The sequence below is a fragment of the Homo sapiens genome, chromosome 1 (genome assembly GCF_000001405.40).
Source record: "Homo sapiens chromosome 1, GRCh38.p14 Primary Assembly".
NCBI lineage: Eukaryota > Metazoa > Chordata > Mammalia > Primates > Hominidae > Homo > Homo sapiens.
In genome coordinates this window covers 148,713,848-149,206,566 of record NC_000001.11, presented here as the reverse complement: position 1 = coordinate 149,206,566, position 492,719 = coordinate 148,713,848, and the positions used below count along the sequence as shown (strand labels likewise).

Here is a 492,719-nt window from a genome sequence, read left to right as displayed (position 1 = left end):
CCCGCCTCGGCCTCCCGAAGTGCTGGGATTACAGGCGTGAGCCACCGCGCCCGAGCTGCGGTTGTTTGTATCAGACATTGTGCTGGGTACTTTACATAAATTCATTTATTCCTCACTACAAACTTTGAGGTAATTTTTGCAACCCCTATTTTATAAGTGAGGAAATTAGGTTGTAAAAGTTGAAGTAATTTACACAAAAAAGGTCCCCCAGTTAGGAAGTGGCAGAAAGGTATGTGAACCTAGGTTTACTTATGCTGAAATTCCTGCCCCAGCATGACAACGCTGAGAGGCAGTATCTTAATAACCAGCGCACCTGGGTAGTTCTGCCACACCATCATTTCCTCTGTCCTTAGGGAGTTTGCAATTTAAAAGGGTAAATAAGACAGGTGTAGAAATATGAAGCATTTACACGGGATGCCAATGTTGCAGTATGAAAAGAATATTTGAAAGCTCATCATGTCATCATGAGAAATTACTTTTAATTTGGAGAGATAAAGTAAGGCTTCACAGGGGACGGAGCATTTAACCATGAAGCTGAAGGGCACACAATGATGTGGCACCAAGAAGCATAGGGCATGTTTGGGAAATCCAGTTAGGCTAGCAGATAATAATGGAAGATAAAGCTGGAGAGGTAGATTGAGGTCAAATTTTGAATAGAGTCTATTATCAGGCCAGTTGTGTATAATTTAATCGCTGTACAGTTAAAAATCGTTAAAAGGTTTTTTCTTTCTTTCCTTTTTCTTCTTTAGCTGGACCTGCATCACATATTAAATGCTTTTTGAACAGACGGAATGAAATAACCAGAGCTATGCTTTAGGAAAAATTTAAGTAGTAGAGGGACTGAGGTTGGGGAAACCAGATATGAGACTATTCATGTACTCCAGTCCTGGGGAGAAGGAAGAAATACCTAATAGAAGTTTAATTTCAGCTTCATCATTGAAACTTTTTCTTGAGTTAGATGGGCGAACACTCCTTTGGAGGCATGAAGAAAGAGAAGTGCTTTCTTCCCATCTCCCCTTTCTTGAGTACATAAATTTCCTTAGATATCTTGACAAAGAGCCAAGAAGACTTGGTGATAAAATAAGCAAATGCACTTAATTTGGAATCTACTGATGCTATAAAAGAATTTAACAATTTACACATGAATATTTAGTAATGGAGAATGAATAAATGTGATAAGCTATATGATGATTTTTCTACAGAAAGAAGGTGCAAGAAGGTTAGACTTTGATGTAAGATTATTGCTTTTAACCTTGAAAACCCTTCTGGATTTCAGCTATCCTAGTTAGAGAGGGTAAATTGTTATTGTTTTTATAGTTAATAATAGTTATCATTTTCTGAATACTGACTGCATGCCAGGCACTGTGCGATGTGATTTTTGTGCATAATTTCATTTAGTCTCCCTAACATCCTTTGTAGATTGGTATCATTGTTATCTCCTTGATAGATGAGGTGAATGAGGCTCTTAGAGAGGGCAGGTGACTTGTCAAGCCCCCTTCTCGCCTTCAGAGCCTATGCTCTTGACCACTATACTTACTGCCTCCATATATTCTTTCAAGACTAAATGCAGCACATTCTCTAATTCTATAATTTACCACATTCTACAAAATCAGACAAAACTGGGCAGTGTTTGCTAAGCTGGTCTCTCTGATAAAAGGCTAAAGCAAGAGTGGAGTGTTGGTTTCAGTTACGGCTTTTACCTTGGAGGTAACCCTTCTGGATTTCAATTTCCTTGTCTTTAAACTAAGAGAACTAGAACACAGAAATGCTGAGGTCTTCAAATCTGTGAATCTTTGGCCAAATTGGTCAAAGCATTGACTTCATTTTCTTCAGTAGGATTTAGAACAGATAGAACGTACTAATTTATGTCCTCTGTTTTTCTTCCTTTTAGATCTAAGTATTTTTCCTGGTAAGGCTGAGGTCTCTGACTGGCACTAGTTAGCCTGGACATGAAGTGAAAGTGAATCAAGGTTGTTGCACAGCTGTGTGCAAGGCATTGTTCTATGCTTATCATGCACATTGTCTCATTCAATCCTCACAGAATCCCTCGTGAATACTTATCTTCATTAAAAAGCAAAGCAACCACACTATACTTATAAGAAAACTGAGGCTCATAGTGATTAGTTAACCTGCCCAAGGTCACCTAGCAGGAAAGTGATAGAGCCAGAATTTGAACCTAATTCTGTCTGGCTTTAGGTTGGTTTCATAGTGCCTCCCACTTTCCCTGTTGTTTGTTTATTTTTATTTGAATATTCAAAGATTCCTCATGCAAAAATAGTATTAATAGTAAGGGACTTTTCAGGGAACTTTCTGTTGATCAGTTTATACCTGATAGAGATTCCCTATGTCACATCATGAGACTAAGAACTAGGCAGAGGACATCCATATAGCTCCAGTCATTTGAGACCTCACGTATTTTTAGATATGAGATTTTTAAAAAATCTGCTCAAGCAGTTTTGGCTTATCTGAGGTGGTTTAGCATATCCAGACTTTTCTGATTTATATAAATTAGCCAGGCATAGGAATATCATTGATAATAACACTTCATAATTATAGATTCCATTTTCTTTCATATGAGATTTAAATAGCTTTTTGCCCACTCTTTGTCATTTTCCAGGTGGAGAAGCCTTAGCAGAATTTTACCCAAGGTCACAGAAGTGAATCAATTGGTGGCAGAAATAATAATAAACTTAGGAGTCCTCTTTCTCAGCACCATATCCTGAACACTGAATCCACTTGAAATATTATGGTCTCATGGAAAGCAAACTGCTGTTCCAAATGATAATGCTGTTGTTCTTGATGATGATGGTGATAATAATATTATTATAATTAAAATTATAGTTATACCTGTGTTAGAAACACTGTCCTAAGTCCTTTACATGTATTGATTTATTTATGCCTCACGATCCTCTCAGGTAGGTTTATGAATGAGGAAAATACAATTATCTGCCTATTACAGATTAGGAAATTGCTCCCTCTTTGCATTTCCCACATAATTGAATGCATATTCCTTCACCTCTATGAAGGGCCAGTAGCTTAGGGACCATTTTTTATGAAGACATTTGAATTCCTTTAAGTATTGACCACAAAGCTGGGGACATAGCAACTGTTTAGCAAATCTTCTATTTTACTGATTCATCAATTGGTACAGATGAATTATTCTTGCAGTGCCAGGCCATGGAACTGATATAGAGATCTTAGACTTGTTCTTCATACAAAATTGAAATATGCGTGTTTCCATTTGTTAATCTTTTGGTATTTGTATTGCAGAATAAAATACAGGGTACTCAGTTCAATTTAAATTTCAGATAAACAACAAACAATGTTTTAGCGTTTATGTCTCAAATATTGCAAAGGATATACTTCTAATGAAACAAATTATTTGTTGTTTATCTGAAATTTAAATTGAAGTAGATATCTTATATTTTTATTTGCTAAATCTGGTAATGCTATTTAGTGTTCATAAAATAATAACTTTAAAGGATATCCTGAAAAGACAGGGCTATCATTCCCTTCTTTTGAAGAAATTAGGATATTTTCATCTCACTGGATCTGAATCTATGTTCTAACCTTGGTCAAAAGGTACCTACTTATGAGGGGAATAAACATTCTTCTCAGTATGTCACAAAAAAGTACTAGTAATATGATCTAAAATGCCTTGAGTCCAACTGCCTTCCAGCTCTAAAATTCTTTAATTCTAAGTAACTCTCAAATATCTAAACCAGGTTTCTACTTTTCCCAATTAGTATTTGTGTTTCGACCACCCTGCATGGAAACATGGGTTATGAAATGCCTTCACAAGTATGGTAGAAAATATGCTGCTATTGTGTGTTGCCTTGGACTTCTAGAAGTCTAGGTGTTGGTGGTTATTATATGGCGATAGTAAAGTAAAATCCTCCCTACTGTTCTAGTACCCACAATACTACTTTTCATACTTTAGCTACTTTACCTTCAGTCTCTCTGTCAACCTCTGATCTAAAGACTTCTTTACTAAATAACATTCTTCTTGCCTAATACTGTATTATGGACTTCATCAGGGAAGGGACTAATCCATCTTTGCATGCTAACGTTTAAGCTGAAATAAAGTAATCCCTCAATTAACATTTTGCAGAAACCTCCTTAGGTTCCCCTACAAATCTGCCCCTATTTTAGTTAATAGAATGCATTCTCACTGACATGCTGGAAATTTCAGCATTGTCTTTGGTCCTCCCTCCAGTCTAATCTGAATCTCACAAGTCATCAAGGCCTGTGGCTTCTGTCTCTGAAATGGCTTTTGAGTCTTTCTCCCTGTACCTCTTGTCCTTAGACAGTCCCCCTCCCTATTCTGGTTAGTTGCCCCTGACCCACCCACCTTCTTCATAATTCCTTCTTCAACATGGACCCGATCATGCCAATACTTTGCTTAAAGCTCCCTGATAAGTCTTTGATTTCTACTGATTATTATCCAGTTTTTTACTTTTTTAATTTTTTTTATTTTGAGACAGAGTCTCTCTCTGTCACCCAGGCTGGAGTGCAGCAGCATGATCTTGGCTGACTGCAACCTCCACCTCCTGGGTTCAAGCGATTCTCCTGTTTCAGCCTCCCAAGTAGCTGGGATTACAGGCGCATGTCACCACGCCCAGCTAATTTTTGTATTTTTAGCAGAGATGAGGTTTCACCATGTTGGTTAGGCTGGTCTCTAAAGCCTGACCTCGAGTGATCTGCCTGCCTTGGCCTCCCAAAGTGCTGGGATTATAGGTGTGAGCCACCGTGGCCGGCCTATCTAGTTGTCTTAGCAGGATTTTCACAAACTAGTTGCAAACTATTTTCTATACTCCTTACCACACACTAAGCCACTTAACCTGCACCAGACACACTTGGGATGTTTTTATTTCCTTATTTCTGTTTCCCCAAATCTTACTTGTTGCATCCTCACCTCAATAAAAATTAATTGTTCCCTGTATAACTTTACCATCAGAGTCCCCTCTCACCTTAAGCAAACCTAATTTATAAAATTCCAATTTTATGATAAAAGCATTGTTTTTAAAAATGTTTACAACCAAATTTCTTTAAATAATTAAATCCCCAGACATTTAAAAGTATTGTTCTATTACTATAATTCTATTAAAAGTATTATTCCAGCAATTTCGTTTTCAGGAACAACCTGTATTAGATAGGAAAAATTTATTTTAATATATACTCTGTCCTGCAATGGTTTAGAGAACGAATAGACTTAAGCAGTGTTCATGATCCAGGGGTAATGATAAATAGGTTGGGAAAATTGATAAGTAGCTCAGGGGAAACCCTGAAGCTGTACAGTTTATTCTTCCTTGACTAGATTGCTGATCCAACTAAATCCCTAATTATGTCAAGGGTCACAAAGAGGGCAGAGATGAGGTGAGAGGCTGTGGACCAAGGCAAGACTCAAATAGGAACCTGGATCCAGGAAAGAGTGTCTGTGGCAGTTAATAACGATTAATGCCTGTGTGTTTTTCAGAACACTGAGCTGAAGGTTGAAGTGGAGAGCTTGAAACGAGAACTCCAGGACAAGAAACAGCATCTGGATAAAACATGGTAAGTTGTAATTTTAAGCTCTGGTCCTTTCCAGAGTCTGTCTTACTAATCTGAGAGCAATAGATTTGGAACCAAATTCCTTAACCTATCTGTGGCATTTGAATCCTGTGTCTGATTCAGGAACTGAAACAATAGATTTTCATATGCTGTGTTTCCCTTGGGCTCTCTCTCTATTACTAGGTCAGATGGACCTTGTCATAAGTTGGTAAATCCACCAGACCTAAGATTGCAAACTTCCTATTAGTCAGCAATCAACTAAATTGAAACAGTGAATGTTTCCACTTTCAGTAGAGACAAATGCAAATAAGCTTTATCAAAAAGTATCAGTCAGCCTATAATAACATCAAGAGCTGAGATAACGTTTGGGGAAAATGGGCACTCTCATACACTACCAGTGAGTGTAAATTGTGACAACATTTTTAGTATGGGATGCTACCTATTATAGTAAAAAAGGAGGATTTCCTTTGATCAAACAATCCCGAGAAGGAATCTGTTTCTTATAAATAAAAGCGTTAGTGTGAAAGGATAAATGTATAAGGATGTTTATTGCATCATTAGTTGTAATGGCAAAAAACTAGAAACAATTATCCATCAATAGGGCATTGATTGAATAAATTTTGGTATTACTACACTGTGGACTATTATGTAGTTATTGAAGAATGAGTTAGCTCTATATTATTGTCCTAGTGGGAATTCCTTGATTAAAGTAAGGGGGGAAAGTTGCTGAGTGATAATTATAGTATATTGAGGAAGAGTGAGATCACAGTCCGTGATAGGGAGAAGACTTGATATTTTTCTTTATATATATTTATATTGCTAAAATGGTTACTTTTGTAATTTACAGTTTTTTAAAAGCTTAGTGTTAAATGACAAGTATTACTAAAATTATTAAAAATATTTTCAGACTTCAATAAAGTTTCAGAATACAAAAATTAATGTACAAAAATCAGTAGCATTTCACCAGGCACGGTGGCTCACGCCTGTAATCCCAGCAATTTGGGAGGCCGAGGTGGGTGGATCACGAGGTCAGGAGATCGAGACCATCCTGGCTAACACGGTGAACACCGTCTCTACTAAAAATACAAAAAAAAAAAAATTAGCCGGGTGTGGTGGCAGTCGCCTGTTGTCCCAGCTACTTGGGAGGCTGAGGCAGGAGAATGGCGTGAACCCGGGAGGCGGAGCTTGCAGTGAGCCGAGATCATATCACTGCACTCCAGCCTGGGCGACAGAGCCAGACTCCGTCTCAAAAAAAAAAAAAAAAAAAAATCAGTAGCATTTCTACACACCAATAACATTCAAGCTGAGAGCCAAATCAAGAATGCAATCCCATTTACAATATCCGCTAAAAAAAAAATACCTTGGAATACATCTAACCAAGGAGGTGAAAGATCTCTACAAGGAGAACTATGAAACACTGCTAAAAGAAATCATAAATGACACAAACAAATGGAAAAACATTCCATGCTCATGGATTGGAAGAATCAATATCATTAAAATGGCCATACTGCCCAAAGTAATCTACAGATTCAACACTATTCCTATCAAACTACCAATGTCATTCATCAAATGACCAAGATCAAAGCCAGAGGCATCACACTATCCAACTTCAAACTATACTACAAGGCTACAGTTGCCAAAACAGCATGTTGCTGGAAAAAAAAAAAGACACATAGACCAATGGAAGCAAATAGAGAACCCAAAAATAAAGCTACACACCTACAGCAATCTGATCTTCGACAAAATCAACAAAAATAAGCAGTGGGGAAAGCACTCCCCTATTCGATGGTGGTGGGATAGATAACTGGCTAGCCATATGCAAAAGAATGAAACTGGGCCCCTACCTTTCAGCACATATAAAAATTAACTCAAGATGGAGTAAAGATGTAAATGTAAGACCTCAAACTATAAGAATCCTAGAAGAAAACCCAAGAAACACCATTCTGGACATTGGCCTCAGGAATTTATGACTAAGTCCTCAAAAGCAATTGCAACAAAAACAAAAAGAGACAAGTCGGATTTATTTAAACTAAAGAGTTTTGCACAGCAAAAGAAACTATCAACAGAGTAAACAGACAACCTGTAGAATCTAAAAAAATTTGCAACTAGCATCTGAAAAGGGTCTAATATCCAGAATCCATAAGGAATTTAACAATTGAACAATGAAAAACAAATAACCCCATTAAAAAAATGAGCAAAAGGCATGATCAAACACTTTTCAAAAGAAGACATACAAATGCCCACCAAATATATGAAAAATTGCTCCACATCACTAATCATCAGAGAAATATAAATCAAAACCACAATGAGATACCATCTCACACCAGTCAGAATGGCTACTATTAAAACGTCTAAAAACAACAGATGCCGGTGAGGCTGCATAATGGGAATGCTTACACGCTGTTGGTGGAAATATAAACCAGTTCAGTCACTGCAGAAAGCAGTTTGGAGATTTATCAAAGAACAACCTTAATGGTTCCACTTGCTAAACTGTATGTCTGGCTCTGATTGGCTAATGCTCTGTGGTTTTAGGGCTGATGTGGAGAATCTCAACAGTCAGAATGAAGCTGAGCTCCGACGCCAGTTTGAGGAGCGACAGCAGGAGACGGAGCATGTTTATGAGCTCTTGGAGAATAAGATGCAGCTTCTGCAGGAGGTGAGGAGTTCCCAAAGTCCATAGGTACGGGTTCTCTTTTATTAACACTCCTTTTCCTACTGCTCTGCCTTCTGGCATTCACCTTTTCCGTCTCTACTTTCCCTCTGAAATTCATCAATGTTCCTGGGTCTTAGGGCTCCTAATCTAGGTAGAAATTTTGCAGCCTCTCAGTTTTTGTTCTTTTTCCAGGAATCCAGGCTAGCAAAGAATGAAGCTGCGCGGATGGCAGCTCTGGTGGAAGCAGAGAAGGAGTGTAACCTGGAGCTCTCAGAGAAACTGAAGGGAGTCACCAAAAACTGGGAAGATGTACCAGGAGACCAGGTCAAGCCCGACCAATACACTGAGGCCCTGGCCCAGAGGGACAAGTAGGTGCCTTCGGTGCTCTTTTTGTCGCTTGTCTTTTGCCCATTCTCAAGGCATACAGCAGCTGTCCTGTTCCCTTTCAAGGACTGACAGTAGGAGCTTCACTATTTCTAAGACTTTATGGGCCCACAACCGAAGACATTCTTTTCAGGGTTGAATTTTCAGTGGTATCCATTATGAAAACTCACTTCATGGATTCAGTGGGCAAATAGCGGCAAGCAAGAGACATGGATTCACTTATTCAGCAAACATTTACTGGGCATGCCACATGCCAGATACCGGGCTAAGTATCTGGCATGTGTTACAGAAACAAAAGACCTAAATCTTGTCACCAAGAAACATGTTACATGATTTTAATAAGTTCCCTGATAGAAGAGCATGGGGTGCTCTGGGGAAATATTGGAGGGTCATCCATTCCACATTAAAAGAGCAAGTTGTCTGCTGTGGTCTGAATGTTTGTGTCCCATCCCCACCTCCCTCCCCCACCAGTTTATATGTTGAAATCTTAACCCTTAAGGTTAATACTTCTGCCTCCAGAAGTATTATGAGGTGGAGCCATTAGGAGGTGATTAAATCATAGACATTGGAGATGGAGCCCTCATAAATGGGATTAATACGCTTGTAAAAGAGACCTCAGAGAGCTAGTTAGCCCATTCTACCATGTGAGGATATAGTGGGAATGCACCGTTATGAGCCAGAGTGTGAACCTTCACCAGACATTGGACCTGTCAGTGATTTGATCTAGGACTTCCCAGCCTCCAAAACTGTGAGAAATACATTTCCGTTGTTTATAAGCCACCCAGTTTATGGTGTTTTGTTATAGCAGCCCAAAAAGACTAAGATAATGCCATTGAAGGTTTCCTAGAGGAAGTGAAATCTGAGCTGAGCTTTGAAGGATGAATAGGAGGTAGAATAAATAGGTAGAAAGTGGATAGGGAAAGGAAATATTCTATACAGAAGGAGAAACTATGGAGGGAAGACACAGGGAAAGGAGTATTTCAAAAACTTTAAATAATTGTACATAATTGGAGCAAGTGAGAAGACAAGTGAGAGGTAAGCTGTTTTGAGAATAGGGGTCTGATTGTGCCAGCTTTGTATACCATTATAAGGAACTTGGACTTTGTCCTGAAGGTAACTGGGCAATTGTTGAGGTCACCACCATCTACTGTCTGGATTACCGAGGAAACTTTCTAAATGTCCTCTCCACTTCCAGTCCTGCTCCTCTCATTCAATCTCAACCTAATAATTCAGAGTAGTTCTGAAATAGATAATTCAACAACAACAAATTGGCAAATAATGTAGCCTCTTAGGTGCATAAGACTGTGGTGGCATAAAAAGCTTTAAGGAGCTTTTAACTGAATAGGCAAAAACCACATGTGCATACCATGACCAATGTGACCTTTCCAAGACATAAATTTAATCGCACCATGACAGAGCCATTTAAGAAGCTTTGCAATACCTTTAGGAGATAAGATCCATACTCCTAATGTGGCCATCAAAGCCTTTTATGATGTAACCTCTGATTTCTCCCACACTCATCACCCACCACCATTCCTTAACTTCATTCATGCCAGGCTAGTAATAATAATGATGGCTAAGCTTTGTTGAGCTCTTACCATACAGCTGAGTACTTTATGTTCTTGTTTAACAGCCCCATGAGATATGAATTATTATACTTTATTAATGAAAAAATTGGTATCTGGAGACTTGTGAAACATGGTTTCAGGGATTGCTGACATCCAAACCCTGAAGCCATACTGCCTCCAGAAGCATAAGAAGCTATGGCAAGTCTCCAGAATTTTGCTCATGCTTTTCCTTCTGTGGGAAACATCTGCCAACTTTTTCCCTTCTAGTGAACCTCACTAAGGCATCAATCGTCATTTCTTTGAAGGCTTTGTGATAGCAGAATGAAGTTTCTGTATTGTTTCTTTTATATATATATATATATATATATATATATATATATATATATATATATATACACACACACACACATATTGTACAATTCTCAGTATGGCACTGTATTTGCTTTCAGATTTTCCCTACTAGGTTCCCCAAGACTGTCTCATATTTGAACCCCAATAAAAAAAAACTGAACTAAAAACCAAAACAAAACAAAACCCCAAGTAAAGCACATGCACATCTGAAAATAAATTGAGGCCACTCATCAGATGATCTTGAACAATTTTGGAGAGTAGGAGAACAGATCCTCTGTAGAGACTAAGGGTCAAAGAGATGAGCAAAGTTTGAGGTTTAAGAAAAGTAGAGATGTTCTAGTGCAGATACCAAGAGGGAATTTCATATGGAGTCCACATTCTTCTTTCTTGTCATCATTGCAGTTTACATTTGTATAATGTTTTTAATTTTTTGTTTCTGTTTTTGTTTTTGTTTTGAGATGGAGTCTCGCTCTGTTGCCCAGGGTGGAGTACAGTGGCAAGATCTCGGCTCACTGCAACCTCTGCCTCCCGGTTTCAACCGATTTTCCTGCCTCAGCCTCCCGAGTAGCTGGGATTACAGGCATGCACCAACACGCCCAGCTGATTTTTGTATTTTTAGTAGAGACAGGGTTTCACTATGTTGGTCAGGCTGATCTCAAACTCCTGACCTCAGGTGATCCGCCTGCCTCAGCCTCCCAAAGTGCTGGGATTACAGGGATTACAGGCATGAGCCACCATACCCAGCCCAATGTTTTTAAGTTTTTAAAGTTATTTCTCCTGGGAGTCATGGCTCACACCTGTAATCCTAGCACTTTGGAAGGCCGAGGCGGGCGGATCACGAGATTAAGACCATCCTGGCCAACATGGTGAAACCCCATCTCAACTAAAAATACAAAAATTGGTTGGGCGTGGTGGCGCATGCCTGTAGTCCCAGCTACTCGGGAGGCTGAGGCAGGAGAATCTCTTGAACCAGGGAGGTGGAGGTTGCAGTGAGCCAAGATTGCGCCACTGCACTCCAGTCTGGCGACAGAGCAAGACTCCGTCTCAAAAAAAAAAGAATCACAACTGGAAACATTTCATTTAGTACCCACCACATTTTCAAGGACCTGGAAGGTTCATGTTCCAATATATACAAACAGAGAATATGCCTAGCACATAGATGATCAATAAGTTTATTTATTTTTTCTTTTTTTTCTTTTATTATTATACTTTAAGTTTTAGGGTACATGTGCACATTGTGCAGGTTAGTTACATATGTATACATGTGCCATGCTGGTGCGTTGCACCCACTAACTCATCATCTAGCATTAGGTATATCTCCCAATGCTATCCCTCCCCCCTCTCCCCACCCCACAACAGTCCCCAGAGTGTGATGTTCCCCTTCCTGTGTCCATGTGATCTCATTGTTCAATTCCCACCTATGAGTGAGAATATGTGGTGTTTGGTTTTTTGTTCTTGCGATAGTTTACTGAGAATGATTTCCAATTTCATCCACGTCCCTACAAAGGACATGAACTCATCATTTTTTATGGCTGCATAGTATTCCACGGGGTATATGTGCCACATTTTCTTAATCCAGTCTATCATTGTTGGGCATTTGGGTTGGTTCCAAGTCTTTGCTATTGTGAATAGTGCCGCAATAAACATACGTGTGCATGTGTCTTTATAGCAGCATGATTTATAGTCCTTTGGGTATATACTTCGCAAAAGAAGACATTTATGCAGCCAAAAAACACATGAAAAAATGCTCATCATCACTGGCCATCAGAGAAATGCAAATCAAAACCACAATGAGATACCATCTCACACCGGTTAGAATGGCAATCATTAAAAAGTCAGGAAACAACAGGTTCTGGAGAGGATGTGGAGAAATAGGAACACTTTTACACTGTTGGTGGGACTGTAAACTAGTTCAACCATTGTGGAAGTCAGTGTGGCGATTCCTCAGGGATCTAGAACTAGAAATACCATTTGAGCCAGCCATCCCATTACTGGGTATATACCCAAAGGACTATAAAGCAACTGCTTTCTAAGTGGGATGGCTGAAGCAAGAGACCTTAAATCACTTGACCGTCTTCACAAAACAGAACTGAAGCAGAACCAGAAGTCCCCTGATAGCCTTTCAGGGACACCACCTACAAATACACCGTAATCCCTCATACTCCACACGCCACTTCAGGGAAAGGGACATGAGGCAGGAATACAAATATATACCATCTGTGACACTTCCTAAGCTCCTGGCTTCAGAGTAGCCATCCTGATAATTATTATTTAAAGTCCACATTATAAATGTGCAAGTTAAGTGAGTTATGGAAATCATTCCAGATACTGGTTCACCAGTAACATCAGTTTAGCCCTAAATATTGTCATAAGTTCTCTGATAGGCTCATGTGATTTAAGCTGGTGCTCTGTCAAGACTAGACTTAGGCGTTTTATCCTTTTTATGACATTATGTATGTTGAAGAGAATATATGAATATATATAAAACCTTCATTAGCACATTATTCTCAATCCAGCATTTTCTCAGCCCCTGATTTTCATGTTAGTTCAGCATTCTTACATCTTTACAGATTTTCATCTAAGACTACATTTCTACTGTTTTATATAATCAGCCCCCCTAAGATCAACATGTCCACATTTTTTGGCAAAGACAAAGCCTACTGATTTCAGGATCATTCTTTTCCTTTTTCAAAAGCACAAACCCAAACTGAGAAATAAATCAAGAGAAATTCTCCTTTTTTCTATGCTAATTTAGAAGTAGAGTCTTTATTTCTTTTCAAACCCAAAGAGAATCAGACATACAATATGAATTTATCTACTTTCGCTTGCTCAGACTGAGAGGAAAGATTAATATTTTCAGGCTGTTAGTCAAAACTGTTCATTCAAATATTATTTAATAAAATCCAAGAACCAGCTAAAAAGTCGCTTAAGCTAAGAAACCTTCACCAGCCTCATGGGAAATTGTGTACAGTTTTCTACTAGAATAGCCTATAAATGCTTACTGAAAATGTCTAAGTTCATATCTTGGTAACTAACATTTTAATTCAATCTGTAGAATAATATATGCTTCTTTAGTGCTAAGATATGAATATTAGAGGCATTCTTTCTTAAAATTTCTATTTAGTTATACTTTCACAAATAACTATAATATTAAAATTCTGCATGTGGCATAAAACATATTTTAATGGAGAAGGTAATGTGTAGGGAGTTTATTTCTGTTTGCTATTAGAACTTATGTTTATTCTTGGTTAAAAAAACTGCACTGATTACAACATAGAAAAAAACAAAAGTATGTTGTATATCTCTTACAGTAGAAGATAAAGAGTAGTTCTAAATTTAGAAAGGAAAAATAAATATACACAGTGAAAATATGTGTCAGTGAGATGTTAATCAAAGATCAACTATTGCTGAGACCAGCAATATTAAATCCCTGCACAATTACTCATATTATAATGAGAATTTTAAAAAGAAAATATGAACACATAACATAATGAAGGCAGAAGTCACTCTCATCCTTCATCTTTGTATTCCCAATTCAGGAAGCTGGTATAGTATCTTCATTATAATTACTATTCAACAAACATTTGTAAAATGAATGAATAAGGAATGAATGATGAGAAAAATGATAAACATCTCCCTCTGTCTCCTGGGAGTTAACTGCACTACTTTCTTTTAAATTTAATTAATCCTCAATGTCCTTGTAAAATAGCCAAAGGGAAAATGTATTTACATTACTCTAAATATTGATGCAATCTACAAAAAGGGTTAAACAACTTCCTCAAAGTAAATAAAACGTTCACAATCCAGCTAGGATAAAAGGATTTAAATCATTTCCTAGGTAGAGGGCTTTCAATTAGAGCCCCTGCTGCATTAACCATGGGAACTCATCTCACTCTCTTCATGATGGAGCCCTGAGTGTTGCTGCTAATCTGTACTCTACCATTCTAATGCTTTTAAGGTTCCTTTTCAGCCCTTCCTCCTCGTAATCCACAAATACTGAGACCAAGGCATTTTTTGGGTCAGTCCTAATTTCAAGCATTCTATCCTGCCCTCCCCAAATGAACTCACACTTATTAGACCATATGTTCCTATATTAGTTCAGGAAGGGGGAAAAAATGTTCATCACACTTGTATATAAGAGATCATAGAAAAACAGTTTACTAACCTGTGAAAATACCATTCATTCTCTGTTTACCTCTGGTCCACAGCTAAGCAATCAGTAGGATATAAATGTACCCTATGTTCACTATTCAGTATTCATAAGTATACTACTTATGAATTGGAAATCTGACACAACATTTACATGACCTAATTTTGAAAATTTAAAATAGTGTAAGGCCCCTAGGCTTAATTTTACAGGGGAAAGATTAAAAGGACACAAGCAAACATATATTCTCTCTCTGTGCTGTGGGACACTGGTAATTTTTTGACTTAAAATATTTGATACTTAAAATGCCAAACTTCTACATTTCTGCAGTAACAAGGCAGTTATCATATTGAATACCATTTCTTTCTCTCCAGTAAGTAAATATTAGCACATGAACTGAAAATATTAAGTGATTATAAAAAAGTCCAAATAAATTCATTAAAATTTAGCTTGGCAAAATGTTAGTTTCATGTTCTTGGTAGAAGTCCTTTTATATTTATATTCAAATGAAATGAACAATTTACAAGCAAAGGAAATGGCATCAAATATTTGACACCCTGCCTCCCAAGGTGTATTGATTCATGCTTTTTGCTCAGATCTAGGTTTCTCCACTCAGGAAAAGAGGAGAATGTACCCATACTTGGGAAAACAAGTTTCCGATGGCACAGCTTTGATCAAACAGCAAAATTCTATCCATCTATGTATTGCCATCTGACAGTATGACAAATGGTCCCATGTGCGATATTCACACTGCATTGTAGTCAAACCTGTAAGTCAAAGGATATGAAATAATAGTAACTACACATTAAGCACAGAAGAAAATGAAACAAACAAAAAGGTTTTAAACCAACCAAAAATATGTCTTATTTTGGATGTTCTATATGTTCTTACATTCTCTCAGGTCTTTTGTGTCGTTATGAACACAATTCTAACAAGCTTGATTATTTTATTTCCATTCACATATTACAGGCAACAAGCTGAAAAAGTAGAACAGGGTGTAGAGAGACAGGACAAAGTACAGATTAGGGCTTGAAGTGCCCCTGACCAGTCGACAGCAACCACATGGAATAATGACTCATGTGCATTAATGATCACACTAAATGATATTTGTTTTTTACCTAGTCCTTCAACTGACAGCTTAAAGAACTTCAGGTTGTTCTGATTCTTGAGTCTCCTCTACAACTTCAGAGAGGACTTTCATTTTATTTTGGATCAAATGCTCCACAACTAGTTGAAACTGGAATTAAATTTTATATGAAGTTCCTAGATGATTTAAAGCTGTAAGAAGAAGAATAATGAATCATAAGAAAACTTGCTGCTACAGATATCAAAAAGGAATGTTACCATCCCTCATGCTAATCCTTTTCATTTTAAATCAACAGGATCTAAAAAAAATAATGCTGGGAAGTCCTAACCACATCAAGAATGCCTCAGATCAGTGACCCAAGGACCTTCCAGAATGGATGAAATAGACCCAAAGCTGAATTCACCTAATTTTAGGGCCAAAAACCCAAAAAACAAAACAAGACCAAAAAAATCTTCAGATACTGGGAGAACAAATCTCAATTGCTCAATTGTATCTTATGAAAACAATTTTTCAAAATAAAACAAGAGATATTTAAGATTCATTAAGTTCTTGTCATTTCAAATTTTAAGAAAAATATTTTCTAATGGAATTACATATATTTATATGATTCTTCTAGTTATATCCATGGTAATAAATACTCTTTTCAGTTGGAAATAAAACCCATTTGTGCTATATTATTAGGGAAAATATCTACATAAATTAGTTTTTAATTTAACTAAAGTCTATCTTTTGAATTCATAAGCATAAAATTTTAACCACTTGCAAAATTTATAACACACTTAAGGTAGTCAGATGCCTTGTCAAGTAGTTTAACAAAAGTGATTTTCACCTGTTTGTTTTAATAACAGTGCATCGATTTTATGAAAATCAGGCATGCCCTCGGGTCCTAACAAAGTATACGAAGCTGAATGGATCTATGCCAAATATGCCAGATTTTACTTTCTGAGTCTGATTTTATACTTCTGTCCTCTTTCTTACCACATGGCTTCCAGTATCACTTACAGACTAACCCTTCAAAAGGAGAAGGCTAAGTTACTAACATTTGGAAGGCTTATGAAAGTGAAGCATAGTTATGAGCCAGCAATGTTTTTATTTAGGGAATGTGTGCAAACCACACACTTAAGCAAGCTCTGGGGAATGAGAGTTGGGGGGAATCAACTGTTTTATTTGCTAATTGGTATTTCCTTTAAAAGATAGAGTTCTTCCAGATTTTAACTGTGTTAATAGTTACTCTAGAAAAATTGGAGATTTGTGTGCATATATTTTATGTTGTAAACAGACACATACCCAGAGACACTGAGAGAGACAGACAGACAGTAAACAGAGGAGCACTAACCACAAACGGTTTACAAATGACCTCTGTGCTCATTCACCTGTCTGTTCCCCACCTTGCCTTTTATAGCAACTATAGCAACAGCCATGAGAGTCATTGTGGAAAGAAATAAAATAAAATTAAAAAATCCTGGAAGCTTGTAAAGAATGTGAGCAAAGGGGAGGAAGTTGTGAAAAAAATGAATAAAGGGCACCGATCCAGAGTATTGAAGAAGGCAGAGTGGAGAGCCTAGTAATGAGTATCTGGTACCCCAGTATCCTCTCCCACAGAATCTGTACAGCTCTCCGTTTATGACAGTTTAAACTTAATTTAAATTATCAAACAGACACTTTCCTCAAACATATAAATGATGAGGCAGTTCATTCAGGCTGTATGTATAAAGTTGTTCCAGCCACCTTTTTCTAACGGCTTCTCTATATCTTTTACATGGAGACAATGAGAGATTTGCTTAGGACAATTTGACTGTAATTTAGAAGTAGGAAATGGGAAGTATTTGTATCTTCTTTGCCTAACTCACATTAGTTACTCAAGTAAGCATTTCTTCCGTTATTGCATTTTCCTGATTACAAGTTTTATGTTTTCTCTAAAACACATATCAAAAGAAATGTCCTAAGCACTATGCAGGGGGAAGCCATGACATTTATCCACCACTGTCAGCAAAAACATGAACTTAGCCCTCAACAGAATATTTCACTTCATTCTAGTGTCACCTCTGCGTCACCTGCACTGGAGTCACCACTTGCCTGTTGGGTAAGACCAGGATGCACCGCTGAAATAAAAAGGGGTCAGACAATACAAGAAAAGCCAGTAGAAATTGCCAAATGTATCAGAATACACACAGGCTTTCTAAGGATATGGCCCAAGAGGAAGGCTCTAGAGCCCACCCTGAAACAGGATTTTTGACTTCACAGAGAAATTATTTAATTTTCAATAACACAATTCAATTAAAGAAAGGGAAATACAAGGCTAAACAAATAAGAAATGAAGACAAAAACCCAACCTTTCAAATCTAAAGAAAATAATCTGTTTTAAAGACACAGATGAAGATCAGGAACCCAAAACAGAAGAAAGGAAAAGCAATTAACGCTGGCATCTGATAACAACGAAAAGTATGGAGTCTGGAGAATCGCTAGACTCTAAAAATTATAAAGGTTTAGACTTGGACTTTGTACACTGAAGAAAAGAAAACTGCATGCATTTATACTGACCAATGTACACTATTGCTGCTTTTTAACTTTTGTGTATATGTAGGGTAGATTTTTTTTTAAGTGAAAGCAAGCTTATTAAGAAAGTAAAAGAATAAAAAGGTGACTTCTCCATAGGCAGAAAACTAGCGTAGTTTTTTTATTAGAAATTGTTATTCAATAATAGTACATGTTACAAATAAATACCATTTTAAACTGAAAAAATTGTAGACTTTCAAATCAGTTAGGGTGGTCACCCTAAAAAAGGGCATTTTTTTCCCCTTAGTCTCCTTGTTCATGTTGCTCACAACAAGAAATGGGCTAATGCTATGAATAATAATAACAAACACTGCCTTCTGTCAGGCCCTGTGCTGAATACCGTCTGCATATGTATAGGAAAGGGTTAACTCAGCAGGTCTTGTTTGCCCAGACTCTGTACATTTCCAAGAAAGGTCTGCCTTTAGGACTGGTCCTTGGCCAGCTCCTGGAGAATGAGCTCTCAGCTTTTAGAAAATTCTATCTGCTAAGAATAGTTTTGCATGTCTCAGGTCTTGGGCCACAAAATATCAGTTTAATCAGATGGTTTATGTTAACAAGTATGATTTATGGCAAACATAGATCTCTAATCTCCATTTCTCTCTCATATATCTATATTTATCTATCCATATATATGTACCTATATATATCAAATATAAAGATATGTTTATAGCAATTGTATATACGTAGAGAGATAATATGTAGTATGAAGAGAGACATAGATATTATTCTTCATTTTAGAATGTTATCTTGGTATGTTTAAAAGGAAAAACTTAAGATGTGTTGCAATTGCAGTATGAGTTTCAGGTATGTACATGTTATGTGTGTGTGTGAGAGACACACACAAACACATTTCAAACATGTTTTATGTTTAAGCTCAATATTCAAACACAGAAATATAACATCTATTCTTAATATGTTTTATGTAAGTACAGCAGCAGCATTATTAAATACTGTATTTCTATGGTGATTGAAAATTAGTAGGCAGAGAATTTTTGTAATGGTTCTTAATAATTTTTGTAATAGTAAATGATTACTTTTTGTTTAGTATAGTTTTATAATCTATACATGAATAAAGTGGATATTTCTATTCATATAGAAATGTGATTTACTCTCATGTACTTATCTACATGCTAAAACCATAAGTTATCAATTTTAGTTCTGTGCCAAGGCACTTTTACTGAATAAAAATAATCAGCTAATTTTATATTTTCCTGATTCAAATTTATATGCCTGTGTAATGTTCCGGGGTTTTTTTTTTTAATTTCTGTAAATCAGAATATTCAGATGTTGAAAAAGTCTTTGCCTTCAGATTTAAAAGATACCTTTGAAATGTAGCATATCCCAAAATGCAACCCAGAGGCTGGCAATGTCAACATTTTTCTGTTTTAAAAAACCTCTTATGAAAACTATTGCCATACTAAATTTTTTACTTGCTGATGACTTACAGCTGGAAAGGATTCTGTACATATAAGACATCAAATATTGAGGATACTGGAACTTTTAAATTAATGGCAAAGAAAGTCAACAAAGGAAGTTCATATGAAATCAAACTAGTAATATGATTACAAAAAAAAAAGTTTAAAATTTTTCTTGGCCCCAGTCTTATCATTTCTGAGCCAAATACAATTCTATCGAAATCACCTGAAACTGAAATCACCATTCTAGGCTGGTTTTCCCATAAAGATGGACTGCTCCAAAAAGAGGAATCAAGAAAGAATTTGGCTCACAGTGAATTATTCACTTTGTCTTAGTTAACTAAAAATAAAATCTGACTGTTAACTACAGAAATCATTTCAAATTCTGTGGTGATAATAAAGTAATGACCGCTTTTCAGCTGGAGGGACTAACTTTTTTTTTTTTTGCTGCATATATAGCTGTGGTACATTTTAATGTGAAATGATGACTGCATCAGCTTATATCCATGGAGCAGATTTTAGCATTCAGCTTGGGTCTCCCAGTCAATATCTACGAGTCTCTTCTTAAGGAGATCGATGACACAGATACATACAGACTAATAAATGTGATACCAATAATCAAGAATTCACTCAGTTAAGATTTTGCCCACTGAGTTCCACACAAGAAACCTAGAATTTACTAGATTCTTGTGCCTGTGAGGCTCCACTCATTTCCCTGAATCACAAAAGCTACAGAGTATTTAGATAGAAATATACCTACTCTTAACATGAACCATTTTAAATATATGTATTACTGTGTCCACAGGAGTACACTTTAAAGCAGGGACTTCACTCTTCAATCTCTCCAATCATGTGTTACCTAAAGTGGCATGTGGTTCCCTAAAGCTTAATAACTGACATTGCCTTAAAAAAGGGGTTTGCTTCCCAACTAATGTGGAAAAAGTCTGAAAAATGATTTTAAATCTTTCACTAAATTTCTCATTTGGTCACGTGGAGGAAAATGATTTCACCAAATAGATACTCTTATTAATTTTTTAATGTAATTTATCAAAGAAATGAAATATTTAGATAAATTCCAGGTTTCCCCCACCATGAGCTTCTCCGAAAGTATACTCCATCACAGACTGCTCACTAAGAAGCTCTACTGCAGTCAAAGTGACCGAATTTAAGGGGACATAATGACTACTTCTGCTACACAGAAACATTATCCATCTCTAACACTTCCCTATGAGACGGAAGACGGACTTCTAATCAGGTACCAGAGAGGGCTCTGCCAACTTCAGGGCTTTGATGAATAAGAATGGTTGAGAGCGCTCATCATAAATGAATTCAGTATAACTGAGTGAGAAAGTGAGAGAACCAGAGAAATAAATCCTCATGTAGAAAATTTAGGGGTGTGAAATGCCAAATGCCAGTTAACCAAAGCTTTCTTTGTCATAAAGCAACTTCTATAAAAATTGCTGAAAATAAATTCTTCATGGCTCAATGTGAATCAGTAATTTCCATTTCTATTACACTGTTGTTTACCCAAAAACTATTTTTAATGACTAAGACTCAGAGTTTGCCAAAGTGTTTTCCACAAAACAACTGTTTTGAGATACTCCAGATCTGTAATCAAGTAAGTCTGAAAAACCCCAAATACCTCACTCACCTCTTGGATATGCATAAAGCACACTAATATATAACGTTCTAAAAAGCCAATCATTAAAACTGTTTTATATTGTTTAAGCATTTCCTAGACATATTTGGCTACAAATCTAACATCTAATTAAACAGTTTGGGAAATGCCATCACATAATGTAGGAATATTACTAGTCATTTAAGAAACTAGAAAATATTTACTATATTCTAGGCAGTTGGCTAGCAGTTGGAGTTCTAGTCTCTAAACAAAATACTGACTTATTTCTGTGACTTTTTTCTTTTAATGTGACATCACTCTTTTAAGCAGCTCTGTGCTTCACAATTTTTTTTTTCCTGGTTTGTTTTCCACTTTTGTCTGTACTTTATTCCTTCACAGATGTGAAAGGCTAACAAATGTAAACTAGTTATATTAATCAGCCTCTGCCTCAGTTCTACACTTCAAATACAGTATATACTCTATCAACAATTCTTGGATAATAACAACCTGTACTTGTTTTTCAAACAATAAAACAGGCCGGGCACCGTGGCTGGCTCACGCCCATAATCCCAACACTTTGGGAGGCCGAGGCGGGCGGATCACCTGAGGCCAATATGGTGAGTTCGAGACCAACCTGGCCAATATGGTGAGTTCTCGTCTCGACTAAAAATACAAAATAATTAGCTGGCCGTGGTGGTGTGTGCCTGTAATCCCAGTTACTTGAGAGACTGAGACGAGAGAATCGCTTGAACCCGGGGGGCAGAGGTTGCAGTGAGCCAAGATCGCAACAACTGCACTCCAGCCTGGGCAACAAGAGCGAAAACTCCATCTTAAAAATAAAATAAACAATAAAACGATGAAAACACAAATAACTACAGCACTTCAGAATTAGTTGACAAATCCACCTTTTCAATCTACATTTCAAAATGTTCAGAAAGACACCATCCTAGGGGAAGTCAACCAGCAGCAACCTCTCTGCTAATTTTTGTACACAGAAACTTGACCTGACTGCACAAAGGTTTCAATAGATGTCTCCCTCTAAAATTAATATTGAATGATTTGTCATCTTCCATTTAATACCAAAAGGGTATCAGCCACAAACTGAAATATCACTCATATGCAAATAAATAACATTCAAGACTTTTATCGTTGTGGTTATTAATCTTGTAATGGATGGACATAAATCTATTCACATTCTCATCCTATCCTCAAATTTCACTATTCTCTCCTCTCATTCTTACTTTGTTCTACTCATATTCTCACTCTATCCTCCTACGCATAAAATATTATGTATCCTAATGAACAGAGATACCATTCGTGGGCAAGGAAAAAACACAATGAACTGCTCTTTATAATAAAAACCATGATCTTGACACAGATATTATCAATCAATAAACTTTACACAGCTTTACACTAAATTAATACAAACTGCTGATGAATGGGTGGGGGGTGGTCACTAAGCAAACAGAAGCATGTAGGTGTTAGGAAGCACGAGAAACATATATCAGTGGGTAGGGAAGGCAGCTCTCAAAGGCCAAGAATATAAGTTTTAGGTCTATATGGAAAAAGCTGTGGTCACATTCGAAGGCTTCTGAACAGAAGAATGATTAATTTCATGCTTAAAGAGTTCAGGTGTAAATAAACTGGATGGATAAGAAACTCAAAATCAAGAATTTTAAGACACTGGGTTAAGGTGATTGAGCTAAGTCAAAGCCAACAGGGCATGGGCTAAATATTGACATGGGATGGGATGAAGAGGCCAACAATGTTTCAAAGCAGAGGTTGCCGGAGCTTCAGGAACCAGAAGAGGAAGACTTGAGGTGAAATCTGAAACTGCAATCCCCATGCCTGGCTCAAAAGATGTGATACTGACTAGGAAAAGGCTGGAGAGAGAAGCTTCTTTTAAAGAGGTAATAAGGGATTGTTTTGATGTGCTGGGTTGAGGTGAAAATGACAAATATTCAGGTGGAAGTGTCCAGCATTCAAGTAGGATAACTTGGAACAGAAAGCCCAAATTATGTCATGGTGAAATGAGGATAATGTCTTATTAATAAAAACACGTCTTACTAGTCTTTCCTGAGGAACATGAAAGATAGAATTTCAGAAATTTAGAGAATGAAAAAGGAAAGATTACAAGGCAATAAGTTGATTAAAATAGACTAAACTAATCAGTGGCAGCTATCTTAAAGCAAGATATATCTTCTACAGCACTATCTACCCAAATGCAAATCTGGGCAGAGAAATACAAAATATTTTTAGGACTGACAAAATTTCAGCTATATGTCTTTTTAAAAATGCTGCAGAGAGAAATTTAGATGGATTGGACAAATATTTGCATAAGGATTCCACAGCCAACGTACACAATTTTCCAACTACTATGGTTAGCACTGGGCTCAGGCACTACCTTTGCCAACCAGTAGATTTTCAGTATTGCCCCTGGCAGACATCCCATTAGCAATCTCTCCCCATTCCCAAACATTCTCAACTATTCTAGTCATGCCAATTCAACCAATGTCTCTTAAGCCTTACATAAACATTGACTTACACCGAAATGTATCCTATGGCTCTTACTAACTGTAACTTACTTAAATCACCCAAGCCTCTGATTTCCCTGCTATAAAATGTAAAATAGCTGACAAAATACCTATTTGTATTTTTTGGAAACACGGGATAAAGCAAGGCAAGCAAAAAGAACAGCAGAGACAACGCTTAATAAATATCCTAGTAGGATCACCTTAATCCATGAAGAAAATGGAGTTTAATTTTTTTAATACAAAAAAACTCAATGAAGTTATACTTACGTTAAATTGGTGGTTATTTTAGGTCAGTGGTTTTAAAACTCAACAATGAAACTGTTTTCAAAAAGAGTTGTTATACAGAACAGAAAAAAGCAGCCACAATTTTAAAAAAGATATGAAGACCCAGATTCTCACTAACTCATTCAGCTCCCTTCATACTCCCTCCCCACAGCCACCTCAGCTCCTGAGGCAGGTTCCCAGGGCTCCAAGGAACATACTTTTAAAAAATCAGTATTTTGAATATATAATAAGTGATGTAACTTAAAAGTATGGTGAGAAAGTCCCATTGCCAAGAGAAACATGTTAATTTTTTATTTAAAAAACCATCACTCTTTTCATTGTGACATCTTGAAGAACGCTGAATGGCTTCAAAATAACTGCATATGCCAAGATTTCTGGAGTGGGCACGTTTGGTCTTCTTTCATAATGAAAACTGACAAACCTTTTTAAGGGGATAGTATTGTTTCTTCACTCTCCCCCCTCCTCACCCCTGCACACACATACATTTCTCCTTCCTGGGGAACTCCAAAGAAAACAAAGGCCCTTTAGCAATCAAGTAGATTGTCTCTCTTGATGGCATCCCATGAGTTATGGAATTACATACTGCAGGCCCAGGTGGATTAGGGCCCCTAGAAAGTTTGCTTGATCAACAGAGTGCTGTTGATTTTTTCAACTGAATTAATTACTCTTGGAGTCCAAACTCTCCAGTGTGCCACAGTCTTCATCACTTCCTGTATCTTAAATATTGCATTATCTGTCTCCTAAAAGTATTTGAACATGTGACCCAGAGAAGAGGACTTACAACTTGACTAGGCAACTTCTGTCACACTGGATTCATATGAAATTCCACTGCAAGTGACATCACCAGATCGGGGACCCTGAAGTGTTTGAGTATCTTCTCCACATCTGGTCATTTAGGCTAAGAAATTCCTTCTTGTCTACCAGGTCTTTTAGCATTCATTTTGTAAGTCATTCAACACCTACTTACTGAGAAGGAATACTGGGCTAGACAGTGTGCTAGGGCCTGGGGAAACCGCAATGCATAGGAGAGAATTCCCATCTCCAAGAGGCTCACAGTCAAACAGACATAAATAGGTGATTACAATATACACTAACAACATAGTTTTAGAAACAACTAGCAGAATTATATAGACGAAGATGCCAGGAAAGGCTTCTCAGAGAATCTGGCTTGGCAAATATCTCAACAAAGAGGGCTGAGCAGGGATGAGCCGAAGGAGAGGATGGAAAGTAGGTTGTGGGTGAGTTTTCCAGGCAGCATGTGCAAAGGTCCAGGAGAAAGAGGAAGGAGCCTGTACTTGGAGGAATATTCGATTACTATTATCAGTGTCACATTTGCTATTCATCTAGACAGAAGCTCCTGAAACAAAAAGGATACACTTCAAAAGATGCCAATATATCCATGACCACACAAAAGAGTGTCTAGTCATATAATAAAGGGTGTACATATGCAGGCAACTCACATCCTGCCAAATATTAAATTTCTAATTTTATTATAATTTCTAATAAAACATTAGATTTATTATTATACAGAGTCATACTCCTTGATTGGGAAACTCTCAACTCAATAAACATTCTTTAGTCTCATGTCTTTTCTAAAGGAAAGAAATTAATGTTATATTCTTGGGTGAAAAAAATGTGAGGTCTCAAAAGAGTATAATACAATTTGGGGATGCATATATATTTTACATGTATATAGACACATAAAAATCTAAAAGAATAAATTTTAATATGTTAACAGAAGACAGAAGTCATGTATTTTTTACTTTCTTCTTTTTGGCATATCTCTTTTTCTAACTTTTTTTTTTTCTTTTTACAAAAAACAATTGTTATTTGTGTACTTTTAAAACCTCACAGTAATATTTTCACACTACCTTCTTGGCTGAAAGTTCACACTCGGAATTCCAGAGCAGTCCATGGCCAGGCCCACTGGGCTCCCCTTGCTCTCTCCTTGGCTTTGGTAACCACTGGCCCCAGGGACTCAGCCTGCTTTCCTATCCATCCCCTCAGTAGCTGTCACCATGCAGGTTACCCCTTCTGTTTCTTCTACCACTAACTCCATGTCTGACTGCAAGTGAAAGGAACAGAAGCCCAAACCTTTGGGTTTTAAGGAGTTTATTGCTAATCTGTAAAACAGAAAGAGACAGGAGATAAGCATGACAAAATATAGGGAAGAAATGACTTTTGCCTAAACTTCCAAACTGTGTACAATTGAAGCCTCTGCTTTATAGCTCTTAGCACACCTCTCAAATAAGAAGGCAGTACTGGGAAGGCTCTGAACCTGTGGCAGAACCACTGATAGCTGTGGAGCTATTCCAAGGAGTCTGGGAATCAGGGGGATTATCAAGATCATTGTTAGAATAAATTAATCTTACTGTATATATAGCAGAAGTTTTCAAGCATATGTAAATGCTACTAATAACCAAATAATTACACCTTGTTTTTCTTTAAACTGTAACTCTCAAGTATGTCTCTACATAATTTTTTGATGGTAGTGTCTGCATGCTCAAAAAGCTTGAAAACACTACTGGAGAAGAAGGTCTCGGGAGTGTGATGAAATACGTTTACATGGCAGCTTCATCATTTAATTGGTGAAAGTGACTATGTGTCTTAAACTCTCTGAGCCTCAGTTTGCACATCCAAAAGCAAGGATATAATTCCATGAACCTTTCCACCTCAAGTCCACAAGGCAGAATAGCAAGATGTTAACTGCCACTCTGAGGACCACCAAATAAAAGGACAATTTATTAGGCCACTTGCCAGCATGGACACAATCGACTCTTGGCATTTCTTATTATCCACAGAAAAATTAAAAGTATAAATGTAGAACAAAATTAACGTGTTTTTTTTAATAGTAACATGTAAGATCAATCTTTGTCTTTAAAATACCGTGTATCTCATTCTTGGAAAGCGTCAAAATGAAAATGGTATAGTAAGTTTTATCTACAACTTGAATTAAAATTATTCTTGAAATATGTTCTGAATGGTTAGATGAAATGGTAATTAAATACAAATAGAGATAATCATATACTCTCTCTCCATAAGGCTCCCACCTCCTTCAATGAAGTCTAGTTCACCTAAAATGACACTATTAACATTAATTCAATATTATAAGTTGATAAGCACATTAAATCAAAACACAGCAAGATTATTTTAAGAGTCTGACTGGAATGTCAGGATGAGAAATAGATGAATAAATATTGGCTTCTAATGTCGGTAATGAAAACAAACACGTTATTTTCAGAAAATAAAAGGTCTTCGCCATTAGGTACAAATCATAAAGGGATTATCTACGGTTACTACACTGTAACAACTTTTTACATATTGTATTATAGAACAAGCTTTTGAGAAGACAAAGCAACACATCAGCAGTTTAACCAACTGTCTTTCTCTTTTAACAGGCTGGTCTACATTAGATTAGATATAAAAGGCCCAGGTATTACTTGTGTTCGATCTTAGCCAAATGGCTGAGAAACATCCAGGTACATTTAAATCAGTGACAAAAGAAAACATTATCCCTTAGTAAAATTACATAAAATAGGAAACATCTCTTACTTTAAGAGCAACCATGGTACTTGTTCCTATGGTGAAAACTGATGTTATCTCGATTAGTTAATTATTCATCCCAACACCTGGTCTTGCTCCCTTTTCCACCTCTAGCTATGTTAACACTAGAGTTCAGTAATTTGCTGATAAAGAATCTTAACTGCAGTATCTAACAGATCTTAGTGATTAAGCATATGACTTACCCTTTGTACAGATAAGTAAACTGAGGCCAAAAGAACTGAGGTATCTTATTAAAAATCAGAGAGCTAGTTAGTTGAAAAGTCCACCTGTCCTTCCTTTCCACATGTCTCACCAGAAAAACAGCAATGGTGAAAAGTCAACTCTGTTTTTAATGGGCCACTTTGTATATTTTAACTGTTAAAATAATCCAAGAGGATAGTAGTCATATACGAAGATCCTTTAGATATAATGTGTAGGACCAGCATTAATTTAATCAGCCAAGTCTCCTCTCATTGAATTGTTAATTCATAATTACAAAGATGACATTACAGTAAATTAAGAAATACTGTAATTTCATTCTCTCCAAAAAGTATACATTGAAGTTTGGTGAATACTGTTATATTTTCAACTAGTAAATCAATGTGCCAATTCTGGGTCTTAGGCATATTGTATATACTGGAATGATATTCACTTTAATTAAATTTGTTTTGAGATGTAGAATGTAATACAGATCCTACGTGTTTTTAAAAGTTCACATCAATTTCAAGCTTTTAAAAATGTATGTACACAAGAAAGCTTCTTTTGCAATTTATATGTTTACAAATGTTGCCATTAGCTAAGCTATATTTTGGAATGTGATCAAACAATATTGAATGTCAAGTCTTAACAGCAGGGCTGGTCTAAGGAATTCCCTCTAAGCTAAATCTGATCCTTTCATATGTGGCTACTGCTCTTTTAAACTACTGTATCCCTAAAGGGCTAAAAGGAAGAAAATCCTAACTTAATAAGTGAAGGCAGCAAGGCATAGTATTTGAATGGCTACCTTTCATTTTAACTCTACTTCTTAAATTCAAAATTGGATTTGGGTTTGTTTCAAGTTGTTCACAATTTACTAACGAAATGTGCATCTCTCATTCTTCCCCCAAAAGAAAGAAGTCATCCACTCCAGCTACATATAAGTCTCCAATTTCTGTCTTACAACTAAACGTGAAAACCGAAATACCACTCATTGAAAAAAAAAAATGTACAGAGAATTGGCAGGCTGCATGTTTATGTGAACCTTCAGAAAACATGGAAACACGCAGCCCCAACTCACCAGGAAAATCAACACTTGTGATCAAACTATTTTGTGACATTTTATGTCTTTTATACATTTCACTTCATATCCAGTATTCCAGTTTTGCACCGGCTTGCCTGTATCAACCCCAAATCGCCTGAGAGCAATCTAGTACTGTAGCAGAACCGTTTCAACATGAAGAGTTCTGCTCATCGCCTGTGGCGTGGTCTTCGAAACACCTGAATCAAACATTGATTCCCCTCCCCCTGCTATTTAAAACCGAGGGACGTCAGGCTTGGGTTGTAGGTAAAGAAAAGCCACAGTAATCAAACAAGCAACCAAAATACCCGAACACGGAACACGCTAAGAACAAAGGAAACACAAGAGTGTGAACAGGAAATGAAGCAACTCTACACCCATAAATACCTTCTGGGGCCGCCAACATAGGTAAAAGTAAAGGTGGAGTCTGAGTATCTGAAATCTGAAACAGAAAGTCCTGTCAAAAGCTACCCATGGAGTGGATTTGTTTTAACCCCGATCAGGACTTGGGCCCTCCATTTGGTGGAGTCAGGGGAGGCCTGGCCGGGCGGGAGGCGAGGGCTAGAGGGCGGCGAGGTCTCTCCGCGCAGCGTCCGAGGGGATGCGGCGCGCCCCCGACTGGGTGCAGCGGCAGGCCGCCCCCGGCAGCAAGTGCCGGGTGCCATGGCAACGGCGGGAATTTCCCGGTCGGGGAGGCCGGAAGCAGCCCCGCCGGGCTCGCGGCAGCGAAAGCAAAATCCGATCTCTCTCCCAGGGGAGCAAAATGGACGAAAGGCGACCCCCCCAGGCAGGGGCGCTGGGTGCCTTGGGAATCCGAGGAATCCCTTCTCTTTGCCAGTCGGAGGGGACTAGATGGAGCCGAAGGGGCCGGAGATGGGCCGAGCGCTGCCCCCCGGGGGTCCTCGGCGCCGGGCGCAGCTTACGAGCGCAGCGCAGCAGGCTCCATTCCCGGCCGCCACCGCTCAGCCCATTACGCAAACCTGGCGGGTCCAACCAACCCCGCTCTGCCGCCGCTGCTGGAACCCAGGAGGCGTGCTTGCAGGCTTCGGGCACTACGCGGGGCTGGAAATACCACGCACTGCCCCTTCGCCTAGACCCCCGCTCGGGCCACGCGGGTTCTGCCCTCAAAGCTGGTAGCTGCCCCAGACTTGGGGGTGGGGGGAGGGGAAGGGGCGAGGCTGGCGCCCCCTCCCGCTTTTGGCTCCCGCGTTCGTTGCAGCAGCTGTTGCCAAATGAACCCCGGAATGCGGACGTGCAAACCCTCCACCCCACCCCCAGCCACACACGTCGCGGTCAGAGAACTGGGAAGGGGGCGCGGGGTCCGAGGTTCTGGAAAAGCAAGAACTCACCTGCAAACAGGCAGTCCTCAGCTCTGGACTTCTGGATCACGACGTCGATATCCTTCTGAATTCGGTCTTGCCTTGAACACATCCCCATTAAATAAATCCTTGGAAAAGAAGCAGCCGCTATTTCCACCCCACCCCCCTCGCACGCTTTCAGCTTTGGTAAATATTCAGTTAAAAATGAAACCTCTGGCCGAGGCAGGGGCTGAAGGCCAAGTGGTTTCGGAAGTGATCCTGGGTGAGAGGAGGAGAAGGAGGAGGAGGAGGAGGAGGTGGAGGAGGAGGGGGAGGTCGGCTTTCCATTTCCAGATGTTACCGTCCAGCTGCTGCTCGCCGCTGCTGGATTCCAGTTTCCTCCCCTTCTGGCGACGGATTGGTGATGACACCGAGTCTCACTTTCTCCTTCCCCCGCCCGGACCAACCGCCGTGGGGGGCCGAGGGTGCCGGGGACGGCCGGAGAGCGATCACCGGCTGGGCGGCGGGAGCCGACGAGGGGCGAGCCCCGCTCCGGCTCAAGCGCGCACACCCCTCACGGCCCGCACTCCGGCCTTCCACACCCGTGCACACTCTCGCCCGCGGGCGGCGGCAGCCGTGCCCAGGCTGCTGCAGCGCCACCCGCCCGCCGCGGACCCTCCGCGCCCTCCGCCTAGTCACCCGGCCCGGCCGCGGGCCGCCGGGGCTCGCAGAGTGTCAGCCATCCCGGGCAGGAGTCGCGTCTCCCCACCCCGACCTCCACTCGCGCCGGGAGCTGAGCGGCAGTGTAGGTAGTGAAGACTCCCTGGGGCTCCCAGCCTTCCCTCTCCGCGCTCTCCCCCCGTCACTTTTATGAATTCGACTCCACTTTCTAAAGGAATTATGAGTCTTGTGGCAAACACAAACCGGAGTGGCCGGGAAGGGGAAAAGGGGGGAAAAGAAAATCTTTAAAAATTAAAAAAATAATACAAACGAACAAATCTTTACTTGTTGCCACCTCAGATAACACGGAAAAAGCCTTGAAATTACTCCAGATGTGCACCCTCCCCTTCCCTCAGTGCCTGAGTCTTTTTCCTCCAGATCGAAGTATTTCAGCCCTTTTGGGGCGCCGTTTGCGAAACACAGCCCCTTTTGAGGGACTTCCTCCTCTTGAAAAGACTCACCAGTTCTCCCTTCCTAGGTGTTTCTGTTCATGAGAAATTGTCGGAATCAACTGGCACGTTCCAGGGTCTTCCTAAAGGATGGAAACCTGTTTGGCTTGCTTTTTAAAACCACCTCCTTTGACAGTCAGTCCAGGGAAAGCTACCATCCAGGTGTTCAGAAATGAGATACTGCTCTGATTCTCACTTTCTGTTCTGCCTAAGGACACCTCAGGCTGACGTAGCTGCCCCACCTCTATATTGGTTTATGCCCTAGGAGGGATCTCCAGCAGGCACTTTTCTTGTTGATCTTTTCTCCGCTGAGAAGGCTCCCGCCAGTAGACCATGACTCGTTTTGCTTTGCATTCTCAGTGCCACGTACAGTGCCTGGAATACAGGAGGGTGGCCTAAATGTTGGCTGAATGCATGAATGGTCATTTCTTGCAGCCTCTTTTCATTACCCTGTCTCATCAGCTTTCTTATCAGAATAAGTGCCCAAGAGTGCCAAACTGTTTCAGACCCTTAATCAATTTAGTTCTGATTCTGACCGTGACAACATGATGTTCAGCACGGTAGGAATGACTGCCATCTCTGAAGGAGTCTTAAGATTCTGTAGAATCAATGAAAGATTCTATGTTCTAACGCCTTTATCTTTCAGGAAAGAAATTACAAAATAGTTTCATTGTCCAGTCATATTCACTATGAGTTATAAGAGGAAACATTCTATCTAGAATTAGAAATACCATTTGACCCAGCCATCCCATTACTGGGTATGTACCCAAAGGACTATAAATCATGCTGCTATAAAGACACATGCACACGTATGTTTATTGCGGCACTATTCACAATAGCAAAGACTTGGAACCAACCCAAATGTCCAACAATGATAGACTGGATTAAGAAAATGTGGCACATATACACCATGGAATACTATGCAGCCATAAAAAAGGATGAGTTCATGTCCTTTGTAGGGACATAGATGAAATTGGAAATCATCATTCTCAGTAAACTATCGCAAGAACAAAAAACCAAACACCGCATATTCTCACTTATAGGTGGGAATTGAACAATGAGAACACATGGACACAGGAAGGGGAACATCACACTCTGGGGACTGTTGTGGGTTGGGGGGAGGTGGGAGGGATATCACTGGGAGATATACCTAATGCTAGATGACGAGTTAGTGGGTGCAGCGCACCAGCATGGCGCATGTATGCATATGTAACTAACCTGCACATTGTGCACATGTACCCTAAAACTTAAAGTATAATAATAATAAATTTAAAAAAAAGAACAAAACATCACATTGTACCACATAAAAAAAAAAAAGTTGGATTTTGCAAGGAAGATAGACATCTGACTAAAGTTTGTCCTAGCAAGGAATCTTTGTTAGTACTACTTCTTGTTTAAGGAAAGAAGAGACACTCATCTTTCCTTCAAACAATATAAGTCTCTTTTCTTGTTTGATCACCTTTTATTCATTAAGGACCAGTTGAATCATCTGTTGGGACTTGGTAGCAGAGGATATTTCCTGGATAGTGTGAGCTATCGGGCCTTTAATGTGGGAAGTTTAGTTTCTATAAAAATAAAATTAAAAAAGATTAATAGTTGGAACGAACTATAAAGACAGTTTCTGAGCCCAGAGGGCAGCTGGTCAATAAGATTTCTAGATGCTGGGCTTGTAGTATCTTCAGCTGGAGTGAGAAGAGGCATTGGATTAGTTTGCAGTTTGAATGTCATAAAGATGGGCCACACACAAGCTGTTGTGGTAATTTTTCTGAAGCTTATGTCAAGTCATCCAGTTTCAGTTTGAAGGACTTCAAGAAATGAAAAGTTTATAATTTTAGTGATTCCAAGCCAGAATAGCAGGAAAAAAATGAAATATTAATTTGGAGTGTTGTAGCTAAATATTGTAGTAAACTAGAAAAATTGAGGATCTATTGCAGATTGCAGGCAGATAATAAAACCTCAGGAAAAAAAAAAAAACAGCTAGAATCTAATATTGGGTGCACTGCAGTTTTCTCCCGAAACATAACTTTTCTCTCTATATTCACTCTCATTTCTGTCAAAGATAATCAAAGTCAGATTGATTTGTTTGCTAAATAAGTTTAATCTCATTAAACTTGTACTGGTTATGTACACAAGTGCAGTTAAGAGTAGTGATTGACCATTTAGGCTCTTTTAAAGGTTGCGTTTGTCAGATAAGAAATCTCAGATTAAACTTTTTGTTTTTGTTTTTTTAGACAGAGTCTCCCTCTGTCTCTCAGGCTGGAGTGCAGTGGTGCGATCTTGGCTCACTGCAACCTCCGCCTCCTGGGTTCAAGCGATTCTTCTGCTCAGCCTCCCGAGTAGCTGGGATTATAGGTGCGTGCCACTATGCCTGGCTCATTTTTTGTAGTTTTAGTAGAGACAGGGCTTTCACCATATTGGTCAGGCTGGTCTTGAACTCCTGACCTCGTCATCCACCTGACTTGGCCTCCCAAAGTGCTGGGATTACAGGGGTGAGCCACTGTCTCCAGTCAGATTAAACTTTTAAAAGCCACTTGAGGCTGGGATACAAGCCCAAAACTTGTCATTAGTCTGCACCTGTTACATTTATAGATTTAGATAAATTTCTCTCTTCTTGAGGTCCCTAAAATATCCCAAGGTTTCCAGACCCACCAAGCAGTGACATTCTTTACTTACTTGTAAGTCTGGGAACCCTAGAGCCAGTTTTTCCAAGATGGTACTTTATTGGTTCCATAAAGCCAACTTTAGTCCCCTAAAGCCTTCTGGTCATATCTGAAAACATGATGTTTCAGTCAAAGCCTTGGTGATATAACCTGTGTTTCCAGTTTGTCCTGTTACAAAGACAACAGATTCTTATTAAACTTATGCAAATAAATACTTTGCCATAAAAATAAGAATATGCACAAATAGTTTCCAAATTCTGGAGGGATAAGTTAGGGGGAAAAAGTAAATGTTTCCATTTTGCACAAAAGTATTCTTTACTGAATTGGTGTAAGCTAGAGATAGCTTAAAAGAAAGTTTTCTGAAATCTGGAAAACAAAACATTTAAAGAACTAGCAATGTTTCCAACAAAAAGTCATTTTAAAAATTATTCTCATCAGTTCATTCAGTACCATGTAATTCAATCTTGTTTTGCTTGATCTTGGGTTAGTAGTTACATGAACCCATCAGTTTTATTAGAGTTCTGGAAATTCTTATCAGTCCAATTGTATGACGTTAAAGTTGTTCAGAAACCTGTATTCCAGAATACTCATAAGAGTATTTTCCATAAATCTCCTTGAAGAAGAAGCCATTTTGGACTGTAGCTAATTTCAAATGCTTTTAGAGAACAATTAAATTAAAACAATAACTGTCTACAGATGACAAGGACTTAAAATGTCCATGGTTAAAAAATCTAATGAGAGTTCATTACAATGATGCAATTTATAAGAAAATTTGGTTAGCATGGCATACAGCATTTTAACATAATAACCAAAATTATGACTGATAACATACTAGATTTCTAGGAATCTCATACAACTTTTGTACACTTATCCCAATAATATATCCATAAATATAACTTAAAGATGGCTTAGCATCACTTTTTATTTGAATGCTACACATATAATTTAGCATATTAAATAAATCTAATTGGTTTAATCTCTCTTTCATACAAAAAAAAATATTCTTTGTGGCTTTCTGAGGGTCCAACATGGAGAATCCTAAGTTAATTTGAGGTCAAAAAGACTTAACTTAGAATGTGATTTTGGGAAGATTGTCAAAAATGTCAAAAAGTTTAAAACATTTAAAACAAATATGACCATAGTTATCTATTTAATAAAAGCTCCATTAAAAGATTTTAAAGGCAAATTCAGATTACATAGTTGTGAACAAGAACTTAGCTCCTTTAATATTGAGAAGACTCACTTTTCTTAAGTAACCAAAAACCTAATAAAACAACATGAAACTCAAGAAATTATCTTGATGAAACAGAGTCTCTGTTTCTGAGGCCAATTACTTAAAAGGAAAAAAATACCCTTTACATTCTCAGACCAACATTCCAAGAAAACTTTACCATTTTAACGGAGAAGATCAAATTCTACTTTTGAATCAATGTATTACTAAAACTAAGTTTTAATAAAACCTTATAAATAAATCTATCCAATCTCAGTCAGCTTAGACCATACAAGATAAGATTTTCACAATCCTTCTAGACATCTTTTCTTATTTACTTTTGCAACAGACATACACCAGACAATTAAGCAATTTACTTTTACTACATATTTTACTCTTAGGTTGAATTTATGGTTTTATGGCCTTAAACATCTAACAGTAACAACACAAACTTGTCTAATCAGCAAAGCCAGGTAAAACAAGTGTATGCTGACAATTCTGAAAATGTTTCTATTTTTATTTTACCAATATTTTTTAAACTAGTTTTTATTTACTAAAGAATATCCCAGATTATGTGAACTTAAAAAAAATTGGGTCAGTTTCTACTTTTCTGAAAATTTTATACATTCTTATTTGTTTGAGTGCTCATTTATCCCTAGCCAATTTGGGTATTTTAGTTTGGTAATAACGTTGGAGGTAGAAAAATATCACATATACATAACATAATAACATAGATACACACATGTACACATACACAAACATATAGAGTGATGTAACCAGATCTTATGACTTCTCATTTAAAAAATTTTAACCAGGCCAGGTGCAGTGGCTCATGCCTGTAATCCCAGCACTTTGGGAGGCTGAGGTGGGTGGATCACCTGAGGTCAGGAGTTCGAGACCAGCCTGGCCAACATGGCATAACCCCGTCTCTACTAAAAATACAAAAATTAGCCGGTCATGGTGGTACATGACTGCAATCCCAGCAACTCGGGAGGCTGATGCAGGAGAATCGCTTTAACTCGGGAAGTGGAGGTTGCAGTGAGCCAAGATTGCACCATTGCACTCCAGCCTGGGTGACAGAGCAAGACTTTGTATCAAAATACATACATAAATAAATAAATAATAAAAAAGACTTCCCTGATCGAAATTTAAATCAATTTCCCCTTCTAATTCTAAAGCAGCCTCCAAGATCCTATAGGGTTTGGGAGAAAATTTGACTTAATTGTCCAAACTTTTAGCCCGAATATTCTGATTTTTATCAATTAATTCACATGTGGTGTAAGAAGGCAGGGCCACTAAATGGTTGAAAAGGGCGAATTGGAATAATTCTTTAGAGGATTTTTAAAAACAGACTAAAGCAGACAATGAAAGGGTCTGCATTTTGGCCAAATACCTCCATGTTGCCATTCCCCAGGTTGTTCCCAAAAATGTAGATTGGAGAATTCAGCAATGCACTTAAAAGGCCAAGCAAATCTGTCATTGGTATTTTAAGTGGTTAAGATTTATTGATTGATTGATTGAGACAGGGCCTCACTCTGTCACCCAGGCTGGAGTGCAGTGGCTCCATCATGGCCCACCACATCCTCAACCTCTCAGCTCTAGCAATCCTCCCACCTCAGCCTCCCGAGTAGCTGGGACCACAGGTGCATGCCACAATGCCCAGCTAATTCTTTGATTTTTTTTTTTGTAGAGAGGACATCTTGCTGTGTTTTCCAGGCTGGACCTGAATGAACTTCTGGGCTCAATCAATCCTTCCACCTCAGCCTAACATTTACACTGGGAGCAGAGATGCATTTGGAGTAGGTGATGATTTTGGAATGCTTTAGAAGCAACATAGGTATCTGATTTCATCAGGTCAAGCCATCAAAAATGACCAATAAATCTCTGACCTCTTAGAAGCAATTTGAAGACCCAAATTTTGGCCATCATCAAAATTCGTGTTCATTCAAAATTAGACATTCTGGAGAGCAAGGACAATCATTTTGCTGATGCTGCAGCTAAGAATGCAGCTCTGAAGGTGACATCAGACACAGAACTCCTCGAAATGACCTTGCTGACTTATGACCCATTGAAGACTTCATTAGAAGTACAAGTGGGCTGGGCATGGTGGCTCATGCCTGTAATCCCAGCACTTTGGGAGGCCAAGGCTGGTGGATCACCTGAGGTCAGGAGTTTGAGACCAGCCTGGCCAACATGGTGAAATCCTGTCTCTACTAAAAATACAAAAATTAGCTGGTGTGGTGACACATGTCTATAATCCCTGCTACTTGGGAGGCAGAGGCATGAGAATTGCTTGAACCTGGGAGGCGGAGGTTGCAGTGAGGTGAGATTGCACCACTGCACTCCAGCCTGGGTGACAGAGCAAGACTCTGGCAAAAAAAAAAAAAGAAGCATAAGTGGGAGCTCCCAAGCAGGAGAGGGATCTCTGGAAGGATAAAGGGAACAAATTTCTTCCAGAAACAGTCATATGGTATGGGCCCAATGATACACTGATCTATCCCTTAGGCTTCAATTACCCTTTTACAGTACTTCATAAGCTGACTCATTGGAATTCAGACAAAATGTTGGCATGGGGAAAGCAATGGTATTGAAAATCATTGCCTATGATTGCAGAAAATGTTTAGTCTTGCCATACTGTCTGTCCCAAACATAATCCTGGAAAACCCCTTCATGGGTCACAGGGACATTTTGCCTTTGGGACCCTTCGAGACATGGCAGTTAGACTTTATCCAGCTGTCTCCATCTCAGGGTCACAGATACTTTCTGGTGCTAATTTGTATATGCTCACTGGGGTGAGCATTTCCATGCCGATGAGCCACAGCCCAAGTAGTAGGTAGATTGTGATTAGAAAAGGTAATTCCTCATGGGGGGTGCCATCTGAACTCCATAGAAACCGAGGAACACACTTTGTTGGTCAGGTAATTTGATCCATTTGTAACATTTTTGCCTAAGTCCCAACATTTCCATTGTGCCTGTCACCCCTAATCCTCTGGGCCGATGGAATGCACTAATGATACAATAAAAACTCAATTGGCAAAGCTAACAGAAGTTTTTAACCTTTCTTGGACAAGGATCTCCCACTGGTTGTGGAAAATGTCCACACTCTCCCTCTTTGAAATAATAACAGGAAGACCCTTGCAGTGGTTAGATGAAGGCGCTTATGAATCTGCACTTCTTAAAGGTGACATTCTCCATTACTGCTAAGATCTCACAGAACTTACTAAGAACTCTACATTAACAAAGAATTCCATTCATAATGAACTCCTGGGAGATGAAAATATCAAAAATCTTGGCCTATAAACTGGAGATGTTGTTGTTTACTGGAAACAACATCAAATAAAATATTCTCCCCAAGACTGTTGGAAGGGACCACATCAGCTATTATTATTACTTTATATATTTTTTTGGAGATGGGATCTCATTCTATTCCCCAAGCCAGAATGCAGTGGCACAATCATGACTCACTGTAGCCTTGAACTCCTGGGCTCAAGCCACCCTTCTGCCTCAACCTTCCAAATATTTGGGACCACAGGCATAGGCCACTGCACCTAACTGACGACAGGTATTACTGACCAATCTGTGCCAGTAAACTTAAGGGCGTTGACACATGGATTCATGTTTCTCTTGTAAAAGGCAACCCTACCAGAGTGGACATCTGTCAGTGGAGATTTTCACTTAGAGGTAACTCACAATCTTCCTGACAGAGATGGCAAGTAGCTGACATCTGGTGTAGTCCACTTTCACCCAAGATACTGGCCTGTATAATCAGTTACAATTCCAGTGCTGACCGTGCCTGAGAGAGTTAGTCTCTTTTTTGCTGACTGGAATACATACACCATTAGGGCTCCTTTAAGTTGTAGGGGTTGTCTCTTGGTGGTTTTGGTAAAATCACCCTATATGCATATTCTCTTAAGATATGACACACTACTCCTCTTGCGTGTATGTGTATATACATATACATACATACATACATAGCAGAATACCTGTGATCAGATTTCTGTTTTACTGTCCCTAATTAATTTGATTACAGCAGGGAGGGATAATTCTCTGATTAGAATCTCACAAACCATTACCTCTGTGGGAAATTTGACAAGGTTCCAGGTTTGCCACTCAAAACCACAAACCACTTTTGACCATAATGACCCATTGGTACATCCTGTGCTAAATTTCACCTGTATTCCTCCTGATTGCACTCACGATGCAACTCAGGGTCATATCAAGCAAAACCTGTTTATCTAATCTGTCTGACTCACCCTAACCTTCCTGCCGCACGTCTCAGTTTAACCCATCATAATCGTATTGTCAAAATAACTGCCTGTAATCCCAGCACTTTGGGAGGCCAAGGCAGAAGGATCACTTGAGCACAGGGGTTTGAGACTAGCCTGGGCAAAATGGTGAAACACTGACTCTATAAAATATATACAAATTAGCTGGGTGTGGTGGTGCCCACCTGTAGTCCCAGCTACTCAGGAGCATGAGGTGAGAGGATGACTTGAGCTAAGGAGTTCAAGCCTGCAGCGAACCCTGATGACGCCACTGCACTCCAGCCTGGGCAACAGAGTGAGACCCTGTCTCAAAAAATAAATAAATAAGCTGCGTGTGGTGGTGTGTGCCTGTAGGCCCAGCTGCTTGGGAGGATGAGCCATTGAGCCTTGGAGGTCAAGAGGTCAAGGCTGTACTGAGCTGTGATCTTGTCACTGAATTCCAGCCTGGGAGACAGAGTCCTTGTCTTAAAAAGTAATTATAATAAAAATAAAAAGTACAAAACCAACCAAACAAAAAATTGTTTCTTCACTCTGAAATAACAGTGGTTAACACCATGATGCCACTGGAAAGTTAAAAGAAAAACACTCCCTCCTGCTATCAGGATCCAACCTGCCCTCTTGCTCTAAATTTCTGACCCATGGTTTAAATGCCCAAAAGCTGATGTACTCAAATTATAGCGCACTTACCTGTTCGGCGTTTATTTTTGTCTCTTGAAAAGATCACCATCCATGGCCCTATAAATGTCGAAGGGCATGGAATGATGAAGTGCAATGTCATTATTGTTATGTATCTCTCATCGTTTTACTTCTGGGAAAACTAATTTCATGGTATTCTGAAGAGTAGAGATGATTCAATAAGTGACAGCAGCTGTAGACTTAACTGAGGCCCCTCTCTCTCTCTCTCTTTTTTTTTTTTTTTGCCACTCTATGATGCCCTTTTTTTTTTAAGACCGAGTCTCACTCTGTCACCCAGGCTGGAGTGCAGTGGTGTGATATTAGCTCAGTGCAGCCTCAAACTCCCAGGCTCAAGCAGTCCTCCTACCTCAGCCTCCTGAATAGCTGGGACTAAGGTGTGTGCCACTACACCTGGCTAACTTTGTATTTTTTGTAGAGATGGGGTTTCACCATGTTGCCCAGGCTGGTTTTGAACTCCTGGACTCAGGCAATCCACCTATCTTGGCCTCCTGAAGTGCTGGGACTACAGGTGTGAGCCACCATGCCTGGCTGTAATGCCCTTTCAATTGGACTTTTGGGCATTCTTAAAAATTCCTCAGTGAGGTGGCTTCTTTCCTCCCCTGTCCCCTGCTTGGGACAGGACTATCCGGGAATGAGCCTTTCTGGCAAAGAGGGACACCCTTGACTTAGCTTTTGATCATCGATGCTTTCAAGAAGAAAGATTAAAAAAACTTTTTATCTGAGGAATGTGAGCCCTTTCAAATGATCAGGCCCAGAGAGACGTTAAATCGAGACAGCAACCACTTTCCGCTCCTTCCTTTTGAGCTGCGCTGAGCTATGTATTCATCCGTTGAAACTGCTTGCTATTGCCTCAAGTAGCTGTAAATTAACCTAATAATGCCACACCAATCCCTATACCCCCATACCCTATAACTTAACAACATATAGCCAATCACCAAGCAATGTTATTTCTGTAAACCAATGAGAATTCCTGATAGGCACCTATCAGCCCACTGTCTGTCCCTGCTTTTGAACTTTAAAAACCTGCTTGTGGGCAGGGTGCGGTGGCTCACGCTTGTAATCCCAGCACTTTGGGAGGCCGAGGCAGGCGGATCATGAGGTCAGGAGATCGAGACCATCCTGGCTAACACGGTGAAACCCCGTCTCTATTAAAAAAATACAAAAAAAATTAGCTGGGCGTGGTGGCGGGTGCCTGTAATCCCAGCTACTAGGGAGGCTGAGGCAGGAGAATGGCGAGAACCCGGGAGGCGGAGCAGAGTTCGCGCCACTGCACTCCAGCCTGGGCGACAGAGTGAGACTCCGTCTCAAAATAAATAAATAAATAAAAAATAAAAAATAAAAAATAAAAACCTGCTTGTGACAAAGACCAAAGGGAGCTCAGATCCAAGCTTCCTTGGTGTGAGTCTTCCAGGCAGTTGTCTTCATGTTGACTCAAGTAAACTCTAAATTATATTTTGTGCTTCAGCCTCCTTCTTTTAGGTCAACATGTTCAACAACAGTAGAATAAATACATAAGTTAATGTATATTCCTACAAAGGAATACACGTAGAACCAAATAACCATATGAATAACATGAAAAATTCATAGACATAGGACTGAGTGAAAGAAGTCAGACCTATGCCTCTGCTTCTGCAACCGCCTTTGCAAAAATTACAACTGGGACAATTACCACAGTGAAAGAGATCTGATCTAACTGATTCCATCTTGCTTCTAACGTACAAGCTGTCCTTGTTGATTGCTGGGCACAGGCCGAAATAACTTTGGGAGGAAATTAGTTTATGGTTTAGCTGTGAAACAAAGATGATAATATCCCTGTCCGGAAGCAAACCCCCTTCCTGCCTGGGGACTAGACTGCCTTTGCCGGACTAACAAATTAGCCACGAGATTAGAAATTATGGTTTAGGAGTCATGTAGCCTCTGGCTGCAAGATTCTAAACCTCCCCAAATTGTTCCTGGAGATCACATCGTTATTGGAAAACCTAAGATCAGTGCTTGAGATATTTTGCCGACCCTGCACTCAGTGGATCAGCTGGCACCAGCTAGACTGATAACCTGGCTCAGCTGGTCTTGTGGCCCCCAAGCAGGAACTGACCCAGCACAAGACCACAGCTTCAGCTCCCTGTGATTTCATCTCCGACCTGGCCAAGCAGAACTCTCAATTCACCGGCCCCCAATCACCAAATAAAGAGTGCAGCTCTTTATTGCAATTCCCCTGTGTCGAAAAATTGGCTCTGTCTAGGCAGCAGGCAGGGTGTACCTGTTGGGCAGTAACACTCCCCCCAAAACCCACTACAGACTGTGACTCAGCTTATATGAAAGTAAAGGGCAGGAAAAACTTGCCTGATAGATTTGCAGAGACGGGGGTGGAAACCATTAATAAGTCTGTGGAGTATTCTCAGAGTTTGGTGTTGTAGTCTACATATTAAAAGTAATCAGTTAAACACCTGAAATAAAACTTCTCCCAAATATTTTTGCCAAATTTGGATGACTGTGTTTCTGTCTTCGCAGCATATAAAGTGTTAACATGAGGTAAGCGCTAAGGTCTAGAGAAGGCAGTGAAGAGATGACAAACTCCAGCACCATGCCTGAGTGTCCAGTGTGCTCTGCTGGGGCAGCACATTTTTGTACATTGCTGTATCTGAAAAAAACCCTACAAGATTCATGAAACTGGACGACCGTCTTTATAATACTCCTAGTGATAAAACAAGTAAGGATGGCTGGTTTGCAGTCATCTGAGCAGCCTCTCTAGTTTCATAGATACGGTTTCTCTCTGATATTGAACGACTTCCAAATGTCAAGCGAAATGCTACATCACAAGGATAACCGTATGTGAAAACCGTTTTTCTTTGTAATCCTAAACTTTCTAGTCTGAGCTTTAAAAGCCATTATTTGAAGAAAAGCGCACAGGCTCCAGCTGGCCGCCAAAGGGGTCCTTTGCATCACAGGCTAAGAACCTACTTCTTTGGGAGAGACCAGGGACGGGGATGGGAGGGAAAGGAGGTAGAGTCAGGTGTCACTTCCTCCGCCCGCTCCCGCAGCTGGTTGGTCGGCCGAGTGGCAGAGGGTGGGGCGGAAGAGCAGACGGGGACGGGAAAGGCGCTGTCGGTGACATCACAGATAGGGCGATTCCTATGCAGAGGAGGCAGCTCAGGGGCTGCTGCTTCGCCACGAAAGATTTCTCGTGCTGTGGGAGCTAGTCCAGGACCTCCGGTTGGACGTGATAGTCCCAGCTGTGTGTCAGGGCTAGGAGGACTTGAGGCGGCATGGGGGCGGGGTGGGGGAATGCGCGGGGCAAGTGACCGTGCGTGTAAGGGGTGAGGCGTATGGAGCTGTGGCAGGGCGGAGGTGCGTTCATTCGTACTTACGTAACAGGAGAAAATACGGCCATGAAGTTGATGTTTCTCGGGGGCGATTTCTCCATTGTACTCAGTATGTGCTGACTGACTCCTGTTACTTCCACATGTGGGGAAACTGGACTGTAATTTGTGGTGGTGGGGAATTGCGTTCGCGCTTTCTTCTGGAGGTTGTAGTGCAAAAAGCAGTTTGTCTACCAAGTGATACTTTCAGCTTTTACAAATGCTGAACAATATCCGTGGTGTGTTTTCATGTCACCTCCTCTCCCTTCTTTGTTAGAAAAAAATGGAAGAGCACGTGGATGTTTTGAGATGAGAAGAGGTGCGTTCACCACCTTCACCTCCGTGTAGGCTTGTTATTAAGGGAAAGGGAACAAAGGAGTCTCACTTATGTAAGATGACCTTACATGAGAAGAAGAAATTCGAGCTGGTGAAAAGAAAGAAATTCAATTTCAGCCGGGCGCGGTGGTTGACACCTGTAATTCCAGCACTTTGGGAGGCCGAGGCAGGCGGATCACGAGGTCAGGAGATCAAGACCATCGTGGCTAACACGGTGAAACCCCGTCTCTACTAAAAAATACAAAAAAATTAGTTAGGTGTCGTGGCGGGTGCCTGTAGTCCCAGTTACTCCGGAAGCTGAGGCAGGAGAATGGCGTGAACCTTGGAGGCGGAGGTTGCAGTGAGCCGAGATCACACCACTGCACTCTAGCCTGGGGGACAGAGCGAGACTCCGTCTCAAAAAAAAAAAAAAAAAAAAAAAGAATTCAATTTCAACAGTCTAATATCCTGGCATGCAAGAGAGAAATTCTAAGACTGTCTCAACTGTAGAAATGTTCAGGGAGAAAAAAAAATAGATGATTATTTATTCTGGTTCATTCATTGTCTCGTTGAGTTTGTCAGATGCCAGGTGAGGTGCCTTACATGTGTTCATAACCTCAAGACATAAAAGGGAAGGAATTTTAGAATGATTCAATGATATCACTGTTTTGCCTAATAAGCAAATAATTCAGTAAGAGACACTTATTAACAAATCTAAGAATAAAGCTTCCTTTTTAATCACAAAATTGCCTTTCTTCACATTATCTTTCTTTACATTCTTTGACAAAGTACCCCAACCCATCAATATTGTCTGTCTTATCCAAACTGAAGGATGATAATCCAGATTTAAGAAAATATCTATCAAAATAATGACAACATTGAGCATGTACTCAGTATCTGCTGGGTATAGGGCACAACAAATATCTCTCGAGTTAGTACCAGGCCCTGTGCTGAGGCCTCCACTCCTCTCTAGCTCATGTGCACTGAGCAGCGAGTGCCACTGGCTCCTTGAAAGCTGCTCAGGCACCACCGTTTTTAATTCCCATGAGAGGTGCTGTGTGCACCCCAGTGGACAGATGAGGGAATGGAGAGCAGGTGGATACCCTTGGGTAGAGAGCCACACATGGTTGGATCCAGCTCTAGAAGGACTGACCCCTTCTCTACCCGACTCGAGAAAGCCCACTGTCAATGATCTCGACCTCTACTTTATGTCTCCTATTTCTGGAACGGAAATGACCTCGTGCATATTTCAAATTCTCCAGCTTTTCCTTGTCTTTCCTCCATCTTGTCAGTACTCAAATAGGAAAATGATATATACATATATGTTGATCATGTACACTTAATTTCCTAGATGTAATTAAGTATAAATTTCAGGCAAAATGCTAACTTGAATATATTTTTATGTTAAAACTTTTCCATATTTCATTCACTTATCATTAAGAAAGCAAAACCTTTGCACAAAATATTGTGCTAGCCTTTGCCAGGAGACAGAAATGAGGAGTCATGGGCTGTGTTCTTCAGGAGTGTTGAGTTCTCCCGAGAGTGTGAGAATACACAGGTAAGCCCAATAGAAAGCAAAAGTCAGGGCCGGGCATGGTGGCTTATGCCTGTATTCCCAACACTTTAGGAGGCCGAGGTGGGCAGATAACTTGAGGTCAGGAGTTAAGAGACCAGCATGGCCAACATGGTGAAACCCCATCTCTACTAAACACACACACACACACACACACACACACACACACACACACACAAATTAGCTGGGTGTGGTGGGATATACCTATAATCCCAGCTACTTGGGAGGCTGAGGGAGGAGAATCACTTGAACCAAGGAGGCAAGGGTTGCAGGAGGCAGTGATTGTGCCACTGCACTCCAGCCTGGGTGACAGAGCAAGACTCTTGTCTCAAACAAGCACACAAACCAAAAGCAAAAGTCAGATGACTAAGGCAGTGATGATTGCCACATCCTGTGCAGGGCAGCCTCTGGGATTTGTCTCAAAACACACTCGATCTAGTTCTTGACGCCCATTGAGATGGATGCTAGGCTATAGGCAGTTACATAAGATCTTTGAGCCTCAGTTTCCTTATCTCTGAAGTGAGAAAAGTAATATTGATATTGTTAAAAAGGCATGAGATTTAGATATAAGTAAAATACTTGTATTTTACTTAGTACCTACTTAATCTTCATGAGTGAGTCAAAGAAAGCAAGTAGAATTAGGCAGGGTTGTGGGGATGGGGAGAGGCAAGCTGTGCTAAAGACGGGAAATGGGCAGATAGAATGCAGGGCTAAACACAGATACCTACAACCTGCAGCAGAGGCAACTTACTGAGCTTAACATAGAGAATACAAGTCACTTTAAAATGTACAGCTCTATGTTACTTTTCACCCCACAATAAAATCGGTCCTTACCTAGAAAAAAGTAAAGATAAAAATGAAAGAAAAGAGGAGTGGGGGAAGTAACATACCTGTGTACACATTCAGACCTTTGGCATGCTTACATCAGAGAAAGAACACTTTTGCAAGTTTTCTTGGCACAACGAATGGTAATAATTTTTAAGTCTATTGTGTCTGTCATCTATTCATATATTCTGAAACTGCTGACCTCTCATTGACAACAGTATGCCTCTTTTTCCAAGATTAGAAATTTTAAAATGTAATTGCTGATAATAAACAATGGACATTATGCTAAGCGAAGTGAGCCAGTCAAAAAAATAAACAAACAGACAAACAAATAAATACTACGTGATTCAACTCATTTTAGGTTGGTGCGAAGTTATTGTGGTTTTTGCCATTAAAAGTAATATAAAGTACCTGGAATAGTCAAATGTATAGCAAGAGAAAATAGAATGGTGCTTCCCAGGGGCTGGAGGGAAGGAGAAATGGGGTTGTTGTTCAGTGGGTGCAGGGTTTGAATTTTGCAAGATGAAAGGGTTCTGTGGCTGGATGGTGGTCATGGCTTCACAGCACTGTCAACGTGCATGATGCCACTGACCTGCGCACATCTTAAGTGGTTAATGATCAATTTTATGTCATATGTATTTTTTCACATTTGAAAACACTTTTAAAACCATTCTTGTTAGTATTTAAAGAACTGCAAGATAAAAAAGAGACATTTTTAAAGTGTGAAGTCGTGTGCACAGGTTCATCGTCTAGGTGTGTACTCATGAAAACAAATCTCTTGTGTTGCAGATAGCGCTCGTTAAGGTTGATTTCTGCATATCAGTGAGAGTTCAGTGATCTTACATTCAACATAAATATGACAACTTTACAAACATCCCCCCTTTCATCCACTGAGTGAGTTTATCAGGAAAACCCAACAAAATCCTTCCAGGCCTCCCTGGGGGAAGGTACACAGTCCCCTGCTCTGGAGGAGGACATGGAGGCTCACGCTGGTTAAGGGAGTTTTCCAAAGTCACCAGCAGCAAGGAACCTTCTGAAACTGCTGACAAATCCGTGCTTTTCCCACGTCCACTTACATTATTTAGGCAAGACCCACTTGGGAATCTATTTTTTCAAGGCATGATCGGGACTAGGTTCAGGATGGTAGAGCAGGGCTGTTTTTGAAAGGCGGTCTCTTTCTCTTTGCACCAAGCTTTCCGTAAGTGTGTGGGTGACCCTCCCAACTTCCTCCTCTCTCCCACAACCACCGCCCTCGCTGCTTCTCTCAGCTTCTCTCCCCGACACCTGGATGACTCCTCTTGGTTACCTGGGGGCTGGCATTGTGGGAGGCAGCCGACGCCAGTGGGTGCTGCTGGGATCCCTGCCCACACCCAGCAGTTGCCTGGAGATGGAGGTATGCCAGGTATGTGGGCCAACAGCTGCAGAGTTGCCACTGACAGGCCGGAGGAGGATTCTTTGTCAGTGACCGCACCAGCCCGAGCCCCTGCCAGCTGTCCCACTCAGTATGCCCTGGCTTCCAGGGCCCCAGCCAAGGAAGGGTGTGGACATGTGATACAGTGGTGGCCACAAGGCAGGGGTCAAGGGGAAGGCAGGCCGATACTAGCAACAGAGGAAATGACACTTCAGAAGCGTCCTCTCTTACAAACAAGAGCAACTGTGTGTGTCCCAATGAGTATGGGAAGCTCAGTCTCCTAACATCATTCAAGGGTCTCCAAGTGACTGTGCATACAGTTTTAAAAATATCACCGAACTTGTTTTTCTTACCCCAGCCATTTTTTATAACTATATCTAGGGAATGGGTTGGTTTACTCTAAAGAGCAAGGAACTAAAGAAAAGATAAACATGGAAACTTCAGGTTTTCCAGAATCTTGCATATTTCCCTCCTGTTTCCCTATTATAAATTACATTTAAAATGGAGAGATATGCAGTTTAAGCCAAATGTTTTGAGTCATGAAAACAAGTGAAACTCTTTTGCCTGTTCATGATAAACCTTCAGATTTGGTGACTTCTTTCCACCAAGGCAAGATAGGTTTCACTGGGGGGAACTGAACTGGTGTGGTGTTTTCTGCCTTCAGCCATCTGTGTGTACACTGTGACAATATGGTTCTGTGCTGGATGAGACGCCTACTATTTTTTCATCTCACTAAAGAGCCTCAAGTTTCTCAGCTACAACCTGGAGGAAGTGTCTGAAAGCTGATTTTCTGATGCCCAGCCCCAGGCCTCCTTTTCCACTGCACAAGATCAGACCTGCTTTTCTCTAAATCAGAATTAGGCACGCCACTCCAGATGAAAGAGCCCTGTCGTTGAAATGCCTTTCTTTGGCCCACACTAAGTATAATTTCTGCTCCCGTTTGAACTCAAATATCACATGTATATTTTAACAGCTGCTGCTCTCTAAGCAAACTGATTCACATAGAAAATCCAGGATTGTGACTACTTATTTTTTCCTCTCTACGCATGAAACAGATTCCCTGGAAACACAGTTATCTTAAGTAGCTGGAATTGTCTAACTTCGGTTACTTTATTATTTACAAATCAGCCAGGTGAGAACAAGAAAGTGAAAAGCAGGAAACAAGATAGGCAGAGAAACAAAGGGCTCGATTGCAAGAGCAGCAAGATGCCTGAGCAGACCTACAGGGTTCTCAGGGCTGCAGCAAAAATCAAAGAACAGTCGTGGTCTCAGGACTCGCCATAGATCAGACCACGGCTTCCAACCATGCCACAGGCTGTCTGTGTGTTCCCTGCACACCATTCATTTTTGTCCTTCTATTTTAATGATCTGAAACCAAGTTTGGGCCATGTGTAGACAGGCCATTCGGAGGAGGCTTCGGGAAGGAGGGTGCATCTGAGACTAGTTGTAAAAGATGAGGAGGATTTCCACAATCGCTCAAAGGAAAGGGGCATTTCAGAAAGAGAGAAGAGCACGTTCACGTGAGCCCAGATAGGAGCACGGGGCACACGCAGGAAACTTCCTGATGCTGGAGTTCATGCGCACGGTGGACGCAGGCTTGGCAGCCCGCAAGGCAGAAGGGGAGGTGGTGCGGGAACCGTGGCTGCTCTAGCAAACTTGAGCTCCATTCTGCAGGCTCAAGGAGACATGGAGTAAGAGGAAGGACTCCTTGGGTGCATTGTTCATGGGAGGACAAATTAGAAAGGGGATTATCTCATGGCAGGCAGCCACTTCCAAGTAGGGAAGTTGGAGAACTTGTTGTCAGGTGGAAGAAAAGAGAAGACCCTTGAAAAGTCATCCAGGAATGGGTGTGCACAAACATGGAGTGTGTTCCTCATGCCGTAATTCTGATCCAGGTCCTTGACTTAACTGCATTGCCATTAAGCTTGTGAAAGGAGGGGAAAGCCGGTACCAGACATTGGTTATATGTCCAATATCTGTTTGACTCTTTGTTAGAGGTATTACCTAAGTTATCTTACAATACTCTAAAAGCAATTCTACAAAGCCCATTGCTATTTTACAGAAATGAAATCTGAAAATGAAAAGGGTCAAGTAAACTAAGAAGTCTACGCATAACTAAGAAGTGGGGCTGCCTGACCCCAATCCTGCACTCTTGGCTCTTTATGACTTCACTTGTGAGCATACTGAACTCAAAGTGTTCTGGACGTCTCCAGGTAGAGGGCTCTAGGAGGCAGCCGAGTACGTGAGTCTGGAACTTAGGAGAGTTCCAAGCAGGGCTGTGGGTGTGGGATGGGGTGCATGGGAAGGAGGTTGTCAAAGCAAAGCAATGCGCAGCTGCTTAGGGAGGGGGCACAGGAGAGTGGCCTGGCCCTTCTTAGATCATTGTCAACTCAACTTGTCTAAATGGCTTTTATGACCTCAGTTATCACCTGCATTAATTCTGGCCTATGGTATTTTGCAGCTCTTCGGGAAATAGTGATCCTTTGTTTCTGACAAAGTTCTTCTTAAAGGGTTTATTGTCTTATTTACTAGGAATCATGGGGAATAGAGTGTTACACAATGTAATTTTTTCCCTAACAAATAAAGCTTATTTTTATAAATTCCAGGGCTTTTAATTTGAATCATGCTTAACTATTTTTCTATATTTTATTACATTGTTTGCTTCCTCCCTAAAGACAGTATATTTTAGTATTTTCACAGAAAAATGAGAAGCCCTCATTATGAACATACCTGATTAAATTGAGCATTTCCAAGTGATGACCACATCATTGCTCAAGTGTTATGAGGCCACAGGATGAACTACTGCCCCCCGAATGATGCTAGAATGCTGTGCCTTTATTTATTTCATTGGACAACTCATTCAACATATATTTATCAAGTGACTCCTATAAGAGTAACTAAAATAGGATTTCCTGCTTTTGTAGACCTTACACTATAGTTGATTCCATAGTGTCTAGTGTTTCATGAAATTATACAAAATGTCACTAAATCTAAAATGCCATTGGTAATGACATACACTTTTTAATGCACTAATATTAAATAATGCTGAAATTAAGTTATGCTTATCTAATGTAAGATACATTGCAGTTTCAGATACTAAAATTTGAACAAGTAGACAAACGTTTCTCTTGAAATCAGTGAAATCTCTATCTAAATCCCTTAGAATAGGGTTAGCACATAGTATTCCAGGAAAGCAAAGCTCTAATTATTATTGTTGGATTGTACCCAGATTATGTTACTATTTAAGTTTCTACTTTATGTAAAGCACTTTTTCATATGGATATTCTTTATCCTAACAATAGTCCATTTGTTACACCAGAAGTAACACCAGATACTTCTGAATAATAATGGCAGTTAAATCTGTGGTTTTGTGGAATTTTGCTTATATACGTCACTGTTGATTCAAACAATATAGCAGCTCTAAGAACATCTGTGCCTCCAGCCTCTGCATTTCAACCATGAGAGCGTCATTTCTCTCCATGATGCTTAAATTAAAAATCTAAATATTTGGTAAATTTTACGCTTTTCTAGAATATGTTTTGTTAATATTATATTCTAGTAAAAACAAAAAATGTTCTTAGCCTGAGAAAGATTTTACAGAAAAGCTTTAGTAAACATTACACTTCATAATGTACCTGTACTACACTAAATGTATAATGTACTTATACTAAAGAGTGAATTATATTATCTTTGAGTTTAGGAATAAGATGAGTAAATATGTAAATGTAATAATGAGAAACTATTAAAATGCAGTAGTTTCATTCAATATGATTATTTAAATAGAAAATCCAAAAATTTGTACATGAATTAAATTAATAAACAAATTCAATGAGTTTACTAGATACAAAATTCATTGTCCAAAGGAATTGTATTTCTTTACACCAGCAATAATGTTAAAAATAATAATTTATAAGATTAAGTTCATATTTCATGAAAAGTGTAAAATTTAAGAATAAATTTAAAAATAGTGTACGAAGTCTTTATATACAATAATATAAAACTTTTGTACAATAATAACATCAAAATGAGGGGTGATATGTACTACATTCATAGGCTAAATGTCTCACTTTTATAATAATGTTAATTCTCAAACATATTTATATTATGCTTGAGTTTGACAAAATTATATACGTTTGACAAAATTCCAATAAATTCCCAATATATTTTGTGGAACTTATAAACTACACAATAAAGGCCAAAACAGTCCTTAAGAAAAACAAGTTGAGAAGACTTGACATATCATGAATGATTTGAAATTTACAAATTTCAGAATTTTTCCCATTGTAATATAAGCATGTAATACTATCACATTTCCCCAAATGGCTACTTTAAGTGCATCCTACAAATTGTGATATATTCTGTTTTTGTTTTCATCTTCGTCCTCTTTGAAATACTTTCTAAGTTCATCTGTGACTTCCTCCTTGACTCAGGAATTTTTAGAAGTGTGTTGTTTCATTTCAGAACATTTGGAAATTATTTATTTCTAGTTTCATTTAGTTGTGCTTAGAGATCATACTGTGCATGATTTCTATTCTTTTTAATGTACTGAGACATGTTTATATAGCCCAGATTATCATCAATTTTAGTGAATGTTTTAAATGTGCAGTTGCTAACAATGTCTTTTATATTGCTGTTTAGTGGACTGTTTTAGAAAAGTCAATCAGGTAAATCTGATTAAGAGTATTGTTTTTCTTCTATCCTTTTGCTGGTTTCTTATCTCATTCTATTAGTTACTGGAAAAAATGGGTTAGAATCTACAATCTCCAACAATAACGGGATATATCCATTTCTTTTTTCTGTTGTATATTTCTTCTTTGTATATTTTAAAGCTCTATTGTTGGGCAATATTTGGTATTGTTGTGTCTTCTTGTTGAATTGACCCTTCTAACATCATGAAATGTTATGCAATTCTGGTAACATTTCTTATTGTAAAACTTACTATTTCTGTCCAAATCTATGCCCTGTCCCTTTATAAAATAATGATGATAACAAATAATACATAATATTTATTGTTTTTTTATCTCCCATTTTTAAAAATTCTGGGGGTTTAGATTATTTGAATTTATATAATTATTGATAAAACTAAAATCAAATCCACCATCTTTCTATTTGTTTTCTACTTGTTCCATCTTGCTTCTTATTTTTATTTTTTAAATTTTTATTTCATCTAGAGTTTACAATACACATCTTTAACTTATCACAGCTCTATGTAGAGTATAAAGAATGTACAGCAGGAGAAGTCAGTTTTTCTCTTCTGTCTTTGCACTACCGTTATCATACATTTTACTTCAAATGCATACATTTAACATGTGCCACAAATCCTATAACACTTTATTGTTTTTGCTTTAAATAATCAATTATCTTTTAAGGAGAAAAAACAAAAAATTTTTACATAATTTTTATATATTTCTGGGACTCTTAATTTCTTTTTTTATAGATCAAATTTTCCTTCTGGTATTATATTTCTTTTACTAAAGAAATTTTCTTTAACACTTATGTAGTGCAAATGTGCTAATAATGAATCAGCTCAGTATTTGTACTGAAAAGTCTTTTTCTTTTTGGAAGACATTTTTGCTGGTTAAAGACTTCTAGGTTGGCAAAAATGTTTTTAAGTACTTTAAAGAACAGCTCTATAGTTCCTGGCCATTTTTTTCTTACTTACATAGATTCGATGAGGAGTCTGCAGTATTCTTGATTGTATGTAGTGGGTTTTCCCCTCATGAGCTGTTCTGCCCCTCTCTCTCGGTTCTCTTCTTCTGGCACTCCAATTACATATACAGTCAACTCCTTGACGCTTTCCCAAGTGCAGTGCTGGAGACTGAAGATTTAACTGCAGTGAGCTTGGACTGTGAGGATTGAAGCAGAGCCAAAAACTGACAGACAGTTAGTAATCATTGCAGATGTTTGCTGAACAATTGCAAGGTAGCAGGCACTATTCTACTTTTCACCTGTAGAATTCTGACTTATCCTCAAGATTTATCTTGAAATTTTCCAGAAAGCCTTCCTATACCATCCTTTCTCACCCTAACCTCTACCTCACCTCTCACACTAGGTTAGGTAGCCCTCTTTTTTAGTTTTACTGCACACTGGGTTTCCAGTGTTTTTAAATCTACTACTCTTTATTCTATTAGATCTTTTTATTTTTAATCTCCATGGCTAGGCTGTGAATTCCATGAGGGCAAAGACTATGACTATTGTCTTGTGTCATAGTCAAATGACCTCTCCTTTGCCCAGGGTGTGTTACATTCTCAATGTGTATTTCATGAAAGAATGGATGAATAAATGGTGTCTCCCACTAGATTGTGAGTTCCTCAGAGGCAGAAATTACACTTTTCCCATGTTTTCGTGACCCTGGTTCAATATATATGATTGATGAAAAAGAGCATTTCAGCAATTACAGTTTTTGTTTGTTCGGTTTTTGTTTTTTGTTGTTTTGAGACAGGGTCTCGCTCTGTCTCCCAGGCTGGAGTGTAGTGGCACTATCTCAGCTCACTGCAACCTCTGCCTCCCGGATTCAAGTGATTCTTGTGTCTCAGCCTCTCAAGTAGCTGGGATTACAGACGCAAGCCACCATGCCTGGCTAATTTTTGTATTTTCAGTAGAGATGGGGTTTCGCCGTGTTGGCCAGGCTGGTCTCTGACTCCTGACCTCAAGTGATCTGCCCTCCTTGGTCTCCCAAAGTTCTGGGATTACACTAAACTCGTGGGAGGCAGAGAAGCAACAGCTAACAGAAGTGGGGAGGAGGCACTGTAACAATTACATTGAGGGCCATCTTTGTTTAACATCAGAAGATTACAGGATAAAATTATTTGTCATGTAGTGAGCCAGGGGTAGAAATCCTGTTTTAAAACTGATTTTCTGTGGCTTCAGCAAATCATAGAATTGTGAGAGCAATTACCCAAAGCTCCAGTGGAAAGGAAGAGTCAGTCTTGTTTGCATACTTGCCTGGCCTAGATCTTTTCATGATCTTTCTGCCACCATGTTGCTGAAGAAATCTTCACTCCCTTTACCTGTGTGTGTTTGGGATGGAATTACTGAAATCCTTCCTGAATTCTGCTTACGTGAAATGTTACTCCATGTGGTTTTAATTCCATGAAGATATTTCCTCCAGTGTATGTGAGTTATATAGGTTGGGAATAACTAGAAAAAGAGATGACTGGGTTAGAAACAGGAAAGAAAAGGAAATAAAATGCAACAAAACAAAGCACAAAGCAGGCAGAACAGGCAGAGGCCCTGCAAAAGGGCTTTGGGCAATGGAGGGGAGTGCTGAGAGCCAGACGATGTCTGGACATGCATTAGAGGGGGTGAGTGCAGGTCTTTGGGGAATCTTCCTCTGTCCCTGTAGTCACACTGTCCATCAAAGGTGGCAGACAGGCCAGGCACAGTGGCTCACGCCTGTAATCCCAGCACTTTGGGAGCCCAAGGCAGGCGGATCACCTGAGGTCAGGAGTTCGAGACCAGCCTGGCCAACATGGTGAAACCATGTCTCTACTAAAAATACAAAAATTAGCCAGGCATGGTGGTGCACGTCTGTAATCCCAGCTACTCGGGAGGCTGAGGTATGAGAATTGCTTGAACCCAAGAGCCGGAAGTTGCAGTAAGCTGAGATAGCGCCACTGCACTCCAGCCTGCGGGATAGAGTGAGACTCTGTCTCCAAAAAAAAAAAAAAAAAAAAATTGGGGGACAGACAGACCTTCACTCCATCAACTCAACCAGGAATCTTGTGGAGAAACCCCCTAAGAAGAAAAAAAAAGCAAAGGAACATGTCTCTCAGTGGGTGTATTACCCACGAGGAACGAAAATGAATGTACGGGAGTCTGGTTGGAACAGACAGAAGGGGAGATCCTGAGAAGATTCTTCCAGCAAAAGATATTAACAGGAAATGGGCTTCAGAGAACCCAGTAAATGAAGATGTGCAAAATGCCTTGTATAGCCTTTTTTAGTTTGCCTTTATTGCTGTATTGTAATAGATATTAAAATAGATATTTACGAATGTCTTCAGGGTGAGTCACAGCTCTTGTTTCCCAGCCCTCCCTTTCTCAAGTCTTCCATTCCTCCATTGCAAGTTTTCCAGCACAGATATTTTCAGAAGCTGGATTCCTGTATTGGGGAAGTTGTTCTGCACTTTAATCACCGACTTGTACCTACACAAGGGGAGAGGTTGTAACTCGGGGAGCTAATGTAAAGAGAAGCTGTACCATTCAACATATGTATATGAATGTTGTCATTTTTACTTTACATGCATTTATTTGCTTACAGAAAATTGCATAGTGCAGCAAATCTATAAAAAGTCAAGCTTTATTGTCAAGAAGCTTAGAGTGACCAAAGACAAAGGGAGACCCATAATATGCTCATTACTGCTTACACTTTTAACTCGAGCTAATCATATTCTTATGTTCGCCACATGTACACATTAAAGAAAATGTCAGTAATTACTGAAGAATTTAACATAATGAATCCATGTAAAAACAAGGGTTTAATTACAGCATTTACACAGGTTACAAACTCTAACATGCCTTTGTATAAGAGACAATCAGATCCATACATTTTGTTTTCTAAGCCATTTTGGGGAGAAAAAAAAACCAGCCCTTGATATTTGAGTCATGCGAATACTCTGGGGTTCCAAGATAGTACTCTGGCATTTTTCAACAAGGTCTTTTTCCTCACTATGGAGAAAGCATCAGTCGCAGAGTTCACAGTGTGTAGTCACATGCACTGAGAAATGTGCATGCATCTGACCTCACACCGGGATACTTCTCCCTGTGTGACCAGTTCCAAAGACGTCTTCTCAGTTTAGTTCCAGGACAAGCTAAAGTGAAATGTTGACTTTCAGTTTCATCAACTGCTGATGTTGACCACACTCCAATGATGGAAAGAGTTTGAGGTCACAGCAGTTACTGGGCCAGGGAGCCTATTTTCCTCAGGAATCCAAGAGAATCAAGCCCTCAGTATGGACCAAGAAGCAATATGGACTTATCTGATCTACAAGATGAAAAGTATTCAAAATTGGCTTTAAAAAATAGTCAATTTGGTTCTGGAAATAAATTGTGAGAATTTCTGTATCTATTTCTATTATCTTAAAAAGTAGGCACATATCTAAGTGTTACTAATATTGAACATGTAGACTGATTCTGGACTCCCCACTCAGGCTGCATGTCAGAGATTTGCATAGCAAGTGAAGTCACTGGTTTCCTGAGAAATGTGGGCCCTGCAGAGGGCAGAGGAGTTCCCACAGCCCCACTCACAGGATCTCTTGCAGCTATTGTTAAATGGCACAGTCATCTTAACCATGGCAAGTGAATTCAAGGATTAAATTGTCTACTTTTGACTAAACTAACTTCACAAAAGGTTAAGTGGGTTAAAAAATTTCCTACAAAGAAATACCAAATTTAGATAATATGATAATTCAAGAACAATAAAATATCAGAGCTACATTTCTTCAATTAGTTGTATATACTCTTGTCAACCACGTAGCAAAGTTGAAAACAATGGCAAGGAGTCAGCCAAAAATTCTACATTATCATCAGGAAAGCATTTTGAAACATAGGTTATATCCATTGTCATCAATGTCAACTCACTCTAAGTGCATATTCTAACTCAAGATTTGAAGTTGATGATAGTATTCAGGAAACACGTACGATTTGATTACTCATGCTCAAAGCCATGTGTTATTGAACCAGCCACTTTACAAAATTTAATTAAACTTAATGATGAAAATTAAAAGTCTCTCTGAAAGATCTTATCAAAGAGCAAAAGACAAAAGCCACTTACTATTGGGGGAAATGTGTTCCTTATAATATGCAAGCTTATTTTCCCATCATTTTGATCAAAACAGAAGAAAAAATATATGAAAACGTATAATAACAAGCTTAATAAATAAAACATGCAAAAATATGGTGTGTTACTTATTTTAACATGAATTTCTATGTATTTACAGTTATCTGAAACAAATATAAAATAGTTTGGATCCTTGTGATCGGTCACAAACTTAGAAAGCCTGCCCTTTACATGCAGCAAACTTTTAAAATTTTTGCATATAACAAGCTTTTAACTGATTAAAGTAATGCCACTCTAGTTATTTATGAAATACATCAAAAAGGCCGGGCATAGTGGCTCACACCTGTAATCCCAGCACTTTGGAAGGCCGAGGCGGGCAGATCATGAGGTCAGCAGATGGAGACCTTCCTGGCTAACATGGTGAAACCCAGTCTCTACTAAAAAATACAAAAAATTAGCTAGGCATGGTGGTGGGCATCTGTAGCCCCAGCTACTCTGGAGGCTGAGGCAGGAGAATGGCGTGAACCCAGGAGGCGGAGCTTGCAGTGAATTGAGATCATGCCTCTGCACTCCAGCCTGGGCAACAGAGCAAGACTCCATCTCAGATAAAAAAAAGAAAAAGAAAAAGAAAAAGAAATACATCACAAAGTAGATGGTATTTTATTTGGATTGATAGATTTATCATTTATAAATGCTTTTCTGTAGTATTCATTTTGTCCATAAAGCACAAAGATGCTAAATCATATACAAATTCTTCCAGGTACTTGTCAAGTGAGTTGATTTTTGTTTTCTAACTATGTAGAAAGTTAAATTCATCAGTTGCTTCTCCAGACGGACCCATTTCAGGTCTCTTGACTACCATCACCTATGTGAGCAGAAGGATTCAGGGGATCCTTGGTGGACTGCTGAAGAATGAAGCATGTGCACCCACTTTACTTCTACACTTTGGCAGCTGTAGAACAGAGACAGTGGTGGTGCAGGATACATCCTTGTATCTGGGAATTAATTCCTTTCCGAGGTGTATACTACTTAGTTTGTGACTAAAATCTACGGGCTTCAGTTTCCTAGTCTTGCTAAATTGGAAACATGTTAATATCTATGACTGTAGCACATCACAAGTAAAGATAAATGAGAAAATGTATGCTTTGGCTGGGCATGGTGGCTCACGCCTCTAATCCCAGCACTTTGGGAGGCCGAGGCAGGTAGATCGTGAGGCTAAGAGATTGTGACCATTCTGGCCAACATGGTGAAACCCTGTCTCTACTGAAAGTACAAAAATTAGCTGGGTGTGGTGGCGGGTGCCTATAGTCCCAGCTACTTGGGAGGCTGAGGCAGGAGACTCACTTGAACCTGGGAGGCGGAGGTTGCAGTGAGCCAAGATCACGCCACTGCACTCCAGCCTGGCGACAGAGCGTCACTTCATCTCAAAAAAAGAAACCAAAACAACAACAACAACAAAAAACAAACAAACAAAAAAAGGACAATGTACGCTTTGTAAACTTTAAGTCTGGGAGATGGCTAACATTATGGGGGAAGACTTGGCCAAGACAGCCCAGAAACCACAAGGTGAATAACAGCACCCAGAACAGAAGGTCCACCATGAAGATAAGGACTTAATCTATCAGGAAGGATTAAATGTAACCGTCAAGAGTAGGCTTGATGGAGGAGGGTGAATCTGAATGGAGCCTTGAGCTACAGTGGGGTTTACAGCACAGGCAAATCCTGGTGACTGCATGCTAGATGAAAGGAATTGGACAAATGAAATAACTGAGGCAAGAGAGGTTGGGCATGTTCAAATTCGTATCTGTATTGCATAGATAGCTTAAGAATGAAGTAGAGCCAGAAAAAACATACTAGGCTCAGATTACGGAACATGTTTAATGCTAGGCTAAGAACTGTGTTCTATTATATATGCAAAGAGGATCCATGATCGCTTTTTGAGCAGAAAAATCACCCAACTTAATGTGATGTTTTAGGAAGATACTTGGGTAGCAATGTGGAAGAGGCACTGAAGCAAGCAGATTGAAGGCAGATGCTACGTATAAGACCATAAAGCTTTTGCACTGGATTTGATCAGTTGCAATGAAGGCTTGAGTTTGGATGGTGGTCTTGGGAAAGTTCAAAAAAAAAAAAAGGAGAGGAGGGGTCATAACTGAAAGCCATTTTATCATGACTAAGAAGTCAAACATGTTAATAACCTCAAGAGATATTGGAACAAGCAGAAAATATTCCTCTTTTGTGCATCCATACTTTTATTAAGAAAAGCTTAACGGAGCTTGAGATATTTATAGAAAAGGCCAGTACCATGAGGAAGGAGATGTGTTCCTAGAACACGTTTAAAATGATAGTGTTCTTTAATTTTAAAATATGATGGAGGATAGTTTTCGAATTTTGTGTCGCAGTTTTTGCAGTTACTAAAGCTTCCAAATTCTAAAACCACATGGTAGTCTGCCAGCTACACATGGAGCAAATAACCTGCCCTGATGCTCCCCACTTGTAATCCAGCCAGCAAGCCCTGTCTCTCCATTCCCAAGGCTGTGTTCACAGACAGCATTGACCAAAACCAGCCAGTTCCCCCCAAACCCCTGCTGCACAGTATCTGACAGATATCAGTGATGGCTTATCTTCACTTGTCTTTCAACCCCTCTTTATTCTCTACCCCTCTTTATGCACCCCAAAACTGCCAATATCTCTATAAATAGCATGACTCTGGCTTTCCTGGGCTTGAACTTCCATGTGGATTTGGCTGACGGAGATCAATGTAAGGTGATGGGATGCTCAGAAGACAGAGAGTTGGGGGTAATTTTCTCCCACTCCTTTTCTGCAGTGGGAACTGCAGTGATGGCAACAGTATTCTCTCCACGAAAACACTCCCTGCCTCCTGCTATGGTTTCAATATTTGTGTCCCTCCAAAATTCATGTTGAAACTTCATCCTCAGTGTGACAGGATTAAGATGTGAGGCCTTGAGGAGGTGATTATATACCCTTATAACAGCACTCTAGGGGACTAGCTAGATCCTGTTTGCTTTTATATTCCTTCTGCAATGTGAGGACACAGCAAGAGTCGCCATCTTGGAAGCAGAAAGCAACCCTCTCCAGCCCCCAGATCTGCTGGCACCTTGATCTTGGACCCACAACTGTGAGAAATATGTTTTTCTCAATAGACTACATAGCCTCCATGTCCATGTTCTGTTAATGCAGAACAAACAGATTAAGACATCCCACAGTTCGGGCATTGACCAGTGCCCTCTTTGCCCACCTTTGCTGCTGGTAGCCTGTCTTGCAGATACCCAGTGGCTTTACAGAAGGGGAGGTGGCTTCCTGGAGGTTCTCACACAGTGCGAGCTGAGAGATGGCGTGCTGCAGGCCTGGAGCACTCCTCTCCAGCATGCAGAATGACTGTGGAGCAATGACCAATGTATGACTCTGTCTCTTGTGTGACCATGTGCTCCAGTTTTCCCAGGACATAATAATAATAATTTCTAACATAATTATTAACAACAACCCCTTTCACCGTCAAAAGTGACCTGACTTAGATAACTGAATTGTAAGTTCACTCCACCTTTTCCACAAAGCCAGAATACTAGAACACACGGTCAGAAAACAAAAGGGTGAAATTGGGTATGACCTCCCTCAGTCTTACACTGATGGGATCTGTATTTTTCATTCTTAATTCCTTATACTCAGTGTGTTGTGAAGTCCTAGGGCCAAGGGAAGAATTTTGCATCAAGAAACATAGTCCTGGTTTCGTTCAATGAGAACCTGAGACTGTTCTATAATCATGTTGGGCTTTTCATGTTACGAGATAGAGAATTCCTATTTTGAACTGGCATTTTACAGTGCCGAAAGGATGTTGGAGTGTTTGTATACAATGGGAGCAAAGAAGATTACATCTAGAACATGGGCAATTTACTGGGGCTCCTTAATTCACTAGTGTCCAAAGATAATGGTTAGTGGGAAACTGTAGCTGTAAAGGATTTGCAGTCTATTGGAATGAAAATTTTGGTCATACTACTAGTTTAAAATTTCTGATAGGGAAAGGTGTTGGTAGAAGGTAAAGGGAGCATTGATAGGTGATTTGAAAAAATGAAAAAGAGGAGCTGACTATCAACATAGAACATAGACCAACAGCAGAGGCAGAACCTATATCAGCTATTGTTTACTTGTGCTGATTAATGCCTTCCTTCCCTTTATCATGCTGCCTGATCTGAAGAGTACTGGTGGAACTAACATTACAACCTAGGTTCCAGGTAGGGGTATGACTGAGTTGATACCAGCCCACCACCATACAGTGGCAGGTGCCCTTTGTAAGTAAGGAGGATAGTAAATGTTATCCTCCTTACTCTACCATTGCACTGCTAAGTAGGCTTTTATTTTGCTGTATTTGCCACCTTTAAAATTTATCCTTCGCACTGTAGTCATAACAAGTGAGGTAATTAATGAGGCTTCCTTACCTTCACTATCTTTCTTCACCTTTGACAAGGTAAAGTTTATTATTTCTATGTTATTGGGGCATACGACATTTCCAGCCTATTCTGTAACCCTAATCCACATTTGGTTTCAGTCTACAGTAAAATACATTCAATACTTACAACTTTTTTTTTTTTTGCTGTATTTTACCAAAGCATCTTCCTTTAATTGGTTGTTATTGTTTTCCTTCCTTCTGTAACCAAATGTATTGCCCTTTTTCTCCACATACCCATGTTTTTGTTCTCTCAAAAACATTAATGAAAATATTTTTCCTGAATTCCTGCTTGATAAAAACTGCAACAAATTGTAATATATCATGTCTGCATAGTAAGACTAGCTTGGCTGCACATAAAAATCCTTGGTTGGCATTGAGAATCTTGTTGGTCTTCCCTCATGACCATCCAGCTTCAGTACAGCTAGGGGAGCCAGGACAGCCTTCTTCATTTCTCCTGTGAGTGACTTATTCTTTTTTTCTGGCTGCCCAATAGATACCTTATTTTTTTTAAGTCCAATACCTTCATTAAGATGTGGTTCACTTTTTGCCTGTCATGAATGGATATACCTTGCTTCTGATGTGCCCTTTTGAAAGGTAGATTCAAGTCTTCATGCATTGCACAGAAGTGTTCTTGAATTATAATTTTGAAGTATTTGTTCTGTCTCTTTTGGTTTCTTCTTTGGATGTTCCAGTAATGTATGTGTTCAATCCATTTGTCGGTCTTCCATAGTTCTCATTTTCTCTGTAATACTTGAGTTTTGCTTTTCAGATGTTTGCTTAGATAATTTTTGTATAAATGGGTATCTATTTCCTTTTATTTTTTGTAATATACTACTAAATGGCTTGGGTTTTCCTAGATAACTACAGAGGTTCAGAGAGAGAATTAAGACAACCTTCTGGGCCTCACACCAGAATGGCTCTTTCCTACTGGGCTATCACAGAGACAGACTGCTTCCTGCAAGTATGGCTCCTCTGGTGATTCTCTGTGTGGTTGAATCTCCCTTGTTCCTCCCTTGAACAAAACTGGGTCCAGGAGGGGACTTTTTCTGGTAGACTGTGTACCCTGGTTCCCACTCCTGTGGTTAAAAAAAAGGGGTATAAGTTTTGAACATGGAAGTGAACTCCCAAATTTTCAGGGAGTACATTTTGTTGGTGTTTTCTGAGATTATCAGCCATTGGCCTCACTACCTCCATACTTCATTTACTCCCATGTGGCTTGTGCCTGATTCCAACTAGATTTGGTCATCTCTACATACGTTTTGAAATCTTTGGATTCTAACTTTTTCTAGTTTCACTAAGGATATATTTGGTTCTTTTTTTCTCCATTTTCCTTGTTGCTTTTTTATGTGTTCTGGAATAATATGAGGAAAAATGCTGACTTTTACAGCCTGTGTATACAACTACCTCTACAGAAAATTTTAAGATATATATTAGCTCTTTATATTCACACAATAACTTTGCAAATAGTCCTAGTGTACAAAGCTTATTCCGATATCTTGCTGTGTTTTTAAACAAACATATATACATATATGCTGTGATAGTTGATGTTGAGTGTCAACCTGATTGGATTGAAGGATGCAAAGTATTGTTCCTGGGCATGTCTGTGAGGGTGTTGCCAAAGGAGATTAACATTTAAGTCAGTGGATTGGGAGAGGCAGACCCTCCTTCTATCTGGGTGGGCACCATCTAATCAGCTGTCAGCACAGCTAGAATAAAGCAGGCAGAAGAAGATGGAAGAACAGACTTGCTGAGTCTTCTGGCTTTCATCTTTCTCCTGTGCTGGAAGCATCCTGGTCTCGAACATCAGACTCCAAGTTCTTCAGCTTTTAGACTCTTGGACTTACACCAGTGATTTTTCAGGGGCTCTCGGGCCTTTGGCCACAGACTGAAGACTGCATTGTTTACTTCCCAACTTTCGAGGTTTTGGGACTCGGACTGATGCACCACTGGCTTCCTTGCTCCTCAACGTGCAAATGGCCTATCATGGGAATTTATCTTGTAATCATGTGAGTTGATTCTCTTTAATAAACCCCCTTTTATATGTACATCTATTCTATCAGTTCTGTCCCTCTAGAGAACCCTAATACACATGCATACACATATGTGGTCATGCAGACATGTATACATGCATGCACACATATGTGACCACATGAACATGCATACACATATGTGATCTTTGCCATTGTGGATGGCTAGGATGATTTTTCTCAGGAAAGGTATCTGTGTTATTAGAAAAATAGCCCTGGTTCTCATCCTAAAGTCATAAAAATCAGGAGGTAACTCAGTAAAAGGAGACACACACACACACACACACACGATGTTATATGTATAAGTGATTTAATATTTTATATATATAATCAAATCCTTGAAATTGCCCTTTGTATTAATCAGGGTTCTTTATAGAAACAGAATCAAGAGTATGTGTGTGCGTGTGCGCGCATGTGTGTGTGTGTGTATATATATACACGTATATATTTAATACGTGTGTGTGTGTGTGTGTGTATATATATATATAGACAGAGAGAGAGGGAAAGAAGGAGAGAGAGGGAGTTTATTATAAGAAATTGGCTCATGTGATTATGGGGGCTGAAAGTCTCACGATCTGCCATCTGCAGCTGGAGACCCAGGAGAGGCAGTGATGTAGTTGAGAGAACCAAAGTGTCGATGGTATAAGACCCAGTCAAGAACAGCACAGGGGGCTGATGTGTCAGCTCAAGCAGTTAGGCAGAGGGTGAAGTCACCCTTCCTGTGCTTTCTGTTCTATTCGGGTCTCAGTGAATCGGATAATGCCCACTCACACGGTGGAGGGCCACCTGCTTTACTCAGTCTGCTGATTCAAACGCTAATCTCATACAGAAACAGCCTCACAGGCATAACCAGGACCCATGTTTAGTCTGGGCACCTCATGTCTAAGTGAATTTGACACAAAAATTATCCATCATGCCCAGAGTTCTTAATGAAAGTTTCAATGACTGAGGCCAGTCCTGGGCCGCTAATGTTCGTCCAATATTGCGTCTAGTTTTACCATCCCTTCCGTTTGCCAGAAATAGAAACAGAAAATGTTCTACATGTTTGCACCACCAAATAATGAATAAGCAATCAAATGCCGTTTTGATTATTGACCTTCTAGCTTTTACAAAACACAAAACTTGCACAAATAAAGATACTACTGGAAGCCAAGGAACCTAGAGACACATGTAAATTCTCTTTATCTCTGCTCGATGCGTAAAGTATTCCTATTTAAGAGTAAATTTCCTCTTGTTTCAGTGAAAGATATTTTTAACTGATATTTTTACCTTCAGCAAACACATAAACAGTGAAAGTTATCCCAAATATTGCCATTTTCAATTTCCAAAGGAGCTTATGCTAATTTCAGAGGCATCTCTATGGTTTATATGTATATTTAATATATAAGGCAGGTCCTACTATCTCTATTTTACAGAAGAAGAAACTGAAGTTGGAAAGATCAACAAGCTTACCTGAAGTCACAGGGCGGGAGAGTAAAGGAGCAGAATTTTCAACCTAAGTTTATATGATTCTAAAATTTTCCACTACCATGCTACTAAAAGAAATTACTCAACTAGTTCTTCCTGTTCAGGTAAGTCAGTTCAGACTTTGCTAATTCTGAATAAAGGGGACAGAAGTTATGATGCTGTAACTATTTGACATAGACTGTGTTAGATTAGAGATGAGAGGCAAAAATCTGACCCTAGTATATTTGCTTTCATTGATTCCAATGTCATCTTTAGGTTTTTGTATATTTCTTTCTGATTTTAACATATGATCCTTTATTTTCTTCTTACTTTCCTCCCTTCCTCCTTTCTCTGTCAAATTGTTTTCCTCTTCCTCCTCTTTTAAAAATTCTCAAAATTTGACTATAAATTGCTTTTTCTTCTTTGCTCCTTTTCACAACTCTTTCATTGCCACAAGGCATTCAGGTAGAAAAAAAGGCCAAGGTAGTCTGCAGTGTGCTAGCTATTTACCCAATTGACCCACCATATCTTTTACATAAGCAAATAAATTAACAAGTTATGTAAATAATTTATATTCAAGTATTCAGAAGTGTCTTAGACATGTTTAATATGCTACCAGTAAACTCCTTTTAGGAGGAGACCACATGCAGCTTTAGAATAGAAAATAGAAGAAAGGAAAAAAATAAACAAACGAAGGTTTTTCTCTGCAGTCTTTATGCAAGCAACGACTTATTTCTTAAACTCTCCCCTTTGTGGCTATCACTCAAAGAAAATAAAGAAGAAAAGCTACTGGCTTTCTAGTTTAAATCACAGTCTCATTATTCTGTAGGTGAATGGGGAGGGGGATTGGAATCATAGGTCCGAGTGGGCAGTAACTTGAAGTCAATGGAGATATATACAAAACAGAAGCACAATCACGATCCAGCAGTTCTGGAGCTGCTAACTTTTTCTGCCTTTTTCTAAATGTCCAATAATAAGGTTCTAATGGAGACTGAAGATCCATCACCTGCTCCACATCTCCAGGGGGCCCATGTGTGCATCGCAGTGCAGATCATACATGCTTCTTTCCCCTCCCATGGCAAGGGGAATACTGAATGATGACAACTCACATGTGTAACCCAAGGGCTTTGCTTGGGTTTGCAAGGACTAGTGCACAATACATTCTTTGAGTGTTATAATAACATTAAGTCAATGCATGAATTATAATCCCTATTTCACAAGTACAAAAACACATTCAAAGAAATTAAATTCCTTGCTCACCAGTTATTGACAAAAATTACAATATTTATGTTTCTTTTGAAAAATATTATAAAGATTCTCAAATTGTCTAACCAATCATATTATCCGTATTTGTCTCTTCTCAATCTGCTAATAAAGACATACCCAAGACTGGGACATTTATAAAGGAAAAAGGTTTAATTGACTCACAGTTCGGCATGGCTGTGGAGGCCTCAGGAAACTTACAATCATGGTAGAAGGGGAAGCAAATATGTCCTTCTTCACATGGCGGCAGCAAAGAGAGGTGGGAAAAAGGAGGGAAAAGCCCCTTATAAAACCATCAGATCTCATGAAAACTCACTTACTATCAGGAGAACAGCATGGAGGTAACTGCTCCCATGATAAAATCACCTTCCACCAGGTCCCTCCCATGTCAGGTGGGGATTATGGGAACTACAGCTCAAGATGAGATTTGGGTGGAGACGTAGCCAAACATATCGTTATCTTGATAAGATATTGCTTTGGATTGAATCGTGTCCCTGCAAAAATCTTATGTATAAAAGTTCTGATCCCTGATGTGACTGTTTTTGAAGACAGGCAGGGCCTTTAGTAGGCACTTAAGGTCAAATTAGGTCATATGGGTGGGACCTCAGTCTACTAGGACTGGTGGCTTTATACTGAAAGAAAGAGACAGATGTCTCTCCCCTCGACCTCACATGTATAAAGGCCACATAAGGAAAAAGCAGCCCAAGCCGGTAAGAGGCCCCAACACACGCCAAACCCTTCCAGCTTCATGATCTTGGACTTCACTGCCCCCAAAACTGTAAGAGAATGAAATTCTGCTGCTTATGCCATCCAGTCTGTGGCATTTAGTTACGCCAGCCTGCACTGGCTAATGCAGATATTCAGAATCAAATGAGTCATCCCAAGCAATTTCTCAGTATATACAGCACAGATTTCACCTTCTAAACTCACCCTTGTCTTCGCCTTTTTTTTTTTTTTTTTTTGAGACGGAGTCTCACTCTATCGCCCAGGCTGGAGTGCAGTGGCGCGATCTCGGCTCACTGCAAGCTCCGCCTCCCGGGTTCACGCCGTTCTCCTGCCTGAGCGTCCCGAGTAGCTGGGACTACAGGCGCCCGCCACCACGCCTGACTAGTTTTTTTTTTTTTTAATATTTATATTTTTAGTAGAGATGGGGTTTCACCGTGTTAGCCAGGATGGTCTCAATCTGCTGACCTCGTGATCCGCCCGCCTCGGCCTCCCAAAGTGCTGGGACTACAGGCATGAGCCACCACGCCTGGCCAGTTTTTCTTAATTATTAAATAATCTTTCATTGATTTAAGAAATATTTTCATATGTTTCCTATTCAGGCCCAGGCATTGTTTTTTTGTGCTGCAGACAATGTGTTAATAAAAGCTGTCCAGCCTTGTTAATACATCATGATATTTATATTTGACAAATCCTCTACTTAGATATGTATCACCTCCATAATTTTTTGGAGCACATAAATTTTTTGAACCAAATGGAATAAAAAGCTAGATATATATGTATAATGAATATATTTGAAACTTTGTACTTTGCTTTACAATTTGCAAAAGAACATCATATACAGTGTTGTATTTGAGTCTCCCTTAAGCCCTATTAAGAAGAAATTTTTCTATTTCTGCTGTTCAGTGAAGAAAATGAGCAAAAAAAGGTGCAGCAACTTCCCAATATCCCATATTTACAAACATAAAGGAGTGGGACTTTAATGTAGACTCTTGGTGTCCAAGTTTGTGCTCTTTATGCTTCATGACACCAGGTAAAGTGCAATGAGCACAGCAAATGTGCCCCCTCAGGAGCCAGCTAAGACCTTCCGGGGGCTTCTCCTGGAAGTACAGAGTCTGCGACCCCCATCCTAATTACACAAGCATTGGCATCACTGTCTCACAGTAAAACAAAACAAAACAAAACAAACAAACAAAAAAACAAAGAAAAAAACAAATACAATCTGTTCAGCAGAGTAATTGTACATAACACAAAAGAACTTCTGGGAAAAACACGGAACGCATATTGAAGTCAGAGGCTTAGTCATGTGAAAATAAAAGGTCTTGTTGGGTGCCTAAGTCTTGTCTTTGCTAACAGCTGTTTTCATGCAATACCAGTAAACCCAGCCAAAGGCATTCTAGTGAGCAACACAGGAAGACTCCTATACACTTCAATTTTCCAGCAATCCATAAAATTGAAACATAAAAATAGGATTCTATTTCCCTTGTTCATTCTATATCTTACCAGTACTTATATTTGCATATGTGTAGAAACTCAAGGTTTACAAAGCATATCCACGGTCTTTATTGTATTTCATGCTCCACAAAATGTTGCAAGGGACTCAGACAAAGTCCTGTTTGTACTATGTTACAGGTGAGAATGCTGACATGTAGAGGGGCAAGTACTTACCTGATCACGTTGTCTTAGTATGATGAAGCCTCACTTAAACCCATGATCTCATGTCTTCTCTTAAACTGATGCACTGAAATACAGTCAGGTAAAATAAAGAGTTAGGGGCACATTTTAAAATACATTTAAGGTGCAGCAAAGATTTAAACCAATCACTTGTAACATCTCTATTTGTCAAACTCATTGGTGATCATTAGCATTTAGAGAGACCCAGGACAATTGCAAGATTCTAAATAATTTTCAAACCATAGTAGAGGATACTTTGTTTACTGTTATTTATGTATTAAATATCTTTTAATATACTATAGCTTTATAAGAACAGATAATCCATTTTTGGAATAAATTTGTGTTTTAATTGGCCAAAGAGTTAAATCCATTTTTTCTAGATCCTCTGGATAATTAGGAATCGGTAGTAAAAAGCAATTGCACTTTTCCAATAAAATAATATGCTCAGTTGTTCAAACCCACATTCTTGATAAAAACAACTAGAAATTCTGCATAAGATAGAAGAAAAAGAAGATTTTGGAGCAACAAAGAGCATACAAGATGGTAAGGAATTACAAGACCAAAATCTAAGTGATGTCTTGATCTCAGAAAAGAAAGCTAAATGTTGAATTCCCTTTGGCCCTTGGAGAATTCATGAAAGCAGTGAATTTGAGCTTCAGTTTTTCAGTTTCTGTGGAGTGATATGGAAGAAGGAAAAAATCTCAAGTCCCCAGCAACACGCATGTGATAATAGAAGACTTTCCCCCTATGAAACAAGACCTCCAAAGAGCTATAATTTCACAATAAGCATAAACCAAAAGTAAACCCACACTACCTCACTCCTGCTTCCATGTGTCAGCAAGGAAGTGTTCGTTGGTGCTGAACAAAGCATGGGGAAAATGCTGCTGTTGCATAAATTACAATCTCAAAAACTCAAGCTATAAATTTAGTTTAAAACAGTTCACAATACCTAATAGAAACAAATGTGCAGTTCCTCCTCATCCTGAAAGAATCTCCACAATAATATTCCAAGGAAAATAATGCACTCACAGCGTATGTATGTATCACCTATATGATGTATATAGCTGATAGATAAGTACATATGTATCATATATATATATACATATAACCGTTACAGAGAACTAGAAGAAATAGTGGAGAAAGAAACAGTTCTACAAAGACCCTAGATTTAAAAATAATCAGAGAAAAATGTTGTAAAACAACTCTTCTCATAACGCCCAAAGTTGGAACATACTTGAAACAATCTCAGCAAAAGAAAGCTGTCAAATATGCAGCCATAAAAAAGGATGAGTTCATGGCCTTTGTAGGGACATAGATGAAGCTGGAAACCATCATTCTCAGCAAACTATCGCAAGGACAGAAAACCAAACACGGCATGTTCTCACTCATAGGTGGGTACTGAACAATGAGAACACTTGGACACAGAAAGGGGAACATCACACACCAGGAGCTGTCGTTGGGTAGGGGGAGGGGAGAGGGATACCATTAGGAGATATACCTAATGTAAATGACAAGTTAATGGGTGCAGCACGACAACATGGCACATGTATACATATGTAACAAATCTGCACGTTGTGCACATGTACCCTAGAACTTAAAGTATAATAATAATAATAATAATAATAACAATAATAATAAAAGAAAACTGTTAAAAATGACCAGCATGGAATCTCTCTTCCCCACTGTCAGACAACATTTCAGTGGTCCCTGTAACTATTGCTCTGGTCCTGAATAAAATCTTTCTCGCCATGCTTGAAAAAAAAAAAAACAGAATTGCAAAATATGTCTCTGACAAAGGACTAAAATCAAGAATCTACAAGGACCTCAAAGAATTCAAGAAGAGAAAAAGAAACAACCCCATTAAAAACTGGGCAAAGGACATGAACAGACATTTTTCAAAAAAAAAAAATGCGAGCAGCCAACAAACACATGAAAAAATGCTCAGAATCACTAATCATTAAAGAAATGCTCATTAAAACCACAATGAGATATCATCTTATATCAGTCAGAATGGCTGTTATTAAAAAGTTGAAAAAAGAAAAAAACAGAGGTTGACTTGGATGCAGAGCAAAGAGAGAACGCTTATACACTATTGGTGGGAATTTAAATTAGTTCAAGCTCTATGGAAAACAGTATGAAGATATCTCAAAGAACTGAAAACAGAACTACCATTTGACCCAGAAATATTCATAACTGGACACCGACCCAAAGGAAAACAAATCATTATAGGACAATACCTTGACAATAGCAAAGTCATGGAACCAACCTAAGTCTAACCTATGGGTCCATCAATAATTGATTGGATAAAGAAAATGTGATATATATACACATCATGTAATACTACACCACCATAAAAAATAATGAAATCATGTCCTTTGAAGCAACATGGATGGAGGTGTAGACCATTATTCTAAGTGAATTAACTCAGAAACAGAAAATAAAATACCGCATATTCTCACCTACAAGGGGAAGCTAAACAATTGGTACACATGGGCATAAAGATGGAAATAATAGACACTGAGGTTTCCCAAAGGGGAGAGGATGTGAGTGTTGAAAAACTACCTATTAGGTACAATATTCATTATTTGGGTAATGGGTGAACTAGAAGCCCAATCCCCACCAGTATGCAATATACCCATTTAACAAACATTCACATGGACCCCTTGAATGTAAAATAAAATAAATATTTTTTAAATGACTGGAATGTTTGAAAAAGGAAACAAAGAACATTTCTAAAATAGAAAGATGCAAAAAATAAATTTTTAAATGCAATGGCTGTTCACTATTTTGTAGTAGCTAAAGTAGGTACTAGTGAATCCAAAGATCAGTCAGAAGAAATTATGTAGAATGCATCACAGCAAAACGAGGCAGTGAGACATTTTACCATATTTTTACTTGGATTCCTAAACAAAGAGGAGAAAGAACATAGAACAGAGAAAACGTTTGTAAGTAATATTTTAAGATAATGACTGATACCCTACATCAAAAGAAAGCCAACGGGAAGTTCCTAAATCTATAGAGGGTACACAAACATAAAACTACACTTGAACATGTCATGGTGAGTTGGATGAACCAAAAACAATAGTAAAACCAAAGAACAACCACACACATGCATAAATCCACAAGGTAGTGAATAAAACAGCTTACTTTCAAGGCGGCAGAATGGCATTGACCACTAACTACTCAACAGAAATGATGAAAGACGGATGCCAGAAGAATGAGATCACCAAAGTGCTAATAAAAAATAATTGCCAACCTAGAATTTCTAGGACCCACTTTTTAAGAGTAGGATGAAATGCAGACATTCTTGGGCAAACAAAAAAAGAGAGTTTATCTGCAGCATATCCTCAGAAAAGGATGTAATTAAATCAGAGAAAAAGATGAGGATCAAGAAGGTAGGAAACATGGAAAAATCATGACAAGTAGTTTTTGCCATTAAGAAAAAGATGAAACTAATTAATTCCACAAAACAAGTCAAGAATAACTCGTGAATTAGAGGGAGCAGAAATGGAGTTGCCATCTTCAAAGGCACTCGTTTTCAGGAGATGTATACAATTTTTGGAAAAACTTGTATTTGAAAAGTTAAGTATGCATTTTGCAATTTTCAGAGAGTGAAAGAATAGCAACAAAATACTTATAAACTAGGAAAGGAAAAATCTTGAATAAGAAAATAATCTATACCAAAAAAGCCACATTTAAGTACTATGTTTATTTTGTTAAATTAATTTAAATTTTAAAAATTTATCTTCACTCTATGCAATAATATTTGTGAAATTTTGACTCTGGTGTGTAAATTAACTTGTTTACTGCATTGAATCCTTTGTCATTTTTGTAATACTTTGATTATCTCCATCTAAATATTCAAACATCACCTCTTAACATAACCAGTGGTACACTTTCCATGATTTAGATATGGTGGTCTGACTAGCGTTGAAACTTGAGAGAAGCTAGCCTCAATAACAGGACCCAGGGATAACCATCTAGTTCTCCAGCGAAGGGCCTTAAGCCCTCTGGGGGTCCACATTGTTGGTTACTCACTAATCAAAGATGTGCCCGGCCCCTAGTTTTCTCCTCCCTGACTCAAGTTCATGTCATTCAACTCTCTGCCTGGTTCACGGACTCATGGTATTCTGCCCTACTCCTGCTGCTTGGCTATCCACCAGTTACCAAAAGCTGAAGTTGATGCAACCACGTGAAATTTCTACAAGACCCTCCCCTCTTTGGGCTCCCATCACATTGTCACTACTGCCAGATGTCATCAGCGTGAGAGAATCAGTGGTGGTCCACAGGAGCATCTTGTTGTCCCTCCCTAAATGATACCAGCACCACTTTCCTCCCAAAATCAATGCTCCCAACCACAATACCCCCCTTGGCTTCACTTGTGTTCCCAGCAAGCCATCAAAACTAGCACCAAGGCTCTCTCTAGGAGGCTATAAATATGTATGTTTTCCTTTTTTCTGTCTTTAAATGGTGAGTTAACACAAACAGACCTACGTACACCAGACCCCAAGGTATCAATCTGGATCCCTTCACAGGATCCTTTGACATTTTCCATTCACAGAACCAAGAAAAAAAAAGCAAACTCTGAAGCCCAGCCCTTCCCTCCTCTATTCCGGAGCAGGCAGCTGATGGGACGCAAATGGGGCTGCTGAGCTTCAGGGTGGAAATGGAAGCCAGTGCCTTGTGCTCCTTGTGATGTGAAACGTGTTGCAGCTGCGCAGAGAAACAAGAGTTTTCACTGGACACAGTGCAAGGAGCAAGCAGGATGCCTTTCATGGACAGAAGCTGCATCTGTCTATACTTCAGCCATTCAATCAACAAACATTTCATGATCATCAGTTACTGCTATGAAAGGTAGATGCTGAGGGTAAAACAAGGAACAAGATGAGAATGCCCCACTCCCATATGGCACATGTAAAAGCATAAAAGTCTATCTGAATCATTTTTGAAACAGAAGGCCCATGACATTGCCTGCTGAGTCCACATTGGCTCTTGTTTGTGGATACCAGCACATATTAAAATTATCTGAAATATTCAGTTGTGAGCCCCCTCCCCTGATATGGTTAGGCTTAGCGTCCCCACCCAGATCTCATCTTGAATTGTAATCCCCATAATCCCCATAATCCCTATTTGTCAAAGGAGAGACCAGGTGGAGGTAATTGAATCATGGGGATGGTTTCCCCCATGCTGTTCTCATGATAGTGAGTGAGTTCTCCCAAGATCGGATGGTTTTATAAGGGGCTTCTTCCCCTTTGCTTAGCACTTCTCCTTTCTGCCACCTTGTGTAGAAGGTGCCTTGCTTCCCCTTCACCTTCCACCATGATTGTAAGTTTCCTGAGGCCTCCCCAGCCATGCTGAACTGTGAGTCAATTAAACCTCTTTCTTTTATAAATTACCCAGTCTCAGGCAGTTCTTTATTACAGTATGAAAATGGACTAATACAGTGAGAAAAAAATAGCTCTGGAGGGCTGGGTTACATTCAGGACATGTACTAAATATTTTAATGCATTTTTTTAGCAAGAACGTAAAATGTCTCCCCCGAGGCTTTAAGCTCTCTTTCTACTTCCCTAAAGGTTTCCCCATCAAAATAGGAAATAAATATTGAAGCTAGAAAAGGCTTGTCCCCTTCAAAGTAAGTAAGGGCACGCTTCATGACAGGCATATCTTTCTTCAGACAGTGGGGGAGGACACTTAATTCTTTCACCTAAGAAAAAAAAAGTTACAAAACAGCAACCTATGGAAACAAAAACATGGAATCAATGCATCTCCTGAAATAACTTCCCTGTAGTCCTGAGGGTGGTGTTTTGTTTGGCTTGTTCTCCTTCCCACCTTTTTATACCCACCAAGGATCCTTCTCCTTCTGTTGTAGCCAGGGCTCCTAGAGAAGGCTGTCAACATTGAAGGGCCCAGATCCCTTCTACCAGTTTTTCTTGTGCTTCCTATGTGCTTGTAACTGTGAATCTCCTGCTTTTCCAACAACTCTTCTGCCTTTTGTATGGGTATACATTAAAGGGGAAAATCAGGGCCTCTTCACACTACTCTGGCAAAATCAACCTGAACTGCTGGATTATAGGTCTTGGCCTCTGGAGCTGCCTGCTTGAGCCCTGGCAGGTCTGGAGGCTTGGGGCTCTTTCATTGACTCAGGAAATATTTCTGCTTCCCACCCAGGACTTCTGTTGTCTCTTCCTCCCTTCTCCTCCCCTGCTCTCAGGACTCTTAGATGTAGCCCAGGTTTGCTTCCACACAGTTGACATTGGCGGTGCACGGTCTTCTCCCCTCTATGCCCTCAGATCTCCACGCCTGTGCCTATGACACGTGACACCTGCACCTGTGTTGCCAAGCCTGGCTCCTCATCCGTGGCCACTCCTGCCCCCACAACCTGCCAGTTCTGCCTCCTTTTTGCCTGCCTCCTGCCTATCTTTACTTCACTGATTTCTTCGGCTGGAAAATATTTCTACAACTTCCCCTCCCACACTCACCTGGGGCTATGACATTGTTGTGCGCACTGGTTGGGCCTCGCCCCTGCCACCTAACAAGTACATCCTACAGGCCCAGGAGGGCATTATCTGTGGTTTTGAATTTCTAGTGTCTCGAACTGTACTGGCCCAGAGAGGACCTCAAATATGGAAAACTGAAGTGATTGCTTTCTGCACGTGTTACCTATGCACCCATGCATAACTCACACAAACTTACTGAATCTTCATTTACTCTTCTGTAAAAGGGGAGTAATCAAAGAAATGCACTTTACTAACAACAAGAGGATGGCATAGTTTATCTTTTAAACTGATAAAGATGTTCTGAAATAAGAATCTATGTTTTCAAGGGTACAGGACTTTGGTAGTTATACCATGACAGTAAAGATGCATATTTTAGGAACTTTGTGGGGGATAATTTGACAATACACCTCTACATGTTTACATTGTACATACCCTTTGACTGACACTCCACTGTTAGAAATTTGTACTAAGGAAATAATCAGACCTACAACATAAGCACTTAGCTATAGGAATACTGGTCAAAGAGTTGTTGATCATACTCAAAAATTAGAAACAATCTAAATATGCAATAAGAAATATTTAAAATAAATTATATTGCATTCATCTGATGTAATATTATACAGACATTTAGAAAGCTCTTGTAGCCAAAGGATAAGTAGGTTACCTTTGGCATATTAAATGAGTAAAACTGATACTAAGTTGATATACCCATTGTGATATAATTTTCTTTGGTTCTTAAATATTTTTATATACCTAAGGAAAAAGATTAAAAGCTTATGAAACCAAAATATTCACAGTTTAGTTATCACAGTCTAGTGTGATTATGAGTAATTTTTATTGTTTTAATTTCATATTTTTCTGTTCAAAGTTCCATTGCTTGTTTAATTAAAAAAAACTTTTAAATAATATTATAAAATGACCATCACAGAAAAAAATATCATTAGGCAATATTGCCATGACTATAGACCTTTCTCCCTACACTGTTATTCTTACAGTTGGATGCTTTGAATCGGGAAGTGATATATCGCCTTGCTTTTCGCTGGAGAAGGAAGCGCCAGCCTTTGTGAGCATGTGTATCACAAGCTAACTAGCACGAAGATTGCATAGCTCTTTCTACATAAGGCTACTGTTCGCAGAAATTTGGTCCATGGTCTCCAGTCTCTTGGGGTCTCACGCTCTGTGAAAATCTTCGTGTTTTTCCCTAGCCCCCAGAGTCACCTTTCACACAGCGTCTGCTTGTAACCGCGGTCCCCACAGGAGTTTGTAGGATTTCTGTGCCAGCGGTGAAGGTGTTCTCACCTCATAGAGCAAGGTAGAAACTACGCAGACAGGCGCTGTTCTTTGGGATGAAAGCAGGGCCTTTGGGGCTCTTTCTTAGTGTCCCCGTTCGGTCGTAGACATAACACGCTTGCTTTGTGTAGGAGATCGGCTCTGCCGGCGCCCAGGGGCCCTAAAGCAATTCATCGAGGCCCGCAGGTCAGAACTGCAGTCTCACCTGTCTTGGCGGAAATGCGCTGCGCTCCTCCCTGTACTACATAAGCACGAGAATTCCACTACAGAAGAAAACCCCAGGCCTAGTGATGGCGGTTCTGGGCATTTTGCCAGCTTCTCCCAGGGTGTGTTTTCTGACCCCACCCACTTCTGATCTGTAATGTCATGGTCAATAGAAACTACTTGGCCCAAACGGAAAAGGCAAGGAGGAACACAGCGGGAAAGCCTATGGCGTTCCCTGGTGGCTACCCCGGGGACTGCACTCATAGATCCGCGTGTTCCGAGAAGCCTCTGCCATCCCGACCCCGGAGCCGTGCAGAAACCCGCGGCTCCAAAGAAAACCGGCTAGAACGCACAGGAAGCCCAGCCAGTGTTCAGGACACTGCGAGTGGAAGCCGTACGTCCCACGGACTGATCTAGTTTGCTGAAGAGGAGCCATTTACTTCTAACCCCAGCAGCGGACATTGCCTTGCTCAAATATAAAATATATGAACCAAGACCGAAAGCAACTCTTATTGCGTTACTGATGAGCAAACGGGTTTTTAGAATGGTTAAGAAATGTCCCTTGTTTTGGGACCGTCATCACTAACGTATGCTTGGGATTCCTGATCGAGGAGTTTCTGAGCAAAGCAGCCCACCAATCCAGTGGCTGAGAACGGCTTGGATATTGGCTTCCAGGCGCATCAGAAATACCGAGGTTCTGACAGAGACGTGAGCTTCTGTCTGCCTTTGGGAAGGCCTTCTTCCAGTCCTGGCGCTGCCGCTTGCCTTCTGTTTGACCTGGGGCCAGGTCCTTCAATTTGCTAGGCTTCAAGTTGGAAAGTGTTACAGGAAAATAATAATACGAAGTACTTCTTAGAGTTATTGCACAGATTACAGAAGATAGTCTAATAGTACAGCTAGCATCCTGTATGGCTTACATTAAGGATTTGCTGATAGGAAACAACATCCCAGATAAAGTTTTTTCCCCTTAATTATGAAATATAACAAAGGAAATTGTGTAGACTTATGCTTCAGGCCTCTGTAACATTTGAATGAATTTTGCACTTGTGAAGGTGACATCATTTTACAAAATCAGTTAATACTAAAGAATGACAAGTGGAATTTACAAAACATATATTCACAAAAAGAACTTGTTCTTAGCAGCTTTGTTTACAATAGTCCCCAAACTGGAAAAGGTTCATATGCATCAAGAGGTGAATGGACCTATTGTGATATATTCATCCAACGGAGTACTACCCTCAATAAGATGGGACAAATTATGGAAACATGAGATAGCATGGGCCAATCTCAAAAACCTCATGCTGAGTGATGAAAAGAGTGCATTCTATGTGGTGCCATCAAGGTGAATTTCTGGAACAGGTGAAACTAACCTGTATAGTGGCAGAAAATACATCATTAATTGCTGGGGTCAGGGAGTCGAGGGGACTGACTGCAAAGGGCACAAGAGGACCTTCTGGAGTAGTAGACATGTCGTCAAACTTGAAATGGATGCATTGTACCATATTCAACCAATGCCTTAATCAATTTGATTGTAAAAAGTAGTAAGAAAACCACTGCAGGCTGGACGCGGTGGCTCATGCCTGTAATCCTAGCACTTTGGGAGGCTGAGGCAGGCGGATGGGAGGCGGAGGTCGCAGTGAGACGAGATCGAGCCACTGCACTTCAGCCTGGGCAACAGAGCCAAAAAAAAACAAAAAAAAACAAAAAAAAACCTCCGTCTCAAAAAAAAATAAAAAAAAAAACACAGCAAATCATAATGCATTCTACTTAATTTAATGTATGTTTAGCTTTAGAGGATTCCTTTAGAAAAGCATCTCTCTAAATGTGATTGAGAGTTCAGGAATTCCTTCATTTCTGTTTCTGTCTCTTTGTCTTCAGTTAAATTCATGCACTATTAAATGGAATATTTGTAAAATAAAAATAGAGTCTAAGTTCAATTTTACAAAAGCATATATATCTATGTGTGTATATATAATATATAGCTCCCATATATATGTGTGTGTATATATAGAGAGAGCTTTATTTATTGCGGGGGGGACAGTCTAGCTAAAATATACATTCTTCTCTCTGTAGATATACCAGAAGAACATGACTCGATCAGAGTTGCCCTAATGTTAACAAAAGTTATTTTGAACTTAAGGTGATCAGAAATTTTACCTATCTGTACTTTTTCTGTATTGGTGGTATGGTCTATGCTAAGCGTGTATAATTTAAAAAAAAGAGAGTAACTTCAAAATGATTTGGAAGAAAAAATATGTACATATGTGAATAGTACTTAATTCCAGGTGATGGGAATATGGATGACTGGTTATCTTCTTCTTTCTGTATCTTTTATATTTTTAAATGGAAAAACTCAACGACCTGGAAGTGAAAGAACAGATTTGGAAGAGGTGTGGGGCAGGTGAGAGGAAAATGCAGAGTGAAACTCTGTCTCAAAAAAAAAAAAAGTTACTTGTAATAAAACTCACCAATTTTAAATCTACGATGTAACCATTTAAGGAGGTTTGTAGAATTGTGCAGTCATCAGCAGAGTCACGTTTTAGAATATTTTTGTCATTTCCCCAAATACCCTAAAGCCTCTGCACAGTCATTTCCTAATCTCTGGTGCCCATGACTGGGCCCCAACAAAATAAAAATTTGGAAATCCGACATCATTAAATTTCAAATTTTCTTAGATTGGGATTTTCTGTAGTGAATCATTGTCTTACTTTTGTGACATTTGAGGAAATGTTGCATTTTAGGGACTTTTTTGATGAACTTAATAATAGTCCTGTTCATTGCTCTTCGTGAATTGTTTCATTTTTACCGATAACTGATAGTTGCTACCAAACCTGGTCTGGCAAGCCTAAATGAATGAGCTAAAAAAGAAAAAAATCTGCTATAAGAAATAGAGATAGATGATGAATTTGCACATAAGATTATGTGGAGTTAGTATTGTACCATCTTTATTCTTTCAGAAATTTGGTTGGTAACATTACAGATACTCCTCACATGCTTGGAATGCCTCTCATTATCTTCTTCAGGTTGCAAGGGCTCCAGAATAGTGACATAAAGGTGAACGTGAGTGCAAGATTTTTGCTGTAGTTCTTTGCTTTTTAATTTTTTTCTCTTAGAGGGATTAGCATCCATGTATCTGAAATAATAAATCAAGAGTAGAGATAGGCATCTGTACCAGTTTTCTATTGCTGCCTATTAACACATGCAACAAACTAGTGGATTGAAACCACAGAAGTCTGGAGCAGAGGCTGGGTTCTCTGATAAGGGTTTTAGGAAGCTGAATCCAGGTGTGTCTGGCTATGTAGTTATGTGGAGCTCAGGCTACTTCTCCAAGTTCACTTCAGGTGTAGGAGGAATTCATTTTGTGGGAGTTGAAAGACTGGGTTTTCTTTTTCTGTGCTGGCTGTCCCAATAACAGCTCATGGAGTCCTTCTCAAGCTCCCATTCTTCCTGACGTTACCTTCTTCTGACAGCTAGAGAAACCACTGGCATGTATGCAGTGATGTGATTAGATCCAGTTTACACAGGTAACCTCACCATCTTAAAGTCATATAACTGGCTTATAACAACATAATCACCAGAATGATGTCTCAGCACCTTAACAGGCTTTAGAGACAAGGGTGTGGCATGTTTGGGGACCATTTCAGAAATTCCGTCTACCGCAGTTGGACACTCACATTCCCCCATCTGCAAAATACATTCACCCTCTCCCCTAAGGTTTCCAAATTTCATGTCATTAAAGCGTTAGTTCAAAGTGAAAAATGGTATGTAGACCACACCAGATCAAAAATTTAAAATCTTATCTTAATCATCCACACCAAGTATGAATGAGGCTTCTGAGGGTGTCCTTGACATAATTCCCTTCCCTCTATCAACCTGTGAAACTGAACAAACAGCTTATCTGCCCTCAGTGTGCAATGGTGGGACAGACATAGGAAAACGATTCTTTTTTTTTTTAATTTTTTTATTATACTTTAAGTTTTAGGGTACATGTGCACAATGTGCAGGTTAGCTACATATGTATACATGTGCCATGCTGGTGTGCTGCACCCATTAACTCATCATTTAGCATTAGGTATATCTCCTAATGCTATCCCTCCCCCCTCCTAGAAAAACAATTCTAGTGATTCTTGTTCACAAACGGGGAAAGTGGAAGTAACAAAGAAGTCACTGATCCAAAACCTTTTTGAAATGGGGCTGAGCAAAGTCCAGCAGGAATTGCGTGGTTAGGATCCACAACCTGGAACTAATCTTCTGTGACATGGGGCTTTGCCTCTGGAGTCTGCATTTCTTTCTACCTTTATGGCAATCATTTTATTTTCCTTCCTCTCCTACTCCCTTGGTTCTTCCCCTTTCTCCTTATGGCAGCATCCTCCCCTTAATCCTTTGCACATCATCCCCAGCAGAATTGGTCAAATGTTGCCCAGGTCACGGTCCTGACCATCTCCATGTGGGGCTGTCCTTGTGACCCCCTGCTCCCCTGGGACCCTCTTCACTGACCTGACCTCTCTGTCATGATTGCTTTCAGCTGAGCTGGCTGGTTTAGGAGAAAACCTAGAATTGTGGAGACCCAGAGCCAATCTCTGCCCTCTCTTATCTCCAAGAGAGGAAGAAAATAATAGGTATCACCATGGAGAAATGACCCACATGAGGGCTGAGACTCTCCAGCAGTTAGAGCAGAGGAAACTCCCTGAAGAAGGGAGGAGCTGAGATCCCAGGCTGGGAGAGCAGGCTTGTGTTAAACATTACTTAATCTTTATGTGCTCCCTGCCTGAATCTACCAGCCAGCGAATGACAACTGACTGAGTATAAATACTAGGACTACAGAACCGTGATAAAAGGTTTGTCCAAGGAAAAGCCCTTTTACTTTATTTGTTTTCACAGTGGAAATTGCTGTTTTTGATCCAAAGTTTTCTGAAACGCAGCAGTGAGTTCCTGGTGGGTGAGTTAGGTGCTTTGGACCTGGAGGCTGAGGCCAAGGCTTGTGTGGTCGATCTGCTGCCACCATGTGGTGAGGGAGCCTGGGAGAGTCTTAGTCTTTCTTGGCTTCACTTTCCTCCTCAGTGAGGTAGGGGCTTATTGTTCCTCTCTGAGGTCGCTTCCTACTGTGTTTTCTCTGAGTCTCTGAGGAACTGAGATGGTTTTTATTTATTTATTTTTTTCCTTCCCTTTCCCTCCTTCTTTCGTGTGCCCAGCTGCCAATCAAGCCACCCACCTTTCAATTTGCTGGGGAAGGGGGCGGTACCCAACCCCCTCTATTACTAGGGGGTTGTTATGGTAACTCCCCACGCGAGGGCTGGGTGGCCTCTAGATAGGACGGGCTCTCCACCCACCCAATTGCTATGGCAACAGTGGAGCCGCTGAGGGAGGGGCCACTCCGTGAGAACTTGGCTGGAGAAACCACGTGGGAGTTGGGGGGCAGAGGAGGGGCACCGGCTGCCTCAGGAATGCCCTTTCCACCCTCACCTAGCAGGTTGGGGAAGCATCGAGGTGCTCTCAGATCTCAGGATAAGGAATCCTACCGCAGACGTGTATCTCTGCACCTCTTTTAACGAAGAGTTCTGAACAAAGGAACTGTTTCCACAATTATTCATTGATCACTGGAGTCGCGCGTGGAGGAAGGGGTGGCGAAGGGGAAGAGAGGGAATCTGCGTTCAGTCCCTTAAAATATTGCTTGGGTCGCCTTAGATCTAGTCATGTTGGCATAGCGCCTACAGCCATTAGCCTCAGTGGAGGCTGGGTAATGCTATCTAAGAACCACGAGTCATGTTCTACCACTGAAATGCTGTGTGACCTTGAGCAAGTTGCTTTGCTTCTCTGAGGTTTTCTTTCACTGTGAAATTGAGGGGGGAGGCTGTATGATCCTCAAGAGCTCTTCTAGCACCAACACTGCCTCTGAAAGACTCCACCACCAGCCTTAATATAAACATCATTTAAGAGAGTTTAATTTAGAAGTCCTTGAAAAATAGCTGAACACATTCCTTTCTGGACCCTTTTTAGCATTTGGGTGCACAGCCAGTCGGCCCCCTTCCCTAACCCCTAGCCCATTTTCCTTGCCACTGCCCTTATTCAAGCCGCTATCCCCATTCATCTCCTATTTGGCCTTCCGGCCTGACTCCTTCAAGTCAATTCTTTTTTTTTTTTTTTTTTTTTTTTGAGACAGAGTCTCACTCCAAGGCCCAGGCTGGAGTGCAGTGGCGCGATCTTAGCTCACTGCAAGCTCCGCTTTCCGGGTTCACGCCATTCTCCTGCCTCAGCCTCCCGAGCAGCTGGGACTACAGGCGCCCGCCACCTCGCCCGGCTAATTTTTTGTATTTTTTAGTGGAGACGGGGTTTCACCATGTTAGCCAGGATGGTCTCGATCTCATGACCTCGTGATCCGCCCGCCTCGGCCTCCCAAAGTGCTGGGATTACAGGCGTCAGCCACTGTGCCCAGCCTCTATTTTTTTTTTTAAAGACAAAGTCTCGCTCTGTCACCCAGGCTGGAGTACAATGGTATGATCTCTGCTCACTGCAACCTCAAGCTTCCCGGCCCAAGCTATCCTCCAGCCTCAGCCTCCCAAGTAGCCAGGACCACAGGCAGTGCATGCCACCACGCCTGGCTGATTCTTATATGTTTTGTAGAGATGGGGCTTTGCCATGTCGCCCAATCTGGTCTCAAACCCCTGGCCCCAAGTGATCTGCCCGCCTCGGCCTCCCAAAATGGGGAGATTACAGGATCCCTTGAGGACAGGAGTTGGAGGCCAGCCTGGCCAACATGGTGGGGTTTTTTTTTTTTTTTTTTTTTTTGAGACAGTTTTAGTTTAGTTTAGTTTTTTTGTGAATTTGTGAATTTGTTTTTATTGGGGAACAGGACACAGGGTAGAAAATGTCACCTTGGTGGAGACAGAGTTTTGTTCTCGTTGCCCAGGCTGGAGTGCAGTGACACAATCCCGGCCCACCGCAACCTCCGCCTCCCGGGTTCAAGCAACTCTCCTATCTCAGCCTCCCGAGTAGCTGGGACTACAGGCGCACGCCACCACGCCCAGCCAATCCTTTGCATTTTCAGTTGAGATGGGGTCTCACCATGTTGGCCAGGCTGGTCTCGAACTCCCCATCTCAGGCGATCCACCTGCATCGGCCTCCCAAAGTGCAGGGATCACAGGCGTGAACCACCACAACCGGCCAAGCCTGGCAGACATGGTGAAACTCTGCTGAGATGGTTTTTAATGCCACCCAGGACCTGCAGCTGAGACCTGACTCTGTGTGTCTCCTGCAGGAGCCTGAGCTGAGTCCACACACTGGAAGCCCAGAACTGAGGGAACAGATGAAAGAAAGAAAGTCAGCAGGTTTAGGGGATGAGAACAACTCACAAAGGACAAGCCATTGGTAAATGAAAACCAAAGAAGGGGGGAATAAGGACAAGTTGGGACAGAAGCCTCAGGGGAAATGGGCAATGCCTGTCATCATCCAAACTCTCAAGGAGCAGCGCGAGCTGAGCAGTGGGGACTGAGAGAGAAATTTACTCCACAGGAGTCTCCTGCCCCTGGCCAGGGAGAGCCACAGGCTGGATGACATCTGGTTTATAGTGAGGGGCAGCAGCAACTCCAAGAGGGGGAAGATGTGACCATGAGCCCCGCCCCAGACCCAGGAGGCTTGACCTTGGGGCTGCCGTAGCAGTGGATGCTCTTCAGGTCAGTGTGGGTTAGAGGGAATAACCATGCTGGGAGAAGGGTTGGAGACATCCATTCTTATGTTAAAAAGCTCTGCCCTAGGTCAGGTGCTAGAGTAAGTGTCCCTTGCTAGTATACAAAGCAGTGATACTTATAATATTCTTCTGTACTTACAGTTGAAGGAGGTTTCCAAATGATATCTCATAAATATTTATTGGTGTTTAATTTTCTTTACGCTGTGTTAAACACTTGGGATTCAGATATTAATGTCTCCCCAAAGGAACTCAAGCCCATGAGAGAAAGAACAGAAATATAGCTTTTTAAGAAAATATGAAAGTTCCCCCACATTGGGGTGCTGTGGCAACCCATAGAGTGGGAGTTTAGGTGAAGACATTGCTCCTAATGACAGGGGGAACCATAAGAGGACTTCTTCAGAACAGACTCATTTTCCTCCAATGTCCCACAGAGAGGGATCCTGGGGCATGAATGGTGTAAGGCAAGGGCCAGTCTAAGGAAAGGGATTTGCTGCATCCTGGGAGAAATCTCAGCATCCCTGACAGGACATTTGGGACAGGAATGCAGGTGAGAGGAGGTTTGCAATCGCTTTTATTCAATAATTGATGAACACTCTCCTGAGAACTCCCTCAGTGCTAGACCCTGAGCTGGGAACCATGAACACAGAGATTAGCAAGATATGATCTCAGCTTTGACAGAACTCTCAGTCTAGTGACCAGCGATTCCTGAGAAGTATGGTGATGGTGGGTTCACTGGAACCAGTGGCCCATGCTGCATGGAGATGACCTCAGTGGATGGCCTGGTCTCTCTTCTGTTTTTTTCAAATAGCTGAATGACCTATCCTGGGCCCGTGACCCTGGACTTCAGCCAGATCAGCATCTCAAGGTACAACCAACATCTTGGCTCCATGATGGGTCAAAACAGTTAACACACCCAAGGTATTCAAGGTATCAGTAGCTACTGACTATGTCCTGGCCAGCTGTGAAAAGAAAGGGGTGAATTTAACAAGTATTCTAAAATTGTCCTTGACATAGTAATCACAGATTATCTATCTTCTGTCTGGTAATATATATATATATATGTTTTTGTTTTTGTTGTTGTTGTTTTGTTTTTTTGTGACGGAGTTTCGCTCTTTTTACCCAGGCTGGAGTTCAATGGCATGATCTCGGCTCACTGCAACCTCTGCCTCCGGGTTCAAGTGATTCTCCTGCCTCAGCCTCCTGAGTAGCTGGGATTACAGGTGTGTGCCACCACGCCCGGCTAATTTCCTATATTTTTAGTAGAGACGGGTTTTCACCACGTCGGCCAGGCTGGTTTCGAACTCCTGACTTCAGGTGATCCACCCACCTCGGCCTCCCAAAGTGCTGGGATTACAGGCGTGAGCCACCACTCCCAGCCTCTGTCTGGTAATTTAAATGCTTTGGAGACTCCAAGATTCACCCATGTCCAAAATAAATTCTATATCAGTCATAGTACTAGCATTTAGAAGTTGTGTGTTTTATCCTCTAATTATAGATGAAATACCTAAGGTGGAAAGGAGTAAAGCAGCTTCCATGAATGTAGTGAGAATGTAGGGGGGTTAGGGACTAAAGTCCTGCCTTAGGATTCCCCAGCAGTTGCCAGTCACAATTTTTGTACTCTTAGAAACAACAACAACAACAACAAAATGACAACCTGTTTTGTTCCTCGCTTACCCTATCCAATTCTCTACACCATAACATCTCTGCTTATCAAGACAACTTGGATTCTCAATTTGTTGAGCTCAACAAATGCATCTCTTGAGCCCCTGTGGGTAAAGCATTATGCTAGTTACGGCGGGTGATACAGAGGAAGCACAGAAGAGACCTTAGTGACAAGAGCTTAAGATTTCTGCTCTCAGCTCAGCCTGAGTTGCCTGCAGGTGAGAAAATCAGTAGCCGACACCCACAGGTGCATTCTGGTGAAAGGGTCGATGATAATGAATAGTGGTTCTGACAGGGCTGGGCTCTTAACCTCCCAAAGATGCTGGTCAAACAGGATCTGGAGGATCTCTGCACATAGTGTCTGACTACTGACTGTCATAAGTGAATGTCGCCAAGTCTTGGCCTGGATCCCCTCCCTTTGTTTCATTTCACAGATTACATGTTGACAGCAGGAAAATCAACAGAAAGACCATGAGGCTAGACTCCAAAAGACTTAGTAATGCTGCTGGGTGGGCCATGAATTTTTAAAAACACATGAAGGGCCTTCTCAGAAGTGAAGTTTTAGGAAATATAAAATGCATAGCTGGGATACATTATAGTGTACTGATAGAACAAATATTGGATATAGCAGCATCTAATAACTTCTGGAGGAAAAAATATTTTTCACATTACTCCAATTATGGCCTTATATGACAAAAAAGAAAAAAAAATCCCTAAGAGAACCACTAACATCCACTGGTTTTGTAGAAACAGGATACCCTTAGTGCACTTAAAGTTGGAAAAATGGCTCTGCCTTTAGGGCCATGCAATGAAACAGACTGTGTGGTAGTTGACACAGGAAGAGCAGAGCAGAGTTTATAACAATGGCCACAAGACAGTTAAGAAAATGCTTTGGGGCTTTTAAGCAGCAGATAAGGTGACTCAGAGGAATGTTAGACAATCGCAGAAAAGCAACTTCAGCAAAGTTTTTGATTCAGTGGGCACTGCATACTTAGTCCATGCTCTGCATCTGTTCTTTCACAGTCTGTCCCTTCATCGACTTGGGCCTACAATGACTTTTCTGGGAGGGGACAGGGATCAACACAACAGCATGCACACACCTGAAATAAAGAATGAATTTCTGATTTTCAGATTTTAGTCTCTGACATAACCAAAGAAGTGACTACCATAGATGTTAACTTTTTTTTTTATTATTATACTTTAAGTTTTAGGGTACATGTGCACAACGTGCAGGTTTGTTACATATGTATACCTGTGCCATGTTGGTGTGCTGCACCCATTAACTCATCATTTAACATTAGGTATATTTCCTAATGCTATCCCTCCCCCACCCCCCCAGATGTTAACTATTAATAACATAAATGATGCTCACAAATATGCAGATCTTATAATAACGAGGTAAAATAGCTTAAAAAATAGATGGTAGAACTGTAGTCCAGGGACACTAATAGAAGTGACCCATAACATTACATCATCTCCACTTCCAACAAAAATCAGGCAAAAGAAGGAAGGAGACTGGCAACCCAATGCACAGAACTATATATAACAGGCATACTAGTTATTGGTTGGTTATAAACCAGTGGGAATAAATCTTTTTTATATACTGACTCTTGGTTTATGTCACTGAGGCACAGCATGGAACAATAGAAAACCGGACTGTAAGATAAATTCATTTGAGTAACTGGACTTTTGTAAACCATTAGACAGACATTTGAGAAACCAAATTTAAAGCTGTTTGTGAGCCATGTTAGCCTATCAAGGTTGAAATTCAGGAGAGATACATAACGAAAAATAAATGCTTTTTTTTTTGTGACACTGTGATCTGATGCATTGGGAATGTGATCTTGTGAATCACTCAGGTGAGCAAGCCTGACATGAGTGGGCATAAAGGTCAGTAACTGAAGAGGTACCAAAATGTGCTACATGTGTCAATTGTGACCTAAAGAACTGAAGGCATTCACCCTCCCTTGAAGTAATGAAGCTGACACAGCAGGGGGCTGCAAATTCCACTGCAGATCAGGGTCTTGAAGCTGACATACTGAAGAGTGGACTCCCACTTGAGATACAGAGTAGGAACTACTGTTTCCTACGGCTACTGAATATCCCACAAACTAACCTCCTCAGCATGCCATTATTAATTATTTTAAAGCTCTTAAAGGTCTCATTTTATAATAGATCACATCAGAAGGAAGACTAATAAGGATCAGGTACAAACTCATACTTGCTGGACATATCATTGCATATCATCCCAAAGTTTTTGGCACTACATAATGTTGGAATAGATTCTTGAATATTAAATTTTAAACTAAGGGACAACATTGGCTTCTAAATTTTACAACTATAGTATTGCAGCTAAACACAAGTGCAGATGGGCAGCCTTATAACTGCATGAGTAATCTTAAGGAAAACTTATTGGTGAACATACAGAACATTTCACATGCATTTGTCTACAAAGGACAAACTCTTCCCAACCTCAGAACTTGATATGCGTTAGGACATTCCTCTCCCTTGGGCTGGTGATAAAGCTCCAATTGAAATGAGAAAGATTCTTCATGCCTGGTAAATACGCAAGTTTCCAAAGATATTGCCACTGGCCAATCAAACCTGAATCCAAAAAGCATTTGTTTCTAGCAGGATATAAGATCAATATGCAAAAATAAATTGTGTTTATGCAATTGCACGGCAGAATTTAAATGTAAAAGGAATACCATTTACAATAATGTCAAGTGTATAAAATCCATAAATGTGAATATGACTGAAAATTAGAGCATATTTCACGGAGAACATAGTGCAGGTCTAATAACTGGAAAGATATTGTTTGTTCATGTGTAAGAATATTGTTGAGATGTTCATTTCCCCTAATTTGATCTATGAATTCAATGCAATCCGACTCAAAATTTCAGCATGCATCGTTGGTAGAAAATGGCAGCTGATTCTAAAATTAACATGAACTAGCATAACCAAAATGCCTGTATAACGAAGTGCAAAATTGGAGGGCTAGCTCCACCTGATTTAAAGAACAATCACAGAGTTGTAATGGCCACAACAGAGCTTTGGTATGTGATCAATTAAATGGATCAAAAGAAAATAGAGTCCAAATATAAATGAACACATATATTGAGAACAGATTTTTGACAATCTTGAAAAAGCAATGTATTTAAAAATGCATAATATTTCAACAAACGATTGAAGATTTTCTTTTTAAGCAATGGATGTGACATATTTGTAACCATATAAAAATAAACAAGTAGAAAAAACTGAATTCATGTGTCATATCATATATTAAAATTAGTGGTTACAAGAGGCTGGGAAGGAGATAGGGGAGAAGGAAGAAAAGATATTGGTTAATGCATATAAAATATAGTTAAATAGAAGGAATAAGTTCTAGTATTTGATAGTATATTAGGGAGACTATAACTCAAAATAACTTCTTGTATATTTTAAAATAACTAGAAGAGAGGAATTGGGATATTCCTAACATAAAGAAAAGATAAAGTTTTGAGGTGACAGATATACTACTTACACTGATTCAATCATTATAAATTGTATATGTTTATCAAAATATCATGTGTATCCCCAAAATGTGTGCCACAATTATACATCAATTAAAATAATGAAGAGTACATCTTAGACAAATTAACAATGATTCCAATCCCATCGAGTATCTTTTCTGACCACAATGGTATGAAACTAAAAATTAACTACATAAGGAAAACTGGAAAATTAAAAAATACATGGAAATTAAACAACTTGCCTTTGAACAACTGATTGATCAAAGAACAAATCAAAAGGGAAATTTGAAAATATATTGAGGCCAACAAAAGTGAAAACAAACATAACAAAATCTTTGGAAACAGGAAAAACAGCTCTTAAGAGTCAAGTTTATAACCATAAATGCATACATTAAAAAAGAAGAAAGACTTCAAATAAACATTACACCTCAAGAAACCAGGAAAAAAACAACAAAATAAATCCAAAGTTCACTGAAAAAAGGAAACAAAAATCAATGCAGAAGTAAATCAACTGAAGAACAGAAATACTACAGAAAAATAATAAAAGTGAGTTGTTGGTTTTTTGTTTTGTTTTGTTTTGTTTTTTTTCCTTTTCCTTTCTCTTTCTTTTTCTCTTTTTAGGAGAGACAACGTCTTACTATTCTTTCCAGGCTGATTGGGAACTACTGGCCTCCAGTGGTGATGCAACGTAGGCCTCTCGCACCCGAGTTGTTTTTCTGGAAAAAGTAAAATTAACAAACACTTGGCTAAACTAACTAAGAAAAAAATAGAGAAGACTCAAATAAATAACATGCGAAATGAAAGTGGAGGCATTACAACAGAAGCCTCACAAGTAAAAAGGATCATAAGAAACTATTATTAGGCCGGGCGCGGTGGCTCCTACGCCTGCAATCCCAGCACTTTGGGAGGCCGAGGCGGGCGGATCACGAGGTCACGAGATCGAGACCATCCTGGCTAACACGGTGAAACCCCGTCTCTACTAAAAATACAAAAAAATTAGCCGGGCGTGGTGGCGGGTGCCTGCTACCCAGCTAGCTACCCAGTAGCGTGTAGTCCCAGCTACTCGGGAGGCTGAGGCAGGAGAATGACAGGAACCCGGGAGGCGGAGCTTGCAGTGAGCCGAGATCCTGCCACTGCACTCCAGCCTGGGCGACAGAGCGAGACTCCGTCTCAAAAAAAAAAAAAAAAAGAAAAAAGAAACTGTTATTAACAGCTCTATACCAACAAATTGGATAACCTAGAGTAAATGGATAAATTCTTAGAAACACACAACCTACCAGGATTGAATCAAGAAGAAACCGAAAGCCTGAACGACCAATAACAAATAAAAGGACTGAAGAACCTCCCAACAAAGAGAAGCTCAGGACCAAATGGCCTCACAGCTCAACTCTTCCAAACATTCAAAAAAGAACCGGGCGCGGTGGCTCACGCTTGTAATCCCAGCACTTCGGGAGTCCAAGGTGGGCAGATTACCTGAGGTCAGGAGTTGGAGACCACCCTGATCAACATAGTAAAACCCTGTCTCTACTAAAAAAATACAAAAATTAACCGGGGGTGGCGGTGCGTCCGTGTAATCCCAGCTACTTTGGACGCTGAGGCAGGAGAATCGCCTTGCAGTGAGCCGAGATGGCGCCACTGCACTCCAGCCTGGGAGACGGAGCGAGAGTCTGTCTGGGGAAAAAAAAAAAAAAAGAAAGAAAAAAAAGAAAACGAAAACCACTGCAAATCATAATGCATTTTGTCCACTTTCTGAGAATGTGATTTCCTCTTCCTGTGGAAACAGCAATAATTTTTATGAGGGGGTGCTGCCCGGACCCCACTGGAGGAGTGGGTAAGATGAGGATTGTGCTCGGTGTTGCCTCCCTACAGAACCACACATACTGATCTGTAATACCTGTGGCCCCTAAGTGTCCGTGAAGGGACTGGTCCCTTTACAACATTGCGTATGGCTGCGGAAACCCACTATGTGGCAACAAGATGTATATGTGTGGGTTGGTGGTAAAACCATTATAGGCAACGGAAATTCAAAATGTTCCAGAACTCTTAAAAGTTCGCCTCATGTAGTATTTGGTTTCTTGCAGGGGGCCCCAAGCCCCCGGGGCTGTGGTCAGCTACCTGTCCTGGGCCTGTTAGGCACCAGGCCGCACAGCAGGATATGAGTGGCCCGCAAGCGAGCATTCCAGCCTGAGCCCCGCCTCCTGTCAGATCAGCGGTGGCATTAGATTCTCATAGAAGCACAAACCCTATTGTGAACTGTGCATGAACGGGATCTAGGTTGCGCGCTCCTTACGAGAATCTAATTAATGCCTGATGATCTGAGGTGGAACAGTTTCATTCCGAAATGATCCTTCCCTCTTTTCACGTCCCCCACCCCTGGTCCAAGGAAAAATTGTCTTCCACGAAACCAGTCCCCGAGGCAAAAAAGTTTGGAGACTGCTGGTCTACAGTGTCCCAAAACCCTTTTCTATGGTTCCTTCCCAAAGCCTGGAGGCTCTAAGTCCTCCCCTGTTCTTATACTCCTGTGTGTTGAGAAAAATAGCATTTCCTATGCTCTGAAGGTTCTCCAGAGCATTCTTTCTAGGCTGCAGGATGGAGATTAATAATAACAGAATATTTGGCATGGCCTTGTTAGCCAATCCAAAGCCCTCTGGGCTGAAGTGGGGGTTTTTCACTTCAGGGTCATCCAGCCTGGGTACCTTCCATCTCAGCATCCCCAGGCACAGACAGGAAGGTGACATCACCCCATTTACATGATGTCTGTCTTTGTGGCCTGGGCCACTGGGTGGCTTACCTCAGAGGCGGAGATGTCAGAGATGGGTGTTCTGGGCATGATTAACAAAGGGAAAGCTGAGAGCGTTCCTACTGAAGCCCCTTCTCCTTTCAGCTCCCACCCAGGTGGCCTGTCCTCACGGGCCTTGGAGTGGAGACTTGAGCCACCACCTGTCAGAGGTGGAGACTTCACAGGCACAGCTGGAGCCAAGAATCCTGGTGCCCAATTGTCTGTGACTGCAACTGGATCAAGGGTTTGACTGTGGCTATGGCTTAGCCAGGCGGGATGTTTCCTCCACCACCTGCAGCTTCACAACCAACGGTGATCCTGGGAACCAATGGCCCTTCCAAGGTAGGGAAGGAAAGGGGACCAGGAAGCTCTCATCCGGGTGTCCTGGTCATGGTGCTGTGAGGGGAGGAGGCAATGGGGTCTCTTCGTGCTCCCTCAGAGTCAAGCAGAAATCTACAATGTTCCAACCCAGTGAGGTGAGCAAGAGCCTGGGGTTTAGGATCAAATCTGCTCTCAGGTCCTGGGCTTAACCCTTACTCATTCATCTCGGCCAAGTTATTTATGGTGTTGGCATTTACATCTCAGTCCTGTCATCTGAGAGACCTGAAAAATAATATCTACATTCCATCATTGTCGATAACATTAATTATGATAATTTCCAAAGGGCTAATTCAGTAAAAATTGCTTAATAAATCTATGAATAGATGTTATCTAATTCTGTTATCTTTCTGGTAAGTTAGCACTCAGGAAATGACTTCACGTGCATTGTTTCAACTGAGGAAGAGTAACTGTTAGGATCTCTACTTTCTAGAGACTCCCTTCCTGTGTTTACTTAGAAAGTATCTTTTGCCAGTTTTCTTTCTCTTCCTCAGCATCCCTTTTTAAGTCAATTTCCCCCGGTCATGCACTTCAGTAACAACCTATTAGGCACATTAGTAAAAGTGCAAATCCTGGGCCCACAAGTCAGTCTCCTGACATACCCAGCTTCTTGCTCTGTTTTCTCCCCTCGTTTTGAAATAAAAGAATGAAAGGGCAACCTTCTCATGGAAAGGGTATAAATCTGTCTCTTTTATGAAACTCCATTTAGTTCATCATCTCCATTCATGCCCACGGCCATGTCCTCAGTTTTCTTCTCACAGGGATCCACTTCTGCCCAGATTTCCTTAAAACCCTGGGTTGTGTTCATCCTTACTCTCCGTCCCACTCAATATCTACTCCTGGAGCCCCTGGGGCTGCCTGGTGCTCATCTGTCAATCGATGCCCCCAGCCGAGGAATAAGGAGACCCACGTCCTCAGGAGGAGGGAGGGTCACGTGAGATAACGAGCACCATCTGGGTCCATGGAGAGGACACATGGAAAACGCTCAGTGAGTGTCGGGGGATGCGTAGTCCCTGACACGTGCCCTGATAACTTTGAGTATTTAAACTGATTTCTTCCCACTGGTGTCTCTTTTGCTTCTCCATGGATTCCTGCACCCCTAGTCAGGACTCACCCCGCTGGCTCCAACACTCTTACCTGCTGGCTTTCCCAGGAGTCCGGATCACTAACCAGGTTCCAGGCAAGAGGACAGAGTGAATGCCTTTTGTTTCATTGTCCTTTATCTGGTGACTTCTCCTTGCTGTCTAATAGGGCATTTGTTTCTCACCATGTCTTCTCTCTCTCGTTCATCTTATTTTTCTAAAATTTTTTCCAGTTTCAGTGGACCAGATTATAATGTTAGTGATTATAACGCTAATTCAACATCTTCCACATCCTTATGTAACAATTTCTTCCAATAGATTTATATATATAAATATATGCATTTATGTCATTGGATATATATATTATGCATATTTGGCATGTATTTTTAATAAAATGTAGATATATGCTATATACATATCTGCATGCTCATTTCATCAATATCTCATGTTTAGTCTATCCAATTCTTTTCTCTCATATGTTCATTTAATGTTGAGTTTTAGAATCTCCTCCCTCCCAAAACACCGCCTGTATCCAGTCTGACTTCCTTGCCTTTGCCTTATCTACCTGGAAACTATTTGTGTTTATTGATCCTAAATTTTTTGAATATGTTTGTCAGTTGGGATCACCTTTTCCTCCTGGCAATCTTGTCATTACTGGGTGATGCATGAAAAATCAACAATACAGAAAATACCAAAATGTCTTTCCTGGCTTCCCTTTACCCGTTGGACTTTCTTATTCAAGGCCACTTTCCTTCTCTGATGATCCTCTTGGGTGGAAGAGAAAGTCACAGTAAGATCATGGATGACAGTGAACACTGTTGGGTGTGGTTTCATTTTCAGAGCTGGGTTGAGAGCCTTCCCTTGAATGAAGAACCCTCCCCAGCTGGAAGGTGATGCTATTGAAGGCTCAGCTGACAACATACATGGGCATCAAGTCATTGGCCACATTCATGCCTCAAGTGTCCTAAAACCGAAGATGATCAAAAGAAAACTGCTGTTCAGCAAGTGGAGACTGGCATGCAGATTCCCTGGCCTGCAAGCTTAGAGCAGGAAGGTAATCACATCTATGGCTCTTAGCTGCACTCACTCCTTATTCCTCTCTGTCTATGATGACAGCTCCTTCTCCCACTGCTTTTTTCTTCTGTATTTGTTCTCTCCAGCAGCTGCTGTCACCTCTGTCTGGTATTACCTCTGTGTCCCATGGGCTGCCATGGTGCCAGGTCCTTCTGATCCCCATCCCCTGTTTGCTCTCTGAACTCTGCTCTGTTCCCACTGCTGTTGTCCTAAGAGTCCCTCTCATGGCCACAGGAGAGCCCAACTTCCTTGTCCCCCTCCAAGTGCATGGTGTGAGCTGCTAAACACAGGGTTCTTTGCCTGGAATTGCACAGCTTGAGTAATTTGCCTTTCCTTTCTGCATCCCAAACTCCATTGCCCCTTTCTGCCAGGAGCATTGCTTTAATACGTCATTTACACACAGATTTTTCTCTTGGGACAGCTTTTGAGCAACACAACTAAGTCAAACTGTAACCCTCACCTTGTACATGGGAATGAGAAGTGTTAAAACTGAGCACTAAGAACTCCAAATCAAAAACTAAATTAGAACCTGGGTCACAGACGAGAGTTCCCTACTAGCCTGGAGTCAGGTGTGTCTTCATCTCTAGATGGGCAACCTTATGCCAGCGTGGATGAAGTTTCCAGGGACTGTGTCTGCTCCTCATGGAGTCACTTAGCTGACATTAACTGGAGAACATTTATGACATTCCAAAGGGACCTCAGCCAAAGAAAGATGCAGAGGGCAGGGCAGGACTTTGAACCTGCATAGACCACAAAGTGCATTCTCACCTCTGTCCTTTTTATTCACATATTTACTTCTACAAGCTCAGAGTCTAAAACACAACTCAGGTGAATCTTGAGGACAGAGAAATAAGAGAGCATTTAATGAATTAACTTTGAGAAAAGTGAGTCCAGGGGCCAGCTTTATGTCTACACAAGATGATAGACAAGAACCTATCTACAGGACAGACTTTGCCTCAGACCAGCCCAAGTGAGAGATTTAATTGAAATAGTCAGAAGAAAGACTAAAATCCACAGAGCCACAGAGAATGAAGGCAATCACGAGAGAAATGAGGATAGGAAAGAAAATGATGGGAAATCAGGTTGGTTCATTCATTGTCTCTAAATCCTGCTACCATGTAATAAGCACCTGGTGAGATTTCAATAAAGATGAATGCCTTGAACTGACATCTTGAGATTCTCACTTAAATGGTCTGGGGTGTGATGTGAGCATCAGTACCTTTAAAAAACTTCCATGATATTCTAATATACAACTGAAGATGACAAGGACCACTGGTCTACTCTGACCTCAGGTTTTCAACATGGAGATGACCACTTGTGTGGCTACTCCACACAAAAGGCGGAATATCCATCAGACATTGATGGGATCTGTATTCACCTCTCAACAGTAGTATTTGTAGAACGTAGAAAAAAATTAAAAAGAAAAACAAGAAAATAGATGGATTAGACCTGTAGTCTCTCTACTTAAAGCACACTTGCTTAATTTTGAGTACAAGTAAAATAAGAAATAGTCATTATATTGAAACCCAGTATACAGAAAACAATACCTCGTATATTACACATATTCAGATTTAGTATTTTCTTTTAAATTTTATTTTATTGTATTTTATTTTTAAGACAGAGTCTCGCTCTGTCACCCAGGCTGGAATGCAGTGGCGCAGTCTCGGCTCACTGCAACCTCTGTCTTGCGGGTTCAACAATTCTCATGCCTCAGCCTTCTGGGTAGCTGGGATTACAGGTGCCTGCCACCACACTTGGCTAATTTTTGTATTTTTTAGTAGAGGCATGGTTTCACCATGTTGGCAAGGCTGGTCTCGAACTTCTGGCTTCAAGTGATCCATCCACCTCTGCCTCCCAAAGAGCTGGGATTTAGGCATGAGCCATCATGCCCAGCCTTCTTTTCAATTTTAAAATAAATCCTGCAGTTTACATTTCCACACACTGATTCCACAGCCCATTAATGGGTTCGGCACTGCAATGTAAAAATTCTGCTTTGCTCAATTCTTGTCATTCAGCCAAATCCTCAGAGAGAACTCGTAGGTCTCACTCCACTAGACAGAATATAATAATAAGTAAAAACTGAAACTTGGCCGGGCATGGTGGCTCATGCTTCTAATTCCAACACTTTGGGAGGCTGAGGAGGGTGGATCACCTGAGGTCAGGAGTTCGAGACCAGCCTGACCAACATGGCGAAACCCTGTCTCTACTAAAAATACAAAAATTAGCCACGCATGATGGCACGTGCCTATAATCCCAGCTACTCGGGAGGCTGAGGCAGGAGAATCACTTGAACCCGGAAGGCAGAGGTTGCAGTGAGCTGAGATCACACCACTACACTCCAGCCTGGGTGACAGAGTGAGACTCCATCTCAAAAAAAAAAAAAAAAAAAAGAAACAATAATAATAAAAAAACTGAAACTCAGGAAGAGATGATATATGAATACTTTTTTATGCTACCCTTGATGCTGGCATGAAATTCTAAAAAGAAATCTTTCCCAAGAAACCACTCTGGGAAAAATGTAACAGGGAGAGGAGAATGTAATAAAACACAAACTAATCCTTTTCACTTTCTACTTCAGAGTTTTGTTGATCAGATATTGAGCATGTTTCTAGAAATGCCTTAAGGTGTAACCAGGTGTGGAATCAACTTCAGGGAATTAGGGATAATAAGTTGGGCCATGGTTACAATCACCACCCTTCCTTTGTAATTCCATTTGACTCTTTCCTTTTCTTCTGATCCTTTTTGGAAGAACACATAATATTTCTTTTGTCTTTTTCTCATTTTTTATTTTAACCAACAAAACAAGCAGCAGTGACATCATATTTCTTTGTAAAAGCTCATTCCTATCCTAGCCAAGGTGACCCAGCAACCTCTAGTGACTGTCGAGAACTCCAGATTGGAGAATTGACTCTCCCTTCTCTCTAACTTATTGAAAGAGACTTCGTGCGTGGGTTCTAGTTTCAGGGTTGTCCATTGCAAGTCATGTGGCTTTAGTTAAGTCAGCCCTGTGGCATCACTGCTCCTCTGTTGTAAAAGGCAGAACTGGATGTGGATGCGGTCTGAGGTCCTTCCTGTATCTCACCTCCAGGGTTCTTCCCATGGCCCTGCACACCCTTCCCTAAGAGACGGGGACATGGAGTTGTAAGGGAGTGGGTTTCTCTGCAAAAGGTCCTTTCCTTCTGCAGCCTTCTGTTTCTGAGCTTTCATGGTTGATGCTGAGAACATCCTCACTGAGGGGTGTGAAAAGCCATTACTCTGCTCCAGACACTGGGGATCAGGAGGAAAGGGGCTGCTGGTTGGGCAGAGCTAGGGTCCCTATATCCTTCACCTCAAGCTGACTGGAAGTTCAGGGGTGTTTATTTTTCACTTGCGGATGGCACTTGCCTCTTCACTCAGCCTGAGGCTCACCCTTCAGCTCATCCTCCTAGCAGGAGCTCAGTTTGCCCCTGGGCTATCACCACTTAACAGTCCCTCTAGACTCAGCCATCAGCAGGACCTGACAAAGATGCCCATTTCATCTTTCCTTCTCTCTCTCCTACAGATACTAAATGCTGCTGGAACAATGAAAAGAAAGAACGGATGTCACAAAAAGCATTTTCATTTGATGAATAGAACTAAAAGAGCAAAGCAATTGAAAGCTCAACACAACACAGGAGGGATCCATGGCTGAGGATTGTATTTCAGAACCACTGACTGCTCTTGACAATTGTTAACCCACTAGGCTCCTTTGGTTAGAGAAGCCACAGTCCTTCAGCCTCCACTTGATACCAATACTTAGGAAGACCAAAGCCAGATGGACAAACAGCATTGAGAGGCTTTAGCCCTACTCCTCTCAGCTTCCATCCTGTAGAGAACAGGAGTCAGGAGCTGCTGGCAGGAGACAGCATGTCACTTGGGACTCTGCCAGTGCAGAATACGAACAATGCCATGTTCTTGCTAAAAATGCTTAGCTTGAGTTTCATAGGAGGTAATCACCAGATAGACAACTGCAGAATGTAGAATACTGAGCAGGACAATAACCTGTCTCCTTCAGACAGTCCATGTCACCACGAATCACACAATAAAAAGGAGAAAAGACATTTTGGGTTCAAAAAAACTAAAAAGATAATGTAGCTATATTTCTTTAGTTATTTTGAACCCAAAGTATCTCCTCATCTTTTTGTTGTTGTCATTGATGGTAGGGACATGGACTTGTTTGTAGAGGACAGGTCAGCTGTCTGGCTCAATGTCCTACAAGAGACAGGGGGGACATGGAAGCGTACAGCTATATTTGTGGATTAGTCTAGCTATCTGTTCAGTATTTAAGGTTGTTGTTGCATAGATATTTATGACTTGAAATTTTGCATAGATATTTATGACTTTTGTCGGGGGGGGGTTGGTGGATTGGTCCTTTCATCATTTTATAACGTCCCTTTCTCTCTCTGATTAGTTTCTTTGTTCTTTTTTCTATGGACATCTTTCTTTTAAGGCAGAACTACTGGTCAGAGATTCCCTTAGCTTTTCTTAATCTGAAACTCTTTTGATCTACCCCTTAATTCCTGAAAGACTCAGCAAATAAATACAAGACATAAATAAGAACCAAATGGAAGTATTAGAAGTGAAAAATGCAACTAAAATAAAAAGTCCAGCAGATAGGCTCAGCAGCAGAATGGATGGTGTGGAGCAAACAAATCCATATACTGCAGATGAGAAAAACAGAAATTACAGAATCCTAACAGGGAGATGGGGTTTTGCCATGTTGACTAGGCTGGTCTCGAACTGTTGACCTCAGGTGATCCACCCACCTTGGCCTCCCAAAGTTCTGGGATTACAGGCATGAGCCAAAGAGCCTGGCCTCCCTTCTTTATTTCTATCATGAATAGATGTTGAATTTGTCAAATGATTTTTCTTCATTGACTGATAAACATTTTTGTGGTCTGGTTTTGGAGTTGGGGTAATCACAGTTTTACAGAAATAGTCGAGAGGTGTTCCTTCATCTTCTATTTTCTGGAACAGATTGTACAGAATTGATGTTAATTCGGCTGGGCGCGGTGGCTCACGCCTGTAATCCCAGCACTTTGGGAGGCCAAGGCGGGCGGATCACGAAGTCAGGGGATCGAGACCATCCTGGCTAACACGGTGAAAACCCGTCTCTACCAAAAATACAAAAAATCAGCCGGGCGTGGTGGTGGGCACCTGTAGTCCCAGTTACTCGGGAGGCTGAGGCAGGGGAATGGCGTGAACCTGGAGGGCGGAGCTTGCAGTGAGCCAAGGTTGCACCACTGCACTCCAGCCTGGGAGACAGAGCAAGACTCTGCCTCAAAAAAAAAAAAAAAGAATTGATGTTAATTTTTCTTCAACCGTTTGGTAGAATTCTCCAGTGAAACCATCTGGACCTGGAGCTTTTCTTTCTGGAAATTTTAAAATTAGGAATCCAATTATTTTCATAGTTACAGAGCTACTCAGATGACCTGTTTTGCTTTAGGTAAGTTGTGGTAGTTGATACTTACGACACATTTGTCCAATTCATCTGGGTTGTCAAATATATGTGTGTACAGAATTTTAAATAGTTTTTCCCTTATTATTATCCCTTTGATATCTGCAGTCTGTAATGAGTGTAGTCCCTGTTTCATCCTGATGTTCATAAGCTGACTTCTTTTTTTCTTTGTCAAGTTTATTGATCTTTTCAAAGAGACAGCTTTATTTTCACTAGTTTCCCCTTTTGTTTTTTTCTGTTTTCAATGCCATTGATTTCTGCTATTATCTGTATTATTTCCTTCCATTTGCTTTAGGTTTTTTTTTTTTTTTTTGTAGAATCAGTCTCATTCCCATGGTGCAGGCCGGAGTGCAGTGGTGCGATCTCAGCTCACTGCAACCTCCACCTCCCGGGTTCAAGCGATTCTCCTTCCTCAGCCTCCAGAATAGCTGGGATTACAGGTGGCTGCTACCATGCCCAGCTAATTTTTTTGTATTTTTGGTAGAGACGGGGTTTTGCCTTGTTGGCCAGGCTCGTTTCAAACTCCTCACCTCAGGTGATCCACCCACCTTGGCCTCCCAAAGTGCTCGTATTACCGGCGTGAGCCACCGTGCCTGGCCTGCTTTAGGTTTCTTTTACCTGCTTTTTTCTTGTTTCTTGAGGGGGGAGCTTAAGTGTATTCATTTGAGACATCCCCTCTTTTCTTTTATCCCTTTTAAAAACTTTTGTATATAATTATTATTGTAGGAAGTTAGGCTTGGGCCCGCAAACTATGGAAGAACAGAATATACTAGGCCACTGCTTTAATAGCTGGTGCCTGCTTGTTGCCCACCCCCACTCCCCCACCTTAGCTGCCTTGTCCAAACCAAAGAGTTTAGTCTAGAATGGACATTTACTAGCCTGCAAAATAGTTCGCTACATCTATTCTTATCAGCTTGCCTGACTGCCCAGGTCATAAGTCTAATACTTGAAAAGCCCCCGAGCTGACCATGATTGCAATGCATTATGGGCTGCAACAAAATACAGGGAGACAACCCTAAAAAAAAAAACAACAACCTAAAAGTCCCAACCCAAGATCCAATAGGCGACATCCGGGAATACTGTGACCCCATAGTACTCAGCCTATGAGGAACCGGGGGAGGCACTTCCACACTAGGGGATAAATTGCTTGTTGTAAGCCTACTGGGTGTGCCTGCCTACCAGACACCCGATCTTGCAAGACTGTCATTAATAATAAGTCGCACTTCTGCTGTTTTCCGGGTCTTGGAGTCCATTCTTTGGGTTTGGACGGGTGAGTTTATTTCTCACGATTATTTCCAGGCAGGCCTTGCCCAGTGGGTGGCTCATGCTTGTAATCCCAGCACTTTGAGAGGGTAAGCCTGGTGGATCACCTGAGGTCACGAGTTCGAGACCAGCCTGGCTAACATGGTGAAGCCCCGTCTCTACTAAAAATACAAAAATTAGCCGAGCGTGGTGGCGAGGGCCTGTGGTCCCAGCTACTCGGGAGGCTGAGACAGGAGAATCACTTGAACCCAAGAGGCGGAGGTTGCAGTGAGCCGAGATGGCATCACTGCATGCGACAGTGCAAGACTCCGTTTCAAATAATAATAATAATAATAATAATAACAATAATAATAATGGCACTACCTAAAGTTATGCAAGCATTTGCCTTAGATAAAATTTCAAGTTTTCAAAGCTGTTAGCTGGGTGGACGGCATGGCTTTACTTCCTATTTCTTGGTATTTCCTAATCTTGTTGAAAAAGTTTTTCTTTTTCTCAAAGGCTTATTTCAGTGGAAGCCCATCTGCAAAATCTGTTATTAATTTAAATTAGAAAATCACTACAAGTCCCACTGACATGTGGGTTATTGTTTTTGCGAGTGACCTAAGGCCACCTCTCGGGGGAGCTGGGGGTTGCCTTCCCACGTCTGCGCGTCTGCACCCCATGCCCGGGCCTGGAAGTCAGACTCGGGGGCGGTGCTGCAGCACCAGGCCTGCAGTCCTAAGCGCGGGGTCGCTCCGGGCCCCCGAGGGGGTGTGTCTTCTGCCCCTTTAACCTGGCAGGGGCAGTTCAAGTGGCCCGGGAAATCAGCGATTTGTAGGGTCAAGGGCTGGTGCTTTAAAAGAGAGGCGGAGGGGAGAGAGGGATTTCCCGGTCTCTGCTGCACTCTGTCTATCCGCTCGGTTACTCCTTTTCCTGGCCCGCGCGAACCCGCTGTGCCGCAGAGGCGGCCATGTACCTTTAAGGCCCCGCTGCGCCTGCGCCTTGGGCTCTCCTGACGCGCCGAGCGGGACCCTGAGGATCCAGCTGGCCGCAGGCTATGGGCTGGGCGGCGGTTGAGACAGCGGCGATATTGGGAGGGGTAGGTGAGCGTCGCGAGGCAGCGTGAGCTTCTGAGTGAACGCGGTGCTTTTGGGAACGCGGGACGGGCGACCTGTGGCGCCAGGAGCGGGCCGAGGCGCGGCGGCGCGGCTGCCGTCTGGATGGGAAGTTACGGTTTACAGCGAAGTCCACCCAGCGTTTCCGAGGTGAAGGCGCCGCGCCAGGCCGGGCGGGCGGTGAGTCCGGGACCCGCGGGTACACAGCTGGGTCGAGCTGCGGCTGTCGCAAGCTTTGTTGCGAGCGACGGAGGGCGAGGCGGGGTGGGGGGTTGGGAGGGCGTGTGTTCCGGCCCCGCCGGGGCTTAAGTTCCATGCGTTCGATTCCTCGCTTGCCGCTGCCGCCCGCAGCCCTCATCTCTTGGGCGCTGGGGAAGAAACTCGCTGGCGGGTGTTCTGTGGCATCCCAGGGGGTGGAGGGACGAGCAGCTTCGGGGGCACGTCCTCGTGTATCCTGTGGAGGACCCTGACCCCGCACCCCACCCTCGAGGCCAGAAATCGGTTGCCTCTGGGGACCTGAGAAGCGAGACCACTCGCGCCCCTGACTTGCAAAGTTGGGGTCTTTATTGGCCTCCGGGATTCTGCTCCTGGCGGTTTCTCCAGGCTGGTGATGGGCAAGCCGGGTGTACCAAGTCCAGGATGCACATGAGGAGCGTTTGTAGCCGTCACTGAATCACCTCATGACTAGCGGGGCAGGCCTCTAATTCACCGCAGGATTTCCGGTAGGTTGGATTGTGGGGTTGGTGTTTGCACTCCAAAGAGTTGCTGTGATTTCCCTGTATCTGTCTTTCTGGCTTGTTAGATCTTCTCATTTGGCGTCCTTTCTCCGAAGAGTTAACCAAGACGTTTGGCATGGTTTCCTTGCTTTCCTCCTATCTTTTGCTGCTAGAGCTGCTTTCGAAAAGAAGTCTTTTCTTGCAGTGGTATCTTTTCTTTGGGTTACAGTGTTGTTCATCCTTTCTTTGCCGAAAGAATGAATCCCAGTGCTTCACGAGGTTAAAGGAAAGATCTGCTGGTAGTGTTTAGTCTTTGTTCTGAGCTGATATGTGTTAGTAGCTTTTTGTTTTTAAATTTTATTAGTAAAATTTCACCAGTGAACCAGAAGCTCTTTTTTTCTGTTGTGAAATGCTAGCTTTAAGATTTCTGAGAACTTTGTGTCAAAGAAATCTTTGAAAAGTTACTGAAGTATACAGAGAGGTTCACAATTTTAAATGTGCAGGTGGTCCGGGCGCGGTAGATCACACCTGTAATCCCAGCACTTTGGGACGCCAAGGTGGGCGGATCACTTGAGCCCAGGATTTCCAGACCAGCCTGGGCAACGTGCCAAAACCCTATCTCTACTAAAATTACAAAAGTTAGCTGTGTGTGGTGGTGTGTGCCTGTAGTCCCAGCTACCTGGTAGGCTGAGGTGGGAGGATCACCAGAGCCCAGGAGGTTGAGATTGCAGTGAGCCGTGATCATGGCAGTGCACTCCCGCCTGGGTGGCAGAGTGAGACCCTGTCTCCAAAAAAAAAAAAAAAAAAAAAAGTACAGGTAATGAATTTTTACCAAGTGAACCACCACAGATCAAGAAATAGAGCATTACTAGACTGGGGTATATTTGTAGGAGTGGCATTGTTGGTTTTAGAGGTATATGAATGATAAAACTTAGTATTACATACTGTTGAACGTTTTCCCAAAGTGGTTGTACCATTTAGCAGGGATATTCTGGTTACCCCACATCCTTGCTGATGCCTGTCAGTTAAAAATTATTTTGCCATTCTAGTAGGGGTGCAGTAATGTATCAGTGTGATTTCATTTTGCATTTTCCTGGTATTGAGATTGAGTATCTTTTATTGTCATTTGTGTGTCCTCTTTTGTGAAGTGCCTGTTAAATCTTTTTATCCAGTTTTCATTGATATGCTTGTTTTTCTGTTGATTTGTAATACTTTTTTCCGGATATGTGTCCTTTCTACGATATATATGTATTGCATTTCCCTTTTTTCAATCTGTAGCTTGCCTTTTCGCTCTTTTAATGGTGCTTATTCATGAATGGAGATTCTCTAACTTTTTTTTTTCTTTTTGAGACAAGATCTCACTCTGTTGCCCAGGCTGGAGTGCAGTGGCACAATCACAGCTGACCACAACCTTGACCTCCCAAGGCTCAGGTGATCCTCCTGCCTCAGCCCCCAAGTAGCTGGGACCTACAGGTGAGCACCACCACACTCAGCTCTTTTCTGTATTTTTAGTAGAGATGGGGTTTTGCCACATTGCATAGGCTGGTCTGGAATTCCTAGGCTCGGGTGAGACATCTGCCTCGGCCTCCCAAAGTGTTGGGATTACAGGCATGAGCCACTGCACCCAGCCTGAGATTCTTAATTTTAATGAAATTATACTTTATCAATCTTTTCCTTTATGGTTACTGCTTTTTGTGTCCTGTTTAAGAAATCAATGCCTAACCTAGGAGTATGAACACATTTTTCTGTGTTAACCTTATAGCAATTTTATTTTAGTTTTTGCATTTCTTTTTTTTTTTTTCAGACAGGGCCTCACTCTATTGCCCAGGCTAGAGTGCCGTGGCAGGATCTCAGCTCACTGCAACCTCCACCTCCTGGCTCAAGCGATCCTCCCACCTCAGCCTCCTGAGTAGCTGCGACTATAGGAGTGTGCCACCATGCCTGGCTTAATTTTCATACTTTTTGTAGAGATGGGGATTCAACATGTTTCCCAGGTTGGTCTCAAACTGTTGGGCTCAAGTAATCTTCCCACTTAAGCCTCCCAGAGTGTGGGGATTACAGGCATGAGCCACCCCACCCGGCTGTGATTCACTTTTTACTACATGGATGTGTCTGCTTGATCCAGCACCATTTATTGAAAAGACTATCCTTTTCCTTCTGCACTGTTTGGCACTTTTTTTCTTAAATCGGATGACTGCATGGTCATCCAATTTATGAAATTAGTGTGGGTCTGTTTCTGTTTCTGGACCAACCTGGGCAATATAGTGAGATCCCATCTCTACAAAAAATAAAAATAATAAATAAATGAGTAAAATTTAAAAAATAAGTGCATAGAGCAGATGGAGTCATAGGTGATAATTTATAAATGATTGTCAGTTTCTTGGCTACATACGGGTGTTGGTAATTCAGATGTGTTGGGCATTCAGGGAAAATGTATTAAGGGAAGTATGTGGTGTTCACAGTGATTGCTAGATGTTCATTGTGACTTGAATTAGATGTTATTTGAGCCTCACAGAGCTACAGTTTTGACTCTTTATTTATTTATCTTTTTACAATTTTTACAATCTTCCTGTCAAGGCAGTAACTCTTTTATACTTCATTGTTCTTAGGTATACTTAATTACCAGGAAAACTTTATGGATCGTACCTAAATAAGCGTTAAGCCATTTAAAGGGCCGACGTGATATGATGTAAACAATAGTATTCTACATAATAGTTTTAGGACTACATCGAACCATTTTTTTTTTTTTTCTTGAGACAGTGTCTCGCTCTGTTGCCCAGGCTGGAGTGGAGTGGTACGATCATGGGTCTCTGCAGCCTTGACCTCTCAGGCTCAAGCAGTCTGCCCACCTCAGCTTCCTTAGTAGCTGGGTCTACAGGCATGCACCACTATGCCCGGCTAATTTTCTATTTTTTGTAGACAGGGTTTTCCTGTAGTGCCCAGACTGGTTTCAAACTCCTGGGCTCAAATGATCCTCCCACCTTGGCATCTCAAAGTGTTGGGATTACAGGCATAAGCCATCACCGCTGGCCATTTTAGTTTTAATGATTTTTATGTTTTTCTAATTTAAAAGATTTACTAAAATCTCTTAACAGCTATTATTTATGAATATAGTATTCATTGTTGTTATTATGATTATTTTGTATGTGTTCAATCTCATTTTCAACATAAGCTCCTGGAAATTTGAGATTTTGTCTCTTATTCACCATTGTATTCTCAGTACTTGACCTTGCCTGGCATGAAACAGATATTGAATAAATATTTGTTAAATGAATGAATGAATGAACATACTAATATACCATATTCAACAATCTCCAAGTGTCACAGTTTTCACCATCTAACAAATAAAATAGCTTGTATACAGCAGAGTCACAGTCAACCTGACATAAAAGGAAATGTCAATGAAAAATAAACCTTTGTATGTGTTGCTGCTAAGATTTTGGGGCTTTTGTTACTGTAGCATAACCTAGCGAAAGCTCAGCGAGATAGCCTGTAGAATATACGTGTACAGATAGACCAGTAGATGAGATTCCAAAGAAGCATTAACTACACCCACACACTCTTAATTCCCTAACAGAAAGAATCAAATTCTTGTTCACTAAGATCTGCCTCAAGTATTACTTGGTGAAAACTTCCCTGGCTACTCAAGTATTTAGTCAGGACTCTTTATTTTTTTTTCCCCCAGGCTGGAGTTCAGTGGTGCCATCATAGCTCACTAACCTCTAATTCAAGGCTCAAGGAATCCTCCTGCCTCAACCTTCCGAGTAGCTGAGACTACAAGTGTGTGCCACCATGCTGGGCCAATTTTTCATTTTTTATTTTCAGAGATGGGGTCTTACTATGTTGCCGAGGCTGGTGAGGACTGTTGATTACATATGACAGGAACCCAAACAATTCTAGTTCCCCACCACCTTTCAACCTGCTCCTCCCTGGGTCTTCCCAGTCTCCGTAAACGGCAGCTCCATCCTTCAAGTTGCCGAAGCCCCAAATCTCAATATTAACCATGATTTCTCTCTTTTATCTCATAGGCAATCTGAAAGCAAATCCTGTTTAGATGCAGGCGAAGGTTCCTGGTGACCCAGGCTCTCACCTTACCGTCCCTTACCGTCCTCCTGAGGGTGTCCTGGAGCTTCAGTGCTGTGTGTTCTTGGCCTCCATGCTGGGGGTGCCACCAATTCCCACTGTCCAGGGCTTCCAGTGGACTCTCCGAGGTACTGATGTAGAAACTTCCCCATTCGGTGCACCAAGAGCAACCTCACACGGTGTGGGCCAAATGAAGAGCTGCCAGATCCCACAGGTAAAAACCCTGAGGCATTGCCAGCTCGATGGAGTCAGAGAGTCCTTTTTCTATTATGACTCAGATGTGAAGGGAAGATGCCAAGGGCCCTAAACATCGCAGGGCCTTACCTGGCATGAAACAGATACTGAATTAATATTTGTTAAGTGAATGAACAAATATTCACAGCGTGTGCCACCCTCGACCTGCAGTGCCGTTGTCAGGTGGAAGTGATTTTACTTCAGGAGAGGACAGTGTTCTCTCCAGGACTTTTCCTTAGTAGCTAGATCTGCATCCCACTCCTTGCTCTTCCCCTCTTACCCCCCATTCTCTGCCCCCATTTCCATCTCTTGTTTCCACCCTGCCGTCCCCTTTCACCTGCTTTCTCCTCTTCAGCTTTCATGGCTCACCCCCTCCCTGTCCACCTGCATCCCCCAGGCTAAGGCCCTGCACTGTCCTGGGTGGGGAGATGTGTGTGGTTTTAGGCAGTGCCCTCTAGATGTGTCCAGGATGGGGAAACATGGCTCAGTTGCCAGTATAATGGGTTAAAAGAGAGGCCACTTTTGAAGGCCGTTCCCATCTCCCATTCCAGAATCCTGTGGGACTTAGAATTTATGGGCCACAGTGGAATTCTTGGTTCCCCAGGACCTTGTGGTGGACGCCTTCTTTCACTGAGCATTCATGGGGTGACTATTAGGTACCATGCCCTGCTCTGGGCTAGAGACCCCATAACGAGTAAATCTCAGGTCACTACCCCATGGAACCCACCACTGCAGGCATTGAGAGGGGGAGAAAGAAAGGGGCATGGCCTGTTTGTATCCTTCTCACGTGGCCGTCCACCAGGTCCTGGGGGAGTGGGAGCCAGTGCAAGGAGGGAAGTCCAGTGAGAATGACAAATGGACGATGTCAGACCCAGGGGCTGAGGCCCCCACCTGCAGCTGGGCAGCTTCTGGAGTGGACAAGGAGCAGCAGGGAAGGTTGCGGCCTGGTGTTCTGGGATCCACTGTCTCATCTCTTTCTTTGGGGCACCAGAACTTATCCAAAGACAAGACTCAGTGTTTCTGGCAACAGTGGGCCAGAGGAATAATGTGTTTCAGAGGAGGAAGAAGGGGTTGTACCCCATGGAAACAGTATATAGTTTTACAGTAGTGCGTCTCTCTCCAATAACTAGTTAGCGTGTTCCTGTTAATGGAAAATACTGGTGGTGTAAGTTCCCCTGGATGTTCTCATCTTCATGTAAATTTGTTCATTTCCTTCCTTCCTTCCTTCCCTACTTCTCTCCCTTCCCTACTTCTCTCCCACTCTTTTTCTCTCTCTCTTTATTCTTTCCCTCCCTCCTTCCCTTCCACCCTCCCTCCCTTCCTTCCTTCCTTCCTTCCTCCCTTCCTCCTTCCTTCCCTCCCTCCATTCTTTCCTTTCTTCCTTTCTTCTTTTCTTTTTCTTTGTCTCTCATGTTCTCTCTTTTTCTTTCCTTTTTGTTCTACTTTTTTAAATAGACCACACTGCACTGAAATCTACATTACTTACCAAAACCTCTGGAGCTGCTTCTGTCTTGTAGGCAGGGAGCTCGTCCTGTAGCCCTTAGGTCCTCCCAGCCTCCTCCTCCTCTGATTTGTGGGTGCCACTGGGGCAGCTGCTGAGTCTCAGTGGTTCCTAGTCATCACCAAGTTCTGCCCACCTAGATGGTTTGCACCTGTCCTTACCAGAACCCTGCACTGTCTAGATGACTGAGGCTGCTTCTGCCTAACTGATCTGCTATCTGTGTTCCGGGGGCACCCCAGGGTTAGAGGTAAATGGCACAGGCATTGAAATCTCCAACTGCTCTGACTCCAGGTTGGTGCACTTCAATGCCAAGTACTAACCACACAATAACAGGATGCCACCAAAACCTTGGTATGGGGCTGCTGCATCCTAATTAAAAAAAAGTAATAGATGTTATTTTTTAGAACAGTTCTAGGTTTACAGAAAAATGGAGTGGATAGTACAGAGAGTTCTCCTAGGCTCCCCTGTCCTCCAGCACACAGTTTCCCCTATTAGTATGTTGTATTAGTGTGGTCCATTCGTTACAATTGATGAACCACTATTGATACATCATTATCAACTAAAGTCCATAGTTTACACTAGAGTTCATTCTTTGAGTTTCACAGATTATGGGTTTTGGCAATTATGTAATGTCCTAAATCCCCAATACAGCATCATGCAAAATAGTTTCACTGCTGAAAATTCCCTGTACTTCACCATTTCGTGCCTCCTCCTCTCCTCCACCCCTGACAACCACTCATCATTTTACTACTTCTATCTTTTTGACTTTCCAAGAATGTCCTAGAGTTGGAATTACAGTATGTAGGTTTCCAGACTGGCTTCTTTCTAGCATTATGTACTTTTAAGTTCCTCCACGTCTTTTCATGACTTGACAGCTTGTTTTGTAAAATCACTGAATCAGATTTCATTGTATGGCTACAACACAGTTTGTTTATTCATTCACTTGGTGAAAGACGTCTTGGGTACTTCCAAGTTTTGACAATTATGATAAAATTGCTGCAAGTACTTATGTGCAGGATTTTGAATGAACTTAAGTTTTCCAAAGTGACTGTACACTTTTGATTTCCACTAGCTATGGAGAGTTCTGGTTGTTCCTCATCTTCGACAGCATTTGGTGTGTTCACCGTTTTGTGTTTTAGCCATTCTGATAGGTTTACAGTGATATCTCGTTGTTTTAATGTGCAATTCCCTCACAACAAATGATTTTGAACATCTTTCTCATATGCTTATTTGCCATCTGTATATCTTATTAATGAGGTGTTCAGATCTTTCACCTTTTTTTTTTTTTTTTTTGCTTTGTGTTGTTTAGTTCTCAGAATTCTTCATATATTTTGGACAGCAGTTTTTCCATCAGATTATTTTGTAAATATTTTCTCCCAGTCTGTGACTTGCTTTTTCCATTCTCTTAACAGTGTCTTTCACACAACAGAAGTTTTTAATTTTAATGAGGCTCAACTTAATTTTTTTTTCATTAGTAGATTGTGCTTTTGGTTTTGTATCTAAGAAGCCATCATTGAACCCAGGATCCCTCAGATTTTCTCCTATTTTATCTCTTAGGATTCTTATGGTTTTGCACCTTACATTTACGTGTAAGATTTATTTTATAAAGGGTATATAACATGCATACCTGGATTTATTTATTTTTTTGCATGTGGTTGTCCAGCTGTTCTAGCACCACTAGTTGGAAAGGCTATCTTTGCTGTTTTAAATTGTCTCTAAACCTCCATGGAAGATCAGTGGACTGTATGTAGGCCTGCTTCTGGGCTCCGTATTCTTTTCCATGCATCTATATGTGTGTGTTTTCTCTTTTCACCAACTTCACACTATTTGGGTTACTGTAGCTTAATGTAAGTCCTGAAGTTGGTAGTGCCAAACCTCAGGGAGTTTTTCTGAACTTCATCATGAGAACCTGGTTGAGATCATTGTAGTAACACTTGGAAATGTGTGAGATTCCCCCTTAGTCTGGTCTTCAAGGTGTTTTTAATGTTCTAGCCAGGCTACCCTCAGCTTCTAGTAATCTGTCAATATCATTTAAGTGCTCCTCCCACTTGCTGTCCCCAGTAGCTTCTCTTCCCTGTGAGCTGTGACTCCTTGTGTGTTAGCCTGTGTTTCTCATTTTTAAGGTGGCAGTTTTCCCTGTGACCTCAATTCTCTGATCCACCCTAGAAGGGTTGACTTTCAGTTTGTTCAGCTTTTTTCTAGCTGTGAGGACAAGTGATGACTGCCTAGCTCTTTCCATGTTGAAATAGAAACCTAAAAGTTTGTTTAAAGAATTACTTGTTATAAAAGTCCCCCATTGTTAATGTACAACTCAATGATGTAAGTTGATTTATCGAATTGTGCAGCCATCAGCAGAGTTCTACTTCAGCATATTTTGTCACTTCCCAAATTCCCTTGAACCTGTTTGTAGTCATTTCCTAATCCCTGGTCCCCATGACTGGGTCTGAATAGAATAAACATTTGGAAAGCAGATTTCATTATATTTACATTTTCCTGTGTTTGGGACTTTATATAGTGGACTATTGTGTTCGTTTTGTGACAAGTAGAGAAGAGATTGCATTCTAGGGATGGTTTTTGGGGAAACATAATAGTAGTCCTGTTTATGGCTCTCCTTGAATTGGTTCATCTGTGCTGGTGACTGGTATTTGTTACCAAACCTTGTCTGGTGAGCACAAGAAAAGGAATTTTTTAAAATCTGCTATTAAAATTGAGATGATACATTTTCACATAATAATATTTGGAGTTAAGTAGTGAACCGTCTTTATTTTATCTTTTCTTTTGGAGATGGAGTTATTTCTCTTTTCCTTGGGCTCGAATGCAACGGCGCCATCTCAGCTCACTGCAACCTCCACCTCCTGAGTTCAAGTGATTCTCCTGCCTCAGCCTCCTGAATAGCTGGGATTACAGGCGCCTGCCACCGCACCTGGCTAATGTTTGTATTTTTGGTAGAGACAGGGTTTCTTCATGTTGGCCAGGTTGGTCTCTAACTCTTGACCTCAAGTGATCCACCTGCCTTGGCCTCTCAAAGTGCTAGGATTACAGACACGAGCCACGGCCTGACCTGAACTGTGGGGAAAAGAAAGAGAGATCAGATTGTTACTGTGTCTGTGTAGGAAGAAGTAGACATAAGAGACTCCATTTTGTTCTGTACTAAGAAAAATTCTTTTGCCTTGAGACGCTGTTAATCTGTAACCCTACCCCCAACCCTGTGCTCCCTAAGACATGGGCTGTGTCAACTCAGGGTTAAATGGATTAAGGGCTGTTCAGGGTGTGCTTTGTTAAACAAATGCTTGAAGGCAGCATGCTTGTTAAGAGTCATCACCACTCCCTAATCTCAAGTACCCAGAGGCACACTACACTGCGGAAGACTGCAGGGTCCTCTGCCTAGGAAAGCCAGGTATTGTCCAAGGTTTCTCCCCATGTGATAGTCTGAAATACAGCCTCGTGGGAAGGGAAAGACCTGACTGTCCCCCAGCCCGACACCCATAAAGGGTCTGTGCTGAGGAGGATTAGTAAAAGAGGAAGGAAGGCCTCTTTGCAGTTGAGATAAGAGGAAGGCATCTGTCTCCTGCTCGTCCCTGGGTAATGGAATGTCTCGGTGTAAAGCCCGATTGTATATTCCATCTACTGAGATAGGAGAAAACCGCCTTAGGACTGGAGGTGGGACATGCTGGCAGCAATACTGCTCTTTAAGGCATTGAGATGTTTCTGTATATGCACATCAAAAGCACAGCACTTTTTTCTTTACCTTGTTTATGATGCAGAGACATTTGTTCACGTGTTTACCTGCTGATCTTCTCTCCACTATTATCCTATTGTCCTGCCACATCCCCCTCTCCAGAAATGCCCGATAATGATCAATAAATACTAAGGGAACTCAGAGGCCAGTGCCGGCATGGGTCCTCTGTATGCTGAACGCCGGTCCCCTGGGCCCATTTTTCTTTCTCTGTACTTTGTCTCTGTGTCTCTTTCTTTTCCAAGTCTCTCCTTCCACCTAATGAGAAATGCCCACAGGTGTGGAGGGGCAACCCATCCCTTCACTGAACCATTTTTATTCTTCCAGAAATGTGATTGATAATAGTAAAGCCACACTCCTCAAGTGCCTGAAATACCCCTCATTGTCTTCTTCAGGTGGCAAGGGCTCTGGAACAGCCACATAAAGGTGAGGGCAATATTTTTACTGTAGTTCTTTCATTGATTGGTTGATTGATTTTTTTCTCTTAGAGGGTTAGCATACATTTATCTGAAATTGAAATTCAAGAGGAGAGACAGGCACCTGTACTAGTTTTCTCTTGCTGCCTATTATCACATTACCACAAACCAGTGGTTTGAAACCACAGAAGTCTGGAATGAAGTGGCCGGGTTCTCTGATCAGAGTCATGTGAGGCTAAAATCCGGGAATGGGCTGGCTGTGTTTTTTTCCTAGAGCTCAAGCTATTTTTCCAGGTTCACTACAGATAATGAAAGAGTTCCTATTCTAGTTTGTGGGGGACTGAGGGCCCTTTTTCTGTGCTGGCTGTCAGCGGGGAGACAGTCTACTCTGACTCCAGAGGCCACGTGCTTTCCTCCTTACCTGTCTGTTTCATCTTTCAACCAATAACAACTCATGGAGTCCTTCTCAAGCTCCCACCTTCTCTGACTTCATCTTCTCCAACCAGCCACACAAAGCTCTGTCATGTATGGAGTGATGTGATTAGATCCAGTTCATGCGGTAACCTCACCATCTTAAAGTCATATAACTGGCATATAACAACATAGTCACAGGAATGGTGTCTCATCACCTTAAGAGGCTTTAGAGACAAGGGTGTGGCATGTTTGGGGACCATTTCAGAAATTCCATTTACCACAGTAGGACACTCACATTCCCCCATCTGCAAAGTGCATTTACCCTCTCCCCTGAGGTTTCCAGATTTCATGTCATTAAAGCATTAGTTCAACATGAAAAATGTCATGTAGACCACATCAGATCAAAAGTTTAAAATCCCATCTAAAACATCCACACCAGGTGTGAATGAGGCTTCCGAGAGTGTCCATTAAGTGCAGATCCTTGACATAATTCCCTTACCTCTGTCGACCTGTGAAACTGAACAAACAGCTTATCTGCCCCTAATGTGAAATGATGGGACAGACATAGAATAACCACTACAGTGATTCTAGTTCAAAATGAGGGAACATGGAGGGGATAAAGAAGTCAATAACCCAAAATAGTTTGGAAATGGAGCTGGGCAAAATCCAGCAGGAGTTTCTTAGTTAGGATCCACAGCCTGGGACTGACCCTCTGTCCTGTGGGTCTTTGCCTCTGGGCTCTCTGCTCTGCATTTCTTGAAACCATTATTATTTATCATTTTTCTCACACTGTTTTGCGTATGGCTCCTATTGCACTCAAAATGTTTTTGAGATTCATCCATGTTGTTTTGTGTGTCAAAAGTTTGTTCCTTTAGCCATTCCATGGAATGAATGTATCACAGTTTATTGATCCATTCTTGTATTGATAGATATTTGAATGTTTCCAGTTTTTCCTATTATGAATAAAACTGCTATGAACATTCTTGTATAAATCATTTTCTGGACATATGTTTTAATTTCTCTTGGATAAATGCTTAGGAATTAGTGAGTCATAGAATAGGTAGTTGTTTAGTTCTGTAAGAATATGCCAGACATTTTTTCCCAAAGTGTTTATACTATTGTACATTCCAACCATTAATGTATGAAGGTGAGAAAGCTTTTGCTACTTCCAAAGAGGCCTCTCTATATACATGTAATTTTTTCTAACTGGAGACAGGCTGATGACTTCAGGGACATGAGCATGGGATACCTGTCATCACCACCACCATAAAGTTGGGATTCAGGAAGGAGGTTAATCATATAAAGAATCCTGTGACCAGTATGAGCTTCTCTCAGGCCACACAGGGCACTCAAGTGAACAGGGCATGGGGGCCCTGGGGTCATGGTAAGAAAGTGTCTCATTGGTAAAACCTTTTCCTCTGGGGAGGTAAATAAATGATTTGTTTCTTCTTGGTAGCCCTTGAAGATAAGGATGGTCAAACAAAATAATATCATACCTGGAGAAACTCAGATCTTGCTAAGATTTACTGGTTGGGAATCCAAAGTTAATGCCAAGAAGCAGCCGCCAGTTGGGATCAAATGTGAGCCTATGGATCAAGGTGCGTACTCAAACACAGAGAGCTTTCTGAAAGATGCTACCAGTAGTTTTTCCAGGGCAGAGATGGGTCCTTTATTTTTCTCTCTAATCTAGCCCATATGCTTAGCTGAGTTTTCTTCGTATCACTTTAAATGATGATGTCCCTTGTTGAACAATTTTCTAAACATTCTTTAGATAATAATTTTATGGGCATTCTTTATTGCATTAGGCTTAAATTTAATGCATCTTAAGGTTTTATTGCAAAATATTGCCTTGTTTCCTTTTTAAGATGATACAGTTTATAATATGCAAATTTATTGTCTGTCCCCTCCCTTTATGTACATAGGAAATGAGCAAACAGGTGGCCATGAAACAGATGGTCATAGAATTGGTTCAGTGGTTGTGAGTGCAGCAACCCAAGAGTGTCTTATCTGAAATACCACCAGGAATGTCTGGACACAGTAGACAAAGTTTTTTCAACTGGACGCCTTAGGATACATGCTTCCAAAAACAAAGTAGCCAAAAAGAAACCAGAGTCACAGAATATCAGAGCCAAAGGAACATTTGGAGGTAATTCAGTACCTCCTCCTTTTCAACCTACAGGGGAGATAGTGGAAGAGAAGCAGGGATGGGTCTGCCTTCTGTGCCCACAATTCATTGGAGATTGTTGTGGTGAAGAATTTCTTTTATGATGAAGGAGAAATAAACTCCCATCAGCTTTAATTCAGGCAGGTTTATTGAAAAGGTGAAGAAGCATCTTGCAGAAGCAAAGCATGGCTGAGGCTTGTGGGCTCTGTCTGGACAAATGAGCAGCCGACAGTGGCTGATGCTGCCCCTGACTCTGGGGCCGTGCGGTCTGTGGTTCTCTGTGAGCATCTCTTCTATTCTCTTGCACCTTCCCTCAGCCTGGCAGTCTCTGTGTACTCTTCAACCCATAATTGAGCGAGGCTGTACCAGCCCCAATGCCATGTAGCACTTTATGTCAAATTAGAAAGGCATGAAATAAACTAGCCCTTTATAATACAACTGTTGGAACAACAGTTGAAAATAACAATATCTTGACTCCTGGTTGAGTGCTTTACGCTGAGCTGTCTTTTCCGAATATGAGCACAGACTTGGGGATATTAGTGTCACCTAGCGTTATTAGCTAGTATTCTCCTTTTGTTTCCCCATAACATCCCCTCCTCCTTCCCACAGATCCACTCTCCACTCATTTCCATCCTGTCTTATGCCACTTGGGGCTTGTCCCTTCTAGAATGCATCCCTGGCTCCCCTGTGTGCACACTTGTAGTTAGGTTTAGCAATGGGGGCACCCGATGGAGCCTGGAAGTGAGAGGAAGGTGAGGTCCGTATTTCTTCCCTCTCCCTCCCTGCTCTGGCACTGAGTATCTGGCAATAGCTGCATCTGTCTATTACTTCAGTGGCCACTCTTCCACAGCCCCAATTCTCAGTGGGTCCCATAGCATTATTTACCTTTGTTCCTTTAGCTCCCATCAAGGAAGACCCAGAGGCATTCTCCTCACCAAGGCATTAAGAAATGCATGGGTGAGGGGAACAGCGGTGTGCGTGTAAAGGTCCTGTGGCACCTCTCCTCTGCAGGCTGGAGGTCATGGCGGGAGATGCCGCATGGATTTGCCCTCCCTGCTGTCAGAACAACAGGGTTCTGGAAGAGTAGAGGACAGGCCGTGGGACTTGGCTGTCTAGAGACAAGGCGGGAGGGATTTCCTTGAGAGGCAGGGACATGTGGTGGTTACTAATCATTGTGAGGTGTCTGGGATGTAATGGATGGGAAATCTACTAAGAAGTCAACTTATGTAATAATTAGAAAAGCTCTAGTTCTGAGGACAGAGACCTGTTGGAGTCACCATAGTGGGAATTTTTGACCTGGCATCCAGTTCAGATACCTGGAGCTTCTTGACTGAGGGGAGATTGGATCCCTTGGGGAAGAGTGAAGCCTTCAATGCTGCCACAAGTGTGATCCGCCTGCCTCAGCCTCCCAAAGTGCTGGGATTACAGGCGTGAGCCACCATGCCCGGCCTCTTTTTTATATTTAAAAAATATCATTTTATATATTATCAGGGCAAAAGAGAAAAACCGTATGATTACCTTGTCATACACAGTAAAAGCATTTGGCAAAATTGAAAACTTTTTTCATGATTTATAAAAACAAACCCCAGAAAATGCTCAGCATGATGAGAACAGAAGGCAACACTTCCAACCCCATTAATGGCAGATTTGAAGAACCCACAGGTAACATTATATTAAATGGCATAAGATTGAATGCTTTTCTATTAAATCAGAGAAAAAAGTAGAATACCTGTTGTTACTCTTCTAATTCAGCATTATACTAGAGCTCTAAATCAATGCAATAAAGTAAGAAAAATTAATAAAGTATTGAAAAGAAAGAATTGAAGCTGTCTTTATTCACAGATAATGACTGTGTTTGTTAACAATGCTAGAAATCTACAAAAATCTACCAGAACTAATCAGTGAGTTTGGTAGTGTTGCAGAATGTAAGCTCTCAATATAAGTGGTCTTTTGTATTTCTGTATATTAGCAATGAGCATTTGGAAAATGAAATAAGAATACAATTTCATTTAAAGTAACATCTAAATACATGTTGTGCTTATAAATAAATTCAACAGACTGGGCACCGTGGCTCACACCTGTAATCTCAGCACTTTGGGAGGCCGAGGTGGGCAGATCATGAGGTCAGGAGATGGAGACCATCATGCCTAACACAGTGAAACCCCATCTCTACTAAAAATACAAAAAATTAGCTAGGCGTGGTGGCATGTGCCTGTAGTCCAGCTACTTGGGAGGCTGAGGCAGGAGGATCACTTGAACCTGGGAGGCAGCGGTTACAGTGAGCCGAGATCGCATCACTGCACTCCAGCCTGGGTAACAGAGCAAGACTCTGTCTCAAAAAAAAAAAAAAAAAAAAAAGGAAAGTCAACAAAATTTATGTAAGGCCAGTACAACAAAAACTACAAAAAATTGCTTTGGGAAATTATGAAAGAACTAAATTAGTGGGGAGATAAACCTTGTCATGGATCAGAAGAGTTGTTATGTTTAAAAAGTCAGTTCTTCGTAAATTGATCTCCAGATCCAATGCAATTCTAATAAAAATTCCAACCGGCATTTTGGTAGAAATTTACAAGCTGATTCTACCATTTATATGGTAATGTCAATGATCAAGAATAATAAAATAGCAATATTATAAAAGAATAATGGTGAATGAATTCACTACCTATTTCCAGAATTACTCTACAGCTATGAAAATCAAGATTATGTGTTTTGTTGAAAAAAAAAATGGAATATATATCAGTGGAAGAGAAGAGAGAATCCAGAAATAGATACTCACATGTATGTCTAATTGATTCTTAGGACATATATATATGTATACACACATACACACACAAACGTGTGTGTGTGTGTGTGTATATATATATATATTCACCGTTTTGAAGATTATCATCTCCAAATAGGGAATATATATATATATACAGACACACACACACACACATATATATATATATTGCAGTCTGATACGATAAACAGCACATTGAAACAATTTCTCAAAAGACTTAGATACTTCAGAAAAGAAGACACATGAATGGTCAATTAGCATAGGAAAAGATGCTCCACTGTTTAGTCATCAGGGAGATCAATCAGTGCAACAATGAGATACCAGTACATATCCATAAGAATGGCTAAAATTAAAAAGGCTGAAAATAGCACCTGTTGGTGAGGATATAAAGCACTTGGAAGTCTTATACTTGTAGGAATGAAAAATGGTATGGCTCCTTTGAAAATCTAACAGTTTCTTAAAGGTTAAACATAACACAAATCAGATAGACAGTCATTCCATTCCTGGGAATTTACACACTGTGTCTGCACAATGATCTGTATGTGTGTTTCCAGACCAACCTGAGGGGCGGGCTGCTATTTCTCGTGGCTCAGTAACGAGACACAGATGAACTGGGGAGGAAGAGAGTTTTGACTTCTGCAACTGGTTACAGGGAAACGGCCTGGAAATTATCACCAGACCAACTCAAAATTGGAAAGTTTTCCTGAGCTAATGTACCTTCTAAGCTATATGTGTATGTGGAAGTGTGCATTCATCTAAATACATAAATGATTAACTTCTTTTAATCTATAACTAAGTCTGAGTCCTGAAGACCTTCCTCTGGAACCTCAGTTAAATTCAGTTAATCTAAATGGGTCTAGGTGCTGGGGGCCCTTATCTTGTCTCCTGCTAAATCACAGAGGTTTGGAGAGTCCCTTCAGATCTCCAATAAACTTGTTTGTGGAGGCCTGGGGAGTTTCTTCAGACCCCCAATAAAACTCGTTTAATACTAAATGGCTCCTGTTAAGAATGCCTTCGTTATTTCGTCATGCTTTAAGGCCCAGGAAAAACCTAGGCAAAACTCTTGGTGGGCTTTTGTTACATTCCAGCCTTTGTATAAGGGCACTGGCTTCTTTTTTTTTTTTTTCCTCTTAATATTTAATTGAACCACTCAGTCGGTACTGAAACAGTTGTTAGGGAGGCCTGTGTTAGTGAGACCTGGCCTGCCACGTATGGATGCTCATGATAGTTTCTTCATAATAGCCCAAACGCGGAATGATAGAAATGTCCAATAATAAGTGAAAGTACAAACATACATGGTATAGCCACACGAAGGAATACTACTCAGTATTTACAAGACATTACAGATGGATTTTAAAATTACATTGATGCATGAAAGAAGGCAGACACAAAAGAACACAGGTATCATTTCATTTATAGAAAATGGTTAAAAATGCAAACGGACCTGAAGTGACAGTGGCTCCTTGGGGCTGAGGGTTGAAAGGCTGATGAACTGCAAAGGGGTACAAGAAACTTTGGGGCATAGGGAATTTCCTCTATCTTGGTTGTGACAGTAGTTCCGTTAGTGTATCCATTTGTAAACGTGCATTGAATTACACATTTTAAAGTGGTGCAGTCTGTTGTACCGAAATTATGCCTTTATAAAGTTGTTTTCATCATCTTAATTTCTCCATACTAGCAATTAGCAGCTAGAAAATGAAATTCAATAAAACATAATAGAGATTAATAGCCAGAATCATTACATGCTTAACAATACATGCAATGAAGCAGGTACAAGGCCCCTAAAAGCAATTGGTGAGAAAAATTAAAGAAGGCTAAATAAATATATATAATGTTCATTGATTGGAAGACTCAATTTTGTTAGCATATTACATCAACACAATTCTGCTTATTATTTCTAGTAGGAGATTTTAGAGAAATTTGAAAGCTAGTTTCAAAATGTATTTGAAAATCAAAGAACCTAGAATAAGCAAGTCGATATTGAAGAAGCAATAAGTTGGAGGACTTACTCTGCTAGATTTCAAACCTGATTTTAAAGCTACAGTAATTTTAAAACAGTAGTAATGGTGTAAGTATTCATAAATATATCAAAGTGAAAGAATACAGACTCAAACAATATGCCCACTTATGTACAGTTATTGATTTTTTTTTAGTAGAATCTTTTTTATTCATAAAAAATCTATCAAAAAAAAGTTTTCCAGCCACACACAGGAGGGGTATGGGTGGGGGAAGGTGTCTGTCCATCTATCCCTGGCCCCCAGCCCATGTGGTTTTGGCAGCAATAAGGTGTGTGGAGTGATGACTCCTGAAATTAAAATGGTGTGTGTATGTGAAGGAAAGGTGGGCAAAGCTGTGGGGAGCGGTGGAGTGGAAGGAACAAAGGAGGTCAGTACTGGGAACGCTGAAGGTGGGAGGCCATTTCATAACATTACTTGTTGATGAAATTGCCATGGATACCTTCTTTGCCCATCAGCAGGCCTAGCGTCTTGGCAGTCATGGTGACAATGACGTTGAAGGTGGGGGCTCCACCGATGCTCTTCATACAAAGATCCGTGGTCAATTCCCCATCCTGCAGCAGTGAGTCCAGGACCACAGTATATTTCTGGCCCCCCCAGTGTCAGCCCATTCATGACAAAGCTTGACCAGTCTTTGCCAACCAGGACACCAACCTCAGCTGGCGTGATGTTGAGGAAGGTTTTCCCTGGGACGGCGGCCCAGATGGAAGGTGGGTCCTTGTTGCCCACAATGGCCGTGTCCTAACAGGTCCCGTCCGCCACGAGGCTGTAGATGGAGGTGTCCACCTGGCCGTTGCGTTGCTGCAGGGGCTCCTCTGGTCGCTGCTGCTGGGGCCGCCTGGGCTGGTGGGTGGGGGAGGCGGAGAGCTCGATGCAGGTGCTGTCCTCCTCGCCACGACTCTGCTAGCTGTGCAGTAGCCCTCGCTCCGCCACTTAAAAAAGAAAAATATATATATATATAATATATATACACATGTTATATATATTGTATATTATGTATATACACGTATTATATATACACACGTATGTATATACACGTATATATATTATATATATTCATGTGTGTGTATATATTATATATACGTGTATACATGTATATATGTGTATATATAATATATATACACGTGTATATATATTATATATATATACGTGTGCCATGTTGGTTTGCTGCACCCATTAACTCGTCATTTACATTAGGTATTTCTCCTAATGCTATCCCTCCCCCAGCCCTCACCCCATGACAGGCCCTGGTGTGTGATGTTCCCCGTCCTGTGTCCAAGTGTTCTCATTGTTCATTTCCCACCCATGAGTGAGAACATGCTCGCACCGCCGCTTCTAAATGTTTTAAAAACAAAGACACCAATGCCCTTCATTGGGGAAATGAAAGACTTTTAAGTAAAACGATTTTGAGTGAAATAATATTTGTTGTTTTAAAAAGTTAATATTAACCACTCTCCATCATATGTTGAAATTATCTTAAGATGTGAAAGTTAAAATTAGAAACCTTGTAAAGGAAAAATAGGAAATAGTTTCATGAACTTGACACAGGAAAATATTTCTTAGACTAGATACTGTAGCACTCACCACAATAAGAAATCAAGCGAATTGCACTTCATTTTTAAAAAGCTTCTCCTTATTATGTTGTTGTTTAACAACTTAAACGCTATCTCTAGACCAGGAATAATTATTTGCTATATATTACAGCAAAAAATATGTATGTATAAATGGACTCATTCAAAATATATAAAGAACTCCTATTACAAAGAAATTGACAAACAGCCCAGTATATCAATGAATATAAAAATTTGAGAAGATATTTTCCATAAGAAGATATCTAAATGAACATTAGGCATGAGAAAACCAAATTTTAGGATATCACTACACACCTGGCATAGTTTAAAAGACTGAAAATATTAAGTGTGTGGGAATGTAGAGCAACTGGAAATGGCCTACATCTTTCATAGAAATGTAAAACAATACAAATACTTTGCAAAACTCTGTCCAACATTTTCTACCCATTCACCAAGCAACTCCATCCCTAGCTATAGATACCCAGGAAAATAAGTATGTATCTTCACAGAAATAATTGTATGAGAATATTCATAGTTACTTATGCACAGTAGTTATCAAGTAAACCTGTCTCCCATCAGAAAAATGGATATCAAATTGTGTGATAATCATACAATCAATAGGATATTACTTGGCCAAAACAAAATGAAACAAGGGAAAAACACAATCAAACAAATTAGTGGCATATATACCCACCTGAGTAAAGAGAAGTCGGCCGGGCGCGGTGGCTCACGCCTGTAATCCCAGCACTTTGGGAGGCTGAGGCGGCAGATCACGAGGTCAGGAGATCGAGACCATCGTGGCTAACACAGTGAAACCCCGTCTCTACTAAAAATACAAAAAAAAAAAAAAAAAAAAAAAAAGAAAAGAAAAATTAGCCAGGCGTGGTGGCGGGCGCCTGTATTCCCAGCTACTTGGGAGTCTGAGGCAGGAGAATAGCGTGAACCTGGGAGGCAGAGCTTGCAGTGAGCCTAGATCGCGTCACTGCACTCCAGCCTGGGCGACAGAGTGAGACTCTGTCTCAAAAAAAAAAAAAAAGTCAAAACAAGAGAACATACTAAATGATTCCATTTTTTTATTTATGACTTCATGACTACCATTAAGAAAATATAACCTGTTGGGAAACTGTTTCTGCCTTGATGATGTTGTACAGACAAGAGATAAACAGTGAGGAATATGCTTAGATGTATTGGGAAAGACACGGGTCTGTGGCATTGTCACAAGGGTACACGAATACTGAGAGTGAATGCTGAAGGAATGATCCCCATTGGTGGTGACCCTCAGGTGAGACTAGGGTGCCTGTGTTTCAGCAAAGCCTGGGCAATTGGAATGCAGGGCTCCTAAGATTCCATGACACCCCCACCTTCTAATTCTGTTATTGCAACTGCAGACGGTTACCTGGCACGCTGGCCACAATCTACCTCACTCTTATCAGAGTCTGAGCTACTGGCAGTGCTTTCAGCTCTGAGTTGAGGCACCTCAAACCTTGTTTTTGTGGTGAAGGATCCTAAAGTGCTGTGGGAGTGATCACATTTTTCACAACAGTAAGGTAAGAATTTCAGTTACTGACATCCCTCAGTCCTGATTAAACCTATTTGATTTCACCAGTTTTTAACCCATCATATGTTTGGGTTTCTTCTCCCCAGTCCCTGGCCCCACCTCTTCTGCCACAAACGTCAGCATGGTGGTATCAGCCGGCCCTTGGTCCAGCGAGAAGGCAGAGATGAACATTCTAGAAATCAACGAGAAATTGCGCCCCCAGTTGGCAGAGAACAAACAGCAGTTCGGAAACCTCAAAGAGAGATGTTTTCTAACTCAACTGGCCGGCTTCCTGGCCAACCGACAGAAGAAATACAGTAAGATCTATAGGCTCACCGTCATGAAAGTGATGAATGATGTCCTGTCTTCTCTCTGAGACACTAAATGCTCTCTCCATCAAAAATAATTTCATCCTTCCTGTACTTCTAGGAAAACAGAAATGGGTATTTTAACATTTGGTTAAAGTTGGAAGACAGAGGTACCAAAGTATTTAGCAACTTTCCATGTTTGCAATCAGATGGGGGTGGGACTAGAGTTAAACTCACAGTTATTGATTTCTAACACAGGCACAGAACGACCTGTTTTCTCCAAGAGGCTCAATCATGTTTTCAAGAATCCTCTCTGTACCTTATAAGATCCTGCAGACAAATAACATCTAGTCTGTTGTTCTAAATGTCTAGGACTAGTGAACTTTTATTCAGTTCAAATTTCCGTTGAGGCCCAAGAGGCAAAGCTCTGTTCTAGTGACTCTGAGGGGAACTTGGTGATAGTAGCCAGTACCTGCTCTGAGGGGCTTCAAGAGGAGTCTGCTCCTAATAGAACCTGTGCTACCTATAAGTGACAGCATCAAGAGCAGGGAGTAGGGGCCGTGCAACGTGGCTCACTCCTGTAATCTCAGCACTTTGGGAGGCTGAGGCGGGCAGAGCACGAGGTCAGCAGTTTGAGACTAGCCTGGGCAACATGGAGAAACCCCATCTCCACTAAAAATACAAAAAGTAGATGGGCGTCGTGGAGGGCAACTGTAATCACCACTAATCGGGAGGCTGAGGCAGAAGAATCCTTTGAACCCAGCAGGCAGATGTTGCAGTGAGCCAAGATTGCACTATTGCACTCCAGCATGGGTGACAGGGCAAGACTCGTCAAAAAACAAACAAACAAAAAGATAAATAAATCAAAAATAAAAATAAAAGAGAGTACCTTGGTGAGAGTGAAGTCCTGCTTCCTGGTGCACAGGCTCTTGTTCCTAAAGAGGAAGAAAGATCACACCCGAGAATGTGTGGAAGCAGCAGTGCAGTGTGCAAAGCAGGGACCCTCAGCCTGTCTCCTGGGCTCCATCCAAGTTGCTTGTCTTGTCTGTCCCTCAGTTTCCTCATCTGTTCAGAGGGTACTACAATAATACCTACCTCTGTAAATTGCTGCAATGAATTACATGAGGCATTTCCTGTCAATCTCCTTGAACATTAATTGGCACAGTGTAAACACTATCTATTAGTTCTTCATTCTGATGTTTCTAAATTAACACAACGAATCTAAATCTTAATGCTGCCTCTCATACTAATAAAGTATTTGGGCATATTTCCTTCATGGCCTTATTGTCTTATGTCTCACACTTTATGCTTCAGATATGATTCTTAAAACCATATCTGAATATTGATCTAAAAATGAAATATTTTTAAAGTCCTTGACATATTTGTCCTTGAAATACCCAGTAAAAGGGAAACCATCAGTCCCATAGTCCTAGGGGCCTTCCCGACTGTACAAGAAATCACTACTTCATGCCCCAGTGCAGTGTTTTAGAGGAGAGGCTGCAAGGCTTGGGAAAGTGGCCCCGCATTCAGAGTCAGACCTCAGGGGCTGTGAGTTCTGACTCCACTTCGTTGTGGTTGAATCATCTTGTCAACTTCCTTGATGCGCCCTTGAGGTTCTCTTTCTTCGTCTTTAAATTTTGGAGGATCAGATGCCAGAAAGTCAGGAGACTGAAGAGTAAAGATGTGGAAATCCCTGTCTAGACCCTGGTACTGGGGAGAGTTTTGTCCTTGGGATGGACCTGGCTCCTGCCCTGTAGGCAGTGACCACAGCAGCATGTCCAGCCTTCCACTGAGGCAGGCGTGTCTGTCTTTTCTCAGAGTATGAAGAGTGTAAAGACCTCATAAAATTTATGCTGAGGAATGAGCGACAGTTCAAGGAGGAGAAGCTTGCAGAGCAGCTGAAGCAAGCTGAGGAGCTCAGGTGAGGGGACCCCGTGGGGGGAGGCAGGCGGGTAGGTGTGTAGATCTCTGAAGTACAGCAGCTCGGCGGGGAGAAATAAGAACGAAGCTGGGCCAGGGGAAGGGCAGAAATTGCCATGGCAGGCTCATGACACACAAATATTTATCAGAGAACAAGGATAATAATAAGTTCTGTGTTGCAGTTGTTTCTTAGAGCCTTGTTTTCTCTTTTTCAAACAAGTAATTGTTGATGTGAAATTTACATAACACAAAATTCACCAAAGGAGTGGGAACCACCTAGCAGCATTCAGTATACTCAAAATGGTGTGCTATTGCCACCCCACTTACCCTTAGTGAGAATCACCTCCTGACTGACTGCGGCTTCTCATTCTTTCACTCAATCAATGTTGCCTTCTCGACCCTGTCATTCTTTTCTTCTTTCGTCTTTTCAATTCGCCCCATCTGCCCCTGGCCTCATTTCTGTACATGGCTTTGTATCTAGTGGCCGCAAGATGCACTATGTGTATTTTCACATGGAAATGTCCATGGCCAGAGTGAGGAACTGAAAAGATGTCTTTCTGAAAGGGAATTAGGAAGACACCTACTTTTGTTTACAGAAGGGAAAGATGAATGGAACATCATCGAGGATCTTGCAGGAGCCCTCTCTGATACAGAGGAAGCCTGTAAACCATTTTCTATTCTTTCTCTTGGCCACAGACATTCCTTTCAACATGTGCTGACCTTCTGTTTCAAGGTCTCCTTGAGGACATTATCTCAGAAGTCTCTGTTGCAATATTTGAACGGATCACTCAACCCTTTCTACTCTTAAATTTTCTCTACCGTCTCACCTTAGGCAATATAAAGTCCTGGTTCACTCTCAGGAACGAGAGCTGACGCAGTTAAAGGAGAAGTTACGGGAAGGGAGAGATGCCTCCCGCTCATTGAATGAGCATCTCCAGGCCCTCCTCACTCCGGATGAGCCGGACAAGTCCCAGGGGCAGGACCTCCAAGAACAGCTGGCTGAGGGGTGTAGACTGGCACAGCACCTTGTCCAAAAGCTCAGCCCAGGTAAGGTGGCCATAGGCCCTGATGACCCAAAACCCCAGGCTTATGAGAGGCTCCAGACCTCCATACTTTCACAATGACAGTTGTATCAGTGGGGTTTTTTTCTGCTACACATATGTGGCCATGACACGATCAGGACTTCCTGGGTAAGAACAGAGATGGGAAACCCATGGGTTTGGAGGTCACAGTATTGCAAGTGTCCCTCCTCCCTTGATGGAAGGTGGTCTTTGGAGCAAGAGGCAGCATCTATCTAGTTTTAAAGGACAGGAAGGAGGCTGTGATGGGAGGGCGCTTGTTGGAGTGAAAAGAGCTCTGGGCTAAGAATGAAGGTTCCCAGGCTGTCTTTTTGGCAATGTTCTTAGTAAGTGTCGGTGAGTGAGTGATTTATCTTTCCAGAGTTTCTCTCTCTCCATCTGCAAAGGCAGACAAATTGTCTCTTGCAAGGGTCTGAAGCATCCAAATATGGGAACACTTACGAATGCTTTTCAAAATGAGATGAAGCCCCTCTCCATGTGGTGTTGGAGAAGGCACTTGATGTGGGGGCATTTGGTGGTAGGAAGTGCTTCAGACTGGAGCACTCCCCATGGATAGAATGTCCCTGAATAACACAGCAGAAGCCACATGGAGGGCCTGTGCAGTCTCATGACGCATAGAGGACTGTGGGACAAGTTTGTCCTCTCCTAAGAGAAAGAATGAGGTTTGAAATGCGAACTGTGACAGGACACCAAGCCTGTTCCTGGGAATCAGATCTGTGGCAGGATGGGGGAGACAGCTGCCAAAGTCCAGAGAGAGGCTGCACAAGCCTTCAGTGATATGGGAAGCAAAAGGTCTTTTCAGTATTTGGCCACATCTTGATGGTGGCCCTCCACATCAGAAATGCATTGCCCGATGGAGCAGGAAACCATGCCAGGGCATTTTGTGAAAGATAAAACATGAGAGTTTTCAGTACAATGCTGAACCATACATAGATGTTCATGTCTCTGTGCACGTTGGGCTGACTGTGCTTGCAGAATGTGAAGTGGGAAATATCTGAATGAACATTTTGTATTTCTAGAAAATGACGAAGATGAGGATGAAGATGTTCAAGTTGAGGAGGATGAGAAAGTACTGGAATCATCTGCCCCCAGGTAACACTGAATACTCAGGAGCAAGTAATGGGTGGTAACATATGAAGATGTCTAGGAGGCACACCCTCTCTGGCATCTATGGTGGGCCAAAAGCCCGCATCCCCTTGGCCACAGTATGTGAAATTGAACCCAGCTTAGACACAGGGTGCGGCAGCTGTCGTGTTTCTCTATGTGTGCCAAGTGTCATGTCTGTACCATACAGGGATAGCTGAGTCTTCATCCTCCTCAGCTCCTATCTGTCCAGTGCACTGAACACCAGCTGCTCTCTTCCTCTCTGGCTCCCATGGCAGCCATGGTCTGTTGCAGAGAGAAGAGGATTGCCTGTTCCCTCTTTAAGGGAACCTCCGTTTTGCTTTCTGGAACCACTCTCTTAATGCCGCCTGTCAAAACCAGCTAGTACTCCCTGGGGTCCAATCCCTCTGTGTTTAATCTTCTGTCATCTCTGTCCCACCTGGCTCATCAGGGAGGTGCAGAAGGCTGAAGAGAGCAAAGTCGCTGAGGACTCACTGGAGGAATGTGCCATCACTTGTTCAAATAGCCACGGCCCTTGTGACTCCAACCAGCCTCACAAGAACATCAAAATCACATTTGAGGAAGACGAAGTCAACTCAACTCTGGTTGTAGACAGAGAATCCTCTCATGATGAATGTCAGGATGCTCTAAACATTCTCCCAGGTAGCCTCTATTTTCCTTGTGTCTCATACCTCTGTCTAGGCTATGGAAGATCAATTCTGAGGACAGGCTGTATATACACATATTGTTATTGTTTTAGTCAGAAACTAGGATGGAGCTAGGTGCTGTGACTCACACATATAATCACAGCACTTTGGAAGGCCCAAGTGGGACGATGACTTGAGTTCAGGAGTTGAAGACCAGCCTACACAATATGGTGAAACCCATCTTTACAAAGAACACAAAAAATTAGGCAGGCATGGTGCTGCATGCCTATAGTCCCAACTGCTCAGGAGACTTAGGTGGGAGGATGGGCTGAGATGATCCTCCCACCCTCATTCACTTCTGTCAGGCTAGACTCTCTCTCCTTTTCATTGGCTTGTCTTAGCTATTAATAAGTCTCGGCTGGGCGCAGTGGGTCACACCTGTAATCCGAGCACTTTGGGAGGCCGAGGTGGGTGGATCAGGAGGTCAGGAGATTGAGACCATCCTGGCTAACACGGTGAAACCCCGTCTTTACTAAAAATGCAAAAAAAAAAAAATAGCTGGGCGTGGTGGTGGGCGCCTGTAGTCCCAGCTACTCAGGAGGCTGAGGCAGGAGAATGGCATGAACCCAGGAACCGGAGCTTGCAGTGAGCCGAGATTGTGCCACTGCACTCCAGCCTGGGAGACAGAGCGAGACTCCATCTCAAAAAAAAAAAAAAATAAAGTCTCTGACCAGGGGCGCTGGCTCACATCTTAATCCCAACACTTTGGGAGGCCGAGGTGGGCGGAACACCTGAGCTCAGGAGTTCGAAACCAGCCTGTCCAAGATGGCGAAACCCCATCTCTACTAAAAATACAAAAATTAGCTGGCATGTTACTTGGCCCTTGTAATCCCAGATGCTTGGCCGGCTGAGGGATGAGAATCACTTGAACCCGGGCGGCAGAGGTGGCAGTGAGCTGAGATTGTGCCTCTGCACTTCAGCCTGCGTGACAGAGTGAGACTCTGTCTCAAACAAAAAAACCAAAAAAGAAAAAAATTAAAAAAGCAAAATGAAATCTTTTGTGCTACACAGAAACATTGGCCACTCATGGGGTAAAAATCTCAGGGCCAAGCCTTGCTTTATAGAAACGTATAAGCAAGAAAAGTGTAGAAGTGTTTATGTCTTGGTTTCAAGGTGACTGCATAGCTAAGACAAGTTGACTTAAAGGAGATCAAGACTGGAGATGACAAGAGTGAAACCAGGGAAACAACATCTTCAAATAAGTAAACAAGGCTGCCAGTGACATCCCTCAGTCCTGATTAAGCCTATTTGATTTCACCAGTTTTTAACCCATCATGTGTTTGCCTTTCTTCTCCCCAGTCCCTGGCCCCACCTCTTCTGCCACAAACGTCAGCATGGTGGTATCAGCCGGCCCTTTGTCCAGCGAGAAGGCAGAGATGAACATTCTAGAAATCAATGAGAAATTGCGCCCCCAGCTGGCAGAGAAGAAACAGCAGTTCAGAAACCTCAAAGAGAAATGTTTTCTAACTCAACTGGCCGGCTTCCTGGCCAACCAGCAGAACAAATACAGTAAGATCTATAGGCTCACCATCACGAAAGTGATGAACGACGTCCTGTCTTCTCTCTGAGGAACTAAGTGCTCTCTCCATCAAAAATAATGTCATCCTCCCCATACTTCTAGGAAAACAGAAATGGGTATTTTAACATTTTGTCAAAGTTGGAAGACAGAGGTACCAAAGTATTTAGCAACTTTCCATGTTTGCAATCAGGTGGGGGTGGGACTAGAGTTAAACTGCCATTTATTGATTTCTGACACAGGCACAGAATGACCTGTTTTCTCCAAGAGGCTCAATCGTGTTTTCAAGAATCCTCTCTACCATATAAGATCCTGCAGACAAATAACATCTAGTCTGTTGTTCTAAATGTCTGAGACTAGTGAACTTTTATTCAGTTCAAGTTTCTGTTGAGGCCCAACAGGCAAAGCTCTGTTCTAGTGACTCTGAGGGAAACTTGGTGATAGTAGCCAGTACCTGCTCTGAGGGGCTTCAAGAGGAGTCTACTCCTAATAGAACCTGTGCTGTCTATAAATGACAGCATCAAGAGCAGGGAGTAGGGGCCATGCATGGTGGCTCACTCCTGTAATCCCAGCACTTTGGGAGGCTGAGGCGGGCAGATCATGAGGTCAGGAGTTTGAGACCAGCCTGGGCAACATGGAGAAACCCCATCTCCACTAAAAATACAAAAAGTAGATGGGCGTGGTGGCAGGTGACTGTAATCACCCCTGCTCAGGAGGCTGAGGCAGGAGAATCCTTTGAACCCAGGAGGCTGAGGTTGCAGTGAGCCAAGGTTTTGCCATTGCACTCCAGCCTGGGCGACAGGGCAAGACTGGTAAAAATAATAATAATAATAATAATGATGATAAATAAAAATAAGAATAAAAAGCAGAGAGTAGCTTGGTGAGAGTGAAGTCCTGCTTCCTGGGGCACAGAGTCTTGTTGCTAAAGAGGAAGAAAGTTCGCACCCGAGAATGTGTGGAGATAGCAGTGCAGTGTACAGAGCAGGGACCGTGGGCCTGTCTCCTGGGCTCCATCCAAGTTGCTTGTCTTGTCTGTCCCTCAGTTACCTCACCTGTTCAGAGGGTACTACAATAATACCTACCTCTGTAAATTGCTGCAGTGAATTACATGAGCTGTTTCTTGTCAGTCTCCTAGAACATTTATTGGCACAGAGTAAACACTATCTATTAGTTCTTCATTCTGCTGTTTCTAAATTAACACAAACTTTATTAGCATTTGGGCATATTTCCTTCATGGCCTTATGGTCTTATGTGTCACATTTTATGCTTCAGATATGATTCTTAAAATCATAACTGAAGATATGATTTAAAAATCAAAGATTTAAAAAATCTTTCGCATACTTGTCCTTGAAATTCCCAGTAAAAGGGAAACCATCAGTCCCATAGTCCTAGGGGCCTTCCCGACTGTACAAGAAATCACTACTTCATGCCCCAGTGCAGTGTTTTAGAGGAGAGGCTGCAAAGCTTGGGAAAGTGGCCCCGCATTCAGAGTCAGACCTCAGGGACTGTGAATTCTGACTCCACTTCGTTGTGGTTGAATCATCTTGTCAACTTCCTTGATGTGCCCTTGAGGTTCTCTTTCTTCGTCTTTAAATTTTGGAGGATCAGATGCCAGAAAGTCAGGAGACTGAAGAGTAAAGATGTGGAAATCCCTGTCTAGACCCTGGTACTGGGGAGAGTTTTGTCCTTGGGATGGACCTGGCTCCTGCCCTGTAGGCAGTGACCACAGCAGCATGTCCAGCCTTCCACTGAGGCAGGCGTGTCTGTCTTTTCTCAGAGTATGAAGAGTGTAAAGACCTCATAAAATTTATGCTGAGGAATGAGCGACAGTTCAAGGAGGAGAAGCTTGCAGAGCAGCTGAAGCAAGCTGAGGAGCTCAGGTGAGGGGACCCCATGGGGGCAGGCAGGGGGGCAGGTGTGTAAATCTCTGAAGTACAGCAGCTCGGTGGGGAGACGTAAGAGCTAAGCTGGGCCAGGGGAAGGGCAGGAATTGCCATGGCAGGCTCGCTACACACAAATATTTATCAAACAGAGAAGAAGGATAATAAAAATGTATGGGTTGCAGTTGTTTCTCAGAGCCTTGTTTTCTCTTTTTCAAACAAGTAATTGTTGATGTGAAATTTACATAACACAAAATTAACCAAAGGAGTGTGAACCACACAGCAGCATTCAGTATACTCAAAATGGTGTGCCATCACCACCCCACTTACCCTTAGTGACAATCACCTCCTGACTGACTGCGGCTTCTCATTCTTTCACTCAATCAATGTTGCCTTCTCGACCCTGTCATTCTTTTCTTCTTTCGTCTTTTCAATTCGCCCCATCTGCCCCTGGCCTCATTTCTGTACATGGCTTTGTATCTAGTGGCCGCAAGATGCACTATGTGTATTTTCACATGGAAATGTCCATGGCCAGAGTGAGGAACTGAAAGGATGTCTTTTTGAAATGGAATTAGGAAAACACCTACTTTTGTTTACAGAAGGGAAAGATGAATGGAACATCATCGAGGATCTTGCAGGAGCCCTCTCTGATACAGAGGAAGCCTGTAAACCATTTTCTATTCTTTCTCTTGGCCACAGACATTCCTTTAAACATGTGCTGACCTTCTGCTTCGAGGTCTCCTTGAGGACACTGTTTCAGAAATCTCTGTTGCAATATTTGAGCGGATCACTCAACCCTTTCCACTCTTAATTTTTCTCTACCATCTCACCTTAGGCAATATAAAGTCCTGGTTCACGCTCAGGAACGAGAGCTGACCCAGTTAAGGGAGAAGTTGCGGGAAGGGAGAGATGCCTCCCGCTCATTGAATGAGCATCTCCAGGCCCTCCTCACTCCGGATGAGCCGGACAAGTCCCAGGGGCAGGACCTCCAAGAACAGCTGGCTGAGGGGTGTAGACTGGCACAGCACCTTGTCCAAAAGCTCAGCCCAGGTAAGGTGGCCATAGGCCCTGTTGACCCAAAACCCCAGGCTTATGAGAGGCTCCAGACCTCCATACTTTCACAATGACAGTTGTATCAATGGTGTTTTTTTCCACTAAGCTTATGTGGCCATGACATGACAAGGACTTCTTGGGTAAGAACGGAGATGGGAAACCCATGGGGTTGGAGGTCACATTATTGCAAGTGTCCCTCCTCCCTTGATGGAAGGTGGTCTTTGGAGCAAGAGGCAGCATCTATCTAGTTTTAAAGGACAGGAAGGAGGCTGCGATGGGAGCAGGCTTGTTAGAGTGAAAAGAGCTCTGGACTAAGAATGAAGGTTCCCAGGCTGTCTTTTCGGCAATGTTCTTAGTTACTGTCAGAGAGTGAATGACTTGTCCTTCCTGAGTTTGTCTCTCTCCGTGGCAGACAAATTGTCTCTTGCAAGGGTCTGAAGCATTCAAATGTGGGAACACTTACAACTGCTTTCCAAAATGAGATGAAGGCCCTCGCCGTGTGATGTTGGAGAAGGCACTTTATGTGGGGGCGTTTTGTGGTAGGAAGTGCTTCAGACTGGAGCACTCCCCATGGATAGAATGTCCCTGAAGAACACAGCAGAAGCCACTTGGAGGCTTGAAATCTTCTGATGCATAGAGGACTGTGGGACAAGTTTGTCTGCTTCTAAGAGAAAGAATTAGGTTTGAAATGCAAACCGTGACAGGACACCAAGCCTGTGCCTGGGAATCAGATCTGGCAGGATGGGGGAGACAGCTGCCAACGTCCAGAGAGAGGCTGCACAAGCCTCCAGTGATATGGGAAGCGAAAGGTCTTTTCAATATTTGGCCACATGTTGATGGTGGCCCTCCAGATCAGAAATGCATTGCCTGATGGATCAGGAAACCATGCCAGGGCATTCTGTTAAAGATAAAACATGAGAGTTTTCAGTTGAACGGTGACCCATGCCTAGATGTTCATGTCTCTGTTGCACATTGGGCTGACTGTGCTTGCAGACTGTGAAGTGGGAAATATCTGAACGAACACTTCTGTATTTACAGAAAATGACAACGATGACGATGAAGATGTTCAAATTGAGGTGGCTGAGAAAGTGCAGAAATCGTCTGCCCCCAGGTAACACTGAATACTCAGGAACAATTAATGGATGGTAACATATGAGGAATATCTAGGAGGCACACCCTCTCTGGCATCTATGATGGGCCAAAAACCCGCATTCGCTTGGCCACAGTATGTGAAATTGAACCCAGCTTAGACACAGGGTGCGGCAGCTGTCATGTTTCTCTATGTGTGCCGAGTGTCATGTCTGCACCGTACAAGGATAGCTGAGTCTTCATCCTCCTCAGCTCCTATCTGTCCAGTGCAATGAACAGCAGCTGCTCTCTTCCTCTCTGGTTCCCATGGCAGCCATGGTCTGTTGCAGAGAGAAGAGGATTACCTGTTCCCTCTTAATGGGAACCTCCATTTTGCTTTCTGGGACCACTCTCTTAATGCCGCCTGTCAAAACCAGCTAGGACTCCCTGGGGTCCAATCCCTCTGTGTTTAATCTTCTGTCATCTCTGTCCCACCTGGCTCATCAGGGAGATGCAGAAGGCTGAAGAAAAGGAAGTCCCTGAGGACTCACTGGAGGAATGTGCCATCACTTATTCAAATAGCCATGGCCCTTATGACTCCAACCAGCCACATAGGAAAACCAAAATCACATTTGAGGAAGACAAAGTCGACTCAACTCTCATTGGCTCATCCTCTCATGTTGAACGGGAAGATGCTGTACACATTATTCCAGGTAGCCTCTGTTTTCCTTGTGTCTCATACCTCTCTCTAGGCTGAGGAAGATAAACTCTGAAGACAGGCTCTATAAACACAAATTCATTTGAATAAAAAACTGTGATGGGTTTCTAAACAGATATCAGGGAGTTTTTTGTCCTTCTCAGCTAATGTCATGCCTTTGTCTGCCAGTCCCCAGTATCAAGTTACTCAACCCCAGGCAAGTGTGACAATCTCATAGTCACCTGAGTGCAGGAGGTGCACAGGCAGTATCTGTCAGGCCTCCTAGCTTCGATTCAGTATCTCTTGTCATCTGTGATTAAGTCATCTGTCCCTGAACAATGTCCATGGAGTTTCTATGCCTGTTTAAGGAAGCTGGCAGCCTTGCCTTTGTTTTTGGAAATATCGTTCCCCAGGCTTCACTGCTCTCAGCTTTCATCTGGATCTCCTTTAAGTCAGCTTGCTTAGCTGCACAGTCACCCTGAAATCAGGACGGAAACTTTTCTTCTTTACTTTGGTGATATATTTCCATAAAGCAAGGCTGGACCCTGGTTCTCCACCCTGTCAATGCAATGGCTGATCCAATGTTTCTTTGTAGCATCGTGGATTTTTTTTTTTTTTTTTTTTTTTTTGCGATGGAGTCTTGCTCTGTCACCCAGGCTGGAGTACAGTGGCACCATCTTGGCTTGGTGCAACCTCTGCCTCCCAGATTCAAGTGATTCTCCTGCCTCAGTCTCCTGAGTTGCTAGGACCACAGGTGCACAACATCACATCTGGCTAATTTTTGTATTTTTAGTAGAGACAGGGTTTCCCCATATTGGCCAGGGTAGTCCTGAACTCATGACCTCAAATGATTCACCTGTCTTGGCCTCCCAAATCACAGATTCTTTTTAAAGCAAGAGTTGTTCAAATTTATCTATCAGTCGTGTTTCATGTATAGATGCCTCTAAACATTTAATGTCCATGTTACCTGGTGATATAAGTCCGTATCGCAGCAACACTCTTAGAAAATTGTTTGACCAATTTTTGGAGATTTTTTTGGGGAAAAAATTTTGTTTAACTTTGACTCAGGCAGGGAATATGGCATTATGGTCTACACGTAGAGGGAGATTTTGGCCTGTGGGTCTGGAAAGCAGGGTCATCTAATTCTCACCAAAGTTAATCTAGGACACCCTAGAATATTCCTGTCAGAATCCTTATTCTTGCACTGAGAATAGTTATGTCCTTGGCTATGACTGGACAGTGATTTGTTCATATGTGAAGTATGAATTGCTTAATGTGACCTGCTTCTCTGAATTTATTTACAGAAAATGAAAGTGATGATGAGGAAGAGGAAGAAAAAGGGCCAGTGTCTCCCAGGTAATGTTGTGGAATTGTTGGCTGTTAATTCAGTAGTGACATCTGGAGATTGTAGATTTAGGGAAAATGAGGAAGTGATGAATAGAACTATTTCTTCCATTCACCCAGCTACAAATTGTGCTGATTTACAATGTTGTATGTTATTTGTGGCACTTGTATTGGTTTTAATTTCATAGTCCTCTCAAGATAGGAACTTGCCATCAGATGAGCCAGGTGAACTAGCCAAACAGGGTTTTCTTGTTGATCTTTTCAAAAAACCAGCCCTGGATTCATTGATTTTTTGAAGGGTTTTTTGCGTCTCTATCTCCTTTAGTTCTGCTCTGATCTTAGTTACTTCTTGTCTTCTGCTAGCTTTTGAATTTGTTTGCTTTGCTTCTCTAGTTATTTTAATTGTGATGTTAGGGTGTCAATTTTAGATCTTTTCTGCTTTCTCTTGTGGGCATTTAGTGCTATAATTTTCCCTCTACACATTGCTTTAAATGTGTCCCAGAGATTCTGGTATGTTTTGTCTTTGTTCTCATTGGTTTCAAAGAACGTCTTTATTTCTGCCTTCATTTTGTTATTTTCCCAGTAGTCGTTCAGGAGCAGGTTGTTCAGTTTCCATGTAGTTGTGCGGTTTTGAGTGAGTTTCTTAATCCTGAGTTCTAATTTGATTGCACTGTGGTCTGACAGTTTGTTGTGATTTCCATTCTTTTACATTTGCTGACGAGTGCTTTACCTCCAACTATGTGGTCAATTTTGGAATAAGTGTGATGTGGTGCTGAGAAGAATGTATATTCTGTTGATTTGGGGTGGAGAGTTCTGTAGATGTCTTTTAGGTCTGCTTGGTGGAGAGCTGAGTTCAAGTCCTGGATATCCTTGTTAAGCTTCTGTCTCATTGATCTGTCTAATATTGACAGTGGGGTGTTAAAGTCTCCCATGATGATTGTGTGGAGTCTAAATCTCTTTGTAGGTCTCTCAGGACTTGCTTTATGAATCTGGGTGCTCCTGTATAGGGTGCATATATATTTAGGATAGTTAACTCTTCCTGTTGAATTGATCCCTTTACCATTATGTAGTGGCCTTCTTTGTCTCTTTTGATCTTTGTTGGTTTAAAGTCTGTTTTATCAGAGACTAGGATTGCAACCCCTGCCTTTTTTTGTTTTCCATTTGCTTGGTAGATCTTCCTCCATCCCTTTATTTTGAGCCTATGTGTGTCTCTGCATGTGAGATGGGTTTCCTGAATACAGCACACTGATGGGTCTTGACTCTTTATCCAATTTGCCATTCTGTGTTTTTTAACTGGGGCATTTAGCCCATTTACATTTAAGGTTAATATTGTTATGTGTGAATTTGATCCTGTCGTTATGATGTTAGCTGGTTATTTCACCCGTTAGTTGATGCAGTTTCTTCCTAGCGTCAATGGTCTTTAGAGTTTGGCATGTTTTTGCAGTGGCTGGTACCGGTTGTTCCTTTCCATGTTTAGTGCTTCCTTTAGGAGCTCTTGTAAGGCAGGCCTGGTGGTGACAAAATCTGTCAGCATTTGCTTCTCTGTAAAGGATTTATTTCTCCTTCACTTATGAAGCTTTGTTTGGCTGGATATGAAATTCTTGGTTGAAAATTCTTTTCTTTAAGAATGTTGAAGATGCTGGAGAGGATGTGGAGAAATAGGAACACTTTTACACTGTTGGTGGGACTGTAAACTAGTTCAACGATTGTGGAAGGCAGTGTGGCAATTCCTCAAGGATCTAGAACTAGAAATACCATTTGACCCAGCCATCCCATTACTGGGTGTATACCCAAAGGATTATAAATCATGCTGCTGTAAAGACACATGCACACATATGTTTATTGCGGCACTATTCACAATAGCAAAGACTTGGAACCAAGCCAAATATCCAGCAATGATAGACTGGATTAAGAAAATGTGGCACATATACACCATGGAATACTATGCAGCTATAAAAAATGATGAGTTCATGTCCTTTGTAGGGACATGGATGAAGCTGGAAACCATCATTCTCAGCAAACTATTGCAAGGACAAAAAACCAAATACCGCATGTTCTTACTCACAGGTGGGAATTGAACAATGAGAACACATGGACACAGAAAGGGGAACATCACACACTGGGGCCTGTTGTAGGGTGTGGGGAGGGAGGAGGGGTAGCATTAGGAGATATACCTAATGTTAAATGATGAGTTAATGGGTGAAGCACACCAATGTGGACATGTATACATATGTAACTAACCTGCACGTTGTGCACATGTACCCTAAGACTTAAAGTATTAAAAATATATATATATATATACACATACACACAAAAAATAATAAAGGAAAACTATACATATGGAAAAAAAAAAGAATGTTGAATATTGCTCCCACTCTCTTCTGGCTTGTAGGGTTTGTGCCAAGAGATCTGCTGCTAGTCTGATGAGTTTCCCTTTGTGGGTAATCCGACCTTTCTCTCTGGCTGCCCTTAGCATTTTTTCCTTCATTTCAACCTTGGTGAATCTGACAATTACGTGTTTTGGGGTTGCTCTTCTCGAGGAGTATCTTTATGGTGTTCTCTGTGTTTCCTGAATTTGAATGTTGGCCTTCCTTGCTAGGTTGGGGAAGTCCTCCTGGATAATATCCTGAAGAATGTTTCCCAGCTTGGTTCCATTCTCCCCGTCACTTTCAGTACACCAATCAAACGTAGATTTGGTCTTTCCACATAGTCCCATATTTATTGGAGGCTTGTTCATTTCTTTTTACTCTTTTTTCTCTAAACTTCTCTTCTCGCTTCATTTCACTAATTTGATCTTGAATCACTGATACCGTTTCTTGCACTTGATCGAATTGGCTACTGAAGCTTGTGCATGCATCACGTAGTTCTGGTGCCATGGTTTTCAGCTCCATCAGGTCATTTAAGGTCTTCTCTACACTGTTCATTCTGGTTAGCCATTCGTCTAATCTTTTTTCAAGGTTTTTAGCTTCCTTGCGATGAGTTCGCACATCCTCCTTTAGCTCAGAGAAGTTTGTTATTACCGACTTTCTGAAGCCTACTTCTGTCAGCTCATCAAAGTCATTCTCCATCCTGCTTTGTTCCATTGCTGGCGAGGAGCTGCGATCCTTTGGAGGAGAAGGGATGTCAGGTTTTTGGAATTTTCAGCTTTTGTGCTCTGGTTTCTCCCCACCTTTGTGGTTTTATCTACCCTTGGTCTTTGATGATGGCGACCTACAGATGGGGTTTTGGGGTGGATGTCTTTTTTGTTGATGTTGATGCTATTCCTTTCTGTGTGTTAGTTTTCCTTGTAACAGTCAGGTCCCTCAGCTTCAGGTCTGTTGGAGTTTGCTGGAAGTCCACTCCAGACCCTCAAACAGGGATTTCTTGGTGTTGCCTATTCTCTCCCATGTGTCTAAATCAAGGGAGAGGTGTATATATGCTTTCTTCCTATTTGTTGGTAGTATGTTGGCTAGTATTTTTGCAAGAAAAGAAATTGAAAAAGTAAATATATTATATCAAAATATTGGGAAAATGGGGCCCTTAATACACAAGATCTGTGTCTGCACTGCGTCAAGAACTCTCTTCACTTGAATGCTGCATGTAAAATTCAACCCAATTTATGCAAAGTAGTTGAAGCCCTGTGTCAGTTCTCTGTGCTGCAAGACATGATGGTAGTTTACAGGGAGAGTCTGGGTGCCCTGAGTTGGCTCATCTGTGGCAAATGTACTGAGCACACGCTGCCCATTTTTGCTCTGTCCCCAGAGCAGTCACCCTCCACCCTGTATTTAGAAGGATAGTTTTATTTCTCTTGAAGGAAAAATGCCTTTGGTTTCTGTGACCACTCCATTCTGTCTCCCATCAGATCATCTGGGAGGTTTTGTTGTCTAATGTCTGTTGGTTAAATCTTCTATCATCCCTGTCCTGCCTGGCTCATCAGGAATCTGCAGGAGTCTGAAGAGGAGGAAGTCCCCCAGGAGTCCTGGGATGAAGGTTATTCGACTCCCTCAATTCCTCCTGAAATGTTGGCCTCGTACAAGTCTTACAGCAGCACATTTCACTCATTAGAGGAACAGCAAGTCTGCATGGCTGTTGACATAGGCAGTGAGTACTCCATTGTGAAGGTGATAAAGCTCCAGTTCATGGCCCAGGTAGACCCCATAATCTTTGGGCCTTGTGCCCCTTGTTGGGCTGAGATTTGCCATCACTGTGGGCTGAACCTATATATCAATGTAGATTTCAATCACTCTGGAGTCGAGTCTGAAGCACAGGCATGGGGTGGGTCAGTGAGCTTTGCTCTCTTCCTAGTCTCAGGCCATGCCCGTGCCAACCTGGACTGACTGTCACGACATTGAACTCAAGGCAGGTGTGGCAAACTCACACCAAACTATGTAGCACATGCCCAGGAGTTGTCTGTCAGATCAGCTCATCTGAATTAAATGTCTCTTGCCAGCTACAAAATTCCTTATGAGTTTTGTTCCCAAAGCATGTCTGTGTGGTTCTTTACCTGCCCAAGGCCAGTGTCACCCTTGTCTACCTCTCAGTGAAAGATGTGACCCAGGTTTCACTGAATTTATTCCCATTTTCTGTGTCTTCTAAGTTCGCTTGTTTTAGCTCATCTGTCCGTCATGTTCCTGGTATGTTTTCTAGATAAATGGCTGACTTTTCACCCACAAAAGCCATAATAGCTGATGCTACTGTGTAGAACCAAGTTACATTTTGACTCAAGAGCTGGTTCATTGCACCCCCTCATCAAATCTCTGTGTCCACAATCTCATAAACTATCAAATTCTGGGTATTTGATGAGAGAAAGCTTAATATTGAAGTATCTCTCCTATGAGGTGTTAGAACTATTTGCCTACAATTTATTGGGGAAAAAAATCGCGCATTTGTGTACATAAACCTAGGACAGAGCACATAGGGAAGATAACATTCCAACACAGGGGAATTTTGCCCAAGGCTCATGAAAGAACCCAAGCCAGTTTTCTCAAGACTTGACCTCAGGCCTACTGGAATATTTCTCTCAAAGTCTCCTGTTCTCACACTGACAAGACTGATGTCCCTGTGTTAGGATTGGACAGAGGAATGTTTCTGTGTGCAAGGAAGGACTGCTTAATGTAAGAGGGCCCATCTGAATTTATTTGCAGGACATCGGTGGGATCAAGTGAAAAAGGAGGACCAAGAGGCAACAGGTCCCAGGTGAGTCTGAGAAATTGTGGACAGTTAATTTGATGTTGACACCTGGAGATGCCAAGTCCAGGGAAAACAGTACATGCTGAAAATAATGATTTTGTCTTGTCAGACAAGTATGAATTATGCCTACTACATTGCTTTTTGGTTCTCATTAGAGTAAATGTTTAGGTTTCCATTTCTTCCTACCCTTATCATTTACTAACCTAGTGAAAGTTGACCATACCTCAAAAGCTGTATTCTCATGGTAACTGCAGGGAAACTTGAGCACATTTTATGCAAAATTATTGAGGACATGCTTTTCATGATCACTGTTCACTGTGTGTCCTGAGAGCACAAATACAGAGTGTCCTTTGACTCCCTCATCAGTGTGTCACCTGACCAAATCACTCAGCTCGCTCTGTGTGTGTGTGTGTGTGTGTCTGTGTCTGTGTGTGTGTGTGTGTCTTTCTCTTTCATCCTTTTCTACCTGGCCCTAGTCTATCCCAACATAAAGGCAATAATTTGTTACCTCATTAATGGATCTGTCCTTTTTCTTTTCAAACTCTTCCTTATGTTAGCCATGAAATCTAGCTGGGGCTGTGTGGTTTCTGATTCCCCCTGGCTTATTCTTTACTTTTTCCCACTTTTCCAGGCTCAGCAGGGAGCTGCTGGATGAGAAAGGGCCTGAAGTCTTGCAGGACTCACTGGATAGATGTTATTCAACTCCTTCAGGTTGTCTTGAACTGACTGACTCATGCCAGCCCTACAGAAGTGCCTTTTACGTATTGGAGCAACAGCGTGTTGGCTTGGCTGTTGACATGGATGGTGAGTACCTTTCTATGAAGGTGATAAGGATCCACTGAGTCTTCTGGTTAGGGTCATATTCCTACTGCAAGTGGCCGTTACTGAGCTGAGAGATGTCATTGCCACAGGGAGGACCTATAGGCACATGTACGTTGAATGAAACTCTAGTTCCACTTGGAAGCCCAGACAAGGGATGGGTCAGTGAGCAAGGCTCTCTTCCTAGTCTCAGGCCATGCCTGTGGCGCCCTAATCCTACTCTCATGACATTGGACCTGGGCAGATGTGACAAATTCACACAACTCTGATTTTGTCTCAATTTTGTAGATCTTGTAGATTTCATCCTTCACTCTAATTTCAGCGTCTAAAATCCTCGCTACCATGAACAATCTGAGTATTTGATGAGACAGGGCTGAATAGTGCAGTTTTTCTCCTAGCAACCATTTGGGGGCATTTGCTTTAAATCGATTGGAAAAATATGGCATAACCATTTGCACAAACTTGGGACAAATGATATTGGGATAACGGTCTACCAGAATAGGGAATTTTACCCACAGTTTCTGGGACAAAAACCAAGGAATCTCTATGGTGATCAGCCTTCAGGCCTCCTGAAGAATATCTCTCACAGTGTCCTATTCTCATGCTGAGGAGCCTGAAGTCCCTGTGTGAGGATTAGACAGTGGATTGTTATGTGTGTAGGAGAACCAGCTTAATATGACTGTCCATGTCTGAACTTATTGCAGAAATTGAAAAGTACCAAGAAGTGGAAGAAGACCAAGACCCATCATGCCCCAGGTAACTTTGAGCAATTATGGATGCTTAATTCTGTGTTGACACCTGGAGATGCCAGGTCCAGGGAAAACAAGAGTGTGTTCAATTTCATGTTTTCAACGGAGGTTGAATTACTCCTACTGCCATTGCTGTTGGTTTTCATTGCAGTAGATGTTTAGGTTTCCATTTCTTCCTCCCCTTATCATTTACTAACTTACTATAGGTTGACCATACCTCAAAGGCTGTATGGCAACTGCATGGAATCTTGAGCAAGTTTATGGAAAATTATTGAGCCCACTCTTTTCATGATCACTGTTCGCTGTGTGTCCCGAGGGCACTAACTCAGAGTGTCCTTTGACCCCTTCATCAGTGTGTCACCCGGCCAATTCGCTGAGCTCACTTTCTCCTCTCTCTCTCTCTCCCTCTCCCTGTCTTTCTCTTTCATTCTTTTCCACCTGACCCTGGTCTATCCCAACCTAAAGGCAATAATTCATTACCTCATTAATGGATCTGTCCTTTTTCTTTTTAAACAGTTCCTTATGTTAGCCATGAAATCTAGCTGGGGCTGTGTGGTTTCTGATTCCCCCTGGCTTATTCTTTACTTTTTCCTACTTTTCCAGGCTCAGCAGGGAGCTGCTGGATGAGAAAGAGCCTGAAGTCTTGCAGGACTCACTGGGTAGATGGTATTCGACTCCTTCAGGTTATCTTGAACTGCCTGACTTAGGCCAGCCCTACAGCAGTGCTGTTTACTCATTGGAGGAACAGTACCTTGGCTTGGCTCTTGACTTGGACAGTGAGTACCTTACTATGAAGGTGATAAGCCTCCACCTGGTCTTCCAGATAGAGGTGATATTCCTGTTCCAAGTGGCCCTTACTGACCTGAGAGATGTCATTGCCACAGGCAGGACCTATGGGCGCATATAGGTTGTAATGAAACTGTAGTCTCAGCTGGAAGCCTAGACATGAAATGGGTCAGTGAGCAAGGCTCCATTCCTAGTCTCCAGCCATGCCTGTGGCAACCTGAGCCCGCTCTCAGCACATTGGACCCAGGCAGATGTAAAAAATTCACAGAAGTATGATTTGGACTCAAGGGTTTGTAGATTTCCTCCTTCATTCTAATTTCAGTGTCTAAAATTCTTGCATCCATGAACGAGCTGGGCATTTGATGAGACAGGGCTGAATACTGCAGTTTTCCTCCTAGAAATCATCTGGGGCATTTTCTTTGAACTGATGGGAACAATAAGGCATAACTGTTTGCACAAACTTGGGATAAATGATTTTGGGATAACGATCTACCAGAATGGGGATATTTCACCCTTGGTTCTGAGATGCAAACCAAAGAATATCATGACCAGCTTTCAGGCTTCCTGAAGTATATCTGTCACATTGTCCTGTGCTCATGCTGAGGAGCCTGAGATCCCTGTGTGGGGATTAGACAGTGGACTGTTATGGGTGTAGGTGAATTGGCTTATTTTGTCTGTCCCTGTCTGAATGTATTGCAGGAATTAAAAAGGACCAAGAAGAGGAAGAAGACCAAGGCCCACCATGCCCCAGGTAACTGAGCAATTGTGAACAGCTACTTCTGTGTTGACATCTGGAGACTCCTGGTTCAGGGAAAACAGAGCGGGCTGACATTATCGATTACATCTTTTCAAGCAAGCCTGAATTATTCCTACTAACATTGCTGTTGGTTTTCATTGCAGTAGATATTTAGGTTTCCATTTCTTCCTCCCCTTATCATTTACTAACCTACTGTAGGTGGACCAGACTTCAAAAACTCTATTCTCATGGCGACTGCATGGAAATTTGAGCACATTTTATGGAAAATTATTGAGCTCAGTCTTTTCATGATCCCTGTATGCTGTGTGTCCTGAGGGCACTAACTCAGAGTGTCCTGTTACTCCCTCATCAGTGTGTCATCTGGACAATTCACTGAGCTCGTTCTCTGTGTGTGTGTGTTTGTGTGTGTGTGTGTGTGTGTGTGTGTGTGTGTCTATCTGTCTTTCTCTTTCATTCTTTTCCATTTGGCCCCGTTGTGTCCCAACATGAAGGCAATAATTTGTTACCTCATTAATGGATCTATCCTTTTAGTTTTTTAACCACTTCCCTATGCTACCCATGAAACCTAGTTGGGGCTCTGTTGTGTCTGATTTCCCCTGGCTTATTCTTTACTTTTTCCTCCTTTTCCAGGCTCAGCAGGGAGCTGCTGGAGGTAGTAGAGCCTGAAGTCTTGCAGGACTCACTGGATAGATGTTATTCAACTCCTTCCAGTTGTCTTGAACAGCCTGACTCCTGCCAGCCCTATGGAAGTTCCTTTTATGCATTGGAGGAAAAACATGTTGGCTTTTCTCTTGACGTGGGAGGTGAGTACCTTTCTATGAAGGTGATAAGGATCCACTGAGTCTTCCATATAAAGATCATATTCCTGCTCCAAGTGGCCATTACTGAGCTGAGAGATGTCATTGCCACAGGGAGGACCTATAGGCACATGTAGGTTGAATGAAACTCTAGTTCTACCTGGAAGCCCAGATGAGGGATGGGTCAGTGGGCAAGACTCTCTTCCTAGTCTCAGGCCATACCTGTGGCGCCCTGATCCTATCCTCATGACATTGGACCTGGGCAGATGTGACAAATTCAGAGAACTATGATTTTGACTCAAGGGTTTGTAGATTTCCTTTTTCACTCTAATTTCAGTGTCTAAAGTCCTCACAACCATGAACAATCTGAGTATTTGATGAGACAGGGCTAAATATTGCAGTTTTTCTCCTAGAAATCATTTGAGGGTATTTGCTTTAAATTGATTGGAAAAATATGGCATAACTGTTTGCACAAATTTGGGACCAATGATATTGGGATAACGATCTACTAGAATAGGGACATTTTACCCACAGTTTCTGGGAGAAAAACTGAGGAATTTCTATCATAACCAGCCTTCAGGCCTCCTGAAATATATCTCTCACAGTGTCCTATTCTTATGCTGAGGAGCCTGAGGTCCCTGTGTGAGGATTAGACAGTGGATTGTTATATGTGTAGGGGAATCAGCTTAATGTGTCTGTCCATGTCTGAATTTATTGCAGAAATTGAAAAGAAGGGGAAGGGGAAGAAAAGAAGGGGAAGAAGATCAAAGAAGAAAAGAAGAAGGGGAAGAAAAGAAGGGGAAGAAAATCAAAACCCACCATGCCCCAGGTGACTTTCAGCAATTCTGGATCCTTAGTTCTGTGTTAACACCTGGAGGCAACAGATTCAGGGAAACCAGAGTGTGTTTGATGTCACGTTTTCAACGAAGGCTGAATTACTCCTACTGTCATTGCTGTTGGTTTTCATTGCAGTAGATGTTTAGGTTTCCATTTCTTCCTCCCCTTATCATTTCCTAACGTACCATAGGTTGACCATACTTCAAAAGCTGTACTTTCATGGCCACTGCATCGAATTTTGAGCATATTTTATGGAAAACTATTGAGCTCACTCTTTTCATGATCACAGTTTGCTGTGTGTCATGAGGGCACGAACTCAGAGTGTCCTTTTACTCCTTCATCAGTGTGTCACCCGGCCAATTCACTAGGTCACTTTCTCTCTGTCTCTGTCTCTGTCTCTCCCTGTCTTTCTCTTTCATTCTTTTCTACCTGGCCCTGGTCTATCCCAACCTAAAGGCAATAATTCATTACCTCATTAATGGATCTGTCCTTTTTCTTTTTAAACAGTTCCTTATGTTAGCCATGAAATCTAGCTGGGGCTGTGTGGTTTCTGATTCCCCCTGGCTTATTCTTTACTTTTTCCTACTTTTCCAGGCTCAGCAGGGAGCTGCTGGATGAGAAAGAGCCTGAAGTCTTGCAGGACTCACTGGATAGATGTTATTCGACTCCTTCAGGTTATCTTGAACTGCCTGACTTAGGCCAGCCCTACAGCAGTGCTGTTTACTCATTGGAGGAACAGTACCTTGGCTTGGCTCTTGACGTGGACAGTGAGTACCTTACTATGAAGGTGATAAGCCTCCACCTGGTCTTCCAGATAGGGGTGATATTCCTGTTCCAAGTGGCCCTTACTGACCTGAGAGATGTCATTGCCACAGGCAGGACCTATGGGCGCATATAGGTTGTAATGAAACTGTAGTCTCAGTTGGAAGCCTAGACATGAAATGGGTCAGTGAGCAAGGCTCTATTCCTAGTCTCCAGCCATGCCTGTGGCAACCTGAGCCCGCTCTCAGCACATTGGACCCAGGCAGATGTAAAAAATTCACAGAAGTATGATTTGGACTCAAGGGTTTGTAGATTTCCTCCTTCATTCTAATTTCAGTGTCTAAAATTCTTGCATCCATGAACGAGCTGGGCATTTGATGAGACAGGGCTGAATACTGCAGTTTTCCTCCTAGAAATCATCTGGGGCATTTTCTTTGAACTGATGGGAACAATAAGGCATAACTGTTTGCACAAACTTGGGATAAATGATTTTGGGATAACGATCTACCAGAATGGGGATATTTCACCCTTGGTTCTGAGATGCAAACCAAAGAATATCATGACCAGCTTTCAGGCCTCCTGAAGTATATCTGTCACATTGTCCTGTTCTCATGCTGAGGAGCCTGAGATCCCTGTGTGGGGATTAGACAGTGGACTGTTATGGGTGTAGGTGAATTGGCTTATTTTGTCTGTCCCTGTCTGAATGTATTGCAGGAATTAAAAAGGACCAAGAAGAGGAAGAAGACCAAGGCCCACCATGCCCCAGGTAACTGAGCAATTGTGAACATCTACTTCTGTGTTGACATCTGGAGACTCCTGGTTCAGGGAAAACAGAGCGGGCTGACATTATCGATTACATCTTTTCAAGCAAGCCTGAATTATTCCTACTAACATTGCTGTTGGTTTTCATTGCAGTAGATATTTAGGTTTCCATTTCTTCCTCCCCTTATCATTTACTAACCTACTGTAGGTGGACCAGACTTCAAAAACTGTATTCTCATGGCGACTGCATGGAAACTTGAGCACATTTTATGGAAAATTATTGAGCACAGTCTTTTCATGATCCCTGTATGCTGTGTGTCCTGAGGGCACTAACTCAGAGTGTCCTGTTACTCCCTCATCAGTGTGTCACCTGGACAATTCACTGAGCTCGTTCTCTCTCTCTCTCTCTCTCTCTGTGTGTGTGTGTGTGTGTGTGTGTGTGTGTGTGTGTGTGTGTGTGTGTCTATCTGTCTTTCTCTTTCATTCTTTTCCATTTGGCCCTGTTCTGTCCCAACATGAAGGCAATAATTTGTTACCTCATTAATGGATCTATCCTTTTAGTTTTTTAACCACTTCCCTATGCTACCCATGAAACCTAGTTGGGGCTCTGTTGTGTCTGATTTCCCCTGGCTTATTCTTTACTTTTTCCTCCTTTTCCAGGCTCAGCAGGGAGCTGCTGGAGGTAGTAGAGCCTGAAGTCTTGCAGGACTCACTGGATAGATGTTATTCAACTCCTTCCAGTTGTCTTGAACAGCCTGACTCCTGCCAGCCCTATGGAAGTTCCTTTTATGCATTGGAGGAAAAACATGTTGGCTTTTCTCTTGACGTGGGAGGTGAGTACCTTTCTATGAAGGTGATAAGGATCCACTGAGTCTTCCATATAAAGATCATATTCCTGCTCCAAGTGGCCATTACTGAGCTGAGAGATGTCATTGCCACAGGGAGGACCTATAGGCACATGTAGGTTGAATGAAACTCTAGTTCTACCTGGAAGCCCAGACAAGGGATGGGTCAGTGAGCAAGACTCTCTTCCTAGTCTCAGGCCATACCTGTGGCACCCTGATCCTATTCTCATGACATTGGACCTGGGCAGATGTGACAAATTCAGAGAACTATGATTTTGACTCAAGGGTTTGTAGATTTCCTTTTTCACTCTAATTTCAGTGTCTAAAGTCCTCACAACCATGAACAATCTGAGTATTTGATGAGACAGGGCTAAATATTGCAGTTTTTCTCCTAGAAATCATTTGAGGGTATTTGCTTTAAGTTGATTGGAAAAATATGGCGTAACTGTTTGCACAAACTTGGGACAAATGATATTGGGATAACGATCTACTAGAATAGGGACATTTTACCCACAGTTTCTGGGAGAAAAACCGAGGAATTTCTATCATGACCAGCCTTCAGGCCTCCTGAAATATATCTCTCACAGTGTCCTATTCTTATGCTGAGGAGCCTGAGGTCCCTGTGTGAGGATTAGACAGTGGATTGTTATGTGTGTAGGGGAATCAGCTTAATGTGTCTGTCCATGTCTGAATTTATTGCAGAAATTGAAAAGAAGGGGAAGGGGAAGAAAAGAAGGGGAAGAAGATCAAAGAAGGAAAGAAGAAGGGGAAGAAAAGAAGGGGAAGAAGATCAAAACCCACCATGCCCCAGGTGACTTTCAGCAATTGTGGATGCTTAATTCTGTGTTAACACCTGGAGGCAACAGATTCAGGGAAACCAGAGTGTGTTTGATGTCATGTTTTCAACGAAGGCTGAATTACTCCTACTGTCATTGCTGTTGGTTTTCATTGCAGTAGATGTTTAGGTTTCCATTTCTTCCTCCCCTTATCATTTCCTAACGTACCATAGGTTGACCATACTTCAAAAGCTGTACTCTCATGGCCACTGCATCGAATTTTGAGCATATTTTATGGAAAACTATTGAGCTCACTCTTTTCATGATCACAGTTTGCTGTGTGTCATGAGGGCACTAACTCAGAGTGTCCTTTTACTCCCTTACCAGTATGTCACCTGGCCAATTCACTAGCTCACTTTCTCTCTGTCTCTGTCTCTGTCTTTCTCTCTCTGTCTTTCTCTTTCATTGTTTTCTACCTGGCCCTGTTCTATCCCAACATAAAGGCAATAAATTTTTTTTTTTACCTCATTAATGGATCTATCCTTTTTCTTTTCTAACCACTTCCTTATGTTACTTCTGAAATCTAGTGGGGCTCTGTGGTGTCTGATTTTCCCTGGCTGCTTCTTTAGTTTTGTCTCCTTTTCCAGGCTCAACGGCGTGCTGATGGAAGTGGAAGAGCCTGAAGTCTTGCAGGACTCACTGGATGGATGTTATTCTACTCCGTCAATGTACTTTGAACTACCTGACTCATTCCAGCACTACAGAAGTGTGTTTTACTCATTTGAGGAACAGCACATCAGCTTCGCCCTTTACGTGGACAATAGGTTTTTTACTTTGACGGTGACAAGTCTCCACCTGGTGTTCCAGATGGAAGTCATATTCCCACAATAAGCAGCCCTTACTAAGCCGAGAGATGTCATTCCTGCAGGCAGGACCTATAGGCACGTGAAGTTTTGAATGAAAGTACAGTTCCATTTGGAAGCCCAGACATAGGATGGGTCAGTGGGCATGGCTCTATTCCTATTCTCAAACCATGCCAGTGGCAACCTGTGCTCAGTCTGAAGACAATGGACCCACGTTAGGTGTGACACGTTCACATAACTGTGCAGCACATGCCGGGAGTGATCAGTCAGACATTTTAATTTGAACCACGTATCTCTGGGTAGCTACAAAATTCCTCAGGGATTTCATTTTGCAGACATGTCTCTGAGCTTCTATACCTGCTCAAGGTCATTGTCATCTTTGTGTTTAGCTCATCCAAAGGTGTTACCCTGGTTTCAATGAACCTAACCTCATTCTTCGTGTCTTCAGTGTTGGCTTGTTTTAGCTGATCCATCTGTAACACAGGAGGGATCCTTGGCTGAGGATTGTATTTCAGAACCACCAACTGCTCTTGACAATTGTTAACCCGCTAGGCTCCTTTGGTTAGAGAAGCCACAGTCCTTCAGCCTCCAATTGGTGTCAGTACTTAGGAAGACCACAGCTAGATGGACAAACAGCATTGGGAGGCCTTAGCCCTGCTCCTCTCAATTCCATCCTGTAGAGAACAGGAGTCAGGAGCCGCTGGCAGGAGACAGCATGTCACCCAGGACTCTGCCGGTGCAGAATATGAACAATGCCATGTTCTTGCAGAAAACGCTTAGCCTGAGTTTCATAGGAGGTAATCACCAGACAACTGCAGAATGTAGAACACTGAGCAGGACAACTGACCTGTCTCCTTCACATAGTCCTTATCACCACAAATCACACAACAAAAAGGAGAAGAGATATTTTGGGTTCAAAAAAAGTAAAAAGATAATGTAGCTGCATTTCTTTAGTTATTTTGAACCCCAAATATTTCCTCATCTTTTTGTTGTTGTCATGGATGGTGGTGACATGGACTTGTTTATAGAGGACAGGTCAGCTGTCTGGCTCAATGATCTACATTCTGAAGTTGTCTGAAAATGTCTTCATGATTAAATTCAGCCTAAACGTTTTGCCGGGAACACTGCAGAGACAATGCTGTGAGTTTCCAACCTCAGCCCATCTGCGGGCAGAGAAGGTCTAGTTTGTCCATCACCATTATGATATCAGGACTGGTTACTTGGTTAAGGAGGGGTCTAGGAGATCTGTCCCTTTTAGAGACACCTTACTTATAATGAAGTACTTGGGAAAGCGGTTTTCAAGAGTATAAATATCCTGTATTCTAATGATCATCCTCTAAACATTTTATCATTTATTAATCCTCCCTGCCTGTGTCTATTATTATATTCATATCTCTACGCTGGAAATTTTGGGTCTCAATTTTTACTGTGCCTTTGTTTTTACTAGTGTCTGCTGTTGCAAAAAGAAGAAAACATTCTCTGCCTGAGTTTTAATTTTTGTCCAAAGTTAATTTTAATCTATACAATTAAAACCTTTTGCCTATCACTCTGGACTTTTGGATTGTTTTTTACATTCAGTGTTATAATATTTGATTATGCTGATTGGTTTTGGTGGGTACTGATGCGAATTAATAAAAACATTTCATTTCCATGTTTATTTTCTAATCTCTTCCACATTGTAGGCTATGTTTACCATATGTAGCAGAATGTATTTACATTTCTTGGTTCTAGTCATTTGTATTCTTCGTGAGTGTGAGTGTGTGTGTGTCTGTGTGTGTGTGTCTGTGTGTGTGTCTGTGTGTGCCTTTGGCATTTAGGAAGGGTTGTATAGCTCATGTTAAATATTGCACTAAAAATGTTTTTGATGGTTTTCCTCCCTTTGGACTAGACACACTTCTAATATTTGGTTTATAGTTTTAAATTATAACTTTCAGCATCAAATATTTCCATACAACAGTCAATTACATGATGTGTTTTCTTTTTCCTACCTCCTTTACCTGCCACTTCTCATAATAGTATTTGAACCTAAACATATACCGGTGACATTCTGTGATTATCATCTTGCCCCTACCTTGGTTTTTGGTTTAGATCCACAATGAAATATATTAACGCTCATGAGCTATTCAAAAGTGAATGTCACAGTCGTCACTTGCTGAGTGGTACTCATCCTTAACAGAGTCCTCATGAGGGAATCAGGTCTCGCTGAGTTTAGCATGTTTAATAATCTTTTCTCACGGTCTCGATACATGGATCGCATTACTAGATATAAGGTGCTTGCCCAAAATGATTTTTCTGGAGTTTTTAGGAGATATTGTCTTCCTTGGGGGACATACATGGTGTATGTTCTCATTGTGGGATTCTATTTTGTTCTACCAGGACCTCTAATTTCTGCCAGTTACTTCATTCATTTGTTCTCTTCACCATGAGTCTCCAGAGGATACTTCCATGGTCCGTGCCTCCCCATCTCCCAGCAATTCTGCATTTCCAAGATTGGCACCTCTGGTCCTCTGCACGGTGAAGCCCCTTCCTTTCAATTCCCCAGTAGCCAGTGCTCTAATCCACCAGGTCTCAGGCATGATCTATGTTTCTCCACACTCGCTTTCTGAGGAGAGTTTTGCCTGGGTTCTATCATGAACAGGCCCTCCCTGCTGTCCTGGCCTCTATTTGCATAGTGTTTCCTGCTCCCTCTGCCGTCGTGTGGCTCCCAGACCTGGCTAAAGAAAATCACCTGAGGGCCACAGTGTTCCCTAGCCCTGGTGTTTAGGGCAGGATTATGGGTGAGATTTTTGAGTCTCTAACTTGACCCCTACAGCTCTGAAGTGTATGTTGAGAAATTCAGCTGTTATCATCCTAGGTGGACTTGCTCCCTCCTATCCTCCTACTTCAAATGCAGAACTTCAATCGTTTACAAAAGAAGACTGAATCGTATAATAGAACACACCCTTATTCATTGGCTGGCTTCACCAATCTCATGGCTGAACTTGTAAAAATACAATCTTAGCCACATACCTATGAAATGTATATGTGTGTGTATATATATACATGAATTTGCTTCTGAGATTATGGAGGCTGAAATTCCCAAGATGGAAGGAAAGCTGGATACCCAGGAAAGCATTTGTTTCCCATTAGGCCTCTTAATTCTCTCCTGGCCCTTGATGGATTGCATGAGGCCCACCCCTATTAAGGAGGGCAATCTGCTTCACTTAGTCTGCCCATCCCAATGTTAATCGTATCTGAAAGACTCTCTGGAACACAACCAGAATCATGTTTGGCCAAATGTCCTGGCACCCTGGTGCTCGGTCACAGTGACAAGTACAAGTAACTATCACACATGCCCTTTGTCATATTGGTGATTTCCACTGTTTTTCTCCCAAACTGCAGCTTATATTTGTTCTCTTAGTACTGTTGAGCAAAAACTTTTAATTTTCATAAAGTCGAATTTATCAATGTTTTCTTTAATGGTTTGTGTTTATTGATAATAAAGAACACTTTACCTAACTCTGTGTCATGAAGATTTTGTCTTATATTTTCTGCTATACTTTTTCTAGTTTTATAGTTTATATTTAGTTGCATAATCCATTTTGAGTTAGTTTTTGAGTTAGTATTGAGGTTCAGGTGAATTTTTTTCCTTTGGGGATAAAAAAAACAAATTGTGTAAAAAAAAGTTGTTTCTACACAATTTGTTGACAAGAGAATGCCTTCTCCACTGAATCATATTTGCACCTTTGTCAATCCATTGGGTGGTTGAGACTGGTGAGAGGACTGTCCTGGTGTTTGGACAGAGAGACAGGGCATGAAGTAGGGTGGTTCTTATGGGAAAAATTAAGGAAGACACATTTTTCCATGAGGAATAGGAAATCCCCAAGCACAATTGGGGGTACCCTCTACCAGCATGTTGTAGCACACTCATCTCTGCTCTACCTGTCCTGCTGCAAAAGCTTGGGTGTGCATAGACACTGAGGTTGAGTGGTGTCTTTGGGCATTTTGAGCATTGACACCAAAGTTCCAGCATCAAATCTTAGAATATCAAGCAGCCAGATGGATCACCTGAGGTCAGGAGTTCACGACCAGCCTGACTAACATGGTGAAACCCCATCTCTACTAAATACAAAAAAATTAGCCAGGTATGATGGTGCATGCCTGTAATCTGAGCTACTTGGGAGGCTGAGACAGGAGAATCGCTTGTGTACCTGGGAGGTGGAGGTTGCAGTGAGCTGAGATCACACCATTGCACTCCAGCCTGGGCAACGAGAGCAAAACTCTATCCCCCCGCAAAAAAAAAAAAAAAAAAAAATAAAAGAATATCAAGCAGCCAAAGAAGCAGGAAAACATGACACATAATGAAGAATCTAATAATCTAGTTGAAATTGACAGACATGTTGGACATAGAAGAAAAGGACATTAGAGCAGTTAGTATAATTGTATTTTAATTAAATGGGGAGGTTGAAGATTTTTTAAATATCAAATTCTGTAGATAAAAAGTATGATTTACAGTCTGAAATGGAAGAAGGCAGTGGATTAAACATTGCAGAAGAGAAGATTATTGAACTAGAAGGAATAGAAGTTGAAACTAACATAAATGAAACACACAGTAACAAATGACTTGAAAACATAAAAACACCATCGGCATCAAAACTTTAAACCCCCCAGTATAGGGCTAAATGGAATCCCTGAAGGGCGTGTAGTGGAGAAGAGAGACAAAGATATTTAAAACATACTGGATGAAAGATTTAGAAGCTCCATGGAAACCATAAACTTCAAATATTACAGAAATATGATTATTCTAAGAACAAGAAACATGAAGAAAACTTCACCAAGGAACGCCTTAATCAAATCCATCAAAACCAGTGATAAAAAGGAAATCCTAAAAGGAATAAAAAGGGAAAGAACATGTTACATACAGAGCACTAAATATAAGGATGGCATAAGATTTCTCATACAAACAAGAAGTTTGCAATAAAGAACTTAAAAAAAGAAAAACTGTCACCTACAATTCTACACCTGGCCAAATTATCTTTTAAAAATAAACATGAGAAAAAGTATTTTTGAACAGAAAACAAAATGATCTCAATTTGCAGATGGTGTGATCCTATGCATAGAAAATCCCAAATAATACCTACAGATGCAAACACACATACATGCACACAGAGGCCAGACACACACACACACACACACACACTCACATACACACACTACTAGAGTTAATAAGTGAATTCAGCAAACTTTCAGTAAACAATCAGTTGTGTTAGCAATGAACAATCTGAGAAGAAAATTGACACAATGATTTCATTTATAATAGCACTTGTAAGAATAATATGCCTGGGAATAAATTTGTTCAAGAAGGTGCAGTACTTGTACACAGACAACTACAGAACATTGCTCGAGGAGATTCAGGAAGACCTAAATCAATGGACAGACATCTTGTGTCCATGGGTTGGAAGTTGTAACATGGTTAAGATAAAAATACAACTCAAAGCAACCCACAGATTCAATACAATCCTATCAAGAAGTGGCCTTTTTTACAGGAATGCCTAAGAAGAACTTCATATTCCTAAAAAATAGTGTGTCCCCCCAAAACAAAAGCAATCTTGAAATGCAAGAAGAAACATTTTCTATTCCAAAGGTCTTTAACTGCTCTAAGCAGTACTTGGTAGTCTTCAATATATAGGCTTTCACATCTCTTTTTTTCTTCTTTTGTTTCTGCACAGGATCTCACTCTTTCACCCAGGCTGGAGTACAGTGGCACAATCACAGCTCACTGCAGCATGGAATTCTCAGGCCTATGACATCCTAGGGCCTCATCCACTGATTCCTGGGACTACAGGCTCACACCACCAAACCCGGGTAATTTTTCTGATTTTCAGTAGAGATGAGGGCTCACTATGTTGCCTAGGCTAGTTTCAAGCTTCTGAGATCAAGCAACCCTCCTGCCACAGCCTTCCAAAGTGCTGGGATTCGAAGCCAAGCCTGGCTGGCTTTCATGTCTTTTCTATGTAGTTTATGTTTCTGGATGCCATTGAGAGTCTGGCTGGCTTTCACATATTTGCTATGTCGTTTATATTTCTTGATGTTATTGTAAATGTTTATTAAAGGAATCTTTTAAAAACTTTGTTTTGGCCAGGCGCGGTGGTCCACGCCTGTAATCCTAGCACTTTGGGAGGCCGAGGTGGGTGGATCATGAGGTCAGAAGATCGAGACCATCCTGGCTATCATGGTGAAACCCCATTTCTACTAAAAATACAAAAAAAAAAATTAGCCTGGCGTGATGGCGGGCGCCTGTAGTCCCAGGTACTTGGAAGGCTGAGGCAGGAGAATGGCGTGAACCTGGGAGGTGGAGCTTGCAGTGAGCCAAGATGGTGCCACTGCACTCCAGCCTGGGCGACAGAGTGAGACTCCATCTCAAAAAAAAAATTGTATTAAAATTATATATTTAAGGAATTACATATATATTTATATATATATAATACATATCCTTAAATTATATATATTTAAGGAATACAACCTGAGGACTACATATACATATACATAATGAACTAATGCCTACTAGGTGAGGGGCTGCCTTGTGAGCAAACCCAAGGTCCCTGGCTTATGAAGCCTTTGTCTAGAAGGAGGGAGGGATCAGCAAGGTGGGCACGCAGCAGGTTCTGTCTTTGGTGTGGGCATCTGCCCACTCGGGTCTCTGGCAATACTAACCAGGCTTCACGATGGGTGAGGTGAGCTAGGAATGGGAAAGTGGATGACTTCAGATCCAGAGACTGCAGTTGTCACCTGGGGACCTGGCGTAGGCGTGGAGGAGTCTCCCACTGACTTGGCCCTGGGTCAATGCCCAAACATGCACAAGGACGGGACTCTCGGCCTCAATGCTTTAGGAGCCCCCAGTCTTCTAAAGAGGGTTTGTGGTGGGGAAGAATGTTCAACAAAACAGAAGAGTTATGGGTACTCTAGCTTGGCAACAGAGAATACTTCCTTGTGCTACTAAATGGCAATATTTGACAATTACGGATGACACAATTGAGCAACAGCTTTCACTGTTTAACAAGCAGTGTCTCTGGAACACTGGGTTAGTGCTGTCGGATGTTGACTGAAAAGTCAGTGGTTTGAGCCCATCCAGTCATATTAATGTTTCTAGCTGACGTGACCTTCCATCTGAAGAGTCTCTTCCTTGGACCAAATATCTCTTAAAGCTTCTCTTCCTCTTGTCTCTTGTCTATTTTCTAAGGTGCCTCTTTGTTGCTTGGGGCAAAAAAAGTCCATTTTTAATCCACACCCAACAAACATCTACCCTTACGTATCCTGGTTTTTAGGGTTTTGAGTTTGTTGTTTGTTTTCTCAGCTTCTCATATTTGGAATACTGGAAATTCCTAAAGTGGAGAATGACAGAACGTGAATCACAGCTATGGTGAAGCCACAGGCTCTGGATGAAAAACCTAATCTGCCAGGGTTTGAAGTTAAACACATGAATCTTCTGTGCCTCCATTTCTATCTGTCCAATGGGCTAAATCAGAACACTTAGGTTGTCCAGTGTTTAAATGAGCAGTGCAGGAAAAGCGTGGAGCCAATGCCTGTCACGTAGTAATTGGTCAACACGCATGAGCTCCTATCAGCTCCATGGTCTCCAGCATTTCCATCAGGCTTTGATCTTTGAAATGTCCTTCTTGATATGAATGGATCATTCCTCAAACATTCTCTAACTGATGGCCATGAAATTGCTCCAATGTGTATTATTACAAATACAACTGCAGGGACCAGACTGACACATGTATCTGTCGTGCATCACTTGTTTATTTCTCCGTAGACACCTGGAGATGGAATTGTCAGACCAAAGTATTTATACATGTTTGATTTTGCTAATTTCTGTCTAAATTACTGTGAAAAGAAGATATAACATGTCATACTTTTAACATTTTTTGAGAATTATTTTTTTCTCCATCTTCTGGCCAAAACTGGGAAGTACTTGCCTACCACTTCCTCTGAACTCACTTTTGCCAACATTTGTGTAGTCATACAGTGGGATCACATTGTATGCAAGACCTCAAACTCAAATCCTTAAATGAAAGCGATTAACATGACTGTGTAAAAATTTATCTTCAAAATACAATGAATACATATATACACATACTTATATGGGAAAGGAATTATTTTATTTGGATACCTTATCAAAGTTATATATACTTGAAAATTTGTTTAGTAAAGTAGCAGTCCCCTTGTGTACTCCCAGAGTTTCATCACATAGAAGCAATTATTTCGTTATTTATCTCCTTATGTCTAAATAGATATTATTACTTTTTGATTTTCAAGTTTAGGCACTACCTCTCCTTCACATACTTGCTCATCACCACCACCCCCAAACACGCCTCTCACCACCTTACCCTCCAACACGTTTGTGTCCTCATTTGCTGGGTCAATTGCTACATTGTTATAACTTGTATATTTTATTCAGAGTTCAGTCACATTGGATATACATAGCAGGAATGAGAGGCCAGTATCTTCAGGGACTCTCTCTCAAGTAGATAAGCTTCAAAGATTTTTGCAATCTTTGGTCACCCTCCCCATCGTTTTCCTATTCCAGGTAAGTACTGGATCTGATGGGCCCAGCTCAGGTCAGGCACTCTCTCCTTGAGCAGGGGAGAGCGGGACATCTTCATGTGCAGTACCAGGAAGACACTGTCCAAAGAGGGACAGGTAGTTCTAAGACAGAAAAGTCTATCTGGGGTACAGGTAGGCAAAACAAGGACACACACACAAAAATTAGTCTGTTCTGTGAGGGGAGCATGCAGTAGAGGGTGGATTCAGAGTGGGAGGGGAGAGTTTTGAGAGATATGGGCCATGGATATCACTCTGTGGGCCGGAGCCACACAAGACGGTTGGGGTCTCTCAGGGGCAGGGAGCTGAGGAGAATCTGCCCTCCCCAACCTGGGAGACTGGTGAGGGGACTGTCCTGGTCACCAGACAGAAATGGGGTCTGGGCCAGGGCAGTTCTGGTGGGAAAGAAAGAACAGGACATCTCCTTAAGGAAAGGTCCTGAGTCAGGTCTTGGCAGGGAGGGAGGTTACCTTGTCCATTGGCAGCTGAAGATGGTTGGCCAGATGAGGGCACTGAAATCCATGTCCTCTAAACTTGTAGTTCAGTAAAAGAACGACAGCAGTAAAGGGTCTTTAGGAAGAGGAGGTGGAAGACCTGATTTGGGTTGGGGGCTCCAAGAAGAATGTCTGCCTTGCTGTGCAGAAGCCTCTGCACAACCTCCCTGGTCCCCTTGCTCAGTCTCCTGGCCAGACCCCTGTGAGCCCTGGAAGTGCACAGTCAGCTTAGCCAAGGCATCTCCAGCTGGGACTCATCCCTGGGCATTTCTGTGGCCTTGGGTGCCCTGGCCTCCTCCAGGCCCTGTCTTGCAGGCAATCGTCCTGCTAGGGAAGGGGGAAAGGAGGCTACTTGACAGTTAACTCTGAGTGGCTCCACAAGGTCCTGACTTAGCTCCTAGTCACTTGCAAACCTATATACCCCCATCTCATCCCCCAAACGATGAAAAGAAACTTTGCAGGACTCATGCCAGACAAATAGGGTGGGACCATTCTGCAGAGCCAAGTTCTCAGGACATCAATAAGAGATGGGAACCACCTGCTGGAAGGTGCCACAGTGGGAACTTTGGGGTCAGGGAGCAGTCACTGAACTGTCAGGGTGAATCCTGGCTCCTGGCCCTCACACACCCTTTCTCCCCCTCCCTCCTTCTCTCCTCCCTCCTGTCTGCTCTTTCCCCTCTCTCTCCTGAATCCCTCAGGTACCTTCCATGGGCCCTGACCCCTCCTTTTCAGAGGCTCCAAAGTGAGCCCTCAAAACACTTGGTAACCTTGGACATTTCCAAAACTGGAGAGACTTGACCACAGCATTTTTATGAGCTAGGAAGGTCCTCCAGAGCTCTTGCCTAAATTTTTCTGCTGATGAGAAGAGAACAAGAGTGTCCATCTGATCTGGTCCTAAGGCAACTGCTCCTTGGAGCAGAGTCTGGGCAGGAAGAAGGCGGTTGCCCAGGGCCCTGGACTTGCCCCTCCCAGCTGCTCTGCTCCTCTCCCCTTCACTGCGGGAGGCTGGCCAGGGATCAGGAACCTCTATTCTCCACAGATGCTGGGATTCCAGGCTCAAATCTAAATATTGGCTGATTTAGGAGGCTAAGGGAGGCAATTGGCTGGAGGGAGGTGTCAGGATTTGGGACAAGAGCAGCATCTAGTTGCCGTCCACAGAGACCCCAAGGACAGGAATCCACTGGTAGCTGGTCGGAGGGGATCCCATGAAAACAAAATCAAACGCGCGCTTTAGTACTGGACCCAAGATCAGGAGATGAAAAACTGCACTGTCCTAAGGGATGAAGGAATTAGGGAATCCCAGAAGTAAAGCTTTTCATATAGGTCATTTCTTCCAAAGAGATGTAGGGCAATGGCCCAATGATGTGAACAAAAGAAAACTCGGGGTCTAGGATTGAGGGGAGGCAGCCTTTTTAGTGGAGACCTGTGACCTGGAGGCCCAGGGTCACCCTGAGAGGGGAGGGGTCTTGCTGGTCGCTGGGTCCGGGACTCCAATTGCACACAGCCAGTGGCATGGAGGGTCTGTGACCATGATTGGGCAATTTCCCCCATTCTGCTTATAGAGCAATAGAGAGGAACCTCACTGGAATTATACAGAAAGGTCCCAGTGAGACTTGAACTCTGATCACTGTATTCAGAGTCCAAAGTGCTCACCATTACACCATGGAACCTCACACTAGCTTATAACTGGAGGTAACTGAGTTCATACTTAGCAGCCATAGTTCCCACACACCTATGTTAAGGCATTTCTTCTGATCCCTCAAGCAACACCAAGGAAGGTGGACCTGTGAGAGAGGAGTCATCCTCTTTCTCTCTGCCCTCTCCTTTGATCAACTTTTATCATTTCATTTGCACCTCAGAAAATGAGGCAAAATCCAGTTTGGGCTTAGGGCCAGAGAAGAGCCCTTGAGGCCTCCCTCATGGAAAACATACTCTCTCAGTTTACCAGAGTTTCCTGTACCAAGGGGAAATTTCTGCAAACCGTAGTGCTATATTCTTTTTGCCTTCCCTCTTTTCCCTTTGCCCAGGGAGGCCAGATGATTGTGAGAACAGGACTTGGGACTTCCTGGGTGCCTTTCCCCCTTCCTCCATGTGATAAATAATGGCTGACACCAAGCAAGTGGGATTGGGAGGCAGGGAATCTTTCATTTCCTTCTTCATATACTTCTATGCATTTGTTTGGTTGGTTTTGGCAAGATTTTCTAACCAGAAATGGAGATTTGTTGGATTTAAAATAAAAAGTAATCAGCCATGTTTTACATTTCTATAAAACACTCAAACCAGGCCATACTCCCCTGCTGTGCCTCAAAATCAACCATAAACTGTCGAGGTCAGGAGGCAGGGCCCTCACACTTAAGCACAGTGTGTTTCCTCAGAATTGGCCAAGTTGATGCCACTCCAATTTCTCAATATACCACAACCCATTAATTGCGGTTTTTAAAAGTGTACATGTATTTTTACCAAAACCCCAGGGCTTCAGTGTTCTCAGCACACAGAAAGACAATCATTGAGACATTGAGTATTGCTGAGGAAGAAGGCTTTAATCAGGTGCTGCAGCTGAGTAGACAGGAGTTGAGTCTCAAATCTGTCTCCCTGATTGACTCAAGTTAGGGGTTTATATAGCACAGAAGAAATGTAACTGTGTGTGGGAAGAGAGAAACTAGGGAGGGGTGAGGAAGCACTTGTGATGAGTGAGGGGACTGGCATCTCATTGTCTGGATGCTGTGATTGGCTGAGTTTCAGGTCTCTGATGCTTTTTGAGAGGACTGAGAGTCCTTTCCTGAGGAAGGAACTCAGATAAAACAAATATAATTTTCTTTTATAGAATGGCTTGACCTCAGGAGTTTGAAACCAGTCTGGGCAATATGGTGAAACCCTGTCTCTACCAAAATACAAAAAAAAAAAAAAAGAGGGTTGCTTCCAAGATGGCTGAATAGGAACAGCTCCGGTCTACAGCTTCAAGTGAGATAGACGCAGAAGACAGGTGATTTCTGCATTTCCAACTGAGGTACCTGGTTCATCTCACTGGGACTCGTTGAACAGTGGGTGCAGCCCATAGAGGATGAGCCAAAGCAGGGTGGGGTGTCACCTCACCTGGGAAGTGCAAGGGGTTGGGGGATTTCTTTTTCCTAGCCAAGGGAAGCTGTGAGTGACTGCACCTGGAGGAGCAGTACACTCCTGCTCAAATACTGTGCTTTTTTCCACTGTCTTTGCAACTGACAGACCAGGAGATTCCCTCTTGTGCCTGCCTCGGCAAGTCCCATGCCCATGGAGCCTTGCTTGCTGCTAGCACAGCAGTCTGAGATCAACCTGCGACATTGGAGCATGGCAGGGAGAGGGGGTTCTGCCACTGCTGAGGCTCGAGTACTTGGTTCCATGGTCACAGTGTAAACAAAGTGGTAGGGAAGCTCGAACTGGGCAGGGCCCACTGCAGCTCAGCAAGGCCTACTGCCTCTAGATTCCACCTCTGGGGGCAGGGCATATCTGAATAACAGGCAGCAGACAGCTTCTGCAGACTTAAATGTCCCTGCCTGACAGCCCTAAAGGCAGCAGTAGTTCTCCCAGCGTGGCATTTGAGCTCTGATAATGGACAGACAGCCTCCTCAAGTGGGTCTCTGACCACCGTGTAGCCTAACTGGGAGACACCTCCCAGTAGGGGCCGACAGACACCTCATACAAGTGGGTGCCCCGCTGGGACAAAGCTTCCAGAGGAAGGATCAGGCAGCAATATTTGCTATTCTGCAGCCTCTGCTGGTGACACCCAGGCAAACAGGGTCTGGAGTGGACCTCCAGCAAACTCCAACAGACCTGCAGCTGAGGGACCTGCCTGGTTAGAAGGATTAACAAACAGAAAGGAATAGCATCAACATCAACAAAAAGACATCCACACTAAAACCCCATCTGTAGGTCACCAACATCAAAGACCAAAGTAGTACATAAAACCACAAAGATGGGGAGAAACCAGAGCAGAAAGGCTGAAAATTCCAAAAACCAGAGCGCCTCTTCTCCTCCAAAGGAACACAAGTCCTCACCAGCAAGGGAACAAAACTGGATGGAGAATTAGTTTGATGAGGTGACAGAAGCAGGCTTCAGAAGGTCGGTAATAACAAACTTCTCCGGGCTAAAGGAGCATGTTCTAACCCATCACAAGGAAGCTGAAAACCTTGAAAAAAGGTTAGATGAATGGCTAACTAGAATAAACAGTGTAGAGAAGAGCTTAAGTGACCTGCAGGAGCTGAAAACCACAGTATGAGAACCTCATGAAGCATAAACAAGATTCAATAGCCAATTCAATCAAGCGGAATAAAGGATATCAGTGATTGAAGATCAAATTAATGAAATAAAGTGAGAAGACAAGATTAGAGGAAAAAGAGTAAAAAGAAATGAACAAAGACTCCAATAAATATGGGACTATGTAAAAAGACCAAATCTACATTTGATAGCTGTACCTGAAAGTGACAGAGAGAATGGAACCAAGTTAGAAAACACTCTTCACGATATTATTCAGGAGAACTTCCCCATCCTAGCAAGGAAGGCCAACATTCAAATTCAAGACATACAGAGAACACCACAAGATACTCATTGAGAAGAGCAACCCCAAGACACATAATTGTCAGATTCACCAAGGTTGAAATGAAGGAAAAAATATTAAGGGCAGCCAGAGAGAAAGGTCGGGTTACCCACAAAGGGAAGCCCATCAGACTGAGAGCGGACCTCTTGGCAGAAACACTACAAGCCAGAAGAGAGTGGGGACCAATATTCAACATTCTTAAAGAAAAGAATTTTCAATCCAGAATTTCATATCCAGCCAAATGAAGCTTCATAAGTGAAGGAGAAACAAAATCTGTTACAGACAAGCAAATGCTGAGAGACTTTGTCACCACCAGACCTGCCTTACAAGAGCTCCTGAAGGAAGCACTAAACATGGAAAGGAACAACCAGTACCAGCCACTGCAAAAACATGCCAAATTGTAAAGACCATCTATGCTATGAAGAAACTGCATCTATTAATAGGTAAAATAAGGCCGGGAGCAGTGGCTCACGCCTGTAATCCTAGAACTTTGGGAGGCTGAGGCGGGCGGATCACAAGGTCAGGAGATTGAGACCACCCTGGCTAACACTGTGAAACCCCATCTCTACTAAAAATACAAAAACAGAACTAGCCGGGCATGGTGGCGGGTGCCTGTAGTCCCAGCTATTCAAGAGGCTGAGGCAGGAGAATGGTGTGAACCTGGAAGGTGGAGCTTGCAGTGAGCCGAGATCACACCACTGCACTCCAGCCTGGGTGACAGAGCGAGACTCCATCTCAAAAAAAAAGAAAAAAAGGTGGGAAATAACCAGCTAGTATCACAATGACAAGATCAAATTCACACATAACAATATTAACCTGAAACATAAATGGGATAAATTCCCCAATTAAAAAACACAGACTGGCAAATTGGATAAAGAGTCAAAACCCAGGGGCTGTTCCAAGATGGCTGAATAGGAACAGCTCCAGTCTACAGCTCCCAGCATGAGTGATGCGGAAGATGGGTGATTTCTGCATTTCCAATTGAGGTACTGGGTTCTTCTCACTGGGGCTTGTCAGACAGTGGGTGCAGGACAGTGGGTGCAGCTCACCGAGCATGAGCTGAAGCAGGGCAAGGCATCGCCTCACCCAGGAAGTGCAAGGGGTCAGGGAATTCCCTTTCATAGCCAAGCAAAGCTGTGGCAGATGGCACCTGGAAAATTGGGTCACTCCCATGCTAATACAGCACTTTTCCAATGTTCTTAGCAAACGGCACGCTAGGAGATTATATCCCATGCCTGGCTCAGAGGGTCACACACCCACGGAGCCTCACTCCTTGCTAGCACAGCAGTCTGAGATCGAACTGCAAGGTGGCAGCAAGGCTTGGGGAGGGGTGCCCGCCATTGCTGAGGCTTGAGTAGGAAAAAAAAGCTGCAGGGAAGTTCAAACTGGGTGGAGCCCACTGCAGCTCAAGGAGGCCTGCCTGCCTCTGTAGACTCCACCTCTGGGGGCAGGGCATAGCCAAACAAAAGGCAGCAGAAACCTCTGCAGACTTAAATGTCCCTGTCTGACAGCTTTGAAGAGAGTAGTGGCTCTCCCAGCATGGAGTTTGAGATCTGAGAACAGACAGACTGCCTCCTCAAGTGGGTCCCTGACTCTCAAGTAGCCTATCTGGGAGGCATCCCCCAGTAGGGGCAGACTGACACCTCACACGGCCGGGTACCCCTCTGAGACAAAACCTCCAGAGGAACGATCAGACAAAAACATTTGCTGTTCAGCAATATTTGCTGTTCTGCAGCCTCCACTGCTGATACCCAGGCAAACAGGGTCTGGAGTGGACCTCCAGCAAACTTCAACAGACCTGCAGCTGAGGGTCCTGACTGTTAAAAGGAAAACTAACAGACAGAAAGGACATGCACACCAAAACCCCATCTGTATGTCACTATCATCAAAGACTACAGGTAGATAAAACCACAAAGATGGGGGAAAAAAAGAACAGAAAAACTGAAAATTCTAAAAATCAGAGTGCCTCTCCTCCTCCAAAGGAATGCAGCTCCGCACCAGCAATGGAACAAAGCTGGACAGAGAATGACTTTGATGAGTTGAGAGAAGAAGGCTTCAGAATATCAAACTACTCCGAACTAAAGGAGGAAGTTCGAACCCATTGCAAAGAAGTTAAAAACCTTGAAAAAAGATTAGATGAACGACTAACTAGAATAACCAATGCAGAGAAGTCCTTAAAGGACCAGGTGGAGCTGAAAACCATGGCATGAGAGCTACATGATAAATGCACAAGCTTCAGTGGCCGATTCGATCAACTGGAAGAAAGGGTATTGGTGATTCAAGATCAAATGAATGAAATGAAGTGAGAAGAGAAGTTTAGAGAAAAAAGAATAAAAAGAAATGAACAAAGCCTCCAAGAAATATGGGACTATGTGAAAAGACCAAATCTATGTCTAATTGGTGTACCTGAAAGTGACAGGGAGAATGGAACCAAGTTGGAAAACACTCTGCAGGATATTATCCAGGAGAACTTCCCCAACCTAGCAAGGCAGGCCAACATTCAAATTCAGGAAATACAGAGAACACCACAAAGATACTCCTCGAGAAGAGCAACTCCAAGACACATAATTGTCAGATTCACCAAAGTTGAAATGAAGGAAAAAATGTTAAGGGCAGCCAGAGAGAAAGGTCGGGATACCCACAAAGGGAAGCCCATCAGACTAACAGCTGATCTCTTGGCAGAAACTCTACAAGCCAGGAGGGAGTGGGGGCTAATATTCGACATTCGTAAAGAAAAGAATTTTCAACCCAGAATTTCATATCCAGCCAAATGAAGCTTCATAAGTGAAGGAGAAATAAAATACTTTACAGACAAGCAAATGCTGAGAAATTTTGTCACCACCAGGCCTGCCCTAAAAGAGCTCCTGAAGGAAGCACTAAATATGGAAAGGAAAAACTAGTACCAGCCACTGCAAAAACATGCCAAATTGTAAAGACCATCGATGCTAGGAAGAAACTGCATCAACTAATGAACAAAATAACCAGCTAACATCATAATGACAGGATCAAATTCACACATAACAATATTAACCTTAAATGTAAATGGGCTAAATGCTCCAATTAAAAGACACAGACTGGCATATTGGATAAAGAGTCAAGACCCATCAGTGTGCTGCATTCAGGAAAACCATCTCACATGCAGAGACACACACAGGCTCAAAATAAAGGGATGGAGGAAGATCTACCAAGCAAATGGAAAACAAAAAAAGGCAGGGGTTGCAATCCTAGTCTCTGAAAAAACAGACTTTAAACCAACAAAGATCAAAAGAGACAAAGAAGGCCACTATATAATGGTAAAGGGATCAATTCAACAAGAAGAGCTAACTATCCTAAATATATATGTACCCAATACAGGAGCACCCAGATTCATAATGCAAGTCCTTAGAGACCTACAAAGAGGCTTAGACTCCCACACAATAATAATGGGAGACTTTAACACCCCACTGTCAACTTTAGACAGATCAACAAGACAGAAAGTTAACAAGGATATCCAGGAATTGAATTCAGCTCTGTACCAAGTGGACCTAATAGACATCTACAGAACTCTCCACCACAAATCAACAGAATATACATTATTCTCAGCACCACACTGCACCTATTCCAAAATTGACCACATACTTGGAAGAAAAGCACTCCTCAGAAAATGTAAAAGAACAGAAATTATAACAAACTGTCTGTCAGACTACAGTGCAATCAAACTAGAACTCAGGATTAAGAAACTCACTCAAAACCACTCAACTACGTGGAAACTGAACAACCTGCTCCTGAATGACTACTGGGTAAATAATGAAATGAAGGCAGAAATAAAGAGGTTCTTTGGAATCCACGGGAACAAAGACACAACAAATCAGAATCTCTGGGACACATTTAAAGTAGTGTGTAGAGGGAAATTTATAGCAATAAATGCCCACAAGAGAAAGCACGAAAGATCTAAAATCGACACCCTAACATCACCATTAAAAGAAGTAGAGAAGCAAGAGAAAACACATTCAAAAGCTAGCAGAAAGCAAGAAATAACTAAGATCAGAGCAGAGCTGAAGGATATAGAGACACAAAAATCCCTTCAAAAAATCAATGAATCCAGGAGCTGGTTTTTTGAAAAGATCAACAAAATTTATAGACTGCCAGCAAGACTAATAAAGAAGAAAAGAGAGCAGAATCACATAGACACAATAAAAAATGATAAAGGGGATATCACCACTGATCCCACAGAAATACAAACTACCTTCAGAGAATACTATAAACACCTCTCTGCAAATAAACAAGAAAATCTAGAAGAAATGGATAAATTCCTTGACACATACACCCTCGCAAGACTAAACCAGGAAGAAGCTGAATCTCTGAATAGACCAATAACAGGCTCTGAAATTCGGGCAAAAATTAATAGCTTACCAACCAAAAAAAGTCCAGGACCAGATGGATTCACAGCCGAATTCTATCAGAGGTACAAGGAGGAGCTGATATCATTCCTTCTGAAACTATTCCAATCAATAGAAAAAGAGAGAATCCTCCCTAACTCATTTTATGAGGCCAGCATCATCCTGATACCAAAGCCTGGCAGAGACAAAACAAAAAAGGAGAATTTTAGACCAATATCCCTGATGAACATCGATGCAAAAATCCTCAATAAAATACTGGCAAACCGAATCCAGCAACACATCAAAAAGCTTATCCACCATGATCAAGTGGGCTTCATCCCTGGGATGCAAGGCTGGTTCAACATACACAAATCAATAAACGTAATCCAGCATATAAACAGAACCAATGACAAAAACCACGAGTATTTCAATGGAGGCTGAAAAGGCCTTCGACAAAATTCAACAGCCCTTCATGCTAAAAACTCTCAATAAATTAGGTATTGATGGGACGTATCTAAAAATAATGAGAGCTATTTATGACAAATCCACAGCCAATATCATACTGAATGGGCAAAAACTGGAAGCATTCCCTTTGAAAACTGGCACAAGACAGGGATGCCCTCTCCCACCACTCCTATTCAACATAGTGTTGGAAGTTCTGGCCAGGGCAATCAGGCAGGAGAAAGAAATAGTCTTTTCCTCAATTAGGAAAAGAGGAAGTCAAATTGTCCCTGTTTGCAGATGACATGATTGTATATCTAGAACCCCCCATCACCTCAGCCCAAAATCTCCTTAAGCTGATAAGCAACTTCACCAAAGTCTCAGGTTACAAAATCAATGTGCAAAAATCACAAGCATTCTTATACACCAACAACAGACAAACAGAGAGCCAAATCATGAGTGAACTCCCATTCACAATTGCTTCAAAGAGAATAAAATACCTGGGAATCCAACTTACAAGGGATGTGAAGGACCTCTTCAAGGAGGACTACAAACCACTGTTCAAGGAAATAAAAGAGGACACAAACAAATGGAAGAACATTCCATTCTCATGGAGAGGAATAAACAATATCGTGAAAATGGCCATACTGCCCAAGGTAATTTATAGATTCAATGCCATCCCCATCAAGCTACCAATGACTTTCTTCACAAAATTAGAAAAAACTACTTTAAAGTTCATATGTAACCAAAAAAGAGCCCGCATTGCCAAGTCAATCCTAAGCCAAAAGAACAAAGCTGGAGGCATCACACTACCTGACTTTAAACTATACTACAAGGCTACAGTAAACAAAACAGCATGGTACTGGTACCAAAACGGAGATACAGACCAATGGAACAGAACAGAGCCCTTAGAAATAACACCACACATCTACAACTATCTGATCTTTGACAAACCTGACAAAAACAAGAAATGGGGAAAGGATTCCCTATTTAATAAATGGTGCTGGGAAAACTGGCTAGCCATATGCAGAAAGCTGAAACTGGATCCCTTCCTTACATCTTATACAAAAATTAATTCAAGGTGGATTAAAGACTTAAATGTTAGATGTAAAACCATAAAAACCCTAGAAGAAAACCTAGGCAATACCATTCAGGACATAGGCATGGGCAAGGACTTCATGTCTAAAACACCAAAAGCAATAGCAACAAAAGCCAAAATTGACAAATGGGATCTAATTAAACTAAAAAGCTTCTGCACAGCAAAACAAACTACCATCAGAGTGAACAGGCAACCTACAGAATGGGAGAAAATTTTTGCAATCTACTCATCTGACAAAGGGCTAATATCCAGAATCTACAAAGAACTCAAACAAATTTACAGGAAAAAAAACAACCCCATCAAAAAGAGGGCAAAGGATATGAACAGACACTTCTCAAAAGAAGACATTTATGCAGCCAACAGACATATGAAAAAATGCTCATCATCACTGGTCATCAGAGAAATGCAAATCAAAACCACAATGAGATACCACTCATGCCAGTTAGAATGACGATCATTAAAAAGTCAGGAAACAACAGATGCTGTAGAGGATGTGGAGAAATAGGAACGCTTTTACACTCTTGGTGGGAGTATAAATTAGTTCAACCATTGTGGAAGACAGTGTGGCAATTCCTCAAGGATCTAGAACTAGAAATACCATTTGACCCAGCAATCTCATTACTGGGTGAATACCCAAAGGATTATAAATCATGCTACTATAAAGACATGTGCACTCCTATGTTTATTGAGGCACTATTCACAATAGCAAAGACTTGGAACTAACCCAAATGTCCATCAATAATAGACTAGATAAAGAAAATGTGGCACATATACACCAAAGAATACTATGCAGCCATAAAAAAGGATGAGTTCTTGTCTTTTGCAGGGACATGCATGAAGCTAGAAATTGTGATTATCAGCAAAATATCACAAGGACAGAAAACCAAACTCCGCATGTTCTCACTCTTAAGTGGGAGTTGACCAATGAGAACACATGGACACAGGGAGGGGAACATCACACACCGGGGCCTGTTGTGGGGTAGGAGGCTGGGGGAGGGATAGCGTTAGGAGAAATACCTAATGTAAATGATGAGTTGATGGGTGCAGCAAACCAACATGGCACACGTACACCTATATAACAAACCTGCACGTTGTGCACATATACCCTAGAACTTAAAGTATTTTTTTTTAAAAAAGATTATTTCTTTGAATAAGTGTTCTACTCTTTGCTCCTTCTCAAGTCCCTCTTTAAGGCCAATGAATCTTTGATTTTCTCTTTTCAGGCCCTCTTCTAGATCTCTTAAGCATTCTGTGTTCCTGCTCATTCTTCTTTTCTTTTTTCTCCTCTGACTGTATTTTCAAATAGCTTGTTTGCATGCTCACTAATTCTTTCTTCTGCTTGATCAATTCTACTGAGACCCACTAATGTATTTTCCAGCTCCAGCATTTGATTTTTTTCTCTTACTTCAGTAATCTTGTTAAATTTCTGATATATTTCTGAATTGTTTCTCTGTGTTTTCTTGAAGTTCATTGAGCTTTCTCAAAATAGCTATTCTGAATTCCCTGAGAGGTTACACGTCTCCATCTCTCCAGGGTTGGTCACTGAGTGCCTTACTTGGTCCATTTGTTGAGGTCATATTGGCTTCAATGTTATTGATACTGTTGATGTTTGTCAGTATCTGGGCATTGAAGGATAAGGTATTTATTCCAGCCTTTGCAGTCAGGTCTTGTTTGTACCTGTCCTTCAGAGGACTTTCCAGGAATTCAAAGTGGGCTGACGAGTTCCCTAAGCCAGTGATCACTGCAGCCATTTTTGTACTACAGGGCACCCTAGGCCCAGGTACACTGCAATTCTTACCGATTCCTAGGTCCCCAGCCCTGTGGACTTGGGGGAAGATCAGGGATTGTTCTCCGCATTCCCAGGTAAAGCCCCTAGCTTACTTCCCTTTCTTTCCCCCAAGCAAGAGGAACCTCTCTTCAGGCTGCACTGCCTGGAGTGTGGGGAGGGGTGATACAGGCATTCCCATAGCTGCTGCAGCTGCTGCCATCATACTGGCTCACACCACAAGTCCAGGGTGTTCCAGACCTATGCAGCATCAGGGCTTGCCCAAGGACTGCGGCCACTACAGCCTGCCTGCCACTGAAATTTATTTGAAGCCCAAGAAATTTCCAGTGATAAAGCCGGCCAGAACTTTGCTGGGTTCTTCCTGCTGGGGCAGCTGGTTCCCTTGTGGCCCAGGGTGGGTCTAAATGCTTCTTCTGTGGGCACCAGCCTGGAATCAAGTGCTGTGGGGTTCTGCCCAGTGCCGTGTATCACTATGGCAAGACTGGTACTAAGTTTCAATATAAAGTCTCACACTTTCCCCCTTGTCCCCAAGCCATTAGATTCTCTCTCAGAGAATTTCCTGTGGTTGGGGGAGAGGTGTCATAGGCAATGCAAGACTGTCCTTCCTCCCTTCTTCAATGCATCTTTTCTTGTTAGCAAGTTAAAAGCGGGTGCTATGATCTCTCACCTGGCTAGCCCTTGTGAAAGTGTTTTCTTACATAGATAGTTGTTTAATTTGATGTTCCTTCAGAGAGACCATTGCTGGAGAATTCTATTCTACCATCTTACTCCACCTTCTACCTGTTTTTATTTTTTAAATGTTTCTAGTACATAATTGTGAAGTGATAGCTTATTTTAATCTTGGGAATCAAAAGCATGTAGCTAAGAACTTTTCCCAAGGAATATTTTAAAATTTTTATATCAATGTTTATGGAATGACATACTTTTTGATTCAAGGTTCTTAAATGTAGTTTTAGTTTTGATTCAATGTTATAGAACACTGTTTTTTAAACTGTGATCTGAAGCCCACATGTAATGGAATCACCTGGGGTGCTTATATTAAAAAAATGCAGATTCTAGGGCTCACACCAACTAAATCTCCTGGGATTGGAGACCAGGAGGTAGCTCCTATAATCTCCACAGCTGCTTCTCAGGCACACCAAGTTTAAGAACCATTCTTTCATATTTTCAGACTGGGGATTCTTACAAAATGACAAAGAAGGAAAACCTTAATCTTTTAAAGTTAGAGTTCAAGCATTAGACTATATGCTTCTTAAACACAGTTTGTCTTTCCCATTTTCTCTTTCCAGTTCTTTATACTGTCAAGGGATTGGTGCAGAAATGGGAAACAAAGCAGTGAAAGAAAAACTATTTATTTCTTTATACACATTTTGCTTTAACAATCACCAAAAAGACTTTCATTTTCTGTCACCCACCCTGTCCACCAGTTATGTTGGCCTTCAATATATGGCGTTAGCAACATATATAAATCTATATCATATATTTATACACACAAACACATTCTACCAGCACTGTGAAGACACAGACTAGGCTTTACTAGGCTTGGGGCCTCTCCCATGCCACTTAAAAATGAGCACAGGTTTGCTCTATGCAAGAATTTCAACAGAGTTGGTCTGGCCATCAGTCTGCAATTTCCCCGAGATAAGATAGGGTGACAAAATGGGACAGCAACTTTGAAGTGAGGTCAGTCCAATTTGGATATCATAGAAGAAAAGAAATAGGATGTGCTAGGTTAAGCCTGAGATGGTATCTGGGAAGTCACCACATTCATGATGTGAACTCAAAGAACACAGGTGCTACAGTGCAGACCAAGGCCCAGCCTGACTCGACCCAACAGGGTCAGGTGTGGATCTGTGAGTAGTGCTCACTGAGCCCCCGCCAGCAGTGTCCGGCAGGGCACCGCTGCTCAGTAGTGTGCTTTTAGAACCTGCCAGAGGAGCTCCAGCATTGGGACCACGTGCCCCTTTCATCGGAATCAGGGTCCTATATTCACTGAGTTTTCCATCTCAGGACAGCTGATGAGGCAAGAAATGTGCTCTTGCTAGTTCCCAAGCTGCTGGGGCTGTTGAGAGGCAGGATCACAAAACCTTCTGTGCAAACTACGCATCTTTTTCTTAGTGCTGGGCCAAGTGGACCTTGGCTAATCGTATTCCATAGCCGTCAGAAAGGCTTTCTGCCTTTCTCCCAGCTCCACCAGGATACATCTCTGACTCCCTCTTCTGGACCCTCCCGTGGACTTGGAGGAATGAGGCCCAGATGCTCCTCAGCAGATAGGTAGCTGCACAAAAGGGGGACAGGCCCACCTTTCCTGCTGTTTTAAGGACTTCTGGTGGCTGCGCTTCTTGCATGGTTCCTGGAAGGCAAGGGTCACAAGGCTGGAGTACATGGCAGAGCCCTTAGGGATTTCACCTGCAGACAAACATAAAACAAACCAAATCAGTGTATATTGCCAGGCCCTACTGATGGCTACCTGAAGCTGGAGTGAGAGCTACGTGGTGACCAAAGCCAGGAGCACGGTGAGAGCCAGTTAAGAGGATGAGCTAAGAGCATGCGCTGCAGTCTGGAGGAGCAACAGGTGCCCGAGGTTAGGGGGAGCCTCCCCACCTCCCTGTGTGCTGAGATCCCTGCTCCAATTCACTGCACACTGGGTGGCTGGATCCTACCACTCCCCCTTCAGGGGCCAGGTGACTCTCCAAATCACTTTGTCTCAGCAGAAAGAGGCCTTTGCCATGTCCACCCAAGAAAGAAGTGCTTAGCATGAAACATGCACATATAGAAACAGCCTGTTTGTAGGAAGAAGAGGACATTTTGCTGGGAAGCCCTCTGTTAAGTTTATGTCCAGTTGCCATAATGAGGGTGTGGAGGGGCCAAGTCCACAGGGACCTCAGAGCTCAACTAAGTCCAGTTCCATCTTTGACAGATGAGGGTGCAGCAGTCTCACAGAGACTAAGGGACAAGCCAAAGCCACACAGCAGTTAGTGATAAGCCAGGGATTAGAACCGAGGCCTCGGGTCCTTTCCAGTGATCTATGGGAGGTGGAGGGGAAAGCTTCCACACTGGAGAAAGCCAGTGGATACTAGAGATTTTTGGGTTACCTTTTAGTGGATACTAGAGACTTTTTGGATTACCTTTTCTGGGACAGGAATAAGGCTTTACAGAGGCAATCCTGTAAGTGCTGCTCTAAAGAGGCTCAGGAAAGAGAAGAATTATCAGAGAAAAACAAAAGGGAATTAGTGAAAAAATAAAAAAAAGAGCAAGTTAAACTGGCCCAAGTCATTTTCACACTATGGAGATCAACATTCTCTCAGGTTATGGATTAGAAACATTTCTAGGAATATGCTGAATTGCTTATGGCAAAGCTTTGATGTCCATGTTAAAAGGTTTAGTTTCTGATTTTTAACCATTTCATATACCTCAAGTTTTTCTTCAAAGCACTTCCTAGGGAATGATTAACACTTAGTGTTTTAAGTAAATGTAGATAATGTCTGGTACATATATAACATTTTTTCCCTGAAGGTTCAGTTGTTATTTATTAACAAATTCGCTTTTAGACCAATGAGACCCAACAGATCTCTTTTGTCATGTTACTTAAAGATATAGCAAAATCAAATTGCTGTTCTTAACCCGGGAATGTGCAGTGAAATCAGTTTATTAGGTTGCAAATTGCTTTTACTTTTTCATGAAGAGTAGAACACATAACTGGCCTCAAGATCCCTCTACTAGAAGCTCATTCAGAGGCAGACTCCCGAATGTCTAATGACTTCAAGAGTCAGCTGAATTGCATTTCTCCAGTCTCTGAACTTGGCCTCAAAGAAGAAAAATTGGAGTAAAAAGGAGAGATGATGACAATGTGAGAGTGAACCAAGATACAGGGGCAGGAGCTGACGGGGTGGGAGGGTGATGGGGACAGAAACTAGCAGGATGCTCACTGAGGACCTGTGATCTTGCAAGTGGACCCCAAGTCTTCTCCTGGAAGGCCAAAGCAGGCCAAGGGTCACCTACAAGATCTGCTAACGGATGGTGATGGGTGGGGGACAGGCTTGGTGCCTCTGACTGGTGCAGTAGTTTCCTTACCTCTAAGTTAGTCCTTGCCTTCTTTAAAACATCATGTGTTCTGGTTACTGAAACAACAAAAGAGCACCACAGAGTAGAAACCACCAGCAGAAATTAACCCTACTTGCTTAGCATGAGAATTCTAAAGCATTTATTTCTTTCTGGCTATTCAGCTTGGAGTCTCCTTCTATCCACCCCCTGTCCTCCCCTCCCTCTGCAGCCACAATTGCTCCTGGTACAGGAGGTTTGGGGACATCAAATCAGTCTCAACTCCCAACATCCCCAAGCCCCCCTGGTCACTGCTCATCTGCAGCACAAGTGGGGCATCGGGAAGACTGCCTGTTTCTTCCCCCATTCCCTCTCAGGGAACCTACGCTGGCTGACGATGAACTGCTCCATGCTCTCCTTCTGCTGGTTGGCGTTCTTCAGATGCTCAGTTGTGCTCTGAAGGAGTCGCTCCTGTTTGGATACTTTGGTTCTCAGTTCCAGAAGTTCCCTTTCTGTTGATTCTCCCTGGATAAGAGGAACAGACTCTTACTGACCAGGCAGAAGGCCTAAAGCACCCTGTGCTTTGTGGCTCTTTCCAATTCAAAGAAGGATTCTACAGTCTTCTCAACTCTCTTGAACTGGATTTCCTCCTTCACAGCCTCGGATACCTCCAGCTGAGGACAGTTCAGGATGAGGCCATTAGGCAGGAATAATGAGACTCTGGAATTCCCCATGCAGACTAGCACAGGCCTACACACCTGTAGCTTAAGAGAACCTCGCCTCAGGCTGGTATCAAACTCCCAACTCTGAAGAGGACCTTGCTTTAGTCCTGATATCAGTTCTGTCACTCTCCCTTCACAGGTAAGATTGAGAGTTCAGAAGTGTTATGCTGGGGTGAGAGATCTGGACTCAGGGAAGTCTGCAAGTTTGTAAATATTTGTGCCAACATGAAGATGGCAAAACACCCTCTCCCTGGAATTAGCATAGTTGGATCCAAAAGGTATTGGTGCCATTGACCTGGAAGTAGAATCCCTGGGGAGGGGATCCTGAAACCTGCCTACATGAGGGTCTGCCAATCAGAGTTAGCCTGAGCTCTGAGCAGATCCTGAGGGGTGGCTGACTTTCCCCAGGCCTGGTCCAGCGATGCCAGCTTAAGTTGTATGTTGGGATTCCAGGCAGTGGCTAAAAAGGCTCAGTCTCATGGGGCATTCTGTGATCATTTAACCATGGGACCTGAGGGGTGGGAGATGGGTGCTGAAGCTTTAACTGAATTTCAGCTCAGTCAAACTTCAGAGAAGTAAATAAACTGAACATTTATGGATGGCCAGGGTTATGATGTCTCCGCCTTCTTCACACCCCTTCATCTTCTTTGATTTCTTAACCAGGGGACAGGGGGCTGGTGGGGAATGGGATATATTCAGAGCTGTAATGAAAGCAGCCACCATGGGTCAGAGATGTCCCTCCAGGGACACTCCTCTAAGTTCCTGTCTATCCCAACTCACTATGTGGCTCCTGATTTTCTGGAAAAGCTGTGACATTGAGGAGACAGAACAGTATTGGAGGGCAGGAGAACTGGGTTTGAACCAAGAAAGGGCACTGGCATCTTACCACTTTGCCAGGCAGCACAGGGATGTGGGTGCTTGGCAGGGCCGCTCTCCAGAACATGGTGAGGAGGGAAGCTGACTCCTCTAGGGCATGGTGCAGGGCACTGGTGCTGCTCCGAAGCTCATGAATACCTTTGCTGCCTAGCACCTGGGGAAAGGTAACACCACAGGAGCGGAGAGATTACTTTCTTCCCCCTGCATGGGCTCAAGCTTCCTTTGTGAGTGAGGCATAGAACATGGGCCTGCTTGAACCTGTGAAGCCCTCACACAACCATTTGCAGCTCTCAGAACTAAGGTGCTGCTCCCTTTACCAGGAATGCCTTCCTCCACCTGCAGAACCCACAAGGCTTTCAAAACTCACCCCCCTTGCTATGTCCTCTATGAGCCTGTTACCTTCCTTGCCTGAGATAAATGACCACATTTGTATTGGAGCTCTCACAGCACAGAGGATGACTTCTCATACTGTGCCTGTAGCCCCTTACTGTGCTTATCTACTTGGGTGTGTGTCTTGCCCTCTAGTGTGGGGGCTCCGTGGAGGCAGGGCTGTCCCTACGCATCCATGGGTCTCCAGCAGCTCAGACAGCACAGCCACAGGTTCCTGGTCTCTCTCACTGGCAAGGTGCTCTCAGAAGCTTTGCTGACTGCCTTCCCTCCCTCTATGCAGTCTGCACAAGGAAATGACATGGCTGCCAGGCTTCTCACCCCTTCCACATGTGGGGGCCATACACCTGCAAATCCTTCAGTTTCTATCCATCCCATTGAGTTGACTCTGCCCACAGATGGTCATGTGCCTGCATGACTATGGTAGATAATAAGCTACCAAAGGCTGCTAGGCAATGCCACATGTTTCTGTGGGGCTGAGGGGAAATATCCAGTCAGCTACATCTGGAACAGAGCAGAACTCACAGTGAAAATAGGAGATAGAGAAGAAAGGGCCTGGCTGCTATACATGGAAGAGGAAGTCTCAGCTGTTGAGAGATGCAAAGCATGAAAAAAACAAAAATGGTGGGAGAAGGAGTTAACATCAAAGGAAGAAAGGGCACAGGGAAAGAGTGCACCTAAAGCTTCAGGTGTGATTACCTCTGTGCCTTGGGCTTCAAGGCCAGGGAAGCTGCACGCTGATCTCACAAGAGACACTATCTTTTTGACCAGCAGCTTGCCCTCCGCAATCTGCTGTCTTAGGGCACTGTAGTCATCAATGTGGCCAATGACATGGCGGCCATGCTTATTGGCAAAGGAGCCATCAGTAGCATCACCCTCTAGCTTGGGAGGGGTCTTCATTACTGGAGAAGTATCCAAACCCAAGCCTGAAAAAGAAAATGACAACACAACAGAATCTTCTGTTATTCATAATGATATCCTCAGTTTGCTCCAACTAAAAAAGAGGTAGGGAACAAGAAAAGGACGAGGCCGGGAACAAGAAAGGAAGCCTGGGAATGTACAAGGGTGGGGCAAAGTCCATAGAGATCTTCTGGCTTCTATATTTTTATAATCTTTCTTACATTATCTCTTAATGATAAATTTGCCAGGAGACAATTTTTTCCTTATTGGCAAATGAAATAGGATGAATCATAATAAATAATAAGTTTCTGAGTAGAGAAGACACAGACAAGGAAGTCAAGCTGGATACAGACAGCATTTTCAAGAATAGAGAGATTATGGTGCAATGAAGCAAAAACAGCAGTAGGAAAACTACAGGAGGATGAACAATGGCAAGAAAGGCAGCCACAGAAGGTGCAGGGAGTAGGGCTAAAGGCCTTGGGGCATGCAGAGAAAACTCTCTAAATACAGATAATATGTTTAGAGACAACAAAAGGTTGTTTGCATTAATCACTTTCCATCATCAGTCCCTGGGCCCTTTAGTTGCCATATTTACCATTTGCTCTGTTGATTATGGGCGTTTCTGAGCCAGGAGTAGAGGAAGCAGAGCTGGGGAAGACCAGAGCTGGGGAATTCATACCAACATCCCGGACTGGAGGGGACACAGCTGAATCTAGGGGGTAAAGGCAACCACAGTTTTCAGGAGCCCTGGAACACACTGCACATGAAGCACATGCACACCTAGCTGTCCCCACTGAGACCTAAGGTGGCAGGACTCTCCTCTTACAGAATTATCCATACCCCACAAGCCAAAGCAAAATCAAAAGCCTATGAGTCACTGAGTTCAGAATGTTTCCATTCTTCAGAACAAAAAGATATTCCTGTAATTGAGGGGTGTTCCATGAGAACGTAACTTCTAGTTTGAAAAATTATTAGGTGTATTTTTATAAACCGAGTCTTAAGTATAATTTGTGTGTGGTATCTAATATGATGCCCTGTAACTAAATGTAATATGTATAAATATACATAGTACATATTAAAATCTAGAATCAAAGAATCAAGGAATGAATGGATTCATGGGGGACTCAACATTCTAGTCATCATTCTGATGAGGTAATACTGAAAAAAATTGACTTGTATGAGAAGAACGGAGACAGAAGGCTTGGTGGGTTAACATTGTCTTGCTGGAGACTAAAAAGCAACCCTATGGTGGAGGAATTGGAAAATATCACAAAGAAGGTAGAAAAGGTCCTGCTCAGGCAAGTGTGGCCCAGTGCCTGCTTTCCAGCTCAGGCCTCCGGGGTGCTAGAGAAAGAGGGGCAGGGACTGCATCAGTGGGGCTGAGTCTTGGCTGCTGTATGGGAAGCCAGTGAGAGAAGAAGGCCTGGTTAGAAGGAAGAGTTGGAGACATAACTGAACACCACAACCATCAGGGCAGCCCAGAGGAGGGCAAGGTGTCCAACTAATGTAAGCTGAGCAGTGCCTGGTGGTCAGGCGGTTTGCTTGGTGGACCACATGTGTTTTTTTATTGAATTGCCAAAACAGCATAATCATGTTATTGTCACCTTCATTTGACAAATAAGGTTACTGTCAGATAAATGAGAATCTACAAGAACCACAGAAAAACAAAGATTAACATGACCCAGAAATAGCTGGCAGGAGAGTTTGAAAGCTCAGCTTTAGAGAAACTGAACAGAAGTGGTTCCTGATTTGAATAAAATTGAAGGTATGGCCATGGAGGTGAGTGGAGATGGTGTACTAAACGGTGTATCAAAAGGAGAAAAGGACAGAGGAAGTAGAAATTGAATGATTTAAGAGACTAGGGGGACACCATTGACATTTCAATGAAAACTGGGAGAAGTGAGATTGATAGAGGATATTGAGAAGGGGGACCTGGTCAAACACGCCTATCTGAAAAGGCAGGCAAGGGGTGGGGTAGAGAAAGCGAATGATGACCACCCGAAATAAATCACCCACCATCCAGGACTTCCCCAGAGCCCTGTTTCCTTAGGGGCAGGAACATTTTACCATACACTGAGTTCCCCACCTGTGAGGGAAAGGGGGACTAGAGAATCTGGGAAGGTCGGCAATACTGAGACAGGGCACAATGAGCTGGAAGGAACACAGACTGAAAATCACAACATCTGGTTCTGATCCTGGCTTTGTCTATAACTTCTCTAAATCCCCGCTTGTCTGTTAATATCTCAGGACCTAAGTTTTCTTATGTGAAATACAGAGATAGCAAAACCTGCTTTACTTCAGATGAAATTATATATGTGAAAACACTTGGCTAAAACTAAAGCACCAAGCAAATCCAAGAAAAAGATATGAACATATACAGCTGCTAATTATTGAGTAATTCTTAGTGTGCCAAGCACTTGTAAATGATTTCATTTAATGCTCAAAATCATATAAGGTACATATGATCATTATCCTCATCTTAAATATAAGGAAACTAAAGCTTAAACCTCTGAGACTTTAGACACCTTGCCCAAATCAAACGACCTCTAAGTGGTAAACTCAGAATCTGGAGCCCAGTCTGACCTAAATCCCACGCTTTCACTCAGGTTGCTAGACTAGAGCATCTCTGATTTCAACCTGACCCTAAGGAGCATGGACCAGGCAGATTACACCTTCTGCCGCAGAACTTCCTGGTGATCTCCCCACTGGCCAAGGGCTTTCTAAGTCCCTTTTCCTTCCTACCTTGGAGGAGCAGCTGCTTGTTTCCAGGGTCAGTGCTGGCTGGGAAGTTCTGGTTAATGGAGGAGGGGCTGAGGCTGGCTTTGCCAGCACCGCTCTCCAGCTGCTGTTGCAGCTGCAGTCGCAGACAATTGTTCCCCTGAATGCTCTGCTCCAGCTGCCCTCTCAGAGCTCGTACCTCTGCCACCAGGTGGCTCAGGTCACTGCTCAAAGGGATTTGGTGACAGGCATCCAGGCTGTAAGCTGAGAGAGAAGGAGTCTGGTAACATTGACCCAAGTATTTCCAAGCACTTGTCAGAACCCTCCTCTGTGACATTCTTTTCTGCCAAGGACCCCACTATCATCTGAGTCTCATGCAACCCATCTGTGATGGAGATGTCACCATTTCTGTGTGTGGCCTGGGGATGGCACTGAGCTGGCACACATCCAGTCTGAAACTTCCCTGCGGCTTAAGTTACACACATGCACCTATAGAGCATTTGATTGGCAGATGAAGATAAGTCCATATTTCATCTCCATAGTAACCTTAATCCTGTAGGCTAAAGTATAGGATACTCCAAGGTAGAAGGTCAGCACTGAGCTAGAGAAGGGTAGGGGATGAGGAAGAAAGAGATTTCATAGTCCTCACTCTCAAAAATGAAAGAGAAGGAGGAGGTCTTTTGGTAGCATGTGAGAATGTGAGTTGGGCACCTTAGACGAGGGATTATAACTGAGTTTTTCAATTTCTCTCTCTCTCTTTCTCTCTCTCTCTCTATATATATGTGTGTGTGTGTGTACATATATATACACCTACATATAGTGTGTTTATATATGTTGTGTGTATATACATACTATATATAGGTGTATATATGTGCACACATATACATGTACATATATATGTGCACACATATACATGTACATATATATGTACACACATATACATGTACATATATATGTGCACACATATACATGTACATATATATGTGCACACATATACATGTACATATATATGTGCACACATATACATGTACATATATATGTGCACACATATACATGTACATATATATGTGCACACATATACATGTACATATATATGTGCACACATATACATGTACATATATGACATGTACACACATATATATACATGCACATATATATAAATATATATATGTATATATATTTACCTCCATTCACCACATGGCTATTTCTTTGTACTGGGGATGAAGAGATCTAAGAAATATTCTACGAGGCTACAATCCCTTATCTGAAAACCTTAAGGCCAAATGTATTTCGAAAGGTAAAATTTGTTTTAGTTTTTAGCAAGGCAACAGGGTGCATATATCATATATAACATGTACCCAGTTGCATGTGAGCCACAATCCTTTATCAAACATATAACTATTTCCGCAATGAGCTATGTGAATATTCTAAGTAGATAAATAAAGACTTATGAATATCCTCATGTCAGATCATCTAGATTTTGTCACTAAATGAGTATTTGAAAAATTTAATTTGGAAATCTTACTGGATTTTGAAATTACAGATAAGAGATTATGGAGCTTTAGTGGTTGTAGCTTTGAAATGAGTCCTAAAAGGCAGGGAGAAAAGCATGAAAGGAAAGGTAGCTCAGGATGAACCAATTTTAGGGACTTTGGTAAATAATCTACTCTTGAATTTTGCCCAAAGTTTTATGATGTTCCTCTCTCTCTTTCTCAACCCAACTTCTCACTAAATTTTGCTTATTTTTTAAGAGATGTTTTAAAATCTATCTATACCCTTTCATCTTCCCAATAGCACCTTATATTAGACTGTCATCTCTTAATGTGCCAGAATATCACTAGACCCATCCAATACGTTTCCCAGATTCTAATGTCTCCCAATTCCAGGACATCCCCTAAGACTTAGCATCCTAAAGTTCTGTTTTCATCATATGCTTATCTTCTTTGAAAAAGAACAGACTTAGTTTCATTATCTACTATACAGAATGTCAACTTTTACCCTGACCTGTGAGCTTTCAAGATTTGGTGACTCTGCTCCACCATCCTGACTTCTCACTCCAACCTCAAGCTTCTCCTGTGGTCAGGCTGGTCCCACTGACCCAACACTCACCATGACTGTGTACTTAAATTATTCTCCCAGCCTGGTGAGCCCCCTCTATTTCTTCAGGTTCCAGTTCACCTTCTCTTTAGAAAATCAGGAAACTAAATCAGGATTTATGATAATTCTAATCTAACTTCCACTGCCCTTCACTCTTTGTTTAGCCTTCTGGAGGGACATAAAATACATGAGTTCTTTTTCACCTGACACTTCTTCAAATATCCGAAGCCAGTTCTCATGTCCTCAAGATCTTTTGAAAGCCTACATTTCTTTAGTTTCTTTGACTAGTTGGAGATTTCTGGTCCACACCATTGTGCGCCCTGTCTTCATTATGTTCCCTAGTGTGTCAACGCCCTTTTCAAAGATGGTGCCCCTTAATCTAACAATATTTTAGACATGGTCTCCACAGGCGAACATCACACTTACACTACTGTAGTTCCAGTTTGAGCTGGCATTTCTAGCAACCTTTGTCCTACACCTTACTTGTGTGAACATGTTTCTACCAAACCCCAAACCCTCATGTCCATGAATGGCTGCCTGTCCTATATTTCTACCCTCATCCTATATTTCTACCACTGATATTTTTAATCAAGCTCAGGATTTTGCTTTTTATCTTTGCTAAATTTCACGACATTGATGTCGTCCTCTGTTCCAGCCTGCTGTGACTTATTCACATTATGTTTTGAATACCCTTCTCCATTTAAAGAATGAAGAAATATATCAAAATTCTCAAATATTAGATTATTATTTCAGCAGGCAGCAAAGTCTTCAATAAATGTCCTTAATATTTAAATCCAGGATTGAAATTTAGGTCCTATTAGTGGTATTTCTATAAGGTTTTTTTGTTTTTGTTTTTGTGTCTTTTAATTTTCTCCTGTGGGCAGGCTGGTCCCCACTGACTCAACACTCACCATGACTTTGTACTTAAGCTATTCGCCCAGCCTGGTAAGCCCCTGTATTTCTTCAAATTCCAGTTCACCTTCTCTTTAGAAAATCAGGAAACTAAATCAGGATTTATGAAAATTACATGAGAGGGCAATAAGCTGAGCGCCAGATGTCACTAGGGAAAGGGTCAGGGTGGGAGCGGACTGCCTGCTGCATTGGGCTGAATGGGTTGTCAGTATGTATCACCGACAATATTAAAGGCCTTTTCAAATGATGATATCATTAGGACAGTTCTTTTGCTTTCAAAAATGTTACAATCTAGACATTGATAGGAATGTCTAGATTTTCTTAAAGTAATTAGGAATGATCAGGCCGGATCTTGCTCGTGCCACCAACCTGTCCCGTTGGGCTTTGTGTTTGAGAGCTCCTACTGGGAGCCCCAGGCTCGGGTGGGGGTTTCTGCAACAGAACTCTGTAGCTTCCCATGATCTCCACAACTCCCAAAGGAAAGACCTCACTAGCATCCTATGCAAGGGCAAAAAGCTCATGGGGTGAGGGGAGAAGAACACATACCTTTCAGCCCCTTCTTGGAATTGCCATAAAGTGCCTCGTAGATTTGTAGCTCTGACTGGAGGGACTCAAAGAGCTGCTGTTTCTCTTCACACTGTTGCTGCAGGAGAACCAGCTTGTGCTGCAGTCTGACCAGGGAGAGGCAAGGCCCACTGAGATGGCAGAGCTACTCAGCCACACCAGAGCAACAGGCTGAGAGCCAGATGTCAACTCAGAGGGTCATAAAGGGTTACAGTTAGGGTTACATCTGAGCCCCAGATGTCAACTCAGGGGGTCATGAAGACTATCACTTTTATTTCGCAGATATGGAAATGGAGGCTGAGGGAGGTCAAGTAACTTTGCTTGAAAACACACCATTACCTACATTAGTTCAGAGCAGAACAGACACACCAGCACAGTCTCCTTACTGTTCCTACAGTGCTCTTTGCATTCTGACAAGCAGTTACAGGGCTTATGCTGGGACCAAGCATCACAGCCAGTATAGAAGCTTCCTAGGTGATGGTGAGACTAATGTCCTATATCTAATTGGAAGCATGGGAACCCTTCTTTTTCATGTCTCTGATATACTGAAGACTTCTATAACAGAGTTTTACTCTCTCAACTTGGGAGTGACAAGGCATTCCCAGAGAAGTCCTTTCTTCTGCTCAAAGCGCCCCTCCCCCCACCCCACTGACACACAAAAATCAGGAATAGCAGAGGGAACATTTAGGTTTCCAAAAGAGGACATCAATTGTCTTGCCAATATCCCTTCCTCTTGTAATGTAAGAATGAATGTAAGAATGAAGAATGCTACCTTCTCTGTCAATGGGTCCCCTCTTACCTGGAGTCGTTTTCCTGGAGGGAAAGACGTTCCTCCCTGAAATGCAAGACCTCTTGCTGCTTCTCCCTCAAGTCTTCCAAAAGCTGCTGCCTTTCCACCTTCTGGTGCTCCAGCTCCTTTTCCAGCTCTTGAAGGTGGGATCGAGAGGACAGCAGAGCCTCCCTCAGGCTTTCTGTTTCCTGGGAGTGCTCTGGTGAGAGGAACACAGGATTGATTTATTATCATGGGGCCAGAGCTCAGCTGGAAGATGACCCCAAGCACATCCACCCTGACAGACAGAGCTAAGGAGCAGGGAAGGAAGGCCCTATGTTGGTGGGAAGAGCATGCTGGCTCAACATCCCCCAGAGCCTGGAGCATGGTGCCTCTCTCTCTTTGCAAAACCCTTCATGCCACTTATTTAATCTGTCCTACCTTGCTCTTAGAGAAATTCTGCTTTCTAATGATCACCACTTTCCAAGTGCTCACATATCGTCTGTTCAATAATCCATTCTTGAATTTTGACAAAGATCAACGTCAAGATTTCTTTTTGGATCTCATTTTCATTATTTTGAAAACTGAGATTTTTTGTTTTTGAACTTGCAGCACTTCTCTGATCTTCACAAGTTGTCAAAGATTATTGAAGGGACTCTAAAAATACAGCTGCAGGCTCAGTAAGTCCTCTGGGGAAAGAGTCACCTGAGCCTGGCAAATTGTACTCGTTTAAATCTCTTACTGTCTTCTCACCTGCTGAGGTCTGTTCTATTCTCTCCAAGCATGCAATGGTAGCTCAGTAGTTCTGCCCTCTTTCTTATCTGTTAACTTTTGTTATCGTCCCCCAGCAGTGACCTTTCCTCTCAAATCTTCTCGCTAATACAGAAATCAATTAATTAAATTAATTAATTTGGGTGGCTAATTTAGAAATATCTCTTGGTGGCTTTTTCCTTTTCCACAAGCATTCCTTCATTCTGGGCTTAATCCTTTTGGATACTACCCTCAGTCTTTTCATGGCTGTTCATAAATATTTGTGAATAAAAATACTTTGTTATCGATAATACATTGATCTGATCAAGTAGACTAACACCAAGGTCAGCTGCCTCCCAGCCACACGAGAAATGATGCCCACCTGTGAGCGCCCCCTGGCTAGGGCTGGGAAAGTGCTGGGGGGCATTTGCTAGTGCCACTCGGCATGGAGTCATGGGAGTACTGACCAGAGGGAAGCCCTGAGTCTATGAGTGAGAGATGTGGTGAGGAGGCAGAGGGATGGCACAGCAGGGCCAGGAGCGACACATGCTGCTGCAGTAAAGTCTGGAGAAACTTGAGAGGGAAGATAGGCATTCGCACTCCCTCCTTTATTGGTTCCAAGTCAGTTGTGAGTGAAGGGAGGTAGAGCAGATACCAGACTGGTATCCAAATTGATAGCTTGTGACTCTGGATATATGCAGGTGGGCTTGTACAGAAATGATGGATTTCCTAGAGCTCTTCGCTTCTGGGGACTAGGAGTCTGAGGGGCCCATAGTTGGAACATCTTAGAAAGCAGCCTTCTCTAGACTGAGAATAGCTGTGAGTTTGGGTTGGTGGATCTGAGTAGCTCTGTTACCTCTACCTTCTTCTGTTTGCTTCTCCAGTTGGTGATTAGTGTGGCCAGGGAAGAAAGAAACTTAAGAGTGACCACAGTTTGTGGGTTTTGACCACGTACCTCTGGAAACATGACTCAGTTGAGCCTGAAGTCTTCGATTGTCTTCCCTGAGGACTCTGTTCTCATTGCAGAGCTGAGGTATGGACTCCAGGCCCTGACTGTAGAAGTTAGAAGTGGATCCTGTCCCAGAAAGTAGACATTTGGGTAACAGAAACTTTCAAAAGTTTCCCATTCGTTATCTCTCAAAGATACTGCCCCAACCCAGCAGAAAACCCCAAGGACTGAAGGCCTGGCCCTGAATGAAGCGTGGGGGGCTGGGTACATGTTTTCTGTGTGCCTCTTCTCAGTGGATTCTTTGCGTGCATCATCACATGCCGTAACTGCAATGGTGCAGGAGGCTCGATCTCCCTAAACAGCTGCTGCTGTGGTATAGGCAGGACAACAACATATGGAAAGACTGGCCTCCACATGACAGCAGCTTGGAAGGAGAGTGTAAGGAGAAAGGCCACCTTGGTAAAGAGGCGAGGGTAGAGGTGGGAGGACCCTTACAGACCTGGTTCCACCACTTATCAATCACACAACAAAGGCACAGACATCAGCAGTATATAAGCAGATTAAGTATGGGGTGAGAAGTCAGGTGACTCTGGGCATCAGACGTAGTTCTGCCTTAAAGAGAGTTACTCTCTAAACTCAGATATATTCAGAAAGTAGGGATGACAGTACTTGCCCACCTCCCTTGCTGGACTGTTCATAAGGAGCGAGTGAAGTAAAGAATATCTGTGAAGCTCTGCCTAAAAGTCCCTAAATAGAGCCAGAAACAGGAAGGTCTGGGCCTCTCCTACCCCTTCCACGAGCAGTAGAGGTCAGCCGGTGTTCCAGTTGCTCCCGTAGGCGGTCATTGATGCAGATGGATTCCTCCAGGCGCTGGCGCAGGTTCCGGATTTCACCAAGATGCTCTTCCAGCAGGTCAGCCCCTGCGGCCAAACCACCAGGACATGAAGAGAGGTGGGAGATGGAGAATCCTGGTTACTGATGGGGGTGGGGCTCGGCTAGGGGACCTGCAGCAAGACCTGTAAATATCACTAGCCTTCTGCCAACTGTGTCCTCTCACACGGACACCCAAAAGAATGGTAGTTTTGTTTAAACAGTCAATGTGCTTTCAAACACATGACAGTCACTTGCTAAAAAATCTCCATGGGCCTCCTCCCACACAGGGGTCTTGTGAGAGTTCCACGTTTTAGAAAAATAACTGAGGGCTCTGGACAAGGCCTGCCTAGCATCTGGAAAGGTGTGGCCACCTCCTGGGTGTGACTATGAGGATGATAGGTGAGACCTCACTCTACCTTTCTTCTTACTGACACGTGAGTGAGCATTCTTTAGCAAGGGACAAAGCCCTTCCTCCCACCCTTAGAAAGAAGGCCTAAAGTAAAAGTACGTGATCTTACACTCACCCTATGCGGTTAATGACTGACACTGAATGCTTCCCTGAAATCACTTTTAATATGGAAGATGAAAGAATAGCCTGGAAGGATCTAGAGATCTGAAGGCAAATTAGAGAGGGGATGACACCCCCCTTCCCCCTGCCAAACAAAGCAAAAATATCCAGAAAAGTCAGACGGATGCTTACACCGGACATTAACTGCACCATTTTGCTTTGGGCTCAGTCTTTTCCTGAAAATTACGATTGTCTTACTGTTGGAACTGCGCGGCATCTCAGCATTTATGAGCTTAGCTATACCTCTCCACTTGCTGTGACTGAATTTTGTGCACAGGATATATTTGCAGGGTCAGGGAGCTGCACCCTTACACCCTTTCCTGTGACAAGTCCTGACTGATGGAAGAAAGTCCCATCTATGCCTGGCATTCTGGAAGGGTCTAAGAGAGTGGGCTGCAAAGAGGCCAGGCTGCAGAGGGATGGAAGGACATGAGTGTGACAGCACAAGAGGTGGGTCCCTGACTTTCCCATATCCCTACAGAGCACTGAGGCCCTGGGCAGGAGAATGAAGAAATGTACTTGGAAAGGATTGAGCCCTGATACAGCTCTTGCATTTTATATCCACTCTGTGAGCCAGGGATGGAGGAGGAATGAAATAGTCCTGCCTGGGTAGGAAAAGAGTAGACTCCAAATGAGACTTCTTTTCAAAGGCTGCCATCTCTGCTTTGTGCTTTACCTGTGGGTTTGGAGTTAAGCTGGTACACAGAGGAGCCTGAGGATAGGTCCCCAGATACACTCCCTTTCTGAGGCCTCATCACATCCCACTTGCCACTGCTGCCCAGGTACCCAGGCTCTAGGATTCTTCCCAGTTCTATGGTGCCCCTTGGAGGAGAGTGAGGCTGGGCAGAGTTGAGGTAGTAGGAAGAGTCGGCTTCCAAGTCGTTGCTCAGCAATGTAGCTGTGGAAGCAGGAGGAACAGTGCTGGCACCTGGGCAGAAAGAAACATTAGTAAGAAGCAAATGGGGTGTCAGAAGGGAAGAATTTGCAAGGAAGTGTGTGATTGCTAAGAATAGAGACTAAAAGGAGACATGTGGAATGTCAGAGATCCCAGTTCACTTTGGTATACTAATTAGACTAAGGCTTGTAACCTAGAGGTTGTAACTCTCACCCTTTGTATTTCCTAGCAGGAGACACAAGAGGTAGAGAATAAAGTATCTTAAAGTCATCAGTATATACAATGGAAAAGTCCAGTGGCCCCACTCCTGGATCCTACTATAATCCTTCATGACAGACTCCAAGGAAAGTTCTAAAAGTAGGATTCACTCCCACAGTTAGAAGTTGTGAGTGCAGTGGAATGCAGGATTGAGCTTACCTGTGAACACGAACATCTGTTTGTCTACATGTACTTGCCTTCCCCTGAAACTAACTAGTCAATATGTCCGTTCCACGTTGGAGTTTTTCAGAAGAGAAAGGGGACATGAAATCAAGCTGGATATGGTGGCCCTAGTTCCTCCAGACTGAAGAACTCTTTGCTGAGGCTGGGGAAGGGCCTATGTAAGGCAAGTATTTATTTGGATCCCATCCAACATGACTCAAGGAGCTGCAAAATGTCATCACTCCTGTCTAAAGAATCATTGAATACTATTCCACAGAGGCAGGTAGGACCTTTCATTTAATAGGCTGATACTTTCATAGATCCTTTGAAATCATAGGCCTTTCCCTTGAGCCCCATCATCTCCACTTCTCTGTAAAAAGAAGCCTAGCATGGGGGAGATGAGGAAAGAGGTGGGCAGAGACACAGTTTAGGAGAAAATTCAGAAGCCTGCTTTCTTTCAGGGATTATGAACATGGGCAGCAGAATAGACAGGTAGCTCCTCCTAAGCAACAGGAGTGAGGTCATTGTTTCTTCCATCCAAGCCAAACTCCTTGGAGGGGTTAGTGTAAATGCCACTTGCCAGTTTTTAGCCCTACTTGTAGCTGGTTCTCAAATGTGGGTACATATTGGAATCACCTGAGAAAGTATGGAAACATATACTGATTCCTGGATTCCAGAGATTTTGCCTTAGTCTATATGGGATACATCTTGAACAATGGATGTTTTAAATTCATTTTAGGTAATTCTAATAGGCAGAAGTTTGGGAAGTCTTGTCATGAGTCTCTCTTCTAATTTGCAAAATACTAGATGTTCATTAGGATCACTTAGTTAAGGAAGAAGGTTAAAAATTTAAGCACCTACATTTTAGAAGGAATGCAACAAATACATGATTTCCTACCTCTTTCAAACTGCCTTCAACCCCATCCGAACACAAGGCAAAGGGAGAAATCAGTGGTTGCAGATAGTCAGCTTACTTTTTAATCAAGGCCATGTGAGGTTTTAAGTCTATCAGTAACAATGATCAGTATTCTCATGTTCCAGTCCATTGGCCACACAATACACAGTACATGCTCTAAACCATGCAAAGATACCATACAGACTCTTGCACAAGATTTTAACCCAGGGACCTGAGAGGCCACCATGCACCACTGTCCACACGGAAACTTGGCTCAAAGCAAACAATGAGCATGTATAAGCAATGGTCCCTTGGAGAGGACCTTGACTTCAGGTGGAGAAAGAAAGGGCTACAATCTTCCTCATCTAGGCTGGGACCATTTGAACTCCGGTCAATGGCCTCAGACTTGATGTAATTCCAATTTAACCCAAAACAACAGACCCTTTTTCATGGACAGTGCTCTCCTTCCATCCTTCCGTTTGGGCAAAGACAAATGGACAAATGTGGAAAGATAAAGGAAAAGGAGGCAAGATAAAGAAATGGAAGCTAGAAAATACTCTTGCCATTTGTCATGGGACACATTTGTTGCCCATTCATTGTTGGTGCCAGAACTGCTAAAATAACAAGTTTTAGGTCAGAAACAGCAGCACTTCCTACTGGTCTCTAAAGAGAGGGAAAAAATTGTTGCAACGAGTCCCCAGAGTTTGATCAGCTGAGCTCAGCTCCATACTCTAAGCAGGATGGTGACAAAGCCATCCTAAGTAGAAAAGATATAACAGAAACATAAAACCTGGAGCAGAAGACCAGATTCAACCCCATCTCTCCCACTTACCAGTGACCTTGAACAAGTAACTTCACTTCCCTGAGCTTTACAGTTCCCTGCATTAGACAAAGTACCCATTTCCTGGGTTGACAAAATAAATAGGCTAAGCTGGGTGCAGTGGCTCATACCTGTAATCCCTGCACTTTCAGAAACCAAGGTGGGCCAATCACTTGAGCTCAGGAGCTCTAGACCAGTCTTGGCAACATGGCGAAACCCTGTCTCTACAAAAAATACAAAAATTAGCCAGGTGTGGTGACACACACCTGTAATCCCAGCTACTTGGGGGGCTGAGGTGGGAGAGTCGCTTGAGCCCAGGAGGTAGAGACTGCAGTGAGCCGAGATCGTGCCACTGCACTTCAGTCTGCGTGACAAAGTAAGACCCTGTCTCAAAAAAAAAAAAAAAAAAAAAAAAGAGGAAGAAGGAAAGAAATATGCTGGTCCACATGACATTTGGGGCTGTAGGGAGGGGGATGCAAATTCTTGGCTGTTGTCTTGCATCACTAGAAACTTCTGGCATGGTGACCCTATCAGTCTCTGGCTCACCTAAGCTTCTTTACAGGCACAGAAAGTGCCTGACAAATGAGTTTAAGTTCATTCAAACTGCTTTTTAACTGTTGTGCCTAAGGTGCTATGAAAGAGCAAATTCATGTGAAGGTTGTCATTTTTTTCTAAGCTATCAGTGACCACCAGCACACTAAATTTATGATGAGCATCCAGCCTACAAATACATCAAAGCACTTTCTAAAAGGTGACTGTCCACAGTCTACGTAACTACATGAGATCAATTATCTTTGGGAGTCAGAGGATGGGATTCACAGTCAGATGCCATAGCTGGTGCTGTGGTTCTAAGCTGCCTACGTGTCACCTGTCCCAGGGCAGGGACCAACCCTGTGCAGTAGGAAAAGGGGCTCATCATTTCCTCTTCTGAATCCCTCTATCATTACCCTTTTTGCTCCAACCTAATGATATCAGGAACTGAACTTGATTAACAGCATTTCACAGCAGAAAAACATAATAGCCACACAAAGGAGCCCACTGAATGTGGCCATCTTTTTCTTGGCCACTTCATCCTGCATAGGCAAAGCATAACATCTCTCTCCCACCCCCAACCAATGAGCAGTCCACCAGTCTGTCAGGGATTCAGCATACTTGGTGGTATCCAACACTGTCTACAGTGTGAGAGCACCAGGTCTAGAGCCTCGTGAACATATCTACCTGTTAACTGATGAGACATACACACCACAGAAATAACAGTAAATACATTTCCAAAAAATAAGCAAACAGAGCTTTCCCTCCCTCTTACATTTGTAACGTGTACCCGTGTTGTTTTTTTAAACTCTGCCATCCAGCCCGAGCCATGCAGAGCAACACAGTGTGGGGCTGCCAATCGCAAGCACACAAATGCAGAAGTGCTCACTTTCTCCCAACTGCTTCTGCAGCATCTGTAGCTCCTGCTGAGCCTCAGCCAAGGAGACCACTGGTGTCTCACAGCAGCCAAGGAGGAGAGGGCCAGTGGGGCTGAAAGGCAGGAAGCTGGATGGAGCTGAGGGCAATGGTGCCTGAGGAAGGCTAGCCAGCTTGGGTATGGAGTGAAAATGAAAGCCTAGGAAAAGAAAGTTAAGGAGAAAAGAGACACATCATCAAGAGAAAATGAGAGAAAAGAATGGGTAAAAGATTGAGAAGGTAAAAGCATTCCCTGACCAGACATCACCCTGCGGAGTGGCTATCATCTAGTGTGGTACAGGATAAGACAGCCAAGGGTGACCATTGCTACCAGAGGCTGGCCTGGCTGACCTTCCCTCTTCTCCCCTGCCAGGGCTATCCTGCATATATCCTCTGTGTTCATCTTGAAAGCAATTGGCTAAAGAAGGTAAGGTGGCATTATTGAGCCCCACCCCAGCAATCCTGGACATGGACAAGTCAGAGAGCCTGAATGCTTTCAAGGGCCCCTGGGGCTCTGCTCCCAGCATGTATCAGTCCTTGGCCCTGGGACAAGACTCTTTCTCTACCTAGAACTCCTCTTTGACAGCATCAGGTCCCATCCTGAGTAGGAGAGATGTGAACAAAGGCTGTGGGGAAATTTTCATTACTAGTGCATGCAGTTCAGGACTCTGATGGAAACAAACTTCAGAATTCCAAATCAACGTGTTCATTGACCAAATTAAAAATAGATGCCTTGGTAGAGTGGCTTAGACAAAATGGCTTGCAAATCCTTCTGGGCATTTAAATCACATAGCAAAAACTTCTAATATATGTAGATTCTTTAGGCCTTCTTGATTCTGTCTAGGCCTTAATGTAGACTTACAGAATTATAAATTCTTGGAACATGAAATTTACATTTAAAAAAAGTCTTCCCTGGTGATCTTTAGGCAGCCCATCTACAGACAGGTTTTTAGAAACCCTGGCAAGGTTCAATGTTTAAAATTGTTTCCTCTTCCCTAAAAGCAATTAAAGGGCAGGTAGCCAATGGAGAGGGAGCAGAAACCAAGGCTGACCCATAGAGAATGTCTAATGTAGAAGACAATGATTATATCCTAAAACACATCCCAATGGTGCTGGCACCATTTCAGATCAATACTGCAAATATACTCAAATTGCCAGGTAACACAGCCCAGGCATTCTTTGAGGAGGCATTCTGATTTTAAAATCCTCTGTTCTTTACCTACTGCTCTGTTTGAACCCACAACATTTAAGCAGATGTCTATAAGTCTGGAAGCACAGCTTTTCCTCATGATTCTGGTCCAGCTGCTGCCTACTCTGGCCTAGAAACTTTGAAACCAGGCTCAGGAAGCATTGGAACACTTCCTCTTCCTTAAGATTTTAGTTGAATTGCTTTCAGGGAAATGAGGGCAGCAGAAGAAAGCACTGTGCTTTCTGGGAGCACCTCTACTCAAGTCAAACCTCACAACAAACCACACTGAAGGCAGCCAGCCAGCTATGGTGGGAGGTAGGAGGCGAAGACAAGGTTTGCCTTTTCTTGCCATCCCTGGTACAGGGCTGTGAATGAGCAGTGTACCCTCCGGCAACTAAGCTGAACTTGTAAATGAAATGCACCCCTTTAACTGCCCCCAAGATATGCACTATGTACATATCAAGGACTGCCAATCCATTCATACATCCATTAATGGTAACGTACTATGAACAGAACCTTGTCTGAGGCTGTTCTCACCATCCTTGGCTACAAGTAGCACTACCTCTTGCAGAGGATCTCCATGCAGATTTAATGGGTAACACATACAGTGGATCAACAGATGTGAATTTCTTTTCATCCTATGGCTGTTGTAATCCTGGGAGAAACATTTTGCCTCTTTGCTCCCAGGATAAAATGAGAGAAAACCAATAAAAATGTTTCTTTTTAAATGATTAGCCAACTACTGGTCAGAACTGGTATGCAGATCAAAACCTGATGTGGATTACTTATTTTCTAAAATATTTTCTTAAATCAGACACAACTGGAAAATGAGGATGGTTTCTCGATTCTGTCTAGGTTTTGATGCATTTAGGCCCCTAACAGTCCAAACCTCTGTCGTTGAAGAAAAATCAAACAGGCAGCAGAGAAAGAGGAGATGAAGCTTCTGCCCCATTGGCTGTTGCATACCTGAATGGGCCTGGTTGGCCTCCTTGGGGGTATTCTGGGGAGTTGGCAAGCTGATGGGGTTGCTGTTGGATTCGGCCTTAGCCCCCTGAGATGCACTGGTTGATGATGGTTTAGAAGACAACACAGCAGAATGACTCGAATGATGGATGGAATCTATAAAATCCATGAATGAAAGAAAACGTATGATGTTCTACAGAGAACTGGAATCCTGGCCTTATGTTTACCCAGGGGTACCAGGGCTAGAGTCTTGCTTTCAGGGAAAGAACCAAGCACAAGCACTGTTAGCAGTGTTCATTTTCTTGCTTGCAGACAGCTCCTATAGTGAGGCAAACCACCTTAGGGATGACAGCGGTGCTCTGAGCTCTGAAACATGAAAATGGCAACTCCAAAAATATCAGGCAAGACTAGCAGCATCTGTGGACACCCAAATATACTTAGGGAACACTGCTCAGGAATAAGTAGCAAGATCATTGTAGGAGAGATGAAGGAGGTTTTCCATCTTAAAGAAGATCTATCTGACAGAGTCACCAAGGAAGAAGAGTCTGCCGTGATCTTCTCACTCTCCCCACAGTGGCTCACTTTGTGCCCAACAGCTTGTACGTGCCCATGGAGGCCACGGTGACAGAGGTAACTTGTAGAGTCAGGAGCAGAGCAAAGATCCTGATCCACTGGTGCCTGTGCATGGCACTTGGCCCCACAGCCATGTTCAGCCTGATACACACCATGGTGGAGCTATAAGCCCTGTTTCCTGAGTTCTCCACTCAGCCTAGACAAAGATGGTACCACCCAGAAAGTGGAGGCTACCTGAGTGACTGGGAGAAGCTTTCTTCTCTTCATAGTGTGTGTACTCGCTGACTATGTCCATGTCAGAGCAGGCTTCCAGTTCATCAGACAGGAAAGAGGTGCTGCTGGGAGAGCGGTGGGAGTCAGACAAGGCATGGCTGCTGGAGGGTGTGAGGGACCGAGCATCCAGCTTGGCCTGCAGGACTTCAATCACTTTCTCCTTCTCCTGCAGCTCCCTGCTGAGCCTGGTGGGGAGAAGGGGGACAACGGGTAAAACCAAGGTCACCGAAGCCAACCTGTCCTGACTATGGCTCATAGGAAAAGCCAAGTAAGCCAAGGGGACCATGCCTGCAGATAATTATGGAAATAACCCACCTCTGCTTAGGGATGGAGTGTAGGTGGGGTGTAGATGGAGAGAGAATAGCTACCTAGTGCTCTGGCCACATAATATGCTGAGGACAAGCAAAGACATAGCTAGCCCTCCTTTTAAGGCACTGCTGCTTAATGTATGATCCCTGGAACAGTTGCAGCCTGCGAACTGTTTGTTACCATCTCCAACAAGACAAGTATAAAAATTGAAAGCAAGCATTGAGAAACACAGAACAAACCACTGTCCCAACATCCAAGAGCATGATAAGTGGAATCATGTAATTAACTGAATTCAGACCATATATGTTTCTATGATAGATTAGAAATAAAAACAAAACAAAACAAAAAAAACCACTGTGTCCTTCACTACAGATACTTTCAGAAGCATTTATGTAGTCTGAGACACAAGCATGACACAAAGAACCCCAACTAGTGGCTACAACGGACTCTGAGCCCGTATTTCATTGATCATTATATGAAGCAACTCACTGAGAACTGGGTCCTGAGGCACTGCAGCCTCCTGGTGATCTACACCATCTAGGCCTCTTTCACCAGGTCCTGTTATATGATTCCTTTTTTCCCCCAGGGCAATTGAGTGACTATTAAATTAGCTGTCAACCCAACTTTGGAAAAAGCTCATCCTGCTTATTAAACACACAGCAGGAAAGCAGGACCCTTAGTGGGGCAGAAGACTCTTGAAACCTAGTTAGTTCACTTTTAGCTCAGACTGTTTCTAGGTTACTAAGCCTGGAGAATTAATGTGCCAATATGATTCAACCAAAAGGGAAGAAAGAATTTAGTTAAAAACAACAGTGAGGTGTTCAATGAATGCCTGAATTCAATACATTCAGCACTTTGCTTTATTCCCCTTGATTTGTGGAGTTGCCGCCACCCTTGACCCTTTGGGCCTCGGTCCCAATCTCTTTCCCAGATTCTCCTCTGAATTACCTGAGGGCCAGTGGCTCAAGTCCAGCTTGATCTTTCTCACTTTTATGATCCTCTGTAAACCAAATTTAGAAAGAGACGATAAGAAATTAGGCTGGTCCCACTTCCCGCATTACAAATGCAGGAGCCTATCTGGAGACAGAGTAGTGAGCATTTCATGTGTGCATCCAGAACAGTTATTCTGGGATACCTCAGCTTGTGTCTCTAGAGAAGTGACCCCACTGTCCCTGACCTGCCGGTCACCATGATGACTTCCTCTGCCCTAAATCAGGGTAAAACATTTATAATGTCTTTTGTTCCATTAATCATGAGGCCCTTGCCCAGCTGCCCTGCGGGACACTCCAGCCTCCATGTCCTGCTGCAGACTAGCTCCCCAATGCATATGCCCCACCACAGCTTTCATGCAGAACCTGCACTGGTCTCTGAGGAGATGACAAGAAGCCCTGCCCCACCTCTGCATCTGCCACCAGGTGGTGGGCTGGGTGGCTCCCAAGTCTGATCCTACTTTACTCCCTTGGATAGTCGCTGGAAATTCTGAGTAGAAGACCCCAATAATAACCAATGTAGCCCTTGAACTACTGCAGCCAGTGCCTAAACCATGTATAAAAGAGCATGGCGCTTTATCCATATGTGGAGTACCTGCATGCACATTACCATGCCATAAATGGAGACACCACAAGGATAAGGCATTTAGCGAGTTGGTGGCAGCATCCAGGCCAGAGCTTGAGTCTTGTAGTTCTTGGTTCAGGGCTCTTCCTCCTATAACAAAGCCCTTCCATCTCATGTCCCCTACTCCCTCTTAGCATCAGAGAGATGCTGCCCCTGCCCCACAGGTCACATTCCATTAGTGGTGAAGTTTCTATAGTTGTAACCATGGCATCTCCAGCCCTGTGTTTTCCTCTCCATGCTCCCCACTGAGCAGTCTTGATCCTGTATTAGCCCCAGGAAATGAAATAGAAACAGGACCTTAGGATAAAAAGTTGCAGTGGAGATGTGGTGGCCACCAGGGGCTGGAACTGTGGGGGTGACTGAGAGTATTCCAAAGCCCTGTGGCCAACTTACTGGTGCTGAGTTTGCTGGTGAGCCTCTCTGTCAGCTGGCTTCCCTGGGCGAGTTGCTCCCGGAAGCTCTGTCCCAGGTAGTAGTCAATGTCATTGCTCCTTAGGAGATCCTCAAAAGATTTTACTGTATCTTTTGCATGCCGGGTGATAAGATAACAAATACCTCTCCCTTCTCGTATTTTTTGCCGTAGGTAAGACAGTTCCCGGGCCTGATCCTGAATCAGGGAATCATATTTCCTAATGCAGGACAGAAGAGGAAAGTGTAAGTATGGAAAGAGTGGAAGCTAACTTATGGAGTTATGGGGGCTTCTGTAGAGATTTCTATGAGAACATCTCTAAGGAACTCCCCCAAGCTGAATTCTGGCACATAAGCCATAGGAGGTATTTAAGAGTAAATTCTACCCTGATAAAGTATTGCATTAAAAAACTTAGTACGGGCCGGGCGTGGTAGCTCACGCCTGTAATCCCAGCACTTTGGGAGGCCAAGGCAGGCAGATCACAAGGTCAGGAGTTTGAGACCAGCCTCGCCAATATGGTGAAACCCTGCCTCTACTAAAAATACAAAAAAAATGAGCTGAGCATAGTGGCACATGCCTGTAATCCCAGCTACTCGGGAGGCTGAGGCAGGAGAATTGCTTGAACCTAGGAGGTGGAGGTTGTAGTTAGCCAAGACGGCACCACTGCACTCCAGCCTGGATGACAGAGTGACTCCGTATCAAAAAAAAATTTAGTATGTCACTGTTCTTCAACTGTTATACATGTGTTAATTATATGTCCCTAGATAAATCATAAGGTCTGTGAGAATAAACATAGTTCTGCATTTTACATCCCTTACAGCACCAGTATCACATAGATTCACAGCAGTTACTCAATGAATAATTAGCATCATTTCATCCTAAGTCTAGATAGAACCTTTCATGCCTTCTGTTTTAACCACCACCTGATGCCTGAATTTCTTCTATGTTACGATACTGTGGCTGACTACATTTTGCAATGATGGCCATCATTTAAACGCTCATACCATCAACTGATGGGACCCAAAACAAGAGACCCTAAGTGAGAACCACCCAGCTGAGCCCAGTCAAACCATAGAACCATGAAGCATAATAAAGTGTTGTTTGAAGTCACTAAGTTTTAGAGTGGTTATTACTTAGCAATAGATAACCAGGACACACCAAGATGAATGTCTGTGTTTTCAACACTAAGTATCAATAACACTTATAACTATGGCAAATAGCATTGAGAGCTTAACATATGCTAGGCACTATTCTAAGCACTTGTATTAATTCTTTTTTTTTTTTTTCCGAGACAGACTCTTGCTCTGTCACCCAGGCTGGAGTGCAGTGGTGCCATCTCGGCTCACTGCAACCTCCACCTGCCAGGTTCAAGCGATTCTCCTGCCTCAGCCTCCCGAATAGCTGGGATTACAGGTGTGCACCACCATGCCCAGCTAATCTTTGTATTTTTAGTAGAGATGGGGTTTCACCGTGTTGGGTAGGCTGGTCTCGAACACCTGACCTCAGGTGTTCTACCTGCCTTGGCCTCCCAAAGTGCTGGGATTACAGGCATGAGCCACCACGCCTGGTCAGCAGTTGTATTAATTCATTTAAACCTAATATCCACCCTTTGAGATGGGTTCTCTTATCATCCTCATTTAATAGGTAAGGACAAAGGCTCAGAAAGGTTAAGAAGGTTGCATGGGTAGTAAGCACCAGAGGTAGGTAGTCTGATTCCAGTATTACTACTATACTATACCATCTTTACTAATATATCCCTAAGAGGAAATCCCTGAGACCCGGTATCTCCCAGATACTGGAACATCATCCTATGCCCTCCTGGTTGCCTACCTGTCTTTTCTGCAGACCTGTATCTACCATTTAAATCAGTGTCCCTGTGAATACCCAGACATGTTCTTTCTTCCAACTGCCTGAGCTACCCTACGCCAAGCATGAACTTACACATTTTCAATCAAGAAAGTACCCAAACAGTGCCATCCTTACCCAGGCCACGAGGCTGATCTCAGCTCCTCAGCCAGCTTCTCTTCTAGTCCATTTTTTGGGAGCTGGGCCTCCAGCTGGGATACTCTCTGGATGAGACTCTCCAGGTCCTTTTTGGCCTGAAGCCCTGGAGAGTAGAAAGCCCCAGTGCCATCAGACAGCCACCCCTCATCCTCATCAGGGACACTATGAGGTGAAGACCCCTCCAAGGTGCCAACAGCTCTCAGCTTCCGGGGTCTTTCCAGACTAGACGAATAATCACTTGTAACTGAGAGGGACCGGACCCGGCTCTTGAGGTTTTGAATGACCTTGTTGGCATTCTGCAGCTGGGCCTTCAGATCTTTGATGTCCTTTCGTAGGACCAAGATGTTTTCTGACTTTCCATATACCCGGAACTCTTCCTGCTTCCCTAGCTGGTTCTCCAAGGGCTTCCTCTCAGAGGAACTAGCCAGTGTTGAGCCCCGGCGTCCCTGCTCAGAGCACAGCCCCTCCATCAGGACCATTTCCTTGAGGCTGTTGTGCTCCTCACACTCTGAAAAAAGACAAAGATGTCTTCCTAAATAAAAGTTGGATGTGCTGTTGTGGCCACTGCCTTTGAGAGGAGGCAGGTTTGGTCATGAGGACAATAATTACTAGGGAAAAAGTTGAAGTAGTACTTTATTCAACCCTGACACTGTACTAGGCATTCAAATACAATATTTCTTATCTTCCTTATACCTACAAGTTAGGTTTCATCACTTTCTATTTTACTGACTGGGAAACCAAAACTTAAAGAGAGGTGGTAAACTAGCTTGTTCTAGATCACTCAAACTAGCACATGGCAGAGCCAGAATTCAAATCCTCCAATGTCCTGTGTTCATTCCACACACACTGGTGTTTCTTAAGACATTAACATGGCCTTATCTATTTAGGATGGCCACAAGAATGTAGGACAAGCTATTACTGCATGCTGAAAGTTTAATGCTCTTTAAATTTTACTATAATTTAAAAGTTTATTGGGTTACAACTGTATGAAAAATAGGCATAGGAAAATAAGGCTTCAAATAAATATATCAGCATGTTAACATCAGTGTATTAGGGCAGTGGTAGTCAGAATGAGAACTAATCCATGGCATTTTACCAGATGCCAGGCACTGTTCTAAAGCATTTTATAAGAATTTACTCATTTAATTGACCTTAGTACCTGATGGGGTAGGTAGTTCCTTTATTACTATTTTAACACATGAAGAAACTGGGACATAGGAAAGTTTTCAAACTGGGATTTGAACCAACCAGTCTGGCCCCAGGATCTTGTCTCTTAACTGCCACACTACACTGCCTCAAGAATGAGAGAGATTGTGTTTTTCTTCTCTTCTGGTTTTCAATGTGGTGGGTGGCCCTATAGTTGTAGTCTTTTTATAATGCAAAACAAAATTATTTTTAATTTATGGCTTGCATGTTTCTAAAACCTTATCTGGTCTCTAAGTAGGCCTTAGTATTTCTATAATAATCAGTTGGATAGAATTTTATATTATTATTGTTATTAGCAGTATGCCAAAAACTAATTGTAGAAATTCAAACTTATACTCAGCCTCATTTTGGGTAAGATTTCTCCTATTAACCTCCTGTCCTCCTCTTCCCCAATACTTGTCAGGTGTGGAATTGGCCAACAGCATCCAAATGTGACAGCTGACTCCAGGGAGGGGTGAGCCCCACACCCTGTGCTCTTACCAGGACTGGTGGTTTCCTCCCGTTCAGCCTCATTCTCGCTTCGGCCACAAGTCTCATAGCCCAGGTCCTGGAGGTCCACCTGGATCTGCTTGCTGTCCTGCTTCACCAAGGATTCACCTGCTTGGGAAGAGAAGCAGGTGTTACAGAATGTCTGAATTTCCCACATATGCCCTCAGCCTCAATGGCACATACCCTAACCTTTTGAGGCACGGAAGGCAGATCCACAGTGGGAGAGAAGCTTCTCTGAACTGGTGGGAGAAGAGATCACCAGCTCCAGGAAGCAGAATTTCTTTCCAAAGGAGGAGCCTGCATTTGCCATTATCTCCCCTTCAGATAACCCAGGCTTTAGTTGGGACCAGATATCTGTAAGTCAGGGATTGTACACTATCATCTCTAGCAGCCCCATTGAAGCTGGCAAGTGCTTTATCCGCAGGGGTTCAATAAATGTTGAATGGAGCTGAACTAATTTAGAGTCCCAAGACCCTAGACCTGTACTGTCCAATAAGGTAGTTAGCAGCCACATATGGCCACTTTATACTACATCAACTAAAATTAAATAAAACCAAATGTCCAAGTTGCACTAGCCACACTTCGTGTGCTCAATAACCACGTTATGTCGGTATAGAACATACAGAACTTATAAGACATATAGGCTAGTTTTCTTTACTAGTAAGTCATAGTTACTTACTAAGCATAACTCTGTATTTCTCCAGCTCGTTAGCCTGAGCAAAGACAGTGGCTTCTGATAGCAGCAGCTTCTCCTGGAGATCTTGATAGCGTTGTTTGCATTGTGACAGCTGGGAGCGCAGGTGCTGGGTGGACCCTGGTAGGCTAAACGCTGACTGAGGCCCAGGGTCACGAGGCTGGGACTGGTTATCCAACTGTGAAAGGGGCCAATACAGGGATCAGGACAGTCTGAGGTCACCCCCATGCAGTGACGACCACCGCCCCTTCTGAACCCTGTGGACTTTACTCAAGTCTGTCACAGCACTTCTCATGCCATTTGGCAGTGACTTGCTTTCCAGATGGAGCTCCTGGAGCGCTGGGATAATGTTTTCTTCATATCTGTATCCACAGCACACAGCACAGCACCAATCAAGTCTACAGAGGAGCTCTCAGGAAATGTTTTCTCAGTGGTCAAAAAGAGACCACTCATCTCCCCTCACATTCTGTCCCATTGATTCTCTCAGAATCCCTGTATTCTCCATTTCACTGAATCTTCAGCATGGCTCCTTCCCTAAAGAGGATCCCAGTAACCCATCTGAAGCCCAGGAACAGACACCTGTGATGAGCTGTGACAAAAAAATGGCAGTGATAAGGGATGTCATTACATACCACTTGTCTGGGCTGCCTCATAACCTGATGCATCCCTATGTTACAGCAGTTACCACATCCTGTTAAAATTACCTGTTTGTGTGCCATCTTTCCCGACAATATTAAGTATCTCAGGGGCAGCCATTGGTTTTATTGCCCCATGCCAATGCCTAGTGTGTTATCTGAAAAATTAAGTACTCAAGAAATATTTATGTTATAAAAGCCTTTCTAAAGGCTGAATGTAGGCAGAATATTACTATTATTGTTTGTGGTACAAAGAGACCCTTCTCTTGGTACCTCCTGATTCATATGGGAGAATGTTTTAAGGTAAACACTGTCATCTCAAGCCCTTCTCCAATTGTTTTTCACTCAATCTAAGCCCACACTTACTTGGTGGGCATCCACTGTGAAGGTAGCCCCAAGGTCAAGGCTCTGGGGTCTGGGGAAAGGCCTCACAGTCACATTCCCCTCCTCTTGGTGTTGGTGCTTCCCAGGGGAACCAACCAGTTCTGTGTTTATTCTTTCAATGGTGCTGGTCAGATGCACAAGGAGCTCTGGAGTAAGTTTACTATTCCCTTCCTTGCTACTCAGCACAAGTTGTTCTTTGAGGAGGTTGATGATATTGTGGGCATTCTTCAGTTTTCCCTGGAGCTTTCTGAACTCAGCCTGAAGGCTACTCTCACTCAGACCCTCTTTGGTTACCACAGTCTCAACCATCACCTCGCCCTTCTCCTTGTCTTCCTCGATCTCCCATCCATCAGACATTGCTTCTCCCATCTGCTCTTTCAGCTCCGCATTCTCAAGGCAAAGGCTCAGCATGGTGTTCCTGCAGGAAACACACTTAATTGAGGGCTAGGTCTGGTCCTCACAACAGTTCCTAATACTACCTCTTACCAACATCTCAGCCCGCAATTAACTCAGACTTACCCCAGAGCATGAAGCAACCTGAGACCTACCACAGCCCCCTAATTTTATATACAAGAAAGCCAAGGCTCAGGAAAAGTAAGAGACTTGCCCAAACTTCCACAGCTTCTTGGTGGCAGCACCATCACTAGAAACCTTGGACTCAAGACATGCAGGCTAGTTTTCTTTACTTGTGCCCCATAGCCTCATATGTTCTAATTTTTAGTAGCCTCTGGAATAAACCAGAGTACTTACACTGTTAAAAAATAAGACCTTTTCTGTAACAAATTTATTGTTATAAATTTTACAGTTCTATTATTTATCATCAGTCAGTTTCAAACCATTGGGACTTAGGAACACAGAATAAATAAATAACACTAATCAGAACTATTAATATAATCAAAATGTACTTAGATAATTGTTTGCTTTATGTCTGGCTCACGTGATAGAGATAACCTTCTTGAGAGCAGGACTGTGTCTGTCCTATTCATCCCATATCCCCAGTACCTACACAAGTGCCTGCCACATAAATCATTCATATTTGTTGAAGAAATAAAATTGACCAAAACAGCTAATTTGCACCAAGACATTCCAGATAAATTCTTTCCACAACAACAAACTCATACTAGGGTTGAGTGGAAGCAAACATGGCTGTAACAAGTCTATTCACTTAACTTTTTTGAGCCTCAGTTTCCTTTTATATAAAATAAGGATGATAACACTTACCTAGTAGAGTTAGCAGATGCTTAAATGAAATTGCATATACGGTATGGCTAGCTCAGGGTCTAACAGGGAAGTCATTCAATCCCTGCTGTACTAGCTGCAGACCTAAGAAATACCAACAGCAGAATCCCATAAGGTGCTTGTTTAAAAAGCTGTAGAGCTAAGGCCTATGAATCCACATTTTACTTAAGTTCCACAGGTGATTTTTTAATTTTTATTTATTTATTTTTTTTTTTTGAGACAGAGTCTCACTCTGTCACCCAGGCTGGAGTGCAGTGGTGAGATCTTGGCTCACTGCAACCTCCACCCCTGGGTTCAAGCAATTCTGCTGCCTCAGCCTCCCGAGTAGCTGGGACTACAGGCACGTGCCACCACGCCCAGCTAACTTTTGTATTTTTAGCAGCGAAGGGGTTTCACCATGTTGGGCAGGCTGGTCTCGAACTCCTGACCTCAGGTGATCCGCCTGCCTTGGCCTCCCAAAGTGTTGAGATTACAGGCATGAGCCACCATGCCCAGTCCACAGGTGATTCTTAAGCATGCTAAACTGAGAACCCCTGAGCTAGAGGATGCACAGGAAATGGGTAATTCACAACTTGAAGGATCAGCAGTGGGCTATGCACCTAGATTGAATTTCTCAGAATCCAGGAGTCTTGGAACCTACAGCAGAGCTTATCTGGTGTGTTTCTGGGAGGAAAATAGGACATAGGATACAGACAATCTGTGAGATAGTTTCTCAATAAAGAAAAAGGGGATAGGTATTTTACCAAAACTGGGATGTGGAAAGGGGATAAAGAGGGCGCATGTGTATATGGAAAAGAATATTTAATATTATGTTCTAACTTCATATTAAAAAAAACTGATATTTTTAAATACAAACAAATAAAAGAAAAACTCAACAAAACCTTCTTGAAAGGAAGAACAATGCATTAGATTCTACCTTCTACAGTATAAGTGATTCTGTAGGTTGGGTGGAGGGTTGAACAAATCAGAGTTTCAGGTTAGTAATTCTGAGGACAAAGGAAAATAATCCACAGGGATAGCTATAGATGGTTTGATTGTAGGTTCAACAATAGAATCAAAAGAGATGTACTGTTCTTACCCATGACAACTCAATTAAGTTTACACATACAAAAATTTAAGTAAAATAATATGCTTTAAGTAGAACTTAAGGAAAAAGTTATTATGATAATTCAGAGCAAAAGAATCAGCACTTAGAACAATCACAAGAATTTTTTAAAAATTGTTTGACAAAGTATGTAGTATAGAAGCAAGGTTTAGACGTTAGAAATTGGGAGCCACAGATATTATGCAACCTTGAGCAAGTCACTTGAAACTTTCTAGGCCTGAGTTTCCTCAGCTATGAAACAACGACATGAGGCTAGATGCCTGGGCCCTTTTCAAAGTGCTAACATTATTCAGGGAAATTTAAGTGGTATGTAACATGCAGGGAAACAACAGGGCATGATTTAGAAGTCATACAGCTGTACTTTAAACAGGCAGTGATGATTATAGTCCTGGGAGTGAATGAATAAATGGATCAGCCCTACAGTATCAGCATGTTCTCCAAGGAGCTTTTGACAAAAAGCCATCAAAGACAGAGTGGCCAATCTAACCAATCAATGAGCTACCTGCTATTTTTGTAAAATTACTAAAGCAGCAGAGATGATTAAAATTGATACTCTATGATTGAAGGACTTATGAGTGAGAGCTGAGAGGAGAGGGAGGGGCCTCTACACAAACCCTCCAGCCGGGTGCGGTGGCTCACTCCTGTAATCCCAGCACTTTGGGAGGCTGAGGCGGGGGGATCACGAGTTCAGGAGATTGAGACCATCCTGGCTAACATGGTGAAACCCCGTCTCTACTAAAAATACAAAAAGAAAAAATTAGACGGGCGTGGTGGCGGGCTCCCATAGTCCCAGCTACTCGGCAGGCTGAGGCAGGAGAATGGCATGAACCCGAGAGGTGGAGCTTGCAGTCAGTGAGCCAAGATCTTGCCACTGCACTCCAGCCTGGGCGACAGAGCGAGATTCTATCTCAACGAAAAAAAAAAAAAAAAATTCCTCCTCCTTCGTGAACTGTTCTGGTTCTGTATACAGCAGTGAGACATATTAGGTAGCAGGGATTCCTTATACGTTTTGGTCAATTAAAAACAGCAATACTGGTCATGTAACAAGGAGGTTTCCACCATGACTGTCATATGTATGACTGGCAGATGCACAATAATAGTGGGCACTGTTATACTGAATTAAGACCAGGATTATTTGAATAACAGAAAGTGATTACCATTAGCCAATATTACTTACTTTTATCTAAAGAATTTGTAGAAATATTAATGCATGGAGCCTGGGATAGGCACCCCTTGGCTGTGGTGCCTCATGACCTGCAAGCTCCCCTTCCCTGGGAAGAATGTCCTACCTGATGTGGGACACTGAGGAGAATCCTGCTTCCTCAATTTGAGCCTTTAGCTCCTTCAGTTCCTCCTCAGCTTTCCTCTTCTCTTCTAAGTGCTGGTGGAACTCAGCCCTCAGGTGGAGCATTTCTTCCTGAAGACACCTGTTACTGTCCCCTCCCATCGGAGAAGGAGGGGAAAAAGATGGGTTCTGGGTCTCCACAGTTGCCAGACTTTTCTCCAAAGCCACCTTGACAAGCTAAAAGAAAATCATGGTTTGAAGAAGTTAGGCCATTAAAGAGGACCCAAGAGAAACATGAGATTGCAAAGGCAGTTTTAAATGAGAACAAAAACAAACAAAAAAAGCAGATCTAAAATAAACTCCCTAACCAGAACCTCCTTAGTCAGGCATAAGGGCCCTGGGGACTGGTTTGGGTGGGAAGGACACACAAAATGAGCAGGAGGAATTTCCCCATGGAGAAGAGGAGAATCCAGAGATGGTGAGGGAGAAAAGCACATAAGAAATTAAAACAAATGCAAACAAACGAGGTTGAAACAGGACTGGAGGGTGTGAATACGGTGATTCTTTCTCTTCCTGAGGAGACAGAGCCCTGCGAGTTTTCTCACAAGTCAGGAAGCTTCATCAGCTCTGCAACACTTGAGTCCTGGATGGCGGGAGATGATGGCTTAAGATATCAGGGCGCAAAGCCTAAGGCCCTGCCTGTAACTCCAACTCCCTCAAGGACAGCTGAGAGGGAGGACTCAGGGCACTGGGGAAACAGTCGGCAGACACAGTTACAGAATTAGAATAAGGTGGAGCGACAGGGAAGACAACACCAACTATTTCATTGGCAGCAGAAGGATCACACTCCGCAGCTACTGGGAGATGGAGGTGAAGCCATCCTGCCAAGCAGCCAACCTCACTTTTTGGTTATTATCTTTGTGCTGATGCTGCCAGACAAACTCTCTCTACAAATCTCAGCATGTGGAAGAAACAGAGGCAGGAACAACTGCCCAGCACCTTTCTATTTCTTGAGGACACTCTTGAAGTTATTCATCAATGTTTTAATTAAAGCAGATCTTATGGCCTTTGCTCAAATGGGAATTTGTTAACTTTTAGACTTTGTTATTGTTCATTTTGGGCTTATCTTTGGTCTTTTCCCACGCTCTTAAAAGTGTAGAAATCAAAATCTGAGTATGATAATCTACTTAGCATATGACTAATTACTTTAGTACAAGGAGTTCCTGCCTGTCTGTCCAATATTAATCTTAATATGTCCCAATGTCACATTGGCTTCTTTTTCTTCTCAGTGGCAGCATTTGGAGCTTTTACTTAACTTTGGGTCAATTTTGGCCTCTGAATTTTCCACCCCTCCCCCACAGCTGTTGCTGAGTCATGTTGTTTTCTTTTATCTCTACAAATATTGTGACTTGTAATTGTCACTTATAAATTCATTCTGGCTATACTGAATCATTCCCCAATTATCCAAGTCATCCAAATATTTGATGTGCATTTCCACAAATCATGTAGTGGCCCCCACTACAAGTGATTGGGGATAACTTGTAGAATTAATTATATGCTTTATATCTCCATTCAGGTCACCAATACATTGAAGAGAGCAGGGCCCAGAACAGCTTATATGGATCAACGACTGACAGAGCTGCTGGGGTTGGTGCGAAGCCACTGACTTTTGCTATTCCCCGTAACAAAGTATGTTCAAATGTAGGTCACAGGTTTGTGGTAGGGTCGATTCACAGTATGCATGTGCAATGGTGTTCAGTAGCATAGCAGTTGAGGTTGTGAAGACATGCGCACCCAGGTCAAAGAAGAAAGATCCTTAGACAAAGCCACTCAAGTCCCAGGCACCCAATCTTACTTGGACTTTGTGAGCCTGAGATTTGGGAGGCTCCTGGGAATGTCTGTCTCTAAGACTCTGCTGGCAGGCTTAATCAGGCTGGTGGCCATCTCCATATGTGCCCCCAGCATTTGTGACAAAATAAAGGAAGGGGGACCAAATAAAACCACTTCTGAAAGCTTACAATCCCATCCCTTATTTAAACTATGTGATGTTGTCATTCTATATAAACTCTTTCCGAGTAACTTAACTAAAACACACTTTGCCATTAGTCTTGAGTGTGGGCACAGCATTATTCTTTTCTAGGCCTTAAGGGTTCCTTCTGCTTAAAAATAATGTCTAACTTTAATGAAGTTTACCCATTATTAAAGTGCCTTCTGGATATATGTTATCTTGTTCTATTGGTTTCAATACACCTATTTTCTTTAAAAAGAAAAAATTATGGACCATGAATGTTAACACCAGAAAAACCTTAAGGTACATCTGATCTAATTTCCCACTTTAAAGTGAGAAAATCAAACATTGCCTAGGGATCTCATTTTTCCCCAGGCTAATTTGGGTTTTCATATTTCCATCTCAAAGTGGACTTTCTTTGGCTAACTTTAAGGTTTTTTTTTTTTTACATATATACAACTTTTATTTTTTATTTCTTTTTTTATTTTTTATTTTTTTATTTTATTATTATTATACTTTAAGTTTTAGGGTACATGTGCATAATGTGCAGCACAGCATGGCACATGTATACATATGTAACTTTAAGTTTTAAATGTAAATGCCTGAAAAGTAACTCAGGATCTAGCCTTTTCATTAGTTTTGATCATGTATGAAAGCAAGTATTTCTTTCCCCCAAATGAAACCCCAGGGCTTCCAGTATTTGTAGTGATAGTGTGAATCCATTAGGTCTATTTTTAATTATATCTGTCTTATTGGTTTTTTTTTCCACATTTCCTAACTCACTTGTGATATTGCTTCATATAATTCAACTTTTTGTGTGCTGGGTTCCCATCTGCCCCACAAAGGCCTCTGTGCAAATCTGATATCCTGTTTGAATGACATTGTTTTGCTTTTACCCTATTGCTTCGTATCTGTCCCAATGTTAAGTCAGTTCTCAACATTAAGGCATTAAAAATTAGCTTTTCTCAAATGCTCAGCATCACTAATCATTAGGGAAATGCAAATTACAACCATAATGAATATCATCTCACACCTGTTGGAGTGGCATTTATCAAAAAGGTGAATGATATGTTAGAGATAATGCAGAGGAAACGGAACACAGACATTGTGAATAGGTATGTAAATTAGTACAGCTGGTGTGGAAAACAGTATGGAGTTTCCTCAAAAACCTAAAAATAGAATCTACCCTATGATCCAGTAATCCCATTTCTGGGTATATATCCAAGGGAACTGAAATGAATATGTTAAAGGTATATCTGCACTCTCATGTTCATTACAGCATTATTCATAATTTATGTTAAGATGTAGAGCCAACCTAGGTCCATCAGTAGATAAATGGGTAAAGAAAATGTGGCAGATAATACACAATGGAATACTATTTAACCTTAAAATGTTGGGGGAGAGCTCCTGTCATTTGTGACAACATGAATGAATCTGAAGGTCATTATGCTTAGTGAAATAAGCCAGGCACACATACCACATAGGCTCACCTATATGTGGAATCTAATGAAGTTGAACTCATAGAAGCAAAGAGTAGAATGGTGGTTACTAGAGGCTGGTGGAGTGGGGAGGGAGAGTAGGGGGAATTGTTGATCAAAAGTATTGACAAAAAGAATAGGTCTTAAGATATATTGCATAGCAGGGTGACTATAGCCAATAAAATGTATATTTCAAAATAAGAGTAAATTTTCAATGTTTCACCATCAAAAATGGTAGGTAGGTAAGTTTATGAATATGTAATTAGCTTGGTTTAATCATTCCATATTGTTTGTGTGTATATATATATATAATCATATACCCCATAAATGTATACAATTACGATTTGTCAATCAAAAATAACTATTTTTTTAAAATAGCTTTTTTCAAGTTTATCACACTTTGTCTACTAACGTCTGTTCTTCATATTTGAATCTTGATTTTTTTTCTTTAAGAGGTAGGGGTCTCATTATGTTGCCCAGGCTGGCCCTGAACTCCTGGGCTCAAGAGATTCTCTTGCCTCAGCCTCCTGAGTAGCTGCAACTATAGATGCACACTACCTGGGCCTGAATCTTTATTCTTGATTAACTTTTTCTCCATTACAAAACTTCACATAAAAAATGCAATGGTTGATTACTCTAGTTTCTTTCACAGCAATTTCATAGGTATTTATTATAGATCTTACATCTGCTTGAGAATAGAATTTTGTGGGAGATAATCTAGGGAAAATTACTATCATGGCCAGACTTGAGGCTTCCTGAGGTGGCTGAGTCCAAAACATAAGGAGCAAGCAACTTGTATTGGCCAAAAGGTGATTCTCACCTTGGAAGAAAGACAAGGTGGGATGTGTCTGTTAGGAAAAGCATATGAATGCTTGGAGTAGGAAGGGAACTTGGTGTCAGGCAAAAATTTACCTTCCAAGGACATAACAAGGAGAAGCTCAAAATCTACCTTTAAGGGACCATTTTCCTGGAAACAAGCAAACAAATTTTGAGAATCTGGACACAAAACAGTTATGGCAAAGTAAGCTTTATTTAATTGGTAGCAGGAGAGTCACAACTTCAAACTCCAGAAAAGATGAAGTAAATTTGCAATGATTTCATACACCAAGATTCCTCCTACCCAAAGCTGAAGATATATTTTCAAGGAAAGGTGATGGAAAGAAAAATGGTGCTCGCCCAAGAGATTCTTCCATCCAGCAGGCATATACTTTGTCTATCATGAGTCAAGCCCTGATCCAAAGGCTTGTTAACTTATAATTACACTAAGCATCTCTCCTATGCCAAGTAATGTGGCAAGTATTGTGAGGGAAATACAAATGCCCTAATGTAAAAAGTTCATTCCAGTGTAGGCTGACCTTCTCAAAATGGGGTCTGGTCAGATTCTCCATGCTAGGCTACAGGAAAGAAGGCTGAAGAAGCAAATTTACAAATCAGTTTGCCTACAATTGAGAATTAGAGCAAATGACTTGCAATACCAGGAGTACTTCAGACCATATCAATCAGAAACTTTCTTCATATCTGTGTCTCCTGTTCATTTATTCTGAAGTTAATCCTGTCCCACAGTCATTATAACCATCAGTGACCAGCCAACCTCCCAATCTAGCTGTCTTAGAGTAGACATTTGTTCATCCTGCAGGTCCCTCTCTCTCACCCAAGATCCTCAATGAAATCAGAGAGTGAGGACAGAGGGATCTGTCTGGAGGGACAGAGATGTATATAATTAAAGTCACAACCATCGGTAAGGAGGACTCAGGAGAAGCTGTTCAAGCAAAAGGAAAAGTGGAGCTCATGCAAGCACTCAAGGGAGAAGGGAAGGTCGGGTACAGCTATAGCAACAAGAAGGTGATCCTATTATAAGAAGGTGATCCTACTACTACAAAGAAACTGTTGAGAATATGACGTATCCCAGACAACTACTCATGTCCCCAAGTGCCAAATCCCAAAAGATTTGAGGATGCTTATTTGGGCTCTTCTTATTGGTTGATTCGATGTCTCTTCTTTGTCTTATGCAGAAGACATACAGGCAGACCCAGAAAGCCTCATTTCTTGTTTAATTTTCCTAATAGCCCCAAGAAAGCTATTACTGGAAAGTCCAGCTGCTTGTGCAGGATATCTACCAATGATTCACTTTCTCCTTAAGAATCATAGGCACAGTCCATTTAGGAGATGAGATTGCTAAATGGCATGGACAAAGTGGAGACATTATAGGAGTTCCGGTGAGTGCTTGTGAGATCACTATTGGTGACTTAATCTCTGAAGTCCAGATTATTCACTCTTGTAACATGCTAGTTACATCTTCACTGATGGTGGGTGGAAGCAATGTTTCAGCCTCAAGTTCTGAGGTTTGACAGGGGATTGCTGTTGAAGTACCATCTGCTGATCACTGAGTCACCATGACCTCAGTGGTTTGTCAGGTTGCATAAGGTTCTCTTTGTATAATGAGATTTCACTGAGAAAGATTCTTGCTTTGGAAGCATTCCAATCTTCTTGGAGTTTCTTCCCAAGCAGGTCCTCCGCCCTGCCACCTCCCCGAGCAGCCCTTCGATGACTCCCTGTCTTCTGTGGTGCGTTTCAGTTACAAAAAGCCCAAGGGGAATGTGTCCATCGTCTTGCAAGTAAAAATGCTTCTGAAGCTATAGCTACAGAGAATAAATAGGGGCAAAGGTGGGTAGGAGGGGGAAGGAAGCAGAAGAAAGAGATACAATACAAACCAAAGGGTGGATTGGAGAGAAAAATGGAGTGAAGATATGGGTTGGAAAGGCAGCTGGGAAGTTCAAGGAGAACAGGAAGATGACTGAGAAGTAGTTTATGTAAAAAGATATCTTCTCACTAAGTCCGCAAGGGCTGCAGGAGACTATCAGACCTCAGAAGGGCTGTGTGCTGTCCACCCTGGAAGTCCCAGACCCTGACACTGACTTACTTGCTGGTGACTATGGTGTGCAGCCTCCTCCTCAATACTGTCAGTGAACTCAGTGCTTGTATCTTCGGTGTCATCCCCTGCAGCTGCACCTGGAAACAAGTCCAGAAAAGAAAAGTGATTCCCTTCACAGATGGCTTCCAGACAGCAGGTTAAATTATACTCTTTTTGCCCGCTGACTCTGATTTCTTCCTTTCTCCATATACATGGGGCAGAAATTCTCCCTAGCCAGCAGGGCTGGAAAGAAAAATAGAACTTTTTGTATCACAGACACTTTCTTACTCATACTCAAGCCTGAGCCTCACAACATAAGCTGACTTTGCCTGCACAGACCCATTTCTAAGGAGCCGACTGTCGGATGCACTGGTTACCCCACTCGAATGTCAAGAAAGCCTGAATTATTCCCCACTGCCTGGCTACATAAAAACTTTCTCTTCCATAATATGAGTCCAACATGCTTAACCCTTTCCCCACCACTGAGTGCCTGGAGATTAGAGCTGCCCTGAATCTCTCAGAGGTATCTATTGTTGGGATCAGTTGTGCATAGGGTGACAATCTCTCTGAGGAACTTCCCTCTGGGGGTCCTGTGTCCTAGTAAGGTTCAGGTCTAGTCAAGATTCAAGACACCAAAGGATTCAGTTGTTCCCTAATTTCTTCCTCTAACCTCCCTTCCTCCTCACCTCTCTCAAACTCTTATTCTATGCAGACACCCTTTGCCTGAAGGGTTTCTTGCACTGCTTTATCCCCGTGGGATTTAACCCATCCTTTCATTCTCCAGAGATGGACACAGCCACTCTAGGGCCCAAACATCTACACCTTGCTCTAAGGTACAAGTAGCTGCAGTTTGTGGTATGGGCAAAGGTCTAAGGCAGCACTGACCAAGAGGACTTTCTGCAATGACAGCAATGTTCTGTGCCAGTGTTGCCCAGTACAGTGGACACAGTCATATATGGCTATTGAGCTTTGAAATGTGGGTAGTATGGCTCACATTTCAAAGCATTGAATCTTAAATTTTATTTAAATTTACTTATATTTAAATGACTGCATGTGGCTAGTGGCTACCCTATTGGACAGCACAAATCTAGGGTGTGTCTTCCTCCTTATATTGATTAAAATTAAGACTGTTCATACATTTTAAGACCAAGAGCTATGTTTTATATACTGTATTTTTCAGGAAGTGTAGAAATTTATTATGGTTAATTTGTCAAAGAAAATTTACTGTGACACTCACTGTGTCTTATAGAACCTCCCCAACTTAAGAATCTTGAAATCTTGTTCTGATCCTAGCCTCGGCAACCAACCAGTTACAACTCCACTTCTGACCACTGATTAACCTGGACCTCTAAGAGATTACGTGGTGAGTCCAAGGTTACACAACTAGCCCTCACTAGAGCTGCGCCAGTAAGTCAAGACTCTGGACTCTTAGACAGAAGCCACTCACTTTTCCTTCTGGTGACAAATCTGATCTTTATCTTTGCTTCTTCCTCCAAGACCAAAGAACCTTCTGTTGAGTTCAGACATCCAGGCATGAAAGGCTCTGCTTGAATCATGAGCATTCACTACCCAATACAGATAAGGGGCTTACCTTATCTCCGTAAGGAATTCGACGGAGACAAATAAATGCTCATCTCATCTCGACACTGCCACACAGGGGTTTTGTTTCTTCCCCTTCATTCTCTCTTTTTTAAGCTAGCTCACAGTCTTCTTCCATTATGGCAGCTTTAAGGGTTGCTCAGCCTTTTACCAATTTGAATTAAAATGCTGAAACTTTTTCTCCCATGTTTGAGGGGGCAGTTCACATCTATATATTTGCAATGGCCCAGGCTGATCTCATGGAAGTGCTAAGAGGTAGTAAGTATGCTGTGATAACAGCTTAGGTTTCCTCATCTACACCATGAACTTTATGTTAACTTTGGATCAAGGAAGGGTCCTGTTCAGTGAAGCCTCTACCACCTCTACCACTTAGCATCTTTAGAGGTCTGTGGCAGACAGTGTACAAGAGTTATTTCCAATACTTACTCATTCAAACCAACCCCAGAAACCATCTCACTCAGGATACTAGCTGAGTAGAGGTGTATGGACACATTCCCTAATCTTTGGCTGCTTTAAAAACCTACTGAAAACCAGGATACTAATTTACCTAGGACACCCACATCATGTTATGCTTACTTTGGAAAATCTTTCCCTGTACAACAGTAGCGATCACAATCTTTTATGTTTTTCCAGCAAAGGAAATGAATTGTCTCACTCAGTGACAAAAAACAGACTGTTCACATTGTTTCTCTTTTGAACATGGGGCTAGAGAAGGATCCTGTAGTTGAAGAAAGCACAGCTCTATGAGGTCAGGATCCTCATCCCCTACCATTGTTGCTGGGTTGTGGAGTCAGGCTGGGCCCACATCCCAGGACCATTCCTGCCAGGTTCCAGAAGCGAGAATTGGAAAGGGTGACTATCACTGGTCTTGAAGGTTTTTATCTGACACTTTCTGCCCTCCACTTATCTTTGGCAGCCTTTCTGGTGCCACGTCTGCATTCTTGGATAATGCTCCATCTTATTTCACTTAAGAGCAGGATGCTATGGTTCTGGCTTCATAAGGAATTCGACGGAGACAAATAAATGCTCATCTCATCTCGACACTCTGCCACACAGGGGTTTTGTTTCTTCCCCTTCATTCTCTCTTTTTTAAGCTAGCTCACAGTCTTCTTCCATTATGGCAGCTTTAAGGGTTGCTCAGCCTTTTACCAATTTGAATTAAAATGCTGAAACTTTTTCTCCCATGTTTGAGGGGTAAAGCTAAAAAATTTATAGAAAATATGGGAATAAAAGAGTAAGTTATCTCATACAAGGTCCATACAAGACATTAGACATCTTTTACCATTTTCCATTTTTTTAAATAAATGAGAGAACTTCTCTTGTGTGATACCCTTTTCTAAACTTTTACTGCACAACGAAACACTGTCTTCAGAACTAACTTGGAATATTTTGAATTTCTAATTTAAGGTACCTATGATTTTATATTGATGACTCGTCTGCTTATTTTTTGATAAAATATAAAATAGCCTGCCGCCTTTAGATTCTCTGGGAGCTAAGAATCTGTTCATTTAACTTGCTTCTTCGAGATTAAGTTTTACATGTTAGACTGGCAATTTTATAAAAAACTTTTATTTGAGGCTTCAATAAAAGTTCTCAACTTGTGGTTCTTGGAAGTTTCTAGGCTCTGAACAATACAAAATGGAGGTGATACCAAGATGTCCCTTATTTAGAAAAGTATTTTCTATCAGCTATCTAATTCTACAAAGTACACAAAAATAAACCTCTAAAACATAAGACCATAAAATCCTTGGGTGAAAATGTAAGCGTTATGCAAATATAAGGTATTCTTATCACTGAAGCAAAAATTCATACTTTTGTAGAACTTTTTAAATTGAGTATGGCATAATAATTAAGAACAAGAACTATGGAGATAGACTGTCTTGATTTGAATTGTGCTTTTATTGTTAGTTATGTCACTTCAGGCAAGTCATAACCTTTCCATAACTAAGTTTCTTCATTTAATAATTAGGGTTAAGAGTGTTACCCACTCCATACTGTTGTGAACTTTAAAGGGTTTGCTGATTTTGAAGTGCTTAGAACAGTGCTTGGTACACAGTGTGTACTCAATAAATACCATCCTTAAACAATATTATTATTGTTATTGTAAGTAAACTGAAGTAGTCCATGGGCTTATAAGTTGAAGACTGAGAAAGTTGAAGGCCACAGAACCTAAATAGCATCAGCAGAAGGAAGTTTTATACTTGATGTTACTATCTGAATGATCTTGACTGATTCTACCTGCACTTCTTCATTTCTGAATACTTGTTTCCCCAGCAGGAGGCTTGAAATGACACTCTTTGCTCTCTGCCTCACAGGACATTGAAAAGGTAAGGAGTGACAACTCTTTGGCTGAACTCTTTGGAATAGGTGCCTTACAAAAAGGACTAATCATCATTAAATGATAACTGTCTTAAAACTCCAACATGCACAAATAAGCCTTAGGGGGAACTTCATGACCTCTTTTTTTGTTTTATTTTGCTTTACAGATGAGGTCTCATTATGTTGCCCAGGTTGGTCTTGAACTGCTGGGCTCAAGGGATCTTCCCACCTCAGCCTCCAAGTAACTGTGACTACAGGTGCATGCCACCACACCTGGCTCATGACATGTTCTTTAGTAATGAGTCCAAACTGGGTGGAGTCAAGACCATTTCCCCCCAATTCTACTCTGTAGTCATTATCTTCCTTTAAGCCACTAATATGGGATAAACAGAAAAGGAGTGATGTTTTTCCATATAGTTACTTAGAACATAGCAAGAGATCATATTTTATTAATTTTAAAAGGTGATCTGAAGAACTAAAACTTTAAGCATGAATAAGTTGGCAGTGCCAAGTGTTCTTTCCTTCGGTACCGGGCCCTTGTGTCTAATACTCTCAGCCCAATTTCACTCTGACTCCCAGGTACACTGCCATGCGTTCATTACAAGAACGCTCACATTTTCACGTCATGAACCAACTATTGCTGACTTTAATGTTATGGTGCTGTAATGTTATGGAGAGAATCAAGGAAAAGAGGCCTCCTATCAAACTACAATTTCACCTGCACACATTCCCTTCAGGATCATAAGAAAACTATTAAGATTCCATATAGTCCTCCATAGTTTCTGCTAAGAAATAAAATTCTCTATCTAGACAGATTCTGATCGTGGAACAGAAGTGGTAGAAAACTGCTGTCTGCAGTCAAACCCCTTTATGGTGTATCTTTGTCTTTAAATTGCAACATCTCTTAAGTAGCCTTAGGGCTTTCCAGCTCACATGTTTCAGAAAGTAGCTGTTTTAAGTTACTTGAAAAGGCCAAATCATAATCTAAAATACTTTTGGGGGTATGAAATCCCATTAAAATTCTGGAAAGAGTTTCTACTTCTCCAAAAGGGTAATTATTCAATACAACTACAGTCTTCTATCCTTAGGCTAACCAAGGCACATGTAAATTAGGACTCCCAGGCAGACCAGGAGATATGACCACTGCACCTATTTTGTGATGCCATAATTCTGTAATGTCAAGAAATTCTTCCTGCTCATGGTCTCTTTTATTCTTCAAAGAAAACGAGAAATAGGTTTTTCTAGGAATGTTTAGAGACAGCACTACCCACCACAGTTGGCTCCTGAAACCTCTGTCGTGCTTTCTGCTATTCTCCTACAGCAAAGAAAGCAAGGAGGGTTTTTAAGGTAAAGTAGCCTATGTGACATTTCCGGGGAAAGTATAACACTGTTTCTTTAGTCTCACTTCTTCGAGAGGAGAAAAATTCGAGTTTCTTCTTCCTTCCTTTAGTTAAAGACTCATTCTACGAGCCTTGCTTTGACTTGGAATTTAGTAAATAATCAATAGACTGATTCTCCCATAAGGAAAAAAAAGATACAAGCTTTCTCTACTTTTTTTATAAATATCTTAAGAATAAAACCAAATAGTTTCTGTTGGCCTTTGATAATTTTATTGGATCAGTAACAACTTTTTGTGTTTCAACTAAGATAGCTAAAATTCTAACACTTATATGTAAAAATTACACTCCATTTTAGCACAAATGTTAACAGAAATTAACAGCACAGTGCCATGAAGAAATGAAAAATACACAGCTTTGGTAGGGAAATGGTCCTGGAAATAATGTAATGCCAAGTTTCTGATCATTTAACATATCACTCACCTCCTTCTTCATCTGATGTTATGAACCACTTTATTTATTTATTTAAGACAGAGTTTCACTCTTGTTGCCCAGGCTGGAGTGCAATGGCATGATCTCGGCTCACTGCAACCTCCACCTCCCAGGTTCAAGCGTGAAGTTATGAATCACTTTAATTCTTCTTAACAACCCACAAAAGTTTAAGTGAAAACTAGTAAGACTTCATGGACACAGATAGAAACTCATAATTTATAAAACATGCTGGTATAAATGCATGCCTACAAAGGTTATAGATTGAGAAAGAGGTCAATATCTTGGAGCTATGACTTTGATTATTGTAAAAAGAAGCACTACATATTCATGTTATATACTAAAAGTAAACCTACAAGGAAGCCAATATGGTTTATGTACTTAAAACCCCTATTCTCCATATTATTTTAAATACAACATTTTCTGATGTTGCTGAACTTTCTATTTTACCCTTCCAGTTTTAGTAAGAGGAAAACAGTATGATAAAGATTTTTACTTCTGGAATTTGACTTTAAACAAAAAAAAGGGAGAGTAACACAAAAATAATCAGTATATCACTTTATAAGTTTAATTATTCTTATTTGAAAACGGGTAGAATTAGTATTGTCAGGACCACAGTTTTGTGTTCCCTTCCATTTCCCATTCTTTGTTGGAGACAAATTACAAAGCTATTTTTTATTTAGAAAATTGATCTTGGCCCAGGTGAGAACAGGGAGAAGTTGAAGACTTACCTTCTGTTAATACTTAGATTACTTAAAAGCAACAGGCTTGTTATTTGATCATAATAAAATGTTTTAACAAAGCTACTGGTGCAAAGGGTGAGAAGGTGGCTTAAATCCACATTCTAAAACACATTATAACTGAAATAACTGAAATATACACTATATAAAAAACATTATAACTGAAATATACAGAAATCACTCGAATATATTATCCTACTGACTCATTCCTTCTGTTTATTACTGTATTGCCACATTGGAGTTCCATATTTCCAGCTATTCTTTCTACGGTACAAATGGTTCCACACTACCAAAGAGAAAAGAAAAGCTCACTGAGCTTTAACCCTGAGAGAACTCAGAGAAAATACTCTGTGCTGGTATCTCACAGGATATACCTGGAAAAGAAAACTAATTTCATTTGTTCTATCTCTAGTACAATTTCTACAAGGTAAAATGGAAAACTCACTTCAAGTGTGTGGGTTACTAATATTTCTTCCTAACTTCACAGGAAGTTTGTCACCTTTCCTTGCAGGATACTGACTGTAAACCTGCAGAATACTACATGATACCCTACTTGAAAAGGCCACTTGAGCTTTTCAGGGATGCCAAATGTCAAGATTTTGTGACTGTTTTCTATAAAAAGACCATGAAACGAGAAAACAAGTTTATCCTATCAATGGGAACTAGAGTTTTCTAATACTACCTCAAGAAAAGCAAAGGTATTATTGTTCTCTCTAAGGCTTACAGTCCAAAGGAAAGTGACTTTAGGTAGCTCAGTCAACCTTTATTTCTCAATGAAAAGGACAATTTTCAGTATAATGTGATCTGCTACTCCTTTCCACAATCAGAAGACTCCAGATTCAACTGGAAGATCAACATAGAGAGAACTGAAATCAGTCTTCTTGAACAGTTTTTGAAGCTATGAACCAAACATCTCATGACCCAGACACTGAATTAGGAGGATGAATGAGCATAAAAGTGATAGGTTTTTTTATGTACATCGGCCACAGAGTTTACTTATGCATAAACTGTGTAAATAGAATATACTAAAGAACCCTCAAGGAAACTAATTCTTATGATGAGGAACTCATATCCTCTACAGGTTAAGATTTTCTGGATCCTTAATAGATCTCTTGCTATATATAATGTAATAGAAACATCTTTTAAAAATATAAATAAGGAAAAATGTATTTCCTCTAAGAAGCAAAGGTCCTGAAAAAATTACTGCTGTCCACAACTGAATGAAGAGAAGAGGGTGTGGAGAAGGTTGGGTGACAGATAAGAGTACACACTATCAAAGGAAAAGGCTGACCTACTAACTTAGTCCAATAATGTCTTTTCAAAAAAGTTATAACTTGGCTATCTAAAAAGAGAACATCAGATGAATGTTGATTTATACTAGGTACTAATAATCATCAAATTTTCAATACTATAAACTTTCAATAGAAAAGAGTTTAGGGACAATATCTATCTAAGGACATTTATTTCACTCATTAAATAAGTCCTCTTGGAGGTTCTTTTCAACTCTATACTTCTAAAACCTACAGACTTCATCTACCCTGAACTCTTAGAACCATTACTCTGCATTATTTGCTATTATTCAAAAGGGAAGCATGAGAAAAACAAAATCTATCATATGGATTTTTTTCTCAATTTAAGTTCTATGCTTCCAATTAAGCATGGCCTAAGTAAAAATTTACTTCATTATTTTTATTTGAAGACTATTTTTACTCAAGCACAGGTTCTATAAGCACACGATGCTTTATTTAAAATTACTGTCATTGAAAAATGACTGTCAAAGGTAAAATAATCCAGTATGAGAAAGAGTCTGTGCTCCTGTAGAGAAAATGGAATATTATATCATGCTAAATATTATTAAATGATGTGTCCAACCACAGCATGATCTCTGTGTGGATTATAAAATTTATCAGACTCATGCTCTCTAATCAGATGCCAAATTATCACACAAAGTTGTTAGACCAGCAAGCTCTCTCCAGATAACACTGTTTGCAAGCCTCATTCCAGCTATCTAGACCCGAAAAAGTTAGTACCATATTCTAGTCACATTTATGACATTAAGATCAGACTTTTAATTTATCCTGCTATCAATTTACTCTTGCTGGAGGTTGACAGAAGTAGGAGTGATTATTAACATAAACTGTAATCACTATGAGCCATTAGAAATGAAGAATCACCCAGAGCTGAATCTTACTAGCGATTCAGAAGGCTTCCTTGGTTGGTCTATTAGTAAAATTAAGGAAAGATGTTCCCTAAATGCCTTGTTGTAATGACACGACAAACTAGTCTTTGATGGGTTGACATTTCTACGGCTCCATTACCTTCCTCTTTACTTATGGAAAGTTACAAAAAATTTTGTGCAAGAAAGGGTCTCTTAAAATTGGGAGACTAAGAAAAGTGGATGGATCGGCCTACACTTCCTATCTCCTTCCTTAAATGACTCCTTTTTCCTCAAAAGCCATTGAAACTGAAATGGCAGATCCATTAAGAGTAAGGCTTATGGCTATTAATCTTTTGCAAATGACTTAATCAGAAGATTCCAGAGTGCTTCCCCAGTAGAGCATTTTCTCCCTGTCCACTCTAGTTTGACTGATGCTCTATCTGTTATAGACACAGCTAAAGTTACAGAAACAGATGAAATTTAGAATGTAATACAAGCCATGTCAACATGTGAAAGAAATAAAGTGTCATGTAAAAAAAAAATGGAAGGAAAAAAAATCATTGTGCCCCACTTAGTTTAGAAAGGGTATTCAGTCACATTTACTGTGCTAGAAAGCCTCAATCCCTGTTCCCAAATTCCATATTTAAAGTAACTGAAACCTCAGCTTCTAACCTAGGAAACTTCCAACCAGAGGAAATGAAAACAAATTCATGATGTTGATCTCACAAAGCTGCAAAGCAATCTTGGTTACTTTTCACACTTGACATTCAAGACATCAGAAATACAATCTCCAGTGCCCCTCTCCTTATACCTGTCACGCTGCCACAAGAAAGCACTGAGGCAATGATTAAAACTATAAACATACATCTGTAACATTTCTTTCTAAACTATTCTAGCACTTCAAAGCCTGAAGCCTATTACTGTTATATGGAGAAATGTATACATACTAAATAGTGAAAAACATAGGACCCTATCTAGTGCCACAAATGAAAGAAGCAATACCCTCTTCTGGCTATAATGAGTTATTTGGTGAAACACTGAATGTAAAGAGGGATACTACATTTGAAATTATCTTTGTAAACAGAGAATTCTGACTCTGGAAGACCATTCTAGAAGTCATGTTCTGACTAAATAGCATGAGCTTGGTTTAAAGAAACCTAAAGGAATCAATAAAGAACAAATTTTAAGTAGAATTTAATCTGTACCTAATCTAATTTCACTTGTGTACAACAGTCAACTCTGAGACAGTATTGGAGATAAAAGTTGACTATGATCACTTTCATAGTTCTTGCCTCTGTTCTTTAACTTGGCCTTCCCAATACTTGCAGTCTACTATTACAAGACTACTCTCCTGGTTTTGATTACCTTCTGATAAGGATTATATCACTTTTGCAAAGTCATTCTTATAGACTCTCAATCTCTTTCCCGCTCTCTCATCTTAAAACTTGCATGCTTTTGATTTAAAAAATGCTCTCACTCAAAGAGGAGTTGACTGAATGGCAAAAATAATACACACACATGCATTTATGATATGATATGGAACATATGAAATGGATTGTGAAAGTTGGGGAAGAATAAACTTTATTGGCCCACAGAAGGGATGAGGGAACGAGAAGGGGCTAGGGATAAGAATGAATAAAAGTGGAAAAACTAAAACAGAATGATTTAAAATGTGCAAATACACTTTGCAACCTCCACCATTCAATTTAGGGATTGATATGTATGTACAGTGAGATCCATGTAGGCTAAAGTGAGTTTCACTTTGTAGTTGATGCTACTTGTACCAGTTCTATCATTAGTAAGTCACCGTTTAATTCTGCCAAAATCAGACAAGGATCTTTCTGGTTAGTGCAAACAAGGTTTTCCATCCTGGGCTGCAGTCTGACCCGCCAGTGCTCAGTAGGCATGCTTGTGATGAATTCGCACACTTTCCAGTTCCCCACCTCCAATGGCGGCCAGGGTCTCCAGCCTGTTTAAGCGCTCCAAGCTTCTTCCAAGAACTTCTTCTAGCCGACTGCGTAACACCTGAGCCCCTTCCAGTTCCACCTGCAGAGTTCGGTCTCTCTCAGAGCTGATTAAACATGCCACATGGAAGGAAAGTGGATTAGCCATCAACTGTAGTGAGTCCACATTTGTTTCCAAAGAACCATCAATACCACTTTGAGCCACACGACTTTGTAAAGTAATTGTTCTCCAGGACACAATAAATGAATGTAGTCTTTGTGTGGCATTTGTGTTCACTGCTGATAGATTAGTAAGGACTGTTGCTTTTTTTAAAAGCTTGCCCCTTATGCTAGATTCTGGGCCAATTTCACATAAAATTATAGCTCCTAAGACTTATCTCACACCCCTATAGCCCAAACAAGAGAAATTTCATTATTTGGCTAAAAGCTTTTGTTTCTGAAAAACTAAAACCCAGGACAAACTAAATATAAACTGGAGCAAGACTGAGCCAAGTAGAACCACTACTGAAGATATTTGTTTTCTCATTTGTTACCAAACTTGACGGTGGGATGGTGTGCTGAAAAGGAATCTGGTTCATAAAAACTAAAGCTCCAGAGGTTCTTTAAAAAGTAACACAATCAACTGGTCCTATCATACCTTTCCTCTGCCTTCATTTTCCTGGTAGAAAGAAAACATTTTTAAAGCCCAACAATAAATTACAAGAAACTGAATAGCAAAAATAATAATAATAATAAAAATTGAAAAAGAATAAAAGGGGCTAGTAGGGAAGGCAAAATGAGAAAACAAAAATGAAGAGAATATAAAATGATCCAGAGAGGTATCATATATGTGACCAAAAATCAAGAGGTAGAAGAAAAATATATTCATCATGATAGCTATTGGTGGTCCCAGGATGATATTAGCCATCCCAATTAATATATTTTCTTTGATGATATTAAATGAATATCAGTGCCCATTATAGCCTTACTCTTTTTCTTTTTTTTTGAGACGGAGTCTCGCTCTGTTGCCCAGGATGGAGTGCAGTGGTGTGAACCCAGCTCACTGCAACCTCTGCCTCCCAGGTTCAAGTGTGTCTCCTGCCTCAGCTTCCCGAGTAGCTGGGACTACAGGCGCGCGCTACCTCACCCAGCTAATTTTTGTATTTTTAGTAGAGACAGGGCATAGCCTTACGTTTATAATAGAACAGCCTTTAACAGGACATGGATCACAGAAAAGAAATGAACATACATTGAGTGCTTACTACATGCAAGGCATTGTTTTAGACACAAAAGCTGTCTTCTTATTTAATCTCTGCAATAGCTGTGTGAAACAGGCACTAATCCCAACTTAAGATTTTGACACTGAGGCTCAGAGCAATCCATAAAACAAATGACAAAGTGGGTAGCCCCGGTAATTGTCCCTCTTTTTTCTCCCCTCTTCAGTATCATAAGCATCTGCACTTAATGAAGAATAAAAGGCATAAATACAATAGTAAAAGAAATAAAAATTTCAATAAAGAATAAAAGAAAAAACAGCCTCTCTCTTACCTCTCTGGATGGGCATGGAACTTCACCAGACTGCTATAGAGCTGTCTCTCTGCTTGTAAGGCCTCATTGAGCCGACTCCGTTCATCTACTAGTCCTTCTAGCATCAGCAGCAACTGAGTAAAGAAGAGAGAGGAAGCAATACGCAAATGGCACAGTGAGACATGAATAAGAAACAAGAAAATGCATTAGCATGTACTATGACTTAAAAAGCCCACTATCTTAGTACTTAAGCTTTTGATACTATTTTATAGTTTTCAAATCAATGTCATATTATCTTTTTTTTATCTTTAAAACCTGTAAGGTGGAATTCAAACATGGGAGCAAAAAGAAGAAAAAGCAGAGAGAAGCTGGAAGCACAGGAAAGCAGCTAAGAAAAAGGAGTAAGAGGGAAACAGGATGGACAAGAGGGAAATGTATATAATAGGACTTACTAGTATTCTTCATTCATTCAATTAATATTTACTGAGCACGTTCTACGGGACAGACTCTGTTCTAGGTTCTAGGGGAAAGCTTACTATCTAGTGGAGGAAAAAGACATTCATTAATCATAGATGTGTGTCATTGTGAGTGTAATAAGTGCTATAAAGATAATGAGCTATGACAATGTATAATCAACAGAGTTGTTTAAGGTACAGTTAAAAGCCAGAATGCAGTGGGGTGAGTAGTTAGTGAGACAGATGATAATGGAGACAGGGAGTACAGGCAAGTAAGTCTTTTGGAAAAGTCTGGCATTGAAGAAAGGTTAAATGGGGCTGTAGCTACAGAGAAATTTGGGGCAAATGTAGGGGTTTCTTTCTCTTTTTTTTTTTTTTTTAACTGGGAGAGATCTGAACATGGTTAAATGCAGATAAAAGAGAAAGATTCAGTTGAGGGAGGTGACTTAGGTATGAGTGTGAGGGATAACTATTGGTATGTGTCCAAAAGAACTGCTGCTCTTTTCAGAACTACAAATGTCAGAAAGGGGCATCTATAGCTGCTACCGACCAAAGTAGGAAATTTTAGAGCACAGTTTCTCTAGGAAATACCATCAACTAACCCTCCACAAATAGCTGAGATTGACAGCTTTACCATGGTTTATTTCACAGTAGAAAAATAAGGTTTGAGCCGGGCGTGGTGGTGTGCACCTGCAGCTCCAGCTACTCAGGAGGCTGAGGCAGGAAGATTCCTTGAGCCCCAGAGTTTGAGGCTGCAGTGAGCTGTGATCATACCACTGCACTCCTGCCTGGGTGACACAGTGAGACCTTGTCTCAATGTGGTGACTCATGCTTGTATGTAATTCCAGCACTTTGAGGGGCCGAGGAGGATGGATCACTTGCAGTCAGGAGTTCAAGACTAGCCTGACCAACATGGTGAAACTCCATCTCTACTAAAAAAAAAAAAAAGAATACAAAAAAATGTAAATAAATAAATAAGGTTTATATTCCAGTAACTTACCTGTTGTCTTCGGTTTCCTGAAATTTCTTGACCCTGGGATTCTACTGAAGCAACTTTTTCCCGAAGAAGTAAGACTTCCTGGGTCAGGCGTTCCATAGCTGGTATGTCTTCAGGATCAACCAGTTGCATTTGCAGGTCCTAGAAGTCAAAAAATAAGTATGGATGTGAAAATAGTAATAAAAGGATTATTCAGCAGAGTAGCACGGGAACAAATGTCTTGAAATATTCTGCCTATACTTTCAAGTGGGATATGGATAATCACTGGCCAAGGGATTCGATGTGTGCAAATATTGTCTGAAGAGGCCCTACAGGTATTCTGAGCTGTGAACATTTCCAGTGGTCTTTAAAAAGTTTTGAAAGACCTTTATGAGATCTTCTTTAATCTGTATGTTCCTGGTCAGAGACTCCATATCAGCAGCCTGCACCTGCAGCTCTTCTTCCTGCACAGCCATCATGGACTGTAGAGCAGAAAGTTCCATCTGTGAAAAGAGGAAACAATGTCTGCCATGTTTACATTTTAACACTGAGGCAAATGCTTTTGCATATCCTATTACTATCAGCCAGTAATGGAAAAGAAAATGAGAACATGAATAGGGCTCTACAGCATCAAACCAATAATCCATGCAGTATAGTAACAAAGGAAGTTTTATGGGAAGATGTCATAGTTGTTCTTAATGATGTCTTCTACTTTAGCTGGCACTATAAAACACATCAAATTTGTTTAACAAGCTTATTATGATACTGAAAAAGAATGGTTACCATTAGCAGAAGCAAGAAGAGATGAAGTTTTTATGTAAGTAAAACTTCACCTAACAGATGAAAAAATGATAGCATTAGGATATCTCCATTTTGCAACCCTTAATGAATTAAGGGATAAGGCATCAAACAGCAACAGCTGCTAACATCACGAGAGATCACCAAACATTACATGACTCCTGATGGAAGAACACGCCACCACCTGTGAAGAAATACTGCCAAAAGTTGGCACTACATGCCCTAAACTTTCAGTGTTCTCATCAGAAAATGACAAGTACTTGGTTATGACAAACTTCATTAAAAATCATAATAGGCCAGGCGTGGTAGCTCACACCTGTAATCCCAGCACTTTGGGAGGCTGAGGTGGGCGGATCATGAGGTCAGGAGTTCGAGACCAGCCTGACCAACATGGTGAAACCCATCTCTACTAAAAATACAAAAACTAGCCGAGCGTGGTGGTGTGTGTCTGTAATCCTAGCTACTCAGGAGGCTGAGGCAAGAGAATCGCTTGAACCCAGGAGGCAGAGGTTGCAATGAGCCAAGATCGTGCCACTGCACTCCAGCCTGGCAACAGAGCGAGACTCCATCTCAAAAAAAAAATCATGATAACAACCATAGCTGCTAACACTTACTATGCCCTGGGCTCTCTAATAAATGCTTTGTATAGATTTAATCCTTTTAACAAACCTAGTGATCTGGCTCCTGCCTACTTTTCCTACTTTAATATCTGCCATTTTACTGCTCACTCATGACTCTGTAGGCACATTAGACTTTTTCTGTTCCAGGAACACCAGACTTTCTCTTGACTCGGCCTTTACAACTACTCCCTTTGCCTGAAATATCTTTCTCAGGGCTGCCTCCTTTTCATCCTTAGGTCCCAGCTTACGTGTCATCTGCTCAGAGAAGCCTTCTTTGGCCACCCTATTTAAGATGGTCTCCATCCATGTTGCTTTCTATCATTTCCCTCATATCACTTACTATACTCTATAACTATAATGTTTATTTATTTATTGTCTGTATCTCCCCAATAGAAATTAACTACACAGAGCCACAGACCTTACTGATTTCATTCACTACCTACCTCATCCCCAGCACTAGCCCAAGCTTAGAGAAGGTCCCCATATAGCTAATGAATGAATGAGTGAATCCTCACAACAATCCTATGAGATAACTACTCTTTTATTTATACATAAGGTGACTTCTTCTACTCTTCAACTTACAGACAAGGTGATTTGAGTCTGAGAGAAATTAAGAAACTTGTTCAAAAATCACAGGGCTGGCTAGTAAGTGGTAAATCCAGAACGTGAACTCAGGGAAGCTGACTCAGAGCCACTAGGCTATAATATCTTTCCTGTAGATACCACATATCCATACAATCTTTATGGTAAGACAAGTTATTTTAAATAAAACCTTTAAAGGAATTTAGCAATAGCTAAATATCACCCAAAATACCCATTCATAGGCATTACAATTTCATGATCCTGAAAACAGGACAGAACCAAAAAGTAACATTACTCTGGATTTGATAAATGTGAGAAAAACAGGAAGAGGATGTGGAAACTAAAATATCTGACATGAATAATCAGATAATGGCTAAGGTAGAACCACAAAAAGGAAGGGGGACTAGGGGATTTTTAAAACTGGTATTTCTTAAATGCCACACATTCTCATATCCTGAAAACTAATTGAGTCATAAAACATGAGTCTGTTTGTAAGCAGAAATATGACAATGAAATCAAAAGATAAAATATGATAATTCTGTCACAAATACAAACACAGGTTTTATATTATAGATCTAGCTATGGCAAAAGGTAGAAAAAAACTAAGAGCTATTTGGACTAGCTAGCTAAACTGAATTTAGGAAGCCATGACATTGAGTGATCTTCTAAAAGAGATGCCAGCATAGTAACAAACAAGCTTTTAGTTTCAGTCTGTAACTCTGAGCTGTGGTCCTAGTATTTCTTCAACATCATAGTTGAATATGCAACTAGCTGTGGAGGAAAGGCAGGGGGAAGGGAATCTCTAAGGCTGAAAGGCCTCTTCCAAAAAAAATTGAAGAGAACTCTATGCTAGAGCGAGTTAAAGCATAAGGTGGGAAAAATGTGCTCTAGGAAATGAATCTTCTTAGGAAGTATGTGAAGTCACAAAAGGCTTGAGTTTGAATCATAGCTCTGGCATTTATTAGTTACATGACTATTCTCCACTCCCATTTTAAAAGAGAAATCAGTGTTTCAGCTTCTTCGTCTATAATAATTGGGCCGACACCACTTACTTTGTGTAGAGTTGTGAGCATTAGTGCTAATTTAAATACCTAGCACAGTACATTGCACATGAATACTTGATAAACACTGATTATACTCAAATTTCTCGTTTCATGTTTCTAAATCTAATTTCACGGATCTAATGTCATAACTCTAAGCAGCAATCACACAGCGCTTCCTTTTTTCACCAGTGCTTTACAATTATTATTATTATTATTATTATCTTGGAGGCGGAGTTTTGCTCTTGTTGCCCAGGCTGGAGTGTGATGGCACGATCTCAGCTCACTGCAACCTCTGCCTCCCGGGTTCAAGTGATTCTCCTGCCTGAGGCTCCCGAGTAGCTGGGATTACAGGCGCCCGCCACTACACCTGGCTAATTTTTGTATTTTTAGTAGAGACGGGGTTTCGTCATATTGGCCAGGCTGGTCTCGAACTCCTGTTCGAGCGGATCAAGTGATCCGCCCACCTCGGCCTCCCAAAGTGCTGTGATTACAGGCATGAGCCACTGCACCCGGCCTTTACAATTATTTTATTCCAGTTAGCAATGGGGAGAGAGGGTTACGTTTTTCCAGCATTTAATAAGTTTTAATGGTCCCAATCTAAAAACAGGAGCATCTTTTTGAGATAATGTATATATAAAATAACTTATATTTTTCTCCAAAAAGAAAAAAGTCATACCTGGCATTTGGACTCAGATATTATACATGGAGAATTATATGCTTTTAAATATAAACTATTTTGAAAGAAAAAAATAATAGGGATTTTGGAATTAAGACTTAACTAAAAAACTCACCTGACTTTCTCTTTCTTTTTTAGCCATGAGTTCAAGTTCCTCTTTGGCATTACTCAGTTCTTTTTCCAGCCCTGCAACTGTGTCCAAGTCTCCTAAAATGAAAATATAGCACTAGTTTTAATTGCTATTAACATAATGTGGTATCTGCTGCCTCCTTTGAGTAATTTACAGAGGACACATTCCAATAATAAGAAAAAAGAAAACATACACACAGGTTGTTCTTTATAGCATTATTTATAATAGCAAAATACTGCAATCATCCTAGATGCTATAAAGAAAAGATTGAATAAACTATAGTATATTCACAGATGGCACTATATACTGATGTAAAAAAAGAATAAGGATGATCTTTATGAATTTATATGGAGTGATTTTGAGATTTTAAGAATATGTTAAGTAAAAACAAGCTATGTGCTTAAGAATACATCTAAAGTAGTAGGTTTTCTATTAGGAAAAAGGGGAAATAAGAATGTACATATATACATTACATATACGCAGATGATTCATTTGCTTATTTTTGCAAAAAGATATACAGGAAGAATAACCCAGAAATGAAACTGATTACCTGCAGGAGATGAGTGGAAACAGGAGAGAAGGAACAGGAAAATATTGGACATCTGAGTATATCATTTTATATACTAGAGTTTTGAACTGTGTAAATGTTTAATTTTTAATGTGTAAGTCAGTTTGACAATGAATGAGAGAGAAAAGGTCTAAAATTGAATACTAATATAAATAAATAAATCTATATAGCAAATAGATAACAAAACCATCCAGAAGATAATAAAAAAATTAATCCAAATAATTTTTGAACTCACTACTACTCTAACTGAACACTGTCAGTGCAAAATATCCTAAGGATAAAAAGAATTACAAAAAAATCTTAAACATTACTTAATACATTTATTGTTGATGGTGATATTTATGTAACAATTCCAAAAATACTTTTGCATATTATAGTATTCTGCAACTGTGTAAATATTTTGAAATATATTGATGCTATAAGTAACCAGGGCTCTCAAGGAGATACAAATATGAAATGAGGGAAAAAAGAACCTATATTGTTAAATTGGAATTAAGGAAATCAGTATCAAATCTTCACATATATACAAATACACACATACATACTTAAAAATATTCATTGCTAGTTCTGTTCTCTTAAAAGGGCCTAGAAGCGGCTGGGCGCAGTGGCTCACATCTGTAATCTCAGTACTTTGGGAGGCCGAGGAGGGCGGATCACGAGGTCAGGAGATTGAGACCATCCTGGCTAACACGGTGAAACCCCGTCTCTACTAAAAATACAAAAAAATTAGCTGGGTGTGGTGGCTGGCGCCTGTAGTCCCAGCTACTCGAGAGGTGAGCAGAGAGATCGTGCCACTGCACTCCCACCTGGGTGACAGAGCGAGACTCCGTCTCAAAAAAAAAAAAGGTCCTAGAAGCAAAAGGCATTCATGTAGCAATGAACACATCTTGTGTCCAGATCATAGTTTCTGAATGCCATTACCCACCAAAAGGAACCAGGGAGCTCTTTAGGATAATGGCTGATTCTGGGACTGAGGCAGGTAAAGCAAAAGGTAATCATAGAACATCTTATTGTGCCAGAAACTATCAAACTATGCTAACATTATATATATATATAACATTAGTAGGTGATGTCAAGTTACAGTGAGTGGCCCCAGACTTGAAACGATACCCAGGAAAAGGTGTCAGCTCATGGCCCTGCTGTGCAGGATTGGAACAATTACCTCCTGCATTTCTGAATCCCTGCAAAGCTATCTGAAAAGGAGAGTAAGGATAGAATTTCTCTGGGCCGAATTGTGAACCCAGAGCAATCAGCTCAACTCAACATAAGGTAAGGACAGTTCTTCAGCCTTTCAGAGGAATTCCAAACTTATTTGTTCTATTAAGGTAGGAAGAGAAAAGAGTCTTGGCCAAACCTATAATACAGAGATTACTAGAAGAAAAAACAAGAGAAAAACAAAGTCCCTTAATGAAATGAAATTTGATACTTACCTAATGTGGATCTGGGTATGCTGACATCCTCTTTGGCAGTCAATGAAGTGCTATCATCTCTGGAAGGTATCTGCATTGAACCCTAAAAAATTGCAAAAGTCAGGGGACTTAGGAAGATGCAGGAACTATGATCACAATGACAGTACTGAGAATATTCTCAGAATTTGGTATTAAAATTATCAAACTTACACCTCAAATGTAAAAAGGAAATGGAATCAGCATGAATTATGTAAGTCTATAGTTCTTACTTGATCAGTCTGTTTTCCAAGACGGCCAGTGGGGGTAACTTCAGCTTGTTGGTTAGAGATGGGTGCTTGGGACATCAGGGAGTCTCTCCCTCCTAAATATTGGCGCAGGGCCTGTAATTCTGAATTTCTTTCCATTAAGGCTTGCACCAACTTCTCTGCAGCAGCCTAGTAAGAGGAAATCACAAATAACATTATAAAGATATTCTAGTAAAACAAATTTTTTGTTCTGGTATTATTTCTTCAAAGTCAACCATTTGTAAAAAACAAACAACAATGACAACAACAAAAAACAGTGGGTCCTTAGGAAATAGTTTCCTTGCTTTCAGTTTACAGGGAAAAACAGAGTTAAGTGAATGGAAAGAAAGTCTCATAGGCAGAATATTGGGAAAAAAAACTGAATTTAACACATCTGTAACAGATAAGAGAATCTGAAATAGGTTCTGCTACAACTATCAGGCTAAGGTGTTAAGATTCTGGTTTGAATTAGTATAACAAATGTCTTTATTCTCGGATAGTTGCTTCTTAGGGGTGGATTCCTTTTCACTCAAACATTTGTGTGGTTTGCTCCCTTCAGGTCTTTGCCAAATGTCACCTTATCAGGTTGGTCTTTCCTGCGTATCCTATCCAAAACAGCAATCTTGCTGGCCAAAGTATAAGATGAATATGTTTTGGGGATCCAATGATAGCATGGTGACTTTAGTTAATAATACTGTATTATTTACTTGAAATTTGCTAAGAGAGTAGATCTTAAGTGGTTTCACCATACACGCATAAAATGTGTAGTGACGGATGTGTTAATTTGTGGCAATCACTTCAAAATGTATATGTATATCAACACATCATGCTGTACACCTTGAGTATATACAATATTTGTCAATTATACTTTAATAAAGCTGGGAAAAAATTTTTTTTAAAACCCAGCAATCTCTTCTCTATCTCCAACACTTCTTACTGTGCTTAATTTTTTTTCGATGCACTTACCATTATCTAATAGATCTCTCTCTCTGCTTCCCCTACATGGAATGTAAGTTTCCTAAAGGCAATTTGGTGCTGAATCTCAAGCACCCAGTACGGTGTCTGGCACATAATAGGCACACACTACATATTTACTGAATGAATCAATTACGCACATAAACATGTTTATCAGACCACATGATTAGGATAATCTCAACCTCAAAATCACCCAACTCAGCTTGTTTCATTTCAAATCCCAGTTTTCTAAGACAGATGATGACACACTAAGGGAAAGATCTAGAACATTTTTAACTATTAATGCACAGGAAGTCTGCATTTAAACAGAAAATCTGGAAATAATAAATTGATATTAAAATTACTGAGGGTCTAAGATGATGAATCATAACACCAACTGTCTCTGAGGAAAAGTACTATTGTTTTAGGGCAGAAGCTGAGCTCTTGTCACAATTTCTAGGGGAAATATGAAAAAACCTTCCACTTTTCAGTAAGTAAAATTTGGGCTCTTTGGAGATTTGAATTTAACTATTTTAGACGTATCAGAATATTATTAAAGTACCTTAATAAAAATATCTGTGAAAACTGTGGGGAAAAAACATAATAAATAATATACAAGATATATACTGTGCTCTATCTGCCTTGGCACTCCTTTTCTCGTAGTATTTAAGAGTTTTTAGCAGTGCTCCTCCAATGCAGTCCCCGAACCTGCAGCATCACTATCACCTGGAAACTTGTTAGAAATGCAAATTCTTAAGTCCCACCTATACCTCGTAATTTCTTTCTCTGGAGTTGAGCTCCACAATCTACATCTTTAAAAAGCTATTCAGGTGATTTCTTTTGCACGTAAATTTAGAGAAGCAGATCTAGAAGAATACAACCATTAATCTTCTTGAGTTGAAAAATCTCCTGTAATTTCCATCATCTCCATTATTCTATTACCAGCAGTGCATAATTTTTTTTCTGAGGTATAATAAAGACCAATTGTCCCAAATCACAAAGAAGTTAAAAAGAAAACTCAAAGATCCTAGCCTCTTGCCAAAGATTTAAATAATTTAGAATAATTTTGTTAGGTCTATTTTAGAAACAATTTCTGAAGCACACAGCAGGACCTTTCTAGAAAGATGTGTATTTACTTCAGTGGGCCTAACAATTAGAATAGTGGAGTATAATCCTTTCACAACATAAGAAAACATAAGAAAATATTATGGGGTCAAATAACATAGGCAAAAAAGAGTCTATCTTCCTCTAAAAACTGACTACGGGGATTCTGAGCTACTGGTATCTGAAATGCAGCACAAGTCAACTAAGAGTTTTTAGCCTTGAGGAGAAAACACATAGAAATGAGGAAAAATTAACACTTTACTATGGGCAGGGCATGGTGGCTCACGCCTGTAATCCCAGCACTTTGGGAGGCTGAGATGGGTGGATCACTTGAGGCCAGGAATCGTAAGCCAGCCTGGCCAACATGGTGAAACCCCATCTCTACTAAAAATACAAAACTTAGCGGGCATGGTGGTGCATGCCTGTAATCCCAGCTACTTGGGAGGCTGAAGCAGAAGAATTGCTTGAACCCAGGAGGCAGAGGTTGCAGTGAGCCAAGATTGCGCCATCGCACTCCAGCTGGGTGACAGAGGGAGATGCCATCTCAAAAAAAAAAAAAAAAAAGAATTTACTTCTTAAATATTGTGAAATTAATATACCCTGTACTATTATGAGATTGTTTATTCTCACCATGACCTCTGAAAAATGCGATCTTTTTTCCCTCTTAACTCAGATTTTACAAAAACTAAGAGTAAACATGTTGAGTGTAAGTTTTCCCATACCTTGACTGGAAATGCAAAATATCACTCAAGTCTTAACAATTTAGAATCAAAATCGAAACACTCACAACCCCTACTCCTTTCTCTCAAAATTATCAGATTATTAAGGAAAAGAAAATGTATGTAATGAAGTTAATGGATACATGTATTGTTTAGGCACCCTTCCAAATGCAAGGTTTTCAAGAAATGTGTCATACTTTGATGATTAATGTAAAACTGTGGTCTAAGGCCAGGCGCAGCAGCTCACACGTATAGTCCCAGCACTTTGGGAAGCCAAGGCAGGATGATTGCTTGAGCCCAGGAGTTTGAGACCAGCCTGTGCAACACAGCGAAACCCCCATCTCTAAATAAGTAAGTAAATAAATAAAACTGTGGTTTAGGTAATAAATAGAAGGAAAGAAACTAACAGAGTTGACGGTAAAATATATAAATATACACACATCTATAGTCTGCAAATGCTTCCTATTTGCAGACTATAAATGCACTACATGACACTTGTCTGATCTGTGCATTAATCCTTACTTGGCTTTCCTGCTCCCTGGTGCTCACAGACTGAAGCAGGCCTTGAATCTCCATTTCATGTTCCAGCACTTGTTTATTTCGATCACTTAGAAGGTCCTGCAGCATCCTTTCCTTTCGCTGTAGACGCTGGCACAGCTCCTCTGCTATCTCACTCTGCCCTGGTCCAAGTTTGCAGAGCAGTGTTGCACTAAGATCCTAATGCAGAAAGGACACTGTAAGCTTCTGGAGGAAAGAAATGCCTCTGCTAAATATCAAAGGGCTTATAAGAATCTATCATAGAAGAAGGAGGTGTGAGATTCTTGAGAATAAGTATCATGTTTTACTCATTTTTGTTTTACCAGATCTAGCACAGGCCTGCTACACAGAAGTCTCTAAATACATGTCCCAGGAATGAATACAAACCATACAGAAAACTATCTCTGGTGGCCACTTACATACATATTGTTTTCTGAAATAAGTCTTTTTCCTATTTGTTCAGGGCATGTAACAATTAATGTTAGATGAGGATAAATGGACACTCAGTTCATTTATTTGTTTTCTCCCCAGTGTAACTTAACAGGGGGAAGCATAAAACGATAAGCTGAAAGGAATACTAAACACTATATTTGCTATCATAGCGATGGTTTCTATTTCTGTACTAACTGATGGCACATGGTGGAGGAATGGAGCCATACTGCCTAGGTTGATACTGGATCTGCTACTTATTAGCTATGTTAGCTTGGACAAGTTACTTAGCTTCAGAAGTCTGTTTCCTCCTCTATAAAAAGGAATAATAGAAAGTACCTCATGGACTTGTGAGGATCCAATGAGTTAATATCCATTAGGATCTTAAAACAGTACCTGACCCAGCATGAAGACTATAACTAATAAAGGTTAGCTATCATGTTAAAGATGCAATTTTTGGGTCTCATTAATTCTCACATAAGTTCTTTGAGAAAGTTAATTGCCAACTTAAGTTTCTAGACGTGGGGAAAAAAAAAATCCCAGTGAAAGTCAATGACTTGCCCAGGCACAGAATGAAATTAAAGACTTGGGTCACAGTCCTCCCAATCTGAAGAGTCCTAATCCAAGGCTGAGATTACATAATCACTGAACCAACTGCCTTAAAGTTAACTGAAGTCTTGCCTCCACTTCTTTGTTCCTATCATGAAGAGACGTCTGTAACTGCTGAATGATACTCTCTTGTTCCTTCTGCCAACGGCTAAATTTGGTTTCCATTTCTTCTTTCAGCCACTGGAGGTTTTGACAGGTAGTAGATAACTGTTCCACTTCCAGGCCTTTGGCCCTCAGGAGACTCTCCATACTCTACAGCCATAAAGAGAGCAATAATCAGTCAAAATGATTACCCCATACTCCTCAGGATAAACAAGAAATTAGATCCACTTTTAAATAATCTCCCATCAATTTTTTTTTATTTGCAAGATGAGAACATTGATCTAACAATGCCATACTAATCTATTTTTTTGGTTTTTAGAAACTTTTATCTAGTTTGTGGAGAGATTAAATATAGAATATATGATAAAAGGAAGTATTTTGGAGGAAGTGCACTATGCTATAAAGGATTTCTCGAAAAAGTGGCAGATAGATACATAAGCTCTAAAATAAATATGCAAAAAAGTCCACAGTAAATATAGATAAACAAGTGTTCTAATTATGGCAATTCATGGACATGTAGATAATATTAATGTAGAAGACACAATTTAATAATTGCACCCTGGTAATGCTTCAGTAAAAGTAAGAGAGAGAGAGAAGAGCGTGTGTGTATGTATACTTATGTATGAACAAGAATTGGAAATAAATCAGAACTATGTAAACAGAAATCAATATTTACTGGCTCTCCTCACAAAGTTCATATTACAAAAGAAAAGTAGAAGCGCTAAAATCTCTCACTTGCTAATTGACAATGATGGAACTAGTAACTGCTCTTTTTGGTTTTCTTCCCCCTTATAAAGCAAAATCCCTGGTTTTCAGAAAATGATGGAAGGGGGTCATGCTTCAGGCTCAGGATACAAGTGGGAGAGGAACACCAAGTCAGAGATAGGTTTTGCTCTTACTTGCATAGTAGCTTCATTGGAGGAGAGGACATCGCGCAGTCTCTCTAAGTCATGATCTCGCTCTCTCACAGCAAGACGAAGCTGGCGCAGTTCTTTTTCTTTCTCTTCTAGAGCAGAGAATTTTTCATCTATAGCCCGCTGCAAGGAAAGGAAGACTCCTAAAGCTCTGTAAGATTTACTATCCTGATCACTCTTATTCAACAAGATGGCAGAATAGAAAACCAAATCCCAAAGCAGCAAATTTAAGCAAACACAAATTTCTATAATACCTATGTAGATAGAATAATCCATAGCATAGTGGGCGAAATGATGATACATACCTCCAGAGCAACAGCTTTATCATGTATTCGCTGGCGAAGTTTCTCAAGCAACATTTCATTTGCTTCAAGGGTTTTGTCTGAGTTATCTCGATACTGTAGGAGCTCCCGAAATTCCTGAGACCAAAAATAGTTTCTTTTATTCTTTTATCCAATATTAACTAAATTACCAAGTAATTTGCTAGTTATTCAGGATAAAAAAAAAACAAGATGTGATCACTCTCCTCAAAAGTAACAAGTTTAGCAGAGATAACAGACATATAAACTGTAAACTATTCTGCAACATACAACAGACACAACACATAGAATTAACTGTTCTGCAACATACGCTAGCCACCAGGGGAACACAGGATGCACTGCCTAACTCTGCCTGCAGGTGTCAGTAAAGACCTCACAGAGGAGGTAATATTTGCAGTGAGTCTTAATTAAAGGACTAGGATTTCCTAAGTGAAGAAGGGAGAGGAGGATACGTTAGAGAAAAAAAAATATGCACACTATGCATACAATGAAAAAATTGTACATTCAGTGAAATGTAGTGGATTCAATGTGACTGAAGCTTAGAGTAGGTGGCAGAACAGATCAGTCTCTTCTTAATGCTCCATCTTCCCCTCAAACTTTTATTCTATCATCAAAATTACTCTGTGGAAGTTTCTGTACAGTTTGTCTTCATCTATTAAACTGAGATCAGTAGCCAAATCTTTTGTCTTCCCAACACCCAGAAAAGTGTTTGATTCACAGAGGTGCTTAATAACTATTTTCTGAATATTAAGTCTTTATAAAAGACTTCATAAAAGACTGCTTAAGTCAGGGCTATATGTACTGTTTCTTATACTTGTTAGTAAGCATCTTAATTCACAAATTATATTTTCTATTTATTTTAAATCCTCCTGATTCCCACCTCTCTCAATGTTTTCCATATGGCAGGGACTCAGCACAGGTGGATTAATATCTTAAAATTATATAAACAAATTTCAGAGTTCTATGAGCCCAGTTTTCATTGAAATCATGTAAACTCACCTGAAGCAACTGCTCCTTGTGACTCAGACTATGGTTTAGGTGCTGGATGTTTTGTTCCTGGGTTCGAATCTCATTGTATTTTTCAGCCTCCCAGGCACGAAGCTGTTGGCTCTTATTCTGCAATTCTTCTTGTAGCTGCTGCAAGGCTTTTCGCAATTCCTGAATTAAACATATTACCTTTTTAAAGAGATCTAAAATTGTCACATGGTTATTAGATACAGAGGCCTTAAAATTTTCAAGGTATATAAACTGAAAGAGGAGCAGAGGGTGCCATTATTAAAATTGCTATAGAAGTATTATACATGAATTGAATAGGATATGGAAAATTGTAAAAGTTGTGAATGGGGTAGGAAGTAAGCTTGATATTATAGTTCAATACTTATTTTTTGGCTTAAAAAGAATACATCTATAGAACCATTAAGTGAGAATCTGTCCTACGGTAAACCTGGATTATTTACAATAAGCTCAAGGATAAACTATTCCTATCATCCTTTTTTCTAAAGATCTCATAGAGACCATCACTCTTCTTTCTTAGTTTGCCATATTTATTTTTCTAATAATAAAGTCAGTAATCTTTAAATCATCTGTTACTTTAGAAAGCTACCAAATACATATTCTCAACTAAACAAATCTTGGGGAAATGTTTCCTTTAGCTAAATAACAAAAAGTTAAGAATTATTTCTACCTCCATCCCTCCACCACTCCCCGACCCTGCCCAGACATCTGAAATTTTAATATTTCTTTTTTTTGAGATGGAGTCTCACTCTGTTGCCCATGCTGAAGTGCAGTGGTACAATCTCGGCTCACTGCAACCTCCGCCTTCCGGGTTCAAGCATTTCTGTGCCTCAGCCTCCCAAGTAGCTGGGATTAAAGGCTCCTGCCACCACGCTGGGCTAATTTTTGTATTTTTAGTAGAGACGGGGTTTCACCATCTTGGCCAGGCTGGTCTTGAACTACTGACCACATGATCCACCCACCTCGGCCTCCCAAAGTGCTGGGATTACAGGCGTGAGCCACTGTGCCCAGCCAAAATTTTAATATTTCAAAAGGAAATTCAGGGCTAATATTTGATCTCCAAACCACTAAACCAGGGAGATCCTTCAAAAATTACTTTTAAACCTGAGTGTTAAAGAGCTTAAGAAGAGACCACACACAAAAAAATCTTTTAAATCTTAAACAAACACATACACTCTGACCTAACAAGATAAAGGAACCATTTAAGAGTTGTGTATTTTGGCCCAGCGTGGTGGCTCACGCCTGTAATCTCACCACTTTGGAAGGCCAAGGTGGGCAGATCACCAGAGGTCGGGAGTTTGAGACCAACCTGACCAACATGGAGAAACCCTGTCTCTACTAAAAATACAAAATTAGCCAGGCGTGGTGGCGCATGCCTGTAATCCCAGCTACCAGGAGGCTGAAGCAGGAGAATCGCTTGAACCCGGGAGGTGGAGGTTGCAGTGAGCCGAGATTGTGTCGTTGCACTCCAGCCTGGGCAACAAGAGCAAAACTCTGTCTCAAAAAAAAAAAAAATGAAAGAAAGAAAGAAAAGAAAAGAAAGAGAGAGAGAGAAAGAAGGAAAGAAAGAGGCCGGGCGCAGTGGCTCACGCCTGTAATCTCAGCACTTTGGGAGGCTGAGGCGGGCGGATCACGAGGTCAGGACATCGAGACCATCCTGGCTAACACGATGAAACCCTGTCTCTACTAAAAATGCAAAAAAAATTAGCCGGGCGTGGTGGCGGCCAGTGCCTGTAGTCCCAGCTACTTGGGAGGCTGAGGCAGGAGAATGGCGTGAACCCGAGAGGCGGAGCTTGCAGCGAGCCGAGATCGCGCCACTGTACTCCAGCCTGGGCGACAGAGCGAGACTCTGTCTCAAAAAAAAAAAAAAAAAAAAAAAGAAGGAAAGAAAGAGAGAGGAAAGAAAGAAAAGAAAAGAAAAGAAAAGAATCGTATATTTATTATTCAAAAATAAAAAATAAAAAACAGGGCTGATTATTATGCATGTCATTCCTCTGACCTTAGTGGTTCTTCCCCACTTTTCTGCCTGGTTTTACCCATCCTTCAAGAATAACCTCAGATGTCTCCTCCTTCATGAAGTTTTCCTTGATTCCTTTTCCTTGACTCCTTTCCTAGATATTCCTGTAGGACCCCATATATACATCCCCTTCAGAATTTACCACACTGAAACTCAGCTTATGTGACTGTCTCTCTTACTGAACTATAAGTAACTTAAAAGAAAGGAGCCTGTGCTATTCATCCTTGTATTTCCAGGGTACAACTCAATACGGCAGTCGCCCCTTACCCACAGGGGATACATTCTAAGACGCCCAGTGGATGCCTGAAACCAGATAGCACTGAAGCCTGTGTATACTGTTTTTTCCTGTGCATAGATAACTATGATAAAGGTTTACATACAAATTACACATACTGACAGATTAACAATAACAATAAAATAGAAGAATTATAACAACATGCTGTAACAAAAGTTACGTGAGGGAGGCCAAGGTGGGCAGATCACGAGGTCAGGAGATCGAGACCATCCTAACACGATGAAAACCTGTCTCTACCAAAAATACAAAAACAACATTAGCCAGGCATGGTGGCGGGCGCCTGTAGTCCCAGCTACTCTGGAGGCTGAAGTGGGAGAATGGCATGAATACAGGAGGCGGAGGTTGCAGTGAGCGGAGATCGCGCCACTGCACTCCAACCTTGGCGACAGAGCGAGACTCTGTCTCAAAAAAGAAAAGTTACGTGAATGTGGTCTCTCTTAAAATATCTTAATGTTTTTTGTCTGTGGTTGACCCCAGATAACTGAAACCATGGAAAGTGAAACTGTGGATAAAGAGGGACTACTGTAACTAGCATATGGTACAAGGGCAGCAAGTGTTGAACTGAAATACTTAGATTATGCAACTGACTCAAGGGTTCAACACAAACTGTCCTGCTAAAAAGTTATGATCAGGGCAAAGTCAGCATTTAGGGCAATAAAATAGTTAATGATTTACCTGGTTATGTTTCCAAGAAGCCTCTTTCTGCTGTTCACTCTCGTGTGCTGCAGCCTCTACAAATTGCACACATTGTTTGGCATCAGCCAGTTGGCGCTCTTTCTGTCGTACCACCCTCTGGAGCTTCTGTATTTCAAGTTGGCTGCAGAATAAAGCACTCTGAAGATCAAGCAGAGCTACCTGTTGCTGAGCTGGAGAAGTACCCTCTGAGCTCTGAAAAGAGAGTAGAAATCACAATCACAAGGAGGGCAAGCACTGAGCTCCCACAAAGACTAAAAATAAAATCAAGACTGCAACCAAAATGGCACATCCCCAACTGAAGTCTCTCCTGTCCTACGTGACCCTCACATACGTGAAGTTGTCCAAGCTGGCTTTGGTGCAGCATTTCTCGAAGCTTTGCCATTGTGTCATTTTGACCTTCAATTACCTGGTACAACTCCTCAGTCTGAAAATGAGAGAGGGAATATCAAATATGTTAGTAAACTAATTATAAATTCCATTATATCACCTGTACACATTTTAGTAACAGGACTATTCCAAAATATCAATTGAGATTAAGCTACAACTTCTCCAGGCTAAGACATGCTAGTCTGACAATATCCATTTTGACAAAATATAAAATACTTGTCTACTTTGAAGGGACCAATTGTTTCCACACAGGTCCTTGATTGGTAAATATGTTACCTCACGTTCCCTGCTTTTCAGAGTTTCCTTGAGGTTCTGAATTGTACCATCTTGCTTTTGAGACGACTCCTGAGCACACTTTAGTTCATAGCTCATTTCATTAAGTTTCTCTTGAAGAATCTGAATTCAGCAAAGAAAAACAGTTTTTTAGGTCAATGATGTCTTTTAGCCTCAAATGAATAAAGCCTTTCCTCAAATCTAGGATTTAAAGAATTTCTTAGGGGATATTACCTTGTTATTTTTCCTACATAGAGTAACCATTAAAGTGGTAAGTCAATCAGCAACAAAAAGTAGCAGGAGAAATGAAATACTTCCTTCAATACTAAATTGTCTCAATTTTCACGCACTGTGATCTCTCTATGATGGCAGCCATACTAGGAACTTGTCCACATGGACCAAGTAGGCAAGTGGTTTCTAATATGGATCCCTTATACAAGGACCAAAGAGCTTCTGCTATCTAGCATAGGAGAGGGCACTATAAGGGCACCCAGGCCACAAGTTCAGCATCCCAAATTGTAGCAATTTTCTTCTAAGCCAGACATTAAAATTCATGGGCTAGAAAGTAGTAACAAGTTAAGCTAAAATAAAAAACACAGACCTCCTATCTCAGTGCCTTTTACAGTGGAAGACTGCATGCAAGTGTTTTTTTGAGACAGAGTCTCTCTCTGTTGCCCAGGCCTGAGTGCAGTGGCATGGTCCTGGCTCACTGCAACATCCACCTCCTGCGTTCAAGCGATTGTCTTGCCTCAGCCTCCCGAGTAGGTGGGATTACAGGTGTCTGCCACAACGCCTGGCTAATTTTTTTTTATTTTTTAGTAGAGACAGGGTTTCACCATGTTGGCCAGGCTGGTCTCGAACTCCTGACCTCGTGATCCGCCTGCCTTGGCCTCCCAAAGCACTGGCATTACAGGCATGAGCCACTGCGCCGGCCTGCATGCAAGTTTTAATTACACACCTGAAAAGCACCAGAAATTATGATCTGTACAGAACAAGCTAAAATCTTCATAAGAATAAAGAGAAGAACTACACTTTTACATGAAATATTCCCTAGAGCACAAGGAGTACACAGTATTCATCTCCCAAGTCCTACAAAGGTTGACAGACTCAGGCTAGAGCCAGTCACATCCTCAGGAAAACCTTGTCATCTCCTAGGGCATAGTACTAATCATACCTTGTTGGTGGCCTCTGTTTGCTGGATTTTTTCCTGGAGTTCTGCCAAGTGGGAATCAGATACAGACTGCTGAGTTATAGTGGTCTCATGTGAATTCAGCTTTTGTTGTTTCAGCAACTCTTCAGTCATGGGCTAGGAAGAAACGGCAAAACGAGTAAGGTGAGTTAAACATGGCCAACAAAATTTTTTTTTTGTCTTCAAAAATGTCTGTTGCATCTTTTGCCAGAGATTTAGAGAATCAGATTTGTTGCATAAATTATCAGTATGAATTCCTAAAGACAGGTCTGTTCCTTATTAAGAACACTGATTCACCTCCATTTGTACTATGCTCCCCAGCTTCCCTCTCCACTTTTCTGTACCAATTCACACAAACACTACATGTTTATTCAGCGAAAGCAAGTAATTCAGAGTTCAATGAGAAGGGGAGGATTTAATAAAGGAAATGCTTACAATGACCAAATATTTGCTTTATTCTATTTTTAATCAAGGAGTTGAAAAGGCATACTCATCAAACTTACACTTCCTGAGAGAAGTTACATTCCGGCTACCTTTCTTACAACATGCTTGTTTCACATTATTGGAAAAAATTGGCAGATTTTGATATGGACTATATATTAGGTAACAGTATTTTATCAATGTCTAATTTTCTAAATTTGATAATTGTACTGTAATTATATAAGAGATGTCCTTGTCCTTAAGAAATAATGCTTAAGTATTTAGGGTAAAGGAGTATACTATCTACAACTAATTCTCAAATGGTTCAAGAATTTTTAAAAAATACTGTGCAAATACAGACAGTGGGAGAGTTTATAAAGCAAATGTGACAAAATATTTGCAACTGGTAAATCTGGGTAAAGGGTATATGGGAGTTCTTGGTATTTCTCTTATAACATCTCTGTACGTTTGAAATTATTTCAAAATAAAAAGAGAAAAATTAAAATAAATTTAAAATAGATGTGCCTAAAGGCAGATTTATAGCATAAGCACAGATAAATAATCCATAGTGAAATGGGAAAGAGATATATTTTATAGGAATATCAATTCACTTAAAAGATTCAGGAGAAAAAAGTATGATTTTATATATGGGACAATTTATATATGGAACAATGATTTATATATGGGACAATAAGATAAACTTATTGAACTATTCTTAGTAATCATTACAAGCTAAGGATGTTAAAATAAAACTACAAATTTACTGCGGCAATTAAATTTGATCTTCCCGCCTCCATACCTGCTTCCATTCCAATTAGGAATATAAACTCATTAAGAGAGAAAAGGCAACTGCTATTCATTTTTTGTTTCCCTCACACTTTCAGACTTGATTACCACTTTCAAGGCAGTGGAGTTACAGCTTACCTTAAATCCCTTCCTGCCAGCAACTGACTGGAAGCATAAAAATTGCAGAAGAAAAATCTCTTCTATTCCTCCAGTGCTATTTATCAACTTTTCTAACACCTACTAAATGCTATAATAAGCAAAGCACCATGTGAGGCACTGTGAGGAATACAATGCTGACATAACATATATCTGTTGCACACTAACTATGTGCTAGGCACTGTCTTGAAGATAGAGTATCATGCAAGACAAAGTCCCTGTGCTCTTGAAACTTATATTTTGCAGGGGTTGGAGTGGGGAGTACATGATAAACAAACAAGGAAATGCAAAAAATATTATGGACAAGCCCTGTGCGGCAAAACAGGAAAGCATAATACAGAGTGGGTGGTTAAATTACCCTAAATTGTTTGATCAGAGAAAGGTCTTTATGAGGCAGCATTTAAATAGATATCTGAAGGAAAAAGAATCAGTCCTGCAAAGATCAGCAGAACAATCCAGGCAGAAAGAACAGCTAATGGAATATGAGCCTGGAAAAGAGAAAGGCCTCTGTGGCTAGAATAGCACTCTCCAGTAGAAATATAATGTGAGCCATGTATGTAATTTTTAATTTTCTAGTAGCTTCAATGAACAAAGTACAAAATAAATAGGTAAACTTAATTTTAACAAAATATTTTATTTAACCCAATATATCCAAAATGTTATCATAAACATGTAAATAATATAAAAATTATTAATGAGATAACATTATTATCTGAGATAATATTACATGATTTTTCATAAGTCTGAAATTCAAGGTATATTTTATACTCACAGCACATCTCAATTTGGACTAGCCACATTTCAAGGGTTCAACAGCTCCTAAGACTAGTGGCTAGCTTACTGGATAGCACAGGGCTAGAGCATAGTGGGCAAAGGGGACAGGGAAACTCAATGAGGTGGAGAGGCAGGCAGGCACCAGGTCACATCCAGCTTCAGACAACAAAGTTAATGAACTGGATTTCATTTTAATTGAAATGAGAATAGACTGCAGTTTTTTAACAGGTAATCATACAGAAGTTTTGAAAAGATCATGCTGTGGTGAATGAATTATTGGGGAGCACCAAGAGAAGCAGAGAGACCAGGTAGGAGGCTGCTGCGGTAGTGCAGGTGAAAGACAATAGTAGCTTGGATCCTGGTGGTTAGTAAAGGGAGGGGGAAATAAATGGATAGATATGGATATGTTTTGAAAGTATAGCTAACAGGACTTGCTGGTGGACTGGATAGAGGGAGAGGGAAAAAAGCAGCAAGGATAATGACTTCTGGAAAAATTATTTGAGATATTTGTTGTTGTGAGTATAACAGGAAGCCTTCACCTGAGGCAATATGAACTATGTCACACCATGGGCAAAGTAACCACATTAATAGATGTTTACAATGATTCTAACTAATAAATAAATTCATCATTTACTTAATGATAAAACCATCTCTATAAAATTTGGCTTCTTACTTCTTCAGCGTAAAACAACAGTAACACCTACAGTAAGATACTTTGAAATTCAAACTACAACAGGCAGAATTAAAGAAAATAGCTTCAAGTTTAAAATGGCAAGGAAGGTGGTCATATTTATTTACTTTAAACCAAACAATCTTACAGTGGTGAAGGAAACTTTATAAACTAACCATCTGATCCAATCCTATTTTACATACAAGGAAATGGAAACTTAGAGAAGTAATTAGTCCAAGGTTTCATGGGAAATCAGGAAAAAGATCCAATTAAACTGAACTGGATTTCCACTCAGGTTGGGAATGTATCTCTCATTTCTATAAACCCATTGCCTACCATAATGCCGGGAATACTGCAGAGATCAAAAGTTTTTGTTTAATGAACAAATAAGAACAATAAAAACAAACAAAAACGAGCCTTTAGTGGCTCTCTTAGAAATAAGACTGTATATAACATATATTCGAACAGCAACTTTAAAGCCAAAGAATGCCACAGGAAAATACATAATGTATTTGAATCTCATATGAATCAATCTTGACATGAATAATAATAAGAAACCTCTTTTTCTATAAATAATGTACTGACCTAAAAGTTGGAAGATATTTGTTTCTTCTTTATTTGTAATAATTTACTATTTTGCATCTCAGAAAAATGTCCTTGCAGGTAACAGTCTGCTGAAAGAGCACTTAGCAAGTCCCACTAAGCCAACAACATAATGAATTCTTGTGAAGTATCAAGTACATAAAACAGTCACTCCTACAATGATAGTGTAGCCCATGAAATAAGTAATACCTGATTTGGTAGAATCAGTGTTACTCTCTAGACACTCAGGTACTAAAATCATGTGGAAATGATAATATAATTTTAAATTAAGTCACTTTTGACTCAGAATTAGGACAAAGGCTTTCCAGTATCAGAAAAGAGAACCGCTTCCAGGCCTAGTGTTGCACAATATGAGACTTTTTTTTAGGCTAAGGCCAGTTTTTAGACTTTTTGTGTTAACAGCAGTTTTCTTGGCACTTTCTAGTCCTCACAGTAGTGAGTTATAGATCTCAAACTGCTATAATTGTCAACCCTATTGTTAATAATAGGAGACAGACAAGAACCATTGACTACCATAAAATTAAAGGCCTAATCTTTTACCAGCATCTAATGCCAACATCTTCCAAAGGGCCTGATCCACTTCACATAACTAAAATAAGAGTGGGATAAATTTACCATAGTCACAAAGGAGCAGACCTTGGCATTGCAAGGTTTAAGGCAAAGATCTTCTGTTCTTTGAATTTAGATAGAAAGGGAAATTGCACATGGGCCAGAGCTCATTGCTGTTTACTAAGGGACCACATCCCTCCCATCATAGCTTTTCTAGTTCAGGGCCAGACAATAAAGAAGGGAATTACCAGCTAGAAGAAGGCTTCAAACCTTTCTTTAGATATCTGAACAGCCTTAGGTCCTCATACATAAATTCTGTAGAAGGGAAATAAATTACTTTGTATAATATCAGAATATCAGTAAGCAGAACTACACTGTTGCTATTTTTCTTTAATAAATAAGAAAGGAACAAAGAAAAAGACGGAAAGAAGGAAAGAAAAAAAAGAGGAAAAGCAATCAGGAGGAATCCTGATGTCAATATTTAATAGTGCATAAAATATGGTAAGTGGAGGATTAAACAAAGGAATCAAAATAACCTTACAGAACAATCTTGCTCTTTAAGATAAAAGGTTTTCTCCATATTTGTGGCAGAACTGAACTAAAGGAAACATTTTTTTCTTTCATGGTTTCGTGTTTCTACAAACTAAAAAAGAGAACTACCAAAAAAAATTATATTATTTCTATTCTTTCCATATTTGTTCAGAGAAATAGACAAAAACCAGTCTGCCATTGTCCCATCTAGCACTGGTTTTGTCATAAGGCTCTTAAGGAGCTTAAAAGTAACCAGATTTAAACAATAGATACACCGCCCATTTTATTTACAAACATGTTGGGCCCAATTCATCTATTTTCCCTGACATCCTAAATTATTAGAGAAAATGGCATAATAATTAAATGCCACATTTCTTGAAGCTGAATGACATTTTCTCCCACCTCCTAATTTTTGTTTTTCTAGAAACAGTAAACAATGTAAGTCAAGTCACAGCAGAAAGGTCATACACTACCATCTTAAAGCTCTAATGTCCAAATTTAGTGAAGTAAAGGGACTTGACCTGAAGATACAGTTACCATAGTTTATATGTGTTCATTCAGATGACAATTTTTTTCACATAATCTCTAAAGAATCCTCCGAGCATCCTTAGGTTAGAGAAAGAGGGCTCCTGGTTTAAAATAAGTACTTACTTAAATTAATATACTTCAGACAATGGGGTTTAATGTATAGAATTAAAGTGTCTTGCCTGAGAATGGTCAGAAATCTTTGTCTCTGCATGGGCTACGTTAGTTAAACAAGGAACTTTCCATATCTCCAAATTGAGAGACTGCCTGAAGATGATCTTTAAAATCCTTCTCCACTCCAAAATCCAGTCACCAAAATATAGTATTTTATTTAAATACGGAGAAAAAAAGATCTTGTTTTGGCTGTTATTTTCTCAGTCTTTATGTAACGTTCTACAATATTGGTCATATTTGGTGGCGGGCTGGGGGGACGAGTTTATTTCCCATCCATCCTGGCCCAACTAATTTTAGACCCTAATATGAAAACACCATGTTTAATTTGTAACACCTATGTCTAGTCACAGAAATACTGTAAAGCCCAAATTTAGCTGCGAGGCTCCACTGAAAGAAAAAGCAAAAGAAAAGAAGTACACAGTGTTAAGCATACAGTGCTTAACATTTTATACAAAATGAAAATGCACTGACTTTTTACCTTTCATGACACTTTCATCTATGCTGTTTCTCATCTATGCTGCTTCTCATAATTTTGTGTAAATTTAAAAACTTTTCTCCTGTTTTCTGCTTAGGTTCTTATTGTGATAGACAGTATACATACCATAGAACTACTTTCCAAAAATTTCAAGTGGCCATCAACAATGTCACTTATCAAGCTCTAAATTTCTGGAATGACGTTGACCAGTAGCAGGCTTTCTAAAAAATGCCTTCTAGATCACATCTACCTTTGTGACAGTATTGTTAAATAAGTTGTATCAAGTGGAACATGCCAGAATGTTTCACAAAGTTTATTGAAGCTAGCATTTACTGTTGCTATAGAAACAAACTACCATAGTTGAATTTAAAAGGTTGGTACAGAATCAATTGGGCAGACACGAATAGCTCAAATTAAGCAATTAAGAATTCAAGACTATAATGAATGAAACTCTCCTCTGATCCAATAATGGGTTAATCCTTTCTTAATATCAAATATCTTCCAGTAGAACTCAGTAGAGTTCTGGCTGTGAACAGTTTATGCCTTAATCTTTTGACTGACAATACTGTACTTGAATACTTGAATTCCTGTCTCTTTTATGAATGAGTCATCACTAATCCTCAAATGAACTATTAATTCTAATTAATATGGTCCAGATGTTATAATACTTTACTGGTGGATTAATAGGCTTTCCCCAAACCTTTTACCTTATGCTCTAATCATTTACAGGCATTTTGCGGATGAAGGCTTTAATGCTCCAGGAAGAACTAACTAGAGAACTAACTGCCTTACAGAAAACCATTGGGAGGAAACGTCTATAAATCTGAAAACAAGAACAAATTTTAAAAGTTGGAAAAAAAAAAGAGGTAAGAGGAAAAGTTCTAGTGCCAGAAATGAGATTAAATGTCTTCTTTTTATAGGAAAAAAGTGAAGTAGGAATCTTTACCTTTTTGTTTTAAAAGGTATACAATTTTGATAATGGGAAAGTCAACAGATTTTACAAAAAGGATTGTGAAAATCAAATTATCTGAGTGCAAATCACGTTTACTAAATGAGACAGAGCAAAAGGTGCAGCAAAAATGGGGTCATGACTAATTTTCTCAAGTCCAGAATATTTCTAACCTCCACCTAGACCGAAATCACGTGAAGCCAGAGGCCAGCTAGCTATAATCAGAAAGGCACTATGTAGCCGTTTTGTATACCTGGACCCGGAGCGGCAAATAATCTTCACAGAGATCATCCCACAGCTCCTGCAGGTCTGAAAGCTCCAAGGGATAACTCACAGGTGTCTTGTAAAGGGGTTTCAAAGACCTGTTAAGGAAACCGGAACTAACTCCATCTGTCATGCTAGGGCCAGGCTTGGCTCCAGGTAGGCTGGATTTCACTGGAATCGGAAGCCTGCTCCCTCGGGGGCTCTGGATGGGCTTATAATCAAGACCTTTAATCATGCTAAGAGCTAATTCCAGCTTGTGATTACACCCATGCTGCGGAGCCTGATCATCTGAACAACAGTCACACTTTCCAAGTTCCTTTGCACTTCTCTCAGTCTCCTCATCTTTCTGTTGTGGAGGGCTAGCCTGGACGCTTGCATCCAAAGATTCCACAGAGGAACCAGGCGTCTCTTCCTCCATGCTTTCTCCATCTGGGGGTACCTTTGTGCTTGCTAAGTCGGGTGGCCCAACCTCAGACAACGCTGGTTCTTCAGTGCAAATGCTGGTCGACCACCTGCTAGAAGGGCCGCAGGAGATACTTCTGGCCACCTTTCGAGGTACCTTACAAATGGCTTCATAGTCAGAATCAGCAACCCGCAAAGCGGCACAACCACGGCATCTCCTGGGTCGGTTTCCAGGGCCTTCTGAACCATGGCAGCTGTGTGGCTCCTGGATCTGATCCTCATTCTCCACCCAGCACTCAAACCCTGAATAGGCGAAGTCCTCCTGGAGCAGTGCAGAGTATCTCGCATCGGGTAAGACGGACATGTCAACCGTCCCATTCCCCGCCTTGATCTCCGCGCCAGAGTCATCGTTATTCTTCCGATACATACTGGCAATGCAGAACTTGAGGCGATCCTTCTCCAGTAGCAGCTTTTGCAAGCGCTCAATAGAAAGCGCTTCAATCCGGGCAATAACTGTGTCGAATCGATAGATTCGATCAAGCATGAAAGCACACTTGCTGCAAGCGAACTCGGCTTTGCCATCGCGGGGGACATCCTTGCCCAAGACGTGCGAAAGCAGAACCTGGAGATTGAGCTTGGACGCCGTGTGGAAGATCCAGCGCCGCTGGTTTCCACACAGCTCTCGGGCACAGATCCTGCAAATCTCCTTCATCTTCCCTCCTAGCGGGTGGCAAGCTTCCCGAGGCGGCGGCGGCGGCGGCTACTGGGTGACCACTCAATGGCTCTTCGCCGCGCTCTGTCTCCCGCCTCGGTGGTCTCCGGTCAGCATGGCACAGCCCAGTGGGGTCCCCACTCTGCAGGGGCGCGCCCCTGCCCCGCGCGCCGACTCCGGGTACCAGAGCCGTCAGCCCCGCCCCTCGGGCAGGGGGCGGGCGTGGAAACGCCTAAGAGGATGCTGAGTGACAGAGGCGCAGGCCGCGCTCCGACCCTGCCATGTCTCTCCCCAGCTGTCTCTCCCGCCAGCCGCCGCGTCCTCAACGTCCTCCCCTTTTAGCAGACTGGGCTCCCGGAGCAGCAGCGGCCGGCCGCGCAGACGCAAAGCCTCGGGGATGGAGGATCAGATTTCAAGATGGCGCCAGCGGCTTCGCGTCTGCGGCCTCCACAAGGCTCTTCTGGGAGCTGTAGTCCGGTCAGCGGGCTTCCGGCTCTGCGCATGCGAGGTAGCCAGCGCGACCCTCGCCCCAAATCCGGTTGCACACCTGGCTCACGGCGAGTGCGGAGCAGAAAGCACTACTGGCGCGGGCCACAGCCAGCCGCTTTCATCTGCTAAGACCTCACCTGAAAGTCGCACCAGTGCCCTCAAGGATCCTCCCGCCTCTGCAGGATGTCGAGGCTCCTCCTCGCGGGGAGGAGAAAGACGAATCCCCTCCCTGCATTCTCGGACAGTGCCACGTCCTCCGGCTGCCAGCGGGGCAGCGCCGCTAGGTACCGCTGCGCGCCGCCCCCGCTTCCCGCCAGCAGCCTCACCTTTCCCGGCCCCGCCCCGCCTGGGTTCTAAGGGCCTGAGGCTGCGAGGCAGGCGAGGGAAGGCTTGGTAACGGAGGGGCGGGGCCGTGCAACCCTTACCTCGACTCTGAACAGGAATGTCCAGAAAAGAGTAGAGGAGTGTTTCTCCCTTGATGTGGGTGGGGGAGGGTTAGTACCCGTGGGTGACTTGCCCTTCTTTAGATAAAAAAGCACAGAGCAGTCACCTGAGAAAGAGTCCGGCACATACAATGTGAATCTGGTTAACCAAGATCTTGAAGATAGTAGAAGAGAAATGGGCTTTTTTAAGGATGCAGCCAGCCGCGAGTAGATTACCACCATTGAAGTCCCTTTCCCTCAGGTAGAGGGCAGTCATTATTTTAGGACAGGGGACGGTAGACAAACACTAGCGCAAAAGACAGTGCTTCTTTCCGTAAGAGCTGGAGTGTCTGGGAATGCAGCTCGCGCCAGAAAGGACTGGGAACTTCACTGACTTCGGTGAAAACCATGTCTTACTCAGCATTGTACAGTGATAGGTCCTCCACCCTTGGGTCCAAAACTTAGATTGCACACAAAGAGGAGGGAAGCTGGAGCCCTGACTAGGTAGAATGCTGGTACCTCCGGCCATTTTTAATAAGGAATTATCTTCCTGGCTTGAGAGGCATTCAGACACGTAACAAGAGGAACAACCTCAGCAATCACTTGCAGTCCCCTAGAGCAGGACATTTCCCAGTTCTAATCATGCTAAATTTTTACTAACTTGACCTTGTAAGCTAAGGCCAGCAACATCTAAGTTTTTCTGAACCTCATCCCCAGGACAGAGTCCATACTCCTAAGCCTGAAGACATCCAAATGCCATCTCTGAGAGTTCATAATAAGCCCCCAAACTTCTTATTGAAGACTAAATGAGATGATTTTGAGGAAATGCTTTAACCGTGTTTCGCTCATTAAATAATAGCTAATATTATTATTTTACTATGAATTGGAATATTTTCAGTAACTTTAAAACATTATGGGGCCCTGCCTACATAAGATTGTATTGTTCTCTTAATCACCAAAGCAAAATCTTGTAGCTCCATTGTAAGAGAAAAGGACAGTTCTTAGAGCTTTGGGCTTAGTAGGTGATATGATTTGAATATATGGCCCCACCAAATCTCATGTTGAATTGTAATCCCCAGTGTTGGAGGTGGGGCCTGGTGGGAGGTGTTTGGGGCGGTGGGGGGGGCAGATCCCTCATGGGTTTGTGCTACCTTTGCAATAGAGAGTGAGTTTTTCTGAGATCTGGTCATTTAAAAGTGTGTGGTGCCTCCACCGCTCCATCTTGCTCCTGCTCTGGCCATGTGACTTGTTTGCTCCCCCTTCGCCTTCCTGAAGCCTCCCCAGAAGCCAAGCAGATACCAGCACCATGCTTCCTATAAAGCCTGCAGAACTGTGAGCCAATTAAACCTCTTTTCTTTATACATTACCTGGTCTCAAGTATGTATAGCAATGCAAGAATGGCCTAATATCATAGGCTATAGAATTTTGCATATGTAATTTCATCTACTATGTATATTCTGACTCAAAAACCAAGAATAGAAAAGCAGTTCAAGTAAAACCACAGCTGCATTTTTGCCTGCCTCTAGGTATGTGAGCTTCAAAGTTGGAAGAAATTAAGCAACATGCTTTGGAATCTATGGTGATCTATAGAAAGGCAAAGTTTCTGGACTCACCCTGACTGATGGAAAGACAGACTGCCTGCCAGGACACTACCCTGCTGTACCCAGTCTTAAGTATAATAAAGATCTCATTTTTTACTGTCAATGCAAGCCACATTTTCCTATTAGGAAAATGTGAATGAAACAAAGTGCTCTTCAAGAGCAAACCCTGAATTATATTTTGGGTTATTCTCTGTTCCTCAAAAGGATTTTGCATCTAACTGATAGTCTCCAAATTGTAATGACAGTATATAGATAGCTTGGTGTAGACATACAGGTCAATACAAATGGAGAAAAGGCAATTTGCCATTGAAGAATATGTTTGCTTTAAGTAAAGATCAATATACTAAGAAAGCTATACATATCTAGACTTCCAAAAACAGATGGGAATAAACTACTCAGCAATCAGAATATTCGAAGATGGCACTCTGTTCACTTCCAGAGAAAATAGTTCAAAACTGTATCTCAAAGTGGATATAAGCTATTGTACTAGAATTAGTCCCTGTGTGAGCATTTGGCATTATAAAATAAGATGTTCCCAATTAAAAGATCACTGGTATGTAGATAATAAAACGTGAAAATAAAAATTTAAAAATAAAACAAAAATTATGTGATAATCAATTTTGCACTCCTTGGTCCTTACCATTATTATCTTGTGGTCAAGAGTTTGCAGTTGAACTGGTTACCTATGGTGGGGCTACACAAGGACATTTACTTTTTATTCTACATACTGTGTATCATTTGAATTTTGGACAATGAATGTTTATTCAGGTATTAATTTTAGATTTTATTTAATTTAGAAAACATTTTATAGTTAAAATAAGGGCTGCCAATTTAACACACTAATGTCAGGGTCTAAGTGGTAAAACTTGAACCTAAAATAAGAATTTTTATACTACCTATGATAAATATATAATATAAGAAGATAACTTATATAAACAAAAGTTCAAAGGGGATCCACAAGTTATTAGTAATGGTTATGTCTAGAGAGTGGAATTATGGACATTTATTTTCTTTTTTCCTTATTTTCTATAATTTTTTACATTATGTATTACATACTTTAAATAACTTTAAGTACTTACTGCTTTTGTACTTAAATATATAAAAAGAAAAAAATATAATTGTTACTAAGAAAAAGGTAGATGAAACACATTTTGGTGTATTCATACAATACAATACAGTACTAGCCAGCGATCAAAAAGAATGAACTCAGATACATGCAACGTGGATACATCTTGAAAACATTTTAAGTGAAACAAGCCATATGCAAATGAGTACATCCTGTGTGATTCCATTTATTTGAAGTCTGACAACAGGTCTACAGCCGTACTACCCTGAATGCACCTGATATTGTCTGAAGTCTAATAACAGACTATAGGAAAAACAGATCTATTGTGATATAAGTCAGGAAGTGGTTGAACGGTGAGAGACAGGGTGAGAAGTGATTGCAAAGGGGCACAAAGAAATTTTCTGAGGTGATGAAGCTGTTCTGTATCTTGTTTTGGATGAAGATAACATAGGTGTATAGAATTGTTGAAGCTCATTGAACTGGGCACTTAGATCTGTAGATTGTATACATAGTATATTTCAATTAAAAAGATTAAAAGGAGTAAATAAAACTATGTGTTTCCCTCAAAATTTTAATTTGAGGGATTTCTTTGGTAGAAAGTCACCCGCACTTTAAGAACAGTTTTGAAAATTAGGGAAATGCTATAAAATATAGCCCAGAAGAAATTCTGTAAAAGACCCAATTGCAAATTAAAAACTTAAGCCTATCCATATGAGTTTTTTTTTTTTTTTGAGACGGAGACTCACTGTGTCACCCAGGCTGGAGTGCAGTGGCACAATCTCGGCTCACTGCAACCTCTGCCTCCCGGGTTCCACTGCGCCCCACCTTAGGATAATATTTTATATGCATATGTACACCAAACACTTATGATTGGAGGAAGGCATGTTGTTAAGGTGAGACTTAGGGCTTTTGTAATGATGTAGTATAAAATTATTACTTCTAAAACGTAGTGAAGGCACATAACGAAAAGTTTGAGAATAAGCTTCATATTATGATTAAACAAATTATTAATTTTATATATCAACAGTTCACCCTGAACATTGATTAATAAATACATTTACAAGCATTTACTTGCTTTATGGCCTAGGTTAAGTCACTTATATCTGGCTTTTAATTTCCTAATCTACAATGAAATATGTTGAATTTAAACAGCAGTTTTCAAACTTAAGCATGCATCAGAATCACCTGGAGGGCTTGTTAACATAAATTGTTGGGACCTACCCCCTTGAGTTTCTGACACAATAAGGTCTGGGGTGGGGCTCAAGAATTTGCATTCCTGACAAGTTCCCAGATCATGTTGATGCTGCTATCTGGGAATCACACTTTGAAAACCACTGAATGAGAACTATCCTAAGCTGTATCAGACAACAGATCAGAACTTCTGCAGATAGACAGAAAAGCACACCAATGAAGAACTACTTACAAAATCTATGTTGAATTTAGAGAACTGTATCCGCATGTGGAACAAGATTTCTAAATATTACTGTGGTATGGGGTGTTTTGCACTATCTCTGTTTTGACCTCTAAATTTTGCAGTCACCATAGTCACTTTTGCACCCCCTGTGTGGCAACTGGGTTGTAGTGTTTCTAAGACCTACTTCTGGGCTGAGAGGGAGTTTCCAAAAGAATTGGAGAGGTGGAAAATCCCCATGTCCCAAACCAGTTGTATTAGGTTTCACTGCCCTAGTTATGACATTGGAAATAGCTATTCTAATTACTAAAAACTATGCACCAAAAGAAAAATGTGATTCTGGCAGAGAAACTAAGGCAGATGAGAAAATGCAAGAATGTCAAAGTAAAGCCAGTTAGGCTTTGTGGTAACACACAGGCAGTTGCGTGATTTCCCTGTGCTCTTTGGAAACCTTTAAGAAGTCAGAAACAATCATGCTTTCCATTAATTAACAACACAGCATCTTGAAATGCTTGTTTTAAAGCCAGGAGATTTCCGGTTCATCTGCAGATTATAGTAGTATGCTTCTCAGCAAAATCCATCTAATAGTAAACATTAGAGTCTTTCAAGTTATTAAATACGCATAGGTTGTTAAGTAAATTTTAAAGTATTTGTTAAATCAATCAATGAGCAAGAATGCAAACATACCTTTTTTTCTCTCTTCAATGAGCTTTCAGTTTAGTTAAAAGGGAGAAAAGGTGCACGCTACAGTTAGAACAATTGACTGGTAAACTAAATGGTACTGAATTAAATTTAGTGTGAATACAGAAAAAGTAGAGGTTAGTATGGGCTGGTATAGTTGAAGGGACAAGAGTGGCACTTGAGATGGGTGTTAGGATGAAGAAGGCCAAGGAAGGGACTCAGCAAAATAAAATAGCTTCATTAAAAGCCACGGAACTTGGGTTAAACACAGTGCTAGCCTGTAGGTAAAGAGAGATGTTGGGGATTTTTGAATGACCAGGTTCATCCATCCATACATCTAATCCTCTATAGTTGTTCATTCAAAGAACATGTATCAAGAGCCAACTGTAAGCCAGACACTATGCTATGGAGTGCCTTGCCAATTAGAATTTGGTTAATGTTTTGACAAAGGCAAAAGAATTTGGACTTAATGTTATGGATTTAAGCAGACAATGACATGATGAAAACCTTTTTTTAGGAAGATTACCCAGGCAACAGGATGGATGGTACTTCCTTTTTTTTTTTTTTTTTGAGACGAAGTCTTGCTCTTGTCCCCCAGGCTGGAGTGCAATGGCACAATCTCGACTCACTGCAACCTCTGCCTCCCAGGTTCAAGAGATTCTCCTGCCTCAGCTTCCTGAGTAGCTGGGATTATAGGCATGCGCCACCACACCCAGCTAATTTTGTTATTTATTTATTTATTTTTTTCAATAGAGATGAGGTTTCACCGTGTTGGCCAGGCTGGCCTTGAACTCCTGGCCTCCCAAAGTGCTGGGATTATATGCGTGAGCCACCGCGCCTGGCCCTCTGCTTCCCTCTTTTCTAATCTGATGGTTAAGCCCTTAGCATTCCCTTGACTCTGGAACTTTTGCAGAGCAAAGAGCAGAGGCTGTTTGAAGCCAACTGCATTTCTAGACTTTTATGAAATTCTAAGCCCACTGCAAAGATTGAGCCAGATGTCCCATTGGGGAAGAGAGGAGAGAGAAAAGTTTTTGAAGTCAGCGAAGAGGAGAGAGTGACATTTCACACAGATGGAAAGAGACTGGAGGTCAAAGAGTAACAAGTACCCACCTCCATTCCATATCAGTGCCCTGGAGAAGCAGCAGGACCTCAGAGAGGGAAGTAATGGGGTGACTTGGAGAGGCTGCACTTTAGCAGGGGATTCTGGCTCCATAAAAGGTTAAATATAGCAAGCTTCTAGGGTTGGCAAAACCATGCTTACTGAGGCAGGGGTGGTTTAGTGGCAGATCAACGATCAGAGTAGTCTCCTTGGTGCTTTGGTACCAGGTAAAACCTAGGGACCTTTAAATAGCTGAGAAAGTAGGGAGAGGAGGAAATATCAAACGTATGAAATTGAATTTCTCACCATCCTGATTCAGACAGGGGCTTTAAATTGATGACTACCTTAGATTTATGAACTAAGAGTCATACACTATGAACTTTTGTTCATTGGTGCTCAGTCCTAGACCCTTTTCACCTCTCTATTCTCTTCTGGTGTCATCTCATCCTTTCCCATCTTTATACCAGTGGCTTCCAATTTATGTTTTTATTGTAGAATTCTCATCTGAGTGCCACTCTCAAATACCTGGTTACCTATTTGATATCTGCATGTGGATGTGTCATAGACATCTCAAAATTACCGTAGGAAAGACTGATCTCCTGACTGTTGTCTTCCCCTTGTTTAAAGTGCCTCCCTTTCCTCCTAATACTTTATATGAGGAGTCAGAAAACTATGGACTGTGGACCAAATCCAGCCCCCACCTGTTTGTGCAAATACAGTTTTGTTGGAACACAGCCATGTTCATTCTTATGTGTTGTGTGTGGCTGTTTTTATGCAACAATGGCAGAAACTTTACAGCCTGCAAAGCTTATTTACTATCTGGCCCTATACAGAAAAAGTCTACCAATTCCTGCTCTTTGCTTTCTTCAATGTATTTATCACAATTTGAAGTTATATATTTGTTTCATTATCTGCTTATTTATCTGCCTCCTTCCATAGAAGGTAATTCTCTAGTGCCTACCATGACAGCACCATTGCCTAGTCATGGTAGGCACTCAATTGTTATTGAATAGAATGTATGAATGAGAAAATGAACTATTATATATTAAAATTTTATTTTGGTCTTTTGCCTTAGCACAAAACTTTCATCCTTCCTTACCCTCCAATGACTTCATATCTTTGTTTTGTTTTGTTTTTTTCCGAGACGGAGACTTGCTGTGTTGCCCAGGATGGAGTGCAGTGGCACTATCTTGGCTCACTACAACCTCCACCTCCCGGGTTCAAGCAATTCTCCTGCCTCAGCCTCCCCAGTAGCTGGGATTACAGGCACGCGTCACCACACCTGGCTAATTTTTGTATTCTTAGTAGAGACAGGGTTTCACCGTGTTGGCCAGGCTGGTCTCAAACTCTTGACCTCATGATCCTCCCACCTCGGCCTCCCAAAGTGCTGGGATTACAGGTGTGAGCCACCATGCCTGGCCCTAATGACTTCATATCTTAAGTAACAAGAGTGCTAAAATAATGAGTCCCCTCAATTTCTTTGCCCTCTACTCTATCCTCCTTTCAGATTAATCTTTCTAAAACAGAGCTCAGATATCACTCTCCCTCAAAGAAACCTGGAGACCCAATGACTTGTCCATTAATCCTAAACTTCTTTACCTGCTTCTTAAAGTTCTCTGAATCTGGCTCCACTCTATTTTTCTGTCCCCCTATATTCTATTCCTGCTACTACTTCTCTACCCTGAACTTCCCCACCTCTATACTTCATACACTTGGAATATTCTTTTCTATCACTACCACCTCCACCTATCAAAATCCTATCCACCCTTCAAGTATTTCCTCCAAGCTGCCTTTCTGAGTACCACCAAAAGACATCTTTCTCTTCTTCCATCTTCCAAAATACTTTTTTGTACCTATAGTAACTTGTATGTCATTTCTCCATACTGCGTTCTCCCCATTAGCTGGTAAGCTACTTAAGAAAAGGAACCACAGCTTTCTCATCTTGGTATCTGCTATGGTTTGAAAGTTTGTATTCCCCTCCAAATTCATATGTTGAAATCCTAACCCCCAACATAATGGTATTAGGAGGTGGGGGCTTTGGGAGAGATTAGTGTCCTTATAAAAAGAGACCTCAGAGAGTTAGCTAATCCCTTCTACCATGTGAAGACACAGCAGGAAATCCATAAACCAGAAAGTGGGCCCTCACCAGACACTGAAAATGCCAGTGCCTTGATCTTGGACTTCCCAGCCTCCAGAACTGTGAGAAATGAATTTCTATTGTTTATAAGCCACTCAGTCTATGGTATTCTGTTATAGCAGCCTGAGTGGACTAAGACTGCTTCTGAAGTATTTGGAACAGTATCTTTCTAGATCTCAATAATCATTGAATGAATGAATAAAGAAATGCCTTTCCTTTTCATATCTACTTAGTAAAATCCTACTCATTCCTCAGAGACCAAAATCTTTGCTTCTGACCCCAGTCCATGATGATTTTTCCTTTCTGTACTGCCTTGTATTTTTTTCATCAGTGACTTTCTCCTATTGTAATCTCTAGAAGGTAGAGACTAAATCCTGCACATCTTTGTGTTCTTCTTCCTTCACCTAACAGTACCTTGTGCATTACAAGTGCTCAGTAAATATTTTTGATTAAGTTGTAAAGCAGCTGCCTATTTTTCCACTTCCTTTGCTGCTCAAAAGGATTAGAGCAATGATTGCTTTAGCTGCTAAGGCCTGCTTCAGAGACACATTATTAATGAAGGTTGTCTGGGAGACAGTAATGTTGAACGGGGATTTGTAAATGAGTCTCCAGCTTCAACATTCATCAGCAAAAGAAGGGGATACTGAAAAGCTACTCTAAAAAAAAATCTCATATGAAGTTGTCCGGAGCTGCCTGAGCTACTAATCACTGCAAGGTTTTCAGTCTCTGCCTTGAGCATTTAGAGCACATTCTTGCCTTAACCTCCAAGTCAGATCTCTCCATGGTAACGCAGGAATGTTTGCTATTTTAGGAAATATGCCTCACTGCATGCAGTACTATTTACATTAAGTTCCAAACAAGGCATAAATGCAACAGCTTGACTGTGCTAATTTGTGTGAGTGGGAAGGTCTCACTTACTTAATGTGGGCCTCTCCCTAATTGTGTTATCCTGTCTCATTTTATAAGCCAACCACAGTGAGATTACATGTTAATAAATTTTGCTCATCTTATACTGAAGGAGAAATGCAGAGAGAGAAAAAAGGCGACAAACAAAACAAGAATTCCTCCAGACCTCCCTTTGCAAGGGCATCATTTTTTCTGCCTTCACACCCTCCAGGTCTGGTTTCATTTAAAACCTTCATTGAGATGAAGCTTCTAACATTCTGTAGAAGGAAATAATATCAATAACTGAAACAATTGCTAGCTTTTCCCTGCAACTTTGTAGATACCTTTACTGAGGAAGAGAAAAATGCTTTGTAAACTTTATTAGATTTTCTGACTCCCTAGTGAAAAAGATGTGGACAAGATGTCACAGCCTCACATCAAAAAGCTCCTCAACACTCTGATCACACATACTATTGATCTGAATGGACATCAAGAAGGATTGGAAGGAGATATGGAATGATGTCAGTCAATGGCATATCTAGTTGGTGGTACTTTTTTTGCTTTACAAGAAGTTAATTATAGACGTTCATAAATACTGTGCAAGTGCACTCCCACTAAAATGAATGTTGTAGAATGTTTTGGTAGAATGGAAAAGGAAAACAGCTAGAAAGACTGTAAGATCAATTAAATAAAATAATCTTTATCAAAAGTGTCTGTCTTATTTGAGAGAATGAAGACTCTGAAGTGAACTTCCTGTACTCAGATATTACAGTGAGTATATTATACTCATACTCCAGACTTTCATACTGGGATCACTTGAGAGATAGTTATCTGTGGGATGTGGAGTAAATTAGCGTTCTTCACTTGGACAATTCAGACCTAGAAGTGCAAGATCTGTGAGCTCTTCTTTCTTCTAGGGCCCAACTGTTTGTGGTATTCTCAGTTGTGAAGTATAGGTGGAATTAAAGGAAGTGAATAGGTCTTTAGAACTTAAGCTCCTCCATACTCCAGCTGAATCAGTGAGGGATTCCAGGGATGGCTTCACTGGAGATGAGGAGATTCTTTAGCCTCTGAAGAACAGGCCCAGAGCTTAGAAATTGAACTTTTACCTTCCACATTGTAAGGGTCTTTCTTCTGTGGTGACAGTTGGCATGGCAGACAAGGTTTGAGTAGAATACAGTGGAACTATAACTGTTACAGTGAAAGTATACTGTTAGCAGAGAAGGATAACACCCACAACATAGGCTCCAAGTGTCACAAATAGCAAGGTTCACCATACATTACCTATGCAGAGGGGAGAGACAAAGTGCTTTGTAATTGGTTTTATAATATTCTTTTCCCCAACCAATTCAAAGAACAGACTTGACAAAGCAGTTCATAGCTGTGTCAGATTATGATTTGCTCTCTGAGGAGGTGACATCAATTATCTCAGATGCTCTTCAAGCAATCCTCAGTTTCCACGACAACTAGGATTACCTTTCTAAATGCAAATCATATGCTTTTATTCCCCTTGCTTTTTTTTTTTCTGGTGCCTACAACATGAAGCCCTTAGCTCAACATTTATGGTACTTTCCAGCTATATATTTTATCATTCTCCAATACTTATTTTTGGTAACATCGATTACTCCCAATTCCTTAGCTGTGTTCCACATCACTGTATATATTGCTCCGTTTCCTATTTTCTGCCTGGTGTATCCAGTCTTTAAGGCCCAACAGAAGGGTGACCTCCAGGTGAGTTCCTCCTTGGAGTTAATTCCTTTCAGCTGTGGGTTCCTTTAGCACCATGCGTGTATTTCTGTCTCCTCATTTATCACACTGTATTTTAGTTCTTTGTTTACATACCAGTCTTTCACTGGACTATAAACCTTTGGAAGGCTAGGACTCCCTATACTAGTGGTACTCACTGAGCAACTGTCTCATCTCCTAGAGAGCATTTTGAAATTTTGTGGGGGTGTTTCTTGTTTTTGATGTTGTCACGATGATAAGTGAGGCAAGGGATGTTACAGGACAAAGTATTGTACCAAATTCCAAATGACTTTTGGAATTTGAATGTTCCATTGGGTGATGATAAAACTGTTTACAATCATCTGAACCTAGAACTTTATATAGGAGCATGATGTTAATTTACACTAAATTTTTCCATGAATTAAACTACTATGTAAATTGAGGGAAGACACTACCAGTCCTTGGGCCCAATTTTTTTTCCCATAAGACGTAGACCCAAAGGGAGAAACAAGGAAATATGCTATGGGAGGCTTTCTATTCTCCACACTTGAGAGGACCAACTATCAGCGGCCTCCTGTGGCAGAGCTTTCCAACTTGGGTATTCCAGCACAGTGTACCTCAGCATGGTCCACCACTGTGCAAAGATGCTGATCCCCTCAGCTCTCAGGGTGGTGCATGGGTCCTGAGGTGGCCATAAGCAATTGCCTCAAACCATGAGCAGCCATGGGCACTTATTTCAGAATACCATAGATGTACACTCATTTCCTATGAAAATGAATTTTCTATGAAAAAGGGTAGGAAACATTGTCTTATAGAACAAACAGCGCAATGTATCAGGTTTTGAAATGTACAACGTATTGGGTAATAACAACAATAAATTTTTATTAGGCAATGTTTAAAAAGCATATCAATTTAGTACAGTTTATATGATTTGATGCATTTCTTCTGCCCAATGGTCATGCAATATTATCCCCTGGATGCTGTACTTATTCTTGTTCTAAGCATCCTTTTAGAGTAGAATATAAATAATTTAGTCTCTTTGAAATTATAATCTTTTGGTTCTTTAAGTCTGTTCTGAAAACTGGTACCAAACCAATTCCTTAATTAGCATTGAAAATACTGAACTAAATATATTCATTTCAGTGCTTACCAAAGATGATGAAAATAAGTATATGTACAAAATATTTTAGTATTTATGTGCCTGTAAATACAAAAGGAGCAATAAAAGTGATTTCATTTCAGAAGGTGAACATTTTGAAAGAAATAATATTCATGTAAATTCTGAACTAAAATAGAATGAAATAAAATTCTGAAATAAGATAAAAATAGAATGTTAGCATTATAGGAAACTATAGAGATTATTTGAGCTAATCTTCTCATTTTATGTATATGGAAGCTGAGAAGTGACATATCCATAGTCATACAGCTAATAAATAATCAGGATGGAATCGCTTCTCGGCCTTTTGGCTAAGATCAAGTGTAGTATCTGTTCTTATCAGCTTAAATAATCAGGATGGAAATTCAATTCTTCTTATTCTCAGTTGAGCTTTTTCTAATTAAATGTATTACGAAATATTTTCAAGAGTCCCTTAAGAAAATTTCCACATATTTCAACATGTATCTTGCAAAAAGCCTATGAACTTCAATTTGTATTCATACTTGTAAAATTATGTTCACACATTATTTCTTGAGTTTGTTAACCAATGCTTTCCAACCAAAATGGAGCTGCAGTCTAAGAAGTTTGTAATTGTGGCCAAGATAGTAATTTTTTCCTGCCCTCATAGTGGCCTAAGCACCCAAATTGGCCACCTCCAAGTGAGAAGCTTCATCCATTTACCTCTATACCTTACAAATATTATCATTTGCCATGAAATGGAAAGGTTGGGAAGCAGTGGTTTAAACTAATTCTTATCATTGCTCTTTTATCTTGACCCCAACCTTTCCATATGTGAACCAGTAAAGTAAACCACCCACATTTTGTCTTATCAGTAGTCTAAGACCAGTGCAAGAATGTAAGGATACCAGGTAATTGCTTTTGTTGTTTGGGTGCAGGTATATTCTAAAGTTCTTTTAGAAAATATCTTTTTAGTAAATTAAAAGTTGAATGAAGGAGAGGAGTTCCCTTCGAGGTAACTTCCCAGAAAATCAATGCAATTATTTTTTACCACAGTGAGTTCTCTTTTCAATATTAAAACTACATTATGGCCAGGTGTGGTGGCTCACGCCTGTAATCCCAGCACTTTGGGAGGCCAAGGCGGGCAGATCACCTGAGGTCAGGAGTTCGAGACCAGCCTGGCCAACATGGTGAAACCCCATCTCTACTAAAAATACAAATATTGCTGGGTGTGGTGGCATGCACCTGTAATCCCAGCTACTCGGGAGGCTGAGGCAGAGGTTGCAGTTAGCCGAGATCATCCCACTGCACTTCAGCCTGGGCAACAGAGTGAGACTCCAACTCAAAAAAAAAAATTTTTTTTTGGAGGCAAATTTCTATCATTATCTGATACACTTGTACGGAAATAGTAATCACCATTTCAACTAGTACCCAGCACATTTTCAAGGACCTGGAAGGTTCATACTCCAATATATACAAACAGAGAATATGCCTAGCTCATAGATGATCAATAACTGTTTATTTGAACCCATAGTTTGTGTACTTCGGCACAGTATTTTACAACTTAACCCTCAAAAAAACCCCTAAAACATTGTATGTTCTATATAATTATAAATCACTTGATGTGGCTGGCAAATTCTAAGGTGGTCCCTATAATTCTCACCCACTGGCCATCACATCTTTGTGTTATCCTCACCCCTTGAGGATGGGTAGAACCTGTAACTTCTAACCAATATGGCAAAGGTCATGAAATGTCACTGCATAGTTATGCTATGTTATATGAAAAAAGTAAAGAGGTCATATAGATGTAATTAGGGCTGCTAATCAGTTGATTTTAAGTTAACGAAAAGGGATATTATGCTGGTGGGCCTGCCCTAATGAGCCCCTTAAAAGAAAGTCTAGAAGTGAGAAAAGTAACAGACTCTTTCTGCTGCTGGCTATGAAGAAGGAAGCTGCCATAACTTCTACAGCTACACAGCAATAAATCCTTCCAACAGCCTGAGGAGCTTAGAAGCCGATCCTTCCCTAGGTATGCCTCCAGATGAGAAAAGAGCCCAGTCTACATCTTGATTTCACACTTATGAGACTCCAAACAGATCTCAGCTAAGCCATATCTGGACTCTTGACTCACAGAAACTGTGAGATAACAAAAATAAGGTGTTTTAAACTGCTAAGTTTGTAGTAATCTGTTACACAACAATAGATAACAAATACACTTAGATATTAAAAAGCAGGGCTTATGAAAGCATGAAGCAAGTGCTTCTGGATGTACTGACCAAACCTTACCTGCACTTCCATGCTAGTTGGCTCCTCCAACAGATGTAGCAGTTGTTGTTTCTCCCGAGATAGCTGTTCTACAAGCCTCTCCTGGGCAGCCAGGCTCTGATTCAGTTCTTCAATTCTCCTGAAGCAAAGGAAAAGTAAGGACAGTAATTATGATCATGATACTATTATTACCTTATTTTTTCAGCCCATTCCAAAGATAGCATGGTCTAGTATAGCAGGTTTTTATCCTTTTGGATCATTGAACCTTTTGACACATTTGTTTAGAAAACCATGTATTTTCTGCCCAGCCCCCAAATATATACACAAACAACTTTTTGCTTACATTTTCACCACGTTCATGGACCTCCTGAAGTTAATCCATGGATCTTTAGACCATAGGAATTTAACTCTTGGAATAAGGGCCTAGAATTTTTTGGTGGTGGTGGTAGTGGCTGTTCCATTCAATAAACGGTTCTTGGATAACTATTTTGTGTACTCAATGCACTCTACCAAGTACTGGAAATATGAAGTTGGAAAAGAAACAATCGCTGTTTTGCAAAAATTTAAATTCCACCAGCATGTGTTTGCTAGTGATTTGGAGAGTAAGAAGACATACAGCTACAGTCACGTACCATATACTGTTTCTGTCAACATTATGTCATCATACTGCATGTATGATGATGGTCCAATAAGATTATACTGGAGCTGAAAAATTCCTATCACCTAGTAAAGTCCTAGCTGCAGTAACATCATAGTGCAATGTATTTCTCACTTGTTTGTGGTGTTGCTGGTGTAAAGCAAACCTACTGCACTGGCAGTTGTATACAAATATAACATATGTATAGTATGTAATACTTGATAATAAATGTTACTGGTTTATGTATTTACTATACTTTCATTGTCGTTTTAGAGTGTACTCTTTCTACTTATTAAACAAAATAACTGTAAAGTAGCCTCAGGCAGGTCCCTCAGGAGCTATTCCAGAAGAAGGCATTGTTATCATAGGAGATGACAGCTCCATGTGTGTTATTGTCCCTGAAGACCTTCCAGCGGACAAGATGTAAAGGTGGAAGACAGTGAAGCTGATGATCCTGACACTGTGTAGGCCTAGGCTTGTGTGTATGTTTGTGTCTTAGTTTGTAACAAAAAAGTTTAAAAAGTAAAAAAAAAAAATTAAAAATTTAAAAACAGAATAAACCTTTTCTAGAATAAGGATATAAGGAAAATATTTTTATATGACTACAAAATGTGTTTTAGGCCTTCACATTCATCCACTTCACTACTCACTCGCTAAATCACCCACAGCATGTTCCAGTGCTGCAAGTTCCATTTATGGTCAGTGCCCTAAACAGGTGTACTGTTTGTTATCTTTTATACAGTATTTTTACTGTATCTTTTCTATGTTTAGATACACAAATGGTTACCATTGTGTTACAATTGCCTACAGTATTCAGTACAGTAATATGTCATACAGGTTTGTAGCCCAGAAGCCATAGGCTATACCATATAGCCTAGGTGTGCAGTAGCCTATCCCATCAAGGTTTGTGTAAGTATGCTCTGTGATGGCCACACAATGAAGAATGAAATTGCCTAAAGATACATTTCTCAGAACATATCCCTGTAGTTTGTGATGCATGATTGTATATAAGCAAATAATAGTAATAGAATATAATAAATGCTACCAGAATAGAGGCACCATATAGTACATTGAGTGCTGCCATAGAGCTATAGGATGAAAGATAAAGAAATAATTCATTTGACTTGAAGGAGTATAGCGATGCTCAGGAGAAGAAATTTTAAAGATTGAGTGGTTTCAGAGTAAACAGACAACCTACAGAATGGGGGAAAATATTTGAAAACTATGCATTGGACAAAGGTCCAATATCCAGCATCTATAAGAAATGTAAACAAATATACAAAAGAAAAGCAACCCCATTAAAAAGTGGGCAAAGGACATAAACAGACACTTCAAAAGACGTACCTGCAGCCAACAAGCATATGATAAAAAGCTCAATAACACTGATCACTAGAGAAATGCAATCAAAACCACATGTGATACCATCTCACACCAGTCAGAATGACTATGGTTAAAAAGTCAAAAAATAACAGACGTTAGTGAGGTTGCAGAGAAAAGGAAACACTTATACACTGTTGGTGGGAGTGTTAAATTAGTTCAACCACTGTAGAAAGCAGTATGGTGATTCCTCAAAGAACAAAAAGCAGAACTACCATTCGACCCAGCAATCCCATTTCTGGGTATACTCAGAGGAATATAAATCATTCTACCATGAAGACATATGCATGCAAATGTTCACTGCACACTATTTACAATAGCAAAGACTTGGGTGGTTTTCCAGGCTCAGAAGGAGGAGATTGAACAAAGGAACAAAGGCATGAAGACCCAGTGTACAATTTGGGAAGAGTCACTGGAACAAAGGCCCAGGGAAGAGGCAATGGCTGGAGAAGAGACTGAAAATTCAGACCCTCAGACTAGGGTTAAGTTGTAAAATACTGTGCTGAGGTATACAAACTATGGGTTCAAATAAACTTATTGATCATCTATGTGCTAGGCATATTCTCTGTTTGTATATATTGGAACATGAACCTTCCAGGTCCTTGAAAATCTGCTGGGTACTAAATGAAATGTTTCCAGTTGTGATTCTTTTTTTTTTTGAGATGGAGTCTTGCTCTGTCGCCAGACTGGAGTGCAGTGGCGCAATCTTGGCTCACTGCAACCTCCACCTCCCTGGTTCAAGCGATTCTCCTGCCTCAGCCTCCCGAGTAGCTGGGACTACAGGCATGCGCCACCATGCCCAACCAATTTTTGTATTTTTAGTTGAGATGGGGTTTCACCATGTTGGCCAGGATGGTCTTAATCTCGTGATCCGCCCGCCTCGGCCTCCCAAAGTGCTAGGATTACAGGTGTGAGCCATGATTCCCAGGAGAAATAACTTTTAAAACTTAAAAACATTGGGCTGGGTATGGTGGCTCATGCCTGTAATCCCTGTAATCCCAGCACTTTGGGAGGCTGAGGCAGGCGGATCACCTGAGGTCAGGAGTTTGAGATCAGCCTGACCAACATAGTGAAACCCTGTCTCTACTAAAAATACAAAAATTAGCTGGGCGTGGTGGTGCACGCCTGTAATCCCAGCTACTCGGGAGGCTGAGGCAGGAAAATCGGTTGAACCTGGGAGGCAGAGGTTGCAGTGAGCCGAGATCTTGCCACTGTACTCCACCCTGGGCAACAGAGCGAGACTCCATCTCAAAACAAAAGCAAAAACAGAAACAAAAAATTAAAAACATTATACAAATGTAAACTGCAATGATGACGAGAAGGAGGAATGTGGACTCCATATGAAATTCCCTCATGGTATCTGCACTAGAACATCTCTACTTTTCTTAAACCTCAAACTTTGCTCATCTCTTTGACCCTTAGTCTCCACAGAGGATCTGTTCTCCTACTCTCCAAAATTGTTCAAGGTCATCTGATGAGTGGCCTCAATTTATTTTCAGATGTGCATGTGCTTTACTTGGGGTTTTGTTTTGGTTTTTAGTTCAGTTTTTTTTAATTGGGGTTCAAATATGACACTGTCTTGGGGAACCTAGTAGGGAAAATCTGAAAGCAAATACAGTACCATACTGAGAATTGTACAATATGTATATATATAAAAGAAACAATACAGAAACTTCATTCTGCTATCACAAAGCCTTCAAAGAAATGACGATTGATGCCTTAGTGAGGTTCACTAGAAGGGAAAAAGTTGGCAGATGTTTCCCACAGAAGGAAAAGCATGAGCAAAATTCTGGAGACTTGCCATAGCTTCTTATGCTTCTGGAGGCAGTATGGCTTCAGGGTTTGGATGTCAGCAATCCCTGAAACCATGTTTCACAAGTCTCCAGATGCCAATTTTTTCATTAATAAAGTATAATAATTCATATCTCATGGGGCTGTTAAACAAGAACATAAAGTACTCAGCTGTATGGTAAGAGCTCAACAAAGCTTAGCCATCATTATTATTACTAGCCTGGCATGAATGAAGTTAAGGAATGGTGGTGGGTGATGAGTGTGGGAGAAATCAGAGGTTACATCATAAAAGGCTTTGATGGTCACATTAGGAGTATGGATCTTATCTCCTAAAGGTATTGCAAAGCTTCTTAAATGGCTCTGCCATGGTGCGATTAAATTTATGTCTTGGAAAGATCACATTGGTCATGGTATGCACATGTGGTTTTTGCCTATTCAGTTAAAAGCTCCTTAAAGCTTTTTATACCACCACAGTCTTATGCACCTAAGAGGCTAAATTATTTGCCAATTTGTTGTTGTTGAATTATCTATTTCAGAACTACTCTGAATTATTAGGTTGAGATTGAATGAGAGGAGCAGGACTGGAAGTGGAGAGGACATTTAGAAAGTTTCCTCGGTAATCCAGACAGTAGATGGTGGTGACCTCAATAATTGCCCAGTTACCTTCAGGACAAAGTCCAAGTTCCTTATAATGGTATACAAAGCTGGCACAATCAGACCCCTATTCTCAAAACAGCTTACCTCTCACTTGTCTTCTCACTTGCTCCAGTTATGTACAATTATTTAAAGTTCTTGAAATATTCCTTTCCCTGTGTCTTCCCTCCATAGTTTCTCCTTCTGCATAGAATATTTCCTTTCCCTATCCACTTTCTACCTATTTATTCTACCTCCTATTCATCCTTCAAAGCTCAGCTCAGATTTCGCTTCCTCTAGGAAAACTTCAATGGCATTATCTTAGTCTTTTTGGGCTGCTATAACAAAACACCATAAACTGGGAGGCTTATAAACAACGGAAATGTATTTCTCACAGTTTTGGAGGCTGGGAAGTCCTAGATCAAGTCACTGACAGGTTCAATGTCTGGTGAAGGTTCACACTCTGGCTCATAACGGTGCATTCCCACTATATCCTCACATGGTAGAATGGGCTAACTAGCTCTCTGGGGTCTCTTTTACAAGCGTATTAATCCCATTTATGAGGGCTCCATCTCCAATGTCTATGATTTAATCACCTCCTAATGGCTCCACCTCATACTACTTCTGGAGGCAGAAGTATTAACCTTAAGGGTTAAGATTTCAACATATAAACTGGTGGGGGAGGGAGGTGGGGATGGGACACAAACATTCAGACCACAGCAGACAACTTGCTCTTTTAATGTGGAATGGATGACCCTCCAATATTTCCCCAGAGCACCCCATGCTCTTCTATCAGGGAACTTATTAAAATCATGTAACATGTTTCTTGGTGACAAGAATTAGGTCTTTTGTTTCTGTAACACATGCCAGATACTTAGCCCGGTATCTGGCATGTGGCATGCCCAGTAAATGTTTGCTGAATAAGTGAATCTATGTCTCTTGCTTGCCGCTATTTGCCCACTGAATCCATGAAGTGAGTTTTCATAATGGATACCACTGAAAATTCAACCCTGAAAAGAATGTCTTCGGTTGTGGGCCCATAAAGTCTTAGAAATAGTGAAGCTCCTACTGTCAGTCCTTGAAAGGGAACAGGACAGCTGCTGTATGCCTTGAGAATGGGCAAAAGACAAGCGACAAAAAGAGCACCGAAGGCACCTACTTGTCCCTCTGGGCCAGGGCCTCAGTGTATTGGTCGGGCTTGACCTGGTCTCCTGGTACATCTTCCCAGTTTTTGGTGACTCCCTTCAGTTTCTCTGAGAGCTCCAGGTTACACTCCTTCTCTGCTTCCACCAGAGCTGCCATCCGCGCAGCTTCATTCTTTGCTAGCCTGGATTCCTGGAAAAAGAACAAAAACTGAGAGGCTGCAAAATTTCTACCTAGATTAGGAGCCCTAAGACCCAGGAACATTGATGAATTTCAGAGGGAAAGTAGAGACGGAAAAGGTGAATGCCAGAAGGCAGAGCAGTAGGAAGAGGAGTGTTAATAAAAGAGAACCCCTACCTATGGACTTTGGGAACTCCTCACCTCCTGCAGAAGCTGGATCTTATTCTCCAAGAGCTCATAAACATGCTCCGTCTCCTGCTGTCGCTCCTCAAACTGGCGTCGGAGCTCAGCTTCATTCTGACTGTTGAGATTCTCCACATCAGCCCTAAAACCACAGAGCATTAGCCAATCAGAGCCAGACATACAGTTTAGCAAGTGGAACCATTAAGGTTGTTCTTTGATAAATCTCCAAACTGCTTTCTGCAGTGACTGAACTGGTTTATATTTCCACCAACAGCGTGTAAGCATTCCCATTTCTATGCAGCCTCACCGGCATCTGTTGTTTTTAGACGTTTTAATAGTAGCCATTCTGACTGGTGTGAGATGGTATCTCATTGTGGTTTTGATTTATATTTCTCTGATGATTAGTGATGTGGAGCAATTTTTCATATATTTGGTGGGCATTTGTATGTCTTCTTTTGAAAAGTGTTTGATCATGCCTTTTGCTCATTTTTTTAATGGGGTTATTTGTTTTTCATTGTTCAATTGTTAAATTCCTTATGGATTCTGGATATTAGACCCTTTTCAGATGCTAGTTGCAAATTTTTTTAGATTCTACAGGTTGTCTGTTTACTCTGTTGATAGTTTCTTTTGCTGTGCAAAACTCTTTAGTTTAAATAAATCCGACTTGTCTCTTTTTGTTTTTGTTGCAATTGCTTTTGAGGACTTAGTCATAAATTCCTGAGGCCAATGTCCAGAATGGTGTTTCTTGGGTTTTCTTCTAGGATTCTTATAGTTTGAGGTCTTACATTTACATCTTTACTCCATCTTGAGTTAATTTTTATATGTGCTGAAAGGTAGGGGCCCAGTTTCATTCTTTTGCATATGGCTAGCCAGTTATCTATCCCACCACCATCGAATAGGGGAGTGCTTTCCCCACTGCTTATTTTTGTTGATTTTGTCGAAGATCAGATTGCTGTAGGTGTGTAGCTTTATTTTTGGGTTCTCTATTTGCTTCCATTGGTCTATGTGTCTTTTTTTTTTTCCAGCAACATGCTGTTTTGGCAACTGTAGCCTTGTAGTATAGTTTGAAGTTGGATAGTGTGATGCCTCTGGCTTTGATCTTGGTCATTTGATGAATGACATTGGTAGTTTGATAGGAATAGTGTTGAATCTGTAGATTACCTTCGGCAATATGGCCATTTTAATGATATTGATTCTTCCAATCCATGAGCATGGAATGTTTTTCCATTTGTTTGTGTCATCTATGATTTCTTTAAGCAGTGTTTCATAGTTCTCCTTGTAGAGATCTTTCACCTCCTTGGTTAGATGTATTCCAAGGTATTTTTTTTTTTTTTTAGCAGATATTGTAAATGGGATTGCATTCTTGATTTGGCTCTCAGCTTGAATGTTATTGGTGTGTAGAAATGCTACTGATTTTTTTTTTTTGAGACGGAGTCTGGCTCTGTCGCCCAGGCTGGAGTGCAGTGGCATGATCTCGGCTCACTGCAAGCTCCGCCTCCCGGGTTCACGCCATTCTCCTGCCTCAGCCTCCCAAGTAGCTGGGACTACAGGCGACTGCCACCACACCCGGCTAATTTTTTTTTTTCTATTTTTAGAAGAGACGGGGTTCACCGTGTTAGCCAGGATGGTTTCGATCTCCTGACCTCGTGATCCACCCACCTCGGCCTCCCAAAGTGCTGGGATTACAGGCGTGAGCCACCATGCCTGGTGAAATGCTACTGATTTTTGTACATTAATTTTTGTATTCTGAAACTTTATTGAAGTCTGAAAATATTTTTAATAATTTTAGTAATACTTGTCATTTAACACTAAGCTTTTAAAAAACTGTAAATTATAAAAGTAACCATTTTAGCAATATAAATGTATATAAAGAAAAATATCAAGTCTTCTCCCTATCACGGACTGTGATCTCACTCTTCCTCAGTATACTATAAATATCACTCAGCAACTTTTCCCCCTTACTTTAATCAAGGAATTCCCACTAGGACAATAATATAGAGCTAACTCATTCTTCAATAACTGCATAATAGTCCACAGTGTAGTAATACCAAAATTTATTCAATCAATGCCCTATTGATGGATAATTGTTTCTAGTTTTTTGCCATTACAACTAATGATGCAATAAACATCCTTATACATTTATCCTTTCACACTAACGCTTTTATTTATAAGAAACAGATTCCTTCTCGGGATTGTTTGATCAAAGGAAATCCTCCTTTTTTATTATAATAGGTAGCATCCCATACTAAAAATGTTGTCACAATTTACACTCACTGGTAGTGTATGAGAGTGCCCATTTTCCCCAAATGTTATCTCAGCTCTTGATGTTATTATAGGCTGACTGATACTTTTTGATAAAGCTTATTTGCATTTGTCTCTACTAAAAGTGGAAACATTCACTGTTTCAATTTAGTTGATTGCTGACTGATAGGAAGTTTGCAGTCTTAGGTCTGGTGGATTTACCAACTTATGACAAGGTCCATCTGACCTAGTAATAGAGAAAGAGCCCAAGGGAAACACAGCATATGAAAATCTATTGTTTCAGTTCCTGAATCAGATACAGGATTCAAATGCCACAGATAGGTTAAGGAATTTGGTTCCAAATCTATTGCTCTCAGATTAGTAAGACAGACTCTGGAAAGGACCAGAGCTTAAAATTACAACTTACCATGTTTTATCCAGATGCTGTTTCTTGTCCTGGAGTTCTCGTTTCAAGCTCTCCACTTCAACCTTCAGCTCAATGTTCTGAAAAACACACAGGCATTAATCGTTATTAACTGCCACAGACACTCTTTCCTGGATCCAGGTTCCTATTTGAGTCTTGCCTTGGTCCACAGCCTCTCACCTCATCTCTGCCCTCTTTGTGACCCTTGACATAATTAGGGATTTAGTTGGATCAGCAATCTAGTCAAGGAAGAATAAACTGTACAGCTTCAGGGTTTCCCCTGAGCTACTTATCAATTTTCCCAACCTATTTATCATTACCCCTGGATCATGAACACTGCTTAAGTCTATTCGTTCTCTAAACCATTGCAGGACAGAGTATATATTAAAATAAATTTTTCCTATCTAATACAGGTTGTTCCTGAAAACGAAATTGCTGGAATAATACTTTTAATAGAATTATAGTAATAGAACAATACTTTTAAATGTCTGGGGATTTAATTATTTAAAGAAATTTGGTTGTAAACATTTTTAAAAACAATGCTTTTATCATAAAATTGGAATTTTATAAATTAGGTTTGCTTAAGGTGAGAGGGGACTCTGATGGTAAAGTTATACAGGGAACAATTAATTTTTATTGAGGTGAGGATGCAACAAGTAAGATTTGGGGAAACAGAAATAAGGAAATAAAAACATCCCAAGTGTGTCTGGTGCAGGTTAAGTGGCTTAGTGTGTGGTAAGGAGTATAGAAAATAGTTTGCAACTAGTTTGTGAAAATCCTGCTAAGACAACTAGATAGGCCGGCCACGGTGGCTCACACCTATAATCCCAGCACTTTGGGAGGCCAAGGCAGGCAGATCACTCGAGGTCAGGCTTTAGAGACCAGCCTAACCAACATGGTGAAACCTCATCTCTGCTAAAAATACAAAAATTAGCTGGGCGTGGTGACATGCGCCTGTAATCCCAGCTACTTGGGAGGCTGAAACAGGAGAATCGCTTGAACCCAGGAGGTGGAGGTTGCAGTCAGCCAAGATCATGCTGCTGCACTCCAGCCTGGGTGACAGAGAGAGACTCTGTCTCAAAATAAAAAAAATTAAAAAAGTAAAAAACTGGATAATAATCAGTAGAAATCAAAGACTTATCAGGGAGCTTTAAGCAAAGTATTGGCATGATCGGGTCCATGTTGAAGAAGGAATTATGAAGAAGGTGGGTGGGTCAGGGGCAACTAACCAGAATAGGGAGGGGGACTGTCTAAGGACAAGAGGTACAGGGAGAAAGACTCAAAAGCCATTTCAGAGACAGAAGCCACAGGCCTTGATGACTTGTGAGATTCAGATTAGACTGGAGGGAGGACCAAAGACAATGCTGAAATTTCCAGCATGTCAGTGGGAATGCATTCTATTAACTAAAATAGGGGCAGGTTTGTAGGGGAACCTAAGGAGGTTTCTGCAAAATGTTAATTGAGGGATTACTTTATTTCAGCTTAAACGTTAGCATGCAAAGATGGATTAGTCCCTTCCCTGATGAAGTCCATAATACAGTATTAGGCAAGAAGAATGTTATTTAGTAAAGAAGTCTTTAGATCAGAGGTTGACAGAGAGACTGAAGGTAAAGTAGCTAAAGTATGAAAAGTAGTATTGTGGGTACTAGAACAGTAGGGAGGATTTTACTTTACTATCGCCATATAATAACCACCAACACCTAGACTTCTAGAAGTCCAAGGCAACATACAATAGCAGCATATTTTCTACCATACTTGTGAAGGCATTTCATAACCCATGTTTCCATGCAGGGTGGTCGAAACACAAATACTAATTGGGAAAAGTAGAAACCTAGTTTAGATATTTGAGAGTTACTTAGAATTAAAGAATTTTAGAGCTGGAAGGCAGTTGGACTCAAGGCATTTTAGATCATATTACTAGTATGTTTTTAGTGACATACTGAGAAGAATGTTTGTTCCCCTCATAAGTAGGTACCTTTTGACCAAGGTTAGAACATAGATTCAGATCCAGTGAGATGAAAATATCCTAATTTCTTCAAAAGAAGGAATGATAGCCCTGTCTTTTCAGGATATACTTTAAAGTTATTATTTTATGAACACTAAATAGCATTACCAGATTTAGCAAATAAAAATATAAGATATCTACTTCAATTTAAATTTCAGATAAACAACAAATAATTTGTTTCATTAGAAGTATATCCTTTGCAATATTTGAGACATAACTTAAACGCTAAAACATTGTTTGTTGTTTATCTGAAATTTAAATTGAATTGAGTACCCTGTATTTTATTCTGCAATACAAATACCAAAAGATTAACAAATGGAAACACGCATATTTCAATTTTGTATGAAGAACAAGTCTAAGATCTCTATATCAGTTCCATGGCCTGGCACTGCAAGAATAATTCATCTGTACCAATTGATGAATCAGTAAAATAGAAGATTTGCTAAACAGTTGCTATGTCCCCAGCTTTGTGGTCAATACTTAAAGGAATTCAAATGTCTTCATAAAAAATAGTCCCTAAGCTAGAGGCCCTTCATAGAGGTGAAGGAATATGCATTCAATTATGTGGGAAATGCAAAGAGGGAGCAACTTCCTAATGTGTAATAGGCAGATAATTGTATTTTCCTCATTCATAAACCTACCTGAGAGGATCGTGAGGCATAAATAAATCAATACATGTAAAGGACTTAGGACAGTGTTTCTAACACAGGTATAACTATAATTTTAATTATAATAATATTATTATCACCATCATCATCAAGAACAACAGCATTATCATTTGGAACAGCAGTTTGCTTTCCATGAGACCATAATGTTTCAAGTGGATTCAGTGTTCAGGATATGGTGCTGAGAAAGAGGACTCCTAAGTTTATTATTATTTCTGCCACCAATTGATTCACTTCTGTGACCTTGGGTAAAATTCTGCTAAGGCTTCTCCACCTGGAAAATGACAAAGAGTGGGCAAAAAGCTATTTAAATCTCATATGAAAGAAAATGGAATCTATAATTATGAAGTGTTATTATCAATGATATTCCTATGCCTGGCTAATTTATATAAATCAGAAAAGTCTGGATATGCTAAACCACCTCAGATAAGCCAAAACTGCTTGAGCAGATTTTTTAAAAATCTCATATCTAAAAATACGTGAGGTCTCAAATGACTGGAGCTATATGGATGTCCTCTGCCTAGTTCTTAGTCTCATGATGTGACATAGGGAATCTCTATCAGGTATAAACTGATCAACAGAAAGTTCCCTGAAAAGTCCCTTACTATTAATACTATTTTTGCATGAGGAATCTTTGAATATTCAAATAAAAATAAACAAACAACAGGGAAAGTGAGAGGCACTATGAAACCAACCTAAAGCCAGAAAGAATTAGGTTCGAATCCTGGCTCTATCACTTTCCTGCTAGGTGACCTTGGGCAGGTTAACTAATCACTATGAGCCTCAGTTTTCTTATAAGTATAGTGTGGTTGCTTTGCTTTTTAATGAAGATAAGTATTCACGAGGGATTCTGTGAGGATTGAATGAGACAATGTGCATGATAAGCATAGAACAATGCCTTGCACACAGCTGTGCAACAACCTTGATTCACTTTCCCTTCATGTCCAGGCTGACTAGTGCCAGTCAGAGACCCCAGCCTTACCAGGAAAAATACTTAGATCTAAAAGGAAGAAAAACAGAGGACATAAATTAGTACGTTCTATCTGTTCTAAATCCTACTGAAGAAAATGAAGTCAATGCTTTGACCAATTTGGCCAAAGATTCACAGATTTGAAGACCTCAGCATTTCTGTGTTCTAGTTCTCTTAGTTTAAAGACAAGGAAATTGAAATCCAGAAGGGTTACCTCCAAGGTAAAAGCCGTAACTGAAACCAACACTCCACTCTTGCTTTAGCCTTTTATCAGAGAGACCAGCTTAGCAAACACTGCCCAGTTTTGTCTGATTTTGTAGAATGTGGTAAATTATAGAATTAGAGAATGTGCTGCATTTAGTCTTGAAAGAATATATGGAGGCAGTAAGTACAGTGGTCAAGAGCATAGGCTCTGAAGGCGAGAAGGGGGCTTGACAAGTCACCTGCCCTCTCTAAGAGCCTCATTCACCTCATCTATCAAGGAGATAACAATGATACCAATCTACAAAGGATGTTAGGGAGACTAAATGAAATTATGCACAAAAATCACATCGCACAGTGCCTGGCATGCAGTCAGTATTCAGAAAATGATAACTATTATTAACTATAAAAACAATAACAATTTACCCTCTCTAACTAGGATAGCTGAAATCCAGAAGGGTTTTCAAGGTAAAAGCAATAATCTTACATCAAAGTCTAACCTTCTTGCACCTTCTTTCTGTAGAAAAATCATCATATAGCTTATCACATTTATTCATTCTCCATTACTAAATATTCATGTGTAAATTGTTAAATTCTTTTATAGCATCAGTAGATTCCAAATTAACTGCATTTGCTTATTTTATCACCAAGTCTTCTTGGCTCTTTGTCAAGATATCTAAGGAAATTTATGTACTCAAGAAAGGGGAGATGGGAAGAAAGCACTTCTCTTTCTTCATGCCTCCAAAGGAGTGTTCGCCCATCTAACTCAAGAAAAAGTTTCAATGATGAAGCTGAAATTAAACTTCTATTAGGTATTTCTTCCTTCTCCCCAGGACTGGAGTACATGAATAGTCTCATATCTGGTTTCCCCAACCTCAGTCCCTCTACTACTTAAATTTTTCCTAAAGCATAGCTCTGGTTATTTCATTCCGTCTGTTCAAAAAGCATTTAATATGTGATGCAGGTCCAGCTAAAGAAGAAAAAGGAAAGAAAGAAAAAACCTTTTAACGATTTTTAACTGTACAGCGATTAAATTATACACAACTGGCCTGATAATAGAGTCTATTCAAAATTTGACCTCAATCTACCTCTCCAGCTTTATCTTCCATTATTATCTGCTAGCCTAACTGGATTTCCCAAACATGCCCTATGCTTCTTGGTGCCACATCATTGTGTGCCCTTCAGCTTCATGGTTAAATGCTCCGTCCCCTGTGAAGCCTTACTTTATCTCTCCAAATTAAAAGTAATTTCTCATGATGACATTATGAGCTTTCAAATATTCTTTTCATACTGCAACATTGGCATCCCGTGTAAATGCTTCATATTTCTACACCTGTCTTATTTACCCTTTTAAATTGCAAACTCCCTAAGGACAGAGGAAATGATGGTGTGGCAGAACTACCCAGGTGCGCTGGTTATTAAGATACTGCCTCTCAGCGTTGTCATGCTGGGGCAGGAATTTCAGGATAAGTAAACCTAGGTTCACATACCTTTCTGCCACTTCCTAACTGGGGGACCTTTTTTGTGTAAATTACTTCAACTTTTACAACCTAATTTCCTCATTTATAAAATAGGGTTTGCAAAAATTACCTCAAAGTTTGTAGTGAGGAATAAATGAATTTATGTAAAGTACCCAGCACAATGTCTGATACAAATAACCGCAGCTCGGGCGCGGTGGCTCACGCCTGTAATCCCAGAACTTTGGGAGGCCGAGGCGGGCAGATCACGAGGTCGGGAGATCGAGACCATCCTGCCTAACACGGTGAAACCCCGTCTCTACTAAAAATACAAAAAATTAGCCGGGAGCGGTGGCGGGCTCCTGTAGTCCCAGCTACTTGAGAGGCTGAGGCAGGAGAATGGCGTGAACCCGGGAGGCGGAGCTTGCAGTGAGCCGAGATCGCGCCACTGCACTCCAGCCTGGGCGACAGAGTAAGACTCCGTCTCAAAAACAACAACAACAAAAACAAATAACCGGCAGCTGTGACTAATCTGAGGTCTCGCAGTGTCTCTCACCTCTTTGTGCAGTAAAAGCTTTGAAAGAGTGAACCAACAAGAGAACAAAGAAGGAATAGATGACAAGAGGCGGAAGTGGACTAACAATGATACGTTTGTTGAATGAGTGAGAAGGTAATAGATAATGCTGTGAGATTATGTGGAAAACTTTTTATCTGAAGTCTTTAAAAGACATTCTCACTTTTGGCTGGGCGCGGGGGCTCACACCTGTAATTCCAGCACTTTGGGAGGCTGAGGCGGGCGGATCACTTGAGGTCAGGAGTTCCAGACCAGCCTGGACAAACTGGTGAAACGCTGTCTCTACTAAAAATACAAAAATTAGCCAGGCGTGGTGGTGGGTGCCTGTAATCCCAGCTACTCGGGAGGCTAAGGCAGGATAATCGCTTGAACCCAGGAGGCAGAGGTTGCAGTGGGCCGAGATTGTGCCACTGTACTCCAGCCGGGGTGACAGAGCGAAACTCCATCTCGAAAAAATAAAAAATCTACTCCAGCTGGGGTGACAGAGAGAAACTCCACCTCAAAAAAATAAAAAATAAGGGCCGGGCACGGTGGCTCATGCCTGTAATCCCAGCACTTTGGGAGGCCGAGGCGGGCGGATCACGAGGTCAGGAAATGAGACCATCCTGGCTAACACGGTGAAACCCCGTCTCTACTAAAAATACAAAAAATTAGCCGGGTGTGGTGGCGGGCACCTGTAGTCCCAGCTACTCCGGAGGCTGAGGCAGGAGAACGGTGTGAACCCAGGAGTCGGAGCTTGCAATGCGCTGAGATCGCGCCACTGCACTCCAGCCCGGGTGACAGAGCGAGACTCCATCTCAAATAAGTAGATAAATAAAGACTTTCTCAGGTTTTTGTTTTGTTTTTGTTTTTTTGACAGTCTTGCTCTGTCGCCCAGGCTGGAGTACAGTGGCGCAATCTCGGCTCACTGCAAGCTCTGCCTCCTGGGTTCATGCCATTCTCCTGCCTCAGTCTCCGAGTAGCTGGGACTACAGGCGCCTGCCACCACGCCCGGATAATTTTTTTGTATTTTTTGTAGAGACAGGGTTTCACCGTGTTAGGCAGAATGGTCTCGATCTCCTGACCTCGTGATCCGCCCGCCTCGGCCTCCCAAAGTGTTGGGATTACAGGCGTGAGCCACCGCGCCTGGCTGACTTTTTCAGTTTTAAGCTAAGAATATTCTCTAATAGGTATATTATTGACCCATTGACAATAGAAGATTGAATACACTTTAGGATTCCAGCCTCCTCTTCTACTGCTCATGCTCTCCGTAAGAAGGGCTAAACATCCTACTCCTGTGCACTACATTGGAGCTCAGAAATACTGACTTAAAATCTCCAGATCTTAACACGGACTTTTAAAGGGAAGATTGAGTATGGACCCAGTATTAGATGGTATTATGGAATTATTTTTAAGCTTTTTGGGTACAATAATAGTATTGTGGTTATGTTTAAAAACAAAGCCTTCTCTGTGAGAGTTATATTCTGATATCTTCCCAAATAAAATTATATGATGTCAGAGAGTTGCTGTAAGGGGTGGAAGAGGACAAGATGGAGAACGAACAGTGCAGGGAGATCACTGAAAAGAACAGCAAAATGTTGGGAACCGTTAAAGCTGAGTGATGGGAACATGGCTCCCTGGTAAATGGGACACATACATCGGGAGGTACTATTTTCTTAGTCTTTGTTTATATTTGAAAATTTTCAAACTTACATAATGAGAAGTCAAAAGGGGCATTTTCATCCCAAAAAGGTAAATGTCCATATTCTTTTTTATTTTTTCATTTTCATTTCTGGAATTACCTAAACTCAGGTCATAGATAGCAATGAAAATTCGGCTCCCTGTGGCAGCTTCTTTCAGCCACCAGACTTACATAGACTCAGTGGTGCAGAGTCCGTTTCCCAATACTGAGGGATAAAGAAAATTAAGCCTGCCTCTAGGCACGTCTCAAACTTGGGAGACTCAGAATACAACAGAGTATGGGATACAGGGAGGAAAGAAGAGATGCAGAAATAAATTAAAAACAAGATTTGTTTAAAGAGGAACTGCAACTTCTTTAATTGGGCAGATTGAACCAATAAAAGCACAGTTCTCTCCCTTCACCTGTTATCCTTTAGTCTCTTCAACTTTCACATTGCTTCACTCACTCTCTTCCTCTCCCTTTCACCTGCTCACCTTACCCAACTTGAACTGTGCCCTCTGATCTGACACAGGATGACAATGACATCAGTCATTACCTAGCAGCCATTTTTTCTGATAACTAGAGTTCTGAGTGATGATAGTTCATGGTGAGATAATTTCCAAGACCTCGCTAGCCATTGGTGGTACTACTCTCCATTAAAGACAAGGGCATTTGCTGATTGAGAAATCAATCATACAAGTGTCCTTGGAGGCCACCAAGGCTTTGCCTGAACTGTTCTCAGCCTATGATGGTTTCTCTTTCTAAACCTGTTCTTCTAGGTTCAGCTCAAACATCCTCTCCTATAGAAACCTTTCCCCAACCTCCCAGTCAGAACTAATGATTTCTTTTCACTTCAACTGTACTTAGTTTATAATTTATATGACTATAATTTAATAACTGAGACTCTTCTGATAGTACAAACAGGTGCTATCATAATTACCTCTGGGCAACAGGCAAAAATCAAGATTGTCCTTAGTAAACCAGGATTCATACCAGGTCATCTGATGTTTAGTATAGCACTCACCCGACTCTGCCTTACATTGCTTATTTAAAATGTCTGCCTCCCCTTCTAGGTTTTATAAAAGTTCTTGGCTCACAGTAACTCTTAGTATAAGTTTCTGAAATAAACACTTTGTTATCACTTTTGAATTGATGGCTTACATTTTTGTTTTGGCATTTAACTTCACATTTGTGCATTCATGTGTATGCATTTCAACTCATCTGCAAGCTTATATCCCTCAAAGTTTGCTGCTGGGCTAAGAGCAGCCACTCAAAAAATAATAATAGGCCAGGCGCAGTGGCTCACGCCTGTAATCCCAGCGCTTTGGGAAGCTGAGGCTGGTGGATCACTTGAGGTCAGGAGTTCGAGACCAGCCTGGCCAACATGATGAAACCTCATCTCTACTAAAAATACATAAATTAGCCGGGCGTGGTGGTGGGAGCCCAGCTACTCAGGGCTCCTCAGCTACTCAGCTATTCAGCTACTCAGGAGGCTGAGGCAGGAGAATTGCTTGAACCCAGGAGGCGGAGGTTTCGGTGAGCGAAGATTGCGCCACTGCACTCCAGCCTGGGCAAGAGTGAGATTCCATCTCAAATAAATAAATAAATAAAAACCAAAAAAAAAATAAATAGTTTTTAAAAAATCTTGACAGCATACCAGCATACATTCATTGATAAAGTCGACAAGAAAGTATTGGAGATTAAAGATTGCCAAAACCTAAGTGCTTTTCTTGGCATCATTGTCCTTGACCTCAAGGAGTTCTCAGTGTAATCAGAGTTGTGTTAAGGTCAGTGAGTGAAGGAAATGGGTACTGCACCTTTGCAAGATAGTAGGAAGCAAGCCAGAGAAGAGCTGGCATTCCACAAAAGAGTCTTTATTTGGGACAAAAATCAATATGACCAAATCCCATCCTAATCAATTCTGTAAACTAAAGGAATTTTTAAAAAATAATTTAGCAGGAGGAAGAGTTTCAAAATCTTGTAGGGAAACCCTGATGTAACTCCTGATTATTCACCCAAAGTGAAAAGTAACTATTAGTGAATGGGTTTTATTTTAAAACCTTTCATTTTTAGAATCTTATCTCTTCTAGGAAAAGTGTAGTACATACGAATTTTTTGTATGCAGAGTGAATTTTTCTCCAGGCTTCTCTGACATCAATGGGGCAAGGTCATAACTCTATAAAACAGGGAGAAGCACTGAGCATTTTCAGAAAGGACTCTATCTGTCTTGACCAAAAGACAAAGGACTGGTCATTGCAGGATCCCCAGAAATACATTTTAGTAGTTTCCAAGTGAATTCTTTTGTAAATGGAGTTTCTCTCCATTCATAAGTATTAGAGCAAAAATGAAGCCTTAGTGGGTCTAGATATCTGGCTAACATTAACTCCCTGTGTGACCTTAAACTGGTCGTCCCCAAAGCTTTATGCTTTTATACAATTAACTTGATTTACAGCCTCTCCTTCTTGCCCATAAGAATGATAATACCACCTGCATTACTCATCTTTTACGCTTATGTGAGACACCTAGCCACCTATCAGAAGGTATTCAAATGCAAAGCATTAAGTTTTTACACTTTAATGTGAAGTGGAAGAAAGTCTTGATTCAAATGCACAATCTCTACCTTTCTACTGATTCCACATTTGCTGTCTTTTACTAGTGCAGTTAAGTCCCAAATTAGAAACATAAGTCGCCCCAACATGTGACAAATGTCCTTTGTTGCCAGAGAAAGGACAGTGGGGCTGTGTCCTCAGCCTTAGCAACCAGAAGATTCTGCAAGACCAGGACATTCTCCTGCCAGAGCCTGCTTTAGTGTCCAGTCCTGTTCTCCAAAGAGATGGAAAAAACCAAGTGGAAAAGTTTCAGTTTATTCAATATAAGGCTCCACATTCAAATGGCAAAACTGCTCTGTTCAGGTCATATTTCAAGCCCAACCTATGTCAGTCCTTAGTAAAAGCTTCAAAGCAATACCAGTCCTTTCCCAGCCTGGTTTACCTTGATTAGACAAACACAGACACCCATGTCTGAGTAAGCACTGAGACCATGGATGAGTGCTAAGGAGATTAGGTGTTTGGATAGACACAGCTAGGGTGTGTGTGTGTGTGTGTGTGTGTGTGTGTGTGTGTAGAGAGAGAGAGACAGAGGCAAAGACAGAGACAGTGCTCATTGGGCAGAGGACAGAGTAGCTGAGATAGTATCATTTGTTTATTCATTTGCTTTTTCATAAAATACTTAGTAAGCACCTACTTGGTATGTGCCAACACTTTAATAGGTACTAGAAAGAGCAAAACAGACAGAATCACAGTCTTCAGAGAATTTACAGCCTATGGGGTTAATTAAACCAATGATTATCATAGCATGTAACAAACAAAAGAGAACCGAGAATCAGCTGTATGGAAATGCACACAGGTGGCAGATATAAATAGCAGCAGATACACGAATCAGTGCGGGTCCATCATATAACTCCTAGCTTTAGTCTCTAAACTTAGGCTCCCACTCAACTCAACTCCTACTCTAACTCAAGATATACCATACCTTGGTTTGCTCTTTCTCTAAGCATCGCTGTTCTAGTCTTCTAAGGAGCAGGAATATAAATCTACATCTATGTGAAACTACAGCACCCCCAAGGGAAAATAAAGAATCCAGTGCTATTCTAGTAATTTTAGGGCAGTAGTACAGTACAATGCAAAGTATAGGCTTTTGAACTAAATTGGCCTGGGTTCAAATATGAGCCCTCTCACATTCTATTAGGTTGAACCATATAAAAATGGAGATATTCAATCATTTTTTTACAGTTTCACGTAGTTCATCTCTGTATTCTAGAGGTAAATCATTTTAACCTAAGTTTCATTTCCTTCTGTTGTTAGTTTTTTTAATGGTGCTAATACCCCTACCTTTCAGGGTTGTAAATGAAAAGATGTTAAAAAAAAATACCTGACATATAGTGGGTGTTCAATAAATGTTAGTTTTCCCAAAGATAGTCAGATGCATGAATCATAATAAGAGGTATTTCTGGTCAACACTAAGCTTAAGAATCCAAGAAAAGATATATCAAAATGAGACATCTTTGGGTTTGGATAGTGGGGGAGGCTGTATATACACAGGTATGTATGTAGGGGCAGGGAGTAAATGGGAAATCTCTGGCTCTTCTGCTTAACTTTGCCGTGAGCTTAAAACTGCTCTAAAAAACAAAATCTGACCAGGCCTGGTGGCTCACACTTGTAATCCTAGCACTTTGGGGGGCTGAAGCAGAAGGATCCCTCGAGCCCAGGAGTTTGACACCAGCCCGGGCAACATAGAAAGACCCTATCTCATTTTAAAAAACTAAAAAATAAAAAATAAAATAAAAAACAAAATCCATTTTTTTAAACAAAAAGAAAAATGAGGGAAAATGAGGTGTTCTGCTTGTTTTATTTAGACTCTGAGCACAGAGTTCCCAAGATACATTCTGCTGTGGTATTCACACTGATCTCCAATTAAACCCTTCTCAGTGTGTCATGAGCTATTCATTCCCTATAGTCACTCTGTTAGAATAGAATCTTGGTCGTGTCCCAGAGGCCTCTGTTGATGTGGCCCAACTGAGCTGGCCAGTGAGAAAACATACACATAAATACCCATGATCTCAGCGATTCTCTCCCCTCCCCAGGACATTCCTTAGCAGAACCAATCTCTCTCACTCGGCTGGAGCCTCTCTGTTCACAGATAGGCCTGGCTGGGCTTAATTTAGCAAAGGGCAGGCCCCCTGCAAAAGCCAGGGGTAAGTCTGGAGCCCCTGTAATGCCCCAGGACACCTTGTGTGGAGACAGGAGCCCAGCCCTGCCGAAGGAGCTAAAGGGGATGTTCAGAATGTTTGTTTTTCTCAGCTATTTAGGAACTGGAGCTCACAGGAACCACCCTTTACTTCCTTAACTTCTCACATAAATGTTTTCTTTGGGCAGCAGCTATAGAACTGGAAACTAAGTAAAACCTTACTTTGGAATATAAAAACTATATTAATTTTTCTATAGATAAATTGTTGCATAGGAAACTTGCTAAATATTTTTAAATTATCTGTAACATCTAACATAATCTGACATTTATCCCCAAATTCAGCTTTCAATTCTGGATTGAAACATACTTTGATCTGTTCTCTAAAAAGGACAAAGCCAGTCACTGGTGTTTTGCAAAGTCTGGGACCATTTTTCCTACACAGAATCTCACACAATAAACAGACAAGATATTAGAAACTAAGTTCTAATATCTAGCAGTCACTCCTTCCCTGGAAGCCTGGCTGTGTCCTGAAGCCAGGTCCTATGATCAGGCAACTCTTCTGAAGCTCTGCTTCCACTAGAGACAGCACTTACCCTGTAGACTCTACAGATGTACCATCCAGGATGGCAGGCATGAGCCACATGTGGCTACTGAACCCTTGAGATGTGACTAGTCCAAATCGAAATGTGCTGTAAGGATTTCAGACTTAGCACGCACAGGAGTTCAAAGACTAACTACAACAAAAGAATGTGACATCTCATTAATAATTTTAAAATGTTGATTTCATGTTGAAATGATAATGTTTTAAATGTATTATTAACATTAATTTCACATATTTCTTTTTACTTTTTTTAATGTGGCCATCAGAAAAATTTAAATTACATGTATGGCTTATATTTACGTTGGACAGCACTGTTCTATAAGATGTTAGGAAAAAGATGTATTTGCTTTAAGTACTTTGCATTAAGACATAGTCTGACCTGAATCACAGTTAATCCTGTGGTCTCATAGCATCTTGGAGAGTTTTGTGGGGTGCTGGCATCCATCAACCAACAAAATACCAAAATGACTCTAGGTAATTATAAGTGAAGCAAAACCACTGGGCAGGGATGATAACAGGCACTGTACTTAACAGGAGTCAGCGTATCACAATGCTGCTCGGACTATGTTCAGACACTAAACTCTAAGTGTCATGAGGGCAGGGACTCCCTCTATCTTCTCACCACTGTAGCATTGCTAGCACAATGCCCACACACAGAAGATAATGATATATTTATCAAACAAATGGATGCTGTTCAAAATAAAAATATAGCTCTCTTGAAAAACAATTCTCCCTGCAAGAACTTCCTCTTCTTACTGTTTCTTTTCTCAATTTTTTTGCTTCCTACTTCCACCAACCCCTCTTGCAGAGACTGCTCCATTCCAGTAAAAGGTGAAGGTTCAACTGGAGACCTCCAAAGTCGGCTGGGCCTAGGGTTTGGGTAGGCAATTGCTGGAAGAGCACAGAGAGGGAAAGATTTCAGGCAGTGGTGATAAGAAAAGGCCCACCTGGGTCAGGTGTGGTGGCTCACGCCTGTAATCCCAGCACTTTGGGAGGCCGAGGTGGGCGGATCACGAGGTCAGGAGTTCGAGACCAGCTTGGTCAACATGGTGAAACCCCGTCTCTACTAAAGATACAAAAAAATTAGCCAGGTGTGGTGGTGTGTGCCTGTAATCCCAGCTACTTGGGAGGCTGAGGCAGGAGGATCGCTTGAACCCAGGAGGCAGAGGTTGTAGTGAGCCGAGATTGCACCACTGCACTCCAGCCTGGGCAACAGGGACATACTCTGTCTCAAACAAACAAACAAACAAACAAACAAACAAAAAAACCAGAAGAAAGCACTGGCAGTCTCTTACCGCCATATCAATCCATCTACACATCTCGGGTTACATTCTCTGTCTTTCCACTTATAACCATAGATCAACTATCCATGCTCCTATCTAAAGCCAAACCTTCCACTTATGTATTAATTAAGTCCTATTCCCCCTACCTCTCAAAGGCAACACCTAGAAGGTCTCCCCTGCTTCTCTTTATCAATATTTCACTTTCTAATGGAAAATTCTGTTGGCATACGAACATGCTATTATTCATTTATCTTTCTAGAAATCCCCTATGGACCTCATACCCTTATCAGGTATGCCCCATTCCTTTGCTCTCCTTTGAAACAAAACTCAAAGTAATTATTCATCCTCATTGACTCCAATTCTTCTCCTCACATTGTTTCTTAAACCCACTGCAAGCAGGCTTTTGTCTTCACCACTCCACCAGAATTACTTTAATCAAGATCACTAATGACATCCATGTTGTTAAATCCAAAGGTCAATTCTTTTTTGAGACAGAGTCTTGCTCTGTTGCCCAGGCTGGAGTGCAGTGGTGCAATCTCGGCTCACTGCAACCTCCGCCTCCCGGGTTCAAGTGATTCTCTTGCCTCAGCCTCCTGAGTAGCTGGGATTACAGGCATGCGCCACCATGTCCAGCTAATTTTTGTATTTTCAGTAGAGACCGGGTTTCACCATGTTGGTCAGGCTGGTCTCAAACTCCTGACCTCAAGTGATTGGCCCACCTTGGCCTCCCAAAGTGCTGGGATTACAGGCGTGAGCCACCACGTCTGGCGGGCCAAAGGTCAATTCTTAATCATCGTATTACTCAAGCTCTCAGCAGGATTTCAAAAGGTGGATCCTGTCCTCTTCACTACACACATTCTTCATTTGGCTTCCGGGACTCCAGACTTTTTCTCCTACTTCACTGGTTTGTACCTTCTCTATCTTCCTTTTCTGATTCTTCCTCTTTTCTCCAAATTACTAATGTTGGAGCTATACAGGACCAGTCTCTGGTCCTTTTCTCTTCCACCTGGAAAGGTCTAACTCCAACTCCTTTGGTGATCTCCTATGGTTTCATGGCTTTAAATATTTAAATTTAATATTTAATGATCTATTTGCTGATAACTCCCAAATTTATGTCTCTAGCCCTACTCTATTTCCTGAACTTTAGACTTACGTATTCAACTGCTTACTTAATACTGCCACATAAAATGTCTAGCAAATAGCTTACACACCAAATTTCCAAAACTGAACCCCTACTCTCCACCTTCAAATCTGCTCCATCCGTAGCCTTCCCTATCTCAGTTATGGCAACTCCATCCTTCCAGTTGCTTACTCCAAAAACCCTGGAATTTTCCTTGATTCCTTTATTTCTCTCCCATTCTGTATCCAATCCATTGGCAAAATCCTTTTAGATTTGCTACCTTCACCACTTGTTCCCACATGCATCACTATTACCTAAGTCTGATCACTATCAGCCCCTACATACATTACTGCAGTGTCTTCCTAAGAGTCCTCCTGGTGTCTACTTTTGTTCTACAGCCTATTTGCAATACTGTAACCAGATTTATCATTTCAACAAGTCAGACAGGACTGGCATTTGTTAGACCCCTCCTCTGCTCAAAACCCTTCAATAGGTTCCCATGTCACTCTGAGTAAAAGCTGAAGTCTTTAAAATCATCTACAGGGACTTACTACACAAGCCCCATACCCTCTGGGGCCTCATCTTCCAGCATGCTTAATCTTGATTATGCTGCATCAGCCACAGTGGCTTTCCTGATGTTTCTCTGCCTGGAATATTCTTCCCCCAGTTCTCTGTTTGGCCAACTTCGTCATCTCCTTCAAGTTGCTATTTGAAAATTATTTTCTATGGCATAGCCACTTTGAAAAATAGTTAGACAGTATCTATTCAGAAAATAGGCAGAAATACCGACTGGGCATCCCTAATCTAAAAATTCAAAATCCAGCATGTTCCAAAATCCAAAACTTTTTGAGGACCAACATGATACCTCAGGTGGAAAGCTCCATACCTGACCTCATGAAAGGTTGCAGCAAAAATGCAGGCACAACACCCAGTTTATTCAGCATCCCCAAGAGAAAAACATAATTACCTTCAGGCTATGTGTACAAGGTGTATATGAAACATAAATAAATTTCATGTTTAGACTTGGGTCCCATCCCCAAGATATCTCATTATGTATATGCAAATATTTCAAAATCTGAACACATCTGAAAATCTTCTGGTTCAAGCATTTCAGATAAGAGATATTTAATCTATATATACTTATTATATAACCTAACAGTTCCACTACTGGGCATTTACCCAAAAGAAATAAAACAAAGACTTGTTACATGAATATTCATAGCAGCTTAATCCATAATAGCCTGTTACTGAACACAAATCATACATTCATCAACAAATGAATGAATAAACAAATTGTATTATATTCATACAATGGAATACTACTCAGCAATAAAAATGAATGTACTACTGATACAAATAGCATGGATGAAACTCAAAATCATTATTCTAAGAGCCAGATACTATAGTCTGTATTTTATGATTCACTTTCAATGAAATTCTACAATAGACAGAACTATCTATCAACAGAAAGCAGATCAGTGGTTTTCTGCAGCCAGAGGTATGAAAGGTTTGAAACACGTGGCACCAGTAGGACATATGGAAACTTTTTTGGTGTGATGGAAGTATTTTTTTATCTTGATTGTGTGGTGTTTGTTATACAGTGGTATACATTTGTTAAAATTTATCTAACTGCATACTTAATAAAGTTTATTTAAACAAAACATGAAAGGAAAAACTAAAATGACATAGCAAGTGGCAATGCAAACTGCCAAGTGCAAAGAATGAGTAAAGAGCTTGGTTGGCATGGAGACTACCAGTCTAGGATGCTTTTATTGCCTCAGGTCAGCTTGGAAGGCCATAAATGCTGTGAAGGTAAACCTAGAAACAAATCTTCCTGCACTGGTAACTGTCATGTTTATTTGCTTCCCTTTCCATCCCATCCTTTCAAAAAAAAAAAGTAAAAGGTAGTGTGGTCCACAAACTACCGTGTGGCTCCCCATGATCCCCGCCTCTTGGTGTTTGTGCCCTTGTGTAACTCCTTCTCTTTGGGTATGAGCAGGCCCTGCGACTTATTTCTAACCAATAGAATATGGCAAAGGTGAAGGAATGTCACTCCTGTGATTATATTAAATTTCAAGGCTCTCTTGCTTGCAGATTTGCTCTAGAGCCTCTCCTTGCTGACTTGAAGTGGCCATATGGGGAAAGCTCACATGGCAAGGAACACTAGGTGACTTCAAGGAACCCTGGACAGCCTCTAGCCAACCTCTGGCAAGAAGTCAAGGCCCTCAGTCCTACTGCTACAAAGAAATGGATTCTGTTGACAGCCCAAGTGAGCTCTGAGTCAGATTCCTCAGTCAAGCCTCTAGAGGAGAATGCAGCCTGGCCAATACCTTGGCTGTAGCCTAGGGAGACCCTAAGCAGACAACCCAGCTAAGCGGTGCCTGGATTCCTGACCCACACACACTGTGAGATAATAAATGTGTTGGGGGGTGAAGGAGGGATGGGGGTAGGGGTGGCTGTGCATTTGGGTATGGAAGGGTGTTTTAAATCGCTTTCTAAACACGGCCTCTCCTGGCCACTCCTTAATACTGCAACCTGCTCTCCACTCCTGTAATTTTTTTTCAACATTTGTTTTAGGTTCAGGGGGTACATGTGCAGGTTTGTTACATGGGTAACTTGCATGTTGCGGAGGTTTGGTGTATGAATGAACCCATCACGCAGGTAGTAAGTATAGTACCCAATAGTTAGCTTTTCAACCCTCGCCCCCCTTCTACCTTCCACTGGGGTAGGCCCCAGTGCTTATTGTTCCCATCTTTGTGTCCATGTCTCAAAGTTTTGCTCTCACTTATAAGTGAGAACATGCAGTATTTGGTTTTCTGTGCCTGTGTTAATTAGCTTATGATAATGGCCTCCAGCTGCATCTCTTTTGCTGCAGAAGACATGATTTCATTCTTTTAATGGATGCATAGTATTCCGTGCTTTATATGTACCGTATTTTTCCTCCCCAGTCTACTGTTGATGTGTATCTAGGTTGATTCCATGCCTTTGCTATTGTGGATAGTGCTGCAGTGAACATGTAAGTGCATGTGTCTTTTTGGTAGAACAATTTATTTTCCTTTGGGTATATATCCAGTAATGGGATTCCTGGGTCAAATGGTAGTTCTCTTTTAAATTCTTTGAGAAATCACCAAACTGCTTTCCGCAGTGACTGAACTAATTTACCTTCTCACCAACAGCGTATAAGCACTTTTCTCTACAACCTTGCCAACACCTTATTTTTTGTTTTTCACAGTAGGCATTCTGACTGGTGTGCAATGGTGTCTCATTGTGGTTTTGACTTGCATTTCTCTAATGATCAGTGATATTGAGCATGAGAATTTTTTCAAATATTTGTTGGCCCCATGTATGTCTTCCGTTCATGTCCTTTGCCCATTTTTTAGTTGGGACAAGGTCTCGATCTGTTGCCCAGGAGTGCAGTCTGATCACTGGAGTTCAGTGATACAAACACAGCTCACTGCAGCCTTGACCTCCTAGGCTCTAGCAATCCTTCCACCACTGCCTCCCAAAGTGCTGGAGTTTCAGATTTGAGCCACCACACCTTTGCTCATTTTTGAAGTGGGGCAAGACCCCCACTTCGTAGGACTATTACTTGATTGAGATTAAATATGTGTAAAATGCATAACATGGTGCCTGGCTTATAGTAAACACTAAATGGATTTCTTCTTCCATAGGATTTAAATAGGGAGCAATTTTTTTTCTATCAAGAGCTGATCAGAAATAAATGGGAAGCATTTAAATGCTCTCCTTCCCCTGCCCCAAGAGGACTTTCACTTTCCAACATTCTACATACTTTATTTATAATATTTATTGTTTATTTTCTGTCTACTCATGACAGACTATAAGTTCTATGAGGATGGGAATGCCTGTATGTGCTTATTATATGACCTAACAGTTCCACTACTGGGTATTTACCCGAAAGAAATAAAACAAAGACTTATACATGAATATATTGATATATACTCCAGTCACCTCCAATAGAAACTAGAACACAGTAGGGGCTTAGTACATATTTTTAAATGAATGAAGACTAATGTTTAGTTTAAACTAGGATTGACCTATTCTTATCTTCGGCAGAGACAGAGAATAACTAATTACCACTTGTCACATATTGAGACTTCAGTACCTAAAAGGCATTATTAGGTCACCTGTAAGTCTGTTTTCCCCCAAAGTAAAAATCCCAATTCCATTGCCCTTTTCACATAAGCCTCATTTTCTAACCTTTTTAGTTTGGTTTAACGAATTTCCTATTTCCTCTGAATTCTGGAGTTCCAAACCAGACTCAGCACAAGCCTAACAGGGCAACCTATACAGATAAGGACAGCCCAGGCACATTGCACACGGCAAGTTGCACCTGTTTTAAGAGTAAAAATGAGGTCAATGCCACCTTGTACTGCAGGTACCTCAATGAGACAATGCCACCCCTTCCTGCCACAATCTTGGCAAAAGTCACTACGAAAGTAAATATCATTTTACTAGAGTCCTTTCTTTCTCTCCAGTGAATAACACAATGTAGTTATTCACTGGAAAACATCATTTGCATTTGAAAGAGTTACTAACTAAATTCTAAAGAATGTACCAAAGCCTTGCTTAACTGTAGAATGAGGCCACACGGCTGCTGGGATACCAGGTACTCTCCCTGAGCCTATTGATGGCAAATTTCATCCTGTGAAAAATGGGAACAAGACACCCACTTCATAGGACTATTATATGGTTGAAATTAAATATGTGTAAAATGCATAACATGGTGCCTGGCACACAGTAAACACAAAACAGATTTCTTCCTCTATAGCATTTAAATGGGAAGTATTTAGCGTTTACTTGCCATGTGCATGAGTGAATTTGGGAAAAGTGGGGGGAGGATATGGGGCAAAGAAGGACAGAAAGGGCCTAAGAGTAGGAAGAATTTAATACCAGAAGATGGGACAAGACCTGGGTCTAGAAACCTCTTCTGCAGATAAAGTAGCTGCAAATTATAGGGAAGGAGTCCTCAGGCTGCTTTCCTTATAACCATTTATTTTCCTGCACCTTATATCAAGAACGTTAGGCACTGGTTAAGACCCTGTCCCCTTGCAGCAGTAGAGAAAACAGGAGGAAGGAGACGGGAGGTAGAAATTTGGAAGCTAGCAGTTGAAGGCCAACTCAGAAAGCGTCAGGTGGAATTCCATTCCTAATTGACATCACCATCCTCTAACTGCAGCAATTCTCTCCAGCCCTTTTATGTGCTCCCTACAGAACCAAGCTTCCACACAGCTGAAGGAACCTGTCTGCTCTCACCCCAGCTTCACAGAAGATGGCAGGGACTGGTTATTACTAACCTGCCTCCTAGTCTTCTGAGGCTCCAAATGGTTTTGTCAGCAAGCTGAGCTTCCCCACAATCCCACAGACTAGAAGGGGTTGGAAAGAACAAGCCTTAGAACAATACTGCTCCCCACCTCTAAGGGATCTGCTCCTCTGAGTCCCAGAAGTTCACCGCCTTCATTTGATTTCTGCTACAGCAAGACTCTGGGAATCCAGCTCTGGACCCAGCACTTCCTGATTTTTGAAGTAGAGAGTTGACAACCCTGTTGTCATCAATACAACTGTGCTAGGTGGGTGGGAAAGGAAAATATCTTGGGCTCCCAAAATCACTAAGCTAAAAGGAAAACTCAGGATCATGGTGGATGGAAGTCAGGACTAGATTGCAGCTCCGACTCGGATGGACAGAGAAGCATGTGGAGGCTCATATCATGAATTTTTGCTCCAGAACGACTGGAGGAATAAATTACAAAACCTGAGAGGACCCACAGGCCCCCTGAAGGAAGCAGATGGCTCCTGCAGGACCCAGGAGACACACCAAATACTGTGTTAGTATTTACTTATAGAAATGCAAAATGGTCTGGAAAGTCTCAGCCATAGAATCAAACAAGTAGAAGAAAGAAATTCAGAGCTCGAACACAAAGTCTTCAATTTGACCCAATCCAACCAAGACAAAGAAAAACAAATAAGAAAATATGAACAAAGCCTCCAAAAACTCTGGGATTATGTTAAATGACCAAACCTAAGAATAATTGGCATTGCTGAGGAAGAAGAGAAATCTAAAAGTTTGAAAAACATATTTGGGGGAATAATTGAGGAAAATTTCCCCAACCTTGCTAGAGACCTAAACAAATACAAGAAGCACAAAGAACACCTGGGAAATTTATTGCAAAGAGATCGTCACCTAGGCACATTGTCATCAGGTTATCTAAAGTTAAGACAAAAGAAAGAATCTTAAGAGCTGTGAGACAAAAGAACCCAGTAACCTATGAAGGAAAACCTGTCAGATTAACAGCAGATTTCTCAGCAGGAATCCTACAAGCCAGAAGGGATTGGGCCCCTATCTTCAGCATCCTAAAACAAAACAATTATTAGCCGAGAATTTTGTATCCAGTGAAACTAAGCTTCATATACGAAGAGAAGATACAGTATTTTTCAGACAAACAAATGCTGAGAGAATTTGCCACTACCATGCCAGCGCTACAAGAATTGCTAAAAGAAGCTTCAAATCTTGAAACAAAACCTGGAAACACATCAAAACAGAACCTCTTTAAAATATAAATCTCACAGGACCTATAAAACAAAAATACAATTCAAAAAAACAAAAACAAAACCCAAAAAACCAAGGTATACAGGCAACAAAAAGCACAATGAACGGAATGGTACCTCACATCCCAATACTAACATTGAATGTAAATGGCCGAAATGCGCCACTTAAAAGATACAGAATTGCAGAATGGATAAGAATTAACCGACCAACTATCTGCTGCCTTTAAGAGACTCACCTAACACATAAGAGACTTATCTGACACATAAGGACTCACATAAACTTAAGGTAAAGGGGTGGAAAAAGACATTTCATGCAAATGGACACCAAAAGCAAAAGCAAGCAGAAGTAACTATTGTTTTTTTGTTTTTTTTGGTTTTTTTGAGATGGAGTTTCACTCTTGTAGTCCAGGCTGGAGTGCAATGGCGCGATCTTGGCACACTGCAACCTCCGCCTCCCAGGTTCAAGCAATTCTCCTGTGTCAGCTTCCCAAGTAGCTGGAACTACAGGTGTGCACCACCATGCCCAGCTAATTTTTGTATTTTTAGTACAGATAGGTTTAGTACAGGCAGGGGTGATCTGCCTGCCTTGGCCTCCCAAAGTGCTAGGATTACAGGCATAAGCCACCGTGCCTGGCCCAGCAGTAGTTATTCTTATATCAGACAAAACAAACTTTAAAGAAATTGCAGTTAAAAAAGACAAAGAGCGGCATTATATAATGATAAAAGGCCTTGTCCAACAGGAAAATATCACAATCCTAAACATATATGCACCTAACACTGGAGCTCCCAAATTTATAAAACCATCACTAATAGACCTAAGAAATGAGATAGACAGTAACACAATAATAGTGGGGGACTTCAATATGTCACTGACAGCACTAGACAGGCCAATGAGACAGAAAGTCAACAAAGAAACAATGGATTTAAACTATACCCTGGAACACATGGACTTAACACATATATACAGAACATTCCATCCAACAACTGCAGAATATACATTCTATTCAACAGTGCATGGAACTTTCTCCAAGATAGACCACATGGTAGGCCACAAAACAAGCCGCAATAAATTTAAGAAAATTGAAATTTTATCAAGCACTCTCTCAGACCACAGTGGAATAAAACTGGAAATCAACTCCAAAAGGAGCTTTCAAAACCATGCAAATACATGGAAATTAACCTGCTCCTGAATGATCATGAAATCGAGATGGAAATTAAAAAAATCTTCAAATTGAACAAAAATAGTGATACAACCTATCAAAACTTCTGGAATACAGCAAAGTCAGTGCTAAAAGGGAAGTTCATATTCCTAAACACCTACATCAAAAAGTCTAAAAGAGCACAAACAGACAATCAAAGGTCACACTTCAAGGAACTAGAGAAACAAGAACAAACCAAACCCAAACCAGCAGAAGAAAGGAAATAACCAAGATCAGAGCAGAACTAAATGAAACTGAAACAAACAAACAAAAAATACAAAAGATAAATGAAATGAAAACCTGGTTCTTTGAAAAGATAAATAAAGCTGCCGGGCGTGGTGGCTCACGCCTGTAATCCCAGCACTTTGGGAGGCCAAGGTGGGCGGATCACAAGGTCAGGAGATCGAGACCATTCTGGCTAACATGGTGAAGCCCCGTCTCTACTAAAAATACAAAAAAGGTGTAAGGAAGGGATCCAGTTTCAGCTTTCTACATATGGCTAGCCAGTTTTCCCAGCACCATTTATTAAATAGGGAATCCTTTCCCCATTGCTTGTTTTTCTCAGGTTTGTCAAAGATCAGATAGTTGTAGATATGCGGCATTATTTATAGGTGGGAATTGAACAATGAGAACACATGGACACAGGAAGGGGAACATCACACTCTAGGGACTGTTGTGGGGTGGGGGGAGGGGGGAGGGATAGCATTAGGAGATATACCTAATGCTAAATGACGAGTTAATGGGTGCAGCACACCAGCATGGCACATGTATACATATGTAGCTAACCTGCACGTTGTGCACATGTACCCTAAAACTTAAAGTATAATAATAATAAAATAAAATAAATAAAAAATAAAAAATAAAAATAAAAATACAAAAAATTAGCCGGACGCCATGGTGGGCACCTGTAGTCCCAGCTACTCGGGAGGCTGAGGCAGGAGAATGGCATGAACCCGGGAGGCGGAGCTTGTAGTGAGCCGAGATCGCACCACTGCACTCCAGCCTAGGCGACAGAGCAAGACTCCATCTCAAAAAAAAAAAAAAAAAAAAAAACCTAGAAGAGATGGATAAATTCCTGGAAAGATACAACCCTCCTAGCTTAAATCAGGAAGAATTAGATACTCTGAACAGACCAATAACAAGCAACAAGATTGAAATGCTAATTTAAACATTACTAACAAAAAAAGTCCAGGACCGGATGGATTCACAGCAGAATGTAACCAGGCATTCAAAGAATTGGTACCAATCCTATTGACACTATTTCATAGGATTGAGAAAGAGGGAACCCTCCCTAAATCATTCTACGAAGCCAGCATCACCCTAATACCAAAACCAGAAAAGGACATAACCAAAAAAGAAAACTGCAGACCAATATCCTTGATGAACATCGATACTAAAATCCTTAACAAAATACTAGCTAACCGAATCCAACAACATATCAAAAATATAATCCACCATGATCAAGTGGGTTTCATACCAGGGATGCAGGGAGGTTTAACATACGCAAGTCAATAAATGTGGTACACCACATAAACAAAATTAAAAACAAAAATCACCATGATCATCTCAATAGATGCAGAAAAAGCATTTGACAAAATCCAGCATCCCCTTATGATTAAAACTCTCAGCAAAATCAGCATACAAGGGACATATCTCAATGTAATAAAAGCCATCTATGACAAACCCACAGCCAACGTAATAATGACTGGGGGAAAAGTTAAAAGCATTTCCTCTGAGAACTGAAACAAGACAAGGATGCCCACTCACACCACTCCTCTTCAACATAGTTCTGGAAGTCCTAGCCAGAGCAAGACAAGAGAAAGAAATAAAGGGGATCCAAATTGTTATAGAGGAAGTCAAACTGTCACTATTTGCTGATGATATTATTGTTTACTTAGAAAATCCTAGAGTCCTCCAGAAAGCTCCTAGAACTGATAAAACAATTCAGCAAAATTTCTGGATACAAAATTAATGCATGCGAATCAGTAGCTCTTCTATACACCAACAGCGACCAAGCTGAGAATCAAATCAAGAACTCAACCCCTTTTACAACAGCTGCAAAAAATAAAATAAAATAAAATACTTAGGAATATACCTAACCAAGGAGGTGAAAGACCTCTACAAGGAAAACTACAAAACACTGCTGAAGGAAATCATAGACGACACAAATGAATGGAAACACATCCCATGCTCATGGATGGGTAGAATCAATATTGTGAAAATGACCATACTGCCAAAAGCAATCTACAAATTTAACACAATTCCCATCAAAATACCGCCATCATTCTTTACAGAATTAGAAAAAACAATTCTAAAACTCATATGGAACCAAAAAGGAGCCCGCATAGCCAAAGCAAGACTAAGCAAAAAGAATAAATCTATAGGCATCACATTACCTGATTTCAAACTATACTATAAGGCCATAGTCACCAAAACAGCATGATACTGGCATAAAAATAGGCACAGAGACCAATGGAACAGAATAGATAACCCATAAATAAACTCAAATACTTACAGCCAACTGATCTTCGACAAAGCAAACAAAAACATAAAGTGGGGAAAGGACACCCTTTTCAACAAATGGTGCTGGGATAATTGGCTAGCCACACGTAAGAGAACTAAACTGGATCCTCATCTCTCACCTTACACAGAAATCAGCTCAAGATGGATTAAGGATTTAAATCTAAGTTCTGAAACTATAAAAATTCTAGAAGGTATCATCGAAAAAACCCTTATAGACATTGGCTTAGGCAAGGATTTCACGACCAAGAACCCAAAAGCAAATGCAATAAAAACAAAGACAAACAGCTGGGACTTAATTAAACTAAAGAGCTTTTGCACGGCAAAAGGAACAGTCAGCAGAGTAAACAGACAACCCACAGAGTGGGAGAAAATCTTCACAGTCTGTACATCTGACAAAGGACTAACATCCAGAATCTACAACAAACTCAAACAAATCAGCAAGAAAAAAACAAACAATCCCATCATAAAGTGGGCTAAGGATATGAATAGACAGTTCTCAAAAGAAGATATACAGATGGCCAACAAACATATGAAAAAAGGCTCAACATCGCTAATAATCAGGGAAATGCAAATCAAAACCACAATGTGATACCACCTTACTCCTGCAAGAATGGCCATAATCAAAAAAATAAAAAAATAGTAGATATGGATGTGGATGCAGTGAACAGGGAACACTTCTACACTGCTTGTGGGAATGTAAACTAGTACAGCCACTATGGAAAACAATGTGGAGATTCCTTAAAAAACTAAAAGTAGAACTACCATTTGATCCAGCAATCCCACTACAGGGTATCTACCTAGAGGAAAAGAAGTCATTATACAAAAAAGATACTTGAACACGCATATGTATAGCAGCACAGTTCACAACTGCAAAAACGTGGAACCAACCCAAGTGCCCACCAATCAATGAGTGGATAAAGAAACTGTGGTGTGTATATACACACACATATATATATATATGATGGATATATATATATATATATATATATATGATAGAATACTACTCAGCCAATAAAAGGAATAAATTAACGCATTCACAATGATCTGGATGAGATTGGAGACTATCATTCTAAGTGAAGTAAGGCAGGAAAGGAAAACCAAACATTGTATGTTCTCACTCATAAGTGGGAGCTAAGCTATAAGGATACAAAGGCATAAGAATGACACAGTGGACTTTGGGGACTCAAGGGGAAAGGGGGGGAAGTGGGTGAGGGATAAAAGATCACAAATAGGGTGCAGTATATACTGCTTGGGTGATGGGTGCACCAAAATCTCACAAATCACCACTAAAGAAATTACTCATGTAACCAAACACCATCTGTTCCCCAATAACCTATGGAAATGAAAATACAAAAAATAAAAGGAAAACTCAAGCTGGAAACTGTTTAGGGCAAACCTGCCTCCCATTCTATTCAAAGTTATCTCTCTGCTCACTGAGATAAATGCATATCTGATTGCCTCCTTTGGAAAGGCTAATTAGAAACTCAAAAGAATGCAACCTTTTGTCTCTCTTCTGTGACCTAGAAGCCGCCTCCCCCACTGCAAGTTTTCCTGCCTTTGCTTCAAGTTGTCCCGCCTTTCCAGACCGAACCAATGTACTTCTTACATACATTGATTGATGTCTCATGTCTCCCTAGAATGTACAAAACCAAGCTGTGCCCCAAACACCTTGGTCACATGTCATAAAGACTTCCTGAGGCTATGCCAGGGGCACGTGTCCTCAACCTTGGCAAAATAAACTTTCTAAATTTACTGAGACCTGTCTCAAATTTTCGGAGTTCACAGTGGGCAAGACTAGATTTACTTTTGTGTTGGGCAGATACTGAACTTGACTGATGAGAATCTGGAGTGTGAGGTCTGACGGAGTAACTCTGAGAGAGGAAGCTACCTGTGTGGTCTCAGGGAGAAGATCTGAGACTTACCAAGAAAAAGTGACCTGAAAGAACTGGCTGACTTCAGGCCCTTGACCAGTGCCTAGACCCTCTTTCTGCAGCTCCAGATCATAGCCATCATGCTGGCAGCCTCCCTGCCGCTCATCCAGGCACCTTAAAGAAGGGCTTCCTCTTCCCAAGCCTCTGGGTGGGCTTTCTAAAGCCCTGTGTGCATGAAGAGGTGGCTTGTAGCCCTTTGCAGCAGCAGGGCTTACATGAGGCTGGGATATGAAAAGCTGGCATTACAATGCAGCTTGTGCCTTGCATTCACTCCCCACTTCATCAAGCCAAGTTTCTAAATAACAGGGATAGTAACTGCCCACTGTGGCCCAATGTCACTTCTAAAGTTGCTTGGCAAAAAGCCACATGACTATTACTTAGCTCTCCACAGAACGGCATGTACCAAGTCGGATCACTGCTGTCGGTGTGTGGGTGGATTAGCTGCTATTGAACATGATAGGGCGGGCCCCTTTCCAGTTTGCACCAGCCCCGCTCTGTGCCTACTCCATGTATCATAGAGCCTCCTCTCTCTGTGCAGTTGAACTTGATCAGATGAGATGGCAAAAGCCAGAGCAGGGAGCAAGGCAAAAGAGAAAAATATGTTCACGGTGACTTTTGAAAACATATGGATGAAACTCCTGAGGAGGCTGAGGAACTAAACCTTTTCTTTTGGCAGTAGGCGCAGAGTGCAGATTCATCTCTCTGTGAATTACTCTAGCTCCTGCTGTGTGAGTTCTATTTTAGCCCAGTAATGCAAAAAGAAAGAAAAACTAAGTTCTGACAAGCACTTACATTTCTTGAATTTTTGTTGAAGGTCCCAGAGGTCATTGTAAGCAGCCTGAACAGGTAGTTAGGGCTCCTGGATTCTAGTCTCAGCTTGGCTACTAATTTACCGTGTGACGTTAGGCAAATTACTATTCTGAGCTTTAGTCATCTTATCTTTAAAATGAAGGGTTTATTCTTTAGAGGAAGCTGAGTGAATGGCATACGGGAACACTCTGTACTATTTTTATAACTTTGCTATAAGTCTAAAATTATTTTTAAATAAATGGTTTTCTTAAAAAGTGAAAGGATTATGTAGATTATCTTCAAGATCCTCTCTACCTCTGAATAATGATTTTATGTTCTTACTTATCTTCCTTCAGGTGAAAGTAAGTCTCTTTCCAGCTATCCAAACATATAACAGAGTGGAATTTTTCCTCACTCCTTCTGCCCCAGGCAAGATGTTGATCAGCCCCAACACAAACCTGTTTTCTGCTTTAAACATATCCTATACCTAGGGCAAAATTTAAATTATCTAAAACACATTTAAAAACACCCCATCCATACCCACTTTGTTCTTTCAAACAAGTAAATTCACCCAGCAGGGAAAAGCTGTTGCTGGCAGTCCATGCTTACAGAATCTCAGCCTTGCCCTAGCAACGAGGCTAATTATAACTCCGGCTACCTGGTAACCGCACTAGATTTCCCTGCATTGGCTGGCAGTTCTAAAGCCATCTCAGCTCTGCCTGCCACCTCCCATCCTGAGAAGCTGTCAGAGAAGCTGAGAAACTATGAGTCTCTTTTAAGCAACTATCTAAGCTGTGGTGAGAACACCCATGTATCATAGAGCTTCCTTTCTCTGCGCCCAGAGAAAGGCTGCCCAGAATCACAGGACTTCAGAACTGGGAGGGATGTGTGCGTCAATCCTGGTCCAGCCCACTCATTTAAACACAAAGAACCAGAAGCCCAGAAAAAGTGACTTGCCTTAGCCTGGCCTTCCTCTTGATTCCTTTCCCTCAATTCTCCCGTCCTGATCAATCATCAAGTCCTACAAATATTTTACCTCTTAAATATTTTAAAGATGAGTTGCCTCCCCTCTATTCCTACTGCCACAGCCCTCATTCGGGCCTTCATCTTCTTTGGCTTGGCAAGTCTGTTCTCACTCACTTCCTGCCTTGACTCTCTTGAATCCACCTTTCCCATGCATCAGAGGGATCTAGCAGGTTCCCTGCAGCTTAAAGCCCATCAGTGGTGCCTTGTCTTCTTCAGGATAAAGTCTACACTCTTTAAAATGGCACAAAAGACTGTGTCCGTCATATCAGTCTCATTCTTCGCCTAGTACTTAAATCCACCAACACCAAACCACTTCTAATTCTGTGCAAGCACCCTATGGTTTCTTGCCTCAAGGCTTTTGCTTGTGACAAAAACTCTGTCCTTCCACTTCATCATCCATTGACTGATTAGTGCTTATTCCCCTTTGAAGACAAAGTTCAGGGGTCATCACGAATAATCCTTTGCAGATTTTCTTTCCATCCACTCTATTCATTTGGGATAGAAGTGCCCCCTTTGAGTTTCCTTACACTTTGTACACAGCTCTGTTACTGCCTTTTACTATACTCTAGCACCTGTGGTTTACTCATCTTTGAAGTCCCAACTTCTAGTACTTGGAACATAGCAGGTACCTAATTAATGTTTATTAATGAATGAATGGATAAGTCCAAAGCTTTCCATGATTTCTCCCCTGCAGCCTCATCTTACCACCACCACAAGCCCTCCAAACCACATGATCTAGCCATACTGAATGATTCCAGTGTGCCAAGTGCACATTGCTTTTGTACACCTCTGCTTTTGTATATTGTTTCTTCTGTTTGAAATGCCTTTTCCCACCAGGCGCATTGGCTCACACTTATAATCCCAGCACTTTGGGAGGCCGAGGTGGGTGGATTACCTGAGGTAAGGAGTTTGAGACCACCCTGGCCAGCATGGCGAAACCCCATCTCTACTAAAAATACAAAAATTAGCCGGGCATGGTGACACACGCCTGTAATCCCAGCTACTTGGGAGGCTAAGGCAGGAGAATCGCTTGAGCCCAGGAGACGGAGGTTGCAGTGAGCCGAGATCATGCCACTGCACTCCAGCCTGGCCGACAGAGCAAGACTCTGTCTCAAAGTAAAAAAAAAAGAATTTCTGGATTTTCCAGGCATGGTGGCTCATGCCTGTAATCTCAGCACTTTGGGAGGCCGAAGTGGGTGGATCACGAGGTCAGGAGATTGAGACCAGCCTGGCTAACGTGGTGAAAACCCGTCTCTACTAAAAATATGAAAAATTAGCGTATGTTTCACAGCATCTGTAATCCCAGCTACTCAGGAGGCTGGGGCAGGAGAATCGCTTGAACCTGGGAGGTGGAGATTGCAGCAAGCCAAGATGGCGCCACTGCACTCCAGCCTGGGCCACAAAGTGAGACTCCATCTCAAAAAAAAAAAAAAAAGAAGAAAAAAGAAATGCCTTTTCCCATTTCTTGTTATGTTACTACCTTTTAGGATTCAATGCAAACTTCAAACACTTGGCAAGGCCTTTCCTGGTGGATTTTATTGCACTATAGCAAAATCTGTCCATACCTCTATGGCAGCCCTTATTATACCATTTTTATTTATTTGTTGATGTCTTCTCCACCAGAATCTAGCACAGTAGCTGGCATATAGTAGATAATCAATAGACGTTTGACTGAATATACCAATGCATATGCGCAAATATGAGCAAAAAAATGACTAAAATGATATTGCAAACAAGGGAAACATTTGAGACAGAAATTTAGAATGTCTATTTTTTTCAAGTGTAACATGCTACTTCTATCAGTGCATAAACCTGAATGTACATACACTATAGAAAGAAGTGGCCTTGTAATAAGTTCATGCAGAAGTATAAATTATGTAGACATTGTTAGGGGGATAACTGAAAGTGGATTAGAATTAAATTAGGGCCCAGAATTTAGTCTGGGATTTGTTTTCCAGTGGTTGAAAGAAAAATTCCTAAGTATTCAAAGGGAAGAAGCATTTCTCAACAGGCAAGTATTATGAATTCTAATTAAAAGCTCTGAAAAAATGAGATAAGTTGTGTTAAGGAAAAGCAGAAAACAGAGTTGCCTTTGGTTAAGAGTTCCACTATTTTTATAAGCAACTGACTTTTTTGGGGAAAGTTGCTTTAAGCATTTTTTTTTCTGTGTGTATGTGTGAGATGGGGTCTCACTCTGTCACCCAGGCTAGAATGCAGGAGCACAATCATGGCTCACTGCAGCCTCAACCTTCTGGGCTCAAGCAATCCTCCCACCTCAGCCTCCCAAGTAGCTGGTACCACAGCCACACACCACTATGTCAGCTAATTAAAAAAAAAAAAATTTACAGAGATGCAGTCTTGCTATGTTTCCCAGGCTGGTCTCAAACTCCTGGGCTCAAGTGATCCTCCCACCTTGGCCTTGCGAAGTGCTGGGATTACTGACATGCGCCAACATGCCAGGCCTAAACATTTTGTGTGTGTGTGTTAAAATATACATATAATAAAATTTGCCATTTTAACTATTTTAAAGCATATAGTTCTATGGCATTAAGTACATTCACATAGTTGTTCAAATATCACTATCCATCTCCAGAACTTTTTCCCAAATGAAACTGTAGCCACTAACTCCCCATTCCCTCCTCCCCACAACCCCTGGCAACCATAGTTCCACTTTCTGTCTTCATTATTTGACTACTCTAGGTACTTCATTTAAGTGAAATAATAAATATTTGTCCTTTAGGGACTGACTTTACTTAGCATGACATCTTTAAGGTTCACTCATGTTACAGCACATGTCAGAGTTTCATACCTTTCTAAGGCTAAATAATATCCAGTGTCTATATAGCCCACATTTTGTTTATCCACTCATTTGTCAATGAACACTTGAGTTGCTTCCACCTGTTGGCTACTGTAAACAATGCTCCTATGAACACAGAAATACAAATATCTATTTGAGTTCCTGTTTTCATTTATTTTGTGTTATACCCAGAGTAGAATTGCTGGATTATACGGTAAGTCTATGTTTAATTTTTTGAGAAACTCCATACTGGTTTTCACAGCACCTGCACCATTTCACATTCTTTCTAGCAATGTGCAAGGGTTCCAATTTCTCCACATCTTTACTAGTATTTGTTATTTTCTGGGTTGTTTGATTTTTAGTATAATAGCCATCCTAATGAGTGTGAAGTTTAAAAAAATATTTAACCAAAATCATAAATATTGGTTACAAATATTTAATGGATGGATTCCCTCTATTTCTGCCAACTTTCATTCCCTGAAAGAAGAAATAGGTAAGCATGACCTCACGAACCTCAGAAGGCTGAGAATGGGGAATTGGCACACACAGTGTGCGTAGACACAGACACACATGGACCATGTTCATACTAGGCTTCCAGAGAACCATTTAAAAATAGTTTGGCTAATGTAATCTTGTCTGTCTCTTATGTTCCTCCTTTCCCATCATACACATTTCTTAAAGTTCGTGTAAGTAAAACATAGGAGAAAAAAACATAGCCACTAATTAAATAAGGCATCCAAGTGTAAAAGAAGAGCAAACTCTGCTACATATAAGAAGACAAGCATTAATTCTGGCAACAGCAGCCACACAGCCACTTTAGACAATAACCTGAGCAGGTGCATGCTTTCTAGTATGTGTCTCCAGCTATGCAGGATAGAAATCACAATCCTTTCTATTTATCTAACGTCTAATACACTAAAACATGTTTACCCATGGGGGAGAAGAGCACGACAGGAATTGATGACTCTAATTTAGGAAACTAAGGTTCACAGAAGTTAAGTGACTTGGCCAAGATCATGTAGCTAGAAAAGGCAGGTTAAGAATTCAGGTTTCCTTAGAGTTCAAAACTTTTATCACAACATTTTTGATAACCCCCCAAGATACTCATCCTTCTCTAATAGCCTTCCTTTGGTTCAAGTCCAGCTTCCTAAATCCTACCGCCTGATGGAGTTCCTGAGCTTCCTTGTAAGTCTGCAGGTATATTGTTCCTCATCATGTTGCCCAAAGCCTAAAGAAATCAGGCTAGGACCAAAGAAAATCAGTCAATGAGCCAAAAAGAAATTTAATCAACCCAGCCTTTCTTATTTATTTTCTTTGAATGAACATTTGTATCTGAGAATGCCAAGGTAAATTTGATGCAATAGGGACACTTGGATTATATTATGTTATTTACACACAAGCAAACAAAAATTGAGAATTGAGACAAATAGGACAAATGGTCCCAAGTCCACTATTGAGGAAAAAGAAACTGATTTGGAATAAAAAATAGTCCAGCATGAATGTGTCAGTAATTAAGACTTATCTGGATAAGTTTGCCGTCTCTCAATTTGTCACAATAATGGCAAATATTTATTGAGAGCTTACTATGTGATAGGCATTATGCTGAGTTCAGCTAATTGACTCATTTCATCCTCCTCTAGACCCTATAAGATAGGTGTTATTACTGCCCTTGCTTTAGCTCAGAGAAATTATGGTATTTTTCCCAACACAAATAGTAAGTAGAAAAATCAAGATTTCACCCCAGGTCTCGCCAATTTATAGCTCTTAGCCGTTATGCCCAGCAATAACAGAATAGTAAAAACAAGGACAATTTGGTAGGCAAGTAAAATCAGTAGGCTGTTTACCATAGCTATAGAAGTATGCTATGCATAAACCTCAAAGATTGCGCAGGAAAAGTATCATCCAATCTCAAAGATGAGAAAACCAAAGAAGTTTCAATCTCAGAGAAGTCAGGCAGCTTAAGGGTCATAAAACAACGCAACACAACTCTCTCAACTCATATCTAAGGGCTAAGTCCACTTTAACCTTCCAATATCATTACATCATATTTAAACATTGACTCTATCTGGTCAAGGACGACAACATTTTATTTCTCCTGACCCTTTTGCTATCAGATCTGGCCTTGTCAGTTTTTCAATTTCATTCTTAGAATGGAAACTTAATTCACACAAGTTGAACAAGTAGTCATCAGGGGGCAAAACCCAGTGGATGATGGTTTTGTGTGCTGTTTGGAGACTGGGTGTTTACCACACAGCAGTGGATTTCATAAATTCCAGGGTCAGACAAGATTCCAGTAGCGACACACTTGACTAATATGAGAAAATGCAGGATTAGGCAATCAACAATGAGGAAGTCAGCCAAGTTGCCACCCAAAAATTACTTACCACAGCAGCTGCAGTCCAGAAATGCTAACAAGCCAGTCTCCCTAGGAGTGGGCCATACTCAGCTGTGGACCACTCACAACATTTTCTCACTTTATTTTGCTTCAGAGTCAGTGTACTGCAATGATTTCTCCTTTGCTTGCTTTATATGTTTAAAATTGTCTTCCCTAAAAGCTGAACTTAAAATTAATGTTTGCTACCAAAAGGGGGTAGCAGTGCCTAGTCATGTAGGCATATGTCCCACTCTGTCGGTACAGAGGGTAAGCAGCCTCTTCCTTTTTAAAAAATTTATTATGATGATTTACAAAAATTGAAGCTTACAGGATAAACACTCAACAAAAAAGTAGCCAGTCTCAAGAAACCAATTTTTATGTATGAATTAATATTATTTTATTAATCCATGGCCAGGATGATTCTTAAGATTATTTCTCAATTCTCTGAACAGCTTAAAAGAGAGAAACTCCTTCTTTTTTATTTACTTGCTTTGAGGTTGATACTCTTAGGTTTTTAACATAACTCTCTAGCTTTGACAACTCCTCTTATAATTTAAAATCCTTATAGCTTCCATTTACAAGTAAGGATTATATCTATTTTAGTCTCCTCAATCAGCTACCTAGGAGAAGACTTGCCACTTGGAAAGAGAAAGATAGCACCCACTCTCCAGTTCTCTTCTCCCAAAGTTGCCCGTATTTCCCTTCCCTGAAGCCAATCAAATACTTTATTGTTTCTCGCTAAGAGTAATTTTTCACTCTTAAGTACAAACAGCTCAACAAAAATTCCCGGTAGCATAAATATGCACATCAATAAAATAATTACTACTCACAATAGACTTTCCATTACATATGTTTCACAAGCATTGGTTTTCTTAAAAAGAACCACGCATACAGCACTCAAATTATTGCAGATTCTAACTCAGTAGAGTTTGATTTAATGTTTTTACAATATTTTTTTTAAAGAAGTGTCCTTCCAACGCTAAGGAAAAAAATCAGAATCAAGAAAATTCTGTTTCTTAGCAACAGAAAAATCAAACTTCTGTTACTAAGTTTGGTAACAGAACAGTACTCTAAATTATCCTCTGAACCACCTGATTTACCATGTGATGCTGGGCACATTGCTGCTAATTAATCTTCCTAATCTCGTGGGATCACAATATGAATAACAAGAATGAACATCAGACACATCTGTGGGAATTATGAGGGGGAGATTATAAAGAGTCAAACCTTGTCCCCATATTTAAATTTTATAATAACTATAACTACTAGTAGAAATATAATTACTACCCTCTCATATATATGTGATGTTATTAAGTTTATAAAGTGTTTTGATATGTTTCTTATTTCATCTTCATGGCTGCTATTTATTCATAGAAAAATAATTCTCAGTATCTGTAGCATTATTGTTAATGTCAATCCTATAGAGGCTGGAACAGGCTCAGAGAGGCTAAGTAACTTGCCTAACTAAGTCTCCTGGTTGACAATAGGTCTTAATGCAGTGTTTTCCGAATCCCTCGTTCTTACATCAAAACAGAACTGTGGTTGGGTGTGGTGGCTCATGCCTGTAATCCCAGCAATTTAGGAGGCCAAGGTGGGAAGATCACTTGAGCCCAGGAATTTGAGACCAGCCTGGGCAACATAGTGAGTGAGACCTCAATCTCTGCCAAAAAAAAAAAAAAAAAAATACATACACACACACACACACACACACACACACACACACACAGACACACACATATATATATAAATAATTAGCCAGGTGTGGTGGCACACCTGTGGTCCCAGCTACTTGGGAGGCTGGGGTGGGAGGATCATTTGAGCCCAGGAGGTCAAGGCTGCAGTGAGTCGTGACGGTGCCACTGCACTCTAGCCTGGGTGACAGAGCGAGACCCTGTCTCAAAAAATAAAATAAACCAGAACGGCTCTAGTTCCTATCAATCACTCATCATGACATAGTGTGGTAAACTAATTTCAACTCTGAATGATTGATAATGGCTTTATGTGTTCTGTTTCCCAAGTAATAAGAACATTTTAGCACAAGCCTTTAGCGCTTTTCAAATAATCATAGCCAAATGAGAAAATTAATATGACAGGCAGATTGAACAAACATTTGATGAGAAGGAAGAGGAGGGGATACAGTAGTTTGAGATCCCTCAAATCATATGATGCAGTAGCTGCCTGACAACTCTGCTAACACGTAAGACTAGATAGAGACAGGGCCATATCTACTTCCTGTATGGGACCCATGGCAATACTAGAGTCCAGCAAAAGGGTTGTCCTCTCTGCATGTGACAATAGGCTGTGTTCCACTCCCCCCACATACACCTTGTGCAGCTCCTATAATCTCATTTATCACACTTCTCCAGGTGAGAAATGGTGCCTTCTCACACCCCACCCAAAGTTGTTTCCTAAAGATCTTTCGCTAGGGCGGAGCAGAGAGTGAGATCAAATGATCCAGACAGCCATCTGATTCAGCTTTAAAAAAAAAAAAAATCCTGGTGGGGCGCAGTGGCTCACGCCTGTAATCCCAGTACTTTGGGAGGCTGAGGCGGGTGGATCGCCTGAGGTCAGGAGTTTGAGACCAGCCTGGCCAACATGGTAAAACCCCGCCTCTATTAAAAATACGAAAATTAGCCAGGTGTGGTAGCAGGGGTCTGTAGTCCCAGCTACTCCAGAGAATCGCTTGAACCCAGGAGGCGGAGGTTGCAGTGAGCTGAGATCGTGCCACTGCACTCTAGCCTGGGCGACAGAGTGAGACTCTGTCTCAGAACAACAACAACAACAACAAAATCCTTTCCCTCAAATTACCTAAGAAATTGTCCTTTCCTTCTTTGCCCTGAAGACAGTTAATGGGGAAAGTTCCTCCCTCTGCACAGTGAATAAATCCATCCACTATTCCTACCCTAACCCTAAGGCAAAACCTCCCACTCATCCTCCGTCTCTCGCCATCTCTCTGTTACCAACCCTCACTTGGCAATATCCTTCTTGACACGTGGCAGCTCCAATGAGGCACACTCATTACATAGCCACGTAAAAGATAAAAGGTGAATCTGGACCAACTTCTGGAAAATTTGGACTTAAAACATGGAAATGCAGGAGAGACAGGAAATAGAGTTAAATCCCCCAGATTTAGCTATACACATTAATTGAATTAACTAAATAATCATTTGGGTCTCATAGACACCAGCTATTTCCCTGATCCAAGATGTTATCTAGCAGCCTGTATCGCTTCCCAGTCATCCATCCTCTTGACAGGACAGAGCACACATAGAAAATGGTATTTGTATAGCCCTCTGGGGTAAACAGTTGGAGAGTTAGAATCTCTGATAAGGTCAGAGGCAACCAGTCCCCGGTCACTTGGGCCACTTCAGGTCCTGCTTGTCCAGACACAGAGAGGGCTGAGGAAACCAATATTGTGGTGACCAGCTACGAGGCTTAATCCTCATAACCCATAGCCCAATGTCCTCTTATCAAGGTGCTGTCCTATCTCACCCACAGCTCAGCCAATCCAGTAGGTCTTCCTTCCCCACCCTGATCACTGACCCATCAATCAAGATAGCCCTCCCATCCAAGGAAGAGGCCATTTCCCCTCCCACTCCACCCAGGCCAACTGCTATCCCACAGGTTACTCTCTTCTTCATTTTAAGGCAAGCTATTCCAAAGACTAAAAATGCCTAAGATTCTGTCTTAAAAGCTTATCTGCATAGTCATCTTCAAAAGCAAACATGAATTTCTCAAGGAACGGAAACACCCTTAGCCCCTGCCCTTTTCTCCATAGCATCATTCTCTGCCCCACCAAGCCGGAGCTAGGAGGGCACTTTCTCTAGGAGAGGTATGACCTGGAGATGATCTGCTTCAGAGCCACCTCAGGGATCTTGCTTAAAAATGCATATTTTCCCAGGCAAAGTGGCTCATGCCTATAATACCAACAACAGTGGAGGCTGAGGTGGGAGGATCTAAAGGCCAGGAGTTTGAGACCAGCCTGGACAACATAGTGCCACCCCTTTGGTACGAATTTTTTTTTTTTTTTTTTTTTTGAGACAGACTCTTGCTCTGTCACCTAGGCTGGAGTGTAGCGGCGCAATCCCGTCTCACCGCAACCTCCGCCTCCTGGGTTCAAGCAATTCTCCTGCCTCAGCCTCCCAAGTAGCTTGGACTACAGGCATATGCCACCACACCCGCTAATTTTTGTACTTTTTAAGTAGAGATGGAGTTTCACCATGTTGGCCAGGCTGGTCTCGAACTCCTGACCTCAAGCCTTCTGTCTTCCTTGGCTTCCCAAAGTGCTGGGATTACAGGCATGAGCCACTGTGCCCTGCCAATTTTTTTTTTTTTAATTATCTGGGCCTGGTGTCCTGTGCCTGTGGTCCCAGCTGCTCAGGAGGCTGAGCCAGAAGGCATCACTTGAGCCCAAGAGTTGGTGGCTGCAGTGCTATGATGGTGACACTGCACTCCAGCCTGAGCAACAGGGCAAGACCTGTTTCTAAAATAAATAAATTTTAAAAATGCAAATATCCACCCCAGCCCCACCCTCTCCCCCCACCTTCCCCCACATTACTACATCGGAATCCCTAGGGTGAGGCATGGAATCTACATTTTAAACCAGCTCCCAAGGTGATTGTTCCGCACAGTTCCACGTCAGTGTTTGAGAGAGGCTCTGATTTATTCCAGTCCTCTTTCTTTACAGAGAAGGAAAGCAGAAAGCAGGCACCAGAGAGGTGAAATGAGCTTGTCCAAGGTCACAGGTTGTTAAGGTGACCAGAGCTGGACGAAACCCCACCTCTCTCGCTGACTAGCACAGCGCCAGCTAGGAAGAGCCTAGAATAGCGACCAACTGGCAGGCCAAACCGTCCCCTGCCCCTGCCCCTGCCTCGGAGAAGCGGGCCCCTGCACTCACCCGCTTGTAGATGTCCTCCCGGCTGGCCTCATACTTCTGTTGCATGCGCTCCTCCAGGAAGTAGATGCGCAGCTTGAGGCTGAAGTTCTCCTTCTTCAGGTCATTGAGGTGCTGGGACAGAGTGCGATATCCATTAGACATGATGGGCAACCCATGGGGAGGAGCGTGCCCGATTGCCCCCTCAACCCAGGAACATGGTGCAGCTGCACCGCAGCATGAAGCCAGCCGGCTGGGACGCTGCTGAGGCTGCGGACCGAGAGGCTGGGGCTACGGCGACATGGCCCCTATTGCTGGAGCTCTCTCCGGGACTCGGGACTGGGCTCACTGCTCTGGGTGCTGGAGCGCAGCACACTTTCCTTTTTTACCTCAGGGAGATATTTGCGGAATCCCTGACAGAGGAACATGCTGCGTGAACTCAGACACAAGTGGTGTAACCCGACTCCAAGCCAGGACTCTGCTGTCACCCTCCTGGAGCCTCCCAGGCCCAACTGTAGGCAGTTAACAGCTTCTCGGAAAAGAGAGACTGACCCCCAAGAGCTTCCAGGAAAGGGGGAGGGGAGATATTCAAGGTGACAGTGGGTTTGCAAAGAAGAGAAGGAAATAGAGGGTGGGGAGGGGGTATTTAAATGACTTGTGGCTGATTTGGACTATAAGACCAAAAGGAGTGTGGCCAGAAGCAAGAAATAAGGTTGCTATAGAAAAGACCATGTACATAAAACGGCCCACAAAGGTAACCGCATGTCAAATATCCCCTTTCTGTCCAGTGCAAATCTTAAAGAGCTTCTAACCAGAGGAGTCTCAATTTCCTTTGATAATCCAGAGCTCACTTCTAATGAGTTCCTTTGCAGTTTTCAGCCCCAAGCTTTTTGAGCTCTGAGGCAGTTCAACTAATAGCCTTTATTGCCATGAGCCTTCCCCCGAAACACACCATAGCTACCCGCAAAGAAAGAGCAAATCTTCTAGCTCAGCGGAATCTTTGCAGACTCTATTTACCAGTTACAAAGCTCAGAAAGAGGCAGGGTCAAGGGATCCTCCCTCCATGGAAGAAGGGATGGGCAGAAGAGAGTGTGGGAGGATGACAGAGAGGGAGCCGTCATCCTGGAGCCCAAAGATTTCAGGCAGTCACTGGTTCTTAACTCTGGCACCTGCCAAGTGGAGCCGGGCACTCATCACCAGATCTTGCTCCTAAAGTAATTTAAGATCCTTGAGTGACAGCTGCAACATTAGCAGGAAGTATTATTTATACCACATTACATTGAAGGTGATGGGAGACAACCCCAGAGCACAGATAACAAACACGGGTTCTTTGTGGCAATAATATTAGGTTGAAAAAATATATATTAACATTCAAGATAAAGGAAACTACAAAATTTACACTTAATTCAAGCCCTCATTTCCTCCCCAACCTACCTGCTTTTCATTCTTCCAATTCCTTCTCAAACCTTCATAATCATTCCAGTCAACAACTCCTGAGTACTCACCAGGTAGGACATTGGGCATGAGGGATATATAGATCAAGAATGTCCCAACCCTCAAAGAGCTACGTGGCCATACAGCTGGCCATGATATGTTAAGATATGTGTTTTACATTATGATCCTCCAAACCTGTGTTTTTCAACTTTTGTATGTTACATTGCCATCTAGTACATATGCATACACTCTTAACTGAAGTAAATGTTTCAAAAAGTAATTGTCACCATCACTATGTGTGATGTCCTCTGATATTTCCTATTTCTTTTTCTGCCAGTGACCCACCCGACGGATTTCATGACCCACTAATAAGTTTCAGCCTGAGTTTAAAAAACGTTGACTCTGGGGGAGCCCGTAAGAAAGAGTAGTCAGTTCTTACTGGGGTGATCAGAGAAAGCTTCATTAGGAGTTGAATTTGCACTTTGCCTTGAAAAATAAAAAATGTTTGAGTGGATAAAGTGGCCCCAGGAGGGCATAATTAGAGTGAAGCATTCTCCCAAATAGATTTAGATTATAAATAGGCAAAATAGGCAAGCCCAAATATTTACCATTTGAAAAAAAAAAACTACACATTTAAAATCCATTTAACTATTTTCACTAAATCTGAATTCTTAGAATTTGAGAATGCCAACTAGGCTTAGTTAGAGACAGTGAAGAAAAAAGTCTAAGTTAAAACAACTCAAAATATCCTTTTCCATTCCCAGTTCTCTTACTAAATAGCTATGTTATAGACCATTTCTCTAGAAGCCTAACTGTCCTCACTTAAAAAATGAAATGGCTTTAAAAATTGGTGATTTTTTTTTTTTTTTGAGACAGAGTCTTGCTCTGTTGCCTAGGCTGGAGTGCAGTGGTGCAATCTCAACTCACTGCAACCTCTGCCTCCTGGGTTCAAGCCATTCTCCTGCTTCAGCCTCCTGAGTAGCTGGGACTACAGGTGCCCGCCACCGCGCCCGGCTAATTTTTCATTGTTTTAGTAGAGACAGGGTTTCACAGCGTTAGCCAGGATGGTCTCGATCTCCTGACCTTGAGATCCGCCCGCCTTGGCCTCCCAAAGTGCTGGGATTACAGGCATGAGCCACCGCGTCTGGCCAAAATTAGTGATTTTTAAGGCCCTTTCCTGGTCTAAGCTCTTCAAGGTGATAACCCAGTTAATATCACCTCCATTTTGCTCAAGGGGAGCCAGGCTGCCAGAGTTTAGATAAGTGTTTAATCATGCTTTGGCTGTCTACTTAGATTCCTTTATCAGGTAAAATAATTTCATAAAAGTTTTACAGGAAGTAAAACTGTGTATGAATCCAGGGTATTCTTATGCATCCTAGATTTCTGTTGGACATTTATGCTTATTTCCTCCATGATATCTTGTTCTTCTATCTCTCTGGATCCTTTTCTGTGTTTTTTGCCAGCTCCTGAAAGTGGGTATTTAAATGATGGTAAGTCCTCAGCCTTCTACTTTTTTTTCTCTTCACATTTTTATCCATGGAGGTTTTATCCACTTTTAGGGCTATACTTTCACCTTCGAAACAATTCCCAAATCTCCAACCGAGTCTTCTCACCCAAGATCTAGCCGTACATATTCAACTCTTGGCTTAGATCATTCAACTTGAGTGTTCCCAAATTCCACCCAAGCAAAGCCTTTCCTCTTACCCTAGCCTGGAAAGACTTCTTCCTCTTTTGAACTCTAAGGCAGATATTAACATTCAACAAGTGTTCATATGCTGCCTTATGATGTGGCTTTTGTTATCTTGAAGGGTTATTTACATCTTTTAGAGTTACGCGACTTTTTGTGTGTTTGATCTTTCCAACTAGTCTGAAGCTGCCCAAGGAAAAAGTCAATGACTAACTAATACATCTTCATAAACTCCTACAGCTTCCATAACAACCTGAGACCTCTCCAACAGCATTCATCCCATTGTGCTGTCACAGTCTGTTTACGATGACCTCAACCTGGCTAGAGTGTTTTGAGAGCTGACAAGGCATATTTTGTGTCCTTGTATTCTTGTTGCATAGTACTCAGGAAGCACTCCCTAAATATTTGTGGAATCAATGAACAGGAAAATATTCCATAAACATTGTACGTTTTGCTTTGTTATATATGGGCTGGCTCACCTGTATTATTCTCATAGATTTCCAATAATATGAAAAAAGTTTGTTTTAATAGTCCTAAATAAACTATATTTGGTAGAACACTTATTCTAGAAGACGTAGAAAAATGACGTTTTGTTCACTTACATTTCTAAGTTTACATGCCCACCCTGATCTTTTCCCTGAACTCCAATTGATATCTGACTGTCTAGTAGAAATCTCTGCTTGAATTTAGACATCACATACTTGTGATATCTAAAACTGAACTCCTGATCTTTCCCAGTAAACATGCTCCTCCCTCACTACACCTTTTTTCAACTTGTAACAACTCAATATTTTCAGATTTTTGAGCCCAAACCTTTGAGTCATTTCTTGATTCATTCTCTCTCCTACATATCATCTGTCTGTAAATCTTACTATGTATATTCTACATTATAGTATATATATTAATAACATATATGGTAGTATAATATATATGTTGTAGCTGTTGTATTATGTATGTAATATATAATACTATATTATATATACTATTATACTACTATATATATATTTTATATATATGTTATACTACCACTACTGCCACTGGTATTTCTACCACCCTGACCCACAGTACTGCCATCTTTTCCTTACATGATCTGAATAGCCCCTTAACTGGTGTTCCTGCTCCCACTCTTGTTCCCTTGTAGTCTATTCTCAGCACAGCAGCCACAGTGACCCTTTCAAAATACGTCAGATTACTCCTCTGCTGGAGAGCCCCCTGGCTTCCCATCTAACTTAGAGTGAAAGGTGATGTCCCTTCACCAGACTGCAAGGCCTGAGGCCCTACACCCTCTTCTTGCCTCTCCTATTACCTCCTCTACTTCTTCCTACCACTCTCCCTCTGTTCTCTGCTGTAGCCACACTGTTTCTCTTTGTTATTTCTCAAAAACAGGAAGCAAGAGAAGCTTTCTTTTCCGAGGCCTTTGAACTTGTTGACCCTTCTGCCTGGCTGCTCTTTCTCTAGGGAGGTGCACGATTCTCTCCTCACCTTCTTCATCTTTGATTGAATGTCACCTTCTTGGTGAAGTGAATACTCTTTAGGCACCCCATGCCTCATCCCAGCTCTCCGAATCCCCCTTCATTGTTTTTTATTCCGTAGCACTATCACCTTCTAAAATACATTTTCTTATTTATTTTGTTTCTTGTCTGTCTCTCCCCACCAGCATGTAAACTTCCTGAGAAAAGTGGGATGTTTTCTTAGTTTGTTCACTGCTGTGTCACCAGTGCCCAGAACGGTGCCTGATACATAGCTGGTGCTCAATAAATATTTGTTGAATTAAAGAATGGATGAGTAATTAACCTGCTGATTTATTTCTCATTGGAGTAATACAACTTAATCGATACACAAGATTATGTAGATGTTTTAGGATAAAAAGCATACCTAGTAGCATTCCTCCTTATAAAAAGATTATAAGTAAAATAAATTACTCTAACAGACTCATTTTAATACACCATGCAGAATCTGGACTTTCTACAACAGTTCCGAACAAATATGGAATCGTATATGACAAATTATAAAGGACAATATGAACTGTACAAATAGTAAAAACTGGGCCAGGCACGGTGGCTTATGCCTGTAATCCCAGCACTTTGGGAGGCCCAGGTGAGCAGATCGCATGAGGTCAGGAGTTCAAGACCAGCCCGGTCAACATGGTGAAACTCCGTCTCTACTAAAAATACAAAAATTAGCCGGGCGTGGTGGCATGTGCCTGTAGTCCCAGCTACTCAGGTGGCTGAGGCATGATGATTGCTTGAACCTGGAAAGTAGAGGTTGCAGTGAGCGGAGATCATGCCACTGCACTCCAGCCTGGGTGACAGAGCAAGACTCCGTCTCAGAAAAAAAAAAAGTAAAAACTATAAAAATTAGGAAGGAGAGGTGGCCAGAGAAGGTACCACAGAGAATTGGCACTTTAGCTTGTCTCAAAGGATGAGTTGAGCTTGGATAGGCAGTGGGGAGAACACAAGGCAGTCCAGGCAGGTGGAACATAAGCGAAAGGGCAGTGTGCCCACCAGGCCAAAGCAAAGGGCACATACTGTCCTGAAATAGGCCACAGAGATGAGGGGAAATAAAAAGCCGTCTCAAGGAGATCTTGAAAGCCAGGGTGAGAAGCCTGGAGTTTGCCCCTCCAGGATCCTGGCTCTCAATCTGGATAAGAGTGAGGGGAAGGGAAGTGGAGGTGGGGAGGAGGGCAGTGGGGGTGGGGAGGGCCAGGAACTGCTGACTGGGAAGATTATTTTCTTTGTGTATTGCTTAGGTTTTGTTTTACTTATTTGTTTTCTTGCAGCTTTAACAAACATCAGCGCTGCATGTGGAAACTTGGAAAAGAAAAAAAAAGCTTTAACAAACAAAAACACACATACCTGAGATGCACACGGCAACCTACTAGCTCATGGCAAACAGGCCTATATGTTGATAACCTCTGCATTGCTTAGGAAATAAAACACTGCAGATTCTTGAGCAAGGGGAAGTGCTTCTATCTTTGTTCTTCCTTTTTCTCCTAGTACATATAACATCTTTACTCTGGTCTCAGAATGTTTCTTCCAAACCTTAATGGCTCTCCCCTTCTTTTTCCTTAATTTCTTCATTCCACCCCTGGAATAACGTTCTAGTCCAGACTAGAAATACAACGTAAATAAAGACTCAATCAATGCCAACAGTAGGAGGAGGATTACCACCCAGCTGTTGCCTGTCATGCCCCATTAACACAACCAACCGTCAAGTCTGCCTTTAAAAAACCCAGCTTGACATTTGCTTCATCATATTCAGACCCCCCAGCTAGCTCATATAATGTATGTACTTGAAAACATATTAATTGTTTACCAATCTTTCTCCTAAAAATAAAGCTTCACTAACAAAAAATGATTAATCTTCTTAATGGACACATTCTTTTCAAATATAATCAAACTTCCACAATTTTAACTGTACTAATTTGATATCTGTGGATAATTCTTACCTTTACCTTCCTTGAAAATAAAAATATTTTAAAAATAAGTTAATATGGCAAATAGAAAAACAGAAGAGTAGTGCTTTAAGTAACCCTTGACACTTTACATCAATTTACACATAGACAATAAATATGATCACTATTATACATATTTATCTAGGGTGGGTAGCGTGGAACTGTGAAAAGAGCAATAGCTTTGAACCATGAAGACCAGCGTTCAAATCCCGGCTCTCCTTTTTTCTCATTGGGTCATTTTGGGGAAACTACTTAATAGTTAAGTATAGGAAGACAGTCAGAAGACTGGGATCTGGGCAGGATACTAAGAAGGTTGCAACTGTATCTGTAATGGTAACTTTTGTTTTTTCACCTGAGGAAAATAAACTAAAAATAATGTTTTCTAACATTTAGATATTCAACACATGGACAAGTGTTTAATTATTCTTTGTATATTCCTGTTGTTTGTAAAACAGCTTATAATTTTTAAAACTATTTTAAAGGGAATGAAAGTAGGAATTACAGGGAGGCAGTTATCAATTAGATATAAGGATGAATTCTCTAGTAGAGTTAGATGTAATAAAGATATTGCCACACTCTATCCATATGTTTATACATCAAATTTTTACTGAGTACATACATCATGAGACAAAATAAACTTCCTGTCACAAAAGGTGCTTGACCAAAACTCAAGAATCACCTTTCAGGGATACTGTTAAAAGTTTTCCCACATCAGCTAGGAGTTAGCTCTAGAGGGCTTTTAAGATCTTTGGCCATCCCGAAATTCTATGCTTGAAACACGTTTTCTCATAGAAACGCTCCTACCAAAGGCCAGTGAGAGAACTATCACTTTGTGAAGAATTTCAGAATGCCCACTAGCTCTCCTGTAGCCCTAAAAGGTAATGAGAGTCTACCTGTTCAGACTGAGAGCTCCGGCTGCCTTGTGCTACAGAAGCAGTAAGTGCATGTAAAGGACGCCATATTTCTAAGACAAAAGCAGTAACAATGACTCAAGGATGATGCCCAATAGACGATTTAACCTATAACTTTGCTAATTGTCATATTTTCAAAACAGCCCTATGGGAAGGGTACACAAATGTCTGGGGAGTATTTCCTGCTTTTTAGCACCCAGGGAACTACAACCAGGAGCCCAGCTTATTTTGGATTGGGGATGGGGATAGACAAGAAGAGATGGGGCAGGGAGAAGAGACGGCTGGTTTATTTTACATACACATATTTTATTTATAATACATCTCTGTGTCTAGGCGTCTCTATGCTGTTCTCATAAAATCTGAATTATACAAATAAAAGTTTAATTCCTGGCTGTTTTGAATGACTTGGGCCTGTATTACAAAATTAATCAGATACAATTATACTATCTTCACAACAACAATCATCTACATTGGTTTTGACAATGTACAAAGTACTTCCATGTGTATTATTTCGTTTATCTTTACCACAACCTTTGAAGTAGGAAGACATGATGATCCCCATTTTACTGCCTAGGACAGAGAGACATCAGGAGGTTAACTGACTTGTTCACTGAGAAAGCGGAGGAGCACAGACTATAACTCCAACAGTTTGACCCCATACTGCATACGCATCAGGTCCTTAATCATGAGACTGTATGACCCTTCTGAGCCTGGGATTCACTTGCAACTGGGTATTCCCTCTTCTACCTCAGGCCCCCTATACCTTTTCAAAAAGTGTCCTTCACTGTAAATAATCTTCCTGGTGGTGACCCTAAAGGATCTGACAACCTGGATCTATGTAAAAAAAAAAAAAAAAAAAAATTGTTTTCTTCATTTTCAAGATGAATAAACTAAAGTTGGCTCTCAAAGGGTTAAACAAAGAGTTACCATGTGGCCTAGCAATTCCTTTCCTAGTTATATACCCAAGAAAATTGAAAACATATGGCCACACGAAATCTTATATACAAATGTTCATAGCAGCATTACTCATAATAGCCAAAATTGGAAGTATTTCAAATGTCCTTCAACTGATGAATGGATAAACAAAATTTAGCATATCCAAATCATAGAATATTACTCAGCCATAAAAAGGAATGAAGTACTGATACATGCTACAACACAAATGACCTTGACAGCATTATACGATAATGTGAAAGAAGCCAGACACAAAAGGTCACATACTGTATAATTCCATTTACATGAAATGTCCAGAATAGGCAAATCCAGGCAGAAAGTAGATTAGTGGTTTCCAGGAACCAGGGAGAGGGAAACTGGGAAGTGAGTGTTAATGAGTATGAGGTTTCCTATTGGAGTGAGAAACACGTACTGGAATTAGACAGTGGTGATGGTTGCACAACTCTGAATATACTAAAATCATAGAATTGTAAGATTTCAGAAGATGAGCTGTATAGCGTGTTAATCGTTTGAATAAAGCTTTGTTTTTAAAAGAAGACAAAGAAATAAACCAAAGCTGAGAGAAGTAACTAACCCAATCCTTTATCTTTTATAAGAGTTTTTTTAATGATAAAGACTCAGTTAAAGTCCAATTTGATTCAGTTCAGTTAAAGCTAAATGGCTTAGAATGAATCATGTCTAAATATTCTGTATACCAATCCTACCTATATTATAGGGCCCTAAAAGAAGGGTCAGACGAAGTATGCTCTAAGTGGCTCTCAGTACTGAATATTCACAGATTAAGTTTTACAAAAAGGTAAAGTTTTGTGATAACCCTCAGATAAAACAGAAACATATGACCTATGTTTTGACATAAAACATACGTATTTGGCCTGTTCTGAAAAATATGTATAATTTTCACACACCACATTCTACCAAGGAAAATGTCAACCGGAGCCAACCAACTTGGTGTTCCACTCATCAACTCTTTTATGCCAACATGGTGTTTCTGCCCTTGTCTCAGAAGCCAACTACTGATACCTGCTTCAGAAAACTGACTATGAATTCCACAAAGTCCTGCTTTTTTCTTTTGGATTGTACAATCAACAAACAAGTCACCCTTCTAAAACTCTGTTTCTGAAATTTTAACATAATTCCTGAAGTTCCAGAGTCTCTTAAATGCTAAAATATTAACAATAGCATTCCATTTTTTCCCCTAACACTCAGAAGCATACTGATACCCATCCTGTACACAGCCTTTTCTTGCCTGATAACAAGAGCACTAATGACAGAGCTATTGCATCAGGTTGATTAATAAACCCCGTCTTAGGCAGCCTCATCATGTGGATAAAGAAAAGGAGTTAAGATGATGTTCCTGCTGCCTTCCCCAACATAGAAACACACCCACAACACCCCCAATCCTGGAATAACCAGATGTTATCTTCATCATCACACTAGAGCACTGTAAACCACATCAAAACAAAACGAAACAAATAACAACTTCCCTGGCCACCAAAAATAGATGGCCCAGCCAGAAATAGTGCTGCCAGAGGCAGTTAAATGAGCTGCAAGGCAGGAATGACAGTTGAGCTGCAGTGATGCTGGGGCCTCCCAAGGATTACCAGACTCCAAACTAGATTCTCCATCACTTTGGTCCAATCAACATCAGCAGGACTTGGTATTTGTTCACAATTGGTTCAACTCAGATTATTTGCTGAGCTTCTGGAATTCAGAGAGAGTGACTTATGGGCTCACCTTTTTCTCTAGATTTTAAATAATCCTTTCTCCATTTTTTTCTAGGAGTGAAGGCAATTTTGAAGGCATGACTACGACCTGCTCTGGCCACAAGAGCTAAGAGTTGCCAGGTGTTGTGGCTCAAACACTTTGAGATGCCAATCCCAACACTTTGAGAGGCCAAGGCAGGAGGATTGCTTGAGGCTAGGAGCTTGAAACCAGCCTGGGCAACACAGTGAGACCCCATCTCTACAAAAAATAAAAAAACAGGCCAGGCGCAGTGGCACTTAGGGAGGCCAAGGTGGGTGGATCACCTGAGGTCAGGAGTTCGAGACCAGCCTGACCAACATGGAGAAACCCCGTCTCTACAAAAAATACAAAGTTTGCCAGTGTGGTGGCACATGCCTGTTATCCCAGCTACTCAGGAGGCTGAGGCAGGAGAATCGCTTGAACCCGAAAGGCAGAGGTTGCAGTGAGTGGAGATCACGCCATTGCACTCCAGCCTGCGCAACAAGAGTGAAACTCCATCTCAAATAAATAAATAAAATAAAGTTTTAAAAAGTCAAAATTATCCAGGCGTGATGGTATGTTCTTGTAGTCCCAGCTACTCAGGAAGCTGAGGTGGGGGATCACTTGAATCCGGGAGGTCGAGGCTGCAGTGAGCCAAGATTGTGCCACTGCACTCAAGTCTGGATGACAGAGCAAGACCATGTCTAAAAAAAAAAAAAAACAAAACAAAACCAAAAACCAAGAGTCCACAGTGATACCATGAATGCCCATGGCTGCAACAATAATGCCTTGACCAGAAGTAGGGGGATAAGGGAAAAGATAGAGCCAACATGAACCCCGATTGACCCTCCCTTGCTCCATCCATGACAGAAAGCCTCCTATTTCTGAATTCACCAGGCTCATGCTGCCTCCAGGACTTTGCATGGGTAGCAGCATTAGCCTAGAATTTCACTTCTCTTTAATTCCCACCCATCTCTCACTTAACTAATCCCAACTCACCCATAAGGATCTAAGTCAGATATTACCTACTAAAAGAAACCTATCTGGCCCTAATGCCTGGGCAAGGGCTTCTCCTGAATGCTTCCACAGCACTGCGGACCTACTCTTATTGTGGCCCATTTCACAGTATATTGGGATTATCTGTTTGACTCTCTCCCCAGTAGATCTGGAGTTCCTTAACAACAGGAAGAATCTTCTTTACTTTTCTTCCAAAAACAGAAATCGCTTTACTGTTTTTTGTTTGTGTTGCTGTTGCTTCAGTGGTCATAAAAGTACTACATGTGCCTGTCTGTTCCAGTTGTTCTCTTTCTCAGTGGAGGGCATAACCTAGTAGTTGACCAAGCAAGAAAACTTGACATCATTTATTCGTTCAAAACAAACAAAAAAGAAGAAAAGAAAAGGGCATGCCTACTATGTACCAGGCATTATGCTAATCACTGTATCTAGAAGTGAAAAGACAACCACTGTCCCTGCTATAGTGAGCTCATGTTCTAACAGAAAAGGCAGACTTTGAACAAATAACTCACGTTATTGAAGAGAGAGGTGAAGGTAGTCTGGAAGTTTACGACAAGGTGACAGTGGGTAGGATGTGAGTGAAGAGATGAATTGGTGATCAGTCGTCTTTGGGTTTCTTCAGCCTCACTGGTTCTACATCCAGTCAATGGCTTAGCTCTATCAATTCTGCCTCTGAAATTTCTTTCACCTGTCCATTTCTCTAATTTTTATACTGGCATCTCCACCAACCTTTGCCTGGAATACTGCAACTGTTTTCTCTGCCTCTAGACTACTCCTCCTATGCAGAGGCCATAAGGAAGCCAAAAGGATCTTTCTAAGAGGAAAATCTGATCATGTCACCTCTCTGTCTAAAAGCTTTCAGCAGTTCCCTTGAGCTCAGATAAAATTTAAAAGCCTTTACATAACTTGCAAGACTCTGTATGATGACTCCTCTCTCTTTTCTCTGGTTTCAGTTCTCTGCATTCCTTACATCCCATTCTCTAGGAATACTGACTATGGTTCTTTCTCTCATCGGGATCTTGATTCAAGCTATTTCCTATGCATGGAACATTCTTCATTCTCACACTACCACCCCCTTATTAGTGGCTACTTCTTATTCCTTCTTCAGGACCCTGGTTAGATGCAGTTTCCTCTAGGAAACTTTCCCTGAATCCCCCAATCTCTTCAGATTGAGTAAGTGCCCAGTTATATATTCCATAGCACTCTTTACTTCTATTACAATAATAATTACATTCTGTTGGAATTTGCTAATCTGTAGACTCTATGAAGGCAGGAACCATGTTTGCCTATTCAATATTGTATCTGCAATGCTTAAGGTATGCTGCACATAGTAAAAGCCCTAGAATATTTTTTCAATGAATAGATAATTAAAATAAATATAATACTCAGTTATAAAGAAGGCAATAGGCTAATTCCATCATCCAGACATAATCAATATCAATGTTTTGGTATGTATCCTTCCAGACATTTCCATCTTTTCTCCCTCAAAAATGAGATCTTATTTTTTGTAATATTCAGTCAAATTGCTGTTGCCGTTGTTTTGTTTAATCTTAAATTTGTTATAATGGACATCCTCCCAAGTCAGTACATTGCTCTATAATGTTCTATTGTATATATATTCCACACTTGAAATAATCCTCACCTTGAGTACTAATATTGTATTGGTATAGAGAATACTGAAATATAAACACTCATCCTTGAACATACATTTTCTTTTTTTTTGTTTTTTTTGAGACGGAGTCTAGCTCTGTCACCCAGGCTGGAGTACAGTGGCAATCTCGGCTCACTGCAACCTCTGCCTCCTGGGTTCAAGCGATTCTCCTGCCTCAGCCTCCTGAGTAGCTGGGATTACAGGTGTGCACCACCACACCTGGCTAATTTTTGTATTTTTAGGAGAGACAGGGTTTTACCATGTTGGCCAGGCTGGTCTCGAACTCCTGACCTCAGGTGATCCGCCTGCCTCAGCCTCCTAAAGTGCTGGAATTACAGGCGTGAGCCGCCACGCCCGGCCGAAAATACATATTTTCATACATTCATTCTTGATCATTGTGCAACTAACAGCTAGAACATGGCCTGGCACCCACGATGCACTCATAAATGGATGAGTGGATTAACAAACAAATGAATAAGGGGGTCAGCTATCAGTAAGCATAATAAAATTGTGGCTAAGAGTTTAGGCACTAGAACCAGTACACTTATGTCCAAATCCCAGCTCCAGCACTTGCCATCAATTACTAGTGTTTTCCTAGCTTCAGTGTCTCTCTACAAACAAAGACAATGGTTGTACCAACCTCAAAAGACTATTAGGAGAACTGAATAAGATAATAAGGTCAAGTGCATTCTCAGAACTTGGCACACTGTAAGCACTTACAAATATTAATTGGTATCATGATCTTTGTTGCTATTTTTTAAATTTAGTATTGGAATGGAAATTATCATTAGAATGGAAACTTTGCAAAGTCCACAGAAAGAAAGATAGGGCTTCTCTTCGAACAACGGGAGAAGAGAAGAAAACAAGTTTTAATGAGGAGACAGAAAGGAGATAATTTAAAATTACGAAAAGAATTATTCTAATTCAAGTGCTACATTCTCTGTGAAAGTGGTTGCTCTCTTTTCTGTGTTGGTAATCATACCTTTCAGAATGTTCAGGGTTGTCCAACTTTTGTAATTTCATTCTTTTTGATAAAGTTTCTTTATTAATTGCATGACCAAATGTAAGCTAATATTTACAACTTTGAAAAGTTTACACACGCACACGCGCGTGCACAAATTAGAAAAAATGTTCTATCCCAGTATTTAAGATTTATTTATTTATTTGAGACAGAGTCTCGCTTTGTCGCCCAGGCTGGAGTGCAGTGGCTCGATCTCGGCTTACTGCAACCTCTGCCCTCTGGGTTCAAGCGCTTCTCCTCCCTCAGCCTCCTGAGTAACTGGGATTACAGGCGTGTGCCACCATGCCTAGCTAATTTTTGTATTTTTAATGGAGATGGGGTTTCACCATGTTAGCCAGGCTAGTCTCGAACTCCTGACCTCAGGTGATTCGCTCACCTCAGCCTCCCAAAGTGCTGCAATTACAGGCATGATCACCACACCTCGCCATATTTAAGTTTTAAAAACATACATTAGTTTGGCAAGTACTCCCATCTTGAAATATCTCTTTCAATATTGCCTTAGATGTTATTTAAATTAAATCTTGTATAATTTAAATTTTTTTATGCCCCAATCAGATTGTACATTCTTTGAGAATGGAATCTCATGTCCATCTTTGTATATTCTACAGCACTCAGAAGCATTCCTTTTACTCTGTAGTTCTATAAGAAAAAAAGTAATTGATTTGATTCATATCTTTGGTAATGTTGCTTAGGAAAGAAAACTTTGCATGGAAAGTCTGTGGAATGCCTGTGTGTGGAAGCCTTCTGTTTCCCTTTTTAAACATGAGATTGAAAAGGGAAAACAAACTGCACTTGTGATTGCTGAAAGTTTAATATTTACCCCCTGCCTCCTAGTAACTTTTTGAATGTCTTAAGATACCAGTGAAAACAAAACCAGTATGTTTGGGACACTGTGGTTTGGAAGAATGAATGCATTTTTTTTAAATAAAAATGCACTTCACTAGTAGTATTCATTTTCCAAGGCTGTAATTAGAGAGAAACACTCGAGAAGCACCAAAATTGTGGAACATAAAGAGGGCAGTGACAGGACCCCAATTAACCTAAATTAGCACAGGTTACCCAGACTGTGATAACTCAGAGCTCCAGAAACTCCCCAAAATGAAAAAGCCTTCTGCTTTTAGCACTTTTTTTTTCCTTTTTTCTCCCCAAAGACTTCAAGATTCAAGTGGAAAAGTTCACCAGGATGGGTGGGACCTGAACAGGCTGACTCACTGCGGTTAGATTCAGACTGCCAAGGAAAGCTGCAGAGTACAGTTAGGCATACACTACAGCTGGTTTTGATGATATTTTCTTGTTAAAGACAACATTATTAGAAAAATGTGTAAACAGGACAGGGCAGTGGAGGCCCCCTCTTGATTTTATAGCCAAAGACTCCCACCCTTCCGTGGCTTTTCTGTACCGTCTGCCATGTTGATTCTATGTAAAAAACCCAAATGCAGGCATTCCACCAATGTAATGCTCTCCTTCTCTGAGAGTCCTTTCATTTCCCCAAGAGCTTTGGAATCATTGGAGTTACAGTGGTTCCGTTACTTTATTCTTATATAACTTTGGGCAAGTTATTTGAACCTTGATCTCTTCACTAGTATAATGGTTGTAAAAATAATATCTATCTCATAAGTTAGGAAAATGAACTGAAAATACACTAAATTAAATATGTCAAATATCTAGAAAAGTACCTGGTGCATAATGAGCACTCAAATAGTATTTATTGTTATTAGCTACTATTGTGATCTTCTTAATAAATCCTGTCAAATATTATTTCAAAAAGACTCTTTCTCTCCCGTCCTTTTCATTTTTAGTTTTATCATTCCATTTAAAGTGGAAAAGAGGCCAGGCGCGTAGTTCGCGCCTGAAATTCCAGCACTTTGGGAGGCCAAGGAGGGTGGACCACTTGAGGCCAGGATTTGGAGACCAGCCTGACCAACATAGCGGAACTCCATCTCTACTAAAAATGCAAAACATTAGCCGGGTGTGGTGGCGGGAGCCTGTAGTCCCAGCTACTCAGGCAGGAGAACTGCTTGAATCCAGGAGGCAGAGGCTGCAGTGAGCTGAGATTGCACCACTGCACTCCAGCCTGGGTGACACAGCAAGACTCCTTCTCAAAAAAAATGAACAATAAAAAAATAAAGTGGAAAAGAAATGTACATTTCTTGACTTCCTAGTTTCCCATCCTACCCAATCAACTAACACACCAATACCCTCCTTAAAACTATTCAACTTATTGTGAATACCAGGTAGAGGCAGAAGAGATACAAATCCAATAGGATATCTAATTTTTAATACTTTTCAGCTAGTTTAGTTGATGAATATTTACTGAGCACTTACTATGTACTACATTATGCTATATTCTAGAGACTAGAAAAGAATGGGCAAGAGGTGTTTTCTGCCCTCAAGGAGCTTAGAGTCTTGGTATATATTCTGGGATTAGAGAGTAAGAGAAGGCATCCTAAAATTAAAAAATAAATAAATTTAAAAAGGCACCTGAGCTGAATCTTGAAGGATGAGTAAACTTTAACCAAATAAACAATAGGAGAGAAAAGGTTTTCAAGGCAGAGGGAACAGCAGGTACAAATAAATGAAAGTATGAAACAGCTTTGAATTGCAAGCAGTTCAGAATTAATAGAGTAAAAATCATGTAATAGAGAATACTGGAAGACAAAAGTGGATTTACAGTTTACCTAGAGAGGCAGGAATCTGGTAGGATTTCAATCTGCATCAATCTAAATAGGAGGAACTAGTGATTCCATTTCCAAATAAGCCAACACCTTCATTAGCACCAAACTTTCACCAGCTGAGTTCCCCAACATAGGACATGCCCACTATCTTTAGGTCACAAAGACATCAGGTGTTTTCAGGCTCAATCATGAGTTATTGGACAAGTTCCTTTGTTATTCTTTTTGCCATTAGTTCATCATTTGTAAACTGGAATAATAATCATGGCTTTTCTTTTTTTTATTATATTTGAAGTTCTGGGATACATGTGCAGAACGTGCAGGTTTGTTGCACAGTATACGTGTGCCATGTTGGTTTGCCACACCCATCAACCCGTCATCTATATTAGGTATTTCTCCTAATATTATCCCTCACCTTGCCCCACAGCCCCTGACAGGCCCCTGTGCGTGATGATCCCCTCCCTGTGTCCATGTGTTCTCATTAGTCAACTCCCATTTATGTGTGAGAACATAGGGTGTTTGGTTTTCTGTTCCTGTGTTAGTTTGCTGAGAATGATGGTTTCCAGCTTCATCCACGTCCCTGCAAAGGACATGAACTCATTCTTTTTTTATGGCTGCATAGTATTCCATGGCGTATATGTGCCACATTTTCTTTATCCATTCTAACATTAATGGGCATTTGGGTTGGTTCCAAGTCTTTGCCATTGTTAATAGTGCTGCAATAAACATACGTGTGCATGTGTCTTTATAGTAGAATGATTTATAATCCTTTGGGTATATACCCAGTAATGGGATTGCTGGGTCAAATGGCATTTCTAGTTCTAGATCCTTGAAGAATTGTCACACTGTCTTTTACAATGGTTGAACTAATTTACACTCCCACCAGCAGTGTAAAAGCGTTCCTATGTCTCCACATCCTCTCCAGCACCTGTTGTTTCCTGATTTTTAATGATCGCCATTCTAACTGGTGAACATGCCTTTTCACAAGGTTGTTGTAAATGAGATCATGCTGTCACATACTTAGAGCAATATCTGCCACATAGAAAGTGATCATCAAATGCTAGCCAGTATTATGTATGTGCTGCTGAAGTCTTGCTCATTCCAGAGATGCTGCAGCTGGGTGCTGTGATCAGCGAGAAAGCATAGGGCAAGGGATTTTTCTCAACACATCATTGTGACCATTTGTAGGTAAAATTTATTTCTGATCCAATAATGTGTTCAGATTTATGATCATGGTACATAAACTTATGGCCCTGAAAAAGTCACAATTTCCGTGAGTCCTGGTTCCCTCACTTAAAAAATGGGGAGAGTGATGCTTGTTCCGTGTCTTATAAAGACAAAATAAAACAACTTATGAGATACACTTAACCCACTGCTCAATACACTAAACCCACTGCTCAATACACTAAACCCACAGAGAATCCCTTCATCAGTGGATTCTCTGAGTGGGGAAAAGCGCCTACATAACGAAGTTGGTAAGGTTGGGAAATTAATTAAATCACTCACTCATTCAAAAATACAAATGAAGCATATATGCTAAGCAATGCCCTCCTTTCATCATGGAGTGTAATACCTATTGACCTCAACCTGACAAACATACAATTGGAGTTTGTATACACATACAACCATGCTGTTGGTTGTGGGTGGAGAATGAAAGAAAAGAAACACTGTTGTATGTTGGAAATGTTGCTTTCTTTGTCCCTTTTTTCTACACCAACATAAATGATAATTGTCACTTTCGCTTGTTAATTGACTAATTATGTTTTGGTTCCATAATGTGCCAGTATTTGCATTTTTAGTCTGTTATCTCTTTCCCTGTAATCAAAGAGCCTTTTTTCTCTAGAATTTCCTACATCAGCAAACATTTTAGAGGTAACTGCATTACTGAACAATTATAATTACTTTTGACAGATTGAGTACTTTTAGTATTACTTCTCTCCTGTTCTAACTCTCTTTTTCTTACCTCTCTATAGTCCAGTCTCTTATTTGAACATATCTCTCTTCCTTCCCCCAAATCTCCCCTCTGTCTGGAATATTATACTCTACTTCCCTGACTAGTAAAATCTAACTCAGCTTTGGAGACCTTGCTCAACGTGAAGCCCCCAGGAGAAATGTCCTCTGGTAAGAGGCCTTTCCCTACTCCTTTAATAAAAGTAGACATTTTCTCTCAAGATCTCAGAGTGTACTGTCCTTATCTCTATGAAAGCACTTGCCATGCTATATTGTATTTAATGCAATGTCTGTACTTCCAAATAGACTATAACTATCTAAGGGCAGGAACTAAAGTATCTCATTTAATGTGATCATGTGTTTGTTGCATGGATAAATGAAATAAGAAGGGATTCCTGGCTGCTTCTTCCAGGCCTGTCTCCCTTTGTCTTTAAGCCCTGGAGGAGTCAACCCTACTTTGGCAAAAAACATTTAGCATGTCCCCTCCTCTCTCTGAGTACTGCTACCTATCCTATATCCCAAGGCTACCAAATGCATATTTTAAACTTTACAGAAAATACCATGTTATTTAGTATTTTACCATTTTTAGGGTAGGGCATAGGAATGTGTTCCTATCTCTCCTGTATTTTTTCTAACCAATGTTTTCTCTAATTTTTAAACCCTTTCATGGAGGCGTTTTGTATTTTAGGTGCTGTCATTCAGAGTCCACAGGATGGATGAATGGATATGAAAATGAACAAACGTGTGACACAACACTGCATGATTTACCGGCAATGACTTTCTGATCAAGCCTGAAGTGGGTTGTAGCCTCTTTATTTACTTTTTATTTGACACATAGCAGAGAGAGATTTAAACTATCTCTTATTGGCCTTTTCCCTGCGTCTTAGCTTGGTTTCTGTCAGTGTTTCCCAGCATCGAGAAATAAGGACTAATCTGTCATATTAGATCTAAACTCTAAAAGAAAAGGACTTTGGGCCTTATATCTGCCACCCATTCTTTCAATGGAGGTGACACCCCTCACTTCTATATTTCCAGTCATCTCTCAATGAAAAGGAACATGCAGGCTGGCTGGCCTTTGGAGAGCACCCCACACAGTTTTGAGGAGCTCTGCAGCTCTGCTTGCCCTTTCTGCATCACAGCAGATCCAAAAGGTGAAAAAAAAAAAACAAAAAAAGGAGGGGGTTGGGGTGTTAGCATCCTTGCTTCCCCCACCAGCACCACACAGCTGTTCGGAGGTTTAGTCTTCAAAAGCCTCTTGATTACCATGCAAACTCTCCATGTCTTAAAAAAAACATACACACAGTATACATGAGAATGCTAAGCATAAAATTTGAAGAATAGGCTGTTAATTCTTAGGCACACGTTATATGGTGCATATTCTTTGCCCACAGAAATATCTGGTAGGATGTACAGAAAGTATTGGTGAAATATTTCTACTTACAAATTGAGGGAAGATGGGGTAAACCCATGTCAACACAAAATTTTTTGAGATTAGAATTTTACTTTTTTTTTTCTGTCAAAAGTTATCAATTCCAATTCCAGAATGAGAGAAACCCCAGTATCTCACAGACTATTTACACATTATTTATGTGGGACCTGCTTGCTGGGTATCCCTGAGGGGGCACCAAAGAGCTATTTCTTTCTTCCTTTTTTTTTTTTTTTTTTTTTTTTAGAGCACAAGAGTATAAGAAATTCCGGCTGCCTGTTTCTGGGCTATTTAAATCCCAGTAGACATGCTCTCTTGTACAGACTTCCTGGGCTCAACCCAGCTCACAGGGAGCTGGGGAATCTGTATTACATTATCAGTTATTGTTTTTGGTCAAATCTAAGGACAAACATATGAAGAAGCAGAGCATGCAGCACTGGTTCAGGAGGTTCAAGCAACATTATCAGATTCTTGTTGAGAAACAAATGGTTGTTACTGTGCCACCGCACACTGCAGACAATTCCTAGATATCGAGAGAGGTCCAAGCTAGCAACAGAGAATTTAATACTAGCTGCTGGACCGGGACTCCTGGGCTCACTATGTTGCAGCTACAGATTCTCAGAATGCCATTTAAACTTCCTGAGTTTATCTGAGAAGTAAACCAAGGGTGTAGGTGATGAGGCAGCATTTACTGGTACAGTTAGTCCCCCCTTATCCACAGTTTTGCTTTCCATGGTGTCAGTTACCCACAGTCAACCACAGTCTGAAAATGTTAAATAGAAAATTCTAGAAATGAACAACTCATAAATTTTAAATTGCACATTGTTCTGAGCAGCATGATGAAATCTCGTGCCATCCACTCTATCTCACCCTTGAATCATCCCTTTGTCCAGCACATCCAGGCTGTATATATCGCCCACCAGTTAGTCACTCAGTACTGTCTGGGTTATCAGATTGTTGCAGTATCACAGCGCTTGTGTTCCAGTAACTCCTATTTTACTTAACAATGTAAAAGTGCAAGAGTAGTAATGCTGGTATATTGTTATAATTGTTCTATGTTATTATTAACTACTGTTAGCCTCATTAACATTTAATTTATAAATTAAACTTTATCCTAAGTATGTATGTATAGAAAAAGACATAGTAAATATAGGGTTCAGTACTATGCAGTTTGAGGCATCCAAAGGAGGGACTGCTGTACAGGCAAGGGTCCATAACCACACCCCCCAGCACACAGCTGACAGAGCATATGTTTATTGGGACATGCTCTTGAAAGAGACACCATAATGATAATACCATCCATAATCCGGACCAATCCATGGGTCATATTTTTATCAGGCATCACTATTCCATAGTACTGCTTCTAATTGGGATAACAATTATCCACTCACATGACTTACCTTCTCAAAGTCTCGAAGAGCCTGGGTCTGTACCTGAGGGGGTTTCTCAAATGCTCTCAAGGAATATGTCTGCACAAACGGGACCTTTTCACCACTTCTCCAGATCTGTGACTGCACTGGAGGGCCTCGATCTTTAGTGTCACTAAGAAAAGCTGTCAATGAAACAGAACAACAAAAAAAAAGGTTTATATAATAACAGCACTAGGATCATTCTAACTGGCACATTCCAGCAGAATTCAGTTTCTGCAAAATACAAACTCAATCTAGGCCACATAGAAACAGTTTACTTAAAGTAGTCTGTGGTAGATCATATTAATAGCCATCCCCAGTGAATCAAACTAGTTTGGGTCCATAGGCCTTTGCAATGTGATACTCCTGCCATTAAGAAGTAGAGCCTATTTCCCCAACTCTTGAATCTGGGTTGGCAAAGTGGCTTGCCTTGACTGGCAGAATATGATATAAATGCTACTGTATGAGTTCCAGAGACTAGCTTTGAGAGGCCTTGCATTTCTGCTCTTGCCTTATTAGCATCCCAAGACAACCATGCTGTGAAGAAGTCGGTCTACCCCACTGGAGAAGGAAAGGCTGTTCAGGGAAGTGAAGATGCCCCAGCTGACAGTCACCACCTGCCAGACATGTGAGCAAGGCTGTCTGAGACCTTCAGTCTCAGTCAAGCCATCAGAAAGTTGCAGCCAGTTGAGTGATCCCAAGTGAGACCAGCAGCGATAATGCCCAGTTTGCCAAAACAGAATTGTGAGAAATAATAAATCATTGTTGTTTTAAGCCAGGTGTGGGCAGACATTTTCTTAAAGGACCAGACAGTGTTTTAGGCTTGTGGGTCATATCATCTCTGGCACAGGTACTCAACTCTACCCTGTAACACAGAGCAGACACAGACCATGTGTAAATGCATGAGTGTCACTGTGTGGCTATAAATCTTTACTTATAAAAACTGACTGTTGGCCCATGGGCTGTAGTTTGCTGCTGACCCCTGTTTTAAGTCACTAAGTTTTGGGATGGTTTGTCACATAACAAAAGGTAACCAAAACAGTCTCAAGGAAAGAACCAAGCTGCTAGCAAACTATCTCTACCGATAATTTTTCAGGTTACTATTTAGTAATAGTAACAATTATAACAGCCAACATATTTAAAGGGCATTACATGTTACAAAATAGTTTCACATGAATTATTTCATTTATGAAGTCGCTGCAATCAGTGAAATAGACATAAGTGATTATTAAGTCCATTTTACTGATGAATAAGTAAAGATTCAGAAAGTTTGCTTGACCAAGATCACATTGCTAAAAAGTGGCAGAACCAATCCCATCTTTTCTCCATCTGTCTTTCTTAGCAGTATGCTACTACTGTGTTATTTTAGCAATTAAAGGGATTGCAATAGGTCTGAGAGTGGGGAAAACAGGTAAAGAGGCAGAGACTCAATCACTCCATTAACCAATGGAAGCATTGCTTTGGGAGAACCTAGTGGAGTCTAAGCTGTAATTAACCCTATGCTTGCTTTTGAGAAGTAACATTGTTAAAGAATGAGAAAGCAAAGCCTCTGTCAAACAAAGTACACAGAGGACCTCATGTTGGGGCAGGGTTGGAGTTACAGACAGGTAGAAAACATAGAAAGCTACATACTTTCTTGGCTGACAGAAGGAAATAATGAACTTTTATTATGGAACTATTTTTTAAATAAGAAGACAGTCATGGCAAAGCATTAAGCGCTACAGACAGTGTCAGGGCAAGTAAGAGCAAAACAGGTACTGGGTGACTGCCTGGCTGAGGAAAAGTTAACTAGACACTTGGGGAAAGGAGATCCAAGGGAGTAAGAGGCAAAATGCCTTTGCATGCTTTTCTTCCTATCTCTTTTTCTTTCTCTCCTTCTCACTCTCTCCCTTCCTTCCTTTCTTCCTTTCTCTTTCTTTATTTTTTCTCTTTTCCCCCACCTCTCTGCCTGCCTCCTTCCTTCCCTCCCCTCCCCTCCCTTCCCCCTCCCTCCCTCCCTCCCTCCCTTCCTTCCTTCCTTCCTTCCTTCCTTCCTTCCTTCCTTCCTTCCTTCCCTCCCTCCTCTCTCCCTCCTTCCCTGCCTTCTTTCCTTCGTTCTGCCAACTTGCCAGAAGGAGCCCAAGAAAAAGCACCCAGATGCTTCAGTCAACTTCTTAGAATTCTTCTTTTTTTTATGTTCAGAAAAGATGGAAATTCATTTCTGCTAAAGAGAAAGAAAAAATTGGAAGACAGGGTGAAGGTGAACAGGCCCATTATAAGAAAGAAACAAAAATCTATATTCTGTCTACAAGGAAACGAGAGAGAGAAAGAGAGAGAAGAAAGAAGTTCCAGGATTCTAATGTACCAAAGGGATCTCCTTTTTCTTGTTTTGTTCTGAAAATTTCACCAAAAGAGCACAGGAGAACATCTTGGCTAATTCATTGGCGATGATGTAAGAAAACTGAGAGAAATGAAAGAAATGAAGAATTACTGCTGCAGATAATATACAGCCTTGAGGAAAGAAAGGCTTTTAAGATTATAGATATAAAGGCTATTGCTGTATTCTGGGATAAAAGAAAGTCTGATGCAGGGAAAGGGGAAGTTGGAAAAACTGGAAAAAGAAAAAAGAAGAAAAGAAAAAAAGGACTGGAAAGACATTGGTGAATAGAAAGATGAAAAGGGTGAAGAAAAAAATGATGATGGTCAATAGGGTGGTTTTAAAAGAGGCTTTTGTTTTATTAATTTGTTTTTGTGTGAGTGTGTGTGTATGTGTTTGTTTTTTGCCTAAAAGTATTTAACTCCGCATTACACCACTGATTTCAAAGAAAAAAAGCTGAAATGTAAGATCATATGATTTGTTTTTAAACTGAACACTGTATACTGTCTTTTTATTTTTGCAAAATTAATGTAGTATCCAGTGTGTCTTTAGATAACCCTGTCCTTAATGATATTTTCAATAGCCACTAACCTTGCCTGGTACTGTTTCGGGGTTTAAACTAGAACAGAAATTTAAGGCAGGCTTTATTAGTGCATAGTACAAATCAATTACATATATATGGAGATATTATTTTTCCCTCTTCAATTGTTTTTCATGCAGCTTACCCAATATAATTGTTCTGTTAGTTGTACACTACTCTGTGATAGCAAATAATAATAATAAAATAATTATGATGATATTGCCCCTGTTTTGGTGATATTCTGAATGTTTATACGTAAATGCAAAATTTTTAATTAAAAGTAATTAGAGGCTGGGCATGGTGGCTCACACCTGTAATCCCAGTTTTTTGGGTGGTTGAGGCAGGTGGATCACTTGAGGTCAGGAGCTCAAGACCAGCCTGGCCAACATGGCGAAACCCCATCTCTACCAAAACTACAAAAATTAGCCAGGCGTGGTGGCAAGCGCATGTAATCCCAGCTACTCGGGAGGCTGAGGCAGGAGAATTGCTTGAACCTGGGAGGCGGAGGTTGCAGTGAGCCGAGACGGCACCACTGCACTCCAGCCTGGGTGACAGAGCAAGACTCTGTCTCAAAAATAAATAAATAAATAAATGTAATTAGAAAAAATGATTTCTTCCACATTTAGGTGAAAATAAATATACTACTAAGGGGAAGATAATCTGATAAAACAGAATAACAATACATTACAGTTAGATTGGTGGCTATGATAGAAAGAGCAATGCCTTGAGGCTTGGATTTGAATCCTGACCACTTGCTAATTGTGGGAATTTAGGCAAATCTCTTAATTTTGCTGATATATTGCCTCTGTAAAACAGGGGTAATAATATCTGCTTTATAGAACTGTTATATGGATTAAATAAAATAATAAAAGCACCTTGCCACATGTATTATATGTAGTAAGCATTTTATCCATTCCCCTCACATTTTTGCCCTAGTCCTTCAATTTTTGCCTCAAAATGTAGAATATTGACATTTAAAATGTTGAGCACAGTAACCCTTGGAATTTGTGGATTTAACACACATTTCAAATACTAATTTTAAGTGACTCTGAAATTCTTAACTTATTCAAATTAAAAACTTTTTTCCAAATTGTGCATATAAACAATCTGTGCTTCCAGGCTGTTATGAAAAAGGCAAAGAACTTAGCAAGGAAGTAAAACCCTCAGGTCGAGAACAAGTTTTGTGGAAAATAGACCCCAAAAGAATGTTATCTTCCCTTTGGTTTTGCAATTCAGGTAGATCTCTGGCTAATGTTAGTGTAGTAATAATTGTGCTGTTGTTAGGAATACATTAATAGTAACAATAGATAAGATACAGAGTGCTTATTCCTTGATAGCCTCTGTACTAAAAGCTTTTCTCAATCTCACCTATGAGATTAACATTATCATTATACCCATTTTATTTATTTATTATTTTATTATTATTTAATTTTTTTTGAGACTGAGTCTGCTCTATCACCCAGGCTGGAGTACAGTGCCACGATCTCAGCTCACTGCAACCTCTGCCTTCCGGGTTCAAGAGATTATCCTGCCTCAGCCTCCTGTGTAGCTGGGATTACAGGCGTGGGCCACCATGCCTAGCTAATTTTTGTATTTTTGGTAGAGATGGGGTTTCACCATGTTGGCTAGCCTGGTCTTGAACTCCTGACCTCAGGTGATACGCCCGCCTCAGCCTCCTAAAGTGCTGGGATTACAGGCGTGAGACACCATGCCCGGCCTATTATACCCATTTTAATGGTGTATTAAGATAAAGATTTCATTTTAGTAACATAATTTATTTTAATCATTGTACAAGTGAGTTTAGCCTTGCAATTACAGAACCGTTAAAAGTATGAAGAATTCACATAAGTATCTGTAATGATTTACTGTACTATGCTGCTTCTCAGTACATAGAATTATAGCTAGCTTATAATTCTCGTGTGAAATTGCTACAGTAGTATGTGCAAATTTGGAAATTCACAAAAGTTTGAAGATATTGCCATGATGAATTTAAAGAGGCCATAATTCAAGAGAATTAAGATCAATAGAAAACCAAGAATTGGCCAAGTGCCAATTTCTCTCACACACTTTGGAAAGCTGGAGTGGGTGTATTGCTTCAGGTCAGACATTCAAAACCAGCCTGAGCAATATAGCAAGACTCCCACCTCTAAAAAAAAATATTAAAAATTAGGCATATGTCTATAGTCCCAGCTACTCAGGAGGCTGAGGTGAAAGGATAGCTTGACCCCAGGAGTTTGAGGTTGCAGTGAGCTATGATCACACCACTGCACTACATCCATAGTGACAGAGTGAGAACCTGTCTCAAAAGAAAACCAAATGAATAAACAAAAGAAACAAAGAATTTAACAAGGCAAGGCCCACAGCATCCTTACCTGCTGTGTGACTCGTTCTGGGTACCATCTCCCCATCATCCTCTGCAAAATAATCTCTGTGGAGGCAAACACATCATTAATTAATGAGATACTACCCCACAAGGCTCCCATCCCAGGGATCGAGGAGAAGACACCTACCTATTTGTCATTTCTGTTTATCTCTCTGCAAGTATTTACTAAGCTTCTATTATGTATCAGGGACCGTGTCAAGTGCTAGGGATACAAAGGCAAACACCACAGAAGAGTTCCTATTCTCAATAAGTACATGAGAGCCAGCCATTAAATAATTTCACAAGAATTAACTACTATTGTAGTAAATGTTGTGAAGGAAAATGCAGAGGGAACTTAACTAGCACAGGGACTCAGAGAAACTCAGGGAAAGGAACATTTAAACGTAGATGGGAGGATGTCAACCAGGTGTAGAATGGGAGAATGGGAGTGGAAGAGTGTTCCATCATGAGAGAACAGCAAAGGCCCTGAGTCAGAAAGGACTCTGGCCTGTTAGAGGAACAAAGAAAGCCAATGTTGCAACCAGGCCACGCAGGACCTTGTGGTATGGGGTAAGGCCACTGAGTCTAATGTGAAAAGCTACGGGAAATCAATGAAGGATTTTAAATTAAGGAAAGAATGGCAATGATCAGATTTATATTTTAGATAGGTCATTCCAGCTGCATTCTGGCTCTACACAGTGAGACTGTGGAGGGGCAAAAATGGATGGTGAGAATCTATATTCCAAATAGGAAGTTGTGATGGTTTAACAAAGGGGAAATTTTAAAAATTTAAGATATGTTTAGAAAGTAGAATTGACACAGAAACCTTGAAAAACAGACAAAGTTTATGAGTGGAAATGTTAATAACACCATGATTCAGTAGCAAGAGGTGTATCTGTTCAGCATAGTAAATACCACCATCCCTAGCAGAGAGGGGACAGTATCTCAAAATGTATTCAACAAATACTTCTCAAGCCCATGCTTGACAAGTGCTTTTAGGCACTGTTGTAAGCTCCACAAATGTAGCAGTGAGCAAAACAGACAAAAATCCCTGCACTCATGGAATTTTTACAGTAAGGGGAGACAATAAATAAATTGTATAGTAGCAGTTGGGAACAAGTGCTATAAAAAAAAGGAAAGTGGGGAATGTGGATAGGGAGAGCTGGAGGTAGGAGGAGGTAGAGGGGATTGCAATTTTCAGTAGACAAGGCTGCTCTATGAAGCCATAAGGACAGGCATGGGGGTCTCTAGGGAAAGAGTCTTCTAAGCAGAGAACATAAAATGCAAAGGCCCATAAGAGGGAGCATGCTAGTTAGTGGCTGGGTGCAGTGAGCACGTGGTGAGCAGTAGGAGGTGAGGTCAGGGAAGTAATGGGAAGACTGGGCAGGGGGCGCAGACTGTTTGAAGCCTTTCAAGACATGGAGAGGCATTTAGCCACTAGAGTCTTGTGAATCAAAAAGAAAGACGGACTCAGTGACTAATGTTTTAAAGGGGGACTATCTACTGTCTTGACAACTGACTGTCTGATGGGGATGTCAGAAACAGATGATTTCAATAACCCTACAGAAAGATGCTTTCAATAGGTAGCTTATTCTTTAAACTCTTGGGGGCTCCCAAGAATTCTGTAAACAGAGATGTAGAGGACTTCTCTCTTTCTCTCTTTTTTTTTTTTTTTTTTGAGACAGAGTTTTGCTTTTGTTGCCCAGGCTGGAGTGCATGGCACGATCTCGGCTCACCACAACCTCCGCCTCCCAGGTTCAAGCGATTCTCCTGCCCCAGCCTCCCCAGTAGCTGGGATTACAGGTGCCTGCCACCATGCCCGGCTAATTTTGTATTTTTAGTAGAGGCGGGGTTTCTCCGTGTTGGTCAGGCTGGTCTCGAACTCCTGACCTCAGGTGATCCGCCCGCCTCGGCCTCCCAAAGTGCAGAGGTTACAGGCATGAGCCACTGCGCCCAGCCTACAGGACTTCTCTTTTTAAAAGCCAGAAGATATTCACAGGGAGGCAGAGGAGGACCTGGCATTTGCTTGGAAATTGGTGGTTTTTTCTTCCCTGCCTCAGGGCTGGATCTTGGCAGAAATCTTCACTTTGTTAAGTCCCAGATGGACATGAAAATACCAGACAGGGCACATCGGGCTACACATGCCACCTGACAATTATTTCGTATCCAAAAGTAGATCACCAGCTTGTGATTCTTCCAGGCCCCCTGCCTCTTTCCCTTCTCCTCCTTAAAAGCTTTCCCTGAGAGTAAACAATGCCAAAGAGGAATGTACTACGTATGCACTCCCCTCTGTGGAGGTAAAATAGGAGAAGGATGTCAAAACCATCAACCAGAACAATGTCTTAAAAAAATCTGTGGGGAAAAAATTTATACTTAGCTGCTGCTATTCACTGAGCATTTCTGCCTAGTCCACAGACAAAGGTGGCTGCATCTGCTGTCAGGAGCAAGGTCAACCCTCAGGCCAAATTCAGCCCATCCGACATGTTTTATTTAGCCCACACAAGTTTGACCCACTTCTAACTGCTCTTGGGAAATGAGTGGGTCTGCCAACACTGGGCCTGCCTTCCCACACAGCGGGAGAACTTGCCCCCTTTACACAGGACAGGGATGTGTTTTCCAGTTTGCCACAGTCCCTGCCACTCCCTGTCCTTGTCGTCCCTCATTCACTTAATTATGATACTTGCCTGGCATCTTGCAGGTTTCTGATGCTGTTACCCCAGTATAGACCAAGTGCAGACAGAATTTCATTTCTGCTTTATTAAGGCACAGTCTTGAGAAACCCATTGGCTTCACACACAATTAATTAATTTGTGGCAACAAGCTACTATATTGGCTTGCATGTCACTTTCACCTCTCTGGGCATTAGTTTTCTCTAATATTTATAAAAGAAGGACATGACTTTCTAAGGTTCCTTGCAGTAATTATGCAGTTCTATTCTAATAGATGCTTAAGCATAAAACCCATTTTAATACTGTCCAAGGATCCAGGATACCTTCCAGACATGATCTCACTCAATCTTCTCTGCTCTGCAGATTGCACATTATAGGTCAAGAGCAAGCTACAACACAGCAATACATATCAGCCCTACCAGACACCTCACCCTTCCCGCATCACCCACACCCACTCTGAGCACACTGCCTGCCTGATATGAATCAATAACTGGAAGGATAGAGAGGTCACTTTAGATGGGTACTGAGTTAATAAGCATACTCGCAGTGTCTCAGGAGATTTTTAAGAAATCACTTTAGCTCTATTAACAGCTCAAGTTCCCTCTCTTATTGCCAGAGAAAGGGGCTCACTCAGCTGCTCCACAAGTTACAAAGGAATCTGACGCTCCCCAAGGGAAGGGGCTCAGACTGAAGAAACACAGAGTATAAGTCTAAGGGGTTGCAATTTGTGACAACATTTGATAAACCAAAGTGCAAGGAGAATTGGGGTATGGTAGAGACAGACTCCAAGCATGGACACACACACACACACACACATACACACACACACACACACACACACACACACACACACAAAGTGGTAATATATGTTGGTACATTCTTTCGTATTACCCAAGTTCAGAAAAAAATTTTATATCCTTGTCCTAGTTTCTCAAATTCAAGTGTCTCTAGTTTTTGAAAATATCAATTCATGAATGACTCATGCTCAGCTAATATGTGGTTCGCCAGGCCACTTTTAGCTCTCCTGCATTTCCATATATAATCTTTCTCCCATGATGCTTTCACTTAAAATTTTGCTTTTTCTGTATAAATGAACTATATTTTTCCTCAATGTCTTACCTTGTCTTTCTCCCTACGTCATCAATCTGCTAATGACAATACCAATTCCACTAAAACCACATATATTAATATTCTCACCAGGACATTATTTTGCTTTCGGAAGTACCAAGCATTTTCCAAGTACAACCTACTCACAAGCTGTTCACCTGCTTGATTTCTGCATGGTATATCACTCATATTTTCTTGAGTTGCTGATAAGTAGCTATTAAGATATTAGACTCAAATAACACATCAACATTCAATATCCCATATTACTTGGTTTTTCTATGGCTTTCCAGGGTGATTAAGTTGAGAATGATCAGGAAATAATTGCTTCTCTGAAGGCCATCTGCCACCCCCTGATATTCTGACATTCTCAAACTGTCCTGTGATGATTTCTTCCAGTAATTTTCTAAGAATGGTAGTTTCATTTATGGCCAGGGTTATCCAAAACACTCAGTTTTGCTTTACTTGAAACTGGCCACTGATATAGCTCCTTTCAAGATTCAAGCATCTCATTGGTCCCACTAGTCTAGTTTCTCATAACATTGTGGGGAGGGGTAGACACTTGGGTTTCTTCTTGCTTAGGAGCCTGCAGAGAGAGATATTTTCTATAAGGCAGGTATAGACCTTCCTCCGTAAACTGTTATTTCTGGTATTATTTTCTTGTATTTTAGTCTGTCTAATTTGTGGACTGAGAGGAACAACAGATCATATGAATGAATCATCTCATTCAAAAGCAATGACAAGATGGTAATCATCATTACAAAGCAGGTTCTATGAGTCTTTGAACAGTATGAGATATTTGTATTCTAGGACCAAAATCACCACTAAAACTATTTCTAAGGTACTGATGCCTGTCTAGGCTCCATACTTTCTTCTCTCCAGTCTCACCTACTAAAATAATTAACCTAAGGTTATTTATTCCCATATGAGTGTCTAAACTCCCAAAGGAATGGTGATTTTCAGGCCCTCTCTTCAGGCCAATCACAGGTATTTAGTTTGTTCTGAGAACCACATAGTCTGGCCCTCCTACTTCATCACTAACCACCACCCTTGCTTAACATTTCTAAGCCTGAAGACCAGGGCCATCTCCCAGAGGCGTTTTCTAGCTTTCAAGCTTCTTTATATATATATATATATATTTTATTATTATGAACAAAAATTCAGAAGGAGAAAAAACAATCTGCTATAGCAATACCTAGAGCGAAAACCTGGGCCTTCATTGCTATTTTTAGGGTTTTTATAATTCCATTTTGTAAACATTTATTGAGAAGTTGCTTATATGCCAGGTACTGGAAATACAAAGGTGAAAAAGTATATATACCCTGTGGTTAAAGTACTCAGAATCTATTGAGGGAAGCAGGCACATGATTCAGAGAGATAATTATTAGAAAAATTAGATTTAACAGAGATTTCAGAACATAAATAAGATAGCAATTAATTTTGTCCTGGTGGGGAGTGGGCTGGGACAGGGTGGTTGGCGGAGGGGTCTAGGACATTTACAGAAAACAGATAACACTGAATCTAGGTCTTAAAGGATGGGTGTAAATACACAAGGAAACATAACAAAGACCCAATTATAGGAAAATGAACGGTGTGTTCAGGGGGCTTTCATTTTGTTTTCCCCTTCCCAACCACCCCGCTCCATCTTCCCCCCACCCTGAGGAGCCCTAAACTGCCTCCTAGGACATCTTCCAACTTCCTGTTTACCTTTCCCCCTCCTCAAGCCTTCCTCCCCAAGCGCTCACCCTCAGGTGGGAATATGAAGGGAAGCCAAGGGTGAAATTGTTTCTTCATTTGCACCTCCCTCCTCAAACACTATAGCTTAGAAGCCCCCAAAATGATTTAAAATAATGTCAGCAAGAAAGGGGCTAAGATGGCCGGGCGCGGTGGCTCACGCCTGTAATCCCAGCACTTTGGGAGGCCGAGGCGGGTGGATCATGAGGTCAGGATATCGAGACCATTCTGGCTAACAAGGTGAAACCCCGTCTCTACTAAAAATACAAAAAATTAGCCGGGCGCGGTGGCGGGCGCCTGTAGTCCCAGCTACTCGGGAGGCTGAGGCAGGAGAATGGCGTGAACCCGGGAAGCGGAGCTTGCAGTGAGCCGAGATTGCGCCACTGCAGTCCGCAGTCCGGCCTGGGCGACAGAGCGAGACTCCGTCTCAAAAAAAAAAAAAAAAAAAAGAAAGGGGCTAAGATTTGCACTATTGTGAAAATACCCATAGAAACAAACTAGAAAAGAACGCAGAGAAATAAAAAGTCCGGAGGTTTAGAGTGGCGGAAAATATACTGAGCATCCTCCCCCTTTTTTTCTTACTATTTTTGCCAAAAGGCTAATTCTTATTTTTAAAAAGTTTGAATAATCTATTTTTATTGAATTTACATTGCTCTTCCTAATTAATGACCTTGATAAAAGATAACTATGGAAAGGATTCGGCTCGGTGTGGCCTCTCAAACAGTGAGGGGCGTGTGGCATGACAGCAAGACTGCTGAAGTTTGCTCTTTCTTGGGGTCCTCACAGGAGTAGGCATTGAACCAAATGCAGATTGTGTTCCAATTCCCATATTCTTGGAGCTCATTTAAGAAGAGTTGCTGGTTTCTGTTTCAAATGAAATAAATTTTTCAAACGTTCCAAGATGCATTTTTCCTATTTTTAATTTACAGCTATATTCAACTGTGGCAAACACAAAAGGGTCAGAATGAGAAGAACTGTGGCCTATTTTTTAATATGGGAAGCTCTGGCCCTGACAGTTTATAAATGGTAAGATTTTAGAAATAGTGTCAACTTAAAAACAAAGACATCTACAGTTAACAATTTCTGGACTGCTGGTGCATAATTTTATAATTCCACAGGTTTTCTTGCACTGGAATTTTCCTCAATACTAATCTTGTATTAAATGAACATATTATTATCATGGACAACCATCACCACTCACCACCAATGCTGCCTCTGCAATTTACTGAATGCCTGATACTTTCTAGGCATCAGTTCATTCAGTCATCATAGAATCCTGTGAAGTACGTCATACAATCCCTGTTTACAGATGAGGAAACAAGGGGCCTGGAAGGATAAAGTAATTTGCCCAAGATCGCACAGCTAGTTGGTGTCAGAGCCTGAACTTGAAAACTGTCTATTTGACTCCAAACTTTTACTCTTCCCAATATGCCCTATTTCTAACCACACATTTACAGGGAACCTCCTTTGTACCTGCCTTGACTCCAGGGAACTCACCCCTGAGAAGCTGAGGCGAAAGGAAGGGTGGACGGTTTGCTGTGCTGATGAGATGGGATTTTTGTCTCAAACCCTGACACAAATTTGTTTCTTAGACTATCAACTTATCCCTGATGGGCACAGCTTACACTTGAGTATTTGAGTACTGGTGTAACAGATGCCATGTGACAAAATAATTAAAATCCCAAAACGGAAGTGGCTAGTGTGACTTTTTATATAGGTCCTATCGTGAAAAGTGAGTCATCCATCATTTTATACTTCTCTATCTCTAACCCACTTTTTTCAGAATATTTACATCTTTCTCCAACCCCTCCCGTGTTAACACTTGGCATTGTCCCTACCCAAGGGAATAAACTGAAACGCGGGAAAGGTGGTGGAAACAGAAACAATCAAAGTGGAAAAGGCATTAGTGAACAAGCTCTGAGACTTCTCAGATGTGTTTTTTTCCTCTTGCCAAGGAGAGACACTGGATATATTTTCTATGTTCCAAATGTTGCCAAATACCCTCCCACAATGTGGCACCCGAATTGTAAAAACACATATTCAAATGCAAATAGGGTAAAAGCCCCAGATGCAGAACGTTAAGACTATTATATAATACAGTGAAATTATCATTTTTTCTCATCTCAAGATCTATCATTATAACCTCTGCAAGTGAGGATGCTTAATTGGCAAAGCTCCCAGAGGAGAGAGAGCATCACGGTGAGCCTCCTTCTGCATGCTGACTAAGTGTGGGCTGACTTGGCACCGATACAGAAACATCCACTTTATTCCAGTATAGGCTGCAATTACACCCTTCACTCAAAGTCTATTCACTGACAGTGACCATCACTCTGAGAGGCTGTTTTCTGGAGTGCTAAGTCCCCAATAGCTACAGTGAGCTACAAAATCATCGTGCATCCACAACAATTTCTTTAAGTTTCGGGATCTTTGTTTTGTTTTGTTTTTGGTCCAGCACTAAGTCTTCATCCTAAAGAAAATAAGGAAACTAACATTACTTTCTTGATGCTATCCATCAAGGTTCAGAGAAACCCCTTAATAAGTAAGTAATTATTTTTCCTCACTTTACCTTCTGAGGTCATCACATATCCAAATATCTAATAAATTTTCCTCTACCTCCCCTGCATCAGCCAAGACATAGGTATCACTCTTTCAAAAGAAGACATGAAAATAACCTGCTTTGGATTCAGTCACATTACCCCAGGGATGGTGTATGGTCTCTCCACCCACCTCTGAAACTTACCTTTTGCATTTTGCTTTTGGTCCTGGCAATGCACCCTACAATCCTCAGTTTTCATTAACAACTAATATCCACAAGGCACTGGAGTATATTGCAGTTGGCTCAATCTTTCTAGAGCCCTAGACTGAATGTTAAGAAACAGGTGATTTTTTTCCCCTTTCCACCTACTTTTATATTCACATAATCTTTCAGTTTCTTTTCTTTACAATGTCTATTTTTGATGATTTTAAAAGAAGTACATGCCTCGTAGAAATTTTGGAAAAGAGAAAAGTGTACAGAGAAAAATAAAAATAATCTTTAAAATTCTACCACCTGAAGGCAACATTGATAAAGATTTGTATGTATTTAGTTGTTCTTCAGTTTATTTGCCTGTGTGAATTCTGCAAATGGAAATAATATTGAATGTAACAGTTCTGCATCTTGCTTTTATTTACACTACGGAAATCAAAGGTTGTGAGGAATATATTTTTAGAGGAAGAGAAAGAGTCAGGGAAGGAGGAGCAGGAGAAAGAGGCAGGTGGGAGGAGGAGGAGAATTTCTCAGCAGCATTATAGACCTGTTGAGGATTAGCAAGAATGAATCTAGAGTCTCTCTTCTCAGTGCGGTTTTATAACATACTAAAACAACACTCATAGAATCCTCTAGGATTTTAAAATAAAATTGACTAAGGGTTACCAAGCCGGGAGATGGTTAAGGCAGTTAGAGATTCTAAAGCAGCGTTGAGAACACGATTCAAAGAGCTGACTCTGACGTCTAGGTTCAGTATGGAGGTGAATAAACAGCAGATGGCCTGGAAGATACAGAGAGTTGAGGAACTGGAATACATGACGCAGTAAACAACATTCAGAAAGAATGAGGAAGTGGGGGACTTGACCTGTGGTCAAGAAGTATAATTTCAGCATTAAGGATCCTAAGGGTGGAAAATCTGGAAGAAAGATGAGCTACAAAAGATGGCTGTGCTGATAGCATACTGAAGTGAATTCGAGTTAAGGCTATGTCAGGTCAAGGTATAACAGTGATGTATGTCCATGCCTAGTGACCCCTCTAGAATGTCAGTCTCTGGAAGGGAGGGTTTTTAGATCATTCACTATCATCTGTCCAGCATTAAAGAAGTCTAGATCATAGGAATTGGATGCGTATTTCTTTTTTTTTTCTTTTCCCGTAACTGAGGAAACAAGACACATATTTCTTAAACAATGATAAATACAATCTGAATGTATAATGGTGTCAAGTTTGATAACCTGTTGTATCCATTCTACAATAAGGAGACACCCACCAAACAGATATTCCCATCGGCCTTTTGGGGAATGTTCTCTGGAAAGCTCTTAATAGATGACCTTCTAAGTGCTAGAGGCAATGTTAGATGCTGAAGACTTATAGACAAAAACGTTTCATTCTGCCGATAAACTTGGAGTATGGAAAATATCAAGTTAACCAACTAGCTACATGCTACAACAGAGTAGGCAGAGCGTGTTCTGGCTACACCCAGATCTAGGTTCTAAAAATAATTCCTAAAGGAGGTACTTCTGAATCTAACCTCTGAAGGGTATACAAATTTATCCCAGCAAAGGCAAGGCTAGATGTGTAGGTGGGAACAACTGGTATATTAAGGCCCACTCATAATAATTTTAGCTCAGGGTAAATTAAGTCGCAATGACTCTCCAACCAGCTCCCCGGGTCTGCTGGCAATAATGCTGCTCCTGTGGTGCCAATAACCTGAAAATCTCCAAGTAATACAAGAAAGTTATACACAGAAAACCTCCAAGTGATACACAGAAAAACCTAAAACCAACTCAATTCCAAACTTTACATGTTGTCATTTGGTAGACACAAATGTGAACTTCTTCCTGCAATAAAAACCTATGTTGACTTAGTTTAAAAGCAGCATATAAAGGATGTTGCCCATAATCCCCTAACCAAACAAGGCATCTATTTTCTCTTTTCTCTGTCCTTGTAATAGACATCCTAATAGGTATACATAGTTTTGATGTAATTTACATCTATCTTTTACTTTCTTATGTTAAAATTTTCTGTTTATTATCATTTCAGGAAACGTTTCAGGATAGTAATAGAGATTAACAGCAACAGTGAAGCATTTTACCCTAGAGAAGGGTAAAAGTTGGAAATGTTGCTATTGATTCACCTAGGTTATGCCACTTTAATGTCAGTGTGCCTCAGTTTCCCCCTTTACAATACAGGGATTCAGGTCTTGAAAAAGATATTTAAATTGAATGCAATATCTTTCTTATGGGACTATAACTTTAAGTAATTTGCAATGTACTTTCAAGAACTGGAAATGTTGACATAGTTATTCTACTTCTGAACATCTCTCATTCAAAAAATAATGCTGTGGAAGAAGATGCTTTATGCACCTAGACATTTATCAAGTATTATTTATAATAGTTAAAAATTGGAAGTCTACATCCTTTGGGTTAGGCGTAATGATTTAAAAGACACTGTAAATCCACAGCATGTTATTCTACATTATGAATGATAATATACCACATTATGAAGTGGAAAATAAATTCATTCTTAAATTGTGTGAAATGCTAGAAATTATTCAATTTTCTTTGTGAGTCAATGCTTTCTAGTTTTTTTTTTTTTTTTTTTTTTTTTTTTTTTTCCGACAAAGTCTTGCTCTGTCACCCAGGCTGGAGTGCAGTGGTGTGATCTCGGCTCACTGCAACCTCCACTTCCTGGGTTCAAGCAATTCTCATTCCTCGGTCTCCCGATTAGCTGGGATTACAGGCACCCCCCACCATGCCCACTAATTTTTGTATCTTTAGTAGAGATGGGGTTTCAACATGTTGGCCAGGCTGGTCTCGAACTCCTGACCTCAAGTGATCCTCCTGCCTTGGCCTCCCAAAGTGCTGGGATTACAGGCGAGAGCCACTGTGCCTGGCCAGTGAATGCTTTCTATATGTCAGAAGTTATTGCTTCTTTCCACCCTTTCCACCATGACCATGATAAGAAGACACTAGTTGCAAGTTACCTCTTCCCTCACTGGCCTTGGAAAAGACAAGAAAGAAAGACGTTTCTGTGGAATGTAACAAGCAGAAAAGGACTGAAGATAATGAGACAGATTAAGGAAAGATGAATCACAGGCTGTGAAAGTGCTATGAAAATAAAACAGTATTATTATACAATTTATTATAAATAGTCTATGACTAATTTAGCACTTTAGCCATAAGCGTTCAGAAAAAAGAAATTCAGATCATGCTTGTCTTGCTGGCCACAGAACTCAGAAAATGCTCTGAGGCAGAGGAAAACAAGTCCTCAGTGCATTTGAGTGTTTTAAAATAGAATCACATAGAGCCACCTTGGGTCAATATGACATCTCTTGTATTCTGGACTTTCTTCTAACTTTAAATGCTATTTGAATTTTTGCCAGAGACAGCTTGTGGAATGTTCTGAGCCCAGTTTGGAATTTTATTTATAAAATGGGGTAGATTTCAATAGAAGTAGTGTCCTGGGGCATCCACTGAATGGATGGATGCTCCACTTAGCCTTGAAAATATGATCCCTCAGCCACAGTCAGGCGAGCCTCCCAGGATGGGGACGGCACCATGAGGTGTTACTTATCCTTTCTGAGACAAAAACAACCCCTTCCCAGTCTTTAGGTATTTTAAACATAGTCTTAGCATGTAGCTGAAAAAATGGGGGTTGGGGGAGTCAGGTCCAGACTGATCTAGTGTGTGGAAAATAAGCAAGTAGGAGTGAAAGCATTGATTCTGGCAAATTCCCCAAGCCGAAATCCAAGTATAGGCCCATTTAAAAGTAGACTGGAGTTGCCAAGGCAGAATTTCCTTCTTAAAATTCAGATAATTAGTTGCTAGCAGTGCTGAATATTAAACAGGAAATTCAACTTCCAAAGATGTTTCAATAATAGAATTCTGAAAACAAGCATTTTCCTAATATGAAGTGTTACATGCAAAGCACCAGCACCATAATAAGTAAAGGTACTGGAATTAACTAGGCCTTCATACAACACATACTAGTTGTGTGAATGCCAGCAAATCATTTAACCACTTTAACCTCAGTGGCCATATATCTCTGGTTGTAACTATGTCTTTGTAAACAGGACTCTCTACTAACTCACCATAAATTCAGAGAAAAATAAATGTCCCTGATTCCTCTAGGCTAAACATTTATATAGAGAAAAACAAATTCAAATAAGCTATCAATGGAGATCTGTTAAGTACAATATAGCTGTGGTAAATGGACACCTTGTCTTGCTTGAAGGCTGTACTCCAGAAAAGAAACAAAGTCAAAATTCTTAAATTTTGAAACCAGATCATTAATTTTCTTGAATGTTACTTCCATTTTCCAAATTTTCACAGATACAGCAAGCAAATGCAATTAATGCTTGCATTTTATTAAATCAAATTGCAGGGGAATAGAAAACAAAACAAAACAGACTAATTTGCTTTCCTTTTTTAACCTTCAGTCTTATAGTTTGCCCTTAAACATTTCTAGTTCACTCTTTTCTTGAGTTATGTGTTCGGGGAAGTTGTATAAGGTTCATATATGATTCACCTGATGTTTACTCAGCTTTCTCATATGCTAGAAACCAGAACATTTCCACTGAAATGGGGAAGATAATTAGTAATGACTTTTTCAGCATTGAACGATGTGGTAGGCTAAAATAATGGCCTTATAAGAATGTCCACATTCCTAATCCCCAGATCCTGTGTATATGCCACTTTCCATAGCAAGAGAGGGCTTTGCAGATGTGACTAAAGATTTTGAGATGAGGAGATTATCCTGGATTATCTGGTTGGGTCCAATGTAATCATAAGGGTCCTAGTAAGAGGGACACTGGAGGGTCAGAATGATCAAAGGAGATGTGATGATAGAAGCAGAGGCCAGTGATGGCATTGCTGGAAGGGGCTATGAACCCAGAATGTGGGCAGTCTCTCGAAGCCATGAAGGGCAAGGAACAAATTCTCCTTTAGAGCCTCTAGAAGGAGCACAGTCCTGCTGATACCTTGGTTTTAACCTAGAAGACCAAATTTCAGACTTCTGACCTCCAGAACTTTAAGGCAATACATTTGTATTGTTTTAAGCCACTAAGTTTGTGGTGATTTGGCTGGGCGCAGTGGCTCACACCTGTAATCCCAGCACTTTGGGAGGCCAAGGCGGGTGGATCACTTGAGGTCAGGAGTTTGAGACCAGCCAGGCCAACATGGTGAAACCCCGTCTCTACTAAAAATACAAAAATTAGCTGAGTGTGGTGCCATGTGCCTGTAATCCCAGCTACTTGGGAGGCTGAGGCAGGAGAATCCCTTGAACCTGAGAGGCGGAGGTTGCAGTGAGCCAAGATTGCACCACTGCACGCTAGCCTGGGCAACAGAGTGAGACTCCATCTCAAAAAAAAAAAAAAAAGTTTGTGGTGATTTGTTACACCAGCAACAGGAAATTAATACAAACAGTAATCCTGAAGTACTGATAATCTTTAAAGCAGAAGGTGTAGGGAGTTGCTAGTCCAGACAGGTGGATGCTAAAAATTTAGAGCAGTAGAAGCTGTTTGCCTGGTTGACACTGGACCTGCCGGGTGAGAAAACCTCCCCTCATCATCAAGTTCTTCATCAGCTCCATGAGCTTATTCTTTTGACAACTCTCGCCCTGTTCACGGAAATAAATCTGAAAGCTGGTGACCAAATCAGCTTTTTGTAATGCCAGTATATTCATAGAAAATTTGCTATTCCAGAGCCAACCATGCTCTGTCCAAATGATTTAACCAGTGAGTTTGGCAACAGTCAGGTAACGGCCCCAGCGGGTAGGGGGAACCTTTCCATTGAGCTGTAGAGGGGCAGATGATGTGTAGCTGGGAGTAGAGCATATCTAACTTTGAGAACTAAAATACCAAGCACCTTGTCCTTTGTGGGTAAATTGAGCAAGTAGCTAGCTTCAGAAACAAGTCATAAACTGAGTCACCTACAAAACTCTACTAAAATAAAGTAAAAGCATAGATTTTGGAATGAAACAGTTCAAGGCTATATTTCTTTCTCGGCTGTGTGTGTCACTCTGGGAAAATTATTTAATCTTTCTGAAGCTCAATTTCCTTTTCTTAAAAATGAGTATAACATTTACTTCATAGGGTTGTAAGGATTAGGTGAATTAAGTATTCAAAGAGATTAGCACACAATTAAAGCTTAATAAATGTTATCAATTATGGTTAATTTTTATTCTTTCAATCCCCTATCCACTGTGTACCCAGAGCAGCCACTGCGTATCTCTGCCTTAGTGTCTCTCTATTAAAATTATAGATGATGACAATGTAAAGCCATTAAAGGCAGAGACCCAGTCTCATTCATTGCATTCATTGTTTTATTCTTAGCATCTAGCACAGCGTCTGACCTGTTTGGGGCTCTCAAAATTTATTTATTTATTTATTTATTTTTGAGACAGAGTCTCACTGTGTCACCCAGGCTGGAGTGCAGTGGTATAATCTCAGCTCACTGCAACATCCGCCTCCCGGGTTCAAGGGATTCTCCTGCCTCAGGCTCCTAAGTAGCTGGGACTACAGGTGCAGGCACCACACCCGGCTAATTTTTGTATTTTTAGTAGAGATGGGGTTTCAGCACGTTGGCCAGACTGGTCTCGAACTTCTGACCTCAAGTCATCCACCTGCCTTGGCCTCTCAAACTGTTGAGACTACAGGCGTGAGCCATTTCATCCGGCCCTCAAATTTTTAATAAGTGTTTATGAACTAATCTGATCTGTGAGTTAGGAAGGATCTGAGATGTCAGCCATGATCTGTGATTATAGGATTTTTCCAACTGTGACCCATTAGGTGGAGAAATAAATTCAGTGAATCAGAGCCAACATTTTATTTTTAAAGAAAAAGAATAGAATAGCAAATATCAGAGTGCAAAACACATAGTAAAGTTAAGTATTGTTACAAGAAACTTTGTTACATATGTAAGAGTACTTGGTGGCAATGTAAATATATTACTTATTGTGAGTAGTGGTTAAAAAATATGTGAACATTCTGAATGGTCCACCTTGCCAGCATTTGCTACTTTCTATCTTTTTAATTTCAGCCATTCTGATATGTATATAGCAGCATGGTGTTGTGGTTCTAATTTGCATTTCCCTGATAACTAGTGATGTGGAGCACCTTTTCACTATGTTCTTCCCTTTGGATACCCTCTTTTTTTTTTTTTTTTTTTTTTTTTTTTTTTTTTTTTTTTTTTTTTTTGAGATGTAGGCTCGCTCTGTCACCCAGGCTGGAGTGCAGTGGTGCGATCTCGGCTCACTGCAAGCTCCGCCTCCCAGGTTCAGGCCATTCTCCTGCCTCAGCCTCCCGAGTAGCTGGGACTACAGGTGCCTGCAACCACGCCGGGCTAATTTTTTGTATTTTTAGTAGAGACGGGGTTTCACCGTGTTAGCCAGGACTATCTCGATCTCCTGACCCCGTGATCCGCCCGCCTCGGCCTCCCAAAGTGCTGGGATTACAGGCGTGAGCCACCGCGCCTGGCCTGGATACCCGCTTTAGAAATCTCTTTTGTAATCTGTTTAAAAAAAAACAATCTGGCAGTATTTACTAAATCTGAACATGCATTTCCTATTACGCAGAAATCATACTTCTACTTATTTACTCAACAGAAATGTGTACATATGTTCATCAAAAGACCTGTACAGAAATGTTCATAGCAACACTGTTTATAATAGCTCCAAACTGGAAATTGCCCAAGTGCCTATTAAGAATAGAATGGACAAATAAATTTGATATATTTATACACTATAGAAGCCTATTTAAAAGCAAGAATAAATGGACTACAGTACCATATAACAGTATAGAACTCCAAAAGCAAAAGATTGAGTGAAAGGAGCCACGTACGAAAGAGTACATGGTGTATAATTTCATTTACATAAAGTTCAAAACTAGGCAAAATTATTCTATGGTGTTAAAAATTAGGATAATGATTATCCTTGAAGTCATCAGGAGGGCTTCAGGGATGCTGGTAATGTTCCCTTTCTCTATCTGAATGCCCATCCCATGAGTATACTCAGTTTGTCAAATTAATTGGACTGTAAATATATAATTTGCGATTTTTCCAAATCATTTCTGAATTTGTCTGAAATTGTTACATGTAAATATAAAATTTTTAAAACTTAATAAATAATACTTTTTTCTTCAAGTGTGAAAAACACTGGCAGAGAGCAAAAGGCCCTGATACACTCACTCCCATCACCATCAAGTGGTCATCTAGCCTTTGCCTGAGTAACTCCAGGGTCAACAATCTCTTTACTGCCCATACTGCCCAGGCAGCTAACTTGTTAGAAAGCTTTTTTTTAATTTTTTTTTGAGACGGAGTCTCGCTCTGTCGCCCAGGCTGGAGTGCAGTGGCGCGATCTCGGCTCACTGCAAGCTCCGCTTCCCGGGTTCACGCCATTCTCCTACCTCAGCCTCCCAAGTAGCTGGTACTACAGGCGCCCGCCACCACGCCCGGCTAATTTTTTTTGTGTTTTTAGTAGAGACGGGGCTTCACTGTGTTAGCCAGGATGGTCTCAATCTCCTGACCTCGTAATCCGCCCCCCTCAGCCTCCCAAAGTACTGCAATTACAGGCGTGAGCCACCTCGCCTGGTCTTTTTTTTTTTTTTTTTTTTTTTTTTTTTTGAGGCGGAGTTTCGCTTTTGTTGCCCAGGCTGGAGTGCAATGGCTTGATCTCGGCTCACCACAAACTTCTCCTCCCGGGTTCAAGCGATTCTCCTGCCTCAGCCTCCGGAGTAGCTGGGATTACAGGCACGTGCGACCACGCCCGGCTAATTTTGTATTTTAGTAGAGATGGGGTTTCTCCATGTTGGTCAGGCTGGTCTCGAACTCCCGACCTCAGGTGATCCGCCTGCCTCAGCCTCCCAAAGTGCTGGGATTACAGGCATGAGCCACTGCACCTGGCCAGAAAGCTTTTTCTTTACACTGAGCCATAACTCGCCTCCCAACAACTCGCTTGCATCGGTTGTTCTGTCCTCCTAAGAGATTCTAATGTGATTCAATCCCTCTACCACCAATAGCTCTTCGGAAATTTGAAGGAAGCTACCACATCCTCCCCACTCCCAGTCGTCATTTCTCCGGACTCAGGAGTCCCAGGTCCTTCCTTTGGCCATCCCTCAAGGCATGGCTTTGAGTTCCCTCCTGTCTCTTGATTGTACTTATTTTATCTAATGATGCCCAGAACTAAGCACAGCCCTCTCGGAGAGGCCCAAGAGGAGCAGAAAGGAGCCAAAAGTAAAATCATCACTTTTGATCTAGACAGAATCTAGACAGCCTACTTCTTCTGTCAACAAACCCTAAGCTTCAATTTGCTCCTTCTTTAATATTCACATTATACCATTCACTCCTGTTGAGCTTAGCAATCAACTAAAAGCACCCAAGTCTTTTGCATAAGCCCCAAATTTACCTTCTGTGTTTGTACCGTCTTCACTCTCTCAGGAGTCAGAGCGCTCATTTGGCCCCACCCCAATTCTCCAAAGCTAAATCCCACAGATGGAAGCGTATCTGTTATAGAGACACCGCTGGAATAGTCTCCCTACCCTCCCACCCACTAAAAAACAGAAACGAAGTCTTTGTCTCAATACATGGTCTCTTATCCTTACCCTTTCCTTGAATGGGGCTTCATTTTAAAGTGTGTCTGGGGGAAGGACTGGAAGAAAACGCAGTTTCACAGGCCATCTCCAAAATCTGACCTAAAAGCCAACTGTTGCCTGGCCTCAATAAAGCCTGAGCAGTGTGGTGCCCTGATCTCTTTCCTTCTCCATTCCTCCCCCAAGTGGGCTCCAACTGGAGGTTGTGGAGATGAGTGCTGCTGGGCTCTGCTCACTCAGTCCCTTTGCCTTTGTGTGAGTAGTGACAGATGAGGCTGAGAAGGAAAACGTGGCAGGGTGAGAATAAACCTGATATTGTTCAAAGCATCTGACATCAAACATATCTCTCAAGAAGACCTACTGGAATCCCTCTAGCCACACGAACAAGGAAACGACAGAGAACCATTTCTACAGAAAGTTCCAGGCGGCCTCCCTGGGTATTTTTAACATCAGGACTCGGTGGAGGGGAGAGTCATTAAGCAAGGGAAACCCCGTAAAACAGAACATGTGAAAATGACCAAGAGAGGTGGGCTGGGAACCAGGCAGGGCGAGGCTACAGAAAAGGGAAGCTGTCACGGGACCCTGGTGGTGAGGGGCGACCTCTCTCTCCCTAAGGGCGCTGGGGGAGGGGAGGGAGGAGGACCACCAAGTCTGGAGCGCGGCGAGAAGGAAACAGCCCACCTACCTCGTCCAGGTCTGCTCCATTTTCCAGGCTCTTTCCTTAGTCTCAGGACGCTCCTCACCCGGGAGGGGAAGCAGCCTGGGAAAATGAGAAGCCTTGCCCACGAATCTCCAGCGCAAAAGGCAGCAGCTTTTTCCTCCCCAGCTCCTTTCTGCGTCGGCGGCGAAGAGAGAGCTCTGCTCCCTGCTTTTTTAGAAAATGGATTTGACGTGGCCGAACCTGCGGCTAGCCGTGCGACCCGCACAAGGGAGGGACTGTTCTCAGTAGGAGGCTGGACTCAGAGCGGCGCGGCGCCCGGGGCTGTTTCGTGAGCTGGAGCCAGCGGCTGCCCGGGCCGCGGTGCGCGCACTCTCCAGGCTGAGACACGACTGGCTGGCACGAGTTGCTCGGCACCAGCTGAGCTGTCAACCGCGAGCGGAGGCGGGGCTCCCGACAACCAGTGTGCTGGGGCAGAATCGGCCCAGGTTACACGCCCCCTGAACCACCCTCGCGTCTCCCCGACCCCTCTCTCGCTGGCTCAGATGAATGATGACGGCAGAGGGCAGAGAGCTTAGAGGACGCGGTACCAAGCCCCGTCCCTCGCCCATCCCAACGAAGGTCTTAGAATACAATCAACCAACTACAGGAAGAATTTGTAGAGGAGGTTTTCTTGTGTGTCTGCATCGCCCCACCCACAGGTAACCCCAGAGCCAGAGATGGAGTCTAGGAAGGTTTAGGAGCAATCCCGGCTGAATGCAGATGTATACCCTACGTGGTCATGGAACACGATGTTGTCTTCCTAGAGATGTGACATGCCAGTTTCACCATTAATCCAGGGACAGGACCCTTCATCAGGAAGGGAAGCATCCCAACAAAACCTTACAGCCCTATTAGCTGCCTGTATCCCAGACATCTCCTGTTTTAGGGTATTCTACCTCCTCGTTTTTCAGTTTCGCCAGCAACTGGGCTCTACCAATAGCTTCAAGGAGGGAGAAGCTTCCTGACTCCCAGAACACTAGAAAAGCCTCAAGACAGTAGCCATCAGGACCTCGACACTCCCTTGTGACTGTTTTAAGATCATGGAAAAGGCCTCTTTGGAGATGGCATTGCCTCAGGCCCTGTACCATGTACTTATGTATCAAGATTTAAACAAGGCAGACATACTATAATTAGAGTGCTTGCCACCCTGAAGCTCCTTTTTAGCTTTCAAATAAGACCGTTTTATTAAATGACATAATCACTGTTATTATTAGCACTATCACTGACCTTTTTTTTTATCTGAAAAAGGCTTTATAGTGCCCACATGTGGCAATGTTAATTTCGTTGTACTTGTTTCAGAGATGATAAATTTGAGACCCCAAAAGGCCCAAAGTCTCTGCTAAGGTTCTGATACAGGCTGTGTTCTCCATTGGGTGGCCCCAGAGATATGTTCCCTGAATTTCTAAAGCTACGACCCACAAGACTTCTCCAGGATGAATTTATTCTTTCAGGCCTCCTAGGCATTTAACTCAGGAAGAACCTGGCATGCCTGGGTATTGGTGAGACTGTGGGGAGTCTGTGTTCTTGGGGGAACCTGTCATCTGTCTGTTATCTCTTGGATTGGTTCCCCTACATACTAGTACAAAGTAGGGGTGGGGAGGGGAGGATAACAAAACATTTGAAGGTTTAGCAGAACTGTCTAAAAAGCCCCTAGTCTAGACTCCTCCAACACTTGATTTATTGGTAGGACCACACTGCTCCAGAGCTCAAAATGTTACCAGGAAAAATTTCAAGGTCCAGTTTGATCTTAGACAAGGCTCACAGGCCACCTGTCTTGAAAAGAATATCCTGTTGCCTCTGATGGGGGGGAAGAAAAGGCAGGGAGAGTCAGATTCCCATCCTTCATACCAAAGTTGGGGCTATATTTAGCTTTGTCTCAAATCAAATTATGGGCTACCGAGTTGTGGAGAGGAACTCTGTCTACAGGCAGCTCACTGGATTCAAGAAATGATAGCACTAACTAGGTGAGCTGTGGGGTCTCAGAAGTGACGCTAGAAAATACGTTCATGTATTTTTAAAATAACTTTTTTCAAAAGTTTATAGCACATTCATTGTAAAAACATTTGAAAAATACAGAAAGTTATATAGATTACTCAGAATACCCAGGGATCTTCAATATTAAAAATGTGTTGCATTTTTTTCCCACTCTTTAAAAAATGCATCTTTTAATCCAAACACCAACTCTTTCTTACACACATGGGTATATTCTTGAGAAGAGAAATTTCCTTGTTGTTTTAAAAATTATACTTATTGTCAAAAGAACAATTTTTTTGCGTTAGATTTCAGAAGAAAAATATTCACCCATATAACCACTGCTACAGCACAAATGTTTAAATTTCTCCAAATTCCCTTTAGTCATTATCTATATATATTAAATATCTATTTACATAATTACGATTACAGCTTAGGTATATGTTTATATTCTCCTTCTTTCACTTAGTAAATATTTGTCCATGTTTTTAGGGAAAGTTCATAGTTATTATTCTAATGAGTGTACAATATTTTATAATATTAGTAGGACCATAGATTACTTAAAATATTCTACTATTGCATAGTTATGCTGTTTCTGATATTAGACTGTTATAAATAATGCCTTAATGAAGAGCTTTCTGCCTTTATCATTCTCCTTTTTTGAATTATGCTATGGTTGAATGTATGTATGCCTTCAAAATTCATACATTGGTACTTAACACCGAGTGTTATAGTACTACAGGGTGGGGCCTTTTAGGAATATGTCTTAGGAAGTGATAAGGCATGAACACTCCACTCTCATGAATGGGATTAGTGCTCTTAAAAAAGAGGTTGAAAGGATTGCTCTGGTCCCTTTTGTCCTCTGTCCCTCCAGCCATGTGAGGACACAGCATCTGTGGCAACAAGGAGCCATCTTGGGAGCAGAGAGCAAGCTCTTCCAGACACTGAATCTGCCAGCACCTTGATCTTGGTCCAGCCTTCAGAACTGTGAGAAATAAATTTCTATTATTTACAAATTACCCAGTCTAAGCTATTTTGCTATAGCAGCAGGAATGGACTAAAGGCGATTTTCCTGGGATAAAAGGACTTTCTAATTTTATTATCTTAGCCTCAAAAGCACTAGAAATTCTCCTTTTATTTTTTTTCTTATTTAATTTGTAAATAATTGGATAGTTATATTTTAGTTCTATATCTAGCTAGTATACTAATAATGTAACACCATCTCATTTTGCTTTACGTTTCTTAGAATACTAGCTAGTAAGGTCTTATTTCATATCCTTTCTTGGAAACCATATGTGTAGTAGCCAGTCTCATGAAATCCTTGTGTTGAGTCACTGTATTAGTCATCTTTTTGCTGAAACAATGCTGCTCAACAAAGAACTCCCCAATCTCAGTATTATACAACACACATCCATTTCTCCCTCAAGGATCTATAGTTTAGGTATGGATTGGTTTAAGTCTGTCATTTTCATGGCAGAGTGCAGGAGTGCAAGAGAGTTGGCAGAGACTCATGATGACTGGTCTCTGCTCAGAACTGGCACAGTCTCGCTTCTGCCATTTTCCGTTCACCAAAGTAAGTAACATGGCCAAGTCCAAAGTCATTGGTGCAGAAAAGTACAGTCTGCCCACAGAGTGCAGGAGGGGAGAGTAATATTTGTGGAACAATAATGCAATCCACCAGTCACTGTATGTGCTGCTTTCTTGCTTTTTGTTAAGCTTTTCTCCTTGTAGATACATGGTAACTTTATTCTTCCTCATCCCATTTTAACTTAGCTATGACTTTTGAACAGTGAAATGTAACTTGTTTCGTTGGCTGAAACGTGAGAGGAAGTCTCATGTGGTCACTTCTGGGAAGAACGCAGACATTTTTAAGAGCTAGTACATAATTGGCCCTTTTCAGTTTCCGCTGTTTTATTGATCCTTGAAGATCAATAAGATGAAGCTTTCATCAACCTAAGTCCCTGAGTTACTGTGATGGTCAGAGCCTTCCTGCTAACCCTAATTGAACATGTAGAATGAGCAAGAAATTCATTTTTGTTGTATTAAGTTACTGAGATTTGGAGATTATTTATTACTGGAGCATAATCTAGCCTATCCTAACACATTGCTTTTTATTTCCATTTTGCAACCAAGTATCGTTATGTGTGTGTCTGCTCTCAGTTTTCTGGCTTAGAACTCAAATAACCGGCCGGGCGCGGTGGCTCACGCCTGTAATCCCAGCACTTTGGGAGGCCGAGGCGGGCGGATCACGAGGTCAGCAGATCGAGACCATCCTGGCTAACACGGTGAAACCCCGTCTCTACTAAAAATACAAAAAATTAGCCGGGCGAGGTGGCGGGCGCCTATAGTCCCAACTACACGGGAGGTTGAGGCAGGAGAATGGCGTGAACCTGGGAGGCGGAGCCTGCAGCGAGCCGAGATCGCGCCACTGCACTCCAACCTGGGCGACAGCGAGATTCCGTCTCAAAAAAAAAAATAAATAAAAAGAACTCAAATAACCTGGGTAAATGATGTTGATAAATTAAACTATTCATTTTATTCTTTCCTGAGGGCACTGCTCTTAGTTTGGTCAACTGATTGTGCTTCAGGGAATACCTGAATTGATGATAAGGGACAAAAAATCGGAAGGTGTCACAGTCTTTACAGTCAGCTCCAAATATTCCAATGATACTTTTACCTTTCATTCAGTTTTTAAAATTCATTTTCCTTTTCTTCTCTCCAACTTGTTTCTGGGTAAAAAGGATTATTGATGTTGATATAGTTTACTGCATAATCTATACATCAATAATAAAAATAGCTATGTCTAATATATTTTTGCCAGATCCTCCTCTAACAATTGTGTGTATACTAACTCTTTTCATCCTCGCAGCAGTCTTTTGAGGTAGGCTCTAGTTAATGCCCACTTTACAAATGACTAATGTGGAGCACAGGGAGGTAAATTATACTGCCCACATTCACAAAGCTGATTGATGGCAAAGCTGAGATTTGAAACCAATCAGTTTTGTTTCAGAATGGCCTGCCTAACCATTTTGCGTACTGCTTCCCTAATTTTGACACGTAACATTGGCTGGGACTTAGATAGGAGGACAATATGTCTGCAACATCTGTCACTTCAGTGATCCCTGTGATCACCTGGTTAGTCAGAACATGATGTCTTCTTGATCCATCACAGCTCCATGTCTGTCTCTCTAACCTTGGGCTTAAAAAACAAATGCCCTTTCCAGACAAAGAGGCATCATTCTGAGATCAAGGATACAGTGTCTGTAGTAGATTAAAGATGACCACAAATTACTTGCTACTTCTCCCATTGAGAGGTGGAATCTAATTCTCCTCCCTTTAATATGGGCTACCCTTAGAGACTTACTTGACTAATAGAATACAGCAGAAGAGATGTCTGACTGGCCAGGCTAGGTAAGTAAGAAGCCTTGTAGCTTCCATGTGAGACTCTTGGGACATGTCTTCTAAGGCCTAAGCTGCTGGATAAGTCAAACTACCATGCTAGATAAACCACGTGCAGAGGCCATGAGACCACATGACAAGGGGAGGGGCCTAGCTGAGCACAACGACCAGCAGTTCCCATCAGGGTGCCAGGCATTATGTGTGAAGCAGTCTCCCATCAGCTGGACACAACTGAGCAACCCTAACTGTGGCCACTATGGAATAAATTTGCCCTGCTGAACCATGCTAGAATTATTGATTACCAAAATGATGAGATACAATAAATTGCTTATTGTGCTAAGTTTTGGAGTAGTTTACTAAGTAACAATAGATAACTGGAACTAAATTTGGTATCTGAAAGTGGACTTTCACTATAACGAAAACTGAAAACAAATGGCAATGACTTTGTACCTGGTTGCCACAGAAGTTAGAAAGGCCTCGAGAAAAATGTTAGTGAATATTGGAAGGACATCGAGGAGACTGCTGGAGAGACTGAAGGACAGTAAAGAAAATACTATGGGGGGTGGCTGAAGAAATGACCTGTGTTATGTAGTGGCAGAAAGTTTTCGTCTTTGATAATGTGGGAAAATAGAAAAGGTGCCCAATGAATGGGAGGATCTGGCTAAGGAGATTTTCAGCAGAATTTCAAAACTACAAAGAGGTTTCTTTTAGCCACATTATTATAAGATATTGATTAAAAAAAAAAAGAAAAAAAAGTGGGCTAAAAAAGGAGCCATTTGGTTTTTAAGCAGAATTTAGAGGAATTATAAAGAGGCAGGACTTGCTGGGTTCAGAAGAGATCGGGTGCATTCAGGGTGGCATGGCCGTAGACTTTGCTGGGTTCAAACATCAAACTGCTTCTCATCCTCAATCTCTCTAGACAGGGAAAGCTTTCAAAATAAGAAATGGCTTCAGGGCAAAAATAAATTCCAAGATGTGACAGCTAGACCCATGATTAAGACCTCAATTAAGGTGGTGCCTCATATATCCTTTCAGTTAAACAAAAAGCCTTCTACAATCTTGGGCAATGTACCTCTCCATTGGACAAAAGAGTTTCTAAGAATTTTAAGGTTCTGTTATCCCATGTCAGACTCACAGTTAGTCCAAGCAAGGTGAAAAAGCTGGCTTCAGAATGAAATGTGGGTGTGGCTTTTGCCTAGTAAAGTTCGTTATCAATTAGTATATAAGACGCCTTAACATTTTTAAGTGAATTATACCAGCATGGACTGACTGAAAAGGATGAAGAGAGTACAAAGTGAAAAGATGCCTTTGGACCCTCAACCTGCCTCAGAGAAGCAGGCTGAGAAAGTTACCCAGCCAAAAACAAGGATTACTTCTTAGGGAAAAAGAAGAACGGCTCAAAGAATGGAACCAAGAGCCCAGAGGACTGATGGATAGCCAGAGGGAATCATTCCCAGGAGCAGGACTGGGCCCTAATCAAGGAACTGGTAATATGTACTCAGCTAGATTTCAAAATTGCTGTGGACTACTGACCGCTGTATGCCTGTGTTCTCTGACTCTTCGAATGGGAGTGCCTATTATGGTTATCCTATCTCTGTCCCATTGTTTCTTGGGTGTGAGAGCCCCAGTGACTTCAGATCAAGGGGAACTATACTCAAGGAGCTGAGTGCCAGGAGCCTCATGATCACCTGAATTTGAGTTAGATGGTGAGAAAGTGGACTTCTAGGCTGATGCAGTAAATGTCAGGAAACTTTTGAGGGCTTTAGGAGAGTGTGAGTTTATTTTGCTTGTGGTAATAATGTCTGTGGCCAGAGGAAAAGGAATGTGGTAGATTCAAGATGGCTACAAATTTTTTGCTACTTCTCTTATTCAGAGGTAGAATCTAATTCCCCTCTCTTGGATCTAAGCTGGTCTTCATGACTTGCTTGACCAATAGAATGCAGTTCTAGGCCATAAACTCCTGAACCTGGGCAATAAGAAACCTTGCAGTTTCCAGTAGGCCTCTTGATATACTGAGCTGCCATGAAAGAAATCTGACTACCTTGCTGGAGCTATAGAGAGGAGAGGTCTTGAGGCCACCAGCAGTCCTCAAAGGCATCAGGCACACAATATAAGTGAAGTTACCTGGGACCTCCAGAGCAGCCCTGCCTTCCACTGAATACCAGCAAGTGACCCAGTCAATACTGCATGGGGAAAACAAATTGCTCAGCTGAGACCTGTCCAAATTACTGACCCACAAAATCATAAGATACAATAAAATGGTTGTTTTGAGCTACTGAATTGTGGGGTAGATTGTTTATGCAGGAATAGACAACTGAGACCATGCCTTAAAATGGACACAGTATTTTTGATGCATTATCTCATTCATTCATCCAATAAATAATTACTGTGAACCATTATGTGTCAGGCACTACTCTTTATTCTAGAGACACAGTAGTTTAAAAAAAGGCCAGCAAAGACCCTGTTTTCATGGAGCTTACAATCTACTGGTTTAGATAGATAATAAGTAAAGGAATAACTACAATATGCCAGATGGTGATAAGGGCGATAAAGATAAGTGAAGCATGTCAAGGGAGCATCCCAGCAAGACAACCCTCTTTTTATAGAAGAGAAAACAGAGTCTTAGAAAGATTAAATAATAGGCAGTAAGAGAAGCAAGTTCCTAGGTACAATGAAACTGGAGTTTCACTTGATGAAACACTGTTCAATAGAATTTATAAATTCAAATTGTTGTTTAGCACAACAGAGGAACCTAATAGGCAGAAGTGTGGCTTGGATGGATGTTCCTGACTACCCAGGCTGTCCAAGTAAACTGTTGTATATACAAGAATGAAAAGATCTGAGGTGGAGCCAAGGTGGCCAAATAGGAACAGCTCCAGTCTAGAGCTCCCAGCGTGAGCGATGCAGAAGACGGGTGATTTCTGCCTTGCCAACTGAGGTACTGGGGAGTGTCAGAAAGTGGGTACAGGACAGTGGGTGCACTGCACCCAGCATGAGCCAAAGGAGGGCGAAGCATCACCTCACCCGGGAGGCACAAGGGGTCAGGGAATTCCCTTTCCTAGTCAAAGAAAGGGGTGACAGACGGCACCTGGAAAATCGGGTCACTGCCACCCTAATACTGCACTTTTCCAACAGTCTTAGCAAACGGCACACCAGGAGATTATATCCCGTGCATGGCTCGGGGGGGTCCTACGCCCATAGAGCCTCCCTCATTGCTGGCACAGCAGACTGAGATCGAACTGCAAGGCGGCAGCGAGGCTGGGGGAGGGGCACCTGCCATTGCCGAGGCTGGAGTAGGTAAACAAAGCAGCCCAGAAGCTCGAACTGGGTGGAGCCCACTGCAGCTCAAGGAGGCCTGCCTGCCTCTGTAGACTGCACCTCTGGGGGCAGGGAATAGTCAAACAAAAGGCAGCAGAATCCTCTGCAGACTTAAATGTCCCTGTCTGACAGCTTTGAAGAGAGTAGTGGTTCTCCCAGCACACAGCTTGAGATCTGAGAATGGACAGACTGCCTCCTTAGGTTGGTCCCTGACCCCCAAGTAGCCTAACTGGGAGGCCCCCCCCAAGTAGGGGCAGACAGACACCTCACATGGCCGGGAACTCCTCTGAGACAAAACTTCCAGAGGAACGATCAGACAGCAACATCTGCTGCTCACCAGTATCTGCTGTTCTGCAGCCTCCGCTGCTGATACCCTGGCAAACAGGGTCTGGAGTGACCTCAAGCAAACTCCAACAGACCTGCAGCTGAGGGTCCTGACTGTTAGAAGGAAGACTAACAAATAGAAAGGACATCCACACCAAAACCCCATCTGTACATCGCCATCATCAAAGACCAAAGGTAGATAAAACCACAAAGATGGGGAAAAATAGAGCAGAAAAACTGGAAACTCTAAAAATCAGAGTGCCTTTCCTCCTCCAAAGGAACGCAGCTCCTCCCCAGCAATGGAACAAAGCTGGATGGAGAATGACTTTGACAAGTTGAGGGAAGAAGGCTTCAGACAATCAAACTACTCCGAGCTAAAGGAGGAAGTTCGAACCCATGGCAAAGAAGTTAAAAACCTTGAAAAAAAATTAGACCAATGGCTAACTAGAATAACCAATACAGAGAAGTCCTTAAAGGACCTGATGGAGCTGAAAACCAAGGCACGAGAACTACGTGACAAATGCACAAGCCTCAGTAGCCGATTCGATCAACTGGAAGAAAGGGTATCAGTGATGGAAGATGAAATGAATGAAATGAAGCAAGAAGAGAAGTTTAAAGAAAAAAGAATAAAACGAAATGAACAAAGCCTTCAAGAAATATGGGGCTATGTGAAAAGACCAAATCTACGTCTGATTGGTGTACCTGAAAGTGACAGGGAGAATGGAACCAAGTTGGAAAACACTCTGCAGGATAATAACCAGGAGAACCTCCCCAATCTAGCAAGGCAGGCCAACATTCAAATTCAGGAAATACAGAGAATGCCACAAAGATACTCCTTGAGAAGAGCAACTCCAAGACAAATAATTGTCAGATTCACCGAAGTTGAAATGAAGGAAAAAATGTTAAGGGCAGCCAGAGAGAAAGGTCGGGTTACCCTCAAAGGGAAGCCCATCAGACTAACAGCGGATCTCTTGGCAGAAACTCTACAAGCCAGAAGAGAGTGGGGGCTAATATTCAACATTCTTAAAGAAAAGAATTTTCAACCAGAATTTCATATCCAGCCAAATGAAGCTTCATAAGTGAAGGAGAAATAAAATACTTTACAGACAAGCAAATGCGGAGAGATTTTGTCACCACCAGGCCTGCCCTAAAAGAGCTCCTGAAGGAAGCACTAAACATGGAAAGGAACAACCGGTACCAGCCACTGCAAAAACATGCCAAATTGTAAAGACCATCAAGGCTAGGAAGAAACTGCAGCAACTAACAAGCAAAATAACCAGCTAACATCATAATGACAGGATCAAATTCAAACATAACAATATTAACCTTAAATGTAAGCGGGCTAAATGCTCCAAGTAAAAGACACAGAATGGCAAATTGGATAAAGAGTCAAGACCCATCAGTGTGCTGTATTCAGGAAACCCATCTCACATGCAGAGACACACATAGGCTCAAAATAAAGCGATGGAGGAAGATCTACCAAGCAAATGGAAAACAAAAAAAGGCAGGGGTTGCAATCCTAGTCTCTGATAAAACAGACTTTAAACCAACAAAGATCAAAAGAGACAAAGAAGGCCATTACATAATGGTAAAGGGATCAATTCAACAAGAAGAGCTAACTATCCTAAATATATATGCACCCAATACAGGAGCACCCAGATTGATAAAGCAAGTCCTTAGAGACCTAGAAAGAGACTTAGACTCCCACACATTAATAATGGGAGACTTTAACACCCCACTGTCAACAGTAGACAGATCAACGAGACAGAAAGTCAACAAGGATATCCAGGAATTGAACTCACCTCTGCACCAAGTGGACCTAATAGACATCTACAGAACTCTCCATCACAAATCAACAGAATATACATTCTTCTCAGCACCACACCGCACTTATTCCAAAATTGACCACATAGTTGGAAGTAAAGCACTCCTCAGCAAATGTAAAAGAACAGAAATTATAATAAACTGTCTCTCAGACCACAGTGCAATCAAACTAGAACTCAGGATTAAGAAACTCACTCAAAACCGCTCAACTACATGGAAACTGAATAACCTGCTCCTGAATGACTACTGGGTACATAATGAAATGAAGACAGAAATGAAGATGTTCTTTGAAACCAACGAGAACAAAGACACAATGTACCAGAATCTCTGGGACACATTCAAAGCAGTGTGTAGAGGAAAATTTATAGCACTAAATGCCCACAAGAGAAAGCAGGAAAGATCTAAAATTGACACCCTAACATCACAATTAAAAGAACTAGAGAAGCAAGAGCAAACACATTCAAAAGCTAGCAGAAGGCAAGAAATAACTAAGATCAGAGCAGAACTGAAGGAAATAGAGACACAAAAAACCCTTCAAAAAATCAATGAATCCAGGAGCTGGTTTTTTGAAAAGATCAACAAAATTGATAGACCGCTAGCAAGACTAATACAGAAGAAAAGAGAGAAGAATCAAATAGATGCAATAAAAAATGATAAAGGGGATATCACCACCGATCCCACAGAAATACAAACTAACATCAGAGAATACTATAAACACCTCTACGCAAATAAACTAGAAAATCTAGAAGAAATGGATAAATTCCTCGACACATGAACCCTCCCAAGACTAAACCAGGAAGAAGTTGAATCTCTGAATATACCAATAACAGGCTCTGAAATTGAGGCAATAATTAACAGCTTACCAACCAAAAAAAGTCCAGGAACAGATGGATTCACAGCCGAATTCTATCAGAGGTACAAGGAAGAGCTGGTACCATTCCTTCTGAAACTATTCCGATCAATAGAAAAAGAGGGAATCCTCTCTAACTTATTTTATGAGGCCAGCATCATCCTGATACCAAAGCCTGGCAGAGATACAACAAAAAAAAGAGAATTTTAGACCAATATCCCTGATGAACATCGATGCAAAAATCCTCAATAAAATACTGGCAAACCGAATCCAGCAGCACATCAAAAAGCTTATCCACCATGATCAAGTGGGCTTCATCCCTGGGATGCAAAGGCTGGTTCAACATATGCAAATCAATAAACGTAATCAGCATATAAACAGAACCAGTGACAAAAACCATATGATTATCTCAATAGATGCAGAAAGGCCTTTGACAAAATTCAACAACGCTTCATGCTAAAAACTATCAATAAATTAGTTATGGATGAGACATATCTCAAAATAATAAGAGCTATCTATGACAAACCCACAGGCAATATCATACTGAATGGGCAAAAACTGGAAGCATTCTCTTTGAAAACTGGCACAAGACAGGGATGCCCTCTCTCACCACTCCTATTCAACATAGTGTTGGAAGCTCTGGCCAGGGCAATCAGGCAGGAGAAGGAAATAAAGGGCATTTAATTAGGAAAAGAGGAAGTCAAATTGTCCCTGTTTGCAGATGACATGATTGTATAGCTAGAAAACCCCATCATCTCAGCCCAAAATCTCCTTAAGCTGATTGGCAACTTCAGCAAAGTCTCATGATACAAAATCAATGTGCAAAAATCACAAGCATTCTTATACACCAGTAAAAGACAAACAGCCAAATCATGAGTGAACTCCCATTCACAATTGCTTCAAAGAGAATAAAATACCTAGGAATCCAACTTACAAGGGATGTGAAGGACCTCTTCAAGGAGAACTGCAAACCACTGCTCAATGAAATAAAAGAGGATACAAAGAAATGGAAGAACATTCCATGCTCATGGACAGGAAGAATCAATATCGTGAAAATGGCCATGCTGCCCAAGGTAATTTATAGATTCAATGCCATCCCCATCAAGCTACCAATGACTTTCTTCACAGAATTGGAAAAAACTACTTTAAAGTTCATATGGAACCAAAAAAGAACCCGCATTGCCAAGTCAATCCTAAGCCAAAAGAACAAAGCTGGAGGCATCACGCTACCTGACTTCAAACTATACTACAAGGCTACAGTAACCAAAACAGCATGGTACTGGTACCAAAACAGAGATTTTTGGTAAACAAAACAGACCAATGGAACAGAACAGAGCCCTCAGAAATAATGCCACATATCTATAACCATCTGATCTTTGACAAACCTGATAAAAACAAGCAATGGGGAAATGATTCCCTATTTAATACACGGTGCTGGGAAAACTGGCTAGCCATATGTAGAAAGCTGAAACTAGATCCCTTCCTTACACCTTATACAAGAACTAATTCGAGATGTATTAAAGACTTAAATGTTAGACCTGAAACCATAAAAACCCTAGAAGAAAACCTAGGCAATACCATTCAGGACATAGGCATGGGCAAGGACTTCATGTCTAAAACACCAAAAGCAATGGCAAGGAAAGCCAAAATTGACAAATGGGATCTAATTAAACTAAAGAGCTTCTGCACAGCAAAGAAAACTACCATCAGAGTGAACAGGCCCTACAGAATGGGAGAAAATTTTTGCAATCTACTTATCTGACAAAGGGCTAATATCCAGAATCTACAATGAACTCAAACAAATTTACAAGAAAAAAACAAACAACCCCATCAACAAGTGGGCGAAGGATATGAGCAGACACTTCTCAAAAGAAGACATTTATGCAGCCAACAGACACAGGAAAAAAGGCTCATCATCACCGGCCATCAGAGAAATGCAAATCAAAACCACAATGAGATACCATCTCACACCAGTTAGAATGGCGATCATTAAAAAGTCAGGAAAAAACAGGTGCTGGAGAGGATGTGGAGAAATAGGAACACTTTTACATTGTTGGGACTGTAAACTAGTTCAACCATTGTGGAAGTCAGTGTGGTGATTCCTCAGGGATCTAGAACTAGAAATACCATTTGACCCAGCAATCCCATTACTGGGTATATACCCAAAGGATTATAAATCGTGCTGCTATAAAGACACATGCACACGTATGTTTATTGAGGGACTATTCACAATAGCAAAGACTTGGAACCAAGCCAAATGTCCATCAATAATAGACTGGATTAAGAAAATGTGGCACATATACACCATGGAATACTAGGCAGCCATAAAAAATGATAAGTTCATGTCCTTTGTAGGGACATGGATGAAGCTGGAAACCATCATTCTCAGCAAACTATCACAAGGACAAAAAAACCAAATACCGCATGTTCTCACTCATAGGTGGGAATTGAACAATGAGAACACATAGACACAGGAAGGGGAACATCACACACTGGGGCCTGTTTGGGGTGGGGGGGCGGGGGAGGGATAGCATTAGGAGATATACCTAATGTAAATAACGAGTTAATGGGTGCAGCTCACCAGCATGGCACATGTATACATATGTAACTAACCTGCATGTTGTGCACATGTACCCTAGAACTTAAAGTATAAAAAAAAAAAAAAAAGAATGAAAAGATCTGCCCTTCAGTAGCTGGAGTGGAATGGGGCAGGAGGGTTTGGAGGAGGATGTGTGGCTCTGAAGACTATACATAGTAGGCAAAGTGCCAGCTGTGACTCGGAACAACCAAAATCAGGACCAGGAGCAGTTTAGAAGAGAAAATAATTCTTGGAAAAAGCAGAAGTATTTGTGGGGTACAGGGGAATTTGTAAGGGACTTAATTTCCTAAGTGAACAGGTAGGAGTTCAGAGGCAGCTAATGCTCATGGGACTTAATTTTATTTCCACAGTTGGTAAAACTCAAGGACAGTGTGGTTACCTTCATTCATTTAATTAAACAAACACAGAGCATGTGCTAGGCATTGCTAAAATCTAGTGTAGAAATCCAGTGTTAAAATCTAGTGTGGAAAGCCAGGCAAGCATTCATCAAACCATAATACAAACCAGATCGGGTAAAGTGCTACACCAAGCAGAACATGAAGGAGGGAGTGATTAATTAAATTCCACCAGAAAAGTTTTTCTAAAGAAGGTAGCATCTGAGTAGAGTACTGAAGTATGCTAGCAATATAAAATTTTATCATACATTGGGATTGCAAAATACAGTGCTTTTATTTAAAATTAAAAAATATTATTAGCTTGTTTTCATCATTCCACAGTATACGCATATATCAAAACATTGTACCCCATAAATATATGCAATTACTATTTGTCAATTAAAAAATTAACTTAAAAACAGTATTGATGAAAACAATTTTATTTTTCTCTGGTAGAAGGAAAAATATTCCCGGTCTCCTGTGAGTGAGTGCCTAAGGTCCCATTCATCTGAAAGAGCGGTGCAGCGCAGCTGAGGTTGCTGGCAGGCATTACAACAGAGCAGTTAAGATTACTGGCTCTACAGTCAGGGACATGGGTTCCAATCCTCCTCCTCTGTCAATTTCCAACCATGCAATTTTGGACATGACTTAAACTCTGTGCTTTAGCTTCCTCATTTGTAAAACAAGGTTAATGATAATAACTACCTAATAGGGCCACTGTAAGAACAAAATGAGCTAATATATGAAAAGTTTTTAATTCATTGTCTAGCACATTTTAAGCATTCTATAAATCATAGCTATTTTTCATTAATGTTTGCATACTAGGCAGGACTCCAATACTGTGTAGAAGTCATGAATTTTAATTTCAGTTCTGCTCCAAAGTGCTCCCTAGGGCTAGGCCAGTGACCCAGATTTTCCATTTCTCATCTTTCTGATTTATCATGTGAGACCAAAGCATTGGCAAGGAAGCTGAATAAGTGGATTTCCTCACTTGCTGGCTGGAGGTCTAGGGAGCAGAAAAGGTGGACATTTCCCCCATCTTGTATCTGTCTTGAGGAAGTGTGTGTGTGTGAGTGTGTGTGTGTGTGTGTGTGTGTGTGTGTTTATGCAGGAATAGACAACTGGGACAATGCCTTAAAATGTACACAGTATTTCTGATGCATTATCTCATTCATTCGTTCATTCATTCATTCATTCAATAAATAATTACTGTGAACCGTGTGTGTGTGTTTATTCAGATCCATCCCTTTCAATGGTTAGCCTTGTCTGTCAGCCATAACAAAAACCTCAAACCTCAAGGAAAGAAATTACAACCAAGCCTTCAGACAGCTGATGGTAATTTACTCACACAATCCCCTTTATCCTTTCAACACCCACTATTTATCTGTATCTGACGTTGGGAGAGGGGAAATCATGCAAGAAATATGGTATGTAAATTTCTGGAAAGGGGGTTGGAATAGTGAGGGAAGACTTGTGTGAATTACATGAATAATTCTCCTTGATTTGAACATAGATATCAGTTCTCAAAAATTGAAGGGACTGATGTTAGGGTCAATAAATACATTTCTGGGACCAGAAACAATACTGGAATAAATTCATAAATAGCTTTCAAGGCATTCATGACAATCACACCATCACTAAAATCCGAGTCATTTTCCAGGATGGGGCAAGTAGTTCCAGTACAAGTCAAAGGAGCATGTGTCAATCAATCTAGACTGCTTTAAAAATCCATAGTGATAACAATAACTAAATGGAATGCATGATCCTAGTTCAGATCTTGGATTGGATTCTGAATTAGAAAAAAAAAATATTGCTGCCACGTTCAGTGGCTCATGCCTATAATTTCAACACTTCAGGAGGCTGAGGCAGGAGGATCACTTAAGGCCAGGAGTTCGAAACCAGCCTGTGCAACGTAGCGAGATCTTGTCTCTACAAAAAAAAATTTAAAAATTATCTAGGGATGGTAGTGCAAACCACTAGTTCCAGCTACTCTGGAGGCTGAGGTGGGAGGATCACTTGAGCCCAGGAGTTGAGCCTACAGTGAACTGTAATCACACCACTGCACTCCAGCCTGGGTGACAGTGAGCAAGACCCTGTCTCTTAAAAAAAAGAAAAAATACCTCTAAGGACAAGATAGCCATATATATCCATGGTCCTTGCCTTTGTTTCTTGTATCATGCCATCTACTAGCTGGTCCCTGAAGCCATATATAATAACTTTCACTCATACACACATATGAGTGAAAAGTAACACTGATTTTTTTAACTTTCCAGCTTGAAAAATTTAAAATTTTCAACATATAGTAAAGTTGTAAAACTAGCACAATAAAGTCCTGTAAATCTTTCAATTGCTTCATAGATTGTTAACATTTTGCCACATTTGTTTTCTCTCTTTACACACACACACACACACACACACAAGCACACAGACACAATCATTAGTATTATTTTGATGAACCATTTGAGAGTAAGATGTAGATTCTTCACCCCTAAATATTTAATGTGTATCTCCTAAGAATATTTAAAATCGTTGCATAACTGTATTATGTAAAAGAATATAACACCCTTGGCCGGGCATGGTGGCTCACGCCTATAATCCCAGCACTTTGGGAGGCCAAGGCGGGGGGATCACAAGGTCAGGAGATCGAGACCATCCTGGCTAACACGGTGAAACCCCATCTCTACTAAAAATACAAAAAATTAGCTGGACGTGGTGGCGGGTGCCTGTGGTCCCAGCTACTCGGGAGGCTGAGACAGGAGAATGGCGTGAATCCGGGAGGCAGAGCTTGCAGTGAGCTGAGATCGTCCCATTGCACTCCAGCCTGGGTGACAGAGTGAGACTCTGTCTCAAAAAAAAAAAAAAAAAAAAAAAAAAAAGAATATAACACCCTTTTCAGGTCAGCTTTTATCACTATTAAGCAGAACACTTTACATCATAATCTGAAGTCTCAGCAGTGAATTACTTAACTAAAATCAGGAGCTACCCTCTGCTAGATATTTGGCTCACATCTGTACAACCAAAAGTGCTGATCAAAATAATCACTCCCAGGACAAAGGCAAAATATACAACAAAGACAAATTCCCTCTTCTATGCACCAGCCAATTTCTTGGCAGTTTAGAACAGCTGTTTTGTCCTTTCTTCCAGCTGGCAAAGGTTCAAAAATATCAAGATACAGCCTCAGAAAGCTTCACACGAGGAAGAAATTTTAATGAGAAAAATCTCACGTTCTGTATTCGCTTTTGTTTTCATTTTTATTTTAGCATATAAAATGTCAAAATACTGAGCTGTTGAGTACCGTATCAAACATCTGGCAATTCTGGACAAAAGATGAGCAAAACTCAACAGTCCTTTATCTTTGCAAAGTTCAAGTGGCTTTAGGAGTTAATGCCATAGGGGTAGGGTGCCACGCCTCATGCCTGTAATCCCAGCACTGTCGGAGGTGAGGCAGGCAGATGGCTTGAGCACAGTAGTTCGAGACCAGCCTGGGCAACATGTGAAACCCATCTCTACAAAAAATACAACAAAAATTAGCCAGGCGTGCTGGTGCACATCTGTAGTCCCAGCTACTCAGGAGGCTGAGGTAGGAAAGTGGCTTGAGCCTGGGAGGCAGAGGTCACAGTGAGTGGAGACTGTGCTACTGCGCTCCAGCCTGGGTGAAAGAGCCAGACGCTGTCTCAAAAACCAAAACAAAACATTATATCAGTTTGGTAAAAGAACAAGCACATCCAACATTAACCATCACAATTCCTTTCGACCAGAATAATCTTTTATTCAGATAAAAGTATCCCAGTTTTAGGCTATGCGTGTGATATAATAATAACAGACAGAGAGGTACAGAAATACCCAAGCTGGCCCAGGCTCAGAGCTTGTGGTATACAGAAGAGAATTATTGCATCCTTTATTTGCTGGCTTCGGTACATTCTTAGGAGATAGAGGGAGGGAAAAAAAATCAAAACCAGAAGGGTCTGGTGCTGATGGACCAGATCAATTGGTTCAAACTTTGATTCAACTGTTAAGGTATTCAGGGCTGGAACTAGGATGAGAGGAGCAAGGCACTCACCTGAGGTGCGAAGTTTAAAGCGTGCCAAAATCTCGGTAATCAAGATAAATCATATTTTAATGCAATATTTTAGAAAAATAGTAACGCAAAAAAAATCCGCAATGAACAAAATATCAAAACTTTAAATAAAGACAGGATCTGACCCTGCATTTTCATGATTCAGGGAGTGTCTTACTTGCTTCGTCCTAGTCCAGGCCCAACTTGTTCATCCCCAGATGATGTGCCAAAAGCCACATCTTTAGGTGTCTCCTCTGGTGCTCTCTAGTGCTATGTTCTGCTGACCTTGTTGGCAACAGCTCTCTGTCTGTTATGAATGGTTGGACATCAGGTGGCACCTTTAAGATACCACAAGGTAAAAGCAACTCTCTGAGCCAAGGCCAGCTCTTCCAACCTCCTTCCAAACAGTCTTACGTCTCAAGGGCAAGTTTCTGTGATGTATAGGGCATCAGGGAGAGGGTAGAATGGGGTAGAAAGGGGAGATAATGGGAGAGGGAAAAAAGAACAGGTGACCTCATGAGTTGGCACTAATGTAACTAGAGTGCAATTTTTCAAGAGTCTATCTTTTTTAAGAAAACCTTGAGCCCCAACTCTTATTTGGAGGCACCTGCTCACTCACCTCCAAAACCAAATCCACCTCACCTCTATTCTTCTTTTCACATTGTGTACGGGTAGTTCTGGAAATCAAAGTGGCCATGCTGCTTCCTCCATGCAGCCTGTAGTGAATTCAAGTAGTGTAGGATACTTCAAACTGGAGCTTCTCTACTGTGAATAGCTGCTCATCCCCAAGTACCAAACCTAATTTTGTGACAATGAAAACCATCTGCAGGTGCCCCCTGCTGGTGGTACTATCCTAGAGACTTGCCTTCACTGATGTATTTTGTTTGGTCAATGGTCCAGAAAGTCACAGTCACAGTCACCAACACTATTCCCTATGCCCTTACACCTAAGCAGGTTCACTTATTTATGCTACCCGCCAGGCACCTGCAGGTGTGTGGCATTTGCATTTTCCTTCTATGGCTTCCTAGTTCCTCATGGTGGGAACCTGGGGCCCGACTTCTTGCCTCTCAAACTATTAATATGTCTGCCTCACAGGGCCAGGCACTTCTCTAGTCTTGAGTCACCCATGTCATTCTTTTAACCTACCCTCGGGTAGGACACTGGAGCCATAGATGTGAACCTTAGCCTTTAAGGCACGCAAGAAGACACTGAAGTCCCCAGGGCCAGTCACTGCCAGCAATGTCTTCCAGCGGTGGTTGAAGGGATGACTGAGGCAAGCAGAGTCTGAGTTTGTTATTGTTCTGAGGATATAGACAAAAATCTTTAATAAGGCTTACATAGCTTGGCATAGTCTTCAGCCTCAGCTCTGGTTATACTCCCCCTTCCCTTTTGTGCTTAGTTTGTACTAGTCTTGTTCCAGAAGAAGAAAGGGAGAACTAATTCTGCTGCTCCTCTGGTGTCCAGGAGCTCAGGTAATGGATGCAGACTGTAATAGGCAGTCTCTAAGTTGGTCCCCAGTGATCCCTGGTCATCAAACCCTTGTGTAATTCCCTCGCCTTGAGTCTGGGATGGATCTAGTACTCATTTGTAATGAATACAGTAGGGCAGCAGTGATGGAATGTTGCTTCCGAGATTAGATTATTTTTTAAAAAGCAAAAACAACTGTGGCTTCCATTTGGAGTATGCATGCTCTCTTTCTTTTAGATCAGTTGTGCTGTGGGAACTAAGCTACCATGTTATAAGCAGACCTATTGTGTGGACAGGAACTAAAGCCTGCCAAATACCGTGTGCGTGAGTCTGAAAACGGACCTTTCAGCCCCTGTCGAGTCTTGAGATGACAGCAGCCCCAGCTGAGTGCTTGACTGCAACCTCATGAGAGAACTTGAGGCAATTCTAACCAGCTAAGCTGCTCCCAGATTTCTGACCCTCCAAAACTGTGAGTACTAAATACTTGCAGTTTTCAGCCACTGAGGTGATTTGCTATGCAGCAATAGTAATAGTAACAAACACACAGACTTCTGAACCTTTCCCCAATCCAAGGTCATTCTGTGGAGTTAGAGACCCAGCTCTCCCATTCACAAAGAAGCTATTATTCTCTCTACAGTAAAGAAAGACAAAGAAGTCAGAGCAGTTTTTTAACGCTGCACATCAGGAAACTAGATGTATGCTGAAAATTTGGGAGTGATAAGTAGGACCTTTCCCAGTCTGTAGAATATACCACCAAAGCATGCTCACTCGAGAATGTGCTTTTGATTACTACCAAGCACACTTTTTTTTCTTTTTGAAGATATGTGCAAACAATGAAAACCCTTCTTGCTGAAATTACAATATAGCCGTACATTTTGGTTGAAATGTTTATTTGGAGATTTCAAAGTCAAGGTTGATATAGCCAAAAGATAATACAGATTAGACTATCATGGAAACAAAAAGAATCTAAAATTTGATATTGTTTGTACACTAGGGTCACTGCTCATGTTAACATTTCCTTCATTGCATCCACTTTCTCGGAGCTGGTGTTGTAGGGTTAGATGTGAGTGTGAATGAGCATGCGTACAGTGGACAAAATCCCCCCATTCTGTAAATGCGTGTGCCTATTATTCTGGGCAGTGAACCCAGCCTGCTTTAAGTCTTTGTTATTTGAATAGTGTCCCAGATTCTCCTTTGAAATGTGCGGTTCACCTATTTTTATTAACCTTAATATGGAGCTTTCTGATGCTTTTTTGATAGATTCTTGGTCGTGCCCAGGTACACTTCCTTTCGTTTTAAACAGGTCATATATTTCTCTGTGCTGGCCTTCAGGTGGTGTGCCATATAAATTAGAAAGCAAATTTTCACAAGGTCAAATTTTAATCATGCAGCTTAGTATTTTTAAACAGATGACATTTTCATACTTGGTATGCTAACTTGAAGACCAGACCATTTTTGCCCAAGTTCTACCAAAGGTTTTCGTTTTATAGTCTTCATTTGTTTTGTTTTGGTTTACTTTTTAACAAAAAGCAAACCTAGGAAAAAATTTTAAAAACATACAAGATGCACAAAAACAATTACTCTAATACACATGAAACAGAAAATCAACACCTGCCAATTAAACACAACTTCTACCATTTCATAACTGTGTGATCTTGTCAAATTACTTAACCTCTCTATAAAACGGGATCACGATAGCATCTTTCTCACAGAATTATAGTGAAAATTAAATAATATTATTCTTATGAAATGTTTAAGATCGGGCCTAGCATTTATCATTTACTCGATAAATATTAATCATGTAATTATATATGTAATTATGGTGATAATGATAATGTTGCTGCCATGAGATGTCAGGTTTCACAATATAAAATCATTACAGAATTCTGTTTGGAACTCCTGTGAGACCTAGTATGAATCACCTATAGTTATGAGGCTGCTCTAGCAAATAAATCTAAGAGAACAGGCAACTTCATGAAGAGGTTAAAGTGTCCTAGGGCAGTGGTCTCCAACCTTTTTGGTACCAGGAACCATTTTCAAGGAAGACAACTTTTCCATGGACAGGGTGGGGGATGGATTTGGAATGATCATCAGGTATTAGATCCTCGTAAGAAGCAGGCAACCTAGATCCCTCATATGCCCAGTTCACAATAGGGTTCCCGTTCCTATGAGAATTGAATGCAGCTGCTGGTCTGCTGATCGACAGGAGGTGGAGCTCAGGGGTAATGCTCGCTGGCCTGCCACTCACCTCCTGCTATGCAGCCGGGGTCCTAACAGGCCAGAACCAGTACCAGTCCATGCTCTGGGGGCTGGGGACCCCTGTTCTAGGGAAATACCATCACCATGTCTGCTACCCCTCCCACCGTGGGCGCTACCACCATTTGGTCACCATATGCAACCCTGTGTGAAGATATTCTTAATACTATCCAGGGTCCTTTTCATTTGAGTGACCTCTATCTCTTTGTCCCACCATCTAACTCCCACCCTCATAATGAGTGGGGAGAAAACCTCCACCAGGGTGAAGCAAAAAACCTCAAACAGAGGCTTCAAACAAAACTTAATATAAAGACTCCAACCATGAAGTTGTCTCTTTTTATCCCCCGGTTATCTTCTTTGTTGGTTTTGTTTTCGGGATCTGCAGGGTACCAAGTTATCTGCTAGAAGGCTCAGTCCTTCTCTTCTTACCAGCCCCACTGCTACCGCCATGATGTAAATCGCTATGATCTCACATTGGTGTTACTTACTGCAATAGCCAGCAAAGCAGCTCCCTTCCTTCCACTCTTGGCCTCCTAAGGTCTGTTTTCCAATAGCAAAGTGACTTTTTAACATTTTTCAGATCATATGATGTTCCTGTTTTAAATCTTTATTGGCTTCCCCATGTCCTTAGAATAACATCCACTTCTTACCACGGCCTATGAGGTCTCAGGTGACCTGGCTCAGGTTCACCTCTGCCCCCTCCTCTTATTTATTATGCTCCAGCTGCACTGGCCATTTTCTTCCTCAAACACACTAAGCTTATTTCTACCTTAGGGGTTTTGCAGTTCTTTCACCTCCTGCTTTAATTCCTCTCTAACGAAATTTTTTTAAAATAAACTTTATTAATATCAGAAATCCCTTTATTTGTATATTTATTTATTTGTTTTCTGTCTACGTCCTCACTGAGCCTTTATCCAATAATTTTGTTCCTCATTTTATTCTAGCACCTAGTATTGTGCCTGCCATTCCATATATACCTTTTGGAAAGATCAGTGAACAGACTCCAGCTATTTTTTAAAATAGGATTTACTGGAAGAGGAGACCCACAGAATCAAAGGAACAGTTGAAGACTCAAAAGAACAGGCTCAGAAGGGGCAGGAATAGGGAGGGGCAGGAACAGGGGAAGCAATTAGGATCTAGGTAGCAAGAAGGGGCCGATTGGTTCTGGCCACTTTTTGCTACTCTTATGTTGTTCCACTGATGATGCAATGCTCAAAAAATCAGATCATTGGGAGGCCGAGGCGGGCGGATCACGAGGTCAGGAGATCGAGACCATCCTGGCTAACACGGTGAAACCCCGTCTCTACTGAAAATACGAAAAATTAGCCGGGCGAGGTATTGGGTGCCTGTAATCCCAGTTACTCTGGAGGCTGAGGCAAGACAATGGCGTGAACCCCAGGGGGCGGAGCCTGCAGTGAGCCGAGATCGCCCCACTGCACTCCAGCCTGGGCAACAGCGAGACTCCGCCTCAAAAATAAATAAATAAATAAATAAATAAATAAATAAATAATCAGATCATCCTCGTGTGGGTCTCAAGATTATCATTTAGCTCGGGATACCTTAAACAAACTTCCCACCAAGACTATAAACCATGGCAAAGAAGACAATTCTAGCCACCCCCCCCCCAAAAAAAAAGTAGGGTTATTGTCCAAAGAAGGGAGGAATGGACACACCCACAGTCAAAAACCCAAAACAAAACAAAAGTCTGCAATAATCTCTGACTTGACATTTTGTCATCTAGAAGACAACTACTTTCTTTCTTTTTTTTTTTTTTTTTTTTTTTTTGAGATGGAGTTTCCAGGCTGGAGTGCAGTGGCGCGATCTGGCTCACTGCAACCTACGCCTCCTGGGTTCAAGTGATTCTCCTGCCTCAGCCTCCTGAGTAGCTGGGATTACAGGCGCCTGCCACCACGCCCGGCTAATTTTTTGTATTTTTAGTAGAGAGGGGGTTTCACCATTTTGGCCAGGCTGGTCTCAAACTCCTGACTTCAGGTGATCTGCCCCGCTAGGCCTCCCAAAGTGCTGGGATTACAGGCGTGAGCAACCGCGCACGGCCAACATCTACTTTCTTGCAGTATTAACTGATGTTTGTTTAAGAGATATAAACAGATTTCGGCCGAGCTCAGTGGCTCACACCTGTAATCCCAGCACTTTGGGAGGCCGAGGCGGGCGGATCATGAGGTCAGGAGATGGAGACCATCCTGGTTAACACGGTGAAACCCCATCTCTACTAAAAAATACAAAAAATTAGCCGGGTGTGGTGGCGGGCGCCTGTAGTCTCAGCTATTCGGGAGGCTGAGGCAGGAGAGTGGCGTGAACCCAGGAGGCGGAGCTTGCAGTGAGCCAGATCGCGCCGCTGCACGCCAGCCTGGGAAACAGAGCAGGACTCCGCCTCAAAAAAAAAAAAAAAAAAAAAAAAAAAAAGATATAAACAGATTTCAATATTAAGTTAAATAAAAGAAGAAAGATAAATCTGTTCAAACTTACACAGCATACTAAAAAGATATGCTTTTAAATGTCTTCTCTGTCCTATGATTCAGAATAAACTAGAGGTCAGGAGACAGTTCCATGAGATATCCTTTTGGATATCCCAAACTAAATTAATTCTCTCCTTTCCCTGACATCTGCTTCTCATACCATATTATCTATCTCAGTTAATGAAATTACTATTTACTCTCTGACTGGCCTAGGAATTTGTTTAGACAGAGTTTACTTGTCTAGAGTAATAAACTGGAGAATAACATTTGTTTCCACCATCTCCCTCATTTCCCACACTCAATTAATCAAAAAATCCTATCAGTTCTAACTCAAATTCTCCAACCTATCTCTTCCTCGCCATTCCCAATACCAATGCCTGTGTTCAGGCCCTTATTACCTTTGGCCGTGAACCACTTGCAACAGTTTCTCAGTGATCTTCACTCAATCCACTTAAGCCCATCTCTCACACGATTGCCACACTTACAACTCTAAAACAAAGATCTATGTCTGCCAGACTCTTCTTTAAAAGCTTCTATAATTCCACACTGTCTACAAAAATAAAAGCCAACCGCCTCTGTGTCTTAGCTGAAATGACAGAATACAAAAGTTTCTCAGAATGATTTATAAATGCAACCTTTTCTTTAATATGGAGGTTCTTTAACCCTGGTATACATGAGAAAACTTGTAGTGCATTTAAAGAACACTGATGCTAAGACCTCAATCTGAAAAAGTCTGATTTAATTGGTCTGGAATGAAGCCTTACATCAGCTTTTTAAAGACCTCCCCCAAATAATTCTAATATGTAGTCAGGGTTGAAAACTACTAATTTATAACGTGGCTAGAAAGACACTTCTACTTCCAGACAGCATGCGGTAATAGGGTTGGTATTCATTCCCCTTCACCCCTGACAGAAATTACTAAAAAATAGGACAAGATATATAAAATAATTATTTTCAGACACTGGATGTCAGACAACATAGGAAAGTTATCCAAGAGAAGAGAGAAACAAGCAAAGTAAGCCATACAACTGTCCTACTTAACTGCCCCAGAGCTCACAGAGAGGGAATCCAGGCAGAGCCTGGTGATCTGCCTGAGTTGAAGAGATCATGCAGAGATTTGAGAAGGCCAAGGCAGGTAGAGTTCATGGGGAAGAGTACCAGAAAGAATAGAAAATTCCAGAGATCTGTGGAGAGTCTCCTTGAATATTCAGCTGAATACTGATCGGTATATCAGGAAACTACCAAGGTTGGGGTAAGAACCACACAAGAGAATCAGATTAAACAATCCTCTTGGCTCATACAAGGCTGGAAGTAGTTTGTTTCATCATCTACTAAAGTGGGAAAAGCCTCATAATTAACAGGATATTGGCTAGAGTACTTAGAAGGGTATCACCCAAGTAATGGGGAAAATTAATCATCTTTAAAAAGTTGCTTGGGTTCCCCATAATGAAGCTTAAGATCAAGAAGGATCTGTTTCCAACTAACTGTGACCCAGAATAAAGCTCAATAATGTTTATGGGAATGCAAAACTATCTAACACCCAATATGTAAAATGTTTAATGTGTGGTATCAAATCAAAGTATTGCCAGGTGTGCAAAGAAGCAGGAAACAGTACTTAAAATGAAGAGAAAAATCAATTACCAGAAACATACTCAGAACTGAACAAATGTTAGAATTGTTATTATAGTATTTTAAATGTTCAAGAAAGTAGAACAAAGATTGATAAAATGAAGTAAAATATTAATACATGGGCGGGGCACAGTGCCTCACGCCTGTAATCCCAGCACTTTGGGAGGAGGCGGGCAGATCACCTGAGGTCAGAAGTTTGAGACCACCCTGGCCAACATGGTGAAACCCCATCTCTAATAAAAATACAAAAATTAGCCAGGCGTGGTGGTGGGTGCCTGTAATCCCAGCTACTCAGGAGGCTGAGACAGGAGAATTGCTTGTACCCGGGAGGCAGAGATTGCAGGTTGCAAGGAGCTGAGACCGTAACATTGACAAGAGTGAAACTCCATCTCAAAAAAAAAGAAAAAAAATTAATACATGAAAGTTACAAACTTCTAGAGATGAAAAAGACAATATCTGAGATGAAGAATACACTGGATGGAATTAACAACAGATTAGACACTGTAGAAGAAAAAGTTAGTGAACTTAAAGACATAGCAATGAAAATGATCCAAAAATAAAACAAGAGAAAGAAGACAAAAAGTGAACAGAGCATCAGTGATCAATGGGAAAAATTTAAATGACCTAATATATATGTAACTGAAGTCCCTAAAGGAATGGAGTTATAGAGGGCAACAAAAATTTTTGAAAAAATAATGGCTGAAAATTGTCCAAGTATAATGAAAACTGTAAACACACAGATCCGGTAAGCGTAACAAATCCAAAGCACGAGAAACATGAAAGTAACCACACCTAGGCACATTTTAATCAAATTGCTTAAGATCAGTGATAAAGAGAAAAATTTATAAGTATTCAGGAGAAAAAAGAACATTATATAGAGAGAAACAAGGATAAGAATGAGAGCATAACTTGAAAATTAAAAGACAACAGAGAAGCCAGGCACAGTGACTCGTGCCTGTAATTCCAGCACTTTGGGAGGCTGAGGAGGGCAGATCACCTGAGGTCAGCAGTTCGAGACCAGCCTGACCAACATGGAGAAACCCCATCTCTACTAAAAATACAAAATTGGCTGGGCATGGTGACGTATGCCTGTAATCCCAGCTACTCAGGAGGCTGAGGCAGGAGAATCACTTGAACCCGGGAGGTCGAGGTTGCGGTGAGCCGAGATGGCATCATTGCACTCTAGCCTGGGCAACAAGAGCGAAACTCCATCTCAGAAAAAAAAAAAAGACAACAGAGCAACATCTTTAAAGAGCTGAAGGAAAAAAAGAGCAGTCACCTGGAATTCTACAACCAGCAGAGTAGGTTTCTTGTGCATACAACCCGTGTAGTCACACAGGGCTTTGCACTCAGAAGGACTGGCTTGGTTTAATGCTCTGTTGTTGATGACTTGAAATTCTTAATAATATTTGAACAGAGGGGTCTACATTTTTATTTTGCATTGAGCCCCACAAAGTATGTAGTCAGTCCTGATAACCAGCAAGAATATCTTTCAAACATGAAGGTGAAATAAAGACTTTTTCACATACAAAAGCTGAAAGAATTTTCCCACCAGCAAATCTGCACAAGAATAAGAAGGATTAAAGAAATTCTTTCAGGCAGAAGGAAAATGATACCAGATGAAAATAATGAAGAATATTGGAAATGGTAAATATGTCAGTAAATATGAAACTTTAAAAATATCTTTTACATCACTAATCAGTAAGGAAATGCAAATCAAAACCACAATGATATTTCACTTTATACCCATTAGGATGGCAATTATTTTAAAAAACAAAAACAGAAAATATCAGTGTTCATGAAGATATGGGGAAACTGAAACCCTTGTACACTGTTGATGGGAATGTAAAATGGTGCAGCTGCTGTAGAGAACAGTATGGTCGTTCCAAAAAATTAAATATAGAATTACCATATATGCAATAATCCCTCTTCTTTTGCAACCCAAAAGCATTGAAAACAGGGACACAAAGAGACATCTGTACATCCATATCTGTTGCAGCATTATTCACAGTGGCAAAAGGTGGAAACAATTGAAATTTCCATTAACAGATGAATGGATTAATAAAATGTTGTATAAACATACAATGGAATATGATTTGGCCTTTTAAAAGGTACATCATTATAAGCCTGAGCAACAAACTGAGACCCCATCTCTACAAAAATATCAAAAAAATTGCTTGTAATCCCAGCCATTTGGGAGGCCAATGTGGGAGGATCGATTGAGCCCAGGAGGTCAAAGCTGCATTGAACCATGATTGTGCCAGTGCACTCCAGCCTGAATGATAGAGTAAGACTATCTCACACACAAAAAAGTACGTAATTACAACACATGCTACAACACGGATGACCCTAAAAGAGATTATGCCAAGTGAAATAGGCTGGAGACAAAACAACAAATATATGATCCCATGTATAAAAGGTGGCTAGAGTAGTCAAATTCATAGAGCCAGAAAGTAGAATAGTGGTTACCAGGAGGTAGGGGAGGGAGAATGGGTAGCTACTGTTTAATGGATACAGAGTTTCAGTTTTGGAAAAAGAGAAAATTTTGGAGATGGATGGTGGTACTTGTTGCATAATAATGTGAATGTACTTAATGCAACTACTGACCTGTACACTTAAAATGGCTAAACTGGTAAATTTGTGGGGGAAGAAGAGTTTATTTAGTTCTTTTTTTTTTTTTTTTTTTTGAGACAGAGTCTTGCTGTGTCACCAGGCTGGAGTGCAGTGGTGTGATCTTGGCTCATTGCAACCTCTGCCTCCCTGGTTCAAGCGATTCTCCTGCCTCAGCCTCCCGAGTAGCTGGGATTACAGGCGCATGCCACCACGCCCAGCTAACTTTTGTATTTTTAACAGAGACAGGGTTTCACCATGTTGGCCAGGATGGTCTCTGTCTCCTGACCTCGTGATCTGCGTGCCTCGGCCTCCAAAAGTGCTGGGATTACAGGCGTGAGCCACTGTGACTGGACTATTTAGTTCTATTTATTCATTTATGCAATGATGGTCTCAGCAGTAGGTAATAAAATATAACCTTATATTTAAAATTCATTTTTCATTTTGAAAGGTTTGGATCTTTGTCTCTTCTTTCTACTTTACTATTTTATTTATTTATTTATTTATTTATTTATTTATTTATTTTTAATGGTGGTGGATCTGAGATCTACCTTACTGTTTTAAATACTTAACTCCGACCAAATAGAAGATAAATACAAATTGTATTCCCTTACTTTTCTCTAAGGCCATGCTGGTACAACTAGAATTGGCTCTTTAGAATGTAGGTATCATTTATAGTAAGCTGGAGATTTGATCACAGAATGATACATGTAAGAATGTCATAGCACAAAAAAATGCACAGATATTTTTAAAAGGACAAATTTCAGGACACTTTCCATCTGAGTTCATAAGAAAGTCCTCCTGAGTATCCTTCAAAGTTAAAACCCTCTCCCCTTCAGATTAATGAAAATATTAGGATGCATAGAACACAATGGGCACTGGTGATATGGCCCATGGTAGCTGAATTAGATTGAGTATAAATGAAGTCTTCACATAATAGCAAAGAGGCCAACAGAAGAAAGGCCAGAAAGCCACTTGAAACTCATGTCCATGGAAGACCAAATGAAGTTGATTTAACTGTTCCCTTAGAAAGATATTATCCCATTGCTTAGCCCTCAAAGTGCTCATACTGCTACTTTCCTTCTTTATATCACCAGTTCTGGGAGCAAACCTCCTGAAAGAATGGAAGTATAGACTGTAAATACAAGACTGTGGGTACAGCAAAGGGGCTCTGATGCTCTAGTTGTTTGTGTCTAGATACTGTCAAATGTCCCTTGTGATGCACAATTGCCCTTAGCGGAGAACCATTAACCAAAATAAATGAAATAATATGTCATGTTCATGCATCAGAAGACCCAATGTTGTTAAGATATCAATTCTCTATAAGTTGATCTATAGACTCAATGTGACCCCAATCAAATACCCCACTGGCTTTTTGTCTACATTTACAAGTGAATTCTGAAATGTATATGGAAATTCAAAGAACCTAACACAATGAAAACAATTTTGAACAAGAAGAGCAAAGCTCAAGAATTTGACTACGTGATTTCAAAACGTATAAAGCTACTGTAACCAAATCAGTTTGGTATTAGTCTAAAGATGGATAAGGGAGGCTGAGGCAGTAGAATTGCTTGAACCCAGGAGGCGAAGGTTGCCGTGAGCCAAGATTGTGCCACTGCACTCCAGCCTGGGCAACAGAGTTAGACTCCATCTCAAAAAAAGAAAAAGGAAAAAAAAAAGGCAGATAAATAAATCAGTCAAACACAATAGAAACCCAGATACAGACGATTATATATGTGGTCAATTGATTTGAACAAAGGTGCTAAGGCAATTAAATGGAAAAAGGATAGTGCTCTTAACAAACAGTGTTAGAACAACTGTACATCTACATGCAAAAAAAAAAAAAAGATAAAAAAGAAAAAAAAAAACACCTTGATCACAATATACAAAAGTTAACTCAAATGGATCATAGGCCTAAATGTAAAAATGCAAAACTATAAAACTTCTAGAAAAAAATAGAATATTTTTGTAATCTGGATTAAGTAATGATTTCTTAGATATGACATTAAAAGCAGAACCATAAAAGAAAAAACTGATAATGTTTATTTACCACAGCAAAATTTTAAAATGTCTGGTCTTCAAAAGACACTGTTACTAAAATGGAAAGACAATCTGCACAGTGGGAGAAAATATTTGCAAAGAACATATATAATAAAACTTGCATTTAGAATATGAAATGAACCCAATGAACTCAGTGAAACCCAAACAACTCAATGGAAAATGGGCAAAATATTTCAAGAGACACTTTACCAAAAATATGTAGATAATAATCAAGCTCATGAAAAAAAAGCTCAATATCATTAATCATTAGGGAAATTTAAGTCAAAAAACCATAATAAGATTTCACACCCACTAGAATGGCTATAATATAAAAGATGTACAGTAACAAGTATTGAGAAGGATGTGGAGAAATGAGAACCTTCATACATTGCTAGTGGGAATGTAAAAGGTACAACCCTTTTGGAAAACGATTTGGCAGTTTCTTTAAAAGCATGCCTAGTGTTATATACCCCGAGAAATGTGCCCAAGAGAAATGAAAGACATGTGCACAGATAATTATAGCAACTTTATTTGTAATAGCCATAAAACTGGAAACAACTCAACGAATGGTGAATCAATAACGTGTAGCACATTCATACAATGAAATACTACTCAGCAACAAAAGGAAATGAGCTACTGATACCCACAACAGCATAGATAAGTTTCAAAATAATTATGCTGAGTGAAAGAAGCCAGACAACAACAAAGAGTAGATACTGTATGATTCCATTTATATGAAATTCTAGGAAATGCAAAGTAATATATAATGACAAAAGCAGAGGGGCGGGAAGGAGGAATTTAAAAAGGGCAGAAGGAACCTTTTTGGGATCATGGATAAGTTCGTCATCTTGATTGTGGTGATGATTTCACAGGTATATACATACGTTGAAACTTCAAATTGCACACTTTAAATTTGCCCAGTTTATTGTATGTCAGTTATATCTCAATAAAGCTGTAGAACAGCAACAACAAAGAGATGGCTAGACAAGCATATTACAGTAGTTGAAGTTTGATGTTAGAAATTCACTGAATCTTCTCTGAAGTCATTGTCCTCTGACAGTTGTCTGCAGGTTTCAAGCTATCCACCTACACAGAATGTGCAATCTGCTGGGCTTCAAAAGCACACATTGAGGCAGATGGCCAACAGCTGACAATTCACTTAATTTCTCTTTTTAAATAGTTATATACTTGAAAAAGGATCGAGTTTGAATTAAATCCTCACAGAAAATTTCTATCACAGCATGGGATTCACTTCAATAAAGCATCTTCCCACTGTCATAAATCTGCTTGTGTTCTTTTGGCAAAATTTTCTTCCCACTCAACCTGGCTTTGTTATCTTGTCAAGCCAGACAAAAATTCACCTCCTGTATAAAGCCGTCTCTGATCATCTGCCTTTTTAAATTTTTAAATTTTTTAATTTTTCTTTTTTGAGATGGAGTCTCACTCTGCCACCCAGGTTGGAGTGCAGTGGTGCAATCTCGGCTCACTGCAACCTCCGCCTCCCTGGTTCAAGTGATCCTCCTTCCTCAGCCTTCTGAGTAGCTGGGATGACAGGCGCACCACCACACCCAGCTAATTCTTTGTATTTTCATTAGTGATGGAGTTTTACAATGTCGACCAGACTGATCTCAAACTCCCGACCTCAAGTGATCCACCGGCCTTGGCCTCCCAAACTGCTGGGATTAACAGGCATGAGCCACCGTGACCGGCCTCATCTGCCTTTTAGCACCATAGAGAGGTGCCATTAACCACCTGGTTTATATTGCCAGCATGTAGGGGCTGTAATATGGTACCCCAGCCCCACCTCCCTACCCCATCATTATTTTTTCTTAAAGAAAATAAGCTTGCCACTTAGAATTTAAACTTTACAATTAAGATAAACTGATTTAGAGAATAAATGTAGACACTTGAAACAGTCACAAGGATCCCCAAACCAGATTATAATCTGACTGAAAATATTAGCATATCAGAGATAGAAAAAGAGATGTACCTAAGAAGGGAGGACAATCATCAGTGGACACTTACTGTCCAGGAAAAAAGAACCTATGTGTACACCTTGATGCTCTGAAGCTATCAAATTATTTGAAATTTAGAATCCACTAATTAATTCCTCTTGCTCTAGATTCAAGTTTCAAAAACAACCTTTTGGCTGTAATTTGGCTCTCAAATGTGGCACATATACCAAGAGATATTTTGCTGGGATCATAAAAGAGAGTCTAGTTCCCTAAGATGTTAAAATTCTCATTATAAATTAGTAATTTGTTATTCTGGGTTTATATAGTAGTCCTGTGATTTATCAGTTTAAGAAACAGACTTGGCTGGGTGCAGTGGCTCATGCCTATAGTCTCAGCACTTTGGGAGGGTGGGGTGGTAGGATTGCTTGAAGCCAGGAGTTTGAGACCAGCCTAGGCAACATAGCAAGACTCCATCTCTACACAAAATAATTTTTTAAAAGTAGCCGGAAATGGTGGTACACAACTGTGATCTCAGCTACTTGGGAGGCCAAGGCAAGAGGATCCCTTGAGCCCAGGAGTTGGAGACTGCAGGGAGCTATGATTGCACCACTTCACTCCAACCTAGGCAACACAGTGAGACTCCATCTCTGAAAAAAAAAAAAAAAGAAAGAAAGAAAAAGAAAAGAAACAGACTTAACAAGTTAAAGACCAGATTTCAACATATTTTCCAAGATAATGCCACTTTCTATGGCCTGTTAGGGAAGTCAGCTTTCCTTGGAGAAATAGAGAGAGAGAGAGAGAGAGGGAGAGAGAGAGAGAGAGAGAGAGAGAGAGAGGTCTACAGTTCATCTTTCTGTTACAGCACTTACTCCATACTCCAGTTACTGAAGCACATTATAGAACTACAGATTCTGAGTTACCTGAGGGTAGTTTTGTATCCAGTTTGTGCTGGCCTCCACCATCATTGCTCAATAAGTAACACTGAACTGAACTGAATTTGGATAACGTGCAAGGCTGCTTTTTTACATTTTTTAGTTGATTGAGAGTTAGAAAATCGTACCAAAAACACCACTCCCCAAGTATAACCTCTAATACGCTAACATTCATTAAACCTCTAACACTATAGCTAAAGTTGTTACATTTTTTAAAGTACGCTAAACTGGGGAATTGATTTTTAAATAAAGGGCAAAGTAGCACTAACCTCAGTCAAGTTGCTGTAAGTGTTTCATTTGGGAATTGTGAAATTTTTTAAAAACATTTCAAGACTTATCATTACATCAACGAAGATGAATATAGGTGTAGTTTGTCAGATGAGTAACTATTAAGGAAACCATGAATGTTTGCTATCTACTTTCACAATTAAACCACAATTTAGAGGATCAAATTCTAACCCTATAAACTTTTTTTTAACCAAAGACAGGGAGAAAAATCATACTCTTGTGATAAGGAGTCATAATTCATTTTAAATTCTGCAGGATTAATGCTGCTTTCCAGATAAGAAGAATTCACCCCGTGTGCGTAAGGTGATTAAGGAGCCTTGGAATTATAAATACACATTCAGATTAATTTTTTTGTTCTAAGCTTTAAATAAAATTTCAAAGTATTTTATAAAATAATTAACATCCCATAGATATGCTTTTTTAAAAAAGTAATTATGTCTATAAAAGTAATTTGTATAAGGCAATAAAAATTTTACTTTATAAAAAAATCAAACAATGAATACTTTTTGCTTAATTCTTTCTTAGGAGCAGTAATTTATTATGGGTTCCTTAGAAGACATGTGATTTATTTAAGCTCTATTAACTGAATGTGAGTCTGTTTTCTGACATAAACAGTGGATAGTGTTATGAAAAAATAAAATTGTCAGTGAATAGGCTAAATTTCATAGTTCACAAATATAGCTATCCTGAACATAGAATACAGATCCAATGAACATTTAGTTTTATAATTAGCACTGTTTTAATCCAAATTCCAATTTTATGCATGGGAAACTGAGGCCTAGAGAAATGAAGTAACTTTTTACAGACCCGTTAGCTCAGAGGCTGGAATCACTAGGCCTGGTAGTTTGATTTATGAGTACTACCTTCCATGAGATAAAAAGCTAAAAATGCTGTGATGCGGACATGTTTATTTCTAAAAAGCCTGCAGCACAATCTATCTCTTCTCCCAAAAATCGTATGTATGACAGATTTTTATGTTACTGCTGCTACACGAAGAAAATTGAGCCTAATATGTTCGGTCTTCCAGGCCAAAGCAAAGGATTGATTTTAGAAGGAACTTGTCCTGCATGGCCTCCATCCAGCCATCAGGCAGGGCTCCAGCTCTGCAGGGGAAAAAGAGATAGCCCAGGAAGAGGGAATCACCACCCACCCCACCCTGCGATCTGTATCTAAGAGAAATAACCCTGAAAAGAAGAGCTATAAGAGATGGCAGTGTGTGCTTTCGTCCGGGTGCACTTCCCGATCCTTCAACTTTCATGCCCATCTCTGATGTTTCCATCCTGGTATAGCCTTCTGAGTCATGTGTTCATCTCTCCTTTGGCTCAACCCAACAGACACAGCCTGCAATCTCACCTCCGTCAACACAGCAAATGTCTGTGTCTCAAAGACCTCGAGATAGAGCTTCCTATGCTTTAACCCTTCCAGGGGCACACCTTTATTTCTGGGCAACTCAACACTGTCCCTCCTCCTGCCTCCACCACGGGCCCCATTACCTCCCTACCCTTCTCCAAGCAGTAGTCACTCAGCGCCAACCCCTCTCAGGCGTCGGGATCTTCAGTCCGGGGCCCCAGCCCTCCGCGCGGTTCTCCTGCCCAGCGCACCGTGCGTTGCCACCCCCATCGCGTTCCTCAGCCTCCCGGGCTCCAGAGGCAGGAGCTGGCCATGCTCTCACCTCATCCAGGGTGTGGCCGCCGCAGCTGCTTCTTCCTCCTCGGCCGCTGCTGCCCAGCTCCCGGCTGGCTCCGGGCGCCGTCTTTCCCGGCTCGGGGTCTGCCGTGGGGACTGAGGGGTTCGCGTCGCGTCCCCGGACCGGTAAGGCGTGTAGTGAGCCCGGCGGGACGCGCGACAGCAGCAGCCAAAGTCGCATCGGCGGCGGCAGCAGGACCCGCTGTCTGTGCCCTTCATGGATTTCCTGGGCCTGGCCACCCCAGTCCTAGCTACGGTTCCTGCTTGTTTTCCTGGTGTTTTCCGGGACTGCCAGGGCGCATCCTCTGGGCCTGGCTGAGCATCCCCGTCAGTTCCCTGGGCCTCCTCCGCGGCTGCCTCTGCCACCTGCTCCGCCCAGATTGCTTTGGTCCTTCTCCCGCAGACACACTCAGCTGCCCTTCATCCTCTGTCGTCTCCCCATTCTCTCTCCACCCACTGCCTCATTCCCAGATCCCACGCCGTTTCTTCCTTTCTATCCGCTCCAATGTCACCTTCTCTTTATTTCCAACCTCAGATAAGTTTCTCCTTTTCTTTCTGTCTCTCTCAATATTTTCCCCGGTTTCATCCTCCTCCCCGTGCCCCCGTATCAGTCATCCTTTTATAATTTATCCAGTTTTTCGTCTCCTATTAGTTCCTCAGAATCACTACTGCAGGTTGTTGGCTAGCCTCTTTTCTTCCTCTCCCTGTTTCTTTCTCTTTCCTAAAATCTTTTCCTTTCAATTTTCCCTTGAGTTTTTCAATTGTAAAAACTTTCTCCCAAACAACCTACATTTTCCTTTCAGTTGAGACTGATTGCAGTTTTCCATGAACTCATAATAAAGCATATATAGCTTGGTATCCACCATAAACCAAGAAAGTGTTTTAACCTTTTTTTAAAGTTGGTCAGTTAAATAAATTATCCCATAAATATTCATTCTGAAAATCCAGTTCTTATATCCTACATATGTCCTTGAAAACAGAGACTAGTTTGCTTTTGTATCCAGCAAAGCAAAATGTTTCTGCAACACTATTGCATATAGCATAAGTTCAGCAGGGGAGGGGGAGCAAGGTTTGTCTTTGTAGTTGGGCACTGTGGATCTCAAGGTTCATAGGCAACAGCTATTATTGTTGACTGACTGAATGCAGACAAAGCTGAATTCATCTCAGCTCATCCTTCCAAATCTGTTGCTCAGTTCTGTGTTTTAACCCCAGCCCTATCTACCCAGCTGCTCAATCCCCAAACCTAGAATTTGTCAGGGACCTATTTCTCTTTTACCCATCTCATCCAGTCATTAATTCTACTTTTTTACTCTCTCCCTCTCTCTCTCTCTCTATAGATAGATAGATAGATAGATAGATAGATAGATAGATAGATAGATTTTTTTTTTTGAGACGGATTCTCACTCTATCACCCAGCAGGCTGGAGTGCAGTGGCACGATCTTGGCCTACTGCAAGCTCTGCCTCCTGGGTTCAAGCGATTCTCCTGCCTCAATCTCCTGAGCAGCTCGGATTACAGGCACCTGCCACCACGCCTGGCTAATTTTTGTATTTTTAGTAGAGATGGGGTTTCGCCATGTTGGCCAGGCTGGTCTCGAACTGCTGACCTCAAGTGATCCTCCCGTCTCAGCCTCCCAAATTGCTAGGATTACAGGCGTGAGCCACTCACCTGGCCCATTCTTTCTTTTAAGCCTCCTAACTTAAGCTTCATCTTTACCTCTCCTTATCTTTGTCCAATCTGTCTTATCTGGGCTCTTTGTCTAACAACCTCTACCAGAAAATTCTTAATTATCTCTTATTGTTTTGTATCTTCTTCCTCTCCTTTTCCATTAGCTTCATCCCCAGCCCACAAACATGCTTAACTCTCCTCACTCTTAAAACAAAGTCCTTCCCTCTCTACCTATCACCATATCTCTCACTTCCCTTCACATCCAATTTGTTTAATATATTGTGTTCATTTGATGTCCACACTTTCTGACTTCCCAATCATTCTTTACCTCCTAATTTTCTGCAATCAGGCTTCTAATCCTATTGCTTAACTAGAGGTATTCTCCCAGAGGTCCTGGCGAATTTCATGTCAGGCATAGGTAGGCAATGCCAGATCAGTTGCCCCTAGTTTTTCTCCCCGCAACAAACGAATTCAGATCTAAGAAAAAAAAAAAAAAAAAACCTGTGGTATCAAGGCCACCACATTGCAGAGCACTCAACCGCCATTTAACCTACATAAATAGCACCTTACCCACTGAAGCCTGCACAACTAAAAACAATGGCCTTGAGTGGTAGGGCTAAACTCTTGGGTTCATGCGGTTTATCCAAATGCAGGCTGAAGAGGAATCCCCATTATATGACTCTAGATTGATAAATTACCTAGTTTTGATTATGGCCTTAGATTTTAGAGATTCAGACTTTGGTTTTGCCCATAGACACGTGGTAGATTTTATCTAACACACAAATTAAAAGGAATAGGGCTCCATAACTTAAAGAGAATAAGCCATCTTTTGTAGTTGTGGCAGATAAACAGTTCAGTGAAGTTACTGCAAACCCACAGCATTCATTACTGCTATGAAGTACTGAGACCTCCAACTCCAGCCAAGATGTAGTAGTATATATCAAACTAAACCTCCCACTTCAGGGGGAAAGTGGGATAAAATATGCATAAATATTTACATATTTGTATATATTTATATGTGTGTGTGTATATATATATATAGTCATGCAATGCATAACCAAGTTTTGATCAAAGACAGACTGCATATGCAACTGGTGGTCATATGCAGTTGCATATGACTTGCTATACATTTTCCAAGTTTAGATGTACAAATACCTACCATTAGGTTAAAATTGCCCACAATATTTAGTACAGTACCATGCTGTACAGGTTTCCAGCCAAGGAGCAATAGGCTGGGTGTGTAGTAGGCTATACCATCTAGGTTTGTGTAAATATATTCTGAATGTTCATACAACAGTAAAATTGTCTGATGATGCATTACTCAGAATGTATCCCTGTCATTAAGTAATACATGACTTTATACATATACGGATGGTCCCCAACTTACAATAGTTTGACTTAAATTTTTTTGCCTTTATGATGGTGTGAAAGTGATAAACATTCAGTAGAAACTGTACTTTGAATACCCATACAACCACTCTATTTTTCATTTTCACTACAGTATTCAACAAATTACATAATCAACACTTTATTGTAAAATAGGCTTTGCATTAGATAATTTTGCCCAACTGTAGGCTAACATAAGTGTTCTGAGCACATTTAAGGTAAGGTAAGTTAAGCTATGATGTTTGGTAGGTTAGGTGTATTAAGTGCATTTTTGACTTACAATATTTTCAACTTAGGTTTATTGGGATATAACCCCATCATAAGCCTAGGAGTATCTATATATCTATATCTATAATTCTTTGGAGGCATTGAAGAGTAACTAAACCAGGCGGAACTTAAAGCTATGATCCTGGAGAGAAGGCACATGAGGTGAACTCAGTGTTTACCCTGGAATATTTCTCTTGAGGGAATGCTCAAAACTAAGTGCAAGACAATAAAAGCCAAAAAAAAAAAAATACAGCAGTTTTTCTGGGCTGAAGAATAAGAGGCTGTATTAGTCTATTCTCACACTGCCAGAAAGAACTACCTGAGATTGGATAATTTATGAAGAAAAGAGATTTAATTGACTCACAGTTCTTCAGGTTTAACAGGAAGAATGACTGGGAGGCCTCAGGAAACTTACAAGCATGGTGGAAGGTGAAGGGGAAGCAAGCACGTTTTACCATGGTGGAGCAGGAAAAAGAGAGTGAGGCGGGAAGTGCCACACACTTTGAAACCATCAGGTCTCATGAGAACTCACTCTCACTATCATGAGAACAGCCTGGGGGAAATCTGCCCCCATGATCCAATCACCTAATACCAGGTCTCTCCCCCAGCAGTGGGAATTACAATACAGCATGAGATTTGGGTGGGAACACAGAGCCAAATCATATCAAAGGCCAAAGTTGAGGGCTACCAAAGTGCCTCTGATTGAGGGCAAACTCCAAGAGGGGAGAATTGCAGAGGAGCTCAACAATCTATGCAAATTGCCATCATGATAGTGATCTAAGTTCCTACACTCAGCATGCACAAAGAAAGATGCCAAAAAAAAAAAAAAAATCAGAAAACAGCAGTTTAGGGTCTAATGAGGTAAGTGAAGATTTCAGCATCCAACAGAAGTTGGACTTCAAGCCTTGATAAGGTACCTAGATACCCAGGGTTTTCAGTTGAGATCTCAGCACATCCTTGGAGTAAGAGCAATATAATACTGAAATAAAATAGATCTAACAAAGCTTGAAACCAAGCCTTTTCAGGATCAAAGTTATCTGCCACTATTCTTTCTACTTTCCAGGAGTAGAAAGTAGAAACTCTATGGAGGTAGGTAACATTATCCAGAGTCTACAATTTTGTCTTATACAATATCTGGGATCCAATACAAAATAATTATGAGCCATGCAAAAGATCAAATCCAAATGACTAAACACTAAGAGAAAAACGTTAATAGAAACAGAACTAGATATTAGAATTGGCCAGGACTTTAAATAACTATAATTAATAGTTTTAAGAAAATAGAAGAAAAGGTGGACAAAGATGAAAGATGGGTAATTTACTTCAGTATAGAATTGGAATCTGTAAAAACAATTATTGGACAAATATTCTAAAACTAAAAATTACAGGCCGGACACGGTGGCTCACGCCTGTATTCCCAGCACTTTGGGAGACTGAGGCAGGTGGATCATGAGCTCAGGAGTTCGAGACCAGCCTGACCAACATGGTGAAATCCCCGTCTCTACTAAAAATACAAAAATTAGCTGGGCGTGGTGGCATGCACCTGTAATCCCAGCTACTCAGGAAGCTGAAGCAGGATAATTGCTTAAATCTGGGAGGCAGATGTTGCAGTGAGCCAAGATCACACCACTGCATTCCAGCATGGGCAACAGACAGAGACTCTGTCTCAAAAAAAAAAAAAATTACAATAACTGGAAATAAGAACCCTTTGGGTGTGCTTAACAACAGTCTGAGTACAGCAGAAGTCAGGATTCATGAACTGGAAGACAGGTCTGTAGAAAATATCCAAACTGAAGGACAGAGAAAAAGGAAAAGAACATAACAGACCTCAAAAACACAGTAAAAATGTCTAATAAGTGATTAATTGCAGTCCCTGAAAGAGAGAGGAAAGAGAGGAGCAGTATTTCAGGAGACAAAGCTCAAGAATTTTCTAAAACTGATAAAAGGCATCGACCTCTCAGATGCCAGAAGTTCAGCCAACCCCAAGAAGAACAAAAGACCATTATCGCTCAGAAATATTAGAAGCAGTTTCAATTTAGATATTTGCTGAAGACAATTCTTAAGTTGAAACTAAGGAAGAACTCTTGATTGAGAGGCAGGTTTGATAGGTCTAAGCAGTTCTACAGCACTAGACAGTGGCATGAGTCACGGTGGTATGGGCTTGAAATGTCCACATAGAAAAGAGTGTGAAAATTGCTGGGCGCGGTGGCTCACGCCTGTAATCCCAGCACATTGGGAGGCCGAGGCGGGCGGATCACGAGGTCAGGAGATCGAGACCATCCTGGCTAACACAGTGAAACCCCGTCTCTACTAAAAATACAAAAAATTAGCTGGGCGTGGTGGCGGGCGCCTGTAGTCCTAGCTACTCGGGAGGCTGAGGCAGGAGAATGGAGTGAACCTGGGAGGTGTAGGTTGCAGTGAGCTGAGATCTCGCCACTGCACTCCAGCCTGGGTGACAGAGCGAGATTCCGTCTAAAAAAATAAAATAAAATAAATAAATAAATAAAAAGAAGACAGTGTGAAAATTATATAATAAACAGAACCCACACTCAAATCAGCCCTTTAGTGCCAGAAAAAAAAGAGGGATTCAAAAGATAAATGGAAATTAATGGATTTTGATTATCCTGGTGGGAAATCAAAACCAATAATTTCACTAAACCATAGTAACTGGAAACTGAACCTGCCAACCTGTAACTTTCTAAATTTAGTAATGAAGTACCAAGATTTCAAGTGTCGCTCTCTGAGAGAGGAGACCTGTTATTAAGTGATTTCCAACCCCCATTTGCCACATATTAAACACAGTATGATTAACCTCTTCACAGTAAACATTTATCTCAATTGACTTTACGGTTATAGGTCACAGGCTCAGATAATTGGCATATAATGTTTGTCAAACCAGATAGGCTAACACTAAAAGGTTCCCTCTTCTTTGTCTACTTGAGTTTCTGCTATGAGTTTGGAAGCAACTATGAATCTGAATTGTTCCAAATATTGCACTGGGTTCTGATAATATCATTTTGTTTGGTTAGCTCTAAGACTTTGAAATTGACATTTTAAAAAGTAGACTTTATTTTTTTAAAGCAGTTTTAGGTTCAGGACAAAATTGAACAGATGATAGAGGTTTCATACATACATCTTGCCCCCGAGACACAAACAGCCTCCCCCGCATCAAAATCCAGAGTGTACATTTATACAATCAATGAACCTACATTGACACACATTATCATCCAAGGTCCATAGTTTACATTCAGGTTCACTCTTGGTGTTGTACATTCTATGGATTTTGACAAATATAAAATGGTATGTATCCACAGTTATAGTAACAAATAGAGTAGTTTCATGGCCATGTAAATCCTCCATGTGCCACATGTTCATCCCTCCCTCTTTCCAACCCCTGACAACCACTGATCCTTTTACTGTTTCCACTGTTTTGCCAATTCCATAGTGTCATATAGTCAGAATGATACCATATGCAACCTTTTCAGATGGGCTTCTTTCACTTAGTAATATGCATTTAAGGTACCTCCATGTCTTTGCATGGCTTGATAGCTCATTTCTTATTAGCACTTTATAATATTCCATTGTGTAGATGTGTCACAGTTTGTTTTTCCATTTACCTGCTAAAAGACATTTTGGTTGCTTCCAAATTTTGGTCATCATGAAAAAAGCTGCCATAAACATTCATGTGCAGGGTTTTGTGTGAATGTAAAATTTCAACTCTGGGGAAATACCAGGAAGCCCCAGTTGCTGGATGGTAAAGTAAGAGTATGTTTAGTTTGTAAGAAATACTCGTCTTCCAGTGTGGCTACCATTTTTGCATTCCCCACCAATAATGAATAAGAATTTCGACTGCTCTGCATTCTTGCCAGCATTTGGTGTTGGTGTTGGCCTTTCTAATAGGTATGTGGTAGTACATTATTATCGTTTTTATTTGCAATTCCCCAATGATGTATGATGTTGAGTATTTTTTCATATGCTTATTTGTCATTTGTATATTTTCTTTTGCAAAATGTCTTTTGGCTATATTTATGTGGGTCTCTTTCTGCACTCTCTACTCTGTTCCATTGATCTATATTTCTATTATTTTGCCAATGTCACACTGTCTTGTTTACTCACATAGTGTCCTCCAACTTTGTTCTTCTACTTCAATATTGTGTTGGCTATTCTGAGTATTTGCTTCTGCATATAAACTTTAGAATCAGTTTATAAAAATCCACAAAATAATTTGCTGGGATTTTTATTAGAATTGCATTGAATATATGGGTCAAGTTGGGAAGAATCGACATCTTGACAATACTGTCTTCTTATCCATGAATATGGAAGAGCTCTCCATTTATTTTGTTTATTTATTTGTTTATTTTGAGACAGGGTCTGACTCTGTTACCCAGGTTGGAGTGAAGTGGCACCATCTTGGCCCACTGCAAACCTCCACCTCCTGGGTTCAAGCGATTCTCGTGCCTCAGCTTCCTGAGTAGCTTGGATTACAGGCACCCGCCACCACCCCCAGCTAATTTTTGTATTTTTAGTAGAGACAGGGTTTCACCATGTTGGCCGGGCTGGTCTCAAACTCCTGACCTCAAGTGATCCGCCTGCCTTGGCCACCCAAAGTGCTGGGATTACAGGTGTGAGTCACCGTCCCCAGCCAGTTCTCCATGTATTTAGCTTGTTTTTTATTCTTTCATCTGTTTTTTTAGTATAGTCACAGAATTGTGCAATCATTATCACTGTGTCATTTCAGAACATTTTTATCACCCTCAAAACAAACTCCATACTCACTTACCCTTTCCATTTCTACCACCGGCTGTTCCTCTCCCCAGCCCCTGGCAACCACTAATCTTTTTATATTTATAAATTTACCTATTCTGGACACTTCATATAGATGGAATCATCTAACATGTAGCACATTATGTCTGGCTTCTTTCAGTTAGTATGGTGTTTTGAGGTCCATCCACTTTACAGCGAATGCCAATATTTCACTCACTTTTTTATTGCTGAAAATATATTATATTGTAAGGAAATATCACATTTAATGTACCTATTTGTCAGTTGATAGACACTTAGGTGGTTTTTGTTTGTTTGTTTTTTGCTATAGTGAATAATGCTGCTGTGAACGCTCATGTACATGTTTTTCTTTGGACATATGTTTTCAATTACTTTGGGTACATACCTACGAGTGGAGTTGCTGGGTTATATGGCAACTCTGTTTAACTTTTTTTAAACTGCCAAAGTGTTTTTACAAATGGCCTCATAATGTTTACATTCCCACCAGTAACTCAATGTTTTTCCACATTCTAACCATTTGTTAGTATGTGTCTTCTTTATTATAGCCATCCTAGTGGGTGTGAAGTGACATTTCACTGTGGTTTTGGTTTGTATTTCCCTAGCTAATAATGTTGAGCATCTTGTCTTGTATTTAGTATTTATTTGTATATCTTCATTGGAGAAACATTTTTTCAAATTTGTTGCCTATTTTTCAATTGGGTTGTTTGTTCTTATTTTATTACTGAGTTGTAAGGGGTGTGTGTGTGTGTGTGTGTGTGTGTGTGTGTGTGTGTGTGTGTGTTCTGGATGCAATTCCTTTACCTGATATGATTTGCAAGTATTTTGTCCCACTTTGAGGGTTGTCCTCTCACTTTCTTGTGCTTTTTGAAGAAAATAAGTTTTAAATTTTGGTGAAGTCTTTTTATCTATTTTTTTCTTTTGCAGCTTGTACTTTTGGTGTCATAGCTAGGAAACCATGCTGGATCAAAGGTCACAAAGATTTATTCCTGTGTTTCATTCAAAGAGATATATAGTTTTAGCTCATAGGTTGACAATCCATTTTGAGATAATTTTTATATATAGTGTGATGTAAGAGCCCATCATCATTTTGCATGTGAATATCCAGTTGTCACACATCATTTGTTGAAAATACTCTCCTTTCCTTATTTTTTTTTAATTAGACCATATATGCATGTGTTTATTTTTGGGACTCTCAATTATATTCCATTGACCTGTATGTCTATTCTGATTTCAATACCACACTGTCTTAATTATGTTGCTTGTTATTAAGTTTTGAAATCAGAAGTATGAGTCCTTCTCACACCTTTTTCCTTCTTTTAAAGATGGTTTTAATTATTCTGGGTCCTTTGCTTTTCTACCTGAATTTTAAGAGCAGCTTGTCAATTTCTGCCACACACAAAAAAAAAAAAAAAAAAAAGAGAGAGAGAGAGAGATCCTGCTGGGATTTTGATAGAGATTGCAACAAATCTATAGATCAATTTGGGATTACTGCCATCTTAACTCTGTTAAGTCTTCCAATCCATGAATGTGGAACATGAACATGGAATTCCTTTCCATTTATTTAGGTCTTTTAATATTTCCTTCAACAACATTTTGTGGTTTTTAGTGTACACTTTTTTTGTTAGATTTATTCCTAAACATTTCATTTATTTACTCATTTTAAATTTCAACTTTTAGATACAGAGGGTACATGTACAGCTTTGTTACATATCCATGGAGGTTTTTCTACCCATGTTCCCTCCCTCGGTCCCCTCTCTAGTAGTCCACAGTGTCTATTGTTCCTATGTTTATGTTCATGTGTGCTCAGTGGTTAGCTCCCACTTATAAATGAGAACATGTGGTATTTGGTTGTCTTTTTCTGCATTAATTTGCTAAGGATTTTGGCCTCCAACTCTATCCATGTTGCTGTAAAGGACATTATTTCACTTTTTATGGCTGTATAGTATTCTACAGTGTATATGTACCACATTTTCTTTATCCAATTCACCCTTGATGTGCACCTAGGTTGATTCCATGTATTTGCTATTGTAAATTGTGCAGTGATGAACATATAAATGCATGTGTCTTTTGGTATAATGATTTATTGTCCTCTGGATATGTACCCAATCATGGGATTGCTGCATCAAATGGTCGCTTTAAGTTATTTGAGAAATCTCCAAACTACTTTTCACAGCGGCTGAACAAATTTACATTCCGAAAAACAGTGTGTAAGTGTTCCCTATTCCCTGCAGCCACATCAGCATCTGTTGTTTTTTGACTTTTTAATGATAGCCATTTTTGACTTTTTAATAATAGCCATTCTAACTGGTGTGGGGTAATATCTCATTGTAGTTTTGATTTGTATTTCTCTGATAATTAGTGTTGTGGAGCATTTTTTCATATGTTGGTTGGTCACTTATATGTCTTCTTTAAAAAAAGTGTCTGTTCATATCCCTTGACCATTTTTAAGGGGATTATTTGTTTTTGCTTATTGACTGAAGTTCCTTATAAATTCTAGGTATTAGATCTTTGTTGGATGCATAGTTAGTGAATATTTTCTCCCATCCGGTAGGTTATCTATTTACCCTGTTGATTGTTTATTTTGCTATGCAGAAGGTCTTTAGTTTAATTAGGTCCCATTTGTCAATTTTTGGTTTTGTTGCAATTGCTTTTGGGCACTTATCCAAAAACTTTTTGCCAAGGCTGATGTTGGTAAAAGTATCTTCTAGGTTTTCTTCTAAGATTTTTATATTTTGAGGTCTTACATTTAAATTTTTAATTATCTTGAGTTAATTTTTGTATACAGTGAAAGGTAAGGGTCTAGTTTCATTCTTCTGTATATGGCTAGCCAGTTATCCCAGCACAATTTATTGAATAGGGAGTCCTTTCCCCATTGCTTGTTTTTGTCAGCTTTGTTGAAGATCAGATGGTGTAGATGTGCAGCTTTATTTTGATGCCTTGTAAATGGAATTGTGCTCTCAGTTTCATTTTTGGATTGTTCATTTCTGGTGCATAGAACTGCAAATTTTTTTGTATATTGATCTTGTACCCTACAATTTGGTGAATTCATTTATTAATTCTTAAATTTTTGTGTGGATTCCTTAGAATTTTCTATATACAAGATAAAGTCATCTACAAATAGAAATAGTGTTACTTATTCCTTTCCAGCTGGGGTGCTTTTATTTCTTTTTCTTGCCTAATTGCCCTCATTAGAACATCAGGTACTATGTTGACTAGAAGTGGTGAGAGCGGACATACTTGTTTTATTCCTCATCTTACAGGAAATGTTTTCAAGTCTTTCCCCTTTAAGTATGGGGTTAGCTGTGGGTTTTTCATAGATACCCTTTATCAGGTTGAAGAAGTTCTCTTCTTTCCTAGTTTGTTCATTGTTTTTTAACAAGATAAGATGCTAGATTTTCTCAAATGCTTTTTCTGCATTTATTGAGATGATCATATGGAGTTTGTCCTTTGTCCTTTGTAATATGGTGCATTACATTTATTGTTTCATATGTTGAATCAACCTTGCATTCCTAGGATAAATGCCACTTTGTCATGATGTATAATCTTTTTCATATGTTGCCAAATAAAGTTTGTTGAGAACTTTTACATCTATATTTATAAAGGTATACTGGCCTGTCATTTTCCTTTCTTGAAGTCTTAGTTTTGGTGCCAGGGTAATACTGGCCTCATAGAATGAGATGGGAAGTGTTCTTCTTCTCCTTTTTTTCAGGGGGTGAAGAGTCTGTGTCCTATAAACATATTCGGCAGAAGTCACAGATTAAGCTATCTGAACCTGGGCTCCTCTTTGTGGAACATTAAAAAAAATTATTACTACTAATTGAATTGCTTTACTTGTTATAGGGTATTCAGATTTTCTATTGCTTCCTGAATCAGTTTGGGTAGCTTGTTTCTTTCTTGAAATTTGTTCATTTCATCTAGTTTATCTAATTTCCTGGCATATAACTTCTCATAATATTCCTCTATAATATTTTGTATTCCACAGGTTGGTAATAATGTCCCCTCTTTCATTTCTGATTTGATCCATGTGTTTTAAGGAAAAGTTTGTGTCCCCACGAGTATCCCTCCATAAAAAACAAAACCTCCAGAAAATTCTGTCTGAGACTAATTTCAACAGTTACAACGTTACAACAAAGACAAATTTAAAACAAAATGCCTCTGGTGTAATTTGTGGTAAATGATAGCTTGTGTTCAGACTAGACTTGATCATCACTGCTCAAAAAATGTCCTTTAAAAATTATGCAAATTTTGATACATCACCCATCATCCATTACTTCTATTTTCCAAAGTCTTGAAGTATTTTAGAAGTTCAATTAAGGCTTATCTCGTATCAGTATTTTCAAGTTTTCTCAGCAGCAATTCATAGAGCATATTGAACGAAATTAAGCAGCCACACAAAACCTGTCCAAAATCCAAACACAAGTGTAGCAATTTTAGATAAGGTTTTGTCATTTGTGGCAAATAAAATGATAAATACCAATAAAAATGCACATCCTATCCCACAAGTAATATAAAAATCTAGTATTTCTTTTGGTGTGGCAACTGCAATAAACTGGAGTACACAAACACAGTCAGAATAAGGAAATTCATAAGAAAGGCACTGTGTCACATGAAATTCACATAAGTGAGGTCCTCCACAAAAAGTGTATTACAGGGACAAACCCTTTTCCCAGCTAAAGGCTGGGAGAGAGAGAACAGCTGGAAGTCTCTGAGATCACCACCGCCACTGGAGCTGGCCAAGGGACACAAAGGTACTAAGATCATTTCTGCTCTCTGGTAGGAGGTGGGTCCTCCTTTGTGTTGGACTGCACCCTGTTCCCTTCTTCACTGAGAATCTGAGAAGTCTTGTGGTGATAGCTGAACACTTAAGATGCCAGCCTCAGAGTAGGTCATTCTGGTTTGCCCTATGCCATGTGGTAAGAAGCCAGTCAGCCTGCCCATTTGAGAAAGGCCTGCTGTTTCTGGAGTGAAGTCTGCCTAATTCTGGAGTGAAATATTAGCAGGACCTTTGCATCATCACAGATCTAAATGCAAGTTCTCCACTTAGTTTGATCAGTAATAAAAGTACTGTAGCATTATTAATTCTCTGTTTGACTTCTCTATTTCCCAATTTGATCTGAACTTAAAAGAGGAAGAAAGGATTATGTCTTGAGCTCCTAAAACTTCAACTCAAAGCTTTCATTGTAATATTCTCAAGAAGTGACAGTCTGCATAAATAGCAGATTTTTTAAAAAGGAAATTCCTCCTAGAACTTTGAAATTTTGGTTATTATCTGCCCGAGAGCTTGGAGGTAGACCTCCGTAGAGAAATGGCACACAGAGTTTGGGGCCTGACTTCAGATTTCCAGAACCAGAGGATCATGCTCCCTAATAAAAAACAAAGAAAAAGGTCTCATATCAGGTAGTGATGGAGTAAGAGGATGGGCCAGGGATTAGGGGAAGAACCAAGAGGGACTGATTAACAAAAATTACATCTTTGGAAGCTAGAGAATTCACCACAAGCAAACAACAACAGCAAGTTAGATTATGACCCACTTTGTCACCTTTAATGTCGTATTAGATTTAATTCTTTGGCAGGTAGAGCTGAATGAATTTGCCTAAACTTTTTTCCCAGGAACGATAGCAAAGACTAGTAATAACTGAAAGATCTGGCCAGGTATGGTGGGTCACACCTGTAATCCCAGCACTTTGGGAGGCTGAGGCAGGTGGATCACTTGAGCCCAGGAGTTCAAGATCAGCCTGGGCAACATGGTGAGACCTCATCTCTACAAAAAAAAAAAAAAAAAAAAAAAACAAAAATTAGCCGGATGTGGTGATGTGTGCCTGTGGTCCCAGCTACTGGGGAGGCTGAGGTGGGAGGATCACTTGAGCCCAGGAAGTCAAGGCTGCAGTGGGCCAAGATTATGCCACTGTACTCCAGCCTGGGTGACAGGGAGACCCCATCATAAAAAATTGAAAATAAAATAAAATACTACTAATATTAATAATGAAAACTGAAAGATCCTTAAGATTGTAAAGAAAAGTCAGTCTGAGACGGAAATTTTCACTAATTGCTGAAACACTGAACCACCACTATGAGTAGAGGAGAGATGGTCCAATAAAAGGAGCAGGAGCTGGAGGACTATTAGAGGAGGAAGCCAAGCTACAGCAAAGCTGTTGAGACAGCAGGTAAGATGAGGAAACTATAATGGCCGCTAGGAAAAAACAAATCCATTTAGACTCCACAGAAAGATAATAAAGCTGCCGGTCTGAAGGACAATCTCGTTGTATATTCAGAGTTAAAAAAGTCACCATCCAAAGCTTTTATTGTTGCAGATTGAGAGGTGGGAATGCAATGCGGGTGGAGGTGGGTTGGGGATAATGGAAGAGAGACAGAGCCAGCTAGAATGTAACTGTCAGAGGCATTCAAATCAGAATGACTCCATCTTGAATACGGGCTGGGTAAAATGAGGCTGAGATCTATGGGGCTGCATTCCTAGGAGGTTAGGCATTCTCAGTCACAGGATGAGATGAGAGGTTGGCAGGACTGGTATCACAAGATAAAGGTCATAAAGACCCTGATGATAAAACAGGATGTGGTAAAGAAGCTGGCCAAAACCCACCAAAACCAATATGGCGATGAATATGACCTCTGGCTGTCCTCACTGCTCACTGTATGCTAATTACAATGCATCAGCATGCTAAAAGACACTCCCACCAGCACCATGACAGTTTACAAATGCCATGGCAATGTCAGGAAGTTACCCTATACGGTCTAAAAGAGGGAAATCCCTGCCTCTTTCCCAGAAAACTCATGAATAATCCACCACTTATTTGGCATATAATCAAGAAATAATCATAAAAATAGCCAACCATCAACTCTTGGTGCTGCTTTGTCTATGGAGTAGCCATTCTTTTGTTTCTTTACTTCTCTAGTAAACTTGCTTTCACTTTACTGTATGGACTTGCCCCCAGTTCTTTCTTGCAGGAGATTCAAGAACCCTCTCTTGGGGTCTGGATAGGGACCCATTTCCAGTAACATATATCATGTTCCTTTTGTTAACCTCTGTATAATTCAGTGCCTGATATTCCTAGCCCATAGTAGTTGAACAATAAATATTTGTTGAATAACTAATTGGAAGAATGAAAGAAATGGGGGTTGGACATGTTTTCACTAAGTACAATACCAACTGTGAATCGTGCTGTATACAACCAATGAGTATCATCTCAACCCATGAGACATGCCATTCATTCAGTCATTTAGTCCATAAACAGTAATTGAGCATTTGCTAGGTTCCAGGTACAGGATACTAGACCCTTGGGAATAACTAACTAGTTTTTCTGTCCTGAAAGAGTTTGGAGATTAGTAGTAGAAGAAATATGTTTTTTAAAAAAATTAAGTTCCATACAATATTTTAGGTGCTATCAAAACTACCCCAATTTTATATGTAAAATGTTTATTTAGAAACAGAATGCTTGTTAATCGGTACTGCAAGGAAAAATTAGCATTCAGACAAAAAGTTTTCTCAGCAAGATAATTTTACTTTCTGCAGAAAGAGTGCTCCTCGCAGATGGAACAATGGCGAGAGCACACCTGAACAATGGAGGGAAGAAATTTTTATCCCTTACGCAGCTTGTCCTTGCTGCTGTGTCCTGTCTCCGTTGGCTGGAGCCAGACTGCACAATCTAAACTAAAACCTGACTGGCTAATAATTTAAAACTTTTCTAAATAGGTAAAAGCAATGGAAAGACAAAGGAAAAGAGGAAGTTGCTTATGAAAGGACTTAGAAAAGTAATAATATTCCTGAATAAGGAAGGGGCATAGGCTGTGAGCTGAGACATGCCCGTGAGCACCTCCAGCACAAATATTTTGGTTAAAGTACAAGGACATAGAATGTACTTATTCCTTTATGTCTAATAGCTACATAGGATAGGGCTTAACAGAGAGTTAATAGCACAAAGCAAGGAGGATTGAAGGAAGTTAGTCTTTAAAAGAAACTATTATTTCTAACACTTATGATTTATTCTTTAACAAGAAGGGAAACTCTGAAGAGGAAACTTTTTACTTTCTACACCCAATTATCCTACTCACCCCACACATCCCAAGCCCCAAGGCGTGAACCAGCTGGGCCTGCTCTCTGCTAGGCTTTCCTGACAAAGTAGGGAAACCAGACAGACATGTTGGAAGAAGTATTACAGTTTCATGAAATAGCTTCCTCTAGAAGGCAAGAGATAGCTTTGCTGTGGCTTGATATTTGAAATAGGCTATTTAAAGTCATAATTTTTTTTTTTTTTGAGACGGAGTCTTGCTCTGTCACCCAGGTTAGGGTGCAGTGGCGCGCAATCTCGTCTCACAGCAACCTCCGCCCCCTGGGTTCTAGCAATTCTACTGCCTCAGCCTCCCTAGTGTCTAGGATTACAGGCGCCCGCCACCACACCTGGTTAATTTTTGTATTTTTAGTAGAGACGGGGTTTCGTCATTTTGGCCAGGCTGGTCTCGAACTCCTGACCTCAAGTGATCCACCCGCCTCGGCCTTCCGGAGTGCAGGGATTACAGGCGTGAGCCACTGCGCCCGGCCAAAGTCGTAATTATTTTAAACAGAGGCTTTCACGGGACTTCCAAAGCGCACCTTGTTCTTTCCGGCTCATTCCCCCTTCCCCTCTAACCCTTCACTTTCACTTCTCTGACTGGATGCACTGTGCGGAGGACACAGCTAAGGGCTGTGAAAATTCAAGAATAAAGAAAAGTCCTGCCTTCACGCAGCTCGCACTGTGAGGAGGTTTAATCAGGGATGGTAATTCAAAATAACTCGTGTTTAATCACCAGTGCAGATGGTGTCAGTAAACCTGCCTGGGGCGCTGCTTCCCAACCCCCACCAGGGCCTACGCCCTGCAGCCCACCGGAGGCGTGGCCGGAGGGCAGGCGCCAGGGCGGAAGGCGGGGGTCGTTCTAATTCCCTGGGGGTAGCTAATGGCCATGCCTGGAGGCGAAGCTTTTCAAAATGACTAACATGGAAAACCGCCAAAGACAATGGAATCTGGCAGAACTGTGGGGAGCAGGAATCTTAAGCGTTTGCATGTTGTTGGGGTAGAAGGGGCTCAAGAAGGGGATGCTCAGGGCAATAGCTTTTTTACTAATCTGTAAGAAATGTTCCAGTATTTTAATAGCTGGTACAGCCATACTGATGCATGCAGTCCAGATCGATAGATATTGGTCCAGATACAGTGGCACCTGTTAAAAGTTCAGTACATCACATTCTTTCAGGATTATCCCCAGTTCCCACCTTCTCCAATACGCCGTACCACATTCCTGCAATACATTGTAACTTATTTTTTTCTTTGTCTTTCAATAACTTGAGTTTCCTAGCGGGCAAACGACGGGTCTTAATCATCTCTTTGTTATCCATACCTTTTACGATAGCTGCTTTATGCTGGTAGGTGCTCAAAAGTATACTGAATTGATTAAAAACAGCACTAATTCCAGATGTCTTAAAAGAAAGCTGTTTTGTGTTTTAGAAACGCAGTGGAAATTTCTGAAGTAAGACAAGTTTCTGGAGCAAGCTTGGGAGGTTCTGAAGACAAAGCTGAGAATGGAATTTATATAATTTGTTTAAAGTGATCAATTTTATTTTACTTTTCCATACAGTCTAAGTAAAACCTTGAGCCTTAAAAAAAGATGAGATATTGAAAAAATAGTTTGCACATTTCTTCTGTTGGACTTTTCATTCATATATTAATGCAAAAAATTTTTACTGAGCACATCAAATGTGCCAGGCATAGTGTTAATGCAGGGAGTTAGAGTACACAGTCTCTACCTTTGTGGAGCTTACAGTCTAGTGGAAAAATCAGATAACCAACAAACTATTAAAATGTAGTTTAACTGCTAAGGAGAAGGAAGAGGGTTTTGTGCTTGAACATGGAAAATATATCTAAGTTGGTTTTAGGAAATCAGGAAAGTCTTCCCGGAAGGTATGACACTAAGGTAACAGTAGGATCCAGTAGTAAGGAACTATTATTCTATTTGGTTATATGCCTTTTTAGGTTTGATTTGGAAATATAGTTACTTTCACTTTTAGGAGAGTGGTGATACAGATAATAAAGTTGCAGGTCATGCTAAGTGAAATATATTCTATTCATTACATAAAAACAAAGTCTAATCTTTGAAATAAACCGTGAACAATTTAACATACCCCGATTTGCTAATGTGAAATGTTTTTCAGGAATACTCTAGGACCATCCTGCAGAAGGAGTGTAATTGTTCAAATGAACCTAGGAATATGATTTGAACAAAGTAGATAGTGCAGGGGAATATCCTTGAAGGATGTGTAGTTTGACTAAAAAATAGTTTTCCTACAGTGGGTGGCTGTGTGTTGGGGGTAGGGGGGATGGAATCTGGTCAATTTTTAAATTATTGCATTGAATTCCAGTGTTAGCAAAGAATACAAAGTGAACTTGAAAGTCTACTTAATATTAGTGGCCCCTACTCTCTGCCATGATACTTTATTGAAAAATTAATTGATTTATTGTTTTTTAATTATAAATTTGGTATTGATTTCATATTGGTTTATCAAGATGGGATGCTTTGTTTAATTGACAAGGAAAGAAATTTTACACACAAATATTTTTGTGATTGTAGTGCCATAGTATTTTCCTTTAGGAATTTTGACTTTGAATAATAAAGTTTGCCTAAACTTTTAATGTCTGTAAAGATCTGAATCTTAGGCTTACTTTTACTATTTTAATAGTATACAGAACATTTATAAAAGCACCTACTACATACCAAACACTGTGCTAAGCCTATTAAATTCATTTTTTTATTTAATCCTCATACTACCATATTAGAACAGGTACTATTAAAATCTCCAATAATAGATAAGGAAGCTCTGAGGCTTAGAGAGGATAGATCACTTGCCTAAATTCACAGCTAATAAGTGGCATAATGAAATTTTTCATCAGGGTTTTTCCCCTTGGCACTGTTGACATTTGGGGATGGATAATTATTTGTTCTTGGGGACTGTTCTGTATATTGTGTAGGAGGTCCAGCAATATTCCTGGCCTCTACCCTCTAGATGCCAGTAGTACCACTACCCTTCCCCACTTTGTTTGTTTGTATGACGACAAAAATATTTCTAGACATTGCTAAATGTCTCATGGGGGCAAAATCACCCCAATTGAGACCCAGTGGTTTTTATTAAGTTTTTGTCGACTCAGACAAAAACTTAATAACCACTGTACTTTAGTGCCTAACCACTGTACTTTACTGCCTTGTTCTAAGGCCTTTTAATGATGTCTTACCTCTTAGGAGTCCAGGAATAACTTTTTAATAAACAGATATCTCAACCAAACAGTTTTATATTTAATCACCTTAATTGTCCAGGCCAGATAATTCAATGTATTTTCATTTTTGTATGTTTTTGTTTTCTTATCAGTGTACTTTCAGTATTTACACTGATAATAGATATCATATTTTAGGTATTTACTAGGTGCCTGTACAAGCTGCCATATTACCGAAGATGGACAGTTATTCAGATAATACAATAGAGAGTAAAATTTACAAAATAATGTAGACAGAGTATTTTATACAGGGTGTTTCCTCTGTGTTTAACTGAAAATTTAGACTTAGGGCAGGAAGAGAGATGAGCTTTTCTTCTCAAATGTGGACTCCCTAACTGATACCCTGTTTATCTTTTTTCCTCATTCCTTTTATGGCATGTTTCTCCTTTTAGGATTTTTGCAATTTCTTTATCTACCTTTCTGTTCTGCCTCAAAATTATTGTATTTTCTTTCATTTTCCTCTGGCATCGTGAAGGGCAGTCCAGACTTGAAGAAAGTGTTAGATCTCACCAAATAGGCAGCAGGAAGCTCCAAGAAAGCAGATAGATAACATGTTATACAGTTAAATTGTCTCACGCTCCCAATCACTGAGGGTTGATTAATCCACTTACTGTAACTGCTTTTAGAGGAAAGTGGTTGGTTCTTGGTGCTGCTGGTCTTTGACCAGCTGAGTTCAGTGGGTATTGATACCCACTGAACTCAGCTATGAAAATGATAAGAGCTATGAAGGCAAAAGTTGTTATTGATACAACTAGTTGTTCAGCAGTCTTAGGTGACAGCAACGAAAAGTATTGCGGTTGTGTGTCAAGTTACTACCTTCTATCTTTTGTAATATATAGATCCAAATCCTACATTTGCTGTTGGATAACCTCAAATTTGTTTCACAGTTTTTCCAGTTATTCTGATCCACTGCATTATTGGATTACTAATAGATATCTCATAATTATATCATATACAAATTTCATTAATCTTTTCTAGATGAAGTAGAAAACACAATGAGGATATCTAAATATTTTTAGGTGGACTGGCTAACTGTGGGCCCTTTGTGACTTTGATCTTGAAAGCAAACTAAAGGTCAGTATGTAAAACAGTGGTTAGGTTGTTTTGTGAGATCTAGATCAGAGCTGCCCCATGGTTTCTTGAGCATTTCCAATGAGTTAGAATTACATAGTAAGACTTCACCTAAAAGGTGGATCTACTATTGAAACAATTTCAATTATAGAGTTAGGGTAGCATAATGCTTAGGAGTAGGGGCTCCAGGGCCAGATTGCCTGCATTCAGATCCTAGTTCCTCCCTTTTTAGCTTAGAGGCTAAAAAGTTTGACTTCTCAAGTAAAAAATTGACATAATAATTCTAATCACCTCATGAAGAATAAACGAGTTAAATAATGTAAAGTGTTCAGAACAGTGGCTGGCAGAAAGTGAACACTTAATAATTTCATTTGATCATTTCTGAAGAATCTTTTCTAATTCCATCTTGCCTTTCTTTTTTTTTTTTTTTTGAGATGGAGTCTCACTCTGTTGCCCAGGCTAGAGTGCAGTGGTGTGATCTCAGCTTACTGCAACCTCCGGTCCCCAGGTTCAAACGATTCTCCTGCTTCAGCCTCCCGAGTAGCTGGGATTACAGGCACCTGCAACCCTACCCGGCTAATTTTTGTATTTTTAGTTGAGATGGGGTTTCAGCATCTTGGCCAGTCTGATCTTGAACTCCTGACCTCATGATCCACCTGCCTTGGCCTCGCAAAGTACTGGGATTACAGGCGTGAACCCCCATACCCAGCCTCATCTTGCCTTTCTTAAAGGTTCACAGATCAGAACTGCACATAATCGATACACTGGATGCAAATATGTAATGAATGAATGATTTTTCACATTACAAAATTAATTTGTGCGTATTATAGAAAGTTCAGTAAATACATAAAAGCAAAATGACCAAAATGTTAACAGTGTTTATTAACTATAATCTGTACTCAAATTATATCCATTTTGGTGGATGACCTTAAACATATGTATGTGTGTATAACATTAAATAATAGGTAATACCGTAAGACTGTTTCACCTAATTTTTTCCACTTAACAGTGTTTAATGAATATTTTCTCATATCATTAAACTCTATACAGCATTGTTTTAATGGCTGCATAGTATTCCATTGTATGAATATGCCAGAAAGATTATTATTTAACCATGAAGATTGTGCTAGCATTGTGTTCTCAAGGATGGTAATGCTAACTGAACCAGCATGGTAAGGTGTTGGTTGGCATACCATAATCCCTATAAATACATCCCCAGTGTTGTATATTGGCAGTCTTTACATTGCTGTTTGCAAATTCCTGAAATTGCAGAATGCTTTTGGCCAGTTTCTTATAGTTGATACAGTTGTTAGTCTTTTTCTCAGGTTACAGTAATGTTTACAGTGCCTCTTGTAAAGTCAAAGGATTTGTACCAATCTGAGTGGCAATTTTTTCCATGTTTCTTCAACTAGTCCTTTTAAGATTCTCACCTGCCTTTAGCAAAGAACATATATTTAACACCTGTGGTTGCAGTTATGTAAAAAATACCGATGTCACAGCCCCACCTCCAAGATGCTGACTTAATTGGTTTGGTGGTGGAGACTGGGCATAAGTAGTTTTGTTTTTGAGATTTCCCCAAATGATTCTATTGTGAAGCCAAGGTTGAAAATCACCGATCTATGTTGATATTCTTTCTTGGCACTTGAGTAGCATTCCCAACATTATTTGCATGCTTTTTATCTACTCTTGTGGGTTCAGATCTCTTCAGAATGGCACTGGGGAAACAAAAAGATTGGTAAGTACCATTCAAATTTAGGAAAATAGAATATTGGGCACTAGTTCTTATTGGCTAAAAGCATATGACAGTATTCACTCTTACTGGCTGGCCATATATTAGTAGTACTGTTTAATATGATAATTTTGATATAATTATTATAAAGTACTGTTTAATATATAAAACTGTACATACATACAGACATACATATGTTAATATAGAACTATTTCTCAAATATATAACAAATATATGTCAATAAAACAAATAATTGCCATAACAGTGGTATTAAACAAGATAAATCTACAAACTAATACCTCGACTGGACTCTGCCTATCTCCCCTGGTTCACCTCATGCTTATTCACCTTCTTATTCATACTGAAATTTCCAGTTCACCATTTTTACATATAGCTTAGAATCTTATTATCCTGTAATTGTACATTTGCTGATCTGCCACTTTATCATTTTATTGTTGCTTCCTTGTTTTTATTATCAGCTTAGCAGTACACTATCTACAATTTTAAGATATCACTTTGTACTTTATCAAAGTTAGACCTCAGATCCTGGGAGACCCTAGCATAAATACTTTTCTACTTAAATATTTAGTTATTAAACATCTGCCAAAGGGAGGCTATTCTTTCTATGTAAAATAAATAATTCCAAAATAGGATTATTTCTTTGCATCACATGGCAGTGTCCTAGTCTGGGTTACTATACAAAATACCATAAATTGGGTGGCTTATAAATGACAGAAATTGATTTTTCTAGTTCTGCAAGGTGAAGATCAAGCACCAGCAGATTTGGTGACTATTGAGGGCCTATTCCTGGTTCATAGATGTCACCTTCTGGCTGTTTCCTCACATGGTGGATGGAGCAAGCTAGCCCTCTGGGGTCTCTTTTATAAAGGTACTAGTCGCATTCATGAGGGCTCTACCCTCATGACTTAATCACCTCCCAAAGGTCCCACTTCTTAATACCATCACTTTGGGGGGTTAGGATTTCAACATGAATTTTGTGGGGGATACCAGCAAACATTCAGACTATAGCTGGGTAGCTGGCAGAAAGCTCCCCTACCCCACATGTGGATGGAAAAACAATGTCTATTTGCTTCCCATTCTTCAGGCACTTCCTTTCCCTGTTGGATCTAGTAGATTGGAGATGCATGGTTTTCTTCTTTTGAAATGACACTGCTGGTTTTTCCAGTAGATTTGCCCCCTCTTTTTAACAAAAATAATTGTAAAAGCAGTTAGAAATTGTTCAGGAAAATATTACCTGTAATTATAACATGTGAATGCTATTATTTTCATTTTTGTCTGCATATATCCCTCGATATTCAAACTTTTGCTGTCCAAACTTGGGAACCAAATAGATTTCTTCAGTAAAGGGTATCTGACATGCTAATCTTTGTCTCTACCCTTGGTCATTTTTATGTAATTGCAGTCAAAGTGTTCATAATAATTTGCAGTCACTAGTACACACATTTAGTTTTGTTTAAATGCTAAAAACTGTAACACTTGTGGAAGGTTCTGCTGGATATTCCAACATAAAAATGAAATTCACCAATCTTGTTCCTAGGATATTCCCCTGAGTATAGCACATGCTGTGTAGTTCTGTGCCAATAACTGCAAATGAAATGGGTTAGGAGGAGAGTACTGTCCTAATAGTGGAAAGAAGACTGGATTGAAAGTTAGGAGTGCTTAAGTGTATTTGAGGTATATGCTTTTGCTTCTTAGCAAATAACTAATGCGATCATCTTGAAGAAGTAGGGGTTAGGTCTTCCTCTGTACTCTGAAAGTAGGTTGTCTTTCCTCCGTTAAAATGAATCTTACTTACCTGTAAATGAAGGACCTCATTCAGAGTGTCCTCATAATATGGTGCTTCTCACTAATTGATACAGCATTTTGTGGAAAATTCTTAAATGAAGATGTCTTCTTTCAGTCTGGCCGGGACCTTCAACAGTATCAGAGTCAGGCTAAGTAACTCTTTCGAAAGTTGAATGAACAGTCCCCTACCAGATGTACCTTGGAAGCAGGAGCCATGACTTTTCAGTGAGTGTAATCTTGATTTCTTTATGATCATTTAAGTGTGAAATACAGTAACAGAATGCCTGATAAAAAATAATAATTTTTAAAAAGTAAAGATTACTTAAAAATGTTGTCTTTTGGGAGGAGCAACTTCTCTGGCTCTAATTCTACAAAATGGACATCTTGTTGGTTTTTTCAGCATGCTTACAGTAATTTAACCTGTTAACATGTGTCTATGCTGTGCCCATCATGCAATAATAGATAACTTCTTGCTTTAGGACTGTCTTGGAGCCAGATATGTGTAGGTTAGTACCCTTGCTCAAACATTTCCTAACAGTGTAACTTTGAGCAGCTCACATAACTTCTCTAAGCCTCAGTTTCCTCTATAAAGTAGTGAAAATAAACATAGGAGGTTTGAGAGGATTGTGAGGGAATCCGTGTGTATTACTTAGCATCTTGTCTGACACACATGGGAAGGGTCAATAATTATTAGTTATTATTATTTTGAAAAAAGAAAATTATAAAAGATAAGAGCATCTTAATCAGTGGTTATAAACGATACAGCTGATAGAGGACTCAAAGGAACATTATTGGATTTTAAATTATCTACAAATAATTGGTATTTAATGTTTAATACATGCCAAGTTTGAAGCTGACAAAATGGGAAGGATTAAAAAGGAAAAGAGTACAAGAGCATCAGAGGAAAATAAAAACGGATTAGTTAAATAATCTTTGCTATTTTAGGGACTTAGATAGTAAGATAACTTAGGCCAGGGAGGAAGCTGCTATGTTTACTTTTAAAAAACAAAACAAAAATTCTCTACCTATAAAAGACAAGTAAAAAGTACATCAAAACAAAAATAAAACCCTAGGCAATTGGCTAAGAAAATGTTGGACATTATGTTTTATGATGTATTAATTTTTATAATATCTGAAATATTTTCTAGAACTCTAATTTTCAACACCAAAAATAGTCACTCACTTAATATCTAGTATCCTCATTTTCACCATGGTTTAGAGAACCAAGACCTAGGAAAGTTCTCATGGAACTGAGAAGAGATTTTCTTCTGCCTGATTCCTTTAGGACATTCATAATCTCATATCATCCTTTATTTCCATCCAAGAGCTATTAAGGGTTTATTCTTTGCCGGACCTTATATTGAGTCCTGCATTTAATGTCCATACCTTTTAACACTGTTCTCTTAGTACAGAGAGAGACATATACTCAAACAAGTATACTATAATATCTTCATTGAAAAGATGTTGTAAATTAGATTTAAATGAAATGTTTTGGGAACAGAGAGAAGGAAGGAACAAATTCCCATTTGTAGGGGGTAAGTTTGAAGAAACGGGACAGAGGAGGGGAGTATATTTAAAGAAGTTTCACAGAAAAAATTATGGTAGAATTGAACATATGGAAATGAACAGGATTTCTCCAGGTATTTAAAAGAGCATTAATGGTTAGAAAAAACAATATAAGCAGAAGTCCACAAATATGTAAAGAACCTAGCATGTTGGAAAACAGTCCGCCATTTGGTTTATTAAAATATATGATAGAATGTTGCTTACACTTGTTTTGAAAGGCTGTAAATATAATACCATGGAGTATGATTTTATTTTGTAGGTATTAGGGAACCCTTAGAGTTTGTAAGCAGGGTAATATGGTCATCTGTAGTCTCTGGGAATAAAACTGATGGTATAGAAGATGGTGTAGACTAAAAGCAAAGAGACCAGTTAACTCAGGTGCCCAAGCAAGGAATAAGACAGCTGTATTATTAATATTATTTTAAGGGACCTGAGAGATCATATAATAGTCTTTATCCTTTATGGAGCCCTAGGATGCCTCAGGAGCCACATAGAAAGGGCAAGGATGGGAGTATATATAATGCTTTGGGCCCCTAAACTCCTCCTTATGTTTTAAATTTTTTCCTTTTATTTTCAGTTGACATGTAATAATTATACATATTTATGGGATACAGAGTGATATTTCAATACATGTATACAATGTGTAATCAAATCAGAGTAATTAGCATATTCATCACCTCAAACATTTATCATTTCTTTGTGTTGTGAACATTCAAAATCTTGTAGCTTTTTGAAAATACGTGGTAAGTTATAGCTAGCCATATTTACCCTACAGTTCTGCAGAACACCAGAACTCATTCTTCCTATCCAGTTGTAATTTTTTATCCATTAACTTGCCTCTGCCCATCCTCCCCTTCTCTCTACCTTTCCCTACTTCTAATACCCACAATTCTACTCTCTACTTCCATGAGCTCAAAAATTTTTTTTGGCTCCTACATATGAATGAGAACATGCCATATTTATCTTTCTGTGCATGACTGATTTTATTTAACGTAATGTCCTCCAGATTTATCCATGTTGCTGCTAATGATAGAAATTCATTCTTTTTTATGGCTGAATAGTATTCCATGGTGTGTGTGTGTGTGTGTGTGTGTGTGTAAAAAACACTTTTAAAATCCATTATTCTCTTGATGGACATTTCTCTTGATTATCTATCCATAGATATTATGAATGGTGCTGCCGTAAACATGGGGGTACAGATAAGTTTTTAACATAATGAGTTTTTTTCCTTTGGAGAAATACCCAGCAGTGGGATTGCTAGATTGTATGGTAGTTCTGTTTTTAGTTTTTTGAGAAACCTCCATACTGTTTTCCATAGTGTATAAAAGTTCTCTTTTCTCTTCATCCTCAACAGCATTTATTGACTTTTGTCTTTTTAATAGACATTTTAACTGGGGTGAAATAATATGTCGTTGTGGTTTTTATTTGCATTTACCTGAAGATTAGTGATGTTGAGCATTTTTTCATATACTTGGCCATTCGCATGTCTTTTGAGAAATGTCAATTCTGTTCCTTGCCTACTTTTTAATTGAATTATTTTTGGTTTTGCTGTTGAGTTGTTTGAGTTCCTCGTATGTTCTGGATATTAGTTCCTCATCAGATGAATGAAACTAGATCCCTATCTCATCATATACAAAAATCAACTTAAAGTAGATTAAAGACTTAAGCATAAGACCCTAAACTATAAAACTACTAGAAGAAAACATAGGGGAAATGCTTCAGGACATGAACCTGGGCGAAGACTTTATGGAAAAGACTTCAAAGCATAGGCAACAGAAAAGAAAGTAGACAAATGGGACTGTATTAAACTAAAAGCTTCTGCACAGCAAAGGAAACAACACAGTGAAGAGACAACTTGCACAATGGGAGAAAATATTTGCAAACTCCTACTTAAACTAAAGAACCTCTGATTTTATCTGATATATACATTGGCCTTCTGAATATAAGTTTTGCTTGTTATATATACATATTCCATATATAAATATATATATTTGCATGTGTGTGTGTGTATACTATGGCTAAAAAGAAGTTGGAAAACCACTTAGTAGCCTAACATTTTTCTAAGAATTTCTCAGATGTGTAATCATATAGCCCCTTCCAGAGTGCATGGGCGCTCATCATCACAAAAGAAAGTCAGTTCCATTGTTGAAAAGTTTCCAGTTGATTACAGAGTCCTCCTGGACTGTAAATTAAGGAGTCTTATTAGTCTTGTACCCAGTAAACATTATGTCATTAACCTTACATTTCTATCCACAGAAATTTCCAGTTACAGTGTTTTCCTTTGTGGCTGGAAAGAGTTTAAATATGTGTATGCTAGTTTACCATATAGAATCAAAGGGTGGATGGAGTCACAACTCTGAATTTTTCAGGAAAAAGTCTTAAGTATTAAGCAAAAAACAAATAACCCCATTTAAAAAATGGACAAAAGACATGAGCAGATATTTCTCAAAACATACTAGAGGCTAGCAAACTAATGAAAAAATGCACATCACTAATTATTGGAGAAATGCAAATCAAAACCACAATAAGATACCATCTCACAACAGTCACAGGGCTATTATTAAAAAGTCAGAAAACAACAGATGCTGATGAGGCTGTGGAGAAAAAGGAATTGCTTATACACTGTTCGTGGGAATGTAAATTCAGCCACTGTGGAAAGCAGTTTAGAGATTTTTCAAAGAACTTAAAACAGAACTACCATTAGACCCAGCAAACCCATTAATGGGTTTATATCCAAAAGGAAACAAATCTTTCTACCAAAAATCATGCACTTGCATATTCATTGCAGCACTATTCACAATAGCAAAGATATCAACTAGGTACATGTTAGTGGTGGATTGGATAAAGAAAACGTAGTATATATTCAGTATGGAATACTATGCAGTCATAAAAAGAAATGAAATCATGTCTTTTGCAGCAACATGGATGGAGCTGGAAGTCATTACCTAAGTGAATTAATGCAGGAACAGAAAACTAAATACTGTATATTCTCATTTATAAGTTTATAAGCTAAACATTGGGCACTCATGGACATAAATATACTGAGGACTTACTAGAAGAGGAGGGAAGGAGGGGGCAGGGGTTGAAAAACTATTAGGTAGTATGCTTAGTACTTGGGTGACGGGATTGTTTGTACCCCAAACCTCGGCATTATGCAATATACCCAGGTAACAAACCCGCACATATACATCCTCAAGCTAAAATAAAAGTTTAAAATGTTAGTTGAAGAATTGTGTAATGGGCTGGGTCCAGTGGCTTACACCTGTAATCTCAGCACTTTGGGAGACTGAATTGGGTGGATCGATTGAGGTCACGAGTTTCAGACCAGCCTGGCCAAAATGGTGAAACCCCATCTCTACTAAAAATACAAAAATTAGCTGGGTGTGGTGGTGGGTGTCTGTAATCCCAGCTATTTGTGAAGCTGAGGCGTGAGAATCACCTGAACCTGGGAGGCGGAGATTGCTGTAACTGAGATCATGCCACTGCATTCCAGCCTGGGTAATCTGGGTGATCGAAAGAGCCCTGTCTCAAAAAAAAAAAAAAAAAAAGAGAATCTAATGGATGAAAAATTATAATAAATATGTCTAAATACTCCTTTTAGAATATACGGCTAATAGGCTGGGTGCAGTGGCTCACGCCTGTAATCCCAGCACTTTGGGAGGCTGAGGCGGGCGGATCACGAGGTCAAGATATCAAGACCATCCTGGCCAACTAACGTGGTGAAACCCCGTCTCTACTAAAAATACAAAAATTAGCTGGGCATAGTGGCGCACGCCTGTAGTCCCAGCTGCTCGGGAGGTTGAGGCAGGAGAATGGCTTGAACCCGGGAGGCGGAGGTTGCAGTGAGCCGAGATAATGCCACTGCACTCCAGCCCGGGGGCAGAGCGAGACTCCGTCTCAAAAAAAAAGAAAAAAAAAAACCAAAAACAAAAAAAAAAGAATATACATCTAATAATGGGAAGATGTTTGCTTTCTGATTCCAAGGATTTGCGGTTTTAAATTGACTCTCGTTTAGCCAGCCTCAAAGTATTTAGGCTAGATTTTTAAAAAAGTTTGCATGGTACAGAGATTCTGCTTTAAACTGTTGTCAGTGCTATTACTTTACAGACAACTTTGTCTTGCTTTTTATGTCTCACCAGCTACATTATTGAGCAGGGGGTGTGTGATTTGGTTTTATGTGAAGCTGCCTTCCCTAAGACGTTGGCTTTTGCCTACCTAGAAGATTTGCACTCAGAATTTGATGAACAGCATGGAAAGAAGGTGCCCACTGTGTCCCGACCCTATTCCTTTATTGAATTTGGTAAGTTTTTGCCCCTCACTTCTCTCTATCAAGGGAGCAAACAATATGGAGAAGCTATTTGTTACACTGATATAATATTTATACATTTTTTCTGATGTTTACTTGCTGAAGTTTTAGCTTCTGCTTCCTTTTCCATTCCACTTCTTTTTGTCTTTTTGAGTGACTAAGGCTTTGTTCTGAAAAGTAATTTTCTCTAGTCTTTTGATCTTTCCTCCATAGAAATTGTTGCCTTTTGCCCTTTCTGTTATTTGGTTTGATTCTTCTTTAGAGTCACATGTGACAGGAACTTTGCTAAAGATCTACTTGATTGGCATATAATGGCTGAGTTCTTCTTTACCCCAGTCCACAGACTCACACTCACAATAAGGCTCATTTTATGGAGATCAGAATTGGGAAATCAGAAAGAATGATGTTTTGTTTCTTTTAGTAGAATAAGATCCTCTAATTAAAAAAACAAAACAGAACAAAGAAATAGAAGATACCTGGTACTCATGGTATTGGGGTATAATATTTACTACATTCAGGAATGGTGAGCATAGGTGTCTGTATTTGTACAAGAATTATAGAAAGACCAATTACTAATCAGACCTGGTAAAGTATCTGATGGTAAGGGATCAAAGGAAATGTCCTAAGTACAGTAAGTACAGGGAGTGAGAACAAGTAGGATCAGGCTATATCGCTGCAATTTTTAGTTAAAAGAGAAATTGGTTTTACTGGCTTAGAATTTTTGAAGTGTTTCAAGTTTGCTAGATAAATGGGTCATCTTGCTTTGGAAAAACACTCTAGTGTTTCATAACTATATACTCTCCAAGTGCTGCTTTATATAATGTCCAGTTTTTCAAATTTTATTTTTATAGACAGTAATACTCCCATAAACCTCCCTCAAAAAGAAGACAAATGTATCAGGGTCATACAGGAAACAGATGGCACACCCAAATTAGCTTAAGGGATTATATACAAAGATATGACTAGGCTGTAGGAGAATTACAAGGTACAGTAACCTCTGACCAGTAGCATACTGGTTGTTACCATCCCTAGGCCTGAATGTATAAGGGGGAGGAGCAGTTTCTGAAACTGAAAAGGAGAAAATTTCTAGAGAAGGCCAACTTGAGAGGAGCGTAACTTTTGGTAGAGGGATACTTCCAGAAGAAGGTTATTTCCTTCTCTGAAAGAAGCCAGGGGAATAAATACCCGGACATCACTCACTGTCTGTTCTCCTTCTTCCCTACTGTTGGGGCTTCTTCATTGCCTGAACCTAACTGGCACAGAGCAAGGAGTCTATTGAGGCGCTTCATCCAAGTCAGCTTCCCAGTGCAGAAAGCAAGGTGCAGGAGGGCAGAGAGGAGATCTAAAGAGGCAAATGAAAGGGGTACAGCACACTTAAATTAAGATTTTTGCCAAATGTTGAAAATATCTTTAATAATAAGTCGTTCTTCCTATAGTTTTGAGAAATACTGATATGAGCAAAAGATGGATGAGACTTCAGTTTTTATTTATTTATTTATTTATTTACTTAGAGACAGAGTCTCGCTCTATTGCCCAGGCTGGGGTGCAGTGGCATGATTTTGGCTAACTGCAACCTCTGCCTCCTAGGTTCAAGTGATTCTTGTGCCTCAGCCTCCTGAATAGCTGGGACTAGAGGTGCACGCTGCCATGACCAGCTAGCTAATTTCGGTAATTTTGGTAGAGATGGGAGTTTTGCCTTGTTGGCCAGGCTGGTCTCGAATTCCTGGCCTCAAGTGATCCACCCATCTTGGCCTCCCAAAATGCTGGGATTTATACGTGTGAGACACAGTACCTGGCCGAGACTTCAGTTCAGTTTTATATTGGTATTTTGGAAAACTCCCTATTACATACTTGCTTTACCTGAGGTTTAAGAATGGAATGAAACTGGGAATGTATATTAGAGAAAATAAGGTAAAGTTTCTCAGCTTTTTAATGATCATGAGCCCTTTTGCCATGTTAGGCTGTAATAATGCTAGAGTGTTACCAGCATCCTTTTAAGGAATGTGTAGAGGTAAGTAACACTTAGCCTAAGGGTCCTCAGAATACTGTTTGAAAATTTCTGTTTTCAGGAAAGGCTTACTATAGTGGGTCTTAATTTCTCTAAGGATTCTGATAGCAGCCTTAGATAGCAAATACTTCTAATTTAAAGGTATTCAAAGGACATTTCTCCTGAATGGTCGTCTAATTATACCTTTACATCTTACAAATGAAATAATCAAAGCCTAGATTTTGATATTCAACCAAGAGTTTGGTTAACCATGGACAGTGGCAAATCCAGGAATAAAGACAGAACTGTTTTGGTTTTTTTGTTTTTGTTTTTGAGACAGAGTCTTGCTCTGTCACCCAGGCTAAAGTGTGGTGGTGTGATCTCAGCTCAGTGCAACCTCTGCCTCCCAAGTTCAAGTGATTCTCCTGGCTCAGCCTCCTGAGTAGCTGGGATTATAGGCGTGTGCCGCCACGCCTGGCTAACTTTTTATATTTTTAGTAGAGACGGGGTTTCACTGTGTTAGCCAGGATGGTCTCGATTTCCTGACCTCATGATTCACCTGCCTTGGCCTCCCAAAGTGCTGGGATTACAGGTGTGAGCCACCGTGCCTGGCCAACTCAGAACTTTTAATTTCCTACCTCAGTACTTTGATGGCCATGAAAGAAATGGTCAGTTTTCTTCATCATTCTAGATACTTTCATTCAGAAAACCAAGAAGCTCTACATTGACAGTTGTGCTCGAAGAAACCTAGGCTCCATCAACACTGAATTGCAAGATGTGCAGAGGATCATGGTGGCCAATATCGAAGAAGTGTTACAACGAGGAGAAGCACTCTCAGGTATCTAAAAGCAATGAGTCTTATGAAGAAATGGTTCTCATTCCATAGACAAGGATAGCTTATTTTGCAGTGCCTTTTATGCTATTAGATTCTACCTAGAACTGTTAAGAATTTATCTCCCAGAAGTACATTACATTACAATGCTTCCAATATATTTTTTTTCCTAGCATGATTAGTTTTTGTTGAGTTGGAACAGTGTAAAGGACTCATCCATATTAGAAGCAATGATTATTTCTAAGATATTCACAAAATTAATTAAATTATATAACTTGTATAAATTAAGGGAAATGAATGAGAGAAAACTCAACAATGTATTGCAGTGGTTTTTTGAGTAGCCTCTTTGGGAGACTTTACTGCTGCCAGATCAATCTTTATAAAATGCCATTTTCATCAAAGCATTCCTCTCTGAAAAACTTTTAAATCTGGGACTACAAGATAAGATCCAGTCTGACTTATTTTTCCGTCAGTCAGCCATTGTTATTGAGAGCTTGTTATTTGTAAGGCGTTGTGCTCTACATATGGAAAATAAGGAAGATGCAAATGTCTGTCATTCTCTAGTTCACAAACATTCTTCTGTAGCCACACCAGCTTCTTTACTATCCTTAGTGGTCCTTAGAACAGAATACTGCCTTATGCTGGACCTGTTCTGTATGTAAGACCTCCATAAGAACTGTCTCTTTAAAGAACCTTTCTCTGATCCTTATAGCCTGTATCACATTAATCTCTTCTGTCCTTTAAACTCCTAAAGCACTTAGTAACATAATGGTTTTAGCACATATTACATGTATGTGTGTTTACCTAATTTACCTTAAATATATTTATTAAATACCTCTTACCATATTAAATATATATTTAATATATATTAAATATATTTCCATATAACATAAGTATATGTTTCATATATTTATATTAAAGTAGGCAAACATATTTGGATAATTAAATATTTTTATATAATTTCATATATTTTTTTGAGACAGAGTCTTGTTCTGTTGCCCAGGCTGGAGCGCAATGGCACGATCTTGGCTCACTGCAACCTCCATCTCCTGGGTTCAAGCGATCTTCCCACCTTATCCTCCTGAGTAGCTGGGGCTACAGGCATGTGCCACCACGCCTGGCTAATTTTTGTATTTTCTTAGTAGAGATGGGGTTTTGCCATGTTGTTCCGGCTGGTCACAAACTCCAGGGCTCAAGCAATCCACTCACTTCAGCTTCCCAAAGTGCTGGGATTACAGGCATGAGCCACAACACCCAGCCCTTTATATAATTTTAAAAGTGTAGGTAATTAGGTAAAATTAGGTTAAAAGTATATGTATATTTACCTGATATTTCAATATTACCTAAGTGTTTAATGTGGACATGTAAGCTCTTTAAAGATAGTGCTTATGTATTTTATATCTGTTTCACATACTCCTTATATATCCCCCACAGAAATGGTCACAAATAGGTTCCTTAATAAGTATTTTTGAATTCAGCCATGCTATATATTCATTAGTAAGTGAGTTTTCTTTTATTATGAACTACAAACTTTAACCTTTTTTTGAGTAGTGAGCAGTTATTCATTTACCTTCACACTCTTTAAATACCAAATTTTGAGTGAGTGAGTGTGTAAGGTTTTGTCATACAGACTTGCAATTCCTATATGGGATAAAGTAGACTAGCACAGGAATTTTTCTTGTATCACTCATGCAAGACTCTAAATTCCTTAAAGGCAGGGATCATGTATATTTTGATCACTGTTGTATCCTCAGCACTTCACATGGTGCCTGTCACATAAATATTTGTTAAATGACTTCTCCAAGCAATAGCTTTGTCTTTATGTTATCCTGTATTTCAAAACGTTCATATATAAATTCTCTCAACTATGACTTGTTTCATAGGGTCTAATAATTGTTCCTCTGCTGAGTTATTCTCAGCAGATTTAGATTCATTTAGCAAATGTTTATTGAGCACTAACTATATACCAGGCCCTGTTCTGGGCATTCAGGATATAGCAGCAAACACAATAATTTAAAATCCCTGTCCAGTGAAGTGTATATTCTTGTAGGCTCTGTAAAAAGATGCCCTGTGCATTGTCATGGTTATTTCTCAGTCCCTGACTCTTCTTCCGTCACTAGATGTTTTTCTTACTCATGTGATCAGTTGCTAATTCAGACGTGGCTGTCATGCCTGTGTTATTAAGTAACGCCATGTTTCCCAATCAAAACCAGTCTCTATTAAGCAACTCCAAATATTCCAAAAGCATTCTTTAAGGAAGAAACAGCCGGATTGCAAAATAGTTTTTTCTGAAATTTCAAGAAGTGAAAAGTTTGATCAGAATTTATTATGTCAAATGGAGAGTTTGTGTTTATTATTAAAATATGCCCTATATTTTAATATGGTCTAGCTTGTGTCTATCTGGCTATTTCTCTAAGTGTTTAGTTAACTGTTATAAGAAGATAACAACATTACAAATGTCCTTGGGGGTGAAAAAACTTGCCAGAAAATACTAAAAAGCTTAATTTACTTGCGTTTTTTTTTGTAGTACTTATTGTATTTTAGTTACAACTTTCCTATGTCTATTGAAATATAAATCCTGATAGCTTTAACTTCGTAGTAGTCTCTACTATGTGGAGAATCTTAGAAATGTTAGCAGTCATCATTGAAGTATAGCTTAAGACTGTGTTTGGTTAATTGAATTTTCTGGTTATCTGAGTTTGTTTTACATGGATTATCATTATCGTTTTTCAAAATATAAGAGAATATGATTCAGACCATTAGAAGATTATGAAGATAATAATTATTAACATGTAATAATTATTATAATTTATCATGTGCAGGCATTGTTGCTCACTTTACAGGCAATCTCATGTACATACAACTTTATGACATAGTTACTGTTATTATCCCCAATTATAGATGAAGAAACTAGGTTTTAAATAGGTTACATGACTTGACCAATGTCACATAACTTGTACAGGTGATATCTGAACCAAAGAGTCTGAGGCCAGAACCTGCACTTCTAACCACCTTACTATATAGCCTCAAAAATTCAGACATAATCTGATCAGCATCATCAGTTAATTAGTATATGCAATGTTAGCCTCAAAATAAAAATGATGATTTAAGATTCATGGTTGTTGCAGTGCTGCTCATTTTGGTTATTTTTAATGCCTTAATACTTTCGGTAAAATACTTCCAGGGACTAATTAATGTTTTCCTTTTTTCCTCTTTGACAGCATTGGATTCAAAGGCTAACAATTTGTCCAGTCTGTCCAAGAAATACCGCCAGGATGCGAAGTACTTGAACATGCATTCCACTTATGCCAAACTTGCAGCAGTAGCTGTATTTTTCATCATGTTAATAGTGTATGTCCGATTCTGGTGGCTGTGAAATAATGAATACAGTCACTGGTAAGGGAGAACCTAGAACCCAGTAGGTGTATATTTTCAGGAAACTGAGCTCACAGAGATGTGTATTAGAATCCAAGTGGAACTTCTGCCTCTAAAGACCTTGCAAGAAAAGAGATGTCCTGAAAATGAAAGGTTGCACCTCATTTAATGAAGCTTAACCCTATGTAGAAAGTCTCTTTCGGGGGCAGAGGCTTTCTCTGGGTGCCAAGCCATATATATTAGGGAATAGTAGATTGTTATTTCGTTTTTTCCCTCCCAGTGCATTTTAAAAACAGCACTGGCTGGGCATTCTCATTCTCTGATGGAGCCATCAATGAGATTTAACTTAGTCAACCTGTGCTAGCAACATTCTGAAATTCCTTCAAAGAAGGCAGTCCTTTGGGAAGGTGTTTTTTTTTTTTTGTTTTTTTGTTTTTTTGTTTTTTTTTGACTCTAATCAACATTCCTTTTGTTGGTGACATTTGTGATTTTCAGTAATCTGAGTTTTTGATGGCCTTTTAAACAAGACTCCAGTATGTGAAGGTTAATTGCTGTGCTCCACAGATCTTGTCTATTGGCCCCTGTAGAAAGTTAACCTTTGTTGTTTTCCTTTTATAATTTGCTTATTGCACAATTGCTTTAGGGTAAGTGAATTATATTAAGATGCCTTGAAATTATAGCACTCCTTGATTAAGAAGCTAAAATGTTTCTCTCATTTACTCCTTAAACAAAAGACTTAAATTAGTTTGGGTCATTATTACTTTTATTTTGCAGCATTTGGTTTGTTATTAGTGTAAGAGCAAGTATAGGATATGGAGAGGCCCCTGGCTTCATGAGAACAAAGGCAGGCCCAGGTTATAATTACAGCTTTCTCCTGCCCCTTCTTTACTTTCTCTACCACAGTTTTCTCCGCTGTTTGTTTTCCTCTTGCCACAATTTGCTAACACTTAAAAAATTTTCCTGCACCCAGTAGTTTCATATCCTGTAGACATCCTCTTAGGACATTCTCAAATTTCAAAATAAAAAATATTCATCTATGTAGTTAATTAAAGTTAAAGTTTCTGCAGATCAACTACTCAAACTACTAAATACATTTACCTGAGAAAAAGTCTCTGAGAGCACTTCATTCCTGTTTTAGTTCGTGTAAATTCTCTGAGAATGTTCTGGAGATAGATAACTCATTTACAGTGGTTTCTATTAACTAATTAAAGTACCCATGATTTTTTCCTTTTCTGCTCAGGGATGATGGAGATTTCCTTTTACCTTTTTTAATGGGGTAAATTTTTTAATGGGGAAAATAGGCCTTTTAAATATTATTGCCAGGGTCTGCAATATAACTTAAAATTCCTGTACATACTGCAAATATTTCTTTAAATTGCACAGGAAAATGAGCGAACTTTTTATTTCTTAATATCTTTGGCAAAAAACTTTAACCAGTAAGCAATTTTATAACCCTGAGGGATCATCAAAGATACTATCCTGATTCCTGGTAAGGAAAAATATATTATTTCCTTATAACAAGGCAAGGAGAAATGCTATTTTATTCCTGATAATTTATATAGCTAGAATAATTTTTTTCCTTTCTTTTATGGACCTAAATCTGCCAATTGGGAATTTTGTGCATGAAATATGAAGTTACTTTTTATAGATAATCAGTGCTTTTAAGTCCCTAAAAGGCTCCTGCTGAAGTAATGATGAAGTTCATAATAAAAGCCTTTGAAAGGCTGAAAACCTACATAGTGGTACCATAGTATTTGGAGCTTCTATAGGAGTGGAGAGGGGCAGCTCATTGTTGAGAGTTGCATGCTGCAACCTAATGGTCAGCAATGAAAGAAATACTTGTAGAATGTTCACTTCAGTGTGAAGTTTTGTTATCTAGTTAATTTATATACATATATCCTTTGTAGATACATTTCTATCTAATCTTGTTGAGCTAATTAAGAAATAAGGGGTGGGGTAATTGTCAACAAAGGGAGAAGAAAGTGGTTTAAGATCAGGGCAGCAGAAAAATTAGAGAACAAGAATATCATAATATGGCTCCTGGTTTTCTTTATAAGAGGCAGTGGGAAGATCTGACTAGATGAAATGTATCATCAACCAAACTGGCATCTAAAATAGAATGGGATAAATACTGTATGGGGTTATTGGAGGCATATTAAGAAAGGACACCTAATTTATTTTGGGAAGAAGTATGTTAAGAGAAGACTTTCTAGAGAAGGAGAATGGGGCATTCTAGGAAGAGTCAATGGCATGTGCAAAGGCATGAATAAAGACAGTGAGGCATGTTTTGGAAATGTAACAGCTTGATTCAGCTTAGCCCATAGGGTAAGCATAGACAACAGAGGAGACTTGAGGAATGAGAACTAGATGGGTACACTATCATAAAGGGACTTGTCTATCATGCTGAGGAGTTTAGACCATCTTAATGGTAGTGGCCAAGGATGGCATCAGATTTATAGTTTCAAGTGATCATAATATTGGCATAAAAGATATATTAGGGAGGAAGCCTGAAGTAGGGAGATGAAAATAAGGAGCCATCAAAGGCAGAATGAAACTTAGGCAGATTTCAAGTGATTTTCAAAAATGATGTGATCAGAGGTACCAGATAATAACTATTACATAACACTTTCTTTGTTAGGAGCTTATTTCTCACACTGACCAAAGCTTTTGAAGTAAGTACTCTTTACACCACTATATAAATAAACCTTACAAAGGATTCTGCTTTGAGGCATGAGAGAGTTAAGTCATTTGCCCAAAGTCACAGAGTTAGAAAGTAATAGAGCTAAGATTTGAACCTAGGCAGTTTGGCTCCAGAGTCTGTGCTCTTACACTATATTACCACCAAGAGGTCAAATAAATACCAAAGAATGTATTTTCGAATTTAACAATGAGGAACTTAATCATACAGGCAGAAGTAATTCCAGAGCACCGGAGACAGAAGCCAGATTGCCATATGGGTTAAAGAGTGTGTAAACCACTAGGAAGTAAAGACATAGAACTACTCTCACAAGTGCTTTTCTGGTTATTGTGACGCTGAACTTCATGGCTTGTTTTAATTAAGACATCTTACAAGTGTCAAAATTTGGAAATATTTGGACACTGTACACTCTGGTTATTTAAATATCTAACAGTGGTTCTTGAGCATTTTGAGAAACCTTTGAAAATCTGATGAAAGGTATGTGCCATTACTCTAGAAAAATGTTCCTGTGTACATGCACATCAAGTATCACATACTGTTTCAGGCTGTTCAAAGACTACAAAGTCTGTTCATGACCTAATGGTCCATGTTCCCTCAGTTAAGAGCTCCAGAGATAAAGGATGTGGAACTCAAAGGTAAGTACCCAGAGCCTTGAAAACTCCATTTGTGACTTGGAAGAATTCTACAATTTGAATTAACTTTGTGGAGAGAGATATATTTTTGAAAAATTGTGTGTACCAAAAAAATTTCATATCAAATAATATTTTCCTGTAGTGCATTCAAGGATCTGGTTCCACAGCAAAAAATTGTTTTGGTCTCAGTTCCTCAAAATCACATTTAAGGAGCTTGAGATTTATATTTTCTACTTAATAAGTCTTACAAAAGCAAGTTAAGAAGGAAAATGGACAATCATTTCTGCACATGTAGGGTTTAATAAAACATGTATAATGAAATATTTCATATTTTAAATTTCCACCTTATTGGTAGCTTTCATGACAAAGGGCTAGGGTGCTGGTGGCCATACAATTAAGGTTTTTGGTTAGTTAGTTAGCAGAACTAACTGACTCCTACCTGGTGGGTTTTTCTTTTGTTTGTTTGTTTGGTTGGTTGGTTTTTTCCCAGATGGCTCAGGAGGAAGGTAAATAGCAGTCATTGTATGTGTGACAGAGTTTGAGATAGAATGAGCATATTGAATCCCACATCCTGTTCTTATTACTGTCAGGCAGCGTTGACCTAGCAGTATAAAACTATCTGAAGCAATGTAGTCACTCAGTTCTCATAAAGTTTATTTCAAGTACTGTAACAATTCATGTTTGGATTAGAAAAGTCACTAGAAATTTGACTTCCATATAGTAATCTATACTTTTTTCTCTCATTTCCTTCATTTTTTGAGCCGTAAGTGTAAGGCATTTTGGTGGTATTATTACAATGGTTATGAGGAGTTTCTTTGCTTGCCCAAGGTCACATAGCTAGCAAGTTAAAGTAGATTCAAATCCAGGCCTGCTAGATACCAAATTATTATTTAAGAGTACTTTTCACTACTCCTAAATAATGACACAGATATGTTTGTCTTACACATTTCACTTTATTGTCAAGTTATTAGTATGTTTATTTTCAAAAGGTATTTTTTGCAATTTCTTTTTATTATTCCGTACTTTTTAAATTTACTTCATTATCACGTCTTCCTTTATTCTTTTTAAATAGTTTTTGCTTTTGTTATTTTGTTTTCCCTTTTTTACTCTTGGTTTGTAATACATCTTTCCTTATTTGCTCCTTTCTCATTTGATCTCAATGTTAATCCAACTGTTTTCCACATCTGATTCACTAAAATTTTAGCCCTTTAAAAAAAAATTCCTGTTTTTCCTATCTCCTTTTGCCCATTCTCTTCTCCTTGCCTCTCTTCTTTTATCTTTTTCCATTTTACTTTCATTTTTTGTTTCTCTAGATGTTGTTTTGACATATGAGTTAATGTACTGGTACAATTTTGCATCTGTAAATTAGAGCTTCAGAATCAACTGAGTGTATTTATTCTTTATTTTTAGGCCTCAATTTATCTTACCTTTTATTGATTTTATAATATACTATACTCTTTCATTTTAGTCTGCATATGTTAGCCAAAGAAGATATGCCCCTGTTTTAAGAAATCTCTGTAAAAAATGTCAAGTGTGACAAGAATTCTTCAAGAAACAAGCTCCTCTAGTTTGTCTTCTATATTTAGAGCTTCAACAGTTACCTATATTACTGGTAACTCCCAAATATACCTTCAAACTTGTTTTTTGGGCCCAAGTTTTTTGCTTCATAGATATCTGTTTTGAATATCCCATAAATAATTGCATCTAAAGCATACCTCCACTCCATTGTTCTCACAGATAAAACCAAACCTGTGCTGCTTCTTATATTTCTAGTATTTAAGCGTCACCTGCCACCCCTTTACCTGAGCTACAAGTCACGCATTGCATTAGACTCCTCTGCTTTCTTCTTTCACCTCTAACTAGACTATTCACCAAAAATTTTTAAATATAACTTTCAAAAGGTATTTTATTACATCATTTCCATCCTTTATGTTTGGGTTCGAGCCCTCATTAACTTTAACATGGATTCTTGGAGTACCCTCCTTACTGATTTTGTTACACGTGTCCCTCTTTTAGTCAGTACTACCATGATAATACCATGGATAATAATTTTTTCATTTTTATTTTTAGTCTTGCTCTGTCGCCCAGGCTAGAGTGCAGTGGCGCGATCTCAGCTCACTGCAACCTCCACCTCCCGGGTTCAAGTGATTCTCCTGCCTCAGCCTACTGAGTAGCTGGGATTACAGGCACCTGCCACAGCTCCTGGCTAATTTTTGTGTTTTTAGTAGAGATGGAGTTTCACCGTCTTGAACTCCTGACCTCATGATCCACCCTCCTCGGCCTCCCAAAGTGCTGGGATTACAGGCATGGGCCACTGCGCCCGGCCAATAATTTTTCTTTTTTTTGTGCTAATCATACTACATTTTCTTTAGAATAAAAGATCACATACTTCAGTTTGCCATTCGCAGTCTGGCCCCATTGTGCCATTCTAGACTTACCTCCTGCCACTCCCCACCAGCTTTGTTTTGTCTTAGCCACACAAAATAATCTAGCGTCTCTAACCAGTCAAACATTTTACCTTGTGCCTTGGCTCACTCTGTGCCTTTTCTCCAGAATATCTTTCTGTGTACTTTTCTCCCATCCTTTTACCTTTAAACCTGCTGCTATGGTTTGGATGTTGTTTGGCCCCTCCAAAACTCACGTTGTAGTTCAATTGCCAATGTAATAGTGTTGGGAGATGCTGCTTTTAAGAGGTAATTAGGTTGCTAAGATGGATTAACATCTTTCTCTTGACACTGAGACTGGGTTCTCCTGGGAATGGTTAGTTCCCAAGAGAGTGAGTTGTTATAAAACAGTGCTGCCTCTTCTATTTTGCGCTTTTTGTTTGCACAAACTCGGTCCCCTTCTGTTTCTCTACGATGTTTTGATGCAGCATGAGGCAGTCATGAGAACCCACCAGATACAGCTGCCTGATCCTGAATTTCCCAGCCAACAGAACCAAGTGCTAAATAAAACTCTTTTTAATAAGTTACCCACTCTCAGGTATTCTATTATCGCAACAGAAAACAGTTTAAGACACCTGCTAGGCTCCTAACCTTGAGGGGCTAGAAAACAAAGCCAGAGGTCCAGTACCAGCCTCCTCAGAGTTAGAATACACAGCTCATGAGTGCTGAGCTCAGCCTTGGCCCCTACAATCTTCCAGAAATGAGGCCACTTGGCTGAGCCCATTATATGCAACATTCAGACCCCCAAGGGCATCAAAGAAGACAAAAGCAGAAAAACCTATCCAAGAAACAGCAACTTCAAAGGTTGAAGCAACATCAGACCACACAGGTGAGAACCAGCACAAGAACTCCGGCAACTCAGAAAGCCAGAGTGCCTTCTTACCTTCAAGCAACTGCGCTATTTCCCCAACAGTGGTTCTTAACCAGGCTGACATGACAAAAATAGAGTTCTGAATATGGATAACCTTGAGGAACATAGATGCAAAAATCCTCAACGACTCAATTTGCTGGACTAGCAAACCAAGCCCAGCAGCATGTCAAAAACGAATCCACCACAATCAAGCAAGCTTTATCCCTGGGATGCAAGTTTGGTTCAACATATGCAAATCAATAAATGTGATTCATCACATAAACAACTAAAAACAAAAACCACATGGTCATCTCAATAGATGCAGAAAGGGCTTTCAATAAAATTCAACATCCCTTCATGTTAAAAACCCTCAGCAAACTAGGCATTAGAGGAACATACTTCAAAATAAGAGCCATCTATGATAAGCCCACAGCCAACATCATACCGAATGGGCCAAATGCTAGAAATACTCCCTGTGAGAACCAGAATAAGACAAAGATGCCCACTCTCACCAATCCTATTCAACATAGTACTGAGAGTCCTAGTCAGAGATAACAGGTTAGAGAAAGAAATATAAGACATCCAAGGAAAAGAGGAAGTCAAACTATCTCTGCAGACAATATGATTCTGTAGAAAACCCCATAGTCTTTGCCTAAAAGCTCTTTGATCTGATAAACAATTAGCAAAGTTTCAGGATACAAAATTAATGTACAAAAATTAGTGGCATTTCTATACACCAATAGCATTCAATCTGAGGGTCAAAATCAAGAATGCAATCTCATTCACAATAGCCACACACACACAAAAATACCTAGAAATATAGATAACGAGGTGAAAGATCTCTACAAGAAGAATTACAAAACACTACTCAAATCAGAGATGACACAAACAAATGGAAAAAGATTCCATGCTCATGGATAGGAAGAATTAGTGTTGTTAAAATGGCTGTACTTCGCAATGCAGTTTATGGATTCAATGCTATTCCTATGAAACTACCAGTGACATACTTCACAGCATTAGAAAAAAAAACTTTTAAAATTCATATGGAACTTAAAAAAGAGCCTGAATAGCCATAACAATCTTAAGCAAAATGAACAAAGCTGAAGGCATTACACTACCCAATTTCAACTATACTACAAGGCTTCGGTAACCAAAACAGCAGGGTACTGGTACAAAAACAGACACATAGACCAATGGAACGGAAAAGAGCCCAGAAATAATGCTGCACACCTATGATCTGATATTTGAAAAAAGTTGACAAAAACAAGCAATGAGAAAAGGACTCCCTATTCAATAAATGGTGCTGAAATAAGTGGCTAGCCATATGCATAAGATTGAAACTGGACCCCTTCCTTATGCCATATACAAAAATCAACTCATATGAAGTAGAGACTTAGATATAAAACCTAAAACTATAAAAGCCGTGGAAGATAGCCTGGGAAATACTATTCTGGAATAGGACCTGGCAAAGATTTCATAACAAAGATGCCAAAAACAATTGCAACTACAACAAAAATTGACAAATGGAATCTAATTAAAGAGCTTTAGCATAGCCAAAAACAAACAAACAAAACAGTGAACACGGTAAACAGATAACCTACAGAATGAGAGAAAATATTTGCAAACTATGCATCCTAGAGAAGTCTAATATCCAGAATTTATAAGGAACTTTATAAGCAAAAAACAACCTCATTAAAAAGTGGGCAAATGACACGAACAGACATTTTTCAAAAAGACATACATGTGGCCAAGAAGCATATGAAAAAATGTTCCACATCACTAATAATTAGAGAAATGCAAATCTAAACCACAATGAGATACCATCTCATACCAATCAGAACGGCTATTAAAAAGTCAAAAAGCAATAGATGCCGGCGTGGTTGCAGAGAAAATGGAACACTTATATAGTGCTAATGGGAATGTAAATTCGTTCAGCCGTTGTGCAAAGCACTTTGGTGATTTCTCAAAGAACCGGCAACAATTACCACTCGACCCAGCGATCCCATTATTGGATATATACCTAAAGGAATATAGATTGTTCTGCCATAAAGACACATGCACGCATATGTTCATCGCAGCACTATTCACGATAGCAAAGACATGGAATCAACCTAAATGCCCATCAGTGGTAGTCTGGATAAAGAAAATGTGGTACACGTACACCGTGGAATATACACAGCCATAAAAAAATAAGATTATGTTCTTTGCAGCAACATGGATGGAGCTGGAGGCAATTATCCCAAGCTAAATTATGTAGGAACAGAAAACCAAATACCGCATATTCTCACTTATAAGCGGGAGCTAAACATTGAGTACACATGTACACAAGGGAACAACAGACACCAAGACCTACTTAACGGTAGAGGGTGGGAGGAGGGAGAGGACAGAAAAACTACCTATTGGGTACTGTGCTTATTACCAGGTAACAAAATAATCTGTACACCAAAACCTTAAAGAAAAGTGTTTTAAAAATGTAAAATAAAGCATATAGCAAAACAAACAAGACACCTGGTAAAGTTCTGCTCTTCCTTCAAAGACCCAGCTCAAATGTCTCTTTCATAAAGCCTCTCTGACATTCTCATACCCCCCTTCTCTCTGACCTGGGAGAAGCTGTGTTTTCATTCTCCCACAATAACTTGTTCATATTTCTATTATAAAACCTACAAATTTAAACTAGCTGTCAGTGCATACTTGTTTGTCTCCTTGGCTATGTGCCTCATGAGATGCCTGGGATAGAGATCAATTATTATTCAATTTGAATCCTTGGCATTGGGTGCGGTGGCTGACACATTGGAGGTGGGCAACAAATATTCGTGGTATAAGTTCATTGAATTACAGAGATGTATGCATAAGTTTTTTGGAACTGGGTTTCATGAATCATAGGTACACACAATTTGAATAAAAGAAGGAAACAAAGTGGGGCAAAAGGGTGTAGGTCTAGTAATGAAATGGGAAAAGAAAGGCACATTGAAAAGTCGCAACAAAAGAGAGAACCAGTACAATTATATCAACATATAGTAAACACATTGGAGAAGGGAAAACAATACAGCAAGTGAAATTGATTCTTTGGTGGCAGAAACAATTGAAAGGTATGGAGGCAAAGAAGGAGGAGAAATTAAGGCATAGAGATAAATTAGACTTGGGGAGAAAGCACAGAAGTCAAATATAGCAACAGATCTTGGACTGGGAATGTTTCCAATTGACCATTATGCTTACGATTACTTTTATGTTGTGGAGACAATATTTAAGGAGCATTTCAGATCTGTTAACTAATTTTTTGAAAAAGTGACTCCAGTTCACTGATAAATACCTTGACCAATATGCCATATAAAGTAAGAAATATTTTACCGTACCCAAGAAACTGGTTTTACTGGCTTAGTTTTGACCAACTGATGGCAATTTGTACTTGCTAAACTCCCAATTTTTTACTTGCTGGTTGTGTAGGTAGGCAGTGAGGTTTGTTGGACTGGGCATGCAGGGACAAGCAGTTAGGCCAATACATGGACTGAAGATTATATCTATTTTTCTGCCTTTTGTTTAGCTATTTGCATAAATATACAGAGTGGGTTTATTTGCACACTTAGAGCTTTAGAATAAAAGAACTTTGACTTTCAAATTGGTTTTTCTTGATTTTTTAAAATTTTTATACTCCACTTTTTCTTCCGTCTTTCTCAAACTCATTTTTCCCTAGTAGCAGAGTTGAGACTTAATATTACAAAACTCTGCTTGCTTTAAAGAATCTAAGAAGAAGAAGAAGAAGAAGAAAAGACACTAAAGAACTTCCAAGCAGAAGTTTAAGAAGTTCTGCTATAGCCCATCCACTCGTTTGTGGAATTTAAATATATCCGTTTTTGCCACAATAACAGCGTAGCCTTGCTAGAATCATATACAAAGCAGCAGATTTCTTTCTATAAATTACTGGACACTGTGGTGTAATGTAGACATTGCTGAGGAGGGATGTAACTGCAACAGAAACAAATTACTTACATTGCATGCAGTAGGGAAGTGGGTGAAAAGAGCATTGAACTCTGAGTCGGGAGACGACTTCAAGGCCCAGCTCAGCACTCTAGCAGAACTTTAGGTAAGTTTTTTAGACACTATGTACTTCAGTTTCCCCATGTGAAAATGAGAATAACGTCTGTTCTGCCTACTTCACTTGAACTATTTGAGGATAAAAGAAGGTAAAATGCAATAATGGTCATGAAGATTTTATAAACCTTGAAGTGATGTACAAGTATACCATACTGTTTCACTTTTATTACTATTATAACTGTTTAAAAAAGCATTTGTGACCAGTACAATCCTGGCTTTTCTCTGGAGACTAACATCCAGTTTCATAGTTATTTTACTTTTGATAGGGAAAAGGGAATTATTCCTGTTATATATTGCAATATTTAGGATCCTCTAGCAATTTCTCAGGCTATGACTTCATGTTCCCAGAAGAGGGCAGCAACACTCCAAAGGCTCTGCCTTTTCCTCAATTAAAATGTCTAAAGCAGTTTTTCCTTGAGAGGAAAAGAACTATACTGTAAAGAATAGCCCTTTAAAAATGATGGTATTTAGGTGACAAAGCTAATCCTATTACAATAAATATAACATTCATTCCAAATAAGATTTTTCCTTTTCTCTGTCCTGTGAAGAAAATAATTGACTGTTTCTTCAATCTCATGTTAATTATTTGACTTATATTTCCAGAAACTCCTACCCATGTTTTTCCATTTAACTCTAGATTTGTAGATCCTACTTAGCACCAGTTTTTAAATAAATTGTTTTGTATGTGTAAGAGAAAAGGTGTTCAGGCCTGATTTATAGTTTAGGATGCCTACCTAAGTCCAAAGAGTGATCCTCAGCAGTGTCTAAATGTGTTCCTATCATAGAGTATATGTTTGTCATTCAGATAAAATGTTGTCTACATCTAATCTTTCTCATTCTTTCATTATTCAAATATCCCCGTGCCTTTCTATCTTTAGTCAGTGAATTATCTTGTAATGACAAGAGCAGCTAACATTTGAACTGTTCTTAACTCACTTAGGCCGGAGGTTGCAATTTTTTTTTGTCAAAAAATCAGACCTTGGTGATAACTTGAGCAGTAGGCTATAAGTAACTAGTAGGCTAGCCTACTATAAGTAGGCTAGGCATATTAATAGCGTATAAGGTGCTCTCACAGACATGTTTTCCCTTTGATACTCACCATAGCCCTGTGAAGTTGATAGCTACTATCCCCCATTTTACAGATAAATTTTCTAATCTGTAATCAAAATAGCTGCTCTTTGCTTGAAGAAAAAGTCCAGAGGGACACCCTATATGTCAAGAGAGCTCCAGGGGGTGGGTAATTTCTTTCATAATTGCTAGAAGAGCCAATTCTGAATATGAGGCTTTTTCTGTCTGCTTTATTACAACCAGAGATGGAATAGGAAGGCTTTCAGTTACAGTTTATCAATTCCTTCTGCTTTTGCCAGTTAATCTCTAGCTTTACTCTTTTGAAAAAACTACCTGTTTCCCACTCCACTTCTGCTACCACCACTACCAAGTCAGAGTCCTCTTTCTATTCCAGCCAAACCTCTTCCTGTTCTTGAGAATTGCATCACATTCTTGGCTTAACGTAACCAACACCCCCACATTGGCACCAGGGAGTGTGTAGCCCTTCTTTATTGGCTGAAAGTTCTTGTCTGGTGAGCATGGAATAAGTCACTCACTTCCTGAATTTCAGCCCTGGCTAAATTTGCTTCTGGAAAAACATATATATATTCCTCAGATTTTTGTCTGTTGGTTTGCAAATCTCCTTCACTCCAGCCCTGTCCTGGAATGAGCAAGATTTACCAAATAGGGACAGCGTGAAAGGGAATTTAGAGGGTAGAGGTAGAGGGAAAAGGAATAGTATGTGTAGCTTGCTGAATGAGATGTCTGCTCTTGCTGTTTCCATTTCTTCACTTCTCAAACAATTTTTAACCCAATCTAAACTGGCATCAGCTCCCATTGTATTGAAAGGGCTTTCACTCAGGACACTAACGCCCCCCCGCCACCTCCCATATTACTAAATCCAGTGGATACATCAGCCTTGATCTTACTTGGCATCAGGGTAGCATGTGATGCTTTTGGTCACATCCTCTTTGATAGATTCACTCTTCCTTTGCACTATTATTTTTTCTCTATCTTAGTCATGGGTCTTCAGCATCCTGTGCAAGCTCCTCTTTACTCCTAAAGTACTGGTGTTCCTCAGAACCCTGTTCTATATCAGCCTCTTTTCTCTCTAAACATTTTCTGTGAGAAATATCATCCCTTTCCATGGCATTATTGAGATCCATCTGCCAATTATTTCCAAATCTCTATCTTCCCTGACCTCTTTTGACTGCTTTCTAGAACTTCTTCAATTAGAAATTCCTGAAAGCCTGTTAACCAACTCCCTCCCTCAAACCTATTCCTCCAATAATGCTCCTCATCCAAACATATGCCACACCATCTACCCAGTTTTTCTAGGCAGAAATGTAGGATTCATCCTTAATGCCTCTTTTGCTCACCTTCCACATTCAGTCAATAACCAAATTCAGTATAATCTACATATTTGAATCCATCAGTTTCTCCCTGTCCCCACTGGCCTAAGTGATCACCATCTATGTGGCGTTTTGCACATCCCTTTGCTAGTTTCCTGCCCCCAGGTTTTCTCCCCTTGGATCATTTTCCACTAACCACTAGATGGTTCTTTATGTAAATGCAGTTCTGTAAATTCACCACTTGTGTTTAAAATCCTTTAGTTGCTTCTCACTGTCCTTAGGATGGAGTCCGAACTTCTTATCACGGTTCATAAGCCTCTCATGATCAGTAACTTGCCATCAGTCTGAACTCCACTCACACTGACCTCCAGTGTTTCAAACATACCCTGCTTCCTTTTGCCTCTAGGCCTTCACAGATGCTGTTTCCTCTGCTCGGAGCGTTCTACTGTAGGGCCTCTAACATCTGTAGACTAAATTCTAGCCTCAAATTATCAGTTATCTTATTCCTGAATCAGAACTGAACTGGGATTCTTAATATTTTTTTTATTAATTCTTGAATTAAAGCCAGGATTTATATTATCCTATATATTTCTTTGAAAAATGCAAAGATATTTTCTAATGAAACTGTATTTGAACTAATTAACTTAGGGTTCAGTTTTTAAAAATCATAGCTGAATGTAAACTGGAACGTATTTTTTTTCATGGTACTGGAATGTTTTCTTGGTTGTTATTCATCATGACATTCTAGCTTTGGAATTTTTCATTTCCAGCTGACTTCTAGCAGTCTCCTTTCTTACCTCTCAACCCCTTACACTCTGGTTGCCCTATACTTGCCCCTAGATGGATCCAGTTTGCATGCAGTGGTAGTTGCTGTGAGGCTGCGGTTAAATAGAGCTGCTCAGACTGCAACAGGAAAGCATTGAATCGAAAGCAAAGGGGAGGAAGCACAAACCGATACCCACCACAAAGCTGCTGAGTGCCCAGCATGACCCAAGCCGCACCCTCTGATGAGGAGTCTTGTGGAGGAGTAAGAAGCCACAGACTTTAATAAACCATCAGCACAGCCTGTCCTCCACTTCCCTGGTCCAGCCTTCCCGGATCACCATGAGTATCACCGGGTACTGACCTAAGAAGCTGGGTGATGACAGAAAAGTGACCAGAAATGTAGAGTCCAGAGGAAGGTACCCGAAATGAATGACTGTAGACCATTTTATCTCAAACTCCCTACACAGTCAAGCGTGGTGAGCACGAAGGTCCGGGGCATGAGAATGTTTCTGAGGAGCTCCCTGCTTGGGGTGATTCCCAGATGAAGACTCCTAAAAATGTTCCCTAAAAATGCCTTTGCTACCTCCCTGAAAGGCTGCTTCTAGTAGTGGCCAAAACAACTTATAAAAATTTTGTAACTAAAAATAAAGCCCTTGCGAGATACAGTTAAGAGAACTTTAAACATACACTAAGGTACGATGACTATTTTTAGATTCCTGACTTCAATGGAGGGAGGAGAAAGGAAGGAGATGGAGCAGCAAAGACATGTGTTACCTACTTGATTTTGCTCATGGCCTACCCTGTTTACATCTGTCCCTTTTGCTATCAAAGGAGATATTAAGGAATTATAGGAAAGGGAATGAAAAGTGTGGAAAAATATATAGGAACTAAGTACAGATTTTAAACACCGGTAAGGTGGAGAACTCCTTGGAAATCTAGAGCTTCACAGTGGCTCTATAATTCACCTGCTCAGGTTCACTACCTCAGAATCTAAGAAGGTGAGATCTGGGCCCTACTTTTGCAGCTGGAAGGTCAGAACACAAAGAATGGAGGTGACTGACTCAGTCTGGAGGAAAGGTTGCTTGGCTTGGCTGGAAGTGGGCACTTGTGTCATCATAGAGTGCCAACCTCACACTTCAGATAACAGAACAGGAAATATTGTTAGTTCAGATGGGAGAGCAGAGGACTGACTGTGTATCCAAGACCATTAAGTTATTCAGTCACCTCTTTGTGTTGTACTTTCTATCCTACAAGGGACCAGAGCTGGCTGTGGGGAGCTTGGGCAATAGATGAAGCAGGCCATCAGGCCAGTCCCTGTTCCTTGCAGCTTTCTTCTCCCTTCTATCACGTTCAGCTTCTTTAATCTGCTCAACCCAGAAAGTCTTCCAAGATTGACATCATTACCAAAGTTTAAATGGAAGAATCTCAGGCATTTTGATAGGAGACAGGGGTGACAATTCTGGAGTAGAGGAACTGTCTCTCACAAGGCCTCTCTACTACAAGTGGTAAAAATTTGTGCTTTATTTTAACAACCACAACAACAGTGAATTGGAAAGGATCTAATAACAGAACAGAATTTGTAGTCAGACAACTTTGTTTTGAAACTATTCTTCCTTTCTTCCCTTCCTCCCTCCCTCCCTTCCTTCTTTCCTTCCTTCCTTTCCTTCGGAAAGGAAAGGACAGGGAGGATAGCCATAGAATGGGAAGCTCCTTAGACCTCAGAGGAATGCCGCAAGCTTCCCAAGTCTGAGTGCCTGCCCAGAGTTTGCCTACTTTCTTCAGTAGTCAAGGATATTCCTCAAGTTGTGTTTAATATCTATGCATGAGCCAAACTGTGGTAGGTGGGTGACTGCATTCCCCAGGTGCAATCTTTCAGCATGTGACCTGATGTAGTACATTACATTCCTTAGACAAGGAAAAAATAGCGATATGAATGCAAAGAGGGGGAGGCAGAGAGTGTAAGCTACTCTAAAACACTTAGTTATGAAAGAAGAAAGATTGGCTAGAAAGCATGTATAATAAGGAATGAATTCCATTTTTTTAATTGAGAGAGGTTCAGGAATGTTTATATACTTGAGGAAAAAGCATAGTGAGAGATCTTAACAAGTCACTTCATTCCTAAGCTTTGATACCCTCATCCGAGGTGAGGAGGAGAGGAGAAGAGTTTCTATAAAGATTAAAATTGAATTAAAATCATATGCACAGTAGTGGCTTATATGCCACAAAGCCCTTTACACATGTTAATTTTTATAACTATTATCATCTAGTGACTGTACAGATGAGTAAGCCCTGGTCACAGCTGTTCTATATTTTCTACCCTATATGACAGAGCTGTCAAGAGGAGACAGGCTCTTGAGTAGGCAGGGCTAAGACACATAAATAAGAGGCTAACACTGGTGTGATTTGTATCTTGACATGCTTTGAGCTTTTGGAGGATGGTGTGTGTATGTGTCTGACTTACTAGACGCAATGAGTTACCATTTATTTCAACTTGCCCTGTATTCTTATTTTAAAAATCTTACTTAAAACATGGACACATGTCAAATCCAACATGTCTCTAAAAAGAGCTAATGTTTGGAGAAAATTTTAGAAATATTCACAAACTATGCATCTGATAAAGGTCTATTCAGAATCTATAAGGAACTTAAACAATTCAACAAGCAAAAAATAACCCCATTAACAAGCGGGCAGGCCAGGTGCAGTGGCTCACACCTGTAATCCCAGCACTGTGGAAGGCTAAGGCAGGTAGACTACTTGAGGTCCGGAGTTCAAGACCAGCCTGGCCAAGATGGTGAAACCTCCCCTACTAAAAATACAAAAATTAGCCAGGTGTGGTGGTGCACACTTGTAATCCCAGATACTCGGGAGGTTGAGGCAGGAGAATCGCTTGAACTCGGAAGGTGGAGACTACAGTGAGCTGAGATGGTGCCACTGCGTTCCAGCCTGGGCGACAAAGTAAGACTCCGTCTCAAAAATAAATAAATAAATAAATAGAATACATTTAAAAAGTTGGAAAAGGACATGAACAGATACTTTTCAAAAGAAGTCATACAAACAGACAACAAACGTGGAAAAATACTCAACATCACTAATCATTAGAGAAATGCAAATCAAAACCACGGTGAGATACCATCTCACACCAATCAGAATGGCTATTATTAAAAAGTCAGGCCGGGCTCAGTGCCTCACACCTGTAATCCCAGCACTTTGGGAGGCCGAGGAGGATGGATCACCTAAGGTCAGGAGTCTGAGACCAACTTGGCCAACATGGTGGAACCCTGTTTCTGCTAAAAATACAAAAATTAGCCGGGTATGGTGGCACATGCCTGTAATCCCAGCTACTCAGGAGGCTGAGGTAGGAGAATTTCTTGAACCCGGGTGGCAGAGGTTACATTGAGCCAAGATCGCACCATTGCACTCGAGTCTGGGTGATAGAGCAAGACTCTGTCTCAAAAAAAAAAAAAAAAAAAAAAAAAAAAAAAAAATAGTCAAAAGCCACAGTTGCTGGCGAGGCTACCAAGAAAAGGGAATGCTTATCTATTGTCGGTGTGAATGTAAATTAGTTCAGCTACTGTGGAAAAGTAGTTTGGTGATTTCTCAAAGAACTTAAAACAAAATTACCGTTCAACCCAGCAATCTTCATTACTGAGTATATATCTAAAGGAAAATAAACCATTCTACCAAAAAGACACATGCACTCACATGTTCATCACAGCACTATTCACAATAGCAAAGACATGGAATCAATCTAGGTGTTCATCAACAGTGGATTGGATTTTTTAAAATAGGGTATATACATAGCATGGTATAATACACAGTCAAAAAAATGAGTGAAATCATATCCTTTGTAGCAACATGGATGGAGCTAGAGGTCATTATCCTGAGTGAATTAAGGCAGAAACAGAAAACCAAATGTGTTAGTAAGATCTCACAAGTGGGAGTTAAGCATTGGGTACTCATGGACATAAAGATGACAACAATAGGTACTGGGGACTACTAGAGGCAGGAAGGAGGAAGGGGGACAAAGCTTGAAATACTTACCTATTGGTCACTATGCTCATTATCTAGGTGAGGGGATCATTCACACCCCAAACCTCAGTGTTATGCCATATACCCATGTAACAAACCTGCACATGTACTCCTGAGTCTAAAATAAAAGTTAAAATTATTTTTTAAAATAAATAAATAGATCGGGCGTGGTGGCTCACGCCTATAATCCCAGCACTTTGGGAGGCTGAGGCGGGTGGATCACTTGAGGTTAGGAGTTCAAGACCAGCCTGACCAACATGGTGAAACCCCATCTCTGAAAAATACAAAATTAACTGGGCGTGGTGGCATGCTCCTGTAATCCCAGCTACTTGGGAAGCTGAGGCAGGAGAATTGCTTGAACCCAGGAGGCAGAGGTTGCAGTGAGCTGAGATCGAGCCATTACACTCCAGCCTGGGCAACAAGAGTGAAACTCCATCTCAAAAAAAAAAAAATTAAAATTAAAAAATAAATAAATAAACAAAATTAAAAGTTGCCATGTTGAAAAACACTAATCCATCTTGAGATGCAAGGATCTGTACAAATAAGACTATATACATGAACTTCAGGTTACATAAAGGAGCAGTTTCTGTTTGTAGGTGGGGGGAGTAAACTTTTTGTGTTTCTTTCTGGCTCATTGCAGGATCACATTATAATTTTGCTTTGATACAAATTTGGCAACAGGAATCATAATTCTTTTTCCAACTGACTACAGTGCTTGTATACTTTTAACGAATAATCGCTGTGAGTTGTACAAAGCCTTATATATTCAACAAATCAGTGAAGTTTTTATCCTCTTAATATTTACTTTGTAGCTTTGCTTTGAACCACCTCAGCCCCAGTTCTACACAGTTGGCAGTAAAGATATCTGCAAATTCCACTCCCCCATTTCCTTTCTGTTTTGCCCTTGGTTTTTCAACAGTGAGATGATTGTGCCTTCATTTCTGGGTGCATCCCTTCACTTATTCCTTATTTCCCTTCTCCATCCCTTACTCCTTCCTTCTCTTCCCCAGGCCTTCACAACCTCTAGATTTTATTACTAGCAACTTCTTAGGCCAATCCCATAGCATGCTCCTTCATGCATTACATGAACAAATTTTTTGAGGGTGCTGAACCAAACAATCAGGTGTCTTTTTTCAAGAGTGAACAAGAAGCCACTTTTTAAAAACAGTTTTACTGAGATATAATTTGTATTCTATAAAATTCGCATTTAAAGTGTACAATTCAATGGTTTTCAGTATATCTATTTAGCAGGGCACCCGTCACCATAATTAATTTTAGAATATTTTCATCATCTCCAAAAGAAACCTTATATTCATTAGCAGTCACTCATCAATTCTGTTCTCCCATACCCCACCCCTTTATTCCCTCTAGTCCTAGACAAACACTAATCTGCTTTCGGTTTCTATGGATTTGCCTATTCTGGACATTTTATATAAATGAGATCATATAATATGTGGTCTTTTGTGACTGGCTTCCTTCACTTAGCAGAATGTTTTTGAGGTTCATCTATATTGTGGCATCTATCTGTACCTCATTCCTTTTTATTGCCAAATAATATTTCATTGTATGGATATTTCACATTTTGTTTATCTGTTCATCAGTTGATGACAAATGGATTGTTTCTACTTTTTGGTTATTGTGAATAAAGTTTCTGTGAACATTTGTGCACAAGTTTTTGTATGGAAATATGTTTTCATTGCTTTTGGGTAGATTCCCAAGATAAAAGAATTGCTGGGTCATATGGTAACTCTATTTTTAGCATTTAGAGGGACTGTCAAACTTTTCCAATGTGGCTACACCATTTTACTTTCCCACTAGCAGTGTATGAGCTTTCCAATTTCTCCACATCCTTACCAACAATTATTATTTTCTGCCTATATTATTATAGCCATTCCAGTGGGTGAAAATTGATATCTCATTGTGCTTTTGATTTATATTTTCCTAGTGACTTTTCATGTGCTTATTTGCATATTTTTCTCTTGAAAAATATCTTGTAATCCTTTGCCCATTCCCAACTTAGATCATTTGTCATTTCTTATTGATTTGTGTTTTTTATATTCTAGTCCCTTAACAGATAGTATAATTTGCAAATATGCTCTCTGATTCTGTGGGGCTGTTCTTTCACTTGTTGGTGTCCTTGAAGCACAGAAGTTTTTCATTTTGATTAAGTTCAACTTATCAACTTTTTTTCTCTTTTATTATTTGTGCTCTTGATGTTGCATCAAAGAAATTACTGCCTAACTCAAAGTCACAAAGATTTACTGCTTAACTCAGGTCAAAAGAGTTAGTTTTCTTCTAAAAGTTTTATATTTTAGCTTCTTTTTTTTTTTTTTTTTCATTTTTTCCATTTTTATTTGATGTTTCCAAATATAAAAAAGTCAGGATGCTTACATCAATTATCTCAAATGAGACCATGCAAAGCAATTCAGTGTATACAACAATCATTTTTCCCCTTCAGTTCTGCTGCTTTATACAACAGTGTGATTGACAGAAAATTGGATGGCATGTGCCTGGTCAGAAAATGTCATCTGTTTACAAAATAACATCATGCAGCACAGTTTCTACTTTGTCTGCAAGTCAATTCACAAAAACTACTTATTTTCTGTTTTTTATTTGGGAGGCACATGGAACTGAAAAATTTAGCTGCCCAATTTTATTCAACTACCCCACCAAAAAAAAAAAAAAAAAATCACAAATGACAGTCCCAACACTCTGCAAATTTTGGAGGGTTGAGATAGTAGACACTATTTGTCATACTCAGCAGAGTTAACTATTTAACAGAAATAAATCTCCCTAGGGCCTTTCCTCTCATTTTGCTAGACTGGGTTCCAGGAGAATCGTGAAGAACCCCTCATGTAAAATTTGAAGTGTGAAAACTGTGTTGTTGCATTATGCAGATTTTTGCTAGTTGCATAGACTAAAGACGTTTTGCTAAATGGCACTGAAAATCCTTACCGAGTGTCACTATTCAGTACAAGTGTTTCTGACCAAAGAAAATTATACAACAATATTTATAGGCTAACTTTAAAGAGATGGTTGACGTTAATACTGTACATATTTTACATGTCAAATACATAGTCCAAGAGTTTATAAAATAAATTCATGCATCATTACCTTATTACCTCTAAGAATATCATGTACAAGATGGGCACTCCCCCACCCCCCCAGTACTTATGACAGCATTTCAGGTGGAAGCAGTCTTATATACAAAAACAATCCAGTTTCTCTGCTATGTTAAGTATATAATTTAAGGAAATTTCAGAGATTACTGACCAAAAAAATCTTAGTCCATTGAAGATAGAAAGTGTCAATTTGTGGGATTTAAAATGTTTCCTTTATAAAAGAACACCCAGAATATGTAACCTCTGTACAAAGAAAAAAATATACAAATTCTGGATGATCATGTTTGATCACACTACGTACTTGAAATGTTGCTGGTTAAAAGTTTTTCTGCTTTACTCATTCCTTTGACAGCATTAATTTGTGAACATTTATATTCAGTTCAGCTGTATTTATGGCACAAGATCTCATTTCCAAAATGGCACTAATTTTCCTTAAGTGTAACAGCACTCTATTTTTAGCAGTAATTATATTTTTAAAGGTTAATTTGTAGAACAAATGTTTTAACTATACTTTTTTTCTACTCTATACTCCCCAGTTACAATATTTACAAAGGGCTGAAGTCTATATAAAAAAATGATCTTTGGCTGGGCATGGTGGCTCATGCCTGTAATACCAGCACTTTGGGAGGTCGAGGCAGGCGGATCACGAGGTTAGGAGTTTGAGACCAGCCTGACCAACATGAAGAAACCCTGTCTCTACTAAAAATACAAAATTAGCCAGGCATGGAGGCAGGCTCCTGTAATCCCAACTACTCGGGAGGCTGAGGCAGGAGAATCGCTTGAACCTGGGAGGCGGAGGTTGCGGTGAGTTGAGATTGTGCCATTGCACTCCAGCCTGGGTGACAAAGCGAGTCTCAAAAAAAAAAAAAACATCTTTTACTTTCCCCCATCCCTCATTTTAGTCAAACTTCTCCCACCTCATTTCTGCCCTGGTTGGGGAAGTGCAAGAGTTTCAGATAAGGTACCTATGTGTTTTAGATGGGATTCTTGATTTTAAGTGAGTATAAAGTAAAAGACTTAATTCTTAGTTCAGGTATGTTCCAGTGCCTCGAAAGTTAGTTATGTGACAAATAGTACCTGTTGACAACCTAGAAAAGATGAGACATTCTAAGGTGCCCTAACAATCTTCAGTCTCTAACAGCTGAACAGGAAGGCCATTTCACTCAACTGTGATGCGATCATCACTGACTGGCATTTAGAATTAGATTTCAAGACTCCACTCCTGTGGGGGCCACTAAATAACTGAATACATTTTAAGAGCAATCTACACTGAGGGAAATAACGGTTCTAAGGTATTCTGCATAGAAAGAGTATCGATAATGGGAACTGGCAACTGAGCATGCTAAATCAAATTCCATGAATACAGTTTTCATAAGATGTCTTTACTACATGCATTTTGCTAATATTTCCCTAAAATATTCACCAACTCTACAGAGTTATACTTTGTGTTAAGGTACTATTGAGTTATAAGGGAAATAGCCATATCAGGTAGCTAGTGACATAATACCAGTTGTGAAAATTCAGACAAAATGAGTCGACAAATCCCCAAAAATGGCAAATTAAGCCCTGTGACAAAATAAGTTATTGGATCATACAGAAATAGCCCAAATCTGGAAATTTTGAATTAAAATTGTAATCCTGTAAAACAAGTTTTGGGGTGAATGGATTTCTTTAAAACCAATAATATTTTTAATTCCCACCACAGATGGATTTGCTGAATATGCTAATGCTGTGAATGAGAAAACAATTTTGGGGTAGGTATACCCACAAGTAATCTGATGACAAAATAAACCACAGACTGATGTCAAATGGACAAAAAACTGAAAATATGCTGTGAGAAATAGACAACCAAAATAATATAGGGGGTTGTGGGGTGTGGCACAGTTAAGGCATCTAAACAAAAATTCCACATGGCTTTGGCTTATTAAAATATTTTACACTATTTTTTTAAAAAAAGATTTGAAAGCATCTGAAAAACATGCAAATTGTTTGAAAACCTTGCATGGCAAATTCAGACAGTTTGCAAGCGTCAATCAGATGTTTGACGAGGAAACGAAAGAAGCCTCTCCCCATGAGACTGCACATGGTGGGAGAGGCCTACCCAGTTCTCTCTATCTTACACTAGATGGCAACCCAGAGGTCTGTGCAGCGGTTACAAACAAGGCATTATTATCCGGAAGGGAAGGGACTGTAGAATTTCCATTGGCTGGGGAACAACCCAGCTTTAGCTTTTCCAGATACTCTGCATGTACAGGTTTATGACACTGGAGAACTTTGATAGCATCTTCTACTTTGAACCACTCTCTCTTCCTTCCAATATTAACAGAATCTTCCCAATCTTCTAATATTTCAGTGACTGTTAGAACATAAACATATGTTCTGTGCTTTCGGTCTTGGTTCTGCTCAAATATGCCCAGAAGTCTGCCTAGTTTTCCTTTGACTCCAGCCTCCTCATAAACTTCCCTCACGGCAGCACCGCCAGGTTCCTCCTCGGGTTCCATTCCTCCTCCTGGGACAATCCACTGGTCTGGGTACCGGCTGCTACTCACCAGCAGCACCTCGTCCTCCTGCTCGCTCCGGAAGCACAGGCACGCCGCCCGCTTCTTGAAGCCCTCGCGGTCGTAGGTCCGCGTCTGGTTGGGCTTGAACTTCATCATAGAGGCGGGCTCCTGCTGCTGCTGCTGCTGCTCCGGCCGCCGCCGTGGGGGCCCGGCCGCCGCCACCCCGCCGGGGAGTGGGGGCGAGGGCGAGTCGGGCGCAGGAGCGCCCGGGAGCGCTAGTCGGTGCGGGAGGTGCGGCGAGGCCGGTCAGTCCCGGGGCCGGCGGCCGCTCCGACGCGGGCGGGACGGGACGCTAGCGCGGGTCACTGGAACCAGGGTGCCGAGATGAAAGCTCCGCCTCTGCCCAGTTGTCCGCCGCTCTCCATGGAGCCCGACTCCCGCTCGCCTCCGCTCCCTCCAGCCGTAGCCGCCAGGGGAAGGGCGGCTAGAGGCGCGCGCCACGCGGAGACAGTTGCGAAGACCCGCTCCCACTGAGCAGCAGCACCACGGCGACTGTATTTTAGCTTCTACATTTAGGCCTATGATTCACTTTGAGTTAATTATTGTGTACAATCTTAGGGGTCCAAATTAATTCTTTTGCGTGTGGATATCCAGTTGCCCAGCACCACTTGTTGAAAAGACCATTTTTTTTTCCCCATTGAATTGTCTTGGCTCTTTCGTTGAAAATCAATTGATTGTAACTGTTAGGGTTTATTTGTGATTCTCAATTCTGTTCCATTGATCTGTATGTTTATCCTTCTGTCAGTAACACACTGTCTTTGTTACTGTAGTTTTGTTGTAAGTTTTGAAATTGGGAAGTGTGAATCCACCAACTTTGTTCTTCATTGTTTTGGCTTTTATGAGTCCCATGCATTTCCATATACATTTTAAGAGCAGCAGAAATTGACAAGTTGATTCTAAAATTCATTAAAAACCCTCACTTCTAAGAAACAATTAAAATATTTTCTTTCCAACTTAGGATGAAATTGGATAAGGAGGACTGAGCAGGTACATTTTTGAGTTGTGGTGATGGGGGATGGGTCATTTGAAAGGGGGACCAACCTGATGGAGGAGGGGAATAAAGGAGCCACAAAGTTTGGTAAACTTCCCACCCTGGTGAGAGGAATGTTTGTTCAGAGGAGGCAGTTTGTTCTAACACCAGGGAATATTATGAAAGATAATTGAAATTGTAAAGTCCATTGATATCTCCCCAGAAGACAAAAAGGTCTCTAAGTAAGCAGTATTGTTAGCTTGTTGATTCTTACAGAAGAAGATTTTCATCCAACTAAGGGAAGCAGCTGGGACTTTCTCAGGGCTGTAAGACAGAAAAAAAATGAAGAAATCCTTCTGTATCTTTTCTTACCTCTCCCTGTGGCCAGCCCTAACTTTTGTCCATTTTTGTTACCCTTCCCTTTTATAAGCTCCCCAAAAAGAGAGAGAGGAGAAAGAGAAAAAGAAGAAAACCACAGTGGGAGAGAGGGTTAGAGATCCTGGGGATGGGGGAGGAATCCTGGAGCATTTCAAATTAAAGATCCCTAAGGTACTATGGGTGGAACCTACTAAGTAATATGACAACTTGTAGCAAGAGTCATAAGGATGATCACATCTTCAACTCAGTGATCCAATTCCTGGGAATTTATGTAAGGAAATAAGACAGGCAAAAAGTGTGAGTGGGAATGTTAATGAAAATATTACCTATAATAGTGCAAACAGGAACAACCTAAATCACCAAAATAGAAGCATGTTTTATGACATCATGGCATGTAAAGATGGCAGATTATAATACTAGCTTCACTGTCAAAATATACTCTGAATTGTATCACTTTTCACTGCATTCTGTATCACTCTGGATCAAGTCACTATTATTCCTCATCTGAATTATTGCAATGGCCTCCCAACTGGCATTTCTGCTTTCACCCTTGTTCCCCACCCCCGGTCTACTCTCAACACAGCACCCTTAGCAGTCCTTTAAAAACTTAAATGTAAAATTCATATGGAATCATAAAAGGGCCTAAATAGCCAAAGCAATCCTAAGCAAAAAGAACAAATCTGGAGGCATCACATTACCCAACTTCAAATTATACTACAAGGTTATAGTAATCGAAACAGCATGGTACTGATATAAAAGTAGATGCATAGACCAGTGGAACAGACTAGAGAACCTGGAAGTAAAGCCAGATACTTAGAACCAACTGATCTTCAACAAAGCATACAAAAACATAAATTGGGAAAAGGACACCCTATTTAGTAAATGGTTCTGTGAAAACTGGAGAGCCACTGGATAGAAGAATGAAACTGGATCCATCTCTCTCACCACATACAAAAATCACCCTAAGATGGAATAAAGACTTAAATATAAGACCTGAAACCATAACAATTCTAGAAGAAAACATAGGAAAAATTCTTCTGGACTTTGGCCTAGGCACAAAATTATGACTAAGACCCCAAAAGCAAATGCAACAAAAATTTAAACAAATAAACGGAACCTGATTAAACTAAAAGGCTTTTGTGCGGCAAAATATATAATCATCAGAGTAAAGAGAAAACCCACAGAATGGGAGAAGATATTTGCAAGTATCCATCTAAGAAAGGACTAATATCCAGGATCTACAAGGAGCTCAAACAAATCAGCAGGGAAAAAAAAACCAAATAATTCCATTAAAAAGTGGGCAATTTACATGAATAGATGCTTCTCAAAAGAAGATACACAAATGGCCAATAAACATGGAAAAAATTTCAACATCACTGAACATCAGGGAAATGCAAATCAAAGCCACAATGAGATACCACTTTACCCCAACCAGAATGGCCATTGTTAAAAATCCAAAAAGCGATAGATGTTGTCACAGATGTGGTGAAAAGGGAACACTTATACACTGCTAGTGGGAATGTAAATTAATATAACATCTATGGAAAACAGTATGACGATTTCTCAAAGAACTAAAAGTAGCAATCCCACTGTTGGGTATCTACCCAAAGGAAAATAAGTCATTATATCAAAAAGGAAAATAAATCATTATATCTGCACATGTATGTTTATCGCAGCACAATTGACAATGGCAAAGGTATAGAACTAACCTAAGAGCTCATCAACCAATTAGTGGATAAAGAAAATGTGGTATATACATGCCATGGAATACTACTCAGCCACAAAAAAGAATGAAATAATGTCTTGCACAACTTGGATGGAGCTGGAGGCCATTATTTTAAGTGAAATAACTCAGGAATGGAAAACCAAATGCCATATGTTCTCACTTATAAGTGGGAGTTAGCTAGGATTTATGTATTTTGCTCACTACTATATCCTCAGTGTCTTGACTATTCCTGGCACAGAGTAGCTGCTTAATAAATAATTTACTGAATGAGTGAATACATCCACAAAAGTAGTGATTATGAAAATTGGGTCATAATTTGAAAAGTGGAAAGTATGTTACTGTAAGCTGTGATGTGCACAGTGGCTGTGGCAATGTGGTGTAGCATAGTCTGGGAGCTGCAGATGAGAGAGATCTGGATTTGAATCCTGAGTCCACTACTTCCTAGTTATGTGAACTTCGGCAAGTGTACCTAACCTCTCAGTTTTATCATCTGTGGAACAGGTAGAATAATACCTCCTTCATAGCATGGTGAAAATTAAATGAGAAGATGTAGGAAAAACCTGGCACATAATAGGTGTTCTATGAACATTAACTCTCTCTCTTCTCCTAAAGAATATATACACAGTGGGTAAGAATTGCAAAATAATTGGGTGTTTCAAAGACAGGGATGATGCACTTTTATAAAAAAATTTTAATACACAAGTCCTCTCTAAGCATGGATATATATATAAAAACAGTGCCAGACTAGGAGTATGGAGACCTGGGTTCTGGGTTCACCTCTGATGCAGGCTGTGTGACATTAAGCAAATCCTAACCTCTTGGGACTGTCTTTTCATCTGCAAAATGAAGAGGTAGAATTTAGTAAGTTTGCGTCCCATCAATGCTTAAAATTCTATAATTCAGAAAGGCAGGCCATTCTACCTAGTTTCATCCCGCTTTAGCTCAGCCTTACTCAGATATGCTGGCCAGATGTTTCTAATCTTACACATAAAAGACTCTGGTATTCAGAGGCCAAAAGAAACTGGACAATTTAAGAAAAGTACTAAGCAGATGAGTTTTCCTTCTGTCTGATTCTTAAACAGCTACATGACAATTATTCAAACTTAAGAAAACAGGAAAAGAAAAGCAAGTATGCACATTTAGGTTTGAATCAACTATGTGAATATTTAGCCATGAAGAAAAATGTGTTTTTTTGTGTGTGTTTTATTAATTATTATTTGTACAACAACCAAAAAGTAGACGTCAGCAGTTTTCAACTGTAACTATAACCTTGTACCATGTGGCTGTGGGCCAAAGTGCAGGAGGGAGTAGCTGGAAGGGAATCTGGCTAGAGCCTTCCCCTGCTCTGGAAAGCTCGTGGCTTTGTTTTTTTCACATTGCTACACCGAGACGGAGGAGGGGAGGATGTTTGGGTTTACAGGCCACCAGCCACTGTCAGCAAGTTTGTAGCCCCAGCTTCACTTCCCTGAAAGGGCGGGGGAGTTTCAGCTGCCCTGGCCTCCCTCCAGCAACTGAGCCACAGAGGATTCAAATACCCCATCAGTTGCAAGGCCCTGACTTTACCCAGCTGAAAACTGACTATCTCATCTGGGAAGGGTCAGTTAAAAAATGACAGAACTGCCTAAAGTAAACAAAGGGAACAACCACAACAGAAACTTTCTCTGCAGTGTTTCCTTATAATTACCGGCCCATCCCACCAGGGCTCTGGCTTGAGTCCCCATCCACTCTCCCTGTTGCCCCCACAGGACCTTGTTTGAGTAAGCCCTAGCTGACCTGAGGATCGCCTCCCTGTCTACATGCCTCTGTCCCACCCTCTCCATGGAGGGGAGGGAGACTCCCGATTGCAGGAAGTTTTGAGAATGGAGTTTGAGGATTGTCAGGCAAAAAGACCCTCTAGAGCTCATTCATTAGGACCCCTAATAGATGAGTAAACAGCTTAAATGAAGTGCCTAAAGTTGAGAGCAAGTATGGGACAGAACTGGTTTTCTTCTTGCTAACCGAGTGCTCTTTCCAGTAATCATATACTGTTGTAAGGCACTAAAGATAAGGAAACTAACATTGAAGTTCTTTCTCCACCTTTTCATTCTAACCAAATCCTACTTTGTTGGACTTTTACACTTTATAGATAGGCTGGGCATGGTAGCTCACACCTGTAATCCCAGCACTTTGGGAGGTCGAGGTAGGTGGATCATAATGTCAGGAGTTCAAGAACAGCCTTGCCAATATGGTGAAACCCCATCTCTACTAAAAATAAAAACAAAAAAAAAATTAGCTGGGTGTGGTGGCGGGCGCCTGTAATCCCAGCTACTCAGGAGGCTGAGGCAGAGAATTGCTTGAACCCGGCAGGCGGATGTTGCAGTGAGCTGAGATCATGCCACTGCACTCCAGCCTGGCTGACACAGCGAGACTCAATCTCAAAAAAAAACAAAAACAAAAACAGAAAAACACGCTTTATAGATAAACATATTTTGAATTTAGACTTAAGGACAAGGACTAAATCTTACACTCTGTGTACCTTGTTCGTACTTCAGAGTTCATGAAGTGTGTTCATGGTCAGCAGCCAAGTAGAGCGGGTAGGACATTTGCTTCAGAGTTGAGCAAGCCTCAGAATCCCATCTCTGCACATTCTAGCTGTGTAAACTTGTAGGCAGATTACCTACTCTAAAACTTAGTTTCCACATTTGCAAAAGGGGAACAATAATAGCTCCACCTCATTATTTTGTCATGAGGATTTCATGAGATGATACATGTAATGCACATTGAAAAACTCAACAAATGTTAGAAATTGTAAATAGTTCTGGAAGGCATTTATCATTCCCATTTTACAGATGAGAAAATTAAAGCTCAGAGAGTTTAAGGGCTAGAGTCATACAATTGGTTAGTAAGATAGCTAGGATTTAGCTCAGCCTCCCAGCTCCATATCCACAGTACTTGCTGCCCCACCATTGAGTGTAGACAATTGGGGGTGGCTCTAAGCCATGGGCCAAGTATGTCTGTCCCTATCATCATGGAATGACATGTTATTTATTAAGCCCATATATGCTTGAGGTGCCAGGAAATGGATGCTTCTGGGGTGAGGTAGGCTCTTCATGTGCAGCCTTCATGTACAGATTCCAGCCAAGGAAACCAAGCCTGGCACTAATCCCTTGTCCAAGCCCAGAGACGCTGTGCCCACGGAGTAGGTCAGAAGTCCTTGAATATCCTCAGCTTTCCTTTCCTCTGGCAATGCTTCCTTGATGCCCTAAGAATATTTTGCTTACCCTGACATTAGAGCCCTCTTCACACTCCCAAGCTTTCTAGTATTTTGGGTGTGCATCTGATTCTCCTGTTGAAACTGGACTCCAAAGTGAAGTGCTCAAAATGGTACATAGAGGTATGAGAAAAACATATGTGAATACTTGCTTCTATTTATTTTTTAATCTAAAATATTAAGAAAATTAGGCTTTACTAATATTAAAATGTCACAGTAGAGTGTACGGAATTTATAGCAAACATGCAATTATTAGGCATGTATGCTGGTTTTCTTTTCTTTCTTTCTTTCTTTCTTTCTTTTTTTTTTTGATGGAGTGGTATGAAGAAAAGAGACTAGAGGTAACTGTTCTAGAAAGTAAGGTCCTACAGGCAGAAGATGTGTCTTTTTCTAATGTGTATTCCACCCCTCCCTCATTAGCACTAAATGACTCCTCCCTGATTAAATAAATTTGGCATCTATGTAAACTTGGTGGTCTTTCTTGTTTTTCCCCTCCTTTTGTCATCCATCTGATATAATGTCTTATTCAATATTCTCCCAAGACCTGAACAAATAATAAAGCTGTGTTAGTAAAGAGTGCAAATTGCCATAAAAAGACTGAAAAGTAAGATTCATAGTCCCCAAGGAGATGGTTAATGGTAGTCAATAAGGCATATAGCGGGCAAAAGAAAAGCTAAATGTAAAACTTCATGGAAGAACTCATGGACACAGTCAGGCAGGGAGCCCCAGCACTACAGCCTGAGAAATCAAATGTAATCTGAGCATATGTGTGTTTTCAAACTAACCACTGCCCTCTCTCTCCTCTGAAACTTGCAGAAAGCAATGCAACACAATGCAATGAGCCAGGGTCTTGGAGAAAGAAAGAAATCCCAACTCTGTCACTGTCCTGGTTGGGTGATCTTGGGCAAGGTCCATAATCACCCCCACTCCCAGGAAAAATAGTTCTTCACCTACAAATGAGGTTGAGCTAGATGATTTTGGAGGTTACTTTCATGCTTTGAAGCAGCCCATGTTTTCTTCCTGAGGCAATTTATACTTCAAGTGACACCATGAAGCTCACTGGACCAAAAATATCACCTTACCACCAAGCCTTTCATGGTTTGTGACATCCTCTCCTCAGGCACCGTGTCTCCATGCGGCGCTTCCCAACCTAGCAATAACTTACTGGCATGAATCCACTTCAAGTATCAGTTATGTCCATGATGCATGTAGAGTGGGAAAGCAAGATATGAAAGGTTATATATGTGGTATGCGTATGTCTATAAATACCTACAAATATATGTGCATACACATAGAAAAAGAACTGAAAGATACTCAGCATACTTTCAACACTGATTATTCCTAGGGAGTAGGAAAGCAAGATGAAGGTATGAATTTTACCATTTACTTTAAATCCTCCTATATTTTTGTTGTTTTTTAAAAATAAATGATTTTACTATTTACAAATAAAAATTTTAAAAAATAAACATTAAAGTCCTATACAAATGTTTAATAATATTTGTAATAAGTAGCACCAGTTTCTTCAAGAAGCCCTACCAGAAGCAAATCTGCATCTTGATACTGCATTAGAGCCTTGGCTGAAGTACTAATAATACCCGAACATTCTATGGAGGATTGGGCCCTGGACTGGGAGAACCTAATCACATAATCAGAAACTCTTATTGAGTAATTTTGGGCAACTTGAGTTTTCCCAAACTTTACTTGAGTTTGTTTTTCTCGACTAGAAAACAATGCTTTTGAACTAAATCCTCTATCGGGAACTTTCTACTCTGAAGTCCTGTGATTCTTAACAACAGTACATGCAAAAGACACAGGAAAGTGAGTATGTCATATGGCATCCAGGATACTTTCCCCCAAAGCAAAGTGAAAACTGATGTGAAACTCCTTCTTCCTTCCTTATTTTCCTCTCTCTCTCTCTCTCCACCTCTGTTATCTAAATGCTCTATATTTGAAGCATTCATCACTTTATAGGCCTTGATGGGATACAGAGGACAACCTTTTACTTTAGAAGCTGAAAATGTCAGATACTTGTTTTCCAGCTTCCCTTACAGGTATGCATAGGCATAAGGATCTGCATTGCTTTTTGACTCAGGAGCTAGTGACCTCAAATAGCAAAGACTGTTGAATCTGTTCTGCAGCAGGGAGTGGCATTAGTTGTAATAACAACATTCATTTTTTAGATGCTACAGTGGTGGTGGTTCTGGTGGTTCTAGCAGCAGGGACCAGCATCCAGGCTTGGGGCATTCACTGAGCAGTGGTTTCCATGCAGTGGGGGCATTGATGACTTCATGATATTGTTCTGCAGTACAATTTTAGGTGTTGCTTCTGGCTATGTAGCCTCTAAACCTGGGTTTCTAGTCCTCCTGGAGAGCTTGTGAACTACCTAATATTTTTTAATAAATTCATTTACCGCTTAGATTAACTACAAATTGTTTCTGTTGCTTGCGACCGAAAACATTTACTAATGTACCTATTATTTTTTTTAAAAATCATGCACTTGGAGATTATATATATATACACACACATATGTTTTTAAGGGAAAAAAACTCCCCTTCCCTTTGTTGATCCCTTATTTTCCCAGTTTCTTCTCTGGAGGTAGTAATAATGATTTGTTTCTTATGTATTCCTCCAGAGATATCTTGTGTGTACACAAGCACATCTATGTATTTAAGAAAAGTTACTTAAAAATCACTCAAATAGGATCACTCCATATACACTGTTCCATAATTTGCTTGTAACCTTAAGACTACATGTTAGAGATAATTCCATAAATATAAAGCTGCCTCATTCTTTTTCTTATTTTTATTTTTAGAGACAGGTCTTGCTCTGTCTCCCACGCTAGAGTGCTGTGGTGTGATTATAGCTCACTGCAACCTCTAACTCCTGAGCTCAGGGGATCCTCCTGCTTCAGCCTCCCAAGTAGTTGGGACAACAGGTACGTGCCACCACTCCTCGCTAATTTTTTATTTTTTGTAGAGTCAGGCCTTGCCATGTTGCCCGGGCTGGTCTCGAACTCCTGGCCTCAACTGATCTTCCCATCTTGGTCTCTCAAAGTGCTGGGATTACAAGTGTGAGTGACTGTGCCTGGCCTGCCTCATTCTTTTTATTGGCTGCTTAATATCCCTCTGAATGAATATACTGTAATTTATGTAGCCAATTTCCTCCTGTAAGCAGTTGGGTTGCTTACAGTTTTTGTGACTACAAATAATGCTGCAGTGAATATCGTTGTAAATATGTATTTTTAAAAAAATATGGAATGCTTCATGCATGTCATCCTTGTGCAGGGGCCATGACAATCTTCTCTGTATCCTTCCAATTTTAGCATATGTGCAGCTGAAGTGAGCAAGTAAATATGTCTTAATGCCCAGTGCAAGCAGATACATGTCTGATAGGGAAGTTGCAGCGTCAAAAGGTAAATGTAACTTTAACATTTTGATAGATAGCACCAAAATGCACTGCAAATTTAGTAACAATTTTTAATCCTACTAAAAATATTTTAGACTCCCCCCCACCAAATCTTTACGTCACCAGTGTATATTATCAGATTTTATAATTTTGCTGTTCTAATAGGTGAAAACTGATTTTCTCATTGTTCTGATTTTCATTCTTTAATTTATGAGTGAGGTTGAACATTTTTCATGTATTTAAAAGCCATTTGTAAGTATTCACCTGTGTAGTATATTCATGTCCTTTGCCTGTTGTTTTCTATTGGATTTTTATCTGTGTTTAATTGCTTTGTAAAAACTTCATCTTTTTTTTTTTTTTTTTTGAAATAGGTTCTTGCTTTGTCACCCAGACTGGAGTTGCAGTCTGGCACCCTCCTGACTTGGCCTTTTTTTTTTTTTTTTTTTGAGACAAAGTCTCACTCTGTTGCCTGGGCTGGAGTGCAGTGGCGCAATCTCAGCTCACTTCAACCTTCGCCTCCCAGGTTCGAGTGATTCTCCTGCCTCGGTCTCCCAAGTAGCTGGGATTACAGGCATGTGCTACCACTCCCGGCTAATTGTTTTGTATTTTTCGTAGAGATGGGGTTTCACCATGTTGGCCAGACTGGTCTTGAACTCCTGACCTCAAGTGATCTGCCTGCCTCGGCCCCCCACAGCACCCAGCCCTGCCTCAGCCTTTTAAAGTGCTAGGATGACAAGTGTGAGCCACTACACCTGGTCAAAATTCCATATTTTAAAGTAAATTTGCCTTTTGTCATACTTGTTGCAAAATTTTTTCCCAATTTGTTTTTGGTTTTCTGATCTTTTTAAATTTGATCTGATTTTTGGTTTTTGCTTTGCATAAATCTTTAATTTTCACAAAGCCAAATTTGTCTATATTTTTGCTTATGGCTCTGGATTTGTTTGGAATGGCTTTTGGCTGGGTAGCTTCTCATGGTTTCAACATTGAAGCTGCTAATTTAGAAAAACAATACTTGAGACTTCTGGTTAAAGACAGCAGATTAAACACATGCTCCACTCCCTCCTAGAACTCAACCAAAATTTAATGTTTTGATTAAGTGATACATTCACATGGTTTTAAAACCAGAAAAATACAAAGATGCACAGCCTGAAACGTTTCCCTCATCTATGTCTCCCATCAGCTCAGTTTCCACTTTCTCCCTGTCCAGAAATAAGGACTGTTATGCTTTCTTATGCGTGTTTCCAGAGTTTCTTTATGCATATGTAAGCAAGTAAGAATTTTGGTGAGTTTTTTTTAAGGAGAAACCTACAAGGACAAAAGAATATAAAAAGGACAAGAGTAAGAAAGATAATTTTAAAAGCTGGAACATAAGGCCGGGCACAATGGCTCACGCCTATAATCCCAGCACTTTGGGAGGCTGAGGCAGGTGGATCACTTGAGGTCAGGAGTTCAAGACCAGCCTGGCCAACATGGTAAAAACCCATCTCAACTAAAAAAACAAAAATTAGCCGGGCATGGTGGCGGGTGCCTGTAGTCTCAGCTACTTGGGAGGCTGAGGCAGGAGAATCACTTGAACCGGGAAGGTCGGGGGTGGGGGTTGCAGTTAGCCGAGATTGCACCACTGTACTCCAGCCTGGGTGACAGAGTGAGACTGCGTCTCAAAAAATAAATAAATAAACAAATAAAAGCTAGAACATAGATGAATGAGTGGTAACTGAATCAAGAGACCTGAGAAAGCTGAATCCTAAGCCTGCAGATGAGAAAGGTAAAGCAACTCACTTTACATTTCAGAATCCCCCAAATGCTCAGCAATTGGTGGCACCAGGTACTTTTGGAAATAAGGGTGAAGTTGTGGCTAAAAACAGTAAGTTGCATTGAAAATCAGTTCAGGAAACAATGAAAGCTCCAGGCCCCCTCTTCCTCTTGCTGTTAGATGGATTGCCCCTTCCCCACGATGTCCAAGAATGGAGGTTTTTCTGGTGGGAGAGTAAGACAGAGAAGGGACAAGGCACTATTGTGTGAAAGGACAACATGCTGGGAAAAAACAGGAGATTATAAGCCCATTGCCTTCTGCCATCTTCTCTTACTTAGGAAACCCTGACAGCCAGCCTGAATATTAGGAAAGCCTTCTCTGAAACCCTGACACACTGGAGAGAAATGCTCCAAAGATAACTCAGAAATGACAGCATCTCTGAAAGAAAAAGAAAACAAGAAGTATTAATAATATCTCCAGAGAAATAAGAGAACTAGTGCATATATGAAATAAGAACAGAATGCTATGTTTTAAAAGGAACATTCAGAGAACAAAAAAAACTTAGAAATTTAAATATGATAGCAAAAATATAAAAAAGCTTAGTAGATTTGGAAAGTAGAAGGGAAAGCAGAAAGATAACAGATAGAAAATAAAAAATATGGCCGGGCGCGGTGGCTCACGCCTGTAATCCCAGCACTTTGGGAGGCCGAGGCGGGCGGATCACGAGGTCAGGAGATCGAGACCATCCTGGCTAACACGGTGAAACCCCGTCTCTACTAAAAATACAAAAAATTAGCCGGGCGTGGTAGCGGGCGCCTGTAGTCCCAGCTACTCGGGAGGCTGAGGCAGGAGAATGGCGTGAACCCGGGAGGCGGAGCTTGCAGTGAGCCGAGATCGCGCCACTGCACTCCAGCCTGGGCGACAGAGCGAGACTCCGTCTCAAAAAAAAAAAAAAAGAAAAGAAAAGAAAAAATATAAGAGCAAAATTAGTTTATTTGGGAGATGACCCCAGTAAACATCTGTACGGGAGTAAAGTAACGAGAAAAGGATCCTACGGAAGTTAATATATCTTTTTTTTTTTTTTTTTTTTTTTTTTTTTTTTGAGACGGAGTCTCGCTCTGTCGCCCAGGCTGGAGTGCAGTGGCGGGATCTCGGCTCACTGCAAGCTCCGCCTCCCGGGTTCACGCCATTCTCCTGCCTCAGCCTCCCAAGTAGCTGGGACTACAGGCGCCCGCCACTACGCCCGGCTAATTTTTTGTATTTTTAGTAGAGACGGGGTTTCACCGTTTTAGCCAGGATGGTCTCGATCTCCTGACCTCGTGATCCGCCCGCCTCGGCCTCCCAAAGTGCTGGGATTACAGGCGTGAGCCACCGCGCCCGGCCGGAAGTTAATATATCTTGCAAGTTACTGTGAACCAGTGGAACTTGACTCCATCGGGGAACTCTGGGAGACCTGTGTAGAAAGCATGCTTCAGGGTTAAACCGCCTCATGGTTGAGCAAGCTGGGATATTTATCTACTAACTCTCATCAGTCATTGGTTAAGGGTCTCTCCCAGGGAAAAGGGGGTTAATTCCCCAGCACTTCCTGAGCAAACTTTCAGTAGCTAGAAAAAGCCCTCAGGCAAACAGACATATGTGCTGGCAGTTTTGAAGGCCTGGATGTTAAGTGCCAAGAGAATTTGGGCAGGGCACTGATGGCAAATGTTATATCTTCCCTGCACTCTCTCTTAGGAAACTACTGAAGAATGTGCTCCACCAAAACAGTGTTGTGAGTCAAGAAAGAGGAAGAGGCGGAATTCAGGAACCAGAGCACTCAACACAGAGGTGAAGAGAGTCCCCAGGATGTGGGTAAAGGGAAGTCCCAAGATGACAGATGCACAGCAGGCCTAGAGGTCAGTTAGCCCAGAGAGGAGCAGATCAGTAGGCTCTGGAAGAGCTCTCTTCCAGATGAAACTGATGGAATACCAAGTTTGTTTGGACATATTGAGAGGAGACTTAAACAACTACAGAGGAGTATGGATTAAATTAGTGGCATATGCATAGAAAAACTAGGCAAATGAAAAATGAGACAATTATTAACTCCAGAGAAAGCAAAATAGTTTTGAAGAAAGTGATCATAATTTATTATGCAACACAGGTGTGAATAGTATTTATTTGATCATAGTAATATAAACACTGAGTGTCAGTTTAATAGTGACGTAGAAATATAGGCCCATGTGGTATAGGAAGAGGCGAAAACTGAATCCCCATCTTCCACAGTGGAAAGTCAATAGAGAAAACTAAGAGGTAGCTATTTAGAGATACAATGATTTCCCTCCTCCCCCTAAAAAAAGATTTAGTGAAAGCATTGAAAGTGATTTCCTCTGAGGAGTGGGAAATGAAGGGGTGGAGTAGGGGAATGCTGTTTCTTGTAATTAGTAATTTAGAAATATTCGATTCTTTAAACTATGTGCATATTTAACTTTGATGTTTAAAAAAACTAAATAAAACTCAGTAATTTTTTTCCTTTGCTGTATGAAAAAGGGAGGAGGTGAGATGGAAAATGTACCTCATTCCTAGCTGATAAGAAAACTGGGCAGGCAAAATGAAACTTGCTTGTTCCATGAGTCCATCAACCCAGCAGGGTCAATGTCTTTTCCATCTTCTTCAGTCAGAAGAAAAGCTATGAGCAACTGGGAAATCAAAACTGAAATTCCTTTGAAAGAGCCATTGATGCCAAACTGACCTGAAATCTGGGGCTACCCTAAGAGGGCTTTGGCCTAAATAAATGGTCCAGGGTAAGTACAAAGAAAGGATTCTATCAAATGCAAAAATGAGACCAGGATTATATTAAGGGAGCTAGTAACAGCACTTGAGTGCAAGTAGAATACATTCTTAATTATGTCTAGTATGAATTTCTTTAAATTCTTTAAAAGCCAGTTGTTTTAAAATACAGAAATTAAAAATATTACTATATTGATTTATAGTTTTAATTTTAAAAACCATGGGAGTACTTTGTACAGTCTTTTAATTAACCGTATCTATGACTGAAATTGCACATCGTTTAGGTCTCTGGCCCGATCATGATACCAGAGTCTGTTACTTTCTGATTGCAGGCAAAATAACTACAGGAATGAGGCCTCCTGAAGGCAGAATCAGTTCTCCTTTCTCTTCCTGCCTTCAATCTTTACCTACTAGATCCTTCTCCTCAGCCTAGAAAAATGCCCAAAAAGTTCCAATCTAAAATAAAAATAAAGAAGGAATTCTCACTTAAGCTATCACCCAAACTTTCTCTTTTCCTTCATCATAATACTTCTAAAAAAATACGCTAACTTCCTTTTCTTCCTTTACTTCCTCACCACATACTACTTCTTAACTCCTTGTAATCTAGCTTTCACTTTGACCGTTGCACTGAACCTGCTGTCTCAGAGGTCTCAAAGGACTTCTTACTTGCTAAATTTCGGTCCTGCTTAGCCCTCATCCTCCTCAACCTCTCTGTTTTTGACTTTCAAAATGTCTCACTGTGTCTCTCTCTGTTGCTCTGTCTCTCTCTCTTCTCTCTGTCTCTCTCACCCACCCACCCTCTAGCCCCCTTATTCTGTGTTATTCCTCTCTTTTGGTTTTCTCTCCTCCCTTATTATTCTTCCTTTGAGTCTTCTGTCCCGCTCATTCTCTTAAGAATAGGCATCCAATGAGATCCCATGACTCCCTGCAATATCTGGGATCTGCCTATGTCTCCAAACTCATATGCACCCTGTTCCCCCTTGTTCATTTCACTCCAGTCACACTGATGTTTCAGTTCCTCTAATGGGCCAATGAGCTCTTTATTACCTTAGGACCTGCTCTCTCTACCTGGGACACTCTTCCCCATGTTCCCCCACACCCAAAGCGCTTCATCTGGCTATTTCCAAATCAACTTTCAGGTCTCAGCTTCATATTACTTCCTCAGAGTGGCTCTCCCTAAGTGCATCCCCTCCCCACCCCTCCAAATTAAATCTGTTTCCCCATTTTTTCTATTTTAGAAATAGTTTTTTTATCAAATTATTATATGGTTTAAAATGAAAGACTACTTGTGTGTTTATTTGCTTAAATCTCTACCTTTCTCTCCAGAGTGTAATTTCCATGAGGACAGGAACCATGTCAGTTTTGTTTAACACTGTATCCTTAGCATTCAACACAGACCTTGAAGCAGCAGACAACAAATATTGGTTGAATAAATGAGTGAACGAAGTGCCAGGCACTACAGTAAGTACTTCTTCCTGCCAGGCGCTATGGCAAGTACTTTACATATATCACCTCGTTTTTATTCTTACCACAACCCTATGCATAGGTACTACTATCAGATGAGGAAATGGAAGCTTACAGAGACAGACCAATATGCCCAAAATCTCACAGAAAAATGAATGTAGCTATCACGACGTGAAAAGATGTAGAGGAACCTTAACTGCAGATTATTAAGTTAAAGAAGCTAATCTAAAAAGCCTTCATACTGTATGATTCCAACTATGTGACATTCTGGAAACAGCAGAACTATAGAGACAGTAGAAAGGTCAATAGTTGCTGGGGGTTGTCCTCGGGAGGGATGAAGAGGCAGAGCACAGAGGATTTTGAGGAACGAAAATACTCTGTATGATATATAATAGTGGATACGTGTCATACATTTGTCCAAACCCATAGAATGCACGATGCCAAGAGTGAATCCTAATTGACACTACGGACTTGGATGGTGATGATGGGTTGATGTAGGTTCATCAGCTGTAAAAAATGTACCACTCTGTGTGGGGATGTTGATAATGGAGAGGGCCTTTGCATGTGTGGGGACAGGGAGTATATGAGAAATTTCTATTCTTTCTGCTCAATTTTGCTGTGAATCTAAAACTGCTCCAAAAAATAAAATATTTTAAAAATGAGTGTCAGAGGTAGGATATGAAAACATTTGTTTGACTCTATGTAGGGCTTAATTATAATATTATACTGCTTCCCAGTTGACAAATCTAATACTTTCACCGTCCAAAACTTCCCTCACACTTACTTCCTGTTGTCTGTTTCTATGGTTTCTCTTGAGTCCTCCTTCCAGGATCCATTCCAAGCCAGACAATGGTATGTGGGTGAGAAACTGTGGTCATGGAGGAGACTGGACAGACCGGAAAGCTTTTCTTTTCTAACACATGTTTCTGAGGAGCCCTCAGGAAGCCTGTGAACCAGGAAAACCACGGTGATGGTCAATGCTCTGACAGCTCCCCTGCCCCTTTCTCCATGCTCTTCTCCTGCCGTGCCTTCCCCAAGGCTGTGGGTTGCTCCCCACTGTGCTGCTCCCCTTGGGCCTTCTCTCCCTGCCCACATATGCATGTGCCAGCCCTTTCCCCTCACAAAAATGTCAACATAGAATGGTAAGTAGAAAAAAAATAAGATGCAATATCGTACAAATAGTTGTTATGGGTTGAATTGTGTCCTCCCAAAATTGATATGTTGGAGTCCTAACCCCCGTTACCTCGGAAGGTGACCTTATTTGGAAATAAGGTTGTTGTAGGTATAATCAATCAAGTTAAGATGAGGTCATAATGAAGTAGGAGGGAACTTAATTCAAAATGACTATTATCCTTATTAAAAGAATGCCATGTGGAGAGACAGACATGCACCAAGGATACTGCCATGTGGAGAGGAAGGCAGAGACTGGGGTGATGCAGCAGAAGCTGAGAAACACCAAAGACTTCCAGAAAAACAGCAGAAGACAGGAGAGAGGCCTGGGACATATTCTTTCTCACAGTCCTCACTAAGAACCAATTTGCCAACACCTTGATCTCAGACTTCTAACCTCCAGAACCGTGAGACAGCAAATTGCTGTTACTTAAGCCACTCAGTTGTGGTACCTTGTTATGGAAGTGCTAGCAAGCTCATAGAAATAACAGAATCCTGATCTTGTAAAGCAAAATAAACTCATGTATTACGGGTTATCATCTTGCATACGCACATACACATATACATAGATGAACACATAGAAACAATGAAAGGCAATATATTTTAAAAGTTATCAATACTTCTTTGGGGATAATGGATGCTGAGTAATTTTGCTTTGTACTTTTCTCTGCACCTTTGGGTATTTTCTCAGTTATCTTACCTCTCTACAATATTATGCATTATTACCTAGACCAGCGGTCCCCAACCTTTTTGGTACCAGGGACCTGTTTTGTGGAAGACTATTTTTTCCACAGGTGGGGCAGCAGTGGGGATGGTTTCAGGATGAAACTGTTCCACTGCAGATCATCAGGCATTAGATTCTCATAAGGAGCATGCATCCTAGATCCCTTCCATGCACACTTCACAATAGGGTTTGTGCTCCTATGAGAATCTAATGCTTCCACAGATCTGACCAGGAGGTGGAGTTCAGGGGGTATATGGCCTGGTTCTTAACAGGCCATGGACTAGTACCTGTCCATGCCCCGGGGGTTGGGGATCTCCGACACAGACAGATCCCCAGACCTCAGTTTCCTCATCTGTAATTTGAGAATAGTTATACCAATCTTCCAGCATTGTTGTGAGGAATAAAGTGCCTGACACAAATAATAGGTCAGTGGGTCTTCCTAGAATAGGGAGAGCAGCTCCAAAGAAGTAAACCTGGACAGACCTCTGTACCTCTATTCATCATCAGGCTTCAGTGTTGCTGCTAAGCAGGCATGCGGATGCTGCTCAGCACTGGCCTCCCTGTGTGGTAAGGGTGGGTGTGCAGAGATGAGATGGCACAGGGGAGCTAGCTGGATGTCTTGGGTTTGGGAAGGTCAGCAAAGAAAGGTAAGAGAGGGTGAAAGTTTGATTGAAGAATGTTGGCTATGTAAGGACAACTTAACCCATTGGGGTAACATTTCTTAGTTTGGGTTGGGGTCCAATGGGGCAACTGAAAAGGAAAAAGGAACCAAGAGAATAGAAAGCATAGCCAAGAAGCCCAACAATCCCCTCCTACAGGAAGAATGCCTTGCCTCCTCATTTCTTCTCTGAAACCCCTCTGGAAATGGGAGTGGACAATGTAACTTACTTATCATTTTCCACAGCCCATGGGAAGGTGTTCTTTCCCCAGGAGGAATGTTTCCCAAACAGCCCTCCTTCTGGCCTTATCTGTGATAAGTTGTTCTTTTCTGGGGACTGTTTGGGTATCCTTGACTCTGACATACTCAGTAGGGCAGGTTAATTCTCTTGAATCTTAAATTTAGCCATCTGTGACTTCATATTAATCTTTGGTCTCCAAAAACATTGGGCTGTTTTGCCTCTTTCTACTCACTTATGTCTTCTTTATCTTAATTCCAAATCCCAGCAACTCAGAGAAGAAATGGGTCCTGCAAATGATATTCACAATCTATTGCTTTATGGGAGGTCAGTGAAGGCCTTTCCCATTTACTTTGTTAAAATCTATATCTATTTTCATTCCTAATTTTTTATCTGCAAGATTATGTAGCAACATGGGAAACATTTATAATATTAAATAGTGAAAGAAGGGGACACAAAAATTGCATGTAAATTATGATTCTATTTGAAAAAAAGACTGAGCAAATAGACAATCAAAAAGACATACACACATACGAGAAAAATAAAACTGGAAGAAAACAGAGCAAAAAATGAATAATGACTATGGTAAAGTGCTGGAATTGTGGATTTTTTAAATTCTTCTCTATTTACCTAAAAATTTTAAGGTAATAAGAAAATACTTTTATAATTAAGAAACAGACTTACTAAAATAAAGTAGGGGCAGAAATGAGGAACAAAGTTTGCTAAAATAAATAAAACAGGAAAGCTTGTAGATAAGGTTTTATGGAAGTAAATATACGTAGCTCCCAGCTTAGTGTGTGTGAGCTGATGGAGAAACACGACTACAGAGCTCTTATGGAAAGCATTTAACCATTTGTCACCCTTGCAGTCTACTTCAAGAGTGACTAAAAGGAAGAACAACATGAGGAAGACTTCAAATGTGTTGAGGATTTGAGAAGAGGGGCTAGAAGTCCAGGCATGTTAGAGGTTTGGGGGCTGTAGAGAGATACTGTAGAAGTTACTAAATTGGGGGTTTTATGGGAAGTGCTTCAAGCATGACATTGTGAGGCTATGATACTGTTTATTTTTAGAAGTCCTGTTGAGAGGAGTATCTTTCACCTCTCACTAAATTAGCTATGCTCCTTGGAACCATGGACATCTTTCTGCTGTAGCAGCAATAGGATCAAAGCACGTGTTTAGAAAGAGAAGTGAAAAACACCAGATGTGAGCAAAACCACAAGGGGAATTTCAGACAGGCAGCATGCACCAGATGACCCAATTTGGAACGTGGCCCAGGCCCCAGGACAGGCAGACCCTGTAAGGATCAGGCTGGACAGTCAGAGGTTATTGATCCCGATTTAAGCCAAATGTTGCTAAAACTTGATCTGTGACCTTGCTTAAGCCATTGACCTCCTCTAAACCACTTTCACCATCTGTAAAATGCAAGGACTGTGAATTTCCTCTCAGGAATAGCTAATGGAAACCATGCTAAAAAGTAGAGATAAGAATGAAGCACGATCTTGCGATCTTGAACAATGGTGGTAAATTGTATTTGATTATATAAATACCACAACATACACACACTTACAGTGTATAGATGCGCACACTTTATGAGAAGAATGTGTATAAAAAACATAGAATTGGCCGGGCGCGATGGCTCATGCCTGTAATCCCAGCACTTTGGGAGGCCGAGGCAGGTGGATATCTTGAGGTTAGGAGTTCCAGATGAGCCTGGCCAACATGGTGAAACCCCGTCTCTCCTGAAAACACAAAAATTACTGGGGCATCCACCTGTAATTCCAGCTACTTGGGAAACTGAGGCACAAGAATCACTTGAACCCAGGAGGCGGAGGTTGCAGTGAGCTGAGATTGCACCACTGCACTCCAGCCTGGGCAACAGAGCAAAACTCCATCTCGAAAAAACAAAACAAAAAAACCCCATGGATTAAAGATTGTGTTCCATCAATTCACAGAGTAAATAATCTATGTGTTGACAATTGAAGGGGTAGAAAAAATATTTTTTCTCTTACACATAGCTCTTTAAGATTCCTAGGGCCAGATTCAGCATACTGTCTAGCACAGTTAGTGACAAATGAATGCTAGTATAGAATAGAGATTATGCTTCAAATTTCAACTGTCTTCACCACTTAGTTGCTATGTGGCTTTGGGTAAGGCACTCCATCATTTTGTGCCTTGGTTTCCTAATCTGTTAAATGGGAAAAATACTAGTATCTACCTCATAGACTTGTGAAGATTACATAAAGTGATATATCTAAAGAGCTTAGATGAGTGCTGGGTGGATAATGTTAGTTATTACTATCTTCTAAAGTCTTCTATGTGGACTTCAAAGCTCTCTGCATTTCTTTATTTCATCTCTGTTTTCTCATTTAAATGTTTCCCACATTCTTGCTCCATTCAAGAATATTTCTTGTTTGTCTTATTCATCTATGTAGGATATTGCTCCCTGTAGACTTTAAACCAGCTTACTCATTCCCCCTCAAAGCCATTACTGTTTTCCTATTTACGTCAATTTTGAGTCAGTCTCTAAGTTGACCCTACAACCAGAAATCTATGAAGCGTCACTCAATCCTCTGTTCTCCCACTCCTGGGCTTCTTATATAACAGGATGTCCTCTTAACCACAGGGGATGTTTCACTAAAATTAAAATGTATATCTTTATTTTCTTTAATAGAAGAAGTAATCAGTTATGGCATCACAGTATATAACAGAAAATCAGCTTGGGATCACTGAGCATGGCTGTCTTTAAGAGGATGGGGCAGTGAAAGGAGTCCTGGGTGCAGTGAAAATGCCTTCTACCCTTTGGAGAGATGTTGACATTGGAGAGAAAGAGGGATGCAGTACTGGGTCCAGGAAGGGAAGATGTTGGAATTCATCCTAGGTCTCATGTACCAAGGAAGTGACTCTGTATGAGAACAGAGGGGAAAATCAACAACTGATCAGTGATAACTATGGTATTTTGGCCTTAGGGCTATTAGGGGATGATGAGGGCAAAACTGAGAGGAATGTTAGGGAATCACTTTCTCTAAAGTATCAATATAAATTGACTCTACTTTTGGCACTCACGGAAACAGCAGAAAGAGGACATCACAACCCCTACCTGGACAACTTCTGATCCAGTTTCACCAACAACAGCGTCACTCCTTTCGAAGAGCACTCTTGTCTTCCACTGTTACCTTGTATGATTATGTGATTGTTATCGTCCTTATCATTATCACTCTCAAATCACTTGAATTTCTTGCATCCCTCCACTATGTTATCTTCTAAAATAATTTTACTATAAGATGATTTAATCCCATGGAAATTTTTGAGCCCCTATTATGAAGGCTAAATCCTAGGGAATACAAAGATGAGTAAAAGAGTCATTGCTCTTAAGGAGCTCATATCACAAGATTTAGGCAGATTGAAATTGCTAACCAACATTTAACCCAGGTCCAGGTGCTCCTAGTTATCTTCCCTATTGGTTTGTCTTGTCCTGTTCATTTATTTAACACATATTTATTTATTTCTTTATTTGAGACGGAGTCTCGCTCTGTCGCCCAGGCTGGAGTGCAGTGGCGCGATCTCGGCTCACTGCAAGCTTCGCCTCCCCTGGGTTCACGCCATTCTCCTGCCTCAGCCTCCCCAGTAGCTGGGACTACAGGCACCCGCCACCATGCCCAACTAATTTTTTTGTATTTTTAGTAGAGATGGGGTTTCACCGCGTTAGCCAAGATGGTCTCAATCTCCTGACCTCGTGTGAAAGTGCTGGGACTATAGGCGTGAGCCACTGCGCCCGGCCTTAACACATATTTATTGAGCACCTACTATGTGCTAGGCACTGGGCTAGCCTAAGGATGCAATAGCAACTAAAATAAGCATCATATTTACTTTTAGAGAATATAACTGCAATGTGAAGAATTAGGCTCAATGATATACCTGGTTGACTACAGAAGAAATATTAAGTATTCCTGACTCTCCTCCACAGAGTGGGGTGCACTCCAGTGCACTCCTCTTCCAACCATTACGTAGTGAAGTTATAGCTGAGACATATTTAGTTCTTATGTGAGTCCAACTTGAGAGGCACCTGACAATAAGAGGACAAATCTCCACTGTAATGCTGAATAGCTGGTAGTCTCATGTCCAGTATTCCTGTGCAAACACCCTTGCAGGAACCAAGTACCCTTCATATTATGCCCTGATTCTATATGGGTTAGACATATACATCAAATAATTTTGGTTTGTCAATAAACAATCTAAATAATAGAAGGTAAAGTCAATTATATAAAGTTTCCAAAGAAGGATAGGGGAAGAGTTTCCAAGAAAAGTTTTTTCTTATTGGAAGAAGCATATCAGATGAAGGCAAGCATTACTTTATGTATATATGTATGTTTGTATGTATTTTAAGGCAGGGTCTGGCACTGTCACTCAGGCCAGAGTGCAGTGGCATGGATCTTGGCTCACTGCAACCTCAGTCTGCTGGGCTCAAGTGATGCTCCCACCTCAGCCTCCCAAGTAGCTGGGACTACAAGCATGCACCACCACATCCAGCTAATTTCTGTATTTTTTTGTAGAGATGGGGGTCTTACCATGTTGCCCAGGATGGTCTCGAACTCTTGGCTCAACTGATCCTCCTGCCTCGGCCTCACATAGTTCTGGGATTACAGATGTGAGCCACCACACCTGGTGGCTCACTAATTTTCACTAATGGCAATAAAACCACTACTTACAATATCAGAGTGTACAACTAATGTATTAGCTGACTAAATAAGGGATGTAGTAAATTTAGTCAGGGCTTCTGCCTATATAGAGTAAGACCCCAAGGCATGGAAGAATGACTCACTGTAATAAACTAAGCCAACTAAATATTGATGAATAGTGCTCACATAACAGCATAATATTAGAACAGAAAAGAAAATTATAGATTGTACTGGATAACTCATTCAAGCATAAAATTTGGAATCTGATGGTCCTAGGTTCAAATTCCAACTCAGCTTCCTCTTTGCCACCTCTGTGGCCTTGGGCAACTTGAGTATTTTTAAATTTGAATACTACAGATCTATATTCCTAGCTAGTAGAGTTCTTTCTCTTATGGATTAAATAAAGTAATACAATTGAAGTCACATGGTGCACAGTGAGCACTTCATAAATACTCTAGTCTTCTTTTCATTGTACAGAAAAGGAACAAAAGCCTGGAGGACTGATCTAACTTTCCTGAAGGCCCACAGTTAACCAATGTCAGATCCAGATGAAAGCCCCTGGCTTCCTGACTCCTGGTCCAGCTGGCTGTCTATGATTTCCAAAACAGGGCTGTGCCAAAGACAACTGAAAATACATTTACCTCTGTTTTTTTAAAGCTGAAGAGAATGAAGTAAAAAGAGAGGAGGAGGCTGATGTGGGGTGAGAGGTATAAGAAGCAGATTTACTTTCCTGGTTTTGCATTACCTTCCTGAGTTTACACTGCCTGAGCACACACCCACTAACGGTGGGGGGAAGTGGCAGAGCGTAGCCAACATGGGATTAAAAATTGTGTTACATCAACCCACAAAGTAAATAATCTACCTGCCCACAGTTGAAGAGGGTGTAACAGGGTATTGTGTTTTTTCTCACACATAGTTCTTTGGGTCTGCTAGGGTCATTCCAGATCTAATTTTCCAGAAGATCCTATATACGCCTTTCCATTGGAGTTTTGAGCTTGCTAATGTGTGGATTTGGCAGACAAATGCAAATTAAAGAAGATATATATGAAAAATCACTTGTAGCCTAAACATGATTTCTGTGTGGGACTGGTGCTCCACATGGATAAAAAAGCCATGGGCCAGAGACAGGATGCTTGACTGCTTCCCTGCACTGCTGTTAACACTCGGGGGGACCCAAGAAAGGAGATTAACTTCTCTGGGCATCTATTTTGTCACCTATAAAATACCATCAAGTAGTCATTTGCTATACATTGAATGCAAGACGTTTGTCACATTTTATTTTTCTGTATCCTTTTAAGAGCTTCATGGGGCAGATTGTACTCCCACATTACAAGTAAAGAAATAAGGGCTTAGAGATATTGTGACTTGTCCAACGTCATTTAGCTGGTAAGTGGTAGAATCTGACAGAACCTGGATTTGAACCCAGAATCTGCTTTCAACCTCCAAGCTACACTACTTAATATTGTGAGGGAGGGAAAGGATGTTAACCTTCAAAGTACTTTACATCAGTTTAAACAAATGTTCAATACAATCATTTATTAGGGGTATAATTCCTAGGAGGTGCCTGTACTTAAGTCATTTTCAGCTCATTGACTTTCTCATTCATTGCCTCTCATCTGACCTGTGAGCCTCAAACCACAGTTATCCTATTTCATTTCCTTTGTTTTTGGTGTCAGTACTCCTCCCACATTGGCTGATTTCAGGGGGAGCCGGCACCACTTCTCTTCAAGTAGGGGAGTGTAAGTGTAGGAAGCCACTCATACACACACACATAAATATGCGCGTGCACGCACACACACACACACACATTCATATTAGTTTGTGATACACATACGTGGTTTCAGAAATTGACAATTTAAGAATATGTCATTATTATGACAGTGCATATATCATGTATAAATAATTCCCCAGAATTGGGGTTGGGTGAAAAAAACGCTGTGATAAGGTGATAGAAAGTGAAGAGACATGTACTAAGGAGAATACTAAGAGACTTAGAACCTTCTGGCTTCAGCCCCCACCTTGAATTTTAAAAGAAGTTCATGAATTTTTTCCTGCTCATTCGGTCTCCTGAAAGATCCTTACCCTTGGTAGGAAATGAGCTTGATACAACCCAGTGTTGTATCAACTGATACTGAGCTTTCACTCTGTTATCTGTATCTGCATTCCAGGTAGTGGTGGTCATCAGACTGTAAACTTTGGAGGCTCAGGGTCACATCTGTGGAATTCTCTCTTCTGTGGTCCGGCATGGCATACAATTAGCAAATTGGTGATGACAACGTTTTTCATTCCTTCTATTGCTTTTTATTTGGTTTGTTCAGGAGACAGACACAAAATATTTTGAGACTCATTTAATTATAGCCCACAACTGTCATGGCATTCAACAAGTGCAGTTATTCGTTAAATATGTACTTGTTGAACATCATGGTACTATTATTGAACATCACAATAATATTTCATTTTTTGCATTAACCCTTAATGGTTACAAAGTGCATCTATAATTAGTGTCACACCTAGGCTTCCTAAGAATCCTTTGAGAAGGGAGAAAGGGATAAAAGCATTACCTACCTTATGAGGATTTGTGAGAATCATACAATAAAAGACAAAAGTGCTTAGCACTGGAAGCTGATGCAGCGTAAACAATCATGAAATGTTACTACTAGCACAGTTATTAGCCCATATTACTGATGATATACCTCACTTCCTCAAGTTTGCACAGTGAAGTAGTAGAATTCAGCTAAGAATCTGTTTCCAGACCCCAAATCTGTCTTAGGAAACTATCAGTTGAGATCGCAATTATGGAAGGCAAAAAAACAGAGCCTTAAAGGGAGAGCAAACATGACAGGTTTTATGGTGGGTGAGTAGGCAGAAGTGTTTAGGGACCTTATGTGCATTGTCAAGTGCTCAGGGGAGAGGGTGAGGCCCAGGCTATGTACCACAGGCAGCTGTACAATTCATTTTTGGTTCCTCAAATGTTCTATCTTCCCTCAGCACCTTCACATAGAATGTGTTCCTTCTCCCCTGTCTTATTCTCTGTCTTCACCTCTCTTCCCAACACTTCACCCAACATTCACGCTTCCAGGCTCAACCCAAACATCTCTTCTTCCAGGATGCTCTCCCTGAGCCCCTGTCTGCACCTACTGACAGGCACTCACAGTACTCTGCATGCCTCCTTTAGAGAACAGTTGTCCAATATTTGTCTTCCCAGCTAGGAGGTAAGCACTGAGAAGTCTGCAACTTTCCCTTGCTTGCCGGCTGATGTCTCCCCAGCAGCAGTGTCCAGCACGTTTGTCAAGTGCGGAGCAGCTGCTGGCCACCTTAAAGATGGAAAGGAACGAGACTGAAAAAAGGGTGGGAAGTCATGAAAACAAATTTAAAATGCTTTACTATTTTGCCCTAGAACCACTCGGGGTGGTGCTATTGGGAAGAGCTAGGCAGTGAGAAAACATAAAGGAGGCAACGGAAAGGAGCGAGAAAAAAGACACAAGAAAGGCATGGAGAAGTCACTTGATGCAAAGAGTAGCAGACATAGGTGCTCATCCTGAAGAAGGCTGGGCCATGGATGCCAAGCCTTCCGCAGACATATGAAAGGTTGCTGAGAATTAGCCGTTTCTCTTTCTTTCAAACTTCCCCTTGTTTATGTCTGCCGTCTTTTGTCAGAAAGAGATGCAGGGGCCCTGCTCTCTCCAGAAGACTAACCCCTGCAGCAGTCCATGGAATCCAGGGCTAAGTCTGCTGAGGGGAGAGGGAGGGAGGGAAGAGTTTCCACCAGGATGACATATTTCTGACTCTGCCCTCTGACAACAAAGGGTGCCGGTGGTGGGACTTTTGGCAGGAAGCACCCACCTTTGGGGGAGTCAGAATCATGTTGCGGGGTGACAGTGACTGAGGCGGACCCTGGAGCCCTGGCCGTCTTCCCTGCGCGGCCCTAGGCAGCGGTGCCTGGATGATCTCCTGGGCGCCTCCTCCGAGGTTCAGGCAGGGCTGAGGGAGGATGCGATGCCCGAGCTCCGGCAGGGCCCATTTTGTTTATGTTCCCACTCCTTCGCCCTGGGAAGCCCCGAGTTCCCACACTCACTGAGGCAGGAAGGTCACCACGGACACCTCATCTGTCTGGGCCGTTGACTAACTACAGATAAGCAGCAGCTGCCACATCCATGTTGGGGTCACCTCCCAGTCTGCCCACCCTGGAACCAGGGGAGAAGCCCCCATCCCCGCCCACTTGCACATGATGCCTCCCCAGCAAGGTCAGCTGCTCCTGAGGCCAGGATGGCGACATGGGGCCACAGAAAAACTTGCTTTTGCGGGAGAAGCAAGACATGACTAAGGGATTGAAAGGTCTTAGACATGACTACCCGAGAGCCCAGGCTTATATTTCCACCTTACCTTTTTTTTTTTTTTAGATGGAGTTTCTCTCTGTCGCCCAGGCTGGAGTGCAGTGGTGCGAACTCTGCTCACTGCAACCTCCGCCTCCCGGGTTCAAGCAATTCTCCTGACTCAGCCTCCCGAGTAGGGATTACAGGCACGCACCCCCACGCCCGGCTAATTTTTGTATTTTTAGTGGAAATTGGGTTTTACCATGTTGGCCTGGCTGATCTGGAACTCCTGACCTCAAGTGATTCGCCCGCCTCGGCTTCCCAAAGTGCTGGGATTAAAGGTGTGAACCAGGGCACCCAGCCTACCTTACATTTGCTGAGCACTTTAGAGTTTCACAGCGCTCTACTGCCTGCATCTTTTCACATGACTCTGACCACCACCCGTGAAGATCGCAGAGCAGGTGTTTTTGTGTCCATTTTGCAGATGAGTAAACAGCCCCAGGATGTTCGAGACGCTTGCCAAATTCACACAGATAGTTAGTGGTAAAAGTCATGTTCACGGGGGCTTTGTGCTACCCCATGCAAACACACCACACCAGCTGAACAATCCCAATTTTTATCCCTAAAAGAGGACTCTTTCTCCCAGGTTTAACCTGTTTTCCACCCAAGCCTGCCGTGTAGTGAGAAACATAGCAGTTTTGGAGTTTGAATCTGATTCCTCTTCTTGTTAACCAAATGATTTAGCAGTTGTGTATTTGGGACTTGATTTCCCTGAATATTTGCTTCCACATGTATAAAATGCAGATAATGCTGCCTAACTTGAACGGTTGTTGTAAGGTTTAAGAATAACAAGAAACATCTATTCTCTGTTTTCCATACCCTAAGCTTGGTTCTAAGCACCTTATGTTCATTGACTTATTAAATTCTCACAACATGCCTGTGTGATTTCATGCATGCTATCATTATTTCATTGTACAGTTGAGGAACAATGGCAGAGAGGTAAAGAAACATACCCCAGGTTACACAGAGAGCAGATGGCAGAGCCAGGATTGCAACCCAGACTACAGAGCCGAGTGCTTAATCTCCAAGCTATATTGACTATGCAAATTATGTTTACTGTCCACAATCGGCACTCAATCAACAGCTATTACTAAGAATTGGGGAAGGGTTTGTTTGAATTACAAGAAAAATGATCAGCTAACTACCTGAACTAATTAGATGAATCAATAGTCCTGTCTACTCAAAAATATTTTCTATGTAGTATTCTGGTTTCTAATTTCTTCCCACTAGATTCATAGCTTTAGAGCACGAAGTCACCCAAGGGACTTTTGGCAATGTCTAGAGACATTTTTGGTTGTCACAAATGTGGGGTGCTACTGGCATCTAATGGGTTAGGCCAGGGATACTGCTAAACATCCTACACAGAAGAGTTCCTCAAAAAAGAATTATCTGGCCCGAAATGTCAATATGCTGAAGTTTAGAAACTACTTTAAAATTGAGTATTTAGAGTTGAGTCATGATTACTTAAGTTTTGAAGTGCCCTGCTGGATCCAAATTTGACACATATACTAATTTGTTTATTCAAATTGGACACATATACCAGTAAAGTAATGCCCTGTTTAATATCTAGTGATACATTAACATGGTTCCTTATATGTGATCATTTGTCATTACTTATTGTTGCTGCTGCTATTGTTACCAAGCAAAGCAGATGTGTGCCCTAGAAATGGCCAGGCTGATTTGGGGTTTGTGGTAGAGTTAGAAAATTGAAGCTGTTTTTCTGTTAAATTACGTTACCAACCTCCAAATTGCTGGCATTTCTTCCAATATATTGAAGTAGGTCATAAATAAACTCACAGCAATGCCATTTCCTTTCAGCATACAACTCTATGAATCCCTGGTATCTTTCAGTGCAGTCAGCTCTTGTTTTGTGTGTTATGTACACACCAAACAGATTTTTAAAGTTTAATTTTGTTGGCCCCTTTTGAAAACTCCTGTAGCTAATGACATTTTCAAAATGATAAAAGTTTTATTTTGTCAAACAGAACTTTGACCAACAGAACACCCTTGGTACCCGATGCACGTGTGGCGCATCTGTGATGCCTGGCAGCATACTGAACTTTCTTACTTTGTTGGAAAACACTGCGTGTCACATCATCAACACTGATTTTCATATCATCATGCATTAGCTTCAAAGACTGTGTTTATAATCCTCAAAGGAGTTGTATCAGTCAGTTTTAGCCAGGTTGTGATACAGTAATGGATAATCCCCATATCCTAATAACAAAATAGATTTGTATTTGTTCATGTTACATGTACACCGTAAATTGGCCACTGATTACTTCATGTCTTTTGCATTCTTAATCTAGACTGAAGGAGCTGGCCCTATTTGGGATATGGTAGCATCATAGCAAGGGAAATGAGAAAGATGAAACCACATGATGGGTCTTAATAGTTTCTGCTCAGCATATATGACATATGTTTGCCTTCTATTGGTCAATGCAAGTCCATGGCCAAATTCCTTCCATAGGCCCCATAGGCAGGGGCAGCAAATATTTTAAACAATAAGATAATCTGCTATAAGAGTCTGTTTTTGCCACCAAAGTCACAAACTTCTAAAGAGCCAGGGACTCAGCCTTGAATCATTGCTTTCTAAAGATGTTTTTATCAAGAAATGGGGAGAGAATGTAAAATGAAAAAGTTGAAGAAGTAAAATTATCAGATTCTAATGGTTAATTTGACAAGGAGCAGAGTTGGGTGGCAATGCCAAGGAAAAGACAGAAATGAAAAATAATTTCTAAGATTCCAGCTTGGGTGACTGATAAATGATAGTGTCAACAAGTGAGGTAGAGAAGAGAGAAGAAAAAGAGGTTTAGAAGGAGACAAAACAAGTTTCATTTTTGATGCAATGAATATAAGGTGTCTTTGGAACATCCGTGTAGAAATATGCAGTGGACAGCTGGATATACGAGTGTGGCTCCTGAGAGAGTACTAAGCTGGAAACAAAGCTCTGAGATGCAAGACCATGTAAATAATAATAATCACTATTAGGGTTGCATTTATTGACTATTTGCTATGTGTCAGGCACTATGCTAAGAATTTTCATACAATTTGCGTATGTTGTATTATTTAATTTTCATGTAACCATCTAAGCTGGGTATATATATATATAGTCGATGTTATTTATACTCATTTAGCTGATGAGTTTAAAAGAGGGAAGCTTAGGGCCGGGCGCGGTGGCCCACATCTGTAATCCCAGCACTCTGGGAGGCCGAGTCCGGCGGATCATGAGGTCAGGAGATTGAGACCAACCTGGCTAACACGGTGAAACCCTGTCTCTACTAAAAATACAAAAAGTAGCCGGGCGTGGTGGCGGGCACCTGTAGTCCCAGCTACTCGGGAGGCTGAGTCAGGAGAATGGCATGAACTTGGGAGGCGGATGTTGCAGTGAGCCAAGATTGCGCCACTGCACTCCAGCCTGGGTGACAGAGCGAGACTCCATCTCGAAAAAAAAAAAAAAAAAAGAGGGAAGCCTAAAAGTTGATATAATTTAGCCTAGGTCTCACAGCTAGGAAGTTGCAAAAAAGATGCAAGTGTTTAATCTGTGTAACTGACATTTTAGCCAGGTACAGTCTCAGTTGGAACCATGACGGCAAATGAGAACATCCAGAAACCAAAGATAGAAAGAAAAGAGAAGAGCAGTGGGCCAAGGGCAGGACCCTAAGGAATATGAACACTTAAGGAGCAGGAAGAAAAAGAGCCCTTGGAGAAGACAGAGAAGGAGCAGCTAGAGGGAGACTTGAAGAGCACAGTCTCAGAAGCCAAGTGTGCAGAGAGTGACAACGAAAGGGAGGGTCTAACAAAGTCAGGGATAACAGAGTAGCTGAAGAGCAGACCTTGGAAATGTTCCTTGGTGTTGAGAGTTAGGTCTGCTCCCTGACAGCATCTCTAATCTCAGGGAAGCATCTGTAACCAGCCTATTCCCCACCCACAACTCAGGAATAATAATAATAAAAAAACACAGGTGGCTAGTCACACACTGACTTTGGAAACATCAACCTGTTGCTGGTTCACTCTCTGAACTTTGTTTCTCAAGACTGCCTTGAATTTTTTACCTGTCTGGATAGATCTTTGTTTCTGGGTCTTAGTGACCTGGCTTTCAGTCTCTACCTATGTACACTTCTCTGAGGTTCTGGACTGTTCTCTCAGCTTAGGAAACCCAGCCTTACACCACATCCTTATTTTTGGTTACTACCCACTCCCACCTACAGTCAGTGAGGTTGGGCACTGACCCTCAATCCACAGGGCTGTATCTCCAGCTGATTCTCTGAAACTCAGCCTCCATACGGGAAATGAGTTGTGGTCTCAGCTGGTGGTTGCTGTATCTGTTCTGTAGATGTAGCAAATGTCTGACAACAGGGCTGCTGCCTTTGAGATCACAGGTTGCTGGTCAGATTTGCCAAGTCTTGCACTGCCTGTTGCCAGAGCAAGCTGTCTGTCTTCAGGTGGGCCTTCCCAGTTGCCATGTTATTTTTTGTCACAGCTCCAGTAGCTTATGGAGATAGAAGGCTTATATTTGGGGAAGAGGATACTTATGTAAATGGGACTTCTCATGTCTTCTGGATAGTGGCCTGGCTATAGTCTGGAAGCCCACACTGTGTGGACACCACTGGGACTTTCTCATAGCCCTGATTGATTGGCAAGAGTCCTTGAAATCTGTAGAGTAGGCAACTACAGCATCAGAGTGGGTAAGTATCCAGACCTGCCTCACTCTCAGAGATTTGAACCGAATGAGCCAGTATTATGAAGAAAAGCAAAAAGCATCTCCTCGAAAGTCCTGCAAGAAGAGTCCCCTCTGATGTGAGGGCACCAGAAACCTGTAGCATCTCTATTATTTTTGTTTAGTTGGAGGCTGCACCCACCCATCAGCCTTCCCTGACCATATCCCTCAGTGAGGGTTACCAGACTTAGAAGATGAAAATACAGGATGCCCAGTTAAATTTGAACTTCAGATAACAAATACATATTTGGTATAAGTATATGCCACACAATATTTGGGATAGATTTATATTAAGACATTATTCAACATTTATTTGAAATTCAAATTTAATTGGTGTTCTGAATTTTATCTGGCCTCCCTGTGGCCACCACAACACCCATAACTTGAGACTTGGTAGGAATTCATAGGCCTTGAAATCCACTGGGGCCCTATCTCTCCCAAGAAGGCAGTGGAGAACTTTGTGAGGAAGAAAAGCAGATGACTGGGCCTCTGCTAGGATTACTGGGATCCTAATACTGTCTGGTTCCCTCTCCTGGGCCAGCTCAGAAGGACCATAAAATTAGATCTTCTGAGTGCCTAGCACCTTGTCTGCCTTCCATCGTTGCATTTGGATGACAGAGAGTTTGCAGAGAACACAATGCCTCTTGACCTATGGCAGCAGCATGATCAGTATCCTGCAGGACTTTCAAGGGGATGCTTTTTGCTCTTCTTGGAAAATGTCCTAATATATCCTGAAACATCCACATGCAACCTGACTAGCTATGCTTCATACAATACTCTAGCCCCAACAGTTCTGAGTTACCTGAAACATCAGCACCTTCAAAACAGCACAGAAATGTGTGACATTTCTGAACCAAGTTCAGTGTAGCCAGTTATCTGTGATTCTGGAGTGAGAGACACCCTGGTCACTGAGGTTACCTAGACATTTTCAAGAGATATCTAACACCATTTTGTCTTTTTCTGTGCAACTGCCCTAGTAATGACCTCCTAAAATAGAGAAGGAAGTTTCCTGATGTGCTGAGGTTGACACTATGTTTGGCAAGTCAAGACTCGCTGCACCTCTGCTCCAGTACAGCACAAGCAAGCACTGACGATGTGCCAGGCACTGCTGAAAGGGCTTGCCTATATTAACTAATTTAATACTCATGATAACCCTATGAGCTATATGCTATTATTATTGCTGTTTTGCGGATGAGGAAACTGAAACATGGAGTGATAAAGTAACTCCTATAAAGCCATACAGGTAAAAAATTTACTAAGAATAGAAATGAATGCAAGCAACTCAGCTCCACAGTGTGTCCTCTGCACCTGCATGCCAGCTCTACACAGCTGGAACCTAGCTTCATTCAGCATCACACTGTTGAGACTGGTGCTGCCAACACTGTGGAGTGGGCCACCCTGACCCAGGAGAAGCTTTATGCCACACTTCATTATCCCTGCGTGGAAAGGGGAAGGGCCTGTGGTCAAGCATGTTTTCAAGCCCTAGAGGGTCCAATGTGTGATAGGGACTTCAGTCTGCCATAGCCTGAAAGCTCAGCTCATGCTATGCAAGGCAGCTCACCTTATCTGTGCTTGGGTGCTCCATCAGCTGTGTGCCCAGCACTCAGAATCACAGACCAGATTCTCTATCCTGAAAGCCTGAGTACAAGAGGTAACAGAGAGACTCGCTCTGGAAGACTATGGCTTGAGTATTTCACAATCATTCTGCTCAAATGATGTATTTTAGACATTTATGCATGGTCTTAATCCTGATACAGGGCCTCTTGGGGCAATTTGGATTGATGTTAAATGCCACGAAGCTCTTCATAGGAGCAAGGCAGTGCTCATCCCTGCTAGGAAGGCCAGAATGCAGCCTCAGCACAGCCACTGGCCCTCCCTGAGGTGATATGGTCTGGTACACTACCACAAAAGCACCTGGACCCAAAGCAAAGATACCTCAGGGTTCCTCTAGAGCCGCGGTGACTCCTTCTGATCCACACTCGCATCTGAAACTCCAGTTTTGGGACTTCTATTTGTTGTCTGCCCGCTTCCTGGATTGATTGATTGATTGATTGTTATAGAGACAGGGTCTTGCTATGTTGCCCAGGCTGAACTCAAACTCATGGGCTCGGGTTATCCTCCCACCTCAGCCTCCCAAGTCATTGGGAGGTCTGCCCCTCTTGACCTCTTCCCTGACTCTGCCCTCTTCCCTCCCTGCATTGCTCCTCCACCCATTCCAGTCATTTATACCCTGATAGGTAAAAGAGGGCTTCTACTTTCATGGTCTCTCAAAGCACTGCTTTCCAACCACAGCCCTCAGCTGTGCCTCAGTTTGGGCCTATCAGGTCTACATCCACATACCCACCACCCCTAGACAGGTGACAAAAGTAGTGCTTAAGAAACAAATGTGCTTTTTTGCCTCCCCCACACAACTGACTGCTCTGGCTAATATCACTGCTACACACTTTGCTTTCACTAATTATTATTGCCTGCCCTCCAGAACTGCTTTTTTGCATACAAAGGTTTTTGTCCTTAGTGTTTTTTTTACACCTCTTCTTGGTATTATTATTATTGTTTTTTATTTTTTTATTTTTCGAGACGGAGTCTCGCACTTTGGCCCAGGCTGGAGTGCAGTGGCGCGATCTCTTGACTCACTGCAAGCTCCGCCTCCCGGGTTCACGCCATTCTCCTGCCTCAGCCTCCCGAGTAGCTGGGACTACAGGCGCCCGCCACCATGGCTGGCTAATTTTTTGTATTTTTAGTAGAGACGGGGTTTCACTGTGTTCGCCAGGATGGTCTCGATCTCCTGACCTCATGATCCGCCCGCCTCGGCCTCCCAAAGTGCTGGGATTACAGGCGTGAGCCACCGTGCCTGGCCCTCTTCTTGGTATTATTGATATTCCTGCAGCTAGACAGTACCCGGGAAGGAATGCACCAACTAGAAGGAGCTTTAA

General features: G+C 40.8%; 4 protein-coding genes, 5 long non-coding RNA genes and 8 pseudogenes across 84 annotated transcripts, besides 32 other annotated features; 11 read left to right on the top strand and 6 right to left on the bottom strand.

Moving 5' to 3' along the window:
• The first annotated feature begins 5,420 nt into the window (after positions 1-5,420).
• Positions 5,421-9,008, top strand: LOC653513 (phosphodiesterase 4D interacting protein-like; annotated as a pseudogene). The gene is given in 3 exon segments (NR_037182.1): positions 5,421-5,553; positions 8,083-8,206; positions 8,396-9,008. The product of NR_037182.1 is annotated as a phosphodiesterase 4D interacting protein-like (transcript).
• Positions 9,009-23,387: 14,379 nt separating this feature from the next.
• Positions 23,388-31,259, top strand: LOC124904397 (uncharacterized; annotated as a pseudogene).
• Positions 31,260-42,385: 11,126 nt separating this feature from the next.
• On the bottom strand, positions 42,386-50,511 carry LOC124904581 (uncharacterized). Its single transcript, XM_047439510.1, has 4 exons — positions 50,476-50,511; positions 47,641-47,715; positions 43,224-43,825; positions 42,386-42,680 (listed from the first exon to the last, which is right to left on the bottom strand). The coding sequence occupies exons 1-4, from the start codon at positions 50,509-50,511 to the stop codon at positions 42,569-42,571; spliced, it is 825 nt and encodes a 274-aa protein (XP_047295466.1). The 3' UTR covers positions 42,386-42,568.
• Positions 43,623-43,784, top strand: RNVU1-24 (RNA, variant U1 small nuclear 24; annotated as a pseudogene).
• Positions 45,661-45,824: a silencer, noted in NCBI's record as "fragment chr1:144536074-144536237 (GRCh37/hg19 assembly coordinates)". NCBI's record gives its function as "represses an EF-1alpha promoter that drives an FKBP-Casp9 reporter gene in an ReSE screen in HepG2 liver carcinoma cells {active_cell/tissue: HepG2}" and the evidence as "EXISTENCE:reporter gene assay evidence [ECO:0000049][PMID:32094911]".
• A 3,869-nt stretch (positions 50,512-54,380) lies between the features above and the next one.
• On the bottom strand, positions 54,381-77,832 carry LOC102723348 (uncharacterized). The gene is made up of 4 exons (XR_001737754.2): positions 76,918-77,832; positions 69,116-69,188; positions 55,737-55,890; positions 54,381-54,885 (listed from the first exon to the last, which is right to left on the bottom strand). It is a non-coding gene; the product is annotated as an uncharacterized LOC102723348 (long non-coding RNA).
• Positions 63,833-66,657, top strand: LOC124904405 (uncharacterized). Its single transcript, XR_007066577.1, has 3 exons — positions 63,833-63,994; positions 65,431-65,586; positions 66,440-66,657. It is a non-coding gene; the product is annotated as an uncharacterized LOC124904405 (long non-coding RNA).
• Positions 77,833-81,872: 4,040 nt separating the features above from the next.
• Positions 81,873-99,344, top strand: LOC101929790 (uncharacterized). Of its 2 annotated transcripts, XR_922104.2 has the most exons (7): positions 81,873-81,950; positions 84,368-84,477; positions 84,622-84,782; positions 85,605-85,661; positions 92,855-93,091; positions 95,050-95,263; positions 98,825-99,344. It is a non-coding gene; the product is annotated as an uncharacterized LOC101929790 (long non-coding RNA). The 2 variants fall into 2 exon arrangements; XR_254364.3 differs by lacking the exon at positions 84,368-84,477 and having other exon boundaries at positions 81,877-81,950.
• Positions 102,978-103,097: a silencer, noted in NCBI's record as "silent region_1288". NCBI's record gives its function as "represses an Ori minimal core promoter by ATAC-STARR-seq in GM12878 lymphoblastoid cells {active_cell/tissue: GM12878}" and the evidence as "EXISTENCE:reporter gene assay evidence [ECO:0000049][PMID:35858748]".
• On the top strand, positions 103,016-154,381 carry NBPF9 (NBPF member 9). 23 transcript variants are annotated; one of them, XM_047420572.1, is made up of 32 exons: positions 103,016-103,296; positions 103,720-103,838; positions 105,188-105,305; positions 107,861-108,129; positions 115,673-115,814; positions 116,139-116,362; positions 121,636-121,887; positions 124,137-124,295; positions 124,393-124,602; positions 126,412-126,514; positions 127,346-127,560; positions 128,612-128,684; positions 129,148-129,359; positions 130,703-130,912; positions 132,697-132,799; positions 133,635-133,849; positions 134,891-134,963; positions 135,428-135,633; positions 136,922-136,973; positions 140,878-141,041; positions 142,085-142,136; positions 142,762-142,934; positions 143,654-143,705; positions 144,302-144,474; positions 145,184-145,235; positions 145,872-146,044; positions 146,759-146,867; positions 147,470-147,642; positions 148,352-148,403; positions 149,060-149,232; positions 149,947-150,055; positions 150,668-154,381. In XM_047420572.1, exons 9-32 carry the CDS (start codon positions 124,428-124,430, stop codon positions 150,909-150,911), a joined length of 3,336 nt encoding a protein of 1,111 aa, XP_047276528.1. In that variant the 5' UTR covers positions 103,016-103,296; positions 103,720-103,838; positions 105,188-105,305; positions 107,861-108,129; positions 115,673-115,814; positions 116,139-116,362; positions 121,636-121,887; positions 124,137-124,295; positions 124,393-124,427; the 3' UTR covers positions 150,912-154,381. The 23 variants fall into 23 exon arrangements, 22 of the variants coding, with proteins under 22 accessions (XP_047276528.1, NP_001375297.1, NP_001375298.1 ...); NM_001388368.1 differs by lacking the exons at positions 116,139-116,362; positions 121,636-121,887 and adding exons at positions 105,637-105,826; positions 113,714-113,812; NM_001388369.1 differs by lacking the exons at positions 116,139-116,362; positions 121,636-121,887 and adding an exon at positions 105,637-105,826 and having other exon boundaries at positions 105,207-105,305.
• On the bottom strand, positions 121,309-122,088 carry LOC102724437 (profilin-1-like; annotated as a pseudogene).
• Positions 172,593-173,092: an enhancer, noted in NCBI's record as "H3K27ac hESC enhancer chr1:144850469-144850968 (GRCh37/hg19 assembly coordinates)". NCBI's record gives its function as "activates a minimal SCP1, AML or CMV promoter by ChIP-STARR-seq in naive H9 embryonic stem cells {active_cell/tissue: H9 hESC(naive)}" and the evidence as "EXISTENCE:reporter gene assay evidence [ECO:0000049][PMID:30033119]".
• PDE4DIP (phosphodiesterase 4D interacting protein) lies at positions 173,551-398,133 on the bottom strand. Of its 49 annotated transcripts, none has more exons than NM_001377392.2 (47): positions 397,830-398,133; positions 343,262-343,317; positions 337,945-338,096; positions 316,673-316,783; positions 277,294-277,370; positions 274,644-274,767; positions 274,279-274,454; positions 268,703-268,820; positions 245,782-245,913; positions 244,611-244,730; positions 244,279-244,371; positions 243,927-244,139; positions 240,925-241,083; positions 239,911-240,024; positions 239,591-239,728; positions 238,662-238,841; positions 237,537-237,731; positions 234,223-234,387; positions 233,975-234,056; positions 231,962-232,053; positions 228,514-228,630; positions 228,152-228,289; positions 226,718-226,830; positions 225,170-225,297; positions 214,594-214,682; positions 208,192-208,424; positions 204,541-204,976; positions 203,525-203,717; positions 202,837-202,956; positions 201,130-201,658; positions 199,131-199,366; positions 198,072-198,123; positions 196,776-196,999; positions 195,972-196,124; positions 193,791-193,976; positions 190,017-190,268; positions 188,688-188,819; positions 187,906-188,025; positions 186,231-186,420; positions 185,414-185,538; positions 181,883-182,122; positions 179,736-179,852; positions 178,940-179,166; positions 177,864-178,007; positions 176,642-176,780; positions 176,289-176,335; positions 173,551-174,623 (listed from the first exon to the last, which is right to left on the bottom strand). In NM_001377392.2, the coding sequence occupies exons 1-47, from the start codon at positions 398,060-398,062 to the stop codon at positions 174,582-174,584; spliced, it is 7,452 nt and encodes a 2,483-aa protein (NP_001364321.1). In that variant the 5' UTR covers positions 398,063-398,133; the 3' UTR covers positions 173,551-174,581. The 49 variants fall into 49 exon arrangements, with proteins under 49 accessions (NP_001364321.1, NP_001382227.1, NP_001382232.1 ...); NM_001395298.1 differs by having other exon boundaries at positions 202,837-202,953; NM_001395303.1 differs by having other exon boundaries at positions 202,837-202,953; positions 204,871-204,976.
• Positions 189,555-190,754: an enhancer, noted in NCBI's record as "BRD4-independent group 4 enhancer chr1:144867459-144868658 (GRCh37/hg19 assembly coordinates)". NCBI's record gives its function as "activates an origin of replication core promoter dependent on BRD2, P300/CBP, MED14 and CDK7 cofactors, and independent of BRD4, by STARR-seq in HCT116 cells {active_cell/tissue: HCT116}" and the evidence as "EXISTENCE:reporter gene assay evidence [ECO:0000049][PMID:35650434]".
• Positions 213,528-214,727: an enhancer, noted in NCBI's record as "P300/CBP strongly-dependent group 1 enhancer chr1:144891435-144892634 (GRCh37/hg19 assembly coordinates)". NCBI's record gives its function as "activates an origin of replication core promoter dependent on BRD2, BRD4, P300/CBP, MED14 and CDK7 cofactors, with strong dependence on P300/CBP, by STARR-seq in HCT116 cells {active_cell/tissue: HCT116}" and the evidence as "EXISTENCE:reporter gene assay evidence [ECO:0000049][PMID:35650434]".
• Positions 253,492-254,240: an enhancer, noted in NCBI's record as "NANOG-H3K27ac-H3K4me1 hESC enhancer chr1:144931414-144932162 (GRCh37/hg19 assembly coordinates)". NCBI's record gives its function as "activates a minimal SCP1, AML or CMV promoter by ChIP-STARR-seq in primed H9 embryonic stem cells {active_cell/tissue: H9 hESC(primed)}" and the evidence as "EXISTENCE:reporter gene assay evidence [ECO:0000049][PMID:30033119]".
• Positions 253,492-254,990: a biological region, named in NCBI's record as "NANOG-H3K27ac-H3K4me1 hESC enhancers GRCh37_chr1:144931414-144932162 and GRCh37_chr1:144932163-144932912".
• Positions 254,033-254,321: a silencer, noted in NCBI's record as "fragment chr1:144931955-144932243 (GRCh37/hg19 assembly coordinates)". NCBI's record gives its function as "represses an EF-1alpha promoter that drives an FKBP-Casp9 reporter gene in an ReSE screen in phorbol 12-myristate 13-acetate-treated (for megakaryocytic differentiation) K562 erythroleukemia cells {active_cell/tissue: K562(+PMA)}" and the evidence as "EXISTENCE:reporter gene assay evidence [ECO:0000049][PMID:32094911]".
• Positions 254,238-254,317: an enhancer, noted in NCBI's record as "active region_1651". NCBI's record gives its function as "activates an Ori minimal core promoter by ATAC-STARR-seq in GM12878 lymphoblastoid cells {active_cell/tissue: GM12878}" and the evidence as "EXISTENCE:reporter gene assay evidence [ECO:0000049][PMID:35858748]".
• Positions 254,241-254,990: an enhancer, noted in NCBI's record as "NANOG-H3K27ac-H3K4me1 hESC enhancer chr1:144932163-144932912 (GRCh37/hg19 assembly coordinates)". NCBI's record gives its function as "activates a minimal SCP1, AML or CMV promoter by ChIP-STARR-seq in primed H9 embryonic stem cells {active_cell/tissue: H9 hESC(primed)}" and the evidence as "EXISTENCE:reporter gene assay evidence [ECO:0000049][PMID:30033119]".
• Positions 254,991-255,739: an enhancer, noted in NCBI's record as "H3K27ac hESC enhancer chr1:144932913-144933661 (GRCh37/hg19 assembly coordinates)". NCBI's record gives its function as "activates a minimal SCP1, AML or CMV promoter by ChIP-STARR-seq in naive H9 embryonic stem cells {active_cell/tissue: H9 hESC(naive)}" and the evidence as "EXISTENCE:reporter gene assay evidence [ECO:0000049][PMID:30033119]".
• Positions 258,412-258,913: an enhancer, noted in NCBI's record as "OCT4-NANOG hESC enhancer chr1:144936334-144936835 (GRCh37/hg19 assembly coordinates)". NCBI's record gives its function as "activates a minimal SCP1, AML or CMV promoter by ChIP-STARR-seq in primed H9 embryonic stem cells {active_cell/tissue: H9 hESC(primed)}" and the evidence as "EXISTENCE:reporter gene assay evidence [ECO:0000049][PMID:30033119]".
• Positions 259,841-260,617: an enhancer, noted in NCBI's record as "H3K27ac-H3K4me1 hESC enhancer chr1:144937763-144938539 (GRCh37/hg19 assembly coordinates)". NCBI's record gives its function as "activates a minimal SCP1, AML or CMV promoter by ChIP-STARR-seq in naive H9 embryonic stem cells {active_cell/tissue: H9 hESC(naive)}" and the evidence as "EXISTENCE:reporter gene assay evidence [ECO:0000049][PMID:30033119]".
• RNU2-38P (RNA, U2 small nuclear 38, pseudogene) lies at positions 266,750-266,806 on the top strand (annotated as a pseudogene).
• Positions 284,076-284,685: an enhancer, noted in NCBI's record as "H3K4me1 hESC enhancer chr1:144961997-144962606 (GRCh37/hg19 assembly coordinates)". NCBI's record gives its function as "activates a minimal SCP1, AML or CMV promoter by ChIP-STARR-seq in primed H9 embryonic stem cells {active_cell/tissue: H9 hESC(primed)}" and the evidence as "EXISTENCE:reporter gene assay evidence [ECO:0000049][PMID:30033119]".
• Positions 289,025-289,854: an enhancer, noted in NCBI's record as "H3K27ac hESC enhancer chr1:144966957-144967786 (GRCh37/hg19 assembly coordinates)". NCBI's record gives its function as "activates a minimal SCP1, AML or CMV promoter by ChIP-STARR-seq in primed H9 embryonic stem cells {active_cell/tissue: H9 hESC(primed)}" and the evidence as "EXISTENCE:reporter gene assay evidence [ECO:0000049][PMID:30033119]".
• Positions 298,533-299,108: an enhancer, noted in NCBI's record as "NANOG hESC enhancer chr1:144976465-144977040 (GRCh37/hg19 assembly coordinates)". NCBI's record gives its function as "activates a minimal SCP1, AML or CMV promoter by ChIP-STARR-seq in primed H9 embryonic stem cells {active_cell/tissue: H9 hESC(primed)}" and the evidence as "EXISTENCE:reporter gene assay evidence [ECO:0000049][PMID:30033119]".
• Positions 315,974-316,593: an enhancer, noted in NCBI's record as "H3K27ac-H3K4me1 hESC enhancer chr1:144993892-144994511 (GRCh37/hg19 assembly coordinates)". NCBI's record gives its function as "activates a minimal SCP1, AML or CMV promoter by ChIP-STARR-seq in primed H9 embryonic stem cells {active_cell/tissue: H9 hESC(primed)}" and the evidence as "EXISTENCE:reporter gene assay evidence [ECO:0000049][PMID:30033119]".
• Positions 316,594-317,214: an enhancer, noted in NCBI's record as "H3K27ac-H3K4me1 hESC enhancer chr1:144994512-144995132 (GRCh37/hg19 assembly coordinates)". NCBI's record gives its function as "activates a minimal SCP1, AML or CMV promoter by ChIP-STARR-seq in naive and primed H9 embryonic stem cells {active_cell/tissue: H9 hESC(naive and primed)}" and the evidence as "EXISTENCE:reporter gene assay evidence [ECO:0000049][PMID:30033119]".
• LOC112268272 (uncharacterized) lies at positions 327,483-341,108 on the top strand. 3 transcript variants are annotated; one of them, XR_002958601.2, is made up of 3 exons: positions 327,490-335,914; positions 338,473-338,581; positions 340,135-341,108. It is a non-coding gene; the product is annotated as an uncharacterized LOC112268272 (long non-coding RNA). The 3 variants fall into 3 exon arrangements; XR_007066544.1 differs by having other exon boundaries at positions 327,483-335,914; positions 338,473-341,108; XR_007066545.1 differs by lacking the exon at positions 340,135-341,108 and having other exon boundaries at positions 327,483-335,914; positions 336,154-338,727.
• Positions 337,228-337,728: an enhancer, noted in NCBI's record as "H3K4me1 hESC enhancer chr1:145015143-145015643 (GRCh37/hg19 assembly coordinates)". NCBI's record gives its function as "activates a minimal SCP1, AML or CMV promoter by ChIP-STARR-seq in naive H9 embryonic stem cells {active_cell/tissue: H9 hESC(naive)}" and the evidence as "EXISTENCE:reporter gene assay evidence [ECO:0000049][PMID:30033119]".
• Positions 344,616-345,228: an enhancer, noted in NCBI's record as "H3K27ac-H3K4me1 hESC enhancer chr1:145022466-145023081 (GRCh37/hg19 assembly coordinates)". NCBI's record gives its function as "activates a minimal SCP1, AML or CMV promoter by ChIP-STARR-seq in primed H9 embryonic stem cells {active_cell/tissue: H9 hESC(primed)}" and the evidence as "EXISTENCE:reporter gene assay evidence [ECO:0000049][PMID:30033119]".
• Positions 345,229-345,843: an enhancer, noted in NCBI's record as "NANOG-H3K27ac-H3K4me1 hESC enhancer chr1:145023082-145023696 (GRCh37/hg19 assembly coordinates)". NCBI's record gives its function as "activates a minimal SCP1, AML or CMV promoter by ChIP-STARR-seq in primed H9 embryonic stem cells {active_cell/tissue: H9 hESC(primed)}" and the evidence as "EXISTENCE:reporter gene assay evidence [ECO:0000049][PMID:30033119]".
• Positions 350,955-351,456: an enhancer, noted in NCBI's record as "NANOG hESC enhancer chr1:145028802-145029303 (GRCh37/hg19 assembly coordinates)". NCBI's record gives its function as "activates a minimal SCP1, AML or CMV promoter by ChIP-STARR-seq in primed H9 embryonic stem cells {active_cell/tissue: H9 hESC(primed)}" and the evidence as "EXISTENCE:reporter gene assay evidence [ECO:0000049][PMID:30033119]".
• Positions 361,246-361,968: an enhancer, noted in NCBI's record as "H3K4me1 hESC enhancer chr1:145039063-145039785 (GRCh37/hg19 assembly coordinates)". NCBI's record gives its function as "activates a minimal SCP1, AML or CMV promoter by ChIP-STARR-seq in naive and primed H9 embryonic stem cells {active_cell/tissue: H9 hESC(naive and primed)}" and the evidence as "EXISTENCE:reporter gene assay evidence [ECO:0000049][PMID:30033119]".
• Positions 361,969-362,690: an enhancer, noted in NCBI's record as "H3K4me1 hESC enhancer chr1:145039786-145040507 (GRCh37/hg19 assembly coordinates)". NCBI's record gives its function as "activates a minimal SCP1, AML or CMV promoter by ChIP-STARR-seq in primed H9 embryonic stem cells {active_cell/tissue: H9 hESC(primed)}" and the evidence as "EXISTENCE:reporter gene assay evidence [ECO:0000049][PMID:30033119]".
• Positions 366,835-367,084, top strand: RN7SKP88 (RN7SK pseudogene 88; annotated as a pseudogene).
• Positions 369,860-370,360: an enhancer, noted in NCBI's record as "H3K4me1 hESC enhancer chr1:145047676-145048176 (GRCh37/hg19 assembly coordinates)". NCBI's record gives its function as "activates a minimal SCP1, AML or CMV promoter by ChIP-STARR-seq in primed H9 embryonic stem cells {active_cell/tissue: H9 hESC(primed)}" and the evidence as "EXISTENCE:reporter gene assay evidence [ECO:0000049][PMID:30033119]".
• Positions 381,008-381,550: an enhancer, noted in NCBI's record as "NANOG hESC enhancer chr1:145058822-145059364 (GRCh37/hg19 assembly coordinates)". NCBI's record gives its function as "activates a minimal SCP1, AML or CMV promoter by ChIP-STARR-seq in primed H9 embryonic stem cells {active_cell/tissue: H9 hESC(primed)}" and the evidence as "EXISTENCE:reporter gene assay evidence [ECO:0000049][PMID:30033119]".
• Positions 397,357-397,994: an enhancer, noted in NCBI's record as "H3K27ac-H3K4me1 hESC enhancer chr1:145075157-145075794 (GRCh37/hg19 assembly coordinates)". NCBI's record gives its function as "activates a minimal SCP1, AML or CMV promoter by ChIP-STARR-seq in naive H9 embryonic stem cells {active_cell/tissue: H9 hESC(naive)}" and the evidence as "EXISTENCE:reporter gene assay evidence [ECO:0000049][PMID:30033119]".
• Positions 407,527-408,028: an enhancer, noted in NCBI's record as "NANOG hESC enhancer chr1:145085325-145085826 (GRCh37/hg19 assembly coordinates)". NCBI's record gives its function as "activates a minimal SCP1, AML or CMV promoter by ChIP-STARR-seq in naive H9 embryonic stem cells {active_cell/tissue: H9 hESC(naive)}" and the evidence as "EXISTENCE:reporter gene assay evidence [ECO:0000049][PMID:30033119]".
• On the top strand, positions 414,598-440,227 carry SEC22B3P (SEC22 homolog B3, pseudogene; annotated as a pseudogene). The gene is made up of 5 exons (NR_158170.1): positions 414,598-414,715; positions 421,976-422,085; positions 427,566-427,726; positions 430,411-430,557; positions 433,773-440,227. The product of NR_158170.1 is annotated as an SEC22 homolog B3, pseudogene (transcript).
• Positions 426,754-426,920: a silencer, noted in NCBI's record as "fragment chr1:145108701-145108867 (GRCh37/hg19 assembly coordinates)". NCBI's record gives its function as "represses an EF-1alpha promoter that drives an FKBP-Casp9 reporter gene in an ReSE screen in HepG2 liver carcinoma cells {active_cell/tissue: HepG2}" and the evidence as "EXISTENCE:reporter gene assay evidence [ECO:0000049][PMID:32094911]".
• Positions 429,687-430,498: an enhancer, noted in NCBI's record as "H3K4me1 hESC enhancer chr1:145111649-145112460 (GRCh37/hg19 assembly coordinates)". NCBI's record gives its function as "activates a minimal SCP1, AML or CMV promoter by ChIP-STARR-seq in primed H9 embryonic stem cells {active_cell/tissue: H9 hESC(primed)}" and the evidence as "EXISTENCE:reporter gene assay evidence [ECO:0000049][PMID:30033119]".
• Positions 433,650-434,208: an enhancer, noted in NCBI's record as "OCT4-NANOG-H3K4me1 hESC enhancer chr1:145115612-145116170 (GRCh37/hg19 assembly coordinates)". NCBI's record gives its function as "activates a minimal SCP1, AML or CMV promoter by ChIP-STARR-seq in naive and primed H9 embryonic stem cells {active_cell/tissue: H9 hESC(naive and primed)}" and the evidence as "EXISTENCE:reporter gene assay evidence [ECO:0000049][PMID:30033119]".
• Positions 434,209-434,768: an enhancer, noted in NCBI's record as "NANOG-H3K4me1 hESC enhancer chr1:145116171-145116728 (GRCh37/hg19 assembly coordinates)". NCBI's record gives its function as "activates a minimal SCP1, AML or CMV promoter by ChIP-STARR-seq in primed H9 embryonic stem cells {active_cell/tissue: H9 hESC(primed)}" and the evidence as "EXISTENCE:reporter gene assay evidence [ECO:0000049][PMID:30033119]".
• Positions 440,228-454,151: 13,924 nt separating the features above from the next.
• NUDT4B (nudix hydrolase 4B) lies at positions 454,152-457,793 on the bottom strand. The gene has a single exon (NM_001355407.2). The coding sequence runs from the start codon at positions 457,612-457,614 to the stop codon at positions 457,069-457,071; it is 546 nt and encodes a 181-aa protein (NP_001342336.1). The 5' UTR covers positions 457,615-457,793; the 3' UTR covers positions 454,152-457,068.
• RNU6-1171P (RNA, U6 small nuclear 1171, pseudogene) lies at positions 467,088-467,188 on the bottom strand (annotated as a pseudogene).
• LOC105371222 (uncharacterized) lies at positions 470,142-475,006 on the top strand. Its single transcript, XR_922062.4, has 3 exons — positions 470,142-470,824; positions 471,651-471,777; positions 473,090-475,006. It is a non-coding gene; the product is annotated as an uncharacterized LOC105371222 (long non-coding RNA).
• Positions 475,007-492,719: the final 17,713 nt, after the last annotated feature.

Bases quoted from the DNA above. Each gene is read 5' to 3' on its own strand.
- PDE4DIP (NM_001395297.1), bottom strand. From the start codon at position 253,786: ATGAAGGAGATTTGCAGGATCTGTGCCCGAGAGCTGTGTGGAAACCAG. The intron at 234,057-234,222 runs GTAAGAACTATA...GCAATTTTTTAG, and splicing joins TTGGAAAACAGACTGATCAA to GGTTCAATGCAGATACCTTC. The intron at 188,820-190,016 runs GTAAAGCACAAA...GTTTGGCCGCAG, and splicing joins GCTTAACTCCAAACCCACAG to GGGCTGACCTGCTGGAAGAG.
- NUDT4B (NM_001355407.2), bottom strand. From the start codon at position 457,614: ATGATGAAGTTCAAGCCCAACCAGACGCGGACCTACGACCGCGAGGGC.
- LOC124904581 (XM_047439510.1), bottom strand. From the start codon at position 50,511: ATGTGGTCATCACTTGGAAATGCTCAATTTAATCAG. The intron at 47,716-50,475 runs GTATGTTCATAA...CTCCATCTCCAG, and splicing joins GAAATGCTCAATTTAATCAG to GCAACTGCTGGGTGTGGGCA. The intron at 43,826-47,640 runs GTAACCAAGAGG...AAAAGCTGAAAG, and splicing joins CCCACAATGCCAGCCCCCAG to TATCACTTGGTAGACAAACT.
- NBPF9 (NM_001388367.1), top strand. From the start codon at position 124,428: ATGGTGGTATCAGCCGGCCCTTGGTCCAGCGAGAAGGCAGAGATGAAC. The intron at 134,964-135,427 runs GTAACACTGAAT...CTGGCTCATCAG, and splicing joins CAGAAATCGTCTGCCCCCAG to GGAGATGCAGAAGGCTGAAG. The intron at 136,974-140,877 runs GTAATGTTGTGG...CTGGCTCATCAG, and splicing joins AAAGGGCCAGTGTCTCCCAG to GAATCTGCAGGAGTCTGAAG.